Below are 552987 nucleotides of genomic sequence, written 5' to 3'. Positions count from 1 at the left end.
AACACTCATCTGAGGCAAACATGACTAAGGTAGATTTTGCAAAGGCACACGAGGGTCTGAGTGAAGTCCTTGATGGGAACATGATGAAACACTTTGCAACTTTCTGTCATACAGCCATGCAGAACAGAGTGGCCAATGTGGCCTCCTGTTGCCACTGTTACTGTAACTAAACTGAATGTCTTAGTGTCAATACTCCAGTTCTTGGTAGTGTCTTTTGCTTGCTCGCTTGCTCTTCTTCTTCCTCGACAGTCTCCATCTGAACTCTACAATTAAATCTCTCCACAGATCACTGGGGCATTGACAGCCTTTCTACAAGGCTGTTTTGTTCAAAAGGATTACATTGTGGCAAACATCTGCTTTTTCTTTCTGTACAAACCAACGTCTTGCTCCTCTCTCTTCCTTCCCATGTAGCCTTGCAGGCACTGTGGTTTCGTCCTTCATGGCCTTTTTTTTGTTTGTTTGTTTTTTTTTGTTTTCTCCCCTCTTCTTCTTTACTACAAATCAATGTCTAAGGTTGGTTTGCCTCTGTTGCTAATGATAAGGTTTTCTTTTGTCTTCCTTTTTGTAAAATTGACCCTTTTTTGTTAACTTTAGTCACTGCTAATGTAACAAAACGCACTGTGATGATTCCAGTATTAATAAAAGTTGTACTTAAACTGTGTGCTGCTGTGTGAAGCTGGTATTAATATTATTCAAGAATGAAACATGGTCAAGGTCCTAACTAGTTCAGTAGATTCTTTAAGAGGTCAGTGGTTATCGAGTGGACTTGTCTAAGCTCTTTATCTGGCAGCAGTGTCACTTAAAGAAGAAAACCAATTCAAAGCTGCTAAGAATATTTAGAAAAATATTAATAGTAGTAAAGTAGTAAAATCAGACCAAGTACTTTAACAGAAAAACTCCTTGGCTTGTTTTTTCTGCGACATAAAGGACAGATAGGACCACAATAAAAAAAGAGTTTGATTTCTATTTTGGCCTAATCCTTTTTTTGTAGGAAATCTTTCCTATTCCCACTTAAATGTAGGAGAGGTCCAGAGGTGTTGGAGTAACCAGAAAATAGTGTTTATCCAGCAGGAGAGATGTTTCACTATGACCAGATGTTACAATGACCAAACCACACTCATTGGGCCATTACAGTTTTTATTAACAGGAAAATATACTGCAGCTGATTTAGGTTGGTCAAAATCAACAATCTCTGCTGTAGAAAACTGATTGCTCTTACAGCAACACCAGAGATTCACAGTTTCATTTATTTCCCCACTGTGCAGTATTAAATCTCTAAAACAAGCTACTGTACCTGGCACTGGTGGAGTCATCGAAAACATTTATTACGCCAATCGCCCCAAGGAAGTAAGGACTCTTATGTAAACTGAAATATTCAACCGATTATTAAAACACTGGCTTTGCTGATGTGAATGACTCGATCCCTTATTGGTCAAATATTCTGAATGTACACATAGCTTAGGGGACGTTGATTTGATATTGGCCAGTGTGTAATGCAGAGGGAATGTGGCTTAATTGGGCTTTTAGAAATAGAATTTGTATCAAGTACTGAAAAAGTGAAAAATTTCGCTTTCTCACTGTCTAAAGCTACAATATACCAAAAAAACTGATAATAGTGTGATACCGAGGGCCCCGTCTTCATGGACCCATTGGCACCAAGTAAAGATGCACCCTGCCCTGTAAGCTGGGAGCCATGTGTTCACTTTAATCCCCTTTAAACACAAATAGAGAAATGTAAGTATTAATTATGAATAAATGCCCTGCGCTTTTCTACCTATTGGTACTCAAAGCGCTTTACACTGCTTCTCATTCACCCATTAAAACTCACAATCGCCCGCTGATGGGGGAGCTGCTCAACACTCAACTAAGCTGGGGTTCAGTGCTCTTGCTCAAGGACACTTTGAAACGTTAATGGAGGAGCCGGGGATCGAACCAACGGATGTGGGATTGACGGACGACTGCTGTACCTCCGGCACCACAGTTGCTTCATAAATTGGCCAAAATATATTGCCGGAAGAAGATGACGATGTCTGGATTCATTTAATTCTTTGGACATATTAAAAATCTTCATTGTGATTACTATGCGCAATAATTAATAAATAAATGCACTCGTGTTTTTGGAAACACATTATAAATGTATCAGGTGTAGTCTCTGTCACATTATGGTGATGACCTCAGAGGCATATCTCCCTGTGTTCTAATTAAAAATAGGGAGCTCCAGGTGATACTTAGGCCAAACTCGTTAAAAGAAGATAGCGCCAGCAGCCGTTGCCAATGTTACTCTTGTTGTTTTGGATGGGGACTTAGAGGAGGAGGAGAAAAAAAAGAGGCAGTCCTGAAGGAGTTGTTTGGCAGAAGTTTTAATTGATTCATAGTACTGTGTTATATAGATTTTACCATGGCGTCATCCAACACAAAGTACGGTAGGAACTGTGGAAAAAAAAAACCATCCAAAACAAGAAGTTTCACGTGCAAAGAGGCACAGAGGTTTCCAAGTGGTAGTTATGAAGCTGTGTCATGCTGTTCACACAAAATTAAAGCAGTGGATCTGCCATGGATGGCACCTGCTGCATCCATTCCCACCCCCATGCCACTGCACAAATACAACTTTAATTCAAATAGTAATATTTTTAGAATTGAATTCATTATTCTTATTTCAGTCCACATTCATATAGAGTCATAAACAACTACATACCACATTAGGCACTCTGTAATTGAGACTTCACAAACCTCATGCAATCTATTACGGAAGATATTTATCTTCGTGAAACTTTACTGAAATGTCAACACTAGTAGTAAATATGTTGAACAAGTAGCACTTACTGTATTTAATTTATTAATAGGTTGATGCATCCTTCATGATTAAAAACAAAGTTCAGTCCAATTACATTTTAGAACCATCCACACAGATAAATAAAATAGGAACTAAACCAGATCCTTCTCACACTTTAATAGGCATTACAGTTTTCTGGAGTGAATGCTGAGTGTGCGATCTCCACTTCAATTCATTTGCCTTTTTTCCAGGTCATTGGCCCTGACAAGGAGTTGTACATCACTCATGTAAGCGGAAATGAGAAAAGTGAGGAAGACCTTAGATGTATTCTATTGCAAGCTGGCAGGGGGCACCCAAGACCTTCAACACCAACCATGTAGATATGTCTGACACCTGAACTGTGCGGGAAGAAGAAAGACGGTTCGGCCGGGATACAACGTCCTCAGCGGATGTGTCATCGGATGTCCTCAAGTTCCCTCAGTCACGGGTTGCTCAGAAATGATTGGACATTTTTGAGCTCATAGTGTGGACACAATATTAGCAGGAATAAAATCCATCATATAAAGCAGATAAAGAACCAATAACATCTCTATTTTCACTGATGAAGGAGCTCTCAATCCATTAATAAATGACAAAACATTTTTACAATCTTTTATTCTAGATCTACTTCTGGGGATTTATGTTTGGTCTCCAAAAAGAAAAGAAAAAAAGCTGCTGCTGCAGACCACCATCTGCTGAGAATCAGTGAATAGTCTGTTGGTCGACTGAACCAACTCTTGTCAGCCTGTCTTGATTAAATCACACTGAGAGAACAAGGACAGACTTTTTTTTTTACTTAACACCTACTCCCACGTTACCAGCATGGAGGCGCACAAAGAAACTTTAATTAAAAATAAGTGGGCCACAATTAATCGGAGTGAGGCATGCTTCATTCAGATTTGCCGCAGCCTGAGACTGGAAGCTTGATGTACTGTCTTGTACATGTTCTGTGTGTGTGTCTGTGTTTAAATATGCTCCGCTGAATTGGTAGAGGAATGATCAGGTATGTTTTTGCTGCTTCATCCTTCTGGTGTTGGGACTCTAATTAAATGTTTAAATGGTGAGGTTGCCTAATGGGGAGCTGCCCTATTGTGGTTTATTGATGGAAAGGTTGCACAAATACTGCACTGGGGGTATGTGATATAAATTATTATTCAATTCCAAAGGCAGAATTATTGCATTAATAGTTTTACTGCATTGACATTTTGTGTTGTTTGATCTGCACCGACGCTGATTTAAACTGTTATATACCACACATCTGTGTCTTTACTCTCGGGTCACGTGAACCTTAGCAATTAGGTATTCAAAAAAATTAAAGTGAGATATGAAGTTTCCCCAAAGTTCAAATCGTCATTTACTTTAACAGACATGTGTCAGTGCAAGAAGAAGAAAAGTTCATGGTGTGGTGTTAATGACACCCAACACCAGTAAAAGCAAAAATTACTGTACTGGACAGTACAGTACCTGCTGGTGCACTGAAAAAAAGAGTGCACCAGCAGTACAGGGGTGACTGTGGAGCAGGAAGGTAGAGCTGTTGTCCACCAATCTCACAGTTGTTGGTTCGATCCCTGGCTCCTCCAGTCACATGTCAAAGTGTCCTTGAGCAAGACCCCAACTTAGTTGCTCCCGGTGAGTGTTGGTCACCCCACCGGGGAATAAGAAGCAGTGTAAAGTGCTTTGAGTGCCAATAGGTGGAAAGAGCATTTACATATTTTCAGCTGTATTTTAGCATGAAACTGACTGGCTTTAACATTGCAGATATGATCTGAGCAACGTGTGTGTTGTAAAAGTTTATCTTGACTGCTTAGTCACATGTTGGCAATCTCTAGAAACAGACGACCTAACCACACAGAGAGGAAACCAGTGGACGCACAAAGTCAGCTTGTTACAGCTGCTGCACACATAATATTGATGAAACTCACCCTGCCTGGTAGGCAGTAGGTGGCTTACCGGACCATAACCATGGGCATAATAACAACTGATACAGGACCATCAAATCGGCAAATCTTCAAAGAAGCATGAAGACAGTATAATGTGCTTTGTAAGCTTTGTAGTCATGGTTTACTATATGCCACTATTAAAAAGTACCACTTTTTTCTTTTGCTGCGTCCTCACACACATACTGCTGTAGGTTAGTTTGCAACAGCTATTACAGGACGGGATGGTAACACCTGTGTGAATATAAGCGCATAGAATTTAAAGCGATATTTAAAATATAAAATGACACCACTGTTACCTCTTTTTCATGCCTAAAAAAGTCCTGGAAATTATATATGTATTTACTTCTTCTCCTAAACGTTTGGCTGGTTCTCAGGTCTTCCCTAAAAGCTGGTTAGACGACCTCAACTCATGAAGAAAACTTCTGCTAAAGTTCTAGCAAAGACCATAAAAGCTGAACACAGCCCTCCAGCTGTGCTTTCAGTTCAGCACTGAACTGATTTTTAAAATAGTGCTGCTTATTTGCACACTGGTTTCGGGCAAAAATACATATGATGGCGGCTTTTACAATCTGAGCCCCCTCGGCCATCAGAGTCAGCCTTGTTTCTTCTAAAACAAAACATGGTTTATTTTAGTCACAAACTTATGTCACATGTCTGATGTATGTCAGGATTTATATTGAGACTTTTAAATTATATAAATAAAGAATGACGTTCCTTATGGGCTAATGCAGGTAATTCGGCAATTTTCTCTCATTGACCTATCACAAGTAGACATTACTGGTGGATAATAAAATAGCATGTAAACTGTATTTTTCTCTTTTTGTATGCGACAATAGAAGATTAAATAATTTAATAAGCAGCGATTTTTTTTTTAAATAAATGACAGATTTGAGATGCAAAATGATTCTTCCAGTGTTCAGTGGTTGGATGCAGTTAAAATATAGCGAAGGGATGTTTATGAACAGCCTGATTCAGCCTAAAGTGACTAAAGTGTAAGGTTTTTGCAGCTTTGGAGGCGAGGCTCACGGAATTGGAAGCACGGCTCCGCACCATGGAAAACAACTCCGCTAGTCAGGCCCCGGTAGCTGGTGCGGGCCGACCTAGCGTAGCCCCTGCTAGCTGTCCCCCGGCAGTTCCCGAGCAGCCGGGAAGCCAGTCCGGGCGGGTGACGGTTCGTAAGAGATCTAATGCTAAACAGACGCCCGAGGTTCACCACCAGTCGGTTCACGTTTCTAACCGATTTTCCCCACTCAGCGACACACCCGCTGAGAAACCAACTCTGGTAATTGGCAGCTCCATAGTCAGAAACGTGAAGTTAGAGACTCCAGCGGCCGTAGTCAAATGTCTTCCTGGGGCCAGAGCGGGCGACGTTGAATCATATTTGAAACTCCTGGCTAAGGATAAACGTAAATACAGTAATATTATTATTCACGTGGGAGTTAATGACGCCCGATTACGTAAATCGGAGGTCACTAAAATGAATGTTGAATCGGTGTGTAACTTTGCAAAAACAATGTCGGACTCCGTAATTTTCTCTGGTCCCCTGCCAAATCTGACCAGTGACGACATGTACACCCGCATGTCGTCATTCAACCGCTGGCTGTCTAGGTGGTGTCCAGCAAACGATGTGGGCTACATAGACAATTGGAAACGTTTTTGGGGAAAACCTAGGCTGATTAGGAGAGATGGCATCCATCCTACTTTAGATGGTGCAGCTTTCTTATCCAGAAATATGGCTGGTTTTATTAAACAACCAAAAGTATGACAGTCCAGAGTTGAGCCTAGGATGCAGAGATCCAGATCCAGTCCTACACGCCTCTCTGCAGTGTCCTTACAACCGTCACCCCCCCACAACTCCCACATACCTATAGAGACTGTGTCTGTTCCCCGACCTAAATTACATAAAGTAAATATGACAACAAGAGGAGTTAATCATAATAACCTAATAAAAGTTAAGACTACTCCTCTTACAGAACAAAACCCCAAAACTATTAAATGTGGATTATTAAATATCAGATCTCTCTCTTCTAAATCTCTGTTAGTAAATGACTTAATAAGCGATCATCAATTCGATTTATTTTGTCTCACTGAAACTTGGTTGCAGCAGGAAGAATATGTCAGTCTAAATGAGTCAACCCCCCCAAGTCATATTAATTATCATGTTCCTAGAAGCACAGGCCGAGGTGGAGGAGTTGCAGCAATCTTCCATTGTAGCTTATCAATAAACCCTAGACCTAAACATAGTTATAACTCATTTGAGAGCCTTACTCTTAGCCTTTCACACCCAAACTGGAAAACTCAAAAACCACTATTATTTGTTATCGTGTACCGTCCTCCAGTCCCTTATTCAGAGTTTTTGATTGAATTTTCTAATTTTCTATCTGATTTAGTGCTTAGTACAGATAAAGTCATTATAGTGGGTGACTTTAACATTCATGTAGATGCTGACAGTAACTGCCTGAGCACTGCGTTTAATTCATTATTAGATTCAATTGGTTTTTCCCAAAATGTAAATAAACCCACTCACTGTTTTAGTCACACGTTAGACCTTGTCCTTACGTATGGAATTGAAACGGATAATTTAACAATATGTCCTCACAACTCTCTTCTGTCTGACCATTTTTAATAACATTTGAATTTACAATAACGGACTATATAGCAGTTAGGGAAAAATTCCACTATAGCAGATGCTTAAGTGAAAAAGCTGTCAACAAATTTAAAGAAATTATTTCTTCATCATTTGCTTCACCATATGTTAATACAATGGGAAGTAGTCTCCTTAATGTTACTCCTGCACAAGTAGATTATCTTGTTGACAATTCTGCAGCCTCACTACGTACAATACTCGATAGTGTTGCCCCTCTAAAAAAGAAGGCAGTAAATCAGCAGAGGCGATCTCCATGGTATAGTTCACAAACACGCAACTTAAAACAGGAAACACGAAAGTTAGAAAGGAAGTGGCGTTCCAGAAAGTTAGAAGAATCTCATTTAGCCTGGAAAAATAGTTTAAAAACGTACAAAAAAGCTCTCAGTGATGCCAGAACAGCATATTATTCATCATTAATAGAAGAAAACAAGAACAACCCCCGGTTTCTGTTCAGCACTGTAGCCAGGCTGACTAAGAGCCATAGTTCTGTTGAGCCTACTATTCCCTTAACTTTGAGCAGCAATGACTTCATGACCTTCTTTATGAATAAAATTGTAGCTATTAGAGAAAGTATTCACCAGATCCTCCCCCCAAAAATTACAGATAGATCTTCATGTACAGCAGTGCTAGAATCATGGATAAGGCCCCACTCCCTGTTAGACTGCTTTTTACCCATAGATCTCTCTGAGCTAACTTCAATTATTACCTCATCTAAACCAACAACCTGTCTGCTAGACCCTATTCCAACTAAGCTGCTCAAGGAAGCTTTACCCTTAATAGATACGTTCATATTAGATATCATCAATCTATCTTTAGAAACAGGCTATGTACCACAGGCCTATAAGGTAGCTGTAATTAAACCATTACTTAAAAAACCCTGTCTTGACCCAGGTGTTTTAGCCAATTACAGACCAATATCTAATCTCCCCTTTATTTCTAAAATAATTGAAGAAGTAGTCGCAAAACAATTATGTGATCACCTTCATAGGAATAATTTGTATGAAGAGTTTCAGTCAGGATTTAGAGTTCATCATAGTACAGAAACAGCACTGGTAAAAGTCACCAACGATCTTCTCATGGCCTCAGACAATGGACTCATCTCTATACTTGTTCTGTTAGATCTTAGTGCCGCATTTGATACCATTGATCATAACATTTTATTACAGAGACTGGAACATGAAATTGGAATTACAGGAACTGCACTAGGTTGGTTTAAATCCTATCTGTCTGATAGATTTCAATTTGTTCATGTTAATGATGAATCCTCCATGCACACAAAGGTTAGCTATGGAGTTCCACAAGGCTCTGTGTTAGGACCAATACTTTTTACTTTATATATGTCTCCTTTAGGCAACATTATTAGAAAACACTCCATAAATTTCCACTGTTATGCTGATGATACCCAGCTATATTTATCTATGGAACCAGATGAAAATAATCAGTTAATAAAGCTTCAAGCATGCCTACAAGACATCAAGGCCTGGATGTCCCACAATTTTTTACTTTTAAACTCAGACAAAACTGAAGTCATAGTATTTGGGCCCAAAAATATCAGAGATATGATGTCCAACCATATTGTTACCCTAGATGGCATAAGTCTGGCCTCCAGTACTACTGCAAGGAACCTTGGAGTTATTTTTGATCAGGATCTGTCCTTTAAGTCACATATAAAACAAATCTCTAGAACAGCCTTCTTCCACCTACGGAACATTGCCAAAATTAGGAGCATACTGTCTCAAAGTGATGCCGAAAAACTGGTCCATGCATTTGTTACTTCTAGGTTGGACTACTGTAATTCCCTACTTTCAGGATGCCCCAGTAACTCCCTAAAGAGCCTGCAATTAATCCAAAATGCTGCAGCAAGAGTGCTGACTGGAACTAGCAAGAGAGATCATATTTCACCTTCACTAGCTTCTCTCCATTGGCTTCCCATTAAATTTAGAATAGAATTTAAAACCCTGCTTCTTACATATAAAGCTCTGAATGGTCAGGCTCCATCATATATAGAAGACCTCATAGCACCATATCATCCCAGTAGACCACTTCGCTCTCAGAATGCAGGCCTACTTGTGGTTCCCAGAATTTCCAAAAGTAGAATGGGAGGTAGAGCCTTTAGCTATCAAGCTCCTCTCTTGTGGAACCAGCTCCCAGTTCAGATTCGGGAAGCAGACACCCTCTCTACTTTTAAGTCTAAGCTTAAAACCTTCCTCTTTAATAAAGCATATAGTTAGTTATAGTTATGCTGCCATAGGCTTAGACTGCTGGGGGACCCACCCCCCAATGCACTGAGCTCCTTTCCTCCTCTTGACCATCTCTCCTCTCCTCTCACCCCGCAATTCTCACCACTGTATGTCATTAACTCTGTGTGCTCTCTCCCGTAGTTGTCTTTGTCCTCCTCTGTCCCCCTCTCTCTGTCCCTTTCTGCAGGTGTCCCCCGGCTTTGAAGCTGTGTGTCTTCCAGTGTGCAGCTACTGGTCCTACCAATCTGCCCGATGTTTTGTTGTTGCTTTTTGTTGCTCTGTTCTTTTCTCTCTCGCCTTTCCACTCACCCCAACCGGTCGAGGCAGATGGCCGTCCACCCTGAGCCTGGTTCTGCTGGAGGTTTCTTCCGTTAAAGGGAGTTTTTCCTCTCCACTGTTGCCTATGGCTTGCTCCAGGGGGAATTGTTGGGTTCTCTTTATATATCTTTATAATCTTGACTTTATTCTGTAAAGTGCCCTGAGATGACTTTGTTGTGAATTGGCGCTATATAAATAAAGTTGAATTGAATTGAATTGAATTGAATTGAATTGAATTGAATTGAATTGATTCTTTTAAAAAGCTTGTGAAGGAATGAGGGGATCTGATTCCTACTTGAGAGCCCTACTTTTGATTTTACTGCCAGTCCTACATCCACTTGCTTTTACAATGCCTGGCAGCCATTTTGAACACTATTGATTTGGTTACTTTATATGCAGTATGGTTGGTCAGTTGCTGTCCAAATATGTACCATGGAGCCATAGGAGCCATGATTTACCATCTCTATGATGGGGAAAGCTGGAATTCAAGTCAGAATATGTGGAACTGAAATAACGCAAAAAACTTAAATCTAGGTTTTTATCTGAGCAACCAAAATGGCCCCCAGAGACTGGACAAATACCCAAGGTATTTGGTTCAATAACCACACATTTCTTGAGTACTACTTTGCACTTCTAAAATTATTTCTACTAAGCAACGTCATGTCAAGTAATGGATTAGCATCCCTGCAACTCCAAAATGTTGTTATGTGTTAACCTGCTAGTTAGTCAAATCCTTGTCTCCTAAAAATTACAATTCTGTGCAAATAAACTGCACTGTATGAATGGTGTTCTGATGCCATTTACACTTTAAACTTTGAATCGGGGTTCTAGTGGCTCTTATCATACTAACACCAAGAAACACTACCACTTGTTAAGAAAATACATATTGGGACATAATGGTTGTATTAGTGTCTTGGGGTTAGAATTACTTTTTTAATTGAAAGCCAGTTGCAAGAAGCAGAGGTGCACCAAAGACTAAGCCTTTCCTTAACCTTATCCAAGTGATGTGAGGGCTTGAATTACAATATTTGTCAAAATCTTGCATATTAATTATAACAGAAAATATAATCTTTTTTCAATTTCTTTATCTAAAAAACATATTTGCCTTTCGATTGACTGTGTGTGTTGTACATTCAGTATTTTCCCACATCACTACCAGTTGCATATTCTATTATATTATCAACTCAACACTCAAATAGTAAAATTTTTTACTTTGTTTCATTTTGTTTTTTATTAAATTATTCTTGCTGTTGGATGTTATTTGCAGTAGAATAAAGCTTTAGGAATTACAGCATCTGCATGTAAGCATTTGTTTTGAAGTGTGGTGTCTTCGATTTTACAAACATTTGGCATTTGAAGTACTTCTTGTGACATTTCCTATCATTGTGTGCACCACACTTAAAATAGACTAGAGAAGACGAAAAGACAGTTCTCTGAGGACACAAAAAAACAAAGAGAGCCAGCACAGTCAAAGTGAGACCACTGCCAACGGACTTAATGTTCCTTACCATTTTATACATGTAGAGAATTCTAGATTATAAGTCTTCTACGATCTCTTGATTATGAGGCGTGGTTGTCAACAAAGGTTGCGGGTTTGCATCCCTGGCTGGTTGGACATGCATGTCAGTTTAATTTGTGACTCTAAATTGCCAGTAGGCGTGAATGTGAGTGCGAATGATTGTCTTTCTGTGTTGGCCCTGAGATAGACTTGCGACAGGTTCAAGGCTCCAGGACTAATACAGGCCACTTTACATAAACCCTAAACTATCTTCTCATTCAATGTTGAGTGCTTTTAGAAGCTTTGTGTTATTATCTTGTAAGATGATCCACAACAAGAGAGTGAGGCAGAGCTCTCAGGCATTGGGCAGAATGTTTTGCACCAGATAACTAAGTTGATATCTTCTGATGTCATTGTTCGCTGCACTGTTTCACAGTGGGGATGGTATACTTTTTTAAATAGCATTTTCTTCTGGAAAAAAAAGAGCTGATTCGACAAGAACATTGCAGCTCATCTGCCAGTTTTATGTTTAAAAAAGAGGTCTTTATCAATGAAGGCAAATCTTAGCCAGAAAACAGTATATTGTGTCATGGTTTTGTACCTTGAGCTACAAAGTGTTGTTCTGTTCAATTTGGACCACTATCAATTGGGCCACATCCAAGTAGGTTCCTCTCACATTGCTGTGGATTTTAAATTTCTTGACATCTCTTTACATAAGTCTCTCTCCACATAGCTTTGCTGCCCATGGGCTTGGATGGATTCATTGAAAGGGAAATTAAGTTTATAAAAGGTATATTAAGGGTGATGTCACGGTGGTTGTCTGAATCTTGAAGCTAACCTATTCTCATTTCCCTGGCATCATAATTTGCTACTTTGTCATGCCCTTTAGCATCTGATATTGCAGCTAAAGGTACCCTTTGAAATCAGTATGAGAGGCCCAGGGTGTCCAACTGACTCCCATGTTAACCTACTCGTGGCAGTATATGATGCCCAAAGCAGTTGCTCCCACTGTGTCCAGCTGGGGTAATATTGGACTCAGGTGTGTTCCGTAAATCAGAAGCTGGAAGATGCTTTCTTAGATTAGGGGGGTTTGTTGGAGAATAACACAGAAAATTTGTATCTTCCAACTTCTGATTGACTCCACAAACCTGATCCAGGTAAACAATAGTGGGTAGGTTGGAAAGAACGCAGGGCAGTGTTCCCAGAGTACCAGGGTTGGGAATCCTTCCTGTACTGCACTTTAAACCACAGTTATTGAATGTTCCTTTGCTTTGCTTATTGCTTTTACCATGTTTCTTTTGGGTTCCCCTGACAATGGGCGGCGCTCTATAAATGCATGTGATATCATACAGTTGCACATCACTTGCATAATCTAGAGACATTGGTATGAATCTGGCTTCTAGAAAATATCATTAATTTTTTATGGACTGCTTCTCTTTATCCAGTAGCATCTTGGCACTGACTCTGACACTGTTCTTTCCTTTCTTTTTCCTCTTTCAGTCTCATTAAACATCTTGCAAATGTTAATTTTACTGTGAGCTGATGTGATGCATATCAATGACCAGCCTCTTAAAACATCCAAAGCACTTTTATTAAAAAATAAAAAGCTTGGGGATTCGGAAATAGACACAGCATGACAACAACTTGGAGAAAGGCAGAGTGAGGTAGAGGCAAGAAAGATAAAGGAAGAAATGATAGTTTTGATTGTGATGAAATTAAATTCCAATCATGGACAAGCAAGGCCACAGAGTGACATGTTTTGGATATCCCACTGATCGGTGGCCTACTGTGAGACCTCACAATGAATGAGGCAGAGCTCATGTTTAAATGTATACATTATTGAAAATAATGGCAGGGCGTGGAGGGAAGAGAAAGGAAAGAATCAGTGGAGAGAATAACAAAGCAAGATTGCTGAAGATGAAAAGAACGTCTGGAGTTTGGGCGTCTGAGAGAATGACAGAAAAATGTCAGTCTTCGCTGCATTTTGTGGCTCTCGTCACATCCTAACATGGCTGTCATGCTTCAGGGAGAATGGCGGCTCCTTCATCTGAAGCTGCTGAAAGCCAAAATCAGAAATCACAGAATACCTCAGCTCACAGCAAAAACCCATCAAGAGCGTCTCGTCTGCATACCGAGTGGCCTCAAGGAGGAGTGGGGATGAGAGAGGAGGAAGAAAGAGGAGAAGCTTGACAGAGGAAAGAAAGCCTGTCTTAGTAAATGACATGCTGTATGCTCTCACAGCATGTCCACAACTAAATGAATGACAAAGAAAAAAACATTACGAGAAAGTACATTTGTGTAAAGTGACAATGGGATGAGAGAGATAACAGCAATCACACAAATATCCATGGATTAAACAGAATATAAACCATCTAGTGTTCTTCCAATGTTGAGTCCCCAGGACCCCGACATCTCAGGGTCAACTCCTTGGACACAACACCACTTTCATTAAACTCAACCGTATAGCATACAGGTGAGTATAGATTTGGACAGAATCACCATTTTATCGTTTTGGCTCTGTACGCCACCACAAAAATATGATACTAAAAGGGATTACACCCATTTTAGTCCATAAAATTGGTGGCTCAAAAATATTTTGACAAAATTACATGATATATATTACAATCTCTTGGAGTCAATAACTGCCTTAAGTTTGCTTTGCAAAGCCGATACTACAGTTTGCAATGCTTGTTTTTGTGGCCTTGTGCCTTTAGTCTTCAATGACTGAAATGCAAGCTCAGTTAGATTCAGGTGAGGTAACAGACATGGCCTTAAAAAAGTCTAATTAGTCTTGGTTCTTAGGTAATTTTTCATGTGCACTGTGAAGCACAATTTTAAATAATTTGTCTGGATGTGAGCAGATAATGAGCGAATTCTATACAATCCAAGTACCCAGCCATACAAGTACCCAGCCATAGAAGTACCCAGCCATACAAGTACCCAGCCATACAAGTACCCAGCCATAGAAGTACCCAGCCATACAAGTACCCAGCCATACAAGTACCCAGCCATACAAGTACCCAGCCATACAAGTACCCAGCCATACAAGTACCCAGCCATACAAGTACCCAGCCATACAAGTACCTAGCAATAACCCAGTTTGACAACTGCTGCTTTATATTGACCACTTCCTTCCTTTTCCTTCCCATTTTTCTGGTACAAGTTGATATTTTGTTTCATTCCAGAACAGTATTTTTACTTAATTATTTATTTATTACATTTTGAGGCAAACTCTTATCAGGCCTTGGTGTTCGTCCTGGAGGGGGCTCTGGATCTGTCCAAATATAAGAGTTATTCTTCATAACAATTTTAGTATCATCAAGCACACTTGTTTAAGTTGGCCTCTGGGCCTTTTGATGTTCCTGGGCCCACCAGTGTTTTTTTTTGTTTTGTTTTGTTGTTGTTTTGTTTTGTTTTGTTTTTTTCATTTTCCTTTTCATTAAAAAAAAATAACTAAATAATTGATTTGGCCACAACTAATGTTTTCACTCTTTTTGATGGTTTAGTCTTTTCGGCCCATTGGTGACATACTTTACTGGAAGGTGAAACTCTTTGGACTTCAAATTGACAGTTAGCAGCAATTCCTGTTAACTGTTATCTTGAACTATAGAGGGAATAACACATGAGACAAACCTCGTATTTGAGGGCTGTATGCCGATATATGTTAGTTACAGTACCTATAAACAACAGTAAAATTATGAGACGGGTTTTCTTTCCGTACTTGAGTCAGGCTGAAGTAGAGCTGCAGGCCACTACGACAGTCGCACCTGGGGGACAGCGTGACCACACGGTGCACACTTGGTTTTTGAATATCGGACCAACCACCTGTCTAAATATTTAAAAGCCACCGAAAATTGGGGTCTTTGATTAAAAATGACTGTAATTCATAAAGCACTGACATAAAATGTGTTTTAAAGCTAATTAAAGTAATTGCAACGCCAAACTTTGTGTGGGTAAAATGAATGTCTGATTATCTATCCTGACTTTGACACTCACTCAACAGTCATGGACACACTCTACTGTCCCCAGATAATTCACACCATCCTCAGTGTGTTTGGAGTGGAAATGAGGACCAATATACAAACTTGGTAAACATTCAGTCCCCACATTTTTAGCACCTGGCACATTTTTTTATTACGTTGTGCTCATTTGCATTTGCAAACAGTGGTTGATGAGACTAGACAGGTGACAACTCTGTAGAGTGAAGGAAAGGTCATAAATCAGTGCAAAATATAAAACCTTATGAGAGTGTGGTGCCCAACTTCATCCAAACTACTCACCTGGGCACAGGTTTCCATTTTAGACAGTAACTTAAGAGCTTATTTCCCTCTCTAGCTATAGGTGGATTCATCAATATTTCAATTAAATGTGGTAGAAAGCCAGTGGTTTCCGAAATCAAGTACCATACGCCCTGGTTATTATGCAAGCTAATAAAGTTGCACTGCAACAGATCGACCTGAGCCAAGGATGTAATTAGGTTTTCTGATCATGTTTTAGTCTATACTGTCATCCCTTCACAGAATGATCCTCTTTTGTTTCGTACCCCCTCCACGTACTTTCCAATTTTCAAACAATCTAATTCCTCTTTTCTTCCAAATTTTTGCCCTCCACCCACCACCACCTTGGCTTTTCATCAACTCATTTTCACGGCATTTTCTCACTGTCAGTGTCCCATGCTGTTTGGGAATGAGTCTCTTGTCTGTTGATAAGTGGTCCGGTATTGGTGGCTTTAGTAAGCCAGAAGCCCACAGCAGCACACTCACTAATTAAAGACAGCTAATGAACGACAACATTAGCATATCAATAAAGGCTCCCGCTCGCTCTGCCCTACAGCAAGAGTACTTCCACGGCCCACCTCCTAGAGCCAGCCTGCTCAGTGCAGGGAAAGGACAATGCAGGCCAATGGCAAACATACAAATTGTGTTGTTCAGCGAGTTTACAAAGTTTATTAGAAAATAATTTGTTCTATTCTGTCCCCAATATTAAAACACTGTTCTCTGCAGTTTCTAAAAAGATTAAACATACTGTAGTTCTGTTTCCTACTGTGAAATCCCTTTAGGTTCTGTAATTATTGTTAGTGGGAAGTAACAGCATTTTTAATATGACCTTTCCAAATCTCTCTCTCTTACATAATGCTGTTTCATGCACATGAGAAATATTTTAAATACAAAATGAATATCTTATCTTAGATTACTGCTGTTTGTTGTCACTATGGTAAATTAAAGAATTAGGTCTTGTGTTTGATATGAATAATGTATCTGTTTGATCATATACTGTAAAGCTAGAGAAAAGAAAATGAAATGTACGGCCTGCACTTGTTTCATTAACATCTTATGTTAATGTGTGATCCGAATCACAACTTATGACATTTAAACATTTACCCTTTTTATTAATAAGTGGTGTTGATATTCAATTCTGCTCAGCTTTTTTTAGCTAATTTTAAAATGCAGACTTATTAACAAACATGATTAAGAAAAGAAGTGGCACGAGATCTCAGGGGACTACAATGACATGCAGAGTGAGGGTCACATAACAGACCAAGACTGTCTTTTAACAAGACTAGCAGTTCTTGTAGCTATTTATTATTTATTTATTTAAAAATATTCAAATATTGTAGTGTCTGGAAGTAAGGAGCCACAGATTCTAAATTAGAAATTGAAAGTCTCCTTTATTCATATGCACATTTAAAGCATTTTGTTTTTTGTTTTTTGTTTTTTTGTTTTTTTGTCCTTTCGGTTTATCCCTTGAGTTCAGGGTCGCCACCGCAGATCATTGTCCGCATGTTGATTTGGCACAGTTTTTACGCCGGATGCCCTTCCTGACACAACAACCCCCAATTTCTACCTGGATTGGACCGGCGCTGCAAAGCTGGGGATGGGAACGGGCTGTTAGGGGTTCAGTGTCTCGCCCGGGGACACTTTGACACATAGCTGGGACCAGGGATCGAACCACAGACCCCATGGTCGACTGCCTTTACCAACTGAGCTACAGCCACCTGAAACCAGCAATTTTCTATATTTTATGTAAGTGACAGCCATGGCTGGAGGCATCGTATTTTAGGTTTGTTCATCCCTCTGGCCCTTCCATTTTGGTTAAAACTATATCTCAGGAATGGCATGTGGGAACTTTGAACTCAAATTGGGTTCAAAGGTCAAGGTAACATTGACTTTATGTCTGTTGGTTACAGATAATGGATGGAGATTAAATGTGCAAATGGAGTCATTTTTTCTACACAATATTAGTGCAGGCTCGCACACAGGTATGTAGGAATATGGACAGATAACATATTTGCACTACCAGTAAATCTTATTTCAAAAACCTTAAGTACTTATTAGAGAATGCAGGTTCTGAAAAATTAAAGGATGAAGGCTTAGTTTTCTGTTGTGTTTCCTTGCATTGTTGCTTGAAATAGATTAATGCAAGACCTTGCATCACAGACTGTGAAGCATCATGGTGAAAAGAGGTTGCATCAGAGATTGTCAGTCTGCCACTGAAAGCCATGGAGCCTCAATAACTCTCTGTGTGATCTCCTTCTCCAGTGTCAAGCACTGACACTCTGGGGATCGACACTTTAAACCTGCATTTGTATGGTGCCGGTTGAGCCTCAGCCCACTGTGAATTGTGTGTCTCACCTGATATACCCTGATTCACAGGTATTTTGTTATCACAGACAAAGACTTGACTGCCTGGGAATATCTGGTTACTATCGCACTTGTCTTACTTGAAGTGATTTTTATGATGCCACTGGGACCCCTTATCACAAGTGCCCAACATGCACTGGTGCCGAATCCTATCTTAAACCTTGTCTCCTAAAAGTGTGTTTCTACACAACGAAACTGCTTCCACAGATACAGACCATCTATCCATCCATTATCTGTAACCACATATCCTGTTAAGGGTTGCGTGGGTGGGTCTGAAGCCTATCCCAGCCATCAGAGAAAGGGGGAAAACCCTCGACAGGTTGCCAATCTATCTCAGAGACTGTGGGAGGAAGCCGGAGTACCCAGAGGAGAAAATACAAATTCCAAGCAGGAAGGCTAAAACCTGGTCAGGACCTTCTAGCTGTGAGAAGGCAACACTAACCACCCAACCACCATGAACTGAACAAGGGTAGGTTAGCAATTAATATAATTTGGCAAGTACAAAATACTGTACCTTGATACAAAACGCATTAAATGTTCCCCCACTTTTGTGTCAAAATATCCGATCTTCCAGTGCAACGTCCAGTTTTTAAGAAGCAGTAGTAGTAGTGCTGCCTAGAAAAAAATTAAAGACACAAAATGTACATTTTTATTTTATTTTACTGTATTTTATACTACAAATTGGATATGCACCAATTTCACTTTATGATCTGTTAGTTGCTCTCCAGAGATCAACAGCTGCATCAATCTAGTTTCTTAAAGTATTTTCCACTAAGGCAAGTGAGATGTCCACGTAAAAAGAAAGGACTTTTTATTTTTTAGGATAATGTTTTGATGAGCATGTGTAATTAGGTAAAAGTTGTCGATTTGCAGAAGATTCTTGGAACCAGCACTACTGTAAATTGCATATTTTACACAGAAAAGCTAATTGTGTGTTGAACTTTTTAAACAAAAAAGTCCTTTTTGACCAACTTTAACCAGTGCTTTTTTGTCTAAAGGTACCACACGGGACTAGGAAGTCAAACTCCGTTTCAAAGTGTAATGCCAAACACTTTCTTGTCAGTGTTACTAAATCTTGTGCCTCATTCCTTGAAAATATATGTTTAGCAACATTTAAACATAATCCCCACTCTATCCTGTGTATTATGCTCCCTATACATACAAATGTGATTTTTAGCAGACAGGGTTAGTGGAGGTTAAACATACAGCTGGACTGCTGTGGATTAGCTCAAAGCCAAATAAAAGACCAGCTTCTAAGGCTTCCAAACCCAATTGATGATGAGACGGAGACACAGAAGGCCACGAAGGAGAAGAGTAAACATCTAACTCAAAGATTTAACTCAAACTTGACAGCTTGAGTCCCACAAGCCTGGTGGAGCACTGAAACTATGTGGTCTAAATGGTTTGGTTAAGACAGACTAATTCAGTAGATCTTAATTCTTCTTCACTGGTCTAATTCTTTTTAAGCCCATAGAGGCTAATGGCTGCCAGGACAGAGAACTACAAAGCTGTCCTAAGGTCCAATGGAGAGGACGAATAATTTATTAATCTTTCAGTTACACGATTCTTGGCATAAATCAAGAAGGGTAAAAAAAGTAAACCCACGATGGTATAACACTGAATTAATTAGCCACTTTAATTGTGTGTTCTCCAACTCCTATTCTCTGCAGGCATAATTAAGATGTGTTTATTTGGACACCGTTTGCTCTTCAAGGAGGTAACACAGCTAAGTGGTAATATACTCAAGTCATGCGTAGATTGCAATTATATCAAGTAAATGCCATTTCAGACACCACTGTATAGAGCAGGTACCTCCAATTATTGTTTTAAAAGATAGAAATTAGAAGGCGTTTAATGGATTTGTAAATGCAGTAATATTTAAAGTTGGGGGAATCCTGGGGAAGAAACTTAGAACACAGGTTCTTGGGAAAAGGGAAGGGGGTGGAAAATTCATTTGGCTCTTTTACCTACTTACCCACTCAATTCCACTGATTCTTTCAGTGTGGGATAATTTGTGGGTGGAATTCGAATCTGGTTCATTTTCTACCTGACAATGCTGCATAATTACACTCTTCATTAACAGATTAAGCCCAAAATATCAACAGGCAGTTTTTTTCCCCCTCAATTTAGCCACACTGTAATATTTGAGTCCAGATGGGAGATAATCAACTTTGAACTTCCTTTACATTATTTTCCTATAAAATTTCCTGCCTCAAATGTTGATTATACATGTTGGGAGTGACAGGAACTGTCAATACAGGCCAGAAGCTTTTCAGTGTTTCTGTACTGATAAGTTTCAGAAGCCTATTGTGGGATTACTCTAATTTAAGCCTGTCTTGTTTGGGCCCTGTAGTAATTTGCTATTGTCAGCTGCAGCCGGACTGGGGGTCAGGGATCTTGGTTGGTTGTGTTTTTATCATGTTGAGCTTATTTTATTTTTATTTTTTTTATGGAATGAGTAGTTAAGCTTAAGGTCTGAAATGATTGCTATGCATGGACAGTAGTATTTGGTAATTTGCAGTGTGGGGCCTCCAGGGAATGGACTTGTTTTTCCAGTACATCCCACATCCCATAATCTTTGCACTGTGGCAGTGCACACTATCTGTTTCTGTTCAGCACTGTAGCCAGGCTGACTAAGAGCCATAGTTCTGTTGAGCCTACTATTCCCTTAACTTTGAGCAGCAATGACTTCATGACCTTCTTTATGAATAAAATTGTAGCTATTAGAGAAAGTATTCACCAGATCCTCCCCCCAAAAATTACAGATAGATCTTCATGTACAGCAGTGCTAGAATCATGGATAAGGCCCCACTCCCTGTTAGACTGCTTTTTACCCATAGATCTCTCTGAGCTAACTTCAATTATTACCTCATCTAAACCAACAACCTGTCTGCTAGACCCTATTCCAACTAAGCTGCTCAAGGAAGCTTTACCCTTAATAGATACGTTCATATTAGATATCATCAATCTATCTTTAGAAACAGGCTATGTACCACAGGCCTATAAGGTAGCTGTAATTAAACCATTACTTAAAAAACCCTGTCTTGACCCAGGTGTTTTAGCCAATTACAGACCAATATCTAATCTCCCCTTTATTTCTAAAATAATTGAAAAAGTAGTCGCAAAACAATTATGTGATCACCTTCATAGGAATAATTTGTATGAAGAGTTTCAGTCAGGATTTAGAGTTCATCATAGTACAGAAACAGCACTGGTAAAAGTCACCAACGATGTTCTCATGGCCTCAGATAATGGACTCATCTCTATATTTGTTCTGTTAGATCTTAGTGCCGCATTTGATACCATTGATCATAACATTTTATTACAGAGACTGGAACATGAAATTGGAATTACAGGAACTGCACTAGGTTGGTTTAAATCCTATCTGTCTGATAGATTTCAATTTGTTCATGTTAATGATGAATCCTCCATGCACACAAAGGTTAGCTATGGAGTTCCACAAGGCTCTGTGTTAGGACCAATACTTTTTACTTTATATATGTCTCCTTTAGGCAACATTATTAGAAAACACTCCATAAATTTCCACTGTTATGCTGATTCAATTCAATTCAATTCAATTCAACTTTATTTATATAGCGCCAATTTACAACAAAGTCATCTCAAGGCACTTTACAGAATAAAGTCCAGACTACACAAGTATGTAGAAGCAACCCAACAAATCCCCCTTGAGCAAGCCCTAGGCAACAGTGGAGAGGAAAAACTCCCTTTAATGGGAGAAACCTCCAGCAGAACCAGGCTCAGGGTGGGTGGCCATCTGCCTTGACCGGTTGGGGTGAGTGGAAAGTGGAGAAAGAAAAGAAAAGAGCAACGAAAAGCAACAACAAAAAGCAACAACAAAACAACAAGAAAAGCAACAACAAAACAACAAAAAAGCAACAACAAAACAACAAAAAAGCAACAACAAAGCATCGTACAGGTTGTAGGATATAGAATTAATGGTATACAGTGGTGACAAGTAAATGTATAGAGAAAAGCTAGTTCAGGTTGAGTGAGCAGTTTAACTATAAGCTTTATCAAAAAGGAAGGTTTTAAGCCTAGTCTTAAAAGTAGAGAGGGTGTCTGCTCCCCGAATTTGGATTGGAAGCTGGTTCCACAGGAGAGGAGCTTGATAGCTAAAGGCTCTGCCTCCCATTCTACTTTTGCAAACTCTGGGAACCACAAGTAGGCCTGTATTTTGGGATCGAAGTGGTCTAATCGGGCGATACAGAACTATGAGATCTTTTAAATATGATGGAGCTTGACCATTAAGAGCTTTGTATGTAAGGAGGAGGGTTTTGAACTCTATTCTAGATTTTATGGGAAGCCAATGAAGAGAAGCTAGTGAAGGTGAAATATGATCTCTCTTTCCTAATCCAGTCAGCACTCTTGCTGCAGCATTTTGGATTAATTGAAGGCTTTTTAGGGAGTTATTAGGACACCCCAGAAGTAGGGAATTACAGTAGTCCAACCTAGAAGTAACAAATGCATGGACCAGTTTTTCGGCATCACTTTGAGACAGGATGCTTCTAATTTTAGCAATGTTCCGTAGGTGGAAGAAGGCTGTTCTAGAGATTTGTCTTATATGTGACGTAAATGCCAAATCCTGGTCAAAAATAACTCCAAGGTTCCTCACCGCAGTACTGGAGGCCAAAGTTATGTCATCTAAAGTAACTATATTGTTAGACAGCATATTTCTCATGTTTTTAGGCCCAAAGAGGATGATTTCAGTTTTGTCTGAATTTAGAAGTAGGAAATTGTAGGACATCCATGTCTTTATGTCTTTTAGACATGCTTCAAGTTTGACTAATTGGTTAGTATCTTCTGGTTTCACAGATAAATAGAGCTGGGTATCATCTGCATAGCAGTGGAAGTTTATGGAATGTTTCCTAATAATTTTGCCTAAAGGTGACATGTACAGATTAAAAAGTATTGGTCCTAACACAGAGCCCTGTGGAACTCCATAGCTAACTTTGGTGCATAAAGAAGAGTCATCATTAACATGAACAAGTTGGAATCTGTCTGACAGATAAGATTTAAACCAATGTAATGTGGTTCCTTTAATCCCAAATCCATGTTCTAGTCTCTGTAATAAAATGTTGTGGTCAATGGTGTCAAATGCGGCACTAAGGTCTAGTAAGACGAGTACGGACACAAGTCCATTATCTGAAGCGAGGAGAAGATCATTGGAGACTTTTACCAGTGCTGTTTCTGTACTGTGATGAGCTCTGAATCCTGACTGAAAGTCTTCATACAAATTATTCCTGTAAAGGTGATCGCATAATTGTTTTGCAACTACTTTTTCCAGGATTTTAGAGATAAACGGGAGATTTGATATTGGTCTGTAGTTGGCTAAATCACCTGGATCAAGACAGGGTTTTTTAAGTAATGGTTTGATTACAGCAACTTTATAAGCCTTTGGTACATAGCCAGTTTCTAAAGATAGGTTAATCAAATCTAATATGAAAGTGTCTATTAAAGGTAGAACATCTTTAAGCAATTTGGTTGGAACAGGGTCTAAAAGACATGTTGTTAGTTTTGAGGAGGCGATAGTTGAACTTAGCTCAGTGAGATCTATGGGTGAAAAACAGTCTAAGATGGATTGGGGCCTTATTGAGGATTCTAGAGCTGTTGTACATGAAGATCTATCTGTAATATTTGTAGGGAGGATCTGGTGAATCTTTTCCCTAATGGCTGCAATTTTATCAGTAAAGAAAGTCATAAAGTCATTGCTGCTCAAAGTTAAGGGTATACTAGGCTCAACAGAACTATGGCTCTTAGTCAGCCTGGCTACAGTGCTGAACAGAAACCGGGGGTTGTTCTTGTTTTCCTCTATTAGTGCGGAATAATATGCTGTTCTGGCATCACGGAGAGCTTTTTTGTACATTTTTAAACTGTTTTTCCAGGCTAACCGGGATTCTTCTAAATTAGTGGAACGCCACTTCCTCTCTAATTTTCGTGACGCCTGCTTTAAGCTGTGCATTTGTGAATTGTACCATGGAGGTCGGCTCCTCTGATTCACTGCCTTTTTTTTCAGAGGGGCAACTGTATCTAGTATCATACGCAATGAGGCTGCAGATACCCAGATGATGATACCCAGCTATATTTATCTATGGAACCAGATGAAAATAATCAGTTAATAAAGCTTCAAGCATGCCTACAAGACATAAAGGCCTGGATGTCCCACAATTTTTTACTTTTAAACTCAGACAAAACTGAAGTCATAGTATTTGGGCCCAAAAATATCAGAGATATGATGTCCAACCATATTGTTACCCTAGATGGCATAAGTCTGGCCTCCAGTACTACTGCAAGGAACCTTGGAGTTATTTTTGATCAGGATCTGTCCTTTAAGTCACATATAAAACAAATCTCTAGAACAGCCTTCTTCCACCTACGGAACATTGCCAAAATTAGGAGCATACTGTCTCAAAGTGATGCCGAAAAACTGGTCCATGCATTTGTTACTTCTAGGTTGGACTACTGTAATTCCCTACTTTCAGGATGCCCCAGTAACTCCCTAAAGAGCCTGCAATTAATCCAAAATGCTGCAGCAAGAGTGCTAACTGGAACTAGCAAGAGAGATCATATTTCACCTTCACTATCTTCTCTCCATTGTCTTCCCATTAAATTTAGAATAGAATTTAAAACCCTGCTTCTTACATATAAAGCTCTGAATGGTCAGGCTCCATCATATATAGAAGACCTCATAGCACCATATCATCCCAGTAGACCACTTCGCTCTCAGAATGCAGGCCTACTTGTGGTTCCCAGAATTTCCAAAAGTAGAATGGGAGGTAGAGCCTTTAGCTATCAAGCTCCTCTCTTGTGGAACCAGCTCCCAGTTCAGATTCGGGAAGCAGACACCCTCTCTACTTTTAAGTCTAAGCTTAAAACCTTCCTCTTTAATAAAGCATATAGTTAGTTATAGTTATGCTGCCATAGGCTTAGACTGCTGGGGGACCCACCCCCCAATGCACTGAGCTCCTTTCCTCCTCTTGACCATCTCTCCTCTCCTCTCACCCCGCAATTCTCACCACTGTATGTCATTAACTCTGTGTGTTCTCTCCCGTAGTTGTCTTTGTCCTCCTCTGTCCCCCTCTCTCTGTCCCTTTCTGCAGGTGTCCCCCGGCTTTGAAGCTGTGTGTCTTCCAGCGTGCAGCTACTGGTCCTACCAATCTGCCCGATGTTTTGTTATTGCTTTTTGTTGCTCTGTTCTTTTCTCTCTCCCCTTTCCACTCACCCCAACCGGTCGAGGCAGATGGCCGTCCACCCTGAGCCTGGTTCTGCTGGAGGTTTCTTCCGTTAAAGGGAGTTTTTCCTCTCCACTGTTGCCTATGGCTTGCTCCAGGGGGAATTGTTGGGTTCTCTTTATATATCTTTATAATCTTGACTTTATTCTGTAAAGTGCCCTGAGATGACTTTGTTGTGAATTGGCGCTATATAAATAAAGTTGAATTGAATTGAATTGAATTATCTTGCTTGGTCTACTTTCATCCGTACTTTTACCATAAGGCGGTGTACTTGCTTTTTCAGCACATTCCCCAGAACCTTATACTACATTCACAGTTTCATTTCCCCAGGTAGGTGAAACATGTACTGCTACCTGCCTACATGATATAAAAGTAAACGTGGTTCATCAGACCAGGCCACGTTCTTCCCTCGCCCCATAGTTGTAACCCTCACATACCCATCGTGGGGTCTGTTGGCTGTGGACAGGGTTCTTCTGTGGGATTGGACTAGACTGAGCACCCTTCATCCCCCACTCTCATCAGCATTACTTCTTGGACTACTCTTGGTAGGTATCCAGCACTAAATACAGGGGAACTCCCCACAGGACCTGCCATTTTGAAGATGCTCCAATTTGGCTCTTGTCAGAGTTATTTGGATCCGTATGCTCCCTATTTTTCCTGCTTCAAGAACAGAGTGATCGTTTATATATCCCACTCCATGAAAGGTGCCATTATAAAAATAAAAAATCTATATTATTCAGTTCATTTGTCACCTGTTTTTATGTTGTGGCTCCTCTGTGTCCATTTGTTGCCACCACATATACTGCATGAATATCCCCTTTTGGTAGCTGTAACCTTTACAAACTATTAAGGGGTTAATTTCGCAATCAGAGAACATCTGTAAAGCATCCCATGCTTAAAAAAAAAGAAACAATTGTCAAGAAATTGCCTCTAAAAAGTGTGCTTGAGTTGCTGACTGTAAAGAGCTTACTTTTAGTCTCAAACTTATCTTTTTTTCAATAAGAATGATGCATAGTTTAGGATTGTAATATTCATAAATGAGCACCATGTGAAGAAAATTGCCGACCTACACCCACACCTGCCTTGCTTGAGTTAAGACACAACCGATTGCCAGTCAAATCCAAATCCAAACACATGCCTGAGATCCACATTGTCGATTAACTAGCTATTGCAACCCAAGCCACTTGTGGTTTTTACATGATAAGTTAGCTGGTGATTTTTATGTTTTACAGAAAACGTATTTGAATATGCATATTTTAACTCATTAGGCAGAGATGAAGATATAACTGACCGATTTACACTGGTACACAATTGATCCTTTTCATTTACCAATGACAATAGCTTTGACCACACACACACCATCCTTATACAAACACACACACACACACACACACACACACACACACACACACACACCTCTTTTCCACTCCTTGCCACAGCTGTAATTGACTCAAATAATACAGTCACAGCTTCACAATAGCAACAAATAAGCAACTAATTAGAGCTCAAGTCCCACTGAAATATCTGCTGAAGAGATAATTTGTCACTTTGCAAAATACTTCTTGTCATTTGCTGTGTTCGGCTTGAAAACATGTTTTTTTTTTTTTCCTTTTCTTTTGTTGCCGAAGTGTTTTGACTCCCTCTTGATCGCTCATCGCACCATTTTCAATCACAGAGCAGTTAAAAATACAGTTGGGTGGAGAAGGGGGAAGGGAAAGCGGGACTGGAAGTCTCACAAATAATTACCGATCATGTGACTTGATTTTTCAAAGTCAGGAACATTAGCACAGGCCTGCATAACAATGCACTCTTTGGTATTAATAAGCAATGTTTTCAGCAGCCTTGTGAAGATTTTATTATGTAAAATTAAATCCCACGAGTAACAGCGTTAGAACAAACTGTAAGAGCTTTAGCTAGGCTTCATTTCTTATATCTGTGAGAGTTCTAATTTGCTAAACCGATTATTTTTTCTACATCACACAAGTAAGGGTAATTTAGTCTTTTGTGACAGTATTAAAAAAGTAGCAATGCACTGATTTGTTATGAAGATTGGAAAAAAGAAAACTCTCTTGACTTTAGTCAGTAATGTATGGACACAAATCACAGCGGTTCTTCTTGATCTTTGCATTCAGAGGAGCTTCAAAGAAAAAACTAAAACAAACACGTTTTCAATCTACTAGCAAAATAGTAAAAATAAACAGATAATGATAATAGTCCACTGAAGTCACTTGTTGGAAGATGCATCTCTGTTATAAATATGAGTTGGGGATTACAGCACATCGGTGCAATATTGATTTTTTTCACTTAAAAAATGGCTTGTCGTGCTCTACACTGTTTTAATATTTAATGCAAATTTTATGCCACAAAGGTTTTTTGTCTTCCTTACATTTCAACAGTTCCAAAAACTCACATTGCAGCTTGAGGAATGCGCTGATCATATTTTAAATTAAACAACTCAATGGAATGGCATCTGGAATAAGATAACTGCTGTTTAAAGCTTTGACCCCCCCCCCCTCCCCATTTTGAACATCATAGCTCCTTATTCAGTCAACCCTTCTCCCACCATTCCCATACCACTCAACACCGCCTGCCCTGAGCCCCACCAACCCTAACACTCGCTTTTTTAAAAAAGAACAGCCCCACTGATCTGTCTTCATGATAACAACCAGACAGTACTGCAATGTTTATTACCATGGTAATGAGGAACCACACTTAGAGAGATAGGGAGGAATTTCATTAATCGTTGTCATGGCAACTTATCTATTAGCTGTTGTAATTTTTTTTTAAGACATTCATGTGAAAAACAAAACATGCTCAAATTATGATTTATTCACTAGATTGTCCAAAATACGTCTTTCTTTTTTTTTTTTAATTCACAGAATGACAGTGTGAAATTAATTGTTCTTAACTGGGTTAGCAGAGTGAACTGGTGTGTGTGGAGGCAGTCTGAAGACTTCCAAGCAAGGGACAATAAAGATCTGCATCAGTCTGGATGCTGGCCCACTCTGCTCTTTAAGAAAAGAGCTTTTTGCATCATTCCTTGCACATAATGATCTTAGTCCTCTTTACAGACAACACCTCGACTCTGCTTTACAACCTCCTTTTGTCCTCCACTCTTTCTTCAGTCCTACTTTGTTTCTTCTCTTCTCTCCTTCCATTCTCTCCTAATCTCTTCTTCTTCTAGATCTATTCTGCTATTCTCTACTTTGTTCTCTCTCTCTCTTACCCATTGCTTCCCTTTTTAACCACACTTTTTTTCAATCTTTCTCTCTCCTCAACCCAATATTGTCAATTCTTGCCATCCCACATAAACACCCTTAGTTTTTTTGCTGATCATTTTAGTCTTCCTTGCCCATTTACATATTCGCGCTGTAATTTTCCTCCCAGGTTGCCTTTAAATAATACAAATCCAGGCTATATTTGTCAGCTGTGAGATGATCCTATATTTATGAATATAATTGAACATATTCCAGCCATCAGAAGATGATGCCAAGGGGGGCGTAAAAACACGGAGTCACATCTGGAGGCCCACTTTTCTCAACCTCATTTATTCTCTCTCCTCAGAAATCGGAGCATCGCTGCAAGAGTCAGAGGCCTCACAAAGCCTCACTGCTCCAGTCCCATTCATACCTCCTGTAAACTTTTATTTTGACTTTGGTTCTTTTGAGTAAATTCATATTTCACCTTTTCCTTTCACAGTTTTGCAAGTGTTGCTACATGACACTGTCTACACTTCACAAGGTTCATTAATTTGGTTTCAAGGGTGCTTCAATAGCAGAATCATCTTTCTTTGTTTCTCTCAGTCTCCTCCTCTGTAAGTGGGTCAGAATCAGAGACCAACAAACCACTTTAAATTCTTCATCTCCAGTTATGAATGGCTCTGTTCAACAGCGTGATTAATCAATCAAAGATCACAAATAAGTACTTGTTCTCTGATGACATTAGTGATAGCAAATGTGTAAAAATTCAATGTTGGCAATCCCCCCTTTGCATGTGCATGTACTCTCTCTGTGTATGTGTGTTTGTGAAATTTGGGAGGAGGTGGAGAAAGCATAACCCTCAGAGATTGTGATCCAATATGTATCCTTTGAAGCTGTGTTCTTGTAGTAACTGTGGATAATTGATCCGTGCCTTTGATTTCAGCTCTGTGTGAAAACGTCATGAAATGTGCGAAATCCATGAATTGATGTGAGAAGACCCATTTGAAGCTTTGAAGCTTACATGACAATTGCCTTTAAAAGAAGCTGTTTGATATCATAAATTAAATCTCCAATATTCTGACTCACTGGGCTCCTAAAATGTGTTCACACGAGTTCATGGGCGTGGCAGAAACAACCATACAGCGAGAGACACATGAGGGATGATGGAGAATCCTACAAAGTCACAGCACTATGACAAGCAACACAAGTAGCTGCATTCAAGTGTCAAAGGTGAAACATAAAGCAGGAATTCTCGGTGGGTTATTATTTTAGTCACGAGGGCAGCAAAAATAACTTTCACTAATGTGCAGAAGCCCGTAGGGGCCATGAGGTAGTAACAAAATATTTAGGACACAGTTAGTGGAAAAAATGGCAACCTGATAGAAAAAACATTTTTTGGTGACCTAAAGAAAAATATTTTGTTAGTGTGTGACAGCTGACCTGGTTTTCATGGTGGATTATATTATTTCAGTCAAGTCTCCAGGGAGTCAGGGAGCAATGCTCCATTCTCAGGTACAGTAAATTATTGCTGATTTATAGACGTCCCTAAATACGAAAGAAGATTATGGTCACTGTAAGGAAAAAATGGGAGTTTTCAAAAATCAGTATTCTGATAAAAAGATCGGAGACGTCATTACTTAAATGATTGTGTGGGGAAAAAAATAATTAGGTAACAAGGTAGGAAAAAAACAAAGCATGTGCCCTAGTCCTAACCTTGGAAAATATGATCCTTGGGGTTTAACTCTGGCATGTGCAAGTCCAAGTCCAGAGCCACAAGCCCAGTTAATCTAAGCACACGGCCCTTTAATACAACATAGCATCAGCATCAATTTAGGGTATTCAGTGATTGTCCCCTCTAAGTCTGCCAGAAATATGGGGGTTATTATTGACGGCCAACTCACCACATCTCCTCCAGAATCTCTCTGTGATGCAGATTTGCTCTCTGCAACATCAAGAAAAATCAGATGCTATTTTTCTGAAGATGCAATCCAACTCCACAGACAGCCCTTGGTCGTATCTCATCTTGACAACTGTAATTCTCTGCTGACATGGCTATTAGCATGCACAATAAAACCCCTCCAGATGATCCAAAATGCAGCGGCATGGCTCATTTTTGATCAGCCAAAAAAAGGACAAACACACCACTGTTTAGATCTCTCCACTGGCTTCCAGTAGTCGCCTGCATCAGGTGTAATCTAATTCCTGTAGAAACTTCCTGGTCACATTTGCTGTTGCAGGTTATAAACAACTGTGTGCCCCTCAGCAGGGATCAAACCCTGCACATTCTGATCATGAAAAAACTGGGCTTGATTTCCCAAGCAAATGAATTTCTTTCAATCATTCCTTAATGATTGGTGACAATAGTTGGCAATTTCCACCACCACCAATACCAACTGTCCTTGATGATGCGAAGGCACTAGTGTGGATGCTATTGATGCTGCTATAGGAGGAACTGTGGAAAGCGATGAGGAAAATAAGGGAAGAATGAAGGTGGAGGGAGGACAGTGTTTAGGGAACATGATAATCAACATGATGATCAAAGATGGGGTCAATTTAAGACGAGAGAAATGAAAGAAAATGAATGATTGGATATTGATATAGATGAGAAATAGATAGATTGGAGGATGGATCGGATGGGTTTCCGATTGGTTTACATGATAAGCTGAAGTTCAGGTTAATGGTTTCAGGTTAGGGAAAAACCTGCTTAGTAATGACACATTTAAAGTCACAGTTACAAGTAGATCACCAAAACGAAGAGAAACCAGGCAACCAAACACCGTGCAAGCAGAGGCAAACCATGCCAGCAGGCAAGTAAGGCAACTGCTTGGGGCCCCAGGCCAGTAGGGGGCCCCCGAGGGCTGACAAAAGTTAAACTATGTACAGCACTGGCTGTGTGCAAAGTTTCGACTTTCCATTGCAACTAGCCACAATTTATTGTGAACAAACAGGTCTAATGAAACAACGAAAGCCAGCTGAAGATAATGAAGAAGAGTTATTATTCTGGGAGTGAAAAAAAGAGGAACAAAAAGAGAAACAAGACAAAAAGCAAGATGGTGGTAAGTGGAGCAGCGGAGATAAAAACAATTAAATAAAATAAACTAAATAGCGTCAGCTAAACTACTACTAAGCTGCTAGTGTAGATGTAGTTGTAGTGAAGAGACAGTTGAGTAACAGAACTTCCTCTGGTTTCACATTCTTTCTTTTGCTTTCTTTGACATTTAACACAAGTTAACTTAGCTAACTAAGTTAGCAGAGAGGCCTAACATGTCCAGCTTTGCTGGAGCCACCAGAAGTCAACTTGTTAGCTTAGCTAGCAGGCTGTAAATAATCAGCTAACTCGAACAATACTTTTTCTGTGGTAAACTGATGAACTAAGCTAACTGTCAAGCTACGAATGCTAAGTTATGAAATTTAGATGCAAAGAAATGTGGACAGTGTAATGTAAATCACTGTAGTGTATTACTGTAAGTTATTGTGCTGTATGCAGTGTGGTGTGGTATGAACTTGAATATTGTATTTTCCATATCTCACCCACAGCGGTTTTATGATGCACACATTTTTGACTAAGGCCCCAACACACCGCTGCCCTGGAAAGAGTGAAACACTTTTACATTGTAGAGCTTTACGTCTAAACAGCAGAGTAAACAGGGTTCACTGTGTCACTAGTTGTATCCACTGGGAGAGTAAAGAAAAAACAAGCAGCAGCACCACCAACACGTCATAAGAGCAGTTTCGCAACAACAAATTACTTTATACACTAATATCTGTTTGTATCAAAGTGGTTAATGGCTAATATGACAGGGGATGACAATTTCTACAATATTATTGTAGAGAATATTACAGATGAGATTGCATCAGAGAATGAAACTGGTCATGGACCTCAATGAAGACCCTCAGGCAGTAGTCAGAGTGAGGGTATTTTTTTGTAACAACTGTTTTAGTTTAGAGATGCTGTGCTCAAATGTGCCAGTAAAAAAAAATTTAAAATGAAAAGAAAGCAAATTATTATCCATTTATCAGAATATGAATTTTGTGATTCAGTTAGGCCTGAGATTTAAGTGTAATGAATTTAGGTAGCTTTTTTAAACTTAAACTAATGCACCTTAATAAGAATAAATATAATATATATATGTATAAAGATATATAAAGATAACAGGCATGAAAATTTGTCCATTTGTCTGTGCTTGTCTACTAGCTGCATACCGGTATCACAATGTGACTTTTCACTTATTCTGGCTTCACTGAGCCTAATATTTTCTCTCCTGAATAACCACGACAAAGCTGGTTTTCAACTGGCCCTGTGAAGCCTCGGGGTTCCTGTTAGGCTAAGAGCACATTCATGTGGAAGAGTCAGACTTAATTAGAACTGTCAGAGTTAATTAGAAGTGACTTTGGCAGAACCATGAATGAAGTACAGAATGTAATTTGAGATGGAAAAGATGATACCTGAGGGAAAACGTGGTTATAATCTGAGCCAAAAGTTCTTTTTCTGAGTAAACTGTAAACAATTTGATCTCAACTAGAACAGAAGAAAAAACTGAAAAAAACAAAAACAAATTAATAATCGTCATTTACCAAAGAAACATTCACATTACACTGTAAAAAAGCCCCTGATTACCATAATGTCTAATAAAGAGGAAATTATTAGAGTATCTGCCATATTTGTGGCTGTGCAATATCAGCAGATTCCCAACTCCTTACATGGTGGCGCTCTGTCAACTGACTCTTCTGTGGGTCATGACAGGGTAGCAACAAAGATTTATATAGCAGACCGGGTTTTATTCTCAAATACACACTGACAGAGAAGAACACATACATCCACGCTAAAACACACCCACACACACACACACACACACACACCTTGCAGTGGGGATGCAGTGGGTAGAGTGGAGTTACCCCTTGACACTGATCTATAGTCAGCGATTCATTACTCCCTCTAATGAGTGAGATGAGATGGCTGTTCTCAGAGCACCTCCTCACAACACCACTGCAATAATGCAGCAAATTACAGCCAATACAACTCTCACAGACACACTGATGCACAGACTGAAGCATAAACAATCAAAAAAAAAAAAAATTTCATCCTTCTATCTCTTTGCACATTGTTTGCACACATTATTCAGAATCTCTTCGTCCTACAGACGTACAGTACACTTGCTGTCTGGGTTTCCAACTATGGCAGATGCTGCAGTACTCGCTATTGATCAATATTGAGGATGCAGTTATAGGGTGCTTAAGCTGGCAATCATCTCCAGAGAACGTGACCGGTATTCCACTTCCTCTTCATCTTCCTTTAACCACTCACTGGGGAAATCAACAGACAGGACACAATGAGCACACACACACGCGCGCATTTGTACTGTACAAGGTTACAACACAGAAACAGCCTCAAATCAAACTGCAGAGTGATTGTTTAAGATGAATCGTGTTAGTGTACTTGTTCAAAATCAGGTTTTCAAATGCTAATAAGACACACATTATTAAATAGTTATGTGTGTTTATGTTATTTGCAGGCAGTGGATCCTAATATGCTAAATCCATGCTGTCATGCTTCTGATTATACTGTATGCTACACCTCCATGCAAAACAACTGAATGAAACACACCAACCACTGGCAGTAGATGGAGATTGCACAGCAGGAACACTGCGCATGTACTAATCATGCATATGTAATTATGTGTAAACCAGGATTTGGCAGGGAGAAACTGGCAGCTGTATTAAAGACCTGTGGGCTCGGCTTGGAAAAGAGGGACTAACATGTGCACCACTGACATTACACAGAATATGATGCTGGGACAGCAGCAGGCCACATTACTTCAATAAAGTACTGTTTTGTACTGCGCTAGAAGTCAAATGGGCTTATGTCCCCATTAGGTAGAGGGAAACTGTGGAAAGAACTTTTGGAAAAGAAAAAGAGAAAACACTTAAAAAAGAAAACTTTTCTTGCTCCCATTCCTTTCAATATCGTTCTGATTATTAGACTGGAGCCCGAACAAGCTAAATTTCATTGCTTTGATGTATTGTTGTGTATGTGATATTTAAGCTCTTAAAGACCATAAGCTGTTTAGTTATGGGACAGTTTTTTTTGGGGGGGGATGAGAATAAATGCTTAGTAAACACTACATAATGTAAGAAAAAACTGCAACAATTCAACTCCATGTATGGGTTATGTTGTTGCAATTATGTTTCTGTATTTTAAGTGTATGAGCCCAATAATACAGGGCTTGGTGGCTCAATAGGTAGAGCATTGGGTTGGGACGCAGAAGGCCGCACCGCCCAGCCATCAAGGGGCCACCTTGGTGGTGATCCCGAGCCTAAAATGGGAGGGTTGCAGCAGGAAGGGCGTCCGGTGTAAGAGCTCATGCCAAATCAACGTGCGAACAGCTTCCACAAAGGCGACTCCTGAAAGGTACAAGCTGAAAGCAGTTGATCTCTGATGATGACAAATTATTATCATTACATATGCACACACAGACACAAATAATCCCATTTCAATTTAATTCAACTTTATTTATATAGCGCTGATTCACAACCAAGTCATCTCAAGGCGTTTTACAGAATAAAGTCAAGACTATAAAGATGTATAGAGAAAACCCAACAATTCCCACATGAGCAAGCCCTAGGCAACAGTGGAGAGGAAAAATCTGGCAGGTTGATAGGACCAGTAGCTGCACACTAGAAAACACACAGCTCCAAAGCCGGGGACACCTGCAGAAAGGGACAGAGAGAGGGAAACAGAGAAGGAGAAAGACAACTGCGGGAGAGAACACACAGAGTTAGAGTTAGAGTTATGTCATAGAGTGGTGACAATTGTGGGGTGAGAAGAAAGGAGAGAGGGACAAGAGGAGGTGGGTCCCCCAGCAGTCTAAGCCTATAGCAGCATAACTATAACTAAGTATAAGCTTTATTAAAGAGGAAGGTTTTGAGCCTAGACTTAAAGTATTAGAGGGTGTCTGCTTCCCAAACCTGAACTGGGAGCTGGTTCCACTGCAGAGGAGCTTGATAGCTAAAGGCTCTGCCTCCCATTCTACCTTTGGAAATTCTAGGAACCAAAAGTAGGCCTGCATTCTGAGATCAAATTGGTCTACTGGGATGATATGGTGCTATGAGTTCTTCTATATATGATGGAGCCTGACCATTCAGAGCTTTATATGTAAGAAGCAGGGCTTTAAATTCTATTCTAAATTTAATGGGAAGCCAATGGAGAGAAGCTAGTGAAGGTGAAATATGATCTCTCTTGCTAGTTCCAGTCAGCACTCTTGTTGCAGCATTTTGGATTCATTGCAGGCTCTTTGGGGAGTTACTGGGGCATCCTGAAAGTAGGGAATTACAGTAGTCCAACCTAGAAGTTACAAATGCATGCACTACTTTTTCGGCATCACTTTGAGACAGGATGCTCCTAATTTTGGCAATGTTCCGTAGGTGGAAGAAGGCTGTTCTAGAGATTTGTTTTATATGTGAGGTAAAGGACAAATCCTGATCAAAAATAACTCCAAGGTTCCTTGCAGTAGTACTGGAGGCCAGACTTATGCCATCTAGAGTAATGATATGGTTGGAAATATTTCTGAGATTTTTGGGCCCAAATACTATGACTTCAGTTTTGTCTGAGTTTAGAAGTAAAAAATTGTGGGATATCCAGTCCTGTGGGACAACATGTCTTGTAAGCATGCTTGAAGCTTGATTAACTGATTTTTTTCATCTGGTTCCATAGATAGAACTTTTAAAAAGTTTCCCCACTTTTATTCATTGTCAGAATGAGTTTCCACTGAGCAGCTGAGGATACATGCTGGGAGAAAAAAAAAACCCCACACAATCTGGGAACAAAACATGGGGACAACTCTAACCCATGGTCTCATTACAAGAATTTATGTCTTACTTCCTGACAATCTAAATTCCGATAAGTCATAAAAGCCATTTCAATTGTTTTTGCATCTCTCTTCTGTTAAATACAGTGATGGCAACAGGCATTATTTACAGCACAATCCCTTCACCCCTCGCCGCCCTGTGAAGAGAGGTGTGATGAGGTCAATGAGGCCGGCTGCTCTATTCTGAGGTCTGTCTCTGACGTGGAGTGCTGTGGCCATTCACGCAGCCATTGTGATGCTTGCTGTGCCCACTATTCAGAATATCTTGGATCTGCTGCACTATCAAGTTGATGGCAACAAGGTTATCTGCTCCTCGTGGAATAATCACATCTGCATACTTAAGTATGGTAAACAGAACCCCTCGAAGGCTGGTTTCACAAAAGTAATGTACTGAGCCAAAACTTGCTCTAGCTCTCTCCCACCTTCACCGATGTCTCTTAGAACTGAAAGTCGCGTGTCTGGGTCAGTGTCAACAAACAGCTTCATCTGAAACAGATCTCTGATTTCCTGTGAGTAGAACACGAGAATACCCTCAAACAGGACTACATCAGCTGGATACACTGTGACAAACTCTTCTTTCCTGGAATAAGTAACAAAAATCATAGACTGGGATCTGCACACTCTCCCCTGCAGGAACTGAGTGTTTGCATGATCTAATCACTGTCAAAGGCATCTGGATTTTCAAAGTTGAACTGGCCCTTAAGTGCCTTGGCTTTCTGCTCTGCACTCAGCACCTTGTAGTAGCTACCCTGGCTGAGGATCACCACCTGTCGCTGGTGGTGGTTGATCTTGTTCTGCCCTAGTAGCTCCATGATCTTCTCACACACAGATGACTTGGCACTGGCGGTTCCTCCGGAGACACCAATAAGAAAAGGTTGCCCAGTTTAAACTTGTACACTGTTCAGCAGTCTGATGGTCTGTGGCTAAAAGCTGTCTCTGAGCCAGCTGGATCTGGCTCTGATGCTTCTGTATGGTAAAAAGTTTGTGGCTGGGGTCGTTGCGGTCCTTGATGATTTTTCCAGGTTTTCCTGTGCTCTCTGGGTCTTAAGGTCCTGCATGGACAACAGCTGAGCTGCTTTGATGACTCTCTGCAGGGCACTGCATTTCTGCTTGGAACTGCTCTCATAGCAGCCCATGATGCACCCTGAGTCTCGATGGTGAATCTGTTGAGGTTGCTACGTTTTTCTCTTTACCATGTCAAACCTGGTCTGTCTTCTGAGGATGATGAGACATTGCAGTCCTTGCACTCTGGACTCTTTCCGCAGGGTTCCTCTTGATGTAGATCGGACTGCCTCTCTCTCTATCCTCCTGGAGTCCAACAGCATGTCCTTGGTTGTGCAGACTTTGAGATTTAGAACTGTAAAGATACCATAATGTGTATAATTTCATTTATTGAGTTTAAATTTATTCGGGAAAACAAAAAGATGTCTATACAAATACAGATGTCTATAAATACAAAAGCACAAAAGTTACAGATTTACATAAACAGCAACAACCCTTTAGATTTATACCATTAGGAGAAGCTGAGCACTAACAGAAAACTAAACCAATGATGTCAGGCTCAAAAAACGACATCATAATTAAATAGCACTAGATTCTGATAAGTTATACAAACAATGTATCAATTTCCCATAGATTTAATAAAATACAGGGAACAACACTAATAAAAGACATGTCATAAGACAAAGAGATGGCTGATAAATTCTATATTTGATCAATGCGTTCACTGTTGAAGTGTGTGATGGCTAAAAGCACATTTTTCTCAATCTGTGTGAGAACAGTGTCAGTTTGCGATTTCTCATTTAATAAAGCAGCCCCAGGTTTTGTCTTTTAATAACAATGCATTGTAAAGTCTCATGTTTCTGGGTTCGTAGCCTTAGGATAGTAATGTTGAAATTCACAAAACTGATTGAACTACGATCACAGGAATAAAAAGAGGATCTAAAGTGGATTTTGGTATAAAAGGGTCTTCGTAAGCTAGAGGGAGGGGAATTTCTTAAAGCATTTCTTTCACATGAGTTTAAAGACAGCTGAGAAAATGGATGCTGTCATTTATTGGAATTAAAGGTGCTCTGGGATTTCTAGGCACTAACAGTGTGTTTGAACAAACTAATTAAATCCTCTGAATTTACATGTACATGAACAAACCCTTATAGCAGCTTCTCTCTGAATGAATGTCCCTGAATCTCTTTTCATGCATGCATGAGTGAGTGTATGCAAGTTGGTGTCATGATGCATTTGATTTCCTCAGCAGTTTACAGTCGGTTTGCATGTTAGCACTGAAGTAAGACAGAGACTTTACGTCCTAATGTTCTCATTACTCTACTACTAGTACTTTACAGGGTGATAGGCTTTGTGTCTAACTGCAGGAGCAGAGGAACAGGGACAGATAAAATAGGAAACTCATCATAACATGGCTTGTAATGTTATATTATATTTGACAGATTAAGTGAGACTGAGACCAGTGCACGACAGTGTGCAAAAGGCCTGAAGTAATCAGCAAATAAGCCACAAACCCATGGGTTTAGACACAGAGATGAGTTTTAAGTTTGGATATTCTACTGTAATAAACCTGCTGACAAGTGGAAAGAATGAGTGAGAAAAGGGCAAATATTGAGCCCAGCCCACGAATGTCCATTTTCAGGGAAAGAAAAGATGGAATTCTAGAATGTTATGGACCAATTTAAAAAACAAGGCCCAACCCGCTGTGATCATGAGACACTGTAAAATCAAATGTTACGACAATCATTTCTGAGAGAAGTTAACTGATCAATCTCTCGACCTGACCCAGTGACCAGAACATTATCTGAATTTTTGACCAGGGAATTTAGAGATATTCAGCTTTTTACAGGTAAGAAGCAGGCCTCTATTTAAAAAAATCTGAGAAGGGTCATCTGTTTTTGCTCACACATACAGCTGAGTAATAGCCTACTGTTAAAAATCCCTAATAATATTTTAAGGCTTGTATAGAAGGCTTTAATGTGTAGTGTGTGGGAACTGATTGACTCGCTTGCTGCTTTCCCTTCTCGGCTCACATTGAGGTGGTGGACCTCTTTGGAACTTATGTTTATATAATAAACTGGATTTTTTTTTTTTAAGACAGACAGTTCTACTGTGTCTGTGGTTAAGGAGTTACAATAATAGGATCCACAAAGACTTATGTCACAATGTTCTGTTAACACTACTGTATGCAACCTACATTAGCCCTAACAGAGATAGTTTTAGTGTGGTGAACTTAATAAACTAACAACTGACTGAAAATTAGTTAATTTTTATAACAGGTCAAGTCACATAGCTATGACATCTGTCTAAATGTAAATGTAAGATTTAGGCCTTTAAGCCCTGGATAAGGTTATAGAAGTATTCAGACAGTGGGGAAAGTTGAAATGATCAGTTCGCTGCCGATTTATACTCGTTTAACAGGTGTTCAATTGACTACCCACAGAAGGTGTCTTGCACAAACAGGATGGAACAAAGACATTGACCTGTCTCATTTAGGTGGACTATGTCTCTCATTTTTCTGTGTGTGTGGAGGAGTCCTGCCCTTGGCCACACAGATGCAGACTACAGAGGCAGACAGGTGAGAGCGCATCATGAACACCACAAATGTATGTTCAGACCTGTTAATCTCACTCATTGCTAATAAAACGCGGGTCAGAATGTAAAGAACCAGTCAGCATTCCTACTCTATCACACTGGTAGCCCCAAATATGTTTTTTTACATTTGAATGTAGCCATAACTGCAAGTGAAAACAAGTTCAAACCCAGCCTAACCTTTATAAATAAGAATGCTGCACTAACTTACTATCCACCAGCCAGTTGACTAATTTGACAGCTCAGTCTGTCTCACAGGTCATATTTATACAATACTATTGTAAAGTTGACATTATTGTTAACAGACTAGAACTAGAATAAAACTAGAATAAAAAGTAGAATAAAAACTACAATGTTGTGTATCATTTTAAGGTTTGCTTGAGAGCAGGAGTGAGGTGCGGCCAGCGCTTTTAGTAAAGTACAAGAAGCTGCAGCTCTGTGCTGAAAACTGGCACTGATGCAAACCACTTGGTGATGTCAAAACATGAGATGATTTATTCTCTCCGCCACTCATTACAGGCTTTTTTGTTGTTGTTGGTGGTGTTTTTTGTTTTGTTTTTTAATGTAGCGTGTTTTTGGTCATCATCTTTATTTTCCTTATCTCATTTTACTTAGTGTAAGGTCAGTGTCTTGATAAGAAGGATGTGATGAACAATTCATCAGATACACTCCCCTCTTCATTACGTGTGTGTGTGTGTGTGTGTGTGTGTGTGTGTGTGTGTGTGTGTGTGTGTGTGTGTGTGTGTGTGTGTGTGTGTGTGTGTGTGTGTGTGTGTGTGTGTGTGTGTGTGTGTGTGTGTGTGTGTGTGTGTCCCAACCCCTTACAAAGGGAGAAGTTTCTCGGAATGCTTTAACGGGTAATTTAGGTTTCTGTGTAAAAACTAAATATTAATATCATTCAATCGGAAAAGATTCACACCAAATGTAGCCACTAGGTCAGTTTCATCCATAGTCCCTGTCAGGTACACATAATAAACAGCAGTCTTCAAATACAGTAAAACCCACATCTCATTTTTTTTACCCTCCGTTCCGTCTCTCACACACACACACACCCTCCCTCCAGAACTCAACTACTGTTTGTAGATCTAGTTCTTTCTTTCCAGAGAAATTACATGTTTTCAAAGTAACAGGGAGATTGTTCCCTTCCTAAATGCCTTTAAATGAGAAAGCAGATTGTGCAAAGACTCCTGTGCTCCATTCAGAGTTGACCTCAATTTATTGACAAGAATCTAACGGACACAAAATGAAACCTCAAGAAAAAAAAAAAATTAAACATTAGCACAAAAAAGAAAGAAAGAAATGCCAGTAAAAAAAACTAAAAACGTTGCAGCCCTATAAGTAAAGGACATTTTATCTCACCAACCAACTGGAACCTACCACATGCTCTGAGAACAGGGTTGGCTAAACAAAGATATAGAATAAAAGCAACCAAGCAAACTCCTACTGTAAGGATGCAAAGCTTTCTTCACTACCCCTAATCGAGGAGGTGGTTCCACCGTCACTGGAGCATGAACAGCAATAACACCGTATACAACTACAACTCAACTGACCAATTTGTCTGCAGTTATTTAACAGACAAAACACTGTTAATTTCGGAGAACATGGCCTAGAGCAAGCTGAGAAGAATGGAATACAAAAAGTGCGAATGACGCATGTGAGAAAATATTCTTTTTATAAGCCAGAACTATGATGAAGAGTGGTTAAGTGGGTGGGTACTTCCTTAAATGCAAATCACAGAATGCGATGGAATGAATGAGGTAGGGGTCCAACCTGGACAAGTCTCCAGTCTATGTAAGGGCCAACACACAGAGAGACATACACAGACAGAAAACTATTCACACTCACATTCCAGTACATTCTCATTGCCAAGGTGTCAAAAAGCACCACTTTGTCCTGTCTCTTCTGCGTTACATGCGGATGCTTAAGGTCCCTGTTCGCATCTGTGATTGGTGCTTGTAGCTTTCAGTGTAGTTCAACGGAAACCGTGGCGCGTCAATATTTGAGGCTTACAGCAATGACATAGAATATTAATTTTAAAAATGTCATCGGGAGGTGAATAGTCCAGCGAGACAAAACTTTTCCACAGGAGACCGGGGTTCTACTGTAGTGCGAGATGCTTTGGTGCATGTGGTTACTATAGTAAGGTGACAGTGCTGACCACTCCATCTACATGCTGCCCTAATCACAAATACATTTGCTGGGAAATGTAAACTCTGGCTGACATATGTTCTAATGCAACGTGTTTTGTGAATGAAGAAAGCAAGAAGGCTGGTAAAACAAACCCCAGCTTAACTTCCGTCAGAGTTCTGTCTGTGGTTTCAGGTTATGGCAACAACGGCCGTTAAGAGAAAGATGGCTGCTTTATTTACATCCATCTAAATACATTGTGTCTGAAATGACCTAACTTGTGACTTGCAATATTGTCACGTTAATAGAAATTGTAATCTAGCTTCAATTATGGTCCTCACAAACTGCATGTGTGGTGGCAGATTAATAGAAATGCAATTTTTATAAGACAGGGTTGATGATTTTGCACAAAAAATAACTGATTTAGTTATTCAAGCATGAGGATTTGGATTAGTGAAATCCATCTTAGTGAAATGCTTCAAACCCAATCAATCAACACATTTCTTGGTAACTCCCAATACGGTGTTGTTAGTAAAATAGGGTCCAGTTAGAGCAACATACATTAAATTATTAGTAATACATCATCTTTTGTAGTCTTACAAAGTTTTGGACAGTTACCTATAATAAAAGGAAAGTTCAAATATAGTGCATTTCTAGATGTCATTACATGTTATAAAAAGAAAACAAAATGGAAACAGGACTGTATACAAAGAAGATGAGATGAGAGACTGACGCCCCTGTTCCTTAATAAATCATGTCAGAACAAAAGAAAGGGATTCTAAAAATAAATACTTAAGACACACCAGCTCCCACAAAGATTTAGATACACAATACGTGACCTTACTCTCTCTGTCTCTCTCACATACAAACCAACGCTGAAACTAAATGTACTAAAACACAGACAGAGCTGACATTTAAATAATGCTGGGCCCCTGTTTGTAATGATTTCATCTGCTCTTTTTAAGCCCGGAAAACAATACGAATTGGAAATCATATCATTATCTGTTTAATTTGCAGATTGAACTACAGCTACAATATTTGGTTATTTCATGTGTATCTGGAAACTGTATCTTCAAAATAGCCACAGTTTAATTTGGTGACAGACAAGATTTTGTTGTTTTCAGATACAGGGTCATGTTGTGCTCACTGCCTCCCTTGACAATTCCTGTGTCGTCTCAAGCCCAGGTGCTTCTAATAAAGGAGCAGTTGACAACTAATTAGGTTAATTGACAACAGGTGAGTAACATGAAATGTGTAACAAATTCAGAAAAATGTTTCTCAACCAACAATTGCATAGAATTTAAAGATCCCACCATCTACAGTATATAATATTATCAAAAAAATTCAAAAACTCAGGAGGAATCATCTGCAAGGGACAAGGCTGAAGGTCAAAACTGGATGTGCGTGGTCTTCAGGCCCTAAGGCTGCACTGCATTAAAAACAGGGATGAGTCTCTACTGGACATAACTGGATGTGAACACAGTTCGCTGTGCAAAGCACAAATTTAAGTTAAAGATAAGAAGAAGCCACATGTGAACACGATGCTGAAACACCGCCATGTTCTCTGGGCCAAAGCTCATATTTCATGGTCTATAGCAAAATGAAACACTGTTGGTCAGATAATTCCAAAAAAGGTTTTGATTTTGGAAAACCGTGGACGCTCTGTTCTCCAGACTAAATAGGGACTATTCAGCTTGTTATAAACGAAGGGGCGGCTATAGCTCAGTAAAGGCATTTGCTTACGGACCACAAGGTGAGTGGTTTGATCCCCGGCTCTGGCTATATCTCGAAGCGTCCCTGGGCAAGACACTGATCCCCTAACAGCCCATTCCCCTCCCCAGCTGTGCAGTGCCGGTCCAAGCCTGGTAGAAATTGGGGAGGGTTGCGCCAGGAAGGGCATCCAGTGCAAAAACTGTGCCAAATCAACATGCGGACAATGATCCGCTGCGGCAACCCTGAACTCACGGGATAAGCCGAAAGAGTAGTAGTCAGCTTGTTATCAACGAACAGTTCAAAAGCCATATCTCTCTGATGGTATGGCGGTACATTAGTGCCTATGGTGTTGCCATATTACACATCTGGAAATCATCAATGCTGCAAAGTTTGTAGAGCAACATGTGCTCCATTCAGGATGATGTCTCTTTTATGGAAGGGCTTGATTATTTCAGCAAGATAAACCACACTGCAGCCCAAAGGCTCAGGACTGTTGAGCAGCTAGAATCCTGCTGCTCACTGTTGCTACACAATGGTAAACATCACCCTCCACCAACTTTTTTTTTAAGATGTGTTGCTGCCATCAATATTTTCCACAAAATGGAAAAATGTCTCAGTTTCAACATCTATGTTCTTTATGTTCTATTATGAATAAAATGTGTTGATGAGATTTACTTATTATTGCATTCGGTAGCTCAATGGGTAGAGCAGCAGGATGTGATGCAAAAGTTTTAGGATCAAATCCCAGCCTACCCACAAGGTGTGTTCCTAAGTAAGACACTCAGCGCTACCTCCCCAGGGACCCCCAGGGGAATGGGTTAAAGTTAAATGCAGAGAAAGAATTTCATCGTAACATGTATATGTGCTTATCGACAATAAAGGTTTTACACATCGTCCCAACTTCTTTGAAATTAGGTTTGTATATTAAAAATGAATCACAATGATAAAGTGTTTCTAATGTCTAGTGAACCCACAGATATGCTGTCCCTAACCCAAGTTGCACTTGTATTATACTATTCTGATTCACGGTCAGAGCATCAGCATCACTTTCAGTCACAACAGGCAGCAGTTCTCAGTTCTTAACACCTACTGTGCAACACAAAATGCAGCAAACAGCAGACAGACAACAGTTTCTGCAAGTTGCTGGACATAATGTCTGGTGCACACCAAAGCATTTCTAAAATGTAACACATTTCATAAATGTGGGAGAAAATCAGTTTTTAATATGTTGATTTTAAGACAGTTCAGTCAATAGGCAGGAACATAGACTTAGCATATGTACTTAACACAACCTGTTTCAGAGGAACAATTTCAGTGATCTCACACAAACTTGTGTGATCAAATGTAACTTCAGGGCAGCAAGTGAAGAGTCAGTTCCTAAAATTAATGTGTTGGAAGCAGGAAAAAAAGCACAGGATCTGAGCAGCTTTGACAAGTGCCAAATCGTGATGCTATATGGCTGGATCAGCTTTAAAACAGCAGCTCTCGTGGGGCATTTCCAGTGTTTATTGATCAGTACCTACTAAAAGTGGGCCAACAAAGGACAACTGGTAAACTGAAGACAGGGTCGTCACTGCTCAAGGCTCAATGTGCATTAGAAGGGAAGGTTAGGCAATGCCATCAATGAACTTCTACGTATCTAGGTGCCAAATATCACAGGGCACCTTCAAATGGTCTTCTGGAGGCCATGTCTCAATTAGGTTTTTTTTGGTGGCACAAGGGGAACTACACAAAAAAAGCAGATGGTTTTATTGTGACTGACCAGGGTCTAATATCTTCAGGAGTTGATAGAGGCCAAATCAGAGCTCAAAGGACAGTGAGAATGTATGACCCTCATAAAAACAAGATGTTTGCCATATTTACTTCGATTGCAATCTAAAACCTTTATTCCACTCATTGTTTACAAGTCACTAGATCTCAAACTTGCTTTGGTCTTTCTCTGCAATCTGCTTGGTCCATCAGGTTTCCAGGCTTCTCACCGGTTGAGTTTGTGGTCCTCTGTTTCTCATCATTAAAGCCTGTCAGTCTTACCAGGTGCCTCATTGTGTCTGATTTTGTGTCCAATGCCTTAACCAAAAACCCTATTGCCTCTGCACCAACTTTAAGGCCATACAGGGACAAACGCAAAAGAAGAAGATGGCATTTTTTTCTGAGTATGGGTCAACAGAAGGAAAAAAAAAACCCTTGAGAATCTAGCTGACATTAGGCTTGTTGCCTTAGAGAAGCCACAAGGGACCATGCAGGAGAAAAAGAAACCATAGTGAAGTAAATAGTGGAAACTCGCTGTTGCCAAAGAAAAATGAACAAAAACAACTGAACCAGCTAACAAATATATAAAATATAGAAGAAATGTTAACATTCCAAATAACTACCAGTGGACATCTCCGTCAAAAGAGATGGACCTTAATTCATATTCCACTCACATTAAATGGAGTGGTGAGTTTTGTCATTATCTGCGGTAATGAGCTGACTACTAACCCAAATGTAAGGGCTGTGGAGGCTGCAGTTTGTCCATAAATTACATCCACACAATCCAGAACTCAGACAAAAAACGCTTCAACAATCATCATCCTTTAACCCAATAGGAAGCCGCTTGTTCCAATCAGAGTAAAAAAAACAAACAAAAAAACCCCACCTTTCTCTACAATGAATGAAAAAGTTCTCATCAAAACGGATGATAAATACTTTTATTTTTTAACTATTTACACAATGCAAAAGTTGAGATAATAATTTCTACATTTGATGAGAACATCCTTCGTTTTCTATGCGTTACGTACCAAAATGGTGTTTTGATACTACTAATTTTTAACAGCACAGGTGTGGAGAAATACATAATTGAGTTAAGTGTGCATTCCCTTACAATGAAATAGAAAAAGGCTATTTCCTATTGTTCCTTCATCATGAGAAATAAAAATGTTTAAGGAGTGTTATAACAAAAGAATTTAAATTATATCAATGCAATTTTGCATTCTACTTTAGTATGAAAATTAAGTGTGTGATACTTTAAAAAGACTGTCAACACCTGATGCTTGATGAGTGGCACCAGGTGTGTTAAATTGGACACACACTTTGCATATGAGTAGATCTCCTTCATAAAGCCGGATATGAGATTTAAATTTTTTTCAAAGCATTTAGGAATACCAGTATCAACTAAGAAGACCATTATCCAGATATGTGAGAAATTTATATCCCCTCCAGACATACAAGACAAAAAGTGGAAGGCTAAGAAAAATAATGCTTGAGAGCTATGAATCCAAAAACAAACAGCAGGGAACCGGACAGAGTACTTAGAGGCAACTGGAATAAAAGTTCAGTCATGTTTCATGTGCACAATTCTGGATTGTTTGGGATCTGGTACAGTTGGACCAACTAATTCCATGAAGAATAAATTACAACTAGAAGGACACAAAAAGTGCTCTGCAGATAGTGAAAGAAGCCGGATGAGGGCACAGTAAAATCATTTTTCACATTAACATTTGTACCAGCTGAATGTGCATGTAAATATTATAGTGATAAAATAATTTCATGGCTAAAAGAGTAAAACAATCAACTGTACAAAGCCCATTTGCAGGAAAGTTGGGAATATTTCTAAAAATCTGTGATTAAATCACTTGAACCTTTTTATTTATTTTTGTCAGTGTTTTCACTCACCTACTTTTCTGTAGTTGAGTCAGAGAATATTTACCCCTGTGTATTATACCTTTTTTTTAATTACACTATTTAATTTTGGAACTGAGAAAATTAATTGTTGCAGGTTTGCAAGTGAAATGTTTCCTCATTCTAATTGTCTTCTGCACGATGCACCATACATCGTTTAGAAGCGCTGCATTATATAATTTCCATACCTGAGCTAGAACAATATGTTAATGCTGACCCGAAACTTTGAACAGCTAAGTCAAATGTGTTCATCTGTCTCTTTCTGCTGCTTCACTGCATCTATGTGTCAGTTCTGCTGGAATTTTGGGTTGAGCTAATTTGTACAATATGATAATGTTTTGTGGCTCTGACTAATTGATCCAATTATGGGCCAAACTAAGTCCCAAAAGGCCAAAGCCTGAGTTACCAAGCCCATCTGCTTATGTTACACGCTCTCACTTTGGATCAGATTGTCAGTCTGCTCGGGGTAAGACGTAAATATGCACCCAAGACATTAATCTTCAAAAAATTCATCATTAGTGAACTCAGTTTTATATTCTTATTTTTCTTTAAAACTATTGAGGAAAAACAAGGAAATCAGCCACACAGAACTGAACATTTAGCATTAATTATCATTGCAGTCTTCTGCTCAGCCGTCTTGCTTCAGTGAATCCTGTGACTTACTGATAGACAGAGCTTCAGTAACCTTTTTATTCACTGAAGCCATTTTTACATTTACTATATAAACATGTATCAAGAAACGCACAGTTTTAAATATTAAAATAACAAAGCCGGAATTATATTAACTACTTCAGTTTCAGTGTCCTGGTAATATCCATGCTGACTGAAAAAGAAATGAAATGTAAACACAGTAGAATAGAAATAAAATCTTCTATGTAAGCAATCCATGAATGTATGTACAGCTGAAAGTTTTTGGAGAAAACTTATCCAGTGGTGTTACGATTTGATTAATTGCTTATGATGTTTGGTTGAAGACATAGACCTTTACAACAGACATGCATTTCAATCTCCTTCATGCACACACACAGTGATTTCCTGATCACTTCTAAGCATCTTGCTATGTTGTCATATGAGCCGCCTTCTATCTATTCAAGGATGCCCTTAACTATGAAAGAACACAACCCCCAAGACATAGTGCAATAACTGTTTTAATATCCTCTGTTGTGTCAAAGCTCGTAGATTTTATGAGCTCTGTTCCCCCTTCTAAATATTTTGGACTCATCTCAGTTTAAAAGCCCACAAACAGAAATGATGAAGCCCATTGTAAGCTAGGAGCTCTCTGGGATTTGTGTCCTTGTAAGAAGAAGGCATAATGTGTGTGTGTGTGCGCGTGGGAGAGAGAGAGTGTTCAAGGGTGACTTTATGATTACAGTCCAGTCAAATGGCTCCAGCATAACCACGTAATGCACAAAGAAAACATCTTCAGATTTTTGTACAATGCTTCGTTTTGGAAGATCTCACCTTCTCAACTCAAAACAAATACTGTAGCATCTTATAATGCAAGAATAATTCACAGGGAATACTGTTATGTTCAAAGCTCAGAGGCTACCTAATAATAAGTTAGAGCTATATTAAGAACAGTATGCACTAAAATCCACATACTTTTTAATATGGAATGAATGGACTTTACTCAACCTCAACCAGAAAACTTGCTCCGGTTAAAGTGATGCTCAAAACAGGGATTTTATTCAGTTTCTGCTGGTGCCAAAATGTGTTTTGTTGTGCTTGCAAACATGGCGTGTGTTTGTTTCCCGACTGCAACGGCTAAGAACCAAATCTACATATTTATAAATCTGTTTGATATCATTAATTTTATCTTTGATATATGCATTTGTGTGTGTGTGTGTGTGTGTGTGTATATTTGTGATTGATGTGCATTATGCTTCATCTCAGCATAAACTGCGAGTGAAGATTAAAGGAAAATGGGGATTCAGCAGAATGCATGTAGAGTCGGTTCGCACGTAAGCAAGATAAAGTAAAAACGAACACACACTCACACACACACATACAAGGACGCAGTGAACGAATCTTTTTCACATTTGTTTCATCTGGCTGATCTGTTGATCTGTGTTTATTTAACAATCAGAGACACTGCAGATGTCAGATAACCCTTGGCTTCTCTTCCTCTCTCTCACATTTAAATGAGCTTTATCTGCATGAAATATTTCAGCATCTGTCTGCCAGAGAACATGGTGACAAATCTCAAAGAATGATAAACGGGCGGGTAAAATGCCATCATAAATTTGAGATCAATTAATCAGTAAGCAATTTATTGTTATTATTATTAGCCTCTGTGTTTAACTGAAAGAGCAGACTATTTATCTTATTTTTTTTTCTTCCGATTTCTACCTTTTTTCTACCTCCCTCCCTGTTGCTTGTCATCTTTCAGTGTTATCTAACATATGGAATCTTAGTGTGAAAATCCTGACTCGGTGATAGCTACAGAGCCTTATCTGAGCCAAAACACAACCACAAAGTGCATTTTAAAACAGATTTCTAACTATGTGTGCTCACTGTATATGGGGTATGATGCCTTCGCAACTCTTTAAGACAACAACCAGCATGTCTAACCCAAGCAACTTCATTGTGAATGCTGCATGTGGCCCTCGATCTATGACCTCCTATAGTAGATGTACTTAGTACTGAGTGTATTTTTAACATTTCTGTGACATTTTATGCACTAACAGCCCACAATCCCCAGTGTCCTCCAGCTGCTATTAACATATAATTTACAATATTCATGATTCCCTACTGTGATTGGCTGGAGGTTTGGTCTCCATAATTACCATAAACCAATGGGAAAAACCATCTAACATCGTGATGAGAAAGGCGTGCTTTCTTAAACAAGCACGTCTTTCTTACCTAATAGTTCCTGCTGAGGACATAGAGTAAGACAATAGTTACCTGTAAACTTCATTCTGAAGAGTTGTTTCGTACAATATGGCCTCAGTGTAGCACCTGTCAGGGGTGAACTTATCCGATTTCATGGTTAGGTGTGACGTCACAACGGCTGCACTTCAAGATGGGTAATTCAAAACTGTAAATAACTTAAAACCATGGGAAGTTAGAGTTTAGTTTACAGCACAAGAGAACATCGGTCATCACCTTAATGCATTTTTTAAATTCGTAATAATAAAACCTTCTTGCAAATCTCAATCAACGACCTGCAAAGTTGCCTCACATGGTGGTGTCTACATTATATCCATTTCATTGACAGGATGTTAGCACCGCCACAAAGCTGACAGCCGCTCATGTCAGGAGTAAAGAATTGTCTCAGAACTGAACTAACAAAATAATAATAAAAAGATTAAAATAAATAATAGCAGATGACAGACTGGATCATGTCCAGGGAGAAAATCATAGGTGGTGCTAAATATACTAAAATGAAAATCTTTCTTAAAATAGCCAAGGGTATATAACAAAGAATAAATAAATTCTGTGAAACAACAATGTCACAATCCCCCAACCACACAGCAGATATGGGGATGACCAGTGAAATTATAAAATAGAAATTTCCGATTTTAATGCCTTAATTATTTGAGCATTATTTTCAGGCGATATATTGATACATGTTTTGTAGGAATAGCTTCATGCAGTACTGGAACTTTGTGCCTGTTATAATAGTGCCCCCCCCCCCCCCCCCCCCCCCCCTTCAGTGTGCTGAAGTGAAAATCAACATCAGCTTTGTGACATTACATGAAGACTGTTGCTAGGCAGCTGACAACAAAAATAGACACTGTTCTGGTCCCACATTTCAGGTTTGTGATCGTATAAATTATTACCCTGGAAATTTGACTAGTTATTCCTTGTGGAGCAAGGTGAGCCGTTCATTTTTAACCAGATGGTCAATGCAAATAAATATGTATTTTAGTGAGTAAGTAACTTGGGGTTTAGCATCTTGACCAAGGATGCACATCCAACATATACAGTAACAAGTAGGAACTGGGAGTTGAACCACCAACACTGTGGTTCTGCTGACTGCTCTACCAACTAAGAAACATCCCCCCCAACTTTTAATATCAGTAAATGTCATGTTTAATTTAAGATAAACTGCCTACATGTCTGACGTGTGTAAATGTGTAAGTTCTTGCCTTAAAATTAAGTCTAAGAACATCAACCACACACTAAAATAATAGGTTTTGTAATTAGTGCAAACACAAAATGTAGCTTTATTACTTGTATATAAATGTGGTCACATTACATCACTGGGCCTATGTAAAGTGCAGCATAAAGCAAAAGCACACTGTACCCTGTTCCTTCATTGTGGTTTCATCAGTGTAACTTAGGTGCTGGTGATGGGGGATACTATAACAAGCACTTTAATCAAATGCTGAAATCTGACATCCTCCATGGATGTACAGATGTAAACACTCCCACTGTAGTTTTGGGTTTTGTATTGTCTGAATCTGCATCGAGAGGTTGTTGAAATGCTGTAGGAAGGAGCTGCCTTTTCCTGCCTGACTCTCTCATCTCCTGTGCTGTCAGCAGACACACTGGGGTGGTGTTTTCTTAAATTGTTCATCACAGTGTAAGTAATACCACCACTGTAAGTCATCCATGTTGCACAGTGCCTGCACACCATTTTTTTTTTAAAGTCGGTAAATTAAAATCCATAATCTTCCCAGTCATCACTTTGAAATGACACTGACCGATTCTTTGACTGTATTCTGTCTTGTCCAGTTGCCTTTTTTTAAAACTGAAAGACGAGAGCACTCATCTTCATCTGTGTCTTCTTTTACTTTCAGTAACTACAGTGATGCCATTTCAATGTGGGTTAAGGGTTGAGTCTGCATCCCCTTATATTGAAGTGGAATTAAGGAGATGCAAAACTACCCCCTCATTATTTCCTGATCAACTAGTACAATGTTCTTTTATTGTCAGAAGAAAAACAAAAAAACTGCTCAAAGTGTGCAAACAATTTAAATATTGGTAAATAAATTGTGTTGATGAAGAATTGTTTTTTTTTTTTTTGCCATTTCAAAATAAGGGTACGGTATGTAATACAACTGTGTGTGTGTGTGTGTGTGTGTGTGTGTGTGTGTGTTAGTGTAAAAAAAAAAACATGAAAAAAAAAAAAAATATATAAAAAAAAAAACTAAGAGATAGAAAGAGACAGACTCTGGACAGTGAGAAGATGAGACATGTTTGTTCTCACTGTCTTATAAAACGCCTGAATCTCCACATTTGTTGATGAAAGATGTCAGTTTTTCTTAAAAGTTGACATTTGTTGATGAAGTGTCACCCCTGTCTACACACACACACACACACACACACACACACACACTCACACACGCAGAAACTTTTAATGTTTTTCTCTGGGGTTAGTGGATGTTTTAGAGCCTAATTCACAGCCTATAGCCAGAAAATAATATTGGCATAACATCATTATTTCCATATTAAAACGGTAATATAATGCAGCTATACAGCTTCGGCTCAGATTTAGGTTAGTCATGTTTTACATATAAATGAGACCGTTCAGTATAGCCTCTGTTCAGTCTCTGTTTTCTTCTGTCCTCATTCAGCTGTGTATAATTTATTTACAGTTGGAGTTGTTTGAAGTGCATGCTACCAGAATACAATAATGTGGGGTAACGGTGCACCATCCTATGAATTAGGGAGTTATGTTGCTTAAAAGAAGATTATAACACAAGATAAAAAACTGAATGTTTTGATCTCCTTGGGGAAAATTAGACCTGCTTGCTCGAATTGTGCTCTCAAATGTGTCACAACCAGAAAAGGATAAAGAGGCACTGTGCAAATGACAAAGCAATCACTTTATTCTTGTTTAACTGATGGGAAACGAATGTTTGAATGTAACTTTCAGTATTAACTCATTGACTGGGTTATAGGCACTAAAGTAGCTCAGTTGTAGTTGGCTTACTAAAGGAAATTCATTTCTTTTAATGTCTATTTCTCTGTCATTTATACACATACGTTTTTTCTAATTTGAGTTTTACATTATGCACATGTGCAAGACAAAAGACTGCAGACAGAGATTATTACAAGCATCCTCATATTTACAAAAACTCTGTCAGAAAAGTGTGAAAGTGTGACTAAAACTAAAACTAACATAAAATGGACTGGAGAAGACATCTCTGTCAAGTCTGCCTGACTGCCTGTCTTACTCGAGCTGTCTGAACACACATACGCACACAATGAAAAATACAACAAGAAATCAAGAAGAAGCATCTTCCATTGCTGCTGGATTAAGCACTATCAAATATTATGTGTTTTAACTTAGAAATATGAGTCAAGGGGCTGCCTTAGAATTTCACATCACATCCAAAACATGCAGTGTTATCTTAAATAAAAGTTGCATGTTGCACAAACTACTGTTCTAGTTTGATTGATTACATTAATTTATTGAACAACTTAGGTGATTGGTTGAATTTATATTTAAAACTTTATATGAGCTTATTGTGGATGAGATTTACACAACAAACCAGTCTTGTTTAATTTAATTAGTTCCTTTATTGGACATTATTGGTAGTTATGTAAACTTAAACAAGCAAAACAATGTCTCAGTCTATAATTTATGTATTATTATAATAATATGAAAAGCCTAGTCAATATGTAGTGGTGTATAAAGTACTCAAACTGTACTTAAAGTTAAAGTACAAATTCACAAAAATTGTACTGTAGTAAAAAGCATAGGTACCACAGTGGCATTTTTTATTAATTTATTAAAAGTAAAAGTGTTTAACTTTTTTCTTCCAATGGATCAGTCTGTTGTTACAGTAAATACACCATTGTGTTATTTTACTAAAATCCCATATAAATATCAACAATATTAAATGTAAATTTATTATCTGTTGTCGCTATACTATGGTTTCGAATTTAGAACATAATGGCAGCAATTAATTTGTTGGCAACTTTAGTGCCAAATAGACTTTCATTAGACGACAACTGTGCTTCTTACACGAACGTTCTCTAATATGCAGGGTTTTCCAGTGACAACACACATAAATGATGATAAATGAAATGATCGGATGCTTTTTCAGTTTTATTTCTACACTACTTGCGTTGTTACAGTTCTTAATATGTTGTGACAGTAACAGTACTACAGCAGTATTGGCACTGTAACTTCAAGAATAAAACACAGACCAATAGGAATATTCCAAGAAAGCCAGAAAAAAGGTCAGGATGTGCAGATTTAATAAGCTACAGAAATGCCATAACAAGGAAAAAACATAAGTGTAACGGTATATGTCAGTAAATCAATCATTTATAAACCAACAGGGATCAAGAGTTCTCAGTGCAGTAACACAGGGACTCACTATGCACTATTTTATACTATTTCCTCTCTGTGTGAATGGCACACAAGAAGGAGGACTGGACAAAGTTCAGGAAATGTTCAGGAAAAGCACAGGTTTTTATATTATTTGGTTTACTTTAACATAATTCTACACTGCATTCAATGATCCCCTATAAAGTCACACTTTACCATAAATTCAGTAGGTTTACGTCTGAAATTAGACACTTAGTCCAAACACTTTAGCAGTGTGCACTCCTGCTCTGTGAATGCAAATTCCAGCAGTCAGGCCAGACTCAGCACAACACCAGCACCCTGTGAGAGGTGCTAGTACACCAGAGAATAGAACTATTGCAGACCAGGCAACTTTGAGCACTGCTATGCTATGAATCCCTAATGCAAAGTACTTGTTATCGGTCTGTTAATTACAATTACCACTTACTTGTACTTCATTACTTTCCACCACTGACCACATGGTACCATAGTCAGTAGCACACCATCATTTTTAGTTGCTTGTTTAGTTGCTGGTATATGATAAAGTTTTTAGGGTTAGTCATTAAATTCAACTCTAAGCTTCACTCTCACAGCTCCCATTTTTTTTCATTATTGTAAAACTAACCAGTGAGCTAATTTAGATTTTAATAAAGCCTGCTATCGCCTTTCTAGCATAAAGTCTTCTTCTAATTACCAAAATAAACAAAGAATATTTGGAGACCTTGATCGAATAATGCATACTGGGAAGTATACTAATGCCTTAGTTTTGTTTGTGAACTCTCAGATCTGTTTTCATTCAACTCATCACTCTCATCATTATTTTTTTTCTTGTTTATGTGGTACGAGACTTAAAACTAGAAACTCCGAGTTGAATTAGTTGAAAATGTAAAATTGGTATGACTAAATCATCCATGTTAAGTTAAGTGAAAATGAACTGATTTCACAAAATTCTTCGCTGAGATATTCATTTATGTGTTTATTTTAGTAAAGCTTCTGTGACCCGGACTCACTAAACAGCTCCGCTGGAAGTGCAGTGTTTTTGGAACGAGGCTCACTCTTCTAGCCAATAAGGATTTTGAATTACTTTTGCTTGAATAACTTTAAAAACTACGAATAACTGGGGGTAACAGCTGGGGTGAGCATAGCAGACCAGAGCATTGGACCACGTGGGGCAGAGTGGAATGACACAGTGGAGTCAGTGCCATTAAATTGCTTGCTTGATTCCCAAAAGTTGCTTATTATAGCTTTATGTGCAAGTAAATGCCCTGAATCACAAAGTAGGCACAGTAGTGGAAACTTGGTGGAACTAAGTCTGAGTATGCCATTGACTTATAATCAACCAAATAATCAAAGATTAATCAAAGATTATTTGGTTGATTAAAAAGCCATGATTTACACAATAACCTTATGATCATTGTGATCTGCTTCTTATTTTGCATGTGGCACACTGGCTGCAACACTCAGGTGCAGTGACTGCTGCTCATTCATGTGAAGTTATTCCAAACAGGAACTTGGGCAGATGTGTATGCCAGAGCACACAAAAGGTGGAAGGGCACCATCTGTCACTGAGATATTAGTTTTCCCAGGAGCCACAGTGAAATGTAACATTTGGGGCTCTATTTATGACTTATAAATATAATTGCTCCGTGATTGATAATGCACTCTGCTTGGACTCTACGTTTTAGGTCCAGGACAACTTTGCCGCTTGTTTCCACTGACATCAACCCTTATGGATTACGTTTAAAGCAAACCTGTTTTCAGCTAATGAAGGTATACAGTAATGCAAAGTGATGGATGGAAAGATCTGAGGTTAATTGGTAACCTAATTCATATTTAATGCTTGTATCTGCTTTAAATGGCCTATTGCCTGGGTTTTGCAGCCAACTAATATTGGGCATGACTTGCATGAAATTACATCTTGTGTTGTTGTGAAGCTTAGAAATAAAGTAGCTTAAAACTTAATCATTGGCCAGTGTACACAAACGGGAACTTTGTACAAGGTTTACGATTATGTTCATGTTTTATCAGTAATAAACACCTTCGTGTGTATGTATCTGATAGTGAAGTGAATGACAAGCATGAGGTACACGTACCTCCCCCAGGTATACAGTGCTCAAACCAAAGGCAATTAATTACTGAGCCTTTACCACAACTGTCTCTTGAAGCTGGGATTCAGATGTATAACTGCTGGTGTGTGTGTGTGTGTGTGCATGTGAGTCTATCTTAGTCTACATGCAATGAGATAAGACTGAGTGTCTGATGGGAGGTTTTGTGAAACAAAATGATTAATGAATAATGCAGTAACTGTGCACACATGCACGGATGGACACGCACACCCCCACCCTCCCACCCACACCCTCCCACCCACACACACACACACACACACACACACACACATACAGTCTGGTTTCCATAATTTTGGGGGACTTGTAATTATTTCCTGGAGACTTGACCACCAAGTCATTGGATGCGTCATCGACATAGAATAATTTTCCCTAAATCAAGTCAATAGAGGGAAATTCACTGATTTCCCAACGGGGACAAACATCTTGTCCCCACAGGTGACTATGTAGACAGATTTAGGTTCCCATAATGTGGGTAATACCACATCCGCACACACCCACACACAAAAAGACATGCATATGCAGGTTCATAACTAACACATACTCTCACAAAAAAATACATCAGGGGTCTCGAGCATGTGTTTGAGTTAACGTATGCATGTGAGACACAGTGAAGCTGAGACAGGTTATGGGAAGGGTCTATTGCTGGATCCACATTAATCCCAAAGGGCACTGTCAGGGTTTTGCATGTTACCATGGAAATAAAGCCGTTTTAGTTTAGGAGGGTGGGTGGCAGGTAGAGTGGCGTCTCTACACTGAATATGAATGACAGTCATTCAATGCAGAGAGAGGTGTCTCTGCATCTGGGACTTTGTCAAATATCAGTGTGATATCACAACAGCATGCTGACTTCACTGCCAAAGGCTTAGAACTGTGGGATTCTGAATACGCGGAATTTTCATTGTTTTGGATTTATTATTTATTGCAGTATTCAGTTTTAGCCTTATATTTTTCCAAACTTCACAGTGCACAGCAAAATGTGGGGAAACATGTAAAGAGGTAGTCTTAATTCATCTTAATTCAAAATACATTTATTCAACTACACTGTTCTAAATTAAGTATTATAAAATAAAAAACTAAATCACCAAAAAGTCTGTTTTATCTTTACATATCGTAAACAACAACATAGGGAGCAACTATGCAACAATAAAAGTATTGCAGCCCGTAGTAACTTGACCTACACTATGTCATGTCCCTGAATGCAACAGTGCAGCAGGAGGCCTATGGCTTCTATGGCAACACAGTGGCAGAGAGTTGCAGAAAGTTGACCACCATTACTCAAGCTTGTTGACTAATCAAGCCAACACACATGTGAGAGTGACAGCAGAGCCAGTATGAATCTCAGTGCTCAAGTAGGCATTTTTGAAAAACTAAATTAGAATTATGCAATTAACCATCTAGTCCACTGCACGGCATACAAATCTGACAACATGCCATCAGTTGGCTGGTGTCGATTCAGATGACAGGTAACAGGAAACATGGATGTATTAAAGACAAAATGGACGGTAGGGCGCCTAATTTCAACATTACCATAAATTCTCATCCCAGAGAAAATAACTTTTACATGTAAATATCTTGCAGCATTTAACTTTTCATTGTATACATAGAGGCAAACAGACACTTGTGCTATGACTGGCACATATAGCAAATGTAAAGCAAAAAAAATAGTTCACCAGCATTAAAATGTTCACATTACTATACATGATTAATGGGTACTGTGGATTAAATTCTACAGCATATTCTGCCAAAAACATGTAGCAGAGATGTGTTATACAAACTCTACTCAGTGTGAGCACATTATACTATGCTGTTGATGTTTCGAGAGATGAATGAGTTAAACAGAGACTGATCAGGGTGGACCGAGAACACAACGTATTCCATGAACCAAGGTCTAAACAAACAGAAAAGGGAGAACTAAAAATTACTCCACTGACTATCTAAGGAATATTTACACAATTCTGGAGATAACTAATTACAAGATCGGGTCAAAATAACAGGGGCAGCTGAATGGAAAGTAGACTAAGAAATGTACATGAGCACTAACTAAGCAGGTGGGGAATTGTACATGACCAATAAAGCAGGTGACAATCAGCTAACTGTGAGACAGAGTTAAAGTAAAACGGGCAAAACAATAACCAAACCGGACCGAGATGCAGGTGACAGAAATCCACATGAACAGCGTTTAGAGCCCAAAAAAAACATAGATGCAAGTAAAAGATGTACACATAAAGAAAACCAGGAATCCAAAAAACCATGAAGACAAAGTGTGGCATGGACCACAGAGACAATGATCTGACAGCAAACAAAGGGGTGACCTAGGTTTAAAACGACAGGGGAGCAGCTGGAAACAATTATGAACATTGACGAGTGGTAAAGGTGGAGAAACGAACTGAGAACAGGAAGTGGAGAAAAGGGGTACAAAATAAAAGACAGAGCTTTAGATTTGATGAGGGCTCAACAGCCAACACGGCCATGTCAGTTTGACAAAAATAAAGGGCTTCATGGTCAAATGAGGGAGCAACGATGGCCGTGGGCATATGGCCATGGAATCTTTTGCTGTCTGCTATATCTTGCGGCCTTGTATTTCAATGCTACACTCATTGTTGGGGACTGATTGCCAGTCTTTGTGCTCCCTTAAAAAATATTCTTTGGCCCACTGCATTGATTTTACTTATTGAAATGACTGTCCTGTCAGAATTAAGTTGGAAAGAGTGTTACACAGCCACAAGGTTCATGCACTGTATATCATTTTAACTTGAAATGCCACTACACCGCTACCTTGAAAATGCAATTTATCTTCAATCAAGTTGGAAAGTTAGTTTATCAAGAATCCTAAATCATTCCTCTCCTAAAGACATTTACAGACAGTTGTTAAAAGAAAAGCTGATGCTACACAATGGTCAACATCACTATGTTTCAACTTTTTTGAGATTGTTTTGTTTTACACATCTTCCCAACTTTTTGGGAATTGAAGTTGTAAAAATATATATACAATATTTTACCGTATATAACAGAGACATACAACAAAATTAAGAACGTTTTCTTTAAACTACAAAATAAAGGTGAGCCTCAGACACTCAATACCTCCTGGCGCATCTATTGAAAACCTGCATAATTGAATGCTCGGAAGTTCATCCATTCAAGTTGAAAGGCCTCCATTCATATTTACATCAAGTTAGCTAAAATGTTTACAATAGTGGTTTCTACTAAATTTCTGTTAACATTTTGCAGTTCAGATGGGAGAATGTGCCTGTGTTTTTCTTCCCAATCTATATTTGTTATATTATCGCATTATGATACTTTCCCAACCTGTGTCACACACTACTTGGTTTAGAAACGATCAAATAGTCAAGGCGCTGCACATTAGCCCAAACAAGAAGGTTCAGTGTTTGGTTTAGCTGATGACTGTCTGTAAAGAAAATAAATGCTTTTGCTAGATTCAAGCACGTTCTATGTCTGAGTTGTGTCTATTACAACACTTAATTGAGGTCTATACTGTAATTAAAAAAACTTACTGTAGTCACTTGAGGCCCCTGGTGCTGTGGCTTGCTGGCCCATTCAATAATCCACCCATGCATGTTTAGCAACATAAGTCTCCATGGCTAAATGCATAATTACTTTCTAAGGAAAGTTGGTTTAAACAAAAGTAACAACTTCCGTTGATGCAGACAATTTCACGGATAACCAGAGTGCAATAAAGTCAATTAAATCTTCTGTAATCACAAACAGATGGCAGTTAACCCAAAGTGAATGTATGCACCAGCATGTTTCAGTTTCTGAACTTTTTTTTTTTGTTGTTTTGGTTTTGTTTTTACTGTAGAGAAGCCTGACAAAGAACTTCTTTGACAGTGCACAACTTCACATCTAACAGCTACTTAGTAGAATCACAATGATTCATGGTTGGCCACTGAACAGCTCCACTAGAGCAGTCAGGGGAGTTCAGCAGCTTGCTTAAAGGCAGCACAAAACTAGGTACTATGAAAGTTCTCGGTTCATTTGCCGGTCAGGCTGCAAGTTCAGTACACACCTTTCCAGAGAAATAAAACTGTTACAACAGCTGAAGCTATAGATCTGCATTCATCAATGTGAAATGTAGAGATGAACGGGCAGGCATGTTGTTCTTTAGTGTGTTTTTTTTTTTTACCTGCTGCCTATAAGATCTACTGGAAGATCTCTGACAAACGTGCCCCAGCCTGCATCCCGTGGCCCTATATCCATCACGTCCATGTCTTCCTCTTGTCTCTGAGCCTCATGGATCCGTCCAGAAATCTGAACAGCAACACTGGCATCATCGTTAGGATGTTTGGACTCAGTGCAAGTCTCCAGTGCCAACATGATAACAGGCCAACCTATCTGTTATCATTCAAAGAGCAGCCACGATGTGACATTGTCCTGAAGAGCAGCTGATACTGAAACACATTTGTTTTCCAATAAACACATCCACCTGAGAATATAATGTCAGCAACATAATGGATCTTGGCCTGGGAGAAATGCTTTACATGGATTTGTCCCAACAGAAATGTTTCCCCTTCTGTCTGACTGATACACCTTGGTCCTTACAATGAGGGAAGAAGAAAACAATGACCCTGTCTTTCCCATCCAATACATCACCGTTGCAGAGATGCAATAATTGAAGAAAAGAACAAACAAAATAAACATGTCCCTCTTAATTGAAATTGAGTTTTGAGTCTTCAGTCAAGTAACAATGCGGAAAATGACATTAAAGGCCTCCTTTAGTTTATTTTAATGTCATCTCTCCGTGTTTTCTCCCTTCTCTTGCTCTGTCTTTCTCCTCTCCCCTTTCTTTTTCTATCATTAAAAGACAGGTGACACATTCTCTGTTTGTGTCTGGATGTGCAACAGGCTCCCGAATAATGGTTTTATTTTCTCACGACTTGTTTGTTTGGACTGCATATCCTGGACAGCTGCGGATGCTCTCTGGAGCGGTTATCAGTCTGAGAAATGACTCTCGCACTGATCCCTTTTCAAATACTCTTGAAAATGAGGCTCTTGCTTGACGTTCCATACATTAGACTGCCTTATTATTCCCACCGATCTTTGCTGTGTATTCTCCACCTGCATGTGGACAGCAACTAAATACCACCAGTGGTCTGAAAGAGAATATATTTTAGCAGCAGAGTCTCTGACTGTGTTAATCACAGGCATTTGTAATGAGATCTTTGTTTGATTTCAAATAAAAACCTTTTCTTCTGTTGTTTACTTATCTAATTCTCTGCTTGCAGGTCACCACACAAAATGATCAAATAGTGATAAGATAACACAGAACACGAGGAATCAAAGACCTAGAGACATGATGAAACTCACAATCCTAAACAAGGATGTGGATTCAAAAAAAGTCCCTCCTTTATGTGTGTGTTTGTGTGTGATCACTGCTGTCAAAGGCTAACCTTAACTTTTAACTTGCTTAATTATATGATCCATTGACGACGAACGTTAAGGATGCATTAAAGTGTTAATGCAAATTCCTTTTAATGACACTCTTTAATGCAGTTTCTTTTATGATGACCTGTTGCGTCACCTGTGCAGAGACCCACAGTGCTACTGACTGAGTGAAAATAAAATACTGAGAGTCTGTCAGGATTACTAATCGCAAAGAGTACAAGAGCTCCTACAACGCACGAACACACTAACACACACTCATATACACGTTCACAGCAACAGTGGGGAGACAGATCCCAGCTGATGTAAGTCACTCGTGTGGAATATTTGTTAGTCCAATGTTAACGGTAGTTCATCAAAATACCTGTCGAAACAACACATTCTCATCACGCAGCGTCACAAAATGGAGAATTCACCCCTGGCACACAGTTTGATGTCATCCATGTAGAGAGAAGGTGGCCGATGGTCGCTCCATTCCGCAGTTGATATCCGTAGCAACCTCCTTGGTATATGCCACACTTTATGTTGACATATGAAATTGGCTTAAAGTTGGCCTTTGCATAGAGTTTTCAATTAAGGTCCTTAGCATCCTGTTGAACTTGTACAGTTCCAAGCATTCCAGGTTCAACATGTCAATCCAGGCAGTGCACAAGTTGGTATGTCTGGTCTTGCAGTCTCTAGTGACAGCTTTATGTACCAGTAGCTGGTGCTTTGTTACTACCCATTCCTCTCTGGGCTCTGCTCATGCACTGATCCATGTGCCTGCTCATCTTAGCTGCTGTGATGCATGACAGAAGGTTACTACTTTAAATTGTTCAGGAAGGTTCCTGTGATCTGTTCTCTGGGCATTGTTATGCCAGGCCTCCTTCTACCATAAACCTGTCCTTTATTCTTCAGTCTCCAGCCATTGTGGGGATAATTATGATGATATCTCCCCCTGACCTGTTGTCCTGGCTCCCCTCTGCCGTAGCATCAATCTCTAATTGTCTTCTTTCACTTTTGGCTTTTCCCTTTCAGGGGTCACCACAGCGAGTCATGTGCCTCCATCTAACCCTGTCCTCTGCATCTTCTTCTCTCACACCAACTAACTTCATGTCCTCTCTCACTACATCCATAAATCTCCTCTTTGTTCTTCCTCTAGACCTCCTGCCTGTCAGCTCCAACCTCAGCATCCTTCTACCAATATATTGACAGTTTCTCCTCTGAACATGTCCAAACCACCTCAATCTGGCCTCTCTGACTTTATCTCCAACACATCTAACATGAGCTGTCCCTCTGATGTCCTCATTCCTGATCCTGTCCATCCTCGTCGCTCCCAAAGAGAACCCCAACATCTTAAGCTCTGCTACCTCCAGCTCTGCCTCCTGTCTTTTCTTCAGAGCCACTGTCTCTAAACCGAACACCATCTCTGGTCTCACCACCATCTTGAACATCTTTCCTTTCATTCTCGATGATACTCTTTTGTCACACAACACACCTGACACTTTTCTCCACCCGTTCCAAACTGCCTGCACTCGCCTCTTCACCTCTTTTCCACTCTCTCCGTTGCTCTGAACCGTTGACCCTAAGTACTTTAAAGTCCTACAAAGACACAATGCAACTCCCTCTGACCTTCTCTGTACTTCTCCATTAGCATCCTCAAAGCAAATACTGCATCTGTTGGACTCTTTCTAGGCATGAAACCATATTGCTGCTCACAAATGCTCCCCTCTGCCCACACTCCTGAACTTCCTCGTGCCACCACCAAGTCTCCTTGTCCACTTTCCTCTTTCCCGATGACACACCGAGTACCCTCCTACCGTCTCCCTGATCACATTAGCTGTAATGGTCCAGTCATCTGGAAGCACCTCCAAACCACCCAGAGTCTGTCTCAGTTCCTCAGTGAAAAATACACAGCATTCTTCCTTTTTCAACTTCCACAACTTCATCCTCGGCTCTGCCTTAGTCCTCTTCATCTTCCTCACCACCAGAGTCATTTTACACACCACCATCTTGTGTTGTCTGGCTACACTCTCCTCTACAATACTTTGTAGTCACTGATCTCTTTCAGACTACAGCGTCTACACAAGATTTAGTCCACCTGAGTGCTTTTACCTCTGCTCTTGTACGTCACCCTACATCTAGATGTTGGGTTTGGAGGTATCCATAGCCCCCACATCCTCTGCATGTAACCCCTCTCGCTAGGGTTAGTTCTATAGTAGCATTTAAATAACTCCCTATTTTAATCACTTGTCCATGAATGTCTTGTACTTGTCCCTGTAGCCCACATGTCATCAGGTGAGTCAGTGTGACTTTGTTTTTTTTCAACTTTCATTCGCAACAAGGTAGGCAGGTTGCATTAAGGGCCTTGCCTAAGGGCCCACACTGGACATTGACCACTCACTAACCGGGAATCGAACGTGGGACTTACTGTACCAAAATCAGTGGCGTCCGTGAAATATATATATATATATATATATATATATATATATATATATATATATATATATATATATATATATATATATACACATACATACAATTAACAATATTTTATGAGAAGAGGTAAAAACATTCCAATTTTTTTATTCCAATAAATATATATGTATATAATTTATATATATATATAAATAAACATACCTACCCTGTGCCACAGTACAAAGGAATATGCAACCTTACTTTTTTGCAAAAAAATAATTGATACAAATCCTTTACATCAAAGCTTTGTTTAATCTATAGGACTATATCCAGTCCCACGCTGATTATTACTGTCACACAAAGTGCTACATGTCTGCTTGTTATATGGCACAGATTGCAAAACAGAGAAAGAGAAAATAGCAAAGGGGGAAGAGAAGAGGCAGGTCAAAGAAAATATTAAAGTGTCCAAAGTTTAAATTGCTTTATGTTAAAAAAAGAAGAAATCTCTGTACAGTGGAAAATGGACCACAATAACAGAATGTTAATACTTTACCATCGTAGCAGAAAACAAGCAGTCCAAAGAATGAACTCAACATGTTTGATAGTTAGGATGTCTTCAAGTTATTTAAGACTTTCTCCAGAAAATAACTAGAGTGAATGATACAATGCTGCTGTCAGTTTGTGACTTATATTTTATTGTGTACATTATTTCTAGGAAAACAAATTGTTTGTAACATCTGAAAATTACTTGATGTGATTTGTCATATAAACTGGCTAATGGGCATGTCAAGAGTCTAAGAATTAAGGAAAGCATTTACTGAGCCAAGTAAGATTGTTATTGTCATTTTTTATGACCGTATGCCTGTGGATTGTCTAGCGTGTGGTTGTTCTGTGCATAAGCACCACATACACTGGTCAGCCATACTATTATGACCCCTGACAGGTGAGGTGGACACCTTTCCCACATTGCGTGTTGGAAACTCCTTCCTATTTCTTATAAATCTCCAGAAGAGGCGATGTTTTCTAAATATGTGAGCACCCCCGAAGAATCTGTCTCCACCCATGGCAAGTGCAAAGCAAGTCCTATAAGATGCATGCAAAATCTGACTTTGGCATATTTGTCTCTATGGATGTGTGTATATCTGTGTGTGCAGCCATGAGGCATAATACTGGATTCTTTTGTATTATCTACACATGTTTGCTCAGTTAATGAGAGAGGGAGTGAGTCAGAAGCCCAATTGTCAGTTGAATGGTAATGCTTCATTTTTGTCTTTAAAGTGCAGACTGTAGCTTTGAGGTAAAAGGATAAAGTAGCACTACCATGATGATTAAAATCAAGGACCATGCCCTGTTTCTTTCCCTGCTCTGCTATACTTCCTGCTATGCTCTGCCACACTCTGCACAGTCCTTCAGGTAAATGCTAATCAAGCAGAAGTCCTTTGAATTCTAAGATGACTCGAAAGAACTTAGACGTGGAAGGAATTTATTTCTAAAATGTTTGCATTTTTTTCTAGATATTGAAAAGTTTTTTAAAACACGACTGGGTGATTAACAGAGTAATGTGCCCAAATCTGGTCACCTACTAGGACGCACTGTGGATAAAGCACATGCAATACCAGGCAGCGGCTCTCATCCAGGAGGCCATAAAACAAGAAATACAATATGAATCCAAGGATTATGTTGTCAGTGGTGGTATGTAGCATATGCAGCTTAGAAATAAGAGGCAATGAGGATAACAACAACAAAATTCAACGCCCACAAAAAGCAGCATATGACTGTGTGCTTTTTTGCAGACTTAACAACTTAACAACTGCCCGTGAATGACTGGATGTCCTCGAGATACACTCACCAAATTCTGCAAAAGTGGAAAAACTCTAATGTGTTTTTATGCCAAAACAAATATGGCAGCAAAGTTGTACTTGGACTTTTTAACCTAACAATGTGTACGTAAAAGAACTTATTCAGTCAGTGGGCTTCATCCATTGTCACTAGTCATAGAAATATGCCTCAGTAGGGGCATATCATCAATGCTGTCCTCAGTGGAATGTGTTTTCCATGACACATTTGTTAGATGTAGGAAATAACAAAAATTTCAGCAGTAACTTAATTTAATATGATATACAGCACATCATATTTATATAATACATAATGTTGCCTGATAACCCTTCATTAGTAGGGAAAGCAAGTGGTGGTGTGTGTGTGTGTGTGTGTGTGTGTGTGTGTGTGTGTGTGTGTGTGTGTGTGTGGAGGATTGTGTATTGCAGTGAAGGATGTCAAAACATAAACGGCTGGCTTTTCATTTACATGTAATGTTGAACGTTTCAGTGCTATTTTCTCTGGTATCACAAAAAACAGTAGCTACTTATTTCTTAATTGTAAACAATATAAATATAATATAAGTAACAATTAATTTAATGTGCAGTTTATAAGTTTGGGAGGCAGAACTCGCACCATGTGAAATTAAAATGAATTACAACACTCACACACTGACTGACAGCTGGATCAGATGTTGTCAATGTCAAATATTAGTAAGATTTAAAAGCTGTTAGCCAGCAGCAATAGTTTTGTTTATGTTGAAAATACAACCCAAGTCTATAACTACTTTGTTTTAACAGGTTTGAATGTGAAATCAGAATTTCATATGACTTGACTCTCTTGACTTTGTCAAACTCGACTCCCCTCACAATGACCACATTTATAGGGACTTGAGTAACCTAACTTATTTTAGAAGCCTGGCGCACAGATATTAACTGTATAATGACAGAAAACACTGCTTTTTGACTTTTCTCTCTCTCTGCATTGGCCTGTTTGTGGGTTCACGCTGCAGCAGAGTGACAGCGTAGGAGGACAGAAAGGAAAGACACATGAAGCTGATCCAGAACCGAAGGAAAATGACCTATTTAGACTTCTACCAGACACTTTGTGTAAATTAAACTTTCTGTCCGACTTTATGCGGAATTGGTTTTAAAAATGAGACGGCATCGCCCCATTAACTCGTTGATGATTTCTACTTTCATTCATACCGTCTGCAGCCTTTGGTTAAGCACATGCGCAGTTGGACAAAGCCAATCAGAAACCTGGTTATGTGTATACATAGCACAGTAACCAGCGTCAGGTTTCTCTGATCCCCTAACCCTATTTCGGAAACCACCTTTGCCACATACGTGACATTTAAGAAATCAGCTTTCCCTGACAGTAGCTGACTGTAACCTGCTCACTTAAGTCTATGTAAACGCCATCAATGACTTAGAACTTGCTTGTTAACTGCTCGGGTTTCAGGTGCCACCTTGTGATCAGTTTGGTCTGTTTACTTGTGCTTAGAATGGGTTTCCTCCAAATCTTTTGTTTAAATTTAACACGTTTTATAGAGATGGGAAGAAGAAGAAAAGGGATCCTTTTAAGAGAAATTGCAGTCGGCATAGAAAAGAATTACCCCCCATTGAGTCTTCACTTCTTATTTTCATTCAACATTAAATTATGGTTGATTTAATTTGGCTTTTCTTGACGAAATAATTACAAAACGGTAGTGGAAAAAGGCCTCTACAAACTAATGCTAATTAAACATATAAAACGGAAAATAGGTGAATGTGCGATGTTGAATAGGTGAAGATTCGAGCCCGTTAAAGTAAATAACTGAAATTATCATTGGTGCAGCCAACTGGTTTCTAAGTCAAACCATGAGTTAAACGGAGATCACTTGAGTGCAGTGAATGTATTTAAAGGATTGAATTATAAATACACCTGTACAATATGTGGATGGTCCAATTACTGGTGAATCAGTTTCATAGCCACAAATACATCAAGAAAACATGAGAACACTCTAATTAACACTGTGAAAAGATTATGGAAAAGCAGAAAGCAGCAGATGGAAGAACATTTCCTAGTCAATAATATTTTTATTACAGTAAATCCATCATTAAGACATGTAAGGACGATGGCACATGTGTTTTTAATCTCAATGACCAAAACGTGTGCAATTGTGTGTAAAAAGGGCTAAATAAAATCTTTACAGAGTTAGATGTACTGTGTGTGTGTGTGTGTGTGTGTAGGTCTGTCTGTCTGTATCTCTGTGTAAAATAGAGCAATAGGTTGCAGCACACAAGCACACAGACTATCAACAGATGCAGGGAAACTAAATTCTGTGGCCATGTTTGGAAAAATCGGAGTTTTCTGACTCGCGCCCTTGATGCCCTTGAACGTAGTGCCTCCATCCCAGTGTGCACCGATTCAACTACAAAATTATCCGCCCACCACACTTTCTCACACACAGCTATAAATGCTAAATTCTCTCTTATAAATATACACAACTACTACCTAGCACAGACTTCCAGGAGATTTCCTGCACATAACCTCTGATAGGTGCAATGCTTTAGGATTGTTTGTTATACATAGTGCACACTATGATAATGCAGTTCGTAATCACAGTGTAACCTTTGGCCTTAAGAAAAAGCAGTAGAAGAAAGGGACAAGCAGCCAAAGTACTTTTGCTGTAATGGTAAAGATGAAGTAGAGATAATTTTTTTTGCTGTAACAACCCTGAATTATCTCCTATTGTGTTTCTGTGACATGGTTAGACATGACCTTCATTCTGCATCTACATCATGTTCAGCCGGACCTTAAACCCAAGGCACAGACTTTTGACTGTGATGCATTAACCAGCAGCACGACATGTGGACTATGGTACCAGCAGATGTTGTAAGACAAGATGAAAAAACGAGGGCCATGAATACAAAGGGGATTTCCAGTTGGGAGAAAACAGCTATCCTGCTATTGTTAGCAATTTTACTTTGTAATGTAACTAAGACTAATGTAGACCGACCAAGGTTTGAACGGTAAGGATTTCAAAAGCCCTAAAAATCTGATTGCAACAGCGAATCTGCAGTTGTTATTTGCATAGTTTTAAAATCAAACCAATCTGTTTCAGCTAGAGATGCACCGATGGACACACTCCACATCAATGTTATTACAAAGCTTTGTGTTTCTGCTACAGTGTTGGTTCATGCACTCACAGAGGCTGCTGATTCTGTTATTAGCCCAACAGCAATCACTGACCTCATATTACCAGACATAAAAATGACTCCAACGAGCTCCATGTAGTGTAATGTACATATTTTAAACATTTCTACAACCAACTCGTTCAATTAAAAGTTGTGCTTGTGAGTTTATACACAGAACTTTAAAATGGACACAGGTACTCTGAATGATTGGTGTTTATTGAGTCTTATCTGCTGCCAGAGACACATGCAACTACATCCAATAGTCCTCAATGTTTGTCCCTCTGTGGACCAATGTTTCTGTCCAGACTGCTGCTGGTAGGCAGTCACCACTGCTGACCAGAAACCCCTTACTATTAAACATACTGTATCCTAGACCTTGATTTGTGCTATTACAAAAGAAGTAGTTGCTTGCTCCATCTGTGAGGGAGTATCACAGTGATTTCTGTTCTGTGAGTCCTGGCCCAGGAGGACTTAAGGGAATTTTTAGGAACTTTGGGCTGATCTTGTGGCCCTGATGCCACCATGACCCTGGCCAAAGCTTTTAAAGAGTGACATGAGAAGTAGTAGGTTTGTTCTTCTCAGCTTTACATATTATGGCTTAGTAGATCCCCTGTTGTAAGGAAAGTAGGTCATTATGATGCACAGGACCTGTATTTTGTCCACTTTTAGGTTACTGCTACTTTTTATCCTGTCATTTACTACAGTTACTAGATGTCATCTAATCACCACACGAATTAGTAATTAATCTGAGCATGCACATGCTCACACACATATAATTATAATTATCTAATTATAATGGCAAAAATTAGCAGAAAACTTAAAAAATAAGAGCCAAAACCTAAGGTATAACTGTATTATAGTATAATATGATATATTCCCATTTTTAGATAAATAGAAATTCATTGGAAAAATGCCTAAATAACAACCTGTTTTAAAGTCATATTCTTTGTCTTTAAAAACTTTCTAATAAAGGTGCTACAGTTTTCCAAGGTTGTGCCCTTGGGCCAAGTGTGACTTAACAGGAGTTGGGAGCAGAAAAGAAAGGATGTTGGGGAGGGGTGGGGGGGCAACAAAGGGATATAGGGGAAGAAAGAGAGAAAGAAACAGAGACAGAAAAAGACTGCAGCCAAAGTAATGAACATTAGAAAAGCAGAGCGAAGATGAAAAGACTATCCTCCATGTTTTATTCATATAGTTTGTTTTTAGCCTGTCGGCTCACATTAACTGCTGTGCATGCACATACACACCAGCATGCGTACACACATGCACAAGTGCACAAGAAGTTTATACTAAATACAGAAATAAATGTCCGGCTGAATGGCACTTTACAGGACAATCTGAATATTGGGGACTAGTTTGCACATTACGTTTTTAGTATAAAATGCATAAAACTAAAATATAAAAGAAATAAATAACCTACTGTGGGTAAATGGGACCTGAACTCCTGTTGATGTCAGTATGTCTGCCACATGTATATATTATGGCCACAATAGAAGAAAACAATCTGCTGGTGCCTGGTGATTATTTTTATGCACGAATTCCTGATTTTGTTTCTACTCAGATAAATGTTTCACCCTTCCATTAATTTCAGAGTCAAGCGTGAATGCCTTTCAAAACAAAATTCATGTGCTGTCCATGACAAAATACAAAAAATATATATAAATAAATGCTGAAGACCCCATACTTAATTTGCAAAAATGAAAACAGAGAAACAGATAACACACACACTCACGTGCTACAGTCAGGCAGTAGAAGTAGGTATTTGTAGTATGTAAAAATTGGGGTGATGTCAAATTGCACAGAGCAGAAAAGTTCTATTATGAGTTTAAAAAAATCAATTAGTTTTTTTTTTTTCAGTCACTGATAATTGATCTTATCAGATCAAAGCCTAATGCCAATAATAGAATTTTAAAGCAACTAGTCAAATGCAGTGGGTCTGTAGCTCTGAGAATGCAGGAATAAGAGGCAGCTGTCTTTCCAATTTCCTTGTCCGTCCCTCATATTCAGAGTTTGAGATTTTGCATGGGGGGTCAGAATGTTAGAGCGAAAATACAAGTAGAAAAGCTCAAGACTCTGCCCATGGTGATTTAACCTACTTTACATCCAACAAACAGCTATAACGTTAACATGGAGAGGCAGTGCAGTGTATATGGATATTTATTGCTGGATTAATCCACGGAATTATTGACGGAAAACCATACACTTTGGAGCAAACGAATCATCCGTCATTATGGAACCTCAATTATAGTCATGTGTTTGAATCTAGTTACAAATTCAGTCCCTCTTCATAATAATCATGTTCAACAGAATGTGTTTTTCTGTTTATAATTGTCCTACATACCAAGCAAACTAGCACAGCATCAGCTTTTCGCCCTCTCCTACAACATGCTTTTGACTTTCTGCGCTCCATCGGAATTTTTGCTTGTGAAGCACGTCTGTGCTTTTCAGTTACACAAACAGAATTACGTCAACCGTTAATTTTTTTTCATCGCACTGTCATGAAGAGGACATAGCAGGCCACCATCACGTCAGGTGTGATTGTGTGGGCGTATTCAATTCCATCATAATTTTACTCCAAAGAATATTTCTGTTCAACTATTGTATATTTGGATTCGCTAACACTGGATTAAGTAAAAGCAATTTGCTTGCTCGGGCCACTGTGTGCGCAGGAAGGTAGAATAGTTGTCGGTTCAATCCCCGGCTCCTCCGGTTACATGTTGAAGTGTCCTTGAGCAAGACACTGAACCCCAACTTAGTTGCTCCCGGTGAGTGTTGGCCAGCTGCTTAGCAGCTCCCCCATCGGTGTGTGATTGTGAGTGTGAATGGGTGAATAAGAAGCAGTGTAAAGCACTTTGAGTGCTAATAGGTAGAAAAGCGCTATATAAGTGCAGAACATTTACCATTTACCTGTGTTGTTTGAGTGAGCACATGCAAGATTTGCCATCTCTCATCGCGGATCTCAGCCTTTCTCTAATAATCATGATTGCAAACAAGCTGTTCTAACAGATGTCATATTAGTGTTTAAAGATAAATATCATAAAAGCAAACAAACTAATTCATATCTGTTTCTTATAATAACTCGATTTAATTGCATTAATTAATAGCGTTTGAATACAAAAAATAATTATTTCTGTTGGACCTATTTTAGACTCTGTGTAGTGACATATTTCAGCTGCTGCTCGCCCACATCTCATGTTTCAGGCAACATATGAAAGGTTACCTGTGAAAAGCTCTGTGTAAGTGCCACATGCAGACATCATAATGTAACACATGCCATGCTGTGGCTCAAGTGCACTATTATCACAGCGTGGCAAGTGCTGCAACTGTAAATGGAATTGAGTCATCATTAATTGTATTGTTTATACCTGTGTTTTTCCCTCTGTGACATGGACTTCGGTGGAAAAATATAAATTACTTTACAATTACCATCGTTTCCCCTCTTTTAAGGCAGCGTCTAATTCAACAGATGCTGGAAAACCCTTTTTCCTCTTTATAATTAAAATTGACAAACCATTCAGCTTGCAGCTTCCCATTCTGACCATTGCATTACAAAATAACTAATAAGTTAGTAATCAAAAAAAAAACAAAACAAAAAAAAAAAAACATTTTTCAACAAATCCAACAATGACTTGCCTCAACTTACAAGGAATTTGACATTAAATGTGACATCAAACTTTACTGGTGACACGTTGTTTTGACTATCACTGATGAACATTTAAACTATGAGCAACTTTTTGGTTAAACTGTTCTCTACCATCTGCACGCAGCCAAAGATTGTTCAGAGGGGAAGAGCTGTTCTGTAACGCTGCTATGCAGCTGCGAGTGGACTGTTTCTACATGCCCATGAAATCCATAAATGCCTTCGCTCTAGGAGATCGTGCCACTTCAGTATTAGGCGCCATATTCGCAGTTATTATTTAATTCATACTTTATCATTAATTTAAGCTTATGAATAATATTTTTAAACCAGGACCTGCAACATTTGGATCAAGAACCTTCTGAAAAATACATTATGTCTGATCAGGATACAGCAGTTTGAGTCTATGGGTGTGTCTGTGTGTGTTTTAATGACGAGTAACAGGGTGCATGGGTATGCAGAGGTGTTGAAACTAATAAGCCTTACAATTTTCCCCAAACTAGTAGGTGTAGGCAGGTGCCCATCAGACTGAGTTTGCAGATTTACTTTTACATGTAGTCATTTGGCAGATGCTTTTATCTAAATCGACTTAATTTACCTGAAATATAAGTGCAGGATAAACCAGATAGGAATTTTTTTTTTTATCTCTTTCATTTTTTGTACACATATTTTTTCTATTAAGATTTAAGTGCATGCGAAGTTGTGGAAGAGTTCTGTTTTCAGGATTTTAATATGTGATAGAGGGAGCGAGGCTGCTGATTGGCAGACTCATCCTAGTACGTTTGGTCTGGATCTTTTCTGTGGTGATAGATTTACCGAAACCTGTTTTGTTGGCAGAGCACAGTGGGCGGGAGTGATTGTAGATCTGGATGAGGGAGTTCAGGTAGGTGTTAAGTTGACAACTGTATAGTCAAGAGTCATAGCTTTGAACCTGATGCGGGCAGCTACAGGAAGACAGTGCAGAGATCTGAACAGTGGTGTGACCTTTGTCACTTTCTGCAGATTAAATATGAGATGTGCTGCCGCGTTATGGATCATCTAGAGGTGTTTGATTGTGCATGTTGGTGGCCCCTTCAACAAGGCATTGCAGCAGTCAAGACAAGATACAGTATGACCAGCACAAAGAGCTGGTTTGCTTATTCACAAAGGTAGAGTCTGATCTTTCTGATGTTGTAGAGGGCAAGTCTGTAAGGCCTAGAGACAGAGGAGATGTGGTCGGTAAAGCTCAGTTGGTCATGAATATGAATATACCCCCAAGATTTCTGGCAGACTTCATGGGCACAGTCACTGAAGACCCTGCGTCAATATTGATATTGTTTGTATTGAATAGATTTTGCTGTCTTGGCGAGGTGTTTTTGTAGATGTTAGAGAGACAGCCAGAAATGCATGATGAGACAGTGGGGTCATCTGGTGGAAAGGACAGTAAGGATAGGACAAGCTATGTGAGTGGATGAGACAACCCACAGATGTAGTATAGATAGGAAGGCGCCTTCAAGGATACCCTAAAGGTTTGTCCAAAGTCAGGAAAGAGCTGCTCCAGAGATGCCCGAGTCAGAAAGGGAGGAGAGGAGGATCTGCTGGTTCACCAAGTCAGATGTTGCAGATAGATCAAGTAGGATAAAGACAGAAGACAGACGCACAACTTTTGCAGCCCACAGGGATTTGTCAGGAGGCCCATTTCTGTTGAGTGACCACTCCTGAAGCCAGACTGGTTCACATCAAGGAGGTTGTTCTGAGAAAGTTAATTGAAAGCTGCCCATCGAATGAAGATGAAGTTAGCAGAATGTCTCCATCTGGTGGACAGAGGGGAGCTGATGGCTGCCACCTTCTTAGTAAAGAAGCTGGCATGTCTTGTCATTTTTTTTTTTTTTTTTTGCGCTTTTCGTATGAGAAGACAGGTTTCTCTTTAGAAAACACAATCCTATGGCTTTTAATACAAAAAATACCACAGAGCAAATGTAGGAACAGATCAGAAACATCAACATATTTAATGCATGTTGAACTAGGACATTTCAACAATTTTAGTTACTTTTAATGATAACGTTTGTGTAAAGTTGTAGTAAAATAATCTATATTGATTATAAAAAAGAAATATATTAATGCAAATGTTTCCATCCCCCTTTCAAGAGTAATTAAAAAAATACTTAGATGAATATGTTTCATCATTATTTTGACATTTGTATCCAACAATACGCAGCTTATATTTCCAGTATCTGCAAAGAGGCGCAGTTGGCGCTTGTGGTATTAATGCACCTATCATTTAGAATCCCTGAGTGTGCACCTGTTTTAAAATATCAGTGTCTGACTCTTTATGATATGTTTCCCAAACATAATAACTTAACTGCTTTTACTGAAACACATGTACAGATTTTAAATAGCGTGGTTTGAGGCAATTGTTTTTTTCAAGAATTACTAAGTGGAATCTGTTCCAGTTATGGCAACATGTTACAAGAAAGCATATTTCTTGGGAACAGACAAGTATTTCCATTCATAAGTCAGTTTTTATCCTTAATTCTTCAATTTGTGGGGAACTAGAGCTGGAGTACACTCTGGACTTGTTGACTGTCTATCACAGGGCCAGCGAACCGTATTTATCTAGATACACAAAGATTCATGCTCACTTTCACAACAAGTCCAATGACAAACGCGTTTAGTGAACTTGCGACATTACTATACGAGTACCTGGAATTTGCTACATCCAAAGTGGCACTGAAACAACACACAGAAAACAGAAGGGTGCCAGTCTGCCCAGTCTCGGGGCAACATTTTACCACCGGGATAATTTACTACAGACAGTATTACCCATTGTGATAAAATTCTAACAGCCGCTTCATTCAGAACTAATGGTTTTTAATAATGGTAATTTTGGTTTGGGGTTCTTGTAACATTGGTTCATCAAATTTAACAATCCTGGCTCCTTTTATTACAGTGACAGGATCTCTTGAAAATCATACACGTCTACTCAATTCAGCTGCATGTCCCGAGATGCAAATTTAGGCACAGACAATAGAGGAAGCAGCCCAGGGCACCATCTTGCTTGGGGCCAGTTGTGGCATTTGTGTGATTGATTTTCAATTATTAATTTGCATGTTGATGACATTGTGTCACCTGTGCCACGGCTAACCTTGCCGAAGCGAGCGGCCTTATGCTGCTTTGTGATCTGTGATCCAGGAAGGTCTCACGCTCAGAAGTACGAGTGGAATGAATATAAGTCACAAGTTAACTAGGGCAGTACTGCATTTCTGACACCTAAACATGGTGGTCAAAGAGGTCTAGCTTGGTTTACTGATGCAACACGTGGTATTAAACTGGTAACAACACTGGAAAACAAATTTGGCAGCTCTGCCGTGACTCTTACCTGGTCTCAGTGTGTTTACCAGTACAATGCTACAACAGTGTTTTCTACAGTTAAATATGGAGCAGCTCAAGACACTGTCCTTGGCCTTCTGTCTCTCATACTATGCCAACGATACTCAGCTGTTTGTGGTGTAAAAAATAATAATCAATTTAGAGGCCTGCTTTTTAACTGAAAAGCTGGATGGCACAAAATGTCCTGCTTCTAAGTTCAGATAAAGTGATTGGCAGACATTGGGCCAGGTTGAGTGTCAAAATGCAGGGCTAGTTTAATATCTTTCGTCTGACATTCTCCTCCATCCCCTCCACTCTCAGAATTCAGAGCTTCTGTCTGTCCACAGAGTTAAATAGAACTTCATCGGTTGCCGCGTCCTTTTCTACTGTGGCTCCTTACTATCTGATAACAGTCTGACACCTTTAAATCCAGCCTTACAAAAAAATGATTTTTCTTCTTCTGGTGAGTCAGGCTCAGTCTCAGTAAATCTTAACCGAGCATAGTCCATGAAATCCTGCCATTGACACAACGACACACCTTTCAAAAACGTTTTGCATCTCTCTAATCTTCCTTGTTCCCTCAACCCTGTCTCTCACTTCCATGTCCTCCTTTTTACTTGGGCTCCCTGTGCTTACATTGGCCATGGGACCTCTTGTTCTTCCCTGACTGTCGGCACCTGATTACAGATATTCTGGATTTAGATCTCTGCCCTCCAGGAGTGACAGTTTCTTCCTTGCTCCTTTGATTCTCTTCACCGTTTTTTTCATTGTCTTTAACTCCATCAGTTTGTTTCCTTTCTATTGTACATGTAATAGCTGAGTTGTGACTCGTGTCTGCCATCAAACTAAACCTGACCCAAATACAGTAATATTACTTTGCTGAAATAGTCAAAAATTTCTACCTGTAGTTTGATTGCAATTGTAATGGATTGAGTATAAGGTGGCAATGCAAGACAAATAAGTAAAGTCCAATTTCTTGGAATTCATACCAATTATTACTACTTGGTTAAAATCCCACTGTTCTGAAGTATATCAATAACTAAACCACACGCTGTTCTGCTTTTTCACATTCCTCTTATTGATGAAATGCCAAAGCACATCAACAGATTTAGAGATAATTACCAGATTACAGCCTACTGGGAAAAAAAAAAAAAACATTTACATACTTTTGAACTTAATTGCAGCAGTTTTGAGAAGAAAATGTGTGAATGTCTAGACAATTGTTATTTTAGCACCAATCAATCAATATTCAGCCTTGTGACACATAACAATTCTTCACTCAGGATTCTGCAAACCTTCCTCCGCAAATTAGTCAAAACCGTGCACCTTTTGAAACATCATGTTTTTTTTTTGTTTTTTTTCTTTTGACAAAGAGCCAGCTCTGCAAAATGTGGCACTTGCTTCACTTTGTTGGCAGCTGAAAGTGTGAGAGTCTCTATTTGAGAAAAAAAAAACAGCTTTTGAATGACAAGCAAAGGGAGGGTGGATGTATGCTAATAGAGTATGTTATTATGTCTCCTCCCTTTTTTACTTTCTCTTTCACATCTTAACACTCCACGTGTGCCTGCCAGAACACCTCACGGCATGTGGTTTTCGTGTGTGTTCATGTGCTTTTCTCTATATTATTGGCCTTTCTTGTTTAGAGAGATGCTGGTGGAATGGGGAAAGTGCACGTGTGTGTCTGTGTGAGTGTGTGTGTGAGTGTGTGTGTTGAGGGTGTTATCTAGTTGCCTCAGCAGCCTCTCGCTGAGCATCTTAGCTTGATAAACAGAGAGATTGGAAGTAGGTAGCAAATGCCTCCAGGAGAGAAATGCACTGGAATCAAAGCTCTTGCTCTCTTGCCGTGTTTTTTCTTTCTGTCTTACACACACTCACACACATTCACGAACGCACAAAACACATGCACTGAGGAGGTACACAATTGAGTAGGCCTAGATCTACAGACACACAGTCATGCACATCCACATGCACACACAGGTTCTTTATCTATGAGTGCCACCTGGCTGGAAAAGGTTTAGTATAACCTGGCAGACAGCCCAGCTGGATGATCTGTAGGGCAGAGAGAGACATAGACACAGAGAAAAGGAGTGACATAGAGGCCAGACAGAGGTGGAAAAAGAAACGAAAAAGATGACAAGTTTTTGATATACTTTACTAAATCAAGGGTGGAGGCAAAGCACAGGTAAGTCATGAGATAGGCACATAAGAGAGGTCAAGCAAAAGGAAGAAAAGAGATTGAAGAGAGATCAACAGAGAGCCAGGTGAGAGCCAGAAGGATCAATGACCCAATGAAGAGAAAGGGTCAAAGATGAAAGAGAGATGTGTAATGAAAAAAGAAGAAGAAGATGAAGAAGAAGAAGAAGAAGAAGAAGAGGGGAACGAGAAAGAGCAGAGTAAGTGTGGCAAAAGATGTAAGCGGCAAAGATGAAAAGGCTGGCTGCAGGAAGGAAGTGACAGAATGATCCTCTCTAGAGATGAGGAAAATACACAGTGAGAGATAAAGTGTGTGTAGCGTAGCAGCTGTCGCTTAAGGAATGAAGACGACCGACAACATGGGACTGTGGAATGGAATGACTGGGGAATCTGACCGCTTAGGATGAAGGACCGGGGAAATTTCTTTGGCTTCTTCACAAAATGATTGCTGGTGTCAGCACAGCGTGTCAAGAAGCACTGAGACCGGGTGCAAACACAGACTGTTAGCAAGAAAATTTAGCATTTAATTAGTTGGTGGCTTAATTAAACTATTTATTTCACAAAAAGCAATAAAATTTTAGCTGAACACTAGCTACATGGTAGTTAATTGTAAGCTTTTTGGCTAATGAAAATGCCAATCCATTAATTTACAGACTTCTCTGGGGAAGCTGGAGCCTGCAACTAAGTAGTGAAAGGCTGTGAAGTACAGCAATATTGTGTGTGGTGGTCAGACAGGTTGTTTGCTGGAGCTGACGTTCCACACTAACAATATTAGTTTCTGGGGTGATGGGGAGTAAAATCTTGCAAAGCTAATTCTGAAGCAATAAAATCAAAAACGAAAATGCATGTGCAGTAGGAGCCAATGGCAGCGATTGTGTGCACGTGAAGATATGTCACCGTTTGTCTGGAGAGTTTGTTGACTATCCAGTGAAGCCCATCTCGTAAAAAGTATGTTTCTATACAAGCTAACTGTGAACACAAATGCAGAGCTGCTGCTGAAATATGTTTTCTATTACGAAAATGAGGATAAAGGTAAAAGCTAACATAAATAGCAATTTGTAATATATTGATTCTGAACATGCCAAAATATGTAATCTTGCAGTACAACATCCACTTTGTCTGCCTGAGGCCTTATTGACCTTTTTTTAATGGTTGTGTTTGGGCAGTTAGAGCACTTGGCCACATGGTTAGAGATACAGAAGATTGAGTTCTGGCTTAATGGAGAAGCTTTTTGGAAATACACATGTTTATTTGCTTTGAAACTAAGACAATTGTTCCTAAAGAGAGAAAATCAGAGAGGAAACCTTGGAGTTGAGTTGGAGTTAAGTTCACTATTGTGTATTTATGCCCCCAAAGGTAATGCAAGAGCACCACAACAAACACTTTCAAGCATAGCAATGTGGCTGAACATCCATAGACAGTCAGCATTTCAAATTCTTTTTAAAAACTTTTTGAATTGAAAAAATAAAAAAAAATGTAAAAAGAAAAACTAAAACTAATGAAACATGAAACATTTTTGTAAACTTAAGAAAACATATTTACCTACATTAAATGAAAACCAAAAACTAAATGAAATTAGTAATGGTTGCTAAAAATGACTAATATTTAATAGGAAAAAACAAAAAAATATATAATATATTGTTATTGGTCTGTATGTTGTTCCATTCATGACAGATGAATCACTGGTTGCTTCTTTAATCCGATGGCTGCAGGGTGTTTTGTGTACATTGCTCCAAGCTTTGCTAAATGATGGGGACATAGCTCCCAAGGATTCAAACTCAGTCCGTATCAAGTGAAAAAGTGAGGTCAGAATAGCAGGGAGAAAAATGTGGGACTGTTTCAAATTAATAGTGCAACTGATTGGCTACAAGAAAATGTATAGATCGACTGCACAGTTGGTTGTTGTTGAATTATTCCAGGTAACAAAATGTGTGGTGCTTGAAAAAGGGGAAGCCCTGACAAATAAGATTCACTTTTAAAGTCACCATCAGAGGGTAAAAGGAACAAACGTTGTAAATGGAAAAAAATATGCAGAGAGAGAGAAAGCGTGAATAACAAGGAAATGTCAGCATCCAGCAGCAGTAAATGAGCAGCTCCAATCAATACGGTAAAACACACTCAGCCTGGTACAGTAGGATGTGTCAACCACTGTGACACACACACGCTTTCAAAGAGCTTCATGCTGCACTTGAACGGAAACTCCAGAGGCTGCACAAATTCATTAAATGATTGCACGCAAGATGCAAAGTGCAACTCTGGGTGTCAGTCTGTTATTAATGGTTTCAGTTAAACACACAACGTCATATTGTTGATGCCTGTTCATAAAGGCACTGTATTTTATAGTAAGATGTGCAACCCATCTTCCGGTTTGGTTAGCGTTAATAAAAAAGTCTCATGATGTGCATCACATGACTTATTGCAACAGCAATAACTGCTGTGTTACACTGTCTGGTGCAAAAGACTTTTGTTTTGATCAAACATGTGCCAGATGTGACCAAACAATATCAGATATCTTTTGGTTGTTTTCGGCTGCTGCTACAAATGACCTCTCTATTTTACCTATTTTAAGATTTGCATGAATCAAATGTATTAATACCTACAGTGTTTAAATGTTACATAGTTTTGTGATCAATAGATTCTTTTCACACCCGATAAGTTTAAAATAATACAAAATAAAATCCATAATAATGAATAATAATAAAAGCTAAAACTGAAACTCATGAAATCACAAGGAAAACTAACTGATATTTAACTGATATTTAAACTGAACTAAACATTTAAATGAAAATAAAAACTACAATAACTACATCATGTCTTTGGAAGCAGCCAAATTAGTCATTGTCAGCCTTCTTTCGGTGTTGATTCCAAAACTCTATAGATAATAAGGATAGCAGGAAGATTGAGTGGTTAAAATCGAAGGAGCGATTTGAAAAAAATGGGGCTCAAAAGGTGGCCAAACAACTCTGAACAAAGCCACTTCCCCAGACAGATCCGGTCATCAGTGGTCTGTTTCCTTTTTTGGTAAAAACTGGTGTAAATCTATACTCGTGCGCTGTTTCAAGCAGGTGCTCATACTGAGCGTGTTAATTGAAAACAGCGTGTAATTGTTTTAGAAATGCTCCACCTGAAAGTTACACTATGGTACGGTGATAAAATAGTGCAAGGTTTGGGTTTGAGACTAAGTCTAACTCCATTATTACCCAGATCACTAATATAGCCTCCCAACAGTTGCATTAAACACAGCTGAGCGATGAAGAAAGGATTATTGCTGTTTTTGCAGCTGCAGAGTTTATTTGCCCTGGTCTGCTCTATTGGCTGCGTAAATCCCTCCTCTTCTCACACAGCAGCAACTCTCCCTGAAACTGCCTCCCTACAAAACACAAAACCCTTCACATCCCATTCTGCTCAGCCCTTGCTCTCTCTCTCTCTCTCTCTCTCTCTCTCTCTCTATCTCCAGACTTGTCAGTTTTCCCTTTTCACTCTTCTGCTCACTCATGCTTTTTTCAGCTTCTATTCATATTTATCTTACCCTGTTCGCTCTTTGTCTGTTTTAATTTACAAGTCAAAGAAGCTAGTATTGGCAAGAAGTCATTATTGCCAAATTGGGAAAAATCAAATATAAACAGATTTGGCTGCTAAACCATGATAACACGACAATAGCAAATGCTTTGACAACCAGTCAAGCAATAAGAACACAATAGAAGACATTGCATTAAATGACAAATTTCAATATGTTTCCCTCTCACTACTTCCTACTACCAGTGGCTAAGGGTCTAACTCTGCCTGGCTTAAATAACTACTAGATCAGAATTATACTCAACTTTTAACGATACACCAAAGGCCTTTTAATAAAGTGTAATGAATACAGCGCTGCTTCACTAGCTTCTTCTTTAGTCAAATGATTTTAAATTAGATACATTCTTGTCATGTGGAATAAAGTAAATCGGTCTACTGTAGAAAAAAAAGGGGGGGGGGGAGCACATGGCAACAAAGAAATGAAAAATACAGGAATAATTAGTGGAATTAGGTAATGTTATGTTAATTTATCATTTCTATGTGTATATAAAATGCTGGCATTTGCATTTTCTGGAATTTGAGTCTTCCAATTCATTTACTAAATGCTCTGGAATATCATCAAATTGTGATGATTTAAGTTCAGCTTTTCAGCATTTGTAAATAATTTACACAAAACTGAAATGTCAATCCTCAAAATACAAACTGAAATCTCTCAATCCGAGTTTACTGGCTGAAAAAACTGCACGTTCACAATATGCAAGCAATTGAATTTGGACAGGGAAAGATATGAAATGCAGACAGGGGGGGCACACTAACAAAGGGCAGCTTTGTCCAGTTGCTTCTGCCTTACATGCCGACGCTTAAGGTCCCTGTTTGCTTCAGCGATCGACACTCAGAGCTTTCAGTATAGTACAATGGAAACCCAGACACTTCAACCGATGCACTTGATGCCTGAAGCCGTGACGTAGTATGTAAAGTGAAAAAGTCTCATGTTCTCAAGGTCTCAAGGTCTGGGATGTGGAAGATATAACAAGAGACAGGACTTTTCCACTGGAGACAGGGGTTGGACTCTAGTGCAGCGCATTGTTAACTTTAATGATGATCATAACACAAGTGGAGCACATTGTTGTTTAGTAAGTAAGTACGAGTGCTGTTGTCACAGTTTGTAACATTTTGTTTCATGTCATTTATCTTAGACCTTCACGTTACCCTGAAGTGTTTGCGCCTAACTTTAACACAGTATATAAAGTCGTTTCCATGGCATCAAATAGCGATGCTCCGAGCGCGTCCATTGTTAGCGACAAAGGGTACTTGTGGCGTCAATATGATAAAAAGTGCCGCTATTTGACACCTTAGAAAGCAACATTATCTGACACTGTGGGATGAGAACATGTTGAATCATTTACCTCTTTTACAATATGTAAAACATTAAGCAGAATCTGCCATTGGACCCTTAGAATAAGGAAATACCTGCCCACATTTAAAAAAAACCCACATAACTATACAAAAGAATACATCATTGTTGTTGGGTTTGGTTTTCCCGTAAGCAGCTGTCTCTGTTTGGACTTACATTTGTGATCTCAAGTGTTTCTGTTTCTGTCCCAGCAGCTTTAATTAATCTCAACATTTGATGTTTTTTCATATAGTATAAATACTTTAGGCTTACAAACGTCATTATTTAAAACCAGGACACTACTAAGCTACTAAGCTATTTAAAATCAAATCTGCTCCTCTTAGTTCTCCTTTCTGCTGTGTTACATTCCACCATGCTCAGGGCATCATATACTACTTTTAACTAATCAGGTATGAAAATAATTTAATGTGGAGTTTTGCTACTTTTGGATCGTTCTACAGTTGCTCACTGTTGTAGTTTTACTTCACGATTTTAAAAGCCATTGTTGTTCTTAAACTTAACTTCACTAACACAACAATCCAGCAGGCCTCAGGGTCCAACAGAAAGAGTCCCAATTAAGCATCTGTCTTGCTTCCTTTTGTTTCTCTTAGCTCTCACCAATGAGTAAAAGCCAGTCCAATATTTACTCTTTTTCAATCTGTTGCTCGGTCACTTATTCTTTTTTCATCCTCACTCCCACTGACTTCACCTTTGTGGGTCTCTTTGTCAACTCTGCCATGTTGAGCCATGCTAGGAATACAAAGCCAGCTTCTGCTTATCTGTAGGGCATGAGCCATTATAGGTGTGGGTGACTTTGTGCTATAAAGGCGTGCGCAGGTCTCATGGACATAATTCCAAAACAATCAAAACGAGTTTGAAGCTGTGTTTCTTATGCAAGACTGTGACATGATTATATAATTTTACACTATTGTTTGAATAAGAAGCTAATAAACCCACCAGTCAAGGAGACTGCATTTGCTATAGCCCACTGGTATGAAGGGGGAGCCTTGATGAAAACCTTCAAAATAGAATACCCCTGCACTGTTGCCAGTATGTTCAATGACTGTGGATCACTGAAGCCTCTGGCAGCACCTCTCCATCCATATTAAGATTATTTATCGAGTATATTTCTGAAAAAATAATAAAACATTTATACATTCTGTAGCTTTCGGATTTTTGCTACATTTTCCTATTAATGGTGCAGACAGTCCACAATGCAGACAGCAGACGGTGCTGACTGAAAATTAACAACCTGCTAACTTAAGGCTTTGTGTATTCATTTTTGCAAATGACACTTTCAGTGAAAAGAAAAAGTTTCAAGAAAAAAATGTATTAACATCTACGCTAACCCGTTCCAGATGGTGCCAACCAATAACTGGGTCCAACCAACAATGAATTGCATTGCAGAAGGCAATCATCATATGCCCAAACAGGATGGAATAAGTACTGCCTTTGTGAGTGTGATAACCTTTAGTGTTAACCTTTAGAAGTGTCCAAATCCTTTTGCAAACTGCATGGCAAGGAAACTGTGCCATTTGCTGTCATTGCCATTGCATTTATAGTTCTTCAGTGACTGTTTCATATGAATTTGAGGCTTTATTTTATTTATTCAGGCAATGTTGTGATTCAAATTTCTTGTTGTTCTGTACATCACAGCTTGTTTTAGGGAAAGCACATCAGTTTCACAGCTGCACTGTATGTGTATTTTTCAAAGCCAGACACACAAGTGAAAGCGAGACATGGAAGAAGGAAAGAAAAATGTTTGCCCCTACCAAAACTGGCTGGGGGGAGTGAGGTGGGGATAAACTATTTGTTAACCAGCACGCAAAGGCTCAGTAAAAACAAGGCAGATAGGGCTTGTAATCAAAGCCTGTGTTTGTGTGCGTGTGCATGAGCAGGAGTGAGTAATTACACGACAATATTTCTCTTCAACGTGGAGATGTGATATGGGCCCAGCGCGAGCAAGACAACAAACTCCGGACAAACACAGAAATGGTAATGACTGCAACATACTCACACACAGACACACACACACACACACACACAAACACACACCAAGGACATAGGTAGAATGATAAAGATGCACAAAATGTCCTGGTGGATGTGTGTGTTAAATGTGCTCAGAATTACAAAGACTACAAACTTTCTTTCTTCTAAACAAACACTATGAAGGCTCAAACCTTGCTGCACATAAATGTATTTATTTATTTATATATTTTTGGCAACAGTCACGTTCAGGTGAAATGAACCTGAACAGAACAATGGATCTGTAAACAAACATAGGGATTGAATATTCTGCTCTCTAGGAATCATTGTTGTACTTTCATATTTATACCTTATTGTCTGCGGAAATGTGCAGTGACTTAAACACTGCATTCACCATAAACCCTTCATTACAAGATACTTTTCAAGTGGAAAAGCATATTGGATATATCACTTAAGGTTTATGCATCAGCAACAGCCAGTCCCTCCAGGAATATGCAGTGTTGCAATTGCACTAATTAATTCAAACCATCCTCTGTGAATTTGCTGCAATTTTGCAATTTAAAACATTATAACATTATAAAAACATTGCAATCATAATCTTTTTTTAATAGCTGTCGCAAAATCTGTCGTTTTTGGCCACAACAATCCACTAAAGGTTAGGAAAATCCTGGAGGGACTGATTAGCTTTCAGTCATCTACTTCTAGTAGTTTGTTTGCAGTGTGGTATCAAAAAATAATATGTCAGAGCATAGTGCAGGTGCATCTAAAAATGATCTGATACACCTGCCACTGACCTATAATAGATTTACACAAATGACAAATGCCACCAGACCAACATTAGTCATGTCATACTGTAGGTTTTTAATAGATTCACTGAAATTGAGCCGTGCCCACTGGAAGAAGAACAAGTTGGTTAGGTTTGGATTTAAAGACCACAAAGACTGTTTATTAGCTGGAAGGTCACTCTAAAAGATGGAGGCACGATAGGAAAAGAGCTTGCAACCAGCAGAATCCTACGTAACTCTGCACAGACCTGCATTCTGAAAGAGGATGGGACAGAATACGAGCTTAAAGAAGATTAGACAGGTGTGAAGGGGCCAGCCTGTTAGAGATTTTGTATGTCATTAGAAGCATCTTAAAGTCAGAGGGGAGAGAGAGAGACGTCCCATGATGTCCAATTGTCCAGCATAGAGAGTCTGAGTGACAAGAGGAGACAAGGAGAGGGGGTAAACACAGCTTGCATGTCTATGTGCTGGAGGAAACAAAAATACAATGTTGTATTTTGTCATTAGAAGAACCTTAAGTCTGACCTTTGTGGATTGGGAGCTAATGAAGAAAAGCTAAATGCGATCAAACTTTCTTCCTCTAATAATCAAGTCTGGATGATTAGCTGAATTGTAAAGAGTCTTTGAATCTAAAAAAAACAAAAAACGTTGGCAATGTGTGAAATTTTGATAAACAAAATAAAGGGTACATCAAATGTAAAACCACAGTTTCTTGGCTCCGAGCTTTGAAAGATCCTCAACCTACTGTTGAGAGTTACTGATCAGACTGTGCATCTGCTGTATGTTGGGCATCCAAATAACCCCCACCTCAGTCTTATCTGAATATGCTGGTAGGGCCTATGAAGACAAAAACGCAAAATCTAGAATTTACTATATCAGCTCAATGAGCTCCGTGACCCAAAGGTAGCAGGTCAGTTGCAAATACAATTAGCAGTTCATCTACACATCAACCTGACTAATTAGCCATCTTTCTTTTTCATTCAGCATTTCTGTCAGGATCTGCTTGTGCTTTTTTCAATTCTCTGTTATTGATGTTTGCCCTTGTTTAATGTTTGCCAATGTCTCCCCAGAAGATTTTGATCTAGTTAAGAAACTCTTTTTGGCAGCCTATCAAGATGAATTTTCATTAACATCAGACTTTTTGTGGTGATATAATTTGTCAAATGTTTAAGCTGGCTATGTATAATATAGCTAATTATTATTACTCAAATTATTAGAAACAAGCTAATTTCCTGCATAATTTTCTTTAGAAAAGTAGGGAGGATTCAGCTGAGAAATATTAAAATTCTCATTTTTAGAGTTCTTCAATGTTAAGAACCAAATCTGAAAAAAGAAAAATAAATAAAATTCCCCATCTTCTATATGCTTTTATAAATTAGGTGTCAAACTTTTAACAAACCCTTTCAAACCCACTTAACATAGCGTTTAACACATGAAATATCTTTTTTTTTTTAAAAAAACTAAATATCCTTTTAAACAAGTCTTCCATCACAATAAAAATTCTGTCAATGCTGTGAGTTTTGAGTCACTGAACGGGAACAAGCGGGTGTGGAAAGTCAAATTACCTTTACAGATCACAGTGCGTGCGCGAGAGACAGCCCAGCAAGACTCAACAGTCTCTGACTTTATAAAACATCACAGCTGCTCAAAGCCTTGAAATAAATGCACAAAGGAAACCTCTGAGATAATGTAACTGGAAATGCATTCGGTTTTATTTATCTTCATGCTGTGAGAATTCTCTTCCTACAAGAGCTGCTGTTTGTTGGATTGTGGTCACACAGGAAAAACACACACGTCTTACAGTAAGAACTGACGTTTCACAAGCATCACAGGTTTGTTTAGAAAGACGATGCGTTACCATTATAGATGCATTCGAGATTAAAGCAGTCTGAGCATATAAAGTTTGTACTTGTTCTTTTGATATCCATATTGCAAACATGTCCTGATAACGCCTGATACTTAAAACGTATACAGCGGTTTATTCTATTAGATTTTGATGCAGTCTTTTTGAAGTCAAGCATTGCAAACTTTTGTCAAGATTGATCACAGATTGCATCTAATTATCTTTGTATTTGAAAACAATCATGTAGATAAAAATATATATTAAAAAGCCACTGACAAGCAATCGGGAGAAACTATAGTAAAGTGTTCTTACCTTTGTCTCAAGTATTCATTCTGCATGTTGTCTTAAGTCTTCGATCCCCCTGTCCTGGAAAATAGTTTACAAATCAGCATGACAAGACAATTTCTGCATCTTAATTCAGCAGTAGCTTTAGAATTCAAACACATGACAAAAATATGTCATGATTACAAATAGGTTTGTAATGATGTCACCTGATACTACAGTCATGTAAATTAATATTTTTTCTTATTAATCTACACTCCGTACCCTATAATGACCAAGTGACAACAGAATTTTAGAAATATCTTTAAATTTATTAAAAAGAAAAAAAAATTACATCACATGTACATAAGTATTCAGACCCTTTGCAAAACAACTCACATTTAGATCTGGTCCCTCCCATTTCTCTTAATTGATCCTGTGATGTGTCTCTACCTTGATTGAAGTCCACCTGTGGTAAATTAAATTGATTGGATATGATCTGGAAAGGCACACACACCTCACTATTGAAGGCCTCACAGCTGACAATGCATACTGTATCAGAGCAAAAGCCATGAGGTCAAAGGAACTGCCTGCAGAGCTACGAAACAGGATTAAGGCACAGATCTGGGAAAAGCTACAAAAAACGAACCTGTGATGATGGTCACTCTGTCTCATCTCCACACATGATCTCTGGAGCTATCTCTGCACCCCTCTAGTGATCTTGGCTTTTAAGGCAGAGTGGCTAGATGGAAGCCTCCCCTCAGTCAACATACAAAAAAGCCTTCTCGGAGAACCACCTGAAGGACTCTCGGAATGTGAGGAGTAAGATATCTGGTCTAAAGAAATCAAGATTGAACTGTCTGGCCTCAGTTCTGAATGATATGTCTGGAGGAAACCAGGCATTGTTCATAACATGCCCAATACCATCCCTACAGTGAAGCCTAGTGGTGGCAGCATCATGCTGTGGTGTTTTTCAGCAGCAGGGACTGGGAGACTGGTCAGAGTTCAGGGAAAGATGAATGGAGTACAGTACAGAGATATCCTCAATGCAGTGCTCAGGACCTCAGACTGGGCCAAAGGTTCACCTTGTACCATGACAACAATCCTAAGCACACAGCCAAGACAACAGAGGTGTGGCGTAGGGACAACTCTGTGAATGCAAGAGAGAGGCCCAGCCAGATCCCTAGCTTGAGTCCTTGAATATCTTAGGAGACATCGAAAAATGGCTGTCCACCAACCTTCTCCATCCAACCTGACTGACCTTAAGAGCATTTGCAATGAAGAATGGCAGAAAATCCCCTGATCCAGGTGTACAAAGCTTGTTGTGTCATACCCCAAAAGACCCTAATTAGTAAGATAGGGTCTGAATACTTAATAACGTGATGTTTTAGTTTTTCTTTTTAATAAATTTACAGACTTTTCTAAAATTCAGATTCTAAGGAGACTAAGGTCCTTCAACATCTGCAGCATGGCAGATGTTTTATGAGTCTGTGGTAGCCAGCTGCATCTTCTTTTCTGTGGTTTGCTGGTGCAGCAATATAAAGGTGGCAGACAGTAACAACCTGAATATACTGATACGGAGGGCTGCTTCTGTTCTGGGGGAGAAGCTATACCCTCTGCATGTAGCTGAGAGGAGAATGTTGTCCACACTGCTCTCAATCCTGGACAATCTCTCCCACCCACTCCACTATGTGCTGGCTGCACAGAGGAGCACTTTCAGCCAGAGACTGATCACAGTCAAGTGCCCCACAGAACAACACAGAAGATCCTTTCTCCCAATGGCCATTAAACTGTTCAACTCATCCCCTTTCTGTAAAAAGGATGTGGATTAAATGGACAAAATGGACAAATACTATTGTTTTTAGTTCATTTATTGTTTTGATTTCATTTACGTTTACTCGTGTAGCTGGGTTTTTTCTTACTTACTGATCAGTAGCTCGTACTTGTCTACTGTCTTGGTTCGGTGAAAGTTTTTCCTTTCTTTTCTAATTTTCACGTAGAGAGCAGGTGTAACAAGGCAACGCCATTTCCCCATGGGATCAATAAAGTTATTTTAATCTTGAATCTTGAATCTTGATTCCTCACAGTAGCCAGAAAGGAGATGAAGACCTGACAAAACATCAGAATTAATGTGGAGCGGTTCATATTCCAGTGTTAGTTTTCAGTTTATCACACTCATTTAATTAACTGTGACTTTGTGAGATATACTTTAATTTTACATGGTTTCTGACTAAATTTTGTTGCGGCATGTGGTTACCATAAGCCAGTAACACGGCGGCCACTACTTACTTAAAGACATGCTTGACTTTCTCTGTTCATTAAAAAACTGGGCAGTTATGCAGATTTCGGTTCTATAAATCAATATGAGAGGTTCCTTTTTAAACTCTGCCTGCGTTTGATCCCCTCATTCTCCTTGAAACACATTAACTGGGTTAAAACTGCTCTAAGAAAAATGTCACTACCACACATCTTTAGGATTTACTGGGGATTTATCATTGACAATATTCACCTTTGCATGTCATTAGGCCATTAAATGGCCATTATTCGTTCCTATCAGAATTATATCTACACTCTTGCAGATAGCTGCTCCATATTCTATTGGGCTCGGAAGGTCTTGATCTTGCAACATTATGCGCCGCAATGTTGGCAAATTTTGGATCACGCCACAATGTGGTTTTGTTTTTGCCTTGAAAACTATGAGATGCTTTTGCTACATATACACACAAAAATCAATATCGTTAAAAAATCAACACCAAATAAAGCAGCAACATCCAGCAATGGTACGAAACAGGCAAACCGGTTAGATTTAATCACAGAATTAGCACGGCGAGAGTCAAAACGCAGAAACAACACTAAAGTAATTATGAGGACTCACAAATTATGTCTGGTCTCAAAGTCCTGTGTATAATAATGTGACTTGACTCATATCAAGCAGGATATTGGCTGCAGAATTCAGTTGAGTTAAAGCACTTTAGTCCCTTGTTAAGGTACGTAATTTATATAATGACCCTGTAATGGCCCTGTTAGACCATATCTACTTAGTTTGTCTTATGTGACAAGACTGCTCTGTTGATCCTCCAAATGAAACAAGTGGCAGATCACAGCAGCATATAAATTCGTAGTTAGCTCCCCTGCTGTGAATGAATGTAGCACTGCCTAAAGATATAATCTATTTAGATCTGTGCCTAACCACAAAATGTTATTGTGGAGAGCTACAAAGATTTTCTTTGGACTTGGTTGGTTTTGGTTTTGGTGGATTGGTTTCATCCTGAGAAAACATTTCCAATACAATGCCAGATACCACATTAACAATAATACTCAGGAGCCCATTGGAAAACCCCTCCACACTCTCAAATGGCCCACAGAAAAATTTGTTAAAGCACATATGCAGGCATCTGTTAAACTTGCACCGCTTGTGGTGCCAGCCATAAATATTGTAGGTGGCATCTCTTGCAATCGCACCAAAATGCTTGCTAATGTACTGTAACACATATGTAACATGTAACACATGTATTTATCCTAAACAGTCTGGACGCTGAAATAAAACACTGCAAACAGTTATATGGTTGGTTTTTTACATTAAAATTAGGTTTAGGCAGTAAATAAACTTGAATTCTGGTCACCTGTGGGAACGTCCTTTGCTTTGTTGACCCGTCCATCCACTCTAACCTCCTACATTTAAACATTTCGTTGTCCAGATACTAAGTGACAGTCGTATATTTGCTACAGCTGCTACACACCCATTCCTACTTTATTAATGTTTTTTACATTAGGATAATCTCAGCCAAAGATGAAACAGTTGTTGCCTAATTAACCGTCCAGGGCTGTACAATTCTGTCTGTGGGTATTACAAACCACTGTACTGTGTTTCAGGATCTAATAAGATTTTTAATCACACTTCATCCCACCAACAGAACTGTCAAAAACACATTTCACTGACTCATCAGAACATAAAACCATACATACCCGAGCAATGTATTCCCATGTGTTGTAACATTGGGAGACACATTTAAAAAAGAAAAAAAAAAACTGTCATTTGTTTCCAAAAGGACTTTTTTTTTAATTTAATCTGCCAGTGCTAAGGCAGAAAGCCTGTTGGCTACGGGAGCAATTTCAGTAGTAATGAGTTATCTTGGACAATATAATTCTGGATTCATGCATAGCATAAAACAATCACGGGTTGCTGATTTCCGTATCATTATTCTACAAATTAATTGTCAGTGGCTGAATACAACAGTCTTCTAATGATGTTTAATTGTGCTTAACGGCCACTATGTGGCCACAGCCCCATGCTCACAATGTCAAATAGTGAGTTTGAAACAACATAGTGTGGAAAACAACATTATACAAGTTTTGGCAATGACAGCACATTACATTACTGTAGATACATAAAGGTGAAGGTGAGTCTTAATAATGAATCTTAATAAAGTTATAAAAAAAGGTTTAGTGTTGGAGCTGGGACAATTTGACATTGACTAGATATAAGCAATGCCCATAATATGACCAGCAGATAAGAAACTGCTACTAGTTGTCCACAGAAATGTCCACCACAGCCTTTTCGTCCTCTCATCACATGAAGAAACCATTTTGCTAAAATGTTAGATGTGGCATCTTTCATCTTTCCAGATACATTTCAGGATTTTTAACATGGTTTATTGCTATGAAATATATAGTAAGTTATGTTATTTTTTTATTTTTTATTTTCCCATTTGCTGTTTTGTTATTTTTTTTCATTAGGCCACAAAACATTTTCAATCAAGAACAAGACAGCAAAGCCAACGCTCAACATTAGTTGTTGCTAAGTAGACAACCTATGATCATATTTTTAAAAAGGTGGTCGAAACTGCACAGAGGAGGAGCTGTTTATTTCAGATAATGGTGTATCAACCATCTAATTTCATTCTGACATTGCAACAGGCCAACTTGAAGGTTTGATAACAATATTAAAAACAAAGCAGACCCAGCACTAATAAAAATAAATGATTTTTTCCTTTTTCTTTCTTTAAATCTACCAATACCAATTCAATTTGCTGACAAACCGTAAATACTTCTTTCTTTTTGAATGACAGCCTATTCTCCACCTGTCAAGATATATTGGGCACTGGCAAGGGGCACACACTCTCCTACACATGTATGATGCTCTCTCTCTCTCTCTCTCTCACACACACACACACACACACACACACACACACACACATACACACAAATGCAAACATTTTCTCAGGTAAAGGTTATGGACTTGAAGAAAGTTCTCATTATTCTGCTGTAAAACAAACCAGTATACTGTGTCTGTCGTGAAAGCAGCAGTGTGTGTGTGTGTGTGTGTGTGTGTGTGTGTGTGTGCGTGCCCACATGTATATGTGGTGGATAATGAGCTGATAGTGCTCTCTCTGAGTGTCTGCTGAAAGCCATGGTGGTAACCAGCACTCTGACAACACTCTTCATCACCTTAAACCCCCTTAGTGTTGAGAGCACCACATACAGCACAATTATGTTTATGAGCTTCTCTAACTGTCACTCATACCCTTATAATAGCATGTTGTTGTCTGACTTCATGCCAAAATACACTAAAATAAAGTCTGAGCAAAATTTAATGCCAAAACACAAGCCATCTAATCAAAATGCAGGGAAATAACCATTGGACAGTTCTCCATTCTGTATCAATTGTGTGAGCAATTCTAAATGAATACATTAGAAGTTTGATTTTCTAGCAGCAGACATGAGTTTGCAGGAATGTTGTAGACGTTTTTCAAGGTATGGCTGCAGCAGGAGGTATTCTAAATGAATTCTCCTTGCAGCTTTTCAATAAAATGAAGAGGCATGTGCGGAAAAGTACACGAACTATATTATTTTCTGTTTATTTTCAGTCGCCTTAAACTTTCTTTTTTTTTGTGGTAACCAGTGTTACTCTTGTAGAAGACTGATTTGACTGTCATGATGCTGGTTCCAAAGTCTATGTAAAGAGGGCTCACCTACACACTCTACACATATGAAAACTGTCCTTCCGCTTTTGTGTTGGAGACAAACAGCAGAGCATGAGAGAGAAGGATTCAAGAGCATTTAATACATACACCACCTCAGGCTAAGATTGAGCCAAACAGTGCTGAAATAGGAAGTGACAAATCGCGCCTGTGCTGAAGAGAAGCCTATTGTGTATCATCTGTATGTTGTGGGGGTGTTTTGTGTTGGCTCCTTTCTGTACTGTTCTGTATAATAATATATGTGTGGAGTGCATGTTGTCTCACTCTGTGTGTGTGAATGTATAGGACATAGAAACGGGTGGGAACAAGCACAGAAGTGGAAATAGAATTTTTTTGACATTACAGACTTATCTCAAGCCTTATAATTCCTTTCAGTAGCAGCACTTTATAGAAACACACAGAAAAGCTGTAGTCAAAGGAAGACACACCTGGAAGCTTTGTGGCTGGGAAATGGAGGTGGGACAGCAGAGAGACATGTCTTGTCACAGGACGGGAGGGGGTAGATGAGATGGGACGGCAGCGATTCAGAAAACTGTTGCAGTTAGTTGATTGGCTAACAGTGATGTGAAGGGTGCAGCATCTTTCTTTCAGCCTGTCTTCATTCCCGAGGCGCCAGAAAGCGGCGCTTTGTCAAATCCATTTTGCACTACATGTTGATGCTTTGGGTCCGCGGTCGCATCGGTCATCGACACTCTGAGCTTCAGTGTAGTACAGTGAAAACCCAGACGCTTCGATATTTCACGCCTAAAGCAATGACGTAGATTATGAAGTGAATAAGTGTCATAGGGATGTGGACAGAGGTGGTGGATGGTACAGCCAGACCAAGGACCTTTTCACAGTTGACCAGGGTAGGACTCTAGTGCGAGATGTTTTGTACTTTAATGATAATCACAACACAACATTGCGTACGTGATTATTATAGTAAAGAAGTACATGTGTTACCGTCACTGTTCTTAGCATTTTTGTTTTAATGTAATTTTTCTCCTAACTTAACTTTGACCTGAAGTTGTTTTCCCTCACACAAATGCAGGTTTTTCCCAATAGTAACGCCAAAGAGCACCTGTGGCGTCAACACGATATGCCAGAGGATGTACAAAGTGGCAAAATTTAATGCCTTAGGAAGTGTCAATATCTGACGCTGTGGGATGAGAAGGTGTTGTGTATTAGCACATAGCAAAAATACACATCTTAGTGTAGGAGCAACAGGAAAAAGCTGAGTTATGATCAGATTTGACAACTGTTCATGACGTGTGAATGTGATTACCAACTGGATCACACTAATGTATGAGGATATGTTGATGATTAACATAAATTAAAACTTTCTAACAATTGCTTATGGTTGAACACACGATGTTCATTTACTTTTAATTTTCTTGCCAAAACTTAACCACTTAAAATCCTGGTCTGTGATGTACATTAACAGTCTTGTCCTTTGTCACCTCCTACCCTCCTCAAGGGGCTTCATTCATTCAAAAAATATTTGGCATCAGATCATCATCCATCCAGTGCATTTTGTTTACCACGAAAACAACTGTGTTTAGAGTTCAGTTGTATAGAAATATAATTTTAGGAAATAGATTTGCTCCCAAGATGCATTTCCTAGACAACAGGTTCTGCCCTGTAGACTTTCGATGTGTTTATAGCGATCCCCTCAAGATGTAATTTTTTTCCCCCAGTTGCACAGCCATCAAATCATGGCGGGATTTAACCCGCTATAAACTGGGACGTGTTACATGTGGTGACCCACATGTGCGCACACTCTCCATAACTGTGTATAACACTATTTCCATTCCACAGTGTCAATTTAAAAAATGAAATCTTTTGTTTTAATGCTGGAACCAATGACAGAATGAGACCCAATAGTAGAGAGTAGATAGTTTCAATTGTCCAGTGCTCCCGAATGTGTCATGACTTTGATCGGTGGTACTTGTGGATAACAAAAGGAAGATCAAATTTTAGAATGACTTTTCTTGAAGGATGGAAAACACTCTCATTATATTATCCTGACTCAGCAGCCAGTTTGACACCAGTATTATCTCTCCAAAACCTCCTTTGTCATTGCCTTACAAAACATCACACACAAGTATTTTCTGATTCCTGGCATGCCTGCTGTTAGGGTGACATTGCTTGTCAGTGGCTTCCAAAAAGTTTATGACCGTTACAAAAACAGTTTTCTGATCTGATTAAAGTAGACCTTTAAGTTTAAATCCTTGATGGGAAATTGGGCTTGGTGAACACCGTTTCAGCACTCCGACCTCTCAAACAAAAACTTTCACGATTACTAAACCAAAATATGGCATGTTGCTTGTTGCACTGCCACTACATGTTGGCACTGGAGGTTAATTGTATAATATCATTCAACATGGACACGGTTTCTTTTTTTTTTCTTTTTTTAGGTCACCGATTCATACACACGTTACAGAACAGATGTTCTGATGTTTTTATCCTAAACCATGAACTGAATTGGAGATGATACAGAGATTTTAGACTGACGTGTTAAACAGCACTCTCCAACACCCTCATTCAAAACACTAAATAATGATAGGAACATCCCTCCTATCATGTTCCTGAGACGTGCAGAATCACTGCCAAGAAGCTCAGAACCTGTTGGTGAGACATGATGGCTAAACAGTTTTCTAAGACACTTCAAATAGGTTTTCCCCCTTGGTTGGACCTAAACTCCACCCACTGCACAATTTTGTAACTTCTTACTAGTTTTCATTAAGTTAGAGGTAATTGCAGGGTAAAAAGCCCCTTTAAGTATTGTTTTTGAGTGAAATAACTAATTAAGAAAATCATCAAGTACAGTGGCAACAAATGAGAAAATGAGACTACTTAACCAGTGGGATGTAGTAAATCACAAAAAGGTGCTTAGTCTCCCAGGAAAACTTCAGGCAGGTGACAACAGGGTTCTGAAGGTAAGTGTTAATGGGGTCAAGGCATCCTGGTGCAATTGGCCATTGACCATTTTCTGCTGATGACATGTGGTGAGGATTTGATTTTTCAAAAGAGCATTGCTGCAAGTAAAACATATTTCACATTTATACAGTATAATGCCTCTGGGTAAGACACTGAACAGCCCATTCCCATCCCCAGCTGTGCAGTGCTGGTCCAAAGCCCGGTAGAAATTGGGGAGGGTTGTGTCAGGAAGGGCATCGGGTGTAAAACCTATGCCAAATATAAATGCGGACCAGGATCTGCTGTGGCGACCTTGAACTCACGGGATAAGCCGAAAGGACAAACAAATAAAAAATAAATAAAATGCAGTATCATGTGATGAACATTTTCCACTATGGTGTAACTGATCGGAGCACTGGATAATTACAGCTAATTGGAAAGAAGAGTTCTTAGATGGAAAGGCTGGGAGGGTGGGGGTCTAGCCATAAGATTGTGGTATAGTGTAGTATTGTTCCAATAGTAATGCACTTTATTAATTTTGGGGAGAGGGGCGTGGTTAAAAAACGATGACTAAATACTACTCAAATAACGCTCTAATTTGTAGGAAATTAAAATTTAAAAAGTGTGTTGTTTGAAAGACAGCACACAGTACATTTAACTTGAAATGACTTTGTTTGAAATAATTCTTTTTTTTAGTTGTACAGACTAAATTGTAAGTATGCTACAGTTAAGCATTTGCAAGTAGAAGTTCGATTCCCAGTTTGCATGCTTTAATCTAATGAGAATTTACTGTGAGGCGGGTGGTGTGTGAGGAGGTTGGTCAGTGTCACATCCCCTGGGCAGAAAAAAGGGATCATACCTCCATTGGTATGGTTTGCCAGGAATTAATGTCCTGAGCCCCATCAGTTTAGTTACAATGAAGTAGTTGAAATACCTAAAGTGACACCTAAAATTTAAGTTTGTTTGTTCATTTCAATGTTTTGTGATTGGGAACGTTCTCATTCTTCACCATAGATCCTCTAATTAGAAGGTGCATTGATTATAAGAACATGAAAAAAGAGACCATTCAGCATATTCATCATTTCTGAATTTTGTGTTGTTTACAACTTTATTCCCATGCTCAAAAAAAACGAAGCAGTAGGTTTAACTTCCCCATGAGTAAAATCGCTAAACACAGTACTATTTTAAAAGCTAATATCAGAGATTCTGTGGACACACAATCTCTGTGTGTGTGTGTTTGTGTGTGAGAGAGATTCTTAAATCAATAGATGCAGAATGCATTTCCATCATCTTTTTAGGCAGGAAGATACAGCGCACACAAAAACACACACACACCCCATGTGGTGTTGAAAGGTCAAGGTCAACACACACTACTCCCTTAGTTTGTTTGAGCTCTTAGCTACAGAGATTGTGCTCAACCTCTTTTCTCTGCAAAGACAAACAGAACAAGAATCTTACTTTTAATATGTTGTGGGTGTTTCTCTTGTTTGTGTTGACTGGCACAATTTAGCTTGGAATAATGGAAGTGTATCATATTTTAAAGTACTGTAACTTTTGACATTGTCAGAGAAACACGTTTGAGGAGTACAAACTAACGACATACTGATTCGGCAATGTTATAAAACTTTGTCCTGAGTTTCAGACAAGAAGTGGTAGACAAGACACTTTATAAAATGGTTTTTATTTGCATACAATATAAACATAGCAATGTTTTTAGATAACTGATTATTAAGATACTACAATATAAAAAAATTACATTAGGAAGGGATAATCTAAACTTGGTCAAACAGTTTCTCACAAAATGTGCTTTGTTTTTGTATGAATGTACAGAATCATTTAGCAATACACACAAACCAACCACATCCATCCCCAGGACTCTGCATCCTCTACCCACACTAAGAACAGGTCCAGCCTCATGTGGGCAGCCGGCCACCTCACAGGACAGGAGCAGGTTTCCATCAAAGAACTGCACTGTGCCAGAGCCAGGAGCAGGGTAACAAGGACAGTGTACTGACTGCTTATTCAAAACACTACACACTGCAAAACGGGTTTTTAGCGAAGTAAAACATAGCCCTGTATCTGAGACAAATATTTTTTTTTAAAAGAAAAAATCTAGTCAAGCATATTTTGCATTAAATATGATATTTCAGCGTGTCTTTTCCTTTACATCTGCCTGCATCTAACCCCTCCTCTGCATCCTCTTCTCACACCAACAAACTACACCTCCTCTCTCACTACAAACAAATCTCCCCCTTGGTCTTCCTCAACACCTCTAACCTGGCAGCTCCAACCTCAGCATCCTTCTACCAATAAGATATGGTATCTAATACAGAACTAAATTTGACCAGAAACAATATTATGTATACACCTCAAACTTGCTATAATGCACTTTGGTCAGCTTTGAGACATAGAAACAGAGACAGAAAAATGGCAGAAAGTCATGGCTGGAATGTGTGCCATTGTTGTGATTTATTCTAAGCTTGTAGTGAAGTGTGAGACCAACATTAGTTATAAGCTGCTGTGGCTCCGATTACGTCTGTAGCAGTAGGAGCTGTGGTTGTGCTAAATCTTTTAGTACTTGTGTGCTTCAAAGTAATTTCATTGCTTCATATTCTAATAACATGAATAAAGTCCAAGACATCCGGACCAATGTGCTATGGACAGATGAGACCAAATTGGAGTTGATTGGCCTTATTGCCCATTACCACGTTTGTCGAAAACCAAACACAGCATTTCAGCTGAAACACCTCATACCCACTGTCAACCATGGCAGTGGAGGTTGGTGATTTGAGCTTGTTTTAGCAGCCACAGGACCTAGTTTAAATAACGTTTATTATGAAATATAGTAGTCTGCAAAGCAAGATAGAGATTTAGTAAGTCCTCCGACTCGCTAGGTGGTGCTGAACTCCAGTCAATGAGAGAGAACGTGCAGATGAGCATCTTGGCAATGACTTGTGGGATACGGGGTCTAGACATAAAACTAGACTTAATAGAGTGAGTGGAGAGACAAATGGAGTCCGGAGGTGAGGCAGGGGTCTTATGGGGAAGAGCAATTTATGGTCCTGGTAGTGTAGGTAGAGGATCCTTAGATGCAGCAAGGATGAGTAACTTGAGGAAAAAGGTAGGTGGGGGAAAGTCCACTGGGAAGGATGTAATGGAAACACAGAGGCAGACCTGGTAATGAGTGTGTGGAATGCCGCCATGGTGAATCTCCAATCCCTGATGGTGAACAAAATCAAAAACTCCAAAATCCCTTTTGTGACACTACACTGTGCTAGTGCGATAGTCTCTTAGCTCTGGATTCCATAATTCTATTACGGACATAAACTTGGTTCCTAACATTGGTACACATGAGAATCCTTCCAGTGGATGTTTACTTGGTCCAGTCCTTAATACTTGATACAGGTAACCATGGAATACTTGAACACATGATGGATACTCATCTGAGCCCCGTATAAAGTAGTAGTGGGATAATCAAATGGCTTGGTAAAAACGTGAACATGGCTTGATTGAAGCATATACATGACGTGGTAAATCTCCTTATAATCGTGGTTACATGGGCTCGTGATAATCTTGATTCCTCGTGGGCAGATAACAGTACTCAGAAACCTTAGTCATTCATTCGGTCGGGAGCAGAGAGTCAATAGGAAGCGGTTACTCACAAAACCAGAGGGGCAGGCAGAGGCCGGTTGATAAATGTACCGTGGCCCGAATCGTAGACAGGAATGATGAACTTGATGAGGGCTGGAAAGGAAATGCTGACAATCTGGCCAGGATCTGTGGGCAAAGCCGAACTCAAATAGTAAAGAGTGGCGATGAGTGGTAAATCTGGACGAAGGAAACAGGAACAGGAAGTGACTCGTCAGGATTCTAGAGACAAATGTGAGGCCATCTGTCAAAAATCTAAAGCTCAGTAAAAATAAAACAATCAAGGTTTCAGTAAAGAATCCAAAAAAAGAAGAATAAAGAATAAAGAAGAATATTGGGATTTTGGGGAGACATCTTACGATTAAAGCAAAGGTCCTGTTGATATTTCAGCAGAACAATGCCAGGCCTCATTGTACATGTGCTTCCACAGCATGGTTTTATAGACAGAGTGATAGAGTGTGTTTGACTGGCCAGCATGCAGTCCACATCTGTCTCCTATTGGTAATGTATCGAGCACCATGAAGGACGGAATTAGACAACTGCGGCTACAAAATGTTGAGCTGCTGAAGTCTTGTATTCAGCAAGAATTGACAAATATTCCACTTGGAAAACTGCAACAATTAGTGCAACAATCATTTTATAAACAATGAAAAGGAATAATTAAAAGGAAAGGTGTTGTAGAGAGGACTTTCACTTGTAACAAAGTTCTTCAACACTGTGGTGATTGCACTTTTGCTTAAGAAGAAGTACTTCTTCCACCACTGATCAGTATTGTCAAAAGCACTGAGGTTAGAAATTTACTAGCTTCTTTTTCTCCTAATTCACAGGTGCTGTTTTTTTGACAAAAAGAAGTAACAATGTTCATGTTGTGGTGTTCTCCTTGAATCATATATGAGTTAAACTTAGCAGGACATGAATATTTTAGATGTCAGCAGGAACTTGATTTATGAGGCACATACCAAACAAATTTGGACTTGACTTCTACATTTATTACCAGCAAAAAGTTCAATATTTTGTACATTTATAGAAGTAAATAGTAAAGATGTAAAAAAGCAGCACAAACTGACACCTTTGACACCATGACGATGTGGGATGAGAATGTGTTGAGATACCCAGCATTGTATAGAATTCTAAAATGTTTGCTCACGGAAACTGTACTTAAATACAATAGAAATACCATTTTTAGAGAACGTACACTGGCGAGAAACAGTTTTGAGACACCTACACACTTATGTTTAATATCTGTCGTTGGTTTTACTTAATCAAATGTATGTAAATGGTCTGCAACTATGCTGCGCTTTCCTACCTATTGGTACAGAAAGCGGTTTACACTGCTTCTCATTCGCACTCACAATCACACACACAGATGGGGAGCTGCTGTGCAGCTGGCCATCTTGGTTTGTTTGTAATTTATTTCATTAATTTAAACCAAATACAAAAAATAATATCTGAATTACCACCAAACAGTCTGATTAAATGCAAGATTAATGCCACAAAATCGATCCAAAATACATGTATGTATAGAACCACAATTGGACGTCTGACAGACTTAAACTCTGTGCTCCATTAGCATCCACCTCGCTGGTGACATTTACACTTAGTTTGTACCTCATTTGCACATGTTGAGTACATAGCAGCAGAGGGAATAACAAGATTAAAATAAGAACATCCTCATGAATGAAACAACACAACAGATTCTAATCAGGATATCTACACCCACAGCATTCTCACACACATAATTAGTCGCTTCTGATTTAGATCTTCTTCACTGATCCAAACGTAACAGGCCAAAATACTACAGTAACTGTGTAGCAAGTCTAGCACTAGTTAGTCGTCTTGTGATATCTGAATGTTTCGGTGGTATAACATCAACACATACGGTACAGTGCAGTACATGGCTTTTAAATCTTGTTTTATGCATCTGTATTGATTTGTGTTCATAATAATCAGCAGCAGTAAATAACAACTGTAGTTATTGTGGAGGCACTAGCATCCAGGCACAATGCAAACGCAAAATGTAGCCATTGTGTACAGTGCAACTCCACTAATTATCTTTTGTTATTTTTGAATGGGACAAAAGTCCCAGATTAAAGATTTGATTACATTTCATTTGCCCCATGTGGTTCACATGTTTGCACGGTAACTGAAACACTAAGAATGTGAATCACTGTATAGGGCGTTTTCTTGTATAATCAAGACAATGCACGACATGATCACATGCTGTGTCACTCCAATAAGGTAAGAACAATTCCATCAACTGCCCACCCTGAACACAGCTCAGGTTAAATGCTGATTTAATGACACATCCTACCGCAGCCCCTACAGCAGAACCCAGCCATTTAACATTAAGATGCAACACACAAATAAACAATTTGGAAATTCACCTGACGCAGATACATGAACCCCAAAATAAACGTGCTTTAGGTTATGTTGTCAGACATATCATATACTGCAAAAAGATAACAACTTTAATCCTATGACACTTTGAACACTTTGACACTTTTTCCTCTCCACTGTTGCCTGTGGCTTGCTCCAGGGGGAATTGTTGGGTTTTCTTTCTACATCTTTATAGTCTTGACTTTATTCTGTAAAGTGCCCTGAGATAACTTTGTTGTGAATTGGCGCTATATAAATATAAATATAGTTGAATTGAATTGAATTTAAAAAATGGTATGAACTCCTAGTCAATGTCATGATCTGGCCTTTAATTTCACTTCCAGTTTGCCAGTTTTGTCCTCCTTAATAGGAATGAGTTTATGTTGGTTGTTTTTCCCTGTCCTCTGTTAAAATCATTAAAACATTCATCTAACCGAACCCCTCTCCCCTCGTTGCTCTTGGGTCCACTTAAAAAAAAAAAACTAACCCTGAAAGTCGATCTTTTTATTAAAGTGACATAAGAAGAATGCAAAATGGACTTAGAAAAGATTAGATTCAGAGATTAACTTTTGCTACTGTGAAGATAAAACCACCACCAGGTTGTGGTGGTTCTCTGGTGTACATGTCTGAAAGTGGTTTTAAGATGGTGATTAGGGGTATTTACCACATGTTCCTATCTTTCTGTTTGCATTCAACTATGGCGCGATGGGAGGGTGTCTTGAGGAACTGAATTAACTAGAAGTGGTGCCCATTATTCAAATAAGTTGAGTGAAAAAGTGGAGGGGAGTAGAAATAGCTTTAGAAGCAGTGTGCTTGGCTAAAACATTTGAGGCAAGGTTCACTTCTGAGCTTCAGATAGATAATTTTCATTTCACAAGCAAGAATCTGACATGGTTTGGAATCTATTGAGGTTTGGTGTGTGCAGCTTGAGAGGAAAGGCTGTGACGGCAAGTGTGGGAAAGATTTTGGAGAGAGCCACTGCTGCATTCGGGTCTGGTAGAACTCCAATCTTCCCAGGAGCTGAGATTAGATTAGAGGACAAACATCTTGTAGGTTGAGGCAGTTATAAAGCTTGTAGACTTGGGAGGACCAGCAGCTCTGATTAAATGATCTGAGACCCCAGAGCCAGACCCAGTGGTGGCACCTCCAATGCAGAAAGACTGGCCGGAGATTCCCGTGAAGAAACCATTTACGGGTGGCAGCTTGAGAAGTCTCTGTGATAAATAGCAGGTACTGGAGGGAGGCGTTTTGGCTCATCCTGTTATGCAGAGGGGGAGAAAGAGGCTTGTAAGGGCTTAGTTGTGAGTTCAGTTTGAAATAGAGGATAAAGAGAAGATTTCCAGCTTGGCTGGTTTTGCTTTTTTAGAGAATGAATGCAACATATCCTTCTGAAATGGGGTGGAGGTCAGATAGGCAAGGGTGGCTGCTCAGTCTGGAAGTGGTGAATTTGGAGCATCGAAGGAAGCCAAAGAAGGCTAATAGAAACATGCACTCTAACATGAGGGCTTGGTGGGCTGGGAAGAGGTTAGAGCAGAGGGTATTGATGCAGTGAGAGAAGAGGTCTGAGATCAGAATCAGGTGGCGGAGTCAGCGCTGGTGTTTAGTGTTGAAGGCCTTAAAATTGGGAGACAAGTTGGACATGGTGATTATATTAAATAAAAAAGTGACATTGAATTCGATATGAAAGGAGTGAAATATGCACCAGGTCATAGAGTGGGAGGAGAGAATGGATAGAGTGGGGCTATGCCTGATGTGCCAAGGCTCTGAAGGTCTGAATAGAGAGATGGAAGTCAGCTATAGTGCTTGAATGGCCTGAGATTCATTTTTTTGTCTTTCAGATACGCCAATAAGTAACATGAAGCTGAAAAAACGCTGAATTCACTCAATCAATAAATAGAACTACATTATAGAAAAGGGATAGTTAATTATGATTAACTTGTAAAATGTACAAATCAATTCAATTCAATTCAACTTTATTTATATAGCGCCAATTCACAACAAAGTCATCTCAGGGCACTTTACAGAATAAAGTCAAGATTATAAAGATGTATAAAGAGAACCCAACAATTCCCCCTGGAGCAAGCCATAGGCAACAGTGGAGAGGAAAAACTCCCTTTAACGGAAGAAACCTCCAGCAGAACCAGGCTCAGGGTGGACGGACATCTGCCTCGACCGGTTAGGGTGAGTGGAAAGTGAAGAGAGAAAAGAAAAAGACATACAGTGGTGACAAATCAGTGGTATCCTCATGTTTAAGTTTTATTATAAATTAGTTATCCATTACAATTAATTTAGATATTAAAGTAGCAGGTAGTAGGTTTCAACCTTCAATCCAGCCATGACACAGTGACTTACAATTTTGACGCTTTTCTTTCACTTGTCTCTTAACTTTTTGCGCCTCTATTCAGTGGAGGCCCTCACTGACATTCTCACCTCGACTAATCCTAGTCCTATGCCTAAACCGATGGCAACGTGTATTGGCCAATCATGGACAGGTAGGATGCCCCTGTTGCTGAGAAGCGGTGTAGAATCAATATCAGAAAAGAGGTCAAAATGTAATCTCCACCAAAACTGAATAAAACTCAATGATATGATGGTTAAATCATTCAAAAATAAATAATATATCAGTAAATAAGAGATGACACAATAGCAGAAAGTGTTGCAGTCAAATTTGAAGTCAAAGATTGAGAACATTTTAAAGAGTAGGAGCTATTCATGAGCCTGACAGAATCTTCTGGTTTTAGCCCAGATGCTGCGCAGTCTCCTGCCTGAGGGCAGGGCTGCAAACAGTCGGTTTGCCGTGTATATACAGGTCCGAGATAGGGAGCAGGATGCACCCTATCATCTTCTTTGTGCTCTGTTGCAGAGCCTTCCTCTCTAGCACTGTACAGCTGGCATGCCACACAGTGCCTGAGGTGGTCAGCATCCTCCCCACTGCACACCTGTAGAAGGAGCTGAGGATGTCTTGTCCTGAGCGCAGTCCTGCTTTCTTGAGTTTCCTCAGGAAGTTCAGGCACTGGTGGACTGTTTGAATGATGCTCAGGTTGTTGTCGCACCATATCAGCGTGTCAGACTGATGTACCTGAAGGTACTTGGTGCAGCTGATTACGTACTTTATCAACGAAGAGGGGGATGCACAACCTATGGAAGTATACAACAATCTCTTTGTTTTTTCCTGACATTAAGCGTAAGGTTGTGCTCCTTGCACCACCTTCTCAGACTCTCCACTTCCTGCCTGTAAGCTGCCTGGTGAGCTGTGATGAGATCCAATACTACTACATCATGCTGTGTCACAGCACCATCTTCCATCTTCCTCTCCCCTTCTTTCCCCCACTCCCTGTCTGTTTTTGGGTATAAGTGTGCGTGTCTTTTGATTTTTAGCACACCTGGATCTGAAGCGGCGGCAACACCTGCACGCAATCCCCCCATTTTGCCATTATTGAGAAGAGCGCTACTGGGCAGTGTACCTTCAGGGAGGACACTGAGTCTTTTGGCACAGGGAACCTACAAACAAATGTCTTGAGGAAAGCTGGAACAAACACCTGGCACCTCTTGATCGTGGTGCCCTGGTTGAACTGCTTCAGCCAGGCTGGTGCTTGAGATGCAAACTGGACATGCTACTGGTAGAAGGCTATACTCCCACAGTGAAGAGCCAGGTGGAGAACGGCAGAAATCTGTGAGGAGTAAATAATAAACTCCATTTGCTCTTAAAAGCATTACACAGTAGGATCAGGAAAACAGCTCTTAAGAGACCAAACATAGCAAACCTTTGTAAAGCTGGAGAAGGGTATGAAACAAATTCATTGTTTAGAGATACAGTACCAGCTATGAAGACACAAATGTAGAAATGCAAAAAAACATGGACACACTAAGAAGCGGAAGATCAAGAAAAATACCTAAATGAGGCGCAAGAAAGAGCTACGTAAGAACCCAAAACAAACAGCAGGGGATCTGACAAAGACAACTAGAATAAAAGTCTGCAGTTAAGTGTAGTCTGCATGTATGAATTGCTTGGGAGAAAAGCAGTGGAACTATTTATTACTTTTAGACACAAGAAAGCAAACTTAGAGAATGCTAAGAAGCATGTAAACAAACCAAATGATTACCAGATTACGTTGTCTGATAAGACCAAAGTGAAATTATTTGGCCATAATTTGCAGAGTAATACATTGCAAGAAAAAAAAAAAAAAAAGGTCTATAAGGAAAGCAACACCATTCCCACAGACAAACATTGTACTGGTACCAGGTTAACTTTTTTTTTTTTGGTTCTGAAATGTGCAAGATTGTAAAAATTGCTGTTTAACCTGACAGGTACAAGTACTGCTAAGCAGCATTTTTACAGAGTGTTTGAGTCATGATGTCTCAATAATGAAAACCTTTATGTTTTAGTATGGTAAGACTTGCTCTTTGCAATTGTACCACATCATTTAGTGGCGGACTGAACTGTGCACTCATGAACACCGCTATTATTCACTACAATAGAGGCTTTTAGTCTCCTACAAACCCTGTGGTTTCTTGTGACCTTCTGGAATATCACACACCTTGCCCCTGGTGTGATCCTAATTGCTAACCCACTCCTGGGAGACGGTAACAACGGCATTGCATGTTTGTACATGATCTGCCTGACAGTTGACTGCAGGAGTCCAAACTCTTCAAAAATGTTTTTGTAATGCCTCTCAGCTTGGAAATCAACGTTTTCGACAAAAATCTATTTAGTTTGAGCCATGACACAGTTCCACATAGCTGTGTTCTTGAGATCTAGCTGTGATAATTTTAACCCACATTTTGCTTTTTTTGATCAAATAACGTGCCTCTGAAATGTATTCACTGAACTTAGTATGTTCTTTCTACACTTTCTACATGTTGTTATGTTACAGCCTTATTCCAAAATGGGTCAAATTAAATATTTTACACAAGCAATAAACCATTATGACAACCTGAAAGAAGTATGTTTGAAATCTATGAAAAAGTATTAATAAATTAAATGAACTGATAATTCTTGAGGTTCACGTACTTTTGCATATGCAAAATACATTTCCACACTAAATAGACTGGTTGTTTTGTCTCATTTGTGTAACTGGGTTTTTTAAAATCTGCTTATAGAAGTTGCATGAAAATCAAGTAATCAAGAAAATATTATAAAGGAATTACAAACTTTCGAGCACCTTTGTAGTTAAAGAGACAGGAATCAAACTGCCAAATTTGCAGTTAGTGGACAACTCACTCTTAATACTTAGATTGCTCAAACCTGAAGCCAACAAAAACAGTAGCCCCAATTCTTGTCACCAGAAGTAATATTCACATAGGCAGATTCATTCACCCTCCACTATCAGAAAAATGCCCAACGGGTAGACTTAAAAACAATTCGACTTTGTTTATATAGTCATCTCAAGGCACTTTACATAATAAAATCTATAAAGATATAGAGAAAAACCAACAAATACACCTTGAGCAAGCCCTAGGCAACAGTGGAGAGTAAAAAACTCCCTCTAATGGAAGAAACCTCCAGCAGAACCAGGCTCAGGGTGGGCGGCCATCTGCCTTGACCGGTTTGGGTGAGTGGAAAGTGGAGAGAAAAAAGAAAGGAGCAACAAAAAGCAACAACAAAACATCTGGTTGGTCGGTAGGACCAGTGGCTGTGCACAGCTCCAACGCCGGCAGAAAAGAACAGAGAAAAGGAGACAGACAACTATGGGAGACAAAAAAGGACACAAAGTTTTATGCTACGGGGACAAATTTGGGGTGAGAAGAGAGCAGAGAGGGAAGAAAGGAGGAAAGGGGGTGGGTCCCCCAGCAGTCTAAGCCTAAATCAGCTTAAGTATAACTAACCAACCAACCAACCAACTAAATACAAGCTTTATCAAAGAGGAAGGTTTTAAGTCTAGACTTAAAAGTAGAGAGGGTGTCTTCTTCCTGAATATGAACCGGGAGCTACTTCCACAGGAGAGGAGCTTGATAGCTAAGGCCTCTGCCTCCCATTCTACCTTTGGGAATTCTGGGAACCACATGTACGCCTGCATTCTGAGATTGAAGTGGTCTACTGGGATGATATGGTGCTATGAGGTCTTCTATATATGATGGAGCCTGACCATTCAGAGCTTTATATGTAAGAAGCAGGGTTTTAAATTCTATTCTAAATTTTATGGGAAGCCAATGGAGAGAAGCTAGTGAGGGTGAAATATGATCTCTCTTGCTAGTTCCAGTCAGCACTCTTGCTGCAGCATTTTGGATTAATTGCAGGCTCTTTAGGGAGTTACTGGGGCATCCTGAAATTACAGTAGTCCAACCTAGAAGTAACAAATGCATGGTGTAGTTTTTTCGATATTACTTTGAGACAGGATGCTCCTAATTTTGGCAATGCTGAGATTGAAATTGACAGGTAAGTATTCTAAATGCAAAGTGGGGTTACTCACTCGCTGCAAAGATATTAGTAGGCCGGTAAGCGCACTGGTCGAGAGTCGAGAGCAAATCCACGCTTAATCACACGGATGATTTCCAGGTCTGTGAGCCAAACCTGGTGTCCTAGCAGTCTGTTGGGTCCAGGATTCTGTGAGTAATCAGGGTGGGTCTAGAGGCAAGGGTTGAGGTAGTATACAGGATTGGCTTAAAAAAAAAAAAAACACAATGAGACGGAGACAAACTAGGGCAGAGGACAATCAGGTTAGCGTCCTGACACGATCCAAATCCAAGAATCAGATTTCCAATAGGCAGAGCACAGAGTCAGATTCAGAAAACACAGGGTCAGATCTGATAACCTTATATATTTACCAAAGCAAAGTCACCAATCCATAAATTAGAGTCTATAGTTATATATCTGAAGCAGGTCAGAAATATTCAAAATGCAGAAATTTAACAGAGATGAGATGTTTGACACTGAGGCTCAGAAACCCGTTTCACTCTGTTGAAGCAGACCAGTTTGAAACACTGTTGAGAATTGTATGAAATCTCCAAGATCAGGTGACCGATGACATTTGAGGCTTCGTATCTCACAGTGAAACATCGGAAGTCAGGTTACTGATTCAATACTTTGAAGTTGCTTCAATCTATATGTGGTGTCCACTGAAATGCATAAGAACTTCTCACAAACCTTTAGCCATACCTGCAAAACACTGCTGTTTAAATACCTCATATCAGTGATCTCATCTCACAGCACAAACCTGTCATATCAATCTAAATCACGTTTCAAGCAATTATTAGTAGCAGGACAACACATTGACATTTCAAATTTTTGTAACACTCTCATTTGTGCACAATTATGAATGACAGAATGAAGACACAGCTGCCTTTATTGCTTTTGTGTTAGAAATGGAATCAACAAGATGTGTGAGTCATTGGATGTTCGTGGCTGCTAAAATGTGCACCCGATCACTAGATGTCACTGCTTGGGTCTGTCTTTGAGGCTTTAAAGTTTACAATCTGTTTTCAGGACAATCGGGAAGAAGGGCTCAAAAGCTTAAAAAACCTTTCATCCCCCAATCTCTAAAATTTAGGTCCGTCAAGCAGGGTTCAGATAATCAATCATAAACATGGAGCCATCATCTTATTGAGTGTTTATCCTACAACTTTATTGGAGCCTAAATCAACAAATGACTCCATTCAAGCTGTAATAACAGAAATGATTAATTCCTTAGCCAGTTGACAAACAACCAATACGCATTTTATTTAAATGACCACATTAATTTGCAATATTGCTAAATACTATGAAAAAGAAATCAGTCAGCCTCATTTTCCAGAGTGAGATGACTAAAATATAGAAACTGATGTAAGAAAAAGACAATTTATTACCAATCTACTATCTGTGGATTAAGCTTGACATGCTGTCAGTCAGAAAAAACATACTGAGAAGTAGATCAAAATGCAGAGACAAGTGATAAACATATGGAAATGCAGAGTCATATTTATGTATTAGAGTTGCTACTTATTAAGGATGAATGATGTGAGAAAATATATTCCGATGTTTTATTCATTTTTTTAGGTTTCTTTCTCCACTGTATTTTTCCCTATGCTCTCTGTATGCTCTACACAGCTTGAGCTTGTTTCGGCCTTGGTTACCGAGTCAAAGGGCATGATGTCTTTCCAAGTGTCTCACCAAGTAAATTTCTGTATATGTTTTGATTTGTGTGTAGCACAAGAAATGCATCCTGTTAAACCTCACCTTTTAACACTACTAACACATGTTCGCAGGTAAATTGAGATTTCTTATTAAATCTGCTACAAGTACTTAATCTGTATTTTTTTAACTGTTGGGGGAAGCTGGCGCTATCTAGAAATGGATAGTCTGTTTGCCCGTGCTTGCTACAGTGGTGGGAGATTTCCCTTGTCTTCCTGTTGGTAATGTGGATGCAGTTTTGACTTTCGGTTAACATTGTGAAAAATGTCGCTAAGGACGGTTAGTGCTGCCAGTAAGTCAGCAAATAAGACTGTATTCAAATGAGTTGATCTTGTGTGGAGCCACTTACGCATGTATTGTTATTAGTTTTCTAAATACTGTTGCTTTTGCTAATGCGATTCTTTTTCTCCAAGTAGGGTCCCTCCACTTCATCTATTCCCATCAACATCAGTTTTAAAGATTTTAAACAAATTGCAGCTAAAGCACTGTAGTAGGCACAGATGACAAGATGGCTCCTGTCTCCCCAGTGTGGAGCGGGTATACCTCTGAATGTTACTGTGAACTCTGACAGCACCAACTGTACTTAGTGGCTCCTGTAAGCTCTTATTTGGCCACAGCTAACTTCATATTGAGCTTGATAACGATGTTTAATGAATCTTGGATGAAGTTTTTGCCCAAACAGCTGGTACTGTTGCCATAACAACATCTGTGCATCATTACTGAAGGAAAATTGAGTTTATCTTTGGCTGCAGAGTTCAAGTAAGTCTTGCCAGGATCAAGGAATACACCTCTAAGACTGGGTTTTAGGGTTACTGTCTGAATTAGGCTTAGGTTAGGACGAGGGTGGCGGTTAGACATTTAGTTATGATGGAGAAGGTTAGTATGGAGGGGATAGGTGATGCATTATGTCCTCACAACTACAGAAAGCTACCACTTTGTGTTTGCATGGAATCATTGATGATTCTAATTATCATCATATGGAAAGTGTAACTGACAACTGTGAGATCATGATAAATCCTTACACAGAGGTGATTTAAACCCCACCCATTGAACACACAGGCATAGACAGGAGTCGCTTTCTTTAGAGCAGTGATCGCAAACACATGACTGAAAAACTTGGAGACTTCATGGATGCAAAATTAACAAACTCAGCTGTTCACACCTCAGTCCAAACATGTCCCTCCACCGACCACCAAGATTGTCTGCCACACCGAGGGAAACCAACACACAGGGTTTGGCAAAGATTGGATGGTAATCAGTAGTTTTTGTTAAATATTTATTAATATATATATATATATATATATATATATATATATATATATATATATATATATATATATATATATATATATATATATATATATATATATATATATATATTAAAAAACGGTATGAAATGGGAAACAATAAAGTTAAAGGATGGATTGATTTTCTAATTGACACAGACCTTATTTTAAAAAGGCTCCGTAATTTTCTAAAACAACCTTTTTCATTTTTGGAAGTCAATTTTTAAGGGTAGATTATTATAAACTTGTTTAGTGAGAATGTGTTTAAGATCTAGCAGGAAAATCTAGCAGGAAGACAAATACTTTTCCATCATGGAGATAAAGGAAAGAGTTCTTTTCAGTCCAGAGCAAACAAACTCTTCAGAGACAACATCTTTTCACTTTAACAAAATTAAAGTTAGGAACCTTAATGGAGCAGGAATCTGTCAACAGAGGGCAGGCATCCTGCTACAGGCTCTGCAGCCCCCATCTCCAGTGAGAAGAAGACTGACCACATCAGACTTTCTGACATAACAATTCAGACTCTTACACTGGATTTCAGAGAGACTGAAAAAGAGACAAAGAAGGATGGAAAGACAGAGAAATTCCTAAATAAGGATAAACTGGCAGCACAGGTAGCAATGTGCTAACAGTTGCCAAAGGACGTAAATACTAAGCAGCCAGGACGTCTCGAAAAAATTCAGAATATGTGTGAAACAAGACAGAAAAAACCCCTGATGAAAACTGGGGGAATCAAAAGATCTGAAAGTTCTGACAGATGAAATGATTGAAGATGTTTGAGGAAAACAAAAAAGACCAGAGTATAGGAAGAAGATTCCTGGACTGGATGGACGAACAAATCCATAACCACTACAGCAGATTGCAGAAACATGCAGGAGACAGCAGTAGGAGGCTGAGCAGGTTTATCCAAGTGGGATTCTTATACTGTATAAACACTGGAAACAACTTTTATCATGTTCCCTTTTTGTCTCCACCTTGATACTGTTCTATCATCTAACCGATTACAAGAGCTCACTGAGAGTGAAAAAAAGGGGGAAAAAATGCATTTCCAGCTTTGCCCACCCCCACCAACAAACCCTAGAAGAGAATGAACATGCGGCAGTAGACACGTTCAAGGTAAGTATTTAATGCTAGAATCAACATGCTGAGGCAAACAGTGCCCTACACAGCTCAGGATTTTTTGAGACCCCCTACCAGCTAACCTTTTTATTTTCGCTCCTACAGTTTAAAGACCTTAATGCTGCTCTCACCTCTTGTCTTAACTGGACAAATAGACTTACTTTCAGTTGGGGAGAAGGAATGATCCCTTAATCCCATACTGAGACAAACAGAGGAAGGTAAGGACAGACAGATTGATCTCCTCAGAGCTAATGGGATGCTTTGTAGGTATGACCAAGGTAACAAAAGCTGCGGTGTGTGAGCAGAGAATGAGGCATTTTAATACACTGAGAGACAGAGGGGAGACAAATTGAAGAAAGAGAGGAGAGATAAATGATAGCAAAAGAGACGGAGGAAGATAGATCGAGAGAAGGCAGAATAAATGGGAGGGTAGAATAGAGAGTGATAGATGGAGTGGAAGAGGGTTTCAAATGGTGGGAGAGACAGATTGATAAAGGTAAAGGAAGAGCAAAATCGATCTTGTGGCAAGAATATGCTCCGTGGAGGCTAAAACTCCAAGAATACCACTAGTTTCCTTTGCTTACAGGAAGATGTATTTCTATGGTCCAAAAATGCCTGGATCATAAGGGTCGTTGAAGGTACAAGCCTTTAAAACCGTTACAGTGAACCCAGCCCCCCTTAACCCTGCATAGGATAAGTGGTTACAGATAATGGATGGATGGATAGATTTTGAAATGGAAAAAAGGTAATTTTCATTTTCATTTTTGGTAGAACATTGTCCTATGAGTTATTGATCGCCACAGCAGATCATGTGGTCTGAACATTCACTGAAAGATGACCTCCCTAAAGGAACCCTCCCTAATTTCTACCAGGATTGGGACCTGCATTTATTCGCTTGCACAATCTTAAAAGCTGGAGTTTGGCCGTTTTCAGTGTCTTTCCCAAGGACACTTTGACAAAATGACCAGCGAAGTCAGGCTGTGATCCTATGATTGATAAGGGGCCACTGTAGAAAACCACTGGCACAAAATGGTGGAATTGGTGGAATTCTACAGCTAGAAGGTCCCTGTTTCGAATCCCCGGCCGGCTGCAGCCTTTCTATGTGGAAGCTGCGTGTTCTCTCCGTACCTGTGTGGGTTTCTTGCGGGTACTCCGGTTATCCTGCGAATGACTCCAGCCTTGGCCCTGAATGGACGGGTGGATGGACCTAAAAGTCTTGAGTCCCTCAATATTCCCTCATTTATTAAATGGTCTAAATGGTAAATGGTCTGCACTTATATAGCACTTTTCTACCTATTGACACTCAAACCGCTTTACACTGCTTCTTATTCACCCATTCACACTCACAATCACACACACACACTCATACACTGATGGGGGAGCTGCTATGCAGCTGGCCAACACTCACCGGGAGCAACTAAGTTGGGGTTCAGTGTCTTGCTCAAGGACACTTCGACATGTCACCAGATGAGCCGGGGATTGAACCAACAACTGTGAGATTGGTGGACAACTAATGTGCACTTATTACCTGTTGTTATGTTGTGTCATCATTAACAGCAGTTTGAACTGCGTAAAAGTAATTTAATCATATATAATATGGGAAGCACTGCATTGTTAACACTACTTTTATCCATTTAATTGTAGGGGTTTCGACTGCAAATAATATAGTGGATAGATTTACAAACTCAACATTTGGACACTATTGCAAAATGGAGAATACACAATATATTGCTGTACACAGTAAGTAGGGGGTGATTTTGGTCAGTCACCAAACAGTAGCCTGTTGGACAATGACCAGCCCATATCATTTGCTTCACCCTTTGTGAATTACAGGTGGGTGCAAAGTTTTGCATTCCCTTTTTTTTGAAATGTGTGAGTAGACATGTGAAGAGTAGACATGTGAATGGAAATTATTTTCCTTTAACATATGATTTAATGGACATTCAGCTAGTACAATTATTACTAGTAGAATTACAAATTAAAGCTATTATTTTATCAAGGGGGAAGCAAACGTTTGCAACATCATTTTCAGTATGTTACTATTTGGGATGATGAAAGAACGTGTATTAACTGATTGTGTACCCCAAAACCTACACCAATCAGCCACAACATTAATACCACCTGACGGTCATGTAAAAATATTGTTTATTAAAATGCTGATACATCATTTTGATTTAAACACCTGTCAGTACAGAAAATAGCTAACATTGGCTCCCAATAATGATTTTTGACACTTATTATTATTATTAATTACTGTGCATCCTTTAACATAATTACCATGATTACCACTACCAGTATTGTTTAAAATACTTTTATACTTTTTAAAAATACTACAATAAAATGTAGATAATCTGCAATTTCTTGAGTAAAATATTTAAAGTAGTACTTATATTGAGGTATTTCCTAGGCCAATACTTTTACTTGAGTACTTCTACCACCTCTGCACCGCTGTGTGTATGGCTGTGTATTTGCAGGCTGCTCAGAGTGGACACGCTGACCTGTGTCCTTCATCACATTATCAATAAATGACCATTTGCCAACATCAGTTAATTCTAAATGTAACCTAACTTAACATAGGTGTAAGTTATAAAATTTCTGTTAAAAACATATGACTCAGGTGTAAGAATAGTCCAGGTGCTAATTGGCTAATTATCACTTTGTTTACATTCCCACTGCGGCTACCTCCATCTCTCGAGACTAGACCAACAACAACCCCCCCTCGACCACACTGTGAAAAATCTGGCAAAAATGCATAATGAAAGGTCCCACAACTACGATCGAGTGCCTTTAATTTTGCATAGTGGCAGAAGGTGGGGTGTGTTTCAAATGTTTGAAGATTGTTTCCATAATTGCCTCTTTGCTCCAGATTATCTGGACAAAGCTTTCAGTTCTGTATTAATTTAGCATTCCTGGCACAAATAACCAGTGTCTCACATAATTTGAGAAAAAGGCAAAAAAGGCACCGATGTTACAAACATATTAACCAAAGTTAGCACACGGTGCTCTTAGTTACAGCATAACAACAGTATTTTTTCTTTTACTAACACTAAATGTTTTGGGAGTCTTTTGTGTTTAAATTGATTTCACCCCGTCAGCTGGTGTTTGTGGACACGCATGGGTCACCTCTCTTTAACTGCGTAGGCAACTTTATCTCTAGCCTTGTCTTGCAGCACCATTGCTACTAGCTGTCATGTGTCCCTTTAATTGGCAGCAATTGGTATCTGTTAAAGGTGGCATTCACAACTTCAAAGCAATTACAGTTTTCCACCATGCTACTATTTGGAAGATGCCAATGTTATTATGAAAGTGTGTTATCATGTTTTCTATTCCTATGATGAGCAAGCGTCATTTGCTGTTTGTAAATGGGTCTGTGGGTCTTAGGTGCAGAGACATGTAAATTAGCATAGAAACAGCTGAATGTGTGGAAAGTGAAAGTCTCAGCAAATCAAAAGCTCTGTAAATTATTTTACATATGCCTACAAATTATAATGGAAATTCTTGCAGTACTGCACGTTAAAAGCTCCTCCATCAGTTCATTAAATCCCTACAGCCACCTGAACGCACATGCTGTATGTTAATCAGATTGAAGAAGTGCTTCACCAGAGTGCTGTGCCATCACGCACAGACGTCCAGTGTGTTTACCTTCATTAAATTACTTGTAAATGACATCAGGCTGCAACAAAGTAACCCTGTATAATGCTACAATGGCCAGGCTGTGAAGGCCAGTCAAATCGCATGTATATAGTCTGATATCACAAATTGAGCTGGGGTTTGACAGGGTGCGCAGCATACAGCATCCTCTGTCCTTAGAGGACCAGCAGAGGGATGGCTCTTTAAGGACAGACAAATTATATGAATATACTAGTGTGTTTACGGTGAGGACACATTATAGAATTAAAAAATATTTGTAAATGATGATCCAGCTGCCTGTCGAATAATTGTTGTTTCTGCCAGCAGATAAGACATGAGCTTCACAACATCCTCATTACTATGAAGACTTGGGAAGGCGGCAGACTACACAAAAACACAAGGCAAAATGCAAGCACACTACATTTACGCATGGGAGGAAGGGAACTGACTTAAACTACCCACCATTAAAAAAAATATTTGTTGAAATTACACTTAATGTGCCATAATGACAGCCACAGTCACTATTTTCACACAAAGTATTTTCCACCCCAAAATAAAAATGCTGGATTACACTGTGCAAATATAGTGATTTGATTAGGGTTAAGCTGTCCCATGGTTGCGTGAGGAACTATTTCAGGAGTTGCTGATTCTGCTGACACTGCACAGAAGCCTTTGATGGTACATTAAGTAAGTTTTGGAACATACATATTTTCACAACATGTGACAGATGAAATAGATCAAACATAACATCCTGGATAAGTATTAAACAAATACATTGTTGCATCTTCCATGGATCAGAAGAATAAAGTTTGCAATATTTTGAGGCCATATTGGTGATGAGACCAGTGGATGATGGCTTAGAATCACCAAACCTTCCACCTATTCTTACTCAGCGAACACTTAGAACTTTGCAATGCAAATTTTCCAAATTTTTGTTCTCTCTGCCAGAAGGACCACGGCAAAGCAAACAAAGTTTTTACCAAAACTCACTAGTTGTAGGTGGCTGGGACGGGTGGGGTGGGGGTAGCCTGTGCATATGTCCCTGATTTGACCTAAAGCGTTGGTGTGTGAGTGCCACACTTTCATGTTAAAATCCATAAGGCCAGTAAAATGTGTTCTAAACTGGGTTACAGATCGTAGACAGGAGTTAAAGTGTGTGTGTGTGTTTTTGTGTGTGTTTGTGTGTGAGATCATGGAGCAGAGACTTGAGGCAAAGCATAGCGTGACAAGCCTCATTAAGAGGGAATCTCTCTACTGTTCTGGCTGTCGACATCACCACTGCCAGACTTCTCTAATTACGCTCTCTAAGTGCTGTTTCGTGCAAGCAATCAGCCCACTGCTCTTTGCATATGCAAATATGACAGACCTGATCATTAGCTTTTATATCTCACACACTCTAATTGTTATTGTAAAAACTGACGAATGGAGCCAAGGGCAAGCGCGCTCAGTCCTCTTGCCGTCTTTCCCTCCCTCTCTCCCTCAGCCCTCAGTCCTCGCGCTGACTTTGCCTCCCTCTCTCCCTCAATCTATCACCGAGTGTCAACTCTCATTCAGCTACATGTTTTATGAGGTTTTGTCGGCCTAAACAGAGTCATGCAGTTGAATGTCACGGTAGTATAATCAGCTAACAAATGCCTCCGCCTGACATTGTTTCATCAGAGCAAAGGGGGGAGAAATAATAGAGGAGCCCTTCCTGGGGAAGGCTAATTGGCCAAATGGAGTCACTTAGGCAGAACAACAGTCCCATCACAGCAATGATGATGATGATGATGGTGGTGGCGATGATGGTTCTCTGAGAAAGAACTTGGGAGCCCACTGGCCCATATACTATGCCTCCCCCAAGAATTAATTGTAATTTTTTTTGGATCTTTTCAAATACAGTGAAAAGAGAGAAAGGCAAAAAAGTTTCAAGGACTTTGACTTTAATCTCCTTGACAAATGTGAGGATTTGCATTTGTTGCACTGTGCATCTTACTGACCTGTTTGAAAACCAATACGGAGTCTCAGGTGACCTCTACTCACCGTTAGCTAAATTTAATGAGTAGGAATGTGTTTGAGGTCTGATACAAATATATAAAAAACTTTTGCCAAAGGATTTTGTACCCAAAGTAGTTGCCTAAAGTTTTTCGACCATGGTACTTGGTAGTTGGTAGCAGTTTGTACTTAACTGTAATTGAGAGTACTTTTCCTTCACAACTAAAGCCTTTATTTGCTGCTGATTAAATCCCTACAGGATGCCTGTTACCACTTATTGCCTGTAATTTGGCAAGTGCTTCACCAAATTCTAGCTCTTGCAATCCATTGATTAAATCACCTGCAACTAACACCAGCCTCCTACAGAATAACCACACAGGTATCTGTGCAGTAGTTCGTTAGAACGTCTTTGGTTGGAATTTTTTCTCCAAGTGTGCAGTAAAGATGGTGGCAAATGCAATAAATATAGTGAGGTATTTGGAATATATATTTGGAAAGTAACATAATTTAAAATGTTCTCATCCTTATGTAGCTGGTGGGTAGCCACACACGCAATCATATCAATTCAGTGGCTTGCTCCCCTTTTTTCTGCTGTGGGTTGTGCTTGGCTCTCTGTTGAGGAATGTTGTTACACCGTTTCTTTGTTTCTAAATGGAGATGCCATTTCAGGTGATACTCGTGTTTCTGCGTTGCCGGCGTTAATGTGTCGTCGTTGTAGTCTGGCAGCCTTGTTGAATGCATGTGATTAACAAAGGACACATGTAATGTAATTTCCCCTCAGACACAGTACGTGCCCAAGTACAGAAAACTACAGTAGGTGAAACTGTTGTGCGATGTGAATAAGAGACATGAAGCCAAAGTATTTTTGGCCCTCTTTTATTTAGTATTTTTTGAATTCTCTTAATTTGCAGGGTTGTTGTTTTCAATAATCCGGTGTTGTTTTACTCCTGATAGGCCGCTGCTGTGTTGTCTTAGTTGGTTTTATTTTAAATTGCTCTGTATAGTTTGTTTCTAATTAGTAGTGACTTTAGTAGTTGTTCAGTATTAACTTTATCTTGGACTGTTTTCTTTGGGAATTATTTGACTTTTTGGAACTTCTGAATGTCTAATTGGTAGCATAAAAGTGTCACTGAGTTGGTTCTTAGTGATTTTGCATGCGTTCACAGAGTGTGCCTTCCTTTTCTTTTGCTTTAATTTGTTGAATTTGCTGAGTGTGTGTTTGTTCTCTACTTTGATAGCGTTTTTATCTTTTGAAGTTATGTTTCACAGAGGGGACAGATTCATAAATTCTCCAGCCCTAAGATACAAATTTAGTTATCAGTTCTTGTTTGTTTAAGTCACAATTTTTTTTATCTGCTGGTTTTTATGCTTGTTTTAAAACTTAATTCTGCTAATTTTACGCCAAACACAATTGTCTTAAAATAAATGCTGTTTCACTGGACAGAGTCACACAACTCTTTCCATTTTTATGGACGTGTCAATGAAGGGAATATTTGTATATATTTGGCATAAGAATAACCTGAGATTTGTTTAAACCCCCAAGCCCTAGGTTTTGTTTTAATTCTCCGTATGAAAACAACTTGGGCTGGGAGGAAACTGGAGTACCTGGAGGAAACCACTGGAAGCACAGGGAAAATTTCATATGGTATTAATTTCATATGTCATATCATAGTTCAAACTAGTTTCGGTGATATGAAGGAAATTTTCTACAGTCAAACTGTTGTGGGAAACAACACACTACATATGTTGTGTTTACATATTGCGAAATACCAACTTTCCACCTTTTCAAAATGGCAGAACATGTGAGTTGTCCCTTCTCAAAAAGGTGGTTTTACATAGCGTATGCAGTCGATCATGACTGCTCGGGTAGAATGGGTTAAAAACTGAAGTGATTCTTTGGGTGGTAGTCCCAAGATGGCATACTGAAACTTCAATTTGACCAAGTGACCCCAAAAAATTAAAAAAACCCAAAAACACTTTGCAACACATAACAGCTTGGTTGGGTTTGGAAACTAAGGAATATGAGTTATTTAGGGTAAAATACTGTAAATGTGTTAATGTTTAGTAAAATTGGCATGTAAGTCATGTCAGGTCCACTAATGTCCTTGTGGATGCAGTAACAGAAAGTTGTTCAGTTCTTGAACTACACAACCATATTTAAAAGTAAAACAGTCTCATATAACCATAAATTAAATACTTAATTGCAAAACAGTTTAGACTCCGAGTGAAACCTTTGCAGACTAGTCCCATTCTATTTCAGTGCATTTAAAATCTGTTGGTATTTGTCCATCAGTTTTTTTACGCATTTGGCTGAATCTGAGCAGATAATACCGGCCTAGACACTCCAGAATTTACTCTGCTGCTTTTGTCAGCAGACACATCACCAACAAATACAAGGGCACCAGTTCCTTTGGCAGCCGTACATGCTCACACCCTTAAACTATCTACCATGGAACAGCTGAGCAACTAATTGTCCAAACATTTTTGAGCCACTGAAATTGGGTCTGTTAATTAAAATGGCACATTTCATTTCTTTGTTCCAACAAAGGCCAATATTAAACATGCTGGTCCAGACTTAAAGTACATTTCAACCCCACATCAGTGGTGTTCAAATCCAAAGTATTACAAATCTTAACTGTCCAAATATGTATGGACCTGAATGTGTACACAGTACAAGAAAAAATCTTCAGGATGGCCTCCGTTCCAGTTTGCCATCTACATTATTGCCTTTCTAACACATTCTCTGCCAGCTGTTTATTTTTATTGTTTGAATGTCATTTTTAATTGTAATTTGATGAGATTAGGCAGAGCTGCATCTGTAATTAGTTTGGTCAGTTTTGATTGTGGTGAGTCACAAACAAATTATCTTTGTAAAAAAGAAAATCTACAACCAACTGAATACTTGTATAAACAAGATTATTATGAGGAATTATCTGTGAAAGCAATCATGTAAACAGCTTAACCAATCAGCTTCTGGCAACAGTGGCATTTTCTATTGCATGTAGCCATGAGTGCATTTTATTGTGATGTGGTGGTTGTTTTTATTTTCCAACTTACTAAATTGTTGTGTTAAAATAATATATAAGACATGTTGTGATTTATTTTTTTTTTACTTTTATTCTTTTAAAATCTGCATAGTACATATAGAGGGAAGTGTTTTCCTTTGTTTTATTTTTTATTTTTTTTTTGTTTGCTTGTCTGCTTACTAGTTTTGGAGTCAGTTTGCAACAGTAGATGAATCCAAATCATGGCTGCCCAATTATTTTGAAAGTGTTGCATACCCATTGCACAAATGGGGACAATTTCTCTTGCTTCCAACTTACGTATAGTCTTAGCACTTCGATATGGTATTTTTGTCTGTCTGTCTAAGTATTGTGGTAAATGTATGTACTTTGGCATGTTGTGTTAATAAAATTGACTATAGAAAAAAGAAATATCACGTTACTCAATATAACATTATCTACTTATTGTTTTGTTGCTTTAAAGTGGCACTGCATCTATAATCATTAAGTTTATATTACACGTTAAACTCAACATTAAACTCTGAATCAGTCCTCACTCTGCCCCAGCTTTGAAAGAGCTTTACTTTGATCTTTATGTTCCACCTTGCTATGCACAACCCTCTGGGTAGTCATAGTTATCAAATTACAATAAATAAGAATGTTACAAAACTTAGTAATTAAGCAGAAATCATCGCTCTTCTCTGATTGGTCAGTAGGGTGAGCCTCATTAAAAAAAGCTTTTAAAGGCTACGTGGGCACCTCTGCTCAAAAACATAAGTTGTGGAACATACAAAAAATTACATATTGTAGCTTTAAGTTTGCACTATGCCAGTTTCACATCACGTCTCTTGTGTATACAGTAGTTTCTTAGCAATCTGTGGTTGGTGAGGTTGATGGGCATTGTAAGAACATATCACATAAAGCATTAATATTGAAATTGTTAATCGGTGTTGAACACTTTTTTAATATATTTAATATGTTAAATCTAATTTATCTGTTTCATTCTGTACATTTATTATTATTATCTTTATTTTACTATAGTGAAAATATAGCTTCACAATTTTTTTTACATGGTCTCAGGGCAAGGTGTCAAACTTTATATAACTTGATAGACAAAACAATATATATATGTATAGATGGCGTGGTATAGACAATAGTAGACAGGGTAGATAGGAAAATATTAGTGTAGCTACTGTCGACAGGGAAGCCACAGAGACAGAAGTGTAGAGAGAGACTTGATCCACTTGTAATGGGGTTCAATTCAGCAGCCTAACTATGCCTCCCCTTAATACCCCCGCTGGCTGATCTTCAATAGCGCTGCTAGAGGAAATTATCTGCTGGCCCAGTACCCTTTATATATGGCTTCCTTTTACTGGGGAATCCATACAATATTACTTCTCTGCCTCAGATGGTGTCAGAGAGGCAGGAGTGAGATATTGAGAAACTTACTGAGGAGGTGCTCAATGTAGCATATGCAGCAGCACCGATTCACTACGTATCAGCGGTAGCTTTGTGCACTTAAATATTGAACAGGGGGGGAAAATGAATCTATTTGCTTTCATGCATTATTGAAAGGAAGTAAAAACAGAGTAGTTTCCATTGGGTTTCTGTCCTATTCTCTGGAGTGAGAGGACAAGGAGTCCGGAGTTATGAGTCTCCATTAGCTGTCACAGCAGTTGTGTAGTGCTTGGACAGTTTCCGCATCCCGTCCTGTGAAAATGACAGGCAATACAGTTCATTTTTGCACAGCAGGTCCACGCTAATGCTCTCTTAGGTTAGATCGGGTGATAAATAATGAGAGTTACTTTGTTTTGATTGTTTTAATAATAAGTGGCATGGTATGGGATGGCTGGGTCTTTTTGGGGGGGGTAGGCAGATGTTTTTTTTACCTGCTGCACTTGTACTAGACTTTGACTTTGAGTTGCATCAGCCGTTAGTGATACATACTGTAACAGCATAACTTGAATAAAACCTTAAGATTTGCATGATGGCACAGTGCAGCAGCAGGAGTAGCAGCCTGATCGAGAGCTAAGCATAGGTGAGTAGGTGTCATTTAAATGCTTGACACTGCAGAAACAATGATTTGCTTGATGACGGTTTGCTTGTAAATGTGCCGCACTCAGTGTGAGTGTGGTGGAGTTTTCCAACTGATTGCACTTAAGTTCTTTGCTTTTCTCACAAAATGTTAGATTCCAACATACAGCAATATATTACAATCAGAAGCTCTTGGCATATCCAGTTCTGCTTGAGGTTGAGGTTTTGCATGAGATTTGTATTAAGCAGATTTCCCACACATTTTTCTTCTGCCAGCTTTACTTGATTCCCTAGTCAGTGGCAGCCGAGTTCCACCTTCAACAAGTTCTTACCAATATTCGGTGGCAATGTTTAGAGGTCGACTTGCACATGCAGTATAAAAATCCTTATTCATGACACTACTCATGGTGGATGTCTGTCTACTTTACCCTTTGATATGATCCACAAAAGCATATGTTGAAAGAGTGATCAAATGACATCTCACATGTAAAAACAAATGTAGCGATTTAGCTTTTGTGATGTAGCCACATGTCATGTACAGTATATGATATGTCTTCATGGTTCAACAACAGAGTGGTATTTCACACTAGTGTCAAACTCTGGTCTCAAGTGGCAAAAGTCCTCTGCTTTGTTGACCTGACCCAACTTGAATCCAGGGTGAAAAGTCTGTCATCTTTTAGTGGGTCACGATGATCACCATTTAAATGGGAATGAAAAGTATGTTTTGTCAGTATCTTTTTTATGGTGATGCACTAGGTTGCACAAATAGTTGCACTGATAGAGGTAGTTGTGTCGCAATTGAAAAACAAAAGACAAAATGAGAGAAAGATGTCATTACAGCTCGTCGATTTCAAAAAGTTTTGGAAAATTCATCCAACATAACGTCTTAAGGCTTTAGATGCAGCCTGGGCAGCTAACAAGCTCATCCGTTAGAGCAGTGAATTTTCTCCTACAATTCAACCAAATCGGAGAAAATGAGCAGTCTTACAGTCAGCACAATATTCGAGCGCTGTGGTTTAGGTAGACCAGCTGGCCCCTGATTGTGGGCCAGCTGGTGATGATTGGAGCCTGTCTGTCTCTATGACACCTTGTTAGCTTGCACTTGTACAACTGGTGGTTTATGTATTGTACAATGTACAGAGCTTTGGAATTTTATCACCTTTTTTATTAAATTAATCTTTGCCACCTTGTGCTTTCCGAGACAGGCGAGCAGCAGTCATGCTCTGATGTGAAAGTCTCCTCGCAGCAGCAGTTGTTCTTGTTTTGGGCTGCTGTCGAATCAATCTTGCCACTAATGAGGTTGACTTGACCATCTGCAGTGTGGAATCAGATGGAACAACAGTCACTCTGTTCAATTGATGCCAGGCTCCACTATCGTCATCAGTGTGTTTGGGCCTGCAAAGCCAGCGCCATGCTCTCTGACATCTCTGCACTCATTCCCACAGGAAGCCTTTAATGCTCTCTCAGAGTTTACCAGGCATGTTCCTTGCATAGTGATGTCGAGCTTTTTTATTTATTTTTTATTCTTAATTTTTTATTAAGAATATCACTGATATTAATGACATCAGATATGTTGCGATGGCCTGTACATTAAAACGTAACAAACTAAGCCCCTTTGGTTACCATGTAACTGCTACATCCAGCAGGGACCTTTGTTGTATCTCATTCCGCTTTTTCTCTCTCTTTTTTTCTCTCTCTCGCTCTCTCTTTACACCCCCTGCTGTTGTCACTCCAAAGAGTGTGTGTGTTGTGTCCAGTTGAATTGGTTTCCACTTCACTGGTTGGTTCCCGAAAAATGGCAGTGACAGTCCTGAAAATGCTGGAATGAATTTTTTAAAATGTATGAAACTTTATTGGGGAGTTTTGATTTAATTAAGTCATGTTTAAAAACCTGTGGCTACAGGCAGCAAATCAGATTGTACTTCATTTGCACATTATCACTTTGTTATTTTGAGAATAATGAATCATGGATTTGTAAACTAAACTGAATGGATTGTGTATTACCAGGTTGGGATTTGCATATAAACTGAAAATGAAAATCTTGCTGGCAATTCATTTGAGCAAATTGATTCTACATTTTAAACTACGTCAATTAAGGTTTAGTTTCTACGTCTTGGCTTTAACTTGCTTCAGATGCCATTTACTTGTCATTATTTGTTGTTGTCATCGTAGCCATGTGCCAGTAGGTACCTGTAGATCAGTGGGTAGAGCAGTTGTCCACATACCAAAGGATCAGTGGTTTGACTCCCAGTCCCCCATGGCTACATGTCAAAGTACTTGGGGAAAACACTTAACCCAAGTGGGTCACGTGAATTACTCTAGATAAAAGCTAAGCAGATAATTTACCTGCTCCATATGCAAGTGGGCTCAGTAGGTCATTTTCGTGTGATACTATATGCCAATGTGATTCACTCTTGGCACAGAAAAATCCATGTGTCTGGTTAGTTTTACACAATGTTTAAACAACATTGAGCAAAGTAAAAATAATGACTAACAATATCTAAATTGGACCCAAACTGATGTATCTCAACTTAAGGTCCTGTGTTTCTGTCCAGCACTCATCCACAAAGACTTTGACTATATGAAGCACATCACCAAATGCAACTCTGGCATATTTCACACAAGTACGTACCACATTCAGCTGCTTGATGTTGCCAATTTCTCCACACGTATCGATCCTAATGAATATGTCAGTAATATGTCAAATAATAATATGAAGGCTGATAATGACATGACATCCAACGGTAATGCATGAACCTGCTTCTTTTTTTTAGGATTGTTGCTTTGTAATCCAACAAGATCCCTGCCTGACAAAATGACTCATTAAATGTGGAGCAGAATAATAAGAGTCTAACAAGTCCAACAATGTGTAACTAAGATTCATGTGCATAAAAAGATGAGGAATTGAATCTGAGACTGTATATGTATTGTTTGAATGGTAAGTACACTTAAACCTCCAGGCTAGCATTCCAGAAAGTCCCCATCCTCGATCTGACTCACCCACACACAAACATACACAAGCACACACACTGACATTATACCCAGCCAATTTACAGCCCAGTGGATCTCCAGATTGTGTTTGCAGCAAAGTCCAATTGGCACCTCTCCAAAGCGCTATTGAACATATTCCCTGTCTCTGTTTTCTTTATGGTCCTATCAAGATATTTCCCCTGATGGCCAGCCTGTTGCAGGTGGGAGAAAGAGAAATTGTATGCCTGGATAATGAACTCACACCTTCTTCCTTTTCTCTGCCAGGCGCTCCATAAGCCTCAAATCTCTATATCTGCTCTCCCTTCCCAATGTGTGCGCACATCTTCAACAGACTGATGCTTCACTTGTGAAAAAAGCCTGATTTAGGGGGTCAACAGCTGATAATGCACTAATTGAAATTTGGTAGTGCAATGAGAAAGAAATGTGAGAGGAGGATAAAGACTGATGGAAAGAGAATTAAGACTGGGTAGGCTGTTAAAATGGGTGTGCTGAATAATCAATAGCGGTTAGGGGAGTGTGTATTGTTTCAATCTAACAGCTTGTTCGTGTTCTAGGGGGACAAACCCCAGACGTGAAAACTGCTTGGTAGACCAGGAGCCAGATTGACGTTCTACTTTATTGAGATTTGGTGGGTCTGCGTGGATTTGAATGATCCTCAGCACAGTCTGTCAGTTGTCATGATAATGAATGGAAGATGACAGGTTCAGTGCCAAACATTCTCAGTTTGCTGCTCACTGTCAGAGGCAGCCAAACTTTATGACAAGGGCAGCCAAGGGATCTAAATATAACAATATTGGTGGGCCAGAATTATGATTAGAAAGGGGTAAAAAGGAATAATAGATTCTTAGCAGAGATGATGTTACAGTGCAGTTCTACAATCTCTGGCAAGGGTGTGTTCCCGTTGTTTTGTGGGAGCTGGTGCACTACTCCGTCTACAGCCCCCACACCAAGCTTACATGTGTAGTGCTATCTATGACCCCCGCTACAACAGAAAATGAGCTGAACCCATCATGTACGGTATATAAAGCATTGTCCCCACCCTCAGTGTTACTCCAAAAAGGCATCACTTCATTGCAACGTATTTGAAATGGGTCACGCTGAGAGGCAGGAAGAGCCACAGGTAGAACTTCCAAGAAATAAAGAGAGTTTCGTAACGAAAAATGTCAAATAAATAGAGCTACACTGAACGAATATGAATTTAACAAAGGTAACTGATAAGACCAAACTAACACCACTAGAAAAGGATTTAATGAAGTAAACATAAAGAAAATATATACAGTATACAAAAAATATATTTTCTGGCTGATCCGTTAATTATTTTGGAAAGGCAAGGGGCATAGAAAGAATGTATGGACTAACATCCAAAAAGGTTTATCTAATGAAATAAACAAAACCTCTAAAGTAAAAATCCCAATTCCCTTGTTCTGCAAGAACTCCTGATCGGGACTTTTGGCTTTGGCCTCTTTCTATGTCAAGTATCCACCATTAGCCACATGTTTTGCTACACCAGGAAGAGGTTCTCCAACAGGGAACTCAAATAAATACAAAGATAAATAAAGTAATAGAGCAAATAATAGACAAAACAGTTACAGCACATGCTCCATTTAGCAGTATTGTGTCCAAAATACTAATTAAATTAATTCTCAAAGACAGAAAATGAATGTTTTATATAAACCTATAAATGAGGAGCCTGCAAATGAAAAAAAAAAAAAATGGGGTAATGCATTTAGTTTGCTGTGTAAAACTTAAAGCTTTTGTGTGGCTGTAGATATGACATCTATCACATTACTACTTGATGTATAAATGCTCCAAACAGAACAACTCACTCAAATATAAGTGGTAATTTTGCATTTAACAAACTGTAATATCTAGAATCAGTATTTAGAATCCAATCTACTGTTGGTTAATGGTTGAGGGAGGAAGGATGGTGTTTATGGAAAGGTTAGTGATCACACACTAGTAGGATGCTATTAGGTTCATCTCATAATTGAAAGCTGTTTCATAATGTTTGCTGATGAAACTCACCATTCTCGCATTATCAACAAATCTATTGATATGATTGGAGCTGAATGATGCGGCGCTGTCGTATATCAGCAGCGTGAACAGTAGTGGACTGAGCACATATACAATTGGCACTGTGGTGGGACTGGAGGTGTTTTTATCGGGATGGTGACACACTGGTTAAAAAAAAGATAAAGACAGAGGTATTTAAGCTGAAAAGCTGTCTGTCAGACTGCAATATGAAAAAGCAAACATTTACAAGGCAGTGCTTTCTACATATCGACTTTTATTTAAATCCAACAATGATGCCCGCATACACACAGAGATGAGAGGAAGAGATGATCTGGTCTGGGGGCTCACATGGACCATTGTCACTGCCACAGTGGGAATTATTACTCCACAGTCACAAGCTTAACAGCTGACCAAATCTTTTTCTGTCTGTCGCCCTTTTTTTTTTTTTGGTTTTTGTCCTTCAGCTCATTTTGGTTTAAAAACTTTGTTTATGATGATGCATCTATATGTTTTTATATATTAATTCAAATTTTTAGATTTGGGAAAGGACAGTCCATGAAAAATAACAAAATCCAGACAAGAGCTTTAAAAAGTCAAGGAAACACCAAGTCCAAAACTATATTTGTTAAATTTTTTCTTAGCTTTTTCCAATTTTATAACAAATTCATTCATTTAATATAACAAAAGTATTTTTGGACAAAGTACTTTTCAAGAATTGATTTGATGATAGAAATCAGGGTTGTCTCTATATGACTGAAAGTGTGAATCAAAGCTTCTCTGACACTCTGACACTTCTCTGACCTAACATTAGCATTAATGCATTTACTTTTTGCTCAGCTAGTTCGCAGCAAATACAGTCAACCAACCTGTTGCTGCAGAGAACTGTCCGTAATTAAGCTATAAAGAACCAGCGTCCTGCATTATTTTCAGTAAAATGTAAAATTTTTCTCTATTAACTTATATTAGCTTGTGGGCTAACTTTAGCGAAGTCAGCTAACGTTATCCTGGTAGGGAAACTTGTTAAACCTATGTGAGTTTTTACATGCAAGAGTAACAACATGTTAACACTGGCAAGAGAGACATGTTTTATATAATCTTTCGATAAAATATTAGTCCAATGTTCAAAGAATTTGGTAAACAGCTTTTTAGTGACCCCAGCACACTTCAGTGTTTGTGCCTCTATGAGACTTGTCATTACAATAGACTCTAGACATAAATTTGAACTTTCAGAGATAAATGTTTAGTTTTAATCTTCTCTGTTTATTAAAGACTGAGTTTATATGTACTTGTCACTTTGACTCAAAGCTGTTCTTTAAGTTCTGTAACTGAAAACCATTGAAAACTCTTTACTCCACGTTTAGATATGCCCATGGGTAAAATAACTATTTGTCATTCATTTTAGTAAAAGTACTTTAATGCTACACGTGGTACTAATTTTAAATCTTTCCAATAATCATTGCAGTCATAGTATTGCTTAATTCCTGGAGGGACTGTTAGTAATACGTTGTATTTTATGACCAATCACGTGTTTAGTATGTGAAATATGAATGTGTGCAGAGGTAGAAGCCGCTGCTCTTTACCATAATAATGAAGGCAGTAAAGAGCCATGTTGTGTTCATCTAGAATTATTTCACAAAATACATTTGTTTGTATTTATTTAGAGCATACAACGCAACACAATGGAATGAAAATATTTCAAATGTGTAACTTGCTCTTTATTGTCAATATCATAAAGTACTTGGCTAAATGTTTCTTAGTTTTCTCAACTGAGTGCATTTTAATACAGTATTTACTATTTTCATGTAAAATTTGCAGTTACTACATCCATGCACTGTGTGGATGTAACACTTAATAGAAGCATGTCTGCATTCTGACAGAAAAGGCAAAGTCTGAGTTTAAACTGTTTTCTCCTGTCTACATGGTGTAATTAAAGTGTGGTTATTGTATTACTTGCGAAAGCTAATATTGCCTTGTATTATATTTGAACAAGGGGAAAAGGATAATTAGTAATTAGTCGTGATATGATTCCGACGTGGTCAGCATGCTCATTTAAAGAAAAATTCTCCGAGCAGGTAAATTGCTGTCTTAAAAAAACTACAATTACTCCTCACTGGTGGGTTTTATGTGTTTCGAGTAAGGGGGGAAAAAAAGTTCATCCAAGGCCACAAGTGACAATAACAACACTGATGCTCATTTATAGTAATTAGTTGTTTACAGGAGCCCTGGATGCAGTGTGCAGTCAACTCCCTAATTCATGCCAATGTATATCATTACTAATTTGTTTCCTGATTAAATATATTACAAGAAGAGTAGCAAGATGTTACATGATTTCCATGTCACACAGTGTTTTGCAAACTAACTGGATGGATGCAATGACGAAATGTAAGTATGGTACATTGTTCACACAGCATATGATTCCTGAAATGTATATATCTCTTGACATCCAATCCGCTTTAGTCATTTCTGAAGCCAAGCAGAGTCGACTCACCTTCACATCCCAAATTTCAATGTTATGCTAAACACTGATGGAGAGTCGCTCCCACACAAAACCAAACTTTGACTGAATATATGGTTTCTATGGAAGGACCGAAACATGTGTTACCCAACGACTGCTGATTTGAACGTTTTTAAAACTGCACAGGTTGCAGTGTTTTAGCAAGTAGGAGTTCAAACAGTAGGGGGGAAAAAAAGGCTCACACCATCGCTTTGGATGTGATAATGATCGTGCACCACATGCCTTGGATCCACAAACAACCTCAGATTTTTTTTTTTTTAACAGGGATCCATGTGGAAGGTTTGTTGGTTTTGTACTTGTGGTTTTGAATTGGGTAGGAGATATGAATGTGATAGTTGACAGAAAGAAAAACATCTGTTCTATTAAATTCCAAACTGTTCATTTTGCTGAGGACCTGCCAGCAACTGTCATAATCCCCTGGAGGCCAAAGGGTCTGAACCCAAACACAAATGGGGAAGAACACGTTCAATCGGGACATTTCTCTGTGACATATAGACAGCTCTTGATTCTTTCTGAGTCCTTGCCTGGAGCTGTAAACCTTTATGCACCCCATCGTTTGCCCCCCTGGAGGCGTTTTAAAATGATCGATTTTTACATTATTTTAATCCAAAGGAGACGACGTGTTATTGGAAAGAAGAGTGATGTATCAGGACGTGCGAGAGTGAACATTGATCAGTGAGGGAAGGGAGGTCGGGTTGTTTCCCTGAGGATCTTCCTGACACACACACACACAAATACAAACACACAGACTCTCTCTCGCACACAGAATTGCGCGCTGCCGGCTGTGGCAGTGTGGGTGTTTGTGCGCGCGCGTCGAGCTCGAGCTGATCTGACTCGCTCCTGCTTTGCTGAGAAGTTCATTTCCGATGAGAGAATTCGTTACCGCTGCATCACTCTGTTGCAGATGCGTTGCGTTGGGTGTTTTGGCAATGCATGCGTAAAACAGCCGGTTCTTTGAGATATCCTTGCGATGACCCACGTCTCAGCAGCACATCCGACTTGCAAAGAAAAAGGATTCTGATCTATTTTAAAAGGAACTTTCTGTTAGGCTGTGCAGCACTTCGCAGCAACTCGTGGATTAAGTGTGATCTCCGTGTGTGAGCGATCCAAAAAAAAAATAAAATAAAAAAAAACACACGGGGAAAAAAAAGCGAGGAATAAAACGGAGGTACGCGCGCACTCGAGCTGTAAGAAGCATTTTTACCCTAGGACGCGCACAGACAGACAGCTGGTGAGACTGCAGACAGAAGAGGGAAGGAGAGGAGGAGGACGCACTATACAAACACACAAAGTTCGTCTGCATCGAGTTGGAGTATGGTGCCAACAAATATCTGTGGTCCAATTTAATGGAAGTCGTGGATCTTGAAGCGGAATAGAAGAAATACCCCCCAAGGAACGAGTGTACCTATGGAGCTCGGTGTAGCAAAAGCCCTTTAATGCATCGGAACCAGTGAGTTTTTTCAGTCATGATTTGGGTCGCGTTTTTACCCTTGTTGGTTTCGTGCGCTTTCGGGAACAGGACCGTGGAGCACGTGCCGTTCTTCCACGGCCATGTATTTGAAAACTCATCTCCGGGCTCCCGTGTCAATGGACTGAGCGTCCCGTTTAAGCCGCTCAACTCACAGAGGCTGTGCGGCACCGGGGAAACCGGCTCAGTGGTAGCGCACTTTAAACTCCTGGGGGACGGGAGTGAGAATTTCCGAGTCTTTGCGCACCACAAACGGGGACATATTTTACTTAAGACTTCTCGGGTTTTGGACCGCGAGGAGCGTGCTGAATACGCACTGGGTCTGGGATTATGTTGCGGGCAATGCGCGGGGCACTCGCGGGAAGATGGGGGGAAGTCTCCAGTAGTTGCTGAGGTGGCGTCCATCAAGGTGGACGTCCTCGACACAAACGACCACCAGCCGGCCTTTCCCGGTACCGACGTTAGACTGAGCCTCGATGATGCTACTGCGCTCCGCACGGCGATCTACACGGTTACAGCGCTGGACGATGACAGCGGCAAGAACGCGGAGCTCATCTATTTCGCCCTGCCCAAAAACGGGAGTTTCTACGCAGTACCCAAAACCGGTGACATCCTCTTGGTGGACTCTATCCTCGGTCTGGATAAAACAATTAAGTTTAAAGTGTTTGCCCGGGACCGCGGTTGGCCGCCCCGGACAAGTCGGAGCATAGCAGTGGAGATCAATCCGAGGCAATGGCCCGTGGCGCCCTCGCTGAACCCCGAACCTGGCAAACGGAAATCCCAACTTAAAGTGCTAGCGAGAAAGTCCAGGTCCGTACTGGAATCAGAAAGTCCAGTTTTCATCAACGTGTCAGAGGATGCGGGGATCGGTTCAGTGGTGGTGAACCTGAACCCGGTGAGGTTTCCGTCAGCCACGTTCGAGCTGGTAGAGCCCGACTTGGAGAGTTCACCGGTCAGCGTGAGTCGGGACAGCGGGGATATAGTCATATCGCGGAGACTGGACCGAGAGACGGAGCCTCTGGTGGAGATCACCGTTAAAGTTCAAGATAAAAGAGGTGAGTCAGAGACAGCGAGCTGGGAGTGCGAAAGGGAGGAGGGAGAGACGCTTGTCTTGTGTGTTCCCTGCGATGGACATATGAAAAATAACATATTTTCCGTCATGGTTTTCTATTTCTGTGTCTTTTATTTGGATTTGTTACATCGTGCGTAAATACGCACGCAGAAGAAAAGTGACGGAGGAGCGCTTTTACAAAGAGACTTCCTTTGTTCCACATCAGTTGTGTACTATACTCATTCTACAGTGCTGATGGAGTTATAATCACCACACAGTGAAGCCTTGGACCAGTGTGAAGTAATCGTTATTTTCTAGATCAACGGATAAACGTTGTTTGGTTTAATGTTACTGCAAAACGATTTTTCTGTCCCAGAACTCAAACTTGCAGGTTCTATTTTGGTGAGCTACACTGTATGTTCTTGTTGCAATATACCCGGTAGTTTGAATTCAAAACCTAAGTATTTAATAGAAGGGTCAGTGTTTGCAGCCTCCTGGGTCAAGGTTTTGGTGGAAGGTTATGAGGGAAGTGTCCGTGTGTGAACAGTGAAAAACGCCACCCATACTGTAAAAGCCTGAGCTCATGTGGGGCTCCAGTCTCAGATCTTCATGATGTGATCCATGTGGTAGCCACTGAGGTATCTTGTTACAGCAGTAGACCCAGAAGGTGTCAAATCCAGTCCTTGCAGATAAGAACAGTTTTGCCCTGGAGCGTCTGGACACTAGCAGCATCAAAGTGCCCTGTGTGTACAATAGAGGTTAAACTGAATGACATTCGTCGGTGCTGATGGTGATTCGCTTGTTTAGATGAATTTGGACAGCGTGAAAAAAAATCTGCTGCTGCTGCCAGCAGAAACAGGTGCTGGGACGTCTGGGGAAAAGCGTGGTGCAGTAATGGCCACTGTACCAACAGGTTACCTGCGGTTAAATAAGAGCGAGACCACTGAGACAGAGGGGGAGGTAACAGACATGCAGACATATTAACATTAATAAAAGCATATGTGAAGGTATAAAACACCGGGCTAGTTGAGTGTGACACTGAGAGCAAACACAATATGTATCCTCAAGAAAAAGTTTAATATTGACATGGTCCTATCTATCTATCTATCTATCTATCTATCTATCTATCTATCTATCTATCTATCTATCTATCTATCTATCTATCTATCTATCTATCTATCTATCTATCTATCTATGTAACTTTGCCTGGTGCAGAAAAGAAGCAGTGCCTGATGTTGGCACACTTCCAGTGACTGTTTGCAGTCATTTAACCACATTCAAATTAATGTAAAAACTGTATTTTCATAGGTATATGTGAGACGTTATTGCAGCATCCTCAGAGAGTTTCTTCATAGATCCTTAGAAAACAAAGCTTAGAAAACAGCTATTGTTTCACACACTCAGCTGGGACCAAATCCACCCAAGTTGAGTTGTCACAAACTTTTCTCTCCTTTTTTTCTTTTTTCCTTTTTTTTTTGTAGAATAAAGCTGAATAAATGATCATTTGTTTCCCTGTACTTTGTCAGCATATAAAACTGTTTTGGTGACAGAATGTTTATTTATTTTTTTATTATTTTGGAAATTAAAAATAGAGGAGGCAATTGGAATAATACTACTTGAATAATAACACTCCTGCAAAGGATGAATTGGCAGGATTTTGTTGGAAGGTGCAACAAAACAAAACATGTTTTTATGTCAATTTTAAGAGATGTAAATTGCACGTATGACAATCGGTGACAGAAATGCTGTCTGCATTTTTATGAAATGAAAGTTCAACGCACAGGAAGTGTGTTTTAGTGTGTAATCCGGCTAAATCCATCCAGACACAATAGGGAGGAATTATACTGTATATTAAGTATAAAATGGCTTAGTGTATTTGCAGATTAGATACATGTCACACATTGTTGCTTATGTGGCCAAATCCCTTTCTGACTAGTGCTGTATGGGGTGGGTGAGGCTTCACCGTGGTTCGGGTGCATCTATGTCCACATTTTGATATGTGTTGCTCTAACAGGATGCATGTCAGTACAAACTTTAAAGAGGAGGATCAGCATGAATGTTCCCTAAATGGATGGGTTTTTAAAAAGCCCAAAAGCCTAACCTTTTATATGCGTGGTAGGAGGGGAAGACCGGGGGGATGGGGGGGGGGGGGGGGGGCAAATACATTTGTGGAATACATTTCCATGACCTAACTGTTTACTGTGTCATGCTGAAAGACAGCAAGTTTTCATTTCGGGGCTTAGCAGCGGGTGGCAGGGTGGGGTGAGCCCCGGTTGAGCTTGGTGTATCAAGTGTGAAGTATGTGCCGGCATCCGTTGGGTTGTTGGTGGCTTGGTTGAAGTCTTTTAATCCTTTTGGAGTGGAGAGTCCTGCTGGAGCCTCGACCTCCCTCCATCTGCTCACATTATCCCCGTAATCCCATCTCATTCTCTCTGTGTGTCTCTCGTTTTTCTCTCTCCCTCTCTTGCTCTCTTACTTTCTTTTTATTTTCACTCTCACTCCAGGGATTTAGTTGGAGTGGAGGCACAGTTTAACACAGCACAAGAGAGAGCTTTTGACACGATTCTTCGAGGGATTGACGTGTGTGTGTGTATGTGTGTGTGTGTGTGTGAGTGAGGCTGGGAGCTTTGCACATCGGGAGATCAGCTCCTCTTGTGTACATTTGTGGCCCACTCCACTAGTGCCCCCCGAGGTTCAGTAGTGTTGGCGTTAATTTTTTGCGCATTTAGTTGAATCAGACACATTGTGGCACGATATATCAGTTTATGGTCACATCGCTAGGACTTTGATGGCAAATTGCCCACCCCCACAAGGCAAACCATTCAAATTAGGGAGTAATACACTGTTTTATTTCGTGCGATTTAGCAGTTGTGTTAGGCATGAAGTGGCTACGGTTAAGATGAGGGTAAATCTCAAGGGAATTGTGAAAAAAATCAGAGCTCATCCTCGTACAGTAAACGAAACAAACTTGGCTGCGAGCACAATTAAATGACACATGGGCTTTTCTTTTCCACTGTTTTTGCCAGGGTTTCTTTTGCCACAGATACTGTTCATTTACAGTACCACATAATACTGCTACTTTCTTATTTCTTTAATATAACCGTCTTTGAATTTGTGTGCATCTAGTCTCGGCAGTACAGAATATTCATGTTCACAAGTTCTTTAATTATGTGCCAACACCTGACAGAGCAGCAAATAACTGTACCATTAAAATTCCTCAAAGTTTCCAACTCCCCCTTTTTTAAACAGACACTGTGACACTGTCCTTTGACTGCAGGGCATGATGGTTAATGAAATGATAAATGTGGTTAATTCGATAAAGTTTGTCACACATTCCATCATCAGTGACTTCTGCTTTGCCACACATCTTGTATTTAACTTTTCTCACCATTTTCTGTGCCGTTGTTCTTTTAACTAATGAGTACGATGCACATTTGTTTGGGAGCAAACACACACTTCTGCTCACATGTCCTGGCAGGAAACATGTTCCGTTATTAAACTTCAAAATTATTAAAAGTTTAAAACTTTGGTGCAGACGCAAATGTGCCGCAGTATCTAAAACTTTAAGGCTGAAAATCAAATGCCTCGTTCTTCTATTTAATTGCCTGACATCTTTGTTTTCTACACATTTAAAAGAAGATAGTAGACTTAGGTTAGTGTTAGTGTTAGATTAGTGTTAATATCAGTTCTAGGGGCAAAAGATTAAACCATAGACAGACATGACTTTTCTTACCATTTACAATAACGTGGTTGGTAGAACATGTTTTATTAAAATGTGAGCCACTGAGGGTCAATCACATTGATGGATAAAGCAAAAGAGAGCCACTGGTCTACCAATTCCCAGTAGGATGTGTGACAGATTGATGAGAAGCAACAGTCACATGGCGTGAAGTCAACTCATTCCACTTGGTTAAAATGTACTTAAAAAAACAATCTTTTAAGTTTACTAATTCTCTGTTATCAAACATATATAATTAAAATGTTACAATGTGAATATGATTCAGTTTACTTTGCCTGCAACAACCATTTCGCATCATTTTCACATCCTTTGCAAGTGAATTTTATTTTGAAAATAAGTTTGAGTTGCTATACTTAAACATCAGTCACTGCTTTTCTCACATCCTTATACAGAAAGGAATCTTTTTTCTTCTCTAGTTATGCTGTGTTACCCCCTGTTTTCTTAGTATTATTGGTGAAATGCTTTTGGCCATTATCATTGTAACATTTGTAACAACAAGTTTATTTTGAAATCAACAAGAAAAAAAAAAAAAGGAACACGTAACCAAGGTACAGTGGTGTATAATGTTTACAGCGAAGATAGTAGTTCCACAATCCTCAGAATGTCTATAAAATGTTTGTGGTACAACAGAGTTTTTTTTCCACGTTGTAAAAGAAATTGAATCAATACTAAGTGCATTACCTGATACTACACATCTCCAGGTTTAACTGATTAAACATATTTTCTTTTTCTTTGTTATTCTGTAAAAAAAAGTGTCTATTTTAAAAGCAACACTGTGCACACGCCAATTGCAATTTTAGAATTTGTAATAAATAGCTTAAACTTAAATTACTTTAGATAATGTGTGTTAAATGTGATTTTTTTTTATTGTAGTTATTATTGTAATAGGATTTATGAGTGTATTAACAATTACTGTACAACAGAAATCACCAGGGCTTAGTTAGCGGAGCCTGAACGTTATAAAAAAAAAAAGAAAGAAAGAAAGAAAGAATACCAGGAAATCAGCCAGCACTTTGTCCAAATGACTCCCATTTCTAGGAACTCTGAAGTGGCTCTGTCTCTCGAGTGACTCAGAAGTGTTTGTGAAGTCTGACTGTAGGTGTGCATGTGTGCATGCACGTGCTGCATGTAGCCTGTGCGTAGGCGTCTTTGGTCAAAGAAAAGAAAGCAACTGGCTTTAATCGCAACAGCTGTCTTGATCTGCTTTCACACAGATCACAGAACCTCACTTAACCAAAGGCACTTAAATACACACAAACACACACACACACACACACATCCAGATACATGTGTGCAATACAAAAAAACGGTTAACAGAATAAGATGTCTTTTATGTCCATAAAAACAATTCACATGGGGTGCGATGTGATATGCACACGCAAACTGCACAGTCACCCACAAAACACGACACCGTGTTGCGTGTGAACTCATTGTGAGTTCCAGGTTGCCAAATTACCATTCCATAGCCAGACAGATGGCGCTGAGCGAAGCCTGTTAGCTGCATATGTTACATGTCCTTTTGTTTATCAAGATGAGACAGTCTGCATTCATTTGTTCCTTCAAAGAGGAGAAGTAGCACTTGTTTGGTTTGTACGCACACACAATACATACACACATGGTTAGCTGCATTAACCCACACTAACCCAGTCTAATGACACAAATATAATATTTTATATTTCAATGCATTTCATTTTCTGGCTCACAATAAACACGCACACAGATGCACACAGTGAGTGCACACACAGTTCAACTCATCATCCAGAAAGACTGTGGTATGATCAAGGAATTTCACCTTGCATAAACTGCAACTCAGAGCATTCTTTCACTCTATCGACTTGTCTTCACTTTTCCTTTACTGTCTTCATTGCCTGATAACTTGTTTTCATTTTTTTGTCTTTTATATAGATGCTTGCTTAAGAAAAAGCACAATTTAACAGTCTGCTCACTACTAACTGCAATTATGTAGCTTCCACAGGCATTTCCAATTGCTCTTTTCATTTGCTTTAGCTGAAAGTTGTATTTTCTGCGCCTCTGATGGTCGGTGCACAGCCTGCAGAGAAACAGACAGTCAATTTTCCTTAGCTCACTTTCATATCGGTGACTCCGTGTCTTACAGCGATGGTTTGCCAACTGCAGTTTTCTAGAAAATCCCAATTCGCAGCTTAAGATACTGTCACATGTGCTGTGGAATAGCTGGCTTTCACTGGCAAGTGCTCTGGTTGAATGGATGATAGAGTGTTAGTGTATGATCTGCTGTGAGCCCACAGAGGAATGGAAAACACGGTTCTTCTTTTGGTAATAGTAAAAGAGATGGAGATTACCTCCATAGAACCGTTAGGGTTTCTCAAGATGAAGTAGTCGTTAAAGGAAGCCTAGATTTTCTGTGGAAAAATAATGTTTGCCTGCTGTAGAAAATAAGAACTAAATGTATGAAATGAGCTTGATCTGAGTCATTAGCCCCTTTGACACTTTTTTAAGGCGGCTTTTTTGTGCCATTTTCCTGTCATGGCATTCTCTATATAAAGAGGTACTATACCACCGTGGCATGTTTTTTTTTTTTTTTTTTTTTAGTAGTGATTTGCTTCTATCAGTCCTGCATCACCTTCTGTACAAAAGTGGACAGGTGGTTTCAGGGTTTAGGAAGCAAAGTTAATAAGTTAATAACTTTGGGCGACACCTGTTTTTTCAAAGCTAAAAACACCTCCATACCAGCCAGAATGATTGTGCTTGTTTACCCATTTTAACTTAAGTCATGCATTTCTAGGCTTAGCTTTTGGCGGAGGACAATGTACGTCCATAGAGAAAATGAGGTTGTGCCATTTTATGGTCTAGGGAATCTGTTTACCTGGGCTTGCTACAGATTACCTGTATATGTTTGGTTTGGCTGAAAGGTGGTTTTAACCATTTCAATCTGATGAAGATGGGAAGAGATGAAGAGGAGCAAAAGGCCCCTACCTAGAGACGTTAGATTCCAATAGCAAGCCACACTATGTGGAAAAAACTGAAAATGATAAACTCATAAAAACGTTTTCCAGTGACACTGTGCATGACCCGTGAATTCGGCAGGATTCCCCCAATGAGCCACTATGAATTATGACACACAGTGAAAACACAGACTCCAGCTCAACAACAGAAAGTCAGGGGAAACCTCACCTTTCTATACCAGCACTTTCAGTGTACATACACACACAACAGTCAGTCCTTCTAGGATGGTCGGCTGATATGTGTCACGATTCTTTATCTGATTAGTTATGTCTGCCTACTTCTGAACTGCATGTTTCAGTGACTCTCAGACTTGACAGACTTATTTTCTCTTGCACCGTAACATTATGTCTAATCGTTCAAACACATTGCTCGGAGAAATCCAAACCTGAACGTCATCAATTATGTTGACGTAAGTTATGTCTAAATCATACTGTAAATGTGCATAACTAGCAAAGATGACTATCTGGAAATATTGTATTGCATGGACTTTTGAACGGAATGTTTGGGTGTCACGTCTCCAAGATGCTCGCAGGTGTATAACACTGGGTGCCATTTTAAAAGTTTTTAAAAGAGTCGTAAAAAAGCCTTTAAGTGAGATCAAAATTAAGTGATTTTTGTCTGAAATGGGCTTTTGGTCATCAAAAGAGATTTGAATTTTATTTTAACTGTTGCAGTGAATACGGATGATCTGTAAAATTCGGTGTGGGCGCTAAATAAAGTTGAAGTATTAACTACCGCTCAAGAGCATTACACTTCTTAAATACATTTGCTAAAGATGCCAAAGTGACTGATAGTCTTATTATAGCCATAGTCTTGTTTGCAGCATTGTTTCTTATGCTGCAAGTATCATCAAACTGCCAGTTACTGTCCTCTTGTTCCTTCTGCGTGGCTTTACACAAGATACACATCATGGAAGTGATTTGTTAAAATAGACTTTTTACTCCTTCCACCATCTGTCATTGCCAGAAACTCTGAAAGCTTTAGCATCATTTGTTCTGGAAGAACAGTGCTGTCTTCCTGTTTTGTGACACAGACCAGTTTGGCAGATTTGCGTCCAAATCCAAAGGCTCTGCAGAGGCCAGGAGAGGCTGCCAACATTCTAGGAGCTTGGCCTGTTTGTGAAACGCAGTCGTAGTAAAGTTAATGCAGTAATAATAATCTGTCATGTTCAGTAATATACACAGCAATGAGAACCATCCCAACAAAGGAATCCATGAATCACCACAAAGTGAAATTTTAAGATGGTATTTTTTAAGAGTGAACTGATATTAGTACAGCACCATCCCGTTTACAGACCTTCAGTTGCATCATACTCATAATAGTTGGAGATGGCCTTGTGCCCTGATTCAGCTCCGACCTGCAATCCATCAATTCGGAACGGAAACTTTAAAAGCTTTTCATTGTTTAATGTCTGATAGGAGCAACTAGGCCCATTAGTAGATATTTCTATTTCTCACCTTACAAAAATCAACCTTTAAAATTGCTTCATTTAATTGTAAAGGGTCATAAAAATGTGCATAAAATGTGATTTTTATACTGCTGACGCATGACAGGTGTTTAAAATGGTGTTAACTGAGATACTAAGAGTATCTTAAGTCTGGGTATTTGAACATGCGAGGTTATGGATAATTTTGTAAACGGTTTAGGACACGTTGTGTGAAAATAACATCCTCCAAAAAAAAAAAATGTACAGCTTACACTTTAAGTGGCCTCCTGCAAAACGACTTCAGCCAAAGTTTGAGCTGAGGCACAGCAGTGCTTTGACCTAAATGCCAACATCAGCATATAATTATTTGCTAATTATCACTAAACACAGAACGCAGCTAGAGCTCCTAGGAATATTGTTGGGTTTGGCATTTGGTCATAAAGTATTTAGACCTGCTGCAGCATAAACAAACACAGTTGCCATTTTAAGGAATATAGAAAAATATTTTTTATGAGTTTTATATTTTCAAGCTTTTTTTTTCATTGGTATTGTCAGTATTTTTATTGTCTGTTCTTTTTAACTTGAAATAATGAGTTGAAACTTTGTTTTTATTACTTGGTAAACCTTTGTTTTTTGTAGTTTGAAGAAAAGATTCATTTTGGAAAATTGGTGTGTGTCTTTATGTAGTGTCTTTAGACAAGTCTGATTGTTCAAGCATCAGAAAGTCAAGTTTCCTTTTTGAACATTATAGTGGAAATCACTATGAGGGCAACAGGTGCGCAGGCTAGTGAGCTGGCTCAACAATACAGTAGAGTTGTAATGATCAGTGACAGGTCCTGGTGAGTAAAGATACACAGTGTCTAGCCCCGGGTTCTGCTGTACAAAGTCTTAGAATGTTGGCAGCCACACTGAGGAGCTGCACTACAGACGCCAAAGAGGCCAAAGGCATCGGTGGCCCGCTTCCAAGGTGAAGGTTAACAAAAAGTAACTAAATCCACTTATCACTACCTCAAAGATTCACAGATGAACAAGTTATATCATGTTTTAAACTTTACAAATATTGTAAATCAAACAAACAAGACATAACGTATTAATCGGCGAGCTAAGGTGATGTTGGCAGAATGATTTTTGGCCTTTTGTAGAAAACCCAATTTGATGTTTCCCCTGGTCTCTAGGCTGTTTTTCTAACTTTTGGCACTAAATGGATTTTTGAGCATATTCCCCAAATTGTCAAACCAGTGCTTTAATATGCGAATAAAAGAATAAGCTGTGGATTGCTGCTGGTCCTGTATTATTTTATCACATAACTCAATATTGAAGTTCCTCTATGCCCCTGTCAAAGACAAAAACCTTCATTTTATTAGTTTAAATATATCCCTACAATCCATGTATAATTCTACACCGCTGCTCTGTTCTCTAAGGGGGCTGCTGCAGTGGGGTAAAGGAAAAAAAAAGCTGCCACTGATCATGTGACATCAAATAACACCAGAACTCTGTACTTAACAGACCTGAAAGCAGATGACTCCAGGCTCCTAGAACAGGAAGCGGTCACCATTACATCAGCAGCCGTCCAACGGCAGTTCTCAAACACCAAGCGGTGAACAGAAGCACAATTTTACAAGATTCCCACCCACTGCAGAGAGAAACTAAACTCCGCTGCAAAAATCTGTTTAGTGACAGACGAATCTGCAAATTCTTGACCTTAATGACTTGATTACTAATTCATTACAATGGGATGAGAGGCGAAGCTGGATAGTAATCCCTGTGTGGTTCCCAGCTTTGTCGATTTGCATAGTTACTTCTTGAGAGAAAAAAAAAAATCATCATGAATAATTCATTGTAGTTGGCAGAAACAATTTGTATCAAGATCAATTTTAATTTCTGAGCAATAAATTTGATTTCTAGCACCATGTTTTACTCTTTAATGGAATTTCGACTTTTTTACAATTTTACCTTTGCTTCGTTTATGCCAGGCTTGTGATTTTGAATTATGTCCCACCATTTATATATTGTTAGCAGTAACACCAGTAACATCAGCACTGTTGCCATTTCATAACTCATTTTATATATATATATATATATATATATATATATATATATATATAAACAGCATTAATGCATAGTTCAAACTGAAGTGTTCTTCAAAGTGACCATCAAAGTAATTTAATTTCACTAATGTAAGGCAGTAACTCAGTTGACCAGAGCGTTGTGCCTGCAGTGCTTCTTTCCAAATCCATTTTATCATGTGGCTCCCTGAGCTTAAAGCCCATGTCTTTAGAGTTTGAAGTTTTAATTAAAGAACATCGCTAATGCTTAATGGTTCAAAAGGACAGGCTGGTAATATCTACTGTGTTTGCAGTTCTTCCATGTTCTACCTCTTCGGCTTAACACAGAGTGCAGGAAATAGCAGGTTGGTGTAGCCACATATGGCATATAGCTCACAAAAGCTATTGTAAAATGAGAAATGGGTAAGAACTAATCTAGGGAGACTTTATTCCTCTGTTTGAAGACTGGGTGTCTGTTTAATATCCCCGGCGATTTGAGAAACTAGAAAATTAATTTTACTATACCCCAGCCTGTCATAGGTTTTGGATCCATGACTTCTTATAGCCAACCTGGGAAATGGGTGAAGGGCTGAATAGAATTTGTTTCGAATGTTGTGAAGCCATTCAATTGCTATTATAGGTTATTATCACCATTATAGCTATGCGTCACTAGCTACATACTCCACATGCTGGCAGGCTTAGTAAAATATATTAGGATACTAAGTGCCACTGTGTCGTGTGGTTTTGATTAGCAAAAAACAATTATTTTTCCAAACTCACTGGATATAAACGTTGAGTGAGACGAATCATTCTGTCAGATGAACTAGTGCAGAATAGGTTTTAGTGTCAATATTTGGTTGATATATTCTCACTTTGATGAAATTGCCAACGCTCTTTATTCTGACCTCCTTCCCACTGAAGTCTTGGATTTAAGTTGCATCTAAGTTGAAAATTGTTAAGGTACAAAACAAACACTTTTTAAACCAGTTGGGTTTGAAAATATCCTACGAGACTTCAGCAGTGGCATCATCTGGGTGGACTTTAAAAGGATTGGATTAAAGACGCAGCCAAAGGCCATGTGATGAACTTATTACACAGAGTGTGCAGGTACAGTACAGTATATCCAAGAGCCCTTTTAAGCGTTTATGCCAAGAAAACTACATCATTAAAAGAAACTGAATGTTAATTATGTCAGTAATCTTTTTCGTTCATGCCTCCAAACTCCTGTGTGAAGGTCATTTGCTGTACTTAAGTTATGTTGCAAAGTCAGAGTGTGTGTTGCTGTAATATGGTGAGAGCAGCTTTTATTTGTGTGTGGGTAGAAGCCACGGGGTAGCTTCCTCATGTCTGGCCTTTCTGCTGGCTTCTGCTGCAGCGGGATCAATTAATGTCTGCGTGTGTGTGTGTCTGTGTGTAATTGCGAGTGTGTGTGGGAGGGTCAGTAAACAAGTATTTGGATCAAGCAAGCAAGCTCGTGTGTGTGTTTGTGTGTGTGTGTGTGGTGTCAGACCTACCCTGACTGCTGGCCTGCAGCACCTCCTCTAATGTGCTGAGCACACAGGAGAGCTTCTTTCTGCTCTTCGTCCTCCTTGTTACGCTCTCCTTTTTTTTTCTGCTGATCAAATAGACACGTTTTTTTCCCCCCTTTTTGCGTGAAACACGATTTAAGTGTTTTCTTTCCATTTTGTAACATTGTGTGTTTGCATGCCACCACATACATTCATGTGCGCTCAAAGACAGATATTTGCTTTCTTTCTCCTTCATCTCTCTCTCCTTCATCTATCTCCCCTGCCTTCAACACCACTGTCACCATTTCTTATCAGGCTCCCATTTTTCTTTTCCTAAAATTTCCCCCTCTCTCGTCTTCCCGCACCATTACATTTTTCCACAGCTGTTGATATATGCTTGCTTTATTCAACTTTTCTTCACTTATTCTTCAGACGTCACTTTTTTTTTTTTTTTGGTCAACAGGGACTCATTTCTTTCTCTTTCTCCTTCTCTGGCTCATGCTATCAGTGTGAGTGATTGTGCAATCCTGCGGCATGTTGGAGATATGAGGAGACTGTCAAACAGATCAATAGACAGCATCTGAATATGTCTTTGAACCCCCTCTCTCCCTTCCACACACCATGGCTCAACTTGCGCACAGAAACACGCGCTTTTCACGTTGAAAAGCATCCAAACAGTCACGCGTGTAGACGAACTGATGCATTCAAGGATAGACATGTAAACACAGTCATAATTATGGACAAATAAGTATAGAACAACACAGCACGCGCACACACACAAAAGCTCATTTCAGACACATTTGAAATGTGCAATATTCCTTTTATAAAAAACAGATACATTTTTTTTTAAGTTTAATCGAGCAATATTAACACATACACACACGTTGTAGACATCTGTATGGCTCACACAGACAGACAGTGATTGGTGTGCTTTACTGTGATTGATTTTCTGTCTGAACCAGAGGAAGTCAGTTCATCTGATTAAAGACAGACAAGTTGAGAATTAAAGACTGGAAACCACTCTCTGTCCCTTTCCCTCACACACACACACACACACACACACACACACTCACACACAATATAACAAGTGCCTGATCTCTTTCTCTTATCTATCCACTACACCAACAGGACACTGCAGAAAGAGGAGCTGGCATCATGTACCCTGTTGTTTGTCAGATTGTGCGTCACTTTAAAACTGTTCCAGCATGGAGGGGAGAGTGCAGCGGTAGATTCGTTAAATTAGACCTTTGTAATGGGCACATCTGCAAGAGCACTCTCGATTTGCATTTTGGACATTTATCTGGTGTTCTCATCCAGTGTGGTTTTCAGGGGTCTGCTACCACTGCAGTAGTAAATACAAAGGAAACGACGCAAAAGGTCAGAGCTGTAGTGGTCTCAAAGTATTATTGTTAGCAGTGCAGGGGATGCAGGAGATGCAATAAATACTCAAGAGGGAGGCTTCTAGTAGTAGTAGTCTCCTATTTGTAGTTGCAGTCGCCTGTAAATCATTTAATTCTCACATAATGTTCTAAGTGTCTACATCCTCTCATTACACTGGACAAGCAATGGGATTGATTACAGTAATTCAATATGAGAGGAGAACTGGAGCAAAATGAATAGAACAAATGTCTGGAGAAAAAGTTTTGAGACAACAACCATCCATCTCTTCTTAGTTTCTGTGGAGAGCCAAAGTCCTCACATCATGTCCGAGCTAGCCTCTACTATATCAACCTTGGCAACTCCTTGCTGTCCAGTATTCAGTATTCTTTAAACGTTCTCTGTGAAAAATTCAAGCTCTGTTCCAATTCTGTTAACAATGTTAGAACTCTTGATGAGATGTCCTTCCTTCCGAATGCAACCCAGAACTTACGGTTTCACTCTATACCACCCTTCTCTTTTTGGTTAGTATTCACAGGCTTTCATTTTTATGTCAGCACCATCCTCAGTGATGTGCCATGAGCTTGACTGCACGTGGGGTGGGGCATTAGTCCCGGGGAAGGGAGCTTCGATTGGCACAGTGCAACTTTGGTTGGAACTTTGATTACACGACTTGCATGTATTTGTATGTGAATCCAGTGAAACCAATGAAATATGTATTAGAAAAAGACCGATTTACAACCGTGTTGGGAAATTTGGTTAATATTGTTTAGCCATTTACTAAAAAGGTCTTTTGGTTGTGTCACGTCTTGTGAAAATGCCTCAAGCGGTATTCTTTTATTTTTATCGTAACTGTGGTGAAAATTTGATCCAGAGAAGAACTGATTGTGGGCACTTCAGCTCCCACACTGTGCCTGTCCTGCACTACCAAACCCATGTGACTCCTGGTTTAAAATCACTAGACTGTTTCAAACACTGCTAGAGGACCAAAAGGACAATCATCTCTTGAGTGTTTTCTTCACTACAGAACTGACACAGTGCCCATGATAAAAAGTAAGCAAAAAAAAAAAAGTGACAAAGAGAAGTAGATAAGAAGACCAACAGTCTCATAGGAATTACAACCAATATGCAATATTATGTATCTAAGCATTTCCATCTAAATGCAATGTTCAGTAGCAATTCGTGGAGTAGTGTGTCCCTTACCAAGCAAGAAATGGGCTAAGGGTGGGAGTTGGATTGTGTACAATGTCTGATTGTCATGCAGGAACCTGAAGTTTGCATTCTGTCACAGATTATTAGGGAAACTTAACTTTTCATGAACATAACTGGCCTTTACCTTAACACTACATGCTTCTGCTACTAAACTTTCCAGCACCTTGGAAGACAGCCTATATATCAAACCTAAAAGGTTTGCAAAAAGGCAAGAAGTGGGTTTGCAATGCAACAAGCTATAAAATATAAAAAAAAACAAAAAAAAAAAACTAAAAGGTTATATCACTTATTCACAGTTCACAGCTTGACATGTTAGTTCTTTTTATATATATTTAGTTTACAGACTTAGTTAAGGCACTGCAAGCTGGGACACAGGTCAATGCTACGACCTTATGATCTCAATAATCTCTTATAACAGGGCTCTTATCATTTAGGGGACGATAGCAGAGAATAACAGACAAAATCACAAGTAGCTAATATAGTAGAGTCTCTAAAGATTCCCTCCAGCTGAAGGCCACTGGTGGCTGCAAGTAACAAAAGGAACTGGTACAAAAAGGCCCTGCATTACTACCATGCTTTAATCAACAGAAAGAAGTAAATGCTAAAGGCAGCTCCATTCAAGATTCTTGGGTTTAGCATCAACCGAACACAAGAAAGTTTCTTATGAAAATTGTTTCATTGGATGGTTTCTTCTACACAAACATTCCCATGGCACAGCATATTATCTATAGAACAGGTTATACAGAACACAAGGACAATGCACTATAGAGTATTGAGTGATGGAGAGCTTGAGAGAGTTCATCTGAGCAGGAATACTCAAAATGTGTCTGTCAAATACTCACTACCACCAGCATGGAGCTTTCTGCTTCTTGAAGAATGATGGATTTATGTATCTTTTTTTTTTTTTAATTGCTCTTGGATTAAAAAAAAAAAAACATTTCGTTTTACACTACTTATCATGAATGATGTCAAGCTGGTTTACAACTCATGAATGGGACTCATTCCGTGAAATGAACAAAAGCTTTCTCTCCAAAAGTTTCTCTCCTGCACTTCAGAGCAATTTAAAGGCTTGTGCCAGAGCCCATGAGAGTCCAGAATGTTTCATAAATTGGAAGCAGGTCAGACAAGTGGGTGTGTAGGTGAGCGCTTTAAAACCAAGTAAACAGAAACTGACAGGCAACCAATGTAAGAACTAGAACAGCGAGTGTAATGTGTTTTCTCCTTTTAGTCTTGCTCAGCACTCTGAATCAATGGAACTGATTTGTACTGTAGCTTTACAGGGTTGACAGGGAAGGAGATTACATTATACTAGTGTGCTAGTATAGTTACATGATACCATTGCGCTGGTGTGGTATCATGTAATAAAACTGCTAATGTATTGTTTGGCTTAAGTTTGTCTAAAGCTTTGCTAAAAATATTGAAAAGATTGAAGATTTATCTGCATTCACTAGGTGTTGATGGATCAAGACAGTTTTTTATAGTCGTTACTAAAACCAGGAGTGTACTTGGATGTAGGTAAGGAGATGCCAATAGTGCAATGCCTGAGCTGTGTAGAGCGTGCAGACAGTATGAGGAAGGAGGAAATCACAGACTATATGCTAATCACCATGTTGCTACAGAATCAAGAATGTGAATACATTTTTCTTCATGATTCAGTGGGGCCTGGTGGCTTAATGGGTAGAGCTTCGGGTTGGGATGCAGAGAGCATCAGGATCAAATACCACTCCACCAGATGTGGCCCCACCCAGCCAGTCTAGATAAAATGGGAGGACATACGGCGTAAAAACAAATGCCAAATTAATGTGTGGAACATGTTCTGCTGATTTGATTCAGCGGCAGCCTTTTACTATATGTACAGATGAAGATGAGTCAAGTTTTTGCATTGCTGCCAACTGGGCTGTAAGTATGTGGGAGAATTTGTTTGAGAGTAATTTAATTTAGTGAAGAATTATTTTGCCCCTGAAAACCGAAGCATTTTTAATGTTGCGATTAAGTGCAATTTTTAGTGGATTTAACAACAAATATGTACAATTTAGGATTCAAAATATATGTATATGTGCTACATTTTAGCAAAGCCCAAAGTCAAAGTAGAACTAGAGCTGAGCTAAATGCTAAGGTTAACATGGACACAGTGACAATGCTAATATGCTGATAATCACCTTGCACAAATTCTTATCTTAAACATCTCTGTTGCCATATATACATCAATAAACTTGGGTTTGTCTGGGGTAGAGATGAAAGCACTGATGCCAATTGTTCAAAGAATTAATCTTCTTTAATTCTGAGCTCTTCTTTCTTTCTTCCCAGTAAACATTCAAATGTCTCTTCGTGATCGACCACTGGTTATCACAGCTGAGGCATTTTTCTTCTTTTTTCCACTTTCACTGAGCTGTTGTCATTAGTTAAACGAAGGAGAAGTAAACATTAATTAAGAAAAAGCAGATTAGAAAATTTACATGTTAAAACAAAACTGTATAAGTGTGGAGAAAATGCTAAAAGTTGTTTCCTGTGTTTATCTTATAAAACTAGTCTTCCTCCTCCAGATTTATGCATCCATCCAGTTCAGGAATCTTCTTCGCACAGTCTGGTCTTTTTTTTTTCTCCCCCAATCATATCTTTAAACTCTTCCAGTATTTCATTTGGAGTTTCTTAGGTCATTTTTGCGTACAGATTCTGCAGTTCTTCGAGACGTTCTTGCTGCTTGGTATCTACTTCCTTTGGCAGCTGTTGGCACATTGCTACCTGTGCTGCCATTTTAATCCTTATTGGAGACCTTTCTCTATCTTTCCAACCTTCTTTTTTAGTCTGTCCGAATTCCAGTGTAGGAAGCTGCAGAGACTGTGGCAGAAGGCCTTGCTCTTTGCTCCACGGTGTATGAACTTTGTATGAACTAACTTTGTGATAGTGAAAAGATGTTGTCACTAAAGATTTTGTTTCCAGTGGACTTGAGAAGAACTCTTTCCTTTATCTCTCTGGCGAAGTGTGTATTTATTTAAACAAAAGCAGTGGGTAATCATTTGTTTTACCCACTACTGTTAAAGACCAGGCTGTCACGGCACCCCTCCCCCATCACTCCTCTCCCCTCCTCTCCCCCCTCTCCCTGTCTGTTTTTGCGTATGTGTGTGCGTGTCCTTGTTTTTAGCGCACCTGGACCTGGAGCGGCGGGCACACCGGCACGCAATCACTCACCTTGATGACAGCTGCTCATATACCGGTTTCCTGCATGCCACAAGTCGTCGTCTCAGTATCCCCCCCCCCCCCCCCCGGTATTATAGAATTCTAGCCTTCTTGGCTGAACTCTTGTTCCCTCATTGTATCTCCCCATCTACAGAACCTCCGGTCGCCCTGCTTCGCCCAGTCTTCCTCTCCAGCTCCTCGTCTCGATGGCATCCTGTCCCCCGGCTTCCACCCACCCGTTGTCTGTTACACTTTCTCTTCCATATGATGATTACAATCAGCAATGATTCTACACAAACACACAAAGTGGTGTCTTTTTGTTGTTGTGAGGACATTTATTGACATAATGCATCACCTACCCGCTCTATAATAACCTTCACTATCATAATTAAATGTCTAACCTCCACCCATATCCTAACCTAAGCCTAATTCTAACCATAACCCTAAAATCAAGATTTAGAGGTTTAGTCTTTTTTTTCTGGAAAAAGTTTTACGGCCTAATTTAATTAGCAAATGAGAAATACACCCCTCTCTTCACTCCTCCTTCAGTGTGCATCCCAAAGTGCATGCATGTATGTTGCTATGGTAACAATCGCGACTACTTGGAAAAATGTTGAACCAACAGGTATCATATGTGATAAACCAATGCAAAGTGGTATGAATTGTGAAGTGAAAGGAAAATGATAAATGCTTTTCACATTTTTTTACAAATAAATGTCTGAAAAGTGTGGCGTGCATTTGTATTCAGCCCCCTCCAGAGTCAATACTTCGACTCAATAGCTTTGCACATCTAGAGAGTGAAATTATTTCCCATTCTTCTTGGCAAAATAGCTCAAGCTCAGTCAGATTGGCTGGAGAGCTGCTGTGAACAGCAATTCTGAAGTCTTGTTATAGATTCTCAATTGGATTCAAGTCTGGACTTTGACTGGGTCATTCTAACACATGAATATGTTTTGATCTAAACTATTCCATTGTAGCTCTGGCTGTATGTTTAGGGTCTTTGTCCCACTGGAAGGTGAATCTCCTCCCCATTATCAAGTGTTTTGCAGACTCTAACAGGTTTTCTTGCCCTGTATTTGGCTCTATCCATCTTCCTGTCTTCTCTGACCAGCTTCCCTGCTGAAGAAAAGCATCCCCACAGCATGATGCTGCCACCATGTTTTTTTCAGTGTGAATTGCCATTTTAGGTTTCTGCCACACATAGCGTTTTGCATTTAGGCCAAAAAGTTCAACTTTGGTCTCATATGACCAGAGCACCTTCTTCCTGTTTCCTGTGTCCCTCACATGGGACTTCTGATGGCTTTCTTTTAACAGTGGCTTTCTTCTTGCCACCCTTCCATAAAGGCCAGGTTTGTAGAGTGCACGACTAATAGTTGTCCTGTGGACCGATTCTCCCAACTGAGCTGTGGATCTTGGCAGCTCCTCTAGAGTCACCATGGGCCTCTTGGCTGCTTCTTTCGATATTTGGATGATAGATTGTACCATGCTCCCTGAGATGTTCAAAGCTTGGGATATTCTTTTATAACCTAACCACCCATCCTGCAGTTGCTGGTTTAATCCCTGACACTTACAGTCACATGTCAAAGCGTCCTTGAACAGAACACTGAACACTGGAATATGCTTTTCAACTGTGGCGCAGGAGGTCATTTTAACAATCCTGCAGTTGTTGGTTCAATCCCCAGCTCCTCCGGTCAGATGTCAAAGTGTCCTTGAGCAAGACACTGAAGCCAAACTTAGCTGCTCCCGGTGAGTGTTGGCCAGCTGCATAGCAACTCCCCCATCGGTGAGTGTGTTTGTCATTGTGAGTGTGAATGGGTGAATAGGACACAGTGTAAAAGGCTTCTAGTGCCGATAGGTAGAAAAGCGCTATATAAGTGCCGAACAATTACCATTTTACCAATATTAAAACAGCATAGATTTGCAAACTAGTAAGTTACTGTAAATGTCTGGAGCAATTCAATTACCAATATTGGATTTCATAAAGATAAATAAACACATAATGTGATGTGAAGTATTATACACAACAAAAAGGTCAGATGCCCAAGCACTCAGAGATTATAAAATAACTTTTTGGAGGGGGTACAATATGCACATAATAAAAATGATCAGGGGCATTCATAGGGATAACCACTGCAGATGCCGCCCTCTGACAGAGTGACGAGGCGGAGAACTTTCAGCACAAGGAGAACTGAGCAAGTCTGAAGCTGAAACTAGTCATTATACATAGATAAAACTTGAGGTGGTTGCATTTATTTTGCATTTAGCCTTCAAAGGATAGATTTTTTACGTCTCCCTAACTGTTGATTATGATTTGATTAAGAAGTTAAAAATGCTAGATAAATTATGTATTTGTCATTTCTTATAAACACACAATCAGCCTATTTATATACAGCCTTTTTTTTTTTTTCAAAAAGGATTTTTCAATGGTTTAATATGAGTTTAAAACTTGTGACACCTTTTTTTTAAGCGTGTGTGCCCGTGTAGCCACCTCCGTAATAAATGGTAAGCAAGCCCTGTTCTTTATATGTGGATTACCAGGTTAGCTGGATGGTAATATTGACGATTTGATCTTGGATCCACAGTGTCTCAGATGTGCAGGTTTATTGTCATGTTTAATTACTGTAAACCAGCTAACTTGTTGGATTTGAATGGTGTAGGACCAGGAAGTCCACCTACTATGGATGTGGCAAAGTCAGGGAAATAATAATACGAAGTGAAGAAATAATACAATGGATGCATCATTTAGCATTGTTTTGCCACTTTTGCCAAGTTATATCTTTAAATTCCTTCCAGCCTTTATAGCAATACCAATAATAATTATTACGATAATTATTTCTCTCTCTCTAACTTTTATTCATTGGACATAGTCAACGGGAAACGTGCTCATCATGGTTTTGAGCATCAATGTAAATGGTCTAGTCAAGAACCATGAGAGCCAAAGTTATCCCAGATGATTAAATGCAGATTTCTACTTAACTTCCTAAGTGGGTCTGAAGAACTGGATAAACTTATCCAGGATTAGAATATTCAGCTTTGCTCATTTTAACCTGGATCTGTTTAGCAATGTATGAAGAACTGGGCCCAGAGTTCCCAGTAGGACTGTGCTTATAGCTCCTCAAAATCAAGTGTTGTGCATACAACATTGCACAATGAATATAGTCAAAGATTAAAGGAACACGTGTCATCCTTAATTGCATAGTCAGGGTGATCTAATTGCAGACACACACACACACACACACACACACACACACACACAAATGCCTGGAGGTGTTTTGGAAGAAGCCTTCCCAGTTTAGCACATAAACAATTCATTGTGTGTGTATTTTCAGCACCCTGCAGTGGGTTTGTGGGTCTATCCGTGTGTGTGTGTGTGCCTGTGCATGTGCACGTGCGTATGATAACAAGAGCCCATGCCGTGAGCAGTAATCTGCTAACACAGTGGATTGAGTTGGCTCTGCAGGATTAGCAGTGGTGTGTAACACAACACACTCTTAATTACTGCTATACAGTCGTGTTCAATGCAGAGGGAGAAGCAGAGGGTGAACGGAGAGGGGGCACGCTTTTAATGACTGTAATACATTCAGGTACGGGCAACGCAAAGTTGAAAAGATGAAAGAGGCATGAGGCAAGAGGTGTGTTTAATTATGTTGACATATTACCTATGTGTACAAGTATAGCGACATAATATCCCACATGAAGCTGCATCTATTTGCACACACACGCACACACTGTTTCAGAAGCACACAAACATATGTCACCAGCCTATCAGCCAGCCAGTTGTTCTCCACAGTAGCCACGAAGGGAAGAGGCTCTTATGTCACTGTCATCACCATCTTCTTATCAGTGTTTCAATGTGTGTGTAAGAAGCAGAGAGAGAGAGAGAGAGAGAGAGAGAGAGAGAGAGAGAGAGAGAGAGAGAGGCAGACAGTTGGGGTAGATCAATATAACTGACTGAGAGATCACAGCAATTTTTACTGTCCATCAATGACTTCATGTGTGTGTGTGTGTGCATGCAAGCGAGTGTGTGCACGTGTGTTTGTGTTACACAGCACCCGATGATAGAGAAGTAGGAAAAACGTGGAGAAAGGATGGCTTAAAGAACGGAGGAAACGGATGGTTTGGTGAATCCTATTTTCTGCTCCAACTTTCCTCATCTCTCTGTCTTGCTGTCGGGCCTCTCTTCCCTGTCCTCCATCTCTGGTTCGATGCAGCTCATGTTGACACAGCTACAAGATTGAATTACAGGATATGAAAAAGGAAGATTTTTCTTTGGTCTCCATTTGCGACCTTTATTCAGACTATTTTTCACCTCATCGTTTTTCAGGTTCTTACAATAACGTTTTCAGCTGTAGTTTAATTTTTTGATTTGTCTTAGAGTTGAATAAATGTACCAGACTGTGCCTTATTACTCACATTTATTTATTTATGGATTGAAATTAGGTTGATTCATGAATATCTTTTATAAAAAGTACACAAACACCAGTACAAATCCCATCTCCAGAAAAGATGGGACTTTTTTCTAAAATGCAATAAAAAAAACATGTGATTTTTTTACTTGCTCGAAGCTTTATTTGTCAGACAAAACGCTCAAAGAAACGTATTTTCAATGAACAACAGAATTGGATTTTGTAACTATTAGAAAGGAGCAGGGAAAAAATGAGACTTCATCATCAGACTCCATCATTCTGGAGGATTAAACAATTAGCAGATAAATTGTTAACTAAGGCTAAATCGATTTCTCTAGAAACTCCAGTAATTCAATTACTGAAATGTATCAGTACAAATCATTTGCATATAAGCTTCAATTAACTATGTGCAGTTCACTGTTTCGCGCTGATTATTACTGTCGCACACTGAGTTAAGTCTTTTTAGTGATAACATAGATTGCAAAATGTCAATTGGCTGTTTTCTGCAATCTGCAGAGTGGTTATTTGAAATCAGTGTAGTTGTTAGTCATGATGTTCTGAAGTTAGCTACATTTTGCTAAAGAAAATAACCACAGACAATAAAATACTGCAGTCGGTTTATGAAACCCTGAGCAGCTTCATGCGTCTCATTATTATGATAGTCAGAGCTCACATAGGGTCAGAGCACACCGGACCCCGATCTTCATCAATCCCAGTCACCCAGCACTCCTTTTTTTTAATTAACAGATTTTAACACACACCAAGAACATGCATTGCAATGCTTTATGAATAAACCTACAGACTAATACGGTTGCTCTTTTCTTTCAACTTATGCGTGCAGCACTGGCTTTGGCACCAAAATCTAAGCTAAGGATACAGTTGTGGCCCTGTACATACGATATTTGACCAACTTTGAAAGTGAATTTGAGACCTGACACTCTTTCCTGTTTAAAAACACATTTTAACATTACACCAATAGGCTACGGATATGTGGTATATGCTTTTCAACTTTGATTTACCAATCCCACAGTTGTTGGTTCGATCCCCACCTCCTCCGGTCACATGTCGAAGTGATCTTGAGCAAGACACTGAAGCCCAACTTAGTTCCTGCTTTCCTCCCGGTGATTGTTGGCCAGCTGCATAGCAGCTCCCCAAATGGTGTATGAGTGTGTGTGTGTTTGTGAGTCCTGGACCATGTCTTGGCTCTCAAACTCAGTTTCTTCTCCACGTTTTCAGCATTGTACAATTCACTGGGTCAGGAATAAATACTGTGTGTGTATGGAGAAAAAATTGAAGCTAATGGGGTTAGCACTGGTCCTGTGCAGTGAAACATCCCGCGGGTCACAAAAGTTGACACAAGGCTCTACCTGTCCACATCTGACTGTACAGAGGACACAGACTCTGATCCAGTTGTGAAAACTTTCTAATCTGCAGTAATTAATATTCTGTTGGAGACTACGGACACTAGTAAAGCTGCTCTGAAAACCAAACATTTCCTGCTGTTGCTCCCACACATTAAAAGCATTCATTGATCAAAATTTCGCATGGCTCTTATTGTGAAGCAGCCATGGGAAATGTCATCTGTTCTGTAATCTGATATATGCTCTTGAATGGAGAAAAACTTGGAGGAAATATCTGTTTTAGGCAGATCTTGACGGTGTATTGGTTTTAATGTTCATAGGGGGGTTGTCAGGATAAAACACCAGACACATTGAGGCTTTGGTAGAGATACTTATGGTTTGTGATGTAGGAGATCAGATTAGTGCTCAGCACAGCAAATCAGCCTTTTAAAAACCCCATAGATCTCATGCCAAACCCTTTGCCACTAAAATAGATCCATTTATTAAACAACTGTTGTCAATAAAAATGTATTTAGCATTTTATTCAGCTGAAAGTGACTTTGGTTTTATTCCCCCGAAGAAGAACTCAGCCACATAGTGTTTTTGATCTCCCCACAGACTATAAAGTGTATTGCAGAGTGGGTGGGGCTTGGGGCACTACAACCATTTGAGTGCGCATCTTAAAAGCGTCCCCAGTGAAACTGCTGGGGTGATAAAAAATATTTCTGTCCGAAGGAATAATGAGTGACCAAAAATGTTGTGCTGCCTGGAGAAGCCATTGGGTTGTCCACAGTATAACCAGGGTTGTCAATTACCCCTCTAGATGTGCCACTGGTAACAGAGTGTAGCAGAGCAGGGTGCGTGGAGCAGAGTGGAACTAGCTTCAGTTTAGGATTGTGCAATGATATACTGCACTTTCTGCAGTAGCCTCTTTACCTCACCTTCCATATCTCCTGCTTCCTTTGGGACACAAAGAGCTAGAGATCAAGGGTTTCTCCAATGTTCTCTTCCAAACTGAAGTCACATGTTGCTTTATTATGTTCTGGGTTTTGGGCTGCTGTTAGTAGAGAAAGTGTTTTCGGTTGCCCGAACACAATGCATCTCTGTGCTTGCTTGCTGAACATTGGCCTGAACATTTAAAGCATTTTTACAAGACAAAAAAAAAACAAAAACCTGTATCTACATTACTAAATAATAAATAAAAGTTTAAATTATTTTATTTGTTGGACAGCTGGAGAAATAAATCTTAAATAAAATGTTTCATTGGAAGCTTATACATCCTCACAGAATTAAAATACATTGAATATTGAGCATTTTCATATAGTGTTACTACCTGTGGGCTGAGTCCAGGAAAGAACACTCACATGAGTCCGTCTCTGAGCTCTTTCTTCTTTCTGTTTTACATTCTGCTCTGTAGTCTCTCTTCCTCTTTTCCTTCCTTCTTCCATGTGCCAATTTGCGTTGTCAGAGTATATCCTCTAATCATCGATCTTAGTGTCCATCCTCTTGTCAGTGTTTGGATGAACACACTCTGTCACTCTCCTTTTCAGTTCTCTGCGCAGATTTCCCTAAATCCTTTTCACTTCCAAGAAAGAAAAAAAAAAAAAAAAAGAACTGTCAAATGAGCTAAAATTACTGAAATAAAGAGCACTGCTAATAACGTGGATGAATTGCTGTTACGCTCATCTAGACTGTCTCTATCTATCTTTGCCCTAACCCTGATTAGGTTGTTCCCTATCCACTGTGCCGAGTGCAGCACTCTGTGCTTAATTGGCAAGTTCAATCAGAGAGACAAATGAATGGGGAAGACACTGACCTTTCAGAGGTAGTCACTGCTCACCTGTCTTTTCACTTCTCTTCCCTTTCTGTCCCTGCTTTCCTCTCATTTTCTCTACATCTTCAACCCCGTGCGTTGGTTTCTTTTTACTTATACCTTCTTCTCCTCTCACATTCCCTTGAACTCTCCTCCCATTGTTGATGGGAGGAGAGTGCAGCACACATATATACATGCTAACACACACATTTCCTTCTTTGTGTGTATTTTCTCATGCCACCCACAGTTCATAGCCCACCCCTCCCTACTACATCCTAGCTATTCAAGGAGGGAGCAAAGCAATAGTCCAGAGTAGAACAATGGCTGCTTCCACGGTGCAGTGGAGTCATTTATCTGTTTTTCGTCTGACCCACCAACTGTGACTGAACCGTGGCACATCGGGGTCTATGTTACAGCGTGACCCTCCTGTGTCGAGCGTATTCACTAATGGCTGTTCATCACAGCAACACCCAAAGAGATGTGAATGATCTGGCTAAGGCATAAACCTTTTACACAGTACACATGTGCACCACACAAAGACACACAAGTGTGAAATTCTTACAACAGATGGTGAAATTTGGACATAATCCATTTATGAGTATCCCAATTACAGTATTACAGTCACTCTCTAAAAGGCCTCTATACGAGTCAGACTTTTTTTGAGGAACAAAATACAACTGCATCGGCATTTTGTTTTAGTAAGTAACCATTTGTAAAATGGTTTGTGTGTCTGTTTTAATATGGTGTGTTAGCAGCTGCCACAGCACAATATTAATACAGTCTGCAGGCAGTTTGTGAGCATTTATAAATTTGCTGCACTCTGCAGTCAACACAGAGCAACTTTACAAAGGAGATATTTTATAGTTTTGTTGGCATAAACAGAAGATGTATTGGTAATTAATATTATAGCTAAGTCACCACAGCATGTTTAAAGTCAAATTTTATACTAACATCCATATTCTAGTGCAATCAGGGAGATCAGGTTCACGGAGGTTAAGTTCGAACTCTGCATTTGCAGACCACCGGCTTTCGGCTTGTCCCTTCAGGGGTCGCCACACCACAACGTGTTCCGCTGGATGCCCTTCCCGCTGCAAGCGTCTCATTTTATCCGGGCTCAAGACTGGCACCAGGGTGGCCCTCGGTGGATGGGCGGGGCCACACCTGGTAGGGTGGGATTCGAGCCTGCGGCCTTCTGCATCTCAGCCCAATGCTCTACCACTGAGCCACCAGGCCCCCGCATTTGCACATCTCACTATTATGGTCAATTCTACAATTAACCACTCAACTGTCATGATGGAGCTGAGTTTGGAAGGAACATAAAGAGGCGGAAATGATTGTGCTTATATCATTTTAGTGGTGTTATCCAATGTTTATAACAATGTTGCTGCCGTGAATGAGAAACAAACACCTCCATTTTACTGCAAACAAACTTCTGTACAGTGCATTAGTCACTGGTATTTTGCGAGGATGTGATAATGATTTCCTATTGTGCCACTTTCTACCTTTATCTGCACTTTACTCGTTCAGCCTGACACTGTGTTGGTGTTTGCTTTTGCACACTTGATTGGTTCATACACTGATAACATTTATATTTTTGCACAATAAATAACCCCTAGTGGAAACAGGTTTTGGCAAAGCGTTGTGACTCTGGATTCAACAATTACAGCTTCAGGTCTTCTTGGCTCACTTTCTATATGCTTCTCCCACCTGAATTCGAGCATTTTTATCCCATTCTTCCTTTTAGATCCTCTCAAGATCCCTCAGATTGCATGGGAAGTGTCGGTAAATGGTCATTTTCTGGTCTCTCCACAGACGTTTAATGGCCTTTAAATCTCAGTTTTGTTTGGGCCTTGACCCAACCAGTACTGTCCACTCTGAAGACAGTACTGTGATTGCTGCGATCAGGTGAAAATATTCCTTATGGACCTTTCTGTGTTTAACTGCGTTCATCCTCCCTTTAAATGCCATTGTTCAAACGCCAAGCTTCAATCTCATAAAGGCCTGATTAATGTAGTGCCACTGACATGGTCATTCTTCCAGCAGGTTCTCCTGTCTGTGCAGATGTCGTCTGAAGTTCTGTTAGATCATATGGATACAAAGAAGTCTTTAAAGTTCATGGCTTAGTTTTTCACTTTTGGCTGTGGTATATACACTGGTTTGTGTCTTTCTGAACTATGTTGAATGTCAACTAGTCACAGGTGGACTCCAAGTTGTAGACACACCTCAGGAAAATGAAAGCCAAGAGGATTAATTTGGTTTGTCACAGGAAAGGGCGTGAATATTTGAGAGGTAAATTAGATATGTCAGTTTTTGCTTTTTAATACATTTGCAGATTTTTGAAAAACATGTTCTCGCTGTTATTGTTCAGTGCAGTGACTGGGAAAGATGGAAATTCATCAATTAAAATCTAAAACACAATAAAGTGTGCAGAAATGAATGGGTCTGAATACTTTCTGAAGTCATTGTTTATTGGTTGAAATGCTGTCTCCTGCATTTGGACCAAATGAAATTTTGTGAAACACTTTGGTGTCAGTCAAACTGAGCTTTGTGTGTCATCCTCAAATCTTTCCTTCTCCTTTTTGCCAGTTTGTGTCATCAGGCTTGGGGGTGGGGGGTGACACATTAGTCATATTTAGTCAACTCGAAAGCTGCAGTAACAGCTGCTCAGAACAGTTAATGTTCATCACAAAGCAATTTGCAGATATAAGAGTTATTTTTGCACGTACAGTAGATCGGGACAGTAGCTATTTACAGTATGAGGTTGTAGTCCCACATTCTTAATCCAGCATATGAAACATACCACTTGGCCGTGCTACCTTTTAGAGAGCCATCAACTAGAAAACATGTTTTACTTAAATTAGGCAACAACAATGTATTACAACCTAATTCATGAAACAAGACTTATTACAATTTTTTTTTTTTTTGTAAATCCAACTCCGAACTTCGAATGTTGCTCAGCAACAATGTCACCTGTACAAATAAACCCAGGCTGTCACACTGTTGGTGTAATTCTGAGCTTTTTTTTTTTTGTTTTGGACCTTCATCTGACCCCTGCAGTTATTAGTATGTCTGCTTTATTAAACAAGTCTTTGTAATATGACTGACTGTTGTTTCAACATTTTGTTCATTCAACCATTTGTAATGTTGCTGTTAATGTCCGATAATTTCCACAGATGAACAAATAATCTCAGAAGGGAAAAAAAACTATCCACCTCGCTTGAAAGCATCCAGCTTACTCCAAAGTAGTCTTTTTCATGGTTTGTGGTGTTATATCCAGCCTCGAAGACACTTAATGGCCACATACGAGGGGATAAATCCATGGCTCTTTCCCTGCGTGTGTGAGTGAGTGAGTGTGTGTGAGTTTGCGGATGTGTGTAAGATGAGTTCAAAGCTTTTTGTTGCAGTGGGATGAAGTGTCAGTGCGGTCAGGGAACATCGAACAGTTTGCCCCGAAGATTGCCTTGTTAAACAGCACTTGTCTACCTGTCAAAATCCCCCCCTGACCTTTTATCTGTCTCATCAAATGTTACCAGCTGCTAGTGGAGCAGTGTATTAAGGGAATAGCCAACTCTGAACATCAATGCATGATGCTTTTATTTTTTTGAGGGGGGGGGGTCATAACGTAGTGCCATGAGTTGCATTCTTGCTTTTTTTTTTGTGTGTGTGTGTCGTTTGAAGTGCATTCAGTTGGTCCCACAGCATTTTGCATCTATTGTCTGATTTCACTGAGTCTCTCGCTGCTTGTTTCTAAAGCCTTGGCTTTTTCTCACTGATTGTTTTCCTTCTACCATGAGACTTCTTGTGTGAAGTGCAATCAGAGGAGACAAACGCAACTGTGGAGCTTACCGAAGGCTTGATTCTTCACAGTGCACAATTTTCTCTGGCTCTATTTCTTTATTTTATTTTATTTTTTATTTTTTTGTGTTCGCTCTTATTTTGTCTTTACACTTCCTCCATCCCAGTCACATTCCTGCATTTACATATTCCCTCATGTGCTGAACAGCTCTCTGAAGTGTAGGTGGTATGTGTGTATTATGCATGTGAGTGTCTGATATCCTGTTACAGTGATTGCCCAGCATCTCTGCAAAAATGAGCTTGATACAATGTGATAATCAAGAGAAAACCACGATCAAATGATAAAATTGCTGTCACTTTGTTACACTGACTTGTTAGTCTCATGCTGCTATATGATCTGACTAATGTGTGTTTGATGTGAGATCTAATTAAATGATATGTGTTTGTGGCTCAACTTGAATGAAAGTTGTGTGCATTTTTTACTTTAACTTCTCAACACTGTTTTCCCCACTTATACACTCGTCATTTGAGAAGGTAGCACTGGGTATCTCTGTGTCTAAGAACACAGGTCTCCATTAGAGACGTGCCATAGCCATGTTAAGGCGTTAAAGTTTTATGACTCAATGAACATTTTAGCACATGGGAGTTCGATGTTTCTCTTGCCTGGATGATTTGTTTACAAGGTGCTAGTTTTTGGCAGCGCTGTGTCATTTTCCCGTCCAACCAACCAACCAGACAAGAGCCTTAGAGGGAGGGAGATACGCTATTTTTAGATGCTGACAACTATTAATTTATGGATCCCACCTTTCTGAATGTTGTTGTAAAAATACGCCTCAGACAGCAAGTGACATCTGAACACTTGTTGCTCCTCACAACACATGTGCCAGCAAGAACAAATGGAGTCTCCGGTGTCCTCTAGATCGAAAGCACGCCGGTTCGAGAGAACAGCTTGTTACTCTGCTGCCATTATGATACAGTACAGAGTGGAATCTGTGAAAATAGCCTTTTTCTTCTTTACAGCAGCTGAAGTCAGAGGTTTTGCACCAATAGCTGTGCATGGCTGAAGCAGCTGGCACCATTTGATCATTCTGCCAGAATATTGATTTGCTGTCCTCAGTTATACAGCAATGGAACCATTAACCTTGTCTTTCTGTCATGGACTGCCAAAAGCACTACGGCTTCTAATTGTTAAAAGGTACTTTATTTTTTTATAATAAGGCAGTGAAGCCGATGTTCAAGAGTTAATTTCACCTCATTCACATCGATGTTTTCCGTTTTGCCCTTCATAGAGGTCAAACCTGTGCAGGTGTCTGGATTAGTTTTGTTTATTTGAATTATTTGTTGATATTTCATGACTAATTTTTGTCCCTAAACACTGCTGCTGGTAGTTTATTGTGTACCATTGCTCCAAATTATTTTAGCTACTTAAAATATCCTTACATCACAACACATATACAACTCACACTGATTTTATTGTTCGTGGCTTCAAAAAAACAAATCACAGTTGAAAAAATCTGATTCACGATGTGACAACTAAACTAGGAGTTAGATGGTTAGATGTAAGTACAAAAACTAGTTTGGGACAGGACAGGATTGTGGCCAAGGCTATGGAAACTTGTTTCTCTTTTGAATAATCCCACTAAGGGGTTGCCACACCGGACCATCTGGGTCACACTTAGATTAAGCATGTTTTTAAGCTGGATGCTCTTCCTGAGTGGGCAATCCTTCCCAATTTGCCAGGCTTGGGACCAGAGCTTGGTGTGCACTGGCTTGTGCAGCCTCAGTGGATGGGATTGGAACAGACCTACTGATGCACCACCACCCCGGTTAAGGTTATGTCAAGGTTAAAACATATGTTGTTATGGTCAGAGGACCTTTGTTATCAACAATAACCATGTGATTAAAGGAGGATTATGGTCATGATTCATAGAAACGTTGATTGTCAGTAGGTAACAGGAAATGGTCCAACCTTTTGTTCCCCAAGTGCTATATCGGCTGCATGGCGTTGTCACTGGATTTTCTTTTTCTTTTTTTTTTAATCACATTTGCTTAAATGAGTAATTTTGTAAAAACACAAGCCTGTATCCGTATTCCTACAGTACACAGAAAGGTTTTTCACTACAAAATTAGTTGGTTGGTGAAGCAATGATCCCAGAGCTTCCCCCAATTTTACAAAACTGTTTTACCAACAGGCACAGAAGAAAGATAGGTCACATATTATATAGGACAAGAAGGAGGTTAAGGTGGATGGATGGGTAAACTACACCCAAGACTTTCCCAGGGGACAAAGTATGCTCTGCTGTGGTGGGTTAACACATCATTTAACAAGAATAGTGGGCAACCGTTTGCCATCGTTACCTGTGCATTGTTAACCTCTCTAGGTTAAAAGAATGGTCTGACATTTAGAAAATCTGCCTATTTGCTTTGTGTGACTTACAAAAGAAGGGCAAGTGACATCAAGATGAATTTGTTAACCAGGACTTCGTAGTTGTCTCTTGTTTGTTCGTCTTTTAAGACATAACTTAACCGTAGATGAGCTGCTTTTGTGTAATAAGGCTAGTGAAAAAACGCTGACAGCACTGTTTGTCATGTGTTGCTGGAAGCCAAAGTGTGAATGGCACCATGAGACCATGTTAAAATGTTCGCATCACTTTTGGTTTAGCCTCTCCTAATGGTCCCTCCATTGTGCAGAATAATTAGAGGCTTTTTAAATGTCATAAAGCCATCAGCATGACACTGTAATTAAAAAAGAAAAACCTTTATGAGTGTCATAATGAATTGGCTAAGTCGTTATCATCATCTCTAAACAGTCTTTGTTCCTTCACTGGCTATGTATGTGCGAACATGCTGTCATTTGAATAATGAATGACACTGGACTTTCTGTCCTTGGGTAAAGTATAATGGAGGTTTGATACATTGTATTATGAATATTTGGTGACATTGTTTTGGGTTATGTCACCCACCACGGCCATTTAATTTCCCCCTTTTTCTGTAAATTATTCACATGTTACTGTTTGTTAAAACCAAGTCCACCTTTATCTGGATGACCTTCATCTCAAGTCCTATGGCAGAAATGAGGTCATTTTTTTTCAGGGTACCGTTCATGAGGCACTTGCTAAAAAGACTGCAGGGGTGAAAATGCAGATGAGAAGTCACCTCCTAACTGCATTTAGCATTCTGCAAAGAAACCTCTAAATTCAGATGATCCTTGAATTAGCTTTCTGGCACAGATTGGACCTTAAAGCAACATCCGTCTGCCTGCCGTGCACTTGTCCACTGCTCTTAAATACAACAATGCTTTCTCCAAAGCAACATATCAAGCAAAACAAGTTCCATGTTACACACTATGTGTTACTTTGTAGAAATAAGGTCTCGTTCTCATCAGTTTGGGATTATGAAGGGGTTCTGGTGGTTTTCTTAAAGATTGTCGCACATGGAGGCAAATCGCAGCACCTGGCGGTATGAACCTACAGAGGCAGCTGCCAGCTGTGCTTTAAACTTGTCCACAGGGGCTGCTCATACTTACTTCTATAATTCCACCTAGGGTGCAGTTCATCATAGCTGTTTTGCTGCTTAGCCTTCAGTTCGAGTGGTTTAGAACAGCTTTGTCTAGCAAAGTTCTGTGTTTACTGGAGGGAACCATCAAATAACGGGATTGAAATTTTAAAAGAGAAATTGAAAGCAAACACTCCAGAGTCCAATCAGTGGTTCCATTTTCACATTGACCTGCAAGAAACAGCTAGACAGGAGAGGTACAGGGTAATGCCATATAAATAACGCTCTAAGTTAAGTGTTGCAATTTGTTTGCATTGGGATAATGTTAATTCAGTTTAAATCTTCAGTGATGGATGAGTAGATTTACAAGTACAACAGAAACATGTAATGTACATACAGTTTGTTACAGTGTGTTCAGAAGCATAATTGCACCTTGAGCCAACATTGCGTGTTGTTATCATTGCTTTGTTCGTCCTTCCTTCAGCATTCTGAAATCTCACGTCTCTGAGAGGGCATTCAATTGAGGTCTCGGTTTAATCACTGCTCTCATTCTGTCACAAGGAAACTTGTAAATCTTTATGCTTACAGTACAATCTTTGTATGCTGTGAAGCTATTCAAAATTATCAAGGTTCCCCTCACACAACAAATACCTTATTCTAGCTATGAGGAGCCCTGGGGAATGTCTTTCAGCAGCCCCAAGAGAAGAAGTTTTATTTTTCCCTGTCATAAGGAGATTTTTGTAATTTTTTTTTTTCTCCCCCTAGGTGAAAGGCTGGCCTTGATGAAGTTGGAATGATAGGCATGTCCCATGAGCTGCAGTCTCTTTTTGCACAACAACATTCTTAAACTATTCAAGTAAACTTAAAAAAATTTTTGGAAGTTAATCTTGAGATGAGGTGACCTAACTTTGTTAAGATAGTTTGATGTTTCCAGTATTGAAATCTGACACATGACACATCAGATCTTACATCAAAGGGTTTTAATTTTATATTATCTTGTTTGTGTATGTGTGTGTGTGTGTGTGTGTGTGTGTGTGTGTGTGTGTGTGTGTGTGTGTGTGTGTGTTTGCATGACTGTGATGTGGCAGAAGTGCACAGGACTTAAAACTTAAAACAATAATAATTTTAGTTGAACAAAAGTAATTTCTGATCAGCTGTAGGGCTTTTAATTACTGTAAACATTTAATATTGAGGTGTAGAACAGAAGTGTTGGACTATTGGTGTAATGCATGTTCCTTAAAGTAAAACAGAACAGAAAGAGGCTTGAATACTCTCTTTAAAAGCTCAATGAAAGAGTTAGGGCTGCAGATCTGTCTCAGCACCAATCACCCTGCATTGCAGATGCTTAGCTACTGCAGTAGATGGACAGTGTGTCACGTTGTAGGTAGAATTTACCACATAGGTCATGTTTATGCTGCATCTGTGCTTTATTAGAAACATACTGGACACTGATTTATTTTGTAATTTTGTTGTTGCACTGAGGTAATTCCTGCCATGTGATTTTCAATAATTCTATATTGCATGTTATTTTTTTTTAGAGTAATAAAGGACCTTGGAAATAAAACACTAAATAAAACACATGGGCGACTTTCTTCAGAGCCAAACACAAGTAGTGAAAACATTTAACATGCCTGTGTTTTTACAGTATATCTATATATTATTGGGCCTCACATGCCTGTGCAGGAAACAAAAGGGATATTCTGTAGATTAAGGGACGTAATCCTGCAGGAAAAGATTCATAACGATCAACTCATGCAACTCTCAAAACCTCTTTTTACAGTACGCCTCCTTGAGCCATTTGCTAGTCATTAATGCTGCACCTACCTTACTTTTTTCTTCATTTCCATCATGGAAAAGCTCCTAATTTCATGTTACATAGATTCAATAAAATGTATATATTAAAAGAAAAAGAAAACAGAGCTAGTGCAAAATCTAATTAACTCGATGAAACTAACATACTTTAGCTGACTAGTTAATGGCGTAACAAGAAGTTTACATCCTTAAATCGTCATCTACATTTCATTCCTTTGTTTTGTGACTGATCATGTCACCAACTAATGGATCAGTTATATAAAATAATACAGTTTTCCTTTTTAATGACTGAGGCTTTGTACCGAGAATGACACCAATGCCTTTAGTGGTACAGCAGTAAACTAGTAGAGCTTAAAGACATTGTGACAGTGTGTGTTGACAAGGGTTTCCACTGAATCTTAACTGAATCCTCCCGTATTAGCTTCTAAACCATTTGTCAGGGAGGGAAACGAGGCCAAGGCCAAACACTCAGCGCTCTTTGAAACTACTAATTATCTTCAGACATTTCTGTTTGCTAATTCTGTGATGAAGATTTTTTTTGTTTGTTTGTTTCTTCATTTCATTTATGGTGTGGTCTCTTTTGATTTGCCTGGTTGTAGTTTGGGGATCACACTGTAGACTGGAGTCTTAGGACAAGCAGATTCTTCACATGAATGGCTCCAGTGCAGGTTGGAACACATGTGTAGTGAACCAGCGAGTAGAGTGTCTGCTGACTTAGAGAAGAATTATCGTCTGATCGACAAACAACGCAGCAAGCGTAATAAGTGGCAGATACCCTGCCGCCTAGTTTGGGGAGCTGCTCTGGTGCCATGTTAGCATGCTGCTACTTTCTTAAGCACATGGAAACATAATTTGATTAATTAAGCATAATAGGCATGATGGCTTTTTGCACATGCATTGTTATTGTTCTTAACTGTAAATGCACAAATTCCAAAGAAATGATGTTATGGTTCATCATATCAGAATCAAACATCTATTGTTTATTTATTATTATTGATCTAATTTTATACAAATTAGAATTTTTCATGTTTTGAAATTCTGATTTCCTTCGCTGCCATCCTCTTCTATCTCCTTTTACCGTGACATCAAAAAGAAACAAGAATACAATATTGTACTGTATGTCTGCTAAAAGGGAAGTCAGCTGGTCAGTTGTCGAGCTTGATGTCGGCGTGAGCATCAGCTATTGTGCGAAGGATCTGTTTCGATTAACTTTCATTGCACGCCTGCGTGACTGGGGTCATGATCAGAGTGCAGATGTGCAACTTGTCATCCTTTTGTTTGCTGGTGTGCAAGTTTCTATGTGTGTCTGTGTGTAAGAACAATAACCTCTGTGTCATATGGTGACAGGATAACAGATGTGCAAACAACAGTCACACACATGCAAATGCACTTCAAAGGATCTCTGATAGCAAGGGAATAATTCGGCATTTCCATAGCACCTACTTGGAAAAACGGCAAAGATTAGAAGAGAAAACAGTATTTCAAACGAATTCCTGTATTACACCAATCAGCCAGAACATTGATACCACCTGGTGGTTATTTTGGTGGATGGAGGTCAAGATGCTCATCACAATCTATTGTCAGGACACACATTGCATTGCTGTTTGCTGCATTTGGGGCTACATAGCCATAGACCAGGTGTAAATAAAAAGACATATTCATACTTTCAAACACTAAGGTGGACATTGATTTGTACAAACAGTACAGTGGCTGCTGCATGTTTCTCCACCATGAAGTGTTTTACACATATTTCACTTATGGCTAATCTGACTGTGACGATAATTTTTGCCGTCCTAGGTGTACGAGTGTTCATTCAGAATATTCACATTTGTGTCAGCCTACAATGAGATAATCAAGGCTAGATGAGGGTTGATTGCATTCTCCATCTGATGGAATAATTATCATCTCTCTTTTATTATTTTCTTCCTTGAACTGGATTTTTTTTTTTCTTTTTCTTTTTTTAAACAGAGGCTTGAAGTATACTGGCATCAAATGAGGATGAATACAGGCATATTTGTGTGTACTCAATGATGCTGAAAATGCAGGCCTATCCCAGTTTTGTTTGCAATACCGAAATAAATGGATTTTAAGACAAATGACAAGCTGCCTTCATGAGCTTTTTTTTTTAAATTAATTTTAAATCAAACAAAACATGAGTCAACATCCCTGAAGATTTACAACCTAACCAGGCTTATGAAATCTATAATATTAATAAATTGCAAAACAAATAAATTGGAAAGTACATCTCCTACAATTGAGGAATGTGTGCAAATTAGTGTTCTCTACTATCAAAATGTGATCAGTTACAGCAGTGGCTTCATTATTCAACACACAGTGTATAAACTCAGCTTCTTCACTGCGAGGGTGGAAGTGCTGCATGCAGACACCAGGGCTAAAGATAAAAGTGCATTTTAGAGCTGGGCTGATGAAAAAAAAAAAAAACTTGGCAATTATTTTTGCTCCCGACAACCTGTTTCTCACTTAGCAGGTGTTTGGTCTCAACATTGTTAGGAACAGCTACAGTACCTACTTCATGCTCAGAGACAGTGAGTCAACACAATATGTCCGTATTCAGATAGCCCTCCTTTTTTTTTTTGAGCTAATCAAATGCTAACATGTTTAAATTGGTCTTCCTATAGACATAGCTTCAGGGAGGGGACATGAGAATGATCCAATATGACATCATGCCAAAGATATTGCCAATGAGTTTGCTTAGATATTTGAATAGACTTTTGTGTCCTCCCAAAGTATTGGTAGGGACAGCAAATCTTTCCTTATCACAATTCTATGTAGCAATGTTGCTTTTTTTGAGGATTTCAGCTAAAATGTTGGCGTGTACAGTGTTATAAAGCAATAATAGAAATGAAACTTACACTTACTACTTGCTTTTATTACTACTGTAATAAAAGCATGGCCTAGAACAGTGTTTGGATTACTTCCAATGTTAGTATGCCAACGTCACAGTTGGGTGTTTTAGCGAACAAGTCAGTTGACAACCTCCTACAAATCATGTTGATATACAGCTGATGTGCAACAGCAAATAAAATAAAAATGTTAATGCGATTATGTCATGTGAGCTGCTGTTACTGCAGTGCTTTGAAAAAGTAATCGTATCCCTTGAACTTTTCCACATTTTGTCACGTTACAGCCACAAATGTCAATGTCTTTTATTGGGGTTTCATGTGATAGACCAACACAAAGTGGTACATAATTGTGAAGTGAAAGTAAAATTTGGTTTTCAAAGTTTTTTACAAATAAATATCTGAAAAGTGTGGCATGCATTTGTATTCAGCCCCCTTTACTCGGATGGCCCTAACTAAAATCCAGTGGAACCAATTGCCTTCAGAATTCATCTAATTTATAAAGTAGTAGTAATAGTAATAGTCCACCTGTGTGTAATTTAATCATTAGAACATTACAAACAGCGTCATGATGTCCAAGGATCCCACTAGACAGGTCAGGGATAAAGCTGTGGAGATGTTTAAAGCAGGATTAGGTTCTAAAAAATATCCCAAGCTTTGAACATCTCAGGGAACACTTAACCATCTATTATACAAAAATGGAAAGAAACAGCCAAGAGGCCCATGGTAACTCTGGAGGAGCTACACAGATCCAAAGCTCACGTGGGAGAATCTGTCCACAGGACAACTATTAGTCGTGCACTCCACAAATTTGGCCTTTATGGAAGAGTGTCAAAACCAACGCCATTGTTAAAAGAAAGCCATAGGACGTCCAATTTGCAGTGACAAGCCATGTGAGGGACACAGCAAACTTTCAGGAGAAGGTGCTCCAGTCAGAAGAGACCAAAAGTGAACTTTTTGGCCTAAATGCAAAACTCTTTGTGTGGATGAAACCTAACATTGCACATCACCCTCAACAAACCATCCCCACCGTGAAACATGGTGGTGGCAGCATCATGCTGTGGGGATTCTTTTATTCAGCAGGGAAGCTGGTCAGAGTAGATGGGAAGATGGATGGAGCCAAATACAGGGCAAGAAAAACCTGTTAGAGTCTGCAAAAGACTTGAGACTGGTGAGGAGGTTCACCTTCCAGCAGGACAAAGAGCCTAAACATACACCCAGAGCTACAATTGAATGGTTTAAATCAAAACACATTCATGTGTTAGAATGGCCCAGTCAAAGTCCAGACCTGAATCCAATTGAGAATCTGTGGCAGTACTTAAACATTGCTGTTCACAGCTGCTCTCCATCCAATGTGACTGGGCTGCCGCAATTTTGCAAAGAAAAATGGGCAAAAGTTTCATTCTCTAGATGTGCAAAGCTGGTAGAGACATACTACAAAAGCCTTGCAGCTGTAATTGCACCAAAAGGTGGTTCTGCAAAGTATTGACTCAGCGGGGGTGAATATAACTGTGGCACAGGAAGGTAGAGCGGGCGTCTACCAATCCCGCAGTTGTTGGTTCAGTCCCTGACTCTTCTTACATGTCGTGTTGGCCGAATCGGTGAATGGGTCAATAAGCATAATAAGCATTGACGTTGCCACCACTATTGCCACCTGGGAAAACCATTCAGCAAAATACAAATCTAAGTTCTAGGAGACAGCGTTGTAGAGAATTGTGGGAGAAAGAAAGAATATATTGCCTGCAAACATTTTCATAGTTGTGAGTCACTTAGATCTCTTTTTCCCTAAACTATAATGTGATTGTTAGTACTCTTTTACTGAATGCATTGATGGATTTTTGTACCTTAAGCCCATACCTTGGCACAAAGCTTTCGTTAAATATCCCTCATTGAATAGTTACACACATTTCTACCCTTTCTAATGCAGAGCATCAGAAGCAGAATGGCCTGTAAAAGGATAAGAGAGCACATAATGATAAAAAATACACCATTTGGAGACAGAAGACGACCAGAAGAAAAGTGCTGAGCTGAAAGAGGTTAAACTGAAAGAGGAGCTTTGCTGAGACCAGGACATAGTGAATGTGGGTAGGGATAAGGAGGATAATGGAGCTGAGAGCTAGGAGCACAACAACAGTGGGAACTCAGGATTTTACAGAGTAATGGGGAAAAATGGTATGTTGCATCAATTAGGCTGCGCTTACTGCGTACAGTTGTATAAAGAGCAGTACAGAAGTGAAAGTATATTCACTGTAGACTATAAGCAAAACAAAAACCGTTATATATGGGTGTTATTTTATTTATGCTATAAAAAATGGAGTTTATATTAAGAATTCATGCACATTACTGCACTTTCCACAATTCCCCTAAATCCTTAAAGTACTATGGGCTCAAAAGCGAGCCACATAGAGTTTGATCATTATTATTTGCAAATCATCTTTGTAAGATTTGTAGTTGTAACACAACCTTTGTGTATTTGCAAATTTGTTGTGCAAATTCAACTGAGGTGTGTGACTAATACTCTGTGTGTATCGATACAGCCCGAAAACTATGTGTCAAACTACGGGCTTAGCTAGGATTCTTTCCAGCGTGTTTTTTCACCTGAGTCTGATTAGACCGTGACAATCTAAAAGCAAAAGCCAAGTGTCCAATCAGTTTTACAATTTTAAAGATCGTCATCTATCCTGACTCATGCCATGACGAAGCAACGGCGAATTAAAATATTCACGCTGAAGCAAATACGGTTAAAAATGGTGCCAAGGACACTTTTTTTTTTTTTTTGAGAAATGCACATTTTATTATTATGAGCACATTTTTGTCTGTTTTTGTTATAAGGGCAAATCCTTTCCTTTTGAGGCAAAAACAGAAAATATTCATCTTATTCTTTGGCAATAGGATGTAAATCAGTATTCTGTGACATATTTGGTGAGCAAGTTGATTTGGCACGTGTTTTTACGCCAGATGCCGTTGCTACTGCAACCTTCCCATTTTATCGAGACCGGCACCAAGTTGGCCCTTTGGGTGCCGTGCAGGGCCACACCTGGTGGGGTGGGAGTCCAACCCACATCCCCCTTGGCCACCTTATACAAATAAAATGTAGATATCATGAAAAGCACTAGGGGAAGAACAGCAAGAACATTTAATTGCAATGTCTTTTAATTCCTCTCACACGCTCCGCTCATTTACATTAATGGCTGAACAAAAACAATAGTGACGACTCTGTATTCATCATGCACTTTTCTCAAAACACAATGCATCTCCCAACTTACAGTCATGATGAGCATGTCTTCGTTGAGCTAATCAACTGTGATCAATCCATGAACAATGGCAGCATAATTAGAGACAGAGGGAGAAATCTTAAAGGGCACGCCGCTGTCAGACGCTCATCAGATCCGTTTTCTTTTACAAGCTGCGTCATAGTTAGTCACATATCATGTCATACGTTTACACACTTTGCTTTCCAGTCACCCGAAGTCAAACGCACAAAACGAGAAAAGGATCCAAAGATTTGACAGATGGGAGTGTCAAAGGCAAAGAAAGTACAGATGTGCGATCAACCATTTTCTCCTCTTCAGACATTCTTCAATTTTGTATATAAGCAAGTAAACACAGAATAGTTTTTTTTTTATTATTATTACATGGTGCCAAAATCTTGAACTAAAAAAACGTGATGATTAAAAAAATTTAAGAACAATTTTATTTATTGACACAATTAAGCTGTTCGACACTATCATCACCCATCTAAAAAAAGTACCCCTCTTAAAATGTAATACCACTGTTGGCAGTAACAACTGCAAATAAATGCTTTTGATTAATAGAGTGACCTGACTTTTTTAAAGAACTTTATTATGTCAGGTTTTCACTGCTTTCCAAAGTCACAGCATATTTCAGTGGAGTTTAAAGGGCAACTTCAACAATTTTCCTCTTGCTTTCTATAGCTTTAATTTTAGGGTTTATGAAATCACCCCAAATTTTTCATCATTAGGAATTTAAGTGATGTCATCTGAAGGAGCTCTGGAAAAGCAGGTTGACCCTGATTACAAACTCCATAGTGTAAGCATCAAGATTACATAATCTGAACTAAAGGTTCCTCCAAATTATGTCCTCTGGAAGAGTTTTTCAGCTAGAAGTAGAAAACACATTTAAATATAGTGAAGTTTAATGCCATTCATTAACATTTACTACCCAAACTAGAACCAAAAGAAGCAAGTTCAACATCAGTGAAGCGTCCTTTAAGCCCTTTAAATGGCTCTAGATAGGACTAGTCGATCTGAGGTGGACTGCAATGGAGTTGCTTTAATTGTTTTGTTGCATAACCCATCTGGTCTTGGGCTTCAAACCATAGACACATGACTGGACATTGTTGTCCAGAATTTCCTGCACCGTTCATTTTTTCTGTCAGATATGGCAATTCAGCCATGCAGGCCTTGAAACAGCAAAGCTTCCACACACCATCACGCTACCGCCACCATGCTTGACTGTATGATGCTCTGCTATCCATGATGATCCAATTGGCACCATTTTTTTTTTTTTCCCAAAAGTTTTGAAAGTCATCAAGGGGCATTTTGGTAAAATCAAGAAAAGCCTTCATGTTCCTCTGGGTTGGGAGTATTGTTGTCCTGCCACTTTTAATAAAAAAGTCAAAGATTCTGATGTTCTTAAACCTAACAGAGGTCTACAAATCGTTGAATGTCCATGTTCCACTGGACTTAAATGAAGGTCGGGGTAGAGGAGTGTTGAGCTTTTGGGATCATTTTAACTGGACATGGGAAAATTACTATGGAGCCCTGCACCTGCACATACACACCCACACCTACACTTACACACACACAAACACACACACACACACACACACACACACACACACACACGCACACACACACACACACACGCACACACACGCACACACGCGCACACACACGCGCGGCCATGTATACACTGTGAAAGACAGTTCCATCTACTGTTTCTTCCAACTCATTCCAACTTTCTAACAAGCAAACAGATAGCTTGTCTTCTTCTGTGCCACAAATACAATTACACTGGCCGTTGGCAACCACCTCACCACCAAACGCAGACTCACACACAAGCACGTAGTGCTGATGTTAAAGTTGTCCTGTACACAGAGGCATGAACTCACCACAAGGTCAGTGATTCAATTGAATTTGTACATTTGAATTCTGTTGATATCATTAGACAAAGATAAAAATGGTGAGAAGGTCACCAAAAACTTACCGATTTATGCTTAGGCTCCCTTTCCTGTACTGCATGTACTGTATGCACATTAGTTTCCTTTTTTTATTGAATGTTAATTTTAATACCAGAGATAATAACAAGGTGGTAGGTACCTGGGGTTATGATTAGAATAGAATGTAGCACCATTAACACAAATTCATAAAGTGTATTAGTATCATTATCTGCTATTCATGGCATATTTTGGTGATGCATATGTTTTGTGTATAACTAATTATTCTTATATATTTATTGAATATAATTAAGACATAAACGACAGACCACAGACTAGTAAAATGTTAAACCGTGTAGGGAAACTTCACCGACAGCTCAAGAAATAAGAGTGAGAGGTTTGTCATGTTATTGCTTAATGTATCAGTCACAGTTGACAATTTCACCAATGTCGTGAAAGAAAGCGCAAATGTCTGGCTGCTGCTCACATCGCTCTTTTATTCCTAAGAATATCTTTTGCTGCATGTAAAACAAAGCAGGAGCCTTGGTTTTATTATGAAGACTCTTTGTGGCACTGGTTGGACTTTGTTGGTCATCTGTGGACTGTTGTTGATCCTCTCTAACTCTTTATTGTGTGCGTGTAGGCGAGTTGTCTGTGTGTGTGTGTGCAGCCGAGACGCTGCCTCAAATGAGGTCCCCTGAGGGACAAATGAAGTATCTAGAAGTGGATTTTCATATTATGTTTTGAATGGTTTATTATAACCTGAAAGGAGTAGGATGCTGGAAGGGTCAGAAGATTAGCGCCATTATTAGGCTTGTTCTTTTGAGATTTACCATACACTGTATCACGAGCCGTGAAAATCTGGGCATGTAGTTGTCAACATTTGTGTCCTGTGCGGGATAAAGTCGTTGATAGAGACAACATGGTGACGTGTGACTGTAATCGTCAGAAAATATCATCCAAAATTCTACTTACAAGATATAAATAAAATAAGAGGTGTATTAGTAAATAAAGCAGGAATAACAATGTCATAATTACTGAGGAAGTTTGGTAAATCTGATTAAGCCTCTTGAGGAAATTACCCTGTTTACCATATGGTAATTACCAAGTGGCTGTTCTGATGTTGATGTAACTCTGTTTATTAAAAGCTGATTAAACAAGAAGACCCGGCGTAACAAACGCCACTTTCCCCCCCATGTCCAACCTACTTTACAGCATCTGAGGACAAAGTTGGCAACGTGTTTGTCAGTGTAGATTTAAAGTACATACTAGTTTAGTGAGAGAGCTGTGCATCCAAATGATCTGATAAAAAAAACAACAGACATTTTTGTGCTCGGCTACAGCATAACCCACCCACTGATTAGACCTCTTAGGACTGTGTGGGTGTGTACAATCAGACATTTCACTCACCGTGCTTTGTTCTTTATCATTCTTATTAGATCACATAGTCTAATGACCCCACTTAACTCTCTGCACAGCTCAGTCCAACTTCAACCTGAGCAGAGGTCTAATTGGCTCTAATTGAATACGCTTGTGTAGGTGTGTAAAGTCATGAAACGTGTCACAGATTTAGTCTCAAAACACTGCAAATATTAATTTCCTTTTTTTTTTTTCAACGTAATGCAAATATTCAAAGTTTGGTTCATTTAATTACTGACCTCCCTTTATCTCATTAGCACAAATGATATTATATTTACTAAAGCTAATTAACTTATTTTTTCATCTCTTTTAGGCTCACTGACCTCATGTCTCCTTTGTTCTGATTTTCAAGCAAAACGAAAAGCTTTTGATCAGATATGGCACGATTACTATTCCTTGATCGCCAAGATTTTTTGACTCATTCACTTTAGAGACGTGGTCACCATAAGGCTGCCTTACTGAATCCTTTTTGTTTGACCTTTGGAAGGAAAATGTCAAAAGGAAAGGCATATATAATTATATTAGAAATGTCTTTTTCTTTTTCATTCTTTGACCAAATAATGTTATAATCTTGTACAATGTGCATATTAAAGTCTCCAAACCGATGTTGCAATGTAACATATGGCAAGACACCCTGGATGCATTTATGTTCTTGTGCAACTTATTTATTAAATGAATGAAACTCTCCAGTTAACAATGTAAAACAGAGTTGCAGGTCACACCACAAACCCAAATTGAGTCCTATTCCACTTGGGTTTAGGCAACAAAATCTCTTTAGTTAGTTTAGGGAAAGTCTAAAAGCTTTAGGTTTTATTTAAAGTGAAAGTGAAAGTGTGTCTCAAGTCCCCTTTAGTTTTTTTTTATACTAATGCAGACCACCAACTTAATCAAGTTTTAATGGGTGTCTAAACATGACCATAAACCTTTTACTGATGTGCTAGTCCAAATATCTTATAAACTAACTGAATGTTGCACTGCAAGATCAGGAATTTGGGTGGAAATGAAATACAGCACAGTGTCTGCAGGCATGCAGCATATGGCTCATTGCAGAGTGAGGATCTGTAGTGAGCCATAACACAGCGTATGATACTTTATGTGTATGGAGATACAACACACGTCTCCGGGGAAATTTACTGAGACAGATGTCATATGGATTTATCATTAAACAGTGGCCTTCTGATACTTAAGCAACACAATTACTGGTATGATTTTCCAGAAGCCCAATGTGAGTTTTACCAATAATTTGCTCAAACTACAATTTGATCAAGAATAAAAAAAAAGTAGGTCAGAGTAAAACAGGCAGAGAGCCCAAACAGTTTGATGTGTCCGCCATTATCAAGACGACACAGTGGTCCGCAACCGCAACGGCAACAACTTTCCTCCTCATTTGGACTCGGGACTAGTATATACAGTTAAAAAAAAAACAATTCTCTTTTCATGTTGCAGGTATTGAAAGGTCAGAACAGGGCTACGCTTTTTTCGGAAGGAGAGTACAAAGCCATCATTTCTTCCTCTGCTCTTGCTCCAAACTCTTCCCTCCCTCTTACTGGCTTTGCTCCACAATGAGAATCCCCTTGGCGGTGGACAGAACTTGTGTCGCTCTCAATCAAGACACCAAAAGTATTTAATCAAATAAACGATAGAAATGCGTGTTTACTCAGACAGATTGGGTCAGAAGTGGGCTTAGCCCAGGGTAGCCACATCATCTGGAATCAAATGAAGACTAGCGTGAAGCTATTCACAGTGGTCCAATAAAAACTTGGATAAATTATTCAAAGCTCTGCCTTGTTACAATGATCTGCAGCACAATTTGAAGCATTTTACAGAAAACAGATGCATTTTCAGTAGATCATCTACAAATATGTCACCGCTGATAGAGGATTATACACAGGCCTGTATTTTTTTTTTTTTTTTTTATCTTCATGAACAGAAAAGAATTTTGCCTATTTTTTTATTTTTTTTTGTATTTTCAAAAGAACTGTGTGTGTGTGTGTGTGTGTGTGTGTGCGTGTGTCAGTAATTTTAGGGATTAGAATTCAATTTGTTCCTGCCCACGAGCCATTGGGGCTGACAGGAAGTCCCTGTTGTAGAGCTAAGAACAATGATTGCTGGAGAAGATGAAATGACATGCAGTCCTGAAAACACCCTCTCCGTCTACCATTAAGTCCACTTTCCAGGGATTTAGAGCGAGGAAACATGATTTCCCAACTGCAATCATATGTTAAATGTCATCCAGTTGGAGTACTGTCTATTAATGAGAATTAGGTAATTTGTGTGTATTTCTTTGTGCTTATGTAAGTTAAGTGTGTTTCTTGCAGACTTTTAAACTTTTTCATCTTCATCCTCTTGTCATTGCAGCTCAGAAATATAACTAGATATCGTCATTGTTATATCATCACAACCACCGGCAAAAATCATCATCATCATCATCATCATAGCTGCATTGTCACACAACAATCTGCATCATTATTCTAGTCACCACTGTGATCACTATCAGCACCAGCAGCGCCGTCATCATTCATCATTATTGTTACCGCACTCATCGTCACCCTTATCAGCCTCACTTATCCTCCTTTCTCTGCACCATTTGTTTTGTCATCTCCTCCACCTTCACGTTTTTCCCCTCCTTCGTCCTGCTCCTGCTCCCAACTCACAAATCCCTTTATTAAATCAAATCCCCGGGCTCCTGGAAGCTGCAGTAGGAAGCGCCTAACCCCCACTCACCAAATAAAACAGGTCACATAAGCTCTGTCCATCCCCTGCTCACTGCCTACTTCATTGTTTGTTAGCATGCGTGTGTGTGTGTGTGTTAGCTGTACGCTATCCATTTGAATTTCCCGTGGCACCTACATAGTATAGTACTTAGCCAGAGGGGGAATGTTATATGTGTTTATGCTTGTGCGAAGAGAGTTTAGAAGCAGGGGCCTATAACAGATTAAGGCTGCATGGTGCAATGGTTAGAGAAATAGGAGATACAAAATCCTGCAGCACTAAGATGCCAAATGCCTAGCAGCCATTCTGTGCTGTCTCTCGGTGTGTGTGTGTTTGTGTGTGTAGTGTATTGTGACACAAATGTCTAAACATAATGGTTTAAAGGTGCTCCATTTCACATTTCCCCCCCATTGCTCTTGTACTCATCCGTCCACATTTTTTTCTTATGTATGGTTCATCCCCCGTTCGTTTTTAGCTCCCTTTTTCTTTTTTTTTATCCCCAGGCTCTTTTTTCTTCCCCTCCACCTTCCTTCCTTTGCTTTTTCTATGTCTATTTCTTACTTCATTTTCTTTTTTATCTTTTTCTCTCCTTTATTTCTATGGCCCCAGGGTGGTAATGGGGGGTGTCTTAGCACTCCGTAGTAGTCCTAGCGATTTGTGAGAGACTAGTACATCCAGTTTGACCCCTCATGTACCCCCCCGTCCTATAAGGCCCGAAGGCTGCATGTCTTTGATTGAGACTAATGGTGAAACTGTGAAGGCTGTTGTTCTACATAGTATAGTCTTCACTCACGTGTATCTCCGTGCGATTATAGGAGCTGCGATTACTGGTCGGGGTGGGGGGGGGAATGCAGTTACAGTTTAGGGAGGTGGGTGGGATGTTGTACATACTGCAGAGCATCTCAAAAAACGTTGTCTGATTTCGTTCATTCTGCATCTCTTTGTGTGTCCCCTGGCCTCTTGGGAAACTTGGACTTGTGACCAGGAGACCCATACAGTAATGTGTCAATGATTTTATTCATACGGGTTAGGAGCTAAGGGCTTTAGCTACTTTTTAAAACCAAAAAGTTTGATTTAATGTTGGGACTGATCGGAGTCGTTGATTTTCTTTTTGCAGTCAGGACCCATGGGCTCTGGCTCTCCCTGGCTGAGGATCTGAAATGAATCCTGAATGTTGAGTGTGTGCAGATAATGAGTGTTGTGTCAGGTGTAGAAAGAATGAATGGGAGGCGTAGGATGTTGAACAGTGAAAACCTCGTATAGAAGAGGTCACGCAGGTTGAGGCCACTGTGTGCCCGCTGTTTCTGACAAAAACTCATTTTGGTTTCTTTGCTTTCTTCCATGATCTTTCTCTAACCTTAAAGGATAACCCTGAAAGGAAGGTACCCATATGGATTCCGAAATCGTTTTTGCCAGCTGTAATTTTTCTGTTCATACAGACCAGTCAGACGTACTCTGCTAATCTGTTTTCAAAGTAAAGTTCCTAATAGTGAGTATATTCCAGAATCAGATGAGACCTGGCTCCTTTTATTTGTATCCTAAATCAGAAACGTATCTGATGTTTTGCAATGCGACCTTAGTAAGAAAAGTCAGGTCGCATTGTATCCGACTTTGACATGACTGAAATGAGGGTCTTGGCGTTAAAGTCTTGGGTCACATTGTGTCAGCAAAAAATCCGAATCGAGCATTAAGACCTGCAGTCTGAACGTAGCTTAACTGTACTTTTTGAGGGCAAAAATGTGTTATTATTTCCGATTATCAAGTCAATCATGCGGTTATCAGTGAGACATAAATGAACACTGAGCTCAGTGCTTCTATACATCTGTATGTTTGCAACAGCAGGGTATGTGATCCTATAGATATACTCAAACATTTATAGTTTCCTGCAAAGACTCAATTTCTCTCTCTCTCTCTCTCTCTCTCTCTAAATCTCTCGTTCCTTGTTTTGCTGTCATGATTTCACAGTGTTCTCTGCATGTTTACTTACTGGTGGGGACACACATACACGTCGAGGCACGGTGGGCTTTTTTCTGTTTACTCCATGCCCTTCTCACAGAGGGAGATATGCAGACAGGGAGTTTTGTGTGTGTGTGTGTGTGTGTGTGTGTCTGTGTGCGTGGGTGTGTGTGTGTATGTGAGAGTATGTGACTGAGTGCAGTGGGTGGGCGATAGACAGATGAAAAAGGGAGGTGACAGAGAGAGAGAAAAGAGAGGGAGAAGTGTCAGGGGAAAGAAAGCCTCATGGAGTGTGGAGAAGGCAGGAACAATGATGTGGTTTGTGGCTATGTTTATCTGTAGTGTGTGTGTGTGTGTGTGTGTGAAGGAGAGTATGTTTTTTGTTCCCAAGTCGAAGTGGCAGAAAATGTTGTTCTGCCCATTTTCCTGACAGTCTGCTGTCTTATTTTGAATTTCGTCTTATTCCACTGCTTGTCTGACATTTTGAACTCTGCCACTAATAACAAATACTTAAAAAATTCATTACAAACTGTTCTCATTGAACATTTATTAGGTTAAACGTCACCACTGCTCAGATTAAACGCATCAAATTTGACATTTAGCACGACAGCGTGACAAACAGTTGTAGATGATTATAACGATCATCCATCCAGACATTATCTATACCATTTATCATGTTAATGTCACAGGGAGGTTGGAGTCAATTCCAGGTTTCAAAATAGTTATATAGTATTTATTAGCAAATTTATGTCTCATTAAAACTGTTGTAGACCCAGTGTTGTCCCACTTTTATCTGTGCATGTAGTGCTGTATAATCTGCATGTGCCAAATACAGATGTTTTAACCGGCACTTTTAGCAATAGCTAACCTGGCTACAACTGGTCTACTTATGACATTGTGCGCTTGGAAAAAAATTTACTTAGGTGCAAAATCATTACCACGTTCAACTTCCACCCTGCCACAAGGTCAAGGTGTGGAAATAAAGGCAGAACCTTTAAAGTTCAGTTCTGGTTCATAACATTTCCGCAGTCCAAAAACTCCAAACATTCATACTTTACAGCTGATGTAGAGTCACATGTTAACCTGGTGTGCATGTGTTTAGATGGTGGGAGGAAACTGGAGTACACAGAGCATAATTAAAAATCTAGAAGTCAACATCGGGATTCACATTAGAGTAAAGATTGGATGATATATTACATACTAACAACTGTGCAATTTTAAGAAAAGCCATCAATAACATAAAAGCCTAGAAGTGTAGGTAAATGCAGTGAATTCTACATGTTGATTTAATTCGAAATAAAATGTTTTAAAAGCCGAGCAAATTCCACATTTCTAAGAAAAACACTTTATTTTGAAATCCTGCTGTTGGAACAGCAATAATCAATACTGCCCATACTGCCATCGCAATCTGTTGATTCAAATGCTACCAGATTAAAATGTAATAAAGTGCATTTACAGTCGATTCCTAAAACACAAGAATTATGTTTTTTTTTATGTCAAAATGTTTAAACAACTGCTGCTTAACACACTGCAGATAAAATGTGCAGAGTGCTGGATACAACTTCACTTTTGCTGATGCTTTTAGCACCGAGGTGTCAGAACTGCAAATGAAACAGAGAGAGGGATAAAGCAGTAGGTTACTAAACTATCCTAGTATGTTTTGACTTTAAAATGTTGTTCAAATGTTCGTGTATGCTGGTTTAAAAAAAAATGCAGACTTTAAGCAAAACACAAAGAAGAAGAGGACTTTTTCAAGGTTAAAGAGCCAAAGACACATATGGTATCGTGATTCTCAGTGACTCAAATAAAAAGCATTTTCTCTAAAAATACTAATGTTGCAAAGGGCTGTTGAAAACAAAATCCTTATAAGGTTACCAAGAGTTATGATCGAAATATTTAAAGAATAAAATCATAAAAAACAAAGAAAGTGTCCTTTAAACACGAACCGTGACACCAATCAGTGCCGTAGTAATAGTGTGGCAGAAACTCAGCCTTGTCTTGCAAAACCTTGTGAAAATAACACATTTGTGAAATTCAAATGTGAGCTCCATGCCAGATAATGTTTTCTGGTAAAAAATATGTTTTAGCAGTGAATTTTGTTCTAATTTAACAAGTACAACAAGTTCTAAACTTAGACTAGTGTGTTATAAAAAACTAAAATAAAAAATGTGTCAGATTTATGCTGCCGTTGAATCCTGCCACCATGGATCATCATCAGTCCAGTCTCCAGTACTGAATCTAAATGTTTTACTGTTTAGTACACTATTACACACATGTCAGTGGAAAGCAAGTGTGTTTCCAGTTTGTAGACAGAGTCCAACCAATCCACTGTTCAGTCCTTATCTGCATGGAGCTGCCAGACATCGGATCTGTGCCTCTAGTGCATCTCACTTCACACAGACAGGACACTCATGTGTTTGGCTGGCTATAGTGTCGCCATTTATGCCTTTATGACGGGTGTATCGTCACATGAAATCTTGCTTGAGTGCAGCGTTAACTTATGGTTAATGTATCCAACCGGCTCTTGATTCTCAGTGTCTAGCGCTGATGGAGCTGCACTATTGTCACAGCTGAATTGAAAATATATTAAATTGCCTACGGTGTCTTGCACTGCACTGTGCTAAACAGAGATATGCTGCACATCTCTATGGGTAGATTGGATGGTGAACCGTGTGTGTGTGTGTGTGTGTGTGTGTGTGTGTGTGTACATATCCTTGTTTCTTTGCTTAAAGTATTTTCTTGTATGTGTGTGCGTCTGTCTGCGTCCCTGGAGTTTAAAGTGCCTGTAAACCATCTTCAGTCTCAGTGGAATTGTAATGGGCTGTCAGTGGCTCAGTATCCCATGAGGTTTTGTTATTCATAATGTGTGTGTGTCTTATTTTGTTTTATTTCTTTATTTTGTTCTTGTTTTGTGGGAGAGTGACAGAGGAAGAGAGGTAGAAGTGTGGAGATGGTTTTCTGTATTAAAGCACACTGGTCACTGTGTGGAGTGATCCTAATTGACAGTGATGGCCATTTCCCAGAGGACTCTGGAAGAAACACTCAGTGTATACGAGTTTCACTGTGTATATACTCTGTGTATTGCCCTGTTTGCCTTTTCCACTGCCTCAATCATTTAAAGCTTTGACGGTGTGTGTGTATTTGTGTCGTATTGAGCACATCCTCGATTTCACTAACTATATTCACCATTTGCACTTCATATAAGCCATTATCTATTAAATAGTACTGAAACTGTGGCATCTCTTCAAATACTTGGCCAATAGCAGATAACAGGCTGATTCTATAGTTCATACACATTATGTTGTGTTTACTCTCTCTCTTTTACTTTCTTCCAGCGAAGGGGAGTTGTGGAGTTTGTCCCCATGTGGGTACACATCTGACTATGGCAGGGAAACAACAACTCTGGACAACGTCCAGACCAGATTCTCTGGATGCTTTCCTGAGTTCATATGTGAAAATGACTAAAGATTGACTGATTACCATTAACACTGGGCTACAACCAATCACCAAAGCTCTATATATTCCTAAGGAAAATGCCTACTGATAAAAATACAATAGATCGACAGCAACATACAACTATACAGCTATAGGCTGAAATGCCAGTTTTATGGTGAGATTCCTTGTGGTTCACCTCAACTTCATTTCTATCTTAAATGTGACAACAAATTGTGTTGGGTTAGGGTTGTGATGGTATTTGGGGGTTGGATTAAATCATTAATAAAGAAACAAGGAAATCTGTCTGATCACTGGTTATTTTAAAAGCACACGTGCAGCTGCGTACCTAATTTATTCTGCTGCCAGTTATGTCTGTTACATTGCTGATTGGATCATTTGCAGGTGGGCTGTGTCCATGTGTTGTAAAACTATGATTGTGATTAGATTTGGTGTGAAATCGGCAAGTTTCAGTCATCGGCACATCTCCACCTCCACTCTATCATCTCATCAATACCATCCCATTTGTGAAACCAGTTGGTTAGAAACACACAATTCTGTAGGGACAGATTAATGAAAAAGGACAAAAAGGAGACACCCCATTCCCAAGAGACACAATGTAGTTATATCTACCTGGACAGTCATACAAACGTATGCACATACTGACAAACCAACAAGCCTCTTATCTGCTTTACTGGATTGCAAAGCTACAGGACTTGTTTTCGGGATGAAGAGCGCAAAGAGAAAACAAGAGAGTGAGGAGACAGACTTGTAGTTACAGACACATTAGAAGCCGCAGGGGGTGAAATGCTGTTTTCACACCAGTTCTTTCTTTCGTCATTAATTTGGAGGCGAAATCAATGCAGGTGTTTGTTGTCACCTGTTCAACAATCAGTCCACATCCAGGCTGCCACTGGATCTAGTAGAGTAAGGGCTTTTTTTTATATGTCCCAGGACAAAATGAAAATAAAGGGTGTCATGATAGCTCAATAAAGAGCTCTTCGAATGTACTTGGCTTTGAATCGTGGCCCTGAGGCTTGTTTCATAAATGCATCAGGCTAAAAATATCATGCACGAACCTGACCCACAAAAAGTACAAACAAATACCACATCTGCATGGGCCAGACCTTTTAGATCTGAACGAGGGAAGCCGATGGATGTCAAATAGTTTCTTTTCAAATTACAAAAAATACAAATGAAAAAAAAAAATGCTGATCTGTTCCCACGTGGCCATGTATCATTTATGTGTTGGGAGATTTACATCTGCTAATATCTGTTACCGTCTTCCTGCTTCACACTCTTCTCTTCTTCCTCTCTGTCATGTAAGGGTGCCATCTCGCCCAGACAGCAATGATGCGCAACACAGCCATCACAGTGATAACCGAAGCCCTGTTTGATTGAGAGAAGTAGAGGCTGCTGGCCTTTTTTACAGATGTCACCATATATTTCATTTTATCACTATTTGTCAGTGTGGCTTTAAATCTAATAATGATGATGCGTTGTTGTCCCTTTACTTTCAGTCGGCTTTGGTACTTTCTATTTTCTTATTTTCATACAATCTATTCTATTTCTTTTCTTTTCCGTTTGGTTCTCAGTTGTTTGTCTGCTTTGACAGAGGATTTCTGGCTCCTGATGGTGGTCTGATATAAGAATGTGAAGTCTGTGACAGAGTGAAAACACCTGCAGGAATTGTAAGTTTTGCCTCCTATTGCAGAGGCTAAATAGAACTGTCACCATGTGATTTGAGGCTGGTTCTTAATTTGTGCTTAAGAGCTTAATGCCTGTGCTTAATGTCAGTCTCACATCAGTCAGAGCACACTCACTTTGTTACACCTACTTTAAGCGAATAAGGTGTTTATAACAAAACTCAGCAGAGTAAATAACTAAAGGTTGAATGTGTAAAGAAGCTGATAAAATGCTTGTTTCATTTACATTGTGGTGTAATGTCCGAAGCACATTTTACAAATTTAACATTACATTGATACTGCATGACAGAGTCCAAACCACAATGGAATGGAAGAAAAAAAGATTAGAATCACTGCAGCAGAACCAGAGATATCATCTTTTATATTACAGGCATTCGCTTTCTTGCCAAAACCCACATTTATCACAATGCACAATACCCCCCTGCCCCTTGTTTTCCGTGCTTCCTCATTTTCAAGTTGCCCCTCAGCACAGACTTACTAGTGGCAGTGATTGAAGCATTACTTTGTAAAACTCTTTCAAACCCTACAGTATGTCATCCGTTGGCCTTCGGTTGTACAGAGTTCGGCCGCAAGACCTTTTAACTAGAACAAGACGAAACGAACACATCAAACCTGTTTTAGCCTCGTTATTGTTATTGCTTCATGACCTCAAACTGCATTTGACCTCTTACTGCCATATAAAGCTGTAGGTAGTTTCAAATCCAGTTACAGAGGGTTTTTTTTTCTGCCTCTGAAGTAACTCAAGGTAAGAGAGCATGGGAATGAACTAGCTTTAAGCAGTAGTAGTTTTATTTGATTTCTGCTGGATTTATATTTTGAAACAGTTTATTAAAGTGCTTCACACAATTACAACAAAGTCTTCTAGAAATAAAGAGTTGTTTTTAAATTATTCTTCATTTTATCATCATTATTAATAACATTACTATTACTTGACGCGTTGAAAGATTGTCCATTGTCTCACCTAGAAAAGGACAAGGCGTGACATGATTCAAAATGTGCTGCAGAAAAACTGTAGGTCGACAAACATAATCTACCACAAAAAAGTGATTTCCTTTCCAAACAACAACGCTTCAAACATAGTCTTAGCTTTGAATTAATCGGGTTGGAACATAAATAACGCTGCATTGTTGGGTAAAACCTAAAACCTACTGTTCTTCCACACATACACAAACATGCACTCTCTGGCCTACAACACACACAGACACACACACACACACACACACACTAAACAACTGGGTTCCCCTGTAATGACAGACACTCCTCGCCTACAGCGGATTGTCGCTCTGACGACTTGCCATTTCACATCACTCTGCAGAGATGAGTGGGACACAAACATGATATTGCTCCAAACCGTACAGATGGAGAGGCAGATAGACCCACTGACATGAATGTAGATGATGTTTATAATAAAAAAAAAATAAAAAAAAATCTCATGATGTGAGTGATGCTGATGCCATGACACAGAACATCTCTTCTGACCAGAGGCTGTGGGAATGGAGATATAGATCCTCGTAGCCTCAGTGAGCACGTCAAAGCTTGGAGGCAGAAGCTGGATCCTGACATGCTGAGGATGGGAGAGCATGAGTACAAAAGGATACTATATTTTGAGAGGGCTTTACCACGTCAGCACCAGTCACATTGTAAATTCAGAGTACATTCTCTCTGGATGGCTTAAGGCTACTAAATGCACTCCCTTCCTCTCTGCCAGTTAGCCCAGGGTTAAGTGGGTTAAATTCTAAAAGTCTGCAAAGTGGCTAATCTTGGATCACAGCAGGCTACGGTAAGCTGAAGTGGACTTGAGTCTCGGTTATCCACTTTCAGATGTGCAAGGTTGACACAATAGCCGAGTGCTTTAATCTCCGTCAGCAGTGAACTGACCTGGTCTTTTGAGAATCCAATGCAGTGAGAAGGCCTTTTGGCTTTGGTTAGATTCCTGCAGCAAACAATAAAATCAATCTCCAGGCCATTTGTTTGAAGTTAGATTCTTTCTAAATCAAGTCTGACTAAGTAATGACCCAGGTTCTAATCACTTTCACTGAAATTTGATGGATCCGCAGATTCAGATTTAGATGATGGTGTAATGAGAGCTTTTCTCAAAACATGCAAAAAACCATTTCTAATCTTGTTTTCCAACTTAATTAAAGCAAACTTCTGTGTCTTGTATCAAAGTCAGTCAGTCACTTAAACACCTTGACATCTTCCCTACAAAGGTTTTGACAACCATAATTTATATCACCAGCGGCAACTGCGTTGCTTTTGCGATGGTTTGCTAGATGTTGCCAATTTCCTACATGTCTCGCTGGTGAGTAACTGTGCTAGTAGGTAAGAAGCGACCTACCAAACCAAACTATGTGGCTGATAATAACTGATAACTTGCCATTCGATGGCATGAAAACACTGCTTTAAGCTGATCATTTCCAAAAGACCGATTCGAACTAGAAAAACTATACAGGTGTTTCACACACACACTAAACTAAGATAATTATAATGAATTGTCTTTCACTGATGGTTAAGAATTGAGTGTGTTTGCTGGGTGAGATCTTTTCTTTGTGCCTTGAGTTATTTTGAAGTTCAGTGAAATGCTGGATGGCACAGTGTGACCTTGCCAACCTTTTCTACCTTTGCTTCCTGGGTGATGTGTTCCTCTCAGACAGATATGGTCAACACATTGCTCAGAGGCCTTAGAGTGCAGCATGATTAAGATGACCTACAAACACTGGATATTGTTGCTAAACCATGTACACACACACACACACACACACACACACACACACACACACCAAAGTGCTGCCTGTGTTGAAATAATGAGAAAAAAGGGGTTTGTAATGGGATAATGAGTTAGAACTGCTATTAGAGGCTACATATAGAAAAAAATACTGCCTCAAAAGTAGAATAGTCAGAGATTTAAATCTGCTTTAAGCATTTTGAGGTGTTAGCACAGATATACATCTCATTCACTTATATGCTGCTGAGTAACCATTTGTGCAATTAAAATGCACAAACTGTCACAAACGGTCACTTCACTGTCAGCTACACGGCGACGATTGGACTAAAAGTCGCCAACACTGTGCCTCTTACGCATTGTCCTTCCACAGTTACTAACACATTTCGATGTCCTGCTGACGGATCAGATTAAAGAGCAGAAGCACATCACTTGAAAAGATGATCAAAAGTGTTTGCCGGTGGATCGGTTTGGCGCTAATTGAATGAACTGGAACCAGGGCACAGATTGAACACATTTGATACTGGAGGCATTATCTGTAATGAAGACTTCACACTGCAGCACAGCAAACATGTCTACAGTGTGTGTGTGATATCGTAATGCCCCAGTCTGAAGTCCAAATGTGATTTCTCAGACTGGGGGCTTGAAATTGTTAGTTTACCAAAACTGCAAATGTAAGAAAACATAAAATAGTTCTTTACTTGATAACTTATATGATTTTTTTATTTACTATCATGTTGCAAGATAGTGTTAGCTGTATATGCAATAACATCATTTTTCCAAAAACCTGGTCATCACCGATAATCCAAAAGGAACAACCAGCAAGAAAATAAAGAGTAAAAAGTAAAACAACTGTTTCCCTAAACCAAGTCCATAAGCATTTTTCCCCTAAGGTTTTCTAGGATTCCTAATATTCACATTATGTGGAGGCAGAAGCCTGTGATAAAATCAATCAAACCTCATCACCTGAAGCTACACAGTGTAGCTTTGGGAAATCAAGCCAGCAGTTACACCCTGCAACAAGCATTATTAGTCAATGAGAAATAGTTCATCTTCTCTGATTGGTTTCTTTCTTAAAGGAATAGCTCTGCACTGCTGCCAGTGAAAAAAAAGTCAGAAAAGCCTTTGACAGCACATCCATAAAAAAATAAATATAAAATATAGTTTGTCAACATAGAAATCACTGAAACTTGACTTCAAAACTAGACAACTAGAGGTAAGTCGGAGTGATGGGGGCTTTAGTGTAGAGTTTTATTTTAACAGAACTGCTGAATTTGTTGTTTTATTTAAGCAAACCAATGACTTAGTTTTGAAAGGACTTTGTGTTGGATTTTCCTCGGTGAGTTATTAAAATAATGAAAGAGTTGATCAATCTCAACTAAACTCCCGTGTTCATCTCAAGAAGCAGTGGTATAAGGATTAACTGAGTACTGTGCTTGAGTAACCATTCCATTCTCTACATTTCTGTGGCAAATCGGGTACCTTAACTTAACTACATGTATTGATAATAATTGGTTTTAGCAAGTAAGTCTTTACATTTTATGATGATTCTATAATATTTATAATAAATATATTGCAAATACTGTATAACTATAATCTAATCTCCTTTTGGCTTATCCCACGGATGCCCTTCACTTCAACATATAGCCGGGGATCGAACCACTCACCCTGTATAACTAATAACTTTATAACTAAACTGTATAACTACAATACTTCATTAAATTATAAGTAAATGAATGCATCTGAAATTACAAGCCAATAATATTTATTGATGTGAAATAAAATCTAATGCATAAAAAACATTTCGACTTTTGGTACTTCAATTATATTTTTGAGCTGATATCATTGTGCTTTTACTTAAGTAATGTTGGAAATGTAGAATGTGTGCTTTTAATTTAGCCTGTCTGTGCTGTGATATCGCCACTATCACGTTTAGGAAACTGGACTAAGAAAGACTAAATAAAAGCTAAGTGTTAAAGCTGAAAGCAGGTGAGATGGTTTGTCACAAGTATTTGCTGCCAAGGCGTGGGTTTGCTCAACCCACTGAAGTTTATTTTTTCCCCCTTTTTATTTACTCCAAATAGCAAAAAAGAAAAAAAAAAAAGAATAGAAAGGGAAGAAAAAAAAGTGAGGGAGAGAATGGGAGAAAAGAGATGTAGCATGTTCCAAGCCAATTTCACCATCCTCAGATTGACTTCAAAGGAAAGCAGTTAATCCCCTCACGCCTGCTTGTTAATAATCCAGTTAATAATCCGTTTAGCTGCTTTCATGCTTTGCTGTTTGTTGGCATTATGCTACTGCGGCAAAGTAAAGAGCGCAGTCGTACTTTTATGAGGTGCCGCCCTCACCGCACCACCCCCCCTCCCCCACCTGTGCCCCACATTTAACGGCATCTACGTATTTCACTCCAGCCAAGTCCAACACTTGTCAGGGCCCAACTAAAACATGTTTTTATGATTTATAGCCTGAGAGAAATGTATCCAAAAATGTCAAATATTTGGTTGCCATTGCTGTAAGATTATCTTTTGAAAGTAAGTCACAACCAAGCAAATCTTAAAAATGTATTAGATTATTAGATTATTAACCTATTAACACCTGCTCAAAGAACAAAACACGCCCAAAGTGTCAGTCCTACAATGTGCTGTCCTCAAGAAAAGTTCAGAAACCAGTGTGTTGTGCTTTTGCTGTTGTAGGTTTTGCACTTGGTCCCTTTCTTCTTGTTTGGGCCATTTAGGTGATATCTTCATATACTCAGACAGTGAACTGACACTTATTTGCAGTAAGTGTGAGCAACCAGCAAATCCCATGCAAGGTTTGGGATGAGTGACAGACATTTAAGGTAATGAACTTACAACTTGATAAGTTCAATAAAAATATGACAGTGTTCTCAAAGGGCAGTTGCAGGCTTTCTGTGTAAGAAACACAGTAGTTCAGACTTAATTTACACAATAAACATTAGCTTATGAGTAATTTACTGGTTTAACTGTTACTGTTATATGAATTTGACTCAAAATGGTACTTTTGGAGCCTCCATGTAATTTCTCCAATCTGATGGAAACCTGAACAAAATCACAGATTACAAATGTCGAATGCATCATTTTTATTTATTTTTTTTACCTGAGCTTGTCTTGGATTTGTCCACACTTATGGTTGTGTCCATTGTGTTTTTGGGTTCACCAACTAATTCAATTAAGTGGTTTATAGTTTTAATAATTTGTTAATTTTAACAAGTTTGTGCCTTAAGCATCGATTTACATTGATTGCTTTTAATTATTTTGGGTTAAAAGAGTTGAAAACAGAACTTTACCTTTTCAAAGGGACCAAACACATGATTTAAATTTTTACATTCACGAACGACAACTTTTTTTATTTTGGTTACGTCTTTTTTTTGAAGTGTGCACAAAAAAGTTATTCTTGTTTATAGACAACCTCTATCTCTTAAAAATAATATTTCTGTATAATGTATTTACAACTGCATCACATCTTCTGTTACCATAATGAAGCTACATTGGCAGTTAATGTAATTGACAGTTCTGCAAATACATTACGATATGATAAAATGTTCCCATAAAACATATTTTTGTCATGCATAATATCTGATCTTGCAGAACGACATGCTTTTTTTATAAGCGGTTAAGCCATGGGATACCGCTTGTAGTTGGTTTTCTAACCCAATGTTATCATGACCGATGTCCAGTCAGTAGTTGTAGCACTTCTCAAAAAGTCTCAAAGAAAACAATGTGGTTATTAAATTGCCCTCATTTCACAAATAGCACACCGCTAGTCACTAAACACAACGCTGTCAAGCAGCTACAGTAGAGAACTTCAATCTCACGTTAAACTGTCTGATACTGTATGCCAAAATCTGATGTGCTATTTAGTTTATCCATCTTACATCGTGTCTTTATTTACTTAATTAGCAGGAGCCTACGGTCTAAATACTGAGGGCCTCAGAGAAAGAATCAAGCTTTTTAAAACCACATAGTAACAGGAGAAAAGAAATCGTATTAGCTAGACTTTTCCTGGCATTTTTGCAATTTCGATGTTTGTGAGAATAGAATTGTTTGTATTTTTTGTAGACTTTAGTTATTGTATTGCTTAAAACGTAACTTACAAAGTAGATTTTTTAAGAAATGCCATTTCCGTGTCACTGCTACAGACGGCAGCTGCCATTTTTGGTAGCAAAGTGGTGCAATTCAAACTGACACCTGATGCCATGGGGGCACTGTTTCAACATTTTGTGATGTATAGTAAAACACTAAAAATAAAAATTTCTCCACAAACTGTAACATCCATCCCTCTTTTACCATCATTATATCGCTGCTCTACATTTCCTTAAAATGAGCTATTCATAGTCACTACTACTGTACGTATTGTAAATGTTTCACTATCCAAGCATAATGAGTTACTTGTTAAATGAAATAGTAGATCGGGTCTAAGGAAAGTCAGAGTAAAAGAAACGTCACCACACACACAGAGAGACACACAAATAAAAACCCTTTCTGTCTGTCTTTCGTTTGCTGTCTCTTGCTCTTGCACTCTTATTCCATTTATAATTAATTTATTTATTCTCTCTCAGAGATGGAACTGAGCCAGCCTCAAAGTTTTGGACTGGAGTCCATATTTTCACAGAGCACGCTTGGAACTGCCATTCCCAGTGAGCCCAAACAAGCGGGTTGCCAGATCCATCATGGTTTTATCTCTCATTATCTCATACGCTCCCAGCCCCCTCTACTAGCCTTCTGCAACTGCTGGAACAGAGTGCAGATGAGAGATGAAACAATTAACTCCCATTTTCTAAGCAGCAGAGGGAACTTGACAGGACAACCAGTAAAAAAATGAAAATAATAAGCTGTAGCTAATACTGTGCGTTTCTTTTTTCTATCTAGTTTAAAAAAAACAGCTACACAGCAACCAAAAACATGAACGAATGGGAGGGTTATTACCTCTGTGACTGCTGGCTGTCGGAGCTCTTCTGTTGTCCTCAATTCAAATGCAAAACTCATGGAAAATGCTCACGATTTTTTTTATTTTGTTTGGCGGGCTTTTAACTGCGGACTGTTGAAAGGGGCAGTAAAACAAAAGATTTGAAAATGCCTCAGAGGACTGTCATTTATATTTGCACTAACAACATAAATGTTACTGATATCGTTATATTACTAAAGTATCTTTTGGGCCACAGTATACAGTCTTGGTGGTGCAATTAGTCATTAAAAATAATGAGCCTCATCATCATCATCAAATACTAAAAATAATAAAAATGAAGCAGCGAGAAAATTAAAAATAACTGAAATATGTTCTTTATAAAACCACATCTGTATCTGTATCTTTCTTCCTTGTTAACATTTTGGATTGGCATCATGATCCTTGACTCAGCCTTTCACCATACTTGTTTATAGGCTCACCTGGGATGCCACATCGTTCACATTTTAATATTGAAAATAAAATTCTCCTCATGAGGACAAAGGTTTAATGTATATAGCGTATGACACAATTTGGAACATCCCTAGTCTGTAGTGTCTTTGTACTTGCAGTGACTCTAATGTCCAAAAGTGAACTAGTAAACCTACTTAGAACTTTTCCTTTTGGCTCATGAAAGTGTTATAAATAAAGGCTTGATAAAGGCTTTTATCAGGACCCCCAACACCAATCTGTAAGTTTCAAAGTCACACACAAGGTTAGCCTTTGCTTATGTATTAAATACTTGCATCAGGGAGAAATGTGCCGAATCAACATGCAGACCAAGAATTCGCTGTGGCGACGCTGAACTTCTGAACCCTGACCCTGAAAATGTCTAATGCAGTAGAGTTGTAGATAGTTATTTGCAGATGTATGTTGCATTCACATCTAAATAAATGCAAACCTTCATACTGTATATACTATATGTATATTATCTCTGATTGAAATCACTGCTGGGTGTAAACTCCAAGTAAAAAAAAAAACTGCACACACCCTGAGAATGATTCCTGTGTGTACAAGTAATGACCTGACCTTCAAAAAAATGTGTGTTGCAGCTGACTAGTATGCTGTGTCAGTGTGTTGGGTGTGCTGTGGTGTCTATAGAATCATTGTACTCTCTGGGTTTTTTTTTTTGGTTTACAGCTGCGTTTTATGCTATTCTCCCAATTTATTTGAGTCATATTAGGTTTCCATAGGCTGCCAACAAGTGTCCATATTCATAAAGACAACGGTGAGGAGTATTGACAGGTAGCAGTGTTGTTGAAGACTGATGTACTTTTAATGCAATGGGTGCCAGGAGCTGGGCCACTTTATATGCTGGACTTGTGCCCTACCGTTCAAAACTGCCACTGTGCATTTCAACGACAGGATGCAACAGTTAAGCTATATAATTAAAGTACAATAGGCATTGAAACAAAGCACTGAAATACTGCACACTCAGTAGTTTGCTAATAATGAGAATTGATAACTACATGATGTTGCACAGAAACGTATTGTGTGACTACGTTTACAGGGCAGTCAGGCTAAAATGAAAAGAACATTTCAGATCCAAACTGCTGCATCGCACTCATGAATATGAATGTGACATTAACTGCACTTCCTCACTGTCATCGTGATTCAACCCAGAATATAGGACACATGCTGTTATTGACACTTGGTGTTTTTTCTTTTTCTCCACCACTTTTGTGCATTTGACATGGTGTCATTGTATCAAATGAAACAACTGATTTAGTGACAATACGGGGGCAGATATGTGTGGAGAGATGGGGAGGAGAGGACATATTTTCTGGACTACAGGGCCACACTCAACTGAAACCCAGGACCTGAGATATAAATGAAGTGGCTTAGGGGCATGAAAACTCATTTCACTGGCTTTATCGTGTGTCTAAAAGTGAGAGAATAGATTAAGTTGAGATTCTACCATGATGCAGTCAATCAATAAGTCTTCTTATTTTGGCCTCTGATGTGTTGTAGCAAAACAGAAAATTCAAATACTGGAAACAAACATCAAATAAAATATTTAAGTCGAAAAAACACACGTCACTTTTGGTTTAATCCGATCTGTTGACTATTATTTGGTGAATTCCATGTGTAATTTCAGGGGTTTTTTTGTTTCGTTTTGACTTTAGATTTTTGTTCCACTGTCTATTTTTTAATATTCCTCAACTTAGACTGATACTTATGATTAGTTTAGCATTATTTTAGTGTTTGAATGTAGGGCTGCTATTGGATCGAAGTATTTCTGTTTTCATCATTTCATAACGTTCAAGGTAAATACATTGTATTTTTATGCCTCAACACCAAAGACAGCCATGGCCAAAAGCTTTATGCTGTTGAGTTGTTGAACCGTCCATACGTCTGTCCCTTCGTCCCATTCTTGTGAGCATGATATTTCAAAAATATCTTAATAGAATTTCTTCGTATTCATCCACTGAGACTCAAGAAATTAGATCACATTCTTCTCAGTGCTGGGAGCGAAATGTTATTGCGTCTGGCACAAACATCTTGGACTTGTCCATGAACCTATAGGAGTCTGGACCGACATGCATATAAACTGCAACCTGACTGGTTCCCGGAGGCAATGTTGTCATTCTGGCTTGGTTAAAGTTGCTCTGCTTCATATCACTGCCATGTTGTTAAACTTAACTGATGCACGGAGTTTATGTTTTTGTGTATGATGCACAAATCCATCACTGAATGACTAAGCATTCAGAACACTGTGCACCACTGGATGGTTCCACTGTTAGTACTGGTACAGTGTTTTACACCAATGCATTAGCTTCTCTTCCACTGAACACTGCTAAACAATGAAGCATTGGCTTTCATAGCAATCTTTGCTCTGCTGTGAATAGTCAGGAGACAGACAGGAGAGACAGAAGGTTCTAATCCCTACTGAATCCTAGCACCTCTTAATAGGACTAAGTACAAATGAAGATCCCAGAGAATACCTCAGCTGAACTGAACCCAAACGCATGTTGACCTGAACTAGATTATTCTTAGCCGTTTAAAGGATTCAGTAATTAGTAGATTGTTAAATAAGGGACACATTGTGTTCTTATTGTGCAGCGTGTGTCACCGGAGGTATCAAGACTAATACTTTCTAAGTGGAGCAAGTGGATGAGATGAAAACAGACTTTTTAAATCTCCAACTTACAGCCAATGAAAAAACAGCTGGTGCTGAAAAAATAGCAAATCACAAACATGTTTATAAAGGAATTTATAAGGTAAACGTTCACCCAATATGTTTATGTTCCACAAACACTTCCTCTGCAGCTGATAAGTTAATCGAGAGTGGTCTCTCTCTCCCAATGGCGGGAGCACCATCCATTCAATATTCCGCCCTGGCTGATAAACCAGGTTTAACCATGGCCGACAGTGTAGGACTCATTGATGGCTTGGTGTGTCAGACTCTCTAACTAAATTACTCTTCAAGTTTTGTTGCATATGAATGAAACCTTTAAGAACTAGTTGGCTGAGGGGAACTAGAGAGTCAGGTATTGTTCTATTGTTGTGGCATGTTTCATAATGCATAGCTCATCTATCTAATATACCCCGTAAACATTGATTAGTGCAGCTAAAACCTTATAAAATATTTCAATGTGATATTGCCCAGGCTTAGCAAATAACATCACCTTTTAAATTAGCTGTTGCATGTCTGTGATTGTGTTGGCTCTAAAAGGCTGAATGCCTTTTAGAGCCAACACAGAGCCGGTGTGTGTGTGTGTGTGTGTGTGTGTGTGTGTGTGTGTGTGTGTGTGTGTGTGTGTGTGTGTGTGTGTGTTAGGGAGGCACAATATTGGCAGTGTGAAGATTTTCAATTATGAGTAGCGGCGCTGGAAGAATAAGCAGTGAAACTATTGGCTAACCATTTGTATCATTCGCAATTAGTATAAGAACTAAAGCTTGATTCTCTCTCTCTCTCTCTCTCTCTCTCTCTCTCTCTCTCTCTCTCTCTCTCTCCGTCTCTGTCTCTCTCGTTCCTTGATTCAATTGGCATTTCCATGTAAAAATGTGAAAAAGTCAGCCAGACAGCAGCAGCCTCCCATTTAAACAGATTATGGATGGAACAGTTACCAGTGAGGGCCAAATAGCCCTTTGTAATCCTCACAGAGGACATTTAATTAACTGGCCGTCTTTGCTATTCTCTCTCGCTCGCTCTCTTTCTCTCTCTATCACTTAGTCCCTTTCACTCTGTCATTTTTATTTTTTAATTGCTTTTTTTTTTTGGTCTGCCTCTTATTTTTGACTCATTCCATTCGTCCCCTTTTTTAAATGTATTGAGTACTCAGCATAGACACACACACACTGACTGTGCAGGTGTTGTCAGGTATCGTGCGGCTCATTTCTTCTTAGACTAAAGGACTGGAATAGTTAGCGCTGCATGCTAACACTAAATGAGAGAGACGAGGAGGAAGAGACAGATGAGAGTGGAGTAAAGAGTTCCACATTATAAGCCCTAAGTACTGTCAGTTTAATGTGGACCAAGAGGAAGATGTTGAGGAAATGAGGTAGCAGAGAGTTAGAAAGGTTCTGATTGAGGTCACTGAAGAAGAGCGGAGGAGGAGGATGGGTCCGTGTTTGCTTCATCAGCTGGGAATTGTGCAGCTTCCTATTGGGATCCTGTGCTGGGTACATAAGCACCCTAGTTTCTCGGTGTATTTATATTCACACAAAGCAAGATTTTTTTTTGGCCACATATTTGGGCTCCAACAGCAATTGTTCAAGAAACTCAAAGCAGCATTTTGTTGTTGTTTTGTTCTTTCTATATTTGCTTCCTGTAATGTTGCCTGAGACTGTGAGGAAAAGCCCATCTGGCTGGCACTCTCCCTTCGCTGCTTAAAAGCTACAATATGGACTTTTGGGACTCAATGTATCTATAGCAGTGACTTCAAACCAAGCCACACAGAGCACTGTGTGATATTACATACTGTAAATATTTAAATAAAAATTAATACAAAGTAATTTTTAGCATCAGCATGTAATACGTAGGGACACTGCTCTTTCCAGTCCCTTGGTTTTACAGTACAGGTTCACATTTGAGACACTCGTTTGCATCTGTGACATACTATATAAAGTAAAAAGTCCTCAAAGGGAGGTGGTCCTGGGGGTGGACAGTGCAACAAGACACAGGACTTTCCAACAGGAGAACAGGGTAACACAACGTGAAACACGTACTGTTTTGTTTTTATCTCATTAACCACGTGTGCTATGTTGTCACTGTGTGTAGCATTTCTTTTTTATGTAATTTGTCTTGTCACTTAACCTTAGCCTAAAGTTTTTGTGTCAAACCCTAACCCATGTAACGTAATCACGAAGTTGTTTTCGTGATGCTGACGCAGTTTTGCGCGAAGTTAAAGTTGTTTCTCCGGCATCAATATGATATAACAAACAACGTAAAAAAAAAAGCGGCACAATTTGACACATTTGTAAGTGTCATTTTCTGACGTTGGCGGATGAGAATGTGTATATCCAAATGTTTCCTCATGTGGCACCTTATGGTGACTGTACTGTATGGTGACATTTGTACTAGGTTCATAACATGCTAATATGTAATTTGCAGCGAGTTGGTGTCAGTTTCATGCAACGGAGCTTCAGCAAATGTGATCCGGATCAGTTTAAAGTTTAAACAAGGATAAGACCTAAGTTTTAAGTGAGAGCTAAGGGAGATCTAGGAATCGGTGTGCGGCAGCACGAACTACATTTTAGGTAAAGCAAGAAAACAACTGGTTGTTCACTACTTACACTGAGGAACTTTTGGAGAATGTCTATGGCACCATGGTGTTGGAGGAAGTGGGTGCTTCAAGATGGGGAAAATGATGCAGTCTTGGACCTTCCATGTTTAAATAATGTCCACTTATAATGACTAATTGACGCAGTATTGGTGCTGCAGGTGCACTTTGCCATCGGTATTGGAGGCTCCAGGAGCGTCACCTTTTTGACGCGACAGGAACAATTTTATTTACTGAAAAAAAAACGACTTTGTGTTGGGGAAAAAACTTCAGGGTAGCGTTAAACAACTTCAGTTTGGGTTAAGCACAAAAACTTCATGGTGCAGTTAAGTTAGAAGATGAATTAAATAAAAACAAAATGCTACAAAAAGTGAGAACACATGCTTGCTTAATATACTGTATGTTGTTTCACGTTGTGAAACAATCATCAATAAAGCAAGCAACATCCCGCACTAAAGTTGAATCCCGGTCTCCCGTGGAAAAAGTCCTGTGTCTTTGCTGGAGCATCCAACACCACTGTCCTTTTCCCCTATGAGACATTTTCTCTTCTTATTTGATGTCATCGATTTTTGTGTCAAATATTGAGGAGCAGGGGTTTCTAATTAACTACACTGAAAGCTCGGAGACACCGACACCAATGGGCACCTTCATCATCAGCATGTAATGCAGAAGGTCTTGGCAAAGTGATGGTTTTTTAACGCCTCGGGAATGAGAACACGCTGTAGAGACCTACGACAGAAGAGGGTTCAGGGTGGGTGCTTTGTTAGATTTGGAGAGGGAAAAGAAAAGAAGAACAAAAAGAAGCAACATACAAAACACCCAGCAGGTTTGTTGGGCCAATAAACGTAATGTGGAAACACACGGCTCAGAAGCCACGGATATAAGAGAGAGAGAGAGGAGCAGAGTCTCCATCGGTCATACTCACATTAGGAGTTACAGTATTTCAGCTCAAATAGAATTACAGCCTGAATTACAGATAGAATATTTTGCAAAAACTTCCTGCTCATCCAGGACTTGTTCTTTGTTAGGCTTGTACAACTTTATCAGCCTCATGAAGCATTACAACGTGTTGCAGTGTGTCTGTCTTGACTTATATTCACACTATTCATATAACAATGTTTCCCTGCTTAAAGAGAGGAAGTGTAGTGCATGTGATGTGGGCCAACATATATACATATATATATATATATATATACATATATAAAATCAGGTTGTAAGCTCTGTGAGCTTATCCTTCCCACTGGCTAAAGGGTATAAAAATGTAGCTGAACCTAGCATCAGAGCTCCCTTAAGTTTTTAATAGCAGAGTTCACACCTGAAACAGGTCTTCCTCATATAAATGTCAGAGAGTGTCTTTAGGTATATTGTAAGTTGGAAAGCTTGTTGTCACAGCTTTAGAGGTTATATTATAGCCCACACTGCAGGTCTTTAAGCTTGTCGAAATGAATTTTGGAAACTTGAGCCACTGTGGCTGCATTTCATAAGCACCTTCGTTTTTCAGAGAGATCAATGAAGAAAAAAACAAAAACCTTATGCTAAATATACATTGTGGTTGAGAGGTGAGTGAAAGAGACATTGCCCAGAGATGATTGCACTCATCATCTAGCAATAAAGTGTAATCCTTTCCTTAAGTAGGAGTTTTTCCTGTTTGTGTCTTTGTTGGCTTCACTTTCTAGATTTCAAAAGATTTTAGCTATGGTAGTGTCCTAAAATGATTTTCAGAACTCAAATAAGAACCTTAAAGTTTCTTTTACAAGTCGTGAATAAAAAGTACAATCAAAACAAACCAAAAAAAAAAGACAAAGAGTAAAACCCATTCAAGTAGCAGCAGAATGATTTTCTTACAATTTACAGAGTCTGAAGTCAACAAGAAGAACCCTCAGGTCTTTTCTTTCAACAAAGGTCATTTTACGTATAAAACTACTGGGAATGGAGGTACTACTCCATAATTATTCCTATGTCATTTTCAGCAGTTATTGTTGTCTTTGTAATTAAGAATAGAAGAAGAATTCAATTAGGACTGGTGAAGAAGGTGAACTGGATGGTGTAGATCAAAAATGCAGTGATCTAAATAGAGCTGGTTTGATCTCTAGTTCTTTGATTCATTGTCTAAGCTACTAGAGTTGGACAGTCATTGATCAAAATACAACGGCATCAGCGTTTCTTTTCCACCATAACTCCTCCTGTGGTACTAATCGCCCTTATTTCCACTTAACTAAACCTGAGCTCATGACAGCAACTCTCTCTCCATTATGAGAAGTCAAACATTTAGCTTGAAGCACTCAACAAATCATTAAGGAGGAGACCGGGTTTATGATGAATAATAGCCCTTTTTAGCTGCCAGTGGTCCTGAGTGGGTGAATGTATCACTATCATAAGATCCCCGATTCTATAAACCACACTGACACTTGACTCAAGCAGCCCCTTCAGGACAAGAATCATTTTCCTTTTTGCCTGAAGAGGATTAACAGATTAAGAGATTTCCTCTAGTAGTATGTGCACTGCTACATTTGCTCCTCCCACAATCCCTGAAAACCTAAAGCTACAATAGACTACTTAAGTAGAATTACGCCCTAAAGGTCTTGTGGAGCGGTTTGGTGGATAACCGTGAAGTCAAATTCAAAGAACAGACCTGGCAGCAGTGCAGAGACACAGTATTCACTTCGCAAAGCTTTTGAACAAGGCCCGTCATTCTAGAAATTTAGAGAATTTCAACAATAATTTATAATTCTAATTTTACCGATAATGGCTGTCCATAATAAACAACGCCAGTTGTCCTAATGTTAGCTGGAAATACTAAAGAGGAAGTCACACAAAAACAGAATCCTTTGCCTACGAACCTACGAACATCGGCAGTCCATTAACGCACAACCACTTTGTGTTACCACAACTATAAAGGACAAAGTCCCATCCACCTGCTCTATGTATTACAGCCCTGGTTAATCACTCTGCCCGGCCCACCGGCAACCTTCTGCACACTGGTTAATCAGAATAGCATAGCCTTAAAGAAACAGGAGATCCACTCACGTATTGGTAGTTTGGAATTATATTAAATCTGAATGGTCCAAAACTTATTATGCAGATATTGTTAAAAGTCTAGAAATAGTTTTGTCCAACAAGCTGATTGTTTCAAGGGGTCTTTCCTGAGCTCATTTGGAGCTAGAGGAGTGCAACTTCAAAATTGGACAAAAAATTATAGGATTGAATCACTGAACTGTGTGAGACATTATGTATATTTGCTATATTAAAACTGCAATAATTACTCAGTCATCGCTTCAATTATTGTCTCCATCTGTTCTCGGCTGCAATGAAAGTTAAACATATGTTAAATATATAAAAAAAATTGTGATGTTTGCATCAACATTATTCATTTTGGTTTATTGTGCAAGGTTTCAAGACCCCAAACAAATCATATGTGGTCTGAGAGCACAATAGTAAGAAAGTGCTGTAGGAAAATGAACATGTAACAATGTGTGGACTTTGCAGCCTATTAGAGCAAATGGGGTCGGTGGCCGTGGAAAAGCCTTCTGCAGGACCATTAGTAATTGTAGGTCCCTCTGTTTCTAAGGATTCCAACATATCATTAGATCCACTGAGATGCATTAATGTGAGGGATGGCAATAGCAAACTGCATCTCCCTATGGTCCTTCATTAGCCACTAATCCACTGATGATCGTTATTAGTGAGAGAGGAGTGTGCATGTGTGTGTGTGTGTGTGTATGTGTCAGTGTCTGTCCATAAGATGCATTCTGGCTCCGTATATTAGCCCAGTGATTTATTATCTGGGTAATGTCGTCCCTTCTTCCCCAAAGCTGCATTGTCCTTTTGCCAATTAATTCCGAATCTGTTATGACCACAGGGAGAGAGAGACGGAGATAAGGAGAGACAGAGATGGTGTGTGTGTGTGTGTGTGTGTGTGTGTGTGTGTGTGTGTGTGTGTGAGAGAAAGATCATCAACAAGAACATTGTCCAACGCCAGAGTCAAGTGTAGTGCAATATTTTTTGCAAGACGTGGCTGGTTAATTCCGCTCTTCCGTCTTCTTTTGATGTTCGCTTATGTCTTTTTTTCCTGTATAAGGTTTCCTCGCTCCCTCTCTTATCTAATGCCATTGATTTATGCAATTGCCTGCTCCTTGTTTTCTTTTTTCCTCCTTGCTCTTCCTAATTCTTCCATCTTCCACTTTTCGTTGTTCTGCTGTTTCTATAACAACCGCAGGGTCATTGCTCAGCCTCTGCGTTTCACTCTTAATCCTGTTCATGCGACACTCAACTCTTATTTTTTATTTTTTTCACTGCTTTTCTTGCTGTGCTTTATATTACTTGCTTGCACCCGCTCACTTGGAATTTTTTATTTTTTTTTCTCTTGATATCCTTTTTTCATCCACCTGTCATTTTCTATCTATTCATACACACAAAGACATTCTTTCATCTCACTACTTGCTCTTGCTATTACACACGGAGTATGTAAAAATGTAAACATGAAGAAAATTCATCATTTTGACTGGCTGTTTAATAAATGTAGCCAATTACAGCAATATATATAACCATTCCAAATAAGAATCAGACTTGTTTTTCCCTAAAAAGCACTAAACCCCACACAACTTAGAACAATCCTCATGGCTCCAACCATGAAATTACTCCCCTGCTTCCCTGCTGTAACCAGCATCTTCCAGCATGTGTGTGTTTGTGCGTGCGTGTGTGTGGGTGTGTGTTAGTGTTCTGATGAGGTCTGTGTAGGACCTCGGTGTGTTTTACTAGTGTCAATATGATTGCTGTTTACTACAGGTGCAGAACGCACAGCACTGATTATAATTAGTAGCTGAGATGCAGAGATAGCCTCCTCTCAGTTTCCCCCGGATCACATTCACATTGTGTGTAGACTACTTGGCACATTCAGCAGAGCAACAGAGGAGACGGCGAATGAATTAAAGCCAACGTAACTGAATAAAGACAGCTGAGATGAAAAATACCGGGTGATTTAGTTTTTGATCTTTATTTTGGGGGAAAAGAAAGTAGTTGTTGCAAAAAAAAAAAAGGGGGGGGAAACTCCTACTTTGGATATGTTTAACCACCTGCTTTGCTGAACCTCATCTGCTGTACAAACCAGAATTGTGTAAAAGACTGTTATAGTTTACCTACATGTTTTTAATAGCTGGGATGTTCATTTTAATAACCCTCTCACTTAACACTCATGTTTTCATACAATTCGCCTGCGATCACAATGCTTTTTTACCCACCATAATTATGTTCAGGTTTAATAAGGGAAAAATGAACATGGACTTCAGACATACCAATTTTTCTTACTTTCAAACAAACAAAAATCTCTCTCTAACCTTAATGGAAGTGCCCTTTTTGCCTAAACCGAACCCCAAACCTGATTCTGGAGTTAAAATCAGGTCTCTTTAGTGAGACAGTCATGCAATTCATGTGCTTACCATCAACCACAACAACCTCCTTGCAACTATTAGCGTTACCTAATGTAGCACTTCATTCATTTAAAAGCAAGCATCAGAACACAATGCACACATCATGGTTGCAGTTTACTATTGGATTTGTTTTTATTACTTATCATTCTGGAAAGTGTTCCAGTCCTTTTCCTTTGTGTAATATGCAGCCAATCCAGAGCAGTGCAGGGCTTTCACCAATTATTCTTTACACAATAAAGATGCTTGTGTGAGCATCTAGCTAATGTAAAGGACATATGAAATCTAATAGTTCTAGTTACTGCCAATATTTCTCTCAGTTGAGAAAAATATTTCTATACTAAGTTATATATTTCATTTCTTTGTTGGATCAAGTTGGTACAGGAGCCTTGATGTCAACATGGAAATGCTCTTTTACACCTGTCAGCATTCCCCCCAACAAATAGTTAAACATACAGCAGCTTTTTATGGTTGGAAGTAGCATGCTTGCATTTCTTATTTATTTTAAAGCTGGAAGCTCTGCTTCTGTCCTGGCTGTTGGAATGCTACTGATTTTCTCAGAGAAGAGCAGCTGGCTGGAACCTGAAACAGTAGGTTATTGCTGGATGAATATCACATGGTTTGCTCTCCTGGAAAGGTTGTTGGGAACAGGTGCTACTCTAACTTAACCTAAACTGCCTTTTCCTTTTATACAAAATCCAGAATTCTGACTCCTTAATATGAGGTACATATGCACCATAGATCCATGGTGTAGATGTAGAGCTTGATCACTGGGTGTATTGCACTTTAATCTTACTACATCCCAAATATTTGTTTCTATTTGCTTTTAATTATTGTTAAGAAACCCTGTCAAACATGGTAACTATAAGTTCAGCCAGTCGCTATGATTAACCATCTCTAAACTGCTCTCTTCTCTTTTTTTCTCCTCTCGCAGGTCCAGAGTGGTACTTGATCAGGGTGGAGTTGACTGTGACAGATGTAAATGACAATGTCCCAGAATGGAACATGGTTCCTGCTCCCTACTTTGCTGTGGTTTCTCCTGATGCCACTGCAGGTTCTCTGGTCTACAAGCTCCACGCTCAGGACGGTGATGAAGGGAACAATGGTGAAGTGGAGTACTTCCTGTCTGATGGTAGGTTATTTCTTATTCCTTCCCTTAAGGTTTGGGTTTGTGCCAAGAATTGTGCAAGCAGCTTTTCTAGCAGGACTTTAATCAAATCAACCTTTTTTATAAAGCACGTTTCAAACAGGTTAATGCAATTCAGTGTGTTTTACAGATGATTAATAAGTTGTTGAAAAAGCATGAAAGGACAATAAAACAATTGATGTGATAGTAATTAATACAGAAAGAACGTATGAGATAGGTTGATAACAAGGTATAATACTAAACAAGGGCCATTAAAATGAGGACTGATAAATAAAACATGAAAACATTATATTAGAATAAAAGAAAGTGAAAGATCTATCCACACTTTCTGAGATCCTCTGGTGTTTCATCAGTTTAAAGCATAAAGCTAAAATCTGCCTCAACTTAAGCTTTTGTTTTGGACTTTAAAAACAATTAAAACACTTTTTGTTGGCCAGCTTCTTTCTCTCAGTTGGGGCGACTTAGTTGGGCCGAGTGCCACTCGCCGTCCATAGGGTAGGAGGTTCGTGTCCCCCTCTTCCCTGACCACATGTTGAGGGTTGCGTCAGAAAGGGCATCTGGCATAAGAAGTGTTCCAAATCAACATGTACACTAACGACAACCCTACACTCAGTGCTTTTTTTTTTTTTTTTATTTCGGCTTATTCCCTAATTAAGTTAGAGAATAAGTAAGTAACTAAGTTCATAAGAAAGTTTTGTTTGAGCTGGAAGAGTCTCTGTGACGTTCAGGCATCAGGAGGCACAGCTACATAAAGCTGAGAGTCATCAGTGTAGCTGTGGAATGCGATGCCACGTCTCCTGATGACACCACCTAGAGGTAACATACACAAGTTATGGATATGTTTTCACCAATTACAACAAAGAGCTGTCTGCCATAAAGATGAGATGAAAAATGGTTCAAGACAGTCCAACGTGCTCCCTCTATCTATTTCAAGAATTTGATGAACAACTCACTGTCACTGTATCACTGTAACTGAAGCCATAGGTCCAGTAGTAATTATTAGTCCAGTGGTAGGTACTTTTATCTCGATTGGTCCTGATTTAGTCAACCACAATGTGCACATGAAGCTTGGATTTTATTGAGCCACCAGGCCCCCCATATTGTTATGAATTACTTTTCACCAAGAAATGTCTTTGTGCACATGTAGCTTGGATTCACAATTCTACACAGATTTGATTGTATTGAGGTTGTTGTGCAGTATTATTCTTTTTCTTAATGATGTTCACAATCTAAAGCTGAAGTCAGTCTGTTAAGTGAGGAAAGATGAGGTGTTTTGTGATAAATTTCTTAAAACCTGTGCCAGGAATTCTGCTTTTACTTCAGTAGTGATATAACATTTTTTGATATTACCAGGTGGAGAATGTGCCCTAGGTTGGGAGTTGGGTAAACCACAGTAACCACTCATGTTTAAGAAACCACATATTACCACATATAAGAGCTTTAGATTGCTTCTTATTCACCCACTCATACACCGATGGGGGAGCTGCTATGGAGCTGACCAAAACTCACTGGGAGCAACTAAGTGTGGGTTCAGTGTCTTGCTCAAGGAAACTTTGACATGTGACCAGAGGAGCCGGGGATCGACCCAACAACTGCGGGATTGGTGGATGACCGCTCTACCTTCCTGCACCACAGTCACATTCTAACATGCGAAATAAAATGTGAAAGAAATACTCTGTGTAAATTAGGGAAGGGTTGGTGCTTGGGCACTTCGAGCAGGGGGCAGAACATGACGCAAAAACAAACCTGCGGAAGTTACAGTGTTTTGCTTTGTAATCAGAATCCTTTACGGTTCCGTATATTCAACGATTTCCATGTCTGCCCTTATTGACAGAAATTCACAAATTTCCTTGTCCTTCCAGCACAACATTGCTGATGTGTTCGTATGAATGAATTAGTTCTTCCCCTTTGGGTGTTTGTATTTGCCAGGGTTTCGTGGCAGTCGCCGGAAATGGACGTCATCAAATCGCGCGCACTCACTCATGGTGAATACTTCCAGAGTATTACCTCCTCTATTCATTTCAGATAATCCAGACCAGAGCTGGCTGGGTAAAGTCCGGGTAATGTCAGGGCCAACAGACTTGGGTGCATTCAGTCATACACCCACCCAAGAGAGTCTGGAAAATGTCTGAATTCCAGTGCCACGTCTGAAAGGGCCTATGGTCAACACTTTTCCTTAATGACTCCCAGTTAATGTAAGTGCATTTCTGTGGCTCTATGAAATTTGAGCCTCGGCTGACTCAGCAGTTTATGGGTCCACAGTTATTTTCCAGTGCAATGTAATTTATTTCTCCACAACAGAAAAAATTGATTTCCTTATTGTCTGCCATGTAATGATTTCTTCTGCTTGTTTTGAAATCTGTTCAACCAATGCCTATAAACAGCCTGTCTCAAAACGTTCCCCATAGGGGTAAAAGTGACTAAATTGACAGTATATGCAATATACTGTATCTGGAATGACTTTTTTTTTTTTTATTGGTTAGAACTGATACTTCATCCATTGAAGGCTTCATCCTACCTTGTGCCCCCAGTGGAAAAGAACTTTTGTAAATGCAACGCAAGTTGGAATAATGTCTTATTATAACCTGTTATGTTCCATATATTTTAGTATCCCAGACCCTGTATCCCTGCTTTTTGCATCTCAACAACTAAAACCGAATGTCCAGTCCCATTTATCACTTTATTGACACAACACTCAGGCAAGCTTTATGATGCTTTTGACAGCCACTACATGCAGTAGGAGTTACACAGTCCCCTGCATTGTATTTTTAACATAGAAATGCAGTGCAGGGGACTGTATTGTGTTGCAATGTATTGTATTTCTATTGTAGTCCTCTAGTCCTTGGTACTGGTTGATTTTGAGCTGTAACTGAGAAGCTTTTATGTTGGGAAGGCTTTCACTTATAAAGGAAAGACTAGCAGGATGTATAACAAGCCCTGGAAACATGAAATCACAGGTTGAATTTCAGAAGAAAAAGCTCCAGACGAGCGCAAAAGCAAGTAGTAGACTAAAAATGACATTTCTTTACTCTCGTGTTTTTAATGCCAGATATTTCATCTGATTCAATGTACAGCCACGTTTCCTTCATATTTCTTAAGGTAATATTTAATTTGCAAATTATTTCTATTTAGATCCAGTATATTGTCTTTGATATATTAATAACCTGGCCTGATTTTCCAGTAAATGCATGTAAGAGAGAGTTTGCAACTCCAAGTCTGAGGCCATGCTTCCTGCCTAAAAACAGTGTATTGGTATCTTGAGAATTAATTGTTGCCCCACATAAAGAGTTTAAGCATCTCAACGTCTTGTTTTTGAGTGAGGGTGTAAGAGTTTGACACATGAATTTGCTTGGCATTGGCAGTAATGTAGATGTTTTACATAGATACTTTGGTAAAGAAACCAGAACGCAAAGTTCTCATTTTACCAGTTAGTCTAGGTTTCTAACCTCACCTATGGTCACGAGGTTTGGGTAGCGACTGAAAGAATACAATCCCAAAAACAAGCACCAAAATAAGCTTTCATAGTAGCGTGGTTGGGTTCAGAGATAGGGCACTGACATCACATTAAAACCAGCAAAAGGGAAGTAGTTTGAGCACCTTATAAAGGCCCCTACCATTGGAGAACCCAGGGCAGACCCAGAACACACTGGAGATTATGTATATATGTGCCATCTAGTCTTGGATTTCCTTGGAATGCCCCGGGAGGAACTGTAGAACGTGGCTGAGGAGTGCGCTGTCTGAATCACCTTGCTGAGCCTGCTGCTACTTGCCACCTGACTCTGGATAAGTGGCAAGATTGGACAGCTGGATGCCTGTCATGCACTCAGGCCCATTCAGAAAATGTGCTTTTTATAGACCGTCAGAGATCTGTAATCAAACTCGAGTCAGCAAAACTATTGGCTTTATTTGCAGGCGGTGATGGTCGATTTGAAGTGGACAGAAAGAGCGGACAGGTGCGGACTACCACCCTTCCCCTGCAGCAGGACAAGGAGTACCTGTTGACAGTGGTGGCCGCTGACCGGCTGGGCAGCCGCAGTGCCCCTGCTGTCATCTCAGTTGTGGCTGGAGCCAGGCCACCACAGTTCATAAATGCATCCTTCACCATCGCCATACCTGAAAACACTCCTGAAGGACAACCGTGAGTTTACACACATACGCGCTTACACAAACAGACGTGTAAAAAAAGCCGGAATCGATCTCTAAAATTATCTTCAAATGACCCCACTGTACATCCAAATGATAGAGTGAACACACACAGAATCTCAGACATTCTCCTTTTACCACAGTTCATCGCATCATTCATTTCCAGTCAGATGCTTGAAAAGATTCATTCATAAGAGATATTGTATGTGCTCACATAATGGGCTAATACATTTTGTGTTTTTTGTTTTTGCTAAATAGATTTGTGGGACACATTTTGCCTCAAGCATGTATTATATGCAGCACAAGAGTAAAAGCATTGCCTTCTAGCATTAGGTTAGTCAGACACACGCGGTGCTTTATTGTAAAAGATGATTTAGGGATGCAGTGATGAATGGAACAGTCTCTACAGTATCCCTATGAGATCACTGTGTATTAGTGTGATATGTGTTATAATATGCATGTCACCCACACACAAACACACACCACAGTTATGACTAATGTCCTTGAATTTGTCCTATTATCCCCCTCCAGCTTGTTTACTTTGACTGACACATTTGGCAAACCAGTAAAGAGGATCCTCCACTCTTTGTTTACGCTGATTTCATCAGGGAAATTGTGAATCGGTTGGGGCCTAATAAGCAACAAGCACCAACACAGCTCAGCATTTTATGGTAGTTTCCCCCAGCCACACTACCCCATCAGTGTTACTCTGGTGGAATCGGAGTTTACTGTTCTCTTCACTTTTTACATGCATCAATGTGCACTGTTCACATCTGGCCATAATAAATCACTTTTGGGCCTTTTCGACTAACATTAAGAAATCTGACAAAAGATATTCAAAATGGTTGACAGTGACTTTAACAACAACAACAGCATTTATTCACATATGTAACATCTATGAGTCACTGACTTGTATAAATTACCTATTTTTTGCCCAGCTTTGGGAAGTACTCTTCCAAGAACAACTCGTTTATGTGGTTATTCTCAAAATATTAAAAGCAGTATTTAAAAGAACTGATTGCAAATCCAGCCAATAGGTTCAAAGCTTAAAGAGACAGGAGATTCATGTAAACCATTTTTTTCCCTTGATCAGAGCAGCTGTTGCATAAAAATATAAGACAAATACACACTTTTTGTATAAAAAATTATATTCATTTTATTCATGGGCTGTATTATTTAAATACAGCCCATGAATAAAATGTACTCTCTAATTTATGCTTTAAGTTCTGATAATCTGTCTATATTACACCACTACAAGGTTTTGTCTGGTTGAAAAAAACATTTTCCTGGTTCCTTTTCCCTCTTGGTGCTGTTCATTTGCACAGGTCTCAACATAATCAGCGCACTCAGGTGCTGACTGAAACAAGGCAGGATTCTTTAACCAATGTGGTCTCGGACCGGTCCCAACCAGTATAGAACAGGATTTTCTTTCTGTGTCTTACTTTTCGCACAAAACCATTCACTCATGACTTCCAGTGATGAGTTTTGTTTCATTTGGATTTTTGTGTTCAAAAAGAAACTAAATCAAGTAGACAACTGATCAACTGATCCAGACCTGACCAGAGGAACTGTAGGTTTAAAATCAGCGTCAACTTACAAGAATGTTCTGAAGACATCTAATCCACATTTAGTCAATAGTGTGCTTTCTTTGCATGTTTCCACAGCTTCCTGGTCACACCTGCTATGTCCTTCCAGAAGAGACCAATCAGCTACAGCCTCCTCATCAATCCAAGCAGTCTGTTTGCCATCACAGCAGAGACTGGTGAGATCAGTCTGACTCGCCCTATTGATTACGAAAGCGACCAGCATCGCTACTTGCTGTTGGTGCGAGCCAGTGAGGGTGTGGACAGCATGAGCAGTGCAGCAGAGGTTTGTGTGTGTGTGTGTGTGTGTGTGTGTTGGACGTGTACATTTCAAGTGACATTAAACAAATAATTGGTCTTGCTTTGCTGTCGTACACATTGTTACATGCAGCATATATTTACACACACCTGACCCTTCCTCAAATGGAGAAATCTGAAAAAAAGTTGTTGAGTCTTTTTTTGTGCTCTTTGGGTTGTTGAGAGTACCTGAACCTTCACCTACAGTAAAAGACAACTGTACGTTTCCATTTTAGTCTAAAAGTATGAACAATATCTTCAGACACAGCCAAATAGACTTGTCTTGCTGAAATGACTGCTGTGGGATTACTGATGACTTCCTCATGTTATCAGGAAAGTGAGAGAGAACGGCGGCTGACCACTGCAGGCATCGATGCATCTGGTCTGCTTTCCATCATTACTCTGGCCTCAGGCTAAAACATGTCCTGCTGAACTGATCTGTGCTCAGCTGCTCTGCTCTGGGCCTCTGTGGACTGCAGAGCACCACGAGCAAATATGGAATGCAAAGAAAAAAAAAAAAAAAAGAAAGAGTAAAGTGGAGGAATGACAGGAGAACTGCTGGATTCAACAGTGAGAAGAGAGAAATGGATGGTAAAGAATGAAAGAAAATACAATTGGTTGGAAATTGGTATGTGCCCTTGTCTGCCCACTCTCCTGCCCTTCGTAGTCAGCCTCCACCACCCCATGACTGCTCTCTGGAGCCTCGGTTAGCTTTTCAAACTTTCATAAGTGCATTCCCATGAGTGCTGAGAAGCCAGCACCTTCTGCAACCCACTGCCCCCACAGCCGCCTCTCTGTCTGTGCAGCTTAACAACACTGGATCCAAACAACGCTGTGGATGCTTTGTTGCTTTGCATTACAGATTACTGAAATTATCTCAAAAAGCACTTTTGGCGCAGAGAAAAAAATGGTTTTTACAATTACAAATGCAGTTTTAAGTCTTTTTCAAAATCAGGAAATGCTTTAAGTAGTATTAATCAATAAACGGATTTACTGGCTAGAGTGCTCTGCATCTACAGTGGAAAAAATGATGTTGTGCAGGCTAATCTTGTTGCCCTAAGCTTTGAGTTACCTTTAATGCCCTCTGCACTTGCTTTTTGTTGACTCCTGAACAAAACTACAGTGTCAGTCATTACAGCACATCGGAACAATTGAGAGGTTAATGGAGGCCCGAATGGCTACAACCAAAGCTTAAGTGGTTTATTGATATAGAGTACGGTAAGGCAAGACCCACTCTCCACTAAACTACTTAAATATTTATACTATTTACCCCCAATGTTTTACCAAAACGGGAAAAAAAAGTACAGTTTCCCATCGGGGGATTAATAAAGTATTTTGGATTCTTGCAGACATCATACATCTATGGAAAACTTATTTTAGTTGTGTCACATTATATATATATATTTTTTTTTGGTTAATGCACTTAAAATAATCAGGACATTTCATTACAAACATAAGGCAAATGTCAAAATAAAGATCCACATATGGCGCTGACAGCTCTATGAAGTTTGTAATCTGTATGAGGTCATCAGGTTTTTGGCAACTCAGTGAGGGGAAGTCAATGACTCTCAGTTACTCTAGTCAATACTCTCAATCTGGACCAAGCAGTGGAGACGTCGTTAACACAGTTTCTCCCACTAAGCCTCTGTGGAGCAAGCAAAAATAGAAACAGAAAAAACATAAGAAAAAACTAAAATATATGAAATAATAATCAAAACACATTTACATTGATAATAGATACAGTTTGAAATGTTACTAAATTTCGAACGAAACAATCGCAAGGTTGGTGCTTTGATTCCAACTACACGTTGACGCATCCTTGACAAGAACACTGAACCTCCATTTCCTACAGGTCAGTGGTCGATTGTAAAGCCAGTCCACGCAAACAAATCTCAGTTTTGTAATGGGTTTGACATTTTAGTTTCTTTTTTTCTCTTTACTAGAAATAAAGTTCGACAGAACAAATTAACAGAGTGATGTTCCAGCACAGTGCCTTTGATGAATTCAAGTTTAATAAAAGAAAGCTGCATGTTTCAAGTAAAATTGATTTCCTCAATATTTTAAAAAACCTGATTTTCTACGGAACAGTCAGTCCATGTACAGGGGGTTGGATGTGACGCCACAGTAAGTCCATCAGGATTTTCCATCAGTGCTTTCACATGAGTTTAAAATATGGCTAAAAGAGATGTTATTCAAAAAAAAAAAAAAAAAGAGCTGCAATAAAGTGCAAACATAGATCTAGGAGCTTGTATTTTTTTAGACAGCTGAAGACAAAAGGAAAAAAAATCTGCATAATGTGTTACTTTTTAAGTCAGTGTAAGCTTAAATAGTCGTGATTTTATTTTATTAGATTTTTTTGTTGTTGTTGACTGGCTTTAAGGAATCATTAAGATGAACTGATGAATTCTTACATCCATATGAAAAGAACACTTAACGCACTAACACTTAACACCTAAAGATGTCAGGGTTACAGTCATATTAATATACAGTGCAGCTATGAAATAGCTGTTTACAACAAGGAACACTTCTCTTTTCAACTCTTCTCTGAGCTTTGTTTTTCCTTTTTTTTTTAATTAAAGAAGAATTAAAGAACTTGTCTGCTCTGCCTTGACTCTTTTTCGTGCCTTCACCTCTGCCTGCCAAATTAGCTGCCGGCAACTGTAAGTTATAAAAATGTAAATATGACCCTCTAGGTGAAATTTCTTTCAGGATTGGTTTGCTCTACCTTTTGTGGTCTGTTTTGGAAACACAGAAAAAGGAGCAAAGATCTGTCAAAGCTGAAATTTATAAGCTGTAGCTTATACCGAAGACGCTTGTTGATTGAAAAGATTGACTTGTTCAGAACAGGGTGTGATTTGATTCTCTATAATTAAAATGTGAAAGATCCAGGATCCAAACAATACACACTGTGACACCGTAAGACCTCAACAAAAATCTAACTTTATCCATTTTTTATTAAGACAATTAGTTCTGTTTATATGCATCCTGCACCAATTATTATTTTGCCTAAGGAATTTATTTACGGTGAAAGTGAAAGTGGTCACTCATATGCCAGTATTAGTATATTTTCCGAAGTAAAAATTTGTGTCCTTTTTTTGCTTTTGATACTTTTCTGCCTTTCAGAAATCTGTGTCTGCCAAAATAGCACACAGTGGAGGTATTTGTGTGGACTGGAATCACTGAGCATGACTTTAATTTGCAGGTACTTTCCAAGTTTCTCCCTCCAGGAGTGATAGCTCATCGGCACCATTAGTTACTTAACCAGCCTGAGCCCTGCCTACAGCTGCCGTGTGTGTGTGTGTGTGTGTGTGTGTGTGTGTGTGTGTGTGTGTGTTTAAGCTCATCTTGTTTTATTACAGCTGACTTCCCCTCTCTTTTCATTCAATCTTCCTTTTCCTCACTCTTGTACAACACACATAGTGTACATTCATTTATCTTGCAGGACCTTCACCATTTCCTGTCATACTGGCACATAGGCTCACAAACACACACACACACACACACACACACACACACACACACACACACACACACACACCAAAGGGAGTTGACATGGTCAGATTTTATTTTATTTTTTGTCCGCAGCTTAAAGCTGATCTTTACTGAAGGATTAACTGGTATTACAAAATTTCATTTTACCTGCCACGACTTAATACCAGTGCTATTTACACATCACACTCACTCTGTGCATATGTGTACTTGTGCGCATGTCTGCATCAGAGCACAGTCTGTGGTATTTGCGTGTTTGCTGCTTTGAGAAAAAAAAAAGAGTCTGGGGGTCAGATAGTCTCGCCTACAAGTCCATGTCTGTGTTTATTCCTCCCGAATGCCGTAAGCAGGCAGTGAACATCTGGTAGAAGATGCTGTGTTTGCCTTCATGTCCCCAATGGACTGAACAGCACAACAGTGTCTCATGCCCATGCACTCACAAACACACACACACAGACACAGGCATATCAGCATCAACGCTAACCCTTATCGGAACCTAAATCAAACCCAAACCCTAAAACCAAGTCTTAACCCTCAAAACCCTCTTTCAATTTGTGTGGACATAAGAGAATGTCTTTATAATAATCGTATTGATTTGTCCACAAAGAAATAAACAAATGCACACACTCTCTCTCTCTTTCTTACACACACACACACACACACACATAAATTCATCTTTGTGCACGGATCCACTATCTTTTTTTTAGCTCAGGGCTAATGAAACTCTCCACTGACCCACTGACGGGACCACAGTGCAGACTTGCAGCTTACTGAGCAGGAGTAAATAAGCCAGAGGGGATCAGGGTCAGAGCATGTCTTTGCAGAGGGCTGGGGTGTGGGTCCCTTTTTCCGAAGGTTTGGGTTACCTACTGATGAAAATGAATGCAGACCTCAAGTCGTAATCCCATATTTAAAGAACTTTACACCAACACCAACACAGTGTGACTTTTATTCTCATTTCCACTTGTAGTTGCCTAGATAATCTTAACGCGTGTACAGTGATCAGAAATACACAAACTCTATATTTATTCTTTTACACACAGTTGACTTTTTTCAACACTGCAGAATAATGAGATGAACCAAGTTTTAGTATTTTTTTTCTTCAGATTTCAAGACTTGTGTAAGAAGAGTCCCTGAACCAGCTGAATGCATTTTTGTATTAAACAGGTGGAATAATCATACTGTGTTTTTCCTTATTACATTGGATGTAATTACTACAAACAGCAGGACTTTAATAGCTTTAAATCCACTTTTAATTGCCCGCTCTCCCTCCCTCAATTCTCTCTCAGGTACGAGTTGTTATTGTCGATGAAAACGACTGCGTTCCGGAGTTCCTCCAGTCCATCTACAGCAAGGATGGCGTCCAAGAGACTGTGACAACAGCAACCTCTCTGCTGCAAGGTGAGACGCTTGTCCAAAAACCGCCAAAGTTAAAATTTGTGTTCCATTCATGACCCCAGCATCAGGTGGTTTGTCAAGGAGAACATCAAGGGCACCGTTTTATTTTCAGACAACATGAAGACATTATCTTGCAAAGAAACCTAATTAAAAATCTTTTTCTCCTTTACATACATCACTTGCAGTGGAAATCTGAGAAGCACTTTGTTGTTCTAAGCTTTTGTGATCTCAAATTGTAACAAACAAGTATTGGAGGAAGCAGCATGCGTTATTTTACTACTTTAACTTTAATTGTTGTAAATAAACTGCCATGCAATGTTGAAAATTGTGTTTTTCCAAAATTAAACATATCTAAACATTGTGTTTCTATGCAACTAATCTAGAAATGCAAATGTTGAGGAATCTAATGGCACCTAGAGCACGTTTTCTGTTAACACACTCACTGTTTACATGTACTTGAGTAACCAAATCTATGGACAAGTGATCTGACTTGTCTTCCAGCTCTGACTTATTTTGAAAGCCTCATGCATACATTTGACCTGCTTTCTTACTTTTATTTGTTTTTGGCTGTGTTCATGCTGCTGCAGAGTGACAGCATTTTTTGGGGGGACCGAGCTGATCCACAGTCCAAACCGAATCCAAAAGATAAATAAATAAATCTGCGGGGGGACAGTGACTTACTGACACGTCTATGAAGCTCGTAGTGTAAATTATTTTCTGTTGGACCTTTTTTCTGGCAGACTTTGTTTTAAAGATGAGGCATCACCCCTTTAATGATCTCTTCCCTCATTCACTCTGCAGCGTGTTCATGTCTGCAGCCTTCTGTGACGCACATGCGCGGTCGGAGAAAGCCGATTAGAAACCTGGTCACGTGTATACATGGCATAGAAATCTGTGTTTTTTTCGCCCAAAATCTTCTGTGGGAAATCGACTTTCTATAATCCCATTTGCCAGTTTCATAAATCAGTTTTCTGGTTTACATGACACTTAACCAGACCACTTTTGTTGCCTAAACTTAACCACACATGGGACTCAGGAGTGAAAAAATGGGCTGTGGTGAGACAGTCCTGCACTTTATATCTCCACTATCCACCCCAACCATCTCATTGTAACCGGCACTACCTTAACAGATGTAGTAGTTCATTCTTTAAAAAAAGATTTATCCACATAATCCTATTGGCAGCTCAGTTGCATTGCAGTTAGTCATAATGTAATGCAAATATTTCATTAAAAAGAGCACATACAAGCTAAATGGAACTAGGCCCACCTCAGTGGGCTAACATGTGGCTTTGTGGTTTATGTGATATGTAAATGTTTCAGAATCCCTCCTGTATTTACTTTGAGAACAAAGAGGGTTTTTTTTTTTAAATTATATTCATGTGTTTTGACTGGTCAGGAAACTGAGTAGGTACTTCGTAGCGCAGGCGACAGTTCCATCAGTGCAGCTGCTCTAGCCTCGCCTTTCCTGTAACTACCCAATTTCCACATGCTGATTGCTTAAGTTTCATTTAACGTGGGGAAATGGTAATGGCAACCGTTGGGGGTACGACTTATCAAAATTTAATCTGTCGCATTGTGACTTAACACTGAGAAGCCCAGTCTTTTTTCAGCTTCTGACAGACTGCCAACAAAAGTGACAGCAAAGTGTTTCACACTGCTCTTTCCCTCTACACACTCTGCATAGAGACTATTCTGGTAATTCTCCATTTAAAATAGAACCTACAGTATGTTAAGAATATGTAAATATTTGTCCAAGTTGTGTGACTAATAAAACAATATTTCCACCTTATAAGCCGCTCAGGATCACTCAGTTTACAGCCCCAAATAACATTTATTCCACTGGTCCCTTTGTGTAGGCTAATAATAGAAACACTACCAGAGCGACAAATACGTATTGACTAGAACAAAATGTGGGAATATATAACACTGCATGCAGTAGGTAAATTATTAATGACTGCAGATTTGACACCTCATTCTAAGTGCTCATTAGCTTTGTTGGCATGCGAAAAACCTTGGGTTTGGATTCATATTACAAACTTTGGTCTTTATTTTTACACTTGTGTTGTGTTCTTGCTGATATGTGTTAACAGTGACGAAGATGAGCTCATCATTATCACCATTAGTCAAAGACACAATTTGATAATGAGAAACAAAACACAGTGGCACATTATATTAGAAAACATGACTTTACTTGTAAAAATCAGCTAGATTTTGTTTTTTTGTTTTTTTTTTACATAAATTCACAGGTGTGTGTTTAGGGGTGGGGATGGCAGTGGGGGGGGGTCATACTGACATTTCAATTGTCTTGAGGGCTTGAGCAAACTTGACTTTAGCTTTTTTTTTCACTCATCAATTAGAGCAGAGAGTTGCTTAGTAGCCTACTATTCTCTCCTCACATTGCTGACAGCCGGGGCTATTAAAATGTCATTCCCAAGTGCAAAATTTAAACAAAGATGATGTGTACTGCCATTGTAAGAATAGTGCATTTAAGTTGTTTACCATAAACAGAAACTAGTTCACCCGTCTATTTTCCATTTCCTCCAGAATTTGCACTGTGGCAATCACAACAAATAAATAAATCAATTCCCTGTTAATTCTGTGCAGCCTTGCAATTTAAAACATTGTTAAAAAAAAAAAAAAAAAAAAAAAAAAGCATTGCAAAGTGCACCACAGTTTTTTTGCAAAATCAGGCATTTTAGGCCTCCACATTGTAAAAAAAGTCCAAACCGTTGGAGGTTCTGATTTTCTACCCTGTCCAAAAAATAAGACTTTTTTTTTTGGTGACCTATTAGTATCTAATTTGATATTTTTCTCTAGGTAATGTCTTTAGTTTCCCTTTTTATGCATTTCATGTCGTTTTTTCTGGCTTCTCATTGTCCTGTCTGCATTGTGAAGTACTTAGTGATGTCTGCTCTGCAGAAAGCTGCTTATAAACATAAGCAACATAAATTAATTTCATGTGATTAAATAATTGAAAATGTAACTACAAAAACCTTTCCTAACTTTTAGACTGTTCTTAGATGCCACAGTGCTTCTGCTTAATTCTAACATCATATCTGGGGGATAAAGGAGATTTTTTTTTGTTTGTTTTGCCCAAAATGCCAGTAAATGCTTGCATGTAAAAGAGTTCATGAGGGAGGGATGTGTATGTTGTAGGAGGCGCAGCAGGCTCAGCTTGCTGCCATCAACAGGTGCACTAGAAGAGGCGAGAAGTTCCCACCGGCTGTGCTGCTGATGTGTCTCTGTTTGTGTTTCCACTCATGACTTTTACAAGTTTGCCCATTTGAACGGGGAGAGGGTTGTCCATACTGTTCGTGATATTTTAAACTATTTAATGTATGCGTCCCAGAGTCTAATTTGTAAATAGGCACTTAGGTTTTAAAATGAGTTAGGTGGAGAGGGGCTCACCCCAAATTCTTCTTTACATTAGGTTTCTGAACTCCAAAATGCCAAAGAGCATATTACCATCAATAAAAACATGTATTTCCCCCTGACTTGATCAAACAACAAGTGAGCAGGGACAAACAGATACAGCATTATTTTGCAAAATCCTATTGTAGTAATGCCATATTCAGTTCCATTGTAAGAGTGGACAAATTCATACTTTGCCAAGTTTGAATAAAAATACCAAGCAGGCCGATGATCCTGTTTTCTATAGAGATCTGTGGCTCCTGCAGTTCCAGTATGAAGTCATTTTATGCCAGAAAGACATGGAGATGCAGCCAGAAATGTACTGTGTCGTCCATGTAGCAATGCCAGCACTACGCTGCTGATTCAAGATTACAGGGGTTTATACTGGCGAGTACAAAGCTGTACTAAATTAAATATTGACTCATACAGTTTGCTTGAGATTAGTAAGTGGACAGACTGTAGTGTAGAGCAGTGTAGTTGATATTTGACCCATTGTCAGTAGATGTGAGGTTGTGTTAACATTATAGCAGCAAAACAGTTGCATTTCACCTGCAATTCAGAAAACTGTCATTGTTAGCAGGAAAAACAGCTACATTCACTCTGTCCAGGTTGCAATGCTGACAAACATCACATTGCTGCATCTGATTATTGTAGTTGTGTGCATTATTGTCGCTGCCCAAAAAAAAAAAAAAAAAAAAAAAAAAAAAGGTAACATGAAACACAAATGGAAAAGCTATTTGTGCAGCTGTAAACATTGCATATGGCAGTAAAAAGATGAAACATGTTTCCTACAGTTTTGACAGTATAAGTACATTTAACAGAAACGTGCCATTTTCCTCATGTCTTTGGGGAAAATTCCAACTTCAATACCAGGAGATGAAAAGCCACTGAATAATATGATCTGTAGAATTTTCATTTGGTTTATTAAAAATAACAGGGGCTTGGAAAATACTGTGGGTAATCATTTCTTGCACAAATGTGTAGGTAGACACTTAGAAAATTATGTAATGTGAGTTAGCTTAGCAGACGAGCCACCATCATGTGATAGTTTGTACCAAAAAGTGCCAATAGAAGCATAGAAGTTCCGATGAGTTCAGTTAGTGGTGCTTTTCATGTTCAGGCTTCTTACAAATATACTAAGAGTTGAAAGCAAGAAGTCATATGGACTAAACAAAAGGAAGGAAAATCTGATCCTCGAAATTTTTAATGAAATTTATTTCAGTTGCTGGCTGTTCAGAATATTGCTAGACTGAAGGCCACATTCTACAAATGTTAAAACCACAATACTCCATACAGTCAATCGAATAGGTCCGACTAATACTGTACTGATGAAATATTTAATGTTCTTGTTAAACCTGTTAATTTATTTTGACGTTGTTAAAGGTTCCACAGCGCATTATGGCAAAAAAAACGTAAATTTGTTATTTGAAGCAAAGAGTGATGTTAAGGGTATAGGACATGTGTTTGTTTGTGTGTGTGTTTGCTTTTCTATGGGCACATGAGTCAAATGCAATGTAAGGTGAATTGGAGAACAGTGCGTTTGATGGTGAAATGTTCTTGTTAGCGGAAAATATGCTTATTTAAATCCCTGGTGGTCTTTTAAGTTTCAGCAAGGCAATCAATTTATGGCAGAGCAAGTCCTGGCTCCACAGAATCCCAGTGTGTGATGCAGAAAACAGAAATGTTGCAAAATGATGGTTCTTTCAATGCATGCTGGGCAAATAACACTCTTTCCCCAGTGTTATAGAATTGAACATTTAAGCCAGTGGGAGCATCACTTTCTTTTCATTTTACCTTGGCCACATAGCATGAGAGATGAATAAAAAGCCTGCACTCATGTTGTTTCTCTTTGCTTAAAGACACACACACACACACAAGTTCTCGCTCACTAAATAAGTAGATTTATTGTTTATTAATTTTTGTATTTCTGTTTTTGGATTCATAAACCTATTAAAGTCTGGTTAAAGTGGGTCCAAAACATACCTTGTTTAACCCAGATCAGTTTAAGTCTGGTGCCTTTGCCCCCTTGCTGCTGTAATCTGAACATAGCAATAACCAACCCCTTGAGATCTGACATGGCAACAATAACACCAATCCACCGTGAATTCTGTGCCAGCTTGCAAATATAAATCATATAAACATGGTAGCACGTATAAAAGTTTTTGGGTTTTTTTTGAAAAATGTGTCACATAATCAGGTATTTCACCACCACAGAACAAATTATGCGTGGAATCCTGGAGGAACTGAAATAAGACCATGATCTGCTGTGGACAATGTCAAATCAACATGCGGACAATGAGCCGCTTTGGCGAACCTGACGTTACGGGATAAGCCAAAAGGAAAAAAAGGAAAAAAAACAAAAAAACATGCATGGAGTATTGGCCACGTCCCTGTAAACTCTGATTCAACCTTAATCCTGCACAGGTTAGCAGATTATTTTAGCAGCATCCCTTAACAAAGTGTTAAATGGTTTTGTATTTTCAATATGCTTTCATGAGCTGCACTAAGCATTCTGGATATTTTCCTGCGTTCGCTTCCTTGTGTAATGGTGATCATTTTACTTGTGAGTGGACCAGAATATTGGTCTGTAACTTGTAATGCGTTTTGGTTTGCTTAGATTTAGCCACTCTGTGAGGCAAGGAAGTAAACCAAGGTTGTCCTCTGATTCAAACCAGAGCAAACAAACTGCATGTGTGAACAACCCTCACAATTTAGCAGTTATGCAAGTCTATACGTCTGCAGTGTTGCCTTTGTTTATTCGCACTAACTTCTATTCTCAAAATGTCTATTCTAATTTTCAGTGTCAGCCAATGACTGTGACTCAGAAGAAAATGCTGAGTTGACCTATTATACCCTGAGTCAGGACTTTACCATTTCCCCTCATGGGACCATCTTTCCTGCGGGGCTTCTGGACTACGAGAGACCCAACCATCTGTACGAATTTGTGGTGATGGCCATTGACAAAGGGGAGGTTCCTCGCACTGGTACAGCTACAGTACGGATTCGAATGGCTAACGTCAATGATGAGGCACCTGAGTTCTCCCAACACGTGTAAGTACAAGTCTGAGGTCAATAAAGTGGTCATGCTATGCATAATATTTGGTTTATAATTTTATTCCTGGGCTCTACTGAAATAGCTTTGGAGTCCACTCTGGTATGATTGGCTATTTTGCTGAAGCCTGCTGGTGGGCTGAGCACAGTGGTAGCCATGAATGAAATATGAGAGTGGGTGGACACAACTATGTACATTGAGAGCTTGCTGACCCCAAATGAATGTCTGCTTATGAGCTGAAAATGTTTGTGCACAGGGACTGTCAGGAAAATTTTGGAAGGCAAAGTCTCTGGAAGCCTTCGAAAGGTCCTGCGACATAGTTGACAGAGCAGAAACTATGTCACAGACAGAGCAAGATTTTTTTCTCCTGCATATGTTGAGCTCACATTTTGAACATGTTTTTTTATTATTATAAGCACTCATCATTACAACAATTAACTTACAACCAGAAGTATGAACAATACAGCCCCTTCAAAAAAAAAACAAAAAAAAAACTCCTAATTTAAGAGTTATTTTAAAACATGCTTGTGCTTCCTGTTATAAAAAGATACTTCACTGATTTTGTTCTACCAGTTCATGCATATTTACAGTATAGGTTAATACAGACAACCAAAAGGTATTTTATAATTTGACATAAAGAGAGAAAGAAAGAGCAAGAGCTTGGCTGTCGTGCCTTGTCAGATCAGCTCCTTACAGCTGCTTCCCAATTCAACATTGCAGCTGCCATTACCCACAATTCCAACGCTCCACCTCCCACCCACCGTGCCACTGCGGTGCCTGCATCTTTTAATTGGTTGATTTTCTGGCAGAGAGCTGGGCAGATTGGTGGGGCAGGGTCGATCATCCATGCCCACCACCACCCTCAGGATGCCCTGAGCCCTCTGTGTGTGTGTGTGTGTGTTCGTGCTCAGAAATTGAAAAGGTCCCAGCAAAGTGGGTTGTTGGAGTTATGTTATGTTGGAGTTATAAAGTGCATTCATGCATTATGCATTCGATATGCATGTGTTTATATTGTTTGTAGCAGGGGGTGAGGTATGAGTGCATGTGCCGTGCTGTATTGATTTAGTGTGTGTGACAGGAGAATAGTTAGTCGTTTTTTTTTTTCCTGTGCAGTCTTAGCCCTTCCATTCCAGCTTCCACAAAAAACAGTAGTGGACAATCTGTGATGTATCACCCAAATAAACAGATGCATAGTCATACACAGAGCTCAAGAGTCAGCCATGCACACACACGTGCACACACTCACACACACACACACACACGCTTGAATGCATTTAAATAAACTTATGCATGAGAGCTGGACTGAGCTGAGCAAATGCATTTGTTAGGTCTCATAAGAAAGAGAAGCAGCAGGAGCAATTCAACCCTTGTATGTGAGTGTGTGTGCACGTGTGGATGTGTGCGTGCATGTGCACATGCGATAGCATGTCTACAGTTACAGTGTGCGATAAGTCACCACATGCAATAGACAGAACGAAGAGGGGAGATCGAGAGGTCATTCGATATAATCATTATCCTGACAGAAAATCTGGCCTATTTGTATTGATTTTTGGACTTGGAAGCATGTGATAATGAGCGTCTGTGTGTGAGAATGATTGTGTGTCTGCTCTAAAAATTAAACTGAACGGTTTTATTTTGAAGTTAGTCCCATCTCTCATGAAGAAGGAAGGAAGGAAAGACAAGGAAATAATTTGTTTTGTTTCCATGAGTCCAGCGCTCTACCTCTCAGATCTACCCCTTCACTGCATGGCTCTCCTGGGGAGTGACAGTATGGCTGCCTTTCATCTATGGGCTGTCACTTTGCCATCAGGAACCTATTACTGTACCTAACATCACCTGCCCGTTGCTACGGAAACCACCCTGGGAGGCTTACTGCACAAATCTTGCACTAGTGTCTATACAACTTACATGTCTGTATGTGTGTGTCTGCGCATGTGTGTTTTTCCTGGATTTATTTCTGTGTATGTGTGACCAAAGTGGTCAAAGGTCTTGAAAAAAAGAAAAAGACAAATAAACAAGTAAGTACTTACTCTTGGTCAGTCATTAGCTTCTAATGAAATGTTCATTTCATTTCCTTTGCTTAATAAAAACATTAGTGTTTAGTTGTATATTTAGTAGCTCTACAAACAGGATCCTCATGAGGATTGTGACCAGGAATTTCACCATTTATTGAACTGTGTAAAAGACATGAAAATAAAGAAGCTGCAGTGCCTCTGCACTGCAAAATCGAGTTGGTTTTCCATTTAAAGTATTTTAAGAGAATTTTCATTTCTCCTTACAAACATAAACTTAATCAGAAACTGTAGCTCAGTCCACCCAAAAGTTAGATTTGTGATTTATTGTTAGTTTTGTTTGCCCGTTTCACTTTCCTCAAAGCATTTTAGGATGAACACAAGCCAATTTGTTTGCCGTTGTTATTGTACTCCGAACCTCGCCAAAAGAAATACAGAGCGGGACCATGGTGCTAGTGTTACCCTGAACTTCAATATACAGTAATGTGATGTGGAGGCCTAACTTTTTAGCTTGTTGATCTGTTCGTATGTCCTTTGCGCTGTTGTGAATGCAATAACTTCAGGACTGCCTTCAGCTTAAACGTCCGTTACGTCTCTCTGATCTCACGTCTGTCCCATTCTTGTGAACAGTGGCACATCTAGAGGAAATGACTAGGGTGGCCATTGCCACCCCTTAGTTACAGTCTGGCCAGCCCAGGGAGCTCAATATTTTTGGACACTCATTATTGCTTCGGACAGAAAGGCTTTTATCTCCGTCACAGTTTCACTGGGGGCGCTTTCAAACTGCGCACTCAACTGGTTGTAGTGCTCCTGTCCCACCCACTCTGCATTCAGCACACCATCTGCTGTTGTCCGAGGGGAGATTGGAAACAGCATGTGGCTGAGTTCTTCTTCAGTGGGATAAAACCAAAGCCACTTTCTGATGAATAAACAGGGAAAGACATGTTATTGACAGCAATTGTTTAATAATTAGATCTAATTTAGGGTTTGGCATTGGAGTTATGGGGTTTTTATAAAGGCTTGTTTAACTGCAATGTGCACTAATCCGATTTCCTGCTACACAGACCATGAGTTGTTCTAATCACAACCTCACGGTGTCTAACATCCCTGCCTGTGATCATTCAAACCAATACATCGTCAAAATGTTTCCTAAATATCAGTTTGGGTACTGTTTTTTTTTTTTTCCCCTAATCAAAAGCAGCATAGATATCAGTGAGAACAGATTACTTTTCCCATGGCTACTTCACAGTAAGAGCCATCGAAAGTGAAGTTTGAATAATGAATGCTGTTAATGTAAAGGAGCAACAACAGGAAATGTTTTGCTATCATTGTCACTCTTTCTATAGTGCATTTTAATTTTGCCGGACCTGAAAAGGAGGAGACGGCAAGGGATATACGGGTTATAATGAATTAAAGTTTATTTAAACGAAAAGGCAACAACAGAAAATCTCTCCGTGAGGAGGACGGGAAAGCACATGCAAACTCTCACAATATAAATTAGGTAAAACAGACGAAAGAACTTAAACGGCTGGAGAGAGAGGATTAACCAAATACTAACCACACCGGGAAGACAAGCGAACTAAGAAACTAGACTAAAACAGAAAACCAAAACAACCAAACTACGCAGGAAAAAACGGAAAACCAAACCTCAGACCAAAACTCAAGGAACAGGTGGGCACAAGAGGGCAAAGTCCAAAGGGGGGTAATCCACAGGCGTGTAGGGGAAGCGAAAGTCCAAAGCGGTAACCCATTAGGAGAGTTCTCTAGGGAAGCAGGGAAGACGATCTGGCAGTCAGCAGTGGGGAAAGCTGGGTATAAATAAACTGGGGAACAGGTGAAACCAATTATAACAAAATGAGGAAGGTAAAGATACTGAAAAGACTCAAAGGAAGGGACACAGGAGGATCAACGAAATAAAAGCACAAAACAGGAAATCAATTTAAACAAAACTAGACCAAAACCAGGGACTGTAACAATCATTGAAGCTTCCATCACTGCAGATGATACATTATGGATCTGATTCAACAACCGGAGGGTTTTTTCTGTCTGTCAGCCATCAGATGTGGACAGGTAGAGCCTTGTGTCAACCTTTCTGTGAACCGCAGGCTGTTTCTCTGCACAGGGACCAGTGCTAACCCTGTTAGCTTCAAGCTAAGTTTATCCCCACACACAGTTATTTTCTTGACCTAGTAAACTTGTACATTGCTGGACACATGGAGAAGAAACTGATTTTAAGAGCCAGGACATGGCCCAGGTCTGTCTGACGGATAATAGCCAGCCATGGATTTAATAACATGTTTTTGAACAGAGGACGATCAGTAAAAATCACCTGAATTCAGGTAAGACAGGCCAGTTTGACTGTGTGATTTACTGCTGTAAACATTTACAGTAACGTTGCTGTTATTGATCAATTGGCCAATGATAATGACTGTTAAAGTTCAGTTTTAAAGTTTTTTTTTTAAAAAACAGCATGGTCCTTCGTACCTGTGGCTTCTTTTAGAACTACTTAAAGCCCAGGATTCCTATCAGCATAGCTTAAAGTGGACTGCTACTGGTACGTAGTAGCTGTGTATTTTACGTTTACCTGCACACAGCTTTAGCAAATACCCAGACTTGAGGAAAAGATCTGTTTAAAACCAATTTTATTTCTTTGGTTCATCTGTGTTTTTATTAGACTAAAATCCCTTGATAGGATTTGTGTAAAATGTGCAGCTTCCCTTGATCAGTCTCTTAAAGTTGAACTCTAGAGTTCGTGCTCCTTACTGTTTTGTTTTTAAGAAGATCATATAGCACTTATGCCGTTTCCTGCTGGTGTAATGGTAAAATGTGGTTCTAAACTGGGATGAATGTCCGGTGCAAAATTCACGGTGAAATGTCAAAGTCGATCAGATATTGTTTGTGTAAAGCCACAACTGTATCCTGAGCTTGAATCTGGCTTTTCACGTCCGTGGATTTTGGTGCCAGAGCCAGTGCGCACACGTAAATAGAAAGAAAGGAGCAACCGTATCATGCGGTAGGTTTATTCGTAAAGCGTTACAAAGTCAGTTCTTCGAGCGTTTTGAAATCAGTAAATTAAAACAATTATCTACTCATTTGGTAAATACATGAACTCCAACAGAGGGGTGTGTGCTGATTTTAAATCAATATGAATTATGTCTGAGCGGCAACATCTGTTGGCAACGAGACTGTGTCAGAATGTAGTGTTATTAAGTCTGACCATCTACTGCTATACCTTGATTAAATGAGGTGCAAATGACAGCTTAAAATAACCACACACACTTTCACAGATATCTGCATCAGATGCATAAATTAGAAATATTTCACATAATTTATTGTGTATTCCTCCCCCCCAAATATTCCTTGGACCCCCACAGAATAGCCTTGACCACCCCATGGCCATCCCAATTTATAAATGTCAAGAATAGCCACTGCTTGTGAACACAACATCTCAGGGACACCTTCAAGCTATTTATCCAAGCCTGGATGTCTCCACCACAAAGATCTGAGTAATTGCTGCTCTAGACTAAAAAGATCTTTAGTACACTTCTGCAGAATGAACAGAATAGATTGTCCCCCTGCTGAAGTGGGCTTCAGTCACTCCAGTTTTTTTGTATTGACTGGGGCCCCAAAGTAGCTGTAAGTCGTCCAATCCTATGACTCCTTTTCACTGGAAGGCAACCAGGACAGGGGGCTTCCTGTTTAGGAAGCTCCAGGTGATTGTCACAGCCCAATGTAACCAAATTCTCTGTTCCCTGGAACAGTCTAAGTAAACATGACATGTTTTTTACTACAATCCTAATGTCAATAGAACGACAACTTGCACTTTGGCAACGTGATTACTGTCTTCTAAATGATTTCTCCTCATTTGCTTAGCCGATGATGCTGGTGGTGGAAAGTGCTGTCAATCATGTTGGTACAAATTCTCCTATGTGTACAGTTGTGTACAGAAGTTTCCCAGTTTAAAGCCCAGCCCATGCACCAGGTGTGTCCTTGAGCAAGACAATGAGCTCTCGCTTTGCAGGCACCACTTGTGTGGTGCTGGGACATCAGTAAGAAAGACTTTACAAAAAGGGAAAACAACTTCGGTTAGGTTGTGTTATGGGACAAATAAGATAAAATGTTGTTTAGCGCCGGAGTTGAACCCGGGTCCTCTCCTGTGGGAGAGCCCTGTTGTACTGTCCACCTCCCTAAGTGAACGCTGCACTTTATATGCTACCTCATTGTTTAGGGGTCAGATCTGTTTGCATTGTAACCCACTAAAACCCCCCATGCGTCAATTACCCAAGTAAACAGGTATCTTAAGCACCAGCATGCAAAACAAACGGACTGCACAAAGGGGACGGCTGGAGAGTGAGCACAGGCCGTGAATGTACCCTCTTCTTCAGAGGACATGCATGTAAACTGGCAGAGGCGTGTGGCCATGAGGTGATTATTCTGGTTTCACATTTAGCTGGCTAACATCCTCAGCAATAATCATAAAATAGCATCTATCATCCATGTCAGTGGGTGAGAGGCAGGTTGCACCCTGGACACTAATCTCGCCACCATCTCAGGGCCAACATAGAGACTTTCAGTAGACAGTCAACCATTCACACTCACACCTACGGGCAATTTCGAGTCACCAATTAACCTACCAGAACTTGGACTCTGGGAGGGGACCTAGAGGCCCACGCAAGCACGGACTACAAATGATTTTATTTCTCTCTGTAAAAAGTTTTGAATGTACAAGGGAAGGTTCAAGGGAGTTAGAAAGAGAGATAAAAGTAAATGTGTGTAGTGACTGATGTTCATCCTTAATATGAAACTATGACTAAAGTCATTAATAATCTTTTTTTGTTGTGTTTGTCTTGTTTGTTTTTTAAAGTCTCTGTTGTAATTTATTGAAGTCTATATCTGCTGCCACCTCCTGCACAGGCACCACCTGTTATTGTTCTGGGAGACGTTTGCCTCCAAATCAGATTTGTATTTTCCATTCCCCATTTTTTTGATTCCACTATTCCCTGTGTTAAGTTAATGAGAACGGTAACAGTCTCCATGGAACAAGAGTAATGGCCTCTTGTAGTTAAGGTCATGCTGACTTCAAAACAGACAGTCACAGCAGGTTGAACAATCAACTGTTCCCACTCGTTATAGAGACACACAGTTACAAGTGTTTTGGCACAAAAGAAAAAAAAAAACTTTAATTAAAGGCAGCTCACATAGGAGGAAAACAGAACAAAACTTTAAGCTTGTTTTAACACTATTTTCAGTCAATTTATCAAACTTTTGAACTATAGCTCTTGATAAATGTCTTCTCGTCTCACTCAGATCCTTTTCCACACCCTCAACATGTTTTTTATTCCCTCCCACCTATTTGAAAAAGAACGAGTCTTGAGATACCAGTACGACACTGAGATCAAACTTTTCTTACAAATTAAAGAAACTGGAGCACAAACTAATACTTTTGAGTTTCATATCTTGTCTTTAATTGTGTCACTGACAGCACCAAAAAAAGTTAAAATTTAGATCTACACTGAAAAAAAAAATACAAATAGTAACAAATCAAGTTTGTACATTTACTTAAATAAGTTGGAAGTTAATCTGCATTTGTTCGGAACACAAGACATTGTGCATTTTTCCTAATATCTTTTCATCTAATACCTGATAATCTTCTTAGGTGTACAGACACACACCACAAGCAATTAGCTTGTTGATTTAACTCCTTTCAAATAAAACTGCCTCCCCACTTCTCATTACCTGAATCAGGTGTGTTTAGTGCATCAGAAGCTGAAAGATGCCAATTCACACGGTCTTTGGGAGATGGTATCTTCCACCATCTGATTCACTGAACGCAACTGGTCCAGGTAATCAGTAGTAGGCAGCGCACCTTAACAACCGGGATTGAGAACCCTGTGCACAAAATGAGGATATGAACCTCCAGGGTACATAATCTCGAATTCATTTTGCAAGCATTAAAGCCATACAGATGACAATAAAAGGTAGTTACATGAAGCTCCGTGTTAGAAGTTTCGCACTTTTAACCTGTACTAAGGTCACGCTACTTTTATTAATGCTGGTATTTGCTTTATTTCATATGATGTGAATTCAGGAAGTTGAATTTTGAAGTTTTGTGCTGGATGAAGTTGCATTTCACAATGCACAATTACACATTTGATATTGTAACTATAATATATAAGAAATACCCAGTTGCAAATCAGGAAATCGGAGTAAATGTAGGTAAAAAAAAGTAGATCGCACTCCAAATTAAGTAAAATGGAAACTTTAAAAAAATAGGTACGTTTTAATTAAAAATACATATTTTTAAGTTAAGTAGGGCACAGAGAAAACAATACCTAGGGAAAAGTTTAAATTAAGTAGACTTTAAATACAAAGACTGGTCTTCCTTGAACTACATAATAATTTGATGTAAAAAAGTTAAATGTTTTAAATAGATCATCCTGAGTTATTTTTATCAGTGTAACAAAACTCTTCATTAGGTAACTGAGCAGGCACCAATATTTAGACCCAAGCACAATCATCATTCAGGTGCTTTTGGTCTGCTTGATTGGAAGTCAGTCTCTCTCCAACAGACCAATCAGAGAAGAGCATGGTAACACCAATTCCCCCACATGGAAACAAGGAGCAGACAAAAATAGAAATATACAGAAATATACAATATATATATCAGACCCACTGTTTTTTTCCCACCCGAACTTGAAGATTAGTTGCATACAAACAGTTCTTAAGGGGACAGCGTTGGCTTCCTGATTGTCAGGCCAAGGCCTTGCCACGTTCTCATCCCACATTGTCAGATGTTGACGCTTCTTAAGGCGTCAAATTGTGCCGCATTTTTACATTCTTTGACGTATCATATTGATGCTACAGGTACACAAGTTGACGCCCCGAAAATGCTACAAACAGTGATAATGTCACGCACATACTTTCTTACTATAATAACTATGTGTCCCTCGCTGTGTTATGATGATTATTAAAGTACACAACATCTCGGACTAGAGTCGAACCCTGTTCTCCCATGGAAAAGTCCTGTGTCTTGTTGTACCATCCACCATCCCGTCCACTTCCTTATGACATTTCTTCACTTTATTTAGTACATCATTGCTTTAGACAGCAAATGAAGCATCAGACTTTCTATTGTCCTAAACTTATGCCTCTATCTCCAAAGCAAATGGCTACCTTAAGTGTCAATGCCTTGGGAATCGGCTGGCCCTGCATGGTACCTTTGCTCTATGAATGAGTCTACTCACTATAGTTGAAAGAATATGCCAGGGATTAACACTTCAGGAACTTACCACAATCTAAATGAGGCAGGGCCTGGTAGAAGCAACTGAAGAAAACAAAGTCAAACACCAGCAGTTGGCTCTGCATATTCACACACAATCCACCATACAGCATTGAAATGAGTAGGGCAAAGCTCTCAGAGTGGGGACATGTTTGGATAGCATTAGTTTGCAAAAGCATTTATAAATGCCCGCTACTGGGAGTACCTTGATATCTGAATTGTTGAGGCCAGAGAGGGTTGAGGGACCCGACTACGGTTAGCCCATGATTCAATTTAAACAAACAGGTCTGATGAAAAAAGGAAAACGAGAGAGAAAAAAGACAGTGGTTAGTAGTGATGGGAAGTTCGGCTCTTTTCAGAGAGCCGGCTCTTTTGGCTCAGCTCCTAAAGAAGAGCCGGCTCTTTCGACTCCTGAGCGGCTCTTAATTTAGGATTGTTTTATAGGCCTTTATTTTACCACCTTTGCAAAACCTCATGGTTTGTTTGTTGAAAATCCTTTCATGTGCAGTGTTTTCATGAGAATCCTTATAATTGCCTGATTTTGTGCATTTATTCTGTTACAAAACCATTTTTTTGTTTAATATTTAATCAAACTTTTTATTGCACAAATTAACAACAAAACAGCAAATAAATCCACAGGGCACAGTTGCTCACACAGCACCACTTTGTCCTCTACTTTCCACACTTTTGACACTCTTACTAGCTCCTCTGCCAGGTTTTCTGCAGTGTGTCTATCTGTGAACTCAAATCAGTCCAGAAGGCAAGATGTCATCTTGTAATTATCAATGAAATGGCAAGTGACAGCCATGAAAGAGCAGGTGGTTCTGGAGGTCCAGCAGTCAGTTGTCAGGCAAACTGATGGAGCTTTTTTCACCCTTTCTTGCCATAATGCGTCTTCTGTGTCATATAGTTTAGGTATTGTTGTTTGGGACAATGTTTTTCTACTGAGTAGAGAATGTGGGATTTAAAGTTTTGACAAAACTTTTAAAACCTCTGTCCTCCACAATGGAAAAGGGTTGGAAATCAGTAGCTATCATTTTAGCCAACTCTTCATCAATGCTGTGCTGTTTGGGTGGGGTCATCACTTTCGGTATAAACTGGCTTATTTTGCTTTGAGTTGCAGTAGGAGAGGTTGTACCTGCATGTGTGGGGAAGCCTGTAGATGCTGCTTCACTTGCTGTTTTTATGGGATGAGACACACCAGGATTGTAGATGTGTGCTAGCTTGCCCTCTAACTGCACTATAGAATGGACAGTTCTCATATGTCTTTGCAGGTTTGTGGTGGAACCTGCTCTTAAAGTAATTTTCATCTTGCAGTGAACACACTCTGCTTTGCTGTTTCCATTATCTTTAAACTGGAGCCAGATGCTGCTTCTCATTCGGGTGTCACACTTAGTTTCAACTACACCAACAGTACACACTCTCCTCACCGCTATCTGACAGACAGTTAACTTGCAGTGGAGCACCGCTCCACTTCTTGCCACCCGACTCTCTGTTTTTACATAATGATATGATCCCATATCCTCACATCTGACTGGCCGCGATGCCATTGCTGACCAATCAAAACAAAGTTCTGCCGTAAGCAGAGATCAGGCTGAGCACTGAGGTAAGCAGCGAAAGGAAAAAACTGGGAGCCGGCTCTCACTCGATGCGAGCCGGCTCTTCTGATTCACTACAAAGCATCGGCTCTCAGAGCCGCATCTTTTGCTCATGACACATCACTAGTGGTTAGTGGATCAGATAATGACAAATAAATATAATAGTAAATAGCATTAAATAAATGCTGCTAGTCCAAGTGTCTCTGGGCAAGACACTGAAACCCCAAAAACCCCTTTCCCATCCCCAGCAGCATAATGCCAGTACCAAGCCAGGTAAAAATCGGGGAGGGTTGTGTCAGGAAGGGCATCCAGCGTTACAATAGTTCCAAATCAACATGCGGACAATGATCCGCTGTGGCGACCCTGAACCCCTGACCCTGATAAACCAAAAAACTTAAAAAATATGCTGCTAGTGTTGGGTAATTGTGGTGAAGAGACAGTTGATTATCTTCCACTGGTATCATCTTTCTTTTGTTGACTTTAACATTTAACACGAGCTAACTAAGCTAACTAAGTTAGCAGAGCAGCTTTGCTGGAGCCACCAGAATGGTAAATGGTAAATGTTCTGCACTTATATAGCGCTTTTCTACCTGTTGGCACTCAAAGCCCTTTACACTGCTTCTTATTCACCCATTCACACTCACAATCACACACACACTCATACACTGATGCTATGCAGCTGGCCAACACTCACCGGGAGCAACTAAGTTGGGGTTCTGTGTCTTGCTCAAGGACACTTCAACATGTGACCGGAGGAGCCAGGGATTGAACCTACAACTGTGAGATTGGTGGACAACCGCTCTACCTTCCTGCGCCACAGTCACCCGGAAGGTGGCTGATGAAAACTGTGTCTGACTAAGCTAACTATTATGAAATTGAACATTTTTGTAAGACATTTTTGCCTAGGTCCCCAACAAACTCTAGAACCACCACTGGTTAAGGCAAATACCACGTAGCTGCGGTGTCACTCATTTAAATTCAGCTGGGCTGTCAGCATCTCCTTATTCCTGTCTATGGTGAGCTAGCATTTATCTAATAAAGGCGGAAAGGATCCCCAAAACATCTTTGGCACTTGATACAAATGTGCAGGTGCATTGTCAACCTAGTTTACTTGGTAAATTATTAGTTAAAATATGCATTGTAGTAATCTTCTATGATTGCATTAAGCAACCTGGGCCAATGTCAATTGGGATTGGTTTCAGAAGCACAACGGCCCAGAATAAGCTAATGTAGAGCACAGCTAATGGATAGATGCATGATGGTGATGATGATACATTCTTTAGTTATCCACCACTGGAGATCAGAGGGAGAAGCTACATCCAGCAGAGACTGTTAAAGACAACAGGCAGCCAGAAACCACAGTGGGTCATTGCTCAACTGCTGAGGCAACTCTTGTCTTTGCAGAAATAACAGGGAGTGGAAAGGGATTGTTTTTGCTTCTGTTACTGCCAACTCTTAAGGTATTTGCTTAAAAGAGGTTACAGAATTCTGGTAGCACTGAAAAAGGGAATATTCAGTGCAATAAATATGTGTATCTGTATTTTATGATTTACAAATGTAGATGCATTGTAAATAAAATTTGTACTTGCATTTGAGTATTTGTGCAAAATCACATTTGTAAATTTCTCTTTCAAGTACAAATCTTGTTTTGTAAGTACAAATTGTGATCTACGCATTTTTGGATCTGGAGTTTTGCATTTGCAGATCTCATCCTGTGGATATGAATCTTCTCACACACAAATCTTTTTTGTACCGTTTTCTCATGGGTAGGGAAGTAAAAACTTCACTAGTGACGCAGTTCTTATTTGTATGCGTATTTTATTATGTAAATTTTAAAATGTTAATTCAAATGTAAATGCAGTGTAAATCAAACTTTTACTTGTATCTGAATATTTGTGCACAAAAATACACAAAAAATACAAATGTAAGTTTCTAATTTGTAAATTGTGAATTTTATTTACAACGCATCTTAATTTGGAAACCATAAAATGAAAAACAGATACAAATATTTATTGAAACGAATTAACTCCAGAGTAAAATTTCAACAACAAAATGGTTGTTGTAAGTTTTTGTAAGAGGAGATCACATATGAGTCAGTGAGCAGAATGCATCAGCTGATAGTCTTTACCACCAACTATTTAACACACACACAAAACTACACACACTATTACCCCCTCTCTTTTCAGTATCCTCCATTTACGCTTTATCTGGATCAACTAAATGACCTCGGTGATTAAATTCAGTAATTAATTTTCACAACTCACATCAGGCACTGGCCGTAGGGACAGACCTGTTTTTCTCAACAGACAGCAGCAGAACAGAAGCTAACGAAAAGAAAAAGTAAAACAAAAAGGTTAAACGTAATTGGTGTGTGGTGGTGTATGTCTGAGGTGGTTTTCAACTGACTGCAGCATTGATCTGTGCCAAATTAGACTTGTGGCAGAGTCCAAATGTGATTACAAAAGGCATCTCACTGTGCTGGACTTGTGGGCTTTTTGGTTTTTTCTCAGTGATCCGTCCTGGTCTCCCCTCACTGTCTCTTTTAGACGCACAGATACACAAACACAGAGCCAGTCCTACATCTAGGAGACGCCTAAGAGCACTGGCTTGATAGCAGCAGCCAGACGTATTTGTTGAATTTAGTTGATTAATGAGGAATGAATCTTAAAATGGCTCATAAAAAATTGTGGCACGCACTAAGAAATGTAAATATTTAAATATTAGGTCAGTGGTAAATATCAGTCTAATTTTATGCTGTGCAGTCATCATTATCATCACCCACATTTACATAATTTATTCTTTCATTCGAGATTCACCATCTTTAAATGGTGGATGGGATTGAGTGTCCTAGTGATTTTGGGAGTTGCCAACAACACCAAGAAAGTAACCGCTCTGGTGGGGAAGGAGCCAAAGCAGGTGTGGAAGGTGGAGTGGCATCAACTAGATATAGTTGGACTCCCATCCACGCACGATACTGGCTCTGGAACCAAGTCCCTGGAGAGGGGCTGGAGTCCGTTCCTATCCGAAGCTGCTCAGATTGAGATGTGCAGGGTGGGGGATACTCACAAGTACCTGGCTGACTGCCGCAGAGTTGCTTCACTGCAAATGAAAGTGACTGGGAGGAAGCTGTAACTTATGGACTGAACAGCAGTTCCATAGTTTTGCTGAGGTACCAAGCTCAACCTGTGTGGTTCTTTGTAATGTTGAGAACAGAAGTCCAATAACAAACTTCATTATGCTTTTGTACTTGAACCCACAACACTTTAGACTTCAGACTGATCAAAAGCTCTTAGGTCGTATTATCAGATCTGGGGCCATGTGTCTTGGACACTTAGGTGAAGAGGGAAGCAGAGCTATCAACTGACAACCGCCTGGTGAGTTGGGTCAGCTGACTGTCCTTTGGGACAATAAAGCTGATTTTAAGTCATATTGTTACAATGAGTGCTTCATGTTTTTGTGGGTTTCTTTTTTGATGCACCTGTTGCACATCAGGTGCAAAGATTTCTGATGCAAATGCATATTAGTGTGTCCACTCGTGTTTGATGTCTTTGCGTCTTTTCTCTAATCATTTGTCTTGCAATAAATAATTTATTCTGTCAGTCTATTATGAGAAGGAAAAAGAAAAACTAGACCCAATATCCCAGACCCCAAGATCTTGTGTTTGAATTGCTTGTTTTGATTAACCATCTTTCTAAAACCCAACAATTTTAACCAGAAACACAGTAAATCCTCACATTTCCTAAGGTAGCTCATGAAAATGTTTGGCATTTTTGCTTCGGCTGTTATTTATACGAGCAGTCAATTATCACAATTGTTGTATTGATTTCGGCAGTTTTTTTTTTTTTAGTTTGAATAACTGAGTAATCATCTAATTATTTCATCCCTACCATAGAAGATGGAAGTTTTCAGCATCTCACAAAGTTGACGTGCTGTGCAGATCAACACAGGCCAGCATCAGCTGTTGTTGCCAGTTCAGGCTGCTTGTAATCATAATCCTAATTGTAAGCCGACTCCATTTGAATCTATAATGATTACTCTGTCTGCATGTATAATACACAGTAGAGTTAATTTGGGTAGCCAGGACAAAAGAAGCTTAGTAGCTTGTGTGAAAGAGCCATGCATAAAATCATCTCCACGGACAGAATCTGTAATTTTGCCATCAAATTGCAGGCAGAAATGCACCAGAAGGTCTTAGTTCTTTCTGGCTTTCAGGTGAGATAAATACAAGCAATTATCTAATGATCTTTCAAATAGCTTCCTTAGAGCACAAGTGGAAGCTGTTGGATCAGTGTGGCCTATGTACCTTCAGAGAAACTACATAATAAAGAGACAACAGCACAGCTTCTCCCCCCTACCTGACTTACGTATTGATCTGCAGGAAAGTGCACGGCTTGCAGAGTGTGAGCCGAAATTACTCAAATGCTGCAGCAACAACCCGCAAACAAAGCAAACAAGTGGCACATCACTGATCTTCCCATGCACAACTAGTCCAGCAGTTGTTGAAGCACCGAGATGCAGTGACAGAGTGTGATCACAGTGTTCCAGTCTTAATGAGAGTGCCTAGTCTTCAGTGGAAATGTGTAGGCCCTGTTGCTAGGGCAGGATGACAGATGGTTACATGTGTATATCAGGCAGCCAGAGCTACTAGTCCAATATTTTGACAGCATTTTCAGTCACTGATAAGCAACAGTGGAACACACACGTTTTAGTCTTGGCTTTAAGCTCAATATGAAAAAAGAAAAGGTAGAGGGGCGTCTGTTTTTGTCAGGGTAAAGCTGACATTGCAGTCTTAGTCTAGACTTTCCAATGACTTTGATTAGGAGAAAGGAGGTATTGCTCTATATTATTTTTCATTCAGCCACTCCACTCTGCTACGTTCCCTACAAACCATCTGTGAATACTCTAAATGCTCAGATTGTGTGATTTTCATGATCGGACCAATTTGTGATCATCACAGAGTACGTTACATCAAATTTGTTCTTCACATGTCCCTCAGGGGAGCCACATGCACCACCAGGGGAGCTAAAGATGAATGTCTTGCTGAAGGACAGGCCTGGTGCATGGGCTGGGATTTGAACCGGTTGACTTCTGCACCCCCAGCCTGAGGTCCTACCCACTGAGGCATCAGCCACCATTATTTCTGAAAGTACTCACATATGAACTTTTTCTGTGCTGTGAGCACAGTAAATGAATATCATTTCACTTTTTGGGTAATTTGGTCCAAACTAATCTTCAGATACAAGAATTTCCAAAACCAAATGGTCCAAAAATCAATTTCTATAAAAAAAATTAGACACTATACTGAAAACAAGCTGACATAAGGGTCAAACATGTTTTATCTGTAGAGGACTGCACATAACAGCCTTCTTAAATTCTTTAATACCTTTCTTAGCATGTCATCTTCTGTGCACAGGTTGAAAATGGTAAGTTCCTGTTTTATTTATTTATATTTAAGTCATATTACAACAGCAAAAGTGCCTATCCATATTGTTTTTGGTTTTCAGTGGAAAAGTGTGTGTAAGAAAATGCCTGATGGACCTAGAAGCACAAAATAAATCCTGTTAAAGAAAACACTAAATTGTTTCCAGACCTCCACTTTAGTCCTAAACTTTCTGTACTCATTAGCCAGAAAAACACAAACGGCAAAATCCGTTGCACCCCAGTGCAAAGTCTAGAGAGCTGTCAATGTCCAAACAATTTACATGGAGTTACAAGCACAAATCTAGACTCAAATTGTGACTGGCACAAAACTGGATGAATATACAACCATCCAAGCAGTGACTCAAAGAAAAAAGATCACAAAATGTAATTCAACTGATCCCTTCTGATATTTGATATGCTGTGTTCGGAAAAAGTGATCAGATTACTTCATGTTTGATTTCTGTGTCTTACGTGGAGAATTGTGTGAAGTGTTTTGCAAGAAGTGTCGTGTGAGGGCGGCAGGAATTAGTTTATAGTGTTGCAGCTTGAGTGACACGTTTCAGAAATTGTGAATCGTCTAATTGTGAAGATTTGGTGTGAAAGCTGCTGTAAAAACCTGTGAACACAACAGAAGCATCTTGGGATTCAGTGTCCTGCCCAATAACACTTTGGAGTATTGACTGTGCCCAGGGGATTGAACTGCAATCCCTGCGGTTAGTGAACAACCCATTCTACCTTTTAAACCTCAAGCAATCCATACACAAAGAAAGAAATCACATTTATTTGTCTGCAGCATCCCATCTGTGGTTTGGGTCAGACCAGCGATTCTCATCTACTTCACAGACGTTATTAGCTTTAACCAGAGAGTGGAGAAAAAAAAAACCCTGCATGATTTATCCACCTCCTCTCCTGTGTCCCGTTCGTCTACCTTCATGTCTTTGTGGATCTATGGTTTGAAACAAGGGCGAACATATCCATGTTTTTTTTTTCTGTGTATTCTGTGTGTGAACAATTTTGATTGTTAATGTTTTCACCTAGAAAATTAAGTGTTAATTGTGTTCCAGCTGTGATGACTAGAGTTGATAATAATTGCTTTCTCGGTGGATTTGTGTGTAAAGTTTTATCAGAAAAAGTTCGACAATTCTTGATTGTGTGAAAACGGGAGCATAGTCTTTATATTTTGAAGAAGTAGATGCTGTCATGTTTGTAATGGTGTGTAAGCGATCAAAGAAAAGCTGTAAAACTATTACATAATGCTCTTAATCGTACTTATTCTTCACATGCTTTGTGTGGCATATCAAAGAACAGTGGCCAGGCTCTTTCATGTTAGTGCACGTTCCACCAGATGTAACACATCCTTAGTGTGTTTCAAAAATGACATCTTCACTCCACAGCATCAAAGACCTGCAAAATACCTTCGCAGAATATTCCCTCTGCTCAATCTCTTGCACTTCCATATGGCCTTGTCGTGCTGCTGGACACAGATAAAACACTTTTGCCTGTAAGATCCTTGTGCATGCAGGGTGGCTGCTTCGTTCTCTTCCACTCTTTCATGAACGTCTTTCATCCACGCATCCGTACACACGTAGAATTGATGTCGGCACAAGATCAGTTCACATTGCAAGAGAGTTCGTAGCAGTGTACTGTAAACAAGACACTGATTTCCCCAAGAACTTTTTTTGCTTCATGTCCAGCTCTCTGCATTGTCCAACCAGCAGTGATTCTCCAGACATTGTCTAGATATCAGGAAATGGCTGTAATAATGGAGTCTCTAAGTGGCCATTTGGAGGCTGTAATTTAAACAAAGTGTGAATTAAGATATTCACCATTTAACATTCGTAATAATATCGCATTTGTCTTAATGCCGAGGCACTTTTTAGTGATAAAGTAATGACTCAGAAAGGCTGGCACGATAGCAGCAGCAACTTCCAGTAGGGCAGCTGCAATGTGTCCCAAGAATATAACATGTAGACCTCATGTCAAGAAGGTACAAAGGCCAGTCTTTTAAGAAAAGCTTTCAAAGATATCAGTGGTTCACAGGTGTGTGTGCGTGCGTGTGTGTGTGTGTGTGTGTGTAAGACCAGAAGAGAATTCAAAGATAAAGTTCAAAGTGTTGCACTGAGATACAAAGACAAAACTGAAGTACGGTTTCAGAGTATAGAATGAGGGGCTGATAAATAAAGAAACAGCAGGAGTGAGTCAGCTTCCAAGTGTCACACGTATCTAACAAAATTAAGATATACACTTGACTGTTTGCATTTGTTAATGCATCCTTATGTTTGCAATTTCTTACCTTGAATATTTGCAATGCACTATCACTCTTAGAAATATGGGTGCACTATAAAAGGCCATTTCTATCCCCCAAGGTAGAATCTACTTTGTACGCTAACGTACCCCCTAGAGCTAATTATTGGACAGTCTATCTTTCAAGTAGATTTGTGGATATGGAAATTTGCTATTACTGAAATGAAAAGCAATGATATATATGCACACGAGTGGCAAGGTGCTGCATAATTAGTACAGCTATTATCACAAGGGACTTGTAGAAGGTACAGTCCCTTTTCTGAGAGTACACACAAGTCAGTCCGTGTATTTGTAATACAGACTGCATCGGTCTGTTTAGTCATTTAATCATATTCTATTTTGTAGATTAACTTGTAAAACTGTTGCTTCGATTGTACATTGTTCAGCAAGGCATCATTTAAAAGCTTAAACAAAATTGCAAAGCCATCGCTGTGCAAGCTGTTGCTTTCTTCCTAGTGGATGTACTCTCTCGCCGTTCTCTGTGCATGTCCCCCAGTTGAAAAGCCTGCGACATGTAGCTACTTTCTTAAATTTGATTAGGGTTCCAGGCATTTTTCAAGCATTCTGCAGCACAGCGATGCAGTCGAGTGTCCAACACAACCAAGAAAATAAGTGCTGCGTTGAATCACTCCTGCTCACTGTGCTGTATCGCCCTGTCACTTTGGAAGTTGTTGGACCGCAGGTATTCTTTGAGGGTGGTTGTGACAGAAGATCAGTGGTGCTGGTGGAAAACATTCTGTACATATGAAGCACGGTTCTAAAAGTGAGAGTATGAACTGAGAATACTGATGCTCTTCAGGACTGCATTAGTGTGCTTTTCGCTTCTATTTATGGCCGATTCACTAGAGGCTCACAGTGACAGCAGTAAAACCAGCTGCTACAGAATCACAGGAAGTTGGTAAATGTGTTAAGTTCGATCATTAAGGTGTTGATCATAGCACATGCAAAGATATAGTACTGTTCCTATCTTTATTAGAAAAGTAGTGCTGCAAATTTGCTCGCGACAAACTCATGATTTGTATTATTTTATATGTTATGTGTTGCAGGACTTGAACACCTTTTTCTCTTGATGAGGAATTACTGGTCTGACATGAATTACACTGAATCGGGTTAAAAACTTCTCGAAGCTTTGCTGGATGTCTCTCATTCCCATCTATCTATCTGTCTATGTGTTTGGGCACGTGTTCCTGCAGATTAGTATACATATAGATTACTATACGGTATTGATTGTGTGTTTTGCATGTGTTTTATCAGATATCGAACGTTTGTCTCAGAGGACGCGGGCCCCAACACACTTGTTGCAACAGTGCTGGCCAAGGATCCGGATGGGGACGGCATCACATATAAGATCACATCAGGAAATGAGGAGGGCAACTTTGTCATTGACAGCCAGAAAGGTTTGACATTTTGGATTTTATTGTATTTTTTAGTTGTCCTTATCTTTATATTAGTTTTCATTCAAGTATTAAAGTGTTTTTTTTTTTGTTTGTTTGTTTTTTCACATCTTCCTAACATGTATTTCATTGTTTTTACAAATTGCAAAAGCACATAGAGGCAAGACTTTAAACACAGACATTAAATAATCTACAATGAATGTACTTTACTTGTGGTCATATTCGGAGAAAATGTGACCCTGGGCATAAGGTCATAATGAGTGTGTTTGTAGGAAGGTTTTGTTAATGGTCATTACCTGTGTATTTATGGCTATTTATTGTCTATTTTTGGTCATTTTTTTTGTCCCTTTTGGACACTTTGATTATCCTGTGCCTCTTTTGGAAAGCTTCAGTTTTTCCTTTTCTGGTTGTTGTGCATATGTTTGTGGGTATTTTGTGTTTCTTTAAAGTGAACTCTAATAAACAGGAGATGGGAATAGTAACTTCAGATTTTGTGGAATCGGAGCAATGGGGGAAACATTCGTAGAGGTATGTCATTCCTGATTTGACTGATTTGTCTGCATGGGCCTTTTTTAAAAAATAGGGTTTATTTAGAAAACAAAGTAATCCTTTTAGATATTTCTAAAATATATACAATAATGTGCTGCTCCACCATGCGCCGTGCAAGACAATAAATAATTGTTGCGGCACCTGTCATCCTGTCTCGGCGTGGATGCTTTTAGAAATGCAGCACTCAACATAACCTATACAGACATGTGTACCCTCTATATAGTTTTGCTTCATGAATTATTTTTACCTCACTTAAACTTTTAGGAGAAATATCTTTAGAACCTCAGATTGCTCAGGGCCCTGTTCTTATTGTGCTATTCACCTAGATAGATTTAGCACAACCCCTGAAATATCCACAAAGATTGTTTTTCTTTTCACCATTGTTTTTTTTTTTTTTTACCTCGTTCCGCTGCCTGCCCTCCCTGCTATATTTATTTACGCCGTATAAATGTAAAAGCTCTGCAGTTTGTCAAGCGTGCCCCAGAGAGTGTGAGAAAATATGCTTCGCATTTTGTGTATAATACAGTTTTATGTCCTTTACTGTATCCACTATTCTATGGAAGAGTCTCACCAGCAGCCTTCCTCTTACTGTGAGGAGGTTTGACAAGGATTTTTAAATCCCGACAGGTCTTGTCATGGAGACATTAAAATAATCAGCCAAAGTGTGAGGCATGTTTCCACAGTAACGTTAAAAAGAAAATACCATCTGAGATTTAGAGTCGCACATCTCGACGTCCTCTGAGGCAGGAGCAGCATCGCCAGAAGCAAAGTGAGATAGGAAACTGGGTTAGTGACTTCGTGTGTGTGTCTGTCTTGTGCATGTCGGGGGTGGGGGGGGTGGGGGGGTGGGGGGGGGGTATGGTTCAACCCTTTTGTAAATTGCAACCCACCATCCGAAGCTGCTTATCGTGTTGTGGTGTGTATAATATAATGACTTACACAAATTAAATTACTCACAACTTCAGGCCAACCTGGTTCAAGCAGCTTCACCGATCAGCCACGATTTTAACACCTGGTGCTTTTTATCATGGGATCAGCAACACTAAATAGCAATCATCAAATGATAAAGATTGTGTGTGTGCGTGTGTGTGTTTGTCTCTTCGTCTCCCCCCGTTTCTGCAATTGCACACATGAAAACACATTTTTCCGTGCACAACTGAACTATGCCTTCAAGATAGTAATTAGAAGCATTTTCCGTGCATATACTCACAAGTGAATTTCAGGCTATAGCTGGAGACATAGGCTGGCCCGGCAGAAACAGACTTGGCACTTACAGCACAGAAAGCATTTGCTTGTTTCTCTTATGGTCATCGGATGGAGCAGCTCCTATTTTAATCAGTCTACACTGCCCATGTAACAGCTTGCATTTCACTCAGATATGTGCATGCAACTGCCTACCAAAGCATCTTTTTATGTTTCAAGTCCGTTTGTTTACGTTGTTATGCTGGCAACCACGGTGGTTGTGAATTGTTCTCTTCAAAAACTTCAGAAGTGCTTCGAACCCAATGTTCCCTAAAGCCTTCTTTGTAGACACACACACAGACACACAGAGCACCGATATTGCCGCTCTGCAAACGCTCTGCCCACAATATGGCTCCTATGTAAGCGACACAAGTCTTCTGCTCAGGCTTAAAGGTGGGTGGAATTACGCTGGGACATCTGACACGAACACTTACAGTACACTGACACAGAATGATGAAGTCGTCATTTGTCCCAATCTAGCAGGGACAACAAAACTAACAAGGGAGGTGGGGAGGTGTCAGTCAAACCCCGCACACTCACAGGTTTGAGCACTTGCCACAAGGGTTTAGGAAGATGTCATTGTCCATTGTGTTCAGGGCTGACATACAGTACAGCACTGTGATTGAATACCACCCACCCCGCCCCACCCCTAAATGTAGATATCATCACAATAATGCCAGCTTGGTTGAGGAGTACGGGTGTGGAGATATTGCCGGCTGCATATGCTTTTGCTTACAATCATTTGCAATAATACGGATAACCTACACTCTGTAATGCGCCTGAACACATCATCGGGGCTGCTGCTAAGAGGCTGAGACTAATCTTTGTGCTGGTTACTTTTTTAATGTTTAAGGAAATTTTTTCTTGGGGGGGGTCAGAGTGTCAGTCAAAAGATGGTAACTCATTCAAAAACTTCAAACCCAAATTTTTTTAAAAACGGACATAGTTATAGGTATAATTATTATATGGTATTTATTTGATGTAGTATAACACTGTTTACCCAAATAACAAAGAATAATAGTTAAGAGGTGATTAGCCATCTTTTGAAAGAATGATCTGCCTGATTCCAGCGGATGAAAATTCTAATGTAACAAAAACCATGAAAACACCTTAAATGTACATAATAATGCAAAGATTTTTTTTTTGTTTCAGAAGACAGTGATAGCCTCACCCCACCTATAAACAAAGGCAATCATAGGGGCCATTTTACTACAACAAAAGAAATATCTGATTAATTTGAAATTGCATGTAATTTGTGGACATCAGAGAGGCACTATTGTTATTCGAGAGACTTACAAAATGTCTGTGAACCACTGTATTACTGCAGTGCTCGCTAAAATCTACAGTGTCCATCCTAAATGCACTTCTCCATGACAACTAGTCATGTTTGAGCTTACTACTCAATTTTACCTCTCAACAAAAAAAGTGCCACAATATAATATGGCAGCTGTTAGATTGTTAACACTTTGAGGGTCATTGAGGTCCCGTTGAGGTGAAATACTGTCCTACCCGACTATCATGTGTTGAAATATCGTGGGTCAACTGTAAGTGGATGTCAAACGGCATAGGAAGAAATGCCAAGACTGCAGTGTCAGTGTGTGAGAAGTGGTGCGATGCTCACATGTTGTTGACACCCTGATGCAAACGTATGGGTGGCATCATGCCATGGCATGTTCATGTGTTGCAGACATGCAAAGATGAAAGGGAACCAAACAGAGATGCACAAAAAGGCCCCACACACTCAGTCTGCACCCGTGTGTGAGCCACAGTGTGATACTATAATGCTTGGAATATGATCCATATCTTGTTTGAAAGAGCCCAATATTTGCTCATTAGAACTGTTTTATGGCTCGTATAATGGAAGGTGAGCACATTGGACGCCACCCACCCTCTCCAACCCATCTCATTTTCCCTCTGCTAAAGATGAAAACCATTTATTGCCCCCTCCCCCCACGCCACCCTTAAATAATGGGGCCTGGTGGATCAGTGATGGAGAACAATGGGTTTGGCTGCAGGAGCCAGCAGGTTTCGAATTCCACCCCAGCAGGTGGGGCCCCGCCCAGCCACCAAGGACAACTCTGGTGCCAAATTAGGGCCAAATTAACATGCCGGACACATTCCGCTGTGGCGACCCCTGAAGGGACAACCTGAAAGCCGTTGATCTTTGAAACTCCTTTTAAATGTCCGACAATCATTCAAGCGATTGTTTTCCTCCCCTCCCACAGGAGCAGCAATGCCGGGCTCCTTCTCCATGTTAATTTGCCTGTAGCTCACCCCAGAACACAGTGTGTTTCCCTGAGATTTAAGGGAGCCATTAGGATCTGAGCAGGCTGGTCAATATGATGATCACGCTCTTCCTATTAAAACCCATAAATACAGAAATGCCCGCTCCGTTGGAGGGGACAACGAATTTACTGACAGCTAAGGGCGAATGCTGGCACCAATAAACAGGCTTTTTTCTCAGCTGGGAAAAGAATATTTCCTTGAGACAGAGTGGATAATGCAGGTGAGTGTCTTTTCAGTGAAGACCTTCTCGTATCCAATCAGTGGGCAACATTAGTTGTCCCGTTGTCTCACTTTATTTGTATCATCTAGTCTTTCCTCCTGAATTCCTCGCCTCCTATTGCGTTTGGTCTGATGTGCTGACCTGTGTCTGATCCCGGCTTTATATAACAAGTCCTCATTGTTTTTCCCGCATTCTTCTCCCTGACTTCCTTTGCCAAACACAGTATATATATTTTTTTTTTGTCCTTCACTTTTCACTGTTCCACTCCCTAACGTGCAACTCTTTGTCATCTTTCCTCTTCAGTTCTTCCAATTTCTCTTAAAGCTCCAGTCTGCTTTTTTTTTTTGGTGTGATGCTGACTGTAGGAAGCACTCCCTCCCACACACCCCCAGCCAACCCACCTCATCACACACACCCCACTTTGTCTTCTGTCCTCTCTGCTGTCTCTCACCAATCCCTCGCTTCGTCCTTACTCCCTCCCGACTGCCTTCATGTGAAGTGACGGCTGCTCGCTGACCCCAAGGAAACATCTTCTCCATCTCCAATAAGTGATGATATGTCCTGGCCCCGCTAGCTGCAACACCCCCTCTCCCACACACACACACACACACACACAATGTCAGACTCTCTGTACTTTTATTAAAAAATGACCATTCCAATGCACAAACATAGAAACATACAGAAATTGTTTGTCCCACTGCATGGACAAACACCCGAGACAGACACATGGTTTGAAACATTTGGTCTCATAGAACCATGCACATATATTACTGCGTTCACTGCCATTGTAAACATAAATGCATGAAAAGTAAGTACATATACAGGTGAAGGTGAAAACTCACCCAGGTGTGGTCACATGGGTCAAAGTATGAGCTAAATTGGTGAAATTACTAATAATAGGTGAAACTAGTTGGCCTACTATTAATGTTAGGCCAAGACCATTGTTACGCTGCACAAAGACTGTGTCGGACTCGGGTCAGGGCCAAACATAAAATATAAAATGCCAAATCCTTTAGCACACACAAGTCACAACTACAGACATAGGCAGAAACAGTGTACACACACAGAATAAAATGTGTATGTATTTGCATCTGCAGATAGATAAAAGCCCATGCACGCACCCAGAGACACAAATACACACACACACACACATCCATACACAGACCGCCACAACGCACACTACGGGGACACGTATCTCAAAGATTAGAACAGACGCTCGCTGTATGCTTTGTTCTCGGAATGTCCTGAAACCTTTTCCATGTCCCATTTTTTAACCACTTACGCAGCATGTGTTGCTCTCGTCTAAGGCTTTTAGGCCCTTTTAGATGTTTATGAAAACCAGAGGCACAGTAAAGCAAGGGATCGGTCTACGGGGCACCTCCAGTGCTCCTTGTGTATGTAACGTAGCGAGCAGGCCATAGCCTCTCTCTGTGTCTGCCTGCTGCCTTTACTGAACTGGTCACATCTATCTGGCCTTCTGTCTCAATTCATTAAGCATGAGTGCACTCCCCGGCACTATGGGAGCAGCGTGGGTGGAGAGAGAGAGGAGAAAACTTGTGCTTATAGAGGTGGTGCATCTTTGCTGTGGATATGTTTTTTGTTTAATTCTCATTCATCAGTCTGTTGGCTAAGGGTTAACTGATATTTTAATACAGCCATGACTGCTATTTCTGGCTACAACTCCTAAGAAAGACTGGCTGGAAAATGTACACAACTGTTGGATGAATTGCCAGAAATGTTCTACGGTCCTTATTAATGTTGGTCCCTAATGACTTTGTTGATGTCATGTTTTTTCCTGGTGCCGGCGCGATAACAGTGAATTATTTCAAAATCTAGCGTACGCACAGCATCTGGTTTAGGCATCCATGGATGTTGCACTGTTCCCTTTTACACCACTATGAAGTGGCCATCATGGTTTTAAGTAAAATTCGACATAAATTATCAAGACATTTAGGTAAAGGTTAACTTTTTATCAACATGACCATTAAAATCCAATAGTTGTGTTTATTGTAAGATGTGCAAACCTAGTGGCATCAACATCATCTGTACGTTATGTTTGTTATTCTGAACTCTGCAACCCTGCAACTAAACTTCATAGAAATTCTAAACTGTTTACAATCTTTACGAGACAAGGTTTCTTGCTAAAATTAGAAAATGTATTAAATTTATCACAAAGCACAACTAAAGAGCTTTACATTTACATTTACAGTATTCAGTCTTTGCCCTGGTGATACTGTGAGAAAAAGACGTAAACAGACCCTGATACTCAGCAGGAGTAGATGGAGACTTGGATTTGCTCCCCTTCCTGTCAGCACTCCGGAGCGTGGTGCGTTACTCATGGATCCTGTCAGTGAGCGATGGATTAGAAGCTGAGGGACGAGCGGGTCTAGAAGACATAGGGCTGAGACCATCCAGACAGGGTGGAAGTGTAGCGCAGAAGGTTGTCTGAGGCTGCATCTGAATCGAGGGTGGGGAGGTCCTGTGATGGGCACTGATTTGCAGAGACCAGGGGAGAGAACTGCTCCGGATTGAGAAACCTGAGGTTGCAGCTGAATGGCACAAGTGTGGATGAGAATGCGATGCTCTAGGGATGAAGACTATGAGTCGAATGAAGAAGTGATCCGATAAATGCTGTCTGCGGTGCAGTTCCGGGTGAGAATGAGCTCCAGGGGATCAAACGTGTTTGCAAAAAAGAGCAAACACATCAGCCAGAGGTTTGAGGTTTGTCTGTCTGGGTGGATGAGCAGCTATCAATAATTCCTGTACAACTTCCTGTTTGTTAGAATAGCTTTTAAATATAAGTTTAATGTCAACACTAATGATAGCATTGAAGAAATCTGCTATAAACAAATTCTTTATCGCTTATTGTTTATTGAGCAAATGTTGATGTTGCTCTTCTATAGCAAACAATCGTTCTAATTTTAGCCTTATTATATCTTCTTTTTTGTTTGTATTGCAACCCAGTTCTACAATGCAACTCCTATCAGCCCATTTACATTTACTAAATGGGCTGATGGGGGTCATGCACCATTCAATAGGCTATTTGGGTTTGGATAATGACAAACTGGAAGCAAACCACCCAGGTTGCTGTTGCTTTAGCATGTGAGCAAATTGCTTGTTTGCTTGTTTGCTTGTTTGGTTTTTACTGTAGTAAAGGTGATCAGATTGGAACATTGGGTGTTCAGCCTGAATAGATGAAGCTGCTTAAATGACCAAACTTCAACTGAAGGTTTCCAACACCAGTTTAGAATCCAAAGCCTGGTCCAGGAAAAATATGTAGTAGAGTTAATTGCCTTTGCGCTCTTTGTAGTTTGGACTAAGGGCAACAGCAAAAGTCAGGTTTAAATTGTGATGTAGACTTGAATGGACAGGTTAGCAGTGGGTTAGAACTCTTACAGCAGTTGTGCTAAATAATCTCTTGTAAAGGTTGGCCCCCTACCCCCTAACATTTTTGTTTTTGTTTGTTTGTTTTTTGTGGAGCGTTTCCACCACTAGAATTCCTGATTTCTGCCAAGTAGAAATTGGGCAGCTGGTTTATTTACACTTTCAAAAAAATGTAAAAATAAAATAAATAATCAGGTCATGTTCTTGAAGAGATTTTTCAGAAAGTTAAGTTAAATGTAGAAACATTAATAATGTAGAAACGTGGGAGAATCTGTAAAGTACAAAAACGAAGAGAATACACTAATTTAAAGCAGGTTTTTTTTTTTGACATGCACAGAGGCAACATAATAAATGCTGAAACTGCAAAATGTGAGATAAAACTACTGCAAATAAACAAGCATATATAAAGAAGATACACAAAAATGCTGCTGCCTTCTCTGATCCTCGGGTCACCTAAAGTAGACTGAGGGGAAGCTGAATACTTTAATCGGGTTTGACAAGTTAAAGTTTGAAATTATTTTTCAAAATGCTATGTCTTTCATGCTGAAGAGGAGAGAGACCGTCTGAGTGCACAACTGGTCTGCCTGCACTCCAAACCTGTGATTTATGAAAAACCTTTAGAGCATTATGAGGTGATTGCAAGGCAACTGATTTCCTACATCATGCATGAAAGGAAAAAACAAAATAAAAAAAAATGACCGGTCTCCCTTGTTCCCAAACCCAGATATGTTCAAAGATAAGTTGCCGAAATTGTGGTAAACATGCCCCCTGTCACAACTTTTGACACATGTTGCTGGCATCAAAGTCACGGTAAGCAAGTGCAGTTGCCTTGCAAAAGTATTCATACCCTTTTTTTTAGGTTTTTGTCATGTTACAACCACAAACGTACGTTTATTTTTGTTGGGACTTAATGTGATAGACCCACACAAAGTGGCACATAATTAAGTGAAAAGAAAATGATAAATGCTTTAAATTTTTTTTTACAAATAAATATCTGAAATGTGTGGCGTGCACTTGTATTAAGCCCCCTTTACTCTGATACCACTAACTAAAATCCAGTGGAACTAATTGCCTTAAGAAATAATAAAGTTTAATTTAATGTCAGTATAAATACTTCTGTTCGGTGAAGCCCTGAGAGGTTTGTTAGAGAACATAAGTGAACCATAGCATCATGAAGTCCAAGGAAAACACCAGAGAGGTCAGGGTTTTTCTGTGGAGAAGTTTAAAGCAGGATTAGGTTATAAAAAAAATATCCCAAGCTTTGAACATCTCATGGAGCACTTTACCATCTATCATCCAAAAATTGAAAGAGTGTCTGGCCCACGTCCCACGTGCAGTGACAAGTCATATGAGGGACACAGCAAACATGTGGAAGAAGGTGCTCTGGTCAGATAAGACCAAAATTAAACGTTTTGGCCTAAATGCAAAACGCTATGTGAGGCGGAAAGTTAAAATGGCACATCACACTAAAAAAAAAAACATCCCCACCGTGAAACACAGTGGTGGCAGCATCATGCTGTGGGGATGCTTTTCTTCAGCAGGGAAGCTGGTCAGAGTAGATGGGAAGATGGATGGAGCCAAATACAGGGCAAGAAAACCTGTTAGAGTCTGCAAAGGACTGGAGACTGGGGAGGAGGTTCACCTTCCAGCAGGACAAAGACCCTAAACATACAGCCAGAGCTACAATGGAATAGTTTAGATCAAAACATATTCATGTGTTAGAATGACCCAGTCAAAGTCCAGACCTGAATCCAATTGAGAATCTATAACAAGACTTTAGAATTGCTCTTCACAGCTGCTCTCCAGCCAATCTGACTGAGCTTGAGCTATTTTGCCAAGAAGAATGGGAAATAATTTCACTCTCTAGATGTGCAAAGCTGGTAGAGAATTACTTGCAAAAGCCTTGCAGCTGTAATTGCAGCAAAAGTTGGTTCTGCATTAGTATCATCAGTATTAGTAGTTCAGTATTGACTCTGGGGGGCTGCAAGACACACTTTTCACATATTTGTTTGTAAAAAATGATCAAATCCATTTATCATTTTCCTTTCACTGCACTATTATGTGCCACTTTGTGTTGGTCTATCACATAAAATCCCAATAAAATACATTCACATTTGTGGTTGTAATGTGACAAAATGTGGGTTTCAAGGGGTACGAATACTTTTGCTAGGCACTGTATTTTTTACCATAAAAAAAAAACATTGCATTGTTTTCTATTTAATGTTCCAACTTTTTGCAACACTGAAATTAGTTTTGCCACCCAATCCCTTTATGATTCATATTGACATCGCTGCAAGTGTGGGTAGAAATTATGAATAAATTACATAAATGGGAAGCTCAGCAGCAAACAAACAGTTAAAACACAGGCTTCAAGAGAAACATGGAAATTTTACAAACGTGTTTTCTTATTTATTGATAAATATAGGAATTTGCACATTATCCAGTCTGCTAGCAACCACGTCACGTTTGAGAAAAATAAAAAATACAATATCTGGATTTCGTTTATGTCATGGTTGCATGGTTACAAGTGTTTGACACAAGAGTGTTGTGGGAAGTTTCAGTATGCTGTCCTTCACATTTATTGAAGATTGCAGGTTTTTTTAAAAAAATTGCAATATATTGCAAATTGCAATATATAGATTGTGCTGACATTCTAGCAGGGCCATATGTCTTCCAATATCAAAAGCTTTTGTATTTCACAGTAGTAGAGAATGTCAAATATCGGAGCCAACAGAGTATGTCGAGACCGCGCTGTGTCAGAACGTTGTGAAAATTGGGTCAACTCTTCAAGACAAACAAGTAATAAAACAGAAAATAACATTCGACTGCATTTGTGTGGTGGATTTACAGTATGTTAAACCGCAAGCAGGGCTTTCTGAACACCAAAGGCTACGTGCTGCCTCTGTGAAATAACAGGAAAAAAATTAGGCTGTGAAGCAACTTAATTATCTGCATACAAGCTTTGGCAAAGCTTCCCCTGGTTTCCCCCTGCATACAAAGTGCTGCCTGCCGTTAGTCTGGCGTCGCTGCTGGACTTCATTGCACTGGTAGAAACCTTTGCAGCAGGGTTTGCTAAATATATGTGCACTTGTGTGTATTTAACCGTGTAGGTGTGTGTGTTTGTGAATATATTTATGTTTTTATATTTGTCTGACACACAAGTATTTGACGTGACTTTTCTTGAGGGAAAGCTTTCTCCTCTCACACTTTACGGCTGAAAATTGGAACCGTCCCCCTTCTGTCTCTTTCCCTCCCCATTTATTTTTTATCTTTTTTTTCCCTCTCACACACTCACACACACACACACACACACACACCTACATTTACCCTTAATCATGGACAGCAGTGCCAGGGATCCAGCCATTGTCACAAACACCTCGAGGCAGACACCCCCTCTGTGGCAATCTTCCAACTTTAGTGCAACATACACACACACACACACACACATGCACACACACAAAGGCAAACAGAAGGGACATACTGAACATTTCCAGTACAGAAATTATGAGTGCATACAGCATTAACTCGAGTACAACAGAAATTCCCCCTTGTTGCTTCATCTTGTTTCCTTTGTCATTCATTCAAGACTCATCAACAAATCGCTTCATGCAAATCCTCCTCCTGCATGTGTCATGCTGCTGCAGTTACACAATAAAAATAAATACATATCACTCATATCTTTAATGTGTCTCATCAGTTCTCTTGGTCTGGTTCGTAGAGATAGAAGATGATTCATGATGATTCACACGCACAGACACAAATCTGTGATGTAAGATGCAAGTGTGACCGCATGGGTCCAAATGAACCACATGACAGCAATAGCACCTGTCTGTCTCTGTTTCTGAAGATAAGGAGGATGTAATAAGTGTATTATTATACACACACACACACACACACACACACACAGACACTCACAAAATAAACAGAGCACCAAGGGGTGAGACGAATACAGAGAGGAGAGTCGTTCAAAAGCAGAGAGTGGCATGCAGATGAGACGCCCACACCACAAATGAAAGAGAGACTCAGCAAGAGACAGAGAGACAGAGGATGAAATGGATTGCCAGGATGTTAGGACTAAAAGGGAACACCAATCAATTCAACTATTTATATGTTACGAAGCCAAAATTAATCAAATCTCTTAGGGAGTTAAAAAGTCAAATAAGATAAAGTCAGTGTCTCCTAGAAATTGGTCTCTCTTTTATGCTCTATATTCCCCCCCAAAGGGAACGTTTGTGCCTTTGCAACAGCACAGAGAGGACAATGTGAGCCATTTTCAGTCAGAGTTCCTTGTATCATGTTGATTGTTTAACTTTACTGATTTTACACCTCCAAGCTGCAGAGAGTGTAAGCTGACATTCTTCTAGAGTATTGTCCACTGTCTTCACGGCATTTCTATGTGTTGAGTAAGGTAGAACACACTAAAACAAAGCAGAAGGACTAATCAAACTGTGGTTATCAAAGTAAGTTATTCCCCTGGAAAAAAAAAACAGATTTCATTTCATGTTTTTATCATCAAAACGTTTGTTTCATACAGATTTGGTCGGTTACAGTATTTCAAACGTGTGAAGTTAGGAAAGTAGACACTGTTTGCACCATATTTAAAGTGACTACCTGCTACACGTGGGGCATCAATACTCTTACTTAGCATGAGAGAATAGTTATTAAACTGTCTTATAAGTAGGTGATTTAAGCTAATAAGCAACAGGGCCCTTTCTGTTTGCATTTCTTCCTCATGTTTCAGTGGGATTCTTCCTTTAGTCAAATGAGAAGCAGATTTGATCTTTTCAGACATGCACTGCAATCCTGAACCTATAGAAACATTGCCCGCAGTACGCTGTAGGTGATCACATAGTGGGAAATAGTAGGTCAGAATGCAGAACAATCTACAGCATTTGTCAGTGGGCAACCCGGGACCAGATTCTACTGAGATTCTCAAAGTTCTTATGAGACCTTATCTTAGTGACTCATTAGTGACTACATTTCTTATAGGAATGTGAGGCTGAATGTGTCTCGATGTGTGGTGCTGTGATAAACTGCATTGCTGACTGTCCAGGGTTTACCTCTTACCAACTAACAGCTGAGATGATACCCGGCCTTGCACTGACCCTGAGCAGAGTCAGGGGTAAACCTATTGGATGGATGGATAGGGATTCAAGTCTGAAGCCAAATACAGTTGGCATGTTGCTTTAAAATTATTATAGGTACTTTGATATTGTGCTGCCTGCAAGAAGTAACTTGTGACTCCTAATCGCTACTAATAAAATCATATCACTACACATCATCTCACCAACTTAAACCTAAACAGTAACTGTAGGTTGTTTCTACGCTTATTTTTTTTTCATGCGGTTGAATACAGTCACAAAGGGCAAAATGGCTCAGGTAATGAAACCGTTACAATTTAGTGATGGGCTGCACAAAAACAATTGGGTTCGGTTTAGTAAAAAGATCAGGATTTGTCTTACAATACATGCATTTGTTGCAACCGCAGTGTGTTTTCTGTTTACATAATGAGGATACTAACACATTAATGTGAATGGCAATTTCCACGAAAAGGTTACCAGCCAACATATATCTTTGTTTTCCAAAATATCTAAGATCGAGTTGTTTTCTCCTCTGTCATACTATCCAATATTGCAGTACAACAACAATTTAAAGTTGCATCACAGACATTTTAATTTGCCTTTAATTAAAACCACTAACTTTGTTAACCTAAGTGATTATTTTTTTATATATTTTTTGCCTAAATTAAATATAGTCCAAATATATTACGAAAAATAAAATGCCACTTGTAGTTGCACAGGAACTTTTCTTGTGATACAAGCTAGAGTTTGTCTAAGTGCAGTATGTACTGCTAGTTTAATGACCTGCTGGAGCAATAAAGCATATGGATTCATTTTTAAAAGAGGACGGTCTCACTTATTGATGTCGTTATTTTGAAGGCTACCATGCAGCTTTGTTTAAAATAATACTTTCTTTCAGACTACTGTTCAATTCACACTCTGCACACATTTAAAAGTGTGTTCAAGCATTCCACATTTGCAAAAGTGTTGCCATATAAAAACAAATTCAACTTTGTTTGCTCTCTTTGTGTTCTTTTGATAAATAAGTTATTTTTATAACAATCATTTTTTAATTGCTATTTTGGCTCATTATTAAGAGTCTGTGCTATTTAACATAATTTGAGGCCATCAGTTAAATTGTCAACGTGTACAGTATAAGAAAAATGTAAAAGAAGACTGAATGAATGAATGAAAATATGGACAGGAAACATGATATACTAGGTCTTAAACTTTACTCTACAATCACTTCGCTGACACTTTTTTCATGCATATATTTTTCCAGATGCACCGACACACACTCACAAACTCTCAGATACTTTGACATGTGGACAGGAAGAACCAATAAGCCCACAACAAATGGCCGATCTCTATATTTCCCCTTTGGCCACAGTTGCCTCTGTTTTTTCAGTAATTCCTGGCTTAGATCCCAGGTTCTTAACTATGCAACCTGGACAGGTTAACTGCAGCTCGGGGAACATTTATAAATTGGTATTTTGTACAGTACAGACTTAATTACACAGTTGGTTATAGGTATATGCACATAAGCTGCTTTCAGACCTGCACTGTCACCCTGAACTTTACCCATGGGAGCTGCATGTCAGAAGGCAAATGTCCGAGTCACATGGTCTAGACATTACTGGGACTTTACTTGGACCTTGTACTCCCAGCATAATGTGTAATCTGTGTTTAATGTGCATTAGGCCGCAACTTCTTATTTATTTTTATTCTTATCTGAAAGCACTTCTGACTTAAACTCCCAGTGTGTGCTGCATGTGTGAAACAACTACTCCAGGCAATGTCCAGACCCTGATTTTCTTGAGTTTCTTTGTGAATAGTGTTGTACAGTATCAATGCTCTTTATGATGTCATGGCAACTAAAAAAGTAAAATATGTTTGTACTCTTTGTCCTTACAGTGCAGTGTTCACACAGTATTCACAATTTTACAAACAATACCCCATAATGACAATGAGAAAGAAGTTTGTTTGAAAAAAAAAAAACACATGTTCATAACTATTCATAGACTTTGCTTAATACTTTGTTGAAGCACCTTTAGCACCAATTACACCCTCAAGTCTTTTTGAGTAGGATGCTACAAGCTTGGCTCATCTACAGTATTTATGGACGGTTTCTCCCATTCTTCTTTGCAGCTTCTCTCAAGCTCCATCAGGTTGGGTGGATAGCATCAGTTCAAGCATCGGGGTTGAAGCCTGGTTTCCTCCAGACATGACACTTGGCATTCAGGCCAAAATGTTCAATCTTTGTTTCATCAGACCAGATAATCTTGTTTCTCACGGTCTGAGAGTCCTTTAGATGCCTTTTGGCAAACTCAAGGAGGGCTGTCATGTGCCTTTTAATGCGGAGTGGTTTCCATCTGGCCACTCTACCATACAGGCCTGATTGCTGGAGTGCTAGAGAGATTGTTGCTCTTCCGGGAAGGTTCTCCTCTCTCCACAGAGGAATGCTGGAGCTCTTTCAGAGTGACCATCGGGATCCTGGTCATCTCCCTAACTAAGGCCCTTCCCTCTCGATCGCTCAGTTTGGCCAGCCAGCCCGCTTTAGGAAGAGTCCCGGTGGTTCCAAACCTCTTCCATTTACACATGATGGAGGCCACTGTGCTCACTGGGATTTTTTATAATTCAAAAATGTGTCAGCGGGCTTGGACTGTACCTCTGGGAGGTCAGGATTCTCTGTAGAAGCTACAATTCAGTGCCACTCCCTACCTAATGACCTGAGAGATGCAGCTCTTTTTATATGTTTAAAGGCAAATCGAAAAGGTTGTTGTTAAAGGATGCTCTGATAGGATACTGATGGGGAGAGTGGCACCATCAGCTGGCCATGCAATATGCTTTAAATAACTTTACAAGAGTTGTTGATGATTCAAGTTACTTGAAAGTCTGAAATATTGAGGTCCTTCCACCAAACTAATCTGCTCTGCTCCACCCATTGATGTATTCTGAGAACTGGATACTGGATCGAAATAAATCGACTACTCATGAAAGTTGCTCATGGCACACATCCATGGCACACATTCCAGTCAGATTCCAGTCTTAAAAATTGCCCAGATGATCCAGATGCTTTCGCGTTTTGGGTTTTATAGAGCATGCACACTTGCAACCTCCTCCAGTTCTGCCTCTTGACTCCGTCATACAACTAAATGAGGATAAAATAAAACACTCCCACAGCTGTTCCACACTCAATGGAACAGTTTCTAATAATACAGAGTGCAATTTTCAGGGTTTGTAGTGTTTGGAATAGTGCGTTTATTGTTCTATGGTTGCAATTTTTGCAACGATTGTCAGTTGGGAAAATGTTTTTTCGGACCACTATGCCAAAATTGCTTCACTGCCAAGCTCTGAATCTGTGGGCTTAGGTCCACCCAGTCCTCCCTTTCCATGCTCTGCTGTCCTTTGCTACAGTTTTCTCTGCTTCAGACTCCTCAGGTATTAGTCATTAACAGGTTACTGAAGTTGGTTAAAGCTTACTTATAAAGCTGAAACTTTTAAAAAACCTTAATTGGTTAGAAGAGTGAGCCTCACTCTGAAATATTTCAAAGCTAATATCTCTGCATTGCTCCCAGTGGTGTTCTGTGGGTCTGAACTCAAAAGGACCTTTGACATCACCTCTCAGAACTTAAAAATTAAGTTCCTATAGAACTAAACTGCAAACGAGCTCACATTTTTCTAAGAAACATCATTTCACCCACATTCCGTTTCTGCTAAACATAATAAGAATAAGAATATGCTGACATGTAATGTAAATGGTGAGTTGCAAATACATTTCTACTGAACATATTAGTTCTCTGATATAAAATTTTATCAGAGGACCTATTTTTGCCTGCCAAAGTATCCGATCTTGCAGCTAAATATCCGGTTTCTTTTCCTGCTGTAATATCCGATCCTGTAGCGCAATGTCCAGTTTGTGTGACTAGAGTGTTATTAAAGTATTTTATGTTTGTGATTAAGCAGGTAGAGAGTCTGCTTCGGATCAGAAGAAGATCGAAGGGCTGGCGTAATGCAGAAAAAGTTAACATTTTATACAAAATGTGTGTTTTAAACACATCCACACTTTTTATCTTACCCTAACATCGGTGGTTTTCTTGCCTACCCCTAACTAGACAAAGGACTGATCTCAAGTATTTGGCTTGACAATCCATTGCTTTGTACACCCAAAAGCCGTGCAGTTTAGTGGCATGGGGATGTCATTTTTAGAAGACAGGGTAGCTAAACAATTTAGTAATAGTATGACTTAAAACATAGACAGCTTCAAATTAACAAAAGCTGATTGTGTTAACCACTGTCCTCTTCGTGTTTGGATGCAGGTTTGATCCGTCTGCGGTCCAGCCCACCGCCACGACTCCAGGGTATACAATATGTAATCAACGTTACAGCAACGGATGACAACGCCTCGGGCGGACCTCAGGCGTTGTCATCCACAGCCCAGGTCATCGTGGGAGTGGACGATGTGAATAACAACAAGCCGGTTTTTGAAAAGGTAAGACGAGCAATCCCACACTCACATCATTAAAGCTTGTTTACTCTGGCTCATTATCTGCCGGTGTTTGAGGATAGGATGCGTAAACAAGTGCTCTCCTGGTTACCGTGCAATTTAGAAAGATAGGGCCTGATAATTGAAGGAGATAGAAAGGCAAAGGAAATGGGACAGAGAAGTAACATAAGTGAGAAATTATTGAATTTATTGGCATCAGAAAGTTTTTAGACCTTCATTGTTTACACAGTGCATTGAGCTGCTGATTTAATTTGTCATGAATAAAATGACATTTTTGTTTGTACACTGTTTCTACACTTAATAAATAGGTTTTTGCAAACTTATTAAAAACCAAACATCAAAATCATCATCTCATTTACCATTGTACTTTGTAGAAGCTCAATTGGCAGCAAATACAGCTTCGAGTCTGCTCTACTTGAGTCAGATTGAATGGAAGGCATCTAAACGGCTATCTTTAAGTGTCTCCGCAGATGTTCCAGCTGTTTACATGTCTGGGCCTTGGATTTGCCATTCAGGGACAGTCAGAAACTTATCTCAAAGCAATTCTGCTACTCAGAGGCCAATATATATCTCAATAACCTCTCACTCTATCCTCTAGTCCTTTCTTGGCATTGTAACTTACTACCATCACTCCTTTGTCTTCGACTTTTTTGTCTTTCCGTCCCCTCTATTTATTAGGCTCTATCTCTCCTCTCTGGAGGAGCGATTAGCCAGCTTCACCCTAGTCTCTGCTCTCTCATCTCTCTCCTACATCGTCTTGGTCTTTTAATTAAAGCTTTGAGGGATGTGGGAGAAATCCCAACCGGGCCGCACTGGAAGCGCAATGTCTCCACCTTCTTTTTTTTAAGCCATGTCTCAATATTAAATGAGGTGACTTTTCAAGCCCTCTGAGGTATGGTGAGCCAAGATTAGAGGGGAGCGGCAGCTTGCTGAGTAAACCCAACTCACTCTCTCCTGGGGGAAAGTGAGTGCCAAGTGTTTCCCTTTTGGCTTCACCTCTTAGCAGGAAGTAACAGAGCGGTGGGCCACATGATGCAAGTTAAGAGAGAACAGGAGAATAGAGGGATTCCTGGTCTACAGTGTTTCACGTGCTCTTTATGCTCTATCGTCTCTGAAAGGAATCTCCTGCTGGCATCCTACTCCTACGTTGCTGGTGGGATGCTGATTGCAACATACAAACAAGCCCATGACCTCCCAGCCCCTGTGCAAATACAAAGTTAAAAAAGAAATGGAAAAATTTACAGAAGAATGTATCAAACAAACAGAAGAAGAAACACTGTCTTTCGTCAAAGACGGACCAAAGAACTGAGGGGAAAGGTACAACAGAAAAAAAGGGTCCTCATATAGAAGTGCAAAGAGAGGGAAAAAAAGGGTCAGTTAGTGAAGACATCCAAGGATAGTTTACATTCCCTCTGTCACTGGCAGCCAGCAGCAGGACAGTGAAGCGGAAAGGGTCTTTTATCTTGTAGTGATGCGCGATCTAATATCTTTCCGTGTGCTCTCGGGAGTTTGATGCTGGTCAGTGGACCAAGACAGAAGGAGCAAGAGAGACGCACAGAGAGGTAGAGTTACAGAAGGGCAAGATAACTTAAATAAATCCAGATACTGCTAATACCAGATACATTTATTCCCACAAATCATTTTTTTTATATATATTTTCATGAAGCAAAAATAAAGACACAGGTTGAAGATAATGTTACCAGGCCAGTCAAGATATGGCTTCTGCATAAATGTTCTTTATCTCATCAGCATGCGCTCAGCTCCCCACACCTTTCACCATCCTTTCAACATAAATCTGCATACGTATTGGCCATTCGCAACAAATCCACAGTAAATACAGTTTCTTTACCCCCCTCCCAAGAAAGGACACTTTAGCCAGATGGGGCAGGTGGAGAAACACTACTAATGTACACTAATAATGGCCCAGAACAGCAATTTTCTGTCAAGTGATTGCGCCATTGGGCACGGGCCATGTTTGAGTCCAGGTCTTATAATTGTTGGTTAGTTAGTTATAAGAGTTGGTAAAGGTCAGCGGAAGATCGGATGATGGTTTAATACAGGAGAATCTACCAGTCGTTTTACATAAAACATGTTTTAATGATTTCAAACACACTCATAATTATTCTGTAACTCAAACATCACTGGTGTTTTGAACCCAACCAGACACAGGACTCATGAAGTGAACTCGGACCTTTGGCTTGACAATCCCGTGCTTTACACGCCCACCTCTCCACAACCTCCTCCTTGAAGCTCCCCATTACCTTACTAAAAGTCCGGTTTCATTCAAACAATATGTTGCATCAGAACATAATGATTAAGTTCTTATGTTCACAGTTTAGGTGTATAGGAATCGAACTTTTACGAGACAGGGTTGCTGTCTGAAATGAAGACACTGAATCTGTCTCTTGTGCAATTGGTGTGATAATGGCAAATACTGCTTTGTTAATGGGTTTGTCTTTTACTGTCTTCACTTGTTGGTATGGACAGTAATTTCCTGCAGATTGTAGAGATTGTGATGTGTTTAGGTGGCACTTTATGACCCAGTAGACCGTCAAATGAGCCGATGCAACAATCTGCCTTGGTCATTGCTTGTAATTTGATGTTGGCTTTGTGTGACTGTGCCCTAATGGTAAATCCAACTAATTCCCCCTAATACTGCCAAGTAAACTTACGTAAGGTGCTTGTGTTTTCCATCTCATTCATTCTTCATTCTTCTCCAAAGGTGTGGGCAAGAACTTAAGTCATCTGGTAAATCTATTCCTCAGAAGAAAACTCAGAATCTTCTTTGGTACAACAGTCAGAAACAGTGATCATATTACTGCTCACTTAGCCACCTGTTAACCTCACATTCCATAATACCCTTACATCTGAACTACACCCCAAGATACACATTTTGAAGTGAAGTGTCAACCTGTTAGATTTCAGCGAAACTGCATGTGGCTTATGGCATCTTTTGCGTTTAGACTCATTTTTGTTTTTTTGGTATAGTTTGTCTTGTCTACACACTCTGCCTATTTAACATTGACTGCTCCCTTGGCCATTTCTGAATAAATACATGGGTGAATGCCAACATGCAAATTTACATATCTTCAACACCCTCTACCCATATTCTTTCGAAGGCATGAAGCAAAACGAAACAATGGAGGCAAAAGGTATAAAACTATTCCCATGTCTGTGGCACATCAGCAACACTGCTTCGGTAGAGCAGGGTGGAAGAAAGGAAGAAAAGAAGAGATGACGAAGCAGAGTAAGAGAAAGATAAGAGACCAGGGAGAGAAGAATGGGGTTAGAGAGAGAGAGGTGTGTGACACCAATACAGCCTTCAAATGAAGATAATAAAACTCCTTATCTGTCTGATCTGTCAAGTTTAGTGATTGACAAAAAGTTTGAGGACCAAAATGCAGAGAGCTTCCTTGCATCATATAGAGAATTTAAAGTGCTGGATAAGTGTCCGTGGTGATCCCAGAATTATGGATAATTAATCACTTTTATAGTATATTAGATTCTGTGCTACATATTTGTTACAGAAATCAGAATCAAAGATCATTATTTTTTAGATTACGTTGAGCTTTTTTTTTTTCCGGATGCCCTTTCTGCTGATTTTATTCAGGCTCGGGACCAGAACCAGGGCCCTTGATGTCTAGGTGGGGCCACTGCACTGACATGAGGTTATCGCTTCATGCAGTCACTTTGAGGTGTTTACGTTTTGTAACATTAGTCCCCTGAAGTACCTAATTACACTGGCGTGATTAAATCACATGACTTATTCAACAGTAAACATTTCTTAATGTGGTAAATTAAGATAAATTCAAACATTTTCAACAGCTTATGGAGTCCCAAGGGTTAATTCCCTCCTGTTCTAATAATTTTACTATTTTTTTGTGCAGCTGAACTGAACTGTTAATTATTGCATTTAGATGCTAAATGCTGTTACGCTGATAAAATTTCAAAGTCCGCGTTTAGTATTTATCTTCAGGATATTTCATCGTGACATGGTGGATCTAGAAAATTTTAAAGCAAACAGAATTTGACTGTAATAGGCCACTTGGAAGTTCTCACACCGTTTATAGGGTCAATCCCGGCCCATGATTATGGTTCAAGGCTACCTACTAAATTGTAGTGGGTACTTATCAGGTGCTGTTGTGCCCCTAAACATTATTGAACATTTAAAATAAACAGTGAGCTACAACCTTCTTATGTTTAGACAGAAATCACATGGTTAGGTTTAGGGAAAGAATGTGATTTGGGTTGAAATACTAAATGTAAACACTACTGTTACCTGGAAGAAGAAACAAAGTGCTTTGTCTTCCACCAAAAACTCTTGCCATGGCCTCCTGCCTAAGAAGAATTTCTTTTTAAGATACATCACAAATACTCACTCCTACTTGTGTCGTATTTACTATGGCTACTAGATGCTAGTTCTTTAACAAATGGTCCAATAACTGTTACACTTAATAATTGTTACACTGCTTAATCTATACTGCACTTCCGTTATGCTGGGAGCCCCGAAAACATTTTTTCATCAAATAAAATCCCCAAAGTGTAACATTAGTTGGCCATAAACAGAAAAAAACAAAAAAAAAAAAAAGAAAGATTGGCTAAGCTGACCAAAATACCCAGTTCATTTTTTCTAACTCAAAATGTGCTTTTTTTAAAAAGAAAAGTAAGACTGCAGCTATTTTCTAGCATACTGCCAAAGGCACTCTGGGAGATTTTGGTCCCATTTGAAAAAGAAAAGAAAAAAAAAAAAGGACATGTTTTGGGTGGCACTAAATACACCAGGTGCGAGAAGATCAACCCGGGTGTGGGAGCCACAGTGAGCACATCACTAAGCAGCTATTGAGCACCTTTGCCCATTGGATAGTTTAGGGTAGTTTCCAAAACCCCCTAAACTCACTACCACCACCAGCTCCAAACACAATAAGTAAATTTAGAAATGAATAAATGGAAATGTTACATGTATTTGCTCATTAGTTTTAGTACACATTAAACTATTTATCCCACCAGTAAGTGATATTTAATCTGTCCTTTCAAAATAAAGAACATTCCACCTCCCACACACTCTCACTGTTTTGAAAGAATGGAGTATTGATCCGAGCTCCTTCTCTGCCCACTATCTCATTCTCCTTAGTGTCAGCAGTACCGAGAGAGCACATCAGTCCTGGAGAACCAGCCAGCGGGGACGTTCGTTCTGCAGGTTCATGCTGTGGATGCTGACGAGGGCTCTAATGGCAGAGTCACATATGGCTTTATGCACAAAGACTCCACTGTTCCAGCATTCAGTATACACCCAGACACTGGTACTGAAACACACAAACGCAGACACACACACACACAAACACATATTGCTTTCTCTTGAACAAACACACATACAGAAGAGTATACGTTCTTTCAGACCTGTGGGAATTTTTAAAATTAGTTTTATACATAGTTTTATAAAACTTGATATCACGATATATTTTAGAATCACATTTTAAAATTTCTCTGGCTTTAATACAAAAACAAAAAAAAGGGGAAACTATTAGTAACAATACAAACCCCCAAAATTTACCAAATAGCACTCATTTTCCATCCATTTATAAAGGGTGGAGCAGGAAATACTGTGAACATCATCATTAAAATAGATAATGAATGAAATACAAACAAACTAATTTTCTTTTGTCTTCTGTATTTGTTCAACTGTCATTGACGTTTAACATTAAGGCAAAGGGTTAAATCAGTTTAGTATTGAATTGCAAATGACTCAGCTGTCCGATCAACCTTTTTTATCGGTTCTTTTAGGAGTAATTGTGACAGCCAGGAAATTTGACCGTGAACGTCAACGGGAGTATGCAGTAACAGTTACTGCCACTGACCAGGCAGCTGACCCACTGATTGGCATTTGTCAGCTCAACATCCTCATCCTGGACCAGAATGACAACAGCCCCAAGTTTGAGAACATCCGATATGAGTGTAAGTGGATATTAGTATAAGAAAAATTAAATCTAAAGTTCAACCCAAAAGACAAACATGGAAAAGAGCTGATTATATATATATATATATATATATATATATATATATATATATATATATATATATATATATATATATATATATATATATATATATATAAATTAGCTAGATAGAAACAGCTACAAATTAAGGCCTCACATAAGCACTGAAGAATTCCACACACTTCTTCTTCCATAGACTTCCTCCGTGAGGACACCATGATTGGGACAAGTTTCTTGCGGGTGGCAGCTCATGACGACGACTTTGGAACCAATGCAGCCATAACCTACTCAATGTCTGGTGAAGAGCCGGAATACTTCAAGGTCAATCCCCTGACAGGCTGGGTGTATGTCAACCAGCCCATCTCCCAGGTATACTCACACAGTATGTATGAGTGTCTTCATTCCTGTTGCAGACAGGTGTACGGGTTGTTTAATTAACCAATGCAATTCTTCAGCTCTTCTGATTTTTTAATGGGGAAAATTACATGTCCTGTGGACTAATCATGCTTATTGTGCCACTCCAGATGGCACTTCAAGGAAAATTGTGCAATTTTATAATTCCACTCAACAATTCATGAGACTAACAATGAACACCGCACTGCAACTAAATCAATATGCTAGTACTCCCAACGCATAGGCACAAATATTTGCATTCAAGAATGTTTATAGCTGTCGGAGAAGAAACAGAGGCCAGTAGCAGACTAGGAAGCTAGGAGTGTTTTTTTTTTGGCATCAAGTGAAATAATATTGCTGATATTTTGCTCACTTTGCTGCCTGTAACCTTTGCTTTAACGCAAAACTACAGAAACAATTTTGGTGGAAACTCAAACAAACAATAGAGGAAATTGCCACATAGTCTGCGCAAAACAAGTTTGTATCTCAGATGAGTGCCACAATGATAAAATCCCCCAAAGCAAGAACTCGATTATTCAGTACCAAGAAGAATGAATGTCTGTATTGTCAGCAACTCACATCTTATCCTAACACCTGGCATCATGCCATTATTTTTGCCTGGGAGAATGCTTTGCTAGAGTATATCCATTTTTGAAGATCCAAAACTTTCCCACTAATGAGGATTGCTGCACAAAGTGCAGGCGCTGCCTACACATTTATTTATTTCTCTAACCTGTACTCGAAAAAAATTCCATTCCTATGGAGCTAAAATGGAGTCAAGACAATCTTTTTGTAGGAAACACAGTTACAGGATGGTTTATGTATGCAACTTATTTTGAAGGAATAAGGCAGTACATGTAATAATAGCAGCAGAGTCGCACACAGGGAAACCGCCATCACTCAAGAGATCCAAGGGCATCGTGTGTGCATCGTGTGAAAAGCCAGACTCAGCATGTCTTACTTCCCTCAAAGCTGATAAATAAATATATACCTAAAATCTTGAAAATTATGAACTGCCTCTTTAAAAGAACCTGTTTTAGGCAGAAATTTTAAATTTAAATTTTAAAAAGATATACAAAAGTAAATAACCTCTTTATTTTTTAAACCAAGTGGTTATCACACAGGGACATGCAGATGTTTCAAAAGTCCCAAATTTTAACATTAAACATAAAGTCCATGCCTTACTCTTGTTCTATAGAGCAGCGATCCGCCTTTGTCCTTCACAGTTTCACAGATCCAGAAAGACTCAAGGTTTGACAATCCATCCTAATCTGGTAGTCAGCAAAGTGCTGTCTCTCTTGTCATTTCTAAAAATTCTTGTTGAGTGACTCTGAGTCGGCCAGTGAGAAATGATCTTTCATACCAATTAGATGTTGCTCCTTTACTGGTAAAGAGTATATTTCAATCCCTCCAAGAATTCGCAATGGTTCTTTCCTAACAGTTGATTCAACCAATCCCCTTTAAAGTTTGCATGACTTGCAATTTAAAACATGTAAACAGCAACATGAATCACATTATTTTTAGAGAAGCTGTGGTGAAATAAGGCTTTTTAGGTGCCTTCAAACTAAAATGTCCACAAAATCCTCAAGGGACTGATATATTTTTCGGTCATTGTCTTTCTCTGCTTTTACAGCCGACTCTCCTGCTGGTAGTGGGGGTCTCCTTGCTGCAGACCTGACAGTGTCTTTGCATTGCTCTATTACTACTATAGATTCAGTAGTTCTTGTTCTCCTTTGAGTCACCAAATTGCTTTGGAGGTAAAGGAGTTCAATGCGATGTACTTAAACTCCCTTTAGGCATCAAATGCCTTAAACTCTTGTGAACTTGTGGCCTATTTTCAGGGACAAGCTTCTCTGGCACTTAGACAGTATAGTGCCAGGCACTGCTGGGGCAGTTGAGATTGGCCTGATATAATTCCAAAATGGGAGGTGGAAGAAGCAGTAGGTGGGTTGAAGTTGGTGAGCACAGATGATTTGTGTCATTTTTTTTAAACCCCAAGCCTTCCTGTGCAGGGTTTTCAGTGACAACCAGCAAATTCACTCATTTACCGGGTTCAGGATGGATCGGTACGGTTGTGACAGTCCTTCTTTCTGGAAATGTTCTTCTTTTCTGTCGGCTGTTCCCTTTCAGGGCTCGCCACACCGAATCATGTGCGTCCATCTAACCCTGTCCTCTGCATCCTCTTCTCTTACACCAGCATCCTTCTACCGATATAGTCACAGCTTGGGCCATCTCTACCTTCACCTTACGTTGTATCTCCCTGTACTCCTGTCTACTCTCTTCAGTCCTCTCAGTGTCCCACTTCTTCTTAGCTAACCTCTTTCCCTGTATACACGCCTGAACTTCCTCGTTCCACCACCAAGTCTCCTTGTCCGTTTTCCTCTTTCCAGATGACACACCGAGTACCCTCCTACCTGTCTCCCTGATCTAATTAGCTGTGGTGGTCCAGTCATCTGGAAGCACCTCCAAACCACCCAGAGTCTGTCTCAGCTCCTCCCTGAAAACTACACAACATTCTTCCTTTTTCAACTTCCACCACTTCGTCCTCTGCTCTCGTTTGTCCTCTTCATCTTCCTCACCACCAGTCATTTTACACACCACCATCCTGTGTTGTCTGGCTACATTCTCCCCTACCAATACTTTACAGTCACTGATGTCTTTCAGATTACAACGTCTACAAAAGATGTAGTCTACCTGAGTGCTTCTGACACCTGCCCATCACATTCTCATCACCTCTGTTCCCTTCACCTACATGTCCATTGAAATCTGCACCAATCACCACTCTCTCACCTCTGGGGATGCTCTGCATCACTTCATCTAACTCACTCCAGAATTTCTCCTTCTCTTCTAACTCAAATCCTACCTGTGGGGCATAACCACTAACAACATTAAACATCACACCTTCAATTACCAACTTCAGACTCATCAACCTGTCAGATACTCTTTTCACCTCTAGAATGTTCCTCACAAACTCCTCTTTCAAGATAACTCCTACTCTATTTCTCTTCCGATCTGACCCATCGTAGAACAACTTGAACCCTGCACCTAAGCTTCTGGCCTTGCTACGTTTCCACCTGGTCTCCCGGACACACAGTATGTCCACCTTCCTTCTCTGCGTTATGTCAATCAGCTCTCTAGCCTTCCCTGTCATAGTACCAACATTCAAAGTCAGTCAGTCCTACATTCTTAGCTTTCCTCTTCTCTCTCTGCCTACAAACACACCTTCCTCCTCTTTTTCTTCGTCTTCGACCAACAATAGTCCAATTTCCACCAGTACCCCTGTCAACAGCACTGGTGGTAGTCGTTGTTAACCCGGGCCCCAACTGATCCGGTATGGGAATCATTTTCGGTGTGAAAGTCATGATTCGCATTTTTAATATGGCATGTGTTTTACGTCATATGCCCTTTATGGCACAACCCTCTGCATTTATCCAAAATAGGGACTGGCACAAGAAGACACTGGCTTGTGTCCCCTTGCGGTTACATTTACTGGAAATGTTCTGATGCCTTGAAACACATCTGCAAACACCTTGATGATGTTGCACTCTACTGACACAATCTTGTCTAAGTTCATGTCAGGCAGGCTTTTAGTCCTTATTCCTTTTTTTACGTCTTTATCCCTCGGCAGGGAAGCTCTCTTTGTCAGTATCCTGTGGTGCACATTGACCACAGGGCTTGGACTTTTTATAATTGGTATACCTGGGGAATTCTTTCCTCTTTTCTGCTGTTTGCATCTTTCTTTTGAGTAAATGGACTCCTGCTAAATACTATTGTCTTTAATTGATAATGTGCAAATTCATGAGAGTGTGCTTTGTCGATGCTTTTCTTTAGGGTCACAGCTGAGCCTGACTTTCTTGCACCTGTCCCCTACCACTATCCCACTGTTAGCATAGTCATATTGCTGCCCTTGTTTTAACTTTGTCACAAAAGGTTTAAAAGATTTTCTCTTTTCCTGCAGGGTTTCATTGAATTTATATCTAGCATGGACAGTGTTCATGAGATATTGTTCAAACTTTCGCCTACCCACAAAAGGAGGTCTCTGAACTGGATCTTCACATCTTTGTCCTGCAGCAATTCAGAAAACATTGACCTCGCTAAACTTCCATCATGCATAGGGCAGATTATCTGTGTGCATTGTAGGCACACTCGACAAATCCATCATTCACTTGTTCCACAAAGCAGAAGGTTCAACGAACAACACCATGTAATATTTAGTGGCTTACCAGACTCCAGTACATGTACTGTATGCTCTCTATTCATTTTGTCATCTGCCGATTATTATTATTTCTGCCTTATTCCATTCTTATACTTTTCTGACTAGAGATGCTTGCACCTCTTGTCCGTATTACATGATGAGTAGTGATGAGGGACACTACAACACAACACACGCCATTAACTTGTTTCCTCTGACTGCAGTGTGTAAACCTAATGCTTTCATAAGGGTTACAAAACTGAGCTCCTACACAGCAGGCGATTCTTTTCAAGCAGTACAATGATCTCATTTTATTATATGTTTGTTTTAACGCAGATGTTGCCTCTAGTCAATTCCTCCTGCACAGAAATGTGGAAAATGGATTGCTTGCTGAAATCTGTGTTATCTAGAGTCAGACTGAAGGAAGCTATCACAATCACTTCATCACTAACCAGCACTGTAAGAACACACAATAAAGTGATCTTCTCTCTTCTTTTCTCTGCTCTGTATGGGCTTTGTGCCGCAGAGGACCTACATCACCAGGGAAATAGTGGCTACAGACGGAGGAAACAGGAGCAGCTCAGTGGAGCTGGCCGTCACCATCACCAATGTAAAGAACCAGCCTCCACAGTGGGAGAAAGACAGCTACAACGTGGTCATACAAGAAAACACTGTCCGAGACACGCCAATCGTGGTACATTCGGGTGGGGTCGTGGTGGTATTGTACACATAGAATGCACAGAAATAAACCCATCTAGGAGTATATTTAACACAAGGAAGGAATTGTGTACATTTTGAAATGTAAAAACATTTGAGGTGAGGCATGTGTATTTATGTGCTGTAGCACTTTACAACCAAAGGGATGGCACAGAATCTTGAGCACATTTTTTCAAGGTATTTGGTAGGTTGCTGGTTCCCGATCAGCTTGGAGAATTTGCCACAGTTCTGTGGATTTAGGCTGTCTCAATTGCTTGCTTCTCTTTATACATTCCCAGCCCGATTCCATGGTGTTGACACGAGAGCTCTGTGGGGGCCACGCCATCTGCCAGCAGACTCCTTTTTCTTCCTGTCGCTCAAGATAGCTCTTTATGACTTTGGTTTTATGTTTGTGATGCCTACAACTCTAAGCATCTGAAGTGCTTCAGACACTTGCACAGTAAAGTATAAAGGTACAAGAAATTAGATGAAACGAGTGAGTACTCACGTACAAAACTATCAACCTTTAAAAACTGACAGAAATGTATTTTCCAAAGACATTTTTATCCCACCTTTCCCTTAGTTTACTGTCACAGATTCAATATTGTCGTCAGTCATAACCAACAAAAGGCTGAAACTTTGCAACATATGTGTGGGATGGCAGAGGAACCACAAATACATACATTCAGAAGCACCATTAATTACACAGATATGGCTTCATTAGCAGTTCAGATGTATTTTATCAAGTGGATTTGATTATTCAAAGCCATTGCTTTTCTTGCCACTATCACACGTTTGGCTAATCAACAGTATTTCTCCAAGGATCTCTCGAAAACAATTAAGGCCATTAAAATTGCTTATGAATACTTTAAACCATAAGAAGGAAAATGAAAAGATAGAGAAGAGTAATTTATATCAAAATATGTGCACTCATTTTAATTCAGACAGTAAAAAGGGAGAGTGATGGAGACAGGATGCGGTCCCTGTAGTATAGCGTATTAATCGAGATGGGCAGTTCATTGTTCATTTGACTGTTATGTGAAGTTGCAACGACTCTCAGAGGGCTGTAATAGTTCTGCCATGGATATTTGAAGTTTTTATGTTCAAAGAAATCAGCACACACAATACAGTAGTCAGTTAACAAATGCTGCACGCTGATAGGGCATCTCATTATTGCAGCTCCTATGCTCCGCAAGGTTGAATTGATGCAGCTAGGTCACCCATAGTCAAACCACATCAGGTTCGATATGGCGTTTTGGATTTTTAATTGGGGAGTATATGGCTTCAGCTTTGACTGGTCTCTCCTTAATTAGTTTAGGGAGAATGCAGAATGAACAGCCGAGTGAATTTCCCTTTGATCCCACAGGATTTCAGCAGGTTGTTCTAACAGTTTGAGACTTAATATTTTAGTGTTCATTATTATGGGCTAAAAACACCCTTTTCCCCTATTTGGGCAGATCATTTCTCAGTGTTTAGAGTACGTGCTTCCATTGAAGCTCGGCAGCAGCCATCCTCTCTGTTCCCGTCCTGAGGATCGTTGCTGGCCTCCTGCATTTTCCCAGCTCTCAAAATTCATAGTTGAGAACATGGCAAAGTTCCGTCAAATGCAAATTGCTGAATTTGTACTTTTCAGCATCTATCACTGACACTACTGAACCTGGACGAGAAAATATTTCAGAATTAAGAAAAGCAAATATTTCCTCATGTTTACAGTCAGGGCAGCATGATGGTGGAGTGGTTACCTCACAGCTAGAAGTGTGGGGACTTGCTTCCACAGCTGGCTGTGCCCTTCCTGTGTGGAGTTTTTCCTCTAGGTACTCTGGTTTCCTCCCACAGTCTAAAGACACGTATGTTAGGTTAATTGGTGAGTCTAAATTGCCAGTAGGTGTGAATGTGAGTGTGAGTGGTTGTCTGTCTTCGTGTTGACCATGATATAGACTGGGGATCTGTCCAAGGTGTACCCCACCTCTCACCCAATGAAAGCTGTGCGAGACTTCCTCCGTCCCCTGTGACCATGAACAGGATAAGTGTTTACAGATAATGGATGCATGTTTACAGTCAATTTTATATAACACTGAATTGCAACATAGATCATCTTAAGGCAGTTTTCATAATAAGGTCACCTTACAAAATTATAGAGAAACTCAAACTTTTTCTGGGGGGAAAAACTATTTTTAATAGAAGAAAACTAACAGAACCAAACTCAGGGTGGGCAGCCATGTGTCTTGACCAGCTGGGTTGTGTGAAGAGTAAAAAGAAAAGAATGATACAGAGAGAAAGACACAAACCTATAGGGGAAAGAAGACAAATTAATAAGAGGAAGAGGCCGGTGGGTTCATGCACCCACCTGAAGCAGATCTAACTACACAGTTTGTCAAATATGAACCAAAAGACAACAAATAGCAGTCCAAGAACATCTGTGTAGCAGTGTATTATTGACATGTACAAGCAAGAAGTGACCATGTTACTTTACTGATGCAACTACTGGCTGCAAACTATTAATGTAAGATCCACAGTAATGATCAGAAACATAAAGTCTATGATATTAGATTTTTTTATCTTCATGTTACTTCACATTATTATCTCTGTTCCAAACAGACCATCAAAGCTACCTCACCTCTTGGGGATCCCAGGGTGACTTACAACTTGGAGGATGGCCTGGTCCCAGAGACCAACATGCCAGTGCGCTTCTACTTGACTCCCAACCGAGAGGATGGTTCGGCCTCTATCCTCGTGGCAGAGCCATTGGACTATGAGACCACCAGAAACTTCATGCTACGAGTTCGAGCTCAGAATGTTGCTGCAGTACCGCTGGGGGCCTTCACCACGGTTTATGTCAATGTTACAGGTGTGTGTTCTCTGATCTGTGTTTTACTTTAATTCATTTCACCAAATTGTACGAAGGATTTAAACATAAACAACATATCAGATGTTGATACTGGCCGTAGTTATATTAGCTCATTTTGAATTCGATGGCAGCAACCCGTTGTGTAGCATCCGCTCTTCTTTTTACAACTGTCTGTAAATGTCTGGGAATTAAGGAGACCAGTTTCTAGAGTTTTAGGGGAGGAATGTTGTCCCATTCTTGTCTGATGCAGGATTCTAGCTGCTCAACAATCCTGGACCTTTGTATTATGATGCACCAAATGTTTTCTATCGGAAAACATTTGAAGTAGGCTCACATTTCTTGCGAAGACAGTTATGATGGACGCAGCATGGCGTTTAGCCATCGTCTTGCTGTCTTGCCTTTCCAGATGTGTAAGCTGCCTCCGCCATAAGCACCGATGCAGCCCCATACCATCAGAGATGCAGGCTTTTGAACTGTCTGCTGATAACAAGCTGGATGGTCCTTCTCCTCCTTAGACCACAGGACAGGGTGTCCATGGTTTCTGAAAAGAATTTTACATTTGAATTTATCAGACCATAGAACATTTTGCCTCAGACGATCTTGAATGAGGTTTGGTTCAGAGAAGACGGCGGCATTTCTGGATTGGTGGCACATTGTGGCTTCTGCTTTGCATGATACAGCTTTAACTTAGATTTGTGGAGTGCACGACAAGGTGTTTTCATAGACAGTGATTTCTGGTATGCAGGATGCAGTAATGTCAAGTAAAGGATCATGGCTGTTTTTAATGCAGTGCCTGAGGGACTGAAGATCACACGCATCCAGTTTTGACCTTTGGCCTTTGTGGGATGACGAGATCTTCAAATTTTATGTTGAGGAACATGTTTTCAGAAATTTTCTTTCAATTCTTTGGGTTACTTTGTTGCAGATTGGTGAACCTCTGCCCATCTTTACACTGGAGAGGATCTGCCTTTCTGAAATGTTCCTTTTATACCCAATCGTGTTAGTGACCTGTTGCCAATTAACATAATTAGTTGTCAAATCCTCCTCCATTTGTTTTTGATTTGTGAACATTATTTTCCCAGCATAATGTTGCCTCTCTTCCAACTTTTTTGAGATGTGTTGCTGCCATCAAATTCAAAATGAGCAAAAAGTTTCCACGAAATGTTAAAATTTCTTTGTTTGAGCATCTGCATTGTTGTTTATGTTCTATCGTGAATAAAATATGGGTTGATGAGATTTCCAAATCATTGTGTTCAGTTTTTATCTTCCATATTTCTTTTGAATGTTGTATTCCACAACTGAAGCCGGGGATAAAAAGAGAGAGTGTGTTTCGAAAAGAACAGACAGCTCTTTCGTATTATCGCATTGTAACTCTCTAAGCCTGGTTGCCTTCTAATTTTCCATTGGACTTGTTTAGAGCTTGGATTCGAAAGCTACACAAATCCAAATTGCTTGCAGATCTCACCAGCTGTTGTGAGTATGATGAGTCCAAGAGTGCAACATATAAGCTTAACCCCACTGGACTGCCTGCACTTCTTTTAGGAATTTTAGCAGGGATTTGGAGTCAAGTCACCCTCAAAGACTTTCATCTTTGGGCGAATATTGTCAGTCAGTTTTTACCTCTCTACCTATTAATTTACAATGTGAATGTCTAAGCCTGATACCACCTATTTCTATCCATGCTCAACCCATTGACTTGGTGTTTGCTAGCCACTGACCTTTCTTCTAAGAATAACTCAGCCTACTGCACATACCCCTGAATCCCTGAATCCCCTGTGTTTAATCCCCTTGCCGCACACACGCACAAACACACACTTTCCCCCAAATTGGTCTTAATCCAGTGAGAAATAATTAATTCACACAGACTCTCCTCGTTCTCTTGCCTCATTGTCCCTCTCGTAACTTCCCCTTCTCCTTTTTTCGCTCCCCCCCTCCCCCCTCCTCTGCCTTATCTGTCTTAATAAGAGAGCTCTTTGACTCCTCCAGAGGCAGTGCAGCTGAGAGAGACAGGGAGGTCTGTAATGGATTTAAGGCCCCATTTTTAATTCATACATTAAGACATTTGCTCAGAAGAAAGGGAAGGAAAAATGGCACATGGAGCGGCATCAGATTTAATATGTCCTTCTATTCAAGTCATTTCTGTAAAGCTTTGGGCTGTAATCAACTAAGCTACAATTTGGCTTCTGCTATTTAGGCAAAGCTTAGGCTTCACATTTTGCATCACTGATCTTATTTATCTCATTTACCATTTATCTCACTGTGTCTCTACTCTTTGCTGCTACATTTTGTGTCCTCCATTGACTGTCCTAAAGCATGCATTAACCTGCGCCTTGACACGGTTTGGGAGATAAAATCACAACAGCCAAAATGACAGTGATACGTCAATCCACATGTTTACAGTAGTGCTGACAACTAACATAAATCAATAGGTTCGCGAGGGAGCTGCTGTCGCAGCCCGAGGTCCTAACACTGACTCCTTACAGTGTTTCTATTTCCCACATTATATTTCACACAGTCGCAAGTTAATTGTTCATGAAAACAAGGACACGCTCTCTTTATGTCCTCTTTAGTAGCCAGATCTTTACATAAGCAATGCTGACCTGGATGATACATAAGCATTGCCAACCTTGATGATCGTAATTGTGTTTTGTCAAAAGTTCACTATTGTAGTGTTTGGCTATAAAAAATACTATTTCCAGATATGTTGAGGTACTATGTAAAATGCAACATAGACAATATCATTGTAAATGATACAATAACAACATACTACATGTTAAAACTAAGAAATATGATTCATTTGTTAAAAAACATAGCAGCAACACATTTAAAAAACACATTAAAAAAAAAAAAACAGGTGCATTCTTGTCTAAATCCTGACACATATTTGCAGAATCATGACATGTGAACAAAGAGGTGAAATTATCTAGTTTAATCTAATTTAAGCAACATTTCCTGCTTACATTAGTTGCAGTAAGAAGGAAATAGTCAAGGACCGAACCAGAACTGACAGGCTCATTTACAAAAAACTACAAAGCAGTGGGCTGTTAACTCTTTACCATTCAAATTAGAGGCGAGCAGATGGATGTGAGGCACAATATGAAGTAATCAATTTACGGAAATAGAGGTAAACTGATTTAACAAAACTGATTAAGGATCAGCCGACAGGTAAACAATTATTCTGAATAATAGTCTCTGAAGTGTTTGTCTTTTAAAAAAGTAGTTTAACAATCTGGGTTACGCACAGTTTTAATCTAATGTTTTACAATGTTTTTCAGTAGAAGGAGGTTGGGACAAAAACTCTGGGATCATAACAGTTGGAGGAGTTGTGAATTTAGCTTTTTGGCAGCAACAGCATTAACTTGATTGAGAGAATTAATATAATAAAGCACTGTCATACAGAGAAGTGATTATTATTGGTTTTGTAGGACAGAAAACCATTTGCCCATGTTGCGAGATAATACACATTGTTTTAGATAAAAAAAAGGTTAACATACAAAACTATTACTGATGTCAGTCTGCGTGAATATTAAAGTTTTGTAAGCATAATTGCATTGTTAAGTTTGGAACAAAGTGTGAAATGAAATCAGAAAGAAAAATTATTGAGTAGAGGTGAAGAAGAATAACAATACAGCAGACTGATAGTTAAGCTTCTTTTATAGCATCGGTACTTAAAGGTTAGACAAGGTTTTTCAATTATGATAAGACTATGGTCCACGTTGGCTGAAGTGATTTAAAATGTGAAATTTGGAAGCTAAAGTGCAGTGAAAGGGCTAATGGTAGAGGTGTGACTCACTGGAGACATAGGTGATACACTGGAGATTAGGTGTACAAAGGTGATTTGTGTAATAATGGTAATTGTCTAAGATGTTCATACAAGAGCGGTGCTGAATTGAAACTGTGGTTCTAATGAGTTGGGAAACTAGAAGCTGAGCTAAGTGTTCAGAAAAGAAAATGATCTGTTTCACTGGTAGCTGTGCTCCCAACAACTGCTTGTTGGTAATAAGCAGGTATTGCTAAATAGATAGTACCACCTAGTACTTCAGGCACTTTGGGTCTTTCGAAGAGCTGTTATCTACAGAATTATTCTTCAGGTATTTTCACATTGCCCAAAAACACTCTATACTTCTGTCTTCTTCTTTCCACAGATGTAAACGACAACGTCCCATTTTTCACTTCCTCAATCTACGAGGCCTCGGTCACTGAAGGGGCAGAATCAGGAACTTTGGTTTTACAGGTTTCAGCAAATGACCTAGACTTGGGTCTTAACGGCAAGGTAAAAAACCTAGCTAAACATGCACCATGCGCATGCAAATGGTTCAGAGTGATCATTTGAAAGTGATGTTAAGAACAACACGTGTTTATCTGGCTGTGTAAACTTGAGCTGTTAACTGTGTTTAGCACCTGACTTTCTCTTTACAATTGTGTCTTTTCCCCCCCACCCACCACCGCCACCCAGATCTCCTATTCCCTGCTAGAGGATCGAAGTGGAGACTACCAGTACTTCCGTATTGACCCAGAGCTGGGATTCATCTACACACAGACTGTGTTTGACCGTGAAACCAAAAGCTCCTACCTATTGGAGGTTCAGTCTGTGGACAGCTGGGAGTCAGCACGGCCCAGCAAACATGGGCAGCCCAACTCCGGTAAGTAAGATCGACTACACAGACACTACACACCGTCTTGTAACTGCTGCCAGAAATAATAGATGGGTAAAAAGAAATACTACTGTGTGAGGTGAAACTGTATTATTAATTTGAAACATACTTCAGTCACTCCCTCAAGTTTTTACCTTTACAGTACCTTGTGAAATGTCAAGTCCCTTCTGCAATAAATACTGAACATCAAACCCATCTGCAATTACTAAACATCTCATTAAACTTCTGCTATATCAGCCTCAACTTCTGTAGAAATTCTTGCCACTTTATTTTGGAACCTGTCTTTTGCTATTTGCTCCAAATCAGCTACAAGATTATTAGTGAGATAAACCTGATGGTAAAGTCTAGCTCACAGTTGCTTCACCATTTCATTCCAAGGGCTCAAAAGAGGATCAGATCAGGGCTCTTTGCTATTCAGTCAAGGTCTCCCATTATTTTATAAGCCTGGTTTTGTGAAAAATGGCATAGTCAGGTTAGGACTTCTCTCCAAACTGTTGATATAACGTTAGTTAATTCCCCTTTAACATTACAGTGTCTCCTTGCTCAATCTAAAGCTATGTGTACATTCAGTTGTGTAAGCTGGTTAAAAACTGCTGCAGGTAATTCAGGTTGGTTCTGTATTTACCTCCTTCCCTACTACATCAACAGGGAAATGGGTGAACAAGCTACCTTCAGTATTTGTTTAGGTCCTACCAGTTCTGCCAGAGCTCTATTTTCCCAGCACTTGCAGCAACTAGTGTGTGTAAATCTGCTTCCAGATTTACACACACTAGACGCCGGATTGGAAAAGCTTCGGATAATCCAGCCTGTTCTCATTCCTGAGGCATCAAAAAGATGCTTTGTCCAATCCCTTCTCCATTACATGCTGACGCCTAGGGTGCCCATTTGCGTCAGTGATCAACATTCAGAGCTTTTACTGTAGTTCAATAGACAACCCGATGCTTTAATATTTGACGCCTAGCAATGGTCTATAAAGTGAAAAAGTCTCATAGGGAGGCGGACGGGCTGGTGGATGTTAAAACAAGAAACAGGGATGAAACATTGATTTGATGAAACGTTGAACATTCGCCTTAATGATGATCATAACACAACATGGTGCAATGTGGTTTCTATAGTCAGGAAGTACGTGTGTGATGTTCTCACTATTTGCAGCGTTTTGTTTTCATGTTATTTATCTTATAATTTAACCTTACCCTAAAGTTTTTGTGACTTACTCTACCGGCTGATGTTTCTTAATGCAGCCTTACTCTGAAAAGTTGTTTTCCCTAACACAGATTTTGTGGATTTTGTACCTAAAGCTGCTGGCGTCAAATGGTGGCATTAGAAACACCAAAAGGGATCTGTTGCATCAATATGATACGCCAAAGAATGTAAAAAGCAGCACAATTTGACGCTTTAGGAAGTGTTAATATCTGACGCTGTGGGATAAGAACGTGTTGATTTATTGGAATCAAACCGCTGTTTTAGTCTGGATCGACAGCCAAAACAGAGAGAGAGAGAGATGCCGTTACAGATGTGCCAGCTTAATGTAGATGTGGTTTAAGGGACTTGAAGGACTAATTGCCCCGTGCAGGTCATTATTGGACCTCTAACATTTGGAAGTATGTAAGTAGAGTTTTAATGTAATTATGCCAAAATTGGCTTCTCCGTTAAACTTTCAGTTAGTGAAGCATGATTAATGACTGTGCTTTACACCTATCCAACCGAGGCTCGACATCCTGAAAAGTGATCCCAGTCATCACCATGGCCCCTGCTAAGTCATAGAAATCAATATCGTAAGGCAAAAAAAAGTTCCTTTGAAAATGTTGCTTTTGAAATCTAGTAAGTCAGTCGATGTCTCTGAGCTTGTGTGACCTGCAGCTACATCACCTGTCACTGCATCTAACCTAAGCAAATCTCGCAGGTAAGGAATTTAATGAACAGACTGATTGGAAACCTGATATGCTATGACAATGTCCCATTAAACATCAGAGATAACCAATTCTACTGCCAATTCAGACTGGATGGCTGTGTGCAGGGTCAAGGGCTAGTTTACATTTCTATAAACCATTTCTAAAATATTTCTGTAGAAATTTACATTTCTATAAACTAGCTGCAATAAAAAGTATGTCTTTGTAGGGAAAGTAATTGTGACTGGATTATGCTTTCTTTTGAAATTATGATAATGTGTTCATATAATGTCAAGGCCAAGTCACAAATAAGTGGATCCAAAAGACATCAGTAAAATGTTACTTCTCCACCAAAGTATCTGTATGCACAGAATCCAATATGCAGTTTTTGTAGGTACAGCATTATTACACCTACAGCACTTAGTTTATTGCTGTAAGTGTAGTTTAGTTAGTGAAAGATTGAGCCTGGCTTAATAGAGCAAAGCTTAACAGTGACACAACATGTTTATCTTTTTGAAAACAAAACCAAAACCTGACCTTTACCAAACCACAGCTGAGACCCTGGGGTCAAAACTAATGTGTGTTTTTGAACCCACCCCTTGTGTCCTTGAGGCTCAATTTCTGTAAGGAAATGTGGCATAAACGTAGCTTCATTCACTGAAATAATGCAACGCATCTGAATCCCTGCTGGAATGTAATTGCAGTTACAGTTTGGCTGCATGGTAATTACATTTTTAAGAGACGAGTTGGATTTTGTTCATGTGATCTGATACATGCGGATGGTAAATGCCACACAAGATCTTTTATAATCATTGTTAATCAGCTTACATGTAAAATGTAAACAGATTGATTTAATTTCAGAAACTCTTCAGATTCTGTTGATATTTGAGTCGTTATCCTGTTTCTATCGCAATATTGGTTGCTGTAGTACAGACTGTGCTCATCCTTAGTTTTTTCAGACTCTGGGAGATAGCTGCAGACAGCTGCTCAGTGGACTTCATTTACAGCTCCAAATAATAATCTCTGTTTTTCCTCGTTCTATCTCTTTCCTTGCATCTGCTCATCCCACCCTACCGAAGGAACAAAGGCCATCTTTCTTTTTTTCCATCTGCCTCTCCCCCTCTCTTCCTCCGTCTCTGTTCCTCTCTCATTTGCCGCCAGATGAAATGCATACATGCTCCGATGGTAGAACAGAGAGTAACGAAGAAATGAGCAGATGTTAAGACAGATGGGTGGATAGGCAGAGGGGCTGAAGAGACACAGAGACAGAGCAGGATATATTTTTAATAAATAAAACCATAGATTATTAACAGATCAACTCTCTGTGTTTGACTCCAACATTTGTGGCAACTTAAATAGGGGTTAAATATTAAACAGAGCAGAGACTGAGAGACTACAGAGAATTGGGAGTCATTGCAATTATTATTTTTTCTGTTATAAACAGTAAATGAGATGAATGAAGGGGGATGGGTAACGAGGAAATTAACAAATACAGTACTTAATACAGATTCACGTCCACACACACGAGTGCATTGCAACTGTCAATACAGCTGATATAAGAATCTCTACAGAAAAATCATTGGATTTTGGTGTAAGCAAATTTTACTCCACAGTCTGTTAACTCTGTAATGAACCTTATCTTAATTTCATCACGCCTTGCTAATCTTAAAACTCCATCTTGCACCAGACTGAATTAGGGTCATGCTCTCTTCTCACACACTCGCACAAACACACAAAGCATAGAAATGAAAATCAGATCAATAACGCCGTGGCAGCAAACCAGGTAAATAAAGATACAAGACAGGAAGCCAAACCGTACTCTCTCTGTTTCCGATTTGAAATGAGCAATACATTTTTTCCAAAGATTATGGAAAATCCATTTTTTAGCGAGAAAATTGTTCTAAATCTGATTTATCCCCTGCATCCTTTTTTTTTCATTGAAGCCTACTTGAAAATATCGTAGCACATACTTGAGAACTTCATAAAAAAGGCTTGTGCTGCATCTGTCAACAATAAACAAACACAAAATAATTACTTGCACTGCTTTTGTATACGGCTCATTAATGTATGTATATATTTATATAAATAGAGACTTATCATGGGAATACACTGGTTATACTGCGGTATTTTATTTCAATTGCCTACGAAGTACTGTGGCTGTTTCTTCGGAGTACTGTTATATTTTTCATCCCATATGAAGCGCTGCTTGCAGCAAAGTGTTAGGGACTGTTGCATCATTGGTTTAGGAGAATCAGACGAACTTATCTGACTCCATGAAAGACACTATTGACCACATTCAACCTTTTCTAACATGATGGTCTCATTGTTTCACTGGATGAAGAAAAATAAAAATCAATGTATGGACATCATTTTCTTTAATGAATCTTTTGCTGTGGCCTTCATCCAGAGACGTGTCCAGATGATTTTGGAAACTCAGCTCTCACCAATTTAACTTAACTTAATCAAAGTAAAACTAAAACTACTGAACGATCACCCGCATTTGATATATTGCACATTACGTGTAGATACTTACAAATTAAAACATTTTTTTACTTTTAAATGTATCAGTTTTACAATTGAAATGTTCTATCTTCACCCCAAATGGGAAAAATCTGGGCTTTGGACAAGGTGTTTAAGTGTTGTGTTTAAATATTTACTATAACATTAATATTATATTCTTTACATTGGATAGTTGATGAGGAAATGGGCAGAGTCCAGACTTTCTTTTGTTTTCATTTCTTTTCGCGGTATCTTTATATATCTTTTTGTGTCTGTTTTGGTTGATTGGATCTCTTTTGGATATTTTCAAGTCATTGCTCATCATTTCTAAGTGGATTTTGTATCTTTTTTGTCTTCCAACTAAGCCCTTTTAATCAAGAACTATAAACAATACATTTAGAGAGCCTGTCCCCACGAGGCCTGTTCGGTAATTCATCCATCCAAAATTGTTTAGTTTTGTTTATTCCTTTTAACCATACATACATACTGACATACTGTATTACACATTGTACACGTTGGATCTAAAACCACACAAGAAACAGAAAATCTGAGTAGGAAAAAAGTGTTTTTTTTAACATCTTCATGTTCCAGCAAAATAAAAAAATGATTTGAGATGAAGCATCGCTAGATGCGTCCTAATTTACCCAACTGAACACACGTGAACCATTAAACCATTTCTCATAACTTTGGTTTTCTTTGGCCTATCGAGATTTCCATAGAGTTTGACGTGCAAAAAATTCAAGCGTTTGCAGTGCTTTGTCTTTCGGCTATGTTATCTTAGAGCGATGTGATTTGGATGCACCACCGTGACCAATGACTTCAAAGGGTTGAGGTATAATCTCAAGTGAAAGTTGTTAAAAAAAGTCCAATATACAAAAAAGTTTCACAGACTGTGGTCTAGCTTAAACGGCGACTCCACCAAATCAACTTGCTTTTTTAAACTGCCCTCTGACTTGGCTATATTAAGATATTTCTGGAATTCTAGATGAAAAAAATCACCCGGTGCTTTTTTATGATGTCACCTGGGGGGACCTCTGGAAGCAGGTTGAACATGATTAAAAAAATCTCCGTTGTGTGAGCTACAAGATAACATAATCTGAACGGAAGGTTCCTCCAAGTGATGTCATCTGGAGGCATTTTCAGTTAAAAGTAGAGAGATATTTTTGATATAGGGAAGTTAATAGGAGGTTTAATGCAATTCTTGTACATGTGCTGCCCACACTAGAACCATAAGAAGCAGTTCAAAATCAGTGAAGGTGTCCTGTAACAGAAGCAGCATAGGAGTGATTTAAATGCATTGTGTCTATTAACCTTCAAAGAAAACCACAATCTTTCCCTGACCTTAACCTAACCTTAAAGTGCTTTCGTTACTTAACCCTGACCATGCACAGGAGATGAACTTTGGTCCGTGGTATCTATTATTACATTTAATACCAAACATGTTTCTACTTGCAATTCTGTAGAAACTGTTTCGGAGGCAGAATTGGCACCTTCTACTTACACCGGAATCACATGTGACAGCTTTTAGAACATAGCTTGTATTACTTGTTTGTGTACAGTGGCTAAAATATTACTCCGGGCATTCAAAAAAAGCCAAGTTGAAAACCCCACTGGTCATTGGGGAAAAAACAGATAAAAGTTGCTGTATTTACTTTGCAAATGAGAGAGAACAAAATGTGTTATCCATCCATTCACAGAAATAACCTTGATAAACACTGTTTCCACATGCGGAAAACAAGCTCACCTGCCACTTATAAGCCAGTATGTAGGACAGGGTTGATGGTGAGATTTGTACACATACATGTCTTTGGAAGTGTGAAAACACGGATGAACAGGCAGCATTAGCAGATGAGAGGGAGGGAGAGGGCATGAGTACCACATCTGCCACATCTACTTTCTGTGTTTTCTCCGTCCTTCCCTACATGTTAGTGAACCTCTAAGACAGATTCCAAACACAGAAAAAAATACTAGTGTATATGTTTGGTTCTTCCAAAAGCTGCAGTCGTTTGCCATCTGTGCCATAAACTGTAAATTAGCTCTTCCACCTTAGCTTGAATAATGTATCTTATTTTGAAGTCTGGGTTGCCAGTTATGTTTGCTTTGATAACGATGTGCAAGAAAGTTAAGCTTTTTGTGTTGTAAACTACTCTAGCATTGCACTGATGCCCCCAAGGGTGCTTTGTGCTCTGCTTTAGAGGGAAAAAGCTGCTGAATGATAAAATGGATAAATTGGAGACGGGTGAAATATGTAATAGAAAAGTAGTGGACAAAAGTGATAGAAGAATAAAAAAGAAGTTATTTTTGTGTCTAAATGACTAAATTGTTGCCATCCAAGGAGATGCTCAGGTTCACACTGACAGAATTGGAATAGCTTCATGTTTATCACCATCTTTTACCTCTTTCTCACTCTCACTTATTGTTTTTTTTTTCTTTTTCAGACACAGCATATGTCCGCGTTTTTATCAGCGATGTCAACGATAACAAGCCAGCCTTCTCTCAGGCAGCCTATGAAGTTGATGTGGATGAGGATGCTGATGTAGGCTTTGCCATTCTTACCGTTAGTGCCAATGATGGAGATGAAGGTGGGTGGCATGGACAAAAGAATACATACACAGTCCTCTGCACAAGTAATGGAGAAGTATGGTCAGTTTATTTCTGCTAGCTGTCCACTGGAAACGTTTGAGCAAAAGATAGAAATATGAAAATGGGAAAAAAGTCCCCTTTTAACCTAATTTTAATTGAGCAGAAGTATCAAAATGCAACTGACTGTGTTTATTGTTCAGTATGATTGATTGTTCTTGGTTGAATTTGTTCTCAATGTGAAGATCAGAGAACTTTCTATGAGGAAATAAAGTTGTCATTTTTAATCTGAACAAAATAGGAAAAGTCAAGCTGAGACATTGCACAATCATTAGGCTTACTGAGTACCACTATTTGGAAAGTCCAGAAAAGAAAGAAACCACTAGTGTACTGAGCAACATGCACAAAACAGGCCAGACAAGGAAAACAACAACGGCTTATGACAGCTAAACCATGTACTGTGAGACCTGTGAAAAAAAACCAACAGTCAGTGAAATCACCAAGAAACTCCACAGAGCAGGACTAATGCTATCACAATCTGTCAATTTTGCAAGCAGAAATAAAGGGGCCAAACCACAAGATCCAAACCCCTCATCAGCAGTACAAATCGCAGTGCCAGGTTGTAATTTACAAAAACAGTACAAAGACTGAGCAACAAAAGTACAGAAAGTTTTTTGGACTGATGAGACTAAGATGAACCCCTATTAAGTGATTATTAAGTGATACAAGGGCCAAAGTATTGAGGAAGAAAAAAGCTGCTCATCATCCAAAACAATACAAGCTTATCTGTAAACCGCAGTGGAGGTAAAGTCATGTCTTGGGCTAAATGGCTGATCCGGAAACAGTGTCATTTACCTTTACTGATGATTTAACTTAAGATAGCAGCAGCAGAATTAATTGATATATCTACAGAAACATTTTAGCGGGTAATTTACAGAAATATATATCAAAACTAATTGGGAGGAGCTTCAGCAAGCAGCAACACAATAATCTAAACATGCAGCAAACTAATTAAACCAATTAACCAGGGGGTAACAGTGGGAGGTTTTACACGGGTCAAGTTGATCACCATACCAAGCCCAAGTGAACACGCATATCACCCGCTGAAGAGAAGACTAAAGTGAGAACCCCAACAAATCAAACAATTAAAAGCACAGAAAAGCAAATCACAAGAAACAAGAAATTGGTTTGGTTATGTCAATAAGTGATGGACTTGCTGAGAGATTTGCAACCAATTGTAATTGACTTTTGATCAAACAAGTTTGCCAATCATAAAGCTAAAATTCTCAATTTTTGTCCCACATCCATTTTGCGTTGTCAAAGCCAACATGTCTTGAGCATAAAGCAAACAAATTAATTGACCTTGTCATTCCAAAGCTTTTGGAGGGGTCTGAATGGGTGTTTCTTATGAGCGGGTGGTGTGAATACACAAAGGACTGTGTGGGAGTGATGGCGGTGCTTGTATTATAAAGCACATTGGAGCACATTTACTCAAACATATTGCTATAAAGTGCTTCTTTTTTTTTATTACTTTTATTTTATTCACTGCTTTTGTCTGACCCCGTTTTAGTGTGAAAAAAAAGGACTTGCACTATAAAATGTGTAATGAAAAAAACAATAATATATGAGTTTGAATGAGCCATTTAAAAAGTGCCCATTTATTTATAACCTTTTGATGTAAACCAAAGAGAAAAAGGTCTTAACCAATAAAATCTCTACTTTCAGCCTTTTGGGATTCAGAACATTATTTTTTTTTTCATAAAAAGCATAATTTCTCACAGATGAGAGGCTTCTCCTCTGAAGAAGCTGAATGCAGCTAGTAGATGTCCTTGTATTTTCTTATATGACTTGTGTTTTCAATTATTTGTCCAATATGCTGTCATTTTCGCGCCATTACCAAATTGTACGTATACCAAGTTTGAGAAAGTGGTGCTGACTTTGATCAAGTTTAACAATTAAAATTTAACAATGAAATGAATACATAGCCCATTGTATGGTACACGGCAGATTAATAAAATATAATACTAAACTCTCCTATTGTAAGAGTATGGTGGTGGCATGTGGTGGCTTTCAGGACCAGGGGCAAATGTCCGTTCACGGCAGAAAGGATAAGATCATTAGTGTGGGTAGAACACACGTTGGAAAAGATCAGTAAAGTAAAATCAAGTTAGAAACGCTAATTGTTAAAGGCAGTTAATAGGAAATAATACCTTTTTGAATACTAGAATAAAAAAGAGCCAAAGTGAACTGATGCATGCATATTCCTGGTCAAATGCACTTCATCTGCTACCGTATCGTCACAACAAATAACTATCATCATGTAGAAGTTTAATTTCTCATTGTATTGTTCAGGTTTGACCCGTAAAAAACAAGGCTAAATCCTCTGGTTGCAATTGCATTAAGTAGTAGTTTGGTTTAAAACAGACGCAAGTCCTGTGAAAAGGCGAATTAAACAATACATTTAATTTGCATTTTAAATTAAATAATACTTTTTTCAGGGCAGGTTGGCCGTGGTTAACACTGCTGCCTCGCAGCTAGAGGCTTGCGTGTTTTGCGCCCCGACCGACCGTGTCTTCTCTGTGTGGCCTCTACATCGCCCGTAGGTGTGAATGGTTGTCTGCCTGTGTATGTCCCGCCTCTCACCCAGTGACCTCTCGTGACCCTAAACAGGACAAACTGTTACAGATAATGAATGGATGGATAATGTTTTCGTGTCGTTTGTTAATCTGCATTAACTGACTCTCTGTCACTATTACAACAAATCTGAAATGCTATAAAAGCTACAGATATACCGCTCACTGATGACAGACAGTAAGCCTGTATAGCACAGCAAGCAGCAGTTGCATTTTATGACTATTTTTGGAGATGGTGTGACTAAAATATGCCTCCATTTGATATATAACTGCACTTTCTTCGTTGTTTATTGCTTTGCAGGAGGGAAAGAAATGTTACGGCAGTACACAGTATGTGTGTGAAGAAGGCAGACAGACTAAGATCAGAGAAGGTCCCAATAGCTTTCAGCACCCATAATATGTCTTCCTGTGGCCTGTAATGATTGGGTTTGTGAGTCATTAATTCAGACAGACACTCTCTTGCTCAGGTTCTTAAAAAAAAAAAAAATTAGACTGTTCAACAGCAAAGCAGATCTAAAGCTGACAAAAAAATACAGTTCAAGTGATGAAATACAAGAGTGAATTTACTCAGAAATGACAAAAGACCAGCTTGGAGGAAACTCCGAATTGTGATAATAGAGAAGTTAAGGCCGGTCATCAAGTTACCAGTTCAAACAGCTGTGATTAAAAGACAACCTAGTTTCATTTTAGCTGCTGTATTTCCCCTTAAAATTGGTATTTTTGCAATGACCGCCTCCATCGTAGAAACAATAGCATTTCAGGATCCAGAATTGCTTGTTTTTACATATTTTTAGTCCAGTCGTTTTTCTGCTAATGCTTCTAAGTCCTTCAGTGGAGTCCCTGGTGTCTTCTTGGCCTCCATCACTACTAATTATGTTCACTCAGCAAAATTATGCATGTGCCAGATTACTATTATATTGGAGAGTGGATGAAGTGTTCTTCTGTCTTAACGTTGTAGTCGTGGCCTTGATACTGAGTCACTAACTAGTGAGTGGACCTTCTATATACAGGTGTATTTATACTGCAGTACTTTAAACACATTCACTTCCCTCAGGTGAGGGAACCAACTGGCTATAGCAGTGATTATTTAGGTGATAATTCTATAATTTTAATTAATTTAGATTACATTGTAAAATGTGTTCTTCAAAAATTTAATCAACCATTCAAGAGTGGGTGAATCTTTCTATACCCACTGTTTAACTAAATACATCCATACACCACTGCTCAGCAGCTTCCAACCACTGGAAAGCTGGTGAACGCTCAAAGCTATATTCAGGATACCAAGTTAGAGATCTTGTGGTTGTAGACAAGTGCTTTTTCACACCACTGCCTTAGTCATGGTGCCACCTTAACTCACTTTAATACCTGCACCTTTCGTTCAGGCTGAATTGGTCCAAATGTACTTTTCACTATCAGCTGTTACTTCCTACCTTGTTACAGAGGAGTTAGATTGGGTGGTACACGTTGGAGCCCACTGTGTACCTGCTATGTTTTTAGGCTTTGAAAATTGTTCTTTTTATCAATCTGAAGCAATATGTCTTTGTAAAGCTCTGCTAGATTGAGAAAGGTACAGACACTTTTGAGCTGTCGTCTTTGCTCAAACCAAATGAAGGTCGCCCACAAAGAACCTGGTAACGCTGTTTACTGATGCCAACGACAACAACAACAAAAAAACAAACGATTCTACCTGGAAGCAACTCGTTGAGCTAATGCAGTTATATTCTGTTTCATAAAGGTCTCACTGTCGCATTTTGTATTGAAAATAACCTCCAAAAAAATAACATTTAAATGAGTGATGATCACGCACTGATATACTGATATTGACATCAAAGGTTCCAAACACAGCATTTCTTTAAACAGCAGTGACTGGTAACTTCAATGTGAAATGAATCCATTTTCCTAAGAAGAACAGTAGCAGGAAATGGTCTAAGAATACTAAGAAGAGAGCATGGGGGGTGGGTCGTGTATGTGAAGATGAAGAGTAAGAGGGAGGGAGAAGGGAGGGAGGTATAATGCTTATATTATCTAGCATTTATCACATGGGAGTGCAGAAGCCTGCTGCACACCTGACACCTTGCTGTGATAAATAACCCTCAGTGGCTACACACAGACACAGTTATTAGAAAAGGACACGTCTTGGCTCACTCAGTTGGGTAAGAAGCTTGCTAGAGTCTTGAATAGAGGTGTTATCTCAGAGATGAAGGAAGCAGTAGCATTTCTATGTTTGCATAGACATCTCAGACATCTCAGGGTTTAGGTTTAGATAAAATGTTGTGGTTTGCTTAGATTCACTACTTCGTCATCATGTTCTTCATCATGACTAGCAAGCACATTCATTAATCAATGATTTGTCATTGTAGGGCACTAGAATAGGTATAGATTTAAAAGGTTAATCATTTATTAACTGAAACAAATTAATTAGTCACACATCACCAGCTAATGCAAATTAATATTTATTTTTATAAACGTTGTAGAAAACACAGGTGAATAATTATTGAAATAATACACACAGCAAATTAAACTATTTCAACCACTTGTCCTTCGAGCAAGCAGCCGAAATATTTTACTTGCCGCAGCCGAAATATTTTACTTATAGAAAATATTAAAGCGTTTTATTATAGTAATTTGGGCAATGAGATTTAATTAAATGCAAAACAAATAAAAACAAATAAATAAAATACATAATCTCCAGTATAATCTCCAGTTATTAAATGAATATTTCAAAATAAATGTTAAAGTTGAGGCAACTGTGGCTCAGATGGTAGAAAGAGTTATTTTGCAATATCAGGGTCATAAAGTTTTAGGTGTTATTTCTGTGACTAAGGGATTATAGTTTTGAAACAATTCATTAATTTGTCTCAGACACGAGCTTTTGTATAAAAGTTAAATATAACTAAAAGGTTCAACGTTGTATCTGAATATACTACAGTCATGAAGCATTAATACTGATCCCAGGTCATGATAAAATCAGAAAATGAGATGACCAGAAGAAAAAAAAATAACACATTATATGTGTGTATGACACATTACTATAACATCTGTAGTCTGACTTTACACCTTGTGTTTAACAAGCTAATTTATGCAAATATTAAAGGGCCCTATTCATGCACAATATGATTTGCAGCTTAAAACTCTAAAATGACATGAATAAGAGTAAGTGGACTTTTGAATATTGCATAATAAAGAGTGGTGAACTCTTTCATCCAAATCAAATGGATGAATGTGACATTTTTAATCTAAAGTGATAATTTTAGAGGGAAAAGAAAATACATCTTGCTTAAAATATTTTGAATAGTAGACAGTCCCCTACTTGATAGGATGCACTACTTGAGGCACCAACAGCAGAAGTGAGAGTTGCGAGAGCAGGTGAAACTGATTACCACTGATTAGTTAAGCGGGGACAAATGTGACGAGACCAGGAACAGGAAGTGGCTGCAAAATAAAAGCCTACTATCTTCTCCAAATAATTTACTACTGTGTACTTTACTTTACTATAGAGTGGTACATGCTGATGCCTTGCACATGATGCAGATCGCTCACTATTCCATTTCCAAAGAATCCCCAGATGATCGTGTTTTCACCTCTATACTTCACTCATGGTGTCAGGCATGAGCTCTGCATCTGACACATGTTCTTTGCTTGGTTCCAAACACCTCAAACTTTGACTCATCAGTGTACAAGTCTTTGTTCCACTCATCTAAAGTCCACTCTTTGTGCATCTTGGCCCACTGCAACCTTTTCTTCCGATTTACTGACCTTATTAGGGTTTTTTCTTGGTGTCCTACTCACAGTGTCTGTGCACACTGGTTTCTCTCTTGTTTTATTCAACTATGCAGCCAATTGAGTAGCAGTGAGGCATCTGTTTTTCAAGGATGACACTCGTAAGTAGTTGTGTCCTTGGGCAGATGTGCGCTCGGGCTTTCTGCTGTGTCTTCTGTCTTCTAGTGTACATCTTCTAATGAAATCTTTAATTTCTTGGCTATATATCGTTGAGAATAACCTTCCTTTCTCAAGACAAGTATAGACAATGTACTCAATGTGCGTTTTTGTGTGTTTTGTGATCATTTTACAAACATTTTAACGAATAAAAGAAACAGCAGATAATACAAATACAAATGTGTGTAGGTGTTTTTCAATGCTTTTATAAGCCCAAATACAAGAACTTAGCTCTTTTCTGAATTTTTAGGTAGTAAATTAGAGAATGCCCAGGCCTTTATGTCTTTTAGCTATTCTTAAATTTTGATTCTCTGTTATGTTTTAAATATCTGTTTTAAATATAAATATAGCTGTTACCTAAGGGGGCGGCTTTTAGAGGTGGGCGATACTGCAAAATTTTGTATCGATCCTAATATTTAGGATATTATTTCTGAAGCATGACAGGACTCTTCCAGTGACTTCTGTCTCGCTGCCGGCGGGGCTCTGTCTGAAAGATTTGCCTTCCTTTTGTAGTTCCGAGCTCTCTTTGTCATGTCGTTTTATGTGTTTGTGTTAGTTGGTGGTGTTACCACAGTAGAGAATGACCTTTTTACAGACGTTGCAATTCGCTGTGTTTTCATTCACAGCAGTAAAATACTTCCACACAGTGAAACCAAGGGAGGCACCACCAACTCTCTCTGCACCTGCTTGCTGTTGGCGCTGCTGAGTCACGTGATGGTAGGGCAACAAAAGACAGCAGAGCAGGGAGGGGTGACCAATGTGCGTGACGTGCGATGGGAGCTGCATAAGAAAAAGTGTTATATACAAGCGCATTTTAAATATTATATTTCATGCAAAATAAATAAAATCACTGGTTTAAAAAAGCCCTTAATGTCGATATTTTGACTTTTGGATTGATCATTTTCGATACGACCCCTATATCGAAAGTATTGATTAATTAAGGATCAATCCGTCAAGCCTGTATGGGTGCATACAGGCTTTAGCTCAGTTGGGAAGGCAGTCATCCATGGACCACAGGGTCAGTGGTTCAATCCCCGGTATATATGTCAAAGTCTCTCTGGGCAAGACACTGAACCCCCAACAGCCCATTCCCGTCCCCAAATGTGCAGTGCTGGTCCAAGCCTGGTAGAAATTGGGGGGGGTTGCGTCAGGAAGGGCATCCGGTGTAAAAACTGTGCCAAATCAAAATGTGGACAATGATCTGCTGTGGTGACCCTGAACTCACAGGATAAGATAAATAAAATAATAAATGTCTGAATATAAAGTGAAAAGTATTCCCTCGCACATAACCCTCTACACTAGAACTTTATTACTAACTTCTGTTTGCTTAGAAGATTAATCATTTACATAAACAAATTGAGGTAGCACGGTGGTGGAGTGGTTAGCGCTGCTGCCTCACAGCTAGAGATCTACAGTACATGGAAGATGCAGTCTGTGAGATTGAGGTTATATAAAATACTCCAGAGATATTGCGCATGAGGATCTATCTGTGACAATCGTGGGGAAGATCTGGTGAAATGTATTCACTAAAAGTTACAATTTTATTTGTTAAGAAATTCATAGCCATTGTTGCTGAGAGTTAGGGGAATACTTGGCTCAGCAGAGCTAGGAGCTTTGTCAGCCTGGCTATGGTGCTGCAAAGAAGCTGGGGGTTCTTTTTCCTTTCTTATTCTTCTATTAATGATGAATAATAGGATGTTTTGGTGCTACGGAGGGTGAGGGTTTTTTATTCTCTCCAAAATTTTAAATGTTTGATATCTTTACTCTTAGTGACATCTGCCAACCTTTTATGTTTCTCTCTCTCTTTTCCCTCTCTGCTTGTCTGTATGCTACAGTTTCAGTAACTCATAGTATCTAGGGTGATGAAAAGAGTTTTGAAAATGGTACAACTGGGAAAAAAAAAAAAAAAAAACAATAATTTTCTCTCCGTTTGTTTGTTTATTTTAACTATTACTCCCTATGCTTTTTTTTTGTTGTTGTTGTTGTCCTTTGGGTCTCAGCAGTTTTCTAATTACTTAAGCGATTGAGACAAGAAAAACAGAGCATAACAGGGAGCGGAAGGAGAGATGCAATTGTATATGTCCCTAATGTCTAATTTCAAAAAGCCAACAGGCAGCCAGTACAAAATGATGTGGATTAAAGCATTCTTCTCTCTCTTTCTTTGACTTTCATCTTTCTAATAAGCTGTGAATCTCATCTCATCTTCAGAGGTTTCTCCTTTTTCTTTCATATTAACATTGGGGGTGGTGGATGCAACGGTGATTGAGATGCAGATCTTGGCTCAACAGTAATTGCATTGTGGGGGGACATTTGGTTGATAAGCATCCAATAGAGCTTATTAAAAATGTTTTGCCCAGAAAAAAAGGTTATTAAGTGAGGTAGTGAGAGAACTTTGGAAACAACAGGAGTTGGGAACTTTATGGAAACGTGATATTCATTGTGTGTTGTTTTACCACCAGTAAAGCTGGAGAACCAGGATTTACTTGTACTCCTATATTATCATGCATTCATTTTCTATAACAACTTATCCTACTCAGGGTTGCATGGGGACTGCAGCCTATTTAGTCTATTCTCACTTTGAAAATCACAGCTTTCTCCTTTCCCCTCTGCGTTACATGCTGACGCTAGGGGTACCCACTGTACAGTGATCGACGCTTTGAGCTTTCAGTGCAGTACAGTGGCAACCCCGAAACTTCATCTTTCATAACGATCATCATTTAAGCGCCCAACATCTCACACTAGAGTCAAACCCTGATCCTCTGTGGAAAAGTCCTGTTTCTAGTAATGTGAACTGTTAGCATTTGGTATTTGTGTAATTTATCTTCTAACTTAGCTTCACCCTGAAGTTTTGCTGCCTGACCCTAATATGATATGCCAAAGGATGTATAAAGCTGCACAATTTGATGCCTTAGGAAGCGTCAATATTTGATGCTGTGGGATGAGAATGTGGTGGCCTATCCAAGCTCTCAGGGCGAGGGCGGGGTTCTCCCTAGGACAGGTTACCAGTCTGTCTCAGGGACAGACAGACAACCATTTACACTCTCATTCACACCTGCAGACAATTTAGAGTCATCAATTATCCTAACATGCACGTCTTGGGACTGTGGGAGGAAACCCATCTCTGATTATGGGCAACATAAGGTCTCTGGAGAAGAAAGTGGATAAGTTGACTGCACTGGTGAGGAAGGAAAATATCTTTTGGGAGTGTAGACTAGTGTGTTACAGGGAGACATGGCTGCAGGACAGTATGTCCGATACATGCCTCAGTATTGACGGCTTCAGCACAGTGCGGGCAAATCGGAGGAGAGAGGAAAGTAGAAAAAGGAATCCACCTGCTACTTCACATCTACACCTACCTGGAAAAGCCTGTGGGGGTCTGTAAGGATTATGTTCTTTGACTTAGCCCCATGGTTGCCTGGATTTTAGACTATCTCACTGACCGACCCCAGTATGTCCATCTGCAGAACTGTTTATCTGACACTGTGGACTGCAGCACAGGTGCTCTCCAAGGGACAGTTCCATCTCCCTTTCTCTTCAACCTGTATACCTCTGACTTTAGGTACAACTCATAGTCCTGCCATGGACCCTCTGCATGTTGTGGCTGAGAGGAGACTGTTGTCCAAACTCCTCTCAATCCTTGACAATCCCTCCCACCCACTCCACTGCGCACTGGCTGCACAGAGAAACACTTTCAGACAGAGACTGATCACAGTCACGTGCTCCACAGAACACCACAGATCCTTTCTCCAACTGGCCACTAAACTCGTCAATTCATCCCCCTTCTGTAAAAAGGAGAGGGGACTAAATTGGTCAAATGTTTACTACTCTAGCTGGGTTTTTACTTACTTATTGATCAGTAGTTTTTACTTGTACATGTTTATTGTTTTGGTTTGGTGGAGAGCAGTTGTAACGAGGCAACACGATTTCCCCATAGGATCAATAAAGATGTTTGAACCTAAATTTTTTTTTTTAAATATCATAATCAAGGGAAATCTCTGTGCTGTTTATTAAAAGAGTTATTTTTTTTGTCCTTTATGCGTATCCCGTGAGTTCAGGGTCGCCACAGTGGATCATTCGTCCCCATGTTGACTTGAATATAATGTTTACATGTTTGAGTAGACAAGCTCTTGTAAGTGCTGACGGTGACTCTGTGCTTAAATTCGTCCACAAATAGTGCAATTGTCATGGTGATCTGGCAGTTGCTTTTATTAGTCTCAGCCTTGTGCTTAATGTCATCCAAATTTAGTCATAGAAAGTCAATATATATTATTAATATCAATAATGAGATAGTGATACTGATTGGCTCTTCAGAAAATCTAAGAGGATATAAAGTATTTTGTTTTTGTAAGGGCAAGCCTGATTTTTTTTCTCTCTTAAAGGCCTAAGATACAATGGTGCTTGAAAGTTTGTGAACCATTTCCACTTTGTCTATTTCTGTTTACAAGTTCTAAAACTAGTTAAAGGAGACTCGATTAAACAAAGGAGACAAATACATTAAACTTGTTTTTGAGGGGAAAAGATTAGTGTGAACTAAAAGTAGGAGGTATAAGTTCATTTAAAGAGCAAATTAGATGTCAATCAGGTTTGAGTCTAGAAGGATCTACCGTATTTAAAGAAGTGAAATCTTTCTCTTCTGACACTTCTACAAACAGCAAAGGTGATTTGTGAAGGCCTTGGAAAAAGAGTTGCTGGTACTCACCAAGTTAGAAAGATTACAAAAACAATACTAGAGAATTTGGACTCCACCAGTCCACTGTTGGGCAGATCATGTAGATAATGTATATATGTATGTATGTATGTATGTATGGATAAGAGCAAAGTAGTGGATCATATTAACATTCAGGAGTTCACCTTTTAGTCCAGCACTGAACTCCGTGCTTGACAGGGTGCAAATTTTTGAGACAACTCCATGAACTACAATCAACAGGAAGTCGATCATACAGTAAGACAACAACCCTAAAACACTGTTCTACCAAAGAATAGTTCAAGCAGAAGAAATATTTTGGAAGAAAGAAAATCATGTGGAAGGACCTGAAGCAGGCTGTTCATGCAAGAAAGCCAAAAAACATCCATGAGTGTAAGCTGTTATGTAAAGAGCAATGGGTTAAAATCAAAATCAAAGATTGTTGAATTTATTGCTACAAAAAGCAAAAAAACAAAATTCCATTATTATGACCGTGTGAACAAAAAGTATTTGTTAGAGTACTTACTAATTTAGATTCCAATTCAGAACCTGCTGTAGCAGCAGATATTACATTTCGATCAAGTGTGTCTGATACACTTGATACACTCTGTTACTATTTTGACATTTGCTTACCTTAACCTGGTTTTAATATTTACATTTAATTACATTTAAATGTATTTTTCCCTTCTATTATTAATTGAAATTATTTAATAATAAAACTCTTTGGATGAAGTGTACACTAAACTTTAGTGTACATTTGGGATGTTTCAAATATCTAAGATGGTTATCAGCGAGCTGACAGTTCAGCGTGACTTGTCTTTTTTGTCTTTTATATGTAACATTATAACAGAAAATTAAAGCCTTTTTTTAAAAAATCCTAAGCAGTGCAAATCATGAGAAAGTATAGTTCATAATTATCTGGCTTCATGTCCTAATACAGTACATTTGTTGTCTTGAAAATATTCTGAACCAGCTGCACTATAAATATTTTTCCATAAATACCTGTTGTTTGAAGACTAACATTTAGATCGGAATATCTGATTTCAGTTTTCCAGCAAAAGCGGGCTGATGCTGCGTATATGAGGGCATGAGGGCAGATTGGTGGATTGACAGAAAACTTGGGGCAGAGTTTAAATCTGTTCGGGATCAGGTTTTCATCAAAGCTATTTTCTGGTACAGATCCAAAGATAAGCTCGGACTATGGTGTCACTACAGCATGTAGACTTACATCCACTGCTGTGCTTTGTCAAGGTTCACTGACGAAAAATAAGAAAAAAAATAATTCACCTCCAACTTCTCCTGGTCTGCAGGTGGAAATGCTAAGCTACGCTACCAGATCACATCAGGGAACACAGGAGGGGTGTTTGATGTGGAACCAGAAGTGGGCACCATCTTTATTGCCCAGCCCCTGGATTATGAGCAGAACAAAAGGTAGGAGCATACTGAAAAAGTTTTTACAGTTTTTACACGAAATTCACACGGCTCGTTTTCCTGCCAAACACTTTTTAATCTAGGAATTTTTTGCGTCGTTAAGTGTGAGCCCTTTAAATGTTGATTCCAAATTTAACAGGAACATCCAGATTGAGGCAGTCATCCCAAGAATGAGTCCTGATCTTTTAACATATTTGACCTGATTTTATTAAAGGCAAATTTTAACTCAATTAAATGCAAATTCTCAAATATATATTTTATATTCTGTGTGCAGGGTTATCACAGTAAGTTTTACTGTTGTCGTGTAGTCGTCTTGTTGCGTATACGCTGTATAAAAGCATATGCAGAAAATCAGCAACACCTCAGAATGATCTATCCTATATGTTCTGAAAAAATTAAACATCATAGAGAAAATTATTTTAAAAACAAATCTGGAGTAGAATCTTAAGCAGCTCCAGTTTGCAAACTTGTACTGCAGCTGAGTGCTGAAGCTCAACTAAAACCGATTTACTTGTCTCTAAATCAATTCACCACCTCTCGGGCCCAGCTCAACCTGTTGATACAAATTGTGACCTGATCCATAATTAAATACAGACTCAAAGCTGTGCTGGCCGGTGAAGGCAAAAGCTTGGGGAGCAGGATACTGGCACATCGGTATTGTTTATTTTGGAGCTTTAGGTTTTCAGATGAACCTTTCATCTCCCAGGGGGTTGCACTAAGAGAATGAGAACTGCAAAGCTCACAGAGCACTGCACCCTTGTTCTAAGCAGGGAATTGAAGCGGACCTAATTATATGAGAGAAAAAATGAGCAGTTCTTGTGATTTTTAGATTTGTTCAGAGGATAAGATCATGAGCCATGTTGCTGCTGTTTTCCTGCGCTGCTACTTGTTAATTGATCGAATTATTTTATAGGACATGACAGTATGCTGCGGGTATTTAGCCTTAGTTGAGTAAGATTGTTGGACACCCCTTAGATCAGTTACACGAGTTGGTTTTTTGCACATAAAGTTGCCTACGACAGACCCCATTCTGACTAATGTATGTTGTGCCTCATCTTTTAATATTCAGATTATACTTGAAAATGCATTTCATGACATAACCCACGAAATTAGCCAGCTCTAAATATGCTATAGCTTTCACTTATAATGATGAAGCTGTAACTTTTGCTCAGGTACAAGCTTCATGTTCTGGCTTCAGATGGGAAGTGGGAAGATTACACAACAGTGACGGTAAACGTGGTTAACAAGAATGACGAAGCTCCAGTGTTCACAGAGAACGAGTACTACGGCCGCGTAACGGAAGAGCTGGATGGCTCCCCAGTGTTTGTGTTACAGGTACATTTCAAACACTTTTCAAAAATGTATTACACCATTTGTAAGCTTGACTTTTTGCGAAAATATGAAGAATATCTCTTGCGATAGTCATGCCGTAGTCATGACATTCTGCTAGAACTGTATATGTGTCTGATCTTATGTGTAAAGTGCTGTGAAACAATAATTGTACCCTTCCTGTTTTATTCTCTTTTTGTGTGTATACTAAGCTGTTTCAGATTGAAATCTCACATAAAACACTGTCAACCAAAACAAACACAAATACAAGTTTTGTATGAATTTAAATGTATTTATTTTATATAATATAGGAAAAAGGTTTTGTGTAGCAGCTAAATGCCTTTAGAAATCCAGTTTGGTAGTTTTTTGAGTTTAGTAACTAAGTGTAGGAAAGGTTATAAAGCTGTGGAGTCTAAAGGTTCTTAGACTCCACAGCTCCACAGAAAGAAATACTTTCTTCAAATGGCGAAGACTTGGAACAATAGTGAAACTTTCCAGAAGTGGCTGACCTTCCAAGAATAGTAAAAAAATCATGGTGACGGCTCACAAAAGATCCAGGGAAATTATCTGAAGAACTGCAGGCCTCTCTTACCTCAAGAAAAGGTCACTTTTCATGACTCCACTGCCTGAAAGACATGGGGTCAAAATAGCATCTACAGAGAGGCAAGGTAAAGAACATTAAGACTTGTCGGAGTTCTGCCTCAGCACACCTAGATGACCCCCACCAAACCTTTTAGGAGAATCTTCTATGTCAGATGTAACAAGCCAAACACACTGTATATAAAAAAGAACACGGTCAAACATGGAGGTGGTAGTTGTTTTATGTTTTGCATGTCTGTTTTTTACACACAAAAAAAGAGGAAAAAGCCTCATATTTTTACAGCACTGTACATTACTTGTTGAATTTTTTTCTTGAGACATGAAGCGTTAGCCTCCATCTGAAGCACAGTCATGTATGTGTGTAAGAGGGTTCTCATTAAAGTGAGTCAGCTTGAAATATATAAAAAGTCAGAACCACAATGACCGAACCATTTTTATTTTTTCCTCGGGTAGATTGTCTGGAAAAGCTTAAAACGTAATGGAGCATTAACATAGGGGATAGATTTTTGCAAACAGTTGATTCCACACCAAATCAGAGATCTCCAAACCTACAGTTCATGTCTTTCAAGTCCTCAGTTGGAGGTCACCAATATTTATATTTTATCTAGTAGTTACATTGTTGCCACCACCAGTTGTGATGCGTGAGATAATGTATTTTATAAGTGATCAATCCAGTGAATCAAAGACATTTTAACTCCCACAGATTGTCCCACTTGTGCAAATCTAGCAATATTTCTCACCGTGAGGGAGTACTCCAACATATAAACCAAAATAGTAAAAGGTTTGGCTTCAAAGTGCCTCATTGAAAATCTTGTTCACTCTAGCTTCTCTACTTATGTAAGAGCAATTCTTCCTCTTTAAATGGAACACAGTTAATTTGGCTCTACATCCCACTGCAATTACTGTGCTAAATTGAGACATCTTTGGCCTGCTCACGGTGTAATTGTGACTGATGTGTTGAGGGTGACAGAAGAAGAGAGGCAGGAACGATCGGGAAGAGTTTGGGTTGAAGAGGTTGGAACTTACATGCCAGCACAGACCAGTCGTGAAATGCTTCCAGTCAGGACATTACCCTGAGTCAGGAGCATTTTAATAATTAAATGGTGTAAAAACTTGGGGGATTCAACTTTCATCATCATCTCTGTCTGTGTGCCTTTTGTGTTTGTAGGTAACAGCATCTGACCCAGATAAAGATGCTGATCAGGAGGCCCTCCGTTACTCTCTCCATGGTCAGGGTGCAGAGAGCGAATTCATTATCGATGAGGTCACTGGCAAGATCTATGCACAGCGGACGTTGGACCGCGAGGAGCGTGCTGTGTGGCGTTTTGTTGTCCTTGCCACAGATGAGGGTGGTGAAGGTCTAACTGGTTTCAGCGATGTCATCATCAATGTGTGGGACATTAATGACAATGTGCCCATTTTCACATGTGCCCCTAGCTGTCATGGAGATGTGCCTGAGAATTCTGTAGTAGGGACATCTGTGATGGAGATGACAGCCACCGACTTGGACGACTCAGCTGTGGGGCAGAACGCTGTGCTCTCGTACAGGATTGTGGGTAGTTTAGATGCCACTAACATTGAAATAGGAAGAGTGCCTACCTTCTCAGAAATGTTCACTATCAACCCCACCACAGGGACCATCACTGTAGCCATGGGTGGGCTGGACAGAGAGCAGGTCGAGTCCTACCTCCTGGTCGTGGAGGCCAGAGATGGGGGAGGGATGACAGGAACTGCAACTGCTACCATTCAAATCAAGGATGTGAATGACCACGCTCCAAGATTCACTGACCACTCCTGCCTGGCAAGGATCTCTGAGAATGCAGAGCCCAATGCAGAGGTGGGTCCAGCGAGGGCTTTTCTGTCATCAGTATATTTTGAAATGACCTCTTTGCATGCAAACATAGAATTTGATGGTGGTTGATGGAATACACAGAATCTTACTTTGACCTCAGGAAAGCAGGTACAACACAACGGCTGCACAGACTGAAATTAAAAGTCATCTGCTGACATTTGTGAAATCAATAATAGACATTTAATAACTCTATTTCACATCACAAAATAAAGTCAGTGAATGTTTTTAGTATTTTTGGTTTACATAATGTCAGAGATGAACTCTGTAGCTCTATGTCACTTGTATTCTCTTTCAGGTCATTGTTTCAGTTGGTTTCCTCCCAGTAGCTCCTCAGTTGAAAAAAAAAGTCAGTTTTTATGAACCATTAGTACATTGTGACTGAGAGAAAAGAGCAACAGTAGCTGTTGTAGACATTCAAATTATGACATTCACTGTGACCCAGATCTTTAGCTTTCAGTCCTGTGTTGTGCCAAGATTCAGCAGTTCCTATGTATTAAACTGAAGACCACTGGAGGCAGAAAGGAAACGGTGGTGGTGGTCTACTACTAAAAGGGCGGTGGTTCACACTTTGAATTGTGTGATCCTACACACAAGAAACCCGGGCAGAACAACAACAACCCACAGTTGACCATCAAAGGGTCAACAATTGAACAGCTCCAGAGTCGTTACACCTGCTTCCCAGAGCCTGAAGCCATTCAGATTCGTGGTGAAACGTCTTCAAGTCCAGTTGCCCTGACCAATGCCACGACCTGGATGACTAAGAATCCTCACAGACCATCTTAGTTATGTTCTAGCCTGGGGGACAGGGTGAAACAGTCTAAAGTTTGTGAACTTGAGCAAAACAGTGCAGATTCAAGCAGGGACATCCTCTGCTGTTGGAAGCGCTCATTTTCCGTTCTGCATTGAACCTTGGACCACAATTTGTTAGGTATCGTTATTAATGTGTTCAGTCACTTAATATTAATTTGTGACCACAAACCACATCGAACATTTTTGATATTCTGTTTCAACTTGCACATCTCTTATTCCATAACCAGTCATTAGCCGTGCAACTTCATTTTTGGGAAAGATTAATTCACAGAAATATCATTCAAGAGTACATAAAAAAAGATTTTTAGTGCTTCAAGTCTGCGATCATAAATGAGCAAACTAAAACATAAATAAAATAAAAGAAAGACATGTTATTAATATTAATGGAACATCTGTCAGCGATGCGTCACACGAGCAGCTCTGCTGTAACTGTGACGCAAGTAAAAAGGGAATGGTTCATGCTGCATGAGTTCATCCGCTGCCCAATTTCTTGACTTAAAAAAGTACATATGCACATGACTGCAACTTGCAAGACGCTCATTGTTGTCAATCAACTACATTTCTACCATGAAATAATTAACTTTGTAAGAATTTAGCTAATGCCTCAAAAATGTAAAGAGCCAGAAACCCCAGTGCTTATCCATGTGTTATTGTTTGTTTGAAGGTCCTGGAGCTTGCTGCAGAGGACCGAGACACTGGAGAAAATGCCCAGCTCACTTTTAGCGTTGTGGCTGGAGACCAAGAGCAGAAATTTTACATGGTCAGTCACAAACAGGAGCAGCGTGGCACCTTAAAGCTCAAGAAACGTCTGGACTATGAACGGCACAGCGAGCAGAGGTTCAACCTCACGCTGAAGGTAAAAAGGAGGCTGTTCTAAACCCACTGTTTTGAATTTTATTTTATCTATGTGAATCTTTGCTTTTGTCCGAAAAAAAAACCTTTCATGAACCCTGTGAGAAACAGATTGAGAACAACAGTTGGGGTCAAGACTGACAGACGGATGAATGATGTTGCCTGCTGTTAAATTGAAAAAAATATAAAATTTGGTGTCTTATATGTTCAGGTCCATTCATATACAGGGAATTGTTGAAAGTGAATTTTTGCAAGCAACAATCTCAAAGTTATTTGTTTTACTTCAGTGTTCATAAATCCCTCAAACCACCATGTCAGCATTTCTGTGAAAAGCCAAGACAAAACATTTCAAGGTGAAAGAAATCTTATAAAGCCTGTAAAACAGAAGATGCCAAAGGTCAGATACAGACAGGAACCTTAAAATACAGTCTGTTATATTGGTGGAAGTGAGAAGTAGCTATTGGAAAAAAAAGCTAAATTCGACAAGGTTATATTTAGAAAAAACAATCAGAAATCAGAAAGTAATGTAATCTTTTTATTTCTATATTGCTTTGTTCCTGCTAACGCTGCTCTCTCTTTTTATTCATCCACTGTGTCACTCAACCAGTGCCGCTTGGAGACAGCAACAGATAAATCATACTGCCAATAAAAAACTAAGTTGACAACATCATGAGGGGCTGGCGTCCAGTGTTCATGTAAAGTGAGTGGATGTGGAACAGGCAGTGAAATTTGGCCACAACATTAAAAAGAAGGGCTCTCATATCCACCAGATGTTCAGAAGAACCCAGTCATTCATAAATGCGCCTTTAGTGTTGAGGTGTACTTTATTTGTGTTTTCCTTGTTGTTGTTGTTGTTGCCTATGTGGCTGTTATGATTGATGGATTTAAATTATATCTATACTAGAGTTATGTTTTATATTTGAGTCTGTATTTGATTCCTATTTCAGGTTGAAGACCTGGACTTCTCCAGCCTTCTGCAATGTGTGGTGGAGGTGGAAGACTACAATGACCATGCTCCTGTCTTTATTCCACACTTCCTGTCCCTTGCTCCACTTCCTGAGGATGTTGCCGTGGGAACCAGTGTGGCGCGTTTGGTGGCCAGTGACTCTGATTCTGGCCAAAACCGTGACATCACCTACAGCTTAGCAGAAGAATCAGACCCTGAGGGGCTGTTCACCATCGACCAGTCTGGTGTACTCTCCGTCACCCGGCCTCTGGATCGTGAGAGGATATCTCAGCATATCTTGGTCATCATAGCCACAGATCATGGGGTTCCACCTCTAACAGGCAGTGCCACAGTCCAGCTGCCTCTATTAGATGTGAATGATAATGGACCAGAGTTTGAGGCGGTATACTCCCCGATAGTCTTTGAGAATGTGGCTGGACCACAGGTAGGCTTGACTGGCCTCATGTTAAATGCACTGATCAGCCTTAACAGTATGACCACTGATAGGTGATGTTATAATGGCAAATGAAAGTGAGTGGAATATGTTAGGCAGCAAGTTCACATTTTGCCCCTGAAGAACACATGGGTAAGCTAAAGGATTTGAGCAACTTTGATAAAGGCCAAAGAAGGAAAAACCAGCAACAGGATTATGGGTGAGTATGGGTGAGCATTTATTGGGGGCGGCTATAGCTCAGTTGGTAAAGGCAGTTGCTTACGGACCACAGGGTGATTGGTTCGATCCCCAGCCCTGGCTATATGTCGAAGTGTCCCTGGGCAAGACCTTGAACCCCTAACAGCCCATTCCCCCTCCCCAGCTATGCAGTGCCGGTCCAAGCTGGTAGAAATTGGGGAGGGTTGTGTCAGGAAGGGCATCCGGCGTAAAAACTGTGCCAAATCAACATGGGGACAATGATCCGCTATGGCGACCCCGAACTCACGGGATAAGCCGAAAGGAGAGTAGTAGTGTGGGTGAGCATTTATTCTGGTCCAATTAAATTCTGAATATGTTATTGCTGGTTCCAATAGAAATATGTAAAAGGAGGACTTAAAGAATCTGGAATTTGGTGCTGACGTCTTGTTGTCGGATTGTGGGGTCTGATCTCTGATGGGTCAGAGTAGCAAAATGGGACTTTCTCAATAATAACTGGGTGGTCGTTATGTTATGGCTGATTGGTGTATATGTTAATGTCAGGAGAGAAGTTATAATAAAAAGGAGCAATTTTACCCTGATAAACCACAGGCTCTCCACCCTTCTTTAGGTTGTAAGGTTGAACCAAACATCAACCCTCCTTCGGGCCGTGGACCTGGACTCTCCCGAGAATGGTCCACCCTTTCAGTTCAACGTCCCCCCTGAGTTTCTCCACAGCAATGACTTCTGCCTCCAGGACAACCTGAATGGCACGGCAACACTAACAGCACTGAGGATGTTCGACCGAGAGCGCCAAAAGGAGTTCCTCATTCCTATTATCATGAGCGACAGTGGCCATCCAGTGGCCAAAACAGTCACCAGCACCCTGACAGTGACAATCGGCGACCAAAATGATCATGCGCATGTAGGAGGGGACAAAAAAATTTTCATCAATAGTCACAGAGGTAAGAAAGTCCTCAGAAGCGATTAAACGATGGATGCATGTATCTGATTAATAAAAAAACCTATTGTCTTCAACCACATTTTAATCTCAGCTCTCAAAGGTAGTTTCTGTCTCGGTGGGTGCAAAACCAATTAATTTGTAATCACTGTGTAGTAATTAACACACATACAGTGTTTCTCACCTCTGCCTCAATTGTCACCACATTATCATTGTCTGCGTGATCCGTGTTTAGCCAGACTGGATCCCATGGTGCTGTTGTAGGGGTTTAAGGGTCAATTGAGATGCAAATAATTAAAATCATAATGTGCTTCTTGTTTGGTGTATAGATTAACCACAAATTATTGCACCGTATATCCCAGATGACAGTGAATCAGATTTTGTGTTAAGAGCCTGCCCATAACCCTGTCGGGATTTTATTGGACTCAAAAAACATTATTGTTGATCAGCTGAGCCACAGGTCAATCTGTTGCTGGTGTTTATACACTTCTGCCTAGTGTAAAAATATCATGTAATTATCATTTTGTCTCATTAAAAGCCACAATTACTAGCACTTTGACTTTGTATCAGTGGTGATGGACTTTGTCAAACATAAGGCATAATGTCAAGGTGTGTTTCTAAATTCTGATTGGTATAACTAGCAGTAAGATTCCCACTTGGTTTAGAATGTGAGTACTTAGAGAGCAGAGAGTGGTAATAACAACTGTTAATACACCATCATTATTATCATTGTTCATTCACTGTGCGTTTTCCTCCTTCCTTTGCTAACAGCTGAAATCTCAGCTGTTAGGTTTTACTTAAAGGAAAAAAAAACTGAAATATGTATATTGAGACATTATAGTTATCTATATGATATTTACTGTTTGGAATATACAGTATTTATTGGAGTATTTAAAATGGAAATAAATGCATTATTCTACCATTCAACTTCATACAATAACCAATAATGACAACTTGATCATTTTTGTTTGTGTGAAATTATTATTCTTAAGAAAACGTAACTGAAGTATCTAATTTACAAATGTATGCAGAACCTTTGTTATAGTAGTCCAAAATGTGGACAGGTGCGTTCTGTTGTCTTTTATTTGTCCTGAGGAGTCTACAATGTGACTGCAGTCCACCTAAGGCAAATTAAACTGATTGAACAGAGGTTTAAAAGGTACAGACGTGTGTAAACGCTGGCAAGAAACACGTACAGGCTTTTGCATCTTTTGTTGGTTTTATTGGTGGAATTGGTGAAATTATTTAAACTGATCACAAATCACCCAAAAAAAAAAAAGAAAAACGTTTCCTTTTTAAGCATATTTGAGCCCAGAATAACAGTTCAGCAATAACTGTCTGACAAACTGTAGCAATTTACTAATCAGTTTTTCCAGAAACTCAACTGCAGACGCTGTTAAATTGATCGTGCATGTTCCTCACATGTGTTAAAACATGTAAAAAAAAAAAAAAAAAGGTTGTGTCCAGTAAACCAATATTATGAGTTTTTATTTCTCTTTTCCTCTATTGGGAGAGTGACCTGTCATTATCAGTGAAAATTAGAAGTACAACAAAAACAGATTTACTTCGAAATTCGTAAGTCTATGCTTGTCTTAAGAGAGGACGGCATTTAAAAGATAAAACCAGGAAAGACTTCTTCAAAAGATCTACATTGTAATACATTGTAGTCTCCAGACACATTCTTCAACTGGCCAAAGTCAACATTTACACAAGAAGACATGTATCCACGTAAAGTCCAAACAGTGGACATTAGATGGCTGCGACAAAGTGTTGTTGATGACTGATGAGTCAACGTTTTTAGGTGTTTGGAGCCAAGTGAAGAACATGTGTTACAGGCAGAGTTCATTAAAAGTGGATAGATGTCTGTCTGACACCATCAGTGAGGTGTGAAGGTTGAAATGTCGTGATCAGGGGATGGTTTGGTTATAGAAAATCTGCATCGTGTGCAACACATCCTTATTCAGCATTCGTTTCAATCCCTATCGAAGACTCCAAGAATTCTTACATCCAGGATGTATTTAAGAGAAGTACATCAACAGAGTTTAAACAAAGTTCTAAACTTCATATGATACACATTAGTTTTACATCTCTCCGTTAATAGGCAGAATTCTATCCACCCTCAGGCTACTGCTCCCAGCCCTTTTCTCCTTTCATGGTAACCTTTGCTCTTTTTTAGCACTTAATAATCACACGCGAACATGGAGTGATTCTGGGTCACTGAAGTGTGGGACAATCTATCCTTAAAACATCCTTCATAACAACTTACCATTACAACCATTTAAAACTGAATCATACTTGATTTTCAATCACAAAATCACATGTGGATATCTTCAAAAACTGATCAGCAGAATGACACCGATTTGTCAGACAGTTGACTGTGATTCTGTGCTTAAATATGCATCACAAATCATACACCAGAGTGTGTAAAACCCCTTTCTAAAGGGTCAGTTGTTCCTGGGAGCACAGTGACATGAATTTTTGTGAAATTGCTGAAGTCTAGAAGCACAAAGACTGGTCCCAGAGTTGACCATCAGACAAAGCTTAGTCACCGGACAGGAAAGACCTTTTTCAGGGAGGTAGCAAGGAAGCCAGTGGTCGTTTCAAAAAGAATAAAGAACTGGGGGAGATTTGGGGGAACTTGAAAGAAGCACAAATATCTCAGTAGCAGTGCATCAATCAGACCTTTATGCCTGTTGGTATGAGATGGTTGTGGAGACTTAACCAGGAAAATGTAGAGATGGAATTGCTGCCAAAGGGTCTACAATGTACTGAATTAAGGGTCTTTTGTAAATGAGATTGAACTTTTTCCCACATTTAATTATTATTATTTTTTTTACTTTTGTGATAAGTTATAGTATGAAATTTAATTGGGATTTTTCGAATTTAAAATAAAATCACAAGGCAGAGAATTTTGCACAAAGTGTAAAGTTCAGACTTCTTTCTGAAGTGATTGCATGTCAAACATGTATTATTTGTATGAGTTAATAAAAAAAAAAAAAAAAAACTTTAAATAGATTTTTTTCTGGTATGTTTTTAGGCCGCATGCCGACTACAGTGCTTGGAAAGGTGTACTCCCCTGACCCTGATGACTGGGACAACAAGACGTATATCTTTGAAGGACATGTGCCAAGGTAAAGTATGCAACTCTTGATGAACCATTCAGAGAACCATTAAGAACAGGACAGCACAGGAAAAGAAGGCTGCTCTTTGTAAGCAGCTTTGTAAAGCCTGAGCATCCACACGTGTACTCACTGAAAGTGTTCACATTCATTTTATATATTTCATATATAAATATGAAATATATAAACTGTGTCATAATCAAGGGAAGGGTTTGACTTTGACACATTAATGAAGTCCCATTAAGAAGATGAGTTTGTTAAACTTGACAATGACGTAATATAATAACTTTCCATTATGTTAGAATTTGAATATTCTTCTGTAGAACTAGCATTGTGTAATTTTTCTTGAAACAGAAGTTGTTTTTGCTCATAGTTATTGATAGAAGTCTGCCAACCACCAAACTTCTTCCCACATCTATGATTCTGTGTTTAGTTTATCTTTCTTCTTTGTTACTTCGTCATCCTTTCCAATTTTCCTATTTTGTCCTTGTTCTTCCCTTCTTCCAAATCTATGTTTTAGTGGTTTCTGATCTGCTTGTGAAAATGCTCCTTTAAACTTTCCTTTGCCAAGCACGTGTAAAAAAAAAAAAAAAAAAAAATCACATACAGTACAGTGATGCCTCCAGCTTCTCGTGACACCTTTAAGCTGACTCACACCATGCAATCTGTACATGCATAAGCACGTTTGACCCCCAGAGTTTGGTTCACTTGACATGTGTCATTGCTCCATTAAATTTGATTTGGGCACACAACACATCCAGTGTGATTGATAACTTTGCTCAAGCACTGAACTCCAGTGCCTCTCTTCAGCACAGAAAATCACATTGTGGTGATGCAAGCATGCTCAAGCACAAAATTCAAAGTGCAATGTGAGGGCAGGTAATCCTGAGGCCAGCAAAGGTTAGGGGAGGTGGGGGGGGGCATATCATGCTTGTGCAACAGTACAACCTTAGTTTTTATCTTCCAAACTGAGCCGAACTCAAAAGAGAAAAACCTCCTTTCTATCTCAAAGTCAAAGTTCAGCCTGAATGGAGGGCTGTGCTGTGCGTAATATAAGGTATTAACATTTCATGACAGCATCTGTAGTTGTAAGGAAAGTTCAGAACACATTGTCTCATCATTGCAGCACTGGATTTTCACAAAATGGAACCTGTCATAGCTTGTTCTGGTCTGCCTGGTGGATCAACCCCACAAAATGTTCATTCACTTTTTGGTCAAGAAGAAGATTCGTTATGAGAGCAAGAAGTTGGAGATGAACACAAGTCATCTTAATAGTTCAAGGGTCATATTTAAACTGGGGTAAAAGTGTCCAATAATGTAAGGAGATGATATTCAGTATCAATAAAGGCAGGCTCCAGTAAATTGGGAAGTATAGCTGAATATTTATAGTATTAGAATACATGTAAAGTTATCTTTCAGTGAAATGGAATTAAGTGCTAGACGTGACTTAATCTACACACCAAGGCATTTGTTGAAAAATGTGTTAATGTCGCCCTTGTCTCACATCTGTGTCCCGCATCCAGTAGAAATTCACAGTTTGTAAATGAGCTTGGATTCCACTCATCGTTCTAATGTTGGTGTAGTGGGGGCGATCATTGGAAACATGTTACAGTTTGCATGAATCACAAAAACACAAAACACCCAGTATTTTGCAGCTTGCTGCCCATGAGGCTGTGTAGCTACAGAGTGTCCATACTTGACCCATGCTGTCCACCCACCAGGCGGTCTTAATGTTTTGTCTGGTCCCTATGCCACAACAATCCCAGGTCCAGAACTGCTCCAATTCTGGACCAGGGAGTGGGATGCACCACATGGTACATAAGTCTTGTGCACAATGCACACAGCCAATCTTCTATGATAACACCTTGATGAGGGCCCATGCACCGTCCATGCATTTTAAGTTCAGCTAAAAGGACTTAAACACAGAATACATTTTACACACTGGACACCCAAAGCTGAGCTTTCACAGAGAGTCTGGACTTAATGTATATTGTTGACTCTGGTTGACTGTAGACATAAAGCCATGCGGTTATTCTGAGCATTTCTTTCCTTCTAGCCAGTTACTATGCCAACCTTTGATGAATTAACAACTAAAATTACTGTTCTCTGCAGACTCACTGAGCCATCAGTAATAGCCTAATGACTAATCAGCGCCACGCTAAGGGTTAGTGCTATAGATTCAGCAGTTTGACCCTCTCTGACTCAGAGCAAATAGCTCCGGCTGGGCAATGCATTGATTGCACTGTTCACCTGTGGTGTAATTGGGTGTTGCAAACACACCAGCAGGCTGGATCACGTCGCAACTGTAGTCCAAGACTGGCTGTAGTCAGAAAACGCATAAGCCAGCAACTTACAGTATACTGGTGTCAACCACTTGAGTAGCAGATACCCACTGCATGCAGCCCCTTGAGTTTTGTTACTTATTAATGTTAAGTACTGTTGTGTGGAAAGTTGCTTGGTGTAGTGGCTAATTGCCATCTCACAGGAAAAAAAGATTCTGGGTTTGCTGTTTGGGTGCTCTTTGGGATCTGATTGCCCCTAATCTCACCCAGTTTCAGCTGGGATGGCCCCTGTAAGCCTCTAAAGCATAAACAGTAGAGACTTCAAGGCTTGGGTGAATTAGAGCAAAAGCGCTGAAAAGCACTTTTTTGACTGATGTGGTTTTCTTTGTGCCTTTGTTTTCTCTCAGTTACTTCATCCTGAATAAGCGAACAGGCTTCCTGATCATTAAGGAGAACGCTCCTCCCGGCACCTATCAGTTTCAAGTTCGCGTGTCCGATGGAGTATGGCCCGATGCTGTCTCCACTGTCACGGTGCATGTGAGGGAGCTGCGAGACGAGGCCATCTACAACTCAGGGTCTCTTCGTCTGGCAGGTGAGATTAACCCGCAGACCTACAGAAACATGCAAACCCACACAACCCCTATCTGTCCCTGACTAAAAGGGTCCTCAGGGTCACATGTGAACGTCTTCCTTTATCTTTCTCCAGATGTTCACCGTTTAACTCTGGTGTTCACATAGAGCTGATGTTGTCTGTATCTAGTGTTCATTCCATCTCTCACCGTGTCCCTTGCTGTTTCACTAATGTAGGATGTCCCATAGCTATGAGTGTATGATGTCATAGCTTGACCCATGAAACCTCCATCCACTGGTGAAGAGATGTGATTAAAAGCCAGGCAAATAGACAATAGCAAATATAAGTGTTGCTGTTCTATTTAAAAATGTAGCTTTCATACATTGTGGGGGGTCAGAGGGCCAGTGAGCCGACCAGTGAAATTATAAGGGCTCCATTGAACTCTAGGGCACAAAACTCAGTGACACACTGGTTTAGGATCTAATTGATTGTTGTGTGCTTTGGTTAGAGGAGAGGTACAGTAAAGGGTCTGGTGATGTAACTTGTGTATAAGTGCCAAGAATTCTCTGCACCTTCTTTCTGAACTTCTCTGCACACTTTTATTCCCCAGCATTTCTGTCACTTTACAGCATGAAGTCACAATAAGATAAATCTTCTTTAACCACCTTGTGTTTGAAGTCACAGTTAAGTGTTTTCTATTGTCCCAGGCCCCGAAAACATGATCTCTTCTTAGTCTGAATGAAGCCTAAATGCACTGGAACTCACTTTGTGTGCACAACCAACAAAAGGTTGGTTGTGCACGCTGCAGTCAAACAAAATGAATTTTGTTCTGCACGATCAAACATTTTGGCAGAAAACAAGTGCATTGTTCGGGAACATTTTACTGATTTGTACAAATATAACATACTTGTGACCTATGTGCCAATCTTTACATTATCATCCTAATTATCTTAAAGAGAAAACATCTTATACTTGCTGTTACATTCCTTTTCAAAACTTATTTTTTCTTGCAGAAAAATGAGCAATAACACATATCTAGTATAAAAGTTCACGATTCTTGAAATTAAACTGGCACGTGATGGAATAAGCTGATCATAACAACAATGACAGCCAGACTGACTAAAGATTGCTTAGTCTAATTCTCCAAAAGACAGTAGCTGTACTGTTCTGCCTTTATAATCATCCCAAGGCACAGCAGATATCTGTTTGATTTGCACTCTGTAACAGGAATTATGACACATCATCACAGCCGAGACGGTATAACACGGTCTCATAAAAACTCTTAGATCGATTAAAACTTCTCATTCTGCTAATAACTCCTGCGGGACCATCCATTCCATTCTCCTCCCCACATATTTCCATCTCAAGCCTGCAGCAGTTGCATGCATTTTTGATCAGAACACAATTAGACGAGATATAATGCAGTAAAAACCAACATGATGTGATGAAGACTGTTTAGGTTCTATAATATAAAGTGTTGTTGCAAAATGAAAAATAAGCAGATTCATTATTGGACTGTCAGCAAGCGTTTTGCCTGCATGTAAAACAGGCATGTCTCAGCTGAATTAAACATTAAAAGAGACATTGTCGTATTCTGGCAGAATATCTGAGCTGCTGTATTAAGATTCTGAGACTCTCCACACGATTCCAAAACTGTCAGATTGTCATAATGTGGTGAGAGAGAGAGAGGTCTGTCTTTAAAGGAGCAGATTTTAATTGCCAATGACTGTCATTACCTCTAACACACCCTCCTATAATGTGTGATAACAACGTCTGATAAATGTGAGCCGTGCCCAAAAAATTAAAACTGCAGTCAAATTAGTGCCACGTACAAGGGAGTGTTGCAGAATGTGGCTATTATTTGCAAACATGTCCGCAGTCATAGAAAATTAATGAGCACTGATTATTGTTTGCTCTAGTTGTTTGCAGTGTTTCAAAGGACTGTCACACTCTCAATTAAAGATGTTTCCTTTAACAAATGATTGCACCTATTATTAATTCCTCTCCGCTGACTCATAGGACATCAGTTATTGTTTAGATGATCACAGGAAAGCCAGTTTCCATTGCTTATAGTGGCAAAATATTTAGTCGAGAAGCTTTTCGCTAAGCCAGCACATTCTCCTCACATGTTGAGCAGCATCCATCACTACCTGATGTACAGCACAACGGCCGTCTGCTCAGAATCAAATTCGCTTTAGAGAAACGGGACATGGCTGAAGGATTTTCATGATTTCAGAGATATTGAAATAGAAGCAAAGGGGTGTGGGTTCGCTCAAGAGACGTGTGGAGAGCAGGGGGAGAGAAAGAAGGAAAGGATGGAAGAAAGAGTCAAGGCTCATTTAAGTGGATAAAAAGATTTGCTTCTCATCCTGAAAACAGGGTTGAGGTAAATTACCGTGCACAAAACTGAGAGGCAGTATGGTGAAGAACAGCTGGCGCTCACATTTCAATATTTACGTAAGCGAAATGAATCCATGCACACGATGTCGCCTGGCAAGTGTATGTTTAAGATGACTAATGGAATTTAAAATTTAAGCAGCGCTCAATTCACACAGTTCTGTTTATTTCTCAAAGCATATTCTGTAGTAGTATATATATATATATATGTATATATATAATTTGTTTTTTGTTATTTTTATTCAGAATAAAAAGGTTAGGCTTGTATACTACTTATCCCAGAGGGGGGTCACTTCATTAAGGTTATTAAATAGATCTACTGTTCAAAGGGATGTTAGCTGCTTTTTGTATTGATTAAAAACTTCAGCTGAAACCTAGGGACTATAATTAAGCACTGGAGAGGCCAGTTTCAGCCCCTGCTGTGAGCACAGCAAACTGCGGGTTAAACCTGTTTTGACAATGAAAGAAACTCACAAAAATGCAATTTTAAGGTTTCAAGGTTTCAAAACGCAATGTTGTATCAAGGATTAATGACTCTAAAATCATCCAGCAGTGTGGGCAAGTTGCCAAAACAGCAACAGAGTGTGTGTGTGTGTGTGTGTGTGTAAGATATGTAACAGAAGTCATTTCTAGGATTTTATTTTTTCCATGTGGAGCTTTGCAGTAAACAGTCTCATTGATTCTCAGTCTCGGGGATTATGAAAATATTCTACTTATAGCATTACTTACACCCTCCTTGACATTCTAAATCCCATTTCAAGAACAAATGTGGAATGCAATAAGGGTGCACAATGAAAGCACTAGTTAAATCTGCCTCGCTGAGATTAAGGCGCTCTCCCTCTCCCACTCTTTTTCTCAGTATTGATGGAAAGGTAAAAAAAAAATAAAAAATGTGGTAAACAAAAAGTCCTTGAAATGTCCACAAAACACTAGCTTAGAGTGAAATGCATAGTGCTCAGAGGGGAAGCACAAACAGAAGCACATGGTGAATATGTACACTGCATACAGCTGGTTGTCAGTTTGTGCTGTGATAAGTATAGAAGGACTTTATTAACTTTTAATGGACAATGCAGTACTAAAATATTTCCATAATAATACTTTTGGAATACTTTTTTTTGCTTATGAGTTGAGGAAACTGGGAAAAGTAATGGCACAATAACAGGGGCAGGTTGTTTGGTCCACGAAACGAGACGCTGACAGGCAAATCTCAAAATTCAAGAAATGCCAAGAAGCATATTTATTTCTTTACCTCTGTGGCCTAATAGGCCTGATACATTGGATAGTGGACGGTTTACACAAAACCATCCACTTTCAGTACTGGATCATGACTACAGCTAGTATTTGTCTTTCTTTGATTTCGTTCAAAGTGTGTTTTTTTTTTTCAATGTGTGCCGTAAAACTGAGACATCAGCTCTGACTAATCATCATGTTGCTTCATCTGTGCTGCAGCTTGAAGGATATTCAGGTGTTGACTATGAAGAAGCTGCTTGTCGGCAAAGAAAAAAAAAAGCTGATGCAGTAGTCGGTCTACATTGCTTTAAGTTCAATAATGTGGATTTGGGGCGTCATGGCCCTTTTGGGGGGAGCTGGTGCTAACCCCAGCTGTCATTATGTGAGAGGCGGGTACAGTCTAATCACAGGACCATGCAGACAAGCGTGCATTGGGGGAGGACATGCAGACTGTGAACATGTTCAAACCCTGACCCTGAGTGCTAACCCCTCCTCCATCATGCCCACTTCACTTTTTTTAACGCCATTCAAGAAATAATATGTTAACTTATACCAGAATGAGAATCATTTTCTAAAATCAGAAAATCCTCATATAGTATTTGAAAACAATAACTAACATAATTTGGTTAATTCATTGAAATTTACCAAAAATGTTACATTTATAATGCTTTCGTTGATTATCTTCTTCCAGTAGTTCCAAAGGACATCACCTCATCTACCCAACAGCTCCAGACTCCACTACTGTCTCACTACAATCTGCCGCTGTAACTCGAAATCTCCTAACTCTGTTATCTGTTACATGTTTGCATTTATCAGCACATGGTATGTTTTGACAGCTCACAAACTACATACTGGGATGTTTATTATAAGAGAGACGAGTGGGAAATTGGTGGCATTTAGTGGTTGTAGCCTCCCAGAGTTGCTGATGATTCATAAATTATTTGCAAGAAGGACAAAGACAAGACACCAGTTCTGTCCTGGTTAAAATTAACACTATTGATTTGCGATTTCAGTCCCGGTTGGTACTTTAATCAGTGTGGTTTCTGTGTTTAACCCAAAACCAAGATTTTTCTCTAAACCAAACCATTTTGGTTTTGTTCTTAAATGTAACCATAAACATTGACTTTCCAATTCAAGAGAGATTGCAGCATCACATGATGATGATGATATACATAGTCCCAGCTAATAATGGCTGTTAAAAGGTGTGATAACATCAACGATTGGTGCCTTGTCTGGTTCTGGTTTAACCAAGAGTGTTTCGTCTCTCACAGAATGTGGTGCACAGAGAAAATGCTTTGCAGCCGTGCATTAAACAATTACACAATAAACATTTAAAAAATATCCCAGAATAACTATAATAAACTGATAAGTAATCAGGTCTAAACAAGAAAAACAGAAAAATGAATGAACTTCTGTCAGAGTGGTCACAGACCTGCTAATGTGCTCCGGCCCCTTACAGCTGGTATTCAGAGTGCAGCATCCTGTTCTAGAGTAGTGGGAAAATTAGAATTTTTTTAATTCAAATACCAAAATTGCCAAATTCTGGACTTATTTCGTTTTTTTTTTTTCTATAAAACTTGATATTTGCTGTTGTACTGGTTAATCTATTGCTTACTTCTCAATTGAATTTCAAGGAATGGGTAGTTTTTATTATAATTTTTTCTTTCAGTGGAATGACAATCTTTCTTAAATTTTTCATTTGTGCAGACATGTTGAAAGCTCCGTTCCTTAAAAAAAGAAAAAAAGTTTCAAGGTAGTTTAAGTCTCCAAAACCTAGAAAATGTTTAATTGCTTAACTTGTAGAAAAAAGGCTAAAAAATGGCTCCACTCTGTTCTGGTGTGTAGGCACAACGAACTGGCCAAAAGCCACAATAGTGTTTGTCTTTTTTCCCCTTCTCATAATATACTGCTGTACTAGATGAACACTCATCGTGTGTGTGTGTGTGTGTGTGTGAAGTCACTAGCCCACAGGCAGGAGCACATCTGTGCGCTGCCTCCTAGACTCCCGACTCCAATGGGCACCTCTGGGAAGGAGGACACAGTAGTGAATTGTGAGGTTGGATCAAAGCCAGGTGCAAAGGCTGCCACTCTGCATTAGGAGTTACTACCCTCTCCCCACCCTCTAGCCCCGATCCCTCCCGACTGTCTCTGTGTCTGCCTGTGTCCTTGTTCTCCCACCGGACTGACTGATGGGAGCTGACATTAGCCTCGATCCCTCATGCTGTATCTGCTGAGCCTGTTCTGAGCCCCCTTGTCTTGTCTCCTAATGCCTAAGCTCTGTCTCCCTCTACACACTTACAAATCTAATCACCCTGCCTCCCCCCTTTGTAGATGTCTATGTGTGTGTGTGTGTGTTGTCTCCAAATGTTGATTATGAAGACATTTTGTTATCCTGGGCAGTTTGCTCATATTCTCAAGTCTTTGTAAGGACAACACATATTTAAAAGTATTTCTGTGTGCCAGTGTTCAGCCTGTAGCTAATTTTCTTTTGGCAAGATTTATGAAACCAGTGAAGTAAGGGCTGTTTCAAGTCTGTCTTAAGTGGTGCCTTAAAAGAACACGCATGTGGTCATGTTTCATACTAAGACTGGATCTGGGTAACTGAGGCTAAACTAAAACCTTAAATGAATTAATAACTTCACTGTAGAAATTTTGGAATGCATTTATTTTTTTAAAAAAAATATAGGTTTTGGTCTCTTTGTAATCACAGTAGGAAAGACTCCTGTAGAGCAGGGAAGCGTGAGTTTAGGTGTGAGAATGCAGCATTTTTCAACACTGTGTCATGTACATATGTACAAGCACAGCAGGTTTATGGAAAATGATTCATGTTGTTGTTTATCTGAGTTTTTGTTTTGAAGCAGCCTTCAAAGAACACCTTTTCCCATGAGTCCTCGTTGTGTTCACGGGCGGAGGTGAGCTACTGGGCAGCCACAAGTTTAGATATGTCAAGAAAAACAGCAGGACAAAGAGGATTGAAAACACTGTCGGGCTGTTGTGGGGTAGTAGCCAGTGGGGGCATTGCATTCACACTGACTTTATTGTTATTATTTGGAGTCTGTAGGACTATTTTGTCGTACTCCCATTCATATCAGCAACGCTGTGTGGGTTTGTGTGTGTGTGCGTGCGTGAGAGTGAAGAGAGGGCAGGCAATAAAATCAGCGAGTCGGTTGTTGACTGAAGTGCAAAATGCTCTCCATGGCGTTGTTACACAATTGTCTCAAACATTGTTCACACACTGTTTACTCAAACAAAGGCAGAATCCACCTCCTTTTCTTTGGCATTATTCTATATAGGCTGTATTATATGTGGCCATTACGAAAGCATGATCGATGTGCACGTCTCTAAACTGAGGGAAGGGCAGTGTGAACTTGGCTCAGCGGGAACTTCAGTAATTGTGCAAACCTACTGGAGAGAGTTTAGCTGGGATGCATCAACATGCCTGTATTATTAGTTACGCATTTTTTTAATAATGAATTTGTCATTGTGAAGGCCACTTCAAACATAAACACATGAAGACATTTAGACTTCATGGCTTTTAGCATCTTTTAGGCTTTGTTGAGGGAGAGAGAGAAGCCCCCTGGTTTAAATCCGCCTGCTGGCTGCAGAGTTTCTGTGTGAAGGTTGCATGGTCTCCGTGTGCTTGCTCGGGTTTCCTTCGGTTTCCTCCCATGGTCCAGAAACATGCGTGGTAGGTTAATTGGTTAACTCTAGAAATTGCCGGTAGGTGTGAGTGTAAATGGTTGTCTGTCTGTGTATGTTTGTATGATAGGCTGGAGACCTGTCCCGGGTGGACCCATGCATGGATGTATCTTTTATTACGTCTACTTAATTTATTGTTACAAAACTGAAACCGGTTATGAAACTGCAGTCAATAGGTGCCACATAGTTTAACCTACTTTATACTGGATTTTCATATGAACTGAAAGTGTAATTTACTTTACTGCACAATTTGTATTTACCGACTTTACTCATGTAATTATCGGCCTCAGCCTGTGGTTTCAAACATTAGCCGGACAAGCTACGGTTTAGGTTGTCATCCAAATAAATGATGCAATACAATAAAGAACCATGGGAACTGTCAGTGCACCAAAGTAAATCAGACAAGAAGCTGAATAAACGATGAAAAGCTCTCTTCATGTCGTGTTTCTTCCACTTGCTCACGTCTTTCTTAGACATGTTGAAGATTATTGGCTGCAACTTGCATTGTACCAGTTTGTCTGTAGTAGTAATGCAGCCTCACCTTGCTGTTGCATGTTGTGACCATTTATTATTTTAGAAAGCGAATTTCATGTCATGATCTTCATTACATAATGTCTAGACAAATCCTTGGGTATGGGAATGTTCTTCCAAAGGCTTCCAAAGGCAAAAAAAATAAAATAAAAAATCAGGGAGGAGAATGTAATGATGTTATTTTGGTCATGAAAACTTTGGTATATACACCAATTCCCCCTCAGAAATTATGAATCACTTTACTAATGGTCAGTGTTATTCTGCCACAGTTGTGCAAATCACAAACTTTGTTAATTATGAAGGACTTTTCTGCTTTTCATGTGAGTCTTAAAGCATTACAGACTATACTGTACCTTTCTTGCAGGAGTCCCACATCACAGCTTGCACCCTAGCAGGCAGACTCATCTCTACATACACTTTAGCCCTCTTTGATGTATTAGGCTACATTTCTACCACACTTTCTCTAGCAGCAGCCATTCTTCCTCCGAGAGGTTTGCCTCTGTGATTTAAGAAGCTTTCTCCTTCTTTTTTCCATTTGTCGCTGCTGCCTCTGCTTCTTGACACCTAATTGTCTGCCAGCGTAGAGATTTTAGCAACCAAATAATGTGAAAGGTCACACATAATCCAATCTTTGGTTCTAGAGGGGTACATTGGAGATAAACTGGGCTTATTGTCAGGTGGTCTTTAGCTTGATGTCAGCCATGACACATAAGCCTAATCCTGGATAGCTGGATTTTCTTGCACTGCCCTGGAGTGGTTAACCTCACAAATAAGTATGTGGCCCTGGGGGATGCCAAATCACGGCCCCATTCGGTCACCTGGTGGGTCCCACAAGGGTCGGTTCTTGGGCTGACACTTTTCAACATGTACATATACTCCCACTGGGCCACGTCATTGGCAAACATGGAGTCTCTTTCCACTGCTATGATGATGATACTCAGCTCTATGTGAGGTTGAACCCGATCTTCCCTCACTTCCATCAGCTCTCACCTGCTGCCTGTAGGAGATTGTAAAATAGCATTCTTCCATCACAGAAACATAGCCAAACTCCCCTCCCTCTTTGACGCTGAAGGGTGGGTCCACGTCTTTGTCTCCTCCAGGCTGGACTATTGGCAGGAGTCTTGAAAAAGACCATAAAAGGACACATTCGCTCCCCACATACATACCCCCTCTGCCCCTCCAGGACCAAACTCATCACAATGGGGGCTCGAGCTTTCTCAGCAGCCGCTCCATGGCTCTTGAACGCCCTGCCTGAGAACTTGAGGACACAACAGACAGTGGACAGTTATTAATTGAGTAAAGCGTATTAATGGGGCTGCTAGTTTCTTTTATTTTACTTCATGTTTGATATGTTCTAATGTTTCATTCTTGTTTTTAATCTGCTTGTGTAGCACTTTGTGATTCGCCCACAAATGCAAAATGCTTTATAAATAAAATAAATTATTATAATCCTGATAGACAATAATGGTCAGTTGATTACAGTAACATTTGAGCTAACTTCTTTCTTACAGACACGACTCTGAAATTTGTTAAATAAAATGAGAATAGTTCTTTTATCTTTCTCCAGGACCTGTTGCTTAGTGGGATTAGAAATGTAACCACACATTGTTCAAAAGAGTAATTACCTTTAGTTGGCACAGTTAGGAATTATAATCCCACATCCAATCACATGTGCATGCCTATACATACACTCACACACACACACGTACAGTACGGACACAAAATTACATTGTAAACAACAGATTGTGTCAGATAGAATTTGCAATTTTCAATAATCAATAATCCAAGCTTGAAAGACTTTTTTTTTGTTTGTTTGTTTAATTTAATACTTTGAAAAAGAATTTGAAAATAATTGGATTCATTCATGACCAGGGATGGAAATAATGGGGAGACTTTTATACGGGCTACAGTGACACTTGTGTGTTTTTCTCAGACATCACAGGAAAGGAATTCATTGAACTGAGAGGCAAGCAGCGGAGCCGCTACGAGCTGCTGGTGGACTTCCTGTCCGAGATGCTCTCCGTTCCGCCCGATGATGTCAACGTCTTTAGCCTAATAGATGTTAAGGAGCGAATGCTGGATGTTCGCTTTGCTGTGCACGGTGGGCCATCTTTCCTCCAACCTGAGAAGATGCACGGTTATCTGGCTGCCCACAAACAAAAGGTGAGCCATTGTTTGTGACCTACTTTAACACAGTAGGAAATATATACATTGTTGTCAACCTGGTTGTTGTGTTGCCTGCTCTGCTGTCATTTCAGCACTTGACTGATTGACACCACAGCTTCTTTGACTGACGTGCACATAATCTAACCAACTGCACACCACTGAGCACTCTGGCACTACAAAACCACAAGCTCCAATGAAATCCCACATGGGTGAAAGTGCAAACTGCGCACAGGGCTCTGCTCTCTCTCTTTGCTCTTACAGGTGTTTATTGGATGCAGCGGTTTTGCCTCTGGCAATGTTTTGCCTGAAGTTTGTGTTAAATTGCAACAAATCAAATGTGTCAATCAAAATGTCCATCCAATGTTCAGTTGCTTGGGATGCAGTGCGTGAATTCATAAACACTATCAATAGTTCATCAAAAGTCATAAGAATTTGTCTAGAATCACAAAGACTGTTATTGCATCAACAAATATTTTAATGCACATTGACCTACAATTTTGCCTTCATCATCAGAAGTAACAAAAATGGCCAAGGATTTTATCAAAAGACCTGTAAAAATTCTATCAGTGCAAACGTTTGCATCAAAAATAAAACTGGTAAACCTTCATAAAGCTATATGTAACATTTCAAAACATTTTAAGCAATACCAGAATACCGGACTGGTGTACGTCTCCTAAACAGTCAAACATGTGGGAGGCTTGCAGATGTTTTGGGGGTGTATATCTGCATCAGGCACTGGAGCTCTGCATAACGTGGAAGGAAGAAAAAATGCAGGTTTTAAAGCAAAGCCTCCAACCATCAGTCAAAAAGGCAGTGGATTCTTCAACAAGACAAGAATTCAGCAGAGTCAACTAAGGATTGGTTTCAAAAGAAAAAGGTGAATGTTTCACCATAGTCTCCAGACCTAAATATTATTGACAATATGTGGGTAAATTTGAAGAAGGCTGCATGGCAGACAACCAACATATCTGGTAGAATGGGGTAAAATTACACCTGAAAAGATATGAATGCAATGGATGTGCATTAAATATTATGTTGACAAAAACATTTGTTGGTTTACTTTGTTTCAAACTGTAGATTATCAAGGTTCCTTTCCAACCTACCCACTATCAGGGTGCATTTCAACAAGTATCTGATCCTTTCTTTACTGAACTCTAATGTGTTTTGTCCATTTTAACTTGTTGGTGTTGCTGCTTTGCTGCTTTCCTTGATGGCTGAATAGAGTCTGAATAGAGTATACTGGTGCATAGAAGAGTGAACATTAGTAAGTGGTTTTAGGCTGAATGATATGGGAAATCAATCCAGTTGTGATTTTTCTGTAGAGAAAAATTGCAGTGGAAATCTTCTCTGTCTGGCTAAAGGACATACCACACTGCTTTTTTAGTAGCAACCTTTGTTACAGTGTTGAGAGGCATCAAATATTTCTCTATGCCAGTAATGTTTCGCCACGAGCAGTTTCAGTTGCTGCTTTACGGTTTAAACATTGCCCTATGATATCAATACGAAAACTGTTCAGGCCCAGGCGACAGCAAAGTGTGTTTTCTCCTCAGAAAATATGTGGGTTTGCTTTGGGTTATTTCTTCATTACCTTCAAATCCTTTCTCCTCCCTCTTTTAGCATCTGCTGTCTGATGTTCCTCTTTGTGAATGTAATTTTTGAGCATTTGGCCTTTTTGATTACTACATCTGCTACTTTATCTTCCTTTAAAAAACACATTAATGGAAACAGGTGAGTAATTTTTAGTAACTTGCTAGTTAGACAATATATGCTGGTGACATTAGACACAGCGGCTTGAGGTTGTGATAGTGTACATCTGAATGTTTGTTAGCTCTGTACTCAGCTGACCGTCTTTTGGTCACAGGTACCTTCATACAGTATTTTGTTGTGTTTTATGCTCAAGTTTTATCAGCTTGTGCACAATGCGTTTTTAATGAGGTTTAATTATATGCATTGGATCAACTTCTGTCCAAGCAGCTGATAGGGCTATTGTTGTCGTAGCAACATGATTTCTGGGGGGCATTTTGAGGGAGGACTCAAAGAGAGTGTGTTATTTGCTGATTTTTCCTTTTCTTTTTTTAAATCACAGCACATAAAAAGATTTAGCTACTGGTTGAGGCCCAAGTGTTCTTTTAGTACAACAACACCAAACAATTTACATTCCCACAGGATTTGCAAGTATGTCTACTGCCAGAACTTCCAGTTGTTGCCAACCAGTTGTTCAGCTTGTTTATCACAGTTTTTACTCTGTTGTAAGGTTTGCCCTCTTTCCTGGCTGTCAAAGACTACATTTTTTTTTTACAGGTGGCATAAACAGTCAAGAGTGGCTTGTCCAGATTTTGCAGGTCACAACATTTCCATTGTGTGGAGTTTGACGTGTAGTTTCCTTTGGCTCAAGCTTTATCCAATATGCACATTGCATATTTATGTAAAAATTTTGTGAAAACATTCCCCTCACTGTGATTGTAAAGACAAGAAGATTGTACATGTTTATGTCAAGCAGGTAAATCTAAGTCTACACTCTGTTTTTGAAACATCTGTCTTTTTAGCTGCTGGGTATTTCACTTTTCTTTTACAGTATGTGTCTGTCTGCTGTTTTAGGCTGGGCAGGTAGTGTATAGATGGCTTATCGGAGCTGATTTGATCGACTGTTGCCTGCTGATCGTGGAGAAATACATTTTTCAGCAATTTGTGCTACAGTAGCAATTCCGTGGATGAGACTAGACATCTTTCCTTCACCACATGTGGCACTTCCTGGACCAGTTGTGGTACATATTCCCCACTGCATATCAGAAAATCCACGAATGCCTACTCTTTTGGAGATGCTCTGACCCTGTGGTCTAGCCATCATTTTAATCCATGTCAATGTAGTTCAACACACTAGTTTCAATAATCGACTGTTCACTCAGTGCTACACGCCTCAACACTACACAAAAGTGTCAGTATTGTTCACTCTTGGTTTTAATTTTGAGTAAAATCAATGATAATCAATATTGATAAGACATTTTATTCTTATTGTGTTTGTATAAGGCTTAGGTGATGGATGCCAAAATGCAGATATTCTGTATAGAGCTCACATCTTCCTCTGAAACTCCTTTTGCATTCACTTCCATTGGACGTACAAACACATCAAAAATAATTATAATTACCATCAGACTAATGTAAAAACATTAGATCCACAGCAGTTTTCTCATATAGAATGTGTAACTGACAACTGTGGCATCACAATGACTCTTCACACAGAGGTCAGTTTTTCTCTGCCTGTCTCTACTAGTGAACACACACACACACACACACACCTGAGAGATACACAGAAGTTACTCATGAACGCACGACTAAACTTGAAGATCTCATAGAGGAAAAAGAACATCTCAACTCAGCTGTTCACAGCTTTGTTTATGTCCCTTAACCAACCAATAAGATCCTCAGACACACTGAGTGTTGGGTCAGAGATTGTGGTGGACTGAGGCCATTGTGGACCCTGCGATTCTGACCCTCTCCCTTGAAATAGTCCTTTGATTCCGTTTAATGCTTTTCAAATGTGAGTTTTTTTTTTAAAAAAAGCAAAGCTTGTGATGTGAAACATTAAACAATAAAGCACAAACATTCATTTTCTAATTGAAGTTTCCTTCACACATGAGCAAGAATCTTTTCCGTACTTTACCCAGATACAGTGAATGAGAGAGTGGAAATGTCTGAATGAGAGGGTCCAGAAGTCTGGATTATGTGCATGAGGCTGTGTATGGACAGATAAGTGTGTTCACTTCTCTCTGGCAGCTCTGTCTTTTTTGTTTTTGGACGCATGGCTTCAATGTGTGTAAGCAAGACAGTTTACCGCAGCCTACTTTGTCATGTTGTGCTTCCCATGTGCTCACTAATGACAAGTGGAGTTTCTCCTGTGAGATGCTTCAGACAATCTCCCGCTATGTGTTACATGTGTGAAATGACAACTCCGTACCTGGGCTGGAGATTATATGTGAAAGAGGCTTGACACTTAATAAGAACTGCAGAATCTGAATGCACAAAGTCAAAGTAAAAAAAAAACTCCATAAAAGAAGAACTGTAGAACAGATGACAAGATGAAATGATTGTTCTTTTTCTTTTCGCTAAACTTTTTTAGAGTGTACAACTGCAGGTAAGAGCAGGAGGAGTGTGACCAGTTTTAATCCCAATAAGATCATCAACTTTTCTCACACCATTACGCAGTTTTGAAAGGCCAAACAGTTTCTTTGTCCTTTGTTGAAAACAAACTTTTATTCACAAGTTTTGTGAATATTACTTTTTTTGTTCTTTTTGGATCTTTTTATCCATTTTATCAAGAAATTGTCTGTTTTCTGTGAGTGTGTATGCGATTCTACACCATTTTCCAAACCAGGAGACAAATACCGCAAATAAATAAATAAACTTAAATCATTCTGTAGCTTTTTTAAATGCTGATGCTCATTGATACTGACATCTATTTTGCACCACTTTGTGGCACACTGCATTAAATAACTAAATTATTTATTACCAAAAACAAACAAAAAAAAAAAAAAAAAAAAAAAAAAAGTGATATCAAATTAGCAAATCCGTAGTCAAACGAGGCTGATGGATGCTGTAAAACCTGGCCTTTAACAAAACAAACTACAATGCTTTAACATCCACCTCCAAAAAGTTCAGGGCCGAGGTCAGTGCAAGTGTTTCCTTGAAAAAAAACAGACAGAATGTTCAATTCCTCCCTCCCCATCCCGCAGGAGGACAGCACCAATGTCACTTGCATTCCCCTGTATCTTAAAAGGTTTAATAAAATCAGGATCTGCGAGAACGGGAGCAGAGCAGATCAGTTTTTTACCACAAGTGAATGCAGCTTGACACTGACATTGAGCCACCACCCTACCAAGATAGGTCACGGTTGCTGTAGCAAACTCACACTTGCTAGCCGGTCAAACACTGCATTCAAAGATTGCAAGTGCCTTTCCCACGTATCACTGTACACCACCACATCGTTCAAATAGGCTACACACCCTGTTAAAGCATTTTGTAACCCGAATGGTATTAAAGTGTAGGAAAATAATCCCAATGGTTTAACAAAAGATATTTCTTTTAGCTGTCAGTGGAACCTGCCAATCATCTTTCAAAGGATCTAACTTTGTTGACCAGGTGGTCAATCTTCAAATGACAAAACTCTCTGTAGCTACAGATCTTACAGAAGCCCATGTAGAAAAAAAAAAACACCACTTTCTTTTTCAGAGACAGAGTGAATGGAATGTTCTGGTTTTAATAGATTTACATGACACCATTGCACTTCTCTTTGTCTGTCGGGTGCACTGACTAAGTAGTCTATGTCTGACATATGAATTTTGACTGTATAAGTGTAGCCAGTCTACTCTCTTTTAGGTGTATGAGGGGCCCTGAGTTCTTTTACTTAGCTCTAAACACAATTTTAATTACTTGAATATTTTTTATAGTCTTGAGTTTCACCTGTAAAAGCAGATTATTACTAACTTCAAATACACTAGTTTACTCACCCTTTAAGAAATCTTTTTAGAACTGGGATATCAATCTGAAATTATTGAAGCAATAACATCACAAACAGTTATAGTTTAAACTTAAATCCCTATTTAATTGAAAAGTAAAATAAAAAAGATATATAAATATATATAATAACTTAAAATGTTTACATTCCTTATTCCCAAATAAAATATATTCTCAAATATATGGCACAGTATCAAAACAAAAAATACATTTACCCTTCAAGGCTGTTTAACCTGAGTTACAGATGTTTTACTGTCCTTTTATCAAAAACGCAATTAATTAATAAAACCAAAAAATAGTTGCAGGCCTGAGTCGGTGCGTTGTGACCAAAAACTCAGTGGCCGCTTCACTCCAAGAGGAACAAACCAAATAAAATGTGATACCTTTTTCACAGGTGAGCAATATATCCAACCAATCCTGCGACTCCCTCTGTCATTGTCTCCGAGTCAGACGTCTGTAGAGCCTGTCCAAAGGTGTCTCTGTCCTCCAAATCAGCAACAGTTCAACGCGGCGCGTGTAGCTGGGTTAGCTTGGTTAGCTAGCTGCCTCCCTCGGTCGACGCTGTTACTACTCCTCATCGGATTGAAGAGCAGGTCCTCTCCTGATAAACACTTCGTATGTCTCGTTGAAATACTTAGTCCATCAGAAAAAAACTATACACTAACAAGATTATCGAGCTGACAATCTAAAACTGTTACCACAGGTTACTAGCGTACAGCTTCAAACTTTTTCCCTTTCAATCAACTCGTTAGCTCGTTAACATCCTCTCGCTCTCTCTTGATCACGTTCTCAGCGCATGTTCACATTCACTTCCGTTAACAAAATGAAATCCTACGTTATCGCCTCAAAACTAAACCACATACAAAAAAACATTTAAAACATTTTAACCCATGAATTCAACATTTTATATCAGAAACATTTTACAACAAATATAACAAAATATACAATTTGACCCAGTTTTACCTATTCATCTGTGCATTTGTAAATAATTATTTATCTAACAAACTTTGTTTATTTATCTATTTAGATCACTTATTAATATATTTTAAATATTTAAATTTATCACTGGGCTACATAAGGCCCACTGGACTGGATCAGGGACCCAACAATAGGTAATAAAGCTAAAACTTGATCTCAGAGTTCTAACTTAGGGGCTTCTGCTTTCCAAATAAAATATTCCTTCCTCTTTTCTTCTTAAATGTTTTTCATGAACAGTGGCAACGTTCAATAGGCAACAAAAAATCATTTACATAATTCAGGACATTAGCAGGTGGTTCAACATCGTTTGGTTTGGTTAAGACTGAAACCAGTAATGTCTGGTAAAACCTCTGGTGTTGCAAGCAATAACCAAGGAAGGCCATCTTCCTAATCCTGAGAGAGATCAGTGCAATAGGAGCACAACATAGACTTCATGACCGATGGAATTATTCAAGGGCTCCTTGAAACTCAGGATGGTAGGAACTGGACACATAATGTCTCACGTTATGTTGTTTAGCAACTTGACAAAAAGTGTGCTACGTAAATTGCTTCTCTGATCTTTTTGCTCAACTTTCCCGAATACAGTTAATCAAAGCTTTCAGGATGGCTTAGTTTTAATTAAACATGAGGCGTAAGTTGCACTATAACGAGTACTTTTACACATTACCCACACAGTCAAGCAATAAATAGTCAAATGGTGTCTCTGTCAATGGAATAGGATGTAATGGAGCTGTCTTAATTATTTGCTTGGGCTTTCCAGTTAAATGACAGATGTTACAAGTTTTACAGTAATGGGGCCACATCTTTTCGGACGAGAACAAAAATAGTGGCGGAGCTCTCAATCATAATATTTCCTTACACCTAGATGACCTGCTAACCCCATCATTGGCTGTGCTCAACACCAGCTGACTAAACTTTAAGGACACCACATCTTGTATATACCATCTACTGCCACCCCATTACCTACACGAGACCATTTTCTAACGGTAAGCAATGCTGAAGAAAACAACCACTTTGGACAGTCTTGGGCTCATTTTCTAAACGGATCAACTTAAACAATAAGCTCCTAATCACACTCTTAAATATTTAACATATTCTTCTCTAGACAATGATAACAAAGGGATGGACAACAATTTTGTCTGATTCTCTCCCCCAGAAGAAGAGTCTGCTTTCGAAAATGTTATCTCAGAAGGTTTGTTCTAATACTTGATCCACCATCGATTTGGTCTTGGCCTGTGTCAAAGCGCGAGAAGAAATACGACCGTTTAACACAGTCATGAAGTTTGTTAGAAAGCTGCGAGGGGGAGCTCACTTGAGAATGGAGCATTATCTTTTCAAACTTCAGCCCCAGCCAAATCTTTCCCCGAATTAATATCTACCGCCTGGAAGAGGCAAACTGAGGGCACACACCCACTGTAACTTCAGCACATTCCGAATCCGAGAAGAGATGAAAATGATGCAGTGACATACAGAGGAACCAACTCTATACCAAGCACAGGAGATTTACTTCCAGTAGCAGTATCGGGTAAAAAAAGCGAAATGCTTTGCACAATGAAATGCAGCAGCGCCTGTGTCTCTGAAAATGTTAACTGGTATCTTTTCTTTCCCATCCAAAGACACAAAACCCTCTGAGACAAAAGGTGCTTAAATCTCATAAATGCCTCCAGATGGTACGGTATTTGAGGGAAGGATATCAGATTTAGACATGTCCCTTTTAAGTACAGTGGACGTCAAACCAATCGGCTTCACATACATACTGGAATCTACTTATTTTTGAACAGTGTTACTGAGCGGACATTTCTTTTTCCAATGCCCCTTATTTTTATATAAGTGACAATTTAGTCGGATCAAACTTTCCATTTGCAGCCGAAACTCACAGTCTCACAGTAACCTGATTAGGTTCATAGGAGGCACCTAAAACCACATTTGACTTAGTTCTGAAACTCCCCCACTGCAAGCATCCATGAACAAACGTTGAGGCAGTAACATGTGTTAAGACATATTCATCAGATAAAACTGCAGATGCCGTTACCTTTATTTCACTGATGTAGGTAGCCAAACGAACAGGCACGTTACTTCTAAATTGTTCCGTTACAATTAGATCACACAAAGTGTCAGTACTCTTCTATGTCTGAAGCAGAGCACCAACATTTAAAACATATGTTTGCTTATGACCGTTTTTCCAACTCCTGAACTTCGAATGTAGGCAAGATACTTAGGGCTCCAGCAACCAGTATAAACACTACTGGAATCATGTTCTACAAGAAGGTATTTCCAAAATCTCAGAGACCTTTTATTACTATGACCAGTCTCCATGTTTAACACAGTAGAATTAACTGCAACAGGAGAAGTAGCTATTTTAAGTACATACAAAATGGAAAAACAAAGCAGTATAAACCACACATCACACAAACTGGGAGATTAAAGGATTAGTGACCATTTTCCCACTAACTGCCTACCAGGAGCTGACTAACTGCATCCTAGTCTTCATGTGCATACTGGCAGCTGGCATTTATATACTTATAAACCATCTGCATTGGGGAAGAAAAAATGTCCAATACCAATTTTTATTTATTAGTAGCTTTAGCTGGTGAGGAACAAAACTTCATTTCATAAATACTATGCTTGAAATGACAACAAAGAATGTTGAATCTGGAATACTCCAGGATGCTCCGGAGCCAAATGCTACTAGTCACATGGACAACACACAAAAGTAACCAAGAGTCCGGGAAACAAATCAGCAATTGCTCCTAGTGGGATAAATGCTGCTGTTGCCTAAATGGGGGACACAACAACTTGTTTCACTCAATCATAAAAAAACAAAAAAAAAAATGGTATCGAATAAGCAAATCAGTAGTGAAGTGAGGGATGCGGTGAAAACCTTTGTTCCCGGAGGACTGGACGATCAAGGTGAGCTTGGAAAAACAGCAACAAGGCCAAGGCAGTACCTCCACAGGCCCATCACACAGTGCTTTGACAATTTGGTCCAGGGTTTGATTACCAGACCAGCATTTTACATTGTCTCCAAATGTTCATCTAGGATTGTCCATGTCTCTTCCTCTCGTAGTCACAAAAGCAGCAGGTTATGTAAACTGAAGATGTGTCTTGGGACATAGTTGGTCTCAATCAAACAAGAGAGCAAACCTCAAACCTAAATGCCTTTTGCAACCATATGGAACATCTCTTGAAATAGCATCATGCTTCAGTTTATGCACAAAAAAGGTTTGACGTGTGCTGGTTCACTGCCGCAGTGTCAGGTGCTTAGTGAGGCGCTTGAATAAAACTAATCCATTGCTAAAGGTATCAACACCTGTTGTCTGCTGTGAAAAAGACCAGATTTGATTTGCATTCTGATTCCTTATTGCAAATTGAACCTTTACTTGTGGTCTCATTATGTTTAAATGAGGAAAAACGAAAATAACAGCACAGAGGCATTTTTTTCTCTATAAAACAACAATATTAACAATATTAATACTAAAGGTATTTTGATTAATGCTTTTCTGTATCTTTATCATCATGGCTCATGTACAAAAATATGCTGGTAATATGTAGGATTTATGTGTGACAGCGAGTCATTACCAGTTCACTTCAATAATGCTGTGCAGTACACACATGGACAAGCTGTGTCTCTATTTCTCCCTCTCTGTCCGCTGTCTACATCTCTATGGTGCTTAAACTCTCAGTCTTAAAATTTAGGACTATTTATGATTTCAAATAAAACATTTTAGTATAATGCAGACTCATGGCAACATATTTCCAGCGCATGTATTGTTGCATTATTAAATAGAAACCAGTTGATCTTGCTGTGATACAGATATACTTGGTTCTCAAAACCCTGGTGCCTGTGGCTCATAAGGTAGAGCAGGCTCTTCACTGTTCTGTGGGTCAGATGATTGATTCCCAGCTCTTCATCTTAGTTCCTCTGCAAAATCATCAGCACTTTTCATTTCAAAGAGACCATCACATTAACACAACAACTTACTTAAGTGACTGACATATATATATGTGTGTGTGTGTGTGTGTGTGTGTGTGTGTGGAAAAGGTGTTAAATAAGCAGTGTCCACGACACAGTTCAGCACTGAATGATCTGCTGTGGATATGGAAATTTTGTGAGAATAGCTTTGTTAGGCAGGAAGCTGCTAGTTATTCTCCAGTAGCTGTATCCAAATAAACCAGACCTGGTGTAAACACTGTAGAGTTTCATTCAACCACTCTTCACACAGCAGGTGTGAAATTGCCTGGGGTTGTAATTGGACCTGTATGGCAGTCAGAAAGTATTCAGACACTTGCCTGTTTTTTGTTTTTTGTTTTTTTTTTCATAATTTTTGCTTTTCTCCAGCACACTGGATTTAAAATGAAACAGACCGAGGTTAAGTTGCAGTCATTAAAAGGCTTTTGACGCTGATTGTACCAATATTAGTTATTCAGAGTTAATATATAGCACCGTTCTAGAGACATTAAAACGTTTCTTCGATATAAAAGTTAACGAAAAAAACAGAAAAAAAAGACAAATAAGATAAAGGTACTACAAGAAAACAGTCACTGGTGTTTAAAAGTTTACAGCCTTTACGATTAACAGGAGACTTCCAGAGTTCAGGAGCTGTTTCCCGTTAGATTTGCAACTGGAGCAAAGAACAACCAACAAGCCTTGTTTAAAGGATCTTAGCTACGTGTCAACATAGGGCTGCAGTACATTTCTTATGTAGATGGCTGCCTAACCATGCAGGGCTGAAAAGTTAATAAGGTAAGGGAATAATTGAATTACATATTTCACATGGAGCCAATGCAGGGAGTCTCTGAAGACCACGGGCTTCATTTACCACATGCTATGTAGAATAAAGCTCTAAATCTGTGCATAAGAACTGGAAGCGGACAGAAGAAAAATTGCATGTGGAGCACACAGGTATAAGTTCCAAACTTCCTATATGACTGAACTCCTTCACTGCCAATGTCTATTACGTTATTCCATGCAGCTGTAACACTGGGTGACGCATCAAAGACTTCCAGAACCATCTCCTCGCCTTCTCAGGTTGTGTCATGTTTTCCTCAGGACAATATGTAATTACATAGTGTTTATTGACAATCTGTGCAGGAAAATGCTTTTACGCACAGAATAAGGACAAAGCAGGGACTTCAGCGGCTCCATTCTGGACCACTTGTATGTTTTGGAAATGTGAAAAGCTGAGCTGCAGTGCAGGATGAAATAATAACATGGAAAATCATCTCCATCTCAACCTGAATCACCGTGGTTCTGAGGTTAGTTTAAAAAGCCAACACGTTCTCTCTCTCAGTGTCAGATAATGATGCTTTCAAATCATATTCATGCCACAGGTCCCTTTGGCGTTTCTACTGGACACTACTTCAGGGTGAGGTTTAGTTACAAAAACAAAATAGTACATATGGTGACACGTACCTTCTTACTTTACATTAGTAACCACGCGATTCCAATTTTTGTTAGCGTTAATAAATCGCACAGGGTCTCGCACTAGAGTCGAACTCTGGGCTCGTGCGGAAAGGTCCTGTGTTGTTGTGCCTTCCACGACCCTGTCCACCTCCCTGCAAAACTTTTTTCAATTTCTGAAGTGTTGGAGTTTCAGTTGAACTACGGCAAAAACTCAGAGCATCAATAACGGATGCAAACAGGTTCCCAAAGCATCAGCTTGTAGAGCAGAAGACTGGACAAAGGTAAATCAAGACCCTGTTAGGATGAATGAGTGGTATATTCGTGACTCCCTTGACCTTAATCTAGGTGACGTCTTTTACTTCATAAAGGGAAATTATGCCTGATGTCTGGGGTTTGTGAAATTCCGATACAAGTTTTAAAAAAAATATTGTGTCAGTAATATGCATTTTTTCCACAGGTGATCTTTTACCCCAGTTATTTAGGACATGGAGAAATGAGGCCTGACGTGTGTGGATTCTGCCTGTAATACTTACAGCTATTGGTTTCACACGAGGGAAAAATAAGCCAAACAGAACTGTGCCCTGTGAAATGAGAAGAGTGAGTAAAACAACAGGACTTAGATTTTCACATGTTGTGTCATAAATTGTCTTAATAGATTACAGGACATCCGCTAGGTAAAGAAAAATCTAAAACATAAAAGCACATTGTCAGCATACAGAAAGGGAGCTGGTAAAACACAAACATTTCACATCCTCACTGGCCACTGGCTGCAGTCAGACCTTATTTCACGTTTCAAAAGTTTGAAATGAAGTAGTGGACCTGCGTGTGTGTGTGTGTGTGTGCGTGCGTGCGTGCGTGCGTGCAAATGAGAACCATAGAAAGTCAAATTGTATGCATTTCACCAGCAGCAAGAGAGAGTGAGCTGGCTTGATGTCCTCAGAAGGACTGACGAGTCTGTATTTGCATGTGTGTGTCCAGTTATGTTCATGGTGGTCAGTTCAGGTCAGCCACCACAATAAACCCTTTGCTCCTCTTTTAACTTCTTTTCTTGTTGCCCTCTTTTTCTTTTTTTTTGTTTTCCATTTGACCATTGTCGGGGATGAAAAGCACGACGTTAGAAATGCAGACTAAAGCATCCAAGTGTATATAAATACATTTTTAGGATGAGGAAAGCTTAGCCACGAGGAGAAGCAGAGAGGGAGAGAAAGATGTGTAAGCAGAGAGGTAGCCAGGGCTTTCAGGTGTGATTTGTGAGGGGAGCGCCAAGCATTTAATCTGAATTCAGTGAGGTTCTCCAGAGGAGACATTGATCAGAATGAGATGTGAAGCGTGGCGAGAGCGAGGATGAATGAGAGAGATAGAGGTCTGGAGGGGGGCTAGAGAGTGAATGGGGGGTTAAGGGGCGTGGTTTGAGGTGGGATGGAAGCAGCTAGTATTTTTAATGCTCTCAATTCTCCTGTAAGGCTTCAGAAGTAGGAGATTAAAAGGAAAGAAAAAGAATTATTTTGTGTCTCTCTACTTCTCCCTGCTCTGTCTCAATAATAGAACTTATCCCTCAGTGTCTTCAATCCATCATGCTCCACTTGACTTTTAATGATACTGCACTGGTTTTCAACTTTTTCTAAATCGTTACGTACGGTGCTCACATAACAAGGTTCATAATAATGTGCCCCTAAGGGCAGTGGAGATGATTGTGAGAGCTTCTCGGGGAACAATGTCTCCCTGGTCTGGTTCTGCCTTAGAAAGATTCAATGTATACCACACTACGCATTCTCAACATCAGACGTGGTGTCAAATTTTACATCAAGCCATTTTTAGTGTAAATAGTAAGACGGCATATCAATGTTGAAAAATGAAAAATGATGTTTGGTTGAAAAAATATTTGAAAATGTTCAATCTGATACAAGCAATGCATTTAAAAAAAAAGTTTGTGAACAATCTGGAGAAATATCTGTACTCAGGGGTCAACAACACGTTCTCATCCTAGTCGGATATTGGCGCTTTCTAAGGCGTCAAATCGTCCCGATTGGTTCATCATTTGGCCTCATGTCGATGCCACAGGTGCCCTTTGACCTTACTACTGGCTTACTATTTGACACCCAGGGAGCAACTGTGACCAGTGTTAACACTGCAGGTGCACTTTGGCATTAGTATTGGACGCTCCAGGAGCATCGACTTGACGCCAGAGAAAATGTATACACACACACACACACACAAAATAGAAAAAAAAACATCATTAGGGATAGAGAAAACAACCTAGTAAGGTTAAGTTAGAAGAAAAATTACATTAAAACAAAGCACTACAAACAGTGACTCTGCCAGAGTCAAATCCTAGTCTCCCGTGAAAAAGTCCTACTTTCTCTACTTATTTTAGGTCACCGAGTCAAATGCTGACGCGCCAGGGCTTCTAATTAACTACGCTTTCAAGCTCCGAGCATCAGTCACTGACAAGAACAGGTACCTTCTGCATTAGGATTTAACGCAGAAGGGACTGTGAAAAACAGCGCTTTAACGCCTCGGGAATGAGAACGGGCTGGGGTCAAGGCTAAAAGAGTCGTGTAGTGGAAATCACCAAAACAAGAATGCAATATATATAAGAGCAAATCTTTGCATCCCCTTTGAAATAAAAGACAGCAAAATTTAACTAGTACACAGGTTACTTTATCATCAAGTAACAAATGATCAATGATTGTTTAAAAGAGATACAAATTTAGAAATAACAAATTATTGAAAATAATTTGCATTTGTCCACGTTTTCAGTGATATTCAGGTCTGGCTCATGGGGAAGCTGTGGTTAAATAATTACCTTTCTTTTAAAACAGTCCTGAGTTGACTTTGCTTTCGGCTTTAGATCCTTGTCTTGTTGAAGGATCCACTGCCTCTTCATTTGTAGTCTTTTTACTGATCGTAGGAGACTTTGCTTTAATAAGATCAGACACCCCATTTTCCATATTAAAGTTAAATGGTGATGAAGGGGACTGCAAACTTAACTCAACGCTCTGTACCAACTTTCAACCATATATATTACTTTTGATAATGCATTCACAGTTCCTGTTATGTTGCTGGAAATGAGGTTGTTTCCACAGTAACTCTGCCCACTATCTTTTCTGTATGAAATAGAGGTGGCCGTCATAATATTGCACTTCTTCCTGTCAAGGTCACTTTAAAACATTCTGATGTTGAAAGTGACTCATTAAAAATACAAACATAATCTTTGATCGGCAAACAGCATCAGCCAGCTCTCAGTTGTGTGCTGTGTGCTCAGTATACAGTTTCCCATTTTTGCCAAACTTTTTTGCTAAATACACGTTTCCTGTTTCTATCATTCGGCAAGAGGTTTCCACATATGTTATCATATGTTGAGTACAGTTGTGGGGCCAGTATGAGTTTCTTCATAAATAAAAAAGAAAATTTGCTTCAACTTCACTTCAATTTCTCCATATTCTTTGCTACAGACATGTTGCCACAGAGGTTGACTTCCCAACTTTAGCAAATTGAATTTACCCTTAACCAATCCTAATTCTTTTGCTCTGTCTGATATTTATTATTTTTGTTTTAACTATAAAGGGGTTTTGTGTAAGTGGGGTAGGTTTAGGTTTAAGGATTTAAGGACCAAAGTTGCCTGTTATGCAGGCTGTAAAGCCACTTGAGGCAGTTTTGTGATATAAAACTTTATTGTATAAGAATTAAATAGCTTCGCACACTGTCCTGCTTTCAAGTAAAAGTCATGAGTGGACTGGAGACACATAGACTCTGCTTAGTCGTGGTTTTAAAATGTATTTTATGGGGTTGGATCATGAGTAGAGAGCTGCCAAAATGCATATGTCTTCAAGGAGTCTGGCAGACTACTTGTGTCCACAGTTCATCAGTGCTGTGTCACTCCCACTAACGTATGACACACAGTCAGGCCATCAACATACCTGAGGCTGCAGCCAGCTGGCTCCATGTAGCCTCTTGTCGAGGTTTTGCACAGTTGATTTTTCTGCAACAGAAGTCTTAGGACTCAATTGTGTTCACATTGACAAAGCTATGTTACCTGTGCCCCAAACAGATTGGTATCTTGGTAGTTACTTACTTATATTCAGCTCTGTCCACTTGTGATCTGATTGGTTAAAACATTTTGGAGTTTGCATCTATTTTCTGAGTAATGCTGTCAGGACATGTATTGGACATCCTTTTTAATACCAACCCTGACTTAAATCGTTTTTTGAATTAGAGTGATTGACAGAACCTCTGCAGCATGTTTTGTTTTGTTGATCAAGTAAATACATCTGTTATGTAGGACTCAGTAACATGGGATAACATGGATTTTGTTTTTTGTTTTTTAATCAAATAATTAAAGCACAAGAAGGACTGTTAAACGAATTCAAGTACTGAAAGTCTATTTCCCAGAAATGTCTGGAGAATCAGGTCTGGAGTTGTTCTTTCATACATGTAGCGCTCGACAGGAGATTTCCCATGTCAGACACATTCTCACCTTTTTGAAATCCTCTGTTTGATTTAAGTGTCTGGGGTAGAGTGTGCAAGAGGCACAGCATGACACATGCTAAGTAGGCTCTGGAAATCACAGCACATCAAAGCAGTGGTAGTTGCTTGATTAGGGAAAAAAAAAAAAAAGGCTATGTACTGTATGTAATTCTGGCTCCCTGAACAAGAGAAGCAATTTATAGAAAACATTTTTTGTACTGAGTAGGTTGACTTGCTTTAAGAAATCCAAACAATGACCTGCTTTGTTCACACATGGGTACAATCAGCTATTACACAGAGTTTTGTGCACGGAGCTGGTTGGGTGAAATCTGTTGCGTTATCTCAGCCAACAAACTATGACCTTTGTATTCTCACACACTGTACAGATTCTCCATGTAATGTCTAAATAAGTTCTGAAACCAGCTTATGGTTAATTCAGAGAGACAGAATTTTGTTACCAAAATATTAAACAAAGTAAGAAAAGACACAATAAAATATGTCTAGAGGCACATTTTTTATTCCACTGTCCCGTTTGAAATAAAAATTTTAGACCCAAATTCAAAGCCCAACTGATTTGAGACAGTCAGCAAAAATCCATAAAACATGATCCATGTTACACAACCAGCCGCTACGGTGCAAACCTTTGGAAATGCAAAACCAAAAAGTGAACTGTATGGTTAGTGAGCATAATGCGATTTCACAGAATCCTGATGTCCAATCAGTCCAGACAGTGACCAGGAAATGACCCTTCTCTGTTCACATTGTGTGGGTTTGTGTGAATATGTGCGTGTGCATGCATGCCCCTGTGCACGCCTGCTCTACTTAAGTACTTTATATGGATTTACACCAATAAATCATCACCTTATATATTTCACTGAACACCTTGATACAGTTTGGAACTAGGATGGCTTTAGTCACCAAGCCTATACCCCTGTGAATTTTCATGAAAAAAACTTTGCAATGTATAACGAGGAGACGGCAACACATTGCACTTGAAAAGGTGTGAGGCAAAAGGCAACATATGCTAAAAGATAAAAAACACTTTCATGTTAAAGCTGGACTAAAGTCAGTTTATATCCTCCAGTGAAATTGTTTTCACTTACCCTATACAGGATGGGATTGTGACATCAGCCGAAATGAGAAACGCAAGGCACTCTGGGAGTTTTGGACATGGACTCTATGGTAGAGATCTGTTTCCATTCCATCCATCCATCTTTCCCCAATATCTGTAATGACTAATGCTGTTTAGGGTTGCAGGGTATGGGGTCTATCCCAGCTGTCATTGGGCAAGACAAGTAGCCAGTCTATGTTAGAGTCACTCATTAACCTAACATCTTTGGACTGCGGAAGGAGAAGACAGTACCTAGAGGAAACCCACGCAAGGTCAGGGAGAACATGCAAACCCAAAACAGTAAGGCTACAGCCAGCTGGGATTCGAACCAGGGACCTTCTAGCTGTGAGGCGGTGGTGCTAACCAGTAGTGTTTATATTATCCTTCTTAAAAACACGGTGAAATGGTGAATGTTTGGTGCTCATCAACTGTCCGACTGTGAAGATTTCCGGTTATCCCAGAAGTGCTGAAATCCAAAAGGCATCTCAATTCTGACCAACTGGCCAGAGAGACAGGTCTATTAACTCTGTGGAATCTATGAGCTGCTGTCACTTTGTCGGTCACCTGGGGGTAGTTGTCCCACCCCACTTCCATGTCTGTTGTTGGAGTCACATGTTTAGAGTCTGACATAAATTGACTTCTTAATACCCCTTTCAAACCACCGGTCTTCATTGTCCAGAATGTGGACATTGCTGTTTTCAAACGAGGGATCCTTGTCTCTCAGATGCAGATGAACTGTCACTGTAAAGCTGTACATACCTTGCTGCATTGGACAACATATTCTACATTGTTCTGCTTATGTCTTGGTGTTGTGTCCTTGGGGTGGACTAGTTTCTGTCTCGATGTGTTACTTTGTTTAAACAGGGATGTGGTATTTATTGAAGATTCTCCTTCGTTTCTCAGATACTTCAGCAATGTGTGGAATGATAATGCTCTGTTTCTTGTCCTTGTCTTTGCTGTCTGTTGCGGATGTGCTCCTGCTGGATCTTTTTGTGCATTTAACTCAGGCTAAGTTTGGGAAGCCACAGGTGCTTCCTCGATGTGATTGTGCGCCTTCCCCGTCGTCGGCACGCTCTCAGTCCAGTGTTGTACTGTAGGGTTTTGATCATGCCCACTTTGTGCTTCAGAGGGAAAAGCTGATTTGTTCTTCGAAGGTTCGCAAGTTTTGCCAAACCCTAAACTGTCCCTGGTCCTGGGCCCAAAACTAGCTCCTAGTTTTGATTTAGTCAAAAAGGGATGATTTTTTCAGCAGTTCTAGAAAACAATTGGCATGTGTGTTTGAATTATTCTCAAGGGAGACTAAGTGAAGTAGTAACAGGTATGTTGGGTTTGTTGTTATGCTGTTACATCAGAATATCTTTTATTTTAAGTTTAAGAACTAGCAGTGCTCACTGGTTGGTTGAAGTGCTTCTCCATAGGAGTCGTACTGTGCTACATGCAGTCTGAGGTACAACTTACCTGAAAACAAAAGAATAAGCAGTGTCTGCAGGACTACTAAAGTTTCCCTTTTTCTTGCACCTTCTTCTTTTTTCTTTCTCCATCCAGCTCCAGTCATTCCTGCAGGTCAGCGTTTTCCAAGTCCGGATAGATGAGTGTCCCAGTTCAGAGTGTTCTAAGGCCAGTGGCTGCACCAACGTGCTGAATGTGCGAGACACGCCCACAGTAGTGGATTGCGGCACCATGAGTCTTGTGTCCGTCACCGTGGAATCCACAGCTGTGTGCTCCTGCTCAGGCAGGGATCAGTCCCATCAACCCTGTGCCGCATATCCCAGAAACCCTTGCTTCAATGGTGGAATTTGTGTGGACACTCAGCATGGCTACAGGTGAGCTGAAAATCGACCCCACACCTAAAACACAACCTCAAATATTTCCCCCCTTTTTTTCTAATGTCAGTTAGCAAATTCCTCTTACGTTTCCAGTTTTTATAATGATACATACTAACGATACTTTCATGCTCTGAGTTAGATTTTATTTTTTTTTTCCATGTGTTGAAAACTTCTCTTAACTTTGACTTACATTACTAAAGACAATGAGCTATGCCCATCAGTGCTGTTTAGTTCCTACAAAGCATTTTACAGGAAAGAGAAATCCAAGCTTAGATTTGAGCAATTTAGAAATTGCTAAAGAGTAAAAATATAAATAAATCAATACAGTGATGCAATATTCTGAAACCGTAGACATAGAAGTGTTATCGTTGTGCGTGTCATTAGTTGAATTATGCATTTGGTTTGACTTTAATAAAATATTAACCTGACACTAAAATGAAACATTTGCACAACATGTATTAGGTTTGTTTTATACTAAGGAGTTCTTTTGTCAGACTGACTTTGCCTCATCATCAGAGTCTTTTTCAAAAATAGATAATTGCTTTGCAAAATATAAATTCTCACTAGGTTTTCTTAAATATCAAAAAATATACTTTTCATTTATGATCACTAATAGAAATGAACTGATGATGGAAAAAATAAATGGTGGTTATGACATAATAAGTCTACAGTAGAATGACTAAAAACGATGTCTCTATGTGTTTGTCCACATATGTGCATGTAAAGTTGAAGTATGGACCTCTGCACTTGTTGTAGTGTATTATTTATTTGTGACCTGAGTCTCACTGAGTTTCTTTCCTTTTAATCTATTTATTTTACTCAGTTTCTTTATTTTATTTGTTGTTGCCTGGATTTAGAGGTTAAAAATTGAAATGAACGTCTTAACCTTTGCCTTTAATTATCCTGCTCGTGTTGGGAGAGTGTCTGTCCGAGCTGTTCCTGTTAGCCTTAAAAGTAAGAACCTCATTATGAGGGCATGAAGCCAACGGGTCCGCTGGGTCTCAACTCTGACAAACTGCACTTCTGACAACTATTTGTTGTTAGTACCTAACTTGTAATACTCTTTGGTTAGTTCAGTATATATCATCATCCATCAATAAAATGGCACACACGGTTCTTATCTATTTTTATATAATAAAGGCATTAAAAGATGCCAAAGTGCCAACATGTTTCATTTAATTAATCTCAGTAGTATCATTCATATCACTGTAACAGGAAAATACATTTTATACAGTAACACAACACTGTATATGATGTAAAGTCATATGTAAAGCAATACTCTTGATTTTCTTTTGAGACAAGGTGTTTTAACTAGCTAAGTTAAAACACCGTTTGACATCACTGCAGGACATATTAAACTGTAAAATTGGCACAGATATTTTCCCGTGAAAGGAAAACAATTCAAAGAAAAGAAGCATCAAATTACCCTTCTATCAAGTATTCGGAACTAAAAGGCTCTTCAGATTCTGTGATCCAAGATTTGTCATCTTAAAATAGCACCAAAATGATGGCTGGTGTAAAGCGTGTCATCATAAACAGTCATCAATGCTGGATTGCAACTCAGTCACAGCTTCCTGTATGTATGTTGCCTCCCATCGTGTTTGAAGCATCCTGTCATGTACTGTACATAATATTATTACAACAACAGGTTGTTTCACACTGGATTCAAAACTCTGCTCCTCTGTGGAAAAGCCCTCTGCTTTGTTGACCCAGTCAACATGATGGTGCCATTTTCATTATACTGACTAGATGTTGTCCAACTTTATTAGATCTCTGTTGGTTGTTTCTTCCTGCTGGTACAAGCCATTGGAGGAGTTGTATTTTCCAAGAAAACAGTTGTGATGACATCTTAGACTCCTTCCTAACTGTCAGAGACTATGGGACAGTTGGTGGAAATGATATTTAGGCTTGACTTGTCTGGTTTTATGCCAAATGATTGGCTATGTATGACAAAAAGAATTCTAATATTAAAAGACGTTTGGCTCATTTGCTACCTGAACCTTCGGAGTTTACAAGCTGGAGAATGTCGAATGTGCTGCACGGTGTTTAATTATGTGGGGGAAATGTATGACACAGTAAAACTGATGCTAGTCAAGACAAATTCCAGTCATAAAAATATCAAGATGAAAACAATGAGTACTACAGTACAATATCTAAATCTTAGTGTAGTCAACAATTCAAGATTTTCTGGAATGTGAAGCCTTGGTGAATAAAGACAGGAAGAAGGAGGAGGAGAGAAGAGGATGAAGCATAAGAAAACTAAAGAATTGAACAAAACCGCAAAGCAATGCAGTACATGCTTTTCAGACTGTGCTGGCATAAATAACCCAGTGTGGAGTAACTAATAGTAAAAATGTTCAATTTATGTGAATATGATTAGAAAGGTAAAAAGAAACACAACCTGCTCCGTAATGCAGGGTGCATGCTAAAGGAAACTTAATTAAAACTATGGCAGCAATTTTTTTAAATAATCCCATAACTGCTGAGCTCTTTATTTGAACTCCCAGGTCTTTATGGACTAAATTTGCCAGTTAACAACAAAGTCTAATGTTTTTACTGGAGTGCTGCAATTAGACTGAAGTTATAATTAGTTTTTGTTTTTTTTTTCTTTTACTTGAACCCTGACGCAGCTGCCAACAGTTGTTACAACCCAGCAGACTGTACATCTTTCAGTGGAGGAATTTGAATGTGAACTGAGAAGTTTAGGAAAAGAGGCTTTTAGGAAATTACATTCGTTTGAGACAACACGGTTCTGAGAAAACATATTGCTTTTTTTAGCCATATGTTGTGTTCAGTGCTAATTTCAAATAATCAAGTGAGTTTAACACTCTTTGACTTGGACAAACATTGGACATTACAGCGTCTTAACATCAGCTTTTTAGCATTGCTGAAGTTAGAATTTGGCTCACAGAACCATTGTGTTTAAATACAGCTAACAGTTATTATTTGCTTAACATACTATATATGTGCAGAACTCGAAGCTGTTTTTTTTTTTTTTTATTGCCTGAGTTTTAAGACTGGTTTAAAATGTTAAGTCAAATTAGTTGCATTATAAATGACATGCTCCTTAAAGGCTTAACGTATCACACTGCAAATTTGTTACATATTGCTTAAAGGAATTTGATACTGGGACGCTTACAGCTTTAGGCTCGTATCAAGCAGCTCCTTCCTTCTTCTTTGTTTAAGTTCCGGACAAATCTTGTTGCTTGGCGCTTGTTTAGGGCTTTGCATCAGTCATCTCTGCTGTGCCCAGCCCTCCCTCTCCATGCTCTGATACGCAGCTTTGCTTCACTCGTTGTGCTCCGTCACACTCTGCACAGCCCTTCAGGTCGTCATAGTTATAAAATTACAATAATTAGGAATGCTAACTTAACTAATTAAGCAGAAATTAATGCTCTGCTCTGGATAGGTTTGAAGGGTGATCTTCACTCACAAATTATAAAGCTTGAGCTTCACGTTGCAGTTAGCACAGAGTTTAACACTATAATGCTATTGTCATATTGTACCAATGAAATGGGAAATTTACCTCTAATCGTTTTAAATCTGTGTAATTAAGACAATATGATTTTTTGGCAGAACAACTAGTTGAGAAACTCGCTGTGGTCCTATACAACTACTCCGGTGTAAATTAAAATGTTGTCAAATATTATTCAGGGATCTTTTCAGCAAATGCATATATTAATAAATCTTGACACGTTTCCTAAATATCCTGCCTACATTATTCAGCTAACAGAATTTGAATCGAGTGGGTTGGAGACACCTAGAGATAGTTTGACATTTTTCTCAAGACAAAATATCCCTGTTAGCACCGCAACTTCCAACATCATGATGCCTAAGTCTGAATGTGTCTCCCCTGCCTCCAGCAATTTTAACTCTAGCGGCTGTCGCATTCATCTTTTAGTATCAGTGTCAAAGCTCAATTATTCAGCATCTACAATTTCAACAGGATATGCACAAGCCCAGAAAAACGGCAAAATGAAAATCATGCAGGCAAGTTTGAGTCGGACAGAAAAGGGTCTAAACAAATGTTCTCTGCCATGTAATGTTGATGTAGGAGCCACTGCCATCGACACAAGGATGGCACTACAATATCAAGCACATGTAGAAAAGCTGGAGGTGAAGAGGAGTCTGCTTTAAATTCTATCTGTGTAGCTCATGACCTTACTCCTGGCAAAGGGTCTAATACAATAGTCCTGCAATATCTCGTCCCTTCATGAAGGTTATGATTTACCATTTTAAAGAAGAGAGGGCTGGATTCAACCATGTTCATTATGGAAGATGTAGTTAGTGCTGCTCTAGAATTGTACAATTGTTGTAGTGGCAGGTAGTTGTTCCGTGAGTTTAACCAGTTCATGGTTTTAGAAAACTAAGTAATGATGTGTTTATTTTGACTTTTTTTTTTTTTTTTCAACATTTTGAAAGAGGTTTGTGAAATAATGGAAAACTCTTTAACCTAATTATGTTTCTCAAATGCAAACTTCCCTTTAGTGAACTTCATGTAAAGATTGCACAGTATATTCCATAATTTTTACAAATAGAAAAACACATGCACACCCACATTTTGCTGCATTTCGGTTCATTGCATTTGCTCCATAAGGCCTCGTGGGTACAGACGTCAGCCCCGGTGTTCCTGACAGGGTTTAACTACCTGGCCTTTTCTGCTGTTAAATCTGACTTGCAGATGAAAAATTTGATTTTCACAACATTCTTGGCAGAGTGAAAATGCAGCTCTTGTTTGCTCATCTTTCCAGCATTATAAATAGAAACAAACCTTGCACAACCTCCACCTAGATTGAAAGATGTAACATGTTAGCTGTCACATGCTTTTCCAGTTCCACTTTCGAATCCCCTGCAAAACAAGTGAACTGAAGCACAGGGTCTTCATTAGCATAAATCACTCTGTAAACAAAGCCAAAAGTGGGGTGAGAGCATTTTAACAAATCCTTTTAACTACAAACATGATGACGAAATCCACTTTTTTGGTGCTTCTAGTGGTAGAAGGAGACGTGATGACCCTGTTTAACTTTGTGTAATTCATGCTGATGTTCTGTGTATCCTGAGGCTCTGATCTTTAATGGTGGAAGTAAGGGGCTCTTTGCAACCAATTAAGTGAAACACCAAGCTTTTATCACTGTCTCAACTGTAACTCCACGCAGAATTTGAATGTTATGATGAAATTAAGAGTCAATTCTCACACTTGCACTGGTTCAACAATAAAGCTGAAATTTCCTTCTGTACTATTTATTTTATCCCTCTACAGTCGCATGAGGTAAACAAAGCGATGTCTGAGGTACAGCATGGATGGCAAAAGAGTCACTGATGAATTCTGTCTCATTAGCTTCAAATTAGTTTTAGCTTTGGGTCATTAATATTAGCTGACAACGAAAAATTTATATGAACAACGTGCAAAATATAAATATTTTTAGCTTGAACATTTGCTGTCCAAAAGATGTATTGTCATTTTTAGGCTGTTGTCTTTAGCCTAGAAGGCTTCTGAACCAATACTGAACCCCGTCCATTTGGGCTTCTTTGTTAGGATTAGTGCAGAAGTGCAGCCCTGCTAGTGGCTCTGTGAGTCAGTAGTGCTTTGAACAAAATTTTAACTTTGAACAACACAGTTTAACAATTTAACATTTAGTGTCAAAAGCTGAAGTACTTTATTTTTTATATATCTTTTGTATACAGTGCATTCAGAAAGTGTTTAGATCCCCTTTACTTTTTTCAGTTTTGTTATGTTGCAGCCCGATACTACGGTTGTTCAAATCCATTTTTATTGCTCATTAATTTACATTCAGACCTCATTAGGACAAAGCAATAAAATAACTTAAGAAATATGTGTAAATATATTAAAAAAGAAAATCAATTAAATATCACATCTACAAAACTATTCAGACCCTTTACTTAGTGTTTTGTTGATGCACCTTGGGCAGCAAATACAGATGGGTTGTGCTTGCTGTCCAAAAAGGCCAAAAAGTACAAGTACGAGTCCTTCAGTTGCTTTTTTGCAAACTCCAAGTTGACTGACATATGTTTGAACTGTAGCTACTCTGCCATGAAGCCAAACAAATATTGTATTAATGAAATATTTCAGCATTTTATCATGGGCAGGTCTCACTGAGCCACACAACAACCTGCCAGACAACGTATGTAGCAGCACATCACACAACGCTTAAGTGAAAATGCCTCTGCTTTCTTCAAATTCTGATGTGGTCCCTTACTTATCAAAATCAGAGCTGACAACATTGTGAGCCGACTGTAGTTACAGCACAAGTTTGTTTGTTTTGTGTCTTCACGGCTTTGGTGAGCAACACTCCAGCAGCCTGTCAGCTGCTGTCAGACAAACACCAAAATGCTCATTTTCCTCCAGCCAGCTTAGAGGGAAATGAGCGTTGCTATTCAGCAAAATACAGAATGAAAAACAAAGCACATTATCATTTTAGATAGCAAAAAGGCGTGACTAAATGTGATGTTACCTGAACGTTGTTTTGCAATTAATTGTTTTAGCAGAGATTTAGTGTTAGATCTTTATGTGGAGAAGTGCTGTTGATGACTCCTTTGAGTCAGACTCACAGCATCAGTTTTTCATGCTCTGCATGGATTCATTTTCATTCTCAGGCTTGAACAGTTACTGTTCAAGCAACAGCTTGATTGAAATGAAAATCACTAATTGTCCAGATATTTCAGTTGATTCTACCAAACTGGTGGCCCTAGAGGGAAACTCGCTAATGGGTCACCAAAGTCATGAACATAAATTTCTATGCAATATATATATAAATATATATGTATATATATATATGTTTCCTATATATATAAGGAAAAGTCAGGATTCCTTCTGAAAGGATTCTTGTACTCTGGGTACCAAACACTGTATCTTTATAAAATTTCATCAATCAAAAAGATTTTTCTAACCAAGTGGTCGCCATCCAAAGAGCTACAGTTTAAATGACTAAAATGACATCTGTCTTTTATTTTGTTGCTAATGTCATTGGTTGAATGGTACCAAAGTAGTGCTTTCTGTGCAATGGCTCTGGGGAGGATGACAGATATATATATAAGTTATCACACCAAACGCTTTTTTTTTGATTCGAAAGTCAGTGGTTAGGTTTACACAGACATTTGGTTAAGTTTAGGAATTGATCGTGTTTTTACTTAAATTTGCTTAAACCTCCTTAAATTTGAATCACCACATCGTGGCCTAATGTTACACCAAGTGCTGTGGGCGCCTAAACATAACTATAAACATAACTATAAAAACTGTAAAAAAAAATAAAATAAAATTAATACTTGAAACAACTTGGGCTGTCAACATTGAAAAAAAAAAAAAGCATTAATGCCAATTTTTTTTTTAATGCTTTTAACAAGTTATTTAAACGCTCTTAACCAGTGTTCCCTCTAAGCTTAACAGGCTATGACAGCGTCCTTATGTGCCGGCACCGGTGTTTTAGCAAAGAAAATATTCTCGGCGCACAAAAAAAAAAAGAAAATCCAACCTGATTTGAAAATAAAATAAACACATAACGATGTATTCTGTGCTATTTTGCAATGTGATTCAGTGAGTGACTGGCAGCTCCAGCGAATGATGCGATTCACATACGTACTTACTCAGCTAATCAACGTCATTAACAGGCTATGACAGCGTCCTTATGTGCCGGCGCCGGTGTTTTAGCAAAGCGGCGTGAAAACACGTTAATGATGCTAAGTGTTATGTTGACCCTTAATAATAATGGCAAAATGAACAAGAAGGTATTTTCAATTTTCATTAATGGATATTGATCATTAAATACTGTCAAAAGTTTATAGTATATAGTAGTAGTATTTGCATTTCTATAGTAGTAGAAATGCAAATAATCGTTTCATTATGTACTGGATTTTGCAGACAAAGAGTTACAGGACTCACCACAGTAGGAAAATCTCACCCAGTGCACAGCAGGAGCTTCACACACTGGCTCATACTCATAATACAAGTCAGAGCTTTATAACAAAAATGTGAATTGTGTTTTCAAAATTGGAGTTTATAGTTGGCTTGGTTTGGTTGGCAGTTCATGTTTTGCCATAGTTGAAATTAAATATTCATACTTCCAATAGCGTTAACGTACTAGACACATCATGAACAAGATTTTTGTCATTTTCATTGTAAGTGATCTTCATTAAAAGTATTCTAACAGAACTGTACATGCTGTAATTTAATTCTTTTAATAAACCATGTAAATTGGATGGATGCGATGCTGGCGTGAGCACAGTTGCACACGTCTGATGTTTCTCACAGTGGTCTAAGGGGCCACTCAGGGAGTTTGTGTGTTTGCTCAGGCACATGAAAAATTAGAGCGAACATTGCTGTTAACACTGGTTCTGTTACGATGACCTGCTGCGTCACCTGGGCAAAGTTTGACAGTCAGGGTGAATATGCTCACTGATTCTCAGCATTTTAGTTGCTGTCAGGCAGACAGCAGAGAAAACCTCTGTCTAACAGAGGGTGAGGCAGTTCCTGCACACACACACACACACACGCGTTCACACACAGACCACCAGTAAGAAGACAGACCCCAATGGAGGTGAGACACTCAGATCGACAACTCTTTTACAGTATACACTTGCCTGTCCAACAAGAATAAACACAGAAAACAGTAATATCATCTCTGCCCGCCGTGATGACATATATGTGTTAACAACAGTTTGACTATTCTCTAATTGCTATGAATATGCTACAACAACAGCTGTCTGTATGCTGTGTTAAAGGTTTAGCCTGATTTCTCACATAACTTAATAACCAGGCAAGTTCTGGTGGATTCTATAACCAGCCTTCACACTAACCCAGACCCAATTCCTCTACCAGTGAACCGCATCCACAAGAGAAAGAGGATCAGTGAGTGATAGTGACTCATTTCTGTAATTATTTGAAAACTCAGCTAGTGAATAATATTAGGGCTTTTTTTTATTTTATAAAAAAAGAGAAAAGGATACTTTACTAAGTCGTCAATTTCACCAATTCACTATTATCAGTACCATGTGTCCACTGCGATACCAATACGAGTATTGAAACTTGAAGAAAATTTACCTTTAGAAAAAATATTCTTAGTTGATAAAATGTGTTATTTTGAGATTAACTGCAATTATTTAATTATTCAGCAGTTTTTTTTTTGTTTTTTTTTTTTGGAAGTGTAATTTTTGGGAGGCAGGGTTTGTAAATGTGGCATCCAATGTCATCTCTGCAATAAATACACTTATTTTTCCTCTCTGTTTGTTAGAAATTGTGTTATTTTACTTAGCAATTTGTTGTTGTGCAAACTTGTTATAACACGTGATCCAAGAACTTAGTGGAATCAACAAAGCTCCTCTGGTTAATTTAATCTAAATATGAAAGATGTGTTTATTTTAAGTTAGGTTAGATGAGTTAAACTGATATATTAATATATATATAACTGATATGAATAAAACTAAAAATGGCTTTTCGCACTTTGATTTGGCATGAGTTTTTTTTTTCATTTTTTATCTGGGCTTGGAAAAGCTGGCATTCAATATACGAGTGATTATAGGATTTCCTTTTCTTTTTATTTTTCAATATTAAAAAAACAATGCTGACCATGATGAAGGTTTGTGTTGAATTCAGTCCCTTCCCATAGACACTAAGGTTTTAACAAAGTAACTGGTGCCAGCATCAGATGTTGTGAAACATGAAGGTATATCTTTTTGATTTTTCTGTGAAACAATTGTCCACGTGACTGAAGAGATAAGCCAATTTAATATTGTACGTTTACTAATCTCATTTTCTGAGTAGGTTCAGTTAACCTATGCTAGATACATTAGTTATTATTTAAGTAGTTCATATTTTTAAAAGTCTCAAACTCTTAACTCAAGGTTAGTTTAAATCATGTTTTCAAGGCAGTGGTGGACTTGTGTTTCCAAATCGAACAATATCAAATCATTTACAGTGTAACCTTTCAATTTGACACATCAAATCAGTGCCTCCTGACAGTATTTATCTGAAATCGAATGAATCTCTGTGTCATGACAAAGACACTGACATTATCACTGCAGCTGGTGAAGAACATACACAGTACATTATGCTTTGGCACAATTTAGAGCTCAAAGAAAGAAGAAAAAAACAGAGAATAAGCGGCAGCTGCTACAGATGTTCTGCCTAATAGATATCATACTGTGGTCCTGTGGACCTGTGGTCAACCACACACATACACACACCCTCTAAACATATGTGAGAGGAGATGAACATAAAGTCTCGTCGCACACGTGTCTACTAAGCTTTGTTGCCGTGTTCTGTAGAAGTTCATTTTACCCTTCAGCTTCATTTAATTAGAAGCAGTGAGTGAGAGGGGCAGGATTTGAGTCGGGCTGGCTGGAGCCACTGTGTAATGTAGCCACTGCTGGACTGGGGCAGGGCGACAGGCTTGATCCACAGTAGACATAATCCGTGGATTACACACATGCATGTAAAGCCACACAGCTATTAGGGAGCTGGACATTTTCTCTGGCTGTTCTCTCCCCGTTAATCTAATCTGCAAAGAATACATTGCTTAAGTTTGCTTTATTGCAAAGCTGAAAGTACAACTGAAACAGATCATGATCACTGAGTAACACCTTCAGGAAGTGGGATGTCATGTCGGTCAGAGCACTCATCTTAAAAAATTTTTTGGATTTGTTAGAGGCTCAGACCACTGCATTATTGAACACAATCATAGTTTTTACTTGCTATTAGTTTTGCTCATTTTCTTTTTATACCTTTGACTTTATCACTTGTGTCAGAATTGTATAGTGCATGATTTATTATTCTGATATCGCAGTGAATTTGTAGATTTATTATTGATGGGGTTGGGTGAGGCATGAAGCACATAGATTTTTATAATGGTCTGACACTTTGCAATGATATGAATGATATGAATCATATAGAGTGTTTTTTTTTTTTTATATAGCTCTCACAGTCACCAGATCTCCGCCCTTCTTATGGGAGACTTAAGAGCAAAGTGTTATAGCTCTCACATCATCAAACCTCATCAAAATGAGAAACTTTATTTTGGGAATCTGTTCATCCCGGCAGCAGATTTCAAGAGACAATAAGTCCTGAGGCTGTTCTAGCCAAACCACCCTTGCAGTGATGCAATAGAGTTCTTCATTGTGTAAGAGGTTCTCAGCTCCTTTCTATCACAACTAAAACCTGTACATTACATACTTATTACTAAAACTAAAATATCTAACTTTTTTAGAATACCTCAAATATGCTGTACAATTGATCTCATTGTGTGGGTTTGCTCTCAAAGGCTCCTGTGACCCAGAAAATTGAAGAGCACTGCAGCGAGACCTGCCTTTTTAAAGAAATCATTAATTGCAATTTTATAACAATAACTACGTGAAGTTCTAGGCAGAACATTGTGAAGCGTATAGTGAGACTTGGGCAGAACACAGTAGATTTATTTTACATGGTGGGTTCCATCTGGATAGAAAAGTCAGAATGTCCCAGTCAATTTTTTTTTAAACTGGAATGCACCTGAACTTTAATGGTAAATGCTCTGCACTTATATGGAGCTTTTCTACCTGTTGGCACTCAAAGCGCTTTACACTGCTTCTTATTCACCCATTCACACTCACAATCACACACACACTCACACACACACACCAGCCGCGGGCCCACTGCGGGACCACTCTACCTCCTGCACCACAGTCGCCCCAATAAGTTGGGTATTTAAAATTGGAAAGTTGGATTAATCTCGTCAAATCTCTTCCTCCTTTGTTCTCCAACAGTGTGAAAGTTGTATTAAAATAGTGTTTATTGGCACTTGTGTCCACCGTAGCCATAGCGCTGTCCCATCTCTGTCTGTGGAGGCTTTAAAAGTGGGTTGTAATGCCATTACCAGTTTCAGGTTCCAGGTTGTCAGAACAAAATAATAACATATTAAATTTAATCATTTAATGGAGCTGGGTCATTTTTTTCATGGTAATTTGACATTCATCAGGTAGAAACTAGCTTAAAGTAAATGCTAAACGTTCGTCTTAACTTTCTTCTTAAAACAATACAACATTTCTCACTTAAAAAAATACATAATTTCTACTTTTTGACTATCAGAACCTATAAATATTATTAGTCTGACTTGACATCTTACAAATTGAAACGATATGTTTAATACATTAAATTGTGCAAGTTAACTTAACTAAGACAAACAAAGCGTATTCATATACTTCCTAACATGCATTGTTTGAGACTTACAACTCTTCAGACTCGTCTTATTTATAAAAAAGATATTGTCATTATGTAATAAAAAAATGCTCTGTGATAAAGGTCAGTGTTGCCGTGTGCTCACTGCCAGAACATAATACAAAACATTAAACATGGCTTATGTAAATCTGGCAGTAATAACTGGCAAAGTCTGCTGTCTCAAAATGTTACATGCTGCATGTCTTGTATTTAAAGCAAATGTGGGCCAGAATGGAAGAACAGAAATGTTTGGTTTTTATTTAAGTATCAGCTGCATATATGACAGGGAAAGAACAAGGCGAAGCAGGTAAAGTTGTCAAACCCAGACACACAGATCGTGGCACATTCTCAGTCACACTATGGTACTTGAGCTTTGTAACATCTGTTGTGTGAATCTCCTGGTTCAGAAGAGGAGAGGAAGTGAGACACAGGACGTAAAGGACGGAGAAAAGGGAATTTAGAAAGGAAATAAGCAGTTAGAGAAATATGATGAAATGAAGTTGAGAAAAACGGGAAAACCAGATGCTGTAAATTGAGGAAATACAATTGAAGGGAAAAGAAGACAAGAGAAATGCAGATGGAAAAGAGAAATAGATGAAAGTAGAAAGTACAAGATAAAAGTGTAGGGATAAAAACTGAAATGATAGCTGTAGATAAGTTGGAGGTTATTAGAAGACAGAATAGCTGTAGGATAGTTTTTTGTTCCTGAGGCTTACAGATGTGACCCCCACCCCAACACATGCAAACACACAAGCAGATTATCACTCAAGATTGAAGGAAGAAGATGCACATAACTCAGGCGCTGGGATTAATAATGAGATTTAGGGAGTGGGGGGGGGTGGGGGTGGGGGGGGGTGGGGGGTGGGGGGGGTTCTCGTTCCCGAGTGGGATTACAGGTCCTGGTCTGACATTAACAAATACAATTCCCCACAGACAGTGAATGAGCAAAACAAAGCTGCCTAAGAGGATTTGAGCGCTCGGCTATTGTAACTAAAAACTATGTCTCAGATGATCTCATGCTCCTAGTCATACACAGTTATACTCACCCACAGATCCACTGCATGTAAAAACTACCAAACAAAGATAAAGAAACAATATTATAGATAGGATCCTATTTTGTTAAACAATTTAAACATTCTTTACGACTGTATGTGATGTAATTGCAGCTCGTTCTTCTTCCGAATATGTCAAAAAGCGTTGCTTTGTGCAGCCCTTTGGACTTACATGCTGATACTTACGTTACCCCTTAGCGGACATGGCTGTCCTACAGGAGACCGCTGTGCAAGATGTTATGCACGTGGTTATTTCCATTGCGTCAAATAGTGGCGATCCTGCGACTTTGAGACGAGACCAGTTTGTGTCCAGTTTGCTGTTTTTTGTCATTGTCCCTGTGCTCTAACCCACCCTACAGTCATTCCCATCCTCTGACCTTCTCTTAATTTTGAACAACAATCTAAAAAAAAAATCTAGAAGTAAAATATGAGTAACCTCATATTTTGCCAACTGAGCCCCGACCCACTTTAAACAGAGATGGTATATGGAGAAAGAAATACATCAAGAAATACATCAATGTATCGTACTATATTACTTTACATGTGTAAATGAGATTTAGATAATTTGGTTGGTACTTTTGCAAAGAATTGTTTTTAGGCCGATAGTTGCACTTTTACTTCAGCATTGAATTTGTGTACATTTACCACCTCTGCACTCAGTGTATCACGTTTTGCCGTGTGTGGGAGTGTGTAGCTGCAGACCCCCCCTAGTGTCCATGCTCACCTTTGTCCTCCATAACATTTTTGAGGTCACCAGTATTCAGGCTGTGGCAGATAGATGTTTACCTGTCAAGTGAAAGTTGCATCCTTGGCAGAAGATGGTGTGTGTTTGTCAACCCTGTCTTCTAAACATTAGCAATCTGTACAAGTAAACGGAAAATGTAAACACATTTTTGTAATGAAACTGCAAATGGATAATGTTTTCTGTGAACATGATCACATTTAACATAATTAAAATGTAAGTAAGTAGCAAATACATTGATACTGAACTTTAAAATAAAAAGCCGCTACCTCCATCAATAAATGCATAGCACTTAAATTCGTCAAAAAATGTTTCAGAACAACCAAATAATGTACTGATTATCTTTACCACATAACATTTGTGGTACAATTGTTTTTAGTATGGAGGATGCCATCAGAGTATGTTGGACTGGGAGAACAGCTATTCCCATAGGAAACGCCAACCAAAATTAAAAACATACATATGCACAATTGCAGCTGGATAATTCAAAATTTATTTTGAACTGATTTAGGATTTAGCATTATAGGTCAAAGTCCTGGCGACCTCACATCCAATGTGATATCACAGGAATGCCTGGACATAATGTCCTTACATTTGACCCAAACACCCACTTGGACTCATGAATTAACTGGTTAGAATGAGTTTAGACATGTAAGTAAACTGCAGCTTCACTAGTTAGTGGAGATATATGAAGTCTGATACTGAAGTCAGAATTCTGAGATTAAAAAGTCAGAATTCTATTTTTTACTAGAAACATGCTGCAAAAATTCTTAAACTTTTAAAAATCTTAATCTATAGAGGTCGCATCGATAATCACCAATCAAATAATTTGAATTAGATTTGCTTGATTGGCACGATTTTGTGCATTTCAATTTATTGTAATTTTATAATGATGACCACCCAAAGTGCTGGATGTGGAAGAGAGGGAAAGGTGGCCACAGCAGAGTGGATGCGTAGAGAGTTTTGAGCGAGCTTAAACTGCATTAGGGGGACACTTCACCGTCTGTCACTCATGCATTGTAAAACACACACAAGCACATTAATGTATGTGTTTAGTTTTATTTCAGTCACTGTATGTTACTTTGCCATAGCGTTGCATTTGTTTCTGCGCTCGTGTGTTTCAGAGTTGGGAGGCGGTGAAGTGACATGTACGTGATCTGTATCATTTCTGTGTGCGTTTCGGTTTGTGAATGTGTTCTGCTCTTGGATGAGAGCAAATGCAGGAGAATTAGCAATGAACGACGGTTTCTTTGGAGAAGAAATGAGATGTTTACAGAACATCAATGAGCTGTGGTGTTTGTGTGCATGACGTTCCAAACGCAGAATTCACAGCTCTTCAACTATATCTTGAGAAGCAGCTGAAGTGTGAATAACATCCACCAATGAAAAACTCATTTATTAGCAGTGGAGGAATCGCCGCGGAGAAATACCTTGTTTCCCTGAGTTGTGTGTTTATGTGTTATAGTCACGTGGGTTGGGGGGTTAATTTGTTTATTTTGTAATTGCTGACAACAGGTGGATTAAATGAGTTTTTTTTTCCTCTCTGGAAGTAAATGGTGAATAAGGACTGAATTAGTAAGAAAATATACATGGGAAAATTTCATACTTGGTTACTGGAAGTAACATAATCAATAATAAATAATAATGCACTTTGGGGTGATCATTGCCCTCTTTGATCACAGTGCCTTGATTAATAAATAGATATGGAAACGAAACTATTTTTTATGCTGATCTACATGAATTTAGGCTTTTAACAGAAGTGGTAGACATACGCAAACCCAATCCTTAAATAAAAGTACCTGTAACTCCCTTAAAAAAGTATCTTACTTGAAAAAAAAAATATTGGAATGGTACTTCTACCTGTGGTGAAGTTTTACAAAAATACTCTTCTACTCATAAATGTGTAGTTAGTCCAGAATGCGACCCTAATACAAGTTGTGCAGGAGTCTACATTCAGGCTTCATTACACTTAATTTCGTACAGATTCAAGGAGCGAACCACAGATGCCTGATTTCTTTGGGTTTGCTATAAGTAATAGACTTTTTTTCAATTCACTAAACTGATCATTTAGTTAGCAGCAATTAAAAACAAATCAAGGGATCCATACGTAAAAAAAAAATATATATATATATATTTGTGCTCCAAACTGCTAACCACTTGTACTGAGAAGTGGTTTAATTATAATAATATCGTTTTTGGCTGAGTTCGCTTTGTATTAAGAATCAGCGTCTGCAAAGTAACAAGTAGGTGATGCTGTCATAAATGCTGTGATAAATGTAGGGGCGTAAAAAGTATTTTGCGGCGGAATAAAAGTTAATCTAAAATGGGAACAGTCTGAAGTACTTAAAATTGTACTTAAGTAAGCACTAATGGAAATGTACTTACCCACTTAACACCTCTGGTTTGGATTCTACTATATGTAACTTTTATACATTATACAACTACATTTATTTTTGCTTGTCTCCCTAATACTTTACTAGAAAACTTCTTGTGTGTACTTCAAATGTTGTGTCCCTGGGGATTTACTGCAGTTCAGCACAGCAAGTGAACTGGATTCACAATTCTGTACAGGGAATGTTTGGATTTTTAGATATTAGCTTTTATTTTAATGTCCTGCTTCTGTTCCTTTGAAACTGTAAATGTACATAACTAATGTGAAATGAATGGGTGATATAAAAGGTACCAAAACTATTGTATGAAAGATGCATTAAAAAGTGGGCAAGGACTGAACAAAAAAAAGATTTTTGCATTCAAGAATCTAAGAATAAAACTTTGCTAAGCAGAGGAGGTGGGAGGTGAAATTGTGACAGGAAGCAATAGGACAAATGAGTACTTGGATGCAGGGAGAGGAGTTTCCTAGTGGTGTAGTGATTTTCCCTGTGGTTTGCCACTAATGAGAACATCTGCATCAGTGAAACAGACGGAGTGAGAGTGAGAAAGAGAGAGATAGCCGAAGGGGAGGCTGTCTGAGAGAGGAGAAAAAAAAAAAAAAACTAGACTCGAGAAATGTGCAGGAACAAAATAGTTGAAAGAACAAAATACAGTAAGTGTTTCAAAAAGAGGGAGGAGGGTTTGGAATCAGAATAAGGTTGCATGTTTTTTAATAATATAGAGAACTCTGATAAGTTTCAGAACCAAAAACATTAACTAAGTTATCAATAGATTCCACAAAACAACACCGTCTCATTAAAAATATTTTCGAAAAATATTTTTTTCGAAGAACATAATCACTGAACAACCAGATTACGTTATTTGTGAACAAAGTGAAGATATGTCTAGTTTGTCTGACTATGACATTATGAAACTATTTCATGGCTGCACCTGGAATTGGAACGTATTTGGAACGTCATCATTAATTCATGACATTCCCCTCTAAAACCCAGTTGCGTTTGCAGTTTGGTTGCATAGGTTTTAGGAAGCAGAGTTGCACAAAACGTTTATTACATCCACTAATTTATGTAATTTTGGCTCTTATTTCCCTCTCTCCCCAAGGTGCCAGTGTCCCGCTCAGTTCGAGGGGCCTGAGTGCCAGCAGAGCAAGCACAGTTTCCATGGCAATGGCTATGCCTGGTTTCCTCCCATGACGCCTTGTTTTGAAAGCCATGTGTCGCTGGAGTTCATCACAGACGTGGTTGATGGACTGTTGCTGTACAGCGGCCCCTTAGCCCAGCTGCAGGCCTGGGACCATGAGGACTTTATGGCCATAGGTAAGAGACACCTCAAGCTTAATAATATCTCCCTGTCTGTCTGAACGACAGCTGTAACTGAGATGAAATAGAGGGTGTTGCTTTTGCTTTGTATCTAATTCATTTAACCTTTTTGGACCAGCAGGAACGAAAATTTGAATGAAGCAGAGTCATTGTAGAACATAGGTCTTTAATTTGGTGCACAGGGTTTAATGGAAGTTAAGGGTCAGTAGTTACATATATTTGGTTAAATGTCCCTTAGCAAGTTTCACTTTTAGCAGCTTTTGGTATCCATGAACAAGCCTCTGGCAGAACTCTGATTGGATTTTTGAGCACTCTCCTTGGCACATTTGGTGGAGCTCAATTAAATGTGTTAGTTTTTCTGGCACAGACCAGAGTTTCTGAATATGTCGACAGGAAATAAGGTGGGGACTTTGGGGAAAGCCATTCCAAAAGCCTGCTTTATTCACAAGCTTTGAGGTGTGTTTGGGGCCATTGTCCTATCCAACTTTTAACCATCTATCCTCTATATCAAGACCAAAAAAAGTGGATTAGAACAACCCTACATTTATATATTCGCAAGTGTTAAACATCTACTTTGAAATCGACCCAGTTGATTAAACACGTTTAGAACATTACAGACGTGTCTCTTAAAGAGGTAGGACTAAAAAAGATACACCACATATCATGTATGCAGTTTAAAGTGGTACAGAGATATGTGGCATGTCTTAATAATCACTGCTGTTCATCATCATGCATGAACATCAATGGAAGCAGGAGGTCTGTCCACAATTAAAATCACAACAACCTGTTGAATTTCTGACTGATTTTCCAGCTGCTTGGTTTATTACAAATTTCGTACCTATACTCCTACTTGTTATGCAGAATACAGAAGTGCCACAATTCCCTTTTTAATTACAAGTGTAGTGGAATCTGTTTTCCATATTTACATTTTCATTTGAAGTCATACACATCCTCGTGTTAGTTCGCTGCTGTTAGTCACTGAAGCATTAAAACCAGGAATGGTTTGTGGGAAAATAAATAGATTTCAGTGCAATTCCTAATGTAATGATTCTTGAATTAGCATTTGAATGAAATCAATAGTGTTTCTTTAGAATTAATACAGTATCACTGAACATAATATTGTAAGACTCAAGTGTATCTGTAATTTTTTACACCCCTTAGGGCATCCATCCATTTTTTCCATTCACACAATTTACAGTCACAATTAAACCAAAGATATGTCACCTCCCTCAGAATTTCCAGTAGCTTCTTGGTTATTAATAGCGACCTCTCCTAACACCAACAAATGATATCTAATATCGTTCCTCAATGTCGTAAGTTGAACCATTACTTGCCTCTGTGCGCAGGCTTGACGTTGTGTCGACATGGAATGCTTAGCACGAGGAGTGTGTCAGCAACAGCTCTGGTGGTGTGTGTGAGGCCTTTAAAGGACAGTACAGAGTATAGGTGATTTGTGTTTCAGAAGTGCTTTGAACCCAGTGTGTTAGTATGAGCACACACACACACACACACACATACACTAACACAGATGACGCATCAAATAAATACTCGGCAAAAATGTGCAGATGATTTTGATGTGGTCGGGTCTTCAGAAAGGGGGATGAAAAGAACAAAAGAAGGTGAAAAGCACGACGGTACCAACCTAAACCAAATAGCATATGAATAAACTTGTGTGTCACATCCTGATTCCTATTTTTCCACTTCTAGCCCGAGGACTAAAGATTAATACTGGATAAAAACGAAATTCCAATTCAGGTTGAATATATTAACTTGCCACGACCTGAGGATTGAGGATTAGGCAGTGGCCATCACTATTACGCAGTTCCACAAACTTGTTGATTTTTCCTGATTAAACGTGACACCCGATGAACTTTGATGTGTACTATTTAGATTTCCATTACGCCTTTTTTTGGAAGGAAAACGTGCAGTCGCTCACACCCACTTCCTGCTACAAAGTATATGTTACATTGAGTATGCTTGGTTAAAAAGATTTGAAGAAGCATGTACAAACTGAGCCCCTTACATCTCCCAGACATTTCCCTCCTAAGGAAGAACACTGGTCTTTTTCTTGGTTGCTGTGGCAATATTGCTGAACATTGAAGACAATAAAGCCTGTTGAATTAAGGGCAACAGGCAGGCAGGCAGGCAGGCAATATAGACAGACGGAAAGAGAACAAAATGTCTTGAACATCTTGGTATATTTAGTGTTTAATTCTGAAAGACTAACGCCTCCTTGTCTCTCTTGCTGTTTCTTTTCTGCATTGGTCCTCTCTCTTGGGAGAGATGCTGTTGTTCCATCACTGCCAAAGTAATATATGTGGGAGGTGAGGTCCGCCTGAGGAGCCGGATGTGTTGTATATTTGTGTGTTGTGTGTGTTTTATGAGCGGGTTTGCAGTGTAAATCCTGAGTTATTATATTTGGTTGGTGGTTAATTTCAGGGGGTCTGTGTGTGCATTTGAAAGCCAGCCAACCTGCGTTATTGGATCCTAAAGAGTTAATGACTTTGTTAGTAGAGTAAATGCTGATTTGTCACTGCACAGAGTGTAATTAGAGTCAGGCTGTACATATTTAGAGCTCTAATTAACTTGTTTCAGGGTTCAACTACTGCATGTAACACATTTTTCTGCAAGGCTACACTAGGCTGAGGCTTAATATAACTGCATTAATGTATGGACATGCGTATATATATTGCTGTGTGCCTACAGTTTGAGGCCGGATCTCAAACATCTCTATTCCCACAAAAACAGGAAGAGTTTTTCTATATTTGGACTTGACCTCAATACCTTAGTTTTGTTCATCATTTAAGTTGGTCATAATAAGAACCTGTGAAAAGCTTGGCAAAGCATAGGAGGCCATTTTGGGCCCTTGGCCTCAGACTGCAGGGCACGCTGCCGAAGGAGTGATCAGAGAGGTTGTAAACAAGCCAACCCTTAGATACATTCTATTTGGCAGTAAAAACCCAGGATGGATTTAAAAAGAAGGTGACGACATCTTCAATGAATTGCTAAGGTCTTTTTTTCAGAATTGGTGCACAATGGAGACTGTAGCAATGTGAGTAGCAACTAGCTGCAGTGTCAAAAGTGGTTTCAAAAGGTTTTCTAAGAGAAAATTGATCTCAAATAGGATCTGTTATAATTGTAATTTGTCACTGACATTTCACATGATATTAACATAACGTTTTACAGCATTTTAACCCTTGAATGAACAGATTTAAAGACATGACTTTAAGATAGTTCACTAGTTAGCTAACTTACAACATCTACAAGAGTTCTTCCACAACTGATAGTTAAATACTAGAAATATTTAATATTATAGTAGAAAGACTGATCAGCCATAACATCAACACCACCGGGTGGTTTTAATAAAAATAGATGTTTTATATGATTCACTTCCTTTATGTTGACACTCACAATTGAGCTCTGGTGCATCCTGTTTCCACTGAGCGTCCTTCAGATGTTTCTACAACGTGACTGGAGTCCACCTGTGGGAAATGTAGTTGATTAGAAGTGATTTGGAAAAGCATACAGCTGTCTATGTAAAGGTCCCACAGTTAGCAATACATGTCAGACCACAAACCAAGTCATAAAGTCCAATGAACCCCCCAGGACAGGATTTTATCGAGGCACAGATCTGGGGAAGAGTATAGATATCTGCAGCATTCAAGGTCCCTGTGAGCATAGTGGCCTCTATCATCAGTAAATGTGAGAAGTTTGGAACCACCGGGACTCTTCCCAGAGTGGCCGGCCGGACAAACTGAGCAATCAGGGGAAAGAAGGGCCTTAGTCAGGAAAGGGACCAAGAACCCGATGGTCACTCTTTTTTCAGCGGCAGGAACTGGGAGACTAGTCAGGATCAAGGGCAAGATGAACGCAGCAGGAAGTAGATAAAAACAAATGTGTGTACATGTCTGTGCACACGTGTGTGTGTGTGTGTGTACACAGCCACGATGATGTTCACCTTGTTATTAAGCCTTGTTAAGTGACGCTGCCCGTCGAGCCTGATCATATTCCCTACTTCTTCAATACACACATTTCCACACACAGACCTTAAGATTTTTATTGAGATGCAGTTTTTTCTGTTCCAAAGCCTCCCACTCATCCGCCCTTTATCCTCCTGCAGGGCAGCTGTACCAAGCCAGCCCTGCTGTGTAAGCCAGAGAAGGTGTAAAGCACTCGTGCACACGCAAACACAACAGGAACATAGCTGTGTACTACATCCAATCTTCAGCCACTGGGGAGGAAGAGATTACATGGTTATAACACAGGGGTGCTTTTGTGTGTGTGTGTGTGTGTGTGTGTGTGTAGGGGATAATAATACCCATACCTAAGCTGACCTCTGGTGAGTTCCAGGTAATACCCGAACATTGGATGTTGCTTTAAATCCATTTCTTTTGACTAGCATGTAAATGTTGTTCATAAAAAGTTAAGGCTTCACAAATTAATAAAGGCACTCTGAGCTTAGGACGGCCATCTTTGTTAACAGTTCAGGGTCAGCTTGTTCCAAGCTAAGCTCCCGGTATACATTTTCATGCATGGATCCCATCCAAAATCCCACCACAAAAGAACTGCAGTTCTAAGAACAATATTTATTTCATTGAACACTACTGTACAGATGCTTTATTCATGAGTGTGAAGTAACCTTTTAACACCAGTGATCATAAAGTTCAACTCCTACTGCAAACAAACTGTACCAGCATAATTCATCTGCTTTGGTGTGCAAACACGTCGGGTAATTTTTAGGACTCCTTTTAGGGATTGTGTTTGCTTTAGGTAAATTACTTATTGTGATCACTTATTCAGAGTAGAGACGTCTGTAATGAAAACTGCATAACAAAATGCAAATAGACAGCAAACTGTATTTGCATGCTATCTTACCCAAGCATTGTCATTAGTTTTCATTCAGTTGTTTGTATAAGCTGCTTGACTTTTTCATTAACAAGGACAAGATAAGATTTAGTTGAGGAAAAATGAAATACGCATCACTTTCTCTAGGTAAGTTTCCAGTGAAAACTTTTTTTTTTTTTTTTTTTTGCTTCTGTTTTGACATCACATATTTGACAGGTGAGACATTGTCCTAGAGCTGCGCAGCCACCTGTCTGACTGGCATTGTCACTACCACCTGTCACCACCTCTGGGCCTGTTTCCCAGCAGTGATCCAGATCCGTAATATACGCACGGCATGTATTTATACCTCAGTAACAGTCAGTTAGAAATATGCGGAAGAAGGATTTTCACCTTCCAGTCGGGTGTCGTAATTGTCATACATATGATTTGTAAGAGTTTCACAAATGTTTTCTAGTGGTTTTATTTGATGTTATGGAGACATGGAGAAAATGAGTTAAATTTACAAGCAGCACAAATCTGCTGTTGCTTTCGAAGTGATGTCTGCTTCTGTTGAATTATGGATGATTTTTAAAGACTAAGTGATGTGAATTTATTTGAAAGTGGTCGCCCCAGTAAAACACATGAACGTCAATGAATGGCGTGTTTCTTTTACAGTGTGTCATGAATAGAAACATTTCACATGAAAAAAAAAAAAACCTCTCCACACATTTAACTCGTTTTTTCTTTTCTTTCTGTTGCCTGTCAGCCAGCTGTGTCCAACGAGTGCATGTTTAAGTTCAGCAATTAACATGCTTGTAGCCATTGTTTTTAGTTATTTCTTTGATCACTTGCAAAGCAATATTTGGACATTTTCCTGCATGTCCTTGTACAGTATAAAATAGAAAACAGAGAGGAAAAGCAGCCAAGAAGTTGAAGAAAATAACTCTTTGTAAAACTGCAGATTGTCAAAGTTTGTGGTATATTACTTTATGTATGTATCTTTTATTATGTATAAGTCCCAAAATGTATAATGTGCAGATGCGTAGCTGAAGCCTCCTGGGATCCAGACTTAGCACTGGCAGCAATGGACAGGGCGAGGTTCATACTTCTGTCCAATCAGAGATGTACTATTAATTCTGCTTGATTATCAAGTTTTAAAGAATTGTTAATTCTTGTAATTTGATATCTAAGACCTGAAGTGCTGCTAGTGACAGCTTGCGTTTCAAATCTTAGGTTTTATTGTCAAATTGGTTATGAAATTTTATATAGGGAGCTTTAGGTGGAGCAAGGCCCCTGTTTTCTGTCTTTATGCTAAGCTAAGCTAATTAGCTGCAGGCTGTAGTTGCTTATTTACTATTCTTTGTCCTCTATTGAATTTTGTATCTCTATATATTGCCTAAGTGTTCATAAAACATAAAAAAACCCACTACATATGCTGTATATCAGCAAGATAAAGGATATCGCATCTGAACGTGTAGTTTCATCAAGATTCATGGTACCACATAAAATAAAATTAAACTGGCTCACTTTGGCATCATGACAGCGGGGCCTGATCAGCCATGCCACACTGACCTCAGCTGTATTAGTGAGATTGATTGTCCGTTATTGTTGATCTTGCTGTACACATTTCACTACGGTGACAAACATGGCTGGAAGTGTTAGACCTGTTCTGAGGTGATTGAGCAAACACAACAGAGTCTCTTTCACACACACACACACACACACACACACACACACACATCCATGCGATGGCTACTAGCCAGAGGCCAATACTTTTCCAATCAATAGTCAAATTAAGGAGATAAGTTAAATTTGTGCAATTACAACACCCTTGCAGAATGAAAAACATTTGCCAGCGGGGGGGTCAGATAAGGCCTGGCAGCATTGTGTGTCTGTTGTTAACTCTTCCCATGAACCTAAAGGAACATATTGTGACGCTTTAGTTGGAGTATTGATTTTATACAGATCCACCATCCCTGAGCAGGACTAACTTGATGAATAAAGAACGTAAATGGCAGAAAAGGGATCCATCTTGGAAGCCATAAACGCATTCACTTTGGCATTACGTTCAAATTCCACAGAGCTGTCTTGTAGCTGTATCCACTCACCCCCCAGTTTAGCACTGCAACAGCTTTCAAATAGGAACTGCTGCTGGGTCTGGTTAGCTGGAGGACAGATTTGTATAGTTTATATGAGGCGGTCCCTGCTCTGCCTGCTGAATGGGACACAGGATAACTCTTGTAGGCATTGGTGTACGCGTGTGTGTGTGTGTGTGTGGATGCTGTTTATGTAGTCCATATGCTCGCAGTTTGACTTTTGTGTATCCTCAGGCCATCAGCAAAGGAATTTTTTCATATTTAAGAGCCCCCAACTCGGTGGGAGATCAAGTTCTCTTTGCACAAAAAGCACACACTCACTCCCTTCTCTGCTTCTCTCGGTGTCTCTTTCTCTCTCTGTCTCGACTGTCTCGGAGTAGGAGGTAATGAATTACGTATGAGGAGCAGAAAAGAAGCCTGGTCATGTGGAGAAGCTTTTTAAGAGCAAAGTCTTGTCCTAACCTAATACACCCAGAGCATGTATAAGTCAATCCTGATGAAGGTGTCCCCTATTGGACTGGTAACCTTTTGCATAGTCTTCAGCGCTAACCTCACAATTTCTTTTCTTCACTCCGTTTCTTTTTGACACCTCCACAGTTATTTTTATATCTGGTAGGTCAAACCCTAATCCTAAAAGGAGGACAACCACAGAAATGTAGACTTCCAAACCTCTCTGCAGGTTCCTGGTGTCTCCATGATGCCTACAAATCACAAACATTTCCTTTCTTGAACCCGTGAACACATTGGGAAAGTAGCGTGATCGTGCTGTCAGCCTCTGTGGAAGTCATTCAGAGCACAGGTCAATTGTGTTTTGGACATCATTGATCTTAAGAAAAGTTCAGCGGTTATTAGGCTTTATCAGTTCGGAGAAAGAACTTTTCTCAAGTTCTTAAAGCTATGGTCAGAAATCCTCTCTTTTGTGTGTTGAGACCACAGGAAGTATGAACCATAAAAGTTCTTATGATGTCTTGAGGAACATTGGCAGCGACCTACTTCAGTGTAAGTACTTTTTTTAACAAAAAAGGACACATGTTCATATGTTTTAGCTGATTCGGTGAACAATGAGCCAATGCAGTGCAGAGACGATGCTCTACTTTTATTCTGGGGCTGCTGCTTTATCAACTTTTATTATACAAATGTAGAAATTTGATTGAGATTTCACACTGTAGATCCCAGCACTGTGAACAGTCAACCCACCTTTCTTATTCCTTTATTTCTCTCTCAATTGCTGTTGGGTCCTAAAGGAAAGCAGCATCTAGATTAAATCAAGATCTGGCTACTTGTAAGTATTGCTGGCTTTAGTTGGGGACAACCCCCTCCCCGCCCCCCCCCCCCCCCCCCCCCCTATTCTTTGTAGAATCTGTGAATCAATCTTGGTAATTAACTAAGAACACATATAAAAGTCTACTGTATATATGTACTGTGGCTCATTAACAAAAATAATCTGGAATATATCCTCAGCTGTGTGTCCTCTTTTTTTTAATCCATCCTCACATCCTTCTATTCTCATCACTGTTCGTTTGTCCTTTTGTTTGTTTTGTCTGTATTTTCGTCTCTCATTTGTTTTCCCCACCGTCCATCATCCCACCGGCCATTTCACAACTTGGCCTTCATCTCCGCTTTGTTCTTAATCACAATTGCCACTAATCTTCCCTCTCTTGTTCCCTCTCTTGGCCTCCACCCTTTACTTCCTCCATTTTCTGGTCTCAACATCTCATTCTTTTTTTTTTTTTTAATTTCCTGCCTTAGTTTTGTTTCTCAGTTCTCATGGTTGCTCCTTCCCTTACTTCTGAATCTCTGCTTGCTTCACATCTCCACTGCATTCCTCCTTTGAGACCTCTGAAAAGCGTCTTCGTCTCCTGGGAAAATGCCACGTCAATCTCGACAAGAAGGCTCCTTAGCTATGCCAGAAAGGCTGGTCAGTCAAACTTTTAAATGGTTCATGGCGTTTGTCTGTGCAAGTTTGCACACAGACTTTTCTGCTCATGCCTATACATGTATAATAAACACATTGGCAACTCGGAAAATAGGTCTTTTTTTGGTCAGATTAATGCAGATTTGCGGCTTTGAATGTGCTGCCAGCCCCATCGTACTGCATGTTCCTGCCACAGTCCACATGTGAAAGAAAAGAAGGCTGGTGGTGACAGCATTAGCATACATTGGGGTTCATGAAAGAAAGAAATTCTCCTGGGGGTATGGCCTGAAGACTGGAAATTGAAAGTCTGAGATGAGTGAGATAAAGGAAAAAAAAAAAAAGGTTAAGGTCCCAGGTGGGACAGTAAATGAGAGACTGCGATGAATGAGGTAGATCAAGATTTGTGGGTAAGAGGGGAAGTGGAGCCTAAAGGCGACAACGGGAAAGTTAAACAAAGGAGGAAGGTTTTGAATTGAACGGATATATCACATTTATTCTGTTCTTTCTGGTCAATTGCCTGGCCAATGTATTAAAATTAATTGGATTGTAGCTGAAGTGCAGCAGCAACTCATCTTGCAGCTGGAGCGGGCTAAATCAGCTCGCAGGTAATTGAAGGAAAGTTGAGAGGAAAGAGAAGCTAACAACAAACTTGCACACTCAGTGTGGCTAAAAGCTGCCATTGCCACGACAGCATAATCAAGTACGGGGTACTCATCACAAAGGGACACCTCAACCTTGACAAGGCAATTAGAGAAGAGCAGCATCTCCCATGCTCAACAACACCTAATTTCTTCTTGCTCAAGGTGAAGACATGACACGAAATGATTCAAGAAGGTGGGAATAGTGTTGTTGAGCACCCACGCAGGTATCAACACATCTCAATACATGTCATGAGAAAGCTTGATAGAAAACTGCGGTCTCACAAAGGCGCAGTTGAAGAGCCGAATGTCAGTAAGAAAGCGTGAATTATTTGAAAGCAGCACAATGTAAAAATGTCAAGTTACTGGAGGAAAAAAAAAAAGGTAATGGCAGAGTGAGGCAAGGCAAAAGGTGAGGTAAGTGAAATGGGAGATGAAAAAGTGCTGATAGACAGACTGACAGTGCAAGAGACGCAGCAAGAGGGATGACGAAAGCTCGGCTGAATTCAGACACACAGTGAAGTAAGAAAGGAATTTGAGTCTTGTCAGCCTCTTTTGACTTCCAACTTCGCCCGACTTGAACACGAAAAGACAGATGTCATAGAACAGTAGTAAGCAAAATTTAACACAGAAAGTTGTTCTCAAAATGCGACATCAGAACAAACACTTTAGTGGAACCGGAATCCTTATTTAAGGCAGTGGGTCTGCGGGAGGGGGCTATAACAACTAAGAGTGGCCGAACTGGGAACAATGAGCTGCTGGACATGTACTGTGGCGACCTATTATTACGTTTAATCAAATACAGCCAACAGAGACAAAATGCAGTCTTAGCATAAGCCATTATTTCAGCACAACCTTATTACACCATATTTTTGCGAAGTCACAGCAGTAGTTTGTGGTAGCTACTGTACTTGGCTCAGACTTTACTATTTTGGAATTGAAACCGAGAAACTATATTTACAGTAATGATCGTCTACATATTTGCGGTGTGTGTGTGATTGACAGCATTAGTCAAGGCACCTTCTGACTGAGTTTTCCTGACCTATAATAGCTTTTGCTTCTTAAAAATGCTGAACACTTAGACTCAGTGGAAGCCATTAGACAACTAAAAATAATTCATAATGGATGGAAATCCTGGTATTTACATGTAGAAAGCTGCATTTCTCAGTTCTGTTCTAAATAGAGGCCACTGTAGCATAAAGTAAGTCATCAGTACAACAGTACAGTGCTCAGTGTTCAGTGTTGTGAACCTTTTCAAAGTAGCAAATGAACTTTTGAAGTTCAGTGCGTGATGATGGATTATGATCCTGCCTTTTTCATAAATCCATACATATGGTGTTGCGCATACTAGCAGTCTTAACCACTTCATTAACTTTTAATTTCCCATTTGAGTAAGTCAGAAAATACAATGTAATGAATTTAGTTTGATGTTCGTTGGCTGCCATGAGATGGGAATAAAAAAAAATGATATCACAGCAGGCAATCATCCTCAATAATATTAGTATAGAGACAATGTTAGCAAGCATTCATCTGTATCGCTTATCCTGTTAGGGGTCGTTGGAAGGCTAGAGCCAAACCCAGCCGTACATCCTGGTCTACCGTATCTCGGGGCTCAGACAGACACAGAAAACCATTCAAACATATGGGTCACCAATTAACCTTACTGGAGGCCTTTGAACTGCTGGAGGAAACCACACTGGCACAGGGAGAATATGCAGACTCCACACAGAAGAGCCAATGCCGACTGGCAGGTTTCAACCCGCGACCTTCTAGCTGTGAGGTAGAGGTGCTAACAATTTAGCAATTTTGGACCAGGCTGTCAGTGTGTGCTCTAAAATATATAGTTTTGAATTTGTTATTGTGGGTGTGGTTCCGTTTTAGAGAGTTGAGTGTGGATCAGAGAACCTCTTATTGGTTGTCAGCGACCATAAAGACTTTAAACTACTTAGCTGTCCAAACTCAACATTTCTTAAAACCTGATGTCCAAGTGAATAATCTCATCACATTCTGACTGTTTCTCACTCTCCCTTTCTCCATCTAGAGCTAATAGATGGGACCCCCACCTTGAAAATCAACCATGGCTCCGGCACGGTGGTGCTTCAGTTGCCAGGCAACGTGAATGTTGCAGACAGGCGTTGGCATCGACTGGATGTCCACAGCAACAGCAAGGTGGGACACTTCACCAATTTAACACCAATCATATTTTATTTAAGACACAATCTTCAATAAGTATGTAGTATTTTCACACTGACATTTTTTCATTACTCTTTTCCTGTATTCAAATGTTCTTCTGACATTAGATGTACAATGGCTGGCATTGTAATATATAATTCATAAGAACATCTTCATTATTTCTGCAACCGAGTAGGGCCGGGTGTTATTTGGAATAAATTTAAATTTTGCTTTCGTACAATGTGAAAAAATGCTGTAAATCACTGGATAAAGATTTGCGCTTTCTCTGCTGTCACTCAGATGCCACCTCCAGCAGGAATTTCCTGGAGTTAGGACAGTAATGGAAGCTGTCATGTTAACTTAGGGTAAGGTAACATGACAAGCTCCCTCTTACCACGCTCGGCCTCGGTATTAAGAGATTAATAACGTTTCTACGTATAGAAGCTGTCGCATTAGCCACCGGTTAGTGATAGTTAAGGTGCAGCAGAACAGTGGAGCAAGTAGGTCACCTGTGACAGCATTAAGAGCTTTACTTTACTTCTACCCAGTAGTAGGTTTCTTTTTCTTTTTTTTTTTTTTTTATCGTTGCACAGCTGCTCCTGTGTTATTATTTGAAACATATGTACTATTTAAAACAGCCTTGGTAGTAAGGTTTTTCTTTTGTCAGCATTATACATGTGGCTCCAGTTATTGGCTAGTTTTTTGCCCCATCGCCCATTTCTACCCAAATTCTCTTCCGCAAGAAACACGATCACATTCAAATGAGAAGTAGTTTTCTTAATGGTAGCTAAGTAGTTATGAAGGATTCAGAGATTTTAAGCTGCATTTAAAAAAGGGAAACACTGTGTTCTGTACATTTGAATGCTTCTTTATGGACAGTTATATCATATCTAAATCCAGTGTGGATGTATCCTGCCAGACCAGTGGATCAAACACCCCCCCAAATACAACCCAAACTTTGGTTAAATTCAAATTTTTCCTTAGGCTTATGGGAAAACCAAAAAAAGATGGGTTGTTTTATGCAGTAAAACAATTAACCAGCTATGTTTGCAATCATCCAGAATTTAGTTACTTGAAAAATGTATTTAAGTATTTTTTGAGTTTTGTTTTTCTGAGTGTATAACAAATAAACTCTCAATTTTCTTATATTCCCAAACATAAAATGTTTGGTAAAACCAGTTTTTGTACTTTTGTTACATAAATTAAAAAAAAAAAAAAAGACAGATTTTTATTGCATCTTGGAAATAGTTCAGTGTTTCTGGAAATATGGTTTGTAATAGCACCGCTGTAAATTTTATATTAACATTGGTAAAACAAAATTTGCCTGTTATAAAAAAGGAACACAGTGGAACATGTGCATTAGATAACAGCTAGAAGAAAAACAGTAACCATGAATTAATAATTGTTTGTTAATGCCAAACATTGTCATGTTTACATTTGCACATCAGTGGACTTAAATAGTGACGTCACTGTTATGAACAACTGAGCGAACAAAACTTTTCCATCTCAAATCACCCATTATGCCCCATGCATGCTGGGCTCTTTCGCAGGGATCCACATGGTAAAGACGTTAGTGTGAGATTGAGTGTTGTAGAACTGCACAGTACAAAGGGAGATAATAATGGCGAGACTGCACGATGAATAAGTGGAGTAGCCCTTTTTTGACATTCTTTCAAATGAATTAAATTTGAGTGAAATTAAGCTAATCTTAATTTGACTGAGGGCTTCGTGGAGCACATCTTTTCCAAGTACTCACACATAACTACTGCTTTTAGTTCCTTTCCCTCTTATATATCAAGAGGGCAGCCAGTGAGCCTATTTTTAGAATCTTTGATATAACCCAGTCTGAAGGCTTCAAGCCTCCCAGCCTCACTCTGAGCTTTGGGTACTCTAAAGCAGCTGGACTGGCTGCATCTTAACCATGTTTTGGGAAACTCAACCCAGCACAGATGAGGGGCCACTTCAGTAGAAGCACAGGGCTGAGTCAGATTTTTGTCAGCGCTCTGCCAAATCAAAAGCCTTTCAATATTCAGCACCGCCGTAAGCCCACTTACAATATAAAACGGAATAATTGAACTAAATGACACAGTTAAATTTGTTTCATTTAGCTGGTTACCGAAAGACCTCATCCAATCCACACGTCTCTGTGTGATGGCATGAGATTAAGAGTTCATCAAGTTTAGCCATGAGCCATATATTACTTGAAGAAAGCACTTTTTAAAAAAAAAATTATGTCAGCATTCAACACTGTAGGAATACAAACTGTATTTTCCAAAATAACTTGCGATGTTGTGTAAAAAGCAATGATTTGCAAATCATTCGGCATCAATTTTTAATTGTAAGTGTAAGTTTTCATTCAATTTTAAAATTGTTAATTGTTGTTAAAAAAAAAGTGTGATTGTTTTATGTAAAAAGAAATGCTCATTTTGAATTTGGTGCCAGGAACATGCTTCAAAGAGCTGTGACAGGGCCAACAAGTCACTGCAAAAGTTGTGTAATGTTAAAACAAAACACCAGGTGAAACATTTCTAATGGAGCATCTCCTATTAACTAGTAAGTTAATTATCATAATTGTCAATTAATCAGCATCTGTAATGATGTCGGAGTGCATTGATCCACATAGTATGGGTAACTTTATGACCACCTCTGCAATTTAATGCAATCCAATACAGTGGTTTTGCCATAAATTCTACTTTTGCAATAGTCTAATTTCTCAGTTTTTATACAGAAATGGTCAGAAATGTCAAAGTTTCCATTTAATGTTTAACAAGATTAAAACAGCTTTTTGATGAACCAACTTTTTTTTTTTTTTCTGTACTTGTAAACACAGTACAGCCATTGCACTTTTTGGGAGATGCTGGTCCAGTATGTGACGCCTTGTTTTGTGTTTTTTGGCAGACATAGCAGGCAGCACCAGAGTAATAAGCACTAATGAAAGAAATGCGAGTCAGAGACGCAGCTCCCACTATAATAATAAAGGGGAAAGAGCATTTGGCATCATCAGGAGGTTCACTCATAATTCAGAGAAATAGGGAGAGTTTATTAAAGCATTTGCTTTCTGTGATGACATTAGTCCTGTTTAACATGTCCTCATTTGTGCACTCTCTGCAGGAAGTGCGCTTCACCCTGGATCGCTGCTCAGGGGCAGCGGTAAAGGAAACGGAGGGTCTGGGCAGTTGGTTGACCACCCAGGATCACTCTTCATGTGAGGTGACAGGGGTCACACCCAACACTGACAGGTAAACACTTGAATGTCAGTTGTAACCTTTTTGTGTAAACCTGACACAGAATCTACTGCATCACCTCATACGTTAGTTTTTGACTGTGGCTCATACACACAATATAAATTTGCTTGCTTTTATTTTCATATGACAATGAAATGAAATGTCTGAATATTTGGGGGGAAAGTTTTCATTATGTACCACAAATACAAGTTATAGCCGAAATGTGTGGTAACTTATTTTCTCTCTAAACTACTGTACTTATTTTAATAGTCAAAACAACTACATTATTATTAGAACAGAATTTGATCAGATTCCCAAAATGCTACACAGCATATAACTTTATTATCCATGTAAACTTATGTAATCATAAAATGGCTTTGGACAAATCTGCATTTCATATTTTTTTAAATAATACTTTGCACATATCAGGTACTGTATAGATATTTAGTTTTGCTTTTGCACTTAACAGCTGGAAGATTGAAGAACTTAAGATAAAGCTGCCCAGTTCAGTATTTTACATGAATAAAATGAAAAACATGTGGAACAAGTAGAATATGCAACAAATTAGTTACTGTAACCAATTAAAAAGAGTTTCACCTAGTGTCTGAATCTAGGTATAAGCAGAAGTTCTGATGTGTTGACACTTCCATATTGTTGCTTTGGAGCTATCAGTCACCCTGATATTTGTATCCAAATGATTTGAAAGTGCATGTACTATACTACATTGTGTACAGTAGACTTCTGTAGGGATGGTGTTTTTTGTGTAGGCCAAACAGGAAGTTTGTATTTCCCTTGTTCATTTAACAAAAAGTCAATGGGATTTTTCCGTTGGCATTTGGAGTGTATTGACCTTGTGTTAATCACAGCCCTTATTTCAGGCATTTAACCAATTTTGATCATTTTGGCTCTGTATACCACCACAATTGATCTTAAATAAAACATTCAGGGTGTGCACAAAATGTCGATAGTTCATTTTAATCCAATGATGAAATATTGGATAAACAGTATGGGAATTGCGGCCAATTGTGTTCCTAGAGCCCTAATTTTAGTATCTTAAAACCATCAGCACAGTCGGTGTCCAAGCTGTTCCAGAGTTGTGTTTTAAACTTTAATAAACCACATGGTCGATACCTGATTTTTAAATCAAGAAAGAGCAGTCATTGCCAGTGAAGTAAGCCACCAGAACCAATCATCAGAGAGACAAAGGTGTGGCCAAATCACCTATTTGGTACATTTATCAAAGAAAAAACCTGCTGGTGATCCCAGGAGCATCAAAAGGATGGAATCAACCAAGAACATACATATCTGTATTAAAGACCACAATCACTTTCGAGAAGTGAGGGAACTGCTCATCATACCCCCTCATCTCAATAATGAAGTTAATGTCATAGTCTCAAATCAATCAGAACCAAACACACCCGAACAGGTGAGAAATTAAAAGAGTGAGACTTGGTAGAAAATCACAACAAAAGACACCTAATGTTGCCTTTTTTGTTCCAGATTTAAAGTTAACTGCAAAAGGATTTGCAACCATGTATTACACGGACATTTTAATGTATGATTATATCCAATCCAACTGTTTTCCGAGCAACTAAACCTGGGATCTATGAATAAAATTAGCCGTAATGTTTAACATGGATAATCCACTATTTTTGTCTACACTTTACCACAGTGGATTTGGAATGAACTCATCAAGATGTGCTTAGTGTGCCGAGCTACAAAACCCATCATCCTCTAAAAATATACCGACCTGACTGTACGTATCTGTCCATTATTTGTTTTTTAGATACCTGAACATGAGCCAGGTGCTCCAGCTTGGCGGTGTGAACGAGGACATCCCCTACATCTATCCTCAGCTTCAGCACAAACACTTTACCGGCTGCATCCGCAACCTCATTGTGGACAGCAAGGTAACACACGTGTGCATGTGACAGAGATACACGGCCGTACATAACCACACAACCATTAGCACACCAGCATGCAGGCGAACTCAAGACTCACACCTGCACTCCAGCTGATAAATGGATTAATAAGAGGTTTCAACATTCACTGTACCCTTGTGCCATCTTAACATTTTTTTTTTTTTTTTTATGCTTTTAACTGTAACCTCAAAGTGCTTTCAAATACTACACACATATGCACTGCAAGGGTGAAATAGAATATGAACCTTTTCACTCCTGCCAAAACTGACTTTCAATTGAAGACTTTCAAGTAACCTTCTAGTCCTCTGTTTGAGTTAAAAAGTCAAGGACTCCATGCTCAACCATGACAATCTTAACCCAACCCCAACAAAGCCCAAATCATTTATATATGAACACAGGCCTCAGGCACGATAGCCTTTTATGAACCCACTTCCTTGTAGAGCCTGAAATGAGGACGGAATTATATTTTCAGCTATTTTTTTTTTTAAGCTTGGCATCAAAAAAAAAAACCTGTGAGCTTACGGCCACACTGCTCTCGAAGCGCCCGATCTCGTCCGATCTCGGCAGCCAAATAGGGCCGGGCCTGGTTAGTACTTGGTAGGAAGACCGCCTGGGAATACCAGGTGCTGTATTTTGGGGCGGCTATAGCTCAGTTGGTAAATGCAGTTGCTTATGGACCACAGGGTGAGTGGTTCGATCCCCGGCCCTGGCTATATGTCGAAGTGTCCCTGGGCAAGACCCTGAACCCCTAACAGCCCATTGCCCTCCCCAGCGATGCAGTGCTGGTCCAAGCCCAGTAGAAATTGGGGAGGGTTGCGTCAGGAATGGCATCCGGCGTAAAAAAAAAAAAAAACTGTGCCAAATCAACATGCAGACAATGATCCGCTGTGGCGACCCCGAACTCACGGGATAAGCCGAAAGGAGAGTAGTAGTAGATAAAAAAAAACCTGTGACTAAGAGAGAAATCTTGCCCCTGTCAGCGCAAAACTACCGTGCTTTGCCTGGCACGACTGGTATTTAGACATAAATCTTAGGATCGTTTCAGACTGTATTAAGACTGTATGTAAAAAAAATAAAAATATTTAGTCTATTAATAAGCAGTGAATTGCTTTTGCAAAATGTTCATACAGTAAATTACATTTGCCACTTGCTGCCAGAGATGGAAAACAATGAGTAGATTTACTCAAGTACTGTACTTAAGTAGTTTAAAAGTACTTGTACAGAATTTTTTGCACTTAGTTGCAGTACTTTCACTCCACTAAAATTCAGAGGAAAATTTACCAGCTTTAGTTTCTAGTTAGATTATTTGTAAATGTACATTTCTAATACAAAAATATATAATTAACTATATATTGGTATTGTATTATGATGGATTACCCACCTATCAGTACATAAAGTTGTTGTTTTTATTCCACGCTAGTCGCTAACAGTGATCTCTGTCCTTATCCTCTATTCTATTTAGAACATTTTCTTTTAAATGTTTTCATCTCTGAAGGTTTGTCAAACAACACATTTATATGATCAACAGAATCACATTCAAAGCTGTTTGAGTGCTTGTACTTCTGTATGTTTAGTAACTTTTAGAGAATGTAGGTAGTACTTGAATAAAAGTGGCATTTCTATATGTTGTGCAGTATTTTTAGGGAAGTACCTGCACTTTTACTTTGAGTATTGACTTCATGTACCATCTCTTTATGCTGGTAGTTAAATTGTGATACTGGTTGTTTTTTTTTGTTTTTTTTCCCCAAATGTGGCAATTACTTTGTGATTAGCCCTAATTTGCACTGAGTATATAATGCGCTCTGCATTTAGATGCGTGTAGTCTGATGATGGCATTTTTGCATTCTGTATGCAAAGAAGGCAAGTGGGAGGGCAGCTGGGATTCTCATCTTTTATGACACTTTCGTAGGAGGCAACAGGAACTTTGACAGGTTGTTTTTGCACTAGTGGTGCTTGCAGCTGCATTAAGCACTGTGGCAATAACTAGTTCAAATTGGACAAGAGAAACGAGCAACTGCTGCACTGTAGGAGTTGGTACTGAGAGATTTGTTCAAAATTGAAGTTAAGAATCTTCAACTGTGCACAGTTGAACCAAACTCTCGCTCTTGGCCACACATAAACAACGAAGATCTGGCAGGGAGTGAATCTTGCTGGTAGTTAAAATAGACCGGGGACACAGGTGAAAACAATTAGAAGTAAATGAGGTGATTGAAGTTGCCAATATGCACAATGGGAGCAGTAAAGGGGAAAAGGGCTACAAAACAAAAACACAGAACAGGAAGTGAAGTTGCAGGACCGAATGGTGATATGCCCCATAGCCTTTGTCAGGTGATTACTTTAAACCACTTTGGTTGACTGGTCACCATGTGTTTCTCCATAAACAGAACATGTCTGGAACCATTGTGGAGACTTTTTAAAACCTCTGTGAAGATGCTGTATCTCTGAACGGAGTAAGACAGAAAGTTTCTCCTGCTCTTGTGCTAAGGGCCTGTTGCTGGTGTAGTGCACCTTAGCTGGAGATGTAGCAGGGAGGCTGCACAAACGTTATGTGCTAATGAGAGAAATTTGCATGATGTGTGTGGGCGGACACAAGGATAATAAATCTTTAAAGAGCAAGTAAAAGTGGGCGTACTGATGATTAATAATGTTGATGGACAGTGTATGATTTTTTTTTTTCCCCCCTCTTAGTTTCTTTTCCTGTGGTGTTTTTTTACTGTCACATTATGTGCCAATGTGTCACATTTGTTGCTATGGCAACCTTATTTGTTTCACTTGAGGTGTGAGTGCCTGCGATGTGCTAAAGGTATTTGACACTGAGAGTGTTTTTTTTGTTACAGCAAGTGCATCAAGTGTATGTGTCTGTCTTTCCTTGTGACTTCATTGGTCTCTGTATTTGTTTGGACTTTTCCTGCTGTGTTTCTGCTTGTGTACTGTGCTCTCTATTACTTGGTCCCATGATTAGATATCTGCCTGTGTCTATGGTGTGTGTGTGTGTGTGTGTGTGTGTGTGTGTGCATGGGTTTTCTAGTGTCTGCATTGTTTAAATTACCATTTCTCTATTTTGGAGCCAGACAAAAGATACTGCCATGTTATGACCATGTCAGCTCCATTAAATGCATTCAAGCATGACAGATTGCATTATCTCAACTCGCTATAGCGGTTACTGTCTATAAAGCAGAGACTGCACCGGCCGTGACCGCTGTCCGTGGTGCCGAAAGCGGGGGGGGGGGGCGCCCTGGGCGTTCCTCAGCACTCTCACAGGCAGGTAGGACACCTGCCCGCTGGGACCGGGAGCCACGTCGTCTGCTTTGACTAATAAGCTGGATGATAAGCTTGGTATATGTGCCTTGTCATTCCAGATCCTAGTTACTAGTTCCTAGTCTTTGACATCCCAGTGCAAGCGCTGTCTACTCCAGTTCTGCTCCAGGAATGACGGGAGTAATGTAGTTATTAGTCACTTAAGTACCTGACATGACCTTGGACAGGGCACTGATCAGCCCATTCTGGGAGTCATTTTCTTTGCTTGTAACCATCTTGATTGAACTAAGAAAGGCATATTAAAAAAAAACTGAGACCATAATAGTATATATAGTGTGTTCTCTGCACTCAGGTCAAGTCAAAAAGGAGAGAAAGATATTTGCAATTTTATAATTATACTTCTATTCTGGATTTGTGTCTTTCCCCTCTGGCTGTCATTCACAATTGTCTGTTTTTAACTCTCTCCATCCTCATAATGTAGTTATTCTGCTCGTCCTTCTTCCTTCAACTCTCAGTCTAACATAACTGTTTTACATTTTTCAATGGTTTTTACACAATTGTCTCTTCATTTCTAATCTTTTGTTTTTTTTATTTTATTTATTTTTTGGCAGTTACAGGACCTGCTCCAAGGGCCTTTTCAATGGGTTTAGCATTTGATATTCATTTTGCAGTATTTGTTAGAAAATATTTAAAATTGTAACAGGTGCTTTAGGACATGTAGACATTCTGATGAAACCCGTCTGCACTAAGACAATAGTTTACACAACACGTAATATTGAATCAATTTTTGAAAATTGAAATTTTGAAGACAACGTTTTAACTCATATTTTAAGTTGAAGTTTGCAGTGAAGCACATCTCAGTTGGACACTTGTACTTTACTTCTCCATCATATCACCTCCTAAATAGAGACAGAGGTGCTGTGAGGTTCAGCAGGTTTGGATGAAGCTTCACTCACTGCACAGCATTGCTTGCTCACAGTTTTATAGTTCTGTACTTTGGGCTGAAATTAGTTTCTCTTCCTGTAGAAGTGATGTTTTATACATAGCGCCTGATATTAATCTTAGCAAATAGGGCAACCTACAGTGTGTGTGTGTGTGTGTGGGGGGGGGGGGGGGGAGGGGGGTGATGTTCATCTCAGTTTGTCATTTAAGCACAGGTGTACTTTTGCATTCAGCTCATTTATCAGGCCAAGTGTTTTGCTCAGCCACACACACACACACACACACACACACACACACACACACACACACACACCATTATGACACAGACACACAGTCAAATCAATTGCAGACACCCCGATGTGTCTTTCAGTCATTGATTGCTAATGTCTGTGTTTCAGTCTTTAGCAATCAACATGATCGGTCATGCCCAGCAAGCCGGGGAGCTCTAGCCTTTTAAAGGTCAGCAACCAATAAGATGCCTCTTTGTTGGAGGTCAGAGCCAATCAACAGCTCCCTGACGGCATGATTTACTGTCAGCTATTACAATCCTTTGCATTCTCACGTCCTCACTGCAGAATGTTTGGGATAGTCAGAGAGAGCGATGAGAGAGAGAGAGGGGAGAAAACACACTAATGATTATTGCATTTAAGCCTCTCCCATTCTTTCAGTTTTCTGTGCACTCAGCCACGGTGTTTTTCCATCAGAAGAGTGGTGCAGTGTTTGGTTTCATCGCTGTAGAAGAGACAAAGAGAGACATGGAGAGATGACAGTGGAAAAGGAGAGAAGACCATAGTGTACCTGACTACATCCTCTTCCATTTTACTTTATTTTGTTCTTTTTCCTGTCTCCTCTGCTACATACCACATGTCCGTCCCATGTCTTCTTCAATCCCGAATCTCTGCAGACAATTTGGCTTTTGTGTCCTGTTTCTAAGCTACATATTTATTAGCAACACTACCTTCTTCTTATCTCAACTTTCTCTACCTCTTTCCCTGTATGTTCTTGTATTTCAATGGTTTACTCATAACTTTTTTCTTACCTCTTTATCCTTCCCTCTGTTCCCTTTTCATCCATCCCCTTTCATGTGCACATCTATCCTTCCTTAAAATGTTATCATCCATTTCCTCGCATCTTCTCTGCCTTTCCTACACCTCTGCCTCCTCTGTTCTATCTCCTCCATTCAGCTGTATGATTTGGGCTCACCAGCTGACTCACAGTCCAGCTCTCCAGGCTGCCTGACTACTGACAGCAGCTGTGTCAACATGGGCTATCCATCCTGTGGCCACCGGGGTCGCTGTCACGGCGAGTGGGGCTCTTTCAGCTGCCAGTGTGTGCCGGGATACACAGGACGTCAGTGTGAAGAGGGTAAGCCAAACTTTTTTGGGACCTGTGCGAAAAAGGAATACTTCAAAATTGGGGGCTATTGTACAAACCCCATTTCCAAAAAAGTAGGATTTTTTTATTTTTTGATGCAATAAATAACAAAATCTGTGATTTGGTAATTTACTTTACCTTTTCTTGGAAAAAGGTTTTCAATGCTTTTACAGACAGATAAACTTTATTATATTTTGTAAATTTATGCAAATTTAGAGTTGGATGCCTACAGCACACTCAGAATAGTAGGCTCAGAGTAATGTTTACCAGTGTTTAACATCACTTTCTTTAAATGACACTTTAATTGTTCTGGAATGGAGGATAGTTTTTAGTTGTTCTATTTTTGCAGGTAGAAATCTTGCACATCTGTCATCTGTAAATTTGCCTAAAGTCACAAAAATACTAAACTAACTCTCTTTGTGCTTTTGTCAGATAATTTATTACTATCATTTTAAGAAAAATGTTGGGGGCATCAGGGGCTCAGGTGACACTGACCGTATCGTCTGAGATTTGCTCCGGGCTCTCCCAAACCACATGTTGAAGTGTCACTGGCCTAGACTCTAACATCCATGGTTGAGTGAGGAAAGGCCAATCCACACGTGGACCAACATGTGGACCAGTTCTAAGTTGTTCTTTTCTTACAAAAAATATTTTTAGTTTCATTGCACTTCAGAAAAAGTTTTATTTTCTGCATATGGCATTTGTACCCGCAGCCAGGAATCTTCCATGTGTTCGGAAAAGATCAGATGCCTAATTCTTGTTATAGCATGTACAATTAGTCTAAACTAAAGTAGAAGCTGAGCACTGATTTTTTCATACATGGTAAATGTGTTATCAGCCACATTTAAACATAGTCAAAAGCTTCCAAACATAAACATGGCTATGAGTTATAATGAGGTAATTATTTTTTACAGTATGTAAATTCACAAGCCACGTGATTTTCACATTTAAATAGCCACAGTGTCACTGGTGTAAATTCCCATTCTGGCTTATAGCTTCCGCTGCAGAATGTGGCACAGCTTTACAAGATGGTTAGTTTCATGTGGGGATTAAAAAGGAGAAAATGAGACGCACTAAAACTTTAAAGTTGTTTTCTCTCACAGCCTCAGGGATGCAGAGCTGGTAAACCTACTTCTTTTTATTTGCAGTGTAACGTTTCAGTCTTCAAGGCTGTATTAAATCTAGCTAACGTTCCTTTATTGTTAACGTCCTCATAAACTTTAAGGGTGGGGACCTGCTGTTTTGTGAACATGTAACATAAATTGTAAAAAGAGAAAAACTGTTAAGTGGACTCCAGATAATGCTGGATTTGCACCAGGGGCAATTGCTTACAGTATATCATCGCCCACTACTATCCAAAGCTTTTCTTACATTAATGGTGCACAATGCATTCTGCTTCATGGCACCTTTTATCTATGTGGGGTGCACTCTATTTGTAAATTCATGCATATATAGGTCAAGCACCTGCCTTCCCCTTAGAGGATTTCTTTTTTACTGCAGTGGAATTCTTGTTTTAGTCAGAGAGCAGCATGCAGCCCCCTTGGCAGTGTCCATATTAAGAATGCTTATGGCCTGAAGAAAACAGCATCCCCCAGATTGAAGAGTGCATCTCCAGTGATGCATTCTGCTGACTGCAGCACTCTTTACAGTCATGCAAACTCTCTCTTAAATGAGCTAGTGTGGAATGTGCAAGACTCAGTTCCTAAAATCTATATTAGGTAAATGAGGTACACAAACATATCTTTCATGGTTTTCAACTTTGAGACAAATCCTTTTCTTTAAAAAAAAGGTGTAAAGTGAGGTACCCTCACTTTCGTGATGCAGTGCTTAGTGATTCCTGGGCATCGCTGAGATGTTATCTGTGGACACGGAAATCCCTCTAAATAACCAACGGGAGAAATTGTTTACATAATTTTAATGAGTAATTCGCAAGTGAATTACTAATTAAAGAAATGAGAACCAGTCTGTATTCACCATATGATTTATATCTGAAAACAAACAAATCTGGGGACAGAGAGAGTAAGAGACGTGGACAATTGTCAGTATCAACAAAGGATGAAAAAGCAGTATGTACTATTATCCGCATACAGAGTGCGTTTATATATTTATTTTTTTGGGGGGGGGGACTAATTTAGATAATATTTAAAAGCCCAGGTAAACACAGCCTGGCTGCAACCTGGCCAAACAGGGCAAAACAAAATTACACCAACCAGGTAAAAGTTCAGCATTTCTCAAACTGGTCTTAATAGAAAGTCGAGTGTTATTTATGCATATGGATGTTGGTTGTTAAGTTTCCTTTATTTCCACAATTTCCCCAAATGTTTCAACCAACACTGTAAGAAACAAGCCCATTGGCTTCAGCCCTTGTTCGATTTAAACCTGGGCTTCAAAGTTCAACAGCGGACTCATATGAAACTTATATATATTCTTAATCTATCAAAAGGCAACACATGTTTTTATGCCTTTTTAATTTGGTGCCCCGCCAGCATAGTATCATCAGCAAACATAATAATATTTTTTGCTGTGATATGGGGAAGTAGTGTGCTTAGCGTGCATCCCTGCAGGGAACCAATGCTGATGCTGAGCTCTCTGTGATCGATCCAGAAGCATTTTATCCAGGAACACGTGGGATCAGAAGAACCTAGAGCCACCAGTTTATTTACGAGCCTAAATGGTGAAATGGTATGGAATGTTGACCTGAAGCCCACGTAGAGCAGTCTAGCATGATTCCTTGCTGTTCACTGAGTTAGGGTTTAATTTAATTTGATACTGTAGCGTTAACTTAGTACAGAATCACATCATTACCTGCCTCCTTTTCACTTTTGATTACCCTTTGGCCTTACTGTTGGACACTCCAGGGACGCCTGCACTGCAGGTGCACTTTGGCGTCAGTAAAACGCTACAAACAGCACACACGTGCTTCCTTAATATAGGAACCACGTGCGCCATGTTGTGAAACAATCAGTGAAGCGCACAATCTCTCATAACTAGAGTCGAACCTCAGTCTGCTGTGGAAAAGTCCTGTGTCTTGTTATGGGCCAGGCGGTGTATGTAGAGACCATTTCTTAGGTGCCGTATTTATGTCGATTTTCTTATCTGTTAGCCATGACCTGCTACCTTCCACATCTCCCAGGGAGAATCTGTGGAACAGTTTTACCCATTGCTTGTTTTTTCAACAACACAAATCATCTTGGCAGAAACAAATCCACATTGTCTGGATAGGACCTGAAAAAAAAACCCATAGACTGGGAGTTAGTTTTATCAAATGTATTTACACATTTTTTTTACTCAAACTGCATAAATACCCCAGCTGTTGAATGCGAAAAGTACAAATATGCTTCTAGGTTCACTGGACTCACAGCTTGTAAAGGCTCAGTCACTGCAGTAACAACAAAACGAGCCGCAACATTTGTGTTCAGGGAGAATAAAGTGAATGTTGTCGTTATGAGAGTTATAGAATTTCATAGTCTAATTTGGCCTATGCACTGTCTCGAGTGGACTTTGAAAAACACTTTTTTTATGAAACGAGGGTTCTGCTGCATGGAATTCATTACCTACATTGTTGCATTATGGGTGGAAAACAGAGCTGATATGGTTTATGATTTGCACACACTGAAAAGCAAATTAAGTTTCTATTAAGACCAGATTAAAAAAAATCTTGCACTGTTCTTTTAAGTTGCAGTTTTCATGCATGTTTATTCAGACTTACATTCTAATCACTTCATCCATGAGGATGTTTGTGCCAGATGCAATAAATCCCCACAGGACAATCATAATGTTTGATCAAATTGATGAATGGCACCAACATGAGGTTTCTTTATTGATTCCACATATGTTTAATTAGTTTATCCGTGAGTCCATTGTGCCGTATTTTGAAGAAATCCCCTCATTGCCTTTCTGTTATATCTTGTTCACGAAAACGGGGCAGATAGAAGGGGTGTTAAGAGGAGGGCTCAGGCCAAGCCCATCCACTGAATCTGATTGGTGACCCTAAGTGGCCCCCTTGCCAGAGTGAAAAAGTGGACTACAAGTTATGTATTTGGAATCTCTTACCTTGAAAGTTTGATTTAGATAGTGTAGAAATTGTAGAATTGTTGTCCTCTGTAGTTTATCTGGATTAGGGGTTGAAGTGCATTCCTCAGGGTCCTATATTGCATCTTCTCTTCTCTTTGTTTTCTTTCCTCTCTCTCTACTGCCAGTCATAAATATTCCTTCACAGTAGTAATATTTCAATCCAAATGGTACATTCAACCTATGCCACTTAGTTGGCATTCAGACTGTGAACACCCTTCCATCAAAAAAAATGTGGCTGCTGCAGATACCAGTGAGATGATGAAATATGATCCAAGGGGTCCGTGTGGTTCAACATATCCATAAGACTGAATGCTTATCAGGCACTCCATAGCAGATTATAGTCCTATTATGGAGTATTATTATGCTCTGAAAAGTTATCACAGTGGTAATTATTTTTGCCATTTATTGTGACAATCATAAGCACATATATACTTTCATAAACTCATTACCCACCCTGCAATCCATTTGTAACATTATGATACCACTTTCATTCCCATTTCATAATGCCCAGTGTAAACGTGATCATGTTAATGTTATTTTATATCTGCAAACTGCATAAAACCACTCTGCGGCCTTGACAAACACAGCTATCAACAAAACACAAGACGGAGTTTTGAGTGCTGTTTGCATATTGTGTGGCTGCAAGAAGCTCAAAATGTGCAGTTCGACATTGCCTTCAAGCAGGATCTCACGAACCACTCAGCTTTGTCAAAGCTAAACGGAAGAGAGACAAAGAGGAAGAGGCGCGGAAAGCGATACACTAAAGGAAATTAAACTTGCATCTGCTATGAGATGGAAGAATAGCTTTGAAACCATTTGAGGTGGCGTAGGTTTAGTTTCTCTAGCATGCACACAATCCACTTCTGGGACCGTCGGCCTTAGAAAGACGAAAAAAGAATAACTGAAGATAACGCGGCCATACATATTCTGTCTTGTGTATTTTGCATATCTTTTCATATGGGGGGAATTTAGAGACATGTGATTTTAGCTGAAGTTGCTTCCCTGTGCCGTTAAGCATCTTCAAAATGGATCAAATGTAGCAATTATTGCATAATCTGACTGATGTGTGTGTCTGTGTGTACCAACACCAGAGGTCCCAGAGTTTTCCTTTGATGGGCACACCCAAGTTCGCTACCAGCTGACGTCCCCGCTGCCGGCCCGAAGGACATGGGTTCAAGTCCTGGTTCGAACCCGCAAGCACAGCAGCACCATCCTCAATCTGTCGAACCAGCATAGTGAATATCTGCGGCTAGAGGTACAGTAAGTCTGCTGTGTGAGTTTGTGTGTGTGTGTGTGTGTGTGTGTGTGTGTGTGTGTGTGTGTGTGCGTAATTTGTGTGAAGGCCCGTCTCAAATTTCCACACAGTATAATGTTATTTTGGTATAGTTTGATTGTGTGGGAAACAAATCAGTTTTGTGCACACGGTCGTCCATGTCTGCCTGTCTGTTACTAGAACTTCTAAACAAATTAGGAGAACACAGGACGAGGAGAGTCCTTTTAAATCGTGATGTGACGTTCAGGAACAATCCAAAGTCTTTTGAACAGCTGGTGGATAGGAACGACAGAATCTGTATGTGTGTGTGTATATTTATATCTTTAAATAAACCCAGTAGCCCTGGCTCCTAATAAAAACATGTACAAAAATGAATTATGAGTTCCCCTCAAAGACCAGAACCAATGATCCCCGGGGGGAGGGGGGGGGGGGGGGGGGGGGGAACCAATCCTCTTCAACCACTGCTTGTTTAACGCAATCGTTTGCATCGAAACATTGGACGGGGCAGGGGTTAATGGGATGTGTTGTTTCACGCACCGGGGAAACAATCCAGGAAGTGAAGCTTGGGGGTCCGACAGAGCTTGTGTTTAAAAAGCTCATTAGATGCCAAAACAGGATTCTACAAGTCAGGTTTATTCGGCAGCCACTGTTCCTTCTGACTAAACCGCACATATATGGCGTCCAGGTTACAAAATTAATCAACCAGAAAAGTGCACTTGCACGCTCGTGCACACACACACACACACACGATTGGCCAACACAGCTCATTGGCCGCATGATGTTTAGTTTACAGTGGAGAAAATATTGAACCTTTTCCAATAATTTCCTCTTCTGTCTCTGCCAAAGCTTCCTTTGGTGTTTGTATTCACCGTGTTACACTTCCTCACTGGCATTAATAAAAAGGATTGTGTCTTTTCAGTGATACAGCTTTAATTAAGTTTTTTTTACATCAAACTTAATAAATAAATAAATAGCTGCTGTTTTGCTGTTGATCAAAATTTTTTCATTTTAAAATTTTTTACCTACAACAATGCATTTAAAGTACCATAAAAAATGCTCCCATTACACACACCTCAATTTTTTAAAGCCTAGTGTATTAGCAACACAGTTGGTTTAGAGTGAAGATGAAAGCACCGCTACTGTAGGACTGAATACTTGAATGTATTGCTTTATTACTTGAATAGGACTGAATGTATTATTTATGTGTCTTGAAGGTTTCATTTCTCCTACTCGTTCTTTGGTTGCTCTGCTCACACTTGAATTGCTCTCCCATATTTAATTAGTTGCCAGTCTCTTATTCCCCCAACCCCTCAACCCCCGCCCCCCGTCATCCCTCCACCAACTTATTTTCTGGAACCGTGCAGCATCTTCCCAGTCATTTCCTCTCGCTCGTTCTCATCCCATGCTGTGACTGTAGTTATTGATCAAACATTAATGTCTGAAATAATCATTATTATCCACACTACAGCTGCTGCTGCGGTACAACCTCTTCTCTTGCCCCCATCTGTCCTCCGTCTGTTTTTCATTTACATCTTTCCAGTCAAAAATGGCCTCTTAGATGTCCCTCAGAAAAAAAAAACATTTGGGGAGAGACTTTGCGGTATTAATAGTGGCTAAATTGTGCATTTATTCCCACGTAACTCCCCCACCCCCCGCCCTGCCCCGCCCCCATGAGACATTGCACACCCTACGATGTCCGTTAATAAAATATAACCAGGTGGCCTTGTAGGATTACAGTTCTCTGTAATAGTTGTGGTTTTAATCATAAGAATGAATTAGTACGCGTTACTCTTGTCTGGCTGCAAACTCAACATGTGAGGAGCTCGTTGTTTCTGCTGTTTGTGTGTGAGGTGCATGCCAACAACATGGTTAGTTAAAGATATTGCTTTCCCCCCCTGGGAGGCTACTTTATCCCTTCTCCGGATTGCAATATTTTGTGTGAGTCTGCTGTTACTGTCTTTGAGGATAAAACCCTTCTCGCAAGAATAGATACATTATTAAATGAGTCCAATATACTGTTTTCAAAGCTACAAGCTGTTACTTTTAAAAATGTGTTTTATTTAATTGTTGATTTCCTGATCTCAAACAATGTAAATGTGCTGGGATTAGCCAGAAAGCAAATATCTCCACTGAGGGTTACAGAAGAACTCTTACCCGAAAATAGTCAACAATAAAGCACGAACGTTTAAGCCTTTGGGAACTATGCTATATTCAACCACAACATTCACTCAGTACTTTTCACAACTTTCACATCTCAGTAAAAAAGGAGCTGGTTCTGGGAACTCGTGAATGAATTTAGTTTCTTTAGCCTGTTAAACACATGGCCTTGTTTTAATATCATGTGGTCTTGCCTCTGTAATTCCATGGTGGTGTTTTTTTATGTTCCCATAAATGACTTGTGACGCTATAAAGTTGTGGCAAGGTGTTTTCAAAAGCTGCAAATTTTGAAAACACTTCGGACAACAGACAATCTTTCAGTCTCAAAGCATTCAAATTGTGTTTAGTTGGATCCAAATTCTAATGTTCTTTTATCATCAGAAGTAAAACAAATGTGTAAACGTAAAGATTTTTAACTGCAATGAATCGCAACAACAATCAAGATTCATTGCTAATTAATAGCATTTTCTTTTTTTGCCCACTTAAACTTGGCTGTAAAAGAAAATGTTTTAAGTTTTAAAACTCATCAATACAGGAGTGGACACGACACTTGGTACTGTTTGTGTTGACTTGGTGAAACAACTAAGTGAAAATGTCTTGATTTCTACAACAGCAAAAATCTAAAACATATTATCCCTTATCCATTCATCTAAATAAAATAAACAATAGTTCTGATATTAATCACTGGGTTAGGTTTAAATTGGAATAAAAGTATTATGAAAAAGATCATTAACAATAATAATTCATGCATTCAGGGTTCCTGTCTTGCATTTGCACTTTAGTTATCTCCTGTCGGTAATATGCACAGAGAGCATTATTAGATTGTTTAAAAAACACGGAAAAATATTATATTAAAAATAATTATGATTGCACTTCTCTCATTAGTGGTGAAATAATTATATTTTGTATTGACTTCTGTGCCTTACCTTCTCTAAGATGACATTTACACCACCAGATACTAAAATTCTTACACACCATAATAGCCAAACAGTGGTAACACATTTTGCATAAACATATTACTAAGTGTTTCTTCTAGGACAAATATTACAGTGTAAAAATCTAATGCAGGAACAAGATTCTCACCCTCAATTGAGAAAAAACAACTGCATTTGCATAAATTTACAGCATGATGTAGGCATCACACTGTTAACTCGACATCACCAGTTACCAGCGAGTTAAAATTCAACGCTGAAACTTCCCTAGTCTCGAAAAATCATTTAGCTTTAGTTAGGATCTGGGAGGACAGCAGGAACCTCTCACTTGTCAAACAGTGAGGCTGCTCACTAAGAGGAATGAAGTAGAACATGGTGAGGAAGAATTTGCAGGGATGGAAATAAGTGACTGTCTCCTTATGATTGCATTTCTAGTTCAGGCGAGAAAAAAATATAATGTATCCAGCAGGTTCAGGGTCTTACCCAGGGCCTCCAACCAGTTGGATGGGCCCAGAGAACCCTTAGAGAAAGACATACAGGAGGCATTCTGATCAAATGAAGCTTGAAGTAGTAAGATGAAGCTACTACCGTGTGAGCCCACCACCAGAAGGTATAGAAATCAGGGCTCGATGAAGGCCAAAGCATCACAGACAGAGAAATTCATTGAATAAATTTAGTATTTAAAATTTTGGTAAACTAAAAGCAACTTATTTTAAAGCTGCATTTCCGGTGGAGGTTTAGACCTTTTTCCACGTGTGCACTCCATGATTTCCCACTAGTCCACTGGTCAAAAGTCGGCAACATTTCAAAACATGCTGACATGCAATTAAATAGAGAGGAATGTGAACATCCCAGAGAAATGGTTTGCTTCAGGTTTTTCCTGGGTGTTGTTAACACTAGTTTTAGTTTTGGATCAATTTCTCAAACCTCTGAAGTTTAGAGAACAATTTTCTTTTTTTTCCTCATAACTTTACATCTGAAAGTATTCAGATAACTCAGGTGACTTAGTAAAGTAATATCAGATCTGATTGTATTTCCAAATTCTTACTTTGAGATTCCCATAGTTGTCTTTAATAAAGCAAAGTATAACACTTTTTACAGATGAATTAGTTAGTCATGTTTCTTTCACTGGAGTCTGACTAAAACTGATGGCTTTAAGAAATTGGGATGTTTTTGTTACGAACTTCGGGCAAAAGTCAAAGTAACAATCCGCAGACGTCTCAAACAGCAAACACTTAAATCTAACACAAACCTCAACCCGTGTTTTTGGCAGCTGAACAGCATAGCAGGAAACAATATAAAGACAAACAAACTCAATAGTCAGGTGCTTGTGATCTGCTTGATTAGAAGTTAGTCTCTTCTCAAACTGACCAATGAGAAAAGAGCTTGTTAACACCAACTCTCTCGCATGGTTACAGAAATTGCCAGGGGAAGGGCAAAACATTAAATTCAGAAGGATATATGCCAACTGCACTGAGTTGGTAGTTTCATACCTGGTTCCCCCTGTTGACGTTCGTCCCCTTTGGAGAGAAAAAAAACCTACAGTTGTTTCCAGCAACTGGAGATATTTGTCCATTAAAGTTTCCTTCTTTATACTTCAAAAACATAAGAAACCAGCAAGCACTGAGCAACATCTGCCGCGTGCTTCTTCTCAAATCTGTTTCAAATTGATCTTAACTGTTGCTCCATATTTCTCTTAAATTGGGGTTTACTTCTCAGGAGACAAAGGAAAGACAGATGTGAGCGGCACAGTTTTCTTCTGGGATTGTCTTAATTGGCACCGAGTTGCATAGTTATTTCCAAGAAAACTTGGAAACCAAGGAAACGATTCATAAATTATGAGAAATTTTCCTTTTAACAAGCATATGGTAAATGTTTCTGATTGACACCAAGCTGGAGATCCAGGTGTTCACACAGAGCATTTAACATACATTACACTCAACTGCCTTTAGGCAAGTAAAAATCCATCACCATCACCAATTAACCTAAGTAAACGCCATTTACTTAATTAAATTCTTTTTTTTAATTAAAAAAAACATAAAACAAAATCAATATTTACTCTCTAGAGCAGACGACGGTCACATCTCTATAGGTGGGAATATGCTGAAGGAAAAAAGTGAGATGTGTGGATGTGAAATGAGGTATCACTAAATCTTGGATTCATTTCCTACTGTAGCAGAAGTTTAGGCAAAGAAGAAAAACATGGAAGTCCGTTATGTGCACATAGTCTGTTATTTTATTACGACAAAGAGGGCAGATTAACACTTCATCTGTGTATGTCTGTCATACTGACTGCAGCCTGACGCAGGAAGCATCTGTGGGGAATCAAACCATCCCTGCAGTGAGACTGTTTACTCAAATGGATTCACACACCTTCACACGCCCATCTAGCATTGCTCCCGCAAAGACACTCCATCAAAAACATTCACTCTCACACACACACACACACACACACACACACACACACACACACACACACACCACCCAGGGAGTAAAGCAGGAGCCAAATTGCTCTGCTCCGTTCAGCTTTAATTGGGGGTAAAATCAGGTGGCTGCAAGTGTGTCTGGTTAAAAAGTGCTGCCCCTGTGGATTTGAAACATAATTAATACTTCATCACGAAGGCTTGAAGTGAGCCATGGTTCTCTACCTAAACATCCTTGAAGCTGTCCGACACTTGACTTGTCTGCTCTAAGGAGAGAAGAATGGACTGGAAAATGCAAACACAGTTAGAAGAAATGGTAGAAGAGGTACAGAGAGTTGAGGAGATTTTTTTTTTTTTAAAAAAAGCTTAGTTTATTTTTATTATGCTGTGAAGGAGCGGGAGTACGAATGGCAGCCATCTCCCCCTGTCTCTCTTCTTCCCTGTCCTTCTCATCTCAGCCCTCTGTTTACATGGTAGCGGTGGCAGAGGAAGATGAAGGGGAGAAAATTATGCTCAGTGGGACACTTGGAGGAAACAGCTTGAAATTGAAATGAGGACGACCCACCCACCATCGTCTTAGCAAGGCTTTTGGACTCACGCACACACATTGGTCTCATTCGAGTGTCTGGGAGGACACTCATTGATGCGTTACATTCCCTTAACCAAGTTTACCGTTACTGTAACACTAACATAAACCTAAATCTAACCTTGAAGGTGGAATGTGTAAGATTTGGAAGGATCTATTAGCAGAAAATGAAAATCATTTACTGTTAAGGGTCGCAGGGTAGCTGGAGCCAACCCCAGCGGTCATTGGATGAAGGGTGGGGTACATCTTAGACGGGTCGCTGGGGCAAATTTAAGTATTTAAGTATTTTTATTAGAGTGCAATCACTAAGTGTGGGTCCCCTTTCACAGAGCCTAACAGGTTCTGCTGCTTTGAAGTCTTTTTTCTCAGTGCATTCAGAAAGTTTTCAGACCTGTTTCACTTTTTCAATTTGGTTATGTTGCAGCCTGATACTACAATTGTTCCAATTCATTGTTTTTCTCATTAATCCACACCCCATAATACACAGAATTTTAGAAAGGCCTGTAAATGTATTAAAAATAAAAAAAAACTAAAATATTACATATACATAAGTATTCAGGCGTTTTGCAACAAGACCCGTCTAGTGATTGTTTTTTTTTTCAAAGAAGTGACAAGCGACAAACCTACTGACTTTTTCTGCTGTTATTGGAGACTTTTGGAGACTGATGTGAAAGCACGTATCATTCTTTGGTCTTCTCAATGAGCAGCAGGTGCTTCCAAAGGCCCCTCCCACATCCCAGAGCACTCACAGTCCGTACATGCATTAAGCCATCGCTGGCTGATCCTGATTCCCGCCCTATAAACCATTGCACAAAATAAATCACTGCATTTCACTCACACAGGTTAAGTCATCAGCTATTGCTGAACAATGTTCCATGCTGGGATGTGATCACATTGAGGAAGCATGCAGAGCTGCTTTCTCAGACCCCACTGCTGCCACCCACTTCAAAATGCACGGGACAAAGTGCACAGAAATGATTAATGGTGTTCTAACAACCACATGTGGGTGTTTATAGGTGTATTAGAATTGAGACAGAAGAAACTTAATTTTCACTTCAATTAAATTTGCCCAAACATACTGTATTGAGGGTGTTTTTGCTCACATTAGTGCACATGGCCACTTATGTGAATGCATTGTGATGACATCATACTGACTTTTAGGACAGCAAATAGATACTTTCCTTACTGAGGAGCTGGCAACGCTGGAAACTTCCTTTTCTCTTGACTGTTGCTGAGATGTTTCTACGCCTTGACTTGGAGTCCATCTGTTGTAAATTGAATTGACTGGACATGATTGGGAGAAACACCTGTCTATAGAAGGTCTTACAACTGACAATGCAGAGCAAAAGCCGTGAGGTCAAAGGAACCGTCTGCAGAGCTCAGAGCCAGGATTATTATCCTGGAGGAGGCTACAAAAAAAAAGAGTCAGCTGCACTGCAGGTTCCCAAGAGCGCAGTTTGCTCCATAATTCTCAAATGAAAGAAGTTTGTCCCCATTAGTCCCACATCCAACCTGACTGAGGATTTGAAAAGAACAATGGAAAATCTGCCAATCCAGGTGTGCAAAGCTTGTTCACATTGTACACAAAAAGATCCAAGGTTGTAATTCCTGCCAAAGGTGCTTCATCAAAGTACTGAGCAAATGGTGTGAATACTTGTGTGCATGTGATATGTTAGTTTTTGATCGATTGTTAGACATTTCTAAAATTCTCTTTTCACTTTGTCATTATGGGAAACTAATTGCAGATTAATGAGGGGGAAAAATGCATACTGAAGGTATCAGGCAGCAATATAACAAAATCAAAAAAATGTGACAGGGGGCCTGGAAAACTTTCTGAGTACCTTCATTTACTACATCTTTTCTTAAGTGCTTGGCATTAAAAAGAGGTGCAGCTGCTGATTCCGTTGTCACTAGATATTACACATGACATGCGGCACTTCTGGTCCTGGCCACGACCTTGTGCCCCAAAACTGAAAAAAACAAATGGTCCTCACACTACAGTTCAATAGTCTTCTTCTAACTCCTAGTCCGAATACTAAGATTTAACTCTTAAGTCTCTTTCACACACTTTGGGTGGAATCCTGATCTTCTACTGACGTTACCCGGAGCCAGTGTGTGTGAGAAGGCAAAGTGAGAAACTCTGGAGATTACCTGGACTTTATCCTGCCTGCCCGTTGGGAATTGTTGGGAGGATTTAGAGCAGGTGAATTGACATGTTGACACATCAGATAACTGCCACCCCCCTTTTTTTTTTTAAGTGACAGAGCTCATGTGCTATTAACAAACGACTTTTTCCCCCAGCATAATCTTTCTATCATGTTGTGCCCCCTGTACACTCTGACCAGACTCCACCTCTCACTGTCATCCAGTCGAGTTTCTCAGATGAAACAACAACTTCAGGGAATGTCCAGACCTGATTCTCCTGACACTGTCTAGAGTTCACATGTGTATTTATGTCCTCACTACAATGGTTTTAAGGTAAACATTTGTCCACACACGCACAGAATCTTTTTTTTTTTTTATTATTTTGAAAGAATATTGCTCTCTGATTGACTTGCCAAAATGGGTTTCATCTCAAGATGGGGCAGCGGGAAACAGCTCATTGTGTAAACATGAAAGAAAAATGTTTTTTCTCCCTCATCCTCACTGGCCATAAATAAATAGCCCCTTTCCTTTTTTTCCCCTTTATTTTCCTTTCTGTTGTCACATCACTTCCTCACAAGACACTTATTCCTGAGCATGACATCCCTCTGGACTGTGTGTGTGTGTGTGTGTGGGTGGGTGTTGACAGCGCTGAGCTCAGGACCTGTTTTGCCAAAGTTTGTACAACAAATTGCAAGTTAAGATGTCAGCTTTATCAGAACAATTCTTCATTTCAAATTTATTTTTGGCCCAAAGCAACAGTTCCAATTACAACCGTGATCATATTATGATAAAACAACACCACCGCTGAGTGGATGAAACATTGCACTGGTGGTGGGGTTAGAACCATTATTTTGCTGTGCTTGTGCATTTACATTTATGTTTGTTCTACATATACAGAAGAGGTTACCACATCAGCAAATGTCAGTGTACAGAAAACTTCTACCGAGTCTAACTGGCTTAGTGGCAAACTGGCCAATTTGGCCCTATTGATCCAGTCTTTTACTGACAAAGTAAAATGTTTCTTCCTGCTGTTCCCCATTAGCCTTAAAGCCTGAGACTTGCACTCCAGTCTGTCCTTTTTCACCAACAATCTTGGCATCTTAATAGTTTTTATATGATTGGCTAAGCTTTAGAGATCTGCACTGCTGAGGCTTCTGCATCTGTCCCACATCAAGTAGACAGAACATCAATCAAACCGTCACAAAAAAATATTTGTGCCTCAAAGACAGACAGATGGCAGTGGTAGCTTGGAAGAAAAGTGTCCTCAGTGAACAGCGCTCACACAGGAACTTTTGTGGATAATCCCTAAAAGCAGGTTTCTGTAAAGAGGCTCTTTCTAAATCTAATTTCCGAGGAGCTATGCACCGGAACACAAACGCTATTCAGCTCCATTCTGCTGGGAGACAGCTGGCAAACAAAGGCCTGGTACTTGCTTCACTACACCCACAAGAAACATGGAAGCAACATGTTCTTTGTTTTATGATTATCAGAGTCTTATGATATGTCGAGATTAATGAGAAATTGCCGCTGCTTGGTGTCCAACTATAATGAATGGCAGTGCAGATGCAAACACCAGGAAGAACTAAGCCATCTGACCCTCTTTGTGTGTTGTGCTATTGTTAGCATTTAATTTCAGCTGTATTAATGTACTTACAGTGAAACAGTGAAGATCAGTGAGCATCTCTCTCTCTCTGAGAGATCTACTATTTATGAATATACGTATGATAGCAATTGAAATTTAACATAAAACAATGTCAATTGGAGTAAATAATAACTGTATTTGCTGCTAGTGGAGAAACCAGCAGTGGGTCCAATACTCACAAAATTGTTTATTGTCAAGCCTGAATTTACAATGACTGATGTGACTGTTTACATTTGATGGAGGTTTTTGCAGAAATCACTTCAGATAAACGACACAATGTGATGAAGTTTTGTATGAGTATCTACTACTGCACCATACAATATAGTCCAAGATAGTGTTAGTTAGATTTTGGCCTCATGATAATGTGTTTGTACACCTGCCGTAGAGTAGACATCTCACACAAGCCGACAGACAGGACAAGTGTGGTGGAAGGTGAAGCATTAATCCTGAATAAAAAGAAATTTGGCTGTGGTTATAAAATGATTTAGTGAATAGAGCCTGGATTGGGCTGCAACCTCTGCCTGAAGCGTGGACCCAGCTTGGCCCCAATGCAGCCGAGTTTGTGTGGTGTTAATTTGTAGTACGAGAACGTAAACACAAGCCACATGGCCACTGGCCGCGGCCATGATTTTAGTGTTTAAATTTGAAAGTTGATTTATGTGGTCTGGATTATATAGGTCTAAATATTTACAGTAATGCCTATTTATCCTAACCAATGTGACTGAATGCAATCAGAAAATCATTTCTGATTTCTAACTTTGGATTTTTGGCTACAGACGAGTCTCAGTTTTCAGAAATATGAACCAACAAGTCCTGAAAACTATAAAATGAGCATTTGATACCAATCTGATACCTGTTAATAAATCTTCCAATACTGATCTATCTATCATCTATTATTTATGCTTACATTTAAACCATTTATTTTAGGTACATCTTACATGTGACACACTGTATTTTTCAGGACGTACTTGATCCAAATAAAGGAGGTCAGGGTTAGAAAATGTTTAAATTACTGATATAAATGAAAGAATCACAGGAATGCTTAGCGCTGCCGCCTTAAAGCTCCCACAGGTAAAAGACATGCATGTTAGGTTAATTGGTGACCTTAAATTGCCTGTGTGAACGTGAGTGTGAATGGTTGTCTCTCCGTGTATGTCTCTCTGTGTTTGCCCTGAGGTACAGTAAATTGCCGACCTGTCCAAGGTGTACACAGAATAACTAGCTACGGATAATGGATGGATGGATGAAAGAATAATTGAGGAAAAAACTTGCATGAGGGACTCTTCTAGGGTGAAGATCTTACCACGCAATTTCTGGAAGGGCAGCAAGACAGAATAAATGTGTGTCAATGAGAGGGACCCAGGTGGAACGGTGAGGTTACAGGGAGCAGAGGTGAAGAAGGTGCAGGACTTTAAGTACTTAGGGTCAACGGTTCAGAGCAACTGAGAGTGTGGAAAAGATGAGAAGAGGCGAGTGCAGGCAGGTTGGAACGGGTGGAGAAAAGTGTCAGGTGTGTTGTGTGATAAAAGAGCATCAGCGAGAATGAAAGGAAAGGTGTTCAAGATGGTGGTGAGACCAGAGATGTTGTTCGGCTTAGAGACAGTGAAAAGAAAAGACAGGAGGCAGAACTGGAGGTAGCAGAGCTTAAGATGTTGAGGTTCTCTGTGGGAGAGACGAGGATGGACAGGATCAGGAATGAGTACATCAGAGGGACAGCTCATGTTAGATGTGTTGGAGATAAAGTCAGAGAGGCCAGATTGAGGTGGTTTGGACATGTTCAGAGGAGAAACTGTGAATATATCAGTAGAAGGATGCTGAGGTTGGAGCTGCCAGGCAGGAGGTCTAGAGGAAGACCAAAGAGGAGATATTTGGATGTAGTGACGGAGGACATGAAGTTAGTTGGTGTGAGAGAAGAGGATGCAGAGGACAGTGTTAGATGGAGGCACACGATTCACTGTGGAGACCCCTGAAAGGGAGCAGCCGAAAGGAAAAGAAGAATAAGAAGACACCCGCTACAGAAAAACAACATCTCCCGCACAGAATTGAAATGAAGTTGAAAACCACCTTTGTCTTTAGCCAGTAAATACAGCTTCAGCACCAGCTAAACATGAGACATTCGGTAGCTGACCGTTTTCCACGCAGGCCTTCATGCAGGCTCCTCACTGTAACTGCTGTTCCATTCAGCCTGGATGTCTTCCTGCGAGCGCCGCAGTGGCATATTCATGTCTGGAAGCCTTCCAGATGAGCATTAGCCTGTGGCAAATGTTTGCAATGTCCCACCTTGTGTCAGCAAGTGTGTCTGGTCTCTGATCTCTCTGTGTTGATCTGATACTGAACAACTGACGTGTGTGTACAGCACAGCCCAAGTGTGTCACCCGACACTCTTGGGCTGTGCGACAGAAAAGAAGTGAGATTATTGTACCTTAGGGGTATAACAGCTGGTCACGGAGGCTTTACCCTCTAAAAGGCCACGTGTGTACCCTTCATATTGGGTACTTAATTGTACTCTTGTTTTAATAATTGTATGAATTATGCAGTAGAACATATATGTACCGTTATGGGTCTCTCTCAGAAGTTCTACAAGTCTCTTGCAATTGCATCTCTCTGAGGCCCTGACATTATAAAATAATGACCCAGAAATCTGATATTTCCCGACTGCCTGTCATAAGGAGACGCCTCCCTTGCTGTTTGGACTTTACAGGAAAGTATTATCAGGCAGTCAGCATGTGGTGAGGCGTTCAAAGATCGTAGAGAGCATAAGTCTGTTGTGTTCAAAAAGAGCCATTATCTGCTCGCCTGAGAGACAGTAGAATGAAACCCAGATAGGCTTTGTTTTGGCCAATGAAGTTGGAACTTGTAATAGGCTCGGCCAGCGATAGCAATAGATAGCTCAGAGTGTTTTGTCAGCATCTCTATCACAATGACTTGAATTATGTTTTGACTGTAATAATCAGGATTTTTTTTTAAAAATGTCATTTTGCCCAGCTCAGAAAGTGGGCTTAAAACACCCAGCCCAGGTTAAAAGTGATGTAAAGTATGAACATTTGTTCCTGCATTATCAGAAAGCTTTCAGACCCTTAGATGTGCATGGTTTTCAGTGAAATACTCCATGTTGAGATATGCAAAATAAACTTGGCTTGCACTTTTGATGATAAACTATTAAGAACAAGGACAAAATCTCGTATTTATCTGTCTCAACAAACAGCGAGAATAGAGAACACTGAACACTAATTAGTTACCTGGCAAAGATCCAAATGGAACATTATGATTAAAGCCTTGCTGCCACCAGTTTGCCATTTTTTCTGGCGAGTGGATCATTCTAAGGTCAGGCCCCTACATCAGTGAACCCTATCATTTCAGTTCGGCTCATTAAGCTAATGATGGCTACGAATAATCATTTAATTCAATTACACAATTTTCATTGTGTGGTATTTTGCCCGATCATTTCAGTAACCAATGAAACAATTGAATTTTTTTTCCCCAAAATCAAAGTTTCCAATCGTACGTCAAACCTCTAAAGCCAGTGTTGTGTTCAACATTTTGACCTCTTAATTATCTCATTTTTCCCCATGCAGATATTTCAAGGCCTTCTCTGTGTTTTCTACAACCTCGGGGACGGGGACTACAACCTTACCCTGCCCACCTATCGCCTCGACAACGGCGAATGGCATGAGGTGTTTCTAGATCGTCATGACAATGAGATGATGCTACAGTTAGATGGAGGGGGAGGACAGCGGGAGGTCACAGGATCACGTGGCCGAAGCCGAGAAATCATCATTGATCACACTGTAGTGATGCTGGGAAAAACTATCTCGTCTAGGACAAACAAAAGCTTCCAGGGTACGTGATAACAGCCCATTTTGTTTATCATCTGCGAGTGTCTGTCAGAGCACTCACTTCTGATGTGATCACTCCATTTAGTTAGGGAAAGATCATGGTTTGGATTAAAGTTAAGTTTTTTTGGAGTCTAGTGGTTAGTGTTCAAGGTTAGTGGCAAAACAAGAGACACCTCATTATACAGTATGTGATGCTCAGAATAACTATACCAGTATGTAAGCTACCAAACTATGGGCTGATACTGACGGATAAATGCCACTCAGGGGCATGTTAACGTTTGATAATGTTTGGGACTTTGTTGAACAAATTTTAAACAGATTGAAATCTTTGCTTATTTAAATCAGCTAATGCTTAAAGATTAAATCTACTGATTTTCATCTAAAATAAAGTGGAGTTGCGATATGCAGTTTTCATCAGTGGTCAGTTTCACCCATTGCGTCTCTCCAGACGCCAGGTGTTACGAGCAGCAAATGTGAAGATCTTCCTGAGTTACCTGCACATAAACTACAAGGCTCAATCCTAAGATTTTTGCTGCATTTGCTACAGCTCTACAAGTAGTTTACTCCACTTTGTATTTAAAAGCTTTTCTAGTGAATACGTATGTGTCGCTGCATCTGGAGCAGCTGGAGGCTGAAGGACAATCTGTTAAGTGGACAGTAAGCGATTTTCTTATAAAAAAACAATGTCAAAAAGTATTAGCAATTCCATGGCCAGTTACCGACACTCACCAAGCCTGTTCACTGATGAAACCATTTCAAGAATCCTAGACTTATTCACCAGATGTGCACAGCTGCCTGACTATTGCATTATGGTGCTGCCAATTTCTAAGACCTCATCTCTTAATGACAGGATTGAAAGAGTTACTTTATAAGATTATTTTACTTTTCTAATATAAATACACTAAATATTAGCCATGTGCACTGCAGCACTCACATTTACAAACATTAAATAATGATTTACTTACCAGTAGAAATGTTAAAGCTGCACCGCACTACTGGTTGGCTACGTGCATATCTTCTTTTTTTCTCACTACTCTCACTGCTTTAATTTGTTTATTCCTTTTTTTTATTTTATTTTTTTTACCAAATATATTCACAGTTGAGAGAGATGGCTCTCAAATTTAGTCCCTTTCATAAAATAATCAGTTTTCACTGTTTTGCAAAAATAAACCCTTTTTTTAAAAAGTACATTAGAATTCTAATTACACCTCCTACGTGCACAGTCCAAGGGAAGGAAGGTGACAATGCTTGGAAGGCTAATGGGTATCATATCTGCAAATACGGCCGAGCTGGAAATGCTGATTTCTATCTGGACTGGATTTCTGTCTGGAAGATAGTATTCAGAAACCCACCTGGAGTCACAGTCAGTTATGATGATTGAACATGTAAAATATGCAGGAAAGCCACGATTTAAGCCGCCTAAAGTAGGATACACTGTGCACACGAAGACCTTCTGCAGCACATGTTTTTAATGGGCAGTTTGACCACTTTTGTTTCCTGAAAACAGCATTCGTCGTCTAAAGGAGACTGTTTTTGTTATAAAAGTTTTAAGATAGCATTTGTGTATACGGATTAAATGAACAGAGTTTTCTCTCTAGTACATCTAATCACGGTTTACATTTAGACGAGAGAAAAGAATTTGACAAAGCTGTGCACCCAAATAAGCCAGACAAGTTGCCACCACCGATCCCAATTGTACAAACTGTACTTTTTCAGATTCTTGGGGCTAGTATTTGTGGTGCAAACCATTCCAGTGCTCATCCTGTTTGTGCTCATCCTCGTCCTTTGAGCCAGCTTTCTAATGGCTGTGTACAAACTGGCGCTGTTGGATCTTTTTTCCTAAACGCTGTGATTTTTCTTTTCTTTTTTCTTTTTTTTACCCATAGTTCAAGACACCTCCTCACATGTCTCAGGTGTTTAACCAAGCAAAAAACACCCGACAGTTTAAAGAAGTATTCATCCAGAAAAGTGCCACCAGAATTAGGATGTTTAATCGACAGATTTGGGACATTTTACCGTGTTAATTATTGATTGAGGTGAACGTTAATGGCTAATTTACCTAAATGCATCTTTGGTGTGTGTGTGCACACATGTGTCTGTGCAACAGTGCCACTCAAAGAGAAATGTTAACACACCATAAAAATAGTACATTCTGAAATCTCACCGTCACTCATACCCACAAACTTTAACATACTCAATTGTGGTTTAATTCATTTTGGAGGATTATGCTAGTTGTGGAATTTAGATACAGATGCATGAAGAATTTGGGTGAGAATGCAAAGTAAAAAAAAAAAGCAGAAAAACTGTACGATAATTTATAGAAGGAAGAGGTCAGGACCGTGGAGAGATGCTGAGGGAGAGAGAGAGAGAGAGAGAGAGAGAGAGCTCCTTAGAGTTAGACAGTGAGAGGTGTAGACAGCTGTGCCTCCGGCAGTAAAAGACAATTCATGTGTTTATTAAATGGATTTTAAAAGCATTTCCCTTCAAAAGGCGCAGACATGATGGATCGTGGCAGGGAAAGAGTCTGCGTGTGTGTACACAGCTTGTCTGTATGCACTTTCCTCTGTGTGTTTGCGCTCACTTTTGTGAACGTGGCTATTTAACGGTGACAAAGGGGAAATGAGATGTTAACTGAATACACACACTTAGCAATTTAGTGGTGAGAACTTGAACACCAGAAATATGTGTCCTTGGGAGTTTATTGCTCCATGGTAACCCCCCCTTAGCAGCACTCACGGACAAAGACATAATGAGTTGTCGTTGCATTTTGATGTTACCTCAGCTGCTTTTAAATAAAACCTAGGAACTCAGTGACAGGACCGACCTGACGAAATGCCACCTAAAGGCTCAGCTGTCATTAGTTCCGCTGCTCCAAAAAGGAGGCATCTTAGTGCCACTGGCGATGTTCCGAAGGTTGAACAATGTGGTTTCTACCATCAATGCAAAGCAATATCCAAACAGCCTTCCAGATACGTATGTTTACTCCGAATTTGGCAACTGCCTCAGACGTGCCACCCAGCAAAGCAGTGACATTTTGGAAACAGGCGCAGCTATCAGTGCACCATGGAGCGCATTACGCGGGATCTCACATATATGCAAATCTCCTGTGCCTTCTGTGTTCTCTGAGATTTCCTCGAACAGCATGAATGTCATTTCAAGACGCTTACATTAAGAAGCTCAATGAACACTACGTGTTTTAAGATGCTGCAACACCACATGACAACAAGATTTCCACTAAAAATACTGTAGGTTCTGCTAAACCTTGTATAGCACTCAATGGGAAAAAGCCTGGACCATGTGGTTGATTTGCTCACGAGGTACGCGCAGCTCTGTCACATCTAATTTAACGTTGGCCTAAGTGAATGTTGATAACAGGGTATTTCCTTTGACTGAATTCTCTCTTTTACCTGCTGGTTTTCTCTCTGTGCAGGCTGCATGAGGGACCTACGCCTCAACGGTCGCTACATGCCAATGGACAGCCAACCGCGAGATGGAGTTTCCCAGGTCAGCGTACAAGGCCTCTCCCTTGGGTGCTCATCTGACTCCTGCAAAAAGAACCAGTGCAGCCCTCCCTTCACCTGCGTTGACTTGTGGAGAGTGCACGAGTGCAGGTACATACACAAACCCACACGCGCTGAATGTAATTGCACAGTCGAGCGCATCCGCGGCTTAGATTTCCGCGTACACACTCGTCATTTTGACATTAAGGTGCGAAGAGCCATTTTCCAGCTTTTCACCTTGGTAATACAGTAGTTTTGTTCACAGCCACATAAATGTGCTTTAAAATAACCTAGCCCTGACCTACTTGAGAATGTGGGAGCATTAGAGAAGAAGAAAGCTCCCCTCTATTAGCTCTAAAGCTGGTGGATGTTCCATGACAACCACTTTATGGAACAAAAAACCTTACCCTCGCATGTGCATAAGGAGGAAGACGCTGTCGGCCAATTTCAAGTCATTGGATGGTAGAAGACAACCACAACAAAGTCCACACTGGCATGGAAACTACCAAGCATCAGTTAGAGGGACAATGATGCAAACGACCTATTAAAAAAGGAGGAATCACGTAGCCTAGGAAAATTAGCTGACACTGGGCACAGAATAACTAACTAAAGGACTAAATGGATGCTGCAAGAACCCAACACAATAAGAACAAAACATACAGACAGAAATATGGAAACAAGCACAAAACAAAAACATAATCGCACTGTCCATCCATTGACAGAAAGACACATTCCATAACACCCACAATAACTTCATGCAGGGCTCTCTGGGACTGTTGTGTGACAAAAACCATAACATGGTTATCCAGGAATTTCCTGCAGGAATTTGCAACGTCAATGCGATCACAGCAAATTCCAACCAATTCCAATTCAATTCTGTGGAACCTTGCGGCTTAAAGCATTATAAAAACTTTGCAACATGCATAACATTTATCTTTAGGGGAAACTTTCAGGAAATCTAGCATTTTAGGCCACAACGATCAAAACAAGGTCTGCAAAGTCCTGGAGGGACTAGTTAAGAGTTTGACACACATTACAACACCATACGGTCCAACCAACACGTTCTCTGTTAATAAAGTCTCACTTTATGACACAGGAAGGAGAATGGCCTGGTCACACTTTTCATGGCATCTGCTCCCATCATTTTTAAACCCAAACCATTTCATTAGAATGTGTTTAATTGTGCATACTTACCGGCGTACAAGACATATTCTTGTTTACTTCTTATTTGACTTGTTCAGTTTTATCAGTGTCATGTTTTTTCATGAACCCACTTGTCACCAATAGGCTGCATTTAAAAATCACTAAAACATTTCATTAGTAAAGGAAACATAATGATACAAAACCTGTATATGGTAAGTGTCTGACATGTGATGCAACACAGTCCAACGCCATAATCTTTTCTGCAGCCAGAGATAATTGCTGGTTTCTTCACACAAAAGCAGGAAGAAATGCCCAGCATGCAATTGACAGAATCTTTAGATAATCGCTATGCCATAAGCAATGTAGCCAGTAATGTAAAGGCAGAACACGTGCTTTAAATTATTATATTAAAAAAATGAACTCTTACACTTACATTTACCGCCTGCCTATAATCATATAATCAGTTCTGTGGACTTTTCAGTGAGGCCACTTTGAGGCTTTCATCTCTTTATGCAAATACGATGGCACTTTAAAAATGTTGCTCTCATGTCTGAATCATTTTACAGAAAGTCATAAAAGCAATCTAATAGTTTCAATGTAACATTGCTGTACCTTCTTAACAATTCTAATACGAAGTGATGCCTTCGAAAAACCCCTTGTGCAACTGCTGTCCAATTTTTTGACTTTTGTTAATATTGCATAATTTTAAGTATCTATACAGAAATGACAATTTAACAGGAAGCTTGTCATAAAGGTCAGGTGTGTGAAGTGTGGAAATGATTAGCGTATAAATGCTCTGCTTATATAGTGCTTCTTTCCAAAGTGCTTTACAAAGTTGCTTCTCATTCACCCAATTACACTTTCACACAACCGATGGCGGTGTCTGCCATGCAAGATGCTCGCCTGACCCACAGGGAGCAACTTGGGGATCAGTGTCTTGCCCCTTGTAGCCAGGGAGAACCAGGAGTGCAACCCCCTACCCTGTGGTCCATGGATGTCCATGTAGGCGTATATCAAATCACTATCAGTGTGACTTCCATAATAGGAAGTGTACGATGCAGGATCTGGAAATAAAGGTCATTGCATTTTAATCTCTGCTATATTAGTTTAGACCTTTTGTTTAATAGTCTTCGGAAGTCTCTTGACTGGAAGTGCAGTAGCAAATAGCTTCACTACCCCTTTAATAAGTGATGGTGTCAGCGAAAGAATCCTTCCTTTGATATTTATCAGGTTGGACAAAAGATGGATGGAGTCAGTCTTTTAATAACTGTGGATATGGGTGTACATTTTAATTAATGTTTCGTCCTTTCGGCTCATCCCGTGAGTTCAGGGTCGCCACTGTGGACCATTTGTCCGCATGTTGATTTGGCACCGCTTTTACGTCAGGATGCCCTTCCTGACGCAACCCTCCCCAATTTCTACCGGACTTGGGACCAGCACTGCACGGCTGGGGATGGGGATGTGCTGGTGGGGGCTCAAGAAATTGAGACCATATCTGGTTGACACCAAACTACACTGCAGTCCACATTAGGCCAGGATCCATTTTTTTGCCTGACAACCGTTTTTTTTTCTGTTTGTTTGCGGTGCTGTAATTGAATGACTAAGACAGCTGCATTTTTTGAAGGCAGCGTTATTGTTAGTCTAAACATGGCTCCAGAGAGACTTTGAAACCTTAAAATCCCACACGAGCCAGAAGCAGCCATGTCTCCCTTTAAAAAAAGATATTGAGTAAGGCAGTGAACCCCACCTGCTCGGTCCCTAAGCTAAAAGGCTAAAATGTTACAGCGTGAAAATAATTTCCTCATGCAGCCCTCTGACCATGATGGGATTCGCACTTTTGCATGATCAACATTTCCCATGCACTACAGTATGACTCTTTCCACGAGGGTTAGCTTGTTTGTCAGCAGGAAATTGGAAATGTCGTGCAATGAAAAGCCACAGCAAACTAACAAGCCTTCTCCTGTGGCACACACTGAATCAAACAGAGTGCTCTTAGCCACATGCACTAATCTCTGCATTCTTCCTGCCACTGGAAACACCAGCCTGTGTCTGTTCAACCTCCTAGCTTTTAATCTTGCCTTTCCCTTTTTTTTTCTCCACTCCTCTGATCCACTCACACACATCATCCATCCACAGAAGCTATTTTTTCTTTATAATAACTCTCATTTTCGCACTCTGCCCCTCCATTTCTTGGTCTGTATGGCTCTCATCTTGCTCACTGCTGCTCAATTTTGAAGCCACTACCCAAACACAGCACTCACACACATACAGCACAAACACAAACATACACACTCTGTTTCATCCTCCGTTCCCACTCCACTCTCCCGTTCGCCTCGTTCTTTTCATCAGTTGACCCGAACCTTGAAAGATGGTTGGGGAGTAGTAAGTATTGGCAGCGAGTCCTCTGAGGCTAACTGTTTGATGTCTCATACTCAGGAGCCACAGTTCAATAGTCAATTAATGACACACTGTAGTGTGGATAATTTTTTTTTTCCCCCCATGGCTCAAATAAATACATGCACAAACATGGATTTGTCACTGGCATTGCAACTGGTTGCTAATTCAATTCAATTCAACTTTATTTATATAGCGCCAATTCACAACAAAGTCATCTCAGGGCACTTTACAGAATAAAGTCAAGATTATAAAGATATATAAAGAGAACCCAACAATTCCCCCTGGAACAAGCCATAGGCAACAGTGGAGAGGAAAAACTCCCTTTAACGGAAGAAACCTCCAGCAGAACCAGGCTCAGGGTGGACGGCCATCTGCCTCGACCGGTTGGGGTGAGTGGAAAGGGGAGAGAGAAAAGAACAGAGCAACCAAAAGCAACAACAAAACATCGGGCAGATTGGTAGGACCAGTAGCTGCACGCTGGAAGACACACAGCTTCAAAGCCGGGGGACACCTGCAGAAAGGGACAGAGAGAGGGGGACAGAGGAGGACAAAGACAACTACGGGAGAGAACACACAGAGTTAATGACATACAGTGGTGAGAATTGCGGGGTGAGAGGAGAGGAGAGATGGTCAAGAGGAGGAAAGGAGCTCAGTGCATTGGGGGGTGGGTCCCCCAGCAGTCTAAGCCTATGGCAGCATAACTATAACTAACTATATGCTTTATTAAAGAGGAATGTTTTAAGCTTAGACTTAAAAGTAGAGAGGGTGTCTGCTTCCCGAATCTGAACTGGGAGCTGGTTCCACAAGAGAGGAGCTTGATAGCTAAAGGCTCTACCTCCCATTCTACTTTTGGAAATTCTGGGAACCACAAGTAGGCCTGCATTCTGAGATCGAAGTGGTCTACTGGGATGATATGGTGCTATGAGGTCTTCTATATATGATGGAGCCTGACCATTCAGAGCTTTATATGTAAGAAGCAGGGTTTTAAATTCTATTCTAAATTTAATGGGAAGCCAATGGAGAGAAGCTAGTGAAGGTGAAATATGATCTCTCTTGCTAGTTCCAGTCAGCACTCTTGCTGCAGCATTTTGGATTAATTGCAGGCTCTTTAGGGAGTTACTGGGGCATCCTGAAAGTAGGGAATTGCAGTAGTCCAACCTAGAAGTAACAAATGCATGGACCAGTTTTTCGGCATCACTTTGAGACAGTATGCTCCTAATTTTGGCAATGTTCCGTAGGTGGAAGAAGGCTGTTCTAGAGATTTGTTTTATATGTGACTTAAAGGACAGATCCTGATCAAAAATAACTCCAAGGTTCCTTGCAGTAGTACTGGAGGCCAGACTTATGCCATCTAGGGTAACAATATGGTTGGACATCATATCTCTGATATTTTTGGGCCCAAATACTATGACTTCAGTTTTGTCTGAGTTTAAAAGTAAAAAATTGTGGGACATCCAGGCCTTGATGTCTTGTAGGCATGCTTGAAGCTTTATTAACTGATTATTTTCATCTGGTTCCATAGATAAATATAGCTGGGTATCATCAGCATAACAGTGGAAATTTATGGAGTGTTTTCTAATAATGTTGCCTAAAGGAGACATATATATAAAGTAAAAAGTATTGGTCCTAACACAGAGCCTTGTGGAACTCCATAGCTAACCTTTGTGTGCATGGAGGATTCATCATTAACATGAACAAATTGAAATCTATCAGACAGATAGGATTTAAACCAACCTAGTGCAGTTCCTGTAATTCCAATTTCATGTTCCAGTCTCTGTAATAAAATGTTATGATCAATGGTATCAAATGCGGCACTAAGATCTAACAGAACAAGTATAGAGATGAGTCCATTATCTGAGGCCATGAGAAGATCGTTGGTGACTTTTACCAGTGCTGTTTCTGTACTAATCCCCTCATCAAACCAGTCTGGGTTTAGCAGCAGGGCTATAAGTACTATAGAAAGCTTTTTATTTCTCCTCATGCCAAAGCTGTTTGCATGGACCAGGGGGACACTGTCCTCCTGTAAACCAGGAGTCCATGCATTATTTGCGCCATGTAGAGTTGGAAAGTAAAGAGAGACATTATTTTAGCCTAAACCACAATATGTTTTACTATACTTGACCAGTTATCTTTGTGCCTTTGCCTTCCCCCCCCCCCCCCCCCCCTTTTTGAACCTGATTGTAACACGCCGTGTTTACGGTGCCATTTCAAAAGACGCCATAGAGATGATATTCCACCGTATTTCAGTACAAGTACGGCAACTGACACTACACATCATGTTTTTCTATAGAAATAAAGTTTTACAGTAAATTAGTTTGCTATGCTGTAGCAAACAAGTTTGTGATAGAATAAATCCATAGCAGAATACAAACTGCAATCCCACTATATTTACTTACAGTATATCATGTGTGTACTATAATATGAGGTGTAACTGGCTGTACACTAGTGAAAAATGCTGACTTTTTGAATGAATTTGTTAATGCTTGCTTAGAAGGCTGCATATGGCGAAATATTCCACCTACATATTTCAGAGCACTTTTTTTTGTCCCTTCTGCAGCCTTTGTGTGATGGGCATTTAAATGTGTAGCATTAAAAAATATATAGATACAAAGAAAACAGCTCTGAAGTTGCAATTGATATGAAACCTATTCCTGCTGCCTGACTTGGTAAATATAAAATCAGATAATGGATGAATACATGGATGGATGGAATGAAAACATCCTCGGGTGCAACAAAAATCCGTACGGTGTATAACTGCTCATGATTTGAGTGTGTGTGTGAGGGTGTGTGTCACCCTTGAGCTCTTCTATGATATGGCACAAGTCATCACAGGACTGATTCCAGTGATAGATATTGATGGTCAATGATGAGAGAGATCAGTGAAAAGAGAAGCACTGCTGTCTGGTTGACTGGCAGACATCCTGTATTCAACACCTACTCAGACTCCAACCAGCCAAAATGAACACTGAACATGGAGCTTTTGTCCTCATCATCATCATCATCATCATCATCTTTATTTGACTTATTTTGAACAGCCAGGTCTGTGTTTTTCCTCACATTATCAAGATTATTGTTTTTGCCACCGTTTAAATTGCAATTGTGTAATTTATGACCATGACAAGTGATTTTTAAAGACAGTATTGAAGAGTCATTCACTTTTGTGTTGGAATTTGTGCCCCGAAACGTTGCCGTAAAAAACGTTCACCATGACCATGAAATCCGTTCTGTGGCAGATAGAGAGAAGCAAACAATTTAACACTGTGTTCTCTTTTTTTTTTTTTTTTTTTTTTTTGGCACCGGTTAAAAACCTCCTAACACCTGCCTCCTGTACGAGAGATGGAGATTAGAGGCAAGTTTTCTGGCAATGTAAAGTAGAGAGCATTGCAAAAACATAAACAAGTATTCCTCAGCCAATAAAAGTGGGTATCGCTTTATCACATTTTCCAGCATACAAATCCACTAAAAGGGAGGTTTGTTTGAAGACCCTCTATTTTCTGCTTTTTGCTCCTGCTGAATCATTCGGTGGCACAATGCAGAGAGAAACTTTACAAAGACATTTTTATAGTACACAACAGTCTCACATCTGTTACATTATAATAAAGTGGACTCTGGCAAACATTTAACAAAGGTTAATGACAGCAGCTGTACACTACTGTGTAATAACCTCCAGAATTAACACAGACATCGAAAAAGCCACAGGTCTGAATGTGCGTCTTATTTCCTCTGATTGTGCTGGGAGGGTTAGGTAACTTACTTTACATTTTATTTTCTCTCGCCGTGATGCGGAGCGAAGACTTGGGAGTCACTTGTGGCTCACTGATCCAGTGGACACACGCACAGCTGCTACAATCAAGCAGTAACAGCAGGAATATTTAGTATTGAGATGTGGCATCATGTAAGATTGCACGTAGTAAACAAATTGCTTTAAAATAGGGGGGAATTCACTTGTGCTGATTAATGATGATTGGCAATCAAAAAGCAAAACACACATTATAATATAAGTTAGCGTAGACATGTACAACACACATGTGCCTTAATTTATACTATGGTACAATGAATAATTGTTCTGTTGGCTGCTTTTTTGCATTGCAATTGTATTTTACCATCTAATCATCACCGTCTGAAGTATGTTTATGGCTGACAGTCACGCCACTGATTTTTATCTGTTAATATAAAGATTTTGTGGATTATAGTCCGCTTAAAGCACAGCTTTCAGCTCATTCCTTAGGTTTTAGAATGCACACACTTATACTATTTGGTTCATTCTCACTGTCTTTTACCATCCAAGCCCTATGCAGCAGAAAGGAGCTGTTTTTCAGTGGAGAAATTAAGTTATTTATGTGAGTTACCAGTTAAAACAAGGTTACTTTCTCAAGAGCTGGTGAAATCAGAGTTAAAGAAAATTAAGACTGGAGTTGTCTTGGTTGACAAGAAGGGACACAAATGGTGCGTGTGAAGTGTTGTGCTGCTTGTTTGCTTTTGCCATAAGAACCTAAATTACAAAAATTGTAGTTTCTTCCACTGCCAAATCAAAAAGGGAAGAACAGCTTCAAATGGTCAACTGTCTATTTCTAAATGGTAGATGGACGCTTTTATCCAACGCACCAGAGATGGCAGTTTTCTCAATGTCCTTACTTTGTTTAATTGTTTACCACATATTTTCCCCCAGTTCAGACCAAATAATAGTTTTTCCTAAACCTAATCATGACATTTAATGTCTTGAAACTTACTCTTACACTTGTTGTTAAACTGCCCGTGCACTCCAGCATGTGCATGCACATCTTTGCTGCCTTGCCACATCTTATGGCACAATCTAGTTTAGCCCTAACCAAACGTCTCAACCAGATGAGAGCAGATTGCGCAATATCATAATTTATAATTTGAAGAAATGTTTAGGAGAACACAGAAAGTTCAATCAGTGTCTTTCTTGTGTTTATATGGTGGAAGAGAAGTGGCTGGCACAATAAATGACACCACTAATTTCAATGTAAGGTTGCTTTTTCATAGTAAAGTCAATGCAGGGGTCACAAGCAAGGACAGATCTCCAGAGAGCCAAGGCAAGACTCATCTCTGATGTCATCGAAATGCACAGCCTGGAGCTCCGTAGACATTGAATAGGATACGGGAATTATAGGCTCATAAAATGTTTGTTTGAGCTGTTACACCCAAATGAGCTTTTAATTATAGTGGTGCTTTCTGAAGTGAGGCAGAAAATGTGCCCCTGTCTGCATAAAATCATCCTAGTTACTGCCAGCGCCACAGTCAGCATTTTCATCTCCTCGGTTCTCGACTAAAGTGTATATCTGTGTAAGATCACTGATTAAAGGAGAGTAATTAACTCTTCTTGCTGCAGTAATAAACACTCAGTAAGATGTTGTTTTATTCTGCACTGTATATCGAAGCTCTTTATTGTCTTTAGTATCCGGTAATGTCTTAACTGCCCCATTTCATTTCTTGTTTGTCTTGTGTTTCTGTGACGGCGCCCCATGCAAATCTGGCGTCACTGACATGTAAGTGATCTTAATCCGCATGTCATGTCTGATTTATGTGTTTGTTTCCATGTTGTCCCCGTCCTACCCTTCATTCAGATGTCCTCCCGGCCACATGATCCGCGTGAATGGGTCCAGAAAGTCCTGTGTCTACACGCTCTGTGCTACCCACCCCTGTCACAGAGGGACCTGCGTGGCTCAGTCACCCTCCAAATTCACCTGCCACTGCCCAGAGGGTTACAGAGGACGCCACTGTGAGACAACGCTGGCCATCTACAGGGAGGATGTGGGCCTGAGCTTCAGCTCTGTTTTTGCAATCTGTATCTGCTTCATGGCCTTACTGGGTAACTATTACATCTACTGTATTTGTCACATATGGTAATGGGGGCACAAAGTCTGGGCATTTATTAATTTATTTTTGTGTTTGTGCATGTGCATGTGTGTGAATTGTGGGAAATAAATACATAAAAAGATGCTATAGATGCACAGGGAAAATGCAGGGAGAATTTCTCCCGTTCAGAAATTGTTCTGTCACAGAGGCGTCTAATTTTAAGTTTACATGTTTATTCTGGGGGCTCCACTAACATTTCAAAATTGCATTTTCAAAACCAGTTTTATCTTTAACGCCCTCACCACCCTGATGTCCACTTTGTTCTGAATGGCCAGCTGTTCTGAATTGAACCCTGCTGGTGGGCTGAGCAAATATTAAAGCGGGTAGACACAACTGTGTGCTTTGTGCTAGTGCAGACACAAATGGGAAATGAAAGTGACATTTGTACGTTGTATTGTAGAGCACATTTTGGGAGGGTCTAGAGAGCCTGTGCGCATGTGAGGAGTTTAGAGGCAAGACTTTTTTATATTTTGTTTTTGTTCAGCTCACAAAGTGGATTTAAATGGAAACTCAGGTATTTGTCTTTCAGGGCCTTTTTTGTTTGGTCCATTACAAGTAATTTCAAATTTTACTGAAAAAACTGAAAAGCTACTAAAAGACACAATATTTTACAGTCAAGCCAACTCTGCTTTTTGCTTTCTTTACATTTATTTGAAATGTGACATTGTGCAGACCTATGTCAACGTTTACAATGTATGTTAGTACACGTGCAATGCATCTCCACACTTTTATTAAGCCAGGTCCTTCTGTGGTGACCACCAACGTTTACCCCGTCCTCATTATGACCTCAAAATGGAATAAAAATATTGTCTTGGTAAAGACAACACTCCATCCCTGCACTGACTGCGCTATTTCCAGTCAGGATGAGACTTTAAACAACTAATAGTGTGTTAATAATTAAGTCATTTGTTTTATTTTTTTACTTGTATTTTTTTGCAATAAATTTCAGGCCTGCAATGTCACAACAGTGAATATTATTGCAAGAACTAAAACTGTATTTAATTGACAAACCAAGAAAAAAAAAAACGACTCAATTCTCCAGACGAAATTAAACATTTGTACTTTTGCTGAAAATACAAATGTGGCGACAGCTTTCATGGTGCTGGACTCATTCAGAGCTCAGCATGATTTCACTGCATAACCATGAATCTGCAATAGAGCCAGCAAAAAGTGGTCTGGCCCAATTCTATCTTTCCTAATACTTGGAAGCACAAACTGCTAATTCCTTAATGGTATTAAAGAGGGATGCGAAGGTCCTTGCGTCATGGATTGAATCAATTCTCTAATTGGGGAGGGGCGATAAAATTATGTAAGATTGTATGGTGGTATTTCATGTTTATATTCTTTAGTCTTTTAAAAAAGAACAAATGAAAGACTAGACCTAGACTCTTCCCTCCTATGTAGAATGCTGTCCCTCTGAACTGAAGTGTGAGGGACAGCATCATAGTGTGTAGCCATAAGAGCAATGTGAGGGTATGAAGTTTTATAGCATTCTTTTTTAATTTCCATTTGAAAATAAGGACAGCTGGGTGGGGAGCGGATTTATTTCAAGTCTCACACAAATGCTACCTTAATTTTGTGGTCCGTGAATTCCGTGTGTGCCGAGCTGTGGTGTAACAGATCTATTGGTCTTTCAAAAAAGAAAAAGACCATCTTACCAAAACACAGACTTTGGGACTAGTCTTTGTAAATGCAAACTACCTTTCTGGGTCTTTGGACTCTATACAGATTGAAATGTTGCTTCTCCGACCCCAATACAGTGAAAGAGGTGTATGAAGCACCAACTTTGACAATGTCGGTTGTGTGTTCGGAAGAAGTTCATTTGCATGTCCCTTTGGTTACGTAGCCTAAAGCCAGTAATGAACAAATAGTTTTACTACAGTCAAGATTTCTTCACCAAAGAGGCAAGAACATCTCAGGAAGGTTTGTGCTGTAGGATAAGACTGTAGATGTAGCTGCTCACTTCTTAGGTGGTACAATCACTTCAGTCTGGCCTACGGGTGGCTGGACTGAAGCACACTTTGATTGTTGTTAAAATCCACATTTGTGTGTTTGCTTGCTTGTCTGTTTTCGCTTGTTGAATATTCATCTCCTTGTACCTTTAGCTCTGTGTTGTTATTCCTACAGGGGCCTCTGCTGCAGAAACGCCTCCGGCACAGTCATACACAGAGAGTGAGTTGTCAGTACAAATGACATGTTTCCCTTGTTTAATTGAGGACAATCCAACAGAAGAGTAGAGACCAGCGTGAGACCGAGCGCAGATAAAGAGAATAAAAACAGATCAGAGGGCTACGGAATAAAATACGATACCAGAAGAAAACAAGAGGAGCTGAAAAGATTACAGAGCAGAGCTAGCATGAAAAAAAAAAACAGCAAGAGAAGGGAAAGTGGGAGAAAGGAAGTGCTGAGAAGGATGGTGTCAATGTCACCCTGCTGCCGGCCATGTCTGCTTGTCTCATTGGTGATTCAGGGGGCACCTCCTTCCCACCCTCAGAACAGACAGACACACTTAAAATGATCATTTCTCCTTCTCTTCTTCTCACCTCTATTCCTCAAAATCTCCCTTCAAACTTGGCTTTGGGCTCAAAGACCATGTGACATCCGACCTTGATCTTGCCGAGCTCAGTTCTGTTTTAAGTGTTAATTACTTAATTTGTAGGCGTATAAGGTGCTGTTTACCGAAACCTGTAGAAAATTGAGATCACTGCTCCGGGGGCCTTTGGTGGTAATTTCAATTGGCAGAGCATTCTGCATTCGATCGGTCAAGCATTCCACACTCTGAAATTTAAGCAGCAGCATGAGGTTTTTTTTTTCTTCTTTTTTAACTGCTTGTACAGCCCCCAACAGGTTTTAATAGCAGCAACAGAAGGAAGGCAGCAACTCTCCTGTCGCAGTGTTGATGGAAACTTAGATGGTCTTTTGAGAATGCTATGATCAGTAAAGATTAAAGACAGAATTCCTGTTAGGTCATTCTCTTGCATTTTGTTGTCCACTCCAGCATGAGATAAGACATATGCAGTGGGGTTTCATGATTATGATTATTTTTTGTATTTGGTGATCCCCTTACATTCATCTACTGCCACTATGACACCGACTTTTCTATGGCTCAGCAACTTGTGGATGGATTACCACACGTTCTTTTAGAGAGAGTCGCCATCCCCACAACACATAGGGAGAATTTTGAATCATTATTTCATCACAGACACTTTTATGAATAACTTACAAATAAAGTACATTTGTAAGAGAATATCAAATTTGAATTTTTTTACTTTATTTACTCTGTTATGTATGCAGTTAGGCAGCTTATTCCACCATCATCGGACCACTGAACAGAAAAGCTATGCTTGGGATCTTTTGCGGTGTGGTGTAGATACCGCTTGTAGGCAGAGCACAGCGGGCAGGAGTGATTGTGGACATGGTTTAGGGAGATCAGGCAGGCAGGTGCTGTTGAGTTGACCACGCTAAAGACTAGAGTCAAAGCTTCATCCGGATACGGGCAGCTACAGGCCTGTGCAGAGATCTGAACAGCAGTGTGATCGAAAATGAGACATGCTGCTGCATTTTGGATTATCTGAAGAGGATTGTGCAGGCATTGGTCATATCTCATCTCGGCTACTGCAATGCTCTGCTGGACCACTAGCATGCAGAGTCAATGAGTTGGTTTACAGAAAGGTAGAGTCTGATCTTTTGGGCAAATATCCATGCCCAAGAGACAGAGGTCGCAATGATGACCTCCATATTTCTGGTGGACTTTATAGGGACAATCAGTGAAGATGTTACATTGATTCTGTTACTATGTTGAATGGAACGTCTGCCTGGGAAGAGCAAAACGTCTTTCTTTAAGAGTCTGAGTTGACGATGTCTTGCTCTCAGCCAGGCAGAAAGGTGTGATGAGACAGTGAAGTCATCCAGTGGAAACGACAGGAGAAGCTGTGTGTCATTAGCATAGCGGTGATGGAAAAGCCATGTTAGCAGATGATAGAACCCAGGGATGTAGTTAAGATCAAGAAAAGAAGAGGACCAAGAACTGAGCTCTGTGGCACACTCGTACAGAGTTAGTGAGAGTTGGAAACTTGCTTCTGCCAAATCCAGCCTTAATCCAGATGGGTAAGACTCAAGCCAGGCCAGTGCTGTTCCAGAGATGCCCAAGTCAGAGAGTGAGGACAGGAGGATCGGGTGGTTCACAGTCATAATGGCTGCAGATAGAAAGAGCCTGCAGGGACTCCACTACCATCAGGAGTGCTGCTTCAGTAGAATGCCCACTCCTACAATAAGGAGGCTGTTTAGATAAAGAAAATCTGAGATTTGTTCAGTGACTGTTTGTAGAAGGGTCTTCATCTTCTAAAGAGTATGCTTCTGTTTAAAAATGGTGGGTGAAGGGGCCTGTTTGGAAACATGTATTTTTGATATGGATAATAGCTGGGATTAGTGTGGGTACGGTATCTTGTCCAGAGGCAGCAAAGCAGTCCGAAATCATGACGTGTACTCCACCAATAGCACAGTAACTTCATGCCTTACATGATGCAGTTTTGCTAAATCTCTTGCAACAAGATATTGGCAAAATTCACCTGCACGCCATCAGAGCACCTCCACAGAGTAAATGTTCACAGAACCGCTACTATGATGATCACAAATATGTGTATATACGCTGTATATACATAAAGGTATAGGCTGTAGAGTTAAATGGTTTTTAGTTCTCTTGTTTTTGACGTAATTTGATGAATTGGCAAACTATTCTAAGCGGATCACATCAGTGATCAGTGACTGGCTGAGCTGATGTGAGTTTTGTTCAGGGATGGTTCGTGGGAGTTTGGCTGTGACTCTTTCATCGATTGCACTGGAAGACTGGCAGAGCTGACCCTGTGGCTGTCCCTGGGGTGCTTCTCTGGGGTTGTGAGTTCAGAACAAAGTTTCTAGTTAAGAAATGTCAGCATGATACGATGGACCCTGTCAAAGTCCAATTGCCTCTCTCTAGACAGTATTAATGATTAATAACTTAGCTCTCTGGATTTGTCAATTAGCTTGAATATTGATTAGGCACACAACAATGTGACTTCATTTATTCTGTTTGTAAGTCTCATCCTATCTTCACATTCACCTCGTCAAACTTATCAGTTCTTCATTTTTGGCTGACTTATCAGTTTTGCAGCAGCCTATAGAGCTGCTGTGAGTAATTTAAACACCTTCCCTTTGGAAAATTCAATTCAGTTTCCAGAAAAGGTTTTCTGTGAGAATCATTTGAGCAGAAATAAAAGTAAGCTAAAATAAATTCAAAACACTTGATTGAAAGCTTGAAAAAACATTCTAATTATTGGAAGTGAAACTGAAAACAGCTTCTGTCAACTCTGATCGCATTACTCTGGGTCTGAGTTGTCACTTGCATTAAGTCTGAGTGGTCACTACCACAACAACCTACCTGAGCGTCTTCATTTGAGTCACATTAAACGTTTTGAGCTGGGATATTTACCAACTCCTCTTCGTCTTGGTCCCTTGGGGGTAAAAATCTGTATCAAAATGCTGGGGTGTATTTGCCTACTGGTAATAATGTATAACAGAACAAACGGGATCAGAAATGTGCATCCGTGTGGTCATTTCACAACAAATGTCTGAATAAAACTGTCCACAGAAGCACTATCATGAATATTTATGGCTGTTTTCCACAACTGAGCATGTGTGAACTTGCATATGAAGGCACCCAATGAAGTATAAACAGAGCTATGTCTCCATTCATGGATTGGTTGTTCACTGCATCTGCTCCCAAAGTCCCTTCATTGACTGTGCAGTCTCACCTTTCTGCATCGGAATTGTGACGTAGTAGATCTTCATGTTTCTTGTGGTTTCAATCATTTGTGTACGATGAGATATTCAACTTGAAACTTTTTTTAAAATGCATAATCGATCAGTGAGCACACATACTGTACATGGACGGATTATGAGAGAAATAGGATTCTGGGCACAGACGGGATTCTCACACCTTCTTTTTCAACATTTTTGAGTCTGTTTGTGGTAATTTAAACTTCATTTTTAGAGGGAGAGTTGTGTGTATTTCTCGGGGTAATTTTGTCATCCTTTCATGGCTGTTTGTGGTCGTTTTACGTCTTTTACCTGAGCTCTTTTAAAAAAGATATATGAACAGTAACTTTCAATGCCATTGCCCATGGGCCCCCTGACCTGCAAAATGCTAAACGTCCATTTATATAGTGCTTTTATCCAAAGCGCTTAACGATGTTGCTTCTCATTCACCCATTGACACCGGTGGCGGTGGCTGCCATGGAAGATGCTCACCTGACCCACCTGAAAGCAACTCAGGGTTCAGTGTCTTCCACTAACACTTCAGCATGTAGGAGTCTCGACGGGAGGCCAACCACTGACGCTGTGGTCCGTGGACGACTGCCTTACCAACTGAGCTGTAGCCAGGTTTGGAGGACCTCATTATCTTCCGGAAGATGTTATTTCATAACATCTTCCAGAAGATGTTATCTCATTCAGTGTTTTGATGGTGGTGGGGGAGAGCAGTGTCTAACAAGTTGGTCCAAAATCTCCATAGATGTTTAACTGGCCTGAGACCTGGTGACGGCTAAAGCCATAATTTTATCCACATTATTTTCAAAATCATCAAACCATTCATGGACCCCTTGTGTACTATGGACAGATTCACCGAGTGCAATATTGCTTTGCACTCGCTCTTCCCTAAAATGGAAAAAGACAGAGTCATGTAAAATGGTCATCAGTTTGCACTGTCAACAACTCTTCACGTGAATTGAATAGGAACAGTGACTAACTTGACATTGGAATTTCAAACACCAGGCCAGTTTAACAGTGATTGAGTATAATTGGATGAGAATTGCTCAAGTATACAGAAAACATTTCCCGTAACCCTATAGTAGGCCATAGTAGACAGCATCACAGATGTCTGTTGCAGACAAAATATGAGCAACATAGAGGGCTTAAAATATGACAAATACATAGAATGCAAAGATACGGTATATGTGCAATAATCCTATGTGACCTTTGCATAAGCTTAAATGGTCATAAGTAAAGCACTTACTTAAACTATAGAACAAGGATCTTAGAATGCTTTCATTGATTAAAAATAAAATACTCATCAGTTTTAATAACCTGCTGTAAAACACTACTTGTAGACCATCACAAATGAACCACAACACAGGGCCACGGAGAATCGCCATACTGCAGAGTTTCTACGAACATTAAATATGAGATTACTGTTGGGACACAGGTGTTGGCCAACGAATCAGAAACTGAATATATCCTTACAATCTCCTTTGCCAGATGAGCTAAGCAGACAGTTGGTATGATAAAATCAAGGCAGCAAAGTCCTTCAAGGTGAAGATGTTTCCGAGGTTATCTCTGTGTATTGTTAAGAGGTTGGAGGAAGATTGAAGCAGGAAATTCAGAAATATCAAACCGACTTTGAGACAAATGAGAAACATCACTTTTTCACCCTGTGTGTGACTGATAGCTGCTTCCAAATTGGATTCAAATTGAAACTAAAAATATCTAATTTAAAATTAATCATTTTTTTTTACACACTCTAAAGCGCACTATAAAAACAGCTGGGTCGCAAGCTCCTAACTTTCTGTTTGTACTTAGTTTTATTTTAGTCGGATTTCACCGACTGAACTAATTCATCATTAAATCTGTCACAACCTGAAATGAAAGTGAAGCTACTGACTGCTTTAATATCCTCTGCTGCACTTGATTTGACGGATCACATGCAAGCAGGTGTTTTTACAATAGCTTATATGGTTGCTCCCAATTTAAATTACAGTCCTTTTTTTCATGAAAGATCTCAGAAAGGGTCTCAGAATCATACTGGAAGTTAACTTTGGAGTAAAATTATGAAAGTTTTCATGTAGCCTCCTACTCTGACATCAAACAGTGGAAAGTGGAGATGCTGAATAGAGAAGAAGAACAGAATAGACTTAATAAAACACAGTACAGTAGAAGACATTTAATTTCAGCAAAACACAATACGGCATTTATGCACAATATTTGGAGATGGTGACGTGTGCATGTGTGTGCATTTTGGGGGGTGGTCAGTGATTGTTAGCGTCACCCACTTTTTAAATAAAAGGTTTATGGCTATGGGCAAAGCATTGGTAACAGAAGCAGGGGCAGCGGATCTACGTATTCTGTAAATGCGGTCGCCCAAAAGGGCACAAACTCAAAGAAGAGTCAAAACCTTTTGACTAATTCAATCACCAACAGTCAAGTATATAAATTAATTGGACAGTGACTGGGTCAAATGGCCTCATCAGTCTAATCCAGTCATATTTGCCATCTTTTATTAATTTGGCAATAAGATTAAAAATACTAATTTTAGTTCTACCTTGGTTATATACCTTAAGTTGTGTATGCATCCAGGATGTTTCTTGACTTAAGGATTACAGAGTTAGCATCAACAGCCACATTTGTTTTAATACTGTGGTGTTTTGGATTCATATAAGCATCATCTCTGGTGCTTTTCAATTATTTTTATAGCCGTTGCAGTTTGATTTATATGTTGGTTGTGACAGACCCCACTCAGCTGCATCATTTGAGTGACTTCCAAAGTTACGAATTTTGACAAATTGATTTTACTCCCAAGATTAGAGCCGAAATTGCGTCACTTTAAACATTTTTGGCCATGTGGAAAACTGCAACATCGAGACAAACGGTAGAAAGAATTCAATCAGCTTCACATTCACTGCAGTAATAAAGAGTAAAGACAGTCTTTGCTGTGTAAGTGCTTCAACTAGCAGTGGTTTCACAGCACAGCAGAAAGCTCGGGAGCCTAACCCATTTTAATCCTCACTAAACATAGCATAGACAGCCGCTCATTGAGTGCTTCGCCAGATCCTTCTTCGTATTCTGCAGAATACCCAAATCTCTGCAGCTGAAAGTACATTAATACCTACTTACGTCCTCCTCAGCAGTACTTCCAGCTCTGCATGACTGCAGTACATTATGATCCACCCAAGCCATATAAGTCACAGATAATTAGTCTGATAGAGAAGGCTGCTTCTGCCACTGAAGGGAGGTGAAGTAGTTCATGTGTGCATTCGCAGTCATTACAGTCGGTTGAGGAAGGCATATAGAAAGATGCATGACGTGCTCACTTCCCTCATCGCCCCCCCCACACTAACACATTATCCAGTATCAAATGTGTTGGTTCCAGTTTTTGTCATGGCAGGCTACGACACCTGTTATGCAGGATATTCAAATACAACACTTTATAACCATATGACATCAAATGCAGATTCAAAATTCCTTTATGTCTTTAGGAATGATATTAATGTCTTAACAATGAGAGCTTGTACTGAGAAGTTCAAAATGTTTGAATATCACTGTGTGTCTATGTGACATCTGGGGATGTTCAGCATCACCCATACCGTAATCCCCCCATGACCGGAGACTAAGAGAGCAGTTTTATTTCTGTCTTTTTTATCCTTCAACACAAACCTGTGATGTGGAATTGACGTGAAGCACCATAGAGAATGTGGCGGGCAGGCTAGAAAAGGTGATATTTTGAGTTATTAGCTTATCGCTTTGTTCTAAAAAGTAAACTGTTCAGTCCTCAGTGCCCAAGGTCGTGTTAGATGCTCCTTTTTTGCACAGTGGGTGTTGCCAGCCAGCTTGAGTGTTATGCTATTCACTAATATGTGATCAGTCATCTTCTTTTTCTTAGAAAAGATGTTAAGAAATTCGACATTTTATTCTGCACTAATCACAAAAAGGTCTAAAATCCAGAAAGGGCTTTTTAATTTTATAAGAGGAGGTGTGGGTGACAAACCATGACGTTTTTCTCTAATGTTTGTGCTTAAAAAAGATCAACTGCTTTGGGCTTGTCCCTTTCAGAGGTCGCCACAGCGGAACATGTTCCACACGTTTATTTGGCATGAGTTTTATGGTGGATTCACTGAGCATCCCATTTTATCTGGGTTCGAGAGCGACACCAGGGTGGCCCTTCATGGCTGGGCGGGGTCAAACCTTGTGGGGTGGAACCCACCCAATGCTCTAGCCACTGAGGCACCAGGACCCCCTAGTTTTTTAGGGAAGGTCTGGTGCATGGCACTGCATGATAACAACCTACTGGGCCTACTGGCAGGTAGAGTCAGGACCTGCTAAGACATAGGCATGTGGTGATAGGAACCAATCACAGGCTATGGAAAGGATCGGATGGTGTTGTACCTCATCAGTATCAAGTTGAATCAATATCAAATGTTTTCTTGGCCAGTGAATTGTGGTGATTTCATCTAAAAAGCATTTGCTGGATCATTATTGCTCTATGGCAGATCTCATGCTATTTTTTTGTATGTAGCAATAAAATTTTATCTTATAATGTCATCATTGCCACGAATGAACCCAGTCTGTTGTTTAGAGGCTTGCAGTATGATTGCAAACTTATAAATCTTTATCATCAGAAGTAACAAAAATGTTCAAAAAAGTGTATATTAAAAAAAGTGCAAAAGTCTGCATCTGCATAAAAAATAACTTTCATTTCTGACACTATCCTTTGTACTAATTAAATGTGCAGTTAATTAAATGTGTGTAAACCCATAAGTGTCTCTGGACAAAACCCAGGGTACACCTTGTATCTGTCACCAGGTCACCTTATGTTTGTGTTTTGAGACTGTCGGACAAAAAAAAGTCCCCAGGCTGAGTCCATATCAATTAGTAGCAGTTGACAGTTCATTTCTGAAATTACTCTATAGTATTCGGACACTCGCAGATTGACCTCCTCTTTAGCTGCTTCGCAGAATCTCTTATTCTACTTGCACCTGTACTTGACAAAAACAAGCTTCAATGATCCAAGATGCTACTGATATGAGTTATATAGGGAAAAACAACCACAAGGAATTAAAAGTACTGCATGATTTTTTTTTAAAAGTATTTATTTTGAAACCCCACATCTCCCCACTGGAGAAATATCTGCCTTGCTGTTGTTCAGAATACTCTTGGGTGTGGTAAGCATGTGGGGTTGAGGGTCTATTCATAGCCATAAGAGCCAAAGGAATGTGGCTGAGATCCAACTAGACACGAGTTTGACACTGTTTTCTACTATTTTTTTTAAACAAAAAAAAGGAGAAGGAGCTGTGTGTCAAGAGATTGGTAACAAGACCAATGGAGAGAGAGGCAAAGATAGAAATAGACAGCAGAAAGAGAAAAAAAAGGGTACTTAGGGGTTTTGGAGTGTGTGTAGAGTTGTGTTCCTGAACAGTTTGTGAGCTGGAGGCAATTAGTGAATTGTTTCACTTCCTCGTTGCACCTATAAAGGTTTAGAGAAGGTTATTAGCAGCAATGAGTTGGCCATAGCCTCATGACGGCCCCCCCCAATAAAAAAGCAGTGAGAAGAAGAGTAGTGATAGATCAAGTGCACCGAGACAGATGGCTGCAGTAAACAGAATTATAGTTTGATGAGGGCAAAATCAATAGTATATTATTGACTTGTGTTGATGTACTCATAGACACTGATCTCATTGCAGGGCAGCTCGGATATTGATCGTCTGACTGTAAATCCCATTACACATATACTCTCGTTCAGAACCATTTGAACTGCTCGGGCAGCAGCACGCTGCCTCACTGTGCATCCAAGATTTTCAATTGACACTTGACTTTACATTTACCGAGATTTCCCAACGTTTTTCAAATTAGGACATATTATTAAAATAAAAATGGATACATCTTAATTTCAAACACACTGCTGTGTGCAATAATCTAATGTGGTGGTAGATAGCCCAAGGCATCTGCTGGAGATCCAGGAGTAGCTTCGGGGGCTTGACCCAAAGTAGTATTTGTAGTTTAAAGGCCAATGGAATCAATGAAAAGCAACTTTAAAAGGAGGTTTACTAAACTGAGTGGAGAAGGAAAATAATTAGAAGTGTTTAGAGGAGCAGGGTATTAAGTATGACGCAGGGGTTTGAGTCAGGCAGCGAGGAAGGTATATAATAAAAAAAATGGAGTGATGGTCAAAGAGAGGAACTGTAAACAGATAAACTGATAATCTCTCTTCTCTGGATCATTCTCCTTCCTTTTTCACACGCTCAGAAATACTGATGCAATTCTCCATTGCTGCCCTCCAGAGAGGGGCCTTTGAACAGAGCAGACTCATCTCGTACACCCTGACCTCCAGCTTCCTTGCTCCCCTCCCCGTGGTGCTCACACTAGCCACTTCTTTACACACACACACACACACACACAGCTGACCGGATGGAAGCAGCAAAAAGCAAGTGTAAACACATTAAGACATAAGCTTCGCCAGCAGACACCAAGCAACGCACCTCTAATATTTACAGCTTCTTCATTTCAGTCTCTATATGCTGTGTTTTTACCTCATACAGGCAGAGGCCCTAATGCATGTTGTTGGTCCATCCTCACAGCAGCTCAGGATCAGATTTCCTTTCTGTGCATCTAATCAGAGCCTGTCCGGGATTTTTTATGAATTGTACTTTTGTCTGCAAAGAAAGTCTTGAAGGGCGACGTCACGAATTTTTAACTTGCTTTCTATGGCTTTAGTTTAGGGTGTAAAATGTACATTCACGCTTTTAAAATTCTCCCCTGACTTCGCTATTTTAAAGTATTTAACTGCTTCTACAGATGACATCACCTGGAGGAGTTTTGCATCATTATGAGATCAGAAGATGCCATCTGGATGATCACTGGAAAAGCATGTTGACCATGATTACAAACTCCATAGCGTGAGCAGCGAGATGACATGTTCTCAAATGAAGGTTCCTCCACGTGATGTGAAGTATAGAAGTATTTTGATCAAGGCAATTTAAAGGGGGAGTTTAAGGGCATTTATGTACATGTGCTACCAAGACCAAGACTAGAACCACAGTTGATTCATGCTAAAAGAGCAGTAAGTACTAAAATACAGACACTAAAATCTAAACATCGCAGCACAAGTCTTCATAGACTTGATCCTTTCCATCTGGAGCGGTGACACATCTTTTACAAGATCTACTTATCATTTAGTTCTGACTTTTTATATTGTGCACTTTAGTGTTTGAGTGAAGAAAAAAGTGGCACAACTCCGTTTTTTGTCGATTCAGTACAAAGATCACATCCTTGGTTTAAATTAAAGCACGTTCTGCCATTATTATATTCAATCAGTGGAATTGCTTGATGCTCTTCTGGAGTGTTTGTGAATATGTTGGGGCCATAAGTGACATCTTAGGGCAGCGATATATTTGAATTTTAATGAGTCATATGATATTTTAAATGACACCACCGGTCACCTGCAGAAGTGCATCTCATGTACATGTTGCGTTTATGTCTAAGTACTTAAGATCAGGCGTCTTTAATTATCCATTAGGGATTGAACTCACCCATACTTAACAGTACTTAGCATTTCATAATAAAAAGTTTAAGTAAATTAAATGAAATTAGACAAGTTTTAGCAAAAGTAGATCGACCACTTTCTTCATGCTGTGGAAATTGTGAAGGACTGGATGGAGACTAAATAGGTTCTGGTTGAAAAGGTAAGAAAAGTAGTTTCATGCTGATGATTTGAGGTTCCAGAGGCAAATAAGGAAACCGGCATTAACTGTACACTGCGTATTATCAGTGCACAGCATTAATTATGTGCTTTCATAAATTTAGTCAAGAGCCGTGTAAGGCCAGGGGGCAGATCTATACTACGTGACTTGATTTCTCAATGGGATAATGGCTTCTTACAGTCCAGTCTTAGCATCTGCTCCCACGCAATTAACAGCTGTTCACACATTGACACGTGTGACTTCAACAACCCCCAAGATGTTAACGACTCCAAAGGGTAAATACCTGAGACTCCTGGCCGGTCTCTTCGAAATGAAGTAGCCTGTGGAGTCAGAGAAGTTTGGGAATCTCTCCACAGATATCGCTGATGATTTTTCCAAAACAGATTTTGTCTCCTTGCTTAACAAACATTGTGAATTATCACCAGCAGTACCTTCCTGCTTCCTGCTGATCCTTTGTTCCTCATACCAGTTTTATGAGGTGTTGCTATAATGACACCTATGTCATGGAGCCACTATGTCTAGCGAGTAGAGTCCAGTCGCCTCAAGACCATGAACTAAGAAAAGGCCATTACCTAAAGACTTGGGTCTGTCCAAATGTGAAGCAGGCTATAAGGACAGATTACAAGCCACTGCTACATACTCCCATGTCAGCTTACTGTCATTGGCTGTTGTTGGGTTGTATTCAATGATTCATTGCTGTTCCTCACACACTACATTTAGGGACAGTCTGAGCCAGTTGGGAGCATTGAGATGACGTCTGTGGCCAATAATCGGTCCAAGCCCCCCTTCAGCCCTTCAGTTTGTGGGAATAGGCGAATTGTGCCAAAAATGTCCCCACCCTAACCCAACCACTGCCCCATGTAGGACTAACCCCTGCACATTGAAGAGACTAGAACCCCCCCTCATGGAAGGAGCGAAACAATTCAGTTTAACAGAAGTAACCTACTTTTTTTTTTTTTTTTTCCCAAAAGTACAAATGTTTGAATACTCCTCCAAAGTCTCACCTTTGTGTGGCTTGTCCAAGTGTTTTTCTCTTTGTTTCCTCCTCTTTCCAGTGCTTACCTGGATACCTAGAAAAGCTCCAGGCTCCTGGAGCAGCTGTTTCAACACTGTTTGGTTTTTTTGAATGTCTTCGGGAAGCTCTGGGCAGCCCCACAGTAAATGAGGACCACTGCTACTGAACCTGTGATCCTGTTTTTGGCCAGTTCACTGCCACTGTAACGTTAAGGCTACTCTCTGCAGCAGCCAAGTACCTACATGTGTTTTCTGGGAAAACAAAAACTTCTGTCACCCCCAGCCCATCTTCGTACACTGGCATTTAAAGCCCTAATGCCACTCTTAAAATGAAACAGTGAATCTCTTGCAACAATTTCATCTTATAAATCTGTCAAACACTGCAGTTGTAGTGAGGGGGGACAAGTTGACAGTAAATGAATATTGATTTTTCTCCTAGTACTGTGCAGCTGGTTTCTGGCTGAGTGAATTTACTCTTACAGAGTTGTCAGAGGGTGGGCTGTTTAATGGGGTGTTATCAATTCACGGGGAGTTTGAGTGCCATCTGTTGGTGCGCTTACAAGATGGATGGGCTGCTAGGTTTTAGTTGTGATGCACGAGAGATGTGAGGATTTAAAAAGAGAAAGCGGAGGCTGCTGGAGAAGCAGAGACAGCGGCACAGCGCGTTTAAAAGCTGTGTTTGAATTGTTTAGGATCACAGAATTTTCGTGGTGATGCGCTACCTCAGATTAATAGGATTTGAACTGCCGGGGTATTTATAGTGCTGCCAGTTGAAATAGTTTGCGCTATGTAATTGCTGCAGTTCTGAAATGTGATTAAACGCAGCCATGTACAGTCTTTGCAAAAACAGATTTGAAGATGGTATATGACTCAGAAAATCACTCAGTTACAGGCTCAATTAATGACATGGTTGTAAATTATTAAATATCTGAAAATTGCACTCTGGATTCTACAAGTTGTTCCTTCTGCAGATCCATTGAGGGAAAAAAAAGTTCTTTAGATATAGTAGTTTGTTCTTTTTGTTCCTCAATTCAAACTGTTGATTCAAAGGCAATAAACATTTGAAACAGCCAGAGTTTGTGTGAGTGTAAAGCAGGTTAGAACAAGGGAATGAAATGTGAAGTGGTATCTAAGACAAGAGGTAGTGGGGACGAGATAAGACACAAGGGATTTGTTAGACACCTGAACAGGTGATGGCAACACTCGAGTGGGAGATGCAGTGCATGTAGATTTGTTTACCGGGGGTTTCTCGTTTTCATCCGCCACTTCTTCTCTCACCTACAGCAAGAAACGTCTCAGCACGACCTGCGGCAGCTATAATCTAAAGGCTGCTCTGCGCTTTATGAGGCCTGTGATGCAATTATGCATTTATAATTACCCTTATCTGCAGAGATATTGGCAGAGATGCAAATGGAAATGTGACTCATTTCCGAAAGCTTTGTGTGTCTTTAATTGAATAACTAATACTGGCCCAGTCTATGAGAAGTGTGTGTGAACATGCTCTACTGCTATTCTTGGAGAGAAACTGTGACCAGAATGATCTTAACACTGATCTAAAGGTGCTAAGTCCTTCATTCAAACAATGTAAATTACAATTGTTTTAATGCTTTGTTTATATAATTTATGATTCGCACAAGTACATTTTTCAATCTGCTGGTGATCCATTCAACAAATGCACTATCAGCAAGTTCTGACAAAAATAAATAATCAAATATCTTGGTTTCTGCCATTTTATACGACGCACAGATGCATTTTCAGAAAGCTGCCCTCTTAGCAGCAGGCAGCTTTTAAAATTGTTCTGTTATGTACCACAACGTCCTGGTGGTTACGAGAACAGAAACTTATTTCAAACTGGACCGGAACTTTGGCCTCCTGCGGGAACGTCCTCTGCCTCTTCACCTAACCCTCCACCATATAAACGTTTGCGCATCTACGTTCGCCATCGCTGATAAATCACCCAGCTGTAATTTTTCTGTTAGTCACACCTCAGTGTGGCTTTAAACCCGTTTTACAACAACACGTAGTGGGTCTGTCACTGCTTTGTGTACAGGTGCAGTGAGAACAGCTCCTCCCAGGATTGTCGTTTATTTTTGTCCCATAGCCATGGCAACGGAAATTTTAAGGAAACAAGACATTCATAGGGTCTTTATCACCTAAACATACTTCTTTATGAGAGTGTCCACACAGAAAGAGGAAGTATATGCAGTAAGTACAGACAATTTCAAAAATAAAATAGTCATAACAGGACATACAGTAACAGGACATGTCCCCCTGAAAATGTTCACTCCCAACATCTCCACAACATAATAACAATATTAAGAGTACAGCAAGAAACAAAGTGCATATGCATTTTTTTTTTTTAACCAGAATGGACTATTCTTGCCAAAATAAAAGTCTGTGACTGAACATCCCTCTACTACACTTGATGTTATTGTCTGATATTTTTAGTGTATTTAGTTATAGAACACTGTATATGAAGCTATTATTATTATTATCAAGCACTTTTTTGTATCGCTTTTTGTGCAGCTCTCCAAAAACAACTGGTGATCAATAAAGTTGATAGTTATGTTCCTCACCTCTCTCTTCCATCTTCTCCTCATCCTCCCCTTTAAATGTAGTACTTTATTGTATGTCATGATTTTTATTGTCTCATCCTACTTTACTCCACCTGAATATCCCAAAATGTGGGTTACACCAACACCCACACACCTTACAATCAACACTCCAACTACTTCACTCAACAAAATGCCACAAAATACACACAAACGCCAACTGTGGTTTTATAAACTGGCAGGACAAACTACTTAGTAAATTGCATGGGTGAACTTGACAATTAAAGCCTTTTAAAATGCTGATAACATTAGTTTTTTTCACTTAGCCAATAAAATGTACAGTAACTCTTCAACACGTTATTTAGGCTACATTATTTTACTAGTGCTGGAAGGAAAAACTAAACACAAAAAGAAAAAAAAAACAATTGTTTCCTCCCTCTTGTCATCCCAAATGGTACAGTCCAACACCTGAAGCAAAGGTGCGTTCAAGTGTGCATGTTCATGAGAGCTCTGTCCTCAACCAGGAAGTGGAACTCAAAGAAATGCAGAGCACCAATAAACCAAAAAGCAAAATGAAGTGGATTATAAGTTTGGATTATTATTACAAGAAAATTAAAGATCCGAAACATGCAGCAAGAACCTAAACAGTATCACCATCCACCATTGACTTTAAATGGAAACGGAAAAAAATTGAGAACGATGGTGCTTTTGAGTCCGTTTTAATGGGACGTACTGTTGCTGCTCCATAACAGATTTATAAGGTTCAGAGTTTCCTTTTACAAAGTTGGAAAGTATCTTTATCAGGTGAACAATTCAACTTGTAATTTTTCAGCTCACATTTCCGGCAAACACTGCTCAACGTCGACTCGGTGGGGTTGCGTCTCAATTGGCTGAAGGATCGTAATGGCTGCATTAATGATGCTTATGGTCGTGTTGATCAGCCTTCACCACTGTCTGTCTCCACTGCAGTGCTGCTGCTGGGCATTTTCCTCTACACTCGCTGGAGGAGCTACAAAGGGCTGAAGGAGGGCGTTTACCACGTCTCAGCCCACCATGACGGGTGGGAGGACATCCGGGAAAATGTCCTCAACTATGATGAGGAGGGAGGCGGGGAGGAGGACCAGGTATACAACACACACACACACACACACACTCTCATAGTACAGCTATGAAAGAACTTTACAAACTCTTTTCTGGCTATTTTTACAAAGAAGCACACAAGCAGACACATTACTACTACAACTACTACTACAAATGTCTTCGTCTCGCAAACTGTGAACACTTTTCTGATAGGACTTTGCTTTGATGTTTTCTCCTTGACTTAGATTCTTGCTGCCTTGTACCTTACTTGTAAGTCGCTTTGGATAAAAGCGTCTGCTAAATGACTAAATGTAAATGTGAATGTACAAATATACTTTTCATACTCACCATTAAACAAACACAGTACTGTAGTGTGACAACTTTTAAGATTTTGGCCACTTTTGTTAAGGAAATATTCCATAGTGAATGCAAGGTACAGTCGCAGAGTCATGGTGGATTAAGTCAGTTCAATTTGGAATAAAATCCTCCATTGTGTGTGTGTGTGTGTGTGTGTGTGTGTGTGTGTGTGTGTGTGTGTGTGTGTGTGTGTGTGTGTGTGTGTGTGCACGCTCCAGCATTTTAATTAGGCCCACACAAAATCCTTATCTCCTCTCTCCAACAGCCAATATAACCCACAAGCACTCAACAGTACTTAAGAGCCTGCATAATATCACGGCTTTGATCGAAGCGAATACATGGGGCCCATACATTGCTCTCTCTGTCTCAGACACACACACACACACACACACACACACACCTGCTTACACAGATTGTTGTCACACCTTGTCAATACCCAAAAGCCCTCAAGGTCTTGTCCTGCACACTGTAAATCACCTGCAGTCAAACACATACAAATGTGTACACACACACACACACACACACACACACACACAGTCCTTATTCCCTATAGCAGAGCAGATGCTGCAGTTAATTCTCAAGAGTCTTGTTTGAAAGCTCTCTTGAGGAATACAAACAGCACTTTCCACTCATCACATAATCAGTTTTACAAAGCGACCCACACTTCCTCCGTGTGCATCATTCTTCCTCCTCCTCCTCCTCCTCCTCCTCCTCCTCTTCCTCCTACATCCCTCCTTTTTTTTTTTTTTGTTTCCTGCTGCCGTGGTTACAGTTTCGTTGGAATCATATTAGCACTGAAGTGATTGGATGTTAGAGAATATGTGAAAGTAACTGCGGCTCCTAAACCCCAGTGCACCAGTGCATATAAGAGATGGATCGAAAAAGAATCTACTCATATTTTTTTATCTTCTTCACACACACACACACACACACACACACACACACACACACACACAGATATTTAAAATTATGGAGGCTCCTCTCAGACAGTAAATGGAGATAGATTGGAAACTTAAAGAGCTGGAACATTCACAGTAAACCTAATGGCGATAGCTGATTGTTTTTCTGCTCTCTTTTCATTTTTCTGCTCTCTGACTGTCATATTTCATTTTTATTCTGCCTCATCTCTTTCTCCAAAACATTCACTTTTTCACTCAAGCTCTCATCTCTCCCTTTTTTTTTTAAAGCTTCTGTGCTAACCGTGACTTTCCCTTTGCTGTTTTTTTTGTGTGTGTGTGTGTGTGTGTGTGTGTGTGTGTGTGTGTGTGTGTGTGTGTGTGTGTGTGTGTGTGTGTGTGTGTGTGTGTGTGTGTGTGTGTGTGTGTGTGTGTGTGTGTGTGTGTGTGTGTGTGTGTGTGTCCAGAATGCGTACGACATGGCAGAGCTGCAGAAGTCACTCCAACCGAGCCCGGCCCAGTCCCTCCAGTACTGCCGCTCCAGAGCCCTGCACCACCCTCCACCTCCTCCTCCCCACCACCATCACCATCACCTGCTCCATCAGGCGCCCCCTGCCCCATCCTCTACCCAGCCATTGGATTCCCTCAGCCAAACAGCCAGCTCCAACACCCTGCCTCCATCAGCAGCTTCCACCTCCTCTACCACCGCCACCACCAGCCTCCGAAGGGACGTGCCCCCAACCAGACTTCCTGCCCAGGGCCAGGCCCGGCCTCCACAGCTGGGGCGCCGCTCCCTGTCCTTCTCCAGCCAGGACCTCGCTCGATACCTGTGCGAGATTATCCGCGACGCCGACCAGCATCCAGACACGGGGCCTTTTGATTCCCTGCAGGTCTTTTCAACTGAAGGAGGAGGGTCGCCTGCCGGCTCCCTCAGCTCTTTCAGCTCAGCGGGGCTGGACGGAGGCAGCGTTGGGGACGGGGGAGGGGAAGGGAGGAGGGAGGAGACACTCGGGGAGTGGGGGCCTCGCTTTGAGAAGCTGCGGGCGCTGTACGAGCGAGCCGAGGCCAGTGACCTCTGAGGTTAAACGCACACACAGACCAAACTTGATGGGACCCTGAGAAAGGCCCCACCTTAAACAATCGATTAGCAGATGGTTAGTGGCGACAGAGGTGGGAAAACAGCGAGAGACTTACTGTCAGAGAGACTCGCTAGACATCCTCTGCGATAGCTGACAGCTGACACGCAAGGTGTTGCATTTACTGGATGACGAGCCCCCATCAATCAACAGGGCGACCCACAGACAGATGAAAGCGTCCCTCTGAAAAAGAGCCCGTCACTCTGCGCTCCCTCTACCTTGGATTACGACTCTGCAGATGTTATCAAACCTGCCAGTCAGGTTAAGGCTTTCAGTACGTCGCTCTCTAGCCGGGCTGCTCATCATGACGGAGCTTAGCTTCACTGTCAGAAAAATCGGTTCCAGCCACAGGCACTAAAAGCCCAAATTTCCCCCTTTTCTTTTCTAACACTCGATGGGAGCTGCTCTGTAGAAGTGTCAGCTGAAGGTCGAAAATGTAAAATGCAGTTGTTTTGTGTTTTTTTTTATACCTGAGCAAATCAATCCCACGTACAAAATGTGTTTTTAGGACCTTGCTATTTAAATCTTTGTATATAAACACACAGTGCTGTGAAGATGAGTGGGGGTCTCACTGAGTAGCCCATATACTGTAATGCAGAGTTAGGAGTTTCACTATAGATGACACGTAGTGTCCTCGCTGCCTGGCTGTACACAGCTTCTGTCAATGTTTGTATGAGGGGAAAAAAAACAAAAAAAAACAAAAAAAGTGCTTTGACCATCACTGGGTTGCAGGGTGATTTCCCCCCCCCACCCCATTTCACTGGTAATGTGTTTTGGCTGAGTTGAGTATTCTGTAGGCTATTGGTTGGATGTTTCAATGTTCAACGCTCTGTGGGTTGTACGGCATCAAGCTTTCTACTTACTGCTGCAACCTCTTCTTCATTTGATTTCCTATTCTCATTTACGCTCCTCTGACGCTCTTCTCCCTCACCCGAGGGAGGGTGCTAACAAAGGAATTCAAACGGCTTGGTAACAAAGAGATAGGAGTGGACGTGCGGACTGCGGGAGGAAGAAAATACTTGCTCTGTTGCTCTGCCTCGCATACGCTCCTTCTGAAGCATACGAAATGTGGCAGCTGCGAGGAGCCATATCAACAGACGACTGCTCGGTGGAATACAAACTACGTCAAACGGCTTTCCAAGGTGACTGCTCGCTAAAAACAAATGGAAGGAGGATGAAGGAGATTTATATTGATTGTAGCTTATCGTTTTGAGCTGTGATACCTGTGTCTGATTCTGGGCCATTCACACACAGACACACACACATTTATTTACTGTCCCTTGCAGAATTACAAAACACACTTTGCTGCAGTTGTGTGGTAATTATGAATGTGGGTGAATAGAATAATGCAGGGAAATAGTAACTTTGCTGTGATTGTACGAGCTGTGTCCCGGTTGTCAGTAAAGCGGCTATTGCTCCTCTTGATCAGCTTCCATGTGGCATTACCCCTTTTTCAACTAGAACTTTTATTTTTTTTTGTCCTTTCTTCTTATCCCGTGAGTTCAGGGTCACCACAGCGGATCATTGTCCGCATGTTGATTTGGCACAGTTTTTACGCCGGGTGTCCTTCCTGACGCAACCCTCCCCGATTTCTACCGGGCTTGGACCGGCACTGCACAGCTGGGGAGGGGAATGGGCTGTTGGGGGTTCCAGTGTCTTGCCCAGAGACACTGTGACATGTAGCCGGGACCAGGGGATCGAACAACTGACCCTGTGGTATGTGGACAACTGCCTTTATCAACTGAGCTACAGCTGCCCAACCCATTTTTCAACTAGAACAATTTGTCTAAAAAAAACAAAACAAACAAACAAAAAAAAAAAACGGCAAAGAAGATAAAGAAAGCACAGGAGAAGAGCGCAGAGTCTGAAAAGGACCTGTTCCTTTCACCTTTGATAAGGCAGATGACAGCAGGGTAGAGGGTTGAATGAGAGAGCAAGTGAGGGAAGGAGGCAGAGACGAAGTATTTTAACAAGTGGCTGGCTCTGGTAAAATGTGCCACCAGTGCACCATGGAGCTCAGTAGCTCTATAGTGAGAGGGGGGGGGGGGGGGGGGGGGGGGGGGGGGGGGGGGGGCAGATGCTTGGAGAATGGTTTGTTTTAGCTCAAATGACAGAAATACAGAAGTATTCTCACATCCCTGCAAATCTCTTAAAAAGCCAACCCCGTTTCTCTTGGCGTTCCCGGTGCTGGCTTCTGCTGGAAGCAGCGGCAACACTCATAATGTTCCTTTTATTGGTCTACACCCTGGCAGAGCCAAGCCTGTCAGCAAAGAGCATTTATAGGGTGGGAGTGTGTGAAAGCACATCAGGACACTAATCCTAATATGAGATGATGGCTTGTTGTCATGCTGGAAACAACCAAAGTATTGCGGGTACTTTCAAAAAAGGGAGACAGAAAAACAGGAGTTGATTCCTAGATTGCGGCCTTTCGGAAGCAAGCTACTTTTTGAAAATCTGAGACAACAATGTGGCTTTTGAAAAACAGAGACTTGGCGGTCAGGTTGAGGTGGTGGGGATGATTCCTAAAACTAAAACATCCTCTCTTTTTCTTTCTTTTTTTTTTAGACCGTCTGGATTTCCTAGAGATGGATCCTTGTTCTCTTTTCCTCTGTGGAGAGAGCACAAGTCAGAGCCAGGCAGAGTAGATGGATGGGTGGGTGGGTGGGTGTATTGGGGACTTTTTCATGCTTCACTTCTCTCTGTGCAGCTGTAAAAAAAGGCAGCGACTCACTTCCCACCACCACCACCACCACCACCACCACCACCATCGATTTGTACCATAAAACTGCTTCTTAATTGTTGTGTTCCAGGTGCAGACATGTTGTGTGAAGTTAATGTTTTTACCTCATTTGTAAATACGGAGATAGACTAATTACCATTATTGCTTTTTGTGAAGAAAGGCACCATAGAACTTCAATGTGCACCTTTTGGAGGAAAATAACTCTTAACAGAACATATCTTTTGTGTTTTTTTAATATATATATATATATATATATATATATCATGACAGTGATGAGCTTTGGAAAGTTATGTGTTTTGTATTTGCTTTGACCTTTTTTTTCGTCAATAAATTCACTTACTTGCACCAGTGACTGTGTGTGATAAAACAAACTGAGTATTGAAAAGAAAGTGACGATTCTGTGCTTTAATAACATTTAACAAAGAAATTACATTAATGGAAAAAATACCTTTTTCGATCAGGCATGGACGGGTTTATTATCTAACACTGGCACACTTTTCTTGGCATGAAAAAAACAAAACAAAACACACTCACCTTGCAGAGTAAACAATTAGCTGGATTTCTGATATGAAAAAAAAAATGTAATGTAGAAGACAAATCAACATTTTGGGTTTAGCAGGTTGTTAGACTAAGGAAAATTGCAAAAAGCACTCATACTCCTATTTTTTTCAAATGGTTTCCACGGTCCGCTACTAGTGTAATGAAACTACACAGGCCACAGTACTGAAGATGATGATGTTCAGGGGAACATAAGTTCCCTGTGTTTATCTCAGTGCGAACTCTGGCCAAACAAAATGCACCAGGTAGATTCTTAATGGAACAGCCAATAGCATCTGAAGTGTGTACAGTTTAAAGTCTTCCCTCATTGCACATCATTTTCCGTGAAACGGCTTCTGATGTTGTCAGATATGACACTCGGTGGGACTGAGTCACATGGTTGGCCTGAGGATGGCACATCCAACACATCCTACGAATACAAATGTTGACCGAAGCCAACAACCAAGCCGAATTATGATTTTGGCACATAAAAGATGTATCAGTACAGTACAGTACAGTATCAGCTTGCGTCCCATCACTTGGACCTATAAATGTCAAGTCTCACTCAGGATTCTCTCCCACTCTTGTCCCCTCATTGTTTAGTTTCCACTGATGCCAATTCCCCGCCAACTGCACTTGATGCCTGACAACCACAAAAATGGCAAGCTCAGCACCTTTGGGAAACGTTCTAGTCTTAACCAACATTACTACCAATGGGATCATGTTTTAAAGAACATGTCCGAAGTGGGTGTAGCTAAGCACGACATACATTCTTAGAACTTAAAACAGGGTCACTACCACTACACTCCTCATGACCTTATGACCCCTTTTCAGGTTTTAGCATGTATAATATCTCATATGAAAGTAATACTGATCTAATTATTAGGTCTCATCAAAATAATGAACACTTATAACATCTACAGGTCTCTGTGTAGATGTACTAAAGCTTTATTTATGCTTCTGTGTTTACACCACAGCCACCTACACCACACAGTGCACTAAGCTGCAGTCTAACCCCAGAAATCTGACTAAACGTCACACAGATGCAGATCGCTACAACAGCGATGTGTCCACTTGGGCCTCCTGCATCTGCACTTTATCCTGCCTTACAGGCTCCAACTCCAACATGATTCAGTTAAAAATAAAAATAAAAAACGCTGAAAATTTGGAAATTCTTCCGGCCGCCCCCCTCTTACCCACTGAGAATAATTTATTCGTAAAAATGTTTCAGGGCTTAGGAAAAATTAGTTGTCTTCTGACCAAGATGAAGCCTGTTGGTGGGGAACCACTAAAGCACATATGAACAGCGTGTTTAGCTCAGGTATCCAGCCAGGGTGTTTCCCCAAGCCCACAGCAGTGATGCTGAGCTGTGAAGGTACATGGCAAATGTGCAAACTCAATCTGCAGCTGAGGATTGTTCGATGCAGCACGGAGTACAAGTGAGCCTCGAGTCGAGATTTTTTTATCTCTGTGTGTGTGCAACGGGACCGTGTTTCCATAACTATATACCGTATAATGTAAGGGATCAGATTTCGCTTTAGAGACAAAAAAAGAAAAGGAATTAGGCCTTTAGTCAGGTTTAAATGGAAATCTCCCTCTTTCTCTCTTAAATTTAAGTGGCTGCATTTGTGTCAGCAACATCGACTACTTCTTTAATAATGAGTCTGCTGAGCTAAATTCTATATGTGCACCCGAGCTAATGGCTTTCTTCATCTGCTTTTCATTATGAAAACCATACGCAAGCAGTGCGCCTCTGAATGAACCACTAATCTCGATATGTATGGAAATTATCAACGCTGAAAAACATATTACATTAGTACCTGCTTATGAGGCAAACGTAATAGAATCGCTTTCGCTCTCGAATAAGACAATCAGACATCTCCTAAATTAAACATCCAATATGAAAGCAGGAGGTGTGTGTGTGTGTGTGTGTGTGTGTGTGTGTGGTGTCCTTCCACACTGATCTGATTGACATGCATTACCAGGAGGCCACGTGGTTAACAAACCACATTTTCAAAAGCCCAATGACAAGCATGTGCAGGAATGTTCATGCATCTGCAAGAATGTGAGCTATCAAAGACAGAAGACCCTATTAACAAGTGTACAAATATAGTCAGACTGAGATATGGAGGGAGGGAAAAGAATGTGTGTATGTCTGTGCCGTACACATGTAATGAATCATTGTAGGCACAGCGAGCCCGACTGGCCAACAAGTAATAAGTGACACAGCTCCAGCCCTTCAATTACCTCCTGTCCTCACCTCTCTCCTCCTTCTCCTCCTCTCCCCTCTTCTCCTTTCCTTTAGGTTTGAAAGAAGATGATGAAAATAAGGATGGGGTTCAGATCATTGTGAATCCTCGTTTTGATGTGCTCTCATCTTTTCTCTGCTGCTGTTTAAACATAAGCCTTTTTCTGTCCGCCGCACTGCTTCTCACTTCGCTCTTTTCTAACCACAAAGCCTCAGTTTGATATGCAAGTGTTGGCCCCTTCTCTCTCTCTCTCTCTCAAACTATTTTGGATTGCGACAGGGAATCAGCGGCGTTGTCAGCCTGCTGCAATTTCCTCGCCACTTACATTATTCATGCGTGTTTGTGCCTGTGTATGTGTGAAAGTGAGAACAGGGAGTGAAAAGGTTGGGGCTGCAGCTGATGAGAATCACAGAGCCGACGGAAAGAAAAACATGACAGCAATCACAACAACAACACGGTCACAAATGTCACTTGGCACCAGCTTTGACCTCAGTTTTACAGCAAAAATACATTTGGGTTAAGGGCGGATCGTGTTTCCACCTGGGCGGGAATTGAAAAAAAAAAGAAGAATATTACCTTCTTTGTTTTCATGGACAACTGAGCTTCTGCTGAGTCAAATGTTCCTTGCCGGGCAATGAAAACTAATTTGAGTCCAGACAAGCTAATGTTCAAACTTGTTTAAAAGGGCTTTTCCCCCAAATATATCAAAGCTTAAGCTACAAGCACACTAAGCTGACTAAATGTGTGATTGCTTCCTTCTCTCTAAAAGGCCTTTTTCTGCCCTGCAAATGGAGCTTTTCCAAAACAGCCTCCAGAGTGTTTAAATGTGAAAATCTCCACGTAGCATTGTAGTGTGCATGTTCAAAATGGATCCAATACTGAGTCGGACTCACATCTTCTCTGATATTTGTTTTTTTTTCTCTGACAAAACTGTAACTCCAAACTTCTGCTGAAATTCTAGGAGAGAAATAGAATAAGTGATGTCAAGTGATGAAGGCCAGTGTTTTTCTTTGCTTGTTCTCAGTGACTGGCTTGCTCATCTGTCCTCTCTGCATAAAGGTTAAAAAAGAATAACAAGATGAATAACCTGGTGTGGATGCAGATTGTTTTGGCACGAAAACAGCATTTTAGAATTTTACTGGCCAAATGTGGACCTAGTCCTGATAAAAGCCCAACTCTGAAACTTTTCTCTTCCTGTACTGTAAATGCCCTCATCAGTTCCACCAGCTGAGCACTTACTGGACTTTATTTTAAAGTCTGAAAATATGGACTTTTGTTTTCATAACTGTGTGATATGGTTGAAAGCTTACGATAAAAGTTGTAAGTAGACTGAGTTTGTGGACTTTTTGGGATTCTTTGAGGGAAGACATAGTCAGAGATGGTTACACAGTGGTAACACAGTCTAAAATAGATGAGATGTAGCTTATTAACTGCGTGGCACCATGTATATTTACCTAATGTCCTCTGTTGAACTACAAACTGCTCCACAACAGAGGAATAGTTCACAGAAATGTATGAAGCAGGAGATGATGCTACAAATTAAGGTTCTTTTTTAATAAATTGTTTAACCAGAGCTTAACAGGCAATTAGGAAAATCTCAGCTAACAACGCTTTTTAAAATGTAGGTTACTTCAATCCCAGGAACAAAATGGCACAGCACAGTACAGAGAAAATAGAAAGAAGCTCAGGGAGCTACTGAAGCTGAGCAGTGTCTTAGCTCTCCAGCATGTTAGTGAATTGCTCACAGCCAAGTGTAGCCTCCCCATCAAGTCCTTTGGGTTGTCACTAAATAACAAGCTCAGAGTTTGTATCGTGCAAAGACACAAACTAATCTGGCGTGATCAGGCCTTCAAAGCTAGTTAACTGGATCTTAAACTTAAACTATCAACTGTCATTGTATGCGACAGTTTGCCCATGTAGAATAATCTGGGTCGATTCAAGGTAAATCTACATCATTTCTCATTAGCATGTCATCTTATGAGATTCACGAAGAGCCTATTGTTTCCATTAAGATCAGTTATTGTGTTCACTTTAGTGCTTTATCTTAAAACTGAAATACTGAACACTTCATTGGCAACGCACTCTCTCAAAGACAGGTATTACTTTATGAATGAAAGTATTCCGAGCTAGGTCAGCTCCATTTTGGATTTGGTTCGACTAACAAAAAAACCCTAATCCATTTTCATTGGTATAGATAAGTTCAACAACATGTAGTGTATGTCAAAAAAACAACAACTATATATTATGGTATTTTTGAGTTTTGTTGCTTAAAGAGGTCAAAAGGAAAATTTTAGATTTTAGATGGTTCTGATTGGATATTGCATCCAGATTTGATTCCACTCCGAGGTGCATTATCTTGGTGCTGTAGCAATTCTCATAGTAACTTGGTGAGTTAGTTAAAATTAAAATGCAATTTTTACTTGTAGTGTTCCAGCTGCTTTGAGCTCTAAAACATGTTTCTTTGGGTGCATCTGCACCTGTGAGATGTGGGAGGGAGGCCGGTGGATTGCCAGAGACAAAACAGCCTCAATCACAACTCCTATAGGTGCTTCTATACTCCACTAACTAAAACAGTGCGGCCCCAAGCTTGAACTGGCCCCAACACTGTTCTAACACCAAAGTTCAGAGAGCAATGTGTTAAAAAATAATGGGCATGATCACAGCTGGGCACAGTGCAGAGAAGAGACAGAGAAACAGCAAGGATTCAGTATTTTATCTCTTCTTCTCGTTCGTCTCTCTCTCTCTCTCTCTCCCCCCACCCCCCGGCTTCTGACAGAGTTTTTCTTACAGCCCTGCTCCTGCTATTGAGTTGTGCTAGGCTCTGGCGAGTTCTTGGGGCTTTTCTTGCGTTTCTTCTTGACTCGGTACACGTGGAAGGTTTTATTCTGGAATGTTTTGGTGAACAGAGCGGTGTAAGCCAGCGTGTCCATCTTGATGGCCTCGCAAAATCGAGGGTGGGAGGCAGGGACGAGGTCTGGGTCGTTCTCTCCAGGTCCATCCATGATCTGAGGATACAGGGAAAAAGCATGTCATGAGCAACAACACCAGTCTGTGGCTACACAGTTCCATATGCAGCAGGTTGCAATGCAGTTAATCTTCTGGACTGTCCTTTACTGCCCGTGCACATCAATGAGCCATGACTGTCTCCACTTCACCAGTTGTCCTTTCCTCAACCACTTTTCCTACGTACTGGTCACTGCACACTGGGAACACCCAACAAGAGAAGCGTCTCAGATCCCTAGGCTGCCAGTTTTTCTGCTGTCAACACACCAACATCAAAAGCTGTCTGTTCACTTGCTCCCTAGTATTTTCAACAAGTGCCACTAGAATGAGATTATCAGTGTTATTGACTCAATTTATTTGTGGTTTGAATGTTGTGATGGATCAATGTATGTTCTTAAAGCTGCTATGTATTAATCCATATATCATCAACACATTTTAGATTTTGTAATACTTGTAACTGTAAATAAGAACCATGAACAGAATGATCACTGGCCTCACTTATGTGCTTATTTCACTCTGTGTTCCTGTCTGCAGAAACTCTACAGGACTGTTTTACTGCATTCAGAAGAGTGGAGCCAAAGTGACTGATACTTCATCATTTTTTTTTTAATTGATTGCAATTTTGGAGAACAAAAATCTGCTAGTAGTTCTTACATTACATTAATGAGATGCAAACTATTGAATTCCATAGAAGTAGTGAGGCTAAAGTACTAATAATAAATACTAGAAAATTGTTCCTTAGGCTGTTATGTACACACGCTTTAACCCCCCAGTATCACAAGGAAATAAGCACGTTTGGGAAGAAAGCAAACTTCTTTCAAAACTCTTTGCGAATATACTTTTTTCCAAAGTTCAATGGATTGTTGCCCATTTATAGTCATGAAAACTTTCTGTTCTAATGTTTAAGATTTAAAACCAGTGTCTCAGGGCCTTTGATTTCATTTACAGAAATCATGAGTTCTAAGAGTCATCACTACAACTGCATCAACTGAAGAACATTTTAACAAACAAAAAATATGTTGAAAGAAAGTGAAATTAATTTACATTGGTCTGTGCAAACACCTGTTCTTTGAGGAGATGAGACACAGTAAGGGAGAAAGTACGAGTGTATTCAGATCGTTTAAACTATTATATCTATTTAGAGTCAGGCAGGTAAGATGAGGCAGGCAGGCTAAAAAGTGATTTCTTTTTTTTTTTTTTTTTTTTTTTTATACATACTATGCAACCAGGAATTCAGGAAGTAACATAAAGGCTAGTCCAGTGTCTGCATGGTAAGAAACTATGCAAGAAAGACACCAAACGATAACACAAAGGTAAGACCAAACAGCAAGATAAAAAAGACTGAAAAAAATATGAGCAAGAGAGAAAGACAAGAAAAAAGTAGGAGAGAGAAAAAAGGACTGACAGATATAAACCCTGCATTTCTTCAATAATGCTGTCTAGATGTCAGATGTGTATGCTGTGTGACATTTATGCCATCTCAAACAAAGACACACAACAGCTCTGTTTCATGTGTCTTACACCACTCTGAGTCAGACAGCCAGACTGAAGCTCGTCTCGCCTCTGGTAATCCAAATAGCCAGCACGCTGCATCCGACATCAAAATAAAGAGAGATGGAGGGAGAGGGAGGGTGTTGGGGAGGGGGCAAAGTGAAGGCAAGAGAGTGAAAGACAGTGACACGCAGATGAGAGTCGAGACTATTGATCTTTGTGGAGGCTGAGAGCTTCACCCAGTCACAGTAGCTGGCAGGGGCGACAGCACATGATACACACACACACACACACACACACACACACACACTCTTATCATGAAGAGTCACATTAAATAAATGCCACCCACATGTCCATTGGCCAGGTCAAGTAGGTCCCGCAGCCTGCAGCCTCGCCTGTGCCTCCGTTCATAACAGATGCTGTTTTCTACCACCACATAGTCGGCTCCGGCAGCCCTCAGGATATTATGCACATCCTCTGGGGATCGGCGAGCATACACCTGATACACCTGCTCACACAGACACAAACATGTACACAAAAAACAGGATGTGCTCAGATTTGTGTGGATGTGCACCCAAGGATTGTCTGGGTTGGTAATTTCTCACCAATGTCATTAGAGAGAGAAACAACTCTCTTCTAGAATTCAATTCCCAGGCACATTTATTTTCAGAAATAAGTTGGCTTAGATTCATTCATAACGAGTTTACTGAAGAAAGAAGTCGTAGCAAAAACAATTATGAGTTAAGCAAATCTGAGGGAGAAGGAAAGACAGGGGTTTAAGCCACAGCCAGCCGCATAACAGCTTGGTGAATCTGTTTTAGTTTATAGTTTCTTTGTAGATGGAAGAAAAGCTTCCGCTAATTTCACACAACAACAGATTTAAATGGACAAAATAGGCAAGTGCAGATGTTTAGTATGTACATAACTAGTCCAGTACACTGGAACACTGAAGGTCTACACCTGGAATCCCTGTTCAACAATGTCCGACAATGACTACAGGTGGACTTTTTAACAATTTCTTATGTGTGTATTTGTATAACACGTTTGGGTGTGTGACTCATAAGTAGCTTTAATAGCACTGTATAAATAAAATTAATTGTTGTTGTTACCACATTGTGCATTGTTTAACAGTGGACAATGTTAAAAAGCATTGGGACAAACATGTCCAGCAGAGTCTAATTTCCTGTTTCCTCTCCCCTCCACTGTGTCACTGTCCACTGTAGGAAAGTAATAAAGCATCAAGGCCACTGACCAGTGCTGGTATAGGACATGTCATGAGATCTGTTGACAAAAAGACGACATGTAGAAAAACACCAGTCATGACCTAAAAACCCCAGAAACTCACCAACTTTTTCAGCTCAGGACATACAGCAAGCATGAAGGAAGGAAGTGGGTATTCATGCCATGCTGCATGCAGTTAACACACGAAATAAAGCTTTTCAACTGTTGCTCCCAATTTCAGAGTGTATATGCTTGCTGGCTATGCAGATTAATTCCAAAATGGGAATTAAAAAAAAAAAAAAAAAAAAAACATTTGTTGCAAGAACAGCTGTTTTCTTTATCCACTAATGAATTATTTTGTAGTGACACAAATTAGGCCCAGAAAGAAAATGGAAACATCATTAAGGTTCTTACAAATGTTTGAACATTTCCATAATCCCCCCACACAGACACACACACACACACTGCGAGAGCCCAGAAGGTCTGCATCAGTGTCGTGGATCATTAATGAGCTCCACAGTCAGTCTAGGCCATGCCAGCAGCTCACCATGGCTGACTTCCCACTGGGGTTAAGACACAGGCTCAGCTACACAAGAGATGACCAACATATTACTTCCTCCTCCTTGTGAAGAAGACAGAATGCAAAAGCAGAAATATAAATGAATATTAGTAATGCATCATTTTCTAGCATATGGAGTTTTGTTTAATAGTATGCTTTTGTGATTAGTGTTCAGAATTTCATATTTTGTATTTCACATCCTTCCCATCATCCAGCCAACATGATACTAACACAGTTATCGTTTTGACAGGACACATAATACAAACAGGAATGTGAAACCCTAAGGGAAGAAAACTCAAATGAAGGCAAAGTGTAAAAGAGGTTAAACATTTGGGTTTGAAAACATGTTCTAACATCATTATAAAATAATTTGATTAAAATGTGGCTTGGTTTGAAAAGAGGTTCCCTCATCTAATGAGAAAAACCTTTTGTGCTTACATTAACAGGAAAGAAAAATAAACCTAAGAATCGAGTGCAAGCACCACCATTCAGCTCTTCCTTACTGGAACGCAGCATTTTTAGACTCCATTTTTCCTATGTTACTATTCAGTCTCACTTAATGGATACACACTGTTACTCAGTGCATCTTCTGATTCAATATTCATTCACACAATCCCTGCAGGTCACTGGCCCCCATCTACTGACAATTCCCTGGTCTCTTACACCAGACATTAGTGCAGAGCTGAGTGAAAAGGATGGGTGAGGCAACTTGGCTTTAGCTGATGTCTCTTAGTTAGAAGGATGTTGTGAGACCTGTTGTGAGCAGGTTCTAGAAAAGGGTACAAAATCCTTACTTTCAGTGCAGTACAAAAAATGCTGATAAAAACATTCTACTGATAATTATTTACATGTTATTTAATTCTTTAAATATGTATCTGACACACACAGAGCTTCTTGATCTAAATTCCGAAGGTCCCTGTTAAAAATATGAATATGTTTAGAGTTAAGATGTGACTCCAGTAGCACACTTCACAAAGTTGTGCAGAGGTGTTGCAGAGAGTGAAGCATCTTTTCTCACAAACAATCTTTGGCTAATTACAAACACTGGCTACACAGAGGGGGCTTTAAGCAACGAGAACGGTTTTACAATTATTGTGGCAGAAGGGGTTTGATTTCAATCACTTTACAAAAGTGAATGAAAAGGTGAATATGCAGAGCATATGGCATATGTAATTCTCCTTACACGATACCAAAAAGGAGGTGAAAGGTGAGTGTTCCTGTTCAATCGTACCTCATAGCTTCTAAAGTGATATTGAGAGGAAGGTTAGCGGCAACACAGTCAATGGAAAAACAAGAACCGATAGAGGAACATTTACTCTGGCCACCTCCAATTTAGGCTGCGAGTGCTTGAATCAAAAACGGTTAGTTTCACAGACACTATGAATCCAAGGATGGGAGCAAGAAAGAGAGGTTCTGGAGGAGAATAAGAGAAAGTGGTAACCCTGGCAACCCTGGCAGTCAGAACTGATACATCAGTCTTTGGTTTGAAGACTGATGTCAGTTCACTGAAAAAGGAGGAAAAAAAAAGACAGAGAAAATAAAATCACAAATGTTAGTTTGAAGCAGCAGTGTTGATTTTAAAAAGTATGTTTCTACATTTGGCAGACATTTTAATTTATAAATGAGTTACTATCCAAACCAAATTGGGTGGAAAGTTCTACAGCTTACACTAATGTGGATAAGCAGTCAAATAATGCAGTTCTTACACATTTAATAAAATAAAATATTTGAACTTTTACTTTTGGTTTTCACAACTTATAATTGATCAAACAAACATAAAAGACTCCAGTAAGACTTCAACAAGAAATAATTTAACAAAAATTAAAAAAAAAAAAAAAATTATTAATTATATCCACCCATCCATCCATTATCTGTAACATCCACAGACAAAGACCAACTGTGGCCTTTCTGTGTGGAGTTTGCATGTTGCTTGCATAAGTTTCCTCTGGGTACTACAGCTTCCTCCCACCACCAAAGACGTGAATGTTAGGTGACTACAATTGGCTTAATTGGTGACGTCATAAATTGGGGGGAATGGTTGTCTGTCTGTGTATGTCTCTGCTCGGAGATAGACTGGCAACCTTTCCAGGGTGGACCCCACCTCTTGCCCAATGACAACTGGGACAGGCTCCAGCCCCCCATGACCTTGAACAGGTTAAAGACATTACATAAACTGATGGATGGATGGATGACAGCTAATCTGACCTAATAATTGATTTTCACATGAAACAGCAAACGACCGGCATATGTAATAGAAGCCTGCAGATTTTTGTGGTAGGGTTTTATGGCTAATATTTCCCAGCTGACTGTGGCATAGCATTAGCAGGTTGGGCATTTTTCAAACCATTTGCAAAAGACTGGATAGTCCATATCTGGCAACATTATAAAAGTTTAGTTTAGTTTATGAAGGTTTAGAAACTATACTTAATTTCTGATAACTATTGGATTTTAATAACCTAAACTAAGTAAAGAAGGAGGAAATTGACTTTTTTCAATAAAATCATCCTCCAATGAACGAGAAATAAAGCTAATGCCGTATCACTGAGAACTCAATCAGATGGCTGTGATCGTCCCTCTCTATCAATCAATCGGTTTTTCTCACTGGTTCAGCAAACCAAGCATCTTATACTGGCTGTCAAAATATCAATCTGCATCCTCTCCCTTTCTGTCGGCTGTCATTTCAGCACTGGCTGGTGTGACCCTCTTCCACGCCATTGTCCACCACTTCATCAGATCAGCGCTCCGTGGGTCTCTATGTTAGCCTCTCCTCTGCATCACCTCCTACATGCATCAGACTCCCATTCTCCATCTCAGTCATCGGACGACCATTCCTCCTCTCTTACAGTCCTTCACCGACTCGCCTCTTTCATTCCCCATCCTCATTGTTATCGTCATCTGTCTCCACTACCACCAGTGTCTAAGACCCCAAGGGGAATATCTCTGCTACCTTCATGGTCCTTTGTCCTATTTTATAAAGTTGAATTCACAACAGGGACTTGCCACTAAATCTTCCCTTTTCAGTCATCTGAACAACAATTTAAGCACTTTATTATTCTTGTGTCTCTCCTGATTGAACAGCCTTTCTATTTTCATTGTAACTATACTCAACTTAATCAGTGTAAAGTCCTACACATCCACATCTAATAAGTTTATGTTTTCAGCTCTGCACACATTCAGAAGCTTACTGGTTGGTGGTCATCATGGCTGAATGTTTCCAATCAACTAGATAATGCTTCAACGTGTACAAAAATGATTGCTGCCCAGGTGAATTCACATCTAACTGTGTTTTTTTCCACTAACTTTGGATACAATTGTACTTACTTATAAAGTTAACGTCGCATTTTCTGAGCACAACCATTCTAGGCTACAAAGCTATTTCCTGACACACTAAGCAGGGAAATTTAAATTTCCAAGTAAATTTATTCTAATTAATGTGTTTGTGCTGGCAGTTTCCACACTCTTTGTGTATGTTTGACAGTATGGCAGAACCTTCATTACCTGTTTGGTCCTCTCCCGCAGGTCTTTGTCTTCATAATGTGGGTGGTTGGTGAGAACTCTGCCTGTGCACAGTTTGATGCCAGCCAGCAACTGCATGCTTCCTGCAAATACAGCCTCCTTAGGAGTCTTTGTGCTGTGGACATACAGAGGAATAAGGACACATATTCAGGGCCTTAAGTACATTGTTTAACACTTGATGATGATGATGATGATCAATTACAGTGTGTTTGATGGCTTTGTGAACTAACAAGAGTACAAAGAAAATAATCTACTGTTTAAAAATGTTATATGATTTGAAGGAGATAAAGTTTCAAGGGTTTTCGCAGGTGAATGTAGTCATCAAAAAAGTTTGATTAAATTGTGCTTTAGTCTATTTTCTAGATTTGTTATTCAGTCCACATGCTTTTGCTTTCAGCGTTGGCCACAATAATTGGGACATATTGATGGAATTTCAAAGTTTCTTGTAGAAATGTCGCTTCAAGGACAACAGCTATCTACATCAAGAAAAGATACAAAAGCATTCTTTCTACAGACAAATTAAATTAAAAAAAAAAAAAAAAAAACGAACACGTGGTACAGAAAATCTGCAGGCACAAGGACGACCAGAATGAGATTTGGTTATGTTATATGACAACTTGGTGAGTATGTTTGTTGCTTGTAAATGTGTGTGGTGCTTATTAAAGAATCTTTAATGACCTCTCTGCATTTGTATGACTGACAGGTGAGAGCATGAGCTAAGACTACTGGATAGCACCTGATTGGCAATTGAGGCAATATTGTACAGAAACAAATAGATTAACATCTACATGTCAACAGCCAGGCATCTTATAATTGTCATTTTATTAGATGACTTGCCAACCAACACTGGTAATTTATCGAACAGCTGATGAAAGCAATCTGTCTGACTGGTTTATGGTATTAAACCTACAATACTTGTTTTGAAAGATAAATAGATCCCGAGCGACATTTAAGATCAAACTCAATAATCAAATTGGAACCAAATAAAAATATGACTCAATGTCTTCAGCCATGCATTTGTCTCTGTGAGGCTTCACGAGTTAAAAGCTGAATGAAAAGTAAGAAGTTAATTTGAAAGTTAATACAATTATCCTGAAGATTAGAATGTCTGTAAAAAAAAAAAAATGCACTGCTTCGAGTTACGTTAAGTTAAATTTAAAACCACGAATGTAAACCTGGTGCTCCAGGAAACATCAGTGGATCACCAGTGGCATTAGATTAGGATTTCAAATTTCTTTCCAATTTATCCTTTTTTAAAAAAAAAGTATTTCACAAAATTAAAAAAAAGGGCAATTTAATAATAACAATGTTTGCACTAAATTTTATAGCATTTGATCCGATGGTTTGTCCATCCAATAGTTAGCGTGTTCGTTTTGAAGGACAGTAGTTAACTGACCAAACAACATAAAGACACTGCCATTCATACAGTCATGCTGCTACAGTATGAAAATGTAAAATAATAATGAAATAATGAGGAAGAAGCTTCAAAGCTCAAAGCAAACACATGTACAGTATTGTAATAACTTAACACACTATGGGTGCAACTGTCGTGGTTACAATCTAGTTACAGATTGTAACCAGGACAGGATTTTGTGGTGTGGCTTTGTATGCTGCAAATGCAAGTACAGTACGACATCATAACGACTAGCTCACAATCGCCACGTGGATGTGCACATGGCCTACATGCTACATTCATATACGCTCTTGGGCAATGTGTAGGCTGATGTGTTGGCCTCCTGACCTGCGGTAAAAGTGGGTTGTTTCCATTTCTGGCAGTCTTCTTTCATTTTCTTTTCTGAGTGTGTGAGTTTAATCGCTCACTCCAAGGAGTAGCTTCCATTCCCTCCAAGTTGATTTACATTTAATTTCACGTTTATATTCCCATATGTAAATGCCAGAAGGCATTGGCATACACCCCACTGACATAAAAATCAAATAATGACGTTAATTGTGATATGCAGTGCAGGCTGCAGGAGACTCAATATAGTAGCTTAGCTCAGATGCTGACTTGTTTGTATGTTTACAATGTGAGGTGTTTATAGTGTTTGTATTTAAACGTGTTCCCAGTCTCAGAGTTGAATTTGCATAATATGAAGCATGTGCATATATTGTTGCAAATGTTTTTTAAACTACTTGTGTAGACAATGTAACGTGTAATGTCAGAGCAAATGTGCTAAAGTAAATAAAGTTCAAATCCTTGCTTTGATTAAACTGACAAATATAATTATTTTACAGTCAGTATCACACCAGCATTTCACGCACTTCAACAATAGAAGAGGAAGACAATGTTAATTATTTAAGCCACATGACTAGTTTTAATAGGAGGTGGTGTAAAAGAAGTGGCACACACAGAGATTGACACTGACAGATAAGCCTCTCGCAGTGCATTATGAACTTGTAGTAAATATATAGACATTAATTAGATTTGTTTTTGCTGACCTTGATAGAGTTAAGCTGAAGGCTGTGTGACAGATGCTGATCAGCAAAATAATCACTGAACTCACTGAATTTTTATTTGTACTTATTTGTATTTGGACTTTTCCTCTCTTTTTGTTATTATCAGACAGTGGCTCTATGAGGTGTTTAGGCTATAACAATAATATTGCACTGCATTAATTCAAGAACCTGCAGCAGTGAACAGGATGAAGGGGTCTCTTTTCTGGTTGGAATTCTCAATTCCAAAATATAATTTTAAAGCATCTCAAAATTTTGGCCAGGGAAAATGCTTACTAACTAGTAATTTGGAAAACCACTAGCCACAGTGGCTAAAGAGCAAAAAAAGGTTATATCAAACCCTGGACATACCACCGGGGAATTGTCACATGGCACTGAAACAGAAGTGGGATGTCATCAGCCACAGCTGCTCTGACTCTGCAGGTCCCTTTTAGATGACCCATCTTAGCCTTATGGAGCATTTTGCAAATCATAGGCTTTATAGCACATGTTTATTCTGTGGTACAATCAAATTGTATCCTCGGCCTTGTTTCCACGTAACCACCAAATGACGGCTCAAAAGCCAATTCCCTTAAACCTTGTGGAAGCTTTGTTCAGACCATAATTGATCCAAATGGAATAATTATTAACTGTGTTCCAATGCCAGTTCTTTTGGCTCAGACACAGATCCAATTCCTTTGATACTAGATATCAGCCACTACTGATTCTGATCTGATGCTTATTTGTATTGTGTATGTGACACATAGAAATAACAGCTGTATAGCATAGTTACCCAGACATTATTTTTCAGGAGCTACTTGGTCAAAATGCTGAAGGACCTGGTTACAAAATATAAAGTTTATTAAATGATTGATATTCTATTAATAAAAGAATAGCTGGGAGAGTGTGACTCCTATAACTGATATTACATAATCTCTAGAGTCAACATGTTTGAAGAATTCAGTTTTAACATTCACACAAAATCTTTTATTTTCCTGTGACGCACAATGCTGCATAATAGTGCCAGCTTTGAAAAAGACCATCAGGGCTGCAATGCTAGTAGGTTTATAGGGACACATTACATACCTTAGCAAACAAAAGATCAGATTTGGCGGGTTCAAAACCCATCGCGACTTCATTTGTGCAGACGCTAATCCTTTAATAAATACCGGTATCTGCAGTAAAAACGAATTATCCAAATTGGATAGGTATTATTCTGCATCAAAATGTCTAATCTAGAAAACATAAATTCAATAAAGAATTTGAAAAGAACAATTATATAGCTTTTAAGAATGACCAGAACTAGCAGATGTTTCCTTAAAAATTTACCATGCTATCTTACCCAGAAGTACAGGTATGTTGTGGTAAAAAAAAAAATGTTGCTATAGTGATTTGCGATAAGTGCAAAAGCTCATTTAAGACTCATGCCAGCATATGCCTTCAGAAGAGATTAAGTTATCACCTGCACTCACAAACAAACATATGCGATGCCCTCTACACAATTTTATTAGCTGTTTGCGTTGAGGCACACAACACTTACTTTTCTGATTCCATTCTCTTGTCATTCATTACACTTATATCAGATCCATCCCTGAACCATTTCAAAATTCAGGTTAATAAACTTTTGGAGAGTGAAAGAAAAGAAACAAAGTTAGAAACATTGTCTAAGATATTTTTACTACTTCCACCTGTAAAGACTTGCTGAAATCACACACACACCATACAGTAAAAGGGTAGTGAGAGCAAAGTATTAGGACGACTAATAGTGAGAATGAGAAAGTGATTGGGAGTTTTCTCATGTGCCAGAGCACAGGTTTCTTGTTGAAGTCTCACTTCTGATTAAGAGGTGTATAGTTCAAATGGGTACAACTCTCTCTCCCTCTGACTCTCTCTGAACTGCTTTTGGTATGAGTTAGAATACAGAGGCAGACAGACAGACGGACACACAGGGAGATCACAGACACAAAGCTGTACTTTTCCCATTTAAGGAGAAGGCCAAATGCTGCTAATTTAGACAATTTAAAACACGACAAGGAACAAGATGACAGGAAGACAATTAAGGGAGTGAGAGAGTGAGTCAGAGAAATAGGCGAGCAGAGGATGTTAGAAAAAATCTGGAGAGTACACTTTTACAGAGGGAGCCGAAAATTGATTTTTGCTGAAGGACGGATATACAAATGAATACTGGCACATTTCACAACGGACAAAGTATTTTTTGTTTTAATTAGACTGAGCTCAAAAAGAAGTCAGAGAGAGAGAGAGAGAGAGAGAGAGAGAGAGAGAGAGAGAGAGAGAGAGAGAGAGAGAGAGAGAGAGAGAGAGAGAGAGAGAGAGAGAGAGAGAGAGAGAGAGAGAGAGAGAGAGAGAGAGAGAGAGAGAGAGAGAGAGAGAGAGAGAGAGATGACTCGACTACAATTATCTGGGGAACTCAATGAACAATTGAGACTATCGGAAACAAAAATAACAGCATTTTTCATGTGAACATTGTTTATAGCTTTTCCATAATGGCTGTCCTATTTCACTCAGGACAGAAGGCATATATAGCATTACAGTATACAAACCAAAAACTGTTCGGCCACCTAAAGTGCTTGCGGTACATAAGTTGAATACAGCAGTATTCAACATATGATTTTTATGGACCACATCCATTATAGTAATTGTTAGCTGCAGCCAGGTAGCTGAAAAAGCTGGAGCTCAATGTGTTTAGTTCTAAGGTTTTGTAAAGGTAATTGTGATGATCATCTTTTCATCTTTTGGGCATGAATTGTAGAAGGTGGTCTCAATAATCCAGGTCTCAATAAACAAATATTTCAATGATGATTGTGACGTTCAGCTCTATGAACACAATACAGCAAGACCCAAACATAAATAAAAAATCCCTCAAATATGCTGACAATCTGTTTACATCTTTTCCTGTAATATTAGTTTGGCAAGAATGGACACATGCAAGAACACAATGACCTTGACCACCAAAATGTAATCAGTCCATCGTTGAGTCCAAGTGGATGTTTTTGCCAAATTGAGTCACATGCATGAGAATGGGACAGACCTACAACCCAAAAACATGAGGCATATGCATAATTAAGAATATTCTCAATAGTCTATTGCCTTCTTGTTTATACCCGACTAGTGACTTCTGGTATAAACAAAGTCAGTGTTTCACTCAAATGTGCTGAGTTTTTCATTTGGGCCAGTTCCTTTTGTGAATGAGTCTTTATGCTGAGTATCTATACGAGGCTTCTGAATTTGCAGCAAAACTGCTGTCAAAACTCTCATTAATAATTTTGCACTGCAGCCGTCATAATTCTCAGCCACAAACTGTATATCTGAACCCAGATGGGTAGTGTGCTGGGGGTGGTAGATGGGAGGAGTGTAGGAAAATAAGGGAATGAAGAGTCCTTAAAAAAAAATAAAAAATACACACAGATTCATACAAGACATACTGGAAAATGACCCCTGGATTTGGTGAAATATGCATGATTAGTGGTGTTTGGTGGGAGAGAACAAAGGATGAAGAGAATAAGAGAAGAAATGTATCGAGTCTGTAGCTGCTATATTTTAGGCTCTGACCCATTCCTGACTCATATTAGTGCTGTGAAATTTAAAATGTGAGCTTTGTTCCCTATTTTGGCTCCAGCCTGTAGTGAGCTGGACAGTAGTAAGACTACTGAGTAAAGACTGTGGTTATCTGTGAGTCCTTATAGTCTGACAAACTGCCATTTGTATTACACATGGGCCTGAACTTAAGTGCTGCTCCTCTCCATGCTGCACATTTAACACTTGAAATGCCTCGAACACCTCATACTAAGCCCTGAGTTCCTATGTCAGAGAGCAGAGTGTTGAAGCTCCTGCTAATAATCACAGCAAGATTTGCAACATGAATGTTCTGAATTTGACCTAAACTATTCACTTTCTTCTTCGTCAGTCAGTGTGAATTGATTTATTTTAGTTTTTGAATTTTTTTTTATTGAATTTGCTTTCCGACGTGTTAGTTTAGTCATAAAGGGCTTGCTGTGCTATTGATGGGCAAATTATACCTTACAAATTAAATGTGCAACACAATAAAGGGTACAAAAAGTTCAGAGTTCTGAGGACTTTCTAAAACCACTGTTGACTGAGGAAGAAAGAGAGACAGATCAAGTGGGTTAGACAGAAGTGATATTGGTGGCTTTAAAAACTGCACACTCACAACTATAACTCAGAGTCGGAGGCAGTGGAACGACTAGGCATTGCTATTGATTTATTGACTGTCCATTTCGAACTGAGTATCAGCCTACAGCTGAGCTGTGGAGCCACCACTGTGTAAGTGGAAACTTGTGAATTATGGCTGTGCAATACAGATGAACCTCTTCCAGTTATTATCACATTAACCTACAACTTTGTTCTTAAGACCTGTGAAGTTCATGGTCATGAATTATTGCCCTGGACGTTATGACAGGCCCTACTTTACCTCATATTAACAAAGAGATTTTTTTATTGACTCTAATCCCAAACTTCAAACCAGAAAATGTAAAATATTAAGAGAATGCAATGATTTGTAAATCGTTTGAACCCATTTTTGACTGTAAATAGCACAACAAAGCCAATCAAATGTTAAAACTCTCATTTTTATTTTGAGAAGAGGCGATGCAACACAGTTCCTATCCCAACCTATTTTGAGATGTTTTGCTGGGATCAAATTCAAATTAAGAAAATTTCTCGGTTTCAACATTTGCTATGTTGTCTTCAAAATTAGTAGTCAAATGATTTGCAAACTATTGCAAACAACATCCTAAGTCCTCTGGAAATGGGTTTCATATAAATACATCTTCTAAAAAAGAAAACATGTTGTATGTGGTCATACATGCAGCATGTCCCTGACAGCTTTACATAAATCCACTAGTCAGCCCAGAAATATACTCAGTCTTGTATATGTGTTCTCCTAGTCAGTTTAAGAATCTCTCATGATCCCTCTATATAAATACAAAATGGCCTTGGATTCAGTTACCTAGAGAATACAACGTAACATGACCCCCCCCTCCCTCCCTCCCCCCAATCTCAACACTTTCATCTAGAATGTAATTAGCACAGTGGCAAGAAGCTTAGCGCTCGGCCCTACTCTCAGCTCCAACTGAGGTAACTCTAGGCAGCCCATAATCCTGAGAGCCTAATGGGATTAGCTCCAGAGGGAAGGGAACCCATGTCATATACTCAAATACATTCAATATCCCAAATTCTCCTTTCTGCCTCTCCTTTATGCATCTCTGTCTCCCTCTCTCTGCGCCATTCCGCTACCTGTCTAATAGGATTAGACCAGGATTGGCCATTTCTTAAAAATCACATCTGGTCCACTCGCTGTCATAATGATTACAGCATTAAATCCATAAGCTTTTGAATTATGACTTATTCAGTCTGAAGGCAAAGTACAGTGATCATACTATCCTAGATATTAACTACAGACTTTTAATGGACAGCAAAAAACACAAGCGCGCAAAATCTAGAAACAAAAACTTTTTACTAATTTTGCAATTCATTGCATTCAATCCTCATTCAACGGTAAAAGAGTGGGAATCTTTCTCCAACTCTACAAGGTTACTAACAAGTATTTTATACACAAGAATTTCTCTATGTAAAACATTTACCTTTTTTGTGAAATATAGTTGCTTTTTTCCCCGATGCACTATTTAAACCTGATCCTGATAAGAGTCCTTTAATTTTTGGTATCTGCCATTACACAGTGTAATCTTATTTACTTACTGTAAAATGTCATTAAAAACTGCATGTACGTATATAAAACACTGATAGCACCTGTGTGTTACTTAATCTGAAACCCTATATTACAAAAATATTTACTCCAACTCCAAGTACTGCTATGATATAAATGAAACTAATAACAGAGAGAATGTGACTTGTGCATTTTTTTCCCCAATTCGAGTTTCTGAACAGTTGGAAGTATGAATACTGGGGCACTCGCTGGTATGCTCAAATTATTTATCACATTCGCACACTCTAATTTACACTGTGCAGCCCGGCAGCAAATAAGAGCAATGCTGCAACACCAGCAGGGTGAGATGGACAACACGGAGTACAGTAAGGAAAAATCAGATCAGATTAAATCAGATCAGATTGGGACTTCACATATATCTCTATCCCATCCATCCATCCCCATCACATCTTTGTTCAGGGATGATCTTTAAATAAAAAATAAAAAAACTCCTTGTTGATAAATATAAATGACCTTTGAACTTAGATTACCTTGTTACATTTTGAAAAACTAAATAGTTATTTTAACAAGGAAGTACATTTTCAGCTTCAGTTTTTTCAGTTTGTCTCTCTTGCACCCCGAGTATTTATTATCTGCTTAGTAATGTTCATATGTAAATCTGTTTAATTGGCAATTGTTAAGGAAATTAAGGTCAACTATTGGATTGGAATTGAGTACAACTGGGAAAAGTAACAAAAGGAAGGTAGAAATAGTGTACATGAGATCATCTGTGCCTGTTGCCAGACCCCTTGGTATGCTACAAGAACGGCTAAGCCAGTAGGGAAGTGCAACACTCCACTTCCAACATAATGACCAGAAAATGACAGACAAACACAGATGCGCAAACACAAAAACACACACACAGCAGCAACAGTACAGAGCCATTCCAAATCTCAGCCCATCTCTGATCCCATCAGGCTGATGCTCTTGATCGAAAGCTCGGCTACAGAGACCCTGAGGTGTCTTAAAGCTGTGCCAACAGCTGGGTCCTTTCCAGAACCCCCATGTCTTATTCATGCACACCCATCGGCTCTCATCGCTCATTGCCCAGACTCCCCCGCAAACACATGCAGACACACAAGTATACATGCAGTCTATTCACACACACACACACACACACACACACACACACACACACACACACAGAGACAGACAGACAGAATAATCAAGGACATCAGGCGAAGTGAAACTTGATCTCCGGAAACAAACTAATCAAATTTGCTTTAATTTGATGTGGAGCACTGTGTGGGTGTATGTGTCTGTACCTAATCCAGGTCATGAGCTCCACAGTGTCGGGATCATAAAATTCCCTCAGTTCTGATATCTCCTCGATCAGTTTAGGCCAGAACTGAAGGGAAACAGACAGTGACAAGTGATGGATAACCCTGAGTATGTCTTCATCAAGGCTGTAACGCAGACAATCAGATCTACCGATATATATTTTAGGTAGCATCTCATTACAGCACTGAATAGAACAGTGTATTTCATAGACATTTGGACTCTTCCAATGACAAAATAAACACAAGGGAAGAAATCATTTCACTATCCTGTTATGATCAAATTGCTTGTTATCATTTTCTTCCGCAACTTCCATTTCAGCCATTTTTAGTTTCTCACACAGCGTGTACAAATTGGCTTGGCTCCATAATGATAGCAACAATAAAGTGCTGAACATAAACCACCAAAGAAAATGGCATACCTTGTAATACAGGCAACCGATCATAGCCAGTGGAACTGCATATCTCACAAGCCTTAACTGCAAAATGAGAAGACGAGAAAACAGCTCTAATGAAAGGATGCAATCATGTCAAAGTGGGAGCCAGACAGAGATATACCTAAAAATGAAGACAAGTACAGAAGGAGATGACACAAGATATCAGACAAACAGAGCAGCATTGCTCCCTGGTATGTCTCGTCTGATCTTTTCTATTGTCATGTTATGGCCACACTGACACCTAGTGGCCTCTTTAGCAATGTTATCATCTGTCTAGAGCAGAGGCTGAGGATTCAAATCCATGTCAAAGCAGCAACCAATCAAAATGGGAAATCTTTACAGACTCACAATAGCACAAAGAACTGTAGATGTTAGAGATTCCGGAAGAACAGTATGGTTTGTTCTTCTCAGAAAAGGGAAAGTAAATATGTAGCTGAGCAAACTATCCTCTTCTCTATCTAACCCTAGGTCCAGACAGGCTGAGGTTAAAAGATCTCATCTCTACTTGCTCAAAAAATGTTTTTTCAAATATTTCTGTCTGCAACTCCCCAGTCGCCAGCAGCACGAGTACAGTTAAACAGTGACCTACAGTAACATTTTGAACATGTAAATATGTGTTAAAACTCACTTTTGCCTTTGCAGTTGCCGTCAATAATAAAGAAAGATAATCAAAAAAATCCTGCAATATTTTTTTCTATAATATAGGCTCCTGCACACTAGAAAGTATTAACAGAATAAGCTATTTATGATCGGACAGGTACAAATAAAAACAATACAAACAGCAAACAGTTATGTGTTTACACAGCCAACAAACACAGAACAGCATTAGCATTCATTTGGACTCATAACTATAAGCAATGATATACATTTATATCCAGAGCAATGAGATGGAAGCAAACTGTTAGTGCTGCTCATACCAGAAATTTACTGTAGCAGTGGAGAGTGGTAAGAAGCAGGGTCCACAACTCCGTCCCACACACACCGTAAGCTGCAACCGCACACATGTGGCCAGTCCATATGTACTTCATCCTGGGGATAGATTGCGAGAGAAAGAAAGACAATGTCAGGCCATGTTAATGTGAAGTAGTTCATGTGCTTTGCATCTGCATCTAAAGCATGAAAACTAGAATTACAAACAAATGGGGAAATGATTAAACAGAGAAGACTGAACAGAAGAAATACGGCCGAGAGAGTGAAGTGAACTAAAAAAAATTTGTTGACAGGTGCAGAGATGGGGCAGTGAGAGGGAGAGCGAGCAAGTGGGAAGCGGCATTAAGCAGCGCAGGCTCACAGAAATAAATCTCAATACTTTTTTAATGCAAAGGAGCTGTCTGACAGAAATGAATGGTATTCTGCACTTTTTGGCCTTTTGCTCTTCATCAGCATTTTAGAGAAAGTGCTGAAATTAAATGTGTCAGTTTCGAAACTACCTGGCTGCTGCTGTTAAAAGCACTTAGATCTTTTTTTTTTTGTCTGTGTGAATTTTGTGAGTTCAGTCAGTACTTTATGATCGCAAAAGGAAGGTACACTATAATCTTCATGTATTAAATGCACTGTATATCACATCCCTTTTAAAATCCTGCCCAATGCCGAAAGTCAGATTACCACAAGAACACAATGTGCAACATTTTCATGCACAGAGCCAGACACGGGCTGTAATATATACGTAAAATCCTATTCAAATTAAGTTACGTATTTAAACATCTCGATAATGCTATGAATAAAGCAAATACCAGAATAGTTCCCGTTTCTCTTTGACTGAATAATTGCAGGTTTGCTGTAATAAATGGAAAAGAAGTGATGATTCCAATTGTAATCACCGTGATTTTCTTGACACTCCTCACAAAGAGCCTAAAGTTAAACGCAATTATACTTTCACAATAATGAATCAGCGATGCCAAGCATGGCAGCCTGTGTTTGGAGCTTGAAATCTGCTCAGCCTGGCAAATTCACTGGTGACGCTAGAATAATGTTAGAAGAATATATCACTTGGCAATTACAGATGAAAGTTGGGCACCTCTGGGGGACTAGTTGTGCTTGAGATTATAGATGTGAACGGCACACTATAGGATGTACTAGTCAAGTCGTCAGGCACTTCACAGGTATTCATAAGGCCATGTGCAAATGCAGTGGTCTTTACAACTTGGTATGGCATGTGTACTTTTTTTAAGCACAGGCTACTGAAGAATTATTACCACTGTGTAGGTGTGAAACTTACAAAGGAGAAAAATGATGCCCTCACCCGCTGGTGGGGTGTTGTATTATGGGAGCAAGAGTGGTGTAAGATTCCATAGGCCAACGGTGATTCGTTTATAGTTTGTATATCCACAGTCGTGGTTCGTCTGCTTCCTCGTCCTCTCACTCGAGCACAAAAGATGGTTGAGTGCTCGCTACATACTCGTCAGCTGTCATTTTTAAGGTGTGTTCAAGTATCACTTGTCTGTCTAGAAAATGGGCAAACTAAGCGAACGAAGCAGTTGGTCTTTATTACCTCTAACAGTTCACATCTAAGTCAGTCCAGACCACTATTCTAATCAGTTGATCCAACAGTCAGGGGAGACATTTGTGCCAAATGCAATAACATTCCCTCAAGGCCTCAAGTTTACAAGAATGTGATAAACATGAGGTCATAGTGACCTTGACTTTCGACCACCAAAATCGTATCAGTGGAGTCTGGAGTCTGAGTGGATTTTTGAAGAAATTCCCTTAAAGGTGTTCCTGAGATATTGAGAATTGACAGTTAAAGCACCCCAAACACGCTAAAGCTTTCAGTCTGGTGTTTTGCTGCTGATAAAGGAAAAGATGAAGCAAAAAAAAAATCCTGCCTCAAACTAAAGAGAAAGCTCACCTGAAAAAAATAAAAAAAATAAAAAAATAAACGAGATGCTTGCAATAGGAACTTTCTTGCTGAAATCATCTGGTCTGTGCACTGTACCCACACTCGTCGTCACCGGGTTGTGGGGTGTTGTATTTAACTGCACCAATATGAGATTTCAAACCACTGGCAGTCCACTAAATACTGTAACGTTACTTTTCTAACACAAACATGAAGCTAGAATGCGTTAACAGCAGAACTGAAGCCATACTGAAACATGTCCCCCCCCCAAAAGGAAATCGGACGACCCCGGCTGCACGTCCTAAAACAATGACTGGACTGATTGGAAAATTGAGGCAGACGCAGAGGTTGTACCTGACATTTGCTGACCGTAGTTCTGTTGACTAATAAGACCACATTGGTTAAGAGCCAGCATGTCTTTTGGGTGCAGGTTTGCTTTATGTACATTATCTCTCAGGGCGACGCCCTCATTAATTGTGTTGTGTAGAATGACGACATGTTTAATGACCACGACTGACTTCTTCTTAAACCACTCCCCCACACAGTGATAGTCTAATCAGAGCTAAGGTAAATGGTTTGCATTTATATAGCACCGGACAAAGCATTTTACAATTTTGCTTAATATTCATCCATTCGCAAACACACACACACACACACAAAATCCAGTGACGATGGAGCTGCCATGCAATCGAATGACCTGACCCACTGGGAGCAAGTGGTTGTTAAGTATCTTGCTCAAGCGCACTTCAACATACGGACAGGGGCCACTGGTAATAAACCCACTTAGCCTGCGAGTAACTGCTCTACCTCCTGTGTCTCAGCTGGTGCATCTAAGGTGCTGCTCTGCACAGGTGCTTCCACTGCATTAAAATGCTGATACTCGCGTAACAACTATGGATGTACATTCAAGCTGTGTTGTTTATCCAAAATCACTCTTGCACTCACAACTATGGAGCTTCCTGAAAGACGATCATTTGCAGGCTGATTTTTAACCTTCTGATAACACAATAAGTGCTATAACTACTATCACAATAACTTCCTTGCATTTGTAGCTTTTTCGTATTCTTCTTGGGATCATGTGTATATGTCATGTGCTCCCAGATCTATCAAAAAAAACAGATATCTGCATTACAAAAATATTTTCTGGTTAAATAAAACATAATTAACTTCCTTAAAACATGTCAGTCAGAAAAAGTATTTCCAACCAGTTGCGTACAATAATGTTAGTTTTGTCCACAGTAAACAATCAACCTACAAGATCAATGGTTTTATAGATGGCTTCTTTGGTTATGTTCTTCCTGATACCAAGAACCCTTTCTTTCAAGTTTTAAAGTAGTACATTCTAATCTTGGGCAGCAAGGCTTTGGAATGGTTAGCACTGCCGCATACAGCAAAAAAGGTGAAGTTTGCTTGTTCTCTTTCCAGTTAGGCTAACTGGAGACTCGAAATTTGCCATAGGTGTGAGTGTGAATACTCGTCTGTGTATGTCACTCTGTGTTGGCCCTGAGATAGATGGGCGATCTGTCCAGGGTGTATCCTGCCTCTTGCCACTAACAGCTGGGATAGGTTTTAGTCCCCTGTGACCCTGAACAGAATAAGTGATTACAGAAGATGGATGGAATGTACATTCTAATCTTATCACTGTAAACTGTATATCAGTCCCTCCAGGAATTTGTGATATTGCCACTGCAATAATTATTTCAACCTATCCTAGGTGATTTCTGCACAACGTTGCAATTTAAAACATCATAAAAACAAAGAAAATTTGAAATTCTAGGGAGCAGAGTATAAATACATTTTTTGACTGTGACAGGTTGGCAGGGGTATTGTTGCATACTTAAAAACCACAAACCGTAGTAGAGCTCCAGGATCTGCACTTCGGGCCTAATCAAAGAAAGTAGTTAGTTCAGGGTGTCAAATAAATTTGAGCCCAGTGTGGGATTATTTCAAATCAAAGCTGAAACAAGAAAATGTATATTTGGACCACACAGTCATTTTGGGGTTACGCCGTCTGGGTTATAGAAATCAAAGGAAAGAAGCCATCAAATCATAAAGTAAATTTTAGCAACTGTTAAAGGAAACATACATTGTGAATTGTTACACCCCTAGTATGTATATTAAATGGCTTTGCCAGCCTGAAACACATCCATCGTATCATAAGTTAATAAACTTTGGTTAAGATGTTTAAACTTCACGAGAAGTGTATCATTTGTCTCACCACACTAGTTCTTGACAACATTTATACTCAAAACAGTAATAAAATTACTACTAAAATAAAAGAAAATCGAAATAAATTGACAAAATAAGTAAACTGAAAGTAATGACGCCACTGATCAAACTAAAGCTAACTGAAATTCAGATGGAATAGAGAAATATCTATCTAATATTTCTAAAACTACTACAGCCTTGCACTGTACAGTAATTCAGCAATCAGTTGTCCAATTTTGTTCAGTTGTTTTGTTCCTGTAGTGAGAGGTGTCACTATCTGAGAGTCCAAGACCCTGTAGGACAGTGCTTGGTGTGAAGTGCTGATCAAAGCCTAGGAGGACAATTCAGCCACTTTGTGAAAAGCCTTAAAGAGGGGCTTGAATGTTAGCATGTGCTCGAAAGCACGCAGAATTCCGTAGTCAAGAGGAAAAGTACATTTTAATGTTCCCTGCCTGGGAACTAAGCCAATGCGAGTACTTGTATTTTTGTACGTGTATGACCCTTTAATTACAGACCCCATCTCCAGAGAAAAGTTTGAAGTTTTTCTAAAATGCAATAAAAACGACAATATGTGATGCATGAATTTGCTTAAACCTTTGTTTAATACAAAGAAAAGTGTTTGACTCTGACCAAATTACCTGTATTTTGGAAATGTAGAGATTGTCTGGAACTTTCAAAAAAAGGATCCACCAAAGACTCAGTGTTTTCAAGCAAAGATGAGTCACAAAATGTCTTTCACCATCTACAGTTTATAATATTGTGAGAAGATTCAGAGAAACGTCAGTATATAAAGGCTAAGGTTGAAAACCACTGTTGAATGTGTGTGACCGTCAAGCACTCAAGTGACAAACGCTCATCTTACTATGATGAATATAGCCACATGGGGTCAGGAGTACCTGGGTAAACCCTTGTTACTTGAGAACAGTCTGCTGGTGTTTCCAGAAATACAACTTGAAATGACCTATGAAGGAAGCCAAACGTCTGGGGGAGCTCATGTCAAATAGATGTGAAGGACAGTGAAGGACAGTGAAAAGTTGTTCTGTGGTCGTGCATCTCCAGGCTTTAGCTTGTTTTTGGATGTCTGGTTCTCTGTGCCAAAGCTGTATATAGGGATTCCACAGACATATATGCTTCACAGCAACATCTTTTCCACGGCAGTCAGTGGATATTTCAGCAGGACAATGCAAGACCTCGTTCTACATATGCTTAAAAGACTTGGCTTTGTAGACACACTATGAGCTTGACTGGCATGTATCAGATTAGTCTCCTAGATAATAGTGGCCACTAACTATTGATCAGCGGAATGTGTCACTGTGTGATTATTTTCAACACACAGAGAAGTTGGTAGGTCGGAGTACTGAATATTTTCCTTACACTTTCATCTGTGAAAGCAATCTCAATATATGGTTTTTACTGGAGTGCATTGGAGATGGGTTTGAACATGTGCATGTCCTCACCTCATAGTGCTGAAAGCCAAGAGGCCGTAGAACAGTGTATGCAACAGATTATAGGCCACATCTGGGCGAAAAGCCTCCTTTTGTCCCTCGGCAGCTCCTTTCTTCTCCTCCGCTGAACTTCCTCTAGGTTTGCTGAGAAACAAAACCAAAAAAAAAGCAGCCAGACAAAAAACAGGAGTGATACATAAAACAATACAGCTAGATGCTTGAGAAGAGACAGAGAAGAGTAGGTGGGTGGAATTGATATTATTCAGATTATTCAGATTTCATTATCTGTTTTTTTTTTTTCACAACAGACACACAATGATGCACACCCACGAACGTTTCTGTCTGCAGGAGTCAGCACGCAAACAAACAGTGACAGACCCGGGGGCAATGATGTCATTCCTACGCTTTGGCCACCCGCATTGAATCAGACGGACACCGGCTTCCATTTGAATACAAATCCAATCTGGCTCTACCTTCTACGTGAGTTAGGGTAAACTGGATTAAATTAAATCCTGAATTGGCAAATGGACCTTTGTTCTACGAGGTTAGTATTCCAGCCCTCTAACAGCAGAGTGCCAGTTGATATGCTAATGTGATTAGTGCAATGTGGCCCCTCACCTTGCACCACAGGCAAATGAAGCTTTCCACCAGGCATCTGGTGAATTATTGTGTTTTCCAGAGCATGAAGCAACAGTACCCTTACTAAATCAGTGACAATGTGAGGTGGTAGACTCACAGTCTACAGACTCTGTTATCACCACAGTGACTGGGTTTCTTCCCCTTGATAGTCACCCTGACGTCCTCTTCTTAGCTATATCTCCCTTTATTCTCAGTAAGGGCTGAAACTCAATTAATTTTGAACAACTTCCAGTAAGGATGGTTTATTACTGCTAAATTTGAGGGTTGGAGCAAGGTGTTAAAATATTAGTCAAACAAAAATAATGAATGTCATTCACATCAACTGTCACTGGTTTCAATGTTCTGGTAGATGGTTGTCATTCATTCACTCATTTTGATTTGTATTCCTTAACTTTGCCACAAGTTAACATCTCTGGCTACAACAACGATTGACTACAGGTCAAACCTAAATATTTATAGTATTTTAATAAGATTAAAATATCTATACTAAGCTAATATGTAAAAATGCAAATAGTGCAAACATGATGCTAAGTTTTTCTTGTACTTTGACAATTAAGCAGAGGTTTAAATGAGCCCAGATGAAAATCCTAACATAGGATTAATATAGCAGCAGACACTTCTAATTAAAGCCTCAACCCTAAAGTATATGTGGATTTATGAATAAGAAAAACAAAAACAAAAACAACAACAAGCGATACACCACATTTCTTAAATGATCAAATGAACTCCAGTAACAGTTTAAAACTGTTTTGGATGCATTTTAAAAACCTGAAACTTTGTGTCACTTTCAGCAGCAGATGTTTGGATCTGACAGTCTTTTTTTCTTCCATTTTATACAATGTTTTTATGACTGGAAAACTGGTCTAAAAAAAAAAAAATCTAAGTTATTCTAGGTATGGTGTTGTTTTATCACAGTTATTTTTATTAAAACAGGTCTCTGGTGTATCTGGAAACAATGTTACGGATACCAAAACAGTTGCGAGGACTTATACAAGACTGCCAAAGACATAAGTGAGCAGTTATTTACAAGATTAGGTTTGGCCTGAAGGTTGTGCTACAGGAGAAAGGTCATTGGGTTGCAGAAGGGAACAGTGGGTTTCTTTCTGTTGGGAGTGTGAATGCAAACACCCACAAACACACAAAACTGGTCATTAGCTTTCAGGTTATGTTGTAACGAGAGAAATGAACAGAGGGACAGATGGAGGGGATCACCAACTGCTACTCAATAATTAACATCAACAGAATGGATGTGGGAATAAGAGACAATGTGGAAATTATACTTTACGCCGCCTGATTTATTTTAGCTTATTTATTTCAGGTTTATTATAGGTATGTTACCATATACCACCTCCAACTCACATTTGCCAACTGCTCCTTTTCACAAGTTTCAAAGGTTCATAGGGACACTTTCTTCCCTTCCCATGTTTCATCCTTCATTTCTTGTACAGCCATCACCTACCTCAGATTCTGCAGCATGGCCACTGCAAAAATGCCGCTGAGCAGCAGCAGTGTGAGGACGTAGGGGTACAACAGCAGAGTGCCAGCCAGTCGTTCCAGTGTATCGAGGGGTAGTAAGCCAAAGGCCTCTTCACACAGATAGAGACTGGCATCAAAATCTCTGCAGGAAAGGGGGGGGGGGGGTAGCATAGAGAAAGATAAACATAAAAGATACAAAGAGTGTCACCAACTCCTTGATCCCTGAACAACTTCTGTCAGTGGCAGGGATGCAATTATAAAACAGAAACGTATACAGTGTACTGTGGCATAATGAAGGGGCTCTATAGTCTACACTCTATCGAGTTCATACAAAAGTAAACCAGTTACAAAAGAACTGCGAGATGAACCAATTTTGAAATGGTACAAGCACCATGTTTGAACTAGCACCTATACTGGGTTGAGGAAAAAGGTGCGAGTGAAGTTGTTGTCTTTTTTTCCCACATTTCTATCAATTTCCCTCTCCGAGTGTGATTTACATGGACTTAAGTAACCAGTTAACTTGAAAAAACTAAAACAAACAAACAAACAAAAACACTGTTTTCTCTGATATACAGGAAATTACATGCATTTAAGAAACCTGGTTGATGGAAATCCACGGATTCATGCAGCACAAGAGTAATCCGATTTTTTCCTGCACCTCAGACTTATTTTAGAAGCATGGCACACAGATTTTAATTGTAGAGTGAAAGATAAGGCTGCTTACTGATTTATATATTTATTTGTTTGGCTGTGTTCATGCTGCTGCAGAGTAACACAGCACAGGGGGAGAGAAAAGAAAATGAGGAGAGACAAACACAGCTGATTCACACCACGTACTGTCTGAATAAAAAAAAAAAAATCCACAGAGGAAAGTGACCTATTCCGACTTCTACAAGGCACATTGTATTAGTTTCCATTTCACATTTTCTGCAGACCTTTGTGCGCATTTTGTTTTAAAAAATGAATAGTATCACCATTATTAAATTATCCCTCATTCTGCCTTTTACTCAGCTGCTGGTTCCTGTCTGCAAGCCTTTTGTTACGCACATGTGCTTGTAAAGAAAGCGGATTAGAAACTTGGTGGTTACGTGTCTACGAGGCAGAAAAATCTGTTGTCTAGGATAAATCTACATGGGTAAATTGGGTTTTGCTAATCTCCTACCCCAATTTAGGAAACCATATTTGACATTTACATGACACTTGACAAAACAGCTTTCTTCAAGGTCTGAAGACCTTCTTTAACATATATGACTTAAATAATCAGGGAAAGTTGTTGCTGGTGGTGGTGGCAGTAGTCGGGATGTTTTTAGGTTAAAGCCTCAAGTTGGTTTTAATTATTATTATTTCCCAACATCTCAGATTACAAAATCACTAAAATAGATTTACAATCTGTACCTTCCGTGTTTAAACCACCAGTTTGAATTAAACGAGTATGTTTTTTTTATTTTTTGTGTTTGCAGCTTATAACGTGAGTTCAGGGTCACCAATACAACCTTCCAACTTTATGTTGAAATAAAGGCAAAATGATTAGTTGATACTAACATTAGCATACTAGGATATGCAATTGGACACTTGTACTTGTCTTAAGGGAAGACACTTAGATACAAAACAATAACAATGAGTCATTTAATTTTTGTCTCCAGCATTGCAATGTGAAATATGGTGCTCCACACTGTGTACACTGTTTTCCATCAATCATAGTGAGTTATTATGAATGAATACAGTTAGGCTCCAAATTATATTGTGCACACAATTAGGGAGAATTTTACTGATGGGGGTTCATTGTATTGTTGAAGTAACAGAAGCTTAGTTCAAGTAACCCTTGAGATTTGTCTCCATCCAGTGTTGCTTGTAAAGATTGTAACTATGAAATGCAACCCCAACTAATTCTGTTACAACGTGCGTTAATAGTACTGGAAATTTTCAGATTTTGTTAAAGCCAAATCAAATCTAAAGGAGATGTTAAAAGTAGCTTAAAATGGAATTGCAAGTACTTCAAAACTGTACAGTATTTATTATCCATATTCAAATTCATGATCAGTTGATTATCAATGTACAAAGAGAAATAGGGCTCAATTACTCAGATTTAAAACCTCTTGTAATGAAAAAGAGAGTTGCAAAAATGTAAACTTCAATATAAAAAATGGCAGATTTTTACCTTTACTTTACTTTACAGAGCCATAAAGATAAAAGAAAAAAGCTTCTCTAAGTCCTCTTATGTAAAGATCTTTTTCTGTGAGGCTAACAGAAAAAGAGAAACACAAAGGTGTAGTATATAGTCAATATATATAGTCAATGTTTTGAAAAGAAACCAGAATAAATTATGCCCTAAATCTTTAGTATAAGCATGTTTTGAACATTTCACACATTAGACTAGCAAAACTGCTTCTGATTTGTAGTCATACAAATGGCAAATACAAGATACCACCAAAAGCAGTGCAGGACTCAAGAGCTTAAAGAAATGGGAAAGAATAAATAAAACTCACCGAGTGAGAAACAGGAGGGAATGGGAGAGGTAGAGTAAGTGCTGCACTTTCCACAGCCTCCTGAATAATTGAAAGGCCAGTTGTGTGGTACTGGGGTGTGAGCTGCGTTATCTGCCACACCAGAGCAACTATCCAGTGGGTGAGCTCGACAAACACATACACACACACACGCTATCTGATCGATGGGAGGCCTGCTGGCGTTACACCGCCATCTATTATTCACGCACACTAACACTCCAGGTGCTACAACACTGGTGCTTAGTGAATATTACAGTCATGCTGGATCAAGTCAAGAGGTGTGCAGAACGTGCAGACATTGTGTTTGCATTATTGTGTGTACTGTATCATACATGATATGGTTTTATAAGGTGTGTATGCATGTTTGAGTGTGTGTGCTCATACCTTGTCGGCCCCAAGCCAAACTTTGATTTGATGAATTTATAGATGTGCTCATCTGATCTGAGCTGAAGTGCTTTCTGTAAACCCATGTACACACAGACACACACAGGTCATCTTGTCAGACATATAAATAAGTAAATAAATTGACCTGAGATCACAAGGTGAGCTCATATCTATGAGTTTTAGATACATAGGGTGCAGTACAGGGATGTGGGCGAAGGTGGAGACAGGGTGAAGCAGCAGTAAGATAGGAAAAGGAGGATCAAAGGAATGAGGAGGGGAAGGAGGGACATAAGATAGAAAGTTAACAAAATAAATCAGAAAATACACAGAGAAAAAGATGGAATGTTAGGAAAGGAGGGCAAAATGAAAAGAAACGCATAAGGAGATAAGAGCAGGAGAAAAAAGGAGCAAAGACAGGCAAATCGTAAAAATTGTAATAGAGACACAGATAAACAAAGGAAGTACTGGAGCACCTTGGCTAGGTAGTTGATGCTAAAGGTGAGAAGGAGAACCATGGCGCTGTGGAGAAACAGTTTGCCGAGACGAACCATCAGGCTTCCTGTCTTCAAACCAGACTGTGTGATTACACAACAAAAAGAGGTGTTTTGTGATGTGATACAGTAAGCAGATGCACAAAGTTTCCTGTCCCAATTTCTTATTCTCAACCTTCCTCCATCTTTCTTTATGATTCTCCTCTTTCCTGTCACATTTAATGTTTCTGTAATTGTTACAGTGATAAAGATCTGATTTTACTAAATTACATTTAGCCTAACAGAAACACGTGTCCCCAGCATACAAATTCAAATGATCACCTTCGAAACTGACTGCGGCACGTGCCTCTTCACATCATAGCAGTTTAAACATTCGTCTGTACTTTGTTGTCTGGATCTTTCTCTGTGTTCCTAATAGCTTTCTTATTAAATTTCAACACACAAACCTGTCCGTGTCTAATGATGAGGGCGGCTACAACGAAGCTCAGGACCAGTGATCCCAGTATCATGGAGTTGCAGAACTGTAGAAGCCACACACTGAGCAGACCACTCACTTGAACAACATACAGTGTAGTCACCTAAAGAAACAGATACATACAGCTGTGAAACACAGAATACCACTACATAACAACCATTCACCATCTGAGAGTCCAAAAGGTTGCACTGAAAGGTAGTTATGTGTTTGATATAATAGTCTACCCTCCGTGTCACTTTAGTTCAGAAACCAGCAAGTGAAGAGTATATTTCCTTTAGTTTGTATTGTAAAAATACTAATAATACTGAAAATATTAATGATAAAAGTTTTCCTTCAAGTGAGAACTCAAAAGACATGATGAAAGCTTGATGAAGTTACAGGACTTAAGTTGCCTAATGTGATTGATTTATGGTAGGTGGATCCATACAAGTAAGAAAGCTGACATGAGTCAACGTGTTAAAATATTAAATATATACTAAATATTAAATCAATAGTATGATAAATACTTTGGGCCTTGTAAAAACATTTAAAAGCAAAGTGCTTTATTTGCCATTATACATACAAGGTGTACAACGAAAATGCACCAGATTATAAGATGGAGGGTTAGTCCTAAGATGCTGCAACGGCAAAGTTGGAAGGTTTTCCTATAGTGGTATAAAAAACTAAATCTGTCATTTGTTCATTTCCTTCACTCATTTGACAGAAATAGAAAGACTTTCAAGGTGTTCGTTGGCCAACACCATTGTATTTTGTAAATACAGACAAGTTTTGAGTCAGAAAAATTAGAATAAAAAAAATCAATAAAAGTTAGGACAGAGGTCAGTTCACAGTACCTTTTTGTCCATCTGACATGAGCTTGGGCCCAGAGAACAGTGTTTCTACAAGCCATTGACATGTTTTCTCCTTGTGTATTAAAGATTCAAGTTGTAGTTCTAGATGCAGAAGTGACTGTATTAAGTGTTTTCCCATTATCCTTAGACAATTGTTGGGTTCTGTCTATACATCTTTATAGTCTTGACTTTATTCCGTAAAGTGCTTTGAGATGACTTTGTTGTGAATTGGTGCTATATAAATAAAGTTGAATTGAAATTGAAAAAGCTAAAATCCTATACAGAGGGCGACCGTTGAAAGGTCGTCCACCTCTCAACCCAAGTGACCTTGAGCAAGACACTGGACCCTAGAAAAGCGCTATATATAACTGTAGACCAGTGCAGACCGTATAATTGAAATAAAACTAATAAAACTAATCAACTCTCAAGTTGGTAAAAACTGCAATTTGAACGCTTCAGCAATTTGTGACAAGCTGTTCATTTTCGTGAAAACTGTGTGCATTGAGCTTAATTTTTTAATTTTTAGTTTAGTAAAAATTCTTCAAAACAAATTAGAACTTAGGTTAATAACACAAAAAGGGAAAGGACTGTGCAGGCAAGGCCACAAGGACAAATGTTAAAATGCAGAATTGAATTGAACCTTTTTGAATTATGTGCTCAGCAAACAATTTTTAATCAACCGACTTTAATCAAACATTTTAGAGTTTACTATCTAACTATTGTAATAGAACCATGTCACCAACTCTTTCGATACATACCTGTGTAGGTGTTAGGAGATCAACACAGTCCATGGTGTATATGATGAGAGACTGAACAAGTAGGATGAACTGGTTGAACTGCCATGTCAGACAGAAACAGAACGTCGTCACATACATCAACCACATCAGCACCTTCTAAAAAAGATAACACACACAAACACAACACGCTAATGTCAGATTCTTGAACTGGATACTAATGACAAATGAAATCATTCCTGCTCTGTAACTCCCTCTGTCAGACGTAGTAGATATTGAGCAGGCGGCTTGAGTGTGCCAGGTCAAGGCCAGTAGTGAGATTGATCAATAGCTTTGATCCCTGAGGGTGTGTGTATATGTGTACCTTCTGTAAGGCTGTGAGATGAGGCCTGAGGTAACAGGTGATAGCAGTGACCTGCAGCGCTAGGAAGGGCAAAGACCAGTTCTCTCTGAGGGAGATTGTGAACTCCACACGAGTGGTATCTACCCTGAAAAGAGGGAGAGGGGGGTCAAATGAGGGATGGGGAGGCAGATGGATGGATAATATTAAACATTTTAATTGCAAAACTGAGCACTAGTAACTAAGTATAAACTAACTACCTTAATATATGAAGTATACTACACACATTTTTGTATACCTGCTCATTGTGAGGACGATAGGGCAAAAGAAATTAAGCAATCAGTTAAGATAAAATAATCAACAAAAAGTAATTCATTTTAACAAGAGTTCATTGTGTATATTAAACGGCTGTTATCTTTTTAATCCCAGCAACTCTTTTATCTAATTTTTCAGAAGTTTTAAAACTCTGTGACCCTACATTTTAATGTTTACAGAGGTCAGAAACAGAAATCACGCCTGTATATTGATCCAAAAGGACATCAGAGAAAATGCAAACAGAGTTTCTGAACATATTTCAACTTCTGGCTCCCTTCCAAAAAAAACACACCAAGCAATGCAAACATAGTACACACCACCTACTCACACTAGAAGCAACTACATGTCCATTACATATTTCATCTAACTACATGGAGTGAAGTGTTTATTTCTATGTCCAAAGTTAGGTGAGATACCATTTTAATACCGCTCCCAAATACTACTTGCTAAACAATAACCTTAAGTCAGTTTCTATTAGCGCAAAGACTGGAAATGGGTAAACTAGCTCTTTTCAAAGACAACAAAGTCATCCAAATATCTGGTTTTTTCATTTACAGAATGTAACACACAGTCCAACAGCATCCAAGCTAGTATGAAGAAAAGAAAAAAAAAAAAAAAAGTAAAATACAGGGAACACATCAAAGTTAAGTTTTGGCTCTCATTAAATTCATATTCGGCCCACATGTTATTGATTTTGTAGGTGAAGCACTTTACTGGATTTTCGTCCTGTAAGCAATTGGCATGAATTAAAGTTCAGCGAGACTTGCTATTTAGAACGATTTATTTTCCTGTCCACTGAACCATGAACGAAAAAGGGTCCTGGATACAGATGCATCTTTTAAAAAAAAAAAAAAAGAAAACATTCACATCTGACATAAAAGAACAGCTATTAAAAGTGGCTCATTCACAGAATTCTGCTGCAAAAGTGGCTCATTAAAATGTTTTTTTCCTGTGTACAAAGAATCACAATTAAATGACCTTTACTGCCCTGCCGATAGAGAGGACTTTGTGCATGTCAAATCTGGTCAGTTGGATGCTTTTTACACAGCATGAAAACTTAAGAGTGATCCACAAAATATGATACACATAAAGCAGAAGGAAACTAAACCTAATCTTTTGCTGTATAAGTGCCACGATTTTTACAGAGTATTTACAGACCTTTAAATGTTTCGTACACACACACACACACACACACACACACACACACACACACACACACACACACTAACTCACAGTTATTACCCACCTGTTGAGGATGTACCAGATCCCAGTGAGTGTACCAGCCAGCCACGAGCCAGACAGGAGCCATGCTGTGAGGTACAGGGCAATCACATACACCGCTTGGAGCGAGAACACTGTGTAAATGTAGAAATACACTGGCTCCAGATACAACTGTGGCACGCACGCACACACACACACACACACACAAAAACACAGACCATTAGTTCTTTAGGCACCATACTTAACCATACAGACAGTTGATAGTGGCAGTGACTGACTCAGGGACTCTGGTGTACTTTGGCATTTTCAAAGTTAGGCTTCAACGTATATGTCACGACAGACTTGTCACAGAGTGAGATCACCAACAAAGCTAAGTAGCAGTTCTTCAGTTAATTGATATGCCAATACACAAACCTCTGCCCCCAGTGTGACAAGTGCAAAGATGCCCTGCCATGTCAGCTACTATGTAAAACGCCACATTAACTCAAATGCCTGACAGTCTCCTAATATGCTCATACTCTCACACTCTTACTAACCAGTCACCTCTTCTACTCTTCCTTCCCTTTCATCTTCAAAGTTCTCCTTCCATCTTCCCATCACACTCCTGGCACCTGTCCATACATTTCCATCTTTATCTTTAATCACCTTAACCTTCTGCACATCCTTCCCATGTCTATCTCTTTGTCTGGCCAACCTGTACAAATCCACCTCTCTCTCTTTAGTGTCAAACCTAACATACAAGTCCTCATATGCTCTGTTTGGACTTTGCCACCTCTACCTTCACCTTACGCTGTATCTCCCTGTGCTCCTGTCTACTCTCTTCAGTCCTCTCAGTGTCCCACTTCTTCTTAGCTAACCTCTTTCTCTGTATACACTCCTGAACTTCCTCGTTCCACCACCACGTCTCCTTGCCCAACTTCCTCTTTCCACATGACACCCCAAGTAACCTCGTACCTGTCTCCCTGATCACATTAGCTGTAGTGGTCCAGTCATCTGGGAGCACTTCCTGACCATCCAGAGTCTGTCTCAGCTCCTCCCTGAAAACTACACAAGATTCTTCCTTTTACAACTTCCACCACTTCGTCCTCTGCTCTGCGTTTGTCCTCTTCATCTTCCTCACCACCACAGTCATTTTACACACCATCTTGTGTTGTCTGGCTACATTCTCCCCTACCAATACTTTACAGTCACTGATCTCTTTCAGATTACAACGTCTACACCCTAACTATGGTTTTACTTTGCCCATCAACACCATTCAAAAACGATTCAAAAGTTTGACATTTGCACTTTCGACAAGCAAAACGCAGGAGCCGTGCTTTGTCTCCCTGATACCTTATCCTAAAGAGAACATGTGATTTTGATGTGCAAGAGTGTAATAATAATAATAATAATGACGATGTTAAAAAAACTTCTTGCTCTAATCTTGTGTGTTGCTGAGTTATAGGTTACCTGTATGGGCAATAATCTGTAGAGAACACCGAGGAAGACTTCTTGATAGATATTCATTCGCTGTAGGAGATTAATGGTCCTCTTAGATTCTGTCAAGTTGTCATGGATCAAATCTGACAGCCCTGGGAACACACACACACACACACACACACACACACACACACACACACACACACACACACAACTTTAAAAAGCTACAGTGACAGAGTCTGTTAACAGTTTGTTGGCTGTGTGTGACAACCAGAGAAAGTGGGTTTCCAAGTTCACTTTGGTCATATTATAGTATAGTGTTTTCATAAAACAATAACAGTGTTTAACAAAACTTTGTTTAAAGCACTTAAACCAAAGATTGTTCTGCTTGACTTTAATTCTTTAGTTGCTGAAAGCGCAGTAAATGTCTGAACCTGTCAGTGTAATTAACCTTGAAAGCTCGCAAACATTACTTCCTTAGCCGAGTGAAAAAAAAAAAGGTTCTGTTGTTAGAAACAGCAATCATATATATTGTATATTAACAAATCCAAAAAAATGTGTAGGTTTGATGGTTTGCAACTTTAGTTAACTCAAAAATGAATATAACATTGCTTCATATCTACTGGATGTATAAAAGGGCAATGATTTGCTGAAATGTCCACTATGGAGTGCTGTAAAAAATTGTCCTTAAAACCAGGAAATTACTACCTTTTTGTATTTCTACTTTCACTGTCCATATGCATTGTTTTGAATAGTGTTTTGGTTGAATGCCTAAAATAAGTTCTATGGTTAACACAAGATCCAGACATTTTCATCCTCTCTTTCGTGACAAAATTCAGCAATAAATACCCGACTCTTGATTTTGTCAAGCTTTTATATGTCTTTTAAAAAAAAAAATGCAATTGCCTAATGAGACAAGAGCTGTTTTCAGGAACATTAAACATCAAAACAGTGAACACAGACTTTGCCTTGTTGTATTTTTACAGCATCCAGACCAGCTCATTCTAGGAGAAAAGACTTTAGAGAAGACTGGAGAAGAGATTGGCACCCCTTCCTTCTTTCACATAATTATGTGATCCTTGTCTGTCCTCGCATGTGATTGGCCGCATTGTGTGCCCATCAAAATAAAGTTCCGGACCCCTCCCCAATTTCTACCGGGCTTCGACCGGCATACAGATAATGGTAAAAAAATAAATTACAATAAACCACAATTATTTACTAACAATAGCAAATTCCATAATACAAAAACCCTGATACATACATTATATAGTGCCCAAATCCACTGGTGTTATTATTCCAAACTAGTCGCTGAAGTGCTGCCATTACTACGTATTCAGTTTGATTGAAACAAAGTGTAAAACCAAACTAGCAACGGAGAGCAGAGTTTCTGCTGCAGGCTGGTATGTGTCAGTCTGATCCCTGCTGAGTTTATGATCCATGTAAAACCATAAAACCCAGTGCTGTTTTCCATAAACAGAGTACACATCACCCCCATTCCACGTCAAATTATTTATTTTATGAGTGTCTTTCAGTCATTTTCGCTTTATCCCTTTACTTCCCTCACTTCTTCTGACTTTATTTCCTCCCACTTTGCGCTGCCCCCATTTTTATACTTCTACTTTCAACCCTGCTTTTGTGTTGTTCCTATTCTCATCCTTCCACCATTGTCTTACTTTCACCTCACTATCTCTCCCTTCAAACCACAATTTTTCTATTCCATTTTTAGGTTCCTATAATTTTCTCCTCCCTCCTTTACCCTTGACACTTAAAACTACAGTAGTTTCTGCACATAAAAGAAGCAGACACCCAGTGAGACAGAAAGGGAAGTCAAGTCAGCTAGTTCCTCAACTAATTAACCTACAGCTCAATAATTTGCCTTAGTGGAAAATTAAGATAGTTCCGAATTAGGAATGTTACATGCTAATGAGAACAATATTATTGAGTTATTTCCCTCAGACCAGGCTGTGCCTCAAATGAAACTGCAGTGATTTCAGTGGTCTAGATACAGCAAATAGTTGTGCTTCCCCTGTAAGAGTAGGTGGAGAGAGCATACTGGTGCCTTTATTGTTGTAAAAAGATTGGCTGTTACGAGATTACATGTCTGTGTTTCAAAAGTTAAAGAAGCTTCTAGTGTTGTCATGATACCATATTTATGGCTTTGATACCAATACCTGCCTAAATATCCTCATACTGATAATAACTTGATACAGGACAATGACATAAACTGAAAAAAAGATAGAAAAATAAGGTTGAAAAAAATTAACTTTGTTAAAAAAAAAAAAGGTATAATAATTTTGAACAATCTTGAAAGAAAAGTAATTTGACTGAATGTTTAACCAGTGAGTTACTGATGGAATTAAGGTTCTCGAGCTGACAGCTGAAAAGACCTGCTGCTGTTGGAGGCTTTGTCATTTAACCAGTAAGTGCAGGGTCAGTACTGGCTAAAACATGTCAAAGCAAGACTAATTATGTTATTTGTAACATTCACTGATGCTGTTTACAGTGAGCATGTCTGTCAAGCAAGGTATTTTGCTAAGTCGGATGTGTTGGAGACCTGTTTGTAAAGTTCTGTTAATCTCATATTATCGGTACTAATAAAACTGGGGATTAGATTGTTTTTAATGGCAGGGTATTGCAATACCTTTTATACAGGTACACCATGCAACACTAGTACTCTCACAAATTTACACTTCTGAAAAGTTTATATTCTGGATAATGTGATTTTATACTGTCATTTTAAAGATGTGACCCGAACTGAATCTTTGCTAAGTCCTAATGCCAAATTTACCACTTTTACCACTTTAGTTTTATGTAATTTTTGAAACAACTAGACTTTAATGTGAGACAATAGCAGATGAAAAAGGGGATTCTCATTTCTTCTACCCCAAAGCCATTCATTTTGCCGTCTTGAATAAACAACTATGACTGGAAAACTTTATGACCTAAATCATAATTAAACAAGAATCGGGTTTTGGGGGGGGTTACAGGCTAATCTTGCTGCAGAAATACGGCCTCCTCATTAGCTCCAGAACAATTGAAAAACCGGTTATATCACATCTTATATCACAATGTAGAGCTAGGTAGTCCTGGTTTGATACCAGAAAAGCCAGAACTCATGGTATCCATGATCATATTCCACACACTAAGGAGATTCTTCTCAAATGGGACATTTTTATAACTTGTGACCTGACAAGATAATGTAGTAAGTTAATGATAAGCTTTTTGGTCTTTAAAATACATATAAATTATTACTGCAGGTAGTGAATCCAACTAAGGTCTGGAGTTTATGTACAAGACAAAAGCTTTCACGTACACTCACCGACATCCTGACATTGGCCTATAGCTGTTTAGAGGCTAATAATCAGTTCCAACCAGGATTAAGTCAGGAACAACCCCCAACTGACCCAAGGGGCAAATCTGACCGAAGGGGCAAATCTGTGGCCACAGCCTTACTACAGCTCCATATGCAGTTTGAGTGAGGTGTTTAGTACAGAGTCACTTGTACAAAGGTGACATTAGTTCACATTCAGAAAATACTCAGATCACTCTTTACAGGGATTATTGTGTGGATTTAATTTAAAAGGATAAATAGTCACCCATGTGTCTTTTTAAAATGTTTGTTCAATTATTCCAATTTGTAAGTTTCATATTTAAGGTGAAAATAAAGTGTGTAATAAGAGAAAGAGTCAAAAGCGTTTTAGAAGCTACTGTGTGTGCACACATGATGTGTGTATACCTTTCTGTATGGACGGGGCCTGCAACATTTGCTTGTAGTATGAGTAGTAAAGTCCACACTCAGTCCGAAAGGAGATCTCCCGTTCCACTTCCTGGAAGCAGAAAAGGGGATTTTAGTTACAAGTGCCTTTATCCTATATAATGGGAAAAACACATATCCTGGAATGGCTTGACATAGAAACTCAGAACAGTAACAATAAGGCAGTAAAAACGGTGTGTGTGTGCACATTTGGATGAGGTCTTTCCACATGATTCCCTGCTTTTCATACATGATTACTATTCCACTGGGGGGTAAAAAGAGAAATAGTAAATAGTTTTTCAGCTGGGCTCAACTTAGAAAAAAACAAAAAAACTTTCACTGTAGTGGTAAATTTCTTCGCTGCATCGGTGGTGTGATTTCCCACATTCTGTCAAAGGTCTCTCCAGGGGGACAGATGAATGTGGGTCATGGTGACAGAGCGGAAAATTGGCTTATTACAAAACAAAGCACATTGTAAGTAATAATAATAATAATAATAAAGTATTTTCTGTAGTCTTTTTTCCATTACAGAGCTTTCCTCCATAAAAATATTAAACATACTAATATATTAGTCCATTAATATCCTAAAAACTAATATATCGACCAAACAACTAGAAGACAGAGCTGATTTTTTTTCCCCATTAGAATGACTCCCAAGCTATTATGCTAAAATTAATGACACAAAGTGACATGTAAATATGCTTAAATGTTCTACATTCTTAATGTCTTCCTAGAGCCTCTAACCCAAATCAGTAGTACCACCTCTCCACACCGGATGCTGATCAGCTTGGCTATTTAATTGTGGCTTTTCATGTTCTGATGTTTAGAACAACTGACAACAGGTGTGGTTCTATAGTTAAAAGAGAGATGCAATACAGTACACGAAGGACATCGGCCAACAACACTAGTTCTGAATTACGTCTCAGATTGTAGCAAACCATTATTTTATTCATGATATCATATCATTATTCATAATTATTTTCATCGTTCTGGTTGATTCACAATTTTAATCCTTTTTAATGATCTACAGCCTCTGGTTGGATTTGTGTATTAACAAGCCTTAAAAAGTTTATTCAAACAATATGGCTGTATCCTTCATATTGACAATTCTCAATGAAAAGGGAACAAGAAGGGTAAAGAAAATAATATGGTGCTATAGTACAGCTAATCTATCACAGCAGACACTGATCAGCCACAACATTAAACCAGGTGGTTTAATGTTGTGTGTTTAATTGAGTGCTGGGACGCTAACTGCATATTAAAAGACAACCTAACAGTTGGATGTGACCACATCAAGGCCAGAAATTGGACTAAATCCATACAGCATCTGCCCCCAACATTTTACATACATGCTTCTATTTAGTATTCCTTGCTAGCCAGTCATCACCTTTCCGCAAAACACGCATGCATATCCCAGAAGATTCTCATATAAATGCAATGTGATTCTCTGAACCACACACTTTAATTACTAATTGAAGTGCTTTAATTATGGCTTGACCAATCAAAACAAAGACAGGGAAGGGATTATTGACGTAGCATGGCTACGTGCAGCTGAGGACAACCAGCTGTTTGTCTGCAACATGGTTGGATACTATAAAATTAAAATTCAGTGTCAATAATGTAAGTAATAACTCCTACCGTGAGCTCAGAGAACCACAGCAGATTCTCATGTATGGCATTAACACACCAGGCCTGAACGAGAGCCAGCAGCCCAGCCAGTAACAGCCCTGCTGCCATGGAAACACACTGTCGCCAAGGACAACAAGGTAGTTTGCCTGAACCGGATGCTCCAAGCAGGGAAACCCCCCCTCCAACACCCTCCTGTGTGGCATTAGATCCTGCTGTCCCCCACATCTTATGACTGCTGCATCCCCCTTTAGCTGGAGTATCCTGTGAAAGACCCAAATGATTTTCTCGCTTGCTCTGCTTTACTCTCTTACGAAGCTCCATTGCCTGATAAGACAGAGATTATCAGTAAGTTCTTGGATCCTTTGATGAGCTGAATCCAGGTAGATAAACAGCATGCTCTAAGGTTGAGCTATAGAACTGGTCCAAATCCATTAGAAAATAAATAAATGCAAATGTGGTGTGTTTTTCATTTCTTGAAGTCGTTCCAAGTAAATTAGCTTTTTAATCGTTTCAAGTTCCTTGCCAAAGGAAATTTGCAAAAGTTTTCTCCGAGGGAATGAGCAGCTAGTTTCCTTCCCAATCCTTCTTTTGAGTTTGCCGCAGGCAAAACAAGCCTTGGCTTTTCACCAAGAGCTCTGATGAGATGGCTAATCCTCAGTTTAATTTAAGGTCAAAGAGAACAGGCCTAGTTAACAGGTTCACACATTGCCTTTTAGCCTGAAAGCTAGTTCACTTTTTAGAAGGCAGTGATCCTCTTCTCTCTGTTTTTCCTCAGTTACCATTTCTTCTTTATGGTCTTTGAATAACTCCCATCTCTCTGATGTAGTGCTTCAACAGTCCATCCAGCTCTGCCCTTGCTTCGTCTCCCGCCTGCTTTATGTCTTCTAGAGACTACACATGGACCAGCATCTGCCTTTCCTGATCTCCAAAGAAGACTTAAAAATAAAAAGCCATCTTTCCTCATAAATAAGCTATTAAGTATAAAGAGAAGAGCAAACACATGTAGACTGAGCCACAGTCTGCAAACAACAGGATGGGCTGCAGATAACTACAGCAGCCAGAGGGAGGGGAAGAAAAAAGCAGTGACTACTGGTGACCTCGTGTCTATAAAAACACATGCACACAGAAAAAAAAGGGAAAGGGGGGGGGGGGGGGGGTAGCGTAGGAAACACGTTGGAACGTAATTTGGAAAATGTAGGAAACGTTTGTCTGAAGTGGGTTTTTTTAGAAGCAAAACAGGGGTTAAGCCGTGCACCTATGAAAACCCTGCTGGAGAATGGGGCCCACATGGACATGACCAAGATTGTGGACAGTCGACAAGGGACCACATTAAGCCAGCTGTCTCACTGAGTATGTAGGAGGAGATCTGGTGATAATAAGCATTGTAAGTGTGTGTGTGTGTGTGTGTGTGTGTGTGAGAGAAGAGGGGTGACAGACAGAGAGAAAGAGAGAGATAAAAAAAGGTGAAAGTGCAAGAAGAACTTGCTAGCAAACCCTCCGGAAACTAAGTCTAACAGTGCTGCCATATTTTGTTAACAACGCATTAGGTGAGGAAATCTCAACTGAGATTATTAAAGTTGCTTCCCTTTCTCCGCAGCCTCTTCACAGCCTCTCCACAGACTGCCAACACTCCAATACTATCAGTCGTGTATGGTCACGTCTGGCAGCACCAACACCAAGGACTTGCAAAGTCTCAAATTACTTTCCAGCATGTTTCACAGCCATTCTATTTGACCTGGAGACACAGAGTATGTGTGTGTCTGAGACAGTAAGCACAGGACTAAAAGTGAGAGTGAGAAAAGAGTACGAGAGGGAGCGGTCTTCAAGGGCAAGGTATTAAATATATCATCTCAACTGGATGAGGGAGCAACAGCACGCAGGTTAAGTTGAGGTCAGACTTTCAGCTGGCATAGCCACAAGTTTGTTAACTATTCTCCAAGACCATTTACAGTGGCTTGCAAACAAGCTTGTGATTTTTCTGCACTAAGTGTTAAATGTGGGCTTAGGATTTTTTAAGTATGCCCTCACTCAAATCAGCTAAAACATTTTTCAGTCATTATCGGCTAAACCCCAAAACTATTTGAATTTTTTTTTTTTTGTTCATCATCTTGCCTCCGAAATGGATAAATCTGAAGATGCTGGCATTACATTTTAGTGGAGAGAAAAACCAAAGTTTTAGAAAGCAAAATCAAATACCTGCCCAGACACATTGGAGGCAAGGGTCATCTTTTATCCTTATTTTCCTATAATTTTTAAATGTACAATGTACAATAGAGCAGAACACTTGGTACAAGTCTCATTAACTAATTTAATGTTAATTTTGCTAAAAGTGTTCCCAATCCCAACCCATGACACAAATATGGTTTGAATCATGAGCAGGACCTCTCTTTCTCCACCTTGGTAGAGGTTCATCTTGATCTCATCAAACCTCCAAATGTTTTGTGACTCATGTCTGTAGCCTTTTATGTGAATTCCACCCTGGCTTTCAGACGCTTACTGCTGAGGAGGAATTTGCATCTGTGCTCATGAGGACTTTTTTTGAATGGTGGATGTGATCATTTCACCTCTGCTCTGTGGAGGTCCTGGGGAATTCAGTGACTGTTTTTTTTTTCTTTTTCAGAACATTTAAATTGTTCAAATTGCTAAGCCTCATGTTTGTGCATTGCCTTTGACAGTTTTTGCCTCTTTTTCAAATTCAAATTAGCTTTTTTTCCATAGACAGCTCTCTGGTCTTCATATTGATTTATAATTCTCACATTAAATGGGTAGAAACCCATGGCTAAAACCCAGAATATGGATTTTATTCACTTTTCATTGAACATTAAATCTCACAGGACAGCCATGTAACAAGAAATACCTCTCAGTCACATGTTCCAGAACGTTTGTTCACCTTATTAAAATTAAAATTATGAACTCATATCTATTATGTCATATCTATCCTAGATCTGAAACACGAATGTCTTCACTTTACATGAAAAACAAAAAAATCCCCCTTGCTGTTCCAATACTTTAGACAGGGATTATTTGTCAGATTATAGGCCAAGTATAAAAATGCAAAAAGATCTAATTCGTAAAATGTATTGAATAACCACCAGGTTAATTAACAAAACACCAACAACTATCATTTTCAAATCATTTTTGTAGCTAAAAGAATATGATTTACAAGAAAGATGTTAACTAAAGTAAAGGAAAACTATTAATGGCTGTTAAATAATAGCTAAAACAGAATAAACCACAATGGAAGGCAGAATGCAAAGTCTTCCACCACTGAGCAAGAAGTGAGCCAGGGGACTTGATCATATAAATATATGAATAACATCATAACTCAAATTTTGCCACATCAAGTTGTGTAACAAATGAAAAAAAAAGGTTAAACCCTGGTTTACACCTCCACACACTTAGTTATGGGAGAGGAGGATGTGAATGACAGACTTGAATGTTTTCACACAAAATATTCACAATTAGCAATAACTGTGTGATCATAGTGATAGTCAGAGACTTTGATAGCATCAACAGACAGAAGCTTATACAAACGCACACACACAGAGTTTTTGATGGCGTCAGCCAGGAGCCCACTTATGTGGGAACATTTCAGTGAGATTTTCACCAGGCCTGTAAAGTGACCTGCATTTATTATGAATGAAAGCATCTGCCTGCCTCTTCCTCTCACATACGCATATACACAGGAAAAAAAGTCAGCACAGGACTACAAACTGTGTCTGTGCAGACTCCACTCAATTACCTTGATATGGTGCTTTCTCCCCCTGTGACAAAAACTCACAAATTATTCTGTGCAGTTTCCCTCTATTTGGGTCAAGATGCATTGCACATTTGCATGAGAAACAGATGAAGCAGCTGGCTGGCACAGCGAGTTGCTGCCAACAAATGAGACAAATTCTGAGTCGTAGACTGTCTGCTTAGTTGTTTTCTCTGATTCATCACTCTCTCTTCTGTTATTCATATGCAGGGAAGTCTAACCTGTGATTAGGATAATGCCTTAAAATCTGGACTAATATAGCTACATGTACCATCTTTGCTTCCTGATGTGGTCAATCCCTACTGTATATTAATGGTACACAAAAACACTTTGCTCATTATTTTGGAAACCCATTTTTCAATTTAAAGTATATAGATTTAGTCTAATTTAAATATTTTATACATCAAATGCTCTCTATAGAACTACTTGATAATTTCATTTATAGCTGAGAATTATATAGCCTACAATCTGATACAAAAATAATGAATAATAATAAATAACTAAAATTAATTGACCGTGCTCAGTAAGTTCAGGATCAGCGTGCTTAACCACAAGCTGCTAATTCTTCACATTTTTTTTATAGTTCACGATTCTGGATAAACACTCTTAGTATTTGAAATCAAAATGTACTACAGTCGTGTTCCAGTAGGTCAAACCCAAGCAAAACAATATGAGAAACCGATAACACCAAAGTGATCTGGATATAATGCCGCAATCAGCTCATTCATCAAGCAAAACAAAAGACTATTACAGCAACGCTAAATGAGGCAAAAACAACACATTACAATAGGGCTCATTTACATTTTGCACAAGTTATGACTCTGACGAATCGATCTGCTCTGCCATGTCAACCAGTACAAAATCTGTTATTTACTGTACAGGATATGTGAACCAGAGTGTTCGCGAAGCTTTGGAAGATAACTTATTAATTGCATCATATTTGGCAGGGCACAATGTTCTGTTGCTGTACAAACCTGAACAAGCTCTACAAAGGACTGTGGAACAATCGCCCTGGTGTTTCAGGACTTCATGCGGCTCATTTAACGGGCTTGAAAATCAGTTCTCTGCAGTGCACGGAAAAACAATCATCTCATTTCAAGATGAAGTGTTTGTGATGGGTTTGCAGGCCATTTTAGGAAGGAATCTGTATAAGGAGATATGGCTGATTGGCACATTTCCTAGCTACTTTTCCCCTTGAGATAAGCAGAAAATGTGTGTGTTTTTTTTTTAAGCATTTAAAAATTCAAACTGGGAGACATTTTCCAGCTCTAAATTCCCACATCTATCATGTGGTTGAGGAGTCTTACGTCAGACCCCAAGATAACCACCCAATAAAAGTGTCAAATACGTCAATCTGGCCATCTCTGGTGCTTCATAATAAGACCCTCACAAAAGAGATGAAAAAAAAAATCATGTGTTTTAAACATTCCCAGACTTTCCAACTCCAGTAAACTGCAACACTTATTTAATCCATTCGTCTATAAATAGAACTTTCACCACCACCACTTTCATGAAGCTCCAAAATTTAAATATACACTGGTAGAGGGAAACATTACATAATATACAACTGAAAATTGTATGTCACAATAGATAGTCTTCTGTTATGCATTCAGAATTAAAATAAATAAACTGAATCTCAGTTATGTCAGTTTTCTCAAGAGACATTGTTCTCTCATTTTCTGCAGATTATCAGGACATGTTTTCCACTTGAACTTTGCTTTAAAATATACCCCAAAAAATACCCATTACAGTATATGGAAAGTACCAATACTTACACTTGTGAAGATATCAGCTAAACGGTCATAAAAACTGTCCAAATGTTATATTTTGAATATGGTCTTTCAGTGTGTTCTTAAAGTGGATAACAAAAACAGCAACACATCGCAATAAAATATTTGTATCACTCAGCTACAACATTATATGAGTTTTAATATCATTACCACATGACACTGAATCAGTCTCATACAGTTAGAAGCATCTATCAAAAAATGATTAAAACCCATTTCAAAAATCTAGACAAAATCAAAGTTGGACAGAATTTTACTCCTGCAGAATTTTGGCTAATTTAAAATGCCTGAATAGCAGCAGCTATTCTGAATAACTGCAGTTTATGTTGCCATTTTTTAATGCATTTTTTTCTAATAAATTGCAGTAGAAAGAGGGAATAGTTGCAGTTTGTCAGTTATCCCTGTATCAGCCATTCTCCAGGTACTGTATGTTTATAGGAAAGTGTTGGTCGAATACGTTTACCCCCTGCTTTTAAGCGGAATAACAGGGAGCTCAGTCATTAATCATCATTTCTCCAGATATTACACCTTTCTTGGCTATTCCGTGAGTTTAACAGTAGCTTACAGATACCTGCAAACTATATACAGCATCCTTGAAATCAGATACTTGTTGTCATGAGTGGACCAATCATTCGCCTTTGCTCATGGGATTTACTTTAAAAAAAGTTACACCTTATAGCATTAGCAGGTTCTCTCATCAGCAGCTTTGGTGTGTGAAAATGTGAGTTATTAAGACTCTGCAAATATTCCCATTGTTGGATGAATAAAGGTTCATCTTACCTTATATTGTTTATTATCATTACATGAAAATAAAAGATAATGATGAAACTTTTGCAGTGGCTATAGAACAATTCTCTAAGCTATGATCAATTCACAAGATTGTAAAAGATAATAAAAGAAATAGTATAATGGCATGAAATGTACATTTAAAAATTAAGATTCTCTGCAAAATGTAATTAAGATAAATAGCCACTCACATCCAAGCCGGTACATGGTTCACACACAAATCACATTTAGTTAGCTTTGTTCAACAGCTCCACTGCCTTAGGGGAAAAAAAACTGCCGGCCTTAACCCAGTTGCTGTAGACTTTATAGTCTAAAATCTTTTGCCTGGAGGCAAGAGTTCTAACAGGTAGTAAGAAGGGTGCGTGGAGCCCTAACATTGCTGAGAGATCAGGTCATGCATAGTTTAGTCTACGTGGTGCTAATGTCCTGGCTTGGTCCTTGGCCAGTGATCCTCTCAACTATTGTACTAGAGACCGAACAACACTGATACTCTATGCATCAGCCTCCCTCCATTGCACAGTATTAGGACGTTCAAGAGCAGCTTTAGAGTGAGATGCTCTCTTAACTTGTTTAAGAAAAAGAGTCTTTGCTCGGCTTTACCAATTCCCAGTATTGTGTTAGTGTTACTTGTCAAGTCACGTGTGATTGTTAGGCCCAATAACTTAGACCTTGTGACACTCTGCACACCTTCAACCTTGATAAGTAGGCAGATTTGATTCTAAGGTGTCAATATTAATCTCCTTAGTCCTCTTGTTTAAGCCCAATTTGTTGGGCTTAAGATTATTTACATTATTCCTAGAGATGTTTATTCTGACCACAATTGGTGTAATCTGCAAATGTATACATTTTGTTGGATAGGCAGGGAAACAGTTGTTTGTGAAGAGGATGTACAGCAATAGAACCAGCACACACCAAGGCAGAGTTCTGATGCTTAATGTTAGAGTGGATTAGGCATGTTACCAAGCCACAGGACCTGGGCGCCGTGCAGTTATTGAGTCGGACATGGATTCCTTTCACTTCCAGAGTTTTCTAAAGGGAAATCCGAGGCTATCTGTCTGACATCTAAAGCTCAAAATTGGGTCATTCAACAGGACAATGATCTGAGGAACATGAATAACTCTACATCAGAATAGCTAAAACATAAAACAATCAAGGTTTTTGAATGGCCTAGTCAAAGTCCAGTCCTCAACCCAATTGAAATGCTGTGGTGGAACCTTAAGAGAGCTGTGCATAAGCAAATGCCCAAAAACCACACCCTTGCTGACTACATCGCTGATATGGATATGCTGTTATGCACGAAGTAACCACTGAGAATCTAAGAGAAACGGAGCAAAAATGACAATTCATTGGTTGATCTTTAACAGTTCATTGCTGGCTACAGAGCCACTGCTATTGCTGCAATAAGCCTCTGGCCGGTTATTGTAGAAAACTAGGTGCTGCTTGTACCTTGATGTTGGAGAACCACAGATCGTTCTCATGTAGTGTGGCTACGTAGATACAGCACAGCAGGCCAAGACCAACAGAAACAGACCAACCAACCGACGTCCAGATTACTGCTCCCCATGACCAGTCACCTGCAGAAATATTTACATGTCAGGACGTTGCTGCTGTCAAAACAACCAAAAACATCATGATTAATGTTATGCATGAGACTCTTTTGTATAGAAGATACTCTGAGACACAATAGAAAAAGCAAAGGTGTAAATAATTAACGATTCAGCATTTTGCATTGTAGCTCAGTGCTAGGTTGCGCTTGAACATAACTAGTACATACGATGTCCAATTTGACTATCCAACAAGCTCTGCTATAGAAGCAAACCAGCAGCTTTACTTTCACACCATCATGACTAGGGGTTGGTTATCTTTTGATCTTATCAATTCTGATTTTGATTCCAGTTCTGCTTAAAATGCTTATAAAGGGTCTAATGTTTAGATAGTAAAAACATTTATTCTTTGATGGTTTATCATTCTGGTGTAGATTTGTTACGGCTACACAATGTTTATTACTACCTGTCAAACCCAGAACGAGGAGAAAAAGACACTGCACACAACTGAACAGGCCACACAAAGGTAAGATTTTTACATTACTGGAATTGTTTCAAACATTGTGATCCACATTTACAAGAAAAAAGTCTTTAAGAGTCAGGACTTATGAGGTTCATCTTGCAAAAGTTTTTCAGTTTGTTTCCCTACACGTTAAAGGGAATGTTAACGTTACAGTTAGATGGATCAGGGAATGTCTCAAATGGAGGGGGGTGACAGTCCTGAGGGGGACAAAGACACAGCAAGACATTAAAAACTGTCAAGAGTTTCAGTTTGATGCTGTACTGCCTTAAACGTGTGATCAGATTTACTATGCAACCAGACTTGAATTGTAAGCTAATTCGCTGCTAATTTACATGCATTGCTGCTAATTTACTTGCATTGTGGCAGCTGTAGCTCAGTTGGCAGTCGCCCACGAACCACAAGGTCAGTGGTTCGATCCCCGTTCCAAGGGTATATGTCGAAGTGTCTCTGGGCAAGACACTGAACCCCCAAACCGCATGGTAGAAACTGGGGAGGTCAGCTGGTGTAAAAGCTGTGCCAAATCAACATGCAGACAATGATCCGCTGTGGCGACCCTGAACTCATGGGATAAGCCAAAAGGACATAAATGAATACATATCTCAGAAATATGATGTCCAACCATCTCATTACCCTAGATGGCATAAGTCTGGCCTCCAGTACTACTGCAAGGAACCTTGGAGTTATTTTTGATCAGGATCTGTCCTTTAACTCACATATAAAACAAATCTCTAGAACAGCCTTCTTACACCTACGGAACATTGCCAAAGTTAGGAGCTGTCTCAAAGTGATACAGAAAAACTAGTCCATGCATTTATAATAGTATTACACATATTTCACCTTCACTAGCTTCTCTCCATTGGCTTCCCATTAAATCTAGAATAGAATTTAAAACCCTGCTTCTTACATATAAAGCTCTGAATGGTCAGGCTCCATCATATATAGAAGACCTCATAGCACCATATCATCCCAGTAGATCACTTCAATCTCAGAATGCAGGCCTACTTGTGGTTCCCAGAATTTCCAAAGGTAGAATGGGAGGCAGAGCCTTTAGCTATCAAGCTCCTCTCCTGTGGAACCAGCTCCCAGTTCAGTTCAATTCAATTCAACTTTATTTATACAGCGCCAATTCACAACAAAGTCATCTCAGGGCACTTTACAGAATAAAGTGTTCAGATTCAGATTCAGGAAGCAGACACTCTCTCTACTTTTAAGTCTAGGCTCAAAACCTTCCTGTTTGATAAATGTTATACTTAGTTATAATTATGCTGCTATAGGCTTAAACTGCAGGTGTCCCCGGGCTTTGAAGCTGTGTGTTTTCCAGTGTGCAGCTACTGGTCCTACCAACCTGCCCGATGTTTTGTTGTTGCTTTTGTTGCTCTTTTCTTTTCCCCCTCCACTTTCCACTCACCCCAACCGGTTTAGGCAAATGGCTGCCCAGCCTGAGCCTGGTTCTGCTGGAGGTTTCTTCCGTTAAAGGGAGTTTTTCCTCTCCACTGTTGCCTAGGGCTTGCTCAAGGGGGGATTGTTGGGTTCTCTGTATACATCTTTATAGTCTTGACTTTATTTGTTAACGTGCCTTGAGATGACTTTGTTGTGAATTGGCGCTATATAAATAAAGTTGAATTGAATATAGTTGTGCTTTGTCTTGTTGCTATCTTTTCTAAAGTAAAGCCATATTTTTTGACTGCTTACTGTTGTCACAACTTGTTGTAGGTTGTAATGTTAAACATACATGCTAACTCATATCTAAACAAATAAAATGTTGTAGCATCGATTTGCATTTTCATGAAAACATGTCATTCTACCAGACCAGTTGGATTTTAGCAGTGACATGTAACACATCCACTCCCACTTGCCACTTTGGCAATGTTTCCCTTGCCAGGTTTATATCTTTTCAATTAATCTTCTACACCCCTGCACTACTTTTGTTGTATGCTATGGGAAGCTACTCTTTGTCTTAATAGACTGCATGTTTTTATAAAAGAAGCTTTATACACAACCTTATCAGAGCTAAATAGTTCATAGGGACCTATAGTTATACATTTTATGTAGTCCTGATTTGGATCTTTACAGTTGTCATTTACATTTAAAGGCTTGTAAATCTAGTTCAGTTTCATTTTAGTACACTATAGTCAGCTTAAATCAAAATGTAATTTCCCAATAACGAATGTATTGCTAGTGAAAATGCTGAGTGGATAGTAATTTTGGAAAACCCCTAGCCACAGTGGCTGGAGAGCCAAACATTTAATGTCAATCCCTTTGTTTGGGACTGATAAAAATAAACCAAAGTTCAGTCACAGGTATCCAGGACAGACTTTTTTTTCATCAGTTCTAATTTGGAACAGAGTTTTGATTCCGAATTCTAATCATGATTTACAATGCACATGCATACTGCCACCACCTGTGTTCACCCTAGTATGACAAGTCAAAATATATCCTCATGCCCCAGAATATTGTGAATTATTGGACCATTTTGATGAGCAACAACATTTCTAATAGCTGCATTTGTTTAAGTAAGCGAGGTGACTTAACATTCACATTAGCAGGACCGTTTACACACATGAGCCTATATGAAATGAAGCTTTTAGTAAACCTATGTCAGATTTCCCAATAAAATAGGTACTAGTAAAATATAGATCATTTAAATAATATAACTCCTCATTTAAAAAATTCAACCTGCAGAAAAAAAAAGGCTTACAGATTTGTAATTCATTGCTTCTAATATGTACAGGATTCAATGCAGTGCAGACTTTCACCTGTAACGTGAGTAATATGAGAAATATGTCACTTCAATAAAGCCCCACTTTGAATTTCCTTTCCCATTCTGCACCCACAGCAGGTCAGGGGTCGCCGGTTGGACAGCTGTTAACCGTGTCCACCTTATAATCAAAGTGCACTAGGCTGCTGCCCCAAACAACTCTGTCGATTTTGCTGATTCTACCGGGTTGAAAATCTGCTGGTCGGGAGGATGACTTACTCACCATGTAATATCTTCTCTGGAGAATGATGATGATGATGATGATCAGTGCAACAGTTGGACTGCTGGGACTGAAAGTCTGCACCAGCTGGGGGTTCCTTCCCCCTGCTGCCCTTCCTCTGACGCAGGCCTGTCATGTTAAAACACTGCAACAAGACAGGGACAGAGTGTGTGATGTTACCCTCACATGATTAATATGTATCAACTGAAAAAACACACACAGGTGGCCTCAACTCTAAAACGGGGTGCATTGCTTTTACCGGATCAGACAACAACTGACACCAGTGCCTTTCTTCCTTTTTTTAAATATGTGTAAACCGCTTTAGCCAAACAGGGATAGATGAGGTGGAGAGGCCCTGCTGAGGCGGCACTTCCTGTTCGCGTTACTACCAGAGTAACGTGAAACATGCACCGACACCGACAGTACAAGTTAAGTGCATTCATAGTACAGTTACTTATGCCAAGCAGCAAATACACAGGTCGCTACTAAAACCATGCAAAACGTTGCTAGTGTTGCTAAAGGTGAGGGAGGCACATAACGCGAAATACTAGGAGGTAAAGTCCTACTGTGTAGCGCGGACCCGTCTACTACAGCCTGTAACATGCAATTTTACATAACGGCACGCGGCCGCTACGCTGCTCTGCACTGACATCAACAAAAGACGGAAACGATGAGATCCAGCGGTCCATTTATAAGCCTCACCCTGCTAGGACGGTCCGGCAGCTCTCCTCTCCCTCTCCCTCTCTATGCCTCCAACTCTCTCTACGTTTCTCTATCGCGCTCGCTCTTTCATTTTTCTCTCATCTTTTTATTGTTTTTTTTTTTTTTTTTTTAATTCATGGTCGAGCTTTGCTGCCGCCGCACTGACTGGATTGGATTTAACCACCGGACAATACCGGAACACGAGATTGTCTGCCTTCAAAATAAAAGCATGAGCCAAAAACCTGTGATCTGATTTTCTTTCCCGTCGAGATTAACTGTAAATCTAATCTTATCGTCACAATGAAACAAACAAACTAGATGCAACGTAATAAATTATGTTTATATTTAAATTGTCAAAAAATATAAATATTTGTTTATAAAAGCAAATGGGCATTGAGCAGTACAGAGCTATATTTTCTATTATTAAAGTTATTAATAATGAACACATGCACCTGTCATTATCATCCAGGTAGAAGAGTGTTGTAACAGTACTCAGTAACAGTAATCATTAATATTTTGTATTCAAAAGAATGCAGAGAGAATTCCAGAGAATGCAGAATTCAAGAGAATGCATTTGTATTAATTAGAAGTTTGGATATTTTGCATCAAATTTACATGTGACCCCATGGTGCGGGTCATTTGTAACACCCTCCACCCCAAAAAGCAGCATTTCCTAATATGAACTACAAATGCACTGGCTGTTAAACTTCCCTTGTTAACGTTCCTTACAGCTTTAAATGAAGTGTTACATCTGACCCCATGTTACACTTGACACCACTGTCACCCTTAACTTTACCTAAAACACTGCTTAGTGTTTCACCCTGGACTTTGGACTGCATTCCGCATGTGAAGGCAAAAAATATTGGCTCATACCGGTGTGTGCAAATGTATGAATATGCATTGAAAATGAATAACTTCAAATTCGGTTTCACTATTAATTTTGATTCATGGTCTTATAACTTATTAAATAAATGCTGAGAGGAGCATTACAGTAATTGGGGAAAAGGGGCATGGGCTTGAGCTTCAAAGATCTGAGCAGGTGCCTTTTATTTTCCAATGGCTGGAGAAGGACAGGAACTCGTGGACACCCCTTTTGGGATTGGTGGTTGTGGACAGCTCAAAAACCCACCAAGAACAATGGCATTTGCTTTGGCCTAGTCGTAGACAACATTACTATGATACACCGGTAAGCAAAACATTACAGCCACCTGGAGAACTTACTGTGGTGTTGGACAGGCATAAGCATAAGAGAAAATTGATGAAGATTGACGGGCATCAAAACGCAGTGCATCACAGCTTGCAGACCAGTCAGTGTCCATGCTGACCCCTGTTCACCACAACATTAAAACCACCAGGTGTTGCTAAAGCTGCATTAGGGTTCTTGACACAGCATTTTCACTGTCAGACAGGATAAAATAAATATAAATGTCATAATTTAAATTACAGTACTTAGTCAAACATGTCTCCGATTTCCATTAATCCATGTGTGTCTGTTCGCTATTGTTGTTTCCAGGTTCAATATATTATAACTGTTATAAATTAAAAGTAAAGCAGAAACATTTTTTCCTTAAATCTATTTTTATAAAATGTAGGCTCTTGACATATTTTCTCACTTGAAACTGTGCCCATTGGTGTGACGCCACATCTATCGGCCAATTCCACAGACAACTTTTTTGAGATGGAGGACCCTACAAAAGGTTATGTTACTGAAGTCCATGGCACATTCACGTGTTTAAGTTTTGTCTTAGAATAGTTTTAAACTTGTGTTTGGAAACACTAAATGCGTTAGATGTTTTGTCCCCAGATTATATCTTTTTAATTAAAAACAGTATATTAACTACATAATTATGTAACATTTTGCAACTGTGTCTCGCTAACTGCTAATACAAGATTAACAAAGAGTATTCAAATGATACAATAGGCTGAAACATTGAACATTAGTGTGACAGAAAAAGGACAAAGGACAAAGATGTCACACAAGAGGACGAGTTCTCATAAGAAACATTTAGAATAAGTAAATAGGACTAGTTTAACCACTTTGAAATTAGTTTTTGACCTTTTTCACTGTGTTTAACAGTGAAATAATATTTAGATAAGTAAAATAATGTTGCTGTTTTTTTTAGAGTTGTACTTTTTCAGTGTCATGAAAATGAATACAAGGTGTGATACTTCACTCTGTTTCATTTAAGACCGAACATACTCAGGGCAATAAATGAGTGGGACAGTAAGAATAAGGACATAAAAACACATATAGAGATTCAATTTTGCTAATCAATTCAATTTAACTTTATTTATATAGCGCCAATTTACAACAAAGTCATCTCAAGGCACTTTACTGAATAAAGTCCTGACTACACAAGTATGTAGAGGCACACCCAACAAATCCCCCTTGAACAAGCCCTAGGCAACAGTGGAGAGGAAAAAACCCCTTTAACGGAAGAACCTTCGAGCAGACCCAGGCTCACGGTGGGCGGCCATCTGCCTTGACCGGTTGGGGTGAGTGGAAAGTGAAGAGAGAAAAGAAAAGAAAAGAAAAAAAAAAACAAAAGCAACAACAAAAACATTATACAGGCTGTTAGGACGAGTAGCTGCACACTGGAAACACACAGCTCCAAAGCCAAGGACACCTGCAGGAAGGGACAGAGGGAGGCACAACTGAGAGAGAGGACACAAAATTAATAGCATGCAGTGGTGACAAATAAACGTATAGAGAAAAAGAGGAGGGCAGCTCATTGCACTTGCAGGAGTCCCCCAACACTCTAAACCTATAGCATCTTAAGTAGGAGCTAGTTCAGGTTGACTGAGCAGTTTTAACTATAAGCTTTATCGAAAAGGAAGGTGTTAAGCCTAGTCTTAAAAGTAGAGAGGGTGTCTGCCCGGATTGGAAGCTGGTTCCAAAGAAGAGGGGCTTGATAGGTAAAGGCTCTGCCTCCCATTCTACTTTCGCAAACTCTGGGAACCACAAGTAGGCCTGTATTTTGGGATCGAAGTGGTCTAATCGGGTGAAACAGGACTAGGAGATCTTTTAAATATGATGGAGCTTGACCATTAAGAGCTTTGTATGTAAGGACGAGGGTTTTGAATTCTATTCTAGATTTTATGGGAAGCCAGTGGAGTGAAGCTAGTGAAGTAGAAATATAATCTCTCTTCCCTAATTCCAGTCAGCACTCTTGCTGCAGCGTTTTGGATTAACTGAAGGCTTTTTAGAGACTTATTAGGACACCCCAAGAGTAGGGAATTCCAGTAGTCCAACCTAGAAGTGACAAATGCATGGACTAGTTTTTCGGCATCACTTTGAGAGTCAATCAAAGGTCAAGGTCAGCCCCATTTATGCCATATCTCAGGAACACCTTGAGGGAATTTCCTCAATTTGGCACAAGCACCCACTGGACTCAAGAATGAACTGATTGTTGAGCAGAGGTCAAAGGTCAGGATCACTTTGACCTCACATCAATGGGATTCTCATGAATGCAACACATCTGACGTCCAATAACTTCAATTTTGCTAAAACAAATACACTTAATATCTTTCATTACTGGGTCAAAGTATTCACTATTTGTATTACATGAGTTTGGACAAACATGCATGTAAACTACATGTTTGCTGTTAAAACTGTATAACTCTTAACAGTTTTGAAAGCATAATTGCCAAGTTTGACTCACATTTATAGAAAAATTAGAGATGTTAGAAATGAAATAGAACATTGTTTAAATACGCAGATAGTACACGGTAGTATAAAATACATTTTCAGTATGAATGTATGAATGTCAAGTCCTTAGTTCCTCTTACCAATGAAAAGGCCACAGCAGGGTTCAAGGTCTAAATATATTTTGTAGGAGAGATTTCAGATGTTTAATTCGATTTTAATTTAACTTTTGCCAATATGATTTATTTAATGTAGACTGATGGGCAAATATTGCAAATTTATAAAGGTAAAGAGAAGCCACTGTATATAAAGGCTGTTTGTCTTTATAGTTCTCAAAAATAAGTTTGTCTGATATGGAACAATATGGTCACTCAGGTCTGAATAGCATGTGGAATCTTATGTTATTATTTTCATAACACAGAACACTAAAACATATAACATACGTACATATACATATATTTAAAACATATACGTCAACTTAGGTAAAGAACTTAGAATTTGTACCTCTGATTGTAGTCCAGTATTGTTCGGGGAAATACTTGTACTTTTATTTGAGTATTGAATCGGAGTACTTCTACTACCTCTGAATAATGATAATACTCAAAAACAAAAGGAGCAAACTGCCTCATTATTAATTTTTCTATGTTTAGCTTCCAAATTGAAATATTTGAATACTGTACACTTGGAGTACAATTTGGAAGTATATCTACTTTACTCGAGTATTGCATTTTTGTTTTGCTACTTCAAATTATGACTGCTCTGGATTTAAGAGGCAAATATCCTCCTTCTTTTACTCCACTCCATTTATTTGAGAACGAGATTAGATTTAGATTAACAAAACAAAACACAGAACAATTGTCAGACAATATTGAGCCACTGCGTGAACGAACAAACTATGCAGCAGAACATAAGGCAATTTCGAATAAGTGCTACTATAATTATTACATTTAAATTGTGTGGTCATCAGAAAAGAGTAAACAATAGATAAAAAGCCTCATCATTAACAGCTGTAGGAATAGGGTGAGGATCACATTCATGCATTGGTAAATATAATCCAAATGCAATCATAATATTTAATGCGAAACAAGACATCCTGCTTAAGGAGAACGTTTACTTTTTGTACTTCTAGTCTTTTTCTGAGCAAAGATTATTTTATTTCTACTTAAGTTACACTTTGAATGCAGGACTTTGCCTTGTAACTTTCTGTACTGTGGTAATGAACTGAGTACTTTTTAAAGCACTGCGCTTCCCTGAGAGTTCTGCACCCGTAGAAGTACAAAAATCCCATATAACAAATTCAGCAGCAGTGAATTATTTTCTGGATGCGCTGCCCCGGTGACTAAAGATAATTCACGGACTAGTCCCTGTGGAAACTATTCACACTGTGGTCTGTGATTTATCCTTTCAATTTTCCTCTCCTTTCTCTTCTGCACCTCCATGAAAACACAGCCCCCCCCCCCCCCCCCCCCGCTGCTACACAAACAAATCAAGCCAATCAATCAGAAAGTACCCACAAACTGTGCTTGTCTTGACGAACGCCCTTGAGACAACAGATGGCTCTGTGCACTCAGATGGAAAAGGCCAACATGTACGGGATTTGCAGGGGCCAACATGAAAGACCTGCAGATGATCAAAGAGATTTAATAACATAAATTGGCTGGACGCTTGTAGGATAGAAGGATTGTTGGTCAAGGAAAAAAGATTGTTTGATGGTCATACGCTCTGACCCTGGTCCTTACTCTGCTTTAACTCTTGTCTGCCTGAGCTCGGAAGATGGCCCACTAAAGATAACCCAGCGTGTCCAATTGGGCCCCTTTTAGTCAGCCTGGGATTAAACATCCTCCTCCTTCTCTGTAACACGAAACAAGATTCACAGAGAAAGGAGATGTGAGAATTAACCATTAAACAAGTTGAAAAGCAGGCCAACAGTGAGTGGTGCTTGAATTGATTCTAGAGTATCTCCAATTACTGGCCCCGTCTTCACCCCCGTTTCTTTCTTCGCCTCATTTCATTTTTCATTTTCGCCTTGATCTCCACTTTCATGGCGGCTCCTTAAAAGGTTTAGGTAGCAAAGTTGATCCAGTAAAGTAATGAATAAAGTGGAATTATATCCACCCCTGCTTGTGCAGTGAGGGTTTTACTTAGGAGCAAAAGGGATTACGCAAAGTTGTTTTTCCCCTTAAAACGAGCGAATGTGCATTTGATATTTGTTCATACATGTCTGAGAGATAGTAGTAGAAACTTGCACAATTGGATCTTACATTACAATATTTGACTGCAAATTCTTAAAATCTGCATGAATATAAAAATGTCTTTCCTTGAAAACAGTAGTGAATGCACATGCTACTTTTCACCTACAGATTTGATTAAACGTTGACCTTCGCATAACAGTGTAATGACGTGTCCTCTGGATTACTTTAAAGAGTTTTCAAGTATAATGGCAGAACCCTGTTGAAACAGAAATCTAGTGGCAACCTAACCTCACTGCCTTGGTAAGGCTGCATAAAAAAAAGAACAAGGAGAAACATATTTTGCACTTTACTACTGTGCTTCTACAAGACAGTTTCGTAACATTTTTGCAAGTAAATGTTGAAATCCATTATAGTTCTCATACCTTTTATCGGTATATTAATACCACCTTGTGGTCTCACTGTTACGGCCATGAGATCCAACAAAAGATCCAACAAAAGCTTCCTCCAATGCCAGTGTGGGCCAAGGGCTTCAATGGATCCATCCATTTTTGTAATGGAGTGAAATAAATGTAGGAAAATGACAAAACAATAAACAATTTATTTCATCTCATGCAAAGCATTGTGCACCAACTAGATATATTTTTCTGTTCCATACGGCATCACAAGAATCAAGCATCAAAAATCGTGCAAGATGCTCCTGTGCACAAATGTGGGCCAATGCTTCTATCACGTGCAGATAATGTCTGATCTAATTGAAGTTGCACAGGTGGGTGTACAATCCTTTTTTAAATAACCCAAACTCTGTCCTCTTGGATTGGACTAACAGAAAAGGTTCTTTCAGTGTTCATTGTGTGAGTTCATTTGAAAGACACTTCAGTTCTCTCCACACTATACAGTGGAGCTCTCAGACCTTTACTGCTTTGAATTATGGGTAGCATTTACTTAGAGAGAGAAATACAGTGGCTAAACCCAGTGAACCCTGAGGGCTTCGAGTTCGCAATGCACCACTTAGGTGAGCTGACTGTCGAGGTGGTCTTGGTTCGGTTAATTTCAGAGGGGCCTGAGGTTTTTAAAGGTCCCATTATGTGCAAAAAAATGATCATTGTTTCAAGTCTACTTTGAGGGCCAAGTACTTGGTTCTTTTATTTTGGTTCTTCTCATCCTAATGTATTACACATTTTTCATTAATTGGAAGTTGGTGATTTCTTTAGCTGTTGCCCTATTGAGATAATACCAACATCTGGTCATGCATTCACATCACAAAGCTGCACTAGAAATATGTTTAAATGAAAATAAGCAACTATTTCCAAAACTAGCATGTACACAATAAGGTAGCAAATGTGTACTGTGCACTCTCCACAGGACACAATGTCATTTAAGATTTATTGCACCATTTTTACCGCACTTACTTTTTCCTTTCTTTAAATAATACTAATGTATTTGCACTTCTGGGTAGATGCTAACTGCATTTAATAGGCTGTGTACCTGTACTCTGCACAGTGGCAATAATGTTTAATCTAATCTAAACATCTGTCAAATTAAAAATAAACCTATTTTGGTTTGTAATGAAATGGTTGCACCTGCAGAGTTCGAGACCTCAGCATTATGAGGAATTAAATAAATAAAAAGAGACAAAACACAAAATTAACTTTTTCTTTATTACCAAAAATACAATTGCAATGTAGTGACATAATACTGCCTAAGATGTTCTAAAAATAAATAGACATGAAGCAACCTCACACTGCTGTTTGAGACAATTCCATGTTGAACCACTGTTAAAAAATTGAATCAGACCGGACAGGTTACATCTTCCCCATCTCATTTGGTTAAAATGCACGCAACATTATTATTATTATTATTATTTTTAAACTGTGTTTAGCTTAAAACACTCAGTTTTTTTTAAAACAGTCAGTAAATAAGAACACAGCTGAAATTCAGTCTAAAATTGGACTTTAGTGTCCTTTTTTTTTTCCTTTTTTTAAACAAGATCTTTAAAAAATATATTTTATATTAGAAAAGTCAGTTTTAAGGTTCTGCAGTATTTTCCTGCAATATGTACACACTTATACATACAAAAACACTACCAAGTATTTGTGTTCATTACAAAGTAATAGTAAGAATGAAAGCAACATACTTGGCTTGCTGTTATTCCTACAGTGACTATAAAAGCCCTTGGAAGTTTACTCCTTTTAATTTCTTTTCTACTCTGAATTATGGTCAATGTATTTTTTTAAACCATAAAATAGATGATCAATAGCGACAGCAGCACATGTTCCCCTAGTTTATTTGGCACCGTTTTGTTTTTTTTAAAATGACGGATGCCTTTGCTTCCATAACCCTCCAATTTTAGCTGGCACCTTGGTGGTCCTTGGTGGCTGGGCAGGGCCACACCCAGTGGGGTATAATTTAAACCTGTGGCCTTCTACATCCCAACCCGATGCCACCGGGCCCCGTAAAACCATAAAATACATCACTGCTTAGATCACTTAAACTCACCCACTTCAATGCAGTATTTAGTAAATGCACCATTTCCCCCACAGTTACAACATTGGGACTCAATCAACCTTCATCCTTATTTGCAAAACTGCTCAAGCTGTGTCAAGTTGCACAGGGATTGTGACTGAACAATGCTTTACAACTCCAGCCACAAATTCTCAAGTGGATCCAGGCCTGAGTTGACCACTCCAGAACAATCAGCTTGTCGTTTTTAAAGCAATGCTGTGTAGCTTGGGGATCACGGTCTTGATGGAAAAGACTGCTTTAGGCTTCTCTAAAATATGCTGCATTTATTTTACTCTCTAACCTTCACAAACATAGCGTTTCATGACCAAACTAAAACAAACAATCTCCCTTTTACTAATTGTGTAACTACCAAACCTGGTTGCATCTGTGCTGATTCAGAAGAGTCACTTTAAAGGGGATAAATAACTATGCAATCACTTAATTCACGTTTTAATTACTTGACGATGTTTTTACTCTTCAATGAAAAAAGCTTTTGTACTTTAGTCAAACAAGGCAAATTACTTTGACCAAGCTTCGATACTGAAAAGAAATATAAGGGGGAAACTTCCAAATGGGGAAAAAAAAACCCCAAAAAAAAATAAACAAAAAAAAACTTTTTATAGGAACTGTACCTAGAACTAAATTGCTAAATGAAAAAGAAACTGTAGAGTTTCTTCTCTAAAAAAAAAAATCTGCTGAGGTGTACAAGTTTTACTTTAACTTCAATAACAATAAATATGTGTCCATTGCAAGAACATTTTTATATTTGACTCAAGTTTGGCAGAGAGCTAAACAGAGGTTCGTTCCTTGTGCTGCAAAATTAAAATGGACCGAAGGAAATGTAACTGGATTGAAAAGAGGTGTATGCTTTTATACAGTAGTGTCTGCTGCCTGCGTTGACACACTTTTGCACCATTTATGACACCAAAATCCCACTTAACCTACATGCACTTACTACCAAAGCAGTGGCACAACACACTTAATTAACATGATATTAATTCCAACACAACCTTTCCTTTTGTCTTCATTTTTTTTAGTGTTTAAACTAACATTAAAAAAATAAATCTGAATTCATTTTGTGTGTCTGTGTAAAATACTGCCACTAGCATTTTAGAATTATACCATTTTTCCCCCCCCAGACACTATAGTGCTTCATTTCCAACAACATAAAAACACATAATTGCAAACAGTGTCAAGTCATTCTGTTATTCTCAAATAATACACAAACTGTCAAGGAGTTTAGTACAATTTGGGGGCCGTTTGTAGCTTTAGTTGGGTGCTGTACAAACGTACGGGATAAGTCTAAAGATATACCTCCCACTTGTTTTCTACACGTTTTATAAAAGAAAGAGATCAACAATGAACTGACTCTGACAAGTGTGCGTATCCAAATTCTATCTTTTTTCAGCGTGAAAACACATCAGTAAGCCACACTCTTTAACAGGATGACATGACTCTATATTATACAAATCCGCAATGTAGTTTACTTTGAGTCAACCCCATGCACATGCATGATTAACTAATGTCTGCTAAACATACAGTGCCTGCTTCTTCTTAGAGATTCTAATTATTTCAGCTGTAAATCATTTTCAGCTCCAGAGAAGTTTGTCTAACTGCTCGAAGGCTGGGGGATTGTGTGCAATATGGAAATAAAACTACTGAGCCGTGCTGCAGGGACAATCATGACTTTAAAACCACCTGAGAAGTAATGTAAGGAATGTAAGGAAAATGTGACTTGAAGTCATTTAAATTAAAGCAGTTTGCTGGTCGTGGAAAAATCCAAAGCCTTAAGGTGCAAATATACTTGCTTTAAAACACAGATTTGTGTGTGCATCATGGCAACCTTGTGGAGGGACAACTCAACTTAGCGTTTTGTTGCTTGTTGGGCTTTCTCTAACCCTAAACCCCTAACCTCAATGTCTAAGCCATCTTTTTCTTAGGGCGGAATCAAACACTAAACTGACAACTAATTGAATTAGGAATATGTTTGTGATTTACTAAACTGAATCATAATGGTTTGACAGGGATCTGACTTGTGCAAGCAGCGCAGGACACATCACAAACTAGAAGGAAAAACGCTCACTAAATGCCTGACAATGGCAGCCGACTGTTTGCTTGGGCCTAAAGGTCATTCAGGGTCATTCGTCCTGCTCAGGTTGGTAGCATAAACGTCTGTCTGCAGCAAGGTTGACTACACCTCACATGTCCTGCATTCATCTGGAGCATTGATCGTGCACATTGCGGCAGTAATACGTTAAAATGCTCCAATACACACGCGAAATGTGAACAATGACGCATGTGAAACAGCTGTTGTGTATTGCAGCAGTGTGTGTATTGGTAAAAAGCAAGTATGAAGAGTCACCTTAGCATGTAGAACATGTGAGGCCATAGAGTGGATCAGCAGTTAGCTTTCTGAATTAAAAGATGCATCAATAAAGATTTGCTCAAACTATATATGGTACTGTAAACATATTAGCCAAATTTATGAAAATGCAATCCAGTTTAACCAGAAGTATCCTTTTAAAGTAAAGGTCACTCATTAATTTTGGGATTTTAATAATTACGTGATGGAAATTTAAAATTAGATCCTCCATGTATGATGTGACAAAGAAGAGGTCTGTGGTGTGTCTCTGTTAAGTCCAGTCTTTACCTCTTACTGCACATGTCTTTTTATTTTATTTTTTGTTTTAGAAATGTCACCATCTTCCTCCACTCTGCTGCACAAAATTGCAAATTAAGCACCAGACAATAATTACCGGCCATAATAATGAGAATTCCGGGCCATGTAACAGGTCTTTGAGATAGAGATTTAATTTTGTTTTATCCGTTCTGCTACACACAGGCACGCAGACACAATTTGAAGCTGTTATGTAAGCTGAACGGGGGGGACATGAATTATGGATATTACACTTTATCTTAATTTTCTCAGCCTCTCTCTGCATTAGATGCAAGGTAGAAATGGCATACTGATGAATTAATGTGGTCTGTTCTGAAGAACAGGATTGCATGATACATCCGATGGCTTGAGACGTGAGAGTCAGCTTTACAGGAATGATCTTTATCAAGGATCTATGCTTTTTTTTATTTTGTCAATTTCTGTCATATTTCTGATGTGGCTGTTGATGGGGTTATTGGGGGCAAAACTTTACCTTTCCTATAAGGCTCTGTGGTTACCAACATAAAAACATTAAGATCTTTTTGGCCACATGTCTAAAATAAATTGGCACAGTCAGGTAATAGGACATGGATTAACATTAAAGTCCAATAATTATTTTGGCTGCTCCTAATATGCAACTGGGCGACTAGTTATATTCCGCATCATAGGAGATATTTGGGCCACATTTTTCTCTTAAGAGAAAAGCCACTTCCTGCTATCCACTGTGCATGACAAATATCCTCTACAGAGCGAGACGATCTATCACAGTAAATGCAAAGCCTTTGCCAAATAAGGTTTCCATTATTATGCTGTGCTGAGAGCTGCATGGAAGGACTTGATACCTAAAACAAATATTAACACGGGCTTTAAAACTTTATGTCAGAAACATCCTTTTTTCGGGGCCACGTTTGCTGGCTTGGATTAAAGTCGACAGTAAACTAATGTGATAGTTTGCATTTTAAATGCACTGATAACCAAAAGAGTAATAGTTATAAAAATACCAGTATATACACGCACACACAGAACAGAAATTCATTAGCTATTAAAAAAAAAAAACTTTCAATGACAACTATTAAAGTGATCCTAGCACCGTAATAATGTGAAAGCAGGTATGTCTGATTCAACGCGACACATCCCAGCTTTGAAGTATGCAGGCACCATTACATTAAAATACCAACCTACCTACGCTAACTTCCCTTTTTGATCAATTCTTTTTGTCTACATGCCCTAAACCTTTTTCTACTACACTGCAAATATCCTACGTCCACTCATCCTACTTCTTTCCTCGATAAAAGATACTTCATAAAAAGATCCAACACGTGAAACTTGAGTCACTCAAACAAAAACAAAACTTTTTTTTTTTTAAACATTTACCTCTTTGAACATGCACAAAATTAAAACATGATAAATATTAAATCATAGTCAAGCTGCTATACGTGCCTTCAGGCATCTGTGAGTTTGTACATGTACCTTCTTAACAAGGCCAGAGTATGTGTCTGATTAAATACACATTGAACATTACAGTAGCAATGAAAGAGCTGCCTTATAGTCGCATGAATTCGACTGGAAGATATTTTCCAAATATCTTCCATTTCTGCTGAGGGATTGTGTGTTTTAGTGAGGTATGAACTTCTCCCTGTAGAGTTAAAAAAAAATAATAAAAAAAATATAACTTGGGTCAGAGCTCTGGTTTGCCCCTTGAAATCAAAACCAAGTCCCTACAGACACATTTTGTGTCTATTTAACGTCACTGTTTGACATAATTAACAGCTTAAGCACTGATCAATGTGTTTTTTGCTGCGAAATGGTTATAGCTCTAAATAAACTAAATTAAATAATTCACACGGCAGTTTGTTTAAAGAGCACAGGGTCAGTGTTAATATTAAGGGCAGGTCTCACTCTGCTGTTTGGAGGCCGGGTTGCTCTTCTGTTTGGTGCTCCTTGTTGAGGATTATGCTGATGATGTCTCCTTCGTGCTCCTTCATGTGCTCCATTAGCCGCTCTTTACTGGTGGACTCGAAGCCGCAGATGCAGCAGCAGAACAAGAGCACGCAGTATTCCATGCTGGGGCCGGCGACAGGGGCCTGGCTGGGGTGTGGCGGGTTTAGGGACTGAGAATGGGGCTGCGCAGGGTCCTTTCCTTGAGGGCTTAGGGATTTACTGGGCCACTGTGAAGGGTCTGTGGAGGAGGGTGTGGGGAGGCCTGCTGACGCTTCCACAGACAGGCCAGTTGCCGCTGCAGTTGTCGATGGTTCTGCTGGCCCTCTTAATTTGTCCTTTGAGGATGCCACCGCAGGGCGTTCTGCCGCTGCCTCCAGAAATGCAGACAACTTCTGAGGAGCTCTGATGGAAACAAAGGACGGAATTATCACGGAAGATGAAATTACTAATATTTGTATTTTGCTCTCTGGACAGTGTTAGGCCTAACACCAAGGACAATTTCTAGTTACTTAATGCCAGTTATCCATTTTCCCTATGATGCAGTATGATTCTATTTAAAACATAATTTTAAATAATTTCTAGGGCTATCTAGGGTGATCAGGGAGACAGTTAGGAGGGTACTCTGTGAGTCTTTGGTAAAGAGGAAAGTGGACGAGGAACAAGGAAGTTCAGGAGTGTATACAGGGAAAGAGGTTAGCTAAGAAGAAGTGGGACACTGAGAGGACTGAAGAGAGTAGACAGGAGTACAGGGAGATACAGCGTAAGGTGAAGATAGAGGTGGCAAAGACCAAACAAAGAGCACATGAGGACTTGTATGTTAGGTTGGAAACTAAAGAGGGAGAGGTGGATTTGTACAGGTTGGCCAGACAAAGAGATAGAGATTGGAGGATGTGCAGCAGGTTAGTGTGATTAAAGATAAAGAAGAAATGTATTGACAGGTGCTATGAATGAGTACTCTGAAAATCTAGAGAGGTGGAGGTCTGCTCTGGAAAACAGAGGAATGAAGCTTAGCTGCAGCAAGACAGAATACATGTGTGTGAATGAGAGGGACCCAGGTGGAACGGTGAGGTTACAGGGAGCAGAGGTGAAGAAGCTGCAGGACTTTAAGTACTTAGGGTTCAGAGCAACGAAGAGTGTGGAAAAGAGGTGAAGAGGCGAGTGCAAGCAGGTTGGAACGGGTGGAGAAAAGTGTCAGGTGTGTTGTGTGATAAAAGAGTATCAGCAAGAATGAAAGGAAAGATGTTCAAGATGGTGGTGAGACCAGAGATGTTGGTCAGCTTAGAGACAGTGGCACTGAAGAAAAGACAGGAGGCAGAGCTGGAGGTAGCAGAGCTTAAGATGTTGAGGTTCTCTTTGGGAGTGACGAGGATGGACAGGATCAGGAATGAGGACATCAGAGGGACAGCTCATGTTAGATGTTTTGGAGATAAAGTCAGAGAGGCCAGATTGAGGTGGTTTGGACATGTTCAGAGGAGAGACTGAGTGTATCAGTAGAAGGACGATGTCTATTTGAAAAAGCTGTCATGAAATCAGGCATTTTGGGCTTCCACATTAAAAAAAAAAAAAAAAAAAAAACATCTGTGAAACCCTGGAGGGGCTGATTAAACATGCAGGTAAATATGGAAAGATGTGAGTCATCTGCACTTTCACACTGTCGATTTGTCAAAAACAAATCTGCTAGGGCTGGAATGATGTGCAGATTACGTTAATACCTCAATTTGCGTGGAATACATGACTGCATCACAATGTATATTTTAAATCTTGAATTGCGCTGCCTCCCACTCCCAGGCATGCTGAAATGCACATCTCCAAAAGCCCAAACACTAGTCAAAAGTGTGGGGCACCATTAGAGAAGTACTAAAACGTTGCTCTGTAAACTTCTGGGAAACTGAGATGGCCTAGCATTACCACAGAAGTCAATCTGCTGTGAACATCTCAAAATAAAAACATCCTGGGGCAGCCTTCAAAATGATGAGACAGCTGTGTTTATTAGAGTGAGTTTTGTCTGTTGGTTGATCTCAGTCCCTGGGAGTAGTTATTACATTCTTATCTGTTGTGTTTCAGACACAGACCCAAAAGAAGATTGAAGCTAACAGCTAGTTTTGGCAAAGCTGCTTTTCAGTGCATGTGTAAGCACTTTGTTTATGCATGAATGGATGAATTGGATAACCTGCCCAAAATCCAGGTGCAAGAAGCTTGTTGACTTCTACACAACACTTTTATAACAATTAGGATTTTGGGTATTGTGGGTATAGATTACACAAATGTATAAAATTGCAATGTATCCATTTATAATAAAATCTACAACTCAACAAAAGGCGCACGAAGTAAAGAACGATATGATTAAATACAGAAATGGAGCCTTAAGAGAAAGTCAGTGTACAAACTCTTCTGTACATGAGTTGTGCTGTTTACCGGCTGCTTTGGGAGATGGCCTCATTAATGGCCTTGTTAACTTGCTCGTAGTTGTAGTTCTGGTCTCCGGCATGCTTCCACATGTGGGATTTGAGTGAGGGAGGATGACTGCATACATAGCCACACAGAGAGCACCTGTAAGATTAAAAAAATTAAATTATAAGAGCAAAAGGGATAAACATAAACAACAGAGTAAGAGCAGATCAAGTCAAAGTTGATTTAATATGCATCCGGAATTTCTACTAATCCTACTGATACTTTCTACCAAGAGGAATCATTCTGACTCAACACTCCACGACAGACAGTGAGCTTGAAAAACAGATAAATAGGACTTTGCGGCCCACTTGTAAACTCACTTGTCAAAATTAAAGGAATTATGGATCATGTCAGGTATTTAAAAGCTTGTGGAAGGAAAAATAACTCAATATAAAGACCTCAGGCACAAGCTTATTATGACAACTGACTAGATTGTAAGAGAACTTCCTAATCACAACACCACCCATTTTGATGTAAAAAGGTGAAAGAAAACTCTTCAGCCAAGTGCCAATATGGATAATTACAGTAGAACAGAAGGATGACTGGTGTGTGATGCTTTTAAAATGGAAGTGTCACGATACGAGCTCACTACTGACTACAAACGTAGGATTTGAGCCAAGAGGTAAGTTCACTATATTAAACGTCACGTGTCTTTAAAGAGCAAACAGGGTATTGTGGGATGGGTGGGACTAAGAATATCAGTTGTCTGCTGAGCTTACCTTGATGACTATGCATTATGATTGTTAAATTAACAATAAATGTTTAAAATAAGTCAAAGGATAATGAAAACAATTACAATGTGTGGAAATAAATCACTGAACTCCACAAAGTGCCCGGTTAAAACAGAGGATGTAAACGCTCCACCAGGAAAGTTACAGCTTGATGAGAAGCAGAGCTAACACACATGCAGGTGTGTCCAAGAAAATGGTGACAGCTGACATTACTGTTGTTAGTGGTACACTGTTGGTACTGTTGCTTGAGTGACAGAAGGTGAAGTACTGTTCTCAATTTAGGCATTTTTATTTTTTTTTACATTGTTAAAAAACAAAAAAACTGTAACAAATTGCATTAACTTGATATAATGTCCAACTGTTATAAGAGTTGAGTTAAATAAATACACTTATTTTAGCATTGCAACATGACTGGATGTCCGTCACCAGAATGATTTTTCTAGGTGAGAGATTTAGAGCCAATTAAAAAGTGATCAAATAAAATAATCTTATTGGTGTTGTAGACTTTGCAAATCATCACTACTGCTGACAAAATGTTCATGGTTGTATAGTTCTTCTTTTGAAACAATTCTCTGTGGTTGCTGGGCAAGTAGACATCACATGGTCTTTTAGAGGTATGGTTTGACCACCAGGCCTAATTACTACACAGTCCTCTGGAGTTCCCCTGAGCTTGGTTCGCTAGGGTATCAGTGACATAAATACAGTCTGCAGTTGCTAAATTATGTAAGGGAACATAAGTGGAATGTGTGCATGTACACATCTTAAAATGTAACCTGAATAGAAGTGTCTATAAGTCATAGCATGAAGAGGTATATGCCAGAGTGCAGACAGACTGTATGAATTAGCCTTTAAAGCCCCTCAGACTGTGCGGCGAGTTAATTAGCTATTAGTCCACATGACTGAAGGTTTACTCAGTTTGCAAAAAGCCAGACAACACACAATGGACTTAAACTTGAAGGTAAGAACACATAACTATTTTGTTGTTTGTTTGGACGAAAACTGCAGGTGTGAAAGTGACTTCAAAGTCAGTTTATCTCATCCTCAGCTGCTTCAATTTTTACCCATCATTTAAAAATCTCCCTCTCAAGTCCCTGTACTTTAGGAAAGTGCTACAGTAAAAACCTTTGAATGCCCCTGTATCAGAAAGAAAGACACTGCCTTCACCATTTGGACTGTGGGGAAAACATGGGTGTACAGATGCTGGAACAGTACTGAGTGAAGTGGAAATCAGCAATCAGAGTCTCTCTTAGGGTTGAGCACATTTAACAGAGTATTCACTCCATTTCATTTTACTCACCCACCAGCCACCGACCTTGTAATCAGGAGCCCATTTGTCAAATGTGCAGCCTGCTGGTTCCGTAATAGTTTACTAAGGTGGTCACATGCATGTTTAGACCCACGTGGACTCAGAATATCTCCAGCTTCTTTTGCCAGGTACAAGCACATCATTCTCAACCTTGCAGGGCCAATGCTTATTCTTATCCCATCTCTCAGTACTTGACGTGTGTTTGATGCTTCTCACCTGTACTGCTCTAGTAGCTGCACGGCCTGGTGCTCCTGAGGGTGCTTCCTCATGTGGCTCTTTAAACTGTTCATGTTGGTGGTGGCAAAATCACAACTACAACACCTGGCAGATGGGGAGGGAGAGCAGAGTAAACATAGAGATTGAGCGGCATGTTGAGCAAGCTGCCTTTTGAGGTCATCTTGCTGCTTTCTTTACACTTGTGGCCTGAAGGGAGCGTAAGGGATTTACAGCAAAACAGAAAGGAAATTGCTACTTTAAGGAAAAGAATAAATCACAACATTTTCCACTTTGTTGCACTTTGGCTGTTGCGGGTGGAAGATGAAACTGGCCATTTAGTTGCTTAAAGACATAGAAACACAAGGTCTGCAGACAGAGGGTACGCGCAACTCAGGGCCATTTGAACTGCATTAAAATTAAATAAAAAAACAAGTTGCACTTTATTAAGTGAGGTTTGCTGGGGCTAGAATGTTAAAAAGGAGATTAGACCAACCAAAGACAAAAACAATTTCTGGAAAAAAGCTTAAATAAAAAAACAAAACAAAACAAAACACATTTTGCTTTATTCTATTGAAGCAGATAGTCTCTGTGGAGACTAATAGTTTAGTAGATTAAACAGAATTCTGTTACATCTATAAAAAAAACAAACAAAAAAAATCCCCCAATATATTATTAGTATAAAACAAAATATTTAGTTTGGTCATTTTTGCCTTTGTGGAAAATCAGACAGGCCTTGCTAATTTCTAGATGCGTCTCATTTTTTTGACAAAACATCTGCAACTGTTGCCTCACATTTCAGGCTAACGACATAAGGAACATCAACACTTATTTGCTGTCAAACATTATAAATCGTCTGCACTAGAAATCTTAACATAGATTCCTGCAAATGAAATAAGGGCAAACAAGAAAGGCCTATACATAACATAAATATTAAGTGAAGCATATGTTCACTATACAGTTTCAAAACAACGCTGCTCCGTTCATTCACTGTTCCATTTTCATTACTGCTTATGTGTTAGCAAGCAGTGATATAATAAGTGCTTCAGTCATATAATTTTAATACAGTTTAATACAGTTAAAGTTCTTTACAACCCACGTACACAAATATAAAAAGTAGTGAGCGAGTTAGTAAAGGCAATGGGATAAAAGTGTGCTTTAAGTTAAGATTTAAAGGAGGTTAAAGAATATATTTTCTCAACTTTCTTTACGTTGAATTCTCCAAGACAGCATAGGGTTGTATATTTTTTGCTGTACAGACCCCCAATACTTTAAACACAAAAATAAACACAGGAGGAAGGTCCTGTTCTGTCCTAGAGAACAAATAGAACACAGCTGAACAAAGCGTAAAAAAGATAAGCAGTCTACTCAACAATTACATGCTGAATTGGTCGGAGGTCGGATCACATTTTTAACATAATAGAAAAGCTTCAGAACTTGTTTGTGACTGGACCGAGACCACATCTAGTAAAAGGTCCAGGTGCGCCTGTTTTGATCTGCACTTTAGTGTGACTGCTGTGTTCAGACCTGCCTCAATGAAGTGCACCAGGGGGAAAAATAAAACAGAGTTCAACTTGACTGGACTAAAGGAGGTAGAATTAAAAACACACTCAAATAATAGTGGTCCTTCAAAGTTCCTAAATCTTCTTTTTTGCTCTTTAAAAACAGAATGACTGCTGCATCCGTGGCCACTAAGTTTCACTGAATTCCTGGCATAAGGCTTTTCCCCTCGATAACGTGAGCGGGTCATTTTTTTCCCCCTCTTCCTTTTCCCCACATCTAATCAGACGTGTACAAACGAATGCTTTGGGTCAAGTTACATAATATAACTCCTAACATAAATGTCACTACTAAAAAAGTGTGCCATACAATTTAGAATTCTAATCCAATTTTCTTGTGGCTAATTGTAAATACAAACTGAACGAACAAATTTCTACTCAATCATAGCAAAAACATTTATGCGCCTCTGGCTAGTGGTGTTGTAGCTGGAAACTCCGAAACTTGCAGCTTCAGTGACTTGAAGAGGGCATCAGCATGACCCGCACGAAGTGTATGGTTGTATTTTGGTTTCAGAAGTAGTCTGAACGTGTTTGAGAAGGTTTTGTTTTTTCTTTACTGTGAAAATTTGTCACAACTGGATTTTAGCAAGTGTTTAGAATCTAGGTGAACCGCAAGCACCATTGTTCATGAAGGGTCACAATCTCTTGACTAAAGTAGTTATCAGAGAACTGTCGAGGACTTTGTGATGTCCTTTTTACTAATTACATATTTACTTAGAACACAAGCAAAGCCTAACTGCTAACTCAGCTAGGAAACAAACAAATCACAATGTACACACAGGCAGGTGAAGCCATGATTTAAAACCTTTGATAAGTAATCAGAAAACCCCACCTAGTGCTAAAGCAAATGTCAAATTGTAAATGTTGATGATGTTAAAAGTAGGTACAATATTTGGAAAAAACTTTTTAGCTTACACCATCTGAAAAAGGAACATAAGGTAGGCACAGTGCAGAGGAACAGTGGATACCCCATGGAACTGCAGCTCAATTAGGTGACACATCACACATCACAGACTAGAAAGGCTCTACATGTAGCACAATGTGTCAAATACATACAGTACGGTCTGTAAGTACTTGGACAGGGACACATTTTTCTGTCATGTTCGGTCTGTACTTCCGCAGAGTAAATCAGAGATGAAACAATGAATAAACAGAGCAAAACTGTAGTCATTATTCTACTGGACTTCCACTTAAAATTCAACCAAAAGCCTGTTTCATTTCTAATCCGTAACGCTGGAGAACAGAAAATATTATATGGTGCTAACACCTACAGATCCCACTATAGGGCTGTTTCAGTTGCAAAAGCGTGTTTTATTGCTTCGAAGTCTTTTATTGCTTCTACGTGTTTAAACAGAATTCACACAAAAACAGATCATCTTCACATGTCAACATTTGATTTAAACTCTACTGTTCTGATCAAAAGACAAGGATGTTGGCTCAATAACAAAATCAGTTGACGTTTTAAGTTGAAATTGTTTTTTGCCATTTAAACTTGGATGGTGGATGATCCATTATTTTTCATTGCCATTGGCTAAAACGATAGCTGATCATCCTGGCTCGAAGCATCAATTAAATCCTGCCTGACCTTCTCACCGCTGTTATGAGTTTGTGTATATTTTTTATTTGTACATTTGCGCACAGGTGACGGTGGGCTGACAAACTCTGTTCACATCTTACGGCAGCTTTGTGTTAACACAAAGGCAGAGTGCTAACACAGAGCGTGGGTGAAAGCCACGGCGAGGGCTCCATGTGAGGCGTGTGGCTGTACTAACAGAAGGAGATTGCTGTGGGGGAGCATTCTCAGGCATGTAGTGCCATCTAATGGACCTTTCTTAAAGCGAATGCTTATGCACCAGAACCATAGCACAACTAAAGATTTTGATTCGGTCCCTGTCTAAAAAAAGTGGCTAAAAGCTGAAAACACTTCCACACAGGACAGGAACAGTGAAACATGAAAAGCTATGTTCACTTACAACAGAAAACAACCTTGTTAATAGTTTAAAGATATGCCGAAGCCAGTACCTAAGCATGGTAATGTGTGCGACATAATTAACACGTTTGTAAAGCTGATTTCCAAATGGCAACATAAGAGAGATATGCAACTATTAAATAATTAGAGCAAAGACAGTTTACACACATTTACCCAATTCTTGAATCATTTTAAATTCCTAAATTATTTATATACAAGAATTGAATGACTTTATTCACCCCAGAAGGAAATTATGTTGCTTTGTTGCAGCTACATATTTTATTCATTGGTTACTCAGTAATTTGCATGGTTTGATTTAAACACATTACTTAAACGTAGCTGGTTATTTGATGGCTGTTTTACAACTTATTACAATACACAGACGCTTTAGAACTCTCTTATTAAAAATCAATTTACAGTTAAATGCAAAAAAAGCTGGTGAACATTCCTGTGGACGCCCTGTATTTATGTTAAATCATGTTTTGACACATCATTGTGCTTCATAGTGAGTATGAGGTCTGAAGCTACAGTTCTTTGACATTACCTCAAATGTTTTACTTTCCTTACCAATACTCCTCAACCTGAGCCAGCCTCATATCTATATTGTGTCGGCTTAGGCTAAACTGTTGTGGATGGCCCCAATGACTTTTGATCTGAAGCCCACGGTCTGCTCAACTGTGCAACCAATATTCCTGTATTTACTCGGCTAGATATGAAAGAAGGTTGGTGCCAATATAAAATGTGTCTGACTTGTGACATTAAAAAAATTCTGTGTTTGAATTCAAAAAGGTTTCATAGTCGCTCTGTTCCTTTCCTGTAGGTAGACCTGCTAATAGATACACCAGAAACCTACCTGACAATAACCAGAGCAGCTTTTAAAAAAAAACAAAGACAAAATCTTAAACCGCACCCTAAATTAAATACTTAAATGGAATTTAATATTTTTCCACCAACAGCAAGTACTGTTAAAAGTGCATCATATGTAATACTATATGTATTTAGCTAAAACAATTAGAATTCTAATGAATCATTGACCACCAGGTGCTCCTGCTGGATGACTGTAAAAGTTTTGTCATTTCAGAACATTCAGGGCCTGTGGAAACTTCTGTACTTGTAATTGGATGGCGAGTGATACGAGTACTCACCGATAAGGCTTGTCAGAGTTATGAATGCGCCGGTGGTTCCTCACGCCAACATATGTAGCGCTGGTGTAGTCGCACACATCACACTTATACATCTTCTGAAGACCACATTCTAAGAGTAAGAACAAATCAAAGAGTACAACTATCTGAAAGCAACGCTAATACAAGTAATATATCACAATACAAATATAGGCCACAACCGAGAACCTGGCATTTACGAAAACCTCTGAGGAAAGTTACCCAAAAATTGCTGTTTAAGGAAAATTGGATTCACATTCCCAAAGACGTTTCCTCTCTCATCCGAAAGGTTTCCGTCACTAGGATTTGAACTCTATTATTAAGTCTGTGGGCTGCTGTCCTACCTGGCCATTGTGTGAACAGCTAAACAGCTTTGGAGAGATGAGAAAGAAGTGGTGCATTCACTCGGTTTACAGAGGGTCCGTTCCAATTTGACATTAACCATCTGTCTCGTCTGTCCACAATTTTGGCATTGATGTCTATAAAGTAGTGACCCTTGTCATTTAAATGCAGATGGACCTCTCAGTCTTACTCTGATGAGCACTGTTCTGCCTTTTATTTTTGATGTCTTGTTTATCCCAGTGTACAGTTGGGTGTAAAGTTTTGCATCACCTTATTTTGAAATGGTAAAAAGAATCAACCTAAATTGGGTCATTTTTTTAAATTAATCCTATTGTCCACAATCATCATATAGATGCGTAAGCCAACACTGATTTTCTTTATTCACATTTAGGCCTGCAGCCTGGATAAACTTGTTCATCGGTGCCATTGACCTTCATTGTTGGCCGTCATTGGCTTAAACATCTTTATGGTGATTGTGGACAATATGAATTATTTTGAAAATAACCACAGTTAAGTGTTAATTTTAATATATTTTAACAGAAATGCAAACGCACAGATTTAATTTTCACAGTTTTATTATTCACTTTGCTCTAAATTTCTTTCAACCTTGACCAATTTTGTGACTTCTGATGATAAAACAATATTTGGTAAATGGCCACTTATATAGCGCTGTTATGCAAAGCGCTTTACAATGTTGCTCCGTACTTGATAAAGGTGCATTCCTACTTTGTTAGATTTAGAGTTAGGTTTCTATCCTCCTACGTGCAATTCAAAGGTAGAGGGGTGCAAACGTAACCCTAAACCTAACAAAATAACAATGCACATTTTGGTACAAATGATACAATTACAGTATTTACAGTCTGCAACAACCCACATCTACACACCTTCTATTAATGTTGTTGCTGTTTTCTCTGCCATGACCTTTTTATTATCCTCTTAACGTTTTGCCATGTCTTTGGTTTATGTTGTGTAAAAGTGCAAGTTCATGAAGAAGAAATGCTGCTGTCAGTAAGGGATGACTAGGCCTGAGTCTGCCCCCTTGTGGTGAAACTTTGTGCATGTGTGGAGGATTGTATGTGAACAATGATGCAGATGATGTGGTCAAGGTCTACGCACAACCTGTGGTAAACAGCAAGTTATCGAGTAGTAGACTTACAGACCACAAAGACTTTAAAATCTTGATGACTCTCAACTCAAGTTCAAACTGAAGAAACCTTTCAGTTGGGAGATATATTTTTCAGTTACAATTGAACAGCACCTTTGGGATAGCCATACATGGATGACAGACAGGTTATTTAAATATTGTTGGTGCTTTTTCCTATCAATAACAAATATCTTGTAACAATGCATGTTAAAACATCAAAAGGCCATAAAACCTCTTACCTTCATCAGTTACGTCCACAGCTTCCAGCACATTGGCAGGTGTGAGAGCTTCTATGTCACTGCTTAAGCTATGGTGCTCCTTTTCATGATTTCTCAACTGACTCTGCAAAGAAAGCACACGCAACCAATAAGATTTCTTCACAACGAAATGAGAATATATATGCTGACATCCTAAACTGCTTGTGATCCACAGATCACCACAGATCCACAATCCACATTTAATTCTCTTAGGGCAGTCAGAGCAGAAATATAAGTTGGTCGGCCTTCTTTCTACAAAATTGAAAGTGCTCTTTATCACTTTATTTAACTAAATGTGGTAAAGTAATAATCTCCTCAACAGATTAGCACTGGAGCACCAGGATAACAGCGGAATCATTTTATTACATGTGCCTGTATCATCAAACTTAGGTAAACCTTCACTGCAGCAATGCACCAAGCATTGTGGTTGAGGCCATAGTGGGTGAAGTCCTACTGGAGTGCATTATATTAAGACATGGTTCTAATATTTTGGCCACCTCATTCATGAAGCGTGACAGAGTGGCCAAAACTTTAGAAACACCTCTTTCCATGATGCACTCCAGTATTACTCTGCAAAATGCTATTTATCACCTTTCTGTAAGTTGCAAATGAGAAACTATAACATTGTTAAAGTAGGATTCATGGCAGAGTTGTTTTATTGGATTCCATTAAATTGTACAGGTGTACCTAATAAAGTGGCCAGTGAGTGTATGTGACATTTGTCAGTGTTTTATTGCCTGTACAATATCACAAGCCAATTATACGAAAATACCAACAACAACAATATGAAGAAAATTCACCATTCCCAAACTAATATAAAGTATTAGAAACTAAAAGAATTCATACAAATCTTTTAATTACAAATGTGCTTTATGTCTCAAAGTCCGATTCCCACCTCGGGCAGTGACATATCTGATCTGAGGTAATCAGGAATGTGGTCAGTAGTCAGTCTTGAATAGCTTAACATATCTAATCACGAAGAAACCGTTGCAGGTCAGTGTCTTAATGAAGTTTGAGTAAATATCTAACAATAAAAAGTAAGTTATTTGCTTGTTCATAATGCTAATGTAAGCACGGCAACACCCACAATTATAAAACCAAGGGTCATTCATTTTCATTTGCTCCTGTTAAGGGGCAAAAAAAAAAAAAACAGACCTCGGGAACAGTGTGCAAGGAGACCACTAGGAAGTATGAGAATATCAGTAAAGGGCCTGTAGTGGGAGAATTTTTACACAATGATGAAATGGTTAAAAAAGAAAAATGAAGAGCAACAATGAGTCATACACACTGTGTTCATGATGAGAAAATTAGCGCGTCAAATTGCTGAGGAGTTCAAATTCCAGTCTGCACCAACCGAAGAGTTCATTACAGTTTTATCTAAAATATACTTCATTTAGGTCATCAAGTGGATTTTTCTCTTTTTTTTTTCTTAGATTGTTTTACCTTCTTCTACTGTGAAGTAGTTTCTTTTACTTGACCTTTACATGGAAGCCACTAACTAAAAGTCTCATGTTGCAGGAGGAATAAATAACGGAATATTACAGCGTGGACATGCAAAACCATCATCGCCCTTTGTCACCACGTCTGAAAGTTTTACTAGGGGGAAAAAAAAACTGATGGTGATATCAAATTTGAACAACACGACAACATCCAGTTGTTGGTGAAGCATCAGCTGTTGGTACAAGGGAGGCTAAATTATATTTCCATAGACACACTAACACAGACGCTGTGCAGTGTGCATCTCAACAAGGTCGGCACTTCTTTCTGGACTATTTAAATAATATTTTACCAGAAACGCCAAATGCCTAAATACATTTTCAAACAATATGATACTTTTCACAACTAGACTACATTAAAAAAATAACCAAATTAAAATACTCGTCAATGTGGATCCTACCTTGTAGTGAAAAGCAGCTTGGCATTGCTTGCACTGGTACGTCCTGCTCTTACAGTGGTGGATCATATGACTCTCCAGGTCCTTGCTGTCCGAAGCTATGTGTTCACATATGGGACACTGATAAGGCTGCCTCTGCCTATGTACCCGTAGGTGCTGTTTAATGTAGCCCTTGTTGCCGCTGCTGTAGCGACACAGGCGGCACCTGTATGGCCTTTCACTACCAGGGATGTAGTCAACCAGGCCACCATCATCTGGGATGCTACACATATAGCTCCCAGCTCCATTACCAGTGACCACACTGGCCACAGTTCCATTTTGGAACTGAGCATTGTCCTGAAGCTCTTTTAAGATATCCTCATCAGAAGTATTCTGATCTGAGCGCTCTCTCAGTTTTTCAATGACTGTAAGTAGCGACAGGCTGATGCCAGCTTTAGTGGCGGGGCATTCCTCATCTCCCTCGCCAAGGGCTAGGGACCCCAAATCTTCATTGCTTTCCTTGCTATGAAGTTTCAAGTCCAGTAGAGCTGCTGTTGTGCCTACATCAGAAGCCCTCTGGTCAGCTGTGTTCACTTCTATAAGTTTCTGTCCCATGATTGGGCTCTGTGCCCGGGCTGTAACTGTCTTTAGGTTCACCTTCGTGCTTGAGGTAGGTAGTTCAGGGGTTCTCATAGGCATGGCTACCAAGGCCTCAGCAGCCAGTGAGTGAAGGCGGAGAGACTCAGAATGAGTCCTCTTGCGACCAGCTGGGGGGACATTCTCATCCCTTGGAGAGCTGCTATTCAAAGTGAAGGAGGACTTGATATCAGCTACTAATGGCTGGCTGTCATTAGTGCTACCAAGGATCACCTCGCTGCTCCCATCACCCACACGGTCCTGCTCCTCCTCTTCTGCATCCAGTAAGCTCTTGTCCCTGTCCACATCTGGGCTGAGAAGCATTTGGTTAGTTGCCATGACTGTATCCTCAGCGGAAGGAAGGCGTTCTACAATCACATTGATATGGCCAGCACTGTTAGGACTGCTGTTGATAATCTTCTGAGCTGATGACAATAAGCTATCTGTGATACAGGTGCTATCATGGTGACTGTCTATCTCAACCTCTGTTTCAGCATCGGTCATCACCTGCACCTCCAGCAGGGGCTCCTCAGAGGTCATGTATCCTTTGACAGGGAACACACTTCTCTCCTCCTGTGTTTCTGGATTTTCACTGACTCTCGAAACTGGAGGATTCAACACATCTTGTTTACCGTCAACAGCCAATGGCATGCAGAGCTGGAGCTTGAAGGCAGAAGGGAGCTTTGGAAGGCTTTTGTCTTGGGGAAGTGGGGAAAGAACAACTATTTCCTCTCTTGGTGCAGCAGGATTAGCTGTACCCTGGGGCTCTCTCCTTGCCAAAAGCTCATCTTCATCCTCAAAGATGGGGTAAGAACAGTCCACCAAGCCAGCATGCTTCCAAGCATGGGTCTTGAGCATTCGCTGCTGGCTGCACACATAGCTGCAAATCAGGCAGCGGTATAGACCATACTCCTCATAGCTGTACCATTTCTTCTTCTGTGGCAGCTCCTTAGAACTGTCCACTGAGCTTCTGATGACCTTGGCTTCCACATTGCCCCCACTCTTGTTCCGGTCCCAGTCCTGCTTTCTTAAAACTTCTTCCTTTCCCTCACTGCACGTATCCAACAGAGAGGAGTTCGGCTTGAGGTCGCCTCTGTTGCTTAAGTGCAGTCCAACATGCTCCTCTAGCTGTCCCTGATCTCTGGAGGTAAAGTGACATTTGGAGCACATGAGGATGAGGTCACTGTGGTGCTCATTGTGCTGTTTCAGGTGCTCTTTCAGGAGGGGCAGAGTTTGAGAGAGGTATGGGCAAAGGCTGCACTGATAGCATGTCACAGTCTGTTTGTGGTCACTGCTGCTGGTGTCACTGGCGACGTCTTTTACCGTAGAAGTGATGTTATTGTTATTATTGTCACCTGACACAGATGGAGAAACATCTAATCTTTCCTCATCCTTTCTGTTAAGTTTCCTACAGGGAGAGCCTCCTCTGCTCCTCCTTGTCCCCCCCTCACCTCCTCCTTCACCAGCAGGAGACGTCTGTTGGAGTGCTCTTTTCTGTCCAGCCAAGGTGCAGCGGCGCTGTGGCCGCTTCTCCACAATTTTGCTGAGCTTCTCAATGACTTGGATAAGAGAATCCGGAGCCTGTTTCTGCTGGCATCTATAGGTGGAATCCTCCTCTACGGGTTGCTGGGTTTTGATTTGAGAGAGGGATGCTTGTGTTGATGGAGTGGAGGCTGAAGAAGAGGCAGTGGAGGAGTGTGGAATAAGAACAGCTACATCACTGAGCTCCATGACCTGGTAAGAAAGCAGAGAATAAAGAAAATTAGATTCAAGCAGGTCTTAAAACAAACCCCAAAAGACAGAAAGTTGTGAATCAAGGTGCCTGTGACACATATTGCTTGTATACAAGTTTGTTTTGAAGGACAGCATGAAATCTTATTGTTAATGCTTATGGTCTACTCAGAGCCTACTCAGACACCACTGTTTCAGAGTAATAAGTCCATCAAACAATTATCCATTTAGATTATGTTTCAATACAGTATATTCTATGACTGAATCATTTCTTAAAGGATAAACAAATTGGGGATTTTTACTGAATGACTTAAATAATTCTGATTATTAAAAAAAATTAAAAAAAAATTGCCCGCCTTTATGTAATCTTGCAACATAAAAAAAGCCTTGACAATATCAGCACATTGTGATGATATCTACCTAAATATGACATTTTGCTGCATTCTGGGTGGTTCATGCTGGGATCAGGCAATTTGCACTTACTCTTACTCGCTGTTGTTACATAACAATATCAATGACAGAGGCTAAAGTATCAGCAGAATCAAAAAGACAGTTCCAGTGAAAGTGAACACCAAAATTCAGGTGCTGGCCATAACCATATGTCACAAAAATGAAAGACAAATAGTCACACACTTACAATTTATTTTAAAAAAAAAACATTCCGACGACAATTGGTCTCGTTGCCTTGAAGACTAGCTGGTTTTGCATTTTTTGACACTTTTACATTTTTCTTTTTACTATACATATACATTACAACTTATTCTACTGTGGAGAGGTGCTGTCAAAGCCTCCAGTGACACAGAGCCACAGGACAGTCCAAGCAGTATAGCAGAGATATCACATATAAAAAGGTTTTCTCTCCAGTTTATTAGGTCAAGTCATGTGCATCACATGCTGATGCAAACCATTTCATGCATCTATGAGACACCAAAGGATGAGTCCAGAAACGTATAAATTATTAAAGACTAGTGATGATAAGCTCAGACATTGTCGGTTTTTCTATTGGTACTACATAATACTTTTCTTCTTATTACTGCTACGTAAGTTATTTTGCATATTTTTTCTCTCAATAACTCAATGGCTGATTAAGTCGATCATATCTAATGCATTTTTGAATTCTACTTTGACAATGTCAATTTCTGAGTTTTTAAGTTGAAACTGTCAGAAAGTTGATATTTCTTCTGTTGCACTATAAGAAGTGGTGGTTCTAATGTTTCAGCCACTCTATTTAGAAATGTATTTAATATAAATAGAACATGGATCTGAGTTGTAATTACTGGAGAATTTATATATGGGTGGCATGACTGCAGGTCAACAAACAGGCATGGCAACACGTGCACCATGTGCATCTGTGTACAAACAGAGCTTTAGGGAAATGGTCACATCCTATGTAGTTGAATTTCTTTCATTTGTGCAGCTCTAACTCGTTCCTGTTACTCACTTTCAGACCACAATTGACCTTCCTCTTTCTTCCACTTCTGCTTCTGCATGATTAAATAGAACACAACTATATAGATTTGGAGAAGGGTTACCACAGTTAGTGGACACTTCTGTGTCGAAATCATAATCCTACATGGAAGCTGACCTAGTGTCCATTGGATCCAAGGATACCTCAGTCAACTATAATGGATTTCTCCCATCAGGAATATAAAATGTACCGTCAAATAACTTTTCATCTCACCAACAGATACACGCTAGGCCTTCAATAATAGACTGAACACACCAGGTTAAACGTGAGCTCAGTCGGTACAGCCTCCGTGAAGACACCATCATGTGCTTCAACCACTTTCAAACGAGCACCTGTTATGTCAGGATCTAAAAATATTCCACCCATTTTCATTCCTTCGTAGAATGAAGTTGAGCACAGCCCCCAAAGCCACACTGACGCATCGAATACAAACTTTACCAAATGTGCTCTCTAATGTTAGCAGAAAGGCTGGAGCTCCTGCAACACTTAAAGATACTTCCACCCTTAGGAAAATAGAATCGACATTTGAGAAAAAGAAGGCATGGCACACACTGTTAGCTTCACAGCTTGTTGCCTGCTACACACACACACACACACACACACACACACACACACACACACACACACACACACACACACACACACAGAGACACACGAGTCTCGCACAGTGTTAGCACTTTCTCACATGAATTTACAAGGACATTTTAATGATTATTACGGTTAATGAGTGACTGAGACGCGCGTGACTTTATTTCAGTTAAAATATACTCACTGACACGCGAAGGCTCGACGCACTTTGTCCGCAACACATAAAACGGCTTTGTTTTATTCGTTAGCCATAAAGAGGTGGCCCATGTCTCTCTCCCACATTTCAAAATGGCGAGGATGGAAAATCAGTCACGTGACCCGGGGTTTTGGTCAGGTGACCAATACGCACAGACGATTGACACGTTGCTTCGTGTCACATTCAGGTACGGCTGGTAAAACACCAGGTTACATATTCTTTTCAGTTTATCGGTGCGTTCAAATATTTCTTTTTAGTCATCTCGTGGTACATCTACTCATAGTGGAGTACTTTTATTTGAGTCTGTTTATCTATTACTACCACCTGACATTTTTTAGAAATTAAAGCCACTACTATCAGAGAGAGAAACAGAGAGACATGTGTCTATACGCATTAATGCTTTAAATTTTATCAAGATGATTTAAAAGATTTTGGATGAGCACCCGTGTTTAAGTATGTAGGGTGTCTTGTGTAGAATTGTAATTGGTTTATTAGGATATTTTAAAAAAATGCATATTGTTTCATTTAATGTCAGATGATGGTTTATTCCAGGAGAATAAACAATGGAATATCCGATTTAGTAGAGCTTTCTTACAAATGACAATGAATAAATGGGATAGGGTTACTTGAGGCCTGCTAGACTGAGCCAAGCTAAACCTGGGTGTGTGAATGGTCAGGTGGGAATGTAATACACACACACACACACACACACACACACACACACACACACACACACACACACACACACACACACACACACACACACACACACAATCCTCTCCAAGTATCGCAGCTGTAATGACTTTGTGTGGACTGAGCACTGCCCTCTAGTGGCCATTTTATGTTTTACGTGTGGGCTTGTGTTAAAAGAAAACACATTCAATTTCCTTGGTTACAGATGTGTGTTATTTCAATATTTTTGTGCAGCCTTAGCAATGATTTTACATAAGACTGTTCCCAGATAACCAAAGTCTGATTTCAGACGATCACCAACAAATTCACTTGTTGAAATGAGGCCAAACCTCAGGTGTTAGGTAACCAAATACAGTTTGGTTTACTAGAAAGTAGTCCAAGCTAATTTGTGAAATTAAATTGACATTTTACATTTTATACAAAATTATGACAAAATGTATTACAAAAATTCACAGGGTATCTACATAAAAAGTATAAAAAGAGTCTATTCGCTCAGGGGTAACACATAAATCAACTGCAGAAATGTCAGGTCCTACTGGGTGTAGGAGCAGGATTACTCAGTTTGCCAGGTAACTTCCAAAGTAGCATGTAACAGCTTCTCTGAATAGCAGTATGAATGCTTGACATCTAGTTTTACCAATTCTGAATAAAAAATTAAAAAGTATAATCTAGAAACAAATAATACCCAAAGGTTAAAGGCGACGACACAGGAAGCGACACGGGGACCAAAACAAATCAAACCTCAAACCAAAGATACAGGGAACAGAGTCCATATGAACAGGGTCAGCCCAGGGCAGGTAATGAATATGAGAGGTCAGATCATGACAACCTGTTATCGTCCAGATGACATCACTCGGAGGAGTTTTTCATCTTTAGCATTTCAGATGACGTCATCAGGAGGCATATCTCAGCTAGATGTAGAGAGATATTTTATTATTGTGAAGTCAGCGGGACGTTTAATGGCATTTATATACATGTACTACCTAAACTAGAAACAAAATAAACAATTCAAAATCCGTGAAGCAACTTTTAATCAAATAAGCAGGTGTCGACTGCTTCTCAGATCCTAATTCAAAATAAATATGCAAAATAAATATATTATAAATTAAAGGAATTATCTGGGGTTCAAACCAAACAGCAGCCTGCATGAATTTACTTAAATCAAAAACTGTGAGACTACAGATGATTACCAAAAAAAGTAACCATTCAAACAAGCAAATGAGCAAAATGTAGAAAAATGTATACATTAAAAAAATATTTTTTTCAGTAATTAACCCTGTATCTTATAATACATCATTTATAATACATATAATACATATATATATTACTATAGTAGCAGTTATGTGTGTGCATATATATACATATATGCACACCCACACACATATATATATATATATGTAATATATATATATGTAATGTAAATGCAGTTTACAATGAATTTGTTTTATTTGTAGTTAACACTTGTTTTTGCTTTTCATCTTCTGTCAGATCCTTTAATGCTCAAAATCACAAACTGCACAGAACTTCTATAGAGTACATTCATTTACACACAATAACACACACACAATGTAATTTTAGACCCAGTTAGTGTAAAACAAGCCTGTGCTAGAAATGACATCTTTCATTGTTGGCTATCTCCATTCATATGTGATTTTTATGAACTGTAATTCCTTCCACCTCCTATTACCCCCGTTGCCTCTCAGTCAAAGGCACATTGAGCCTGTTCTCTAATCTGAAGTGACAGCTCATATACTTTCACTCACACATTACAGCTTAGCCTTGGGCAACTGAGCCTGCTCCTTTCAAAATGTTGAAACCAGGTTATTTCTATTGAAGTATTAAAGTAATACTTCAGTTTAAGCTATTATTTCAGGGTTTGTTATTTTTTTCCCCCCAACCTCAGGGCTGAGTGGGGAATTGATTGAATGTGAATGAGGGGGAAAAGGACACAGTATAGAGACTGAAATAGCGAAATGTACAGAAGGAAAAGCAAAAGTGTACAGGCCAGTTTATGCTTGATGTGAAGGTTCACTTTACCTGTTAGCTTCTGGGTTTTACAATCGACTTATGGCTGGAAGGAGATATGCATCTGATGAAAGGAACTTGGTGGGGGAGCCAAAATGAGTAATCTCTTTAACTAATCCATAAAGTGAGAGATATCCATATGAATCCCCTGATTGGAGATGCACTGCAGCTCCAAAAACCCTACCACCTGTTTTAAACTCCAGATTGATGTTTATAAATGTGTAGTTTACTACCTAAAACTTCATGTCCTGAAGGGTCCTTGGGCAGGACACTAAGTTTAAGTTTTCCCAGTGCGTGGAATCGCACCTCATAGGGAATCAGAGAGGTAGGTAAAATTCAGTCAAACACCAAAACTTTAAACACCTAAGACTTCAAATCGAATAAGTGTCACAACTTTATCATTTCCTTTTTCTGTGAGGGGACCAGCATAGACAGTATGATGGTATATGAAAAATTCTTACCCCATCGGGAATTAAATTAGCATTGCTTCCAAGTGTACAGTAACTACAAAGTTGGATCAAAGTAAATTCACAGAAAACGAATAGCATATTTTCCCGTTTGGCATCGCGTACGCTAAAGTTGCAGTACTGAATAAAACTTACATGTGAACTACTTTAAAAGTCGTCCTAAAGTTTAGTTGAAGTGTACTTTCATAAACTTTTATTTCCATCACTAAATAAAAAAATAAACCCCATTATACTTTCCACTCTATCTGGCCCCAAAGCACTTCACCTTCACCCTTACACACAGCAGTGATGGCGTCTAACATACTATGGGCTCATCTGACCCAGCAGGAGCAACTTGGGCTTTAGTGCCTTGCCCACGAACATCTTATATGGACCTATGGACGGGAGGAGCTGGGGATCAAGCCACCAACCGCAGCATTGGTGGACACCCACTCTCATTCCTCAGCTACCAAAAGTCACCCTATAAACAGTAGCAAGCTTGTTACCTTAAGTGAAGTATTAACGTAGTAGACATAAAAGTATACTACTAGTACTTTGGAAATACCCTGTCACTTGTTTACATGACAAAATGAACTCTCAGTAATCTTGATATTTTCATGAGGTGCCATAAAAAGCCTCTTTACTTTCTCACAACATATCACAAAGCAGACACAGTTTTACAAATTTGCTATTGATTTTTTTTTTTTTCCCTTTTTGCAGTTTTAAGTTTAAATAAATGTGTACTGGTTCAAACCCAGCATCAGATTTCCGGCACATGCTATGTCACATATTACCACAGAGTGGCAGTAGTGACCTTCAGGTAAGTGGGAGACGCACGATGAACAGCAGGGAGAGAATGAAATCCCAATGAGAACATTTAAATTAGACCAAATTTCATTATATGACCAATAGCACTAATGTTAGTGATTTATTGGTTTTATTAATCTGTTTATAATATTAGCTTTGATTGTAGCATAAACATCTTTGCATAAAACACCGGTCAGACACGTTTGAGCACTTAACTGAAGCAAACACAGTGACATACAAATTCAGTGAGATGTGGAGAGGGGAAATGTACATTTGGTTGTGAAGAAAGAGAGGATGAAGGAAGGACACTTTAGAAACCAACTGGGGGAAAAAAAGAACAAAAATGAAACACTGAGAGAAAAAAAAAAAACGCACTGAGCCGTCGAACAAAAGTAGCTGACGGGGAATCAGGAGAGAGCTCAGGCTTTGGATTTCATTCTCTTACATTATGTGATGATGGACTGAAGGCTTAGAGCAGGTGGAGAAAGGAGCCACAATATGTGAAGGAGGGAGAGAGAAAGAGAAGAAGACTGGGTATATGTGTATTTTTATTTTTGTATTATATTTTTTTGCGGCAAATGGATGTGATCTATCTGAACCATGTGAATAGGGCAATGCACACTACCTGAATGGCCATCACCAAGCCACACCCAAGGGCAACTGGAATTACATCGAGAACCCCCCCCCCACACACACACACACACACACACTCCCCCACCCCCACCGCCACCCTTCTCCTTTTCCTTTTTTTTATTTTTTCATTTAGACAATAAGAGACGATGTATGTCCTCCATTTGGCCACAGAAGTGAGCAAACAAAACGACAGCCTGTAGTTATATGTATCGTAGTCCTTCTTCCCCTAAAATATATTCCACTAACACACACACACACACACACACACACACACACACACACACACACACAGGTGGGCATGTGGCTTACTTCCTAGGTCATTTTCATTTGGGGTTGCTGCTTTATTGTGCTCACTGATCCGATTTCCCTTCCTCTCTAGTGTGATTGCTCTTTCTGGTGCCCCGGCCAATCTTACAGCCACGGTTCACCTGGAAAAGAAAAATAGTGTGACCACTACATCAACACAGCGGCACTAACAACGACCACAACAACGGCGGCGCCATAATAATGCTTTCACTTGAGCAAAGGCAAATAATGTGTCTTCATGATCTATCTGGGTCAAATCAAATATATGAATCTTGTTATTACAGAGGAGTTGGAGGAGGCCGGATTGTGCACGTGGGGCTGCAGAAGAGAAGAAGTGCCAGTGTGTTTGCCAAGGCAGCCTTGCAGATGAATGGTGGTGTTACCATGTGAGTTCTGAGATATTTTGTAGGTGCTGCAAACTCTCTGTTCATTTCACTGTGAACAACTTTTTTTTTTTTTTTGTATGCATAGCTGGATATAGTGTAACTCTGTGGCCACAAGGCTCCACTGGTCTTTCGTGTAACTTCGTTACCAGGCATAAGTCTAATTTACGTCAGTTGTACAGAACATTTTTGTCACAGTAAAAAAAAGAAATTTACAGACTAAGAGCTTCAAATCAAACCATGAAGGTGCCTAAACTTTTATTTATGTACCTAATATAATAAGGCGAACCAAGAACACAATAGGGGAAAACTGGGCAGTGTTATAACAACAGGTTAGTTGTAACGCCGTCAACTTGACCGATGAGAAAAGAGCTGTGTGAAAGTGCCACGTCTCTCTGAAAGACAAAACCAGTTTTTTTTTTATTTAATAGATCATTTTTTGCATTCTAACCTTAACTTAACCTGACGTAGCTCCAGTTTAATTTGCTTTGCATTCATGCTCATTTTAAAGCTACAAGGTAAAACAGTTAAATGAACTGTGGGTTAAGTGGTCGAGTTGAATCCTAGTCGCAGCCACGTACAAGAAAACTGTTGACCCCCCCACACACACACACACACTATATTGATGGTATGACATATAAATGAAAATATTAAATCCCACACAAGCACACTGGTTTTTGTGCTAGATTTCAAGTTTGAAGAGATTTTCTATTGCTTATTGGTAAATAAAAAATTGTCTGGTGTGAATAATATTACAGCAAATCATGTCTTATTGTTTCATCAACCCTCAGATAGTTTTACAACGGGTTATAACAATTGAACTTGTTGTATTTGATGTTTACTGACATAGCCTGTGATTGTTTAGAAGATGTCCCTTTTTCTTTTTTATTTATAATAGACCAATATTACCATAAGAATCAAAGTTTGACAGATCAATCAACAACTGAGTTACTGATGCTTAAACATTGACTTTCGCCCTTGGTCTTCCCTACACTTACTGTAATATACTGTAGTAAATCAACCTCCAAAAAGATATATATGTGTAGAAGAAACAAAGTTGAAATTTTAAAATTTAATACTGTCTTTATTAGAATGACTTAGAAAAATAAATCAAATGATTCACAACAATCAATCACATGATTCACACCAGGAGGTTCAGGATAAACCTGAATCCTCAGGTTTATCCTGAACCTCCTGGTGGGAAAAACACAAAAATCAGTACCAGAATAGGAAAACAGAATAAAAAGCAATTTGCATTGAACTTAATATGGATTTATGTTTGTGATTGGGGCATTTTAAACTCTCTGGGTGAAGAAATATGCTTTGATAATTATCATGTCTGCCAATGTACAGTAGGTAAAGGAATAATAAAAGAGAAAAGATGTCTTTTTTGAACGCTTGTCTGTTTTTTCTTCACGTGTCTGTATGTTTCCATATTCTAAGAATAAGTGTGTGTTTCTATTGCCTCAAGTTTGCTGGTTGTGAGCTGAAAAGTTACTTTTACCTTACAGTAACTTAAGTCTACAGTCATTCCATTCAAAGTTGCTCTGCCATTCCCCTATTTTTGGATTCCTTCCAACAAAACAAACGCAACATAATAAGGAGATTCACATCAGTAAGGCAAAGAAACGATTCTTTTCTAAGAGAAATTGAGGTGAGGGCCATCTATTCATCATCTTTTCGTCTCTTGCTTTTAATTTAAATTTGAAGTTTCAACAAAGTAAAAATAAAAAAAAAAGAAAGAAAGAAAGAAAAAGAAAAGTCAGAAGCAGGAGCAACATTAGCACATTATAGGGCCTGTTTACCCGAGCCCGGGAAATTAATTACTTATTGATCAAAAGAGTGGGTGAATAAAATGAAGTGAATTAATAAATAAGTGAATGGAAAGCAGAGAGTGGGCCATAGGTGGGCTACTTGTTCACATTTGCAAACACCATGGTTGGCAGATTCCATTTGTTTGCCGTTTCATTTCTAGCAAAACGGGAGCCTACGCACAGTGTTCATTTGTTAAAATATGATTTCGTGGCAAAAGGTGAAGCTCGGAGGTGGGCTATTATAAATGTAGGCCCCTGAAGTATCACACAGCACCACAATGAACCACTTTTAAAAGGGAGCGATTTGAAAAGTTAATTTCCGCTTTTTTTCATGATGAGTTGCTCCAATTAAACAAATAGTTAAATGGTGATAATTTTCTGCCCTGCTGTTGCTGCAGAGTTGGGCACTGATTGGGGCATGTCTTAAAACTTGCTAAGTACATATCATTAGGCCTTAGTACAGGATGGTCCGGCCAATAAACAATTATTTATAACAAATTATTGCCTAATGCATCAAATTAACAACATGCAGCATGTGAGATTTATGCCCCACGTTTATTACATATATTTAAGGTATTCAGCGACGCACATTTGGTATAAAATGCTTTCTTTTTTTTTTTTTTTTTTTTTATAGATGGTGCTTTATGGTGGAATATGTGAGATTAACAGTGTGAAGTGTGTTTGTGTTTGGTTGATTTATGGACACTATAAAGTCATGTTTATTGGGCTGGTGCAAATAATTAAATGGTGGACTTTTAAGTGCAATATTCACCTATGTAAAAAGCAAAAAAAATAAAAAAAGAGAGAATGTGCAGAAATATTACCTCGTAAAATCAGAGTTATCTCCAAAGTCAAGGAGTCAAAATATTTACATCGATAAATCTGTCCTTAACACCTCACAACTAACAGGGGTGGACGGCCCCACCAGTTGGCTTTTGTGGCGGCACGACTGAGATGAATGTCGGCCAGAGACACCGCTGTTGTTTTTCACTGCTTCTAATTGCCTTTTTACCCTCCAGCGTGGAGAGTTTAGGACAATAGGAAGAAAAGTTCCCTAAACTACACTAATTTAATTTAGTTTCATTCAGCAGGGAACAACACAAGCGCACAGCCTCTTGGTCACAAACACGCACGAGCTCGATGCCACGCGCGCAAACACAGCATGTATGCACAGGCGTGCACAGATGCGGGTGCACAAGCACAAATAGGAGGGTGCACACACAAACAAACGTCCACCCAACTAGGTCAGAAGCAGCACAGACTGCGCAGAGTCAGATTGATTCTTTAAGATATTCATAGTAATCTTAAAATTCCTGCTTGTTGGGTAATAAGACACTTTATCATCACATGCGGAGACAAGCTACATTAGTCTTGACCTGCCACCAGAACGAAAAAAAAAAAAAAAAAGATATGATCACCATAAAAACCAGCTTATTGATTATAACAATGTATGGATGGGTTGTGTATCCAGCACTTACACAGGTCCTGAAGATAAAAGGTGGGGTGAACACTGAGAAAAGGGGACAAGAGCTCCAAAAGGAGGACGTCTGTGTGCATGCGTGGATGTGGACGTGTGCTTCCATGTGTACAACATTTTTTTTTTTTGCCTCCTCACACTTGACGTTCTCAGGCTCCTCACTCTCCAGGTCCAGACAGGAACTCTCAGTGGAAGATAAATGTCCACTTTGCAGAAATCCAATATTCACATGCATTCAACAGCTAAACCAGCCAAACTTTTGATCGTAACTTTAGAAGTTAAATGAATATAGAGAAAGTGTTTGGGCCTCCATTGGCAAATGTGTCACTAAATTGATGAGGACACTGGCCTGGGTTTTAAAAACAGCCCTCCGGCATTTTTAGCAAGTAACTGAACAGTGAAGTGCTACGCAATCCAGACACAGGTATCTCTTGATAATAATTAGTATTATTTATTATTTCATAACAGTCAATTTGTTTTATCTTTATTCTCAGGGTTGGAGTGTGTATTCGTTAATGTACTGGATTTCTATACCTGCACAGTGTAACAACAATGTGTTTAGAGGTAGAGTAGCTCCTGTGGTCAGTTATTAATACACCCCTACCTTTATGGATAAGGGGAGGGGGGCGACCACCTACCAGTAGGTCATAGTTTTGTTATCATTCATAGGTTTGCTAATTTAGAGATTGTCTGGTGGTGGTAAATGGTCTGCACCTATATAGCTCCTTTCTACCTATTGGCCCTCAAGTACAGGTCTAGAAAGTCAAATGTGTGGATAAGAACAGACAACAGGCCACTGATTTCTGTCTGAACATCACCATTTGGTGATTGGATCAGTAAACAGTCAAATCCATGCTCATCCCTCAGGCCGACACTTTGTGCGGACAAACAAGTTTCTACTATGTTGTCATCCATAGTATGCATCCAGTATGCATGTAATTCCTGGAATAGTACAGTGTCAGCCATGGCAGTGAATGGACATACTGTGAAAAAGATTCATAGTTTACATCATAAGCTACAACACTACATTCTACGAAAGGTTTGGATTTATATTTAATTGGTTATTGGAAGTGCATGATATTACCGGATAAGCCCTTTAATTTCTATAGTAAATCTTATATAGTGCTTTTATCCAAAGCGCTTTAAAATGTTGCTTCTCATTCATCCGGTCACACACGTATTTACCCACACACACACCAATGGCTGAGGCTGCTATGCAAGGTGCTGAGCTGACCCCACCGAAACTTGCGGTTTAGCGTCTTTCCCAAGGACTATTGACAGGGAGTCGAACCACGGAACCTGAGGTCCGATGATGAAAGCCACAGATCACTTTGCAAAACGTTTTAGACTTAAATAAAAGCTATAAACATCATCTTAAAAGAAAGAGAAAGAGAAAACAAGGGCAGAGATAAAACGAAAGTATGGCCAAAAACAAAGAATCCAACTGTGGTGGTCGCGGTGGAGGTTATGGCTTAATGCGCCTTAATCACACCAGGCACTTCTGTCCCGTTCTTAGATCGTAGCTGTGAGATTATACAATTAGTAAAATTGATTTTGAGCTGCCAAAATAACGAGCGACAGCACGGACTTACAACAGGAGCCACGAACAGAACCAAACTAGACTACACCTCGTAAAGTAAAATTTAAAATCCTCAACAAGGTTGTGGCCAAAGCTCGATTACAACGATCACATCCTTGAGGAAAACAACAGAACTAATGAGCTCAGCTAGTAACTGGTGGGGGCCTGCTGTATACTCTCAGTAATAAAATGGAGGAATAACAGGCCGATTTCCAGGAGTCTTCGCGACTGGCAAGAAGACAAACGATCGGCCGTACAGCTGATAGACAGCAACATGGAATCAGTGGAGGAACTACATGTGATTTATATGATTTAAAGCATACACTGCATTAAAGCTTACTGACCCCCACCACAGGAGGCTACAGGCAATAGGAGAATTTCTGCGTGTGTGAGCATGTGTGTGTGTACATGGACACATTCTGATATACGTGCATCTGTTTGCACACACACCAGACTCAGAGCCTGAGCTATGGCCTAATAGAATAATGAATTCAGTGTGTAGAGGCAGTGTAAAGACCAATGGTGTGTGTTTGTGTGAGTATGTGAGGGGGGCAGCAGTGGGGGTTAATACAACATGATAAATATTTGATTTCAGCTGGGGCCAGTCCCCACCTACAGAATGGGAAATGGCTGTAATGCGATTCAGAACAGATTGTCCTCTGGGAGGGCCTTTGTGTGTTTTGTTTGCTCTGTGTGTGTGTGTGTGCAACAGTGTGTGTTTGTGAGTATAAAGGTCCTGTGACTGCATGTGTATGGCCAGGGGAAATAAAGGAACAAATCGGCTTACAAATCACCACAGCACCACGGCACCACAGCGAGCAATGGCCCCTGTCTGACTATCACCACCAGCAATGACCCTGAACACAACGATCAAGTTGATACGGGCTCTGACATGACATTATGTACAGGTTCAGGAGGAAGGACCTCCATGCTGCTCGCTGGGATGCATTTGTTGCACTAAACGATTTGTGTTCATGTGAAGAATAAAGGATATTCCAAGTACGGTGGGTGTGAAGACTGGTTTGAATCGTACAACTATTCACACTAGTTAGTTGAAATCTGTATTTATCATCAGAATTTCTGACATGTCTATGTGGTTCTGTAAATGCTTTACTCACTTTACATGGCATTTGCTGTTGTTATTTGTAATTGTGAAGAAATTTCCTATGTGATAAATTACTTTGACCAGTTTTCTTCACCCACAACTACCTTGTCTCTCTCTCTCTCTCTCTCTCTCTCTCTCTCTCTATATATATATATATATATATATATATATATATATATATGTGTGTATGTGTTTGTGTGTAGAATTTCTATAACCAATACCACAATCACTTCTTGACCGTAATTAAACTAAAACCATTCCCTAATCTTAAACCTACAATAAGAGTTTTTAGCCAGTTGGGGGAAGCACCAGTAGCTGTAAACACCAGTAGCTGTAAACTTAAGTTGATGTTCGTTATGGTCTAAAGCAAACGAACCGGTATAATGTACTAATGTCTTTCTACTTCAATACACACCAGATTTACATTGGACTAGCTACTGACTTCAGGAAGTAGACACTGACAAAAGCCCCTTGTCCAATAACCTTTTCTATGTTACCAACTGAACAAATCCAATCATTTTGACTCTAAATAACTCACCTGAATAATGTATATAAGGTTTAATTTTCCCCTTCCCACAGTTGATTGTGTTGGCTATTGACCCTGTTGTAAGTGGTAGATGTAAGACTATGTGCAGACTATTGTAAGTGTACTTGTCAGTGGTGAATAGAGACGAAGTCTGCCAGAAGTGAGCTCTACTGGAAGCACTTGGTTATAAGATCATGGAGACTGGGAGGAGCTGAGACAAGAGGATAAATTGATGGAAACCAAGGTGTAGGAGACAGTGGAAAGGCAGCATTGGGAGAAGCATTAATTTGGGACAGAGGAGACTCGAACACAAGTAAACTGCCTTTCTTTCCAAAAAAAACCAAAAAACATTTGATATAGTTGTTCTGTGGTTGGCAGCAGCAGGAGAAGACAGGTAGGTGGAAGAACAGGTCCAAAATCCACAATGCAAAAGTCCAACATTTAGATCCATTCCAACAAAATCCAGCCAAATCCGATCCATTGTTTAATCCAATGTTCAATTGTAACAATCAGTTAACTTACAATTCGGACAAGTAGGCAGAGTGTAGAGAAACACTGGTCAGGCAGGAGTTTGCAGAGGAACACAAACAAATGACAGGCAGCTGGCTCAGGCGAAAGTAGTGTCAAGCGCCGGTAGATCAGTAGCTGACGGGAAGCTCCACTGGCAAGAAACACAGAGGGACGATCTGGCTAAGAGATTGGGAGAAAGCAAGGTTAATATAGTAAGGACGACAGGCAATATCAATTGGACTGATTTCCAGAGAGTAGCAGTGAGCAGGAAGAGTAACTCCAGGAAGTGGAAGCAGCCAAAGAGAAGGAATCGGTCCAGGTGGAAGTCGTGAGAGATTACAAATACGATGAGTTGAGATGAGTTTCCTCCATAGGGTTTGCTGGTCTCAGCCTCAGAGACAGGGCATGTCTGAACATCTGGAGGGAGCTTGAAGTAGAATCACTGCTCTTCAGGTGGCCCAGGTACGTCATAACAACCGGTACAAAGTTGTATCACCTGAGACATACTGAGCTTTGTTGCCAGCTTATCTAAAAGCACATGGACGCACATTCTTCAATTTCCACTTGACACAGGCATCATATGCAAGTGTTTCACCTACAGGAGTAATAAACAAATCAAAGATCCAGTACAGACTGGGGTAATAGAGAATCAAACTATGGGGCGATAGGTGGCCGGAGTTTGAGTTCAGTGGGAGGAAACTGTGTTTTCTGCTGCGGATGTGAGATACATTATGTGACAAATCAGTGAAGTGAAGCAAAATCAAAGTTTAACAGCCATGTTTATTTAGTGGCTAAACTTTCATAACCCCTTAATGTTATGCCACTTTTCTCCATTTAGGTTTTATTGTGTGGAGCTTGTCCTCATCTAAACTGAGGGTTAAAGTGTATAAAATACACGCACACACGCACACACACACACACACATATATATAACTCACTTGACTTGAACAGTATTTTATTAATATTTGTATTTAGTGTTAATATTCTGAACCATTTCGAAAGGTGGTGCTGGTATTGCTCTGCTCGGGTCACTGATCTGTCTCTGGAAAGTCGGAAACAGATGCTTTATAAAAATAAAATAAAAAAACACACTCCTAACCAACACAGATGTACACGGACGTGCACATACACAATCACATTGCAAAAAAGAAAGAAAACAGACCCAAATTCAATACAGCAGGGAGCGACCGGTCTGTCTGATATATTTATAGACAAGTGTGGCACACAATCAAGAAACATTTTGTCCTCAAGTGGGGGAAATATGGTTTTGGTGATATTGGGTGGCACGGGAGTGAGAGTAATGATTGATTATAGCCAGACAGAACTCTTGTTGCTAATTTAATCATTGCTGAAAAATGACAAGAACAGTTCTGCGACAAACACACACTTAGGCACACTCAAACCCCGGCACACTCCCACTCCCTTGTCTTTTTCTTTTCCTGTTGTGCAATTGTCAGACCAAATTAATGCAATTAACGTGGCCTTGGGCGGAAAGCGAGGGGTTTTGAGTTTGTCACACTGCAATTCTGTTATCTGGAGATGAGAAACGAAAAACACACACACACACACACACACACACACACACAATTGTGTTTTTTTTTTCAGCTTGGACTGTTTTTTCCATCTTTCAGAGGAGTTATCCCTCTCGTGTTGTGCGCACGCTGTCATCGCGTCCCTTCTCATTTGGGATGAGATGGAGACGTTGGCGTCAGCCCCAATGAAATCACTGTTAATGTGTCCTAATGAGTCAGGCACACTGACGCACATGCTGGCCACTTGGATTCATGTCTAGACACACACTTTACACAAGAAAGGGGGGGGGGGGAATGCACACGCACACACTCAGCCGCAGCACACGCTCGCCCAGTTGTAATTGCAACAAGCTTGACGACAGCGCAGGAAAGAAAGTGTGATATTTCTCTGAACCTCACTGCACTGAAATGTGAACAGTCCTTACTCAGTTTGGGTAACTATTCCATAGCCTTTCAAAGTGGATATAGAATCCACTTCCTTCTTTCACCCCTTTTTACCAGCATACAGTCTTGCACAGGTGTGTATCTAACAGCAACCATGAACCTTGACCTTCAACGTTATTGCAGCGCGACACTTGTAAGAAATATCTGTATATCTATTCCCATAATTGTCCTTGTAAATGCCAATATTTGACATTTACCAGGTGACACACAGTCAATATTTTCTGCTTCACAATTTATATTATGCTTGATATATGATATGCGCATGGCCTAAACCGAGAATGCTAAGTGCATAAGCTGCGAGGTGGCTAAGATTTTATTACACCGAGCAGTGATTCTCCTTCTCGTTCACTCTCGGGGATGTTGGCACTGACCCCAGACATGCGGAGCTGACCCCATTAGCGTTGTTTATGACATGTTTAAGACTGGTAAACATAGTAGTAAACACTCCATTAGGCTTCCCAAAAAAAACAAAACAAATACTCGGCACCTCCGCTGCCATCTTGTACCGGCTTTTTAACCGGAGCCGCGTGGATATTAGTCTGTTTGTCGAGCATCAAACTAGCTGAATATTTCTTCCGCCCAGTCAGGCCAATCTATGTAGGTCCAATATGTCCGTGCACACGTCTGTGATTTAGTATAGGCAATAACAGCTTCAGATGGAGTGTGTCGCTGCGTTTTAGCTGGCCATAGTGCAGAAATGTGAAATATGCATTTGATTTTTCAAGCTGCTGAGAAAGCCAGAGATAAAGCCATAGGTAGGCAGGTCAGAGGCCCAGGCTTTTATATTGCAAGGCAGATGACAATTTTGGAATGAATGATCCAATAAGACTTGTGTTATGTGTTGCAAGTTCTAAAGCTGAGGAAATATGAAGAACGAATTCAGCCCAGGTTAAGAGTGTTAATCACATTTCATGACCATTTCCCAACAACAGTTTCCTCTGCGTTTTGAGTAAAGTCACGTAAGAGACTTTGAGCATTTTCTATTGTGTCTTAAAACAAGTCCCCGGTGGCCTTTCTGTATGGACACCGATAAGTGGTTCTGCATGTGGTATCATCGGCACTCACATGCACACTGGTCATGAATAGATCCCAAAAACAAAAACAAAAACAAAATCTGTCTTTGATAATGTACACAAATTTGAATACAATAGAATTTTTCAGCCGTGAAGCCAATGGTGTGTATCATCATGTTTTGTAGTAACATGGCTGCACTTTTAAAATTACAAGATGAAAAAAAAAAGTTGCACGGATTGGTGATTTTGAAATCAGGTTTCGTGCATGAGATGCTCATGCGCCCTATCCAAGAGACACCTCAGGCTTTGATTGACATCAAGCTGGGGCAGATTGAACGTGCCAACCGTTGCATAGTTTTACTTTGTCTGAAATAGGAGCAACAGCAAGAAAAACCTGCGTCAACATTTATATAAGGCACCTGACTGTTAAAAAATTAGACCCTTTGGAGAGAGAAATAGTCCTCAGGATGAGTTATAGTAATTTTGATGATCACAACGCGACAGTTCCAGCCCTTTATGACTAAAAACATGGAAAAATAATGGCATTGCCTTTCTTCTTGTTTGTAGTTTAGCACCAATTAGTATTTGTTTCAAAAGATCCTGTACACAATAGCAGCACAAAGATATTTTCATCCATGGGTAGGAGTGTGTGTTTTGTTGCACTCTGTGTAAGTCATCTGGAGCTTGCAGCTTGTCCTACTGTGACATGTCATTTTAATTTGTCTTTGAGTGACCAAACAGCTTCACTAAAGCTGAATTTCACAATGAGATACAAGCTCAAATTACTCTGAGTTGAGTGGAGACTAAAATCAGTTTTTTTTTTTTAATAAAACAAACCCTGCAAACATGTAAAGGCAGTGGAGCTGACTGTCACCCAGGTAATAACGCAGACAAATTGGCCTGAACTAAATCAGTCTGAAGATTCAGCCCTGCTGCTAATTAGAGTTTGGGTTATTGCTGACTGGGAGAACAGTTACAGAGAAAGAGAGAGAGGGAATTTCAATTCAATCTTTACTTTTAATAGTGATGTTTAATTTTGTCACGAGGAAGGTGATGTTTCATAAAGGGCAGCCAGAGCTCATGTTTAATTGGGTTGAACTAGCAGGTTGGTGGTAAGTGACAGGAGCAGAAATGGTGTGGCAAAATTTGATTTGTATTTACCACGAAATAGGAAGGCTCGGAAAGTCATCACCATCAAGGTAAAGATTGTAAGGCGTTTAGAGATATGGAAATAAAAGAAACAATTCAGAGGCTGGCAATTATAAGTTGAGACAAGCTGAATGCAAAGGGTAAATGTAACTGAAAAGATTCGCACAGACAACTTTTTCTTTAAATAAAGATGATACATTATACATAGATATTAAAAAACGTGGCAATCGTGGAAAACCAACAACAACAACAACAAAAAAGAAATAAAAATGGACTTTGTTAAAAAAATCTGTGGCTTGAATGCAGTTACATTTCCACCTTTGCAACATTTACAATATTTCCTTGTAATTCGTTCATAAGCTGGGTGGAAATATTAAATGGATGATAGAGGGAAATAATTAATTTAGAAGTAAGTGTGTGAAAAGTTGTGCTCAGTTCTATAGTGGCACAGTTAAGACACTGGAAAAAAAATAATCTATACATATATCCTTTGCTTTTGGTGTCTGTTTTTCAGCACAACCTCACAAGTGTGACACAGTCTTTTAGCACATTGACCTAAAACCACACCAAGTGTTTTTGCATCGTCGTTACATCGTTTGACACCGGCAGATTTACCACAGACACGTTCTCATCCCACATCATCAGATACTGTCACTTCCTTAGGCGTCAAATTGTGCCGCTTTCTATGTCTCACAAATATATGTCATATACATATACTATAGCGCCTGCAGGGGCGACAAATATATCAGGGCTAGAAAAACCAACTTCAGAAAGAACAACGATTGGGGTTAGGCACAAAAACTTCACGGTAAGGTTGAGTTAGGATAAAAATTACATCGAAACAAAATGCTACAAACAGTGATAACTTCTTTAATATAGAAACCACGTGTGCTACGTTGTGAAACAATCTTCAATAAAGCGAACGACATCTCACATTGGACTGGAACCGCGGAAAATCCTGTGTCTTTTTATATTACGTCATTGATTTTGGGGTCAAATACTAAAGCCCCAGGGTTTCTAATTAACTACACTTACAGCTCCAAACATCAATCCCCGATACAAACGGGCACCTACAGCGTCAGCATGTAGCACAGAAGGTCTTGACCTAGCAACGCTTTTAACGCCTCAGAACGAGAACAGGCTTGTGCCGAAGCAAAAATAAAGAATGTGCGCAATCGAACACACGTGAACCATTTATCATAACTCTGGTTTACTTGGCCTATCAACACTATTCAAAAACTGCCATAGAGTTTGACATCTGCACTTTTGACGTGCACAAAATCAAGCATCTGCAGCGCTTGGTCTTCCCACTGCATCCTCTTAAAGGGACCAACTCCAGAAGGTTTAAGCCAAACCACAGCATTTATACTAAACCTAACTATCTTTATTTTTTGCCTAAACCCAATTAAACTGCTGTGGTTTGGACATGTTCAGAGGAGAAACTGTGACTATATCGGTAGAAGGATGCTGAGGTTGGAGCTGCCAGGCAGGAGGTCTAGAGGAAGAACAAAGAGGAGATTTATGGATGTAGTGAGAGAGGACATGAAGTTAGTTGGTGTGAGTGAAGAGGATGCAGAGGACAGGGTTAGATGGAGGCACATGATTCACTGTGGAGACCCCTGAAAGGAAAAGAAGAAAATAGTGTTTATGCTGACTCAGGTTTGAGGACTTTTTGGGTCCGCTGGGAGACATCTTTCCTCAATAAAGAACGGTTGGTTGAGACTTTGTTGAAAAATGTTGCCCCAAACGCTCTGGATCAGACTAACTTTGCACTGTGTGCTGATGTAAGAAAAATTCCACTGTGCACCAACAACATTTCTGTTCAAAAACTCTCCATTTTCACCACAAATTTCCTGCCAGGCCTTTTGGAATGAAGAACGTCACCCAGTGGAGCGGTGTGTCTGGACGAGCTCTTTTTCAGTCATCATTTTCGGACAACAGCGGAGGTCCAGACGACAGACTAATCACTTCTCCAGTTCTTCTCGTGGATTCGTTTATTAGCTCGTCATCGGTTTCAGCATTTTTCAGTTGGGCTTCACTTTTTTTGGTTCATTCTATCTAGTGTCATTTTTAGTAGCGGGCAAATGCAAACAAGAGGAAACAATACAACTGAGGGGTTAGTAAAAATCCTCATCTTCCAAAGTTCACTGTGGTTGAAAAATACTTTCTGAAACGTGAAACCTTAACTTCCAACGTGCTCAAAGAGGCTGCGCTGTGCATGGTTGAAGTAGGACATTAATCTACTCTAAGAGTAATTTTAAATGCATTTAAAAAAAATTAAATTTCACATCATATCTCACCATTTGCTATAAAACTATGTGAATTGTGACACTGACCCTGGAACACAACAAAGAGACTCATCAGTACTGGTTTATGTATCCACCTACTGTGTACTGATGGAATCCCAGCTCATTTGTGGGATCCAGAGAACATAGGTTGGCCTATATTCCAAACACACAAACATGTGTACCGCTCATTAAACTGAATGGGATCCTGTGTTTTACGCCCGCTGTGAGATTGTACAGTGTGTGTGTGTGTTCTGAAGCAGGAGGTGTGTTGCCTTGTTGGCTGTTCTAAGTGTGTGAAATGAGGAGGTAGCCAATGGTGGGTGTGTGTGTGTGTGAGTGTCACATACATATCAGACATATGTCAAAATCATTGACACATTTGCTGATGTGAGTGACACTGAGCCTGCAGGCCCCCTCTCCGTCAATTCCCTCCACCCCGCATTCCCCGTGACGTGTAGCAGTCCTCCATGCGGTCTGCAGGGTAATGAGGCAAACAGATGAGACAGGGCAGGGGGTGGGGGGCTATCGAGGTTCAGTCAGATGTCAGACTTAATGGAGGACTTAAGCACAGTGCACGAGGTGATAATAGTACATATACAGCGCATCATTTATGTTGTATTTTCATCCAAACAATCATGTGAAGTAGATGAGTTTTTTCCCCTCTATCACTCCTGCTCTTAGTTATTAGCTCATCCTTCCTACCTCCTTATTTGTCATTATTTCCTTCTTTCCTTCCTTCCTTCTTTCCTTCCTCTCCCCCCGTTCTCCCGTCTCTTTCGTTCTTTCTTTCCTTCCGTATACTCTCCCTATTTATGTGCTCCCCTGCAGGTAAACCTCCTTCACTTCCCATTACTAAGTTTTTTTTTTTTCAATTACTTTCTTTCTCCTTATTTTCATTGCGTTTGGTTGATTACGATTAGGTTTTTTTTTGCTACCCCTCCTCTAATGGTTTGCTTTCCTGTTTTATTCTTTTACCCTGTCTTTTCTTTCCCACCCGTCTCCCTCCGTCATCGCTTCTTTCATTCATACATTATTTTTTCCTTTCTTACAGTCTCTGCTCTTGTTGTGTTTGCTCTTCTTCTCTTTATTTTGCTTATTAATTCCATTATCACACTCATCCTTCACACCTGCCTCTCCTCTTTGCTTCCTGCACTACACGCACACACACACACACACACACACACACACACACACACACACACACACACACACACACACACACACACACACACACACACTTCTTTTTAAGGATCAAGGAAGGTGTCATTTATTTCTTTGTGCTTCCTTAAACGTCCTACAGATGGCGCTGTTACCCATGACTGAAAGTCCTCTGAGGCACACCAAGCCCTCCTTCCCCCCCTCTGTTGAAGGGAAAATCTCTCTTTCATTCTCTTCTTTTACTGATTCCTGGATGTGCTTCAAACAAGGACTAAACTAATGATCTAACACTTACGATGCTCACTTCTCTCAGTCACAAACCTATAAAACTGCCACTCTAACTGTATTCAAAGATTGCTCTGCATCAGCTGATTATGACACCGTGAAGTGAAGATCCAAAGAATTACTTCATCTTCCCTGTGAGATAGATTGTATTCAGAAACACAGATTATACACATCTGTGCTTGAAATTATTGTCAGCATTCTCTGTTTTACAAGCTTATATCGAGAAGAGTGCAATAACATATAATATTAAAAAGCAATTATCATGACTTGATGTAAAGGAGTTTTGCAGTCTACCACCACGCTGTTGAAATTTCTTTCCCTTTATTATGTTTTTTTTTCTGCCTTGATATGGATATGAATGGCTTTTTAGGCAATACAATTAGATAATTAATAAGTCTGTATATTATATTTTCAGTGTTCAAACTCATGTGAGCCAAAGAAACAATAACACATGAAAAAGTGAAGACACTGTCCTTAGTCACCTATGAAAAATAAGTGGAGCAACGAATGCGACAGAAGGCAAATCCTCAGAAGGTATATTACCATCTGATATGTGGATCTACCTTTGTCTTAAAGAAAAACCCACCGTTTTCTCCGTTCTGTTTATTGTTGTAGCTCTGTTCAAATGTAATAACGCATCCTAATTTTGTTAAGCTTTGTTAAACAGGGGCTCAGAAGAAGAGCAGAGCAATTGCAGCACATTACTCCGCGTCTCCAAATGCAGTAATTGATTTTGAATCTTTGGAATGAAATCTGAGGTGTTCTTCTATGTCTCGAGCAAATAAATACATTAACAATTTAAAAGCCTTTTAGGTTATCGGGCCAAAACACATTGTCACAAAGCTGGAAACATGTGCATTTCTATTAGTTCATGAAACATTGATTGCTGTGGATATGCAAGACACTCAAGTGGCGTTTGTCCAGCACTATAGGAGCTTTAAGAACTAGTCAAAGTTTGAGTGTTTTTAGCTTTGACATTGCAATATAAAAAGTATTACATGTGCTTTGTTGTTTAAAGAGACAATCATCACAAAAACATTTAGCTAAATAAATCACTTCACAATTCTTCTTTCAAATCATAGGACTGAGATACAGACATGGATGAATTACCACAAGGGCCTTATGGGGCTTCAGGGGCCCAAGGGGTCGGAGACTCTCTATAAAATGAATATTAAGATTTCTTGTCTCAAACACAAATAACACAACATACAGATAACAACTGACCAAGGGGCAAAAAAAAAAAAAAAAAACGACCAGAAATTGTTGGAATAGGAACAAAAATAAAGACAAAGACCAAACAAAAAGAGATACGTGGAGGCCAAACGCACATCTAAACAGAATTATCAGAAAGAGTTAAAAAATGACCAGAAAGAACTGAAAAATGAAGAAGCCACAGAATTACATAACTCATCCGTGGTTACACGTGCACCCACTTCTAATAGAGACTCAAAACAAAAAGAATAAAAGAACAGGAGAACATATCAACAGACACGTGTCTCACATCACCATCCACCTCTGATCACTGTATGAAGTTTTACTACATACTGTAGCACAGACGAAGGGATCAAACAGGCATTTCCTGTCTGAACCACATCACCAGCCAAACCCCAAACACGAAGTCATTTCTATGCAGTGTGTGGAGCTCCGGTAACCATTTTACCTGCCGCATGGCGAGCGGATAAGAGGTGCTTGCATATTCATAAGCGCAGATAAGAGCTACCCATCCAGCTCGCTTTAATTGAGAATGATGGAGAGGGACGGAGGGATGGAGGGACGTCGGAGTGCAGGAGGATGGAGGAGGATGGGGAACGATAACCCGGCACTTGCCTTGATGCATTAATTGAGGGTATTACAGGGAGGGATGGATGGACTGGGAGGTGGTGGCGGCGGCGTACGACGGAAATGCCAGCGGTGCCAATAAATCACTCCCCGCTGGTGATTGACTCTGCAAATGTAGTCTGGAAAAGGCCGGGGGAAGTTGGAAGGAATCAATCAAGGCCCCAAAACTTTTCAAGCCTCCGCAGCTCTGAAGCAGTCCAGCAGATAAAAGGTTATCATCATAAGTGAGCGGGACGGGCTGCGACCTGGGAGACACTTTATACGGCTTTTTCAAGGACAATTTGTTTCCACAGTGAAAGTGCCAGTGTGAATCCACTGTGAAGTATTGCAAAGAATCATCATTAATGAAGTGCCAGGAAATAACTCCTGATTTTACCAGAACATTACTGTTATTGGCAGAGGCGGTGAGCACAGTGACCAAGTATAAATATGACCAAGTGCAATTTTGAGGTACTTGTACATTACTGGAATGTTAAAATTTTACAATTCAATTCGTGAAACGTTGTACTTTTACTCCACTACATAGATTCTCAGTCCCTTTTTTTTAGATTTAGTCACTTTCTAAGTTGCAGATTTATATGAAAAGTACAATCAACTAATGAATTAGAAGGTTGTGCTGAATAGTGAATAAACCAGCTGGGAGGACGTAAAGTGGTTAAAATCAGCTCCACCATCACTCGCTTTGCCATTTTTGAAATAATTTTCTCTGAGATAACTGGTCGTACATATTTGGACTAGACATTTATATATGTCTCAGCAGTATTACTTTAGGCATCTCCTTGCACTTTTGGGTGGTGCAGGAAGGTAGAGCGGTCGTCCACCAATCTCGCAGTTGTTGGTTCAATCCCCGGCTCCTCCGGTCACATGTCCAAGTGTCCTTGAGCAAGACACTGAACCCCAACTTAGCTGCTCCCGGTGAGTGTTGGCCAGCTGCATAGCAGCTCTCCCATCGGTGTATGAATGTGTGTGGGATTGTGAGTGTGAATGGGTGAATAAGAAGCAGTGTAAAGCGCTTTTAGTGCCAATAGGTAGAAAAGTGTTATATAAGTGCAGAACATTTACCATTTTGAGAATTGTTTTGTGTACGACTTCCACCTCCAGGTAATTGGTGAGCAGTTTTTATATGAAGTTCATAGTAAAAGTGAGACATGTCAATGTCAATTCCATACATCCATTATCTGTAACTGCTTATCTTGTTCAGGGCCATGGGGGGCTGCATCCTGCACAGGTCCAGTCTATCTCAGGTCCAACACAGAGCGACACACACACAGACAGACATCCATTCACACTCACATTCTCACATATGGACAATTTAGAGTCACCGGTTAACCTAACATTCATTTCTTTAGACTGTGGGAGGAGACATTTCAACATTTAAATGGATCATTTTCACTGTCACTTCAGTTGCAAGTTTAGATTTTGGAAAGCTGAGTCAAAGCATCATGACTTTTAGTGTAACTGTATTTCATCATGCAGGTATCAGTTTGCAGCCTTTACATGTACAACAGTGCAATAACGAGTTCAACATAAAACACTAACAGTAGATCCTGTTTCTATTACAGAGGAAGGATTCTGGGGATGCAGCTACAATGCTATTATGGGATGTTGGTGTTGCTAAGGGAGCTCAGTCTCTTTGACCTGCTTTACCAGAGGTGGCCTTCACGTTTCTGACTGTGTCTCCTCCACCTGCACCACTGCTGATGTGCCCTACCTTAGCCAAGGAGGCTGAGGGTGTGTGTGCATGTGTGAGAGTGTGTGTAGAATTGCAGTACGCTTTGTGCGTGTGTGTGTGTGATTGTGTGGTGATGTGCGTACTGCGCTGCATTTGTGTGTGTGTACGTCTGTGAGTAAGTGTCATTAGTGTGTTATTTCCGCTATTTTTAGCTCACGCATTGTCTGTCTGTGATACTGTGAATGTGTTTTAGAACAGTGTGTCTGCAAGTGTGAACGTGAGTATACCAACAGTGCATATAGGTCTTCCTGTTTAAACGTGCATGCTAGTGTGTGTGTTTGTTTGTGTGTGTGTGTGTCAGAGATGCCATTGTTTGGCCTCTGGAGGTTTCATTAAAGCCCAGTGTCCAGAGGTAAAAAGTCATTCATCTCCCCTGTTGTGAAGTGGCAGCTCTGGGCTCCTCTAGCCCCCCCCCCCCCCCCCCCCCCCCCCTACCCCCCACCCCCCTTCACCTCCATCTCTCCCTCTTTTCTATCCTCCCATCTTTGTTTCCTCTCCTCTTTTTCATTTTTCTTCCATCCTCAGCACTTTCTTCTCTGTTTTTCCTCTTTCATGTCCTCCTTTCCTATTTACCCATCTCCTTCACTTTCTTCCAAAAAAAAGAAAAAAAAAAAGCCACGTCTTATAAGTCTAGAGAAAAGACTAAGCTGAAGAATGTAGAGGGTAGTATAGAGGAAGGAGAGAGAGGAGTGTTTGATGTCTTTCAGATGGACTGGCCTGTCTAATGAATCCTTCACCAGTCTGCTATGAGATCAGCTTGTCTTCTTTTTTTTTTGTGCTTTTTTGCCTCCATGCACATTAATTAGAGCTGTCAAAACTTAGGTCTCTCCCTCTTTCTCTCTCTCTCTCATTTTATTTTGTTCCTTCAAGTGGCTAAATGGGATACCGTTAATTAAAAAGATATCAGATCATGGAGGCCCCCTGAGCACTGGAACCGTCTGGGCCCTCGCTTCCCGACACATCGAGATGTCATGTTTTTTTTTCTTTTTCTTTTTTTTTTTTTTTCTTTTTCCTTTTGGTCCGCACACGCTCCAAAGAAATTCTGGTCCCTTTTGTCCACAAGTTAGAGCGACAGATTGAAGTTCACGGGGTAGGAAACTGGAGCGTGTGCATGCGTGTGTGAGTGCGTGCCGAAGAGCTGCGTTAATAAAAGCATCTTTTTTTTGTATTTAATTGTGTCTCAGCTTTATGAAAGAATGTAACCCTTCTTATGAGGACTTCTGAAGGTTCAGGGTTTTAAGTGGCGTATCTTTACCCACAGAGCAAAGTGCAGAGTGAATATTTACAATAACTGAGAGGGAGCGTGACGTTTCAGCTGCGTTGTGTGTATTAGGTAAATTCTGATTCCGATCGTGATTATTGATTCTCCTTGTCGATTGATTTGCCAAATCATCCAAAAAAACCCCAAAAACAACAATTAACAATCTTGTGTGGCTGTTTACATGTGGCCAACTGGTCGGACCTTGTTGGTCCTGGTCTCAGTTTTATCAGCCTATGATAAATTGAAAAAACAGCACACATATACTGATCAGTCATGTAAAAAGTCATTATTGGACAGCAGCTAAAGTCAGAATCACTGACTGTGGCAGAGGTGCACACATATTTGAAGTAACCAGTGATGTTAGATCTTAATTTAATTTTATCAAGCTGCACTGTATAGAAACCAGCAGTTCTAGAAGC

The 552987-nt window shown here is 39.5% G+C and overlaps 4 protein-coding genes and 2 pseudogenes across 9 annotated transcripts; 2 read left to right on the top strand and 4 right to left on the bottom strand.

Moving 5' to 3' along the window:
• Window positions 1-36589: 36589 nt before the first annotated feature.
• LOC137108398 (uridine-cytidine kinase 2-B pseudogene) lies at window positions 36590-61206 on the bottom strand (annotated as a pseudogene).
• Window positions 61207-133008: 71802 nt separating this feature from the next.
• On the top strand, window positions 133009-439910 carry si:ch211-186j3.6 (neural-cadherin). The gene is made up of 37 exons (XM_067494964.1): window positions 133009-134724; window positions 207883-208080; window positions 212008-212233; window positions 213903-214107; window positions 218897-219008; window positions 225218-225467; window positions 245337-245479; window positions 262537-262709; window positions 267856-268024; window positions 268506-268676; window positions 268914-269086; window positions 273829-273996; window positions 276597-276846; window positions 280992-281119; window positions 281303-281489; window positions 288328-288471; window positions 301033-301153; window positions 302326-302488; window positions 304251-304919; window positions 306409-306600; window positions 307544-307987; window positions 308802-309135; window positions 312169-312262; window positions 314940-315124; window positions 324894-325123; window positions 344143-344420; window positions 361912-362126; window positions 373644-373771; window positions 376886-377013; window positions 378785-378908; window positions 384305-384485; window positions 389660-389823; window positions 403302-403566; window positions 406993-407173; window positions 416191-416435; window positions 434520-434674; window positions 436351-439910. The coding sequence occupies exons 1-37, from the start codon at window positions 133668-133670 to the stop codon at window positions 436960-436962; spliced, it is 8862 nt and encodes a 2953-aa protein (XP_067351065.1). The 5' UTR covers window positions 133009-133667; the 3' UTR covers window positions 436963-439910.
• Window positions 379437-379555, top strand: LOC137123081 (5S ribosomal RNA; annotated as a pseudogene).
• On the bottom strand, window positions 410828-412455 carry LOC137110005 (uncharacterized). The gene has a single exon (XM_067494971.1). It carries the CDS (start codon window positions 412201-412203, stop codon window positions 411310-411312), a length of 894 nt encoding a protein of 297 aa, XP_067351072.1. The 5' UTR covers window positions 412204-412455; the 3' UTR covers window positions 410828-411309.
• A 4168-nt stretch (window positions 439911-444078) lies between the features above and the next one.
• Window positions 444079-497177, bottom strand: dpy19l3 (dpy-19 like C-mannosyltransferase 3). 5 transcript variants are annotated; one of them, XM_067494967.1, is made up of 19 exons: window positions 497003-497177; window positions 496304-496445; window positions 492702-492829; window positions 483279-483369; window positions 479573-479694; window positions 478149-478294; window positions 476612-476735; window positions 476272-476406; window positions 474655-474786; window positions 474191-474292; window positions 473718-473791; window positions 470813-470971; window positions 468727-468858; window positions 463143-463254; window positions 462211-462267; window positions 461777-461859; window positions 452318-452450; window positions 447389-447547; window positions 444079-445550 (listed from the first exon to the last, which is right to left on the bottom strand). In XM_067494967.1, exons 2-19 carry the CDS (start codon window positions 496434-496436, stop codon window positions 445347-445349), a joined length of 2226 nt encoding a protein of 741 aa, XP_067351068.1. In that variant the 5' UTR covers window positions 496437-496445; window positions 497003-497177; the 3' UTR covers window positions 444079-445346. The 5 variants fall into 5 exon arrangements, with proteins under 5 accessions (XP_067351068.1, XP_067351069.1, XP_067351066.1 ...); XM_067494968.1 differs by lacking the exon at window positions 497003-497177 and adding an exon at window positions 496560-496978; XM_067494965.1 differs by lacking the exons at window positions 492702-492829; window positions 496304-496445; window positions 497003-497177 and adding an exon at window positions 484935-485911.
• A 7302-nt stretch (window positions 497178-504479) lies between these two features.
• znf507 (zinc finger protein 507) lies at window positions 504480-527680 on the bottom strand. 2 transcript variants are annotated; one of them, XM_067494962.1, is made up of 7 exons: window positions 527552-527680; window positions 522969-525314; window positions 521054-521156; window positions 519314-519422; window positions 514644-514748; window positions 512355-512489; window positions 504480-510341 (listed from the first exon to the last, which is right to left on the bottom strand). In XM_067494962.1, exons 1-7 carry the CDS (start codon window positions 527588-527590, stop codon window positions 509894-509896), a joined length of 3285 nt encoding a protein of 1094 aa, XP_067351063.1. In that variant the 5' UTR covers window positions 527591-527680; the 3' UTR covers window positions 504480-509893. The 2 variants fall into 2 exon arrangements, with proteins under 2 accessions (XP_067351063.1, XP_067351064.1); XM_067494963.1 differs by lacking the exon at window positions 527552-527680 and adding an exon at window positions 525949-527153.
• Between the last annotated feature and the right edge of the window lie 25307 nt (window positions 527681-552987).

Source organism: Channa argus, chromosome 2 (genome assembly GCF_033026475.1).
Source record: "Channa argus isolate prfri chromosome 2, Channa argus male v1.0, whole genome shotgun sequence".
NCBI classification, from domain to species: domain Eukaryota; kingdom Metazoa; phylum Chordata; class Actinopteri; order Anabantiformes; family Channidae; genus Channa; species Channa argus.
The sequence above is the reverse complement of the archived record's forward strand: the minus strand, read 5'-3'. Positions and strand labels throughout refer to the sequence as shown.

What these genes read in the sequence shown, in the direction of transcription:
- si:ch211-186j3.6 (XM_067494964.1), top strand. Translation starts at nt 133,668, where the DNA reads ATGATTTGGGTCGCGTTTTTACCCTTGTTGGTTTCGTGCGCTTTCGGG. An exon ending in ACATGGGCAGCCCAACTCCG is followed by an intron (nt 281,490 to 288,327) that starts GTAAGTAAGATC and finishes TTTCTTTTTCAG; the next exon opens with ACACAGCATATGTCCGCGTT. An exon ending in TGCCAATGATGGAGATGAAG is followed by an intron (nt 288,472 to 301,032) that starts GTGGGTGGCATG and finishes CCTGGTCTGCAG; the next exon opens with GTGGAAATGCTAAGCTACGC.
- LOC137110005 (XM_067494971.1), bottom strand. Translation starts at nt 412,203, where the DNA reads ATGTCTCCTTTAGGCAACATTATTAGAAAACACTCCATAAATTTCCAC.
- dpy19l3 (XM_067494965.1), bottom strand. Translation starts at nt 485,246, where the DNA reads ATGGAGCTTCGTAAGAGAGTAAAGCAGAGCAAGCGAGAAAATCATTTG. An exon ending in ATCTGGTACATCCTCAACAG is followed by an intron (nt 476,736 to 478,148) that starts GTGGGTAATAAC and finishes CCCTCTTTTCAG; the next exon opens with GGTAGATACCACTCGTGTGG. An exon ending in GCATCAACTACCTAGCCAAG is followed by an intron (nt 473,792 to 474,190) that starts GTGCTCCAGTAC and finishes ATGGGTTTACAG; the next exon opens with AAAGCACTTCAGCTCAGATC.
- znf507 (XM_067494962.1), bottom strand. Translation starts at nt 527,590, where the DNA reads ATGTGTTGCGGACAAAGTGCGTCGAGCCTTCGCGTGTCA. An exon ending in CGTCGAGCCTTCGCGTGTCA is followed by an intron (nt 525,315 to 527,551) that starts GTGAGTATATTT and finishes CTTTCTTACCAG; the next exon opens with GTCATGGAGCTCAGTGATGT. An exon ending in GCCATCTCCCAAAGCAGCCG is followed by an intron (nt 510,342 to 512,354) that starts GTAAACAGCACA and finishes TGTTTCCATCAG; the next exon opens with AGCTCCTCAGAAGTTGTCTG.